Consider the following 576,716-nt stretch of genomic DNA (forward strand, 5'->3'; position numbering starts at 1 on the left):
CTTGGTAAATTATAACAATAAGGCATACAGTTTGCAAAAAGTAACCACGGATGGAGGAACTGCAAGAGATTGGAGAACTATGTATCTTCTAAAGGAAATAAAATCTCACTTCCAAATTCCTTATATATCCTTTCTCTTTGAAGTCAAGCATTCCTTATTCCCTTTTCAAAACACATTGCTGGGTCATCACTTAAGAGATTTCTTTCACTTCTTTGCTGAAGATAAAGTCCCACACTGAAGCTTACCTGCTGCATCCTGTGCTCTACTCCCTATATGCTCTGTCACTATGCATAGCAGCTAATAAAGCATCAGTGGGAATAACTTCTGTATCATCTCTCCTTTACTGTATGTGTCAAGAATAAAAAGCAAAGGGGGGAGCTGTATCTTCTATATACATGAGAGTACTTTTTGAATTTGTGATTGGCTATTTTTAGGAGTTGAAAGTGGATTTCAAGAACAGGTATTCATCCTCTTTCCCATCCAGGAAAACTGATAAATACAGAGCTGCAGAACTGGGGACAGAGCTCAGGCCTCCGAATCTGCTGTCTCATGCCTAACTGTTACACATACTTTCTGGTTGGTAAGGCATCTGTGAAAATAAAGAATTTTGTATATGTATGTTCATTTAACTAGGATATAACTAGCAGCATTAAAGAAACCAAAACACAAGTAGGTAAACTGTGGAACAGTAGAGCTGTGTTGAGAATCACATCAGAGAATCATATAAACAAGATTTGTCTTTTACTTTTCTGTTATAACCACTAGGCAACGATGCTGCCTACTGTTCACTCCAGACATAAACCAACAAGATACAATACTCATCTATTACTGTGTCATAGGTACTGCTTTAAAATTTGCTGATACAATACCACCGACAGTTTAACAGTCAGTCCCTGTCTGTTCAAATACAGCATGTATTTACAGCAGGTACATCACCTTTTCAACAAATATGTAGATTTCAGATCATAAAGCCACAGATCTAATATACATGCAGGGAATTTTAGTAATGACAAAATGTGTCCATGATTCCCTTTAAAGTATAGAAATGGTTTAAACCACTTTTTGGTTTGCATTGCGACTCTTGGGCTATTGCATTGCGACTCTTGGGCTATTAACATTTGCTCCACACAAAGATTTCAGAAACTGTGAACTTTTCCCTCCAATGCAGCTGAAGCTGATCTGCAAATACCCTCTCACCTATTGGCTCAGCAATAGCACCCTTCCCCTTCATCAGAAAAGCTCTGGGATGTGATCCCACCCATAGTCTTCCTTATATAAGGCCTACTTGAAAAACTACTTCTTCATTTTTGCTTTTTGGTCAGAGGTCAATTGTATCTTCTCTCCACAGTCTGGCAATGCCTGTGGATTTCAGTGGAACCTGGAACCTTATCAGCAATGACAACTTTGAAGGTTATATGGTGGCCTTAGGTAGGTGAAGAACCTTATTCTGTCCTTCCTCCTTTCCCCCATAAGGGTCCTCCTGAATTTTAAGAGTCTGAGTTCTTCTAAAACCTAGATATTGCTGAAACTTTTTTTCTCTAAAAAACAATAGAAGGATCTTTGTGTATTGATAAACAGACAGCATTAACTATACTTTAGCCTGTCACCCAAGTGTCCTTGCAGCTTTTCAGGAATTTCTCAGCCTAGTAGTTGTTAAAAGTAGAATTTTTGTATAGCGTTCATCAGAGACAGGGAAGAGTTTGCCCTGTCCACTCAATTTCTCTTGCTTTTGAGCACCAACTTATAGAACCTCTGTCTAGGATTAATTAAAAGTTAAGTAACAAAAAAAAGCGCTCGGCAGTTGTTTAGCTTAGTGTCATTTATCTTCAAACAGCTTACAAAATACTTCTCTCATTACTGTGACTTGTTGATAAGTTTCTCTAACTGCCCCTTTTCTGGAGTGCTTGAAGCTAACCTCTTACCTTGCTTACATCTTTGAGAGAGATTAACGGTGCTTTAATGGGGAACTAAGAAAGTTCTTTGTACTTTAATAGCTTTCTTGTACAAAGCTCGGTACAGACTTTAACAGCAGGCAACCTTGTGTGCCGCCTCTCCCTGCCTCTCCCACCCCTTTCTGCCTTTTTGACTTGTGTAAACTGATGACCAGCAGTGTCCCTTGTTCGTTATTGTATACACAACTAGAATGAAATCTGTTTTCTGGTTGTATCGATGCTGGGTGTCCTACTTAGATTGTCTAGTTGGTATCTTTAACGTGGTGAAAGAACTCTTTTCTGTTTCTAATCCTGGTGTGTTATCAGTTAGAAAAAAATGAGGATTTATTCTGCAGTTTGCATACTAAGTCATATACTCTTAATGTGTTAATGTCTTCAAATGGAGTAGAAATTCTGTCTGTTCCTTGATAATAAATATTGTCCAGCTAAGTAAAGGGCTTTTTAAATGAAACATAACTACCACTCTTGTGAAAAATGCAATTTGTTTTCAGCATGTAATTTGGGGAACTTACTGCAAAGTAAAGGCAAAGAATCCTGTTGATGATTTACAACCTATCTTTAATTACTCCTGCTTGGTTGCCAGCAAGAGTACTGAACAAAACAAGGACAAATCAGTATTGTAGAGCTAGAATGAAAAACTTCTCTGCCATGGTAAGTAGAGTGAGAAGGCTAATATCTGATCAGCTGAGTAACTAGATGGTTACAGATAAAGACATGGCTATTCCAAGCCTAGCCTTTCCTTTAATTTAATATCTACCTCTAAAGAACAGATTTTTTTGTAAGTAGCTTGTATTCATACATTCTTATAACCATGTTAAGGCTTAATGGTATGGGTGTTGCTGGTACCGAATTCAAACCCCTCTGTACTTAAACAAGCTGGTAACCATGTAAAAACATGACTGACAGATTCTGGCACTTCCGTAATGCATACAGTAATGAAGTCCCACTTCAACCACAGACTGCATAATGAGCCATATGGTTCAACACATGGTAGCTGAACACACCCTGTCAAGAAGATCACAACCTCACTCTGAATAAAGTGAGACACTTCTAGTGGTCCTGTAAAATAACATTTTTAATCTAGGTGACGAAAACAACTAAATGAATACACAGCCCCCCATTTTACCTGTCCATCCCCCTTCCTGAAAACCCAACTTTGAGCATGCTATTGCACTCTAGAAGCACTGCTTTAAGCTCAGTATTACCAAGAGCATCAGGATTCTGTTAAAGGTGACTGATCATTACAGATAACCAGGAAATCTTTTGACAAGTGTGATGTCTTCTAGTTGCACCTGAAAAGTGTTACTAGCAAGTGGTATGTCCTGAAACCAAGCCTGAGTAATTAATTTTAGAACTGCCCTTCATTTTACTCTACTTAAAGTGTAGGGTGCAAAGATTTCTTGTTAATTCATATATTGCCTTTCCCCTGACAAATGATGAGAATAGGCATTAACTATTCCTTCTAGCTAAGCAGGGGGTAAGTCTGAGACCAAGCCTGGGGTGTCTGTGGGGAAATCAACTGTCCCCGACTCCTAAAAGGACTCTTCTGACTCCAAGTCCTAGAAATCTTGCATAGGAATTGTGCAACAATTGAGAAACTGGTTTCCAAAGAGTAACATGTACAAGAACATGACTTGATCTGTGTAACATACAGCTTTAAACAAACAAAACAAAAAAAACCCAAACAACAAAACCTTGCATAGTACTAAGGTCAAACTATCTAAGAAATGCTTCTAGCAGCAATAAAGGTAAGTCCTGGGTGTCAAAATGGCTGGTGATAAATGCAACTCTGACCTTTTTGCCTCTTATCCAAGGTATTGACTTTGCAACACGCAAGATAGCAAAAATGCTGAAGCCCCAGAAAGTGATCAAACAAGATGGTGATTCATTTTATATCCATACCACTAGCACATTCAGAGATTATTTGCTTCAGTTCAAAATTGGAGAAGAGTTTGAAGAAGATAATAAAGGCCTGGATAACAGAAAATGCAAGGTAAGACTGAATATATAAAATCAAGAGGCTGTTACAAAATTAAGATGCCATCATCAGTCCAGCTACTTGAGCTGAAATTGTTTCAAGACCAATATTTGTAAAGCAATGCAGAGGTAGGCGCCTGAGTTACAGACAAGGAGTTTCACTTTCCCTCAGAAGTAGTATTTAGGTCCCCTTTTATCTAGGAAAAAAGGACATTGTCTATGAGTATATTGCAGAACTGAGACAAAGACATATAGAAACACTTTTGTTTCCTCTTCCACAGAGCCTAGTTACCTGGGAAAATGACAAACTTGTCTGTGTCCAGATTGGTGAGAAGAAGAACAGGGGCTGGACTCACTGGCTTGAAGGAGATGACCTCCATCTGGTATTGACTTCAGATTTCTACTCATTCTGTCTCTATATGGCAAAAATAAGATCTATAATGTGGTCATGGTGCGCACAAGTTGTCTTCTAGCTCTGTAGTATTTGTAATGGATTGTACGTAGGGAGCACATTCTGCTTTGATTTTAGTTTAGCTGGAACAACTTTATTGTTTCACTGTCTTGTATAGTTAAATTCAGAATGTTAAGCATAACTTATTAGCACGGCAGCAGAGTGGTGGTCAGTAGTCATGGCGAAGGATCTATGTTCACTTTTAGAAGTAGTTCCTTTGATTACTATATACATCTATATTCTTGTTTGTTTGGTTTTTTGGTAGGAGCTTCATTGTGAGAATCAAGTATGTAAACAGGTCTTCAAGAGAGCTTGAATATGTACACTAGTTCCTACATGGAGCGACAGCTACATACAGGAGACCATGCACCCTCACGTCCAGTGATGGCTGTACAGAGAAGAACTGATTCCTTGTACCTATTAACCTAAATGGTCTGATGTTTCTGGCTCAGGAAAGAAGTCTGCTGTTGCCAGTGTTAAAGATCTGATTTTTGCTAATAAATGCCCAAAACAAACCAATCATCTTGAGTACCTGACTTCTGAATGTGTTTTTTGGAGGGGGGGAAAAAAACCCAGCCCAAAACTTCAGTGATATGGCTTGGGTCTCTAGTTAACTAATAGCCTAAATCAAACCAAGAAAAACTGCCTATTCTAAAAGCACATGCCAACATCAAACAAAACAAAGGGGGAAGGATGGTAGAGAAGTGAAGATAATGGCAAAGGAAGCAAACAACAAAGGATACAGATTTATTATTCAAAATGCTTCTCTTCAAGGTGCAGACTAGTAGTTAACTCCACTTGCTTGTATCTTAAATGTGTAATGTAAGGTCCTGTATTGCACCATAGCTGCTTTGTTCTCAAAATAATTAAGTTCAGCTTACCAGAGGAAACCAGCCTGTGATCAAATCCCAGAACAATGAAGACAGGTCTGAGTAATCCATGTAGATTTCAGTCTGCAAAATAATTGAACTCTATAAGCACATATTCAGAGTGAAAACAATGCTGCTTTAGTTAAGATTTATTTGCACACATCTGTTCAGTTAGGTGAAATGTTTTTCTTTTTGACTTTGTGTAATGTGGCATAGAGAAGTAGGTTTTATTCTGCCTTGTGTAAGCACATGTAAGTGGTCAGATCAACTTGGTAGTTACAAGTGAAATGAGTTGCTGCATATTGTTGGTAACACTAACATTGCAGGGATCGTATCACTAGTGGAAAGAGAAAAGAGTTTGATTAAATCTAGCTTAATCTTAGAAACTTAATCACTTTCTAGGCAAAAAAAAAAAAATAATCCCAAAGAAATATCTGGTATTTTAAAACATAAGTTAACACCACCTTTCTGATACTATTTCTTCGTCAGTTCAGAATGCTTAAAGCTCCCACCAGAGGCAGACAAAATCTGTTGAAGCTTGGCAGGCTTTTCGTTAAATTGCCCCCCCCCCCCCCCCCAATATAATTACTAGAGGGCTATGTAAATTTAAGCTAGTTTCCAAAATATGAAAAAAAGAACTAGTGTTCCTTATACAGTTAGGGAAATTTGAGGGACCAGCAGTAAAATGCCTGGTGTTTATTCTATGGATCCTGACAGTGCCTTCCTTCTGGAACTGAGTAAGTTTAATTTATTTGAAAACAAAATTACTGTTACCATGTTTTTCTAATATAAATAACAAATTCATGCAGCAAACCTACCCTGTCACATCTATCAGCAATATGCAGCAACAGCCACGCAGACTTCGATACTCCACTAGATGGCACCTCTGGAACGTATTGCGTCTTTATTTAAATTGGAGAGGTTTCTAACAGCAGTATTTTAAGTGTTAAATATTGCAGATACTCTCAAACCCCGCAGCTTTTAAGCTGTGCACTCCAGTAAGACATGCATGAGAAGCAATAGAGAAAGGCAATGATGACCTTAAGAACTCTGTTAGTACAAAGAGAGACTCCAAGTAGAAATCGGAAATATGCAACCTTAGAAACCTGTATGACTAGAAGTGTAATAATTCATTAGTAAGGCTGCTATTAGGAAGTCCTTACTGTTAGAAATATAGAAGAGTTGTTATCAGCAGTGATACTACTTTTCTTATTGCTACCTCCCTACTTCAAATTGCTGATTTGAAAGCAAGTAATGCTATGCAGAACTCCCTTGAGGATGCTTCGGAGATCTTGAGGATGAGAGAAACTACTACAGTGACAAAACTGCTTATCCTAATTTCATTTACATGCTAACCAATTCACATGCTTTCACAAAATACAAATTAAACATCTTGACATGCAAGGTGAAAAAAGAAAGAGAGCAATCACCTGTTCTGAAGGGGGAGGGGGGGAAGACATTAAGATAGCCTTTGCCAAGAAGATATGCTCTTGAATTATAGAACTGAAGGACAAGAACAGAACTCCCCAGAGAAGCACTTGAAGGGTTTTATTCAAAGGTGTTTCAGACTACTTCAATTATCTTACACTGTTCCTTTGATGGTGAAAATTTTTCATCAACCAACCTCTGAGTTTTTTAGTGCAACTGCTGACCATGTGTATTATAATGATTTTAAGGTATGCCAGCTGCATGTGAAAGTACTTTATAGATAGGTGAACAGAACTGTGTTGCCTTCTGGATTCTACAATCAAAAGACAATGGAAAACCAAAGGAACAGCCAGGATTCACAGTCTCTAAAACACTTTCTCTAATGATGATATGAAAAAAAAAGTTATTCAAGTGTTATATAAAAATGTAAGGAGTCATATCACTGAATGTAGTTTGCTATTATTGTTTCTAGAAGTTGGTCTTAGTGACACTTATACAGACTACTTCTAAACAGAGCATGTAACTCTTTTCCCTGACACCATCAGAAGTACCTTTAAGGTTAGTAATTTTTACTCAAAAGCTTTTAAGACATAAATTTGTGTGTAGTCCACTAATAATTTTCTTGCATACTATTCTGTGCAATGACTATATAGTATGGAATAAGAAGTTTAGCATAAGAACAAACCCACAAGTGAAATCACGTAAAAGCTGTGCTTTGGATTATAGCCCCAACTCTGTTGGAAAAAAAAACCGTAACAAAATGAAACATAATCCAAAGAAGATAAAGAAACACAAAATGAAGCATCATCTAAAAATCAAAGGTAACAATATGCACATGTTCTACAAAAGACTGGCAACATATATTATGATCCAATTATTTACAAAAGAATTTGTTTCCTGTTCTGGGCACCTTGGTTAAGTCATCAAAAACATTGTTTTTGTTCAAACACCTTTAAATCAGTACAGTATGTTAAGGAAGATGTATACTGAAACACAAGACCAAATATCCTATCTGCCTCATACATGCATTAAGAAAAAAATCTGATCAATTTTATTGCTTTGCAATTATTTGCAGTGCTTATGGAAATATGTCTTAATTGTATCCCTGGTTCATACAGACCAGTTTGCGTCCATCTTAAGAACATCCTGTTGTCCTCCTTTTATGGGATTCTTTCACTCACTGAGTCAAACGATGCTGCACTGCGCATAGCTGTCTATTAAGATCTTATTATTAGTGACTGTTCATCCCGGGGCAAAAATCTACTGATCCAACTCCCATTTTTTTGTCCTCTTCCAAAAGAGGAACTTCTCAAAATCCTTTTCTTTTTCACCTACATGTAGCATAACTGACCAAACAAGCAGAGCTGGAAGTGAAGCTGCAATTCACTTAAGGCCAACACAGACCCTGGCTGTTTTGTTCTCCAGCTGGAGTTTTGTTTTGAGGGTGAGGGAAAAGAAAGAGGAGGAAAGGATTAATATCTTTCACAAAAATATCATTTTGGGGTATAATGAAAGAACTAAGTGCAGAAAACTTTGTGTTTTTACACAAGAAAGGAAAAAAATACCTCAGGTTCAACCTCCACTCAGAAAGGGCTAAGGCCCAGTACTCACTGGGGGCTTAAGTGTTTCTTTTTCCCTTGGTATGTTATACAGATTGTAATAATTAGACAAAAAGCCTGTAGTACCTCCACCATTCGTTACTGAGAAGTGGGCTAACACCTGACAGGAGCGGAGCGTGTACGGACCCATCAAAACGTGAAGACCTGGGCAGCCTAACGCCAGCTTGGATCCCGACGTCCATACCTGCGGGTCCGCTCCCGCCTCCGGGCAAGCGGCGACGCGTCCGCCGGCGGGCAGCTCCCTCCTTCCCGCCCTTCTCCCCTCCCTTCACCACCCGCTCCCCAGCCCGCCCTCCCCGCTGCCCCGGGCCCCCTCCCGGCCGCGGCCCCCTGCCTCTTCCCGCCCCTGACGGCCGCCTCCCCTCAGCACCGCCCTCGCCCCCGTTGCCATGACGCCCGCGGGCCGCCCCTCTCGCGCCGCCACGACGAGCCGCTGGGCCCCGCCCCTCCCGCGCCCCGCGCCGCGCCGCGCCCCGCCTCCCCGCGCTGCCATTGGCGGGCGCAGCGCGGGGCCCGGCATGCCCGGCTCTCTCCGCGGCGCCGGGCGGCCTCACGTGATCCCTCCCCAAGATGGCCGCCGCCCCCCTCTTGTTTTGATGAATAATCTCTGCGCGGGGCAGGGGCCGCGGCGCGGGCGGGGGCCGAGGCCGAGGGGCGCGGGCGGGCCGGGGCAGCCGGGGGGCGGCTCCCCCTCGGCCGCGGCGGAGCGCGGCGGCAGCTGAGGCGCGGGCAGCGGGAGCGGGCCGGGGACGGCGGCGGGGCCGGCTGCCGGCGGGCGAGGCGAAGGCGAGGCGCGGCGCGGCGCGGCCGCCCCGGAGATGCCCTTGTGAGGCGCCCCGGGGGGCTAGAGGCGGCAGGAGGGCGCTTCCTCGGAGCTGCCCCTCGGCGGGGCAGAGGAAAGCGCTCTCCCTCCGTTCACCATTAAGAGGAAGGCGATGGAGGAGCTGAGCGCGGATGAGGTGAGTCTGCGGGCCGCGGCGCCCGGGGCCTGAGGGGGCGGGCGGGAGGCGCCGCCGGGGGCGGCCGGGCCCCGCAGGGAGAGGGCGCCGGGCTGTTCTGGGCCCTCTTCCTGCCCCCAAGGTCAGGAGCCCGTGTGTGGGAAGGAGGGTTATGGGCGCTCTGCCTTCGCCCGCTGCCTGTGCTCAGTGTTTCTCGTGTGCCTCCTTTCTCCTGTCCCCGACCTGCGACCCCCTGGCTGGTCGATGGGGTTGAATTGCTTCTCTCCTGGTTAATTGTTTATTCTCTGCTTCCATCTGCCAGGTGGTCTTTGTCTGGAGGATGTCTCTTCTCTGTGTTCAACGCTAGGCGTTTTCTGTGTTCTCTGCGTGTGACTTAAAAAAACCCCCCTACTTTTTAACATAGTAAATCAGTTAGTCTTGCTTCCTCAGGCTCTTTGCTGAGAAGCAAGGTGTGTGTGTTCTTATATTTAATATAATTTCTTGTTGAAATAGTTTGAAGCAGGCTTGCCAGTTTTCTGATGCTTCCTTTGATTTACTTTGGTTTTTTTCAATTCAACCCCTTGTTCTTTCACTTAAGAGTTATAGGTGTTATGTTGTGATTGACAGACATCTGACATGGAATAATGTGAGCTGTTTCTTCCTTCTAAAGGGTGGTGTTTTCTTTCTTTTATTTTTTTTTTGACTATAGACTAAGATCTTGTGTTTTGCTCGTATATTGGAGGATTCTCAAATGAATTCTGTCATGGTACTGATCAGGACCAAATCATGTACACCTTCAAATCTTCCCTCATCTCTTAAAATAATATTTTTATGTTAAAGTGTATTGCATATATATAAAGCATATTGTATTGGACCAGCTGCAGCATAGGCTCGTTGCTGTACTTATACTCCAGGGAGGATCAAAAGAAGTTATTTTTGTTTGGTACTATATCTTATGGCAGGATTGTAGAGCAAGGTGGCTGCTGTTGTCACTCAGATTTGTATTCCAAAAAGTTAAGATGTTTTTGATTACACTGTACGTCATGATTTAGCAATCCTACTGTGTTGCAGCAGGAACTAGGAGGAAATACTTCATGCTATTTACTTGTGAAGGTCCTCATACTCTATGGAAGCACTGAGAAAAGGAGTACAATACCTGTCTTGGGGAGGGTGGGATAGGACACTAGTGTTGTGATTTCTACTGTGAAAAGGGATCTCTAATTTTCTAGGTGTATTTCATGAGTACTTTGTTTACATGCAAACATGATCATTAAAGTGCATCTGATTATGATGTGTTTTATGATTAATTTCAGAATTATTTAACCTATGTAAGCTTGTTTGTGTCATTGCTTCAGCAAATTACTGACATCATCAAAAACACCGCATCGTGGAACTGAGGCTGCAGAAAATGAGTTCTCCGGTAGGGACTCATCTACCTTTTCTGGCAAAATGTTTGTCTTGAGTGACTCAAGTTTTTCCATGTCTTTCTAGTATAGTTCAGCTAGGACCAAAGCAGACTGGTCTTCTAGGCAATTGCTTGAGACAAACTTAGTCTTATATCATTTTAAGGGAATCACGCTGTCACTTTTTATTGTTAATGGACCCCTCACTGGAAAGTCACAGCCAAGTCTATTTTAATACTCCTCCACATCTCCGCTTTGCTGTTACTTGACACAGTAGATTCTGGATCAGAGGTGGACTATATGGAAAAATAGCCTTCTAAAATACATTATATGCAACTTCTGTCTAATTCAAACTTTTTATCTGGCCATGACTGAAGGCAAAAAACCCACTTAACTAAGGTTGAAATTAATTGCAAGCCTCTTGTAGATTAGATTATCTTCTTATATCGAACCATCATTACGTATAACATTAACAGATTGTAACTTAAAAGAGGAGAGACAGATACAATGGATAATGGCGTTGGGATTATAGGATACGTTTTAGCTTCAGGTAGGTATTTTGCACTGCTGTCAACAGCGTCTCTCATTGAAATTTTCTCAGCATTTACTTTGTAAAAGCACTAGAAGTTGTCATTCACTACAGACCATACTAAAATCTTTAGGAAGGGAGGAAAGAAAATTCCTTCTTAGCATGTGGATTTTATCATGAGTGTTAGATAGCACGAGATGAGAATGAGGACTGCATAGAAGAAAGCAGTATCAAGCCAAATGTGGCATGAAGTGGGAAAGAATGATGTTAACTTAGCATCTTTTAACATTTACATGATTTTGAGTAGTTCAGAGTAGTGTTTTCTGAGCATAGTACGTGACCAGTGTCACCAGAAAATGAAGCATTTCTTAAACCAATTTAACATGCTCTAATGAGTACAAGAAAAATAAAGCCATCCATTCAAATTACCCTTATTGTACAGATTTGGAACTCTTCTATGATTATGGTAGAATAAAAAAATCCTTAGAGTCTCACTAAGCAGTTGGCACTAAAGCAGATGTTGATACAGATTACTTTTTTTTTTTTAAACTGAGAGTGTGTGAGCCTGAGGGACCAGTCCTCCTGGTTGTATCTTTATTGGTATACTGCATAATCAAATTATCAGTTAACTATCTGTAACAGGGTGCTGTTTTTACATTGTTTGTTGTAGTGTGTCCAGTTAACAGCTTTTAAGAAGTCAAGTAAGATCAAAAATGTATTTCTGAAAGCTACTATTCAAAGACATAGTCCAGATGTGTCCAGCAAAAACTGTACTAATTAAAAAACAATATGCTTTTTCCATTCAACCAATTCAATTTTTTTTTAATTAACCTTTTAAACTGTATATTATGGAGTTGTGCTCTTGTCCTGGTTTCAGCTGGGATAGAGTTAATTGCCAACTGGGGTTAAACTGCAACAGCTCCGTAGGGAAGATGGGCATTGTTTGTTCCATAACCTATTTAGTAATTAGTACCAAATAACTTGTCATTGTTAGGTAATGTAGTGATACATAACAGCTTTGTCATATGTCACTATTGCAAATACTTATTGCTGAAATCAAGGGTTGGGTGTTACTGAGGTACCCTAACCTTTCCTAACAAAATATTTAAAAAAAGCCAGCTATGTGTTTCTTCATGGTAATTTAGAGAGTCATTCAGTCTGAAATAAGAGCAGGTCACTTTGAACTCCCACAATTCTAATCTATGTTATTTGTGTTACATGAAGGGAACAGGCTGGGGTCTCACTTGTGCCTAGTATTGTGCAAACAAGCTATATCTTCTGAGTCCCCATGTTGTGCCCTGAGCATAAAGCCTGCCTTACTTCACTCATCTTGATACCGTTTAGTCTTAAGGCACAAGGGAATTAACTGGATAGAATGTGTGCACCAGTTTTATGCTGCATTCTCAAACTTCTCTTTCAGCCTGCATCTTTGCCTTTCTAGCATAATATTTTTGTTTCTCCCCTTTTTTCTCTCTTAATTAAAACTTCCTAATATTCAGATCAAATTTCAGATTTCTGTGATCACTTTATGTAAACCTAGAGGAATATGACAACTCAGGGTATCTAAGAACCAAATCTGGTCCTTTAACAATCGCTAAATGTACCCTCAGTTGTGAAAGCTGTCTCTTTCCGTGGAAAAAATATTCAGAGTTTAATTATATTTTGATGTTAATTTGTTCAGCAGTAAGGAAGAGAAGTATAATTTGGCTATCATCCTTAAAATGGCAGGGAAAAATCTTGTATTGGTTTTAATTGCAGTATCTTCTCTAAAAGCAGCTCGGGGTCTGGGCAGGTTTCTTTGTTCTGTGCCCCTCTCAGAATTTTTTTCAGGGCAGGTTACAGTCTGGGGGATTGGTCCATAACAAAGATGTGTAGTTGATGGACTACGAGTGACAAATACAAGGCAGAAAGTTAAAGTCTTAGTGTCCTTCTGTTTCAACAGCGATGATTGCAGCTGGTTTTGACGAAACTTTGGCATTAATCTAGCCTAGCGCTGTATGTGAAGGAATGCTGAGTGGCACGAGTGACCTCAATTATCTGCTTGAAACTGGGAGATGATGAAGAGAGGTTTTGTGCAAATCATACCTTGTGAGGGATATGACCTTGTTTGAGTAATCAATGTTTGACTGTATTTGAGAATAAACTGGTAAATATATTATTATCTATGCTGCCTTTTCCTCACATGTTTCCTTCCTAACATCAGATTTGGAACTAGCTAGCAAGAATGAATATGAACAGTTCTGGAAAAGTGTCACATCACACTCTTTTTTTCTTGCTTTTTACATAATTAATCTTCATCTTTTTCCTTCAGCCACTTCTGCATATATGGGCTGTTTGTGTGTGTGTGTTGTTTTTTTTTTTTTTCTCCATTCCTCCCTGCCATTCCTTTATCTGAAAAACATGGTTACAGATCAGTTGAATGGTAAGGGAACAGCTTTTAAAACTTTAATTCAACCCCCTAATTCAAATAGATTTCAATTCAGATAGCTCGTTTTACTGATAATATTTTTGGTACAGCTTTGAGCTATAAAGACCATTTGGATTCATCAATAGGGAAAACGGATATGGGGACGCGTAGCTGACATTTTCTCAGGTGTGCCTCTGAGCGGTGAGGTAGTTCTGTAGTTTTTTCAGATAAACAGCTGAAAAATTAAGGTGTAAGATACAAGTGGAGAAAAATTAAGATATTATTTTAAAATAACTTTTTAGAGACTCTAATATGTACAGCTTCTACTTATGAAAAAGCTAAACACTTTATTTATGCAATAAGCTCCCCTATTTTGCTTGACAAGGAGGAGGGATTAAGGCATTTTAATCATAGCCTTTTTTTGTCTGAAGAAAAAAAAAGTATTTATTTTCTAGCTGCCTTCCATGTTCATGTGGTGACACCTGTCATGGAGGGAGATGTGGTTCCAGACTCTCTTTTCCCACAGTTTTTGAAGTTTGATTTAATTTGATCTTTTCTTCTTCCTGTTGGGGTAGGTTTCACAGGCCGTTAAACGACTGCAGTAACGTAGCATAGACATTGACTTGACGCAAATCTTTTGTTCACTCCTTCACTTGCTTGGCAGTTCTTTAGGATTATGAGCAGAAGTGAAAACTGATACATTGCATGCAATGCTTGAGTATTGTGATACAAAGAGGGAATAACAGGAATTGCTGATTTTTGCAGGGAGTGGACACCCTCAAATATGATACTTTTGTGCTGGGCCTATTTTGAGCTGAAGTTGTAAGCTTTAGGAACAGATCCTCTGATGCAGCCTGTGATAATAATTTCTTTTGTTTTTCATTTATGCTTTGTTATTCATTTATGCTTCAAGTTTCACTTGAAGCACTTATAAATTATTAGTTTTATAAGTTTTATTTTGTCTGCTGCTTTCTCATGTATAATACCAGTGTTACATGGTCCCATCCTGATTTTAATAAATAGGTTCATAACAGTTCTCTGAACTCGGATTTTGAAGGCAGATGCTTCTCTGTCTTACTAGTAATGTGCAAAAACTGTTTTTTAAATTCTGTGTGGTGGAATGTCTCTAGATGATGAGAGGATGTTGCTTACTGTCTGTCTTTACTTCTCAAGATGCTTCTGTCCAGCAGATGAGTTGTATGTTTTAGCGTTGCAGGTCTGTTTCAGATTAACTTGGACAGTGGTCATCTTTAATAACTTTCATCTGCATCTTTAGCACAGGTGTTTTTATTAGTATAATGTGGTGTGAAATTAAGGCAAAGGTCATGTTCATATTATCCCTTTTATCAGATTAATGCAGTTTGTTTCATCAAATGCCAAAATAAATGGGGAGGAGTGTTACAGATTTTGAAATTGCTGAGCAGTAAATGTTAAATTTGTCTTGCACAACCATTCAAGGGACAAACACAGTATTCTCCAGTGCAAATGGTTTTCCAAGGCAGCAAACACATGCTTAAAATCTAAACATCAAGGGTATTTTAGTATTGTCACACAGAACAGAGAGGCAGCGGTAAGACTTGGCTCCATTTAGCAGGGTATCAAATAAAGCTTCTGTATTTGCAGTTTCAGAGGAGTGAATACCCCTGCCGTATAGGAGGGCCAAAGGGCAGCCACGGGGTGTGTGTGCATATGTACGTGGAGATGAACTTGTTTATTTGCTGTTATTTTATTTCCTTTGTGTAGATTCGTCGAAGGCGCCTTGCTCGGTTGGCAGGTGGACCATCTTCCCAGCCTACCACGCCACTTACGTCACCGCAGAGAGAGACCCCACCTGGGCCACCTGTAGTAGCACCAGCCCCGGGGCCATCCCATAGTCTAGGCCTAAATGTCCATAGCATGACCCCAGCTACCTCTCCAATTGGTGCATCAGGTAGGCTGTCATGTTAGCGACAAAAATTATTATTGTGTGTCTACTGAAAGTTATTATGCAACTCCTTATCTTTAGAACATGAACACTATTACTGGTGTTATTTCTGCTGTTACTAAAAAGAATTTTCAGAAAGAAACATTCTAAAATGGTGAATGAAGGTACTTTTTGTTTTCATTTTCCAAATAATAAATGGTTAGATACAATTGTTGTCCAGGTATAAGTAAACTAATGGCATTTAATATAAGGGTTACTAAAGCTTGAAGAAGTTTGTAATACAGTTTAATATTACAGAATATTACAGAAAAGAAAGCCAATCGTCAAGGAGACAGAAAAAACCCCTTTTTTCAGTCTTGCAACACAGCTTTTATTGATTGGTTTCTAGGTACATTTTAGCAATCAGTCCCAAGTTCATTTTTGATCGTTAATTACTAGCATTTGGCACAATTAAAAATAGTAGGCTGTGAGTGTGCATTGCCAATTTAAGAATAAAGTATTTGCTTTCTCCTTTGTATTACTTTACCAATTTCATTATTTACTGGAGTGAATACAAGTAGGATATTTACAAATGGTATTTATTTCAGAAGATAGAAATAATACCTGATCTATTAAAATCAGACAAAAGCAGGAAGTATGGAAAGTTGGGAGGGTCGCTCTGTAGAGAGGTGAAGACAATATTCTTGTATGTAATACCACTTTTGACCTAAAAAAAAAAAGAATTTTGATTTGAAGTTGTCTCTCTTGGAAATCAAAACAAATGGGTGTGTTTTCCAATGTTGTGATCTTCATCTGAAAACTTAAATTGTTTTGCATGTTGTGTTACTAAGCTAAGAGGTTCACAAAACCAATCTGAAAACAAATGTCAAGATTGCTTTAAACAGGTTTTCAATATGATTTCTAATAATTTGATAGAAATAATATTTTTTCCAGTGCTCCTTGATAAGCATGCAAAATTCTTTATCTATTTGCTTATTTGCTTTCTGAAATTTTATGTTTTTCCCTTTGGCAAGTACAGTAATTTACAAGCTTACATCTTGTAATTTAATTACAGTGCTGTTCTGAAATACCTAGAAGTGACTCCTTCCTGCTTATTTTGTTGCCTTGTATCTAAAGCAGATCAGAAAAGCTATCAAAAGCATTTCCTGAGAAAAGCTCATTGCAGCTGGAATTTAACACTGTGTATTGTCCTCATGATTATAGACAGCAACCCAGAAGCAAAGGTGATGTTTTTTAAGAACAGTGCAGAGTTCACTTACTGTGTTCACTCAGCCTGTGGTTACATGACTATTTTAATCCATCTTAGGCCTGACTCTTGCTGAAAGGAGTATTTCTCCCTCTGCTGTCCATAGCAACTGTGTGGCGAGGTGGATCATGGACTTAATCCTGGTGAAAACTGACCCAGGAAAAATAAATGGTTAGTTTTCAAATAGGTGAGGTCCTGATCCATCTTACTGCACAACTGTATAAATGATAATGCCAACAGAGCAGGGGGTGTGGAAATGTGTACCTGAAGGTAGAAATGTTCGTGTATTGGCAGACAGGTTTATCATAGTTTGAAGTGGTCAGATAGCTAAGACCTTGGAGACTTCTGTTTTAAGAATTCATCTGTCTGCACTGGACAGTACCTAACTCTACAGACTAGCTTGTATGATGACCAGAAAGAAGTTACCTAGTCAGTATAGTGTTTGCTTCCTACAGTGCCATTCATTGCAGCAATTTAATAATGCGTGTCTTTTTCACACCAGGGTAAGAGATATGGTTAAATTGGGGAACAGATCAGGAAAAATTGCTCACAACTGATTATCTGCTGCATTCATTTAGCATAAATGAAGACTCAGCTAACGCTGTGTGGTTTGCAGGAGTTCCTTTGAGCAGTGAACTAAAATGACTGCAGAGGATTTTAATTCATTTGGACATACAAAGAGCAGTCCCAGCAGAATAGTGTCCTTGTAAGCATCCAGGTTTATAAGAAGTTGCATGTCATGGTGAGATCAGACTTACGCATCAATTTCATGGAAAGTGTGACCATTATTTTCTATGTATTTGGAAAATATTTTGGAGAGCCTTAAAAACAGTGTATCAATGACAGCCCCACATACTGGGTGTGTGGTCTTCATAATTTTTGCATGTCTCTGTATGCTGTTATGTTCCTTTTTTTTTTTTTTTTAAGGAAAACTGGAACTTCGGGTGTCAGGTGTTTTATTGTATACCTGATCCAGCAAAGTACAGATGCAAGTAAATTCTGGAAGATTTGTTGTGAAAAGGTGGTAGGTAGGACACTTTGTTTGAAGAGGCCTGTTAATGAGTGCTGCAGTATAACTGTTAAAGTACGTTTTCCTGGCAGTGGGAGTAAGACCCCAAGGGAATGTAGAACAGTGCACTTCTTCACCCTGGTAAGCCATGTTTGCTCTGGTCTCTTTGTCCACTGACTTAGCTAGCTTTTTCTTTGGGAAGAGGGAGGAGGAGAGAGGAAGGGCTCAAGCAAGACTGCCCCTTTGTAATCGATGATGTACTGAAGGAAAACAAGGCTGTAACTGGGATATCTTAAATCAGCGCCATGCTGGAATACCCTGCTAAAGTCAGCCTTCCTCTGCCATGGACAGCTTATTTCTGCTGGGTGTTGTCTCTAGGGAAACTACATCATTAAAGTTCTGCTTTTGAAGGTTTCTTTTATTTAACCTGATTGACCTGAGCAACTTTGCGCAGTTCAGACACCATACCTGATGTTTCTATATCCTTGGTTTTGTGGGGAAGCTGAACGAGGCTTTGGGCCTGTGCCTCGTACAAGGGTTTTCAGTGTCAAAGCTGTAATATGCATCACTCAAATGCCAGGACTGGAGGAAAGAGCCATTTAGAACTGAAACGGAGTTTTTCTTGACTTTTTCTCCTTCCTAGGTGGAATCTTTTGGAGACGTTTAATATTGGTAAATAGGTGGTTAAGTGAAATGTAACTTTTTTTAGAGGATCTCAGTTGCTATCTCTATTCTTCTCACACTGAAAACCTAATGGGCTCAAGAATGTTGTTTGAATGTTGTTTCTGCATGATAATATCCAGCTACAGCCCTAAAATTACTAACCAAAGCACAGAAGCTTTGAACAAAACTGAGTAAAATCTACATTTAGCAAGTATTTTGTGATAGGTGCAAGTTACATATGCATTCTGTATTGTCCTGCTATACCTTAGAGTGCTTTTACAGTCTTTAGAACATAGGTGTTTGGACAATCTGCTTGTTAAATTCTTTTCTGAATACCAATGCAAATTAATTTTACCTCACACATCTTTTCCACTTTTTATTTGAAGATCTGAGTGTTTTCTGCATACTGACTAACATCCAGCATGATACAAGGAGTTAAATATAAACTGTTTTTATACCCAGGGAAGAAAAACAGGAGTGTCAAAGTGGTAGTGAGGCAACTTTTCCTACCTCCCGTGCTGAATATCTAGTTGTTCTTCAGCAAACTATCTTCTAAATGGGATTTTTCTGCCTTCTGCAGTTTTGTTTCTGTAAAATTAACTGCTTCAAGACCCAGAAAAGCTTTGGGAAGGGTGCTTGAAAACAAACAGCTTGTGTCAAAGAGTATAATCCTGATTTGTTCTGTTTTGCTGCCCCCACTGTTAACTTCGTAATGTGTTGCTGCCATAAACGTGGGACAAGCTTGCACTTTTCAGTAGTAATACTGAAACACAGCCAGTGCTGGAATTTAAAAATAGGTTGTCAATCTGGTTTTACACTTCTCACCTGAAAACTAATGCTCTTTGGGGAATGTCTTGTAAACTGCAGGCGAAAGAACCCAAAGGTTTGAAATTCACTGCTGCTTTCTTCTTAAGCAGACAGACAAATAATACCTTTTTTCTGCTCCTTCAAGGAGTCTGTTTACTGACATGCAAATACCTGATACTGATAAAATAGTTGCAGCTTGCAATTAATGCTGCTTTGTTACGAATCATTCAAACAGTGTCACTAGGCACAAATTTTAGGAATAGACGCCCTTAAGAGCCATCGCCATTTAGATGTTTGTACAACTCATTCAGCTTCCACTGTTATTGAATGCAAGGCTTTTTCTGGATTATTTGGAATTATGCATATAATTTTCCTCCTACCATGCTAGTATCTAACACTTCTCTGAAGAAGTCTTCATTGCACAGTTAATCCATCTGTTTGTATCCTGATGCTCACCAGCCATGCTCCAAAGCCGTTGTATTGCTTTCCATTTGCTGGTGTTGCACTTAGTGCATGTCGTTAGGACTTCTTGGGTGCTTATCTTATTCTTGTGGAGAAGGTAAAGTACTGATAATTTCCCAGTAATTTGTGGGAAGACTGTGAGAACTCGGAGTAGTTTTGTCCTGTATCCTCACCCAGGTTAACTCCATTGTAATGACCCAGTGTGAAGTACTGTTCTGATAGGACTGACTTTAGAGGAGCTTTGACAAAGTCTTAAGGTAGTATACGGAACGATCTTATAAGAGATCAGTTTGCTAGTGCTTTTTTTTATGGGAGTGAATCTCTGAGCACTTCATGGATGCAAATTTAGTTTTGTTCTGTGTTGCAATGCAGGTAAGTGTTCCTATGTTGCTGCTGCAAGGGGAGGTAGAAAATGTGATTATCTGTAGTCAAATGTGAATATTATTAACACTTATTTCCTAATGCATTACTAAGAATACTTAAGAGCTGGATTGAAAAACAGTATTTCCTCTCCTTTTCCATCCAAATAACTGTGTAGTGCCTTCTCATCTCTGCAGTAGTAATCTTGGTGGTGCCTTTTCTCTAGGAGTAGCCCACCGAAGCCAGAGCAGCGAAGGAGTGAGTTCACTCAGCAGTTCTCCATCTAACAGCCTTGAAACACAATCTCAGTCTCTCTCTCGGTCTCAGAGCATGGATATTGATAGTGTCTCCTGTGAGAAAAGGTAAAACATGCAGCTTGTATAAACCGGCAAATATTGCGCAATGCTAATCATCAAAACCACTTACACAGGAAAATATTCTGCCATTTCTCACTTCCAGCCGTGTTAATGCAATAGGGTCAAATGCTTAAAAATGACACACTGTTTAGACCACTGTAATATTTCTTCTATTCTGGTTTTAATGGGAATTCCTGATGTAAAGTGATAAAAGACAAAGCATTATCTTAGACATTAAGTGATGAGCATGTCTGGTGGGGATAATTCAGCCAGTCTATTTAAAAAAGAAAAGGTTATGGGATATGATAGCTCTGTATTTTGTATTGCCTGCTGAAGAAATTTAGTATTGTGTTTCTTGAATTCAAAATAAATGTAATATGAGAAGCATTTATCAACTAGGGATTTCAATTGCTGTTTGTGCATATGGCTGTTCCTGTTGCATTGGTTTTTTCTGCTGCTTCTACTTAAGGTGACACTCCTTCAGTCAGCATCTTACAGAGGACTGTCTGTGTCTTTGTACGACTTAATGGGCTTCTTCTCGTATTTCCACTTACAGTATGTCCCAGGTAGATGTGGATTCAGGCATTGAAAACATGGAGGTCGATGAGAATGATCGCAGAGAGAAGAGGAGTCTGACGGATAAGGTTAGTCTGTTTTCTGTTGGCTGTTCTCTTCCAGACTACATACGTATGTTGTTATAACATCAAGCTTGAGGATTTCATGGGAGAACCTGTTCAGATTATGCAATTTGGAGTTAACAGTGCTGTGGTTTTGGTTTTCAGTGTAGTGCACGCTTCTGTTACGTAAAAAGTTAACTTTATTTTATGAAGACTTCACCTCAGACTTTGCTTATATTGTTGCGTTTTCCCTCACTGACGTTGCCTTACATGGCTGCAGCTTTGCAATCTGTAATATTTCTGCGGCTTGCCTTGCATTCCCTTCTTTATCAAACGGGACACCATTGTTTTTTGGAGAAATTTCTTTACTAGAACTGTGTGTAGTAAGTGTTCAAAATAACGGAATAGAAACAGGAACAAAGGATTTAGGATGGAGGAGTGATGCAGAGTTTTAGCTTGCAGTGAGTTCAGTTAGCTCCATATTTTGAATACGTGCTTTCGAAAGGATGGAACTAGCCCTCAGATGTTATCTATGAACAATTTCTTCACTGCATTTCTTCATAAAAATTTGTGGGAACGAAAAAAAGTCAAAACTTCCGATATCAAAGCTGCATTTTGATTGCCTCAAATTGGTTTATGAATGATATTTGAAAACTCTGAAGAAAATCTTTTTGTTATGTATCCTACAACAGTGACCTATTAATGCCCAGATCTGTTTTTTTAATACGCAGTAGGCCTGAAGAAATATTTTTTAAGACACTTCTGAAGATTGTTGCAGCTTATTTGTGTAGCATTTAGAGGTCTACCAACAAAGTACTGCTTCAAATGTTATGTATGCTGAGGATGTACTAAGATTTTCTATGTACTAAGATTTTCTTCTTAATGATGTTATGAGAAAATAACTAAGAATATTTAGCTATCAAGGTTTGGACAAGTGGTAGAACCCTTTAAAGTAGAAAAAGAAAGGAAGCAAGTACAAAGCTCTAATTCACTCTTAAAATTGTCCTCTTTGTCATTTGATTTTAAGGCCCATGTGAAATAAAGCCATAAAGAAATGGGACATCAGTCTAGCGGACAGAAGTTTCCACAACAATTCTTGCAGTGCTCATTAGATGTCTTTGTTTATTCCTGCACTGTCAGTAATAAGGTCAGTTGGTAAAAGCCTGGCTTAAAGCCATGTAGCAATAACCCTGCCACAGAATCCTTTCCAGTCAATTCCTAGCTGCAAATCAGGCAGTTGGACAGCTTGCATTGTGCTACTGTGAAATAAATAGCTTGGAATCAAGGACAATATTGAAGGGGGGGCACTGGAAAGTAAAATAAAGCTTTGCAAACTTGGTTCAATTCCTCTTACTCATTTGAAGACACCAAGAAGTTAAGTTGATAGGAGACAGCATAGTCCTCATTTATGAGCAAAAAATTTTCTTGCCTGGTTGTCTGCATGCGAAATGATGTCAATAATAAAGCCTTCTTTGCAGAAATAGGCAGAAGTCAAAGCATTTGAAAACAGTAGAATGCTAGTAGAGTCATTAAGTCAATAGAAACATACTAATGTGCCAAAAGTTATGGTTTCTTAAATGGTTTGAGGGAAAGCTTTCGAAAAGGATGCAGTGCTGGTAGTTACTGGAAATCTCTCATAAATTTAGGCTTACCTGGTGGCCTTTATGTGGCTTCAAATTTAAAGGAAAAAAGGGAGCTTTTTAGTGGCAACGTTGGTTTTCAATCTGCATTTTGTTCTTCCCTGTTGGCTTATTTTTTTTCTGAAAGAAAAGAGTATTACTAGCTCAAGAAGTATGATATATAGCGGTACGACATGCACTTGTATTAATCAAAGATCAGAATTTTTTTGTCTAGGAAATATCTACAACTCTCACAGGAGAACTCTTGCGGGGAAAATAGCCTCACAGCTAAAACTTTTCCATCTTTGAAATTCTGTTCAGCTGAATTGTCTGTTTTGTGTATTATGTTACTTTTTCAGTGTTGGTAGAAGAGTGTGGGGGGTGACAGTTATGTTGCTGGCTTGTCATGTATGTTTTGTAAATGTTTTTAAATGCTACCTCTCCTCACATTGCAGGGGTAATCACTTGAGTTTTATTTCTTTGTATTCCACCATTTTATTAGGTGCACACTCAAAGCTGCTTTAGGATTGCAAGAACCCTCCCATTTACCCTTTGCTAGCCGCTTTGTATGGTAGCGTTCTTTTTAGAGAAACTAGTTTTTCATTTTAAGTACAGTTTACATGATGTTCCTTTTATGGAAGAAAGGGGAACGATGCAAATTCTTGAGTCTTCTGTCCTGACTTCATTGAAGTGAAAGATGTCTTTATCTTGGGCAAAGATTTGAAACCAGGAAAGACTTGGGGAAGCTCGCTCCTTCCTGTGCTTCCATTTTTACAAGAAACTCTTAAAACACCTGTGCATAATGAAAATTTGAATCCCCAATCAATTCCTTAAAGGAGAAATCATAGGTATCTTGGTTAAATTTCCCTTCTTAACATACTGTTTTCAAACCTGTTTTGGGAATTTGCTTCCTACTAAATTTGTGTATTTCTGCTACATCTTTTCTGTGTCTCTTGTGTTTCTTCAGGGTTTTTTCCAAATAAATTTTGACAAATATATCTATATTCCTTTATAAGTATACAAAATCTGCCATTAAGAGTTAATCTAAAGCCATTTAAAGAAGACCTGCATCTGATAAAATTGTGACTTTACTAATAAAATTGCAAATAAGTTGATTTTTTTTTTTAACACCCCCCCCCCCACCCAAGGAACCTCTGTCTGGGTCTGAAGTATCTGAGGAGCAAGCTTTACAGCTGGTCTGTAAGATCTTCAGAGTCTCTTGGAAGGACCGAGACAGAGATGTTATCTTCCTGAATTCACTCTCTGCCCAATTTAAGCAGAACCCAAAGGAAGGTAGGTATCTGAACTGTTATCATTGTTAGGGACTGTTTCAGGTGAGTGGCATGTTCCCTACTCTTATTTTTAGCTTTTTCTCTCTTTGCTGCAATGCCAGAGCCACCTGCTTGAGGTCTTTGCTTGATTCCAGCATCTGCTGTCAGAGAACGTAGCAGGAAATGGAATCCCTAAAAAGGAACGCGGGGACCGATGGTCATAGCTCCTGTTTTCATCAATTGCTGTGCTCTTGGTGGTTATGTTTTCTGTTGCCAAACTAGTGTGCTCATGTTGCAGTGTTGCTGGATTTTTTTTCAGAAACTTTTTACTGACTTAATGGGTTGTCTTGCATCATAATAGACACTTAGCAGTTAATTTGATAAGCTAAGAATTCCTGATTATTTTATATAACTAATTATATTTTATGTCAACTATATGACCAAATTCAAAATTGTTATTTTATGTGTGGGCATATGTGGGGCAGGGTGTGTGTGTGTGTGTGTGACTTTTTTTCCTTTATGACACAACTTGCCCAACTCAACAGCAGGGTGGGAAAATATGAGAGGGACAGACAAGACAATTTTAATAATCAACAACAACAGTAGGTCATCTATTATCTTTTGTACTTTCCATAAAAGTGATATTTTTGTGTAGCTGTAATTTCAGAGCCTAGTTAATATAGACAGAGTGATGGTTATAAATGTAAGTATCAGTCTATTGTTTTTGCCAAAAGCAGCACTTAGTTCACAGAAGTCAATTACTGTCCTTTTTTAGTTGAAATCCCTGCTAATGTTTACATCTCTGACTAACGTATAGATGGAGACAGCAGGTGAGGGTACTAACTCTCTTCTTTTATTCTTAACAGTGTTTTCAGATTTTAAGGACTTGATTGGGCAGATTTTGATGGAAGTGCTGATGATGTCCACCCAGTCAAGGGATGAAAACCCATTTGCTAGCCTGACAGCTACATCACAACCAATCGCTGCAGCTGCCCGGTCTCCTGACAGAAGCCTGATTTTAAACATGGGCTCTAACCCAGGAAGCAGCCCTATGTTCTGTAATGTGGGCTCCTTTGGTTCCAGTTCGTTATCCAGGTGACTTCTGATTATAACTGAATACTGATTTCACTTGAATATTGATTGGTAGACTAGAAGAGAGAATGACATAGAAATGTCCCAAGAACAACAACCAGAATAAATTTTTAAAGTTCTTCACTCTTTTTCATGTGAATGTCCTTCCATTTCACCATTTTTGATTACATTGCCATGGCCAGAAGTGTATTTGATAGGTTAAAGCCATGTAGCTGGTTCCTTCTGAGAAGTATCCCTAGCTTGCATCAGTGAAGGCTACGGCTCTTAAGTGTGTAGATTGTGACATAGTTTTATTCAACATTAGTAAAAAGGAATAATGTGTGTGAGCTGCAGAATTATTGCTGAAGAGTCATCAGAAGAGCAAGGGCTTCTCTTGCTCATTTTATCTTTTTCACCCTTTTTCTGCATATCCTAAATCGTTGCTTTTTTTTTTTCTTTTTCCCCTGTAACTGGTTTAGTCTCTATGGGACTAGTCCAGCTCCTACTACCAATTTCACAAGCTATGTACCAATGACTGGTTCATCTCTTACCCCACCAGCCAGTTCAGTTGCCACTACATCTGTGCCTTCCATTACTGTCAGCTCTCACCTCACAGCAACAAGCCCTTCTTGGATGCAGCCTTCCTCTCCGAGGTACCGGCCATACACTGTTGCCCATTCTGGAGGCTTTTCAGCTTCTTCCATCCCGCGTTCCTTGAATATTTCCATCCCATCTAGTTCACCAAGTCCTCCGGCCATGGCTGCTAGCCCTCCAGCCATGCCAGTCATCGCATCCAGACAGAGACCCACAACAATGGGTCCACCTTTGTTTACTGCTTCACCCAGTACCTTGCGCAGGCGTTCTTCTTTACTGAACAGGATCCCTTCTAGGTATTTCACAAGAACAAAAGTGTGTGTTTAACGTGTGCCGTGCAGGGTGTGGCATAACCGTGCAATTTGGGAGAACTTACGTTTGTGCTGAGCTCACCCTACTTACCCTGAGTTGATTTCTGTGTTTTGATTTCTGCTAATACATTGACTTGCTAACAAGCCATCTTTGCCAAAATATTAAACCTGCTTCTGTGAGCATTTGAAGTGTAATGTAATTACTTTAAAAGTAGCAATATTGTTTTGATTTCTTCCTCGTCTTACATCCATTCCAGTTAAACTATTAGCTTTCTGTTCAGTTACTACTGCTGGATAGTAAACCAAACAGACCTCCTGCTTTGAAATCAGTTTTCCAGTAGGGCTTTAGTTGGTTTGTTGAAAGCTGTTACTTGCTGAACTGTGTTAGATTTGATTCCCTGGTGCATAGATTTAAATTACAGATTAGCCTGTTTCAGTATGCCAGGCCAAGTACTATTGCATTTTCTCTGTTGGCTGCTCCTGAAATCCCCAGTCCCTGCAGGAGGGAGAAATGAGCAGGCAAGGTTTTGAGACCATTGCTTTAAACTTCAGTAGCTTAGAACTGTAATACTTGTTATTCAGTCATGTCTAAACATTCCTGCTTCAGCCATGATTTTTATTAGGTCTTCCAAATCCTTTTTACATTTTTGGTTTGTGAATGTGTGGTGTTTTCATATGTGAATAACTTGTAGTGTATCAGAGCATGTTAGCATAGCCTTGGTTTTACTAACATGGAGTTATCTGTTGTCTGCATGTTTAGAGAAGATGATTTTTGGCAGACTTACACAAAAAAAAAGCTAGCACTTAATTTTTCTTTTGGCTTAAAAGATCTGATGGCCTTTTCCATTTTTGTTGTGGTAGTATATATGACAACCCTTTCTCCCTCCTCCTTCTTGCCGTTTCTGATGTGTCTGAGGACAGTAGTGATGAAGAAAATGAAGATGATGATTTTTCTTGTGTCCAGTTTGGGTCCAGGTATTGGAGAAAGAGAACGTAACCTGCATGTTTGGTTGCTTAGGAACTAACAGTCTGTGTAGTGTCAAGGGTTCTTCAAAGTAACTTGGGAAATGAGTAAAGCCAAGGAGATGACTTGGATGGGTTTTTAAGATGGTGTATAAACATGTATAAAGAATGCTAGTTAGTCAGCTTTTTTTTTGAAGAGATGACTAAGATAAAGTAAATGTTAATCATACTGCCTTTGAGGTTTAATGAGTATGGCTTCTGAAATGATGTTTGAGTGGAACTCCTCATTGATTATATGAGTAGAAGGAGTCTTATTCACCTATGGTTGTAATTCTAAAACAGTGGTACGTCACGCGCATGTTTTCCTATCAAAAACTGGAAAATGAGGACAAAGGTTAACAGGTAAAAAAAGATACAGTGGCAAATAGCCAGCTGATGCAAACAGTACGACTTTGTTGAAGATTCATTGCTGCTTGACAGCTGAGGATGACCCCTCTAGCCTGTGAGGAAAATACACCTGAAAGTTTAATCTGGTCCTTTGATGTAATAAGTAGTAGAGGCGGCTGTAGCTGGAACAGCCAGGAATGGAGGGGGAAGAACAGAATATTTTACTGTAAAGCAGAGACTTGCAAATTGTACAGCAAAGCCCTTTCATTTGTGTGACATTGAGATATGTGAAAACAAAATGAGAATTGATATCGGTGAGTTCTGTTTGGAAGCTAGCCAGATAGCTGTGCAAAAAACCTGCAGAACAGTGGATATGCCAAGGAAAAAAAGCTTTTGGAAATGTAAATGCAGGGTAGGATCTTCCCTAGTTTTACATTCCATTGCAGAGTAATGCTGCAATGTCTTGGCTGATACAGCAATGTTTTCCTATTAGGACTAAGGTTTTGGTTTGAAAAATGAGCAGCCTTCCTACAAAACTGTTTGTCATATCCAAGTGATTTGTGTTCTTTATTAGTCTGTTTGTGAAAATGATTCATTTCTTTCTTTTCCCATTAGAACTTAGCATTCATCAGCTTCATCACATGCACCAAAATTCCCAAAGAAATGCCCCGTTCTTTTGTATCAACCCAAATTGGAGAAAGTCAGACTGTTAACTTGAAGGCCTTCCAATAGCATCTCCTCTTTTCCATTCCAGTTTCATTTTAGGAGGGTGAACTTTATAACACAGGTTTAGGGGTTTCTGTGTACGTGGAATTTAGGATTATTTTTCCCCACTGTTTTGTTTAATTCTTACCCTGTTGGCAATTTAATCCAGATGTTGGATTGAGTTGCAAAGCCTTTGGTAAGGGTTTCTGAGGCTGCTATGCTTCTGGAGTCTCAGTTTGTAAATTAGGTCCTGGCATTCTGCAGACAGCAGTAAGATGTTAGTTAAATTATAAACACAGTGACTGTACAATTATGCAACAACTTGCATTCTGAAAATACCAAGGCATTCAATATGTGTGTGAAGGATGTGTGAGCTTTGCATTAGAATAACTTTGGTTGCTGCTGCAGTGAAATCATTAACAGAATGACTAACTATAGAAGTAGTATGTTTTATATAAATTGATGTTCTTAAAAGGGTAGCTTTTAAGCTGAATGTGAGAAGTCGAGAGGTTTAAAAGAGAGACTGTAGGAAAGAAAACGTGTGCATGATTTCATGGTTATTGGGTACTATTTTAATAGAGTTATGTTTTACATGGATTAGTTTTAATTGAATAACTGAGAACAAATTTTCTCTGCAAAAAGAGATTGCTGCTATTAGAAGTTACGTTTCTTAACATGGTGAGCTACCAGATGCTTAGCAGTAATAACCTTTCCCTGATTTATTGGTTGGGCTGTAAAGCTTGCACAATAGATTTCTACAGCTTGATTATTAAAATGTAAATTATTTTACAGTTTAAAGGAAATTCCAGTTACGACACAGTTTGTGGTCTTAAACACATTTTTTAAAAGCTGCGTTTAAGGAAACAAATACTCTTTATTTTCCAGTTTAAGGTCTGGGGCTTATAAATTGGTCTTCATTTAAATCCACCCTGACTGTACACAGGCTTTTCTTTGAGGAATAACAGTAGACCATCCATGTAATTGCTATTTTTTAATTCCATTTACATCAAATGAATGTATCTTTCCTTAATTCCTTCTGTAAAATAAGGATTTTGCTTTTAATTAGCTTAGCCAAGCTGTTATGTAGAGAAGAATTCTGTTAACAAGTCTGAGATTGAGAGTCGTGGGGTCTGTTCTCACTTTTGTATTTAATTTCTCTGTTTCAAGCATGGTTTTGTTTTTGTGGATTTAGTTTTCATGTTTACAGTATCAGTGTTTTCTTGCCCCGCCCCAAAGCTGTGCTACTTAATGGAATGGTGTATTTTACTGTCAGGGAATTGAAATGAACTGAGTTGAAATTAATTGATCTTTAATGTGGAAATCTTAAAAGGAGAAGTTGCTTTGATGTATTGCCTCCTGTTTTGTTTATTCTCCTTCCTTCCTATATAAAGGGATTGTCTGTAGCCTTGTCTATCGGCTAAGGTCTCTTCTCTGCACTGGGAAGATCTTGCCTTCCATGGGCTGGCTAGCGTTAGCAGAGTTGGTGAAATTTCTACCATTTTGAATGCTATATACAGAGATTGTGCAGCGGTTGCATCATGGCATGGAAGTGTTGTGATGTCCTGAGCGTCCAAACAGTTTTGGTGTCAGGTACAGCTGAAAGGTTGTTCATTTTCACTGTTGCCATGGGAGAATAAGATTTATTGATTCCCATTAGTCATGCACCTTATTGCTGTCTTTCAGATACTGATTCATTTAATAAGATAATTGATTCTTCAGTCATGTTACAGTACAGCTGAACTTTCAGAATCGGACAAACTGTTAAATGGAGAGCTCTTCATAGATCATAGAAATTATCGTCATTATTGAGCCATGCGTGTGATGGGATGGAGTCTTCAGAAAATTGACAGAGGAGGTCAAGAGCTCATGAATTACTTGACTGTGCACAAGTGAAGAACTGTACCTAATGCTTTGTTTCTTCTTTTTGTATGTTGTAAAGTATGGGAGGCTCTGGCAGCTCAAGTGTTTCCGATTCCTGCAGTGACCACTTCACCATTGAAAATTGTAAGGAGACAGAGATGCTGAACTACCTCATTGAGTGTTTTGACAGAGTTGGAATAGAGGAGAGAAAAGCACCAAAGGTATATTTCAGATGAATGAAGTTGTATCAGTGCTGTCACAGACACTCCTCTTACTATTTAGTGGGGAAGTTGGTGGAAATTGATAGTTCTTTCTTGATGGCTTTGTTGTAGAAATAGATCTATAGAATTATAAGGTCTCTTTGACTCTTATTAATTCATCATACGTATGTTTTACGTCTCTAAAATAAGCACTGTGTTAGAAACTGTCCTTCCCCTTTTGATCTACTGCATTTTATCCAAGTTTATTCCATGTAAAACATACTTTTGTGAGACCAACTCCCTGTCAGTGTTCTATAATGTGCTTTAAGCTTTTGCTTCTGGGGAAAAAAACAAACAACACTTCATATATAATCTGAAAGGTTTTTAGCTGGAGTAGTGCTAATCTTAGTTTGCATATTACATTCATACTGCATGAATAAAGAAATTTATCATATTTCCTGTCTGTTCTGTCTCTGAATACTTTTAGTTTGTATTAAAATAAAGTTATTTTCATCAGATGTGTAGCCAGCCAACAGTTAGCCAGTTACTGAGCAACATCCGATCACAGTGCATTTCACATGCTGCTTTGGTGCTACAGGGATCCTTAACGCAACCAAGGTAAATACAGCTGATGTTAGTCATGAAAGTTAGATTGCTCTGGGATTTATTTTTCTTATGAGGGTTAGATAAGAAAACTAGGATCAGTTGTTGGACCAGGATACATTTATGTGCCAGAGGAATAGTTTATTGCTTTGCCATTGGAGACTCTTGCTCCCACTGATGGAGAGTAGTTTACGTGTATTCTAATTGTGTTTGGGATAAAATCATCCAGGTTGATTTGAACAGTTTAAATGGGGAATCTGAGTTAACCAAGCTGTTTTCTGCCTTATCTCATGCATTGACTGTTTTACTTGCAGATTGTTGAGGCACTACTCCTTTGAAAGTTAGTAACCAGTAGAGCTGCATCTGAGAAAGTCTTATCAAAATGCGTAGCAAAAGCTGCTAAAGGGGCATGGCACTTGTTTACTTCAGAGAGTTTACCACAACAGATTTGGTAGTGTAAATCTGCGTGTAGACGTTCTACACTAAATCAAGACTCTGAGATTTCAAGTGTAGTTGTTTCAACAGCAGTTGTTTAACTAGCAGCCTGTTTAGTTGGAATAGTAAAAAGGCTTTTAAAGTAGGATATGTGACTTTTACTAAAACATGCATAATTTTGTGTTTCCAAACAACACTTCTATGATCTTTAAGGGTGCACCAATTATCCACTGTGCTTTAAGATTAGCTTTGTCTTTATGTGACCCAACATTAGGGTAAGTTTTATATATGTAATAAGGAAAAAAAGATACTTTTTCAAAAATTCTCCAGAGCATTTAAAAGTAATTACTGTATTAATTCAGAAATTACTAATGTTATGTTATGTTCTTAATCTGGAAAAACAACCATCAAAAAAAATGTTATTCCTTCACTAGTTGAGCTTAACAAAGGGTCTTTTCATTAGAGAGGAGTAGAAGGGAGAACCAATTACTACACAGAAGCTGTTATTTTCTTCCAGCCTCATTAAACTAAAGTGTGATGTTGGCAGCAGCATCTGTTTCAGAATAACCTTTCCACAAGTAGCTTGAGAAGACAAGGTTAGTTACTTTGAAAGGAGCAGGTGTGTCTGCATGTTGATAATCTGCTTTCTGGCACATCCTTAGATGTGATTACTCTGACATTTTTGCAAATATTACTACAAATACTACTGCAAATAATCAGTAGTTTTGGATTTTTTTTTTTTATAAAAATAAAGGTCATTGCAGCAGCAGTCTTTGCTGGTACCATATATGCTGTGTAGGAATCTCCCATTTGGCTTTATCCAAGAATTGGTGAGAACAACTTATCAGGATGAAGAGGTGTTCAAACAGGTAAGGCATAGGTAGAAAATAAATAATTGTATCATATGATTCTACTATTTGTGATATGCAAGAGAGTGGATTTCCAGAGGTTTATTCTGCATCTCACAGTTCTATGCCTATTACTTCAGGGGCTAGCAACCTGTTAGGCACTTGGAGTTTGTTTTTGTTTGTTTTTAACTCATTTAGCATTTTGTGAAAAAGACTGACTTTCATTACTTGCTGGTTCTAATTATTAAAAGTGCATTTGTTAATAAACAGGGAACACTTATGTAATGTTGAAGTGAACTACTCAGAATATGCAGGCATACATTACAGGATTGATCTTCGTTTTTCCTCCTTCCATGCATCTGTACAAAATATCCTAAAAATGTATGTGTAAGATGGCAATCTTCTGTAATTGTACTCAAAAGTTTTATTATTTTTTCTACCTTGCCATCTTTACCCTCTTTGCAATTTTAATAGTTTGCATCTAAGGTGCTGGGAGCATTTTTCAAATCCTAGTCCATTAAATCTTCATTTTTTCTATAGGAGACGACTGAGAAACATTAGATGGCTTATTCTGTGTGTCAGAGTAGTTCACTGAGATGATAAAAAATTGCAACTGGTGGGCCTAGTAATTAAGACACAAAACTAGCAAACCTCTGGTTAGAGCAGATCAGTGAGGTTGTAATTGTCTCTAATTAGTGCTCCTGTAGCATTATGTGACTTAGCTGTAAAGGGGCCTTCAGCATGGCATTTGATCCTTCCAATTTTGAAAAAAATGGCATTACCTAATTTTTATGTGTAGTGCAACTACCTTTTAATAATTTGTATCTCTGTCTGGACACCTTTTAGTAGAGGTTCATGTGATTGAAAGTACATTTAAGCCTGTCAAAAAGTGGTTACGGAAAGCGTTAAAGGTCACCTACCCTGGAGAAGAGAACCATCCCTCTAGCTGAAGCAGACAACCACCTCTTTATAGTCCTTTTCTGTAATATGATTTAATACTATTCCTTTTGTCCCTTCATAGAAGCAACACAATATACTTTAAATTTAAAATTCAGTGGGACCTCTTGTTGTTATTGTTGCAAAATTACTGTAAGTTTGTTTTGTGAGGGTAGAGTTGTCAGAGCTATGTGATTGGGACTTACTAATTGGGTATAATTACTTTTGATTAATCAGTTCCTGTCATGTCACTTCCTCTTTCATAACAGCCCTTGACCGCTGCTTATTATCTTTACTCTTCCCACAGTTACAACTTACCAGCACAAAACCAACTTGCCTACATGACATGCAAAATTAAAGCTATATTATTACCCCAAGTGTATAGGCAAATAAATTATTACCTGTTTGGGCAATCAAGTTGTTGGAGACCTCTACAGAACTTGTGCTCTCGTTTGTGTTTATAATATACATGCTTGCACATGTGCATACGGTTCTACAGCGATCCTGTATGAAATGTGTGTGTGCTTCCCCGTGTGGTTTCCACATGCGGAGAACTTGATGGAACAACGCCAGATTTCTGTTGGTGTGCTGACGTTACTATTTGTCAGCTTCAGCGTGTATCTGTTACCTTTGGGTCCAAATCTAGATGTATGTGTCTCTGGGGTTATTTGGTTTGCAAAGTGAATGTTTGGAAACAGGTTAGAATGGGATCAGGAAAAATACATGCAAGCGCTTGGAAATAAGTTTTCATGGGTAAGTTGTTATGCTCAGACATCAAGTCAATACATCACTTACACTATAACAGTTGGGTTTTAGCTTTGAATAATCTCTTAAGTGTTCAGGCTCAACTGATACGAATTTAAAGAAAATATCTTAGTTTCTTTTGTGTAACTTGCAGTATTTGAAGAATGAACAGGCATTTCATGCTGTGTACAGCAATAGTGTCATTTGATTGCTTCCTATTCTTGAATAAAGTAACCTACTTCTGTGTTTACAGATCTTTATTCCCATCTTACAAGGCCTGGCTGTAGCTTCCAAAGAGTGCTCCCTTGATAGTGACAATTTTAAATACCCCCTTATGGTAAGGACTGTTCATTTCTAGAAGCAGTTTCTTTATGATTACTGATAAGTTATGCAGATTCTGTACAGGATTATGTACTTCAACATTTTTGGGCTTGCTTTGGTTAGTGGATTACTATTAAACTCTATATTGGAAGCTTAATGTGGTATGAGGTGTGTAAAAGACCGTTAAAAATCCAGTAGAGTCTGAGGCCAGTAATATCTTAAGCTTAATGTACATAGTTTGTGTAGTGGGCTGTTCAGATGTTTATATGTATTGCTCTGTATGGATTAACCAAACATATGGATTTCATCATGCATGCTAGTTACAGTACTGTGGGTGGTTATAAAATCCTGCTAAGCTCCTCCCAATTTAAGTCTGGGAAATAAGGCCCAATATCCATACCAATGTTTGTTGGGCTCCCTTTTGTATGTGGGAAACTAAAATCTATGGCATTAAACCTAAACTTATTTGAATTGGTGACTATTTACTGTAGGAAAATGTCATAATATTCCCTGGCTGAAAAGTTGGGGTTATATTTTTAGGGTTTTTTTAAGTGCATACTTTAGTCCCTAGATCTGCTTCCCTCCTACTGCTTTTATTGACAAAACAAAAAAGTCTTTTGAAAAGCGTGCTTGGCCACAAAAGAGCAAGCTAAATTCTTGGCTAAATTGAGCACTGTCAGCTAGCACCTTCAGATTTTAGGATCTTCAGTGTATGATGCCAAAAAAGGCTGTTACATCTCAGTTTTAATTTGTACTTCAGGAAATTAGCTGGACTGGGGTGCTGCAAATCAAATTGACTAAGCAAGTCTGGTACTTCTGCAGAAATAACGATTTTTGCTGGTTCTGTGTTTTCCTGCTCTTCTGTTATTCCCCGCCTCCATTGAAATTGCGAACTGTTGCAAATTTGGCTGTTGCCTACAAGTAAGGGCTACTTAAAAATTATATTCCATTTTGATCATCTCTAGCTGGCACAGTGTACACCAAAAGGATGGAATAGTAGTTACTAGCTATAGCATAATTGAAGAATAAGAACATATAATACAGGAGAGGCAGGATATGTGAAAGCCTACAGTATTTTTGTGTTTTCAGAATCATCTGTTACAACGGCTTTCTTTTTTCTGTGCTGCAGTTGAAAGTGAGTTAGAGATCTTGGATAGGATTCTTTGTTTCTGGCTTCTGTGTTCATCTGACATTTTTCCACTCTGATTCAAAAGACAAAGGCCTCGGTGTATGTATAGAACAATTGCTCTATTTATTATTGTCACTGACTTTTATGTGGCAGTTCAGGAGTCCAGCAAAGGCATTGTTATGTTCTGAACAAACAAACGATTTGCACAGCTAATTTTTGAAATAAGTGCAATAATTTATTACCCTGTGAGGCATGTTAGCTTTTTTGAGACAACTTGGAACAGATGTAAAAGCTAAAATGGGAGCAGGGTTTGGTCTAGCTCTTTCTGGACCTCTTCACCATTGTAGATGATGGAAGTTTTTCCACTGATTAGGGGAAAAAGGTTTGGCTCTTTCAGCAGTTTACCATGTTAAGCTTTTTATTTGCAGACAGGTTACTTAAATTACTTTTTGTGTGTAATTTTTTTTTCTTGGGATTTCTTTACAGGCACTATGTGAACTTTGTGAAATCAAGTTTGGGAAAACACACCCTATGTGCAGTTTGGTAAGTGTATCCAGTCTGGTGTGTTTTTTGTGTTTTGTTTTTTTTTTTTTTTTTTTTTTTTTTTAAGTTAGAAGAACCACGTCACTGATTTTGTTGTTATATTGTACGATCCACATTGATAATGTTCTTCAGAACTCTAAACAGGGGCTACTGTAGTATCTCATGCTAAACAATAGTTTAAAGTAAACTGGTAAAGGGAGTCATTTTCCCTGAGAATTTAGGAAAACTAGGACAAACAAGCCTTGCTTAGATTGCTGAAATACTGAGGAGATGTTTCCATTTAGCTATCAGCATGACTGAATGCTGAGGAGTCGAGGGCATGTGGCAAGCACTGAAAGGTGACGGTGCAGATAAAGTAGCATGGCTGACACGGCAGCTTTGATTAAGTTGCTATTTCTTCTGTTTCCTAGGTTGTCTCTTTGCCCTTGTGGTTGCCTAAATCTTTAAGCACAGGCGCAGGAAGAGAGCTGCAAAGACTTTCCTATCTTGGAGCCTTCTTCAGTCTCTCTGTCTTTGCTGAAGATGATGTAAGTGTTAAGAAGGGTGTTGATGGTAGCCTGGTGGAGGTTTTTTGTTTGTTTGCTTTTTGTTTGGTTTTTTGCCTTCCCCAATATGTTTGATACATTTGCCAATGTTCATTCTACTTTCAGAACAAAGTAGTTGAAAAGTACTTCTCAGGGCCTGCAATTACTCTTGAAAACACCCGTGTTGTTAGCCAGTCTTTGCAACATTACCTGGAATTAGCAAGGGTAAGTGTTCTCATGTTTAAAAAAAAAAAATGCCAAATATTGTGGGTTTTTTGGCCTTGACATAGATGAAGATTATAATCTAAAATAATCTAGCACCTGTATTAAACAACAAATCTGTTAGGATATGGCTGAAGGGAATTAGGAAAAAAATTAGAGTGCTACAAATATTTGTCTAATGCTGTAAGTCAATTCAGAAGGTAACAGAACAGTTAGTCATGGATTATAGTTCATGTTAAAGGATGAGTGGAAAAAATGCATACTGTATTAGTAGTTTGTCTGTTGCACTAGTCTCTATATATATCTTTCCTGTAACTCATTTCATAGCTAATATATGCATATAATGTTGACAATAAGACCATAACAGAAGTTGTAGTTAGTTTTGTGGAATTTGTAGAACATAAAAATATGGAGCAACAGGAAGCAGGAATGTGATGTTGAGAAGTATGTGCAACCTGACAGAATGTTTACTTCAAATTCCAGCAAGAGCTGTTCAAGATTCTACATAGTATTTTACTGAATGGTGAAACTCGAGAAGCAGCTCTCAATTACATGGCAGCTATTGTCAATGCCAACATGAAAAAGGCACAAATGCAGGTAAGTAAAAGCAACACTTTTTCCTGGAATTCATGGACCTAGTCAATGCACAAATAGCACTAGATGGCTCATGCAGTGGTGGCTCTTGAGTGGAGGACAAAAGAATTTTGAATGCCTGCTACAACAGGCAAGAAGCCCTGTCATCAGTCTTTATCTCTTTCAGTACATTTCCCATTTCTGAAATTATTCTGTTTTACCTATTTGATCAGTTTGTTGTTTCCTCTCTTAGGACTGACATGTCACTTCATTAACAGGGGGTCTATATTAGATGTTTAAAGCTCTGTACTTCCCCCCAGTCAATGGGGCTTCATTCATTCCAGTTGGCTATGTTTAAAAAACTTTCCAGCTGGTAAGTTGCTAGGCTTTGTTGGTATGGTTTCTGTAAAAGGAGTAGTGCAGATATGAACTGGCATGGAAACAACATGTGAAACAACAGGGATGTTATTTTGCAGTTGTTTAATTAATGCATTGCACTCATTTCCTGTGATAAAATCTGTGCACGAATCCTGAGCAACTGAAGTTTGCATCATTGTTGTCTTCAAGTCCCCTTTTCAAAAGCAAACATTTGGAACCATTACTAGGAATATTTCTGTGAAATTCCAGTGAAGAAGTTATAGGAACTTTACACTTAAGATAAAACTTAGGAATTGAAGCTCAGCAACCATTTGAAACTCTTCTGTTGCCGTCTATATCTGGGGCAAACCATTCTTGAAAGAGGCCCTTTCAAGCCCTTTTAATTTCTTAGGTCGTCTTCTACTTCTTTTTGTTTAATGTTCTTGAGAATGACTACTTGAACCATAGAGAAAGATAATATGTAAGTTAGTAAGTGACCATCTTGTTATCACAAAGGTCTCCTTACAGATCCACGTCCTTCATCATTTCTCCCTTGTCTTGAACTTTCATAATTCATTTACGCTGAATACTGTTAAAGCAGCAGAAAATACCCTTGTACTTCTAAGCTTATGTCTTCAACTATTTACTTTCTTACCCCACAGACAGATGATCGTTTGGTATCTACAGATGGCTTTATGCTCAACTTCTTATGGGTACTACAGCAACTAAGTACGAAGATAAAGCTGGAAACAGTTGATCCCATGTACGTATTTCATCCCAGGTGTCGTATTGACCTCCCAACAGATGAGACAAGGGTGAAAGCAACAATGGAGGATGTTACAGCCTGGATTGCTGAGCTTTGTGAGTACTGTTATTGGGATATGTTAAGCATTTACTCTGTCTCCTGTTTTTGATACAGGAGGTACATGGGTGTACTTGATTCCAGCAAATAATTCCCCTGTTCCTAAAGGCTTTTTCTTGATGCTATCTGCTCTTATTTGTTTTAAAGAAAGTTGAGTTCAAGGTCTCACTGCTAGATAAGGCAGTTCTTTTTTTAATTTATTCACCTATACTGCTTTTTTGTTTGTTTGTTTTCTAGACAGGGATCCGTCTCCATTTTCTGAGCCGAAATTCCCAACAGAATGTTTCTTCCTAACCCTGCATGCCCATCATCTCTCAATCCTGCCAAGCTGCCGTCGGTACATACGTAGACTGCGGGCCATCAGGGAACTCAACAGGTTAGTTGTTGTTAATTATCTAGTGCATCTGAGAGTCCTAACATCCTAGCAATGTCGTCTTCTCGCCATGATGGCAAGTCCTATAAACTTAATGGAAATTAGAATGACAATTTGGGTAAAACTGTTGCTGAGTACAGATCATCTTAATTATTTGTTAATCTGCTGCTTTTGGCCCTTAGGGAGTTTTGCTTACGTGCAGGGACTGTGGCTTGAATCGGGAATTCAAATAACAGTGGGATGGAGGACATTAGTTACACAGGGCAGCTCAAATTGGTGAGAAGACCATTCTATTTAAAAGATAATTGAATTATCTTCAGAGCATTTTAGGTGTTGTGACATTACTTAACACTGTTTATTATAACTTAATCTGTGGTGTGGTTGATGGTGTGTGGACATCAGTGCCTCAGGCTCTTTGACATAGCTGTAGGAGTGCATATGAAGTTACACGTCTCATAATCAAGTCATTGTAGATGACTTGTGATTTTAGAAACAAGACATTGTTAGTTGTGTCCGAGCTGTTTTGTATGTCCCAAAGGTACTTACCTTTTTCCCCTTGGCTTCTGAGGTGGGATAACTTGTCGTGCTCTCGGGGGGTGGGGGGAGGAAGCCTTCAGCAGTAAACTCTTAATATTGTTGATGTACATGTAATTCAGAATGTGGTTTAGTATTTTAAAAATTATAAATAAAAGTTATGATGTTGACATGAAGATACTGCTGTTTTCTGTTTCTCTTGGCGTAAATTCAAATAGACTTTTATAGTTGCTAAACCTCGAAGAATACTCTGTTAAAATTAGAACAGAATTTTGTATCATCGGTATTTTCCATTGTTTATAACTGCACTCATTGCATTTTGGTAAATGTTCCTTGGCAGTAATGCCATGAGTTCATTACAGGATTTTTGGACTGCATTTGTAGTGATTTCATTTTTAGTTTTTAAAGCACATGCAGGCCAAGAACCTGGGAAGCTGCAGAGAAGGGAGCAGGAAGAGTCAGTATATCTTAAAGAAAAATGTATTTTCATATAAAACAGCCAGTGCATTACTTGTAAATAAGCCATACATTTGGCTCGGAAAAGGAATTGCTTCTTTTTCCTTATTTAGAATTGTTGTGAAGGAATTGCTTATGCAGCAACCTCCATCTAATGGTGCCGAGTGAAGAGCTCTTGGCTTTTACTGACATCAATTGGAGCTTAGTGTTCAGCATTTTCCACCAATTGCTTAGTTGCTTGCAACACTGGGCAACGTAATTAGAAGTTGATAATAAAGAAATTAGACTGGGTATTTTTCTGCTGTAGGCAGAGATTGATGTGGAAAAGAATTTGTGTTTAGAGGAGGGATGAAAAGGGACCATATTCATATAGTTCAGTGTATTGAGTTTTGTTCTAATAAGCTGCCCTTCCTAAAAAGGATTAAGATATGAGAATATGTAGATTTTTTTTTTTTTAATGTAAATGGTGTGTGTAATGTACATGTAAGTTCTCTCTTCGGTGGGGCAGAGTGAGAAGATGGGTAAGGGAGGGGAGGTAACATCAACCACCTTGATTTACTGGCCCTTACGCTGACAGGGAGACTATAGACTGTTCGTGTATTGTGCTCCTCTGCAAACCTGAATTTTATGGGGAGGGGAGCATGAGGAGGGTAGAAGAAAACTGCAAAAAATCATTTACAATGGTGGAAAGTGGGAAGATACACAGGATGCAGACTTGTACCTTTCTTGGGAAGGGGAAGGTGTTTCTAGCAAGTCCTGTTGTCAGCCACCTTTTTCTTCCTTAGCTGATGCTGTTTTCCATTTTCCTTCCTGATATTAGAAGATGAATGAGATCTCTAAATATCTTGTTAACTGGACCAGCCCTTCTTTGTGTTATGGTTAATTTTAGGGTTAATTTTAATGACATCCTTTTAATCTTCCTTTAGAGTGACTGTAGACTTCAGTGTAAAAAAAAAAGGCGGGGGGATACTTTTTTAATACAGTGGATAAGATTAGATCATCAGGCAGGATAGATCGCTTCTGTGTTTCATCCTTTTTTTTGGCACTGTTCTGATTTGTCTGACAGGCATGTATGTTGGAGCTAGGGTATGTAGTGCCTTTGAATGCACACTGTGCAGATGTTCAGTCTGCATTTATAAAAGCAATTTATTTTTCTTGTTATGATGATGGGTAACTTCTATGAAAATGATTAGCTTTTTCCCCCACTTTTCTTCTCAATATTTCCTCGGTATTTAGCAGATAAGTAGGTGAAATGCCTTGTAGATGGCAGCATATATCCCCTCTGTCATGATAACCAATTATTGCATATGATTTTCAGGACTGTTGAAGATTTGAAAAACAATGAAAGTCAATGGAAGGATTCTCCTCTGGCTACCAGGCATAGAGAAATGCTGAAACGTTGCAAGACACAGCTTAAGGTTTGTAAGTGATTCAGTTCTCAACTAAAAGCCTTTGTCAACCTGTCTGTATGTTTACTTCGTGTCCTAATGTTTAAATGCAACTTCCCACTGATGCTTTGTGAAAATGGTTTTGAATCCATGAACCGTGTGAGTACTGCACTAGATGGTGATCATGATAGGTTGTAACGTTAACGGTGAATTTAAAATCGGAAGTAACACCAAGATACACTTAGCCAGCATTCCTCAGAAAGAAGAAAATAGTATTTTTATTGGAGAGAGAACAGCAAAGGGATTGTGATTTGTTCAGGGAGAGTTGTGCATGCAGAATCCATGCCCAAGATGGAGATGGAACTCTCGAGTCCCTAATCTCATGTAGAATTCTTGCAAAGATGAGTATGCTGGGGTCCTCTCTTTTGAAGGTCTGTCCTGCTTAGGTCTTCCTAGTATAAATTGACACAAATTTTCTGAGCTGTATCACCAAAATGACTTTTAATTGCACATTTTCCCACTTTGATACCTCTGTTATTTCTTTCATTGTTTCCATAAAGCTTGTAAAAGGCTCCCCTGTCCCTGCTACTCTGAATTATGTGTGTGTTTTTCTTTATATGTTGGGGCTTAAGTGCCCTGTTTATAAGAGCATATAAATAAGAGCATATTTTAAGAAGAGACCATTGTATAATTGTCATAATTCACAATGTATTGATTAGGTTGGATAGGCTTGACCTTCCTTTTATGTTGTCTTGCCCTGGATTAGTTTTTGTATGCATATTCTGCAGAAACTGGTGAGGTGCAAGGCTTGCGCAGATGCTGGTTTGCTGGATGAAAACTTTCTCAGGAGATGTCTGAATTTCTATGGCATGGTGATTCAGCTGATGCTTCGCATTCTTGACCCTGCCTATCCCAAGTGAGTGTCAGGATTATCTGTGTAAATTGTATCAAAGTATTTCAGATCATGTTAGATTGTTAACTGAATTTAGCAGTTCTAGAATTTTAATTTTTTTACAGTGTCTGCATTCTTACGTGATTGTTACTTTATTTATGTCAGTGACATACATTCTTGCATGGAATGTGTGTCTTATTTATAGTTTAAGGTTCAGCTGGGGTGGGGAGCAACCCACAGAATGTTTAGTACGCTTGACGTAGTGACATGGATTTTTAAAAAGTCTGTGTCGGAACTTTTGTAAAGTGTTCCCATAGGAGAATTCCATAGGAGAGCTTGTGACACTTTCTACTTAACCCTGCTATTTTATTGTCCTGTTTGTTGTCTCTTTTATTCTACAGCATAAAATTGCCTTTAACTCCTGAAGTTCCGAAGGTATTTGCAGCATTGCCAGAATTTTACGTGGAAGATGTTGCTGAATTTTTATTTTTTATTGTACAGTAAGTAAAGTTATAGCTAAAGGAAATTTGTACTACCATTTACCCCGTAACAGGTGGTGTGCACATAAACTTAGGGTGCAAAATTAGGTTCCTCGCTATTCTGTAGTTTATATTCTGTTTTCTAACAACAGGCATAAGATCGTGGCGTTGGCAGGCATTGCTGCAGATGTAATGCCTAGGTGAGCTCCGGAGTCCCTCCTAACCTATTTTTTTCTTGGAAGAAAGTTGAAGGTTTTTTGGTTCCCTCCCCCCAAGAATTTTCTTTATGGTTTGGAGTTTGCTGAGTCCTTTTGATCTTATGATAGGTTAAATCTTCGCTAGAATAATAATTTTAAAAAGTCATAGCTTAATAAGTAGAAAATTCCCCCATTTATAAATTTGCTGGGATGAAATGCATTTGTATAGTTCTAGCAGTTCAGATGGGCGTGAATACTATTCAGATGTAATCCTGGAGTTCTGAAGCTGGTCACTATCTCCCTGAAAATGTACCTTCAAATTCAGACTTCGCTGTGTTGTGTGATGAGGAGATGTTTGCGGTTGCCTTCCCGAGGTGCTGTTATGGTGGTACTTTGCACCACATTTGCTATTATGCACAACAAAAGAATACGATAGCGTTTCAGGCTAAAATCCAACTTCCAGTGAACAGCTGGCAAGACCTTTTGGAAGAGTAAGAATCTAGTTTCTGTAGCAAAAGATTATGATAAAATGATAAAGTTATGATAAAATGACTGAACTTTTCCTGTTGCTAATGACTGATCTGAACGTACTTGATGTATATGATAAATCTTCTGCAGACAATACAGGATTGGTGTTTTTCATTTTGTTTTCCCATCTCCCTCTTCTCAGATATGCTCCTCAGGTGCTTTATGAGCCCTGTACTCAGGACATAGTGATGTTCCTTGTTGTGATGCTGTGCAACCAGAACTACATCCGAAATCCTTATTTAGTAGCCAAGCTGGTGGAAGTGATGTTCATGACAAATCCAGCTGTTCAGCCCCGGACACAAAAGTTCTTTGAAATGATTGAGAATCATCCTCTCTCCACTAAATTGTTAGTCCCCTCCTTGATGAAGTTTTACACAGGTAAATGCTTTATCTATAGTTCACAGAGTGTACAGCAAGCAATGAGTATTATAAGACAAAAGGCTGTGTTAGTTGTTGTAACCTTTTGGGGGGGGGAGGAAAAAAAAGGTAGATCTTGGGTCTTGTGAAGATGAGGCTTTGTTGCTCGGGAATCAGGGGCAATAGCATTAGATGGAGCCTTGAGAATTCTAGTCCTTACCCAAGCTGCTGTGCGCTGATAACTCCAGCACTGTAGACTGATGTGACGATTGTTTTTGTGGTGTTTAGATTCCAAACTGGAAGTTTTTTGTTTGTTTTGTATGGGAGTACTGGGATTTTAAAACTTCCGACTGTGGTTTTGCTAGTCCTGTGGATTCGGATGCTTTAAAAGGGCTTTGCACCCATAGAAGGAGGTATTTTTGCAGTGTTCCCGGAGTTTTCCTGTTAGTGAAATTTTAGACTGTGGGACGAAGAGCAGAGTGGCATTGAATAGAACAGAAAGTTTTGTTTTCTGAGGATTTTTCGTCAGAAATGAGGTTGGTTCTGGATTAGAAAATGGATAGTGCTACTTCTTTTAATGGGGATTAAGCTGGAGACTTCTGAATGGGAATTGAATTTTATCTCTTAAAGCTTGGTGCTTGAAGATCATCGCGTTGGAGACAGCAGGGGAGAGATGTAGTGTGTCGCAGGTGAGTCCTGGTGGGAAAGAGTTTTTATTTCAGTTCTGGGATCTGTTTTCTTTTCCAGATGTTGAACATACTGGAGCCACTAGCGAATTCTATGACAAGTTTACGATCCGCTACCACATCAGCACCATTTTCAAAAGCCTCTGGCAGAATATAGCTCACCATGGTACATTTATGGAAGAGTTCAAGTGAGTAAGAAATTGTGTATAATGCTGCTCGCAGTCATGCAAGCTGCTCAGGCAGTGACCTGAGGAGGTTCTTACCATTGGGAATGGGCGATACTGCTTTCCATTGTGTGGTAAATGGCAGCCCTTTGCAGTAGAACTGGAGTGTTTCTAAACTGAGCTCTGGACGCCACAATCAACTTGGCTTGGGGAATGGGATCATTATTCAAAATATGCAGTGCAGAAGGAGTGTTGCTGGGGCTGCAGTCTGGTCTGCACACCCATCTACTCTGCCGTGATAACTGTGTTTCAATGTTTTCAGCTCTGGGAAGCAGTTTGTTCGCTACATCAACATGCTGATAAATGACACAACTTTCTTGCTGGATGAGAGTCTGGAATCCCTAAAACGTATCCATGAAGTGCAAGAGGAGATGAAGAATAAAGAACAATGGGACCTGCTGCCCAGGGTGAACAGAGCTGTTTTTCAAAGTGCCCTTTACTTATTTTTAATTTTTTTAATACAAGACCATTAAAAAAACTTTTTAATAAGGGGCAGCACCAAAATGCTGCTCGTGAGAAGCAGTTCTCGATGCTTTTTCTTGCTGCCAGTATGGCCGTGGTCACTCTGGATGACATTCTGCAAAAAACATCATTCTGCATAGTTATGTTGTGGCTGGCAAAGAGTGTGGTGTGAATTGGAAATAGGATAAAGTTTTAAATTACTGTGCACTTTCTAAGTGGAGAAACTGAGACTTTAACCTTCTTGAAGGAGGTTTTGGAGGATGCTCGCCAGTTGAATTGACTTCAAGGAATAGAAGCTTTTATTTTGTTAATGCATTGATCCTGGGTAGATTCAATGCAGACAATTAGAGTCCTATACCTCAAACCTTAGCCTAATTAAACAAAAATTGTGTGTGTTGACCCACCAATGTCAGGTACTTCTATTTTAAGGTTATTGATTTAAAAACAAAAAGTATGAAAAGAAAAGCTATAAAGATCTTGTTTGTTAAACTTATTCTGGTTTGCTCTTCTGAAGCCTTTCTTCCTGTTTGTGCCTACTAGCAGGGTAAAGCCATTACTGTAGTGACAAAATGAGCTGGTACATCATCTACAGATTGTTCCAGTGTGGAGTGTTTATTACTTATGATGGTGCATTAATTAGAGAGAACGTCACTCGATTCTCAGATCCCAAGCTGGTTTTGAAGTATTGGCATTTGGATGGAAAGGAAGCATAACCCAGTTCTGCAGCTGTGAGGAGCAGTTACAGGATGTAAACAGACTCAATAACTGTGGAGTCTTGTGATACCACTTGCGTTCATTTTCTAGTGTTGCAGAATTCTGGAAAATTGGTGCAGACTTTAGTATGGGGTAGTAAAAGTGAGCTCTACCTTAAATTCAAAGATGCATCACATCTGGATTTGCATTGCAGTCTGTTCTTCCGTCTGTCTAGGTCATGTTAGCGTTATGGCTCTTAAGGTTTAGATGGGTGATGATGTAGGAAATTCTGTGGGCTTGTAACCACTGAATGTTTATTTTCTAGGATCAGCAGCAGGCTCGGCAATCGCAGCTAGCTCAGGATGAGCGCGTCTCTCGTTCATATCTTGCCCTGGCAACAGAAACTGTTGATATGTTCCATATCCTTACCAAGCAGGTTCAAAAGCCTTTTCTCAGACCTGTAAGTCCTGCTCAGATTTAACTTGGTTTCTAGCTTCTCTAACATCTCTACTGTTGGATAATAACCTGGAAATGTTTGGTAGCCCTTTGTCTCCGTTCTCCTCCCCTTTCTCCAACTTGTTGAAATCTAATTGCTGTTGAAGTTGTCTGATGTTAAGAGCATTACCTGAGTCACTGAGATGGTGTGATCCTTCTACACAGAAGCCGTTTGCATTATATTTTTTAATGGAAAGCACGCATAAAGAAAAGACACTTCCTGCAAGCAGGACTACAAAATGATAATTTTATTAGTTAATAATTCCTGATCTTGCTGTATGCAAATCTAGCAATAATCTTTATCACTGCCTTCATGCTGTGACCTGTGTTTTGCTTGGGTCTTGTAGGAACTTGGACCACGATTGGCTGCCATGTTGAACTTTAACTTACAGCAACTGTGTGGCCCCAAGTGCCGTGACCTGAAAGTCGAAAACCCTGAGAAATACGGGTTTGAACCAAAGAAGCTGTTGGACCAACTGACTGACATTTACCTACAGCTAGATTGTGCTCGCTTTGCTAAAGCAATTGCTGATGATCAGGTGAGCTCCAAAAACACGAGAGGGGGAAGGGCAAAAGCACAGTGGACAAAGAGGACTTTGCAGAATACTCTAGAAGCGTTTCATCTTACTTGTGTGCTGCCACCCAGTTTCCGTCATATATGCTTGCAATTTGTTTTCTTTCAGCAGATCATCTCTGTTCGTGTTCTGTCTGCTCTTTGTAGATGGGTGTGTTTCCAAAGTGTTTTGCAAACTGTAGACGCACATAAACATCTGTAGCACTTCACACACGGAGGAAACTTCCTGAGCATTAGCTGCTTATTAGCTACAGCCTCATTGTAAATTAGCACAAGTACTTTGTCCTAATTTTGCAAGTGGGAAAACTGAAGCATGCAGAGAGTTTTGACTCCCTCCCCCCTTCCTCATCAAGAACACATGAGACAGGTAGAGCTGGGACTGAGAATAAAAAAGCCTCATTTAACAATCCAAAGTTCATTCTCTAGACTAACAGTTTCCAAATTGTATTCTCTTTGATATCACTTTATTAAATGGCTGCGTAATAAACTGACAAAACGCAACATAATGAGGCACCTTTGAACTCCTCACTGTAATCTTCAGAGCAGAAGGCTAGTTCTTAAGGTAGATAAGCTATCGCTCACCTCTGTGTTCTTGTGAAGTTGTCAGACTGCTAAATCGCATCTCTCCATGCCTGCGTCTTATAATAAAAACTTTTCAAAATCTAGAGGACAAAAATGTTCTCAGTGGCTACTTGAAATTCCAGTGGAAGCTGGTTTACAATACATGAAGCTGTATTTACATGTCTAGTGAAGGAGAGGTATCAGAGTAACTCATGACCTGTTTCCTGTAATTATTTAAGTTCTGATAATTGCAGATAATATCAGTAACACTTCTGAAACAGACCGTATGCGTTTGCATGTGTATAATGAGCATGCAGTGTGGTTTTTATGCTGTTCAGTTTATATGAAAGTGAGAATGTTATCCGCCGTTCATTCATCAATGCTAGTCACAGCGAAATGCACAGCAATGACATAGGGATTAAAAAGAAAGCAGCCTGCTGGTGTGGGAACTGGAATAAAGCTTAATTAACAAAGTAGCCCTTCATAAAAAGGAGGGGGAGTGACTAGGATCTTGGAAACTGTCAATGACAGGAAAGAACCACCAAGGAAATGCACAGTTGGTTAATGGCTGCTGGTATTAGGAGAAAATAACAAAACAAAACAAACAAAAAGTTGCTTGATCATGGCAGGGTCTCTCTAAAGCATTTTGATACATCTCCCGTTTGCAAATCCTAGCACGTATTAGAAGGAATCCGAAAATGTTTATAAAGCCCTGGGCATATTGCCATGGTTCTGTTCTCCTCTGTGGACTAGAAAGGAGTTTGGGTGGGCACTGTGTCCCCGAAGTAGTGAATGGTGTTTCTTGGTGTGATGTAGTGTAGATGAAAGAAGTAGGGCTGTGTTGAACATTTTAAAATCCCCAAGGAAAATAGAAATCGGTGAGACTTAGTGTGTTTTGTTGTGTCATTTGATCCAGCCTTGTGCTGCAGTGTAAATATCAATTTTTATTAAAAGGCTTTTATCAAAACATGGCATTGTGAACTTAAAAGAAAATGGTGTCTTTAGAACATAAGCAGCTTGCCTAACTTTCTTTTTTTACACGAAAGCAACGCTTGCTTCAGTTGAAACTGTAGGATAGGCATCTGGTCTCTGAACGTTGTCCTGCGTGGCTGCACAGTTCTTAGGGCGCGGGCTGGCAAGTCTCCAGCAAGCATGAGCTCCCTCTGAGCGGCCTTACTATTTTTACAGCATCATGGGGTGGGTTTTTTGTTTGGTTTTGTTTGGGTTAGGAGAAAGAATCACTTCTTTCCCAGTACTGCCTTGCACATTATCAGAGAAGTTAAGAAACCAAAAATACTTTTCATTTTATGCTGTATTTTCAGCTAAGACTTGTGAGAACAAGAATACAGACAGGAGTGGCAAGGCAGATGTTTTGTCTAAGGAACAGTCCTAATAATTATAGCCAGTCTCTCCAAGTGTCTTATTAATTTTGATAAGGTGATGTTGTGTGGCTTTGTTTTGGGTTTTTTTTTTTTTGGTCCTGAACAGTTCTACCGTAGTGATGACCAGTAAAAAAGCATAAGTCTACCTCACAGGTGACATCTTGGTGCTAAGCAAAATGTTATCTGCACGCTACTTTTCTGCCTGACGTAACGTTGAGGTTTCATTGATCCCTCCTTCTGAAGTTTTAAAAATGCATTAAAAGATCTTTAGAATTTTTCTGGCACATTAGGCTACTACAACTCAGCAAAGCTGTCTTTTTATGCTTTGCTTGTAGAGGTCCTACAGTAAAGAGCTCTTTGAGGAGGTTATCTCAAAGATGAGAAAGGCTGGCATCAAGTCAACCATAGCAATAGAGAAATTCAAACTGCTGGCAGAGAAAGTGGAGGAAATTGTTGCCAAGAATGCCCGTGCAGAAATTGATTACAGCGATGCTCCGGATGAATTCAGAGGCAAGTTGAGCTTTCTAAATACTGACTCTTATAGGAGAAGAGGGATTTGTTGTGTTACTTTGATTCTAAGTATGTATACATTAGTAGAAACTATGTATTGTTTATGAAGCCTTGCATCCTGCTCTATTTCAATTAAATAGTGAAGTAAATATAGAAAGCTAAGAGTTGCTTTGTTTTTTCCCTGGGATTGTACTGTCCAGTCCTATCCACGTTTTGCTTACGTGTACTTTAAAACAGTAAAAGAAAACCAAAATCTGAAAGTAGGTTGAAAATAGCTAATGCCTCGTCCCAGTTCAGAAAGGGAAAAGCAGTATGAATGCTGAAGTCCACTGCTAATCTCAACCGTTTTCCGTAACTTCAGCAATATACCTGATTGGGCACCCCGAATATCCGTCCCACACTGTGGTTTTGTGCGCAGACAAAATTTGTCGCTATTGTCCTCAATTTAATGAGGAGACACTTGTGCCCTCAGATCCGCTTATGGACACGCTGATGACCGATCCCGTGCGGCTGCCATCTGGAACTATTATGGACAGGTCGATCATCCTGAGGCATCTGCTGAACTCTTCCACTGATCCTTTCAATCGTCAGACGCTGACAGAAAATATGCTGGAACCAGGTATCGGTTTAGTGGTTGGCAGTGGAGCTGTTGACGGGGGGAAGCCATTTGTGTGCAGTTTGTTCTGTATGCTTTCAGAAGATAGCGTTGAGGCCTCAGCAGAGGTAACGCTTCTTTCATCTCGCGTTGCACAGAAAAGTTCATTCCTTCTGTTTTCCCCTTTTCTGGGAAAAAAAACCCCCACGCCTTTGCTAATAACTACTGGGCTAAAGGATATCATTGTGTTATGGTAGGTAAATGCGTAATTCACTTACTCAAAGCTGTGCAGAAAATACATTGATAGAGAAGTAATAGTAGATATTCTTGATCAAGTTTCTAGAAAAGAAGTTGCTATTGGTCACGAGGAGCTTTCTTATAATGGTATCACTAAATAATTAAGTTAATCATTCTTTTTTTTCTCTTCCTTCCACTATTAGTGCCAGAACTGAAAGAGCAAATCCAAGCCTGGATGAGAGACAAGCAGAATGCTGACCATTAAAAATTCCCTTGCAGTGCACGCCAACGCGGATGGGAAGAACGGGGCGTGGGCTGCTGTGGCAATAGTGGCGCAGCTACACTTTGGGCGCTATTGGTGGGATTAGCACGCCCACTGGCACTGCCTTGCAGGAGTGGCCAGAAGCATGTGGACGAGGAGAAAAGCGGCTTAATTCTTGTACATATATTTAAGTGATAACGATGGTCAATAACATGGAGGACAAGCTAGGAAGTTGCTTATGTTACAAAACTGTCCTTCAGTATGTCACATTTTGGAGTTTTTACAGCTGAATTATTTTAGCAAAGATGAATGGATCAGGGCAGCATCCCTTCAACCTTATTTTTTACAGCCAGATATCCGTTAATTTGATTGTGGTTAGAACCTTCGACATTTTGCTGCTAAAGTAACTTTTTCCTCTTTCCCTCCCTTCTTCCTCTTCCACCCATCAAACCTGCACTGCTGTCTCTTTTTTTTTTTTGTAATGCAAAAAAAAAAAAAAAAAACCAAACCCTGTGAAAATCAGAATCATTCCCCTGCCCTCAAAAGAACATATTCTGTGCGATAACTGTGCCTGCAACAAAGTGTTCATCTCGGGATCGTATTTTTATATTACGCATATTTGCATATTTGGTTTTTAATTGGTGTTAGACACAAGGATAATTTCAAAAAAGCAAAGACTTCACACATGGATTTTAATTTCTGTTCTTTGAAATGTCCCTTTTCTTTATGTTGATCTAGATGCTCTGGTATTTTTGAAAAGCCTTGAGATAGAAATATGTTAAAACAGCTGCCATGAATGAGATGCTTGGAATACCAGGATTTCAGTGACTTTTTAAAAAATAAAATCCATTCTTTTAATGCTGCAGATATGATATATGCTAACTGACAGTTCTGAGCCATTAGAGCTTGTCCACAGAGAGCAGATCCTTTTATTCTTGGAGGCTGCAGTTTGGGGCAGGGGTCATTTTTTATGTTGCGTACCAATTTGTATCCATGGCTTGGCCTTACCAAAGCAGAAAGGGTGCAGGAAATGTAGAATTACATTTTTAAAAAAAAAAATAAAAAAAAAATTCACAAACATTTTTGTATTACTGCCCCCTGCATATGATACTTGAATTTCCTTTTTAAAAAGGATTTGAAACCACAGTGTTTTAAAATTAAGTCTGAAAAAAAAAAGTTGTTTTTCTTTTATTTGTTTTTTTTTTCGCTGTGTCTTCTGTTCAATTCCTGACTCTCTTGAACTACAATAAATGATACACACTCGCACAAAATGTCTCCTTTCTCTTTCTTTAAGCGCGTCAGTGAAGGTATAAAAAAATACAAACGGTTGGGTGGCTTTGTTCAGGTTTGCTGATAGTGATTTAGGATCTGGAGATAACTTAGTCAATTATGTGAAAAATTTCTGAGCACACAGATATCAGTAATACTTCAACTAAGGAATGTTCCCAAGTGGGTGACTCTCATACCTATTCATAGCGACGTGACAGTTGGTGACAGGCTCCGGGGGAACTTTGGTTAGGATACATATAATCCAGTGCTGACCTCCGAGACGTGCAAGTAATTCTAAATTAAAATATGAAGATGTAGTGGGTTTGGGGGTTTGGTTGGTTGGTTTTGTTGGCGTTTCCTCCCTGCAGTGTGTGTGTATGGGGTGGTTGGCGTGGTTTTTTTTTCCCCCAGGGGTGGGAGGAAGATTCCAAAGTTTGTGTCTGCACGGGCTGTTGGAACAGAGAAGTTGGTTTGTTGACTGATTTTATAGTTCCTTAACCCTCACTCCTTCCACAAATTCAAATCGCTCTCTTCTTCCCACTTCAAAAGTCACAGAACAAAGTCTGTTCTGCCTTTACCTGCAGGCTGTCATTCAGCATCGAAGTCCATCGTGGTTTCTGAACAGGTCACGAGGGTACGCGGTGAGCTGTAACTTCCAAGCTGTGCTTTCTTTTTTAGTAGAGAGGTGATTATTTTCTGTGTAAAGAAACTCTTAAGTGTTCCACTGCCACCTCATTATTAAGGATTATAGCATGAAATCTCTAGAAACGTCCCAGAATTTATACTTTGGAGGAGGACAACTGTTCAGCAGTGTGTATTTGTTTTTACTGAAGGATGATTAAACTGCTATGGTTTCATATTTGGCTTTTTTTCTGTAAGTTAACATCATATAGCTTCTAGTTTTATTGACAGACTATGAATGTGTTGCAAAGATGGAAGAAATGCTTTCTTCTAGTTTTCTTCAGCTACTACAAATCAGATACACCGCCACCTTTTGTGAACAAGGATGCTGTGCAGACAAAGAGCAGTCTTATAAAATGAGAGGGGCGCAAGCAGAAATAATCCATCCTTAAATTTAAAAAAGCTGGTTGCTTGTGTAACCTGTACAGGGCTTGAGGTCTGCTATTCTCTAACAGTTCTTGATATCTCACATTTGAAGTCTGATAACTAATACCAGAGAGGGTTGTGAATTTAAATGTTTTGCCAGAAAATCTGTATGGAACTAGCTCCTTTTAATGCAAGTATAAAATGAAAATCCTATTTTTTTTTTTTTTTTATTCCATTGTACCAACTGAAAAGCTTGTTTGAACAAATGCGGATGTTTCTCTTAACCTCGTGTGACAGGAGGAAATATTTCCATTTGGCATAGGATGTACTAATCAAGACAATGCCCTTCAGAATCTGAATTTATATTTATTCTGCCATCATATCAGACTTTGACAAGAGGAATATAAATAGCAAAGCACATTACTGAACTGTTGTGTCTAATTATGGGATCCATTTATCACTTGAAAGTGTATCAATGCAGATACCGCAGAAGACACAAAGGCTAACGTAAGTGGCTAAAACAATTTGATCTGAAGAACTAGTATCAAGTATTTCAAAGGTGTGAATTCGGACAAATGCTCTCCCAAATTCAGCATTCATGGGCAGAATAATGAAATGTACTTTAATACGAGCAACTGAAAGTACCATTATATTGCTGTCTTCTGGGGACAAAAGTGAATCAAACCCCTGGCTTTCAGTGGAGAGTGGACATTTGAGTATCTGAAAGGGAAAGCTGAAGTCAGTATTGGATTAAGAATACATCTCCCACAAAAGCATAGCAGTTGTGTGACAACTCTTTAATTCATTTAATCTTACCTGCAGTTTTTTATCTCCCCTGCCCCTACGACCACGTCATTTACCTTTTTCAGTCCAACTGTAACCTTATTACAATACAGAGACTTTATATTAGAGATCACAGGAACTATCAATTGATCAAATTACCTTTGGCATTTACATGTATTTGCAGAATCTGAAGAGCTTTGAGCTGTGAGTTGCTCATCCCAGGAATGGCTAACTTACGTAAATGTTGCAAAATGTGCTTTCCTTGAAAAATTAGAAGTTACAAGATTGTATCCCTGGTCTTTACTTGCCCTCTAGCTCTGTGACTAGAGAAATTACTAGGCCGAGTGAGTTCTGATGTTATAGCAATACAGGTCAGTACAATTGATTCTATTCTATCACAATTTACACTTACGTAACAGCACAATTTACATCTCTCTCAACTGTTCCCTGCTGGCAGCAAGGACAGCCTAATGCTGTTAATGGCAGGATGACGGTGCTGCTTTGGCCAGCAGCAGATTGACTCTAACAATCCCCAGGAGCGTTGCGCTACAACCTAGCCGTCTTCCTCTTCGTTATTGCTTAGCTTAAACCTACCCTCTTGCCTGTATTTAAACGGGCTTCCCAGTTTTAGGTAGCACATCTCCGTGATTCGAGTAACCAACTACATTTGTTTGTACTAATAAATGTGAGAAATTTTTCACAGTACTGCTTGCTCTCGTTTTTCTGGTATAATAATGCTCAAGAACACTTATTGTGCATTATGTGAACATTTTCTTCAGTGTCTAAATTCTAGTTTTAAACACGCACGTGCTTGCAGGGAATTGGATCCGCCTCTGCTGTTTTGCAGGGTTACATGGTATTGGTCAGATATATATAAAAGGAGTAAGAATGGTCCCTTTCCTATAAGGGACTGGACACTAATTTTGTTAAACAGGATTCATAGGTAGACCACTGCAGTAGAATTCCACTTAAGTACGTTTTCTAATAAGTTAATTCTACATTACCCAAGGAGACCTGACTTTCAAAAATGATCTCGAGAAGGCTAGTCTAATTAAATTGACATAAAATGCCCAAGTTCTATAGTTAAAAAGGCGTCACAGCCACCTAGCTGAGGACTGTCTTAATACTTGACCACCTTTCAACTCCATACTTGGATATTTAAAGAGGAATTTTCCTCGCGTCCCATTGCAGCGAGTGACCTCCCGGATGCTATACAGCATGTGTCATACGCCCTATTTACCATTTTCTTTCTCAACACGTAATGAGACTTTCTCTGAAAATTTCTAGCAGATTTTTCAAGACTGTAAGCAAGCCACTGAATTAACACACTGGAACTATTCTATGCGAGTACTCTCCAAACTTAGACATAAGACAATGACGCAGGAGCTACTGTTCCTAAGAGACTCAACACAAACTTTGCTGAAATAAAATTAATCACATCGTCTATTACCACGGAGGACTACGGCACGTACCCCGTATTCTGACAGTTCACAGAGGATTTCAAAACAGGTTTTGTTCTTGGAGGTTTTTTTTTTGGTTGTGTTTCTGTTTTTTTCCACAGAAATTACATCTGACCTAATTCTGCATGGCCCTAGATAGAAGTTAGCGCAGTTACACCACCCTGAAGCCACCACTGAATCACATGTCCCATCAATAGGAAGGCTTCCGAAGTTCAAATAAGGGCATTTGCTAGGACATATGAAAGCCACCTATTTTCGCTTTGTTGGTTCTGCGGCACTATTTCCCTACAAACTCCTCTTCAGCTCCACAGTGTCAGACTTTTGCATTCATAGGCGTGCCTGCAGATCGTATGCATGCACCATGAGATTGGCAAGGGGGAAAAGTCACTTTTCACCAAACAGGAACTAACTCCCGAAAACCTGAAACTGATGGGGAACACGAGACACGGCGAAGATTAACGTAGTTAACTGCCAGCGGCCTGCGAACAAAAATAAACCTCGTTCTGAAACTAGAAATCTCAGGTTCCAAATGTTCTCAGCAGCTTGAATCCAATTTGTATATGATGGTGTGTGTATGGAAAATATGTTATTAAGGTATCGCATGTAATATTATTTTCTTTAAAATGCTTGTAAGCTTAAACACAAGCCTATTTCTAACAGTAGAAATTATCAAAGTACTGATGGAATGGAGGAACTTTACAGCTGAAGTCATTGCCACAAAAATAAATTACTATATGCGGGAAATTTTTGAAAGTACGAGAGTTAATACAGCACCATTGACTAGAACAATTTAATCACATCAAAATACGTTATGAGATCTACAAAAAATAACGTAGGCTGCTCAAAAAACGTGTTTTTTTGGGGGGAGGGGGGAAGGGAAATTTAATCCCTCCCCTCTGAGCTACCATCGTTAGGCCTTGTGCAGGCCAAAATCCTACTGAAGCCCGTTGAAGTTGGCTGGGAGTTGGCAAATCCGCTACTTCAGCCACCCTACCCGCTCACGGGCCCCTCGAGTCGGGGGCGCCAACCAGCCGCGTACATTAAAAGGCTTTTTTTAGTCACAAGTGCCCAATTTCTGCTCACGTCTCTGGTAACGTCACGCCCCGCTCCCGCGCGCGCAGGGAAGGCCGCCGCAGCCTCGGGGGCGCGCACGCACACACCTCGGCGGAGCGGTGAGACGGCCCAGGGTGTCCTCGTGCCGCTCGTTATAGGTTAAAAGAGGGACGACGCGGGTTCCGTCCCGAGTTCTGATTGGCTGGGGATGGAGAAGAACCGATTCCCCGTGTCTCCGAGGCGCGGCGGAGGGATTGACTCAGAGGGAGGAGTGGGGCTCGTCATTGCGGACGGGCATTCCCGAGCTGTGATTGGTGCACGGCTGCGTCAGCCTGTGATTGGCACGGCGGGAGGCGGACACACTCCGGTTCTACGCCTGACGATTGGTGGGCTGGAGGGAGGAGGGAGCAGCGGCCTGCGGCTATTGGTGGGACGGAGGTTCCTCCCCCTGTGGAGGCGGGTTCGGGCGCAGAGCCCCGCGATCCTGTCAGTGTGGGAGCGGCGCTGTGGGGAGCGCGTCGCTGCGCTCCTTCTTCCCGGCGCGGCCTTTCTCTTTCCTCCCTCCCCCTTTCTCCCCTCCCTCCTTCCCTCCCTCGCCCTTCCCGCTTCCTTCCTGCTCCCTTCCTGGCGGCGGCGGGGGGGGGTGTCTCCCAGCCTCGGTGGAGGCGGCGAAGCGTGATGGCGATGGCCGGACTCTTCTCTTTCCTCCGCCCCGCGTTGCGCTGTTTCGTCGGCCCCGCCGCCTTCCCCAGCTGCTGACAGCGCCGGCGGCCCCGCACTGCCCGCGTTCTGCGGATACCCCCGCCCGTCCCCAGGTGAGGGGCGGCTTGCGCTGAGGGAGCTCGGCCCGGCGGCGGCCGTTGGCGGGGGAGGCGAGGAGGGGAACGGCTTGGTGCCGGGGCGGGGGGTGGGGTGGATGCCGTAATGCGGAGGGGGAGGCGGGGGTTGCTGGTTTACGCAGCTGTTGGGCAGGGGGGGCGTGGAGGGGGGCGCCAGGGGCGGGATGGGGCCTGGGAAGCGGAGGGGGGGAACGGGGAGCGTTGGCAGGACAGGCTGCCCCGGAGCTGTCGGGGCAGCGGCACAAGGGCGTGGGGCCCGGCTCGGCCTTTCCTCGCCTGCATCTGGCTGATGCATGCACTTGTCCCCTGGGACGCTTCCTTCCCCGTTCCCCCAGGCGCTCCGAGCCATGGTGCTGCGGCCGCTTCCCGTCCTTTTCCTCGTCTGAATCCCGTCCGCTCTGTGGGTCGCGAATATCGCCGCGTTTCGCTGTCCTTTTTTTCCTTTGTAGCTCAGATGAGGTGCAGGCGATAATTGCTTGTTCAGGAGGGAGGCATAGTCCCTCAACCAGCTGGACGATGCAAGAATGTAAAAGGATTGTGGTTTTCCGGGTGGTTTTTTTTGTGGACCTGTAGGTAGTGGATCTGTCCCTGGATTCAGTACAGCACAATTACTGAGGCAGCCATATTGGGATGATGATCTGACAATCCTCTGTGAGCTAAGTCAGGAGGCAGGCGTCAGGAGACAGGATGACAGGCCTGGTAGTTTTGGGGTCATTTGCAGAAATATGGGTATTAAACTGAGGTTGGAGAAATAGAATTCACCAGAAGGAGATAGTGAATTTGTATCTGTTCTCTGAAATGTAAAATACGTTCATACCAAATTTTAAAGTATATTTCTCTTCGCTTCCAGCTCCTTCTTAGCTCAGTTCTTTTTGCTATTGCACAATTCAGTACACTGGTGTGTTGATAAATAGTCATATGTTTATATGATCAGATTTTCAGTGCATCGCCAAGTTCTGCACCAGTGTTTTATCTGGCATCTTCACTTAGTACAAAGATAGCAATTCGTAGTGTGTGAGTTCAGCTGATATATCAGACTGTCATCACTACCTGATCCTTAGTGGAGGACCTAAAATTGGATTCGCTGTGGTCCTCTTGTTCATAAACCCCTGCTGCTCTGAACAGCTGTTTTGCTAACTTGCCATATACTAATCTCTGTCCTTGTTCATTTTCTTTCTTTAGAGCTGTTGTACTGATTAACTTACAAGCCACTTTTTTGTTTAAAAGTTAGCACATTCTCTGCTAGGCAAACCTATGCAAATATGACACAGTGGCTGGCTATGTTAAGTAAAAGTGATGCTTCTTCATCTGTGATGTGTGGTGGTTTTTTTTTTTTTTTTTATTTGAATGTAGAGATACAGATTCTGAACATTATTTTTGTAACCACTTTGAACTTGTTGCAAACTTCTTTGAATAGATAAATAATAATTTGACTCTAAATCCCTACTCTGCTTGTAACTTTATTTAAAAAAAATAGCAACGTGTTCTGTATTTTGACATTGCAGAAAAACTGGTTTGTCAGAACTTTCAAGTACATCCAAGGATCCAAGTCTTAATGAACAGCTTGTTTCTTTAGACACTTGTGTGAAAGTCCAAATCTAGTTACAAGTGCTTTGAGACCGTGAAGGGTGATTGACCAACATCATTGCGTTTGTCAGCTTGCATAACAGAAAGCAGGCAAGATATTTAGATGATTTGTTTAGTGACATACCTTAATATTAAAACCTCAGTGTGTGACTTACAGGGTGGATGTGGATATCTTTTAATAATAGTTTAAAATAAGTGTAAAATTAATAAGTAGGATTTGCTTTTGTGCTGATGGAGCTCACTAAACAACTCAAATACTATCTACCACCTGTTTTAGAGCCAGTGGTATATCGTGTCAAAGACTCAGACATGCAGTTCCCTTCTCTTCTTGGTTCCTGATTGGATTCATACAGACTGAACGTTAAAAGATACCCAGCTAGTAGACTCTTTCCAAGATATTAGGAGAATGATTCATTCTAGCATGGATGGCAGCCTTCTAAGCCTATAATGGACGTATAAAAGACAGCTTTTTTTTTTTTAAAGATTGTTCTTCTAAATCTGTACCACAGACTGTATTGCACATTTTGTTTTGCCTTGTTGCAAGTTATGTCTCCTATCGCCACTCTGTAGACAGCGTTTTGTAGTAGTAAGTGGTACTACTGGAAAATGTGGCACTTGAAAAACAAGTTGCAATTTATTATTTGTTACGCTTTGCAAATTGATCTTATTTTGCCTAAACATCTGAAATCCATGTGCAACTACAAGTAGGCATTTTGCTTATTTCAGCTGTGAAAAGTAGTAGAGTTGAGAATGAATGAGATTTAAACTTGCACCACATTTAGTTTTCTATGAGCGCAGAAAAGTTGGTAATTGCAAACATCTAGCAGTTAAGTTTTTATGATGTAGGTGATTCTGTGACCTGTTCTATAAGAATTTCTTCACAGCTATGTTTCAAACAAGGCTATCATTTAGCTAGTGTCTATGGAGTCTCTGGCGGTGTGCTTTTCATGCTTTCTTATTGTGAATATGGTGTTCAGAGGTACTCAAGAATTTTTTTTTTTTTTAAGTCAATGACTCTTTCACTCTGTCTTCTGTTTGCCAGTTTCCTAGATATACTAGTTATCTGTAGAAATTAATGTAGTACTCTGAGAGGTATTTCTATGAAAACATCAGAAAAAAAAAAACCTTTGTATGTGGGACTCTTCAGTAAGAAGGGAAAATAAGCTCCTTATGTTTCATAAATAATAATATAAGAACACACTGGTTGTGTTTTTGTTTTCTTAAAAAAAAAAATCTCCTTCATTAATGGCCTTACCTTTATTCATTGGTCCTTCTGGGAAGCTGACAAAATTATGGGTTTCACATTAATCTGGACAGATGGGGAAAAGAAAGATGAGAACCACTAAGCCCATGTCAAGTAGAGTTTCTATGATATGCTACACCCTATGAAAATTCCGCCTACTTGTCTTTTTCTGCAATCTGACAAAGTAAACCGTGTGACTATGAACTTGATAATAACAGAGATTTTGCACTTGATGGGTTTCTTAAATTGTATTTCAGAAAAAGAATGCTTAGTGGCCATATGCAGTAACATTCCTGTTTTCTAGCAGCAATATTTGGGGGCAGTTGAATAATACTACTGGGACGTATGAGGATTAGTCTTGTCACTTAGCTTTCATGTGAGGGTACGGGTGCTTAGGCAAGGGTCATGTTAAGAAGGGAGAGCAAAAATTCCACACGGCAGTTGCTCAGGAAGAAGGTTATAATGAAGCTACATGTTTGATACACCTTGTTATAGAAAAAAGTAGGCACCTGTGATCAAGAGTGAAGAAAGCAGTCCTCTAAAACAACCCTGAATCTCTGTTAAACTTTGAAGATCATGCAAATTCCTTCCCATTACTTTTTTTGCTCTCTTCTATGTTTAAGTTTTTAGTGAAACTTCTTAAAATTCTGTACTAACCTAAAGTTGGCTGTGTGGCTGTCTCATGAATCATTATTATACCAGTTTGCTGTACCACTGACATTGAAATTCAGTTGTCTTGTTCCAGAAGACGTTCCTATTCTAGTCTGGTGAGATACCTCAGGTACCTGCTAAAATAAGGAATGCTTTAAATTACTTCTTCTACTTGGTGGAGTAATTTAATTTCTGCCTTCACCGTGTGATGGCATTAATGAGGTAATGAAGCTTTATTAAAAACGTCTTGTACTGTGTGAAGATGTGTCATAAATTGAATTAAGCATGCATAAGTATTTTTACCAGCTGTAGAACTTGCTTTAGAGCTGAAATGCTTCTGCTTTAGATCTGCTAGTAAGTTTTGTGCCTTTGTGACACGGTGATTACAACTCAGAAATGAGCATTTCATTGGATATGTGGTGTATAGATAACAAGAAAAGAAGATGTCAAGATTTCTGGGCCGTGCATGGTGACTTGCGCAGGGTAGAGTTCTGCCCCTGTTAACTCAGATTCAAGATAGAAATGACCGCGTTGAGTCAGACCAAAGATTCACCTAGCCCTGAATCCTGTCTTCAGCAGTAGCTGTAGCAGGTATTTAGAACAGAAGGATAAATCAACGATGTAATCATGTTTTCTCAGTGTAGTCTTCCAGGTTCTGAGAGTCTGTGCCATGGAGGCTTTCCTAGCCAGGGGTGGTAGCTTTTTACTAGACCTCGATAGCTTTTTCTTTGAATCTATCTTAATGCTTTTTGAGTCTGTTTAATTTCAGTACTGACAGTATCCTGTGGCAGTAAGTTAAACTGCTTAATTGTAGACAGACTGAAAAACTTTCTTGTAATGGAGAACGTTGGTCGAGGACAATACAATTGAACCAATCTTTATTAACCCTACATTTCAACACTGTCTCGAACGTGCCTTGAAGTTTGGATTGTGGGTATCGGTGATAGTTTCCTCCCTGCATCATTTGGATGCAGTAGGATTTGAACAAGTATTTTGATAATGAGGATGAATGTACTGGTCAACATTTGCTGAAGATAGATAGTAATATTTACCCTGAAGGCAATAATTTTTGATCATTCTTATTCTTTCTTATAGAGCAGTGTGTCCTTTAATCACTAGATATACAAGTAGTTAATGAGTTTTTATTTCCTTTGAGAAGAGGACTTTCCCAGGACTGCAAAGGGTTCTTTAAGGTTCTTGGGTACCCCCTTTTCTCTGGAATGATGTGTACTGAAAGTCAGTGTGATATGGCCCATCACACTTGTGGTAGTTTTAATATTATTGCTAATGCATTGTGGCAGCGAGGGTTGACAGCTAGAGAACCTAGATATGTAGTATATGGTAGCTAGCTTATGCCGAAATCTAAGTAGCTGTGTCTTAACTGCTAAAATTATCTTTGTTAGGTTAAGCCTAACACATGTTGCAACCAGATCTTCATTTTCGTATTGGCATCCCTACTTTCTGGGAAGAAAACCAAGTAATGAAAACAAATATGTTTGTACACTTTAAAAGAACTGCTTCAGATGACAGAAACTTTTGACTAGGGAGACGGTGTACAGGTGCTAAGTGTATTTCCAGTTCTGTCTTTGAAGTGACAGCTTTTGGGGTGGGAGGCTGATTGCAGAGCAGAAATTGAAGTTATCAAACAATTGTGAACCACTCTAATTTTATCAAAATCTTGAATGCAATAGCTGTAAATAACTAAATTATATTTTTCTCTTTAGAAAACACTAACAAGAAGGATAACTTGAAACACTCTTGACCCCTTCGCTTTCAATTTCTTGACTCTGCACTACAAGCAACCAGAATGTCGGGGGCTTCAGTGAAGGTGGCTGTTCGGGTCCGGCCCTTCAATTCCCGAGAAACCAGCAAAGAATCCAAATGTATCATCCAGATGCAAGGCAATTCAACCAGTAAGTTTATTTTAATCTCATAAGGGAGTCTTTCTCTCTCCTCTCCCTTCCTGCTTAATCCTCTTTGTTTTGTCAGACTAAACTGAGTACTGTGTACATTATATCATCTAGAATTACTCTTTTAGGGAATCTTCTCTTCTGAGGCTGGCATTACACACTAGGTTGTCTCTGAATTTGACTAGAAAGTCTAAATCACAAGTATCTTGATTTTGATGCAGTTTTTTATGGTGTTTGCTTGTGGTGAGTTGAGAATTCTACAGAAAGATTAGAATACCCAAGTGAAAACCTTTTTGTTTACTTCAGTGTGTGCGAATATCATGTGGACCGATGGATACAGGGATATGTTGCAGACCACCACATGGTAATTGTTGTGGTGTAACTCCTGCTTGGGTCTGGTGCTTTAGTTCTTGGTGTGCTTATTCTGCAGTCTGTGCCTTTGCTTAGGAACATAATTTGAGTGAGAAAGCTGAGGGGAAAAGGATGTCAAGTGTTATGCTTTCCGGATTAGATGTCTAAACGATGGCAAAAGAACAGACTACATAAAATCATCTTATTTTCTAACCAATTAGAAGCGTTAGGCTTCTTAAATAATTACTGTGGGTCTAATTTGGAGAAGGCTCTTCTGTGGGAAACTGAATATGGGCACACCATTTATTTATTTATTTAACATGCTTCTTAAGGTCAAGGCAGTATTGATACCGTTTGCTGCAGTGTCATTGGTCATGTGTAGACTAATAGCTAGACCTATAAACTGCTCTTCTTATGCTAGTTTTTCGTCGTTAGGTAATCAGGTAGAGTCACCTTGTCTGTAGCTGTAGGAAGTAACACTGCAAGAGCACTGAGTTACTTCACTGTCTGATTACTCGAGTATTTACTCATGCTTGTTAATACAAAGGAGGTTTCATACAGGCTCCTCCCTTTTTTCAGCCGAGGTTGTACTTCAGCTTGCTTCTGCAATGGAATTTAAGTCCTGGTTGTGGTCATTGAAATTACATACAGTGTTTATGGTTTCATTGGAGGGGAGGCATCATACAGATAGAGGTTTCTTTTCAGTGCAGTAAATTCTTACCTTCAGACCTTATGTGGTATATTACCCAAAGAAACTTTTTTGTTTGGTTGGATTTCACAATTTGCATTTAAACTGGGGGGAGCGGCGGGGGGAAATGTGTAGAAGTCATCTCATGTAGAAGCAGGTGCTTGTATCCCAATGTTGCCTGCCAGCTTTCAGGCCAAACCAGTGTAGAATGGAAGAACTATAGACTCCATTAGATGGCATTAGTTATGGAACTGTCACCAAGCTCTGAACTACAGCAGCAGCACTGGGTGCCACTGTAATAGATTTTCTTGCTGCTGTCATGACATGACAGCAATGACTTTAGACGCTTAAGATTTTTGAACTCCGGGAGCCTGTGGAAACAGCTTGTTTGTGGTACAATGACAAGGGTGACCAGTGAATCTCTGGCAATCTGACTGCCTAAGTTTGAAATGTGGTGTAGACAGAAGACACTGGTTCTGTTTCTGAATGCTAAAGCTGCACTACAAAGACACTTACATTTTTAAGAAACTGCATCAGCTTTCAAAAGGAGAAAAATACTTCCTGATTTATCCAGTTGGAAATTTCTTTACAGCTTTTGTTATATTTTGTGCTCTGGAAATGTTCTAATCTGTGGCCTTCTATTTGAGTCCTGTGGCTCTGATAGAAGATGGGTGATATGACAGATGGTCAGGTTTAAGTCATCAGGGGCCATTACAGGCTGTGGGAAGGGAATAATCAGTTGCAATAGCTATACGTTCTTACAGTCTGTGGACTATTTTTTCTCTGTGTTTCCCTCTTAGAGGAGAAATACAGAAGAAAGCAATAGACAGAGGAGTAGTTTTACTCGTTGAACATTAAGAGGATCATATAATAAAAGATATGAATAAGGCATTGTTTGGTGGGGAAAAAACCTGAGCAGAAATCTTTTATCCAAAGAATCTTCCTAATGAAGTTGTCTGACACACTTAACTTCAAGCTGAAATTCTTCCCGTATGCTTTTAGGCTACATGTTAGATTTGGGGCCATAAGTACTGTTGCTATTTCTGCTAAGGATTCTTTCTTTTTCATGATCCCTCAGTCTTTGCAGCCTCACAGTTATATTATTGAACTCCTTATTATTAAAGTCTGAACTTGTTGGCTAGAAGCTAACTACAGAAAGTGACATTAATGTAGCTGACTCTCATGTCTCATGCAGCAATTTCAAAATAAAAAGAATTCAGTAGTAATTCTAGCCTATGGAGTTCCTGCTTCATACCTTCAAATGTGCCAGTGAAATGATTAAGGCTTAGATATCTTGCCTTTGAGAAGGTTATTTTTTCATTTGTGCACTAATCAAGTTGACGGGAGGCAAGTCTGAGAGGCTGGTGGTGTGTTGGGTGGTGACTATTTTAAGGGTCCAAGATGGTTAAGGTTCCCTTATCTTGGAATTAAAGCCTAATGGAATATTGTGATGGATTGTTGACAGTGTGAAGCCTGATAGCTGAGAAGGGATTTTTGACTGTTACTTGAACTTTAATTCTTTATTTATTGATTGGCCAAGCTACTCTACAAATCCCTTGTGGGTCCTGAGTTTAAACTTTGTCCAGGTCTGAGTTTTGTAAATGTATTGGCTGATACAGGCAGAGGCTACATTATTGTGAAACTGAGGCAAAGTGTTTAGGATTATTTTAAGGAAAACAGTATACAGATAATAAAGTATATCACAGGTGTACTCCATTTCTGTTTTTTTAATGAATGTATAAAAAGAAATGGTTTTTGACATCCGTAATGAAGTATATTCTTGAAGTCGGAATGCCACCAGGGCTGTTGCCTGACACAATGCCTTTGTTTGTCAGTTTTTGTGTGAGTTTGGCTCTTTACAGCTTTTGGGGTTGCCCGTCATTCACAGTGGGCTTGCGGCAAAACAAAACATCCTCCTGGGTTAGAAAGCTTATCCTCAATTTTGTTACACAGTTTAGCTTTGCCTTAGAAGCAAAACAAGTGTAATTTTGTTGTGGACTTGAGGTTTTCTGCAGAATTAACTTGTTATCGTATCTGGCTTTCATGTAATTTCTTTTAAGGCCTTTGACCAGGAGCCATAGTAGATCTCCATCTTTTATCATTTCTCAGTGTTTAAAAAATTACAATGTAGCTGAGTACTATATAGGTCTTAATCTCAGTAAAAGAGAGTTCTTACAAAGGTCTTTAACCCACAGTGTTAAGAGCACTTACTGTGAGTAACTGGGACTTCTGTTTTTGTGTTGGACGGATGCAAAATACGGGAATTTTGAAATCGGTACTTCAAACATATTGTTTGTCTCTTCTTTTTTTTCTTTTTTCTTTTTTTTGGTCTATACTAAGATGACAAGGCTAAATTTTTTTTTTTTCCCCTTTATGGTTGCAAAGGTATTGATCTGCAGTAATACAGTATCTTGCACTTAGAGAATTGACAGTCTTCGTTTTTAAAACCTATATTGCAAAAATGAAATTCTGCAGTCCAGCTGAAGTCACATGTGCTGACTGCATTGAGGGGCTGGTATTTTGGCAGGCGGCCTGTGCTGCTCAGATGATATCTAATTGCAGATGGTATCCATTTGAATGATACTGCCAAAAGTTCTTCAGTGGAAATGGGAGAAGTGGGGGTAGGAGAATAGAAGATAATAGAGGAATTCTTAAAGACAGGAGAAGTTATAAGCTGCAAAATCCTACTGCTTAAGTTAATTTGGGAATGCAAAACGCTTTCCGAAGAAGAGGTAATGTCACCATCAAATTACTAATTAAAAAACCCTACCAAAACAGTAACTGAGTGGGATTCGTTTAAGAAAAGACCATCCTTGCGTTTTATTATTGTTGATGTAGATATGATCTTAAGAAAGGTAAGATTTGTTTTTAAAAGCACCCGCTATGCAAGTGGATTCACTTGACCTAAATGCTTTGTTCTCATTTGGAGTTATGTTCTGAAGGGCATATCTGTGTTGCCCGTTGTACAGAGGTCACTAGTAGATATGAAGGTATGCCTGTAAGTCTCCTGCACGCACGCCCGGTCAGGACTAGGCACAGTATAGCTGTGTTTGTAGCATTGCCCATAGTGCAGTCAGCCATGCCAGGGTTCCTGGTGAGAGAAGGGAAAAGTTAGTGGGCTCTGAGGACTTTTCATATTGATAATTAAGTCCCTAGGGTGATGCTTTTGTTAGCAGTCCTTGCTATTGTTTAGCTTGACACTGCCTAATGTATTGTTTGTTTCATATTCTGCTTATTACAGAATATTTTCAAGTGAAGCTTGGCATTGGTGGACTTCTAAGTTGATTTTTGTGGTGGTGGTTTATTGATAAAATCCCACCTTATATTGAAACAGCCTGAAACTTCTGAAATAACACTTTTGTCTTTTCCTCTGAGATAACTTTGTTTGTCAGTCTTTAAATAAATTTGAAAATTTATTTTCTTTAAATTACTGGAGAGGTGTTTTATCATGCTCTAGGTCAAACTCACAAGCAGCTTTTTGAAATTAATATTTCAAGACTAGGTCATGGTTGTCAGCATATCTTGATAGAATATGTTCTGTCTTTAACTCCTGCTTTTTCACCTTTTTGTTCAGAATGATTTACACCAATGCATCTTATCCACAATGTATTAATTGCTTATTGTCTGTCCACTCCATAAATTACTGTTTTTGTGGTGAGTGGGAAAAAGATTCTGCTGTGTAATACATGGGTTGAAAGGTGAGCTATAGATGTAAGAGTATTTTGTGTGTCAATAGTTCTTGTACTCATTCTTGTATCAGGTTTTGAAATGTAACAAATATAAACAACGTTGGCAGCTGCTACTTGGATTATTGAAATGAAAAGCTAAGCTGTTCTGTGCCTAAAGAATTCCCTAGTGTTGTGGTTTTTTTCTGATTTTTTTGTTTGTTTGTTTGGGGGGGTGTGTGGAAGTGATTTGATAATCATCTGTCTGTAAATAAATAATGCATAAACAAAACCAAATGAAAATGAAGCAGAGGTTCAAGCTAGTAGCTACAAGACAGCATTTAGATATTCATCGCTAGCAAAGAGTCCAGCTAGCTTATTCTTTAAAGAGCTAAGTAACTATGTAGAAAACTAAACTAATGAAGCGGGGAAATAAGGAAGTATCCTACTTGGAATATGTCCTCTGCAAGTGATGTTACATTAATTGTGCACTAGATGAGTGAAAATAGGTTTTAGCATCTTGTGGGTGCCAGTGATAGAATAAAACAAAGTTCTGAAACTATATTTCATCTGAGATTATTGTATATTCTGGTTTGCCATAAACCGTGTTCATGTAGAAATGCGCCTGCACAATCTAGACTATCGTGGAAGATATGAGTGCAATTGGATCCTCAGGTTAGGACTGAAAATGACCTATTTGGATTTTAACTCAGCAATAGTCTCTGTGGCTCGGTAGTGTTGGAAGGTTCTTTTGTGGGCTGCTTAAGGTATTGGATGTTTAATGAAAATAGGCACAGTGGAGCGGTCCCATCTGCTGGTAACAATAGTCACAGCTGCTGCTGTAGACATATGGCAGCTAGGTTCTCAAGCAGGCATCCTTGGCATCAGAAAAACTTCGTAAGGCATTCTGGAGTTAATTTGTAGAGGTTGAAGAAAAAAATATTTTCCTTCTAATCCTTGTTTGGTTGGGTTTTTTTTGTGTTTGTTTGTTTTTGTTTTTTTTTTTTTTTTTTTTCTCTCTAAGGTTTCTAAACCTCAGGTCTAAACCTAAACATTTAAATTAAAAAAAAAAAAAAAAAAAATAGAAAACAATCTTATTTAAGTTCCTTTTCTGTTTGTTTTTTTTTTTTTTCTTTAATTTTTTTCTTTTAAAATGGGTCATGCTTTATGCAGTTGTTCTGGAGCAAAACAAAAATGAGTGGGAAAGCAGGACTTAAGGCTTTTGATTTATGGTGCATTTGTCTAAATTAGTGATATTTGAAATACAATACTAAAATTGCTGATATTTGAAAAATAATACAAAACTATTGAAAGGTTCATAGACCAAGGTAACCTCATCAGTAATTCAGTCAGTACTTTATTGGTATACATTGGCAGGGGATACTGTTAAATTTTGCCTTTTCCATTGTTACATAGCTGTAGAAAGGAGTAACCTCTTTCAAAGAAGCTTAATCCTAAAGGGGAAAAAAAAAAAAGCATGGTTTGCTGATCTTTTTTGTTCTGATCTAATTTTTAACTGTTTTCTGAATAAAAAAGACACACTGAATGGAAAAGAAACCCTATTGTGTGTGTATGCCTTCAGGAGAACAGTAAGGTGTTGTGTTGGTTTTTTTGTTTGTGGTTTTTTTTGATTTTTTTGGGTTTTTTTTCTGCAGTAGTATTCTGTAAGCATAGTTTGGATAGTTTCACTAAGGAACTTGTATCATGGAAATAATCTTTGGTCTAAATTACTGATGAGAAAAGTCCTTATGAGAAACTGGCTTTTATTTAGAGTAGCACTGAGTACATGTAGATAGTAAAGTAATGGGAATTCATGTAGCATATGCTACATAGGTAGAAAAGGCAAGCAAAAGAGTTTAATGTAGTTGTCTTACCTAATAACTTTACTTTTTTTTCTTCTCTCGATGAGACATTTTCAATGAAAGTATAGAATAGGTGGGAGGATTCATTTTTGTAGGTAGATTTCAGTCTTGACTCTCAATCTGTCTGCTGAAAATGAATAATTTTAGGTATCTCAAAAAAATAAACGTACCCCATTTCTGATGAGTTGTGCCTGCCAAAAAGCTTCGTTCTTAAAGCATGTCTTGAGTAGTGTTTTTTCTACATACAGGTTGTTTTTCTTTTTCTTTCTTTATTTTTTAAAGCGTTTACAATTTTTTATGCTTGCATCTTGCATGATGAGGTTGTCTCGGGAAAATAAACAGCAGTGGAGGAAAGTCACTTAACCCCTACCCTGATTTTCTGGTCTGTAAATCCTCGTAACTGTGGTTAAAACTAAATGAATGCTTGTCCAATATTGCATTCATGGTAGATGTGTTATCAAAACAGGGTATTTTATGGGAAGATAAATTGTCTGTCTTGTGAAGGATGCATGAGTTGTCTTGGAGTTGAGGCTGAATTGGGAACTGGTTTGAAAGACAAGTCAAAGAAGTCACAACAGTAGATTACCCAAGTTCTTCTAATGACTGTCCTGCTACCAGTTACTACATTTGTTGCAAGTCCTGTAACAGGCAGGAGAAGGCTTGAATGCAAGTTTGTCTCAAAGACGAAATGGAGGCAATTGCTATTCTCTTTAAATAGTTGTTCCAGGAGTAGAGTTTGGTGGGGAGTGGTTTTTGTTTTTTCAGTTTTTTTCTGATAGTACTGGGTCATTCTAGGAGTGGGAGTCATAAAATGGTAACAGAAGTAATGCTGAATGCAGACAACAAGCAAAGACTGTACATATGAACATTAGATCTCTTTGTGTTTTGCAGGGTTAGGGATTTCTGTTGCTTGTCCAGAAGTCTGTCTTAATCACTGTCTCTGAATGCCTTACAATGTTGACAGTTCATATGTTTTGTTACAAGTCTTGAATTTTTTTTTTTTTTTTTTTTTTTTTTTGAGAAGAAAAAAAATACTGGAATTTTTCTAGGTGCTTGGTTTTCCTTCTAAAGCCTTTCTCATGATTGTCTAAAAATAACTTGAGAAGTGGTAATTCTGCACACTGTTTAAAAAAAAAAAAAAAAGGAAAAAATCTGTTTTGGAAGATGACTTCAAGGAGGTGGGAGAAGATGAACAGTGAATGATTTTTAAATGTTAGAGGTACAAATAATGGGCCTGGAGCAAGACCATGGGATAGCTAGGATATTCCAGCTAATGTTAAATGCAGTCGGGCTACATTAAAAAACTGTTATGGAGTTGGTACAGAACTATAGTAGAGAGAGAGAATATTACTAATGAAGCCAGAAGAGTTTTCTCAGTGGTGAGTAAACTGTGTGAAATGCTGCCCCTTCAGAATTGGTGCCCACTGACACACGCTAGGGCTTTAGAGCTGATTCTCTTTATCAAATGCTTAAATAATGTGCCACCTTTCAGTATGCGAGTAGAAGTAAAGAAAATGCAAATTGTCAATGGCAACTACTTTAAGAATTGGATATTTTTACTACGTGAATCCTTTAAGATATTGAGGCTGGCGGAACTGACTCCCCAGGATTCCAGTGCTGCATGATGTCCTCTTAATGTGCTGGCATGTGTCTGAGGATCAAAATGGCCTTTGGAGAAGGCCATTGGCTCTTGGAGACGTAGTCAAGTAAAAGCAGGGGATGAAGGGAGATACTGTTTTATCTGCCTTGAAGCAGAAAACACGTGAGGAGAGAATTCAGCTCGACTCCAAATGCTTAGCCAACTACATACATAGACGTGATATGCATCTTCTGCAATAGGACATTTTCAGGTAATCAGTTGACAATGGAAGTTTTGGAATGGTTTTGGTTCAGCTTTTCAGGTAGGTAGAACAGTATGGTTCGACTAGCTCCCGCTTGGTGCAAAGCCTGCTGGCATGCTGTTCTCCCAGAACACCAGCTGTAGAGATGGTATTTATAGCACTTGGATCTGTTAGAGCAGCTGAGGATGAGAGTGGCTTTCTAGCAGCTTCTGTGAGCAAGCATTTGCTTTTCTCTGGTGCTATAGAGCCTAACTCCCTCCCCCATCCAACCTTTCTCCCAGTACAGGGTTGAAATTCCACAGTGGGGAGAGAATCCGGTTGAATTCCAAATGAGCTGTTCTTAGCTTCTACTTGGTTTCCTTCCCTTTTAATGATTTGAAAAATGCAAACAATGCTTTGAAAAGCAAGCACTGCTTTACAAGCTGGAAGTGTCCGTTTCCCTTCATTTATCTCTTGTAATAACAACCCTGAAAGTCTGTCTTATAAAAACAGTATAGCCATATATCTGATTGCAATGTATGCCTAGGAAAGAAGCCTGTATTAAACGTGTCTTTGGGGTGTTATTCACGTTCCAACAACTAAAGAATGCCTGCTCCACCCTGCTCTCAGTAAGGAACACGTTCTCATTGTTGTCATTCCAGTCTACAGATGGCGCAGATATATTTTCCAGACCCATGCATTTTAAGAGACTGTATTTTTAATGTTAATTTGGTCTTGTGGAGTCAATTCTGAAAGCCCCAGATCTTTTATATTGGTTAAATTGATTATTCAGACATCGTAAAATAAAACTACTGCTTATATTAATTCAAATAGAGTTAAAAGAAGGCACAGAAATGAATTATTTGGTATTTGTTTCCCTGAATGTTATCCCTTCCAAAGTTCTGTCTAGACTAACATGTTTTTTGAAAATTTCTGCCTATTCCTTTACCAATGATTAATGAGAACAACCGTGAAGACAGGACAGTGCCTTTTTTGCTAGCTGTTGTCTCTTTATGTATTGGCATTTGGTAGGAATGTGTGCTCTGTGTAGGTTACTGCTACCACTAGGAGAGTTACTGAGGCTGATGTGAAGCCTCTTTCGTGAGATGAAACCTCATTTTATTTCATATGGAGAAGTTAAAGAGGCGTTGTGCCTTCAGCATTGACAGATAGGAATGGAAGATGTAAACGACAGAAAGCAGGCTATATTGCACAGGCTATATAAATGGTGGAAGTTGTTTCCCCAGTTCCATACCTGACTTTCACCACTATTGGGTTTTATTTCTGATTGGCAATTGATAGTTTGTTGGTGTGTGGTTGTTTTTTTTTTTTTTTTTAATATTAATCTATCAGTCTGTGTTCCCCGCCCCCCCCCCCCCCCCCCCCCCGTGAGCACAGACTGTATATCAGCTAATCCCAGGATTTAGCCCAAGTTAATTCTGTCTGCTGGTGTTTATCTGAAGGGCAAACTGCAGTTACAGTTCTTCACTGGAGCACCCTACAGTGACTCTTATGTGGCATGTCTGATGGCAGGATGCCCTGCAATATGACTCTGATTGCTAACAGAGGTGGAGCTGTTGAATCTAGTGACTTGACTTTGAATGCAATGAGGGATAAGAGAATAATTTCAGTTCTTACCTCTTGTGTGCTTTGCGCTCTGTCTCTCTGTTCCAAGAGCTTATTAGAAAGAAGTGCTTGTATCCCCAGATGCTGAACAGCAGATAATTTCTAACCTGCAAAATTGGTGTCATGCTGAGGAGCAGTGCTCACTGGGATGAAAACAGATTGGGCTTGAACTGTAAATTCAGTGTCGTTATAATCTGACATGATATTTAAGTGGTTAAGTAGTTTTGGTCATTCTTTGTGCCTGCAAAAATATTTATGTGGCTGAGTAGATGGGAGTGGAATGAGGGGGCTGATCTTGGCTAAGCTTGCTTGCCCTTTTTTTTTTTTTTTCTCCTTTCTTTTTTCTCTGTAGGTTCCCACTGTCTGTTTACTTGGTTGGTTTTAATGGAGAAGGGAAGTGTAAGTCCAGAAATAAAGGCTTGAAGCGGGAATGTGATTGTGTATATGTTTAGGAAGGGGTGAGAAGACAAAATGTTGCTTCCAGTTGAAAGTAGCCCAGAAAACTATAACTTTGCATCAGTTCTCTGTTGTGCTCCACAGTCTGGTTATAACTGTAAAATAAAGTGCATATTTGAGGTGTGCTTTTTGAATTTCGGCTTCAACAAATCAGGATTGGATTGTAAGGCAAAAAAAAAAAAAAATTAGATGTCCAAAGTGACAACAGGAATGCAAAATAATACATATTACAAAATATATAGGTACTGTTTCAATAGTAAAGTGTTTTTTCAAAGTTTGCTAACAGTTTTTGCTGAAATTAAAAACTAGCAATGAATTTGATCTTATAGATTTGAAAGGTTGAAAGTGTATGTTATTTTTGTACTAGCTGATATAGCAGATGGTGGATGGTTTGAAAAATGTTAATTAAGGAACAAGTAGGATGGACTGTGGAAGTACCTTATGCCAAGAAATGAAGTTGCCTGTTTAAGTAAGGGCATGTTAAAATCCAAATGTTTTGTGGAGATTGGTTTGTTACTGTTGATACAGCACATCTAAAATTGTAATTCCTTCAATGATTGTGCTCCCACTTTCTCCTTATCTTTTATTAGGCTGTACTGCTCCTACTTAATACTTCTCCTGTACAAGGACTAATTAGTTAAAATATGTGGGTCTTATGTAACGATACAAAATTTTAGATTATTTGGTGTGAAGGAATTTCTTTTAAAATGGTTGGTTCCCTTACCTTTTGGTCAGTGACACATAAAACTCATGTATTTGTAGTTACAGGTATCAAAAGACCACACCAGAGTTAAACAGCTAAGCAGCTAAAAAGAATTGTTTAAATTATCTGAGCTTCAGAGAGTACGTGGATTACTCCTGCTTAGAGGCACCTCAAATGGTGTGAAGCAGCTCTGTATGGCTTACTATATAACTGTAAGGAGAAATAAGCTTTTAAAATGCAAGCTGTGTCTCTAGGTTGGGATGGCAGTGGGTATTAAATAAACTGCTTCAAATTAAATGGTAATGCTGCATAGCTGTTCACACAGTGCACTTTTATTTGAATTTTGTATCAATTTATGGCATGTAATTACTTCTACGTATTGTATTTGCTTACCAAGGTAGAAAACTGATGTAAATATGATGTCTTAAGGTGAAGCATATTATTAAAAATTTCTGGAAATTCATAATTCAAATAAAGAAAGGGAATAATATGGGCATTTATATCCCTCAACCAAATCAAGAATTTGTAGAGTATATTTTTAAAACATGAATATTCCCATGCCTTTTTCTCAGCCCTCCATTCCAAAGGTAAATGATGGATATTAACCCAAGCTGTGGTTGCTGCTTTGATCCAGGAAGAGTTTTTAGGCACTGCAGTGGGAAAATAGTATCTTCAATTTGTTTCGTCCTTTCCATGTTTCTGAGTTATGTGTGTAACCTTTTTCAGTGGCAACGGTGTAGGAGATAGTGATTTTGTAAAATATCCCTTCCAGGTTCTGTTTGATGCAGAAACCTTAACTTGTGGAAAGCTGAAACATTCCACATGACCTAAGAAGTTGGCTCTTGGTGAGGAAAGGGGCCTGAAAAAGGGATGGAGTTTCTCAGAAACTGGCTGCTTAGGCTAACTCCAACATTCAAAGTTGCTACGATGCCATGCTGATGGTAACTAATTATAGCTGCAGCACAAAGCCTTAGTGTCAGTTTGCAAACAGAAGAGTTAATTGCCACATTGGACCTTTGAAATAGCAGATAAACAAATTTATTCTGTAAGATAAAAAGGCCATTAATGTGTTCCTGCTGTGGTCGTCTGCCTTATTGCTTTTCTCATTTCCTGAGGCTCTGTAATTAAACCATTAGCTTGTGTACCATGCCGTGAGTCTGCTGTGGTGAGAGGGGATAGATGATGACCTATTTCATGATCCACTAATACAATTCATCTTGGCCTTGCATGGTTTAAAAACCAAACAAAAGAACTGAAAAGCTTTTAGTGTTCTTATGGGTATTGGAAACACTGGAAACAGTCCTCTTACTTTTTAATTCTCTTTGTTTCCTTGTTCAGCTAAAAACACAGCTTGCTGTATAACATGGTACATAAAATCAATGTTGCCCACTCAGTCTGATTTCTGCATATTCATTCCTTTTTTTTTTCTTTTTTTTTTTTCTTTTTTTTTTTCCCCCCAATTTGGCATCTGAACTTTTAGGATGCTTACCTGTACTATAAGAAGTCATTTAATTTCTTCAGAAATATCCATTAGCTTCCTTTAAAAGTAGCTAGATTTCATGGATTTGCTTGTCCCTCCAAAGAAGATGCTTGGTGCAATAGACACCTTCAACTTAGGTCAGTTACTTCAGTTTGAATTCCTGGTTGCTTAGCTCCCTCACTGTCTTCTTTCAGGTGTTTTATCTCACATTATTGCGTACCTGATCACTCGGTTCAAACTCGGACCGCATCAGCCATGACTGATGCTAGTAGCTACCCACTGGGTGCTCAGTGTTCCAAAAGAAGAGGGTTTCAGTCCAATTGAAATCCATTGAGGTCGTAGTCTTTATATTTTTCTCCATCAGTCAGCTCTGCTGGGTTCATTTGTAGACAGAGTGAGAACTCTGTTAAACCAGTGATTCTGAAAATGGAGGATGTAGACTCTGTGTAAGAAACAGGAATGGGGATAAATAGACTTCAGGCTTGGACTAGAAGCTGAGTGAAAAATCTGTGTGTGACTGGATCACAGTAGTGAGGGACAGCATGCAGAGTTCCTGGCAGCCAGCAGGTTTTCTCTGACCCATTCCTGCTGCAGAGGAAGGTTTTGGCCAGGCAGCTGCATTCCCAACCTCTGACAGAGCTGCCTTCTTGCACGTTAATCTCCCGTTCCTGATATGCTTCTCAAGATATGCTTTGCAAAACCATGCATCCTAGAAAGTAGTTTTCAAAATAGTCAGTTGGACATGGAACTTAGTGGGAAGGAGCTGAGGAAAGCCTGTCTAAGAAAATAATAATAATAACAAATGGCTTAAAAAAAAAAAAAAGAAGCAGAGTGGAACCACTTGCATAAATCATGGAGCCTGAGCTTCACTCTTCACAAATGTGATGGATCAAATTTAAGCTTGAAGCAAGTAGGATGAAGCTGTAATGGCAAGCTTGTAGTGCCTTTCCAGACACTAAGCCTGTTGCATAGCTAGAGATCTTGTCTTTCATGGGTGGTCAATGTGCCTTTATGCACAGTGAGCTGAGTGGAAAAACTAGCTATTCTGATTAAACGTTTGGCTTCTTTGCTTTCTTTTTGGAAGTGGTGGACTTTTCCTAGAGTTTTTTCGTTTTTTTTAAAAAACAATTAATGGGAAGTGTGTATTTTGACATCAAATCTGCTTTTGAATAATACTGAAATTTGTGCTGCTTGTTCTGTTTTCTGTTTTCTGTTTCTGACACAGAAGAATCTTAGAAGGCAATTTAACTCTTGTTTCCTTGGAGAGACCAAGTGCAGCTTTGCCTTGGCCAAGAGAAATGTCCTTTTTGCTTATAAACAACAATATAAAAATGGAAGAGAAAAAACTGATGAATACTTGCTATTTCACTGTTGATTCTAAGAGGAGACAAATCAGTCATGCCATGAGGTAAATAAGTGAGATCAAAGCTCTCTTTTGTGATTGCACTTGCGCCTTAAAGTAAAACTGCACGGATGTGACACCCGGTAACCAATTTATGTTTTTAGATTGTGGTTAAAAACGTGTTTCTTCGTCAGCAAAGATGTAGCTAGGCTTCTGCTTGTCTTGATTCCTTTCACAGTTTGTCAGGCTAGGAGTTTCGCATTACCAGGACAATGTTTCAAATGCCATGTACCAATAGAGGTAGCTGCTCCTCTCTTTCCCTAGCCATGACTCCTCTCACAAGAGTAACTATCAAGTTTGGGTTAAAATGATTTGCTGTTGAGATTAAGCAACAGAATGTATATTGTCAGGAGAGGTGCTGGCAATACTTTTTTTTTTTTTTTTTTTTCATTTATCTGCTTAGAATTGTGTTATACAGTACATAGGAATAGGTTCGAGTACATAGGAATGGCTTCTATTTATTGCTGCTTTTTTTCTGCTTTTAATGGTTAGATTACTTTCCCTTGAACTTACAGCTCAAAACAATTGAAGAAAATAATGATGTTAACCCCCAAAGGTTGTTACATTGAACTAATGTGGAGATTGTTTTTTATACGTACTGCTTTTTTGGGGAGGAACTTCTGGGTACAAGGCATTACTTCTTCCTTGCCTTTCAGAGCTTTGATGTTAAATAATTAAATGAGAAATGAGAAGTTGTTGAATTGTAGCAGTCTGGAATACACTGACAGGAAAAAACTGATTTAAGTTTGGGGCAGGGGAGTTGTCTTCTGGGATCTGTTATTTGTTCGCTTTAACTTTAGAACTGGCTTAATAGTGCATGCTGTAGATGTACTGCTCTTCGGTCAAAACTAGTAAAGGGAAACTAAAGCCATATATGATTGCTTAGGTTACCAGTTTGTTATGTGTTGATGCCCACGTTGCTATCCAAAGCCACAAGCATTTTTGCCATTTGATACTGTACTTGGTGCAAGGGATATTATTCATTGGCTTTGCATGTCTGTCAGCTTTTATAAGGCAAGAATGTCAGCACAAGGTGCATCCAAGTGAAATGGAGTTGGCCCCAAGAAATAGAGTAGCAACTGTTGCTATTTGCAGTCCAGACAGTGATCTTTTCTCCGCACTGTAGTTTTGGACAACAGCCCTGCTCAGGGACACAGCATCTGGTAGAGGAGTGATTTAATTTTAATGGGCATTCTGTAACCACATTTTCAGAGATTTCGGTGCAATGTGATGTTACGTTCATGTTTGAAATGGTAAGAGATGTGGATGTTATAATTTTTATTTATCACAGAAGGAAAGGGAGAAGCCCCTATGTCCCAAAGTATAGCCTAACTTGCATGGATATGTAAAAAATAAGCATCCTTTGTTTAGGATGACTGGTATCAGGGTGTAAATCATCCCCAGGAAGACTGTTACCACCTTTATATAGCTTCTTTCTTTGTAGGTTTTGTTTGCACGTATCATAATTAGTGTATCGCTCCCAAAGGCAGATTGCTGCTCTAGGTGCAGATGGGTATGTGTAAATCTAAGGTGGTTTATCTTATTTTGATAGCCTCAAGAGTATGCCTTTTTACAGTCCTTGCTTACACAGATGGTGTTGAAAACAGCTGCTGGAAATAATAGATTTAAGTATTTCCAGCACTGTAGTACTGAAAAGAAGAAAGCAGTAGAGATTCACTTCTGCAGCAAGAGCCGTGCTTATAAATTACTCTCCTTGGAATACAGAAACTACAGACATTCCGTATACCATTAAAATGACAGCTGAATGCATTGTGTATTACTCCCCCCCCAGGCAAAGGTTATAGGAAGCTGGTTTGTTGCTGGGAAAGAACAAAAAACCAAAACACATCCCCCACCCAAAAAAAAAACCCCAAAAACCCAACAACAACAAACCAATGACCTAAAAGGTATCTGGAAGAGCTTTCATTAATTGTGGGGAATATGCATGTGTGGGTCAAATATTGAAAGAATTAGAGGATCTGAGAAAAGGAAAAGAGCATAAAATTACAGAGGTACTGATATGAAGAGAAAACAGGTTTTTTTGCAAAGCATGTTTATTCTGGTATTTGTAAAGTGTTCAATGACTTAACTCACCTGAAGATTCTTAGATTCTTATATATGAATACCTTGGAAAGAAAATTAAGTCAAGGATTGCAAGAGCTGCAAAGGCAATTGGAGGTCAGCTTTTTGAATGGGACTTATAAAGGCTGTAACAGAGGAACTATACATAAGCATTTTTTCATTCTGGGGGTGCGTGTCTTTGTGTGCGTACTTCATCATAGCGCCATTATATATTATACGGACGTTCCAAAGAGAAAAAGTACACAAGTTGGTTGGGGGTCACTGTGGGATTCAGTGGCTGTATACAGTAAGAACATCTACCAGTAATTTAGTTGGATCAATTAATGTCAGTCCTGTTAAAAACTTGTCTGTAGGCTTTGTGCATGTAAAAGAACATTGAAATAAACTATGCAGGTAATTGCTGAAATGTCTGTAGATCTAACTTTTTTCATATCTTCTTCCATGCCCTGAAAATACTGAGCTTCATAAATAAAATCCTGCAACGAGCTCTTGTACTGTGTAACATGTATTTCAAAATAGACGTGAGTTGTGCTGCTATGAAATCACTAGGGATTCTTGAACTCTCTGTGTTTTGGATCTTCTTTCTTGCTAATATCCCTCGACTCCTAAAAGCCTGTCCCATTCTAAAAGCCAAGGGACCAGGATGACCTACTTCTGGTTTTCTGTCCAACAGAAGAATTTTGTCTAGCAGCAGCATTCCTTCTTGGATTTTTTTTCCTTGACTTATTTCAAATAAGGCCTACAGAAATATGGTGTCAGGAAGCTGTGAGTCTATTACTTCAATCTTATTACTCCTGTGCAGTGTGGCAACTCTGTGAATACTCAGATGCACAGATTAAGTTGAGGGTCAGCAAGTTCATTAATTATGCTCCTAAATGTCAAGTTAGCTAAGAGTTTGAATTTTATTTCCTGTAGGTATTATCAACCCAAAGAATCCTAAGGAAGCACCAAAGTCCTTCAGCTTTGACTACTCTTATTGGTCCCACACATCGGTAAGTTCTTTTACAAGAAAAACTGAAAAACTTTTTTTTTTTTTTTTGTTGTTGTTGACTGGCTTGATTTAACTGCATTCTCTTCTTCTGATCATGCTGTCCCTGTCAGATGTTTCTGCACTGTCTCTCTCACCCTCATTCAGGTTAAAAGCTTGTCATTGTATGTTGTCTTTTCCTGTTTGGGGGACAGCAGAAAGCAAAGCTCCTGGAGTTTGATAACAAGTTGTGGATATTTGAAAGATTCCTTAAAATATTCTTCAACAATGTTCTGCTCTAAGTATTTTAAGGATACGTGTGAACCACAGTTAATTCAGTTTTGCTCTTAGACAAGTGAAAGTTGCTCAAGTTCTTAAGAGTTCATGGAGAGATATGGTCTGAGTTCCCTTGGCGTATCTGGAAAAGAGAGTAGTGATCCGTGTTTCTCATAGCTGCCAAAGCAATAAACTCTCATCTAGCTCCTCTGCCCCACCCTCCTGCAAAGTGGTGCTAAGGTCTTGCTGACTTCCCGTAATTGTTCTACAGAACTGTGTTGTTCTGCCCTCTACCCCTCCCTGCCTTATTTTCTCAAAAGATATAGAAAGAAGCTATAATGCATTTCACTAAAATTAATTTTAGTAACTTGGATGTTGCAAATAAGACTTAATATTTATGAGCAAAGCCGTGGCCAACAAGATTGTTTTTATGATGAAAAACTTGGATTTGTGCAGCTCTTTTACTGAATCCTCCAGAGCAGCCATGCAAGTAGGTTACAGGATCAGTCAGAGGAACTGACAGGATCAGTCAGAGGAACATTATGAACATAATTCCTGAAAACTAGCAGATAAAGCAGCATCAAGGAAAAGAACTGGTCTGATAAAACCTTGAGCCCAACATTAGAATATTAGCACAGCTAAATTCCAGGATTCCAGGAGCAACTAACGTTGAAATTGAACATTTCAGGAAGAGAGAATGCTAGATTAAGAATAGTATAGTCACATGCAATGTAGTGACATATTCCTACAAAATCAAGTTTCAGTGGTGTGTTGTCTGTGCGGTCTCTTCTGGTTTGTGCAACATGAAACATCCGTGTATGTTTTATGTATTATCATCATTATATTATATTTTATATATTATCATCATTAGTATGATAATTTTTTCAAGTATGTTTACCAAGGACTTTCCTAGTTAATTGAGAGACGACATCAGAAAAAAGTGCAGAAAAGAGCATTGAATCCAGCTTTCTGTCAGTAGTTTTGTATCCTGTACCGTGCCTGGAGCTGCATCTTGGGTTGCCTCTCCTGACTGGATGTTGGAGTCTGATCACTACAGTGCCTGCGTGCTAAAATGCACTACTTAAAAAATGGAGAATTAATTTCTACAATTGATGAAGTTTTGTTTTGAACACGTTCTGTATTTGCCTTGAGATCTGGCAAGTGTTCTCTTTTTGACATCTTTAACTTGTGATTTTTTTCATTGCATGTGCAGCGGTGCCTCTTTTCAAAATGTAACAAACTTTTCAGTTGAGCATTTGAAGGTGATAACTTGCTTTGTCTTTAATGCAGGTTTCTATCACTGGATGCATCTGCAGTAGAGTTCTTGTTTGTTTTATCACTGGGCTAAATTGCTTTAAAGTAGCTTTTTTTTTTTTTTTTTTAAATATTGTATTTCAGTTTTATTGCTAACCTTGAGTTGGCCACAAAAAATGTTCTGATACATTGTCCTTGACCAATTCAGCTACTTGCTAATTTGAAATATGTATTGACATACTTAGGGATTTTGTAGTCACCAGTGAGGTTGTAAGTGATTAGACAGTGGAATCAGAGCGCTGTAAGAAAAACTTAAAAATTTTAATGATTTGTGTACATTGTTAAGCTTAAAAAAAACACAACAAAATAAACCTCAGCAACTTTTGCTTCTCTTTTTTCCCTCTGCTACCCTTCAGAGCTCTTGTCAAGACCAGCCACTGTGGGATTTTTGTAGCTTCCAGCCCTTTATTAATTTGTATTGACTCTCTGAACTTTACTTTTGATTTTTTTTTTTCCCCGCCTCCCTCCTCTGAAACACCCTGAATCTGGTTTGTCTGTGATCTTGCACGAAACTTTTCCAGCAGCGTCAACAATGTTCACAAAACAGAACTGGTTGGTTTCTTTGTGCAGATTGTTTCCTCACCAGTGACGGAGTGGTCCTACAAGGGCTGTCATTGTCGTTCTTCTCCAGCTGGTACTGCCTTGGGAAAAAGCTGTGTGTAAAAATGTGCTATGTTTGCCTCTTCCCAAGGGACTGACCCACAAGATAAAAGTAGAAAAAGACCTAGTTGCTTTTTAAAATGTTACTTGAATGACAGAACGCTGTATTTATGCTGTTTTCATGTCTTTTCAGCCTGAAGATCCCTGCTTTGCGTCTCAGAACCGCGTGTACAATGATATTGGGAAGGAGATGTTGCTGCATGCCTTTGAGGGCTACAATGTATGCATCTTTGCCTATGGACAAACTGGAGCTGGGAAATCCTACACAATGATGGGCAAGCAGGAGGAGAGCCAAGCAGGCATAATCCCCCAGGTAGAACAGAACCCAGAAAGGGGATTTGTTTTTTATAGCATGTTCAGACACATGCTTGCTGATATGCTCTTTTTATATTGCAATAACAGTTAACAGAGAACCACAGCTTACTTCTGAAGTCAAAGAAATATTCTGAGGAAAAAGAGCATTATAAGTAATTTTTCCTCTGTTACTTTTTTTTAATTGCGCTATACACTCTGTATATTTTTCTTACATCCAATTGCTCCACTTCCCCAACAAACTAGTAAATGAAGATGTCTTATTCACTGGGTTTCTTGTCTCCTTCTCTGACTTTAGCTAGGACAGCACTTAAGCACTTTGTATTCAGCAGGAATTCAAAAGGTGGTATTACTGATGAACATGCCAGAAACTTTTTGTGGAAACAAGTTTCCCAAAGCTAAAAACTGAATAATATGTGTTGGTAAGAAATGAAGTCTCTCGAAACATTGGGAAAAAGTATATAGGGCAACTGAGCACAGCCCAGTGTTATTTCCCCCCCTGAAATTTGTTTTTGACATTTGCCATGAAATTTTAAGAAGCTGAGATACACCCCCAGCCCCAGGAAATTTTGGCTGGCAACAATTTATGCTGTCATCATGAATTTAGCATTCTATAGCTGTTGGTTGTGTGGCAGTTGTTCTAAGTGCAGGCCTTCCTTAGTGTGTAGGCGCTGACAGTGAACCAAGTTTGTTGGAAGATAGTGCATTCCTCCATTCCCAAAATAGAAATCTGAGGTTGGGTTTCAGTTTTAATAAATAAATACGCTGAACAGCTTGAATCCTCATTCTGCTGCAGGTTTGCAGCAGACATTGGCCGTGTGCCCCAGGTGTGAAATAGATGACACAGAGCATTGTTCTCTGTTAATAGCGTGGGCATATGTACTGAAATAGGTAGCAAGTGTTCTGGTGATTAGCTTAAAATAATGTTGGAAGAGCTAATGCGATGAAGGACAGAATTGTTCCATCTAAGCATTCTGGTTTTATTACAGTAATATAAAGTAACAGTGCAACAGGTGAAACGAGCTGAAGATCTGTGACGAGCTTCGTGCTAAAATTTTTTGTTGTAATCTTGATACTCCTATTTGTTTTTCTGAAACCTCAAATCCATACAAATTGAACATTGTCCTAAAAGACCCCCAACTTAATAATGCTCCTGTAGATTTAATAATGCTCCTGTTATCTGCTACAGTTTTAAAACAAAATCATTTCCCTCCAACTTGACTGGGAGGCCTTCTCATAAAGGTACAAAATGAATTATCTGTTCAGAAAGACCTTGTTGAATCTGTTCTCTTTCTTGTCACATACACAGAAGGTACAGCACAATCATATTCCAAGTAATACAGGTTGTTGACATTAAATTCTTACGTGTTGGCAAAATTCCCTGTCTGCCAGTCCCTAGTGTGAAACTTTATCATATTTTAACCGTGTGTTGACTGAATACTTCAGAGTGCATACTTTCAAAATTGCCTGTATTCTTCATAATCTGTTTATTTTCCATACAGCGGCTTGTAGATATCTGTTCCAGAAACCTCTTTCTACTCTTATTCCTCTCTGTACCCATGCTTTTTAATCTCCAAATATATATCCATGGCTTGCCCACTGTTCATTTTTTCTTCCTTTATTATCTTAATTTTAGGTCTCTCATTTCAGTTACTTGTAGACAAGCACTCTTCAAGCAGTAGACTGATGATACTTTAACTGTCCTTCATATGAAGATATTGTTAACAAATTTTGAAATAATTTCTGCCTATTGATTTAAATCTGAATCCTGGAACTTTAGCACATCAAATAAACAGGCTATTGTTTTTATGAGACTAGGAGATGATTAAGGACTTTAAACATTCCTTTCTAAAATTATTACTTCCAATTTCAGTTATTATAGGCTTTTTCTAATTTTATAATACAGAATAATAGTATTGGTTAAACCTAGAACAATTGTTGAGGTACTATATAAAGTAAGACTGAATGATAGTGATGTAGAATTGAGATGAAGTATCTTCCCAGTGAGGCTGTATGTGGTTGATGTAATAGGTTCTTTTTCTTCTACCCTCACTCTAAAACCAATTTAGTGATACGTTATAGTTAATTGTTGCTACTCAGTAAACACTAATTTCTGACTTGGGTTTAATCTCTTTACAGCTATGTGAAGAACTGTTTGAGAAAATCAATGACAACAGCAATGAAGAAATGTCATATTCTGTAGAGGTGAGTATGGTGAGAATACCTGTGTGCTGGGCATCAAACAGAGCTTAGGGGCTGCATTATTGGTGCTGCATTAAGATACTGATAAAATAAAAGCAGGTGCTTCACAGAAACAGTATTTTCTTTCTCTTACTGTTTTTTCCCCCCAGTCAGTATTAATGGCTTGACATGCAAATATGTTGCAGGCTTCAAAAGAAAGGAAGACCAAAAAGTCAGTAGAAGTCAAATGTGATTATTACTAATAAATGTGAACTCCAATCAATACTGCTTCTAAATTCTAGAAGTGGAAAATGACTAGTTCTGTGGCTTTGAATCTGTCCATTTTAATGCTTCATTTAATTGTATTTTATTAAAATTTGATGACTTAATGGTTGAATGCCATAGGAGTATCATGTTTAGGATTTGTGAATGAGAAGATTCCCAGATTTTCATGATGTTTTTTCTATTTGGTACTTGTTTATGGTTCTGATTTTGTCTCCAAGCAGAGATTTGTGCATGTAAGAGAGAGAGAAATAGTCTCTCTTCTAATGGAAATCCAAAAGAATGAACATCTGACAAATAAGCAGAGAGGGGAGACAGACAGACAAAAACCGTGATGGAAGTGTATAAATAGTGTATTGTGATCTGTTTTGGATATAGAGTTTATTTTTCTGAATTGTACTTCTTTTGAGATTGAAGATCTCTTTTTGTATTTCCTAAGCTGCTGCTTACATCTGTAATCTTTCCACAGAATGAAAGTGAATAACTTACTGGCTCTTTTAATGTTTAATATCTTGACTGCTGGAGCTGCTAAGTTGGACTGGGATAAGTTGGACCTGTTGGACTGGGATAAGCCTAGTGCCATGCGAAACATAAAAATTAAAGAATGCATTTAAAAATAATCTAAGCTTTATAATTTATTTCAAAGGGTGCAGATTTAAGATTACTGTAGTTTGAATAATTGTACTGATGACTGAGGAATACAGCAGGACGTGGATACAGCTTAGAATCAAAAGTTACTTCTGCATACAAAGAAATTAATTTTTTCCCTTCTTAAGTTTGCTTTGGAGGCTCATAAGAGAGATTCCTTCTAGGCAGACTCCTTTTACCATCTGTTTTGTTTGCCTCTTTAGAAAGATAGTTTTGCTGCTGTGTCATATTAAAGCTTTTAAAATGATTGTGAACTCAAGTGTGTAATTTTTAATTAAACACCAGTATTTTTTTAATTGGTTGAGGGATCTATACATGGATGCAAGGCTTGCAGCTTATGTTGGGAGATCTGATGCATGAGACTAGTGACTCTTCTTCCCTTCTGCCATTGTCTGTAGCTGTTACATGGGCTGAGACACGCACCTATAGCTTTCTTGTAGTGGACTGGGGGAGTTTCTACCAGTGGCACTCTGAAATGGTGCAGGGCTGCTTGCGGAGGAAGCCTTAAGAAACACTAAACTGTCCTTGCAAATTCCTGTTTTCAGGTGAGTTACATGGAGATTTACTGTGAGAGAGTCAGAGACTTGTTGAACCCGAAGAACAAAGGGAATTTGCGAGTGCGAGAACATCCTCTGCTTGGACCATATGTGGAAGATCTGTCCAAGTTAGCAGTCACGTCCTACACAGACATTGCAGACCTCATGGATGCTGGGAACAAAGCCAGGTTAGTGATGGTAGTGTGTTATATATTTTTGTCTCTGTTGCGGGGATAGATGGCATGTAGCAGCAAATTTTAAATATCTTCTGTGATGCACTGGCACTTACTAAAAAGCTCACGTCACATGAGGAATATTGTTGAATTATGCACTGATCAATGCTAATAAAAGGCTGAAATTGATTTGTGTGGTGAAATAATACTGCAAATCACTGTATAGATATTTAAAGCTTGTAATGGCTTGAGATGAAGTATGTAAATAACTATACTGGCTTTTAGTTCTGCCTTCGTTGTGTGCTGTATCACTATATTGGTATAAATAAACATGTAAACAGTCTCCTCTTGTTCATTGAAGTGGTCAGGACTGAAGTTGGCATTCTAGCTTTAGGTTCTGGTTCATTAGTAGTTGTTTTCATGTCAGCTGTAGGCTTCATTTAACAATGTGTGGGAAAGACTGACATAAATGCCACTCACGTTTTCTTGTGTGTTTAAGTGTAAGGTGGATTCCTGAGTACGCAGATTGAGGAAGCTCAGTTTAAACTGTGATGAAGATGGGAGTAATTCAGGAGTGAAAAATCACAGCATTTGTTAATGGTGTTCAGTGTGGCTTGGTCTTGGTTACAGGGCAGAACATCACCTGTACGGGCTCTTGGTCTCATTCCTCTACAGCTGCATTCAGCCCCGCAGGTAGTTGTACCTGCAGCGCAGAGGCTACTGTTTTCTAAACATGTCTATATCTGTTCGTACTTTAGGACTGTGGCAGCTACCAACATGAATGAAACCAGCAGCCGCTCTCATGCTGTGTTTACAATTGTCTTTACTCAGAAGAAGCACGACACAGAAACTGATCTTTCCACAGAGAAGGTATGTTACACATAACAAGTGGCTTTCTGACTGTCTTTCACAAATCTTCCCTGCAGTGACTTATTCTTATTGGCAGTATGATGAGAAAGTGAGAATTAATTGTTTTTTCTGGTGTTTTGTTTAAGGGTGAACTTGCGGTGTGCCTTGACAGAGCCCTTTTATTTCTTACGGGATTTTGTTTGAACAACTAAATGGGGAATACGTGCAAGAGGGGAATATATAGATGTGGGAAAAATATGGCCTTAAGGACTGGGTTCTATGGGGAGGGATATATGAAACAAAAAAGTTAATCTTCCCCAGTCTTGTTCCCAGAACTTTCTGTGGTTTTGCTTGTCAGTGCAAAATACTTGCCTTGTTAGTTCTTTTCCTTGGGCACAGGAATTGGGATGAGTGAGACTTAGGCACTTTCTGGAATTTGCGTGTTAAAAGGAGGTACACTGTTTAGCATGGAACAGTTTTCTGGCTTTTATTACTCTGAAATAGAGGCTCAGCATGCAAAAGTAGCTGAAATATAGGTAATGTTCACATTTCTGAACTAACTATTGTGGACAGATCTGAAAAAATGTGTGTATTGAAGATGCCCCCCTAGCCCTGCAGTGTTAAGACCCTGTAAAATTATCATTAACTGACATGCAGTCTGTAGCTTTAGTTAGGCCAATGCTTTATTGTTGGTGTCACTAAGGTCAGGATGAAACGTTAAGTTTCTCTTCCTTTGAGATTCTTGTGTAGTCTGTAGGCGTAACACTTAATTTCTTTTTACTTCTGTTCTGCTCTGTTCATGCGAGACCTCATTCTCTCTTTTTAGATAATTTAGAGTATAGTGATACTTAAAACAGAGCATATGCCTAGATACTTCTTATCCCTAAGATAACAACATCAAGCTAATTGCTTGTGAAAACTTTGTTTGACTGTAGTTTTAAGGACACCATGGTGATTTTTTTAGACAGTAGAGTTCTTCTCATACCATAGAATTCTTTGAAGTTTTGTTCTTACTCTAGTTCACCAAGAACTAATTCTCATTGTTAACATGCTTTCTCTTTTCAGGTCAGTAAGATTAGCCTTGTGGATCTAGCGGGGAGTGAGCGAGCTGATTCAACTGGTGCTAAAGGAACCCGATTAAAGGTATTAGAGCACTGATGTATGGGGAAAGAAATGGAAGTGTGTGCACTCTGCTTGACAAATGTGGAGTCTCTGCTTGACAAAAAATAAGGAAAAGAAAGGATTGCTATTATAAGTATGGAAAAAATAGTTGCAAAACTGAAGACTTATTTCCCCCCCCCCCCCCCCCTCTGATCATGGATGTGACATTTGGGTCACTTAGCCTACTAAAAGTTCATGGTTGAACAATTTTAATTACTGTATAATACTGGATTCTGTTTTCTCAGGAAGGAGCAAATATAAACAAGTCTCTCACAACTCTGGGCAAAGTTATTTCAGCATTGGCCGAAGTGGTAAGTACAGCATTTAATTACCTGCAACAACCTTTCCATAGCTAGTAAAACTGAGACAGTAAAACCCATGGAGTACAGCAGAATCATTCACTGTTCTTGGCCTAGCATTAGGGCTGAGAAGCCAAATTGGCTGGGTGTATTTTGATAGATGAATAGTGTTGATAGTATTCTGTGAATGTCATGCAGGCTGGTAGAAAGTTTATTTGTCGATAGATTGAAGCATTGGTTTATTTAGCTGTGAAGAAGTCTTGCAAAAGAAGCCTGCATTTGTGTAGAAGACATGTTCATGTAGCAAGCTTTTAGTTCTGCAAAGCAGTAATTTTATTTTTATTTGAAAGAATAATTTTAGAAAACTAACTACAGCTTTATTGTGAAAAATTTCAGAAATACCAGTGTAGTAATTTGATTATCACTGGCTTTTTTTGCACTGGCAAGACTTAATTATGTGTTGAGTTGAGTGAGCATATGTCGATCCAAACATAATGTTGTAGGGTTAGAAAAGTGCTTTGTCTTTTACTTTTATACTCAACTACTATTAAAAAAAAAAACAGGTGAATTATTGCTGTTCCTTTTAAAAGTGAGTTCTCAACAGCCTGGACAAGTTGAATATACTTAAGTGCTTTTTAGATTTTTTTTTTTTTTTTTTTCCTCGTAATGAAAACTATTGTCATTCATTGGGCTTCTCAAGAAAAGAAAATACTGTGCAAGATAACATGGAAATTATGCATAAAGCTCTGTTAAGAAGCTTATCTTGTCTCTTCTTCCTCTTTCTTTAATGCTTTCAATTTAGGATAACTGTACCAACAAGGTATGATGGCCTGAGTAGTAGTGGATGTTGTATTTTTTGCCTGAGTGTAAGATTTTATTCTCTTCACTTTGGAATCAAAGAGCAGGGATCGTTTATGCCAAGGCTTTGAGAAATTCCTGTGACTATAAATTATAGTCGTGAAGCGTGAGAATTATCAGTACTAAAATTTTAAAATGTTCTACAGTTGGGTATAAATTAATGAAAAGTACACATTTAGGTATGTATTTAGGAATATTCTTTTTTTACACCCCTGCTCCTGATTTGGTGACTTACCTTGGGAATACTTACTTTTAGTAGGGATAACTTTGTCTTTGCTTTCATGCTTCTACTCTCCGTGCTTTTTTTCTTCACCCCATATGATGGATTGTAGGTGATAGTCAGTTCTAGTTTTCAGCTTTAGCATCTGGTGCTTACCTGCCCTTAGTAATTTTACTTGTCTGTTGTAAGGTTACTCAGCTTTGGCAAGGGACATCAGAACTATTGCAAGACTAACTCTCACATTTTAAGCACCTCTTGAGTGTTAAAAGGAGTTCCTCACAAATTATAATCAGGCCTTTTATTGCAAAGCCGTATCTTGAGTTAAATATTGTGCGGAATTAAACTTTTGGCATCTCTTGAAGCAAGATGTTTACCTACTAACTATTTCTGTAAGTAAACGGATGACCCAAGATTCACATTCTGTTATAGAGCTTTTGAAGTTAACTGTTGTTTCTTTTAGACCAAATAAAGAAGCTAGGGAAAACCTTTACAATCAAATTTGGAGGGAAGTCTACCAAAGGTGCTGAGAAGGCCCTCTTCTCTTGGGTGGAAGTTCTACATTTGTCACTACTGATTTTGGGAGAAAGTACTTAAATAATTGGGCACCTGTCTTGTGGCCTTGTGCTTTGGTTAGGAGTAGTCTCTATAAAGTTTTTGTCTTTTTAAAATTTTTTAAACAAAAATAAAACCACACAAAACCCCCCTAAAACTACCTCCTTTCTACTCGTACTTCTAATTTCAGTGTCCAAGTACTTCCATCTTTTCTGTCCTCAAGCTTCCTAACAACTGCTTACAGAAACACAGGAAGACTGGGTAGTTGTCCTTTCACATATGCACCTGTATCTCTGTAGCTGTGGAATCTCCTGTAATGGACTTTTGACTGCTCTGAAGAGCTGTAACTTTTCTAGCAAAGGAAAATTGAATCTTCTCCTGAACCAGTAGTTTACTGCTTAAATGCTCTTGGAATGGTGTTAGAACGCAGAATTTAAATGTCAGAAAGATATTCTTCGTACACAGAAAAACCCTTCTGAAGGTAGTGCTTCAAGGGAATTCTCTGGACTGTTTATCATCATCTGTTTAGATGTCTGAATACGTTGCATGTTATCTAATATCAAACTCAATAATCACTTGTACAACTGAGGATGAGCTACCCCTCTGTTTAGATAGTATATGTGTATGCTGTCATGGTTCTTTTAATACCTATACTGTGATTTTTGTGTCTTAAATATGAATTTTCCATTTGATGTCTATTTTTCAGTAGTGTGTTCTTTCTTTCTAGAGTAAAAAAAAGAAGAAGACAGACTTTATACCGTACAGGGATTCTGTACTAACATGGCTTCTTCGAGAAAATCTAGGTATGGCTGATTTGTCTGTGCCAATATCGTAAAAAATTCTCAGTAAATTTTCTGACTGCTTTTAACTCACTTCACTTACATTTGTATCAAATATAAAGTTAAATATTTCTAGTAGTCAAATGTGAGTCATATAGTTCTACCCTTTGTTAAAGTTACAGCTCTCTTTCCTATGATTTTTGTGTGTTCCTTAGTAATGTAGAATATAATTGAATTCTATAATTTATTGAAAATACTGATATTTAGTAGGTAATTAGCGCCTAGATTGTGCACTATAGTTTCATCTAAAATCTTGCCTGTCCATTATAGGTGGTAACTCCAGAACTGCAATGGTTGCTGCTTTGAGTCCGGCAGACATAAACTACGATGAAACTTTGAGCACTTTAAGGTACTTTCTTTTACCTGAGATGGATATGGGTAGCTGTTAGCTCTAATGGCCACATTTTATCCTTCAAACCTTTGGGTTATTATACTTTGAGAAAATCTGTGGGGAAGAAGACTCTATACTGCAAGAACTCAATTATCTTGAAAGAGGGAAACCAATCTATTGTGTGTGAATAGGGAACTAGGGATTTATTGCCTGCTCTTAACTTGAAAAATCAAACTCATCTTATGTTTGTATGTTCTTTTCCAGTGTGGTCCCTAAAATTGAGCATATTAGTCAAGCTGAGGCTTCAAAGCACTGAGTAAAGAAAAAAGAAAAAAAACATGTCTGTTGTACATATGATGCACCTTGTTAATCCATCTTGAATAGGACTTGTCTTTTTTGCAGCAATACCCTCTGTTAAGTAAGAATTCAAAAGCATGATTGAATATAATCTAGGGTTCTCTTCTGACATACAGCTGCAAGCGAAATGTCTCCTATATTGCTTCATTCCTGTGTTGCAGATAAGTACTTATATGTTTATTATAAGGTTTTATTTTTTTGGTGTGGTTCCAGATATGCTGATCGTGCAAAACAGATCAAATGCAATGCTGTTATCAATGAAGATCCCAATGCCAAGCTGGTGCGTGAGCTGAAGGAGGAGGTGACAAGGCTTAAGGATCTCCTGCGTGCCCAAGGGCTGGGAGATATTATTGACAGTAAGTGGATTAAACAGACTTTACCAGCTTGAAGTTGGCCTCTCTTATGGAGGACAGAGAACTGGGCCTGCAAGAGAAATGGGTTTAAAACATGGAAGTTAAATGTAGGTGCTGATATTAAATTTTGAACATGGTTTTAGAAATGGTAGCCTCTTCTGTCTTTAAACAACCCATCCTAGGTTTGTCTGTAGAGTTGACAGGCCACCTTCAAACTTCAAGGAAAAACATGGAGATTGAGTTTCCTATTACTGTAGAAATAATTTTTTTTGTAATAGAACTTACACATTCAAGTTTTGCCCTGGTGAGTTATGGAGGGCTTTTTGTCTGGCTGCCAATAAAAGGAGGATAGTTGTGATACAGAAACTTGATTTCAGACTGAGAAAGAAAGCATCTTTTCTTCCTCCTTAAAGGGTTAAGGTTATTAGTTGTTACCTGGCTTCAATGCCATCCTTGCTCAGAAAAGAAAATGGTGGATAATTCCTGTTAGGCAATGTCCTGAGTGACAAACCATTTGTCATCTCAAAATAACTAGCTATGAAACAGCTGCTTGTGAATAAATAATGAATTCTTTTGGGGCAAGATTTTGAGTTAGGTTGGCAGAGCAGTGTTGTACTGATTTGCTTTGCCAGCAACCTCTTAAAGCACCAGAACAAACTTGTGCCTGAATTATTTCCTTGTCTTCATTCCAAACAAGGCAAATAACTAAAATTTAGCTGCTACATTCTTTTATAATATGAACAGTGATTTCATCCCTAGTGAAGGAGATGCCCATCAAAATGCAGAATGTATTCCAGTGGATTAAAAGATTCTTTGACTTAAAAAAAAAAAAAAAGTGTTGCACCAGTTTCTGATTTGTCAGAGCTTATTTGCCTGTGAAGCAGAAGTCCTGACTTAGCCACAGACTGCTTAAAGATGTGTAAAATGTATTTACCTTTTTGTTTGCTTGTTTTCAAGAGAATGGGGCCAGAAGACAATGAAATGCAGGTGTTTTCATGCTTGGTACAGTCTGTGTTTTTTGGTTCTAAATCAAAACTGAAAAAACTATGTGTTACTGAAAATTGTTTTGTTTCTTTAAACATCAAGTAGTATTCTCTTCCCTTCCTGTGTCGCTGGTGAACCTTCAATTTTGATCCTTCTTGTATTTTCCCTCCTGCTTCCTTTCAGTTGATCCAATGGGAGATGAATACTCTGGAAGTGGAGGCAAATGTGTGTATTGTGTGGTTCTCTTTTTAACCTGCTTTCTCTGGGTCAGCTTTTAACTGAGCTTTGCATGCCAGCATTTCTCACAGGGAAATCCCAGACAGAACACTCACTGTGGAATGCAATGCAGTTTCATGGAAACTAGCTTAACCAGCATTTCTTAGAGTGAGTCGACAGTCAAAAAAAAAGTGCAAAGTTTAAACTGCAACATATGTTCGTTGCTTGCTTTCTGGCAGAATATAGAAGGGAGAGTGGTAATTCTTTAGTCTGTTTTCACGACGGCCAACAGTTTAGATTCGAACTAGTAAACCTTTTTCTCAAATCTTTCTCAAGTTAGTCACTTGAAACAGCTTGTGCTCACCTAGCTTCATGGCCTTTTAACATCTCTTTTCCACCTAGAAATATTAGTTTTAAATGTGTCAAATGATAACTCAAGATGAAATGTTACCAGTTCCTCCTGGGGACTGAGATTTACTTATTTTGCATAGTATCTTTAAAAAAAAAAAAAAAAAAGTTGGACATCTTATACTGATGAAAGTCTCTTATTTGAGCTCAAATACTTGGTTGCAGATGATTAACTTTATGGGGTTAAAAACAGTCAGCAAGTAGCATTTTATTTCTGTTTTACTGTTTGCTTCTATGTAAGGGAAATACAGGTAGTCCATTGCAAGAGAAATGTATTCTATGTAAATGTTGGGTTAGTAGACTTTTTAAACTCTTTCAGTCAGTCTTCTTCACCCTCACTCAAACAATATCAACTGGAAGAGATCTGTCTGAAATTTCCTAAAATTAAAGCTACTGGTGGTGTAAAGACTCATCCTGGCCTTGTCTTACGTTCTGATGCTGCTTCCAGCGTGTGCGTATGTCATCCGTGTGAGAGCTGCAGCCTCCAGGAGAAGCGTGCATGATGTTGAGGGTTTTGGTTCTCTGTGGTCACAGCAACTGTGAAAGCTATTGCAAATGCCACTTCCTTTCTCTTCAGGAGTGCATGTGTCTATTGGCCTTTCGAGACTTCATCCTCCCTGCTCTGTCATGCCTGCTTTCCTCATCCTGATGGCATTCCCCTTCCTTAACCTGCTTTTCTTCTGTTAAACTTCCACCCCTGCTTCCTGTATTTGCAGATGGTGGTTTTCAAACTGACCTGATCAGCTTCATGAGGCTGAAACAGCAGGCTGAACCTGCAGAGAGCTAGGGCATGAGGCTGACAATAGCAGAATTGTTCAGGATAGGAGTAGAGGAGATGTAGGAGGACAGGGAAATTTATGCAATGTCTGGGTGAGCATCTTGTTTTTGTAAGTGTGAAGCCCTTGTTTATAACTTGCAAGGTCTGACTTGACCTGTTTCTTTCCTAAGGATACTTTAAAGGATTTTTTTTTTTTAATAGAATTTAAAACTATATAAATTATTAAAACTGAGCTATTTAGTTGTCTGATATTTCCATGTTAAAAGGTTGGGTTGGGGTTTTTTTTTGTGTGTGTGATTATTCTGAGGATATGGTTTACAGACATATCTGAAAAGCTAAGTTAGATTAAAATAAATTGCTTTTGGATATTCGTTCTTAAATCATTCATACACCTTTCCCTTGTTTTCTGTCTTTTCAAGGAAGCATCTTTCAGGCCTCCAGGTTTTCAGGCTACAAAAGCTGCCTTGTTAAATTTGGGTTTGTTTTTTTTTAAGGCCTTCCTCATCTAAACTAAGACCAAAAAGCTTTAAAGCACCTTCTGAAGTATGAGAGCCTTATCAGATATTTCACCGATCAGGTATCTTAGATTTCCATTTTTCAGATAAGGAGGGTCAAGAAGTAAGATAATGATGTTATTGTGAACTTGTGCTCTCTTCTCCCTGTCATGAACTGACAGGTGATTTACATACTCTCCTGTGAGAATTTAAGGAGGGGTAGTTCTTTGTCCTTGTCTGGGTGGTTCAGCAGCAGAACCACTGTTGCGTTAAAGATTTACTTAATCGTCATTTTAGATTAAAGGAGTCTGTAAGAGAATGTTTTGCTGAGTTTAAGGCATTGGTGTCTATTCAGACTTCAGCCCAAAAGGTCATTAATCTCATGAGGAACTGAATCTGCTCCTGGTGTGAGCTCCACAGTGCTCAGTTTAGTGTTCAGTCAGGAACAGGATGGTTTATTTTTTTTGGCAAGTGTATAATTTATTATTTCAAGCTTTTTTGATCAAAATGGTTTATGATGCGGTCCTTACTAATAATCCTCAGGGTCTGAACTGAGTTATGTTATGGGTACTAATGTTAAAGGATTTGTTTCAGAACTGCCATCTAAAAATTACAAAACTTGTCTTGTTGCTGCTTAAATGCTTTCCTCTTACACTGGTATTTCCTTCCTTTCCTTTTTCCTCTTCCTTCCCTCTTCCTGTTTTCCTTTTTCCCATTTTTCTGCCTTCCCTTTGTCTGTGTGTCTCTCTCCCAGATTTGAAAGATTTTCAGAACAATAAACATAGATACTTGCTAGCCTCCGAGAATCAACGTCCTGGCAATTTTTCCACAGCCTCCATGGGGTCCCTCACTGCATCTCCATCCTCCTGCTCTCTCAGTAGTCAGGTGGGCTTAACATCTGTGTCCAGTATACAGGAAAGAATCATGTCAACACCTGGAGGAGAAGAGGCAATTGAACGACTGAAGGTAGGTATCGCTGTAGATTAAGGAACTATTATTTTGGTCTTTTCCAAGGCTAAATAGCAGTGAACCCAGGAGAACTTTCCTTCGTAAACGTATCCAGTCTGCTACTGTTTCTGTAGGAAGTTGTCGGAAACCCACTTGTACCTTAAAAAGGGCACTTTACTGCGTTGGGCTAGAAACTGGATTCATGCACAGCGTTTCCTGTTAGGATTATTTAAGTTTAATTGTAGCCTGAAGCTACAACTAAATTATAAATGAAAATCTTGATTCTTGTTTACAGGTCCTCTGATGCAGTGGTAATTATGGAAAATTTGATCATAAGTATAGACTTCAGGAGGCCTGGTCGGCACTAGTGTGGACAAAGTCTGACTAGCAAATGCACTCAGCTTTCAGAAAACCAAATTACCCCATAGTTGAAAAAAGGAGGAAGAATAATCCTGCCACTGTTGTATTTGCCCAGCCCCCACAGATTAAAATGTGAAGCACACAGAATAGCATGCTTTATCCAGACAATAGCGGCCTTGTCCCAATTCTGCATAGAATTGAACCGCATCAGAAGTGCATTACAGTGAAGTATTTCTTAATTTTTATGAAAGCCCCCCCAGTCTCCATGGGTGGATGAGTGGGGAGAGCTGGCTGTGTTGAATCTATGCTTCATTCTCATGTCTTGTCCATGAGACACTGCCACAGGGATTGGAATGGGCTGGAACACACTGCATATCCCTTTCCTACTGGAAACCTGCTGTTGCCATGGAAATAACAGTGTGGTCTCTGCAGTTCCTTGGCATCCAGTTACTGAATGATGTCTGTAAATCAGATTTTAAAAAAAAAAATTGAAAAAAGGAAAAAAAAATTAGGTGGTTCAAATTAAAGTTTGACTGTGCTTAGATAAGAAGTTGTCTTTTTTTCTCGGCTTGCCTTCAAAGCTATTTACCCTTTTAAAAATTAAGGAAGACAACTTAGAGTTTTGAAGTGCTGAGAGTATTTTTTATATCCAAAATTAATTTGAGGTCTAGAACTGAGCAAAAACTTTAGTTGCTTTGTGTATTATGTAAAGAACTTTGAGAAGAATTGTAAAACAGCTTCTGGGATTTTCACACAGGAATCTGAGAAGATCATTGCAGAGCTGAATGAAACATGGGAAGAGAAGCTGAGGAAAACTGAGGCCATTAGGATGGAAAGGTCAGGAACCAGAAGTGCTGTAGATGTGGACAGTCTCTAGAAAACGGAGAAGTGTGGAAAATTTAAAATGCAGCTCTGTTCAGAAGCAATGGAACAGCAGAATAGTGCTTAGTGATAATTCTGCTGACCTTTGTGTTACATATAACAATAGGGGCAACGCTGAGAGAAAGCCGTATTCTTTCCTATGTTTTCTACAGTTAAAATGTTTACTGTTGTAATTCAGGTAACATCCTAAGCTGCTACGTTGGCTTCTGCTGTGAAGCAGCTCTTCCGCCTTCCATCATTCTCTTGCATTCCAAAAATTCTGGCCCTAAAGTTAAGCAGAAAAGATTAAGTTTTCAGTACCAGCGTATCTAAAATTATGAAACAGCTCCAGCTTTCCAGCTTTGGTTTGAATTGTGTCTTAGAGCAACAAGACAGATGCTTAATAATTGTCAGAAAGTGGGTGCAACCAAACAGAGCATTACTTATTAGACTACTAAAAACTTACAAAATATGTAAGGGGATTAAAGTCATGAGAGGTATATGAAGAAAGTGGAGAGAGATTGATTATTCACTGACAGAGCTAAGGGACTTTAAGGCTAACAAGTGATTTGAAACAAATAGAAGGTTCTCACAATACATAGGTAAGCTGTGGAAGTCTTTACTGCAGGATGTTGATGATGCTAAGAGTTGAAATAATAAAACATGACAAAACCTCAAAAAACAACAACAGAAACACTTTGCATAGCTGTTTAAAAGAAATGCCACCATTAATTCTGGAAATTCCTAAGCAAGAAGTTAGGAGACTGTGAGAATACTTTGGGGAAAATATCAGTGTTTGCTATGTTCTTATTCTTCTGTGTTGGTGTCACTGTTGTGCTTTGTCAAAGCCAAGAATACTGCGTTACATGAACAGTTTCACCCAATACAATCCTTTTTATGTCTTAAGAAGGAGATAGTACTTTCTGTATTAGCTCAGGAAGAGCCAGTTAAGTCTTTGTAAATTAATGAATAGTGGTAGCTCCTTTTACCTAAATTAAATATTTAAATTTAGAACAGACTTTAACCTTCCTTAAAGAAGCACTGAATGTAATGTCCTAAAATGTTCTTACCTTGTGATACATTATTGTGCTAAAATGCAGTTAAATCTCTCAGATTTTTGCTATTGACGTTCTGCAGGCCTATAAACTCTAGGACTGAAGTTTAGAAACTTGCCCTGTTGTGTTATGAGGTGGTGACAGTCCTGGCTGTATGGTCAGTGGATAGGCTGGTTGAAAGTCTAATGTATTTCATTACATGGCTTTCATTAGACTTTATTTTGTCTAAGAAGCCTAAAATATGATATAAGTATCTTGCTTTTCTCTTTCAGGGAGGCATTGTTGGCAGAAATGGGAGTTGCCATTCGGGAAGATGGAGGAACACTGGGAGTCTTCTCACCTAAAAAGGTAGATAAAATTGATAACTATTGCATCATGTCTCCAAAAGGCTGATCAGCCTGGGAGGAGAGGGTAATGCGGGAGCTACCGTTCACACAAGGGCTTGTATTCATATAAGATACAGAAGAACGTGAGGTTTGAACCGTTAACGTTAAGTTCCTTTTACAATATCTTTTTGGAAATAACTTCAGTGCTAGAATCTATTAAAACAGTCTACATCTAAGGATTATTTTGCCCATAATAATGAAGTTGGATGCTGTTCCTCATGCAAGTGGTCCAAGATAGTACTTAATGCTCTTAGGGAGCTGCGGAAAGAATTGCCTGTGGTAGCTTGCACTGGTTGTTGAAGTAGGGAAGCATGTGCTAGCCTAATACAATGATGAAATAGGAGCAGCGTGAAAAGTTCATGGGGAGACTTCTGCTATCAAAAAATGGTTGAACTTCTTTGTACCTTCCTTTAGAAAAATCTGTTCTGCAAGAAGTGTTTGCAGCTCCTTGCGTATTTGTTGATTCGGTAGCAACTCAGAAGTGCTGCCTCTTAGATTGTTGTTGCCATTTTGTGCAGTAGCTGTGTGTGACCTTCAGGTACTCTATCTCTTCTTCTTTGAGATACCCAGAAAAGTTTAAAGTCTTGTTTAGGTGCTGTTCCTTGAATTTGTTTGTTAATCCTTTTTCCCCTCGGAAAAAGGGGTTGTAATCTATGAACCACTGAACATAGGGGATGCAGGAGAATATTTCTTTCAGTACATGTCGATAGTTCTATTTTCTGAAATTTGAAAGCAGCACAACTGTACAGGAAAAGGGCATAAATCAGTGCTATAAATATAAAATGACCAAGTTAGTAAAGAAGCTATCTATGCAGTTCAAGCAGAATTATTGAAGAAATACAAGGAAAAGAATGTACTTTCTTGTATCTCAAAAATCTTCGAACAGGGAGCACAGGGTAATATTTTAGCCTGAAACTTGCATGTGCAAGTGTGGAACAAACTTGATCTAAGGTTAAACGAGGACCTATCTAGAGGCATTCTACAGAAATATAGGACAGCAGAACTGCTTAAAACGTTTAATCCTTCGCTTAAAGTAGTGTTAGACTGTTACATTTGGAGTAGGTAGAACTCTGGTTTGCTTTTGGTATCTACTCCAAAAGTGCCGAAGGTTTGTGAAGACGCTAATTCATTGAGTGTTCTTTACATTTCTTTCTCTTACGTTATGGATCCTCATCTCCTTTTAGATTTTCCCTCAGAGGCCCTCAGCTCTTTTTGATGACTCTTTTGGTGCATTTTCAGCCGATCAGGTTTGTGTATAAATGCCATCTGGATTAAGTAGTTGCTTTGGTAATAGATAGCATTTATTTTTACCCATATAGGATTTATTAGGAGAAGTAAAACTCTTGAGCTAGTCCTGTCTGCTTCTGTTTCTTGCTATCCTTGCACTTCAGTTTCATTAGTTCTCCTTCTAGTAACTGTGGCTGCTGTTGTGAAAATTTAGGAGATGTAGATAGCAAATGTGAAGTTGTTTTTTTTTTTTTTTTAATAAAGACTTTACACTTCTGAGGTACCAGTATCTAATCATATGCTACTAAGGCAGCACCGTGTTTTTACCAGGTGAGCTGTAAATTGAACTCTGTAAGGTAAATTTTACCCACTTCATGAATTAAAAGGTGTCATATTGTGCAATCGTTGCTGTATCTACCAGTTTTGCCTTTAATGGCAAGAAACTTCTTGAAATGGATTGTGGAAGTTTGATTGCTTGTGCTGTTGTCAAAGATGGGAGCAGGGAAGATCCTTCAGCTCATGCTTGAGGAATGCTGTACAGGAGAAAGCTGAAGACGTAACTGTCTGTGGATGAATAATAGATCTCGGAATGAGTGAATAGTTGTTTTTTTCTAGCGTCATCTTTCAAATTGTTGAGCTTTATTTCTTACAAAGCTCCCTGTTGCCTGTGAAAGACACGTTCAGACTTCGATTTAACATAGTAAATCAACTCAGATGCTAAAACATGTATGTATAGGGTACAGCATTATTTTCAAAGTACCCAAGTGGTACAAGTCACAGTGGTGTTACAACAGTTGACTGCGCCTGGGATTTGGTTTCTCTCCAGTTTTCTCTTGATTTAAGAGCTTTATACAGCTCCAAATGTTGATTTGAATGCAGTGAATAGTGATGACAGCATGGGACATCTTCGGCTGTTGTTTTAGGTGCCCCCTATATTTTTAGGGGTGAAAAAGGTGTCTTGTTTTTTCCCCCTTTCTGTCTTTATAGTTAAGTCTTCCATTGGGCAACTGACAAACAGACTTCTTCATTCAAAGACAAATTTCATTCTGAACATCCAGTAATTTTTGAGCTTTTGTAAACTGGGTGCTGTTAACATCTCTCTTGAGTAAACTTTTTTGCAGCTAGAATAAGTTGATGGAAGTAATGTTCCCAAGGAATCTTAGCCAAACTTATTTCCTTTTGCTAAATTTATTCTATTTGAGGGTAGCAAAGGGACAAGTGGCTTATTAAAGTTTTATTTCTCTTTTATCATCTTTATTCTTTAATTCTGTTTAACCATTTTTGCCTTTTCTTTTGTGCTTGTGCTTACTGCTATCTCACTGGCTAGATTTTCACACCAAGGCCTTGTGACTTGTTTGCTGATTCCAATGGGGTTTTTTCACCAAAGAAGGTTGGTTTAGTACCTGTAGTGGATTTAAATTTAGAAGAACTTTAGATGAAGAGTTGTTTAGCTGTTTGTATCAGACAACGTTGGTAGTTTTAGATTTTCTTTTGACATTAACAGACTTTGCCAAATGATCACCTGACCTGTATTGCCCGAGAAAAGCCAAAGTTGATTCCACATGGATTTCAAAATTTTACTGAAGAAACCTTTTCTGCTGTTGGACTTCCCTTATCAAACTTTACGGAGACTTCACAAGGAATCTTTTTTTCCCCCCCTGGCTGAAGCCTTTATTCCCTCTATTGATTGATATTTCAGATAACTAAGCAATCTAAGCTGTATTTCTGCTGTTACTTCGTGATGCTCTTCAGTACTGCAAGAGGTTATATTTGAAAAAATGCATTATGGAATAACCTCGGTATACATAGCAAAACTGCTGGAGTAATATACATCCTCCACAGCTGTGGGAAGAAGCCTGAAAGTACGTCTTCAGTTCTTCATTAACTTTTCTTTTTTTTTCTTTCAGACTCCTCATCTTGTAAACCTTAATGAAGATCCACTCATGTCTGAATGTCTGCTTTACTACATCAAAGATGGTATTACTAGGTGAGGCTTGGTGCTAATACATTCTGAAGTCTGCTTCTTTGCTTGCTTAAATCCCCATGCTGGAGACACCGTAAATAATAATTGTGCCTGGAGCTATTCAACTTGCAGGTACAAATGAAGCATGAGATTGCTGTAGGTGGAAAAAAGTACAGAAATGCATTCTCTTTTAAGTTGATTTTGTGCTTTAAAAGTAATGTGTTCAGTCACTCAGCTTTATAAGAAGTTCGTTACTACACCTGGGCAGTAAAAGAAAGCATGATATCTCTTTTAAGATACAGGAAAACAGAAGTAATAAAACTTATGGAGGATGTTGATGGGCTGAGGATTGAAAACCATAGTACTTGATAAAAGCAACCAGAATATGGGCGAGCGTTCACTTTATTATTTAAATAAACTGTTATCCATGCCTCTGCACAATTAATGTATTCTGCATTCACATATATGAGATGAAATTTAATTGCCAGATTTGGAATTTAAAACACCTTTTATTTCAAAGCTTGTTGTCAAGACATCTGGAAGAAGATAGGTAGGCTTTGTTATCTTTGGAGCACTAAGCCGTGTTTGGTTGCTTAGTTTGTATATTCCTGGGGAACAAATGGAGAAGAGTACCCAAACAGGTGCTGTTGTATGGTACTACTCTAATATGCGTTGGACCTACTGAAAAGAATATCAGACTTGTAGAGAATTTAGCACAGAGTGATGAGAACAGCTTTGGGCTTAAGAAATCATTATAAGTTTGGAGCCTAGCTAGCTGACATCAGAAATGTGTGGAATAATAAGTAGAGCAAGAAGTTCATAAACATTAGGATTGAAAATGAAGTTGTCCGTATCTAGAATTGCTCAAGTATTTGAGTTCGGAATGGACAGAAATCCTCATGCTCCAGGGATACAGCCAGCCTCTCACTGTCTGGAAGCTGGATGAAACTGCTTGTGGCATCAAAGGATTCAGCTGGAGTCTCCTGAGCCATTTTTGCTTCTTTGTTAAAGTGCAGATGGTGATTATTGGGAGGGATGATCACTATATGCCAGCTGAAATGGACCACTGGAAGTTCCTGTCGCTTTTTCTTTTTTTCCTTCTGCATTCCTTTGCTAAAGGGAGAAGGGGGTACACAAGAGGGGAGGAAACGCATTAAATCCAGAAGTGTTTAACATTTCAATTCTCTCTTTAAATAACATGTTTTAAGAGAGAGAAAACTTCTCTCTCTCTCTCTTTTTTTTTTTTTTTTTTTTTTTTTTTTTTTTTTTCAGAGCTAAGCACTAGTTCAAACCTTTTAAACTTGAAGGATAGTCTTAATAGTTTAGACTTTTTTTTCCTGGATATTTCTGGGATGTATTGTCCTACACAGAGTTGTAGAAACTGTCTGATTTGCTCTTGAAATATCTTCTGTTGGACCCAGGGTTGGCCAAGCTGATGCTGAGCGAAGGCAAGACATTGTATTGAGCGGGGCTCATATCAAAGAAGAACACTGTATCTTTCGAAGTGAGAGGAACAACAATGGTGAAGGTAAAAAAACCGACTTCTCCTAGCAAAGTGTTGCTGAATCTTTCACTCCTCACTTGATAGTTGGCCAGGGAATACTGGTATTTGAAAGTTTCTCTTACCTCAGGAAAACCATCAGCTTTGACTCACTGTTTTCTTGAGTCTTAGGGGAAAATTTGTTTAAGTGATAATAGCTTCAAATTGCAAGCTGCACTCAGTAGAAGAGTTAAGTTCTGATCTTGGTTAACTATAAACATGAAAATTCAAACAGAAAAAAATAATAATAATTTCCAACTGCAATATGGAGATGTCAGTAGTATTGATTTTCTCATGGGGCTTTCTTTTTTTTAACCAGCCATGGTATCAAGGATTGATTCACTTGTATCTTTTTTTTTTTTTATGACGTTAATAGGAAGATAGGCAGAAAATGAGAGGCCTCTAGGGTTTGCACACTTCTGTTTCTATACAGCGCTCTCTAAAGTCTCATTTGTCGATATTGTTTTCTTCATAGTTATTGTTACCTTGGAGCCTTGTGAACGATCAGAAACCTATGTTAATGGCAAGAGGGTTGTACAGCCCGTGCAGTTGCGCTCAGGTAAGAACTGTTAGAACAGATTTTTTTGTAGACTCTCCATCTAAGAATTGTCCATGTGTGACACTTGCATCATATGTAGAGAATGCTGGGTGCTGTGAAGACAGCAGTGTTACCCTTTTGGGGTGTAGCTTTTAAACAGAAGTTGGTACCATTCTTCTCTTGGCAGCAGTTCGTTTTCTTTCGTTCTTTGCTGCACTAGCTGTAAGTGTCCTTAAATATTCACTGCCACGCAGCATCCTGCTTGTCCTTCTGCTTACACTGATATTATTCAAATACATTCTTGCCCAAGCCTATTGCCCTTGGCAGTCTCAGTGAGACAGAGCAGACAGACTGCCAGTTGCTGATGGAAAATTCCCGGTTTCCTGGCAAAGCTAAGATATGACCCTCTGCAGGAGTACAAGAGCTTCTCTTTGCTCTCATTAGATTTCCCACTCAGTCCCCTACATTCCTTTAGAAAGGCATGTGGGAGAAGAATTAGAGAGGAGGGAATGAGTTCCCTAAATTATGGATTTTAACCTATCTCTTTCAAGCTATGATGCTTTCTGTGTCCCTCCCCCGTTTTTCCACTGGTAAAAAAACAAAAACAGAAAAAACCCCACCTCAGAATTATGTGCACCGAGTTATAAGTGAGTATTTTCATGGAACCAAGTGTACTGACTTCAGCATAAGTCTGGACAATGAAGAACAGTTTTTACTGTTCTGTGCCTGCATATGGCTCATATTGAATACCAGGACTTTATCGTTTAGTAATTACTTTCTTTTTAAAAACAGTAGGTATTTTTCCTTTTCTTCTGCATCTAGATAATTGAGTTACTAGAAGAATATAGACATGGTCTCTGACATCTTTAAGAGCCTGCATTTTAGTAATATATTGATAAGGACAATTTCGTTACTTTGGAGGCCTATTTACTAGAATGCCTTTTTAAAATTTTAACTACATTAATATGCTCTCTGGACAGTTTTACTGTCTTCCGTCAAGCACATGTCTCGGGCTTTGTGGATATCTGATATCTCTAGGATTTAGCTGAACGACTTGACAATATTAGATTTCTTCAGCTCTTTTGACATTCGTGTAAAAAAAGCTGTAAAATCCTTCCATAAATCCCACTGATTAGAACTCCAATAAAATCAATACATATAAGCCACATTTTAAAGAAAAGTAAGCAGCATGCAATCCAGTGTTTGAAGTTAGGCTTTTCCAAGCTGAAAATTCTGCTGAAGCGGCTTTTGCCCATGTTTTGGCACTGTCACTGGAGTAGAGGAATGGGATTTAGTGACGTGTTTTATTTACTGCAACTGTTGGTCAATCTCCAAGTTTGTCATTTAATTTTTGATAAACTCTGCTGGCATATTAGATTGGGCCCCTGAGGATGATGTCGTCCTCTATGAGCACTGCTTCTGTGCAAACCAGGCTTTTTTTTTTTTTTTTTTTTCTTGTCACCTAGATGACTTGAATATATACAGAAATCTTCATAGGGTAATCTTATTTGTCCTGTTGGGTGACAGCATGGGATGAGTCATTCAGTGATGTTTTTCAGTGGTTTTGGAATCCTTACCTGAAAGAGTTAACTTCTCTTCCTTTTTTTAGGAAATCGTATCATCATGGGTAAAAATCATGTCTTCAGATTCAACCATCCAGAGCAAGCACGAGCAGAAAGAGAGAAAACACCGTCAGCTGAGACTCCCTCTGAGCCAGTTGACTGGACATTTGCTCAGAGGGAGCTTCTGGAGAAGCAGGGCATTGACATGAAGCAGGAGATGGAGAAAAGGTAACAAAATTACTCAATTTCTACCTGAAATGAGGGGTCATCAGCTGTAGGTTATTTGGGTGGTGTCCATGCAAAACCTAAAGCTAGGCTCTGCCACATACCATCTCTGCTCCCTATGTGAAAGTTCAGAAAGCTTCCTCGCTAATTTACTTAAGTGTTTTGGTGCTCTAGCTCCTTCAAAAATCACAGGTAAGCACCTGCCACTAACCCCAGAGACCTTTGGTGAAGGACTGAACTACAACTTACAGGAAGTTTCACTTCTATAGTACTATAATAGACTAATAAGAGTTCCTTTTAAGTGGAATGACTTTTACTCTTGCCACTGTAATTCAGTGGGCTGTGTGTGTAGAGTAACACCAACATGAAAATAATGACATCTTTGGCTGCTTCTCTTCTTTTGTTCATCTTCAGATTACAAGAAATGGAGATTTTGTATAAGAAGGAGAAGGAGGAAGCTGATCTCTTGTTGGAGCAGCAAAGGCTGGTATGTGTCCTTGCTTCAGATTAACTATACCTTTGGCAAACAGTAATTCCTGTCCTTGCTTATCTGAAAGTTTAGGAAACCTGCTTGGGTTGTCTGCACAATGCAGTTCTCCCTTTGCTTTCAAATACTTTGTCTACAGTGAATTATTGTCAGTGTGAGTGAGCTCCTTCATGTTAATTCAGAGATTGTAATTGACAATGAAGTGGCTTTAATCAGTTCTTGTTGGGACAGGTTGGATTTCTTGCAACTTAACCTGAAAGAAGGGCATTTCTATGCTCTGTGTTTTTTGAAGTTCCTTTTCCGTAGTCTAAACAGCTACTTCTTGGGATGTTTGCCTTTATTTTTGTCTTGGATCACCAGAACATACTAATTTTGTGCTGCCAAAGAGATTCCTGGAACATTGATACGCTTAGGGTTTTTTGAATGATGTCTGAAAATGTTGCTGCATTGTGCATGTTTTAACCCTTCTCCCTCCCCCTGCATGGAGTTCCTTGTAAGGGTCTTAATGGTACACATGCCGATGGTGGGGTTATGACTAGGGAGCAGTGTGCAAAGGGAATGCTAACTCATTCAGAACAATTGGAATTCCACCATTCCACCTATTTCTTAAATAGGAAGTGTGATAAAATAAGTCTGATATAGGAAGACTTCAGTCTTCTCACAACAGATATCTTCTGAAGTGCATTACAAATAGAAATGCATGCAGGCTTCAAGCACCCTGTGAGTTTTAAAAACAAGACCAAGCCCAGAAATGAAATCTAGATTTCCTTAAGAAACCGGAGTCTCCTGATTCTGCTTTAACTACATTGGGCTGTCTTTTAGCCAGAACGCAAATGTAGTTGTCCCTGAATTCTATTAAAAATTTCAAAATCATGATTCATTTATTTGTAGGATTAGTTTGAGACCACTGAAAACTGTGGATTAAATGCATGCTGGGTTTTAAACTGTAAAACTCTTCCCCTTCTCGCAAAAGCAGAAGGGAGCAGAGTATTGTGGCTTCCACAGGTAGAAGCTACATCATTTTTTTATTTATATTATATACTTAGACTTCTGCATCTCTCATCACAAGGGACTAATTTCTTGGATGGAGAGGAGTGGTTACAGACTTTGAACCAAAGCAAGACGTAGTTCAGAAAGAAAGTTAAGATGTGACTAATGTAATGTTCTATCTCTGCAATTTTATAGTTAAAATTTGTGTAGCTGAAAGTAGTACAGCAAAAATCAGTTCAATGTGAAAAGAAAAATAGTTTGAGTATCGAGTAAGTTTTGGCTATGTGTCAAAGGAGATGCAATTAATGGAATTCCCTCCCTTAAATTTTAGCTGACAGGCGTAAGCTAAGCTATTGTATGAATTAAAGATGTGGGAATTGGCTGTCTGGGGAGCTGCTTCAAATAAGGCTGCATTTATAAAAGTGTTGTGAAGGGAATTTGTTTCCCTGTATACTTAAGATTAAGGGAAGGTTCTTTAGATAGTGGGTTGTTTAATACTGTAATAAAGTTGCTGATTTCTTTAAGCTTGTTTTGACTTTGCTGATTTCAATTAGTGGACAAAGGTGGAAGACTATCCTATGTGCATTAGCAATGTAATCCCTGAAGGACACTTTTCCTAGTTGTAAGGGATCATATCAAATGAGATCATTGGTCTGTTAAGCAGTACCCTGCTTATCACAATGCTTAATAAGAATATTTCAGATGACAGCAAAACTTCTTGACACATCTCATTTCTGTGTCACTGTATGCAGAGTCTGAAATGGGCAGGATTAATGCATTCATACAACAGTAGCTGAATAATGACTGGGAAATCTGGGAATGCATTTCAGCTTGTGTACCTTAAAAGTATTTACATTGCTGCAATATCTAGCTGCAATATCAGGTTCTCTAACTTACTGCTATGTAAGATTGATATTGAAATATAAATATTCTTGTTCTAAATTGGGGTATAATCTTGGATATAAGAAGCTGGCTAATCATGTTTACCAGATTGTTTTGGTTTTGTGCTGAGATTCCAACCAATTTGGGTATTTATTTGTTAGATGTGCTATACAAAAAAGGTAAATAATAGCTCTTGTCCCCCAGAATTTACAACTAATAGATATTTGCCTTGCTAGTGTTACTAGGGAATATAAATAATCATTCTCCATTTTACAAATTGAATGTGAAGATGTGTTTAATAGAGCTAAAATTGTCTTCCTGGTTTTCTTGGTCATAATGCCTTTGCAGTGACCCCTCACTATTAGAATGTGGATGTATACCTATATTAATTGGTGTGGTTAACCACTGAGTGCACCCAGGACAATGACCACATCGTGTCTCTGAATCACCCTTTTTATACACAAGGCATGCTTTACCCATAAGTAGTAATATGGTAATTTTGTAACCGTAAGTCACAAGTTCCACAGGCTTATTCTTAATGTTTGAGTAGTTTGTGTTTTGCCTTTCTGGACGTAACCTTGAATGTGTAGATTGTACAGCATCTTCCTCCAGGGCACCTTTTGTTTTCACTGCAATATGCAGTTTGTTAGACGCTATTTCCTTAGGCCACAAATTTTGTTGGCTGTAAACTCACAAAGAGTTTATGTTCTGTTTCTAAACCAGTGTTTTGCTTATATTTTGGCCTAAAGTAGGAGAAGTTGGTTCTCTAGTACTATTCTTAAATATTTAAAAATACATAAGGTCACAAAAAGCTCAAATAATGTGAATCTTAGGCTATGGAGCTTGACCATAGGGCAGAACAGTATTTCTTCTACTCCCTTTCATCATTCCCAAAACAAATTATATTGTATTCCCCATTCTTCGTGGTCTTCTACCCGAAGTCTTAAGTCTAGGAACCTGTGGTTCTGAGTCAATGACCTGGGTTTCCTTTGGTTTTAGAATAACTGGCTGTTATTGTTCCTGATTTCTCATGTATTATAATTCTCTATGTGAAAAATAGGGACATTAGATAGAGGTTCATTAGAGACCGACTGCTGTGTTTTATTGACAATGTTTGGATCATAATAATACATAGGACTTTTTGTTTGTTAAAGAGATGTCTTAAATTAATAATCCTTTAAAGAAAAGTAGTCTGATTTTAATTCCTGGTTGCAGTAAGCAATAATGGATATCTGTAACTTCTGGTGGCAGTATACCTGAACAGACATTCCTAGCTTATGGAAACCTGAAGCACTGCTCATTAAAAATCATTTGGCAAAAGGTGGAAAACTTGTAACGAAGAAGCAAAACATGCATAACTCTTAGCAAGTGTGTGGAAGCTCCAGGCTCTAGGGTTTGAGAAGAGGACAAATCAAGGATATCAAATAGAGAATTCATATTAAAACAATTAAAAAAAAAAAAAAAAGTCATTACTGCTACATTCTTCTGAAACTCTTTCTTCGGACAGACAAGAACATTAATGGTTTTTTTTTCTTTAAGCAACAAGGTGACAAATGGGGGAAAAAACCCAAACAAGTCACAACCCACCTTTGAAACTCTGATTCTGGATATCCTTTTAGCTTGTAGCAAGTCTTGGAGAATGAACCACTGTCTTCACCTGTCATAGTGGCACTTACAGTCCTTTTAACATTGAACCTTTCGGCTGCTTCTGTTTCATTTTTTCTTATCGTCTAACACTTCTCTGGCTGCTGTTGTAGTGAAGTGGATTCTAAACTTGAGCATCCCTGCAACCACGTGCAACGTTACTAACCAGTGTTAACCCGACTTACTCTGGCTGCTCATGACATCTTCTATGATGGCTGTTGTGTTCACCTACCTGGGGAGGATTTGCTGAAAGAAGCAACAGCAGTCACCAAGGCAAATGTGTGTGGCGGGGATTTGCATGTCTTTGTAGCATGTGTGAAGTGCAGTTTACACTTGTTTTTTAGCTTTTTTTAATCAGGAACTTGGTTTTAGTTGATCTATTTAAAGATTTTGGAAGGGACTGGGAGGGAAGAGTTTAGATTATCTGCTATGTTGAGATGACAAGACTTTTAAATATAATGTTAATCTTAATTTAGTGAAGAGCTCCAATTTTGACAGTCCATGACTCTTGAAGATACATTTTAATGTTCTAACACTCAGTCTTCAGGGACTTCCTTATCACTTGTTCTATTTTGATTTTTGATTTAGTTTTCTTTGCCTGCTACTTCTTGTTTAGCTTTTCCATTTTCTTACAATTTTAATTTTGGTTATTTTGGGGCCACTTCTTGATTTTTGTTTTTCCAAAGGATGCAGACTCTGATAGTGGGGATGATTCGGACAAGAGATCGTGTGAGGAGAGTTGGAGACTGATCACTTCCCTGAGAGAGAAGCTGCCCCCCAGCAAGCTCCAAACCATTGTAAAAAAGTGTGGCCTCCCCAGCAGTGGGAAGAAACGAGAGCCTATTAAAATGTACCAGATACCCCAACGCCGACGCCTTAGCAAAGACTCCAAATGGGTTACCATCTCAGACTTAAAGATTCAGGCTGTGAAAGAGATATGCTATGAGGTAGCGCTCAATGACTTCAGGCACACTAGGCAGGAGATTGAGGCTCTGGCCATTGTTAAAATGAAAGAGCTTTGTGCCATGTATGGGAAAAAAGATCCAAATGAGCGTGAATCATGGCGAGCTGTTGCTCGTGATGTCTGGGATACAGTAGGAGTTGGAGATGAGAAAATCGAAGACATTATGGCCAACGGTAAAGGAGTAACTGATGTGGATGACCTTAAGGTGCATATAGACAAATTGGAAGATATTTTGCAAGAAGTGAAGAAGCAGAACAACATGAAGGATGAAGAGATAAAAGTTCTTAGAAATAAGATGCTAAAAATGGAGAAGGTTTTACCTCTGATAGGGTCTCCAGAGAAATCTCAGTCAACCGTAGCTAACGCTAAGTCTCCAAACTCTGCCAGTGCGGTGGATGTGGATAAGAAACCCGCGGATGACTTGAAAAGGAGCGAGAATGATGATCTTGCTAAAGAGGAGCGTGTTTCTCAGTTAATGGCAGGTGATCCAGCTTTCAGACGTGGGCGATTACGTTGGATGAGGCAAGAACAGATTCGATTTAAAAATCTGCAGCAGCAGGAAATAGCAAAACAGCTTCGTCGACAAAATATGCCTCACCGATTTATTCCGCCTGAAAATCGCAAGCCCCGCTTTCCTTTCAAAAGCAATCCCAAACATAGGAACTCGTGGAGTCCAGGCACACACATAATTATCACAGAGGATGAAGTTATAGAGGTTAGAATTCCAAAAGAAGATGATAAGAACAAAGATGAAAACAAAGAAAAAGAAAGTAGAGCTGCTTCTAAAGAACCTCAGCAGCTGTGGAATCTTTATGGCCCCCAGAGGAATCAAGATAATATCCAAATTAACAGGCAGCAGTTAAACACTCAGTCGCAGCCTAGCAGTCAGCAGCAGCCATCACCTCAGTTGCGCTGGAGGAGCAATTCTCTTAATAACGGCTCTCAAAAAAGCTTGCGGCGCCAGACATCGGGCTCATCTGAATCATTGCACTCGTACAGTGGGCAGCAGAATCCAGACCTGCAGACTTTCCAGCAAAAACGCCACATCCACCAGCACCGACAGCCTTACTGCAATCACAACAATGGAGGCAGTGCAGAAGGCAATACAGCTAACTTCCACCCAAAACAGACTGACCGGCTTAACCACTATAACCAGTTTGTGACGCCCCCACGGATGAGGCGCCAATTCTCAGCACCTAACCTCAAAACGGGCAGAGAAACCACAGTATGATTAGTTGGCCAAGAGTAGTCTGGGGGAGGAGGGAAGCAGAGGCAATTCTGGCTTATCATTAAGAAACAGCCAGGATTGGCTTTGCTTATGTTTTGGGTTTTGTTTGGCCAGGTAGAACTTGAGTAATTCGACATACAAACACAAGGTACTGGCCCTTCAGCCCATTCAGTTTGCATGTGACTTTTGTTGCAGTTTTAACAACATTGATTGGAAGAATGTTCTGAAACATTGTAAGAACTTTTTTCATAGACTAGAAGACTTGGACGGAGGGATGTGGAGGGGAGAACTTCCCTGCTAGCTCATTTACCAGGTTTTTTTTTTTGTGTGTGTGTCTTGGAGTATTTTTCTAATGCTGAAAATATTGTCTGGAACTTACAAAGTGCTGCCTTCCTCCTGTGTTTTATGTAGACAATCAAAAGAGGAATTTAGTTTATAGCATTGAATGTTTCTTGTGACCTTTTTCTTACAATAAGGAAACTGACCATCTGTTTTTAAATTGATCTGGCTCTTCAGAAAAATATTTTCCACTCTTAACTCAAATTCTTAATAACAATAATAATCTATAAACCAAAAGTTGTCGGCTGACAAGATATGTGGCTTTTTTACAGAGAAATTAAGAAGAGCTATTGGGTCACAACAGTCCTACTCCCTGAGTAGGAGACGTCTTTTCTCCTTCTGCTTAAGTTCATAGTTATTGGTATGAAATTGCTGTGACAGTTAAACCTGCCTGAATGGAATTTTATGTCAGAATATATATATATTGCTGAAGCAATACTTTGGAAATAAGCTTTTTCTAATTCCCATTGTATCTCTAAATATAATAGTTTTTAATTGTTATACAGAGATTGTGGAAAGGAACTAGGGTTTTTTGACGCTCTGGTGCAGGAAGAAGTCTCAAAAAGCTAATTCTTTTTATGTTTTCAGCTTTCTCGGGCATAAGTCTGGGAGATGTTCTTGAAATAGTTATTCCTATGAAGATTTATAGATCACTACTTTGAATTGGCTGAATTCTCCTCAAAGATAGGAGAATTGAACTGTTTCATCTTAATGTGATACCTCATGTTAGTGCCTCTGGTCTTGGATTAAACCCCTGTTTCAAGACTTGTTTAATAAAGGAGAAAGTCATTTTGAGGAGAAAATTAAGATTCCTTTTCCTTCTCCCCACCCTCAAAATGCAAGTTTAAAATTTTTAATGTCTATTTTGATCTGAGGGGGTCTATACTTGCAGGTGATGTGCCATAAAACAAATGCTTGCAATCCCTACTTCAGATTGTTTCAAGCAAATTACAGAAAAACTATTAAGTAAGGAATAGGCTTTATGAGCTTGGGGCTTTATCTCAATTGGAGAGTCCCAATTTTAATTATACGCTTTCTTCTTTCCGAGTTTCTTGAAGCACAAAACAAAATTGCGCTTACTTCTAAAAGTCTGTGGCCTTAAGTTTAAGCCATTCTAAAGCTTTGAGGACTTATTTTGCTTTTAAATTTGACTTGAACGCAATTTTAAAAACAAAATTGGCTACTATACCACATTTGGTAAGATAGGTCCACTTTGCAGTGTATCTGTACAGTTAAATGATACGTGCCGTTTTGCACAAATATCCTTAATTTACTTGAGGTTGCTTATTTTTTGATAAATATAAGCCCTGCTGGTAATTGTTACTTTTGCGTGTTTCAGCATAGCTGTAGATGAGTAGGAAGTGCCTCAAGTTTACTTTCCATCTTATTTTTGTTTGCTGTCCTACTTCCCCCCCCAGCTGTGCATGGGGTAGGTGCTGCTTGCAACACATGGTAGGTGGCAGCCATGCACCGTTTATGTATCGATTAATCAAGTGTCAACTCTTAAGTCTCTGCACACGTGTTACTGATAGGATACTGGCCCTCTGATGCAGGAGATACAAAGTCAGCCCTCTGACTGTCCTAAAAGAATCAGCTGGTCCCATCACTCGGGACATATTTTTTTACGGCAGGTTTAATTTTGTGTCCAAATATGGCTTTCTAACTTGCGTTTGTCTCATGCTTTGGCCTACCTGAATGAAGGAAATAAAGCATCATGTCCAAAAATGTCTTGCTTCTTAAAGAAAAGATGCCTTGTAGATGAGCAATACTTTCTTTGAGCTTGAGTCAGAATTGCAAAATGATTTTTGGGCTGCAAATAATCTTTTGCTGTTGCCTTTATTTTAGAATCCTGTTTTAGTAGTGCATTGCACTTTGTTTTTGTGCATGTCAAGAGTAATGAGTTCTTTTATATCCTCAAAAAGGCATGGACTCTCTTAAAAACGTATGGTCAGGAAAATCCTCTGAATTCTGTAGGAATACGTGAGCCAGAGTTAGTCTGCATGGGATAGGTGGTAAGAAAAGACCAAACCAATTTTGTGTCCCAGTTTTGTTGAGGATTGTGGCTGCCTATGTGAAATTGCCACATGATTGAACATGGAGTAATTTTGAAGTCCATGCAACTACATGTACTGACATGAGATTTAAAAACTCCTGCTACTTGATATTTTAATGCTAGACACTAAAAAGTTTTTGCCAAGTTATTTCAGCTTAAAAATCTGAGAAGTATCTGCAAATGCCTGGGTGGTGGTGACCATAACAAGATAAGCAATAGGTCATCGTCAGGCTGCCTTACCCTGCTGTTTTAGTGCAGCACTAGAAAAACAACCCTGCTTATTCTGTTGTTATATGATTTGACAAAAAAGAAAAAGGATAGTCAATGTCAAAATGGAGCCCAGTCTGCTCAGAGGAAGCAGCTTTTTTCCTGAAATTACAGAAATTAAACTTGACAAAAAAAAAAGTCCTATAAAAATAATTGCCCACTTTAAGAATAGAGTATTAATTACAGTGCAGTGCCTCATCTGATAAGGGAAGCAGCGTGAGAACTTGTGGATCTCCTTCCGCTGTTCAGAAATACGCACACCTCTCACTCCAAATTCTCTATTAATGGAGCTAATGAACAGTAATACAGCTGCTTCCATAGAAGACTGTGTGAAAAGGCTTTCAGGTTAATGGCAGTGTGGCATCCACGATGGGAGTGCTGTTTTAGTCAGCTTAATTGCCATTGCTACGTGCTGATGTGCTGTGTGCTTTGACAGCTGGCTTGTATCCACCTGTGCCTTAGTGGTGATTTCACCAGGGACACGTGGATTTGGGGGGTGGGGGGAAATGCATGCCACTAACGCTCCTCTGATGGACTTCAACATCCTCTCTCAAGCAATCTGAATTTAGGGATCTGTCAAATTAGAGGATGCTATTTGTATCAGTACATTCAGCATAGTTTCAATATCTCCCTCGCTGTTTGTCCTTTATATGTTGAAATCTGTTCTTTATCCTTTATATGTTGAAATTTGACTTGGATACTTCCCATTGAACCACTTCAGGAGCTGCCACATGAGAAATCTATGCTGTGTACCCATTTGTACTGTAAAGCAAGCAGTGAGCTGCCTTTGAATTAAATGGGATTTTCAGATCTGTCCATTGTTTAAGAAAAAACAAGTTTTGGATTGTCTTAAGAGCAAGCATCTGCCTTGTGAGAAGCAGAACTGGTTTGTATTGTAACAAGTGCTCTTTCAATAAACTATGAAATACTCTTGTAAGTGTCAGACTTGTCTCAGTGAAATGGAAATGAAACTTGATTGCAGGCTTGTCCTGATTTTATTTTTTTGTCTTGGGGTTGGTATTGTTCTAGCAGAGTTAAAAAGGTTTCTCTTAATTGTTCCTCAGTCTGATTCTTGTAAGTCCGTCCACCCTGATTTTTCTGCTGTTATGTGACTAGCAGCCTATGCAGATTTGTGTTTACTGTCACATAGCTTATTTAAAAAAAAAAAAGGCTTTTTATAGCGCAAGGGGATACAAGCCATAGTCCTCTTCAGTGCTGTCCCATTGTACCATCTTGTGTGCTGTTTATCTAAATTCTGGAAGAAAATACAGAGCTGGCAGTTCTCTGTTTGCTCACTGAAGACTAAAGAAACTGACTTCTTTGTATACCTCAAATACAGGAGGGAATCGCACACACAAAATGCCTTTGCAGACATCATGTAGATCCAAAGAATCTAAGTTGTTATGGTAGTGTTCTGCTTAAAAAGCTGGTCCAGTCTGGTCTTAAAAAGCTTGACCTAGCTATGATTGCCCCCTCCCCGTCCCCCCGAAAATCTGTGATTGTTGTGGCTTTCGGTATTTCCATGCCCCTGGGCAAAATAAACTTTGTATTCCCTTTCTCCACATTCCTGGAGCTAATGGTATCAACTAGTTTGAAGCTGTACAACAATATGCATTGGGTTCCAGGGAGTCTAGGGCATGGACCTTCAGGGCAGCTTCTAAATACAGGTTTTTTCTTTTCTAGCAGTTGAGGCACCTTTACATCAGTACTATTATGTGTGTATTATCACTAATCAGATCTGGAAATGTTTACCTGCAGAGCTGACCAGTCTCTCAGGAGAGCAAGCCGACCCTTTTACAGTGCAGTCGGTGCACCTTCTGTGTGAACCAACCTGGAATTCATACTTCATCTGTTGCTCAGTCCCAATTATTTTTAAACACTACCATAGTATCAAGTGCCAGGAGGCAATCTTAGTCCTGTTTTTCTGCTTAGGGAAATGGTACCTATTTCTTTTTTTCATTATGGGGAAACAAACTTCAATTCTTTCGCTTAGTTTTAAGAGTAATGTTTGTTAGTGTGGAGTCAATAAAAAGTGTCTGCTTGTATTAAGCATTTATTTATCTAGGTATTTAAATGCACAGAAGATACACTTACTTGGCTCACAGGTCTGAAAATAGAGAAGACAAGAAGCAGGTCTTTGTCTGTGAATTAATTCAACGTCCCTGGGTTTTTCATGCTGGAAGTAGAATTTTCACAGTAGAATGCTCCTCATTTTTGACCATTCCTTCTGCAGCTTTTCAGTTTCTCCAAAAGAATCTGATCAAAGATTCTACTTAAGCACTATTTGAAGAGCTTTTCATTTCTACAACCTAGCCACTCAAAATGACACCCTCAGATCCTCTACTTCAGACTACAGGAAAATAAATTATTTTGCCCTTCCTTGCAAGTAAGAGAAGCTTGTTTCTGTCGCTTCACATCTGACCTGTTTTATCTTGGTTTCAAATGTAACAGCATTATCTATGTGGATGGGGGGGAAGATCAGAGAGAGCGCCTTTATGTTAACGAATTTGTAAGAGTACTCTGGCTATTTCAGAACTATAGATAAGTCTGAAACTCCTCATTGAGTCTAGAATAGTTTTTTGGTGAATCATTAAGAATTTCAGAAGGAATGTCAAATGAAAGGATATATGTTTGGTTTGTCTGTAGTTCTTTTGCTGCTGGGCTAAGGTTTACTTACACTGTAAGTATGTAGCCGTCTTAGAGTGAATGGAGCAGACACAAATGAAGAAGAAGGAGCATTTTAGCCAAATAAAATTTCAAGAAGAAATCAGAAAATTAAAACGCAGCCCTCGTACAAAGGCCATATATCTTTAATAATTCAGTTTTCTCTCCCTAAAGGTCATGGGTATTGAATTCATGGTATTGAAAATACTGCACTTTAAGAGCACAGCTACAGTTTTTTAGCGCTACCTCCAAGAAATATTGCTTATAAACTTAAAGGAACATACTTCAGGTTTATCTCCTTTCCAAATACTGTCTAAAGGTCTGTCTGACTGAACTTGTGTTAAATTTGACGCAATCACATTGTGGCAGTGTTAAGTACTGTACTTGCTGTATGAAAACAAAGTAATGTAGCTGTTTAGGTGGGATGCTTAAATAGGATGGGAGCAAAGTGTAAAGCTTTCCTTCTATAGCTGTTAGCCTTAAGAATGCATTACTGCAAACAGTGCATTGGAGAAGAATTTCAGGATTTGGAACTGTGGAAGAGAGAAGGTTGGAATACAAGATGAGTGGCTTCAGGAATTCTCCTTAAGGACTCTGTAATACTCTTAGTGAATTGTTGTTGCAACTCTTGCATAAAAATCTTGATAAGCCAGTTTAATTTGTGTAATGTATGCCAAAGGATTATCTTCAAACAATAAAATGCAGTAGTGAGGTAGGCTCTGAGACCAGGAGCACAGTGACTGTGTCTGTTCTAAATATCTTGAATTTGTATTTGTTTTACCAGCAAATAATAAAAGGGTCATTAGGTCTTAGTAGCATTTGTTTCAAGGCATGATTATGCTGAACAGGAAGAAAATGCTCTTACACCAGAAGATGTTGTTGAAGTGCTCCTTGTGGGGAAACCTCTGCACAGACTTCTCTGCCCACTTGCCAGGGCAGTGGTATTTTTTTTCATCTTCTGATATTAAATACACATGTGAGAGAGTGATACTTGTATCCCGAGAGGAAAATCTAATTGAAAACAAATGTCTCCCCTCCACCCCCCCCAAATGTGAAATGAATTTTTTTGTATCAAAAGACAAATCAGTGGTGCTGTTAATCCTTCTGTTTGAGAAAATGAAGGTGAATAATCTTCCCCTTTTAAATTTATTTCTGTACTTTTATCTATTTCTTCTTTCCTACCTCCCTGAAAGCAGCAAGCAGATTTCCAAAAAAATCCCCTTTTACCAGTGTTTAGCAAAAATAAAATCCTAAACCGTTCCTTCTTACAGATAGTACGAGCATGTGCATCTGATGATTTTAAAGAACAACACTACCATCTTAAATGTATTGGCCTCTGTCTTCTCTCTTTTCAAGGACAGGTTATATTAAAACAATAGATGCTGGTATGTGACCTCTGAGCATTAATGGAAATGTCTTTATGTATTTGTTCTCTGTGTCTGTCACTCCATCTGAGGTGTTAGTCTGTCTTAACTGTTCTCCTTGCTTTTGTCTGTCCTCCTACACGGTATCTCCTCTCTCCCCACAGGACTATGAGAGTAAGCTGCAGGCCTTACAGAGGCAGGTCGAGACACGATCCCTGGCAGCTGAAACAACAGAGGAGGAAGAAGAAGAGGAAGAAGGTGAGTTTGAAGCTAAAAATAATTTGGATATAGCCAAGCCTAAAGGGACAGTTTCTGTAATATCTCTTGCAATAGATAGAAAACTCTCTTTGGAAAGCTGCGAAACACTTCGTAACTTCTTGATCTGTAATCTTCACAGCATAAAGGTGTAAAATACCTATTCATAGAACAAGTTCCACATAAATAGTGGATATACATCCCCAAATTCAATCGATGCACAAAGTAGATAAGTTTAACCACAAGCTGTGATTTGGTGGTCTTGAATTTGAAAGAATCTGTCTCTTCTTGGCACTAACAGAGTTCAAATGTCTTAAACCAAAATAATACTGTTGCCTTTGTTTCCTTATTTTGATTTTGAAGTTTCTTTTTTCTCCTTGGTAGGAATTCTTAGAATTCATGCTGTGACATGTCTGTATAACTCCATTTCTGGACAGTAGATAGAGTTATTATTCCCATAATACTTGTTTTCATTCCACTATTTCAGCATTTGGCTTTAATAATTGTTAACTAATTTAAAATAATAGGAGTAGAATTTATTTTGTTTTCTCTGTTCCAGATCTCCTTACTTGATCATTATATCTGCAATGCTAGTGGTGAGGAAATTTGAATCCGATTTGTCCTCACTGAATAATAAAAATGCAGGTTTTTGTTTTCTCTTTTTTCCTTCCAGAAAAGATGTTGAGAACTTGATGACACAGCCAGCAGTAGTATTAGATACTGCATGTGATGGTTTAGATAAGAAGCCACAGCGTTTTATTTCTCTGTTTCTTTGCTCATCCTAGTGCCCTGGACACGCCATGAGTATGAACTTGCACAATGGGCTTTCAGGAAGTGGAAATTTCACCAGTTCACTTCACTGAGGGACCAACTCTGGGGAAATGCAGTGTATCTGAAAGAAGCCAATGCAATCAGCGTAGAGTTAAAGAAAAAGGTAGGGACTTAACAGTTTTGGCTGCATAATCCTGCTTCAAACACTCAGAGTTACTTGTAGTCTTTAAAGTTATATGTCTCTTGCTTATTAGTTTGGGCTTTAAAAGGGTTCAGAAAATTGTGAGTCTTTGATTCAGACTTCTGGCTGAATGAACATCCCATGCAAATCTAGCTGATATATTCTCCTCTTCTTCATTTCCCTTATGCCGTTCCTGTCAATATCATAAACACATGTACATGCACATCTCCCCAGGGCCTCGTCTTTTCCTTTTTGCTTTTAACTTCATGTGGTTATTCATCTTTCCAAGAGAAGTGGCTGCTGCAGGATGCGCTAAGTCTATAGTTTTCGAGACCTCTGCTGGCTGTGACGAAAAAGGCAAGATATGTGTACTCAGCTGAAAAATGTTTTATGCCATTTTGAGGCAAAAAAAAAAAGACATAAAAAACCCCTGAATCTCTTCACAGAAATGAAAGTCAAACTGACTTCATGTGTTGCCTTAGGTTAGGTCTCTGTTCCCTTTGTAATGCTGATATCTGACTTCTCAGAACCGAAGTTATTTTTCTTTTTCCATTCAGGTGCAGTTTCAGTTTGTCCTGCTGACAGACACCCTCTACTCACCACTGCCACCAGAGCTTTTGCCCACTGAGTTGGAGAAGACCCGGGACAACAGGCCTTTCCCCCGTACAGTAGTAGCTGTGGAAGTCCAGGATCTGAAGAATGGAGCAACACATTACTGGTCCTTAGAAAAACTCAAGTATGTAAATATTACTGGAGAACAAACTTCTTTATATCCAAGGAGCTTAACAAAAATTTCACCCCTTGCTGTTCATTCTGTGTTGTACTTGTTTTTCTCTGTGTCCTCCCAAATGCCAACTTTCTAGACAGTGTGGTATGTTTTAAATACCAGCTTTCTAGATTCTTTAAACAAGTGCATTTGTTCTCCAGCATCTTACATCACCTCCACATTTAATTTTTGTAACTTGAAGTTAGATTTTATTTTTTAAATCTAAAAAGGCTCATCACAGCTCATCTCTCTGCATTAATTTTTTTCATGTTCCTTTCACTGCAAAGGCGTCCTTGCCACCTGCTTTTATATAACCTAGTAGTATAGGGCATAATTTATATTAAAAAGCTTAAATAAAGAAGATTCTATGGAAGCTACACAAATTCTGACTGTAATTTGAATTACTGCGTCATATTCTTGCAAATAGGCAAAAGACATTTGTCTTTTCCCCACTCTAAATACTGACTGAAGAACTTTTTTTCCACTAATAACTTACAGATGAAGGATCTTGCAGTGTGAAAGACTTGTTTTCATCAATAAAATAAATAAATATAAGTCTCTAATAGAATCAGTTCACTTTTGAATCAAAATGCCAACATTTCTGGAGCGGAATGCAAAAAAACTGCCTAAATTACTCAGCAACATTGTCTGGTGCAAAAAAGGAAGCAAAAAATATGCCAAAATTAGATGTGAAAGAAGAATATTTAGAAGTTTGAATGAAATCCGAGATTTACTTAAACTTCTGCAGTTACCTTGCCTCGTGGTTTGTGGGCTTTTCCTAGAATCCTTAACATGTCAGAGAACTAGTGCAGTACCGAACTTAGTGGTACAGACTCCTCTCTTCTTTATTCTCCCTTTCCTATGTGTAATTTGGTATAGGTGAAGTCGGTGTGCCCCACTTCGTGTTCTCTGCTTTTTTATTCACTTTCTATTAATTTTTTAATCCTGCTTTCTTCTCTGCAGGCAGAGGTTGGACCTGATGCGCGATATGTATGACAGAGCCGGGGAAATGGCATCTACTACACAGGATGAGAGTGAAAGCACAATGACAGGCAGTGACCCCTTTTACGATCGATTTCACTGGTTCAAGCTGGTTGGAAGGTATGTGAGGATCATCTCAACTGCCAGTACACTGGTAACGCTTGTCAGTTCTGGATGAACTTTGACTTCAAATGTGGTTATAAACTGTATGGCCACTAGTGTTAGTTGTGTGTGTTGTCTTTCAGGGCTTTCTGATAGACTTAAAATGTAGCGAAGAGCAGAAAATGCTCTTTAGAATGTTGCCAGTTCTGGTGTAACCCTGTAGAATCTGATTTGACTGAACCCTTAAGTCATAAGTTTACTTCTAAAAAAGGTAGCTAGCTAAGTTCTATCTAAAGTCACTGGAGCAGAGCTGTGAGAATATGAAGGAAACTGAGGGGAAAAGTGGCCCAGGGCCTTACTTACGTATGTGGTTCAAATAGTTTGGTCATACCCTTTGGACATACCTAATATCTGATGGGATTCTTTAATATTTCCTGATGTCAGCTGCACCTTTACAGTATTTTTATTTACAAAAATACTACGTGTTGAAAATAAGAATTGTAGCTCTGTTAAATGGATGTGCTCTCAATATCTGTATGTTCAGCCATGCTTATATTCATTTTTCATTTGCTTTCTGCTCAGTTCAAGGATGCTTTTTTTCCTGACTTTGTTAGCAATCACTTCCCTTACGTTTCATTGCAGTCCAGATGGTTTGAAGCCTTTGCTTGTTGTTCAGGTGGTCTCTGTGCTGATGGCAACAGACGGATGTTAAATGAAGCGTTCTTCTTTCCCCTCACACTGTTAATTGGTATTCCGTTAACTGATATCTAGCTCCCCCATATTCCATGGCTGCGTGAATGAGCGTCTTGCTGATCGCACGCCCTCCCCCACTTTCTCCACGGCTGACTCCGACATCACTGAACTGGCTGATGAACAGCAGGATGAGATGGAGGACTTTGATGATGAGGCCTTTGTGGATGATACTGGCTCCGACGTTGGAACTGAGGAGGGATCAGACCTCTTCAATGATGGGCGCGACCCGTTTTACGACCGATCCCCTTGGTTCATTTTAGTGGGAAGGTTGGTGAGGTTACTGTGAGAATGGCCAAAAGGGACCAGCTCTTGCTGTAGACTGCAATGGCTTTGCCTTGTGCTGCACAGAATATCTGTCAGGCCAGGCAAAATATCTATATACATAAATTGGAATTGCCAGAGAATGAACATAGTTTAACATGAAGTTTTAAATTCCCGTGTCAGAGGCCATGAAGACTGAAATAATAATTGAGAAAATAACCCTTAGATGAGACAATGTGAATAAATCTATTTCTAGATAACTATTACGACATAGAATGAATGTGGTTTTGCTTGTGTACAGTTTTTAAGCGTTATTTATAGCATACTCTGTTTAGCCATTGCAAGATCACCAAGATAGTATTGTAGTATGTAATCTTCTCCTGTAGAAGAGAATCTCAGAGTATGGTGGAAAGTTTTTAAGTCCAATCTAAGAAATCCATTTTTTGAAAACTCGTCTAACATCTTCTGTGTCTGAAGAGAAAAGATGGCATGAGGAGAAAGAAGAATGGTCATTTCTGGATCAGGAGAATATTCTTTGAGATGATTTGGCTTCTTAGATTTTGCATGAGGCTTGGTAGCAAGTATTACGTAGCGAAAGGTCATCATCATTAAAATTCATTAGCTGGTGGTGGTTATCAGTGCTTTCCCTGTGCGCTGTGCTTGAATTTCTGAAACAAGTTTGCTTAATGTATTTTAGAGTATTATCTATTTTGTCAATCTAGATACAATTAAGGCATTATCAGACCTCAGTCTGTGGTGTAGACCCTAAGGACAGCAAGTTGCATTAAAAAAATATAGTACTTCGCACTGTTTCTTTGCAGATAGTCTTGCTCAAACACGTTACTCATGACAGGAAACAGAAAGATTTTATTTAGTGACTTTACTCCCCTCTCTTTTGCTCCCACTCCCCCGATTACGCATTTTTGCTTATTTGATGGCTCTGTAAGCCAATCTTCCTGTTAAAAAGTAAGGGAGGTGGTTACCACAGGCGTTGTACAAAAGAGGAGGTGACTCCATGGCTGGTGGAAGGGAGGAGCAAAGGAGAAGGGACCAGAGCTTGGCTTTATCCTTTTCTGTGACTGTGAGCGGGGAAGACTTCATGGTCAGGGAGGAAGGATCTTTTTGTAGTTTCCTCAAATGCAGGAAACTTGATTGCATGATTTGTGAAAATGAGGGACTGAGTTTGTCAGTCTTTTATCAAGCTTTTAGGTCAGTTTAGCTGTATTGTCTAACCTCGCTCTTTGTCTTTAGTAGACCTGTTTACAAGCTGTGATTAAAACTTGGAACTTCCTTGATCTAGTCTGAAACAAAAATTACAGTTACTAAAGACGCAAGAAATTTCATTAGTGCTCTTTGATCTCTGTGAATTCGTGCCCTTATGTGCAATGTCCGATGATGTGTTTTATAAAATTTAATTCTTTCAGATTAATCTGATCCACAAGAGTCAGTTTGAGAAAGCCACCTTAACTGGCTTGGAAGTAGTTGTCAGCCAGTTAAAGCATATGTGCGCTGTTTGCAATGGCTAGGACTGCTTTCTTGTAACAGTGCTGGCACACTCAGTGTATTCTCCTGTTGTGCATGTTCTTTCAGAGCAGGACCTTCAGTGCTTGGGAAAAAGTTGAGCTATTCATCTTCATTTCACAAACTCTTCAGGAAGCACAACACAAGCTGAGCAAATACAGTGTATAATGAAAACAGTCGTGCTTCCTGGCAAATGCACAACTTGCTTCCCGTTTCCATGTATTAAAAGAATACTGAGCTTTGTCTCTGTAGGCAGACATATGAAGCTGCAGCAATTAAGGGTACTAGCCTGACCATGTAAGCTGCACCTACTAAGGAACTCTACTTGGGTTGTAAGTTGTACTGAGGAATGAAACTTAGCTTGTATTATCTCTGAGTAGGCAGCTGAATGACTTTTTTTCCCAGATGTAGGTTTCTATTCTGTTCTTTTTCTATTCCTGTTCTGTTCTTCTATTGTGCTGATTCTGTCAGCAGAAAGCTGTTAGACTGTTTAGCACCACTGAGTAGAAACTATTTTGAATCCTCAGTGTCTTCCAGCAGGAGAATTCTACTTTTGAACAGTGTGACTTACAAGGATCAAAGGGTATGTCCAGCTAGATAGTGTCTTGAGCTCAAGGTAGTATTCAATTTATAACAATACCAAAGTTCTTTAACACTTTTAACTGTATACTGTTTTATATGTTGTGGAATGTGTAGGACAAAAATAAAATAATTTTTAATATTTTTGGGGGGGTTATCAGCAATAATGAGTCCAGGTCATGAAGGAGAGGAGGAGAAACTGATCATGTAGTTTTCCAACTCCTTGAGCATCACAGTATTTTTTTCTCTCTCTGTGCTGTGACTGTCTTTTATTTGTACTATAACTATTAAAGAAAGGGGAAAAAAGAGCTGGTCCCTTTAGCCATCTCTTCTGGCATGCTGGGCTGTCTTTAAGACTGACTCTGTTTAACGGTGTGACATATCAAACATTTGCTATGTTTTTAAGGGAGGTGGGAGAGGACTATGGGATATTTTATTTAAATCTTGAATTGATGTGTTTGTTTAAAAAATATCCGTCACCATTCTGAGTTCTGTTGGTTTTGTTTTGATTTAAAAAAAAAAAAAATTGTGTTTGTTAAATTTCATTTCTAGTTTTGTTGTGAGTATGCCATTTTACCTCACCAATCTTTCTGCTAATACAGCTCCCCCTCTTTCAGTCTGCTGGGCTAAGGTGCAGGGGAACACTTGCATGTGGGATATTTGGGGAGTGGGAGACGTCCCAGATGTGGGACGAGGAGGAGGATAACCTTAAGATTTTATCCACTCCTAACTTGGTACTGTCTTGTGATGAAGCAGATGGAATGGCACTGGAAGGCAGTATTGCTGCATAAAACTGCTCTTTATTCTGTACAGCAAATGTGCTATTGCTCTCCACTCTACAGAAGAGATCCAGCATTTTCGTCACCAAACAGGAAGCTTAAAACTTTTTGCATTATGTGCTTTTCTTTCTCTAAGTTAAAATGATTCCAGTGAGCTAGGTGACTGGATGGAAGGAAGTTAAGGAAGATGAGAAATATTTTTTTTTTCTTTGGGATTGTCATTTTACTGAGGTGACAAAATTGTAGTTGCGAATAAAGCTGAATGCTTTGACTGTCATATTTTGGACAGCAGCTTCAGAACTTCAGCCATGCAAATAAAAATACATTTTTACTTTTCATGCAGTTAATGCTTTCCCTTTCCACTAGTTTGGTTTTGAAGTAGGAAGGCTTCTGTAATGACCTCCTCTATTAGTTATTGAAACTGTCTCTTACTGTGTACACATCAGTGCAAGGCTATTTAAATTTCTTTCTGTTGGGGAAAAATGTCCATCCTCCCTAGCTTGCAATTTGATTTTCAAACTGCTTGTGTTTTTTCGTGTTGAGCATATAACTCTATACCTTCCTGAACTCCATCCCTGGTCCAGTCCAGGTGAACAATTCCAGTTTGTTAGTGTGGGGGTCTGTTTTCTTGTATGGTGGGATGCTGCTTTCTCAAATGACCACTGCCTGAAATTTCAAAGCTAAAAAGGAAAATGTTTTCTTAGAGGGAAAAAAAAAAGAAAATTAAACTTCCCATTTTGTTACTTTAAATTTAGTCTCTTCTCCCTTCCCCTGCTTTAGCAGTGCTTACCTCACTTTGGAGCAGACTGAAAAAGAATTAGATCCTAATCTTAGTCAAGTGTTATGTCACAGTTGTTTTTTTGTTGTTTTATGGTTTTCTTCATTTTTTTGTTTTGCTACTTTTACAGCCTTATTAATCATTCTCTTCTCTCTTGCATTTTGTCACCACCTTGTTTTTTAGTAGCATTATTTTTGCCTCTTTGGTTCACAGCTGACACATGTTTGACTACCTTGTCATTTCAAGATCATTCATTCATTCTGGGAAACGGGCATGTGAATCCAAGGAGAAATGCTTACCTTTTCTAACTTTGGTCCTTAGCTATGTGTCACAAGGAATTGAGTTCGGATCAGTCTTGCTGTGTTCACGTAACAAATTTTACAGCCGATGTCACCAGACAGAGGCAGTGAAGATCTTTATTTCTCTCTGTCCTCTTTTGTCATGCAGGAGTTTCCCTATGAATATTAAACACTAACAGCTACAAATTTGAGGAATTAATTACACTTAATAATAAATACCAATAATAAGGACTGCAAGAAGGAAATCCAGTTAAACAAATGACTGGTGTTTAGTATAACTTATATGCATAAATTCATAATAATTACATACATAATTGGTTAGTCACTTCAAATGTAATGACTGGTAAAACTATTGGTTAAACTTCGATGCATCTTAGTACTCTTCTGAACTCTTAAACAGCTCACTTAATAAAGCCTTCCATTTTTTCCCCCTTGTTGAGAGCCGTTCTTTACCTGACTTGTTAGGCCTCTCAACATTTAAAGTTTTGCTCAAGCTAATCACACTGAAATGTGGTGTTCTAAGAACTTTTGCAACGTTGCAGAAACGTAAAATAACTTAATAACTTTAGTCTAACTTTTAATTAAAAATCTGTACAATAAAACTTGTTAACTTTATTGTTCCAAAATAGACCCTGCTTGTATATAACTTTAAAAGTTAGTGTATGACAGGATCATCCAGTACTGGGCCTAAATGCTGCTTTTCCTGTTGTAAACCATAGTTTCTAAATGATTGCTGTAGCGTACTGTTGTGGTGTTTTGTTGTTTGGTTTGGGTTTTGGGTTTTTTTTTTTGTGTGTGTGTTTTTTTTTCCCTAAAGAAACAAATATATTACTTGTAAAGATATTTAGCTGTGAAGACTATCGGTCTTCCAGTATCCGTACACTCAGTGAATCTTCCAAGAAACCTAAGAGATGACTTATGGTTTATTGGGGATTTCTGATTACTCTGTATGCAGTGTTATCAAATGTAGAAGAGAGAAAACATTCAGTCAATCTGTTTTGAAGAGTGTTTTTATATGTTCAGTAAAATATTAGGGACTGTGTGAACACAGTAGATCAATTCCCTTTTAATTTATCACTTCAGACTACACTCATGGGGTGGAAAACTCAAACAATTCTTTATAATCAGTAGTTCCTTAGTAGACTTCTACCATCTTGCTAACAGCTCCATTTACAACTGTAGTGCATCCAAAATTACCTTTTAGAAAGCCATCATTTTAAATTGTCTCCTTCATATGTTTTGTAACTCACTAATATAAGCCGTGTGTCTCCAATATACTCTGATTTAGAGCATTTTGTGGCTTTGCTTAGCTTTGACACTGCTGAAGAGCCCTGTGTGGACATTATGGATGCAGGACCACAGTGCAGATCTAATAGATGGAGTGAAGTAGACTGAAGAATTGAATGTCCCATTAGCCAGCCAAATGCTGCAGTCTTTGCGGTGCTTTTGCAGATGATTGTGTAATGCTGTTTGTGTTTTCTTTTCTTCCTGTTACCAGAGCATTTGTATACCTGAGCAATCTACTGTACCCGGTGCCTCTTATTCACAGAGTAGCTGTTGTTAGTGAGAAAGGAGAAGTACGAGGATTTCTGCGAGTAGCAGTGCAAGCTATAGCAGGTGAGATACTCTGAGAGCTTTCCATTGCAACGCTTTGGTACGCTATGAATAGCTGCAGCTTTAAAAAAGAGGCAAACCAATTAATAATTTTAGTGTTGCAAAGAACACTTGTTCTTTATTAGTAACTTGCTTTTGAAATTTTTTCATTGGTGTGAATCATACAGACCAAGCATGAATAAATCTTGAAACAATGCTACTGATCAGAAGCTTTTAAAATGATAGTGTTGACCACTGAAGTTTATACCTGGCAACCAATGCAACACTGCTTTTTAAGGCAGTGAAAAGGCTAACTAGTGTCAGTAAGTCTAAAAAACTAAAAATGAAGCAAAAGTTTTCTTTCTGGCATCCAGTATAAACAGTGAACAAGGGTATATGCAAATCTGGTAGTTGTGATGACCTGCAGAAAAGTTACTTGTACCACGTGTTTGCTCTTCTCAAACTGTCCTTTTAAATAATGTGCTGAAATGTGCTCCTCCACTCTCTGACTGAATAGCATGTGAAGAAGTTCCTGAACTGACTGTTTTCAACATAGTATAAACAGAAATGAGCAGCAGTTTTCCATTTCGTTGCCTCACTAAAATGTGTTGAGACTTAGAAGCTGCTTTAAAATACTGTTTAATCACCAAGAATTATCAACTTTTCAGAAGAGAAGGGTAGATATATGGGGATGGTAACTGCTTCATCCAGTTTTGAACTGCGTGCCACAGCTTAACTGCAGTTTTCTAGTCAGCTGCTAATATTTTGTACTTTTCCAGTATGGGGTGAGCTAGTTGAGTTTTACTGTTGGTAGCTAGCCATGTCTTATCCATGCTGATGAGAGCACAGATACTTCCCATAATTTGTCCTTTCTAGCAGTGGCTAACTGCCAACATGTCTGTATTGTTTAGGTAGGGTAACCCTGGAAATTTCACTCTCCATGGGAACGTATAATGAAATCTCAGACTCTGAAGATGTGTAAGAATCACTCTGGCAGGGACTGAAACAGCAAGTGAAATACAATCTATTTTAATGTGTACAAAAGTCTCATTTCTAGCTTGGTTTGGTCTCCTTAGCGTTGACCAAATATTCCCAAATACATATTCTATTTATTCATCCAAATAAATAGTATACACCATGGCTAATAGAAATTGAACTGCGGACATCTCTTGAAAAAGGGCCGTAGCGTTATTTGGTCCCTAAGTGAAGTTTTGGAACACATTCTGAATCTTGGGATTTCTCCTGCAAGCGTGCATTTACTGTGGAAAAAATATCTGGCGTTTAACCAGGCCTCATTGTTGTTACTGTCCACAAAGAGGAGGAGGTTAAATGGACAGACTGTACGGACAGAACCGCCTTTCAAACTTACAGGATGTACTTGTGAAGCTTGGCTAGTGTGGCTGCTTACTTTACGGCTACGGAATTTTAGATGACAGTTTAAATCAATATAAGTATGTATTCCCATGTAGGTCATTGTATTATGGTATGTTAATTCACCTTGGGTACAATAATCAGAAGTAAATAAATAATCAAAATGAGTACTAAAGTTGTTTTGCATTCAAAATTCTCTGAAGTTAAGTATATTAATGATGAAACTTCATAGCTTGTCTTGTTGTTTTCCCCCACTCAAGTTCATGATGGATAGATTTCCGCTATGATTTTTTTCCAGTACATATTCTAGTCTGTTATTGGATGACTGGAACCAGGCCTCTTCTACTGTACAGACTGGTGTCCATTGTAATTAGAATTTCCATTTAGATAATTCTGAGGGTTTTTCCCTCTCCTCCCCATAATTTTTTTTCTTTTTTTTTTTTTCTGTTTTTTAGCTGATGAAGAAGCCCCAGATTATGGATCTGGTATTCGACAGTCTGGCACAGCTAAAATTTCATTCGACAATGAATATTTTGATAAGGTAAGAAGTCTTAAAATTGAGTTAAGTTTCTTTGAGTGCAGTAGTTTGTGCTTCTAAATAAAGAATAAGTAATGCGGGGGGGAAGAAGGGGATGGGAAAACCATAAACTGCAGGAGTCTGTTACATGCAACTTAATTTAATTTTTTCAGAGTGATTTTTCTTCCGTTGCAATGACTCGGTCTGGACTGTCATTGGAAGAATTAAGAATTGTGGAAGGGCAAGGACAGAATTCAGAGGTTACCACTCCTCCAGAGGAGATCAACAGAATGAATGAGCTAGGTAAGCAAGAAATATGTAGTAGTTTTGGAGAACTTAAGGGAAATCTGGGACACTTTCAGTCAGTGATAGAAAGGGTTTCTGAGTGTCCTTCAAGAATATGACAGGTAGGGAGAGGTGTAACCGGTGGGTTGCGTATGATAGATGCTGGAGTTACTTGTTTGAAGAACTGTGCAGAAAAACTGTTCCCAGGTATTTGGAGCTTTTGATTATCAGCAAATAATTTGGGCTCAAAAGAAAAACAAAAAAGTGTGATGGGACTAAACTGTTGCCTGAAGGAATATTTTAAGAAAAGAGAGGGGGGTGGGGGGGGATGGGGAAAGAAAGAAAAAAGTGATTTCATGTGGGATGTTTGTTTCTCCCCAAGACTTGAAGTCAGCCACTTTGGATGGAAAGATGACTATGGAAGGATTCACTGAGGAAATTGGTGATCACTTGAAACTGGGTAGCGTGTTTACCTTCCGTGTGACAGTGCTACAGGCCAGCGGCATCCTTCCTGAATATGCAGATATTTTCTGTCAGTTCAAGTAAGAATTTGTCCTTATTTACATTAGGCAATGAATGGTTTGACAGAGAGTGCAAATAATAGTGGGCAATGGAGGGTCTCACTGAGAGCTTTTCAAATCGGTGGCAGTGTGGTATAGCAGAGAAAAGCGCCTTCTCAGTTACTGGAATTCCTGTTACAAGCAGTACCTACTTTGTGTTAGCATGCTGTTAAGGAGTAAAGTTTTGCAGAAGGGAATTAAGAATCAGAGTGGACTCTTAAGTTACTAGTTATAGATATCTTTAAGTTTTTGCTTGATAATGGCTTTTAATGTGAAAAATTTGGTATTAGATGGTACATATGCACAATTAGAATGAAAGCTGTATGACCCTTGAGTAAATCAGTAGTTCTCAAGTGAAAGTGTTCTTTGGCTTAGTTTCTTAAGAAAGAGAACAAAAAATGGGAGTAATAAAGACACAAAACAAGTACAGGAATTGTGGTCCCAAATACTAGGGCGTTCCTAGCCTAAGACCATCACTCAGCTCCCTGTAAAGTTCTAGCAGAATAAATTTATGGGTGTCCTTTCAGTGTTGGGTTCACAGCACAGCAGTCTTCACTATACATTTCTGGGGTGTTTTATTTTTTTGTTGTTGGTTTTTTTTTTTTTTTTAAAGCTTTTTACATCGGCATGATGAAGCTTTCTCAACAGAACCTCTCAAAAACAACGGTCGAGGGACTCCCCTTGGCTTTTACCATGTTCAGAATGTAAGTAAAACTTTACATCAATAGTAAGTGCCTGTTTTAGCACTGGGAGTTGTGTATCCTTCTTGTTAAACTCATGAGAGGTGTATGGGAAAGGGGGGCAAGGGGAATTATTAAGAATAGACAGTAGGAGGAGTGGCCAGGTGAATGATGTAATCCCCAATCAAAATAGAGAATGATTCTGCGTGGCAGATTTAACTCTTCTGTTTCACCTCTACTTCCTGCCCTTGAATTCTCTGTTTCCTTTCCGGGATGTTCAATGAAAGCAGTCTAGAATTCAGGAAATAAAATATATGTGAATAGCAGTGTTCATGATCTCAGATGAACTGAATATATCTATTTTTATGAACTGTGTAATCCTTTGGTTGCATGTAGCCCCCTCTTCTCCTACTTACAATGCCTGATATTGAGGCTTTCATTTTCTCCTTTATTGGAGAGTAGCATTAATGCCTAAACCAAAAAGGAATGCCATTGCTTTTACCTGTGAGTGGCGCTAAACTGTATGAAAAATAGAGTCCTAAAATTCACACTCATAAGATTTTGGTTTTGTATGTCTCATTTTCTTCCCTTACTTTGCCTAATAGATTGCTGTGGAAGTGACAGAATCATTTGTGGAGTACATCAAAACAAAGCCTATTGTGTTTGAAGTCTTTGGACATTATCAGCAGCATCCTCTCCATCTGCAAGGACAGGATCTCAACAGGTATTGTTGACTGTTCTGGTATAAAGGCTGTTTGTGATCATGCTCAGGTCAGCTCTGCAGTTCGGGCAGTACTTTTTCATACTCCTGAAATTACATAGCCACACACCCTCACGAGTAGGATTCCTGACTGATCCAAGAGTGCTGGCAGAGGCCTATTTACCCAGTGTAGTATGTTTTTGTAGTGAGTGATGGAATTGTTCTACCATCTCAAACATGGAAAGCTGTTTTGCCAATACAGCTGCATCCACCCAACAAACAGTGTGGTGGTAGAATATTGTACTCAGAACTTCAGTGGTTCTGGGTAAACCTTAACAGTGCTCCAAGATGCAGTGTTCCCTCAGGGCAAGTAGCCAGATGCATAAAGGTAGGATGACAAAGGAAGAGAGGCAAGATTGGGGGAAAACAAAAGGCTCTCAACCCTTTGACATACTAGTGCCAAAGTTGCTGAGCCTTTGAATTTTTGGAATCAGGGAAAGGACCCCTAGTCCTATTGTCTTCATAGCCTAAGGGAAGAGGCTGTTGTCTGGACTGCTTGGCCTGGTTAGCCCTCCTACCGAGGGCAGCAGCTGCGAAGAGGAGGAAGCACGTGCTGATTTTAAGAGGAAATGCCAGCTGAGGCTTGTTCCTTTTCCTGAAGTTACTTTGGGAAATGCCTGTTACCTACTTAAATTTTCAGTGCAGAGTGGGGATAGAGCAGTTGGAAATTGTAATTAATCCTAGTTGTCAGTAATAAAAAAATATTTAAGTTAGAGTAGAAAAAGGACACACATTAGCCTGAGAAGTGTGCTGAGTCCACTTGTTATCCTGACAGGTGATTATTTACCTGTCTTCATGGGATTGTGAGGATATTTTTAGAGACAAAAATGGGTGGAAGGACTGTACTGGGATTGTGTGTATACATACATGCATGTGTGTTATTTGTATACATTTTTTATGTTTAGCTGCCTCTATATTGATAACTCTTTTCATTTCTCTATAGCCCTCCCCAGCCTTCCCGAAGATTCTTTCCTCCCCCTATGCCACTCTCAAAGCCAGGTGAGAAGAGTTCTCTAATTCTGTACATGACGTTTGCTGCTGAAAATGAAGGTTGTAGTGTATTCCTAAGCTATTCAGGACACCAAGAAATGTAATGGAGTGAATGTTGCAAAGGGCATTGGATCTATCTTTGCTGGCTCTCTTCCTTTTTATGTGTTCTTTTCAACCTCCTCTCGCAGGAAGTGCTTCTTGGTTCATTAAAGGGTAGAATTTCATTCCTGAGGTGTTGACCATATTCCATGAGATCTGGCTATGGCTCTTGATGTGCTTACTGAGCACTTGACTGGAAATTTGCTTATTCATTAACCGCTTCATCTTTTTGCTCTCTAACATTCTTAGTGAGTCAGTCTTGTTGAAATGACCCTTGGTTTTCTTTGCTTAATTGTAATAATGCATGCTGAGCTCTCTTGTGGTTTTTTCCATTTCACCTTTTATTTCTTCCTTCTCCAGCTTTCTGTCACCTGCATATTTCTACCATTCTTTTTTTGTGTGTGTTCCATTCCCTTTGCAGACCATGAAAGAAAAATTGAGTTGATTAGGTATCTTATGTCTGGCTATGTAAACGTGCATGTGCTGAACACGCTATCTGAGCATGCCAACGTGCTTGCATCCTCTGCTGTGGCTGCTTTCCAGGATGGAGCTGACCAGCTGCCACCTTTTCTCTTTCTGCCTGTTCCCAGTTGTCAGAGTGAGCGGGCTCCTAAACGAGATGGTTAGTAACCAAACTTGATCTATGGTAGATGTAGAAGTAGTTCCAAAACATGCTTCAAAATTCCTTTTTTCTTATCTTTATCATGTACTGTTCTTGGGACTAGAAACTGCCATGGTTGCAGTCATGGAAGGATGATGCTGTGCTTAAGTTTAGGGCTATTCTAGAGAGAACCATATAGAGTCTACAAACTCCAGTGTCCTAGGTATCACAGATTTTTCTGTGTCACTGGATCTATTCCCTGAAACTTCCTGGACCTCCGATTTTTTTTCTGTGTTCTGTACATAGTTTTGTGAGATTGGGATGAGAGATGCTGCATATGAAAAAACCAGCTAACTGTAGAGGAAGCGTTCTGCATAGGCTTCCTTTTTTGCTCATCGTCTTTTTTTGCTACTAGCAGTGCTGTTCCTCACTTTCATTTGTATTCTGTTTTAAAAAAAAAAAAAAAAAAGAGACAACATGCTGGTTATTAATTATGCCAGTGCAAGTCCATGAGAACGTCTAGAACCGGCTTTCATGTTTAGTTAAATGTGTCTTTCTGTCGTTTTTCTCTTCTGGTGCTTTTGAGTTTCTCTGCTTAGCAGTATACTTGAGTGACTTGTGTGTTTGATGTTCCTCTTGCAATCAGCTGCATTGAGTCCAGCTGTAATGAGTTCATGTGCAGCTACATGTTATGATGGGTTTAAGAGAGTGACTCCCCTGAGTAAGGAATGGGGAGAGTAAATGATGACACTGAAGCTTGCTACCCAGCATGATGGAGTTGTAGTGCTGTAAATAACCGATTCTTGTAAAATCTGTCCCTCTGAGGTAGCTGCTATTTTACCCAGAAAAGAAACAGAAATCACATTTTGTTTTGCAAAAGAGACTACACAGGCACACCTATGAGGACCTTTTTTTAACTGGGGACTGTTATACCCTTCCAGTGCATGGGAAATGAAGTCATGGTGGAAGCTGAAGGATACACAGAGGTGTGTCGATAGGAGCACTTAAAGAACACTTGAGCAAGGGAAGAATGGGGCTTGAGAGGCTAGAAGGGAGAATAATTATTTGGCTTAATAAAAGCAATGAGATTCGTATGTGAAAGGAGAAAAAATGGAAAATCAGTTGCAGAGTTAAAAAATACCTGTCAGTATTGTCACAGGAACTAAGCTTTTAAAATGTTCCCATTTACAAAAATGAAATGAGTGAAAAGGTAAGAGAAGTCATGTAATGATAGCTAAACGGTGTGATGTAAGCATGCGTGAAGGACTATCAGGTTATTCCTAGAATTTCAGTTATCCCACTATTTTTTTTAACATGGTTTATCCCTACATTTGTATGAAAGGAATCGGAGAGGATCTTGCCAGTAGTAATCACTAATACCAAAACATAAGGAGCCCAGAAACATACTTTGGCAGGATTCTGGCTCTGTAATAAGTCTTGTTCAGCCTTTTTACATACACATCCAACATTTTACATGCACAACCAACTTTTTACATACACATCCAACTGGTACAGGAGACTAGCAGTTTGTAACATGAAGAAGTGAACACCAAAGTTTTAAGTTCTTGATTTTTACTTTTTTTTTCTTGCGTGGGGAAGGGGAAGTGTACTCGATGGGTGAGTAATGTTGCAGATGAACAGACCTAAGCAATTCTAAATCACAAACTGTTAACCCATAAAATAACTGATGCACATTTGAGGAAACTTTTTCTGTGGATCTAGAGAGGCTGCATATTTTTACAAGCTTTTTGGATACACTTTTGTTTTGTTATTTAACTTTTTTTTTTTTTAAATCTAGTAACTTAGCTTTAAAAAACAATGCCTTGAGAAATAATGATTGCTGTAAGCAACGTCATTTTTATGGAAAAAAGATGTGGTCTGCATGTGTACATAGAATATATAGGATCACTGAAATAACATGTTTCCGTGACCCCTATGGTATGCTTTACTTGTTCAGTCTTTGTAAACCATTCTTTTTTTTTCTTCTTTCTTTTTTTTTCTTTCTTTAAGTGCCAGCTACAAAGTTAAATACTATGAGCAAACCCAGCTTGGGCCAGAGTGTGAGCAAATATGACCTCCTTGTGTGGTTTGAGATCAGCGAATTGGAGCCAACAGGGGAGTAAGTCCCATATTAATCTTTTATGTTTTAAGAACAGTGGTTTATGGGAGTTTGATCTTTTACCCTTTGTTCTGTACAGACAAGGTTGATGTTTAGCAATCATTATGGGGCAGTGGCCCGGCTTATGTCAGCCTGGTGTCTGGCTGGTTTGTAGTGATTGGGCGTAAATTCTGCTGGCATTCGTTGTCCCCACTGGAAAGGACTGAAGAGACAGAATGACATTCTCTCACACTTGAAGTAATCTTTCCACTTTGAAAGCCCACGCACACCAGCTGAACAGGTGCTGGGAAAACTTAGCCTGTGTAGGCCATGAGTTTAGATTCTTTGGGTCACTAGAGACTTTATGCTCCAGAAGTCATCTAGCAGGCCCTATTTTATGTTCACCTCTGCTACAGAGAAGGGTTTCCTCTGACAGGTCCTCAGGGATTGTATTGAGAAGCGAGTTCCACAGAGTTTCCCAGAAGTGCTGGAAGTACAGTATATGATACTTCTATATTTCACTGATACTGTGGTCCAATTGAGTCCAGTCTGAAAGTCAGGAGAAACTCTTATTTCTGTAGATATTATATGGAGAGGTAACTGTTGGCAGCAGAATACAGAGTAAAGTTGCTGTGCTAGTGTATCTTTCCTGCCCGTTGATTTCACTGTCTCACACAGGTATATTCCTGCTATTGTTGACCACACTGGAGGCCTGCCCTGTCAGGGGACGTTCCTGCTTCACCAGGTACTAATGAAGGCTGTAGAACAGCAAGTTTCATCTCTCGGGGGGGGTTAGAATGCCAATGACCTGGATTTTGCATCTTTCATGTCTTCTCCTTTCCCACACACCTGTCTAATGATAGCTGTAGGGTCAGTCATCTTTCAGTCTGTACTTAGTCTGTTAGCTTTGGGCTATGAGGAGAATATGTTTGGCCCCTAGTATATTGCTTTTCCTTTGCTTATCAGTGTGCATCCCACTCGTGACAGATGAAAGCCTTTTAAAAAGCAGGAACCTTTGGGACCAGATTTGTGCCTTCAGTGCTCTAACGTCTCTATTGAGAACACGGACGGATCATGTGGAGTCAGCTTTCATGGGCTCTTTCTCACTGCATGTGGCTCTAAGACAGATCTACACAATGACCACGTCTCAGTGTGTTCTAAATGCCTGTAGTTAATCACAAACGCTAATGTAATAAAACTTAATAATAATCTGTCTTCAGCTAGATTCTAAAGATAACCCTAGTTAAATATTGTTTATAGGTTTATGTTATGTTTTTTTCTACTCTCAAATTCTCAGTTCCTTTTCATAGAGTTTACCTGTGACTTGCATTTCCTCTCTTTCTTAAAATGATAGGAACAGTTCTTATAGCTTAGGAATAACGGTCATATTCCAATAATTTCCTTTTAAAAAAAAAAAAAGTTACTCAGTTCTGGATTTACTAGTGTCCTCATCAGTTACTTCCAGTTCAAACCAGAGTAATTCTAGCCTCTGTAATTCCATTGCCAAATCCACAATATAGGCAAACATCTTTCAACTTCTTTTGAAACAGTACACGCAAAGCACCTTCTCCCTGGATAGTTGTTGTCTTCATTTGGAAGAGTGGAATCTGTTGAAACCAGCACCTGGGGAGTTTTTTTTTTCAGATGTGTTTATTTCTATTCTACAATTTTACCTTCTTCCCAGCTATTACAGAGTTTTATTATATTTTGACTTGTAACAGATACATGTGACAAAGGAGGAGAATATATCTGCATGAGCAGTTGCTATTTTCTAGTAACTTCTTTTGGTAGATACACTTTAATATAACATATAAGTATATAAGCACACATTACCCAGGTATTTGCTTGTTTTTGTGGTCAACTCTGATATATCCCAGGGACGATACATATGTTCTTTGAGAGTGTAGCAACAATTTCAGGACTATTTTAGGTTAAAAACCTCTGCAGTTGTTGAGTGAGGAGGGAGAAGTGTAATTTCTGTTACATATGAGAATATAATGTTCCTTTTATGTTAATTTTAGGACCCTGAAACACATCGGTATCTGGTCACAGTTACAGACTAATTTAAATGATCTTATTTGCTTCATTTTTGCAGTATAAGTGCAAAACAGATGATGTTTGTGTGTGTCTGTGTGTGTGAATATTTCACCAGTGTTTTGTTTTTGAACTCTACAGGGAATCCAGCGTAGAATCACAGTTACCATTATCCACGAGAAGGGCAGTGAGCTGCACTGGAAAGATGTGCGAGAGCTGGTTGTTGGTGAGTATATTGTTTTGCATGTTGCTGTGTAAGGAAGAAAAAGTGCTAATGGTAATTTCTCTTTGTGTGAGATTCTGTCACCTTTGAGTATTGGCTGGGAGAGGAGCATTTTGAAAAATATCCAGAGGAAAAACTTAAGTTTTGCAGCTTCCACTTACAGCTGCTTGTTAATCACATAGCCTGAAATGATATTTGGGAAAACCAATTCCTTCTGTTTCAGGTTTAGTTTTAATTGATTCCCCCTCCTACCCTTTTCAGGACGTATAAGAAATAAAGCAGAGGTAGATGAAGCTGCTGTGGATGCTATTCTGTCTTTGAATATTATCTCAGCAAAATACCTGAAGTCCTCTCACAGCTCCAATAGGTAAGTGAATAAAGTGAGCACCCTAGCAGGAATCTGAAATTCCTTTGACCTGAGGTATTGGCAGGCTGTTTGGAAAGCTGGGAATATTGATAATTATGAAATGTAGAATTCCATGGGCACAGGGCGTACAGATAGAGAATGAGTGTTACCATAAATTCATGCTAATGCTGAAGTCCATTGGTCTACACGGAGGATTTCTGGATAATACATTTGAAGTAATTTCCATTTGTAAGCACCATAAAAGGAGGATGGAAAGGAACAGCTTAAGGGAGTCTCAGAATTTAACCCAGAACTTTTAAACTGACATCACGGTTTGTTGCTAGAATACAGCATACAGAATACAGTACAAGGGCAGTCTTGGGGTATATATTTATGGATGTGTACATACCTGTATTATTCCTGGAACAAGCATGTGACAATTTAAGCAAGAGCCATGCTTTGTAAATAAAACTTCATAATTTGTGGATTTGTACAGATGTATCACAAATTGACTCCAGATCTAATAAGGGGGTGTCTGTTCCACGTAACTGCAGTCATTCGGACAACAGCAGGGCCCCTGTCTGAGAGGTTTCTGGCTGCGTGTGTCTCCTCATTAGGGTGCGTTGCTGCAGAGATCAGTCAGACTCCACATTGTCTTGCCTCAGTGTCTGCAACAAAGGGCGGTGAAGCAGAATGCTGCATTGCCAGCACAGCCTCTCCCTGCTCTGACGTAGGCCAAGTCACTTGACCACTCCGTGGCTCTGTTTAGCTGGTGCAAAGCAGGAATATCTCTGAAATTTAACTCTGAATTAGTGTTTCCGGAGGGGAGGGGGCTGTTTTGGAGCCCATCTCTGCTGCAGCTGCTGAATGCTGGAGGCGGTATCCTTCTAGGCACTGAAATGGCTTCTTCCTTCTCCATTAGAGGCTTGGACTTTGAAATACCACTGCGATATTAAAGGTGGATTCAGGACACTGCTCCTACCAACAGAATGTCTTCCTGCCACCTAGTGTCTGTATATGCACACAGTGGCAGGTTTTTTTAGCGGTTATTTGCCTCCCGCTGAGAAGTGGGTATTTTACTTTTAGTGTATTTGAATTAATGGATCGGTATAACTGGAATGTAAAGGGACTGTTGCTAGTTTCCAGTCTGTTACTATTGGATTTGTAGTTGGAAAGCCCTATACTTTCTGTTCTCTAGCAATTTCAAGAAATTCCTGTATAGCTCTGTAGTTTTCTGTTAGGTGGGCCGCTGGGATGAAGGATGAGCGTGAGTGAAGGGATATGTCTTATGTTTGCTCATTGTCTGCAGACTTGTTTTCTGGTTGGTGCTGGTCGGTTTTTTTGTTTGTGTGTGGCTTTTTTTTTTTTTAAGTCCACTTGTTCTGTTCCCCTCAGCTGTTGCGTTTCTGTTCTGCTTTTGGCTGCACTAACTGAAGCTCTTTCTATGTTTTTACAGGCTCTTTCTTGATAAGGATATGCCTAGGTATTTTCTGTTTGCTTCCTTTGTACATAAAGATTCTTGAAAATAGAATGCTTTATGTCCCATTTGTATTGCTGCCACTTCCCTTTTAGCTTTTACTGAATTCTGTTAGCACGCCTCTTAGCTCTTCCAGAAGTAGTATACCTCCTCCTCCTTTGTGTCAGGGCTTTATTCAGGTACCATTCAGTGGGAGACTTGGGAAGGCAAACTTTCCTTCACATGTAAGAGACAGCTTCCTTCGTTCAGGCTTTCTGATTCTCAAAATGTGCCATCAGAATGTAGTACCTATTTGTAGTCCTTGCTATTTTCTTCCTTTGTTCTGTATCAAAGAACTAAATTTGGAATTTTTTACTGTCTCTGACTCGGTAATGCTTGCCATGTTTGAAGTACCAAGTCAAGGACTGAATGATTAACTTACTTGAAATTCCAGCTCAGAATTGCACGGAACAAAAAGCTGTGGCTGCCATGTGACTGGCATTCAACCTCTGTTCTTAGGTTGGATTTGCATCTGAAATTTAACCATGTGGTTGCTACTTCTTCGTTTAGCAGTTGGCAGAGAAGCAAGACATGTAGTAGCTGCTCAGACTGGATTCCTCTTTCACCTTCCAGATTGGATCACAGCCAAGCATACTGGCTGCACACTCTGGGACAATTTGCACTCTGCTTTCTGTGCTTTGCCTCTTTGAAAAAGAGAAGACTTTAATTCGTCAATGCTTTCAATTCACCACCTTTCACTAATGCTAAAATCCACTTAAAAATCAGTTCTAACTATACATTGGTGCCTTTAACTTGTTTCTCCTGTTTCCCATGCTTTGCTTGTTCTGTGCTCCTTTTTCCTCCTTGCGCTGTTGGCTATGCTGAAAGAAGTTTGCTCACTTCTGTTTTTTGTCTCCCTCTGTAACTATTCTAGCAAGTTCTGGTTTGGACAGGCAAGACTCTGTATTAGACAAAATCCAGTAGAGTAAGCTATGTTTGACTTCAACTTGGTGTTCATCCAAAAAACATCATTTTGCTAAAGAGGGGCATTTAGTTCTGCACTGATGAACATTTGTGCCTGTGTTCTCTCTTCATGATGAGAAGTCATGTTTGGCACCCGGTGCAGAGCTGATTCAGGGGCTAGGTACACTGGTTTTCCCATCTGTGGAGAACCAGGTTTTACTGCTTTTTCTTCCACCCAGGTAGTAGATCTGGAGCTTGCTAAAAGTTTTAAAAATTTCGCTCGTAACTAAGACATGATGAAAGATTAAAACATAGGGACTCAACGCAGATTTGTAAAGGGTTAGAGGACAACCTGTGGTGTTTGCCTAATCTAACTCAAGTAAGGATTATTACATTACAGTGCTTTTAAAGTTACCAATTACTTAGCCTTTAGAATATGTTTCTTTGTGGCATTTTTAATAGAAGCAAGACATTTAGAAGTAATTTCTTAAGTGTGCTACTTCAAATGCAAACAGTATTTAGGAATATTCTCAAATTACATTACTTGACTGCACAGCTCATGGTGTTTCAATGTAGTAGCTTGGAATTGTGTAATTGGTATCAGGAAAAGAGGATTCTTGAGAACTCTATTTGAGATCAGAACTCTTTGTTTCTGATATGTCTGCTTTTAGGCTGTTTCATGTTTCTTTTTGGTTTGGTTTTTGTTATTTCTTCCTTCCACCCCTTCTTTGTCATTTGTCTTTGGATTCATTTTCTGTTTTTCTGAGTTGGCCTTGGGCATTAGTACAGAAGCTCTTTAGAGATATAACTTGCTTTATATACATGAAACACTTTCTTGCTTTTAGTACCACATCACTTGGACTCAAAATGGGATGGAAAACCTCAACAGCAAGGGGATTTGGGAGGGAAATTATATGGAGGTGATGAAGAATTAATACCTTCTTTTTCTGTTACCAGTGTAGAAAACTGCACGGCGTGTTGTATTCCTGAATAAGGGTATAGGACTTCTTTCCCAAGGAACCTACATGAAATCAGTCTCTACCTGTGAGAAAGGAGAAGGCTCATTTCCTTAGGCCCCTGTTAGAGAGGAGAGAGTGTAATTGTGACTCTAGACCTGATGATTTAGCTGTCCTGTGTATGATGCTGTCTCTCACCTTTCACTTGAACAGATGAACTTTCCTGATTGCTGGGGTAGAACTGTGGGAGCCTTCAGCTCCTTTCTTTCCATGTACCAAATCGAAGAAACTTCTTACAAAAGTTTGTGTTAGATCTGCAGGTTTTTACTTGAAGCTAGTAGGGACGTGGAAAGAAATCTTTATCACCTGAATATAGGACTTATCCCTACCTGTCAATCATTCTGATTTGCAGTCAGAAGCTGCTGGCTTTATATAACTAAGTAGTAGAGGGATCTCTTCTGTTGCTATATGTTAGTCCTAAAATACAGTGTAGAATGAGTGTTGCTTATAAAAAAAGAATCTTCCCATGCACTTTGAAGGTGCAGCTGGGCTGAATTGCACCTGAAGCAATAGAGGAGAATTCTGCCTGCTTAGACACACTGTTGTTTAGTGCTGACTTCCCTGTAGTGCTATGGCAGCTTTTCTTCTCTTCTATATTCCCTCTTTTCTCTTTTAGATGAGTCTTTTTCATAACAGGCAATGGTCTCTTATGCCGCACTATTTGAGGTAGAAGTAAGTAAGGGAAAGAAGAGAAGGTCTTTGCTTTAAATGTTTGTTATTTAATCCACTGAGACCAATAACAGTCATAGTGGATGATGTCAAGGAAGAGATGCTTTACACTGACCGATGAGAGGGATGCAGAGGAACTCTTACTATTGAGCTTTTACTGTACTTTTTTCCAGGACTTTCTATCGGTTTGAAGCAGTTTGGGATAGCTCCTTGCATAACTCCCTTCTCCTCAATCGAGTGACACCATATGGAGAGAAGATCTATATGACCCTTTCTGCTTACCTGGAGGTTAGAGACCAGTGCCTTCCTTTTTGCTTGTGACTCAAATATAACTATTTGAGACAGCAGACAGTGTGTACCTGAGATAAATACTTACTGGACTTAGTAATTTTGAATCCTGAAGCCAGTGAAAGTCTTTATGCATTTTCTGAGAATGGGGTGGAAAAATTTCTTCACAGTTCACATCTTATTGTCAAGGTATTACTGCCTCGCAACAAATGTGAAATGAAACTGGTGATCTCTTACTTTTCTGTGCCTCATTTTATCTATCTTTGTATCTGAAAATCCATTGAAATCAGTGAACGTTGCTATGTAAGTACTACTAGTGTTACGAACACTGGCCTAGCTCTTGGCTCTGCGTGCAAGGCACTGTTGTTTTGTGTAGCTCAATCATTTCACCCACAAGATGCATCAAGAAATTTGGCAGTTCTCTTTCACACAAACACATATGAAAACGTTTCACCGAAGACCAAGCAAGAACAAATTTCAAAAAGCTGTCCCACTAAAAGAGGGAAGCAGTGTAACTTGGCATAGTTGTCTGCAGCCACTCATTCATTACTTTTTTTCTCTTAGCTTGACCACTGCATCCAGCCTGCTGTTATAACAAAGGATGTTTGTATGGTCTTTTACTCACGAGATGCCAAGATCTCCCCACCACGATCACTACGCAATCTCTTTGGCAGTGGCTACTCCAAATCTCCAGATTCGTAAGTTCAGTTACCAGTTTTGGTATCAATGTTTTATGTCAGCATATGGTTTTTCTCTTAGAGGGCATGGGGAGAATGTAGCTGAGTTTTCTTTATTTCTTCTTTGAAAGTTCTCCAGTCTGGTTTTGAATGTTCATTCTTGCTTGCATTTATTTCAGTGAAACTCTGATGGCTTCTCTCTTTACTGACCCCTTTTCCAGCCTTCTGACTGAACAGCTGGGAAGACATTTTTCAAGCTTGCACATAGATGACCCTGATCCTGACCTGGAATTTACTGCAGCAGCTGCTCTCTGAGTCTAATGGGGGGTGGGAGGGAACATGGGGAAATGCCATTTTTAGAGATCTTGCAGTCTGTCCCGGCTACTTTCTGTCAAGATTAGAATTCATATCTAGTCCTAACTAACAACTATACTAACAACTATAGTTGTTAGTCCTAACTAACAACTCCTAATTTAGGGACCACTTACCTAAAGCTAATACGCTTTATTTCTGAAGATAATAGTTTTTGTTTTTTTTTTCTTCTGGTTTCTTGTGAACAGCAATCGAGTAACTGGGATCTATGAACTAAGTTTATGCAAAATGTCAGACACAGGAAGTCCAGGTAAGCAGTGACTGGGTGTTCAAGTGATAAAGATGCTGTAAACTGAAATACTGCAGAGAATTTCATAGACAGAATGGAGTAAACACTTCTGTCCTGATGGGAAGGAGTTCCTGTGTTTCACAGGAGCAATGGAACATTGCTATTCCATAAAAAAACTTACACAGACTTTTACTTTTGCCTTGGTTCTGTGTTTACCATTGGTGAACCAAGGATTCACTGAAAACTTTTACAGTTTCTGACATGGGTATGTCAGGGAACTGGGCACGTACCTGGATCATAGACTTAGGGGGCATAATACATAATACAAGTTGAGACTTGGTTTTGCAGCAATACAATGTTGTGTTGGTCTTTTGAAGATATTGCTGATAACTGATGCAAGCTTGGTAACTTGGAAGGAATGTAGTTCATGTAATGTCAGTATAGTTTTCCTCTAAGACCTAGCAATTGAAGTTCATGTGTTGAATTAGACTGAACAGGAGTTTGCATTATATCTTGGTCAATAGAAAATACCTGAATGAAGAAAGCTGGACTAAATAAAATCTCTTTGGGATGTGTGATTGCTGTTAATGAAATCATCGCCTTGCATATTTCCAGCCAAACAGCAGAAGTGTTGGTTCTTCACAGATTGTTAATTGATATGTTTTTTTTAGTGGCATCCCTCTGGCTATGTTTTTCACATGTCTTATGTGGGTTTTTACTGCTCAGGAATGCAAAGGAGGAGGAGGAAGGTCCTGGATACATCTGTGGCATATGTGCGAGGAGAAGAGAACTTGGCAGGTTGGAGGCCCAGGGGTGACAGCCTCATTCTAGAGCATCAGTGGGAACTGGAGAAACTGGAGCTGCTGCATGAGGTAAGTAAAGAGATGGGGGAAGTGAAAGAAAAAGCACAACTGTACCTTTGAATTTGCCTTTAGTCTACCCCTTGTGAGACCTTCTGAGCTGAACGGGTTCCCAGATGGGAGTTTGTTCTCAAATTCAAGATTTAAATAAATTTTCTGACAGAGAAGATAGAAAGTGTGTGGCTGGCTGCTGAGTAGAATCTTCAGCTCAGAATCTCAGTGTATTCAACAAAGGCAGATTCAGCTTCTAGTGCCATTGTAAACTCCTCTCCACAGGGAAATTGTTTACTGGTCTGAATCTTAAAAGAATGCGTAAGAATTCAGTGCCTGTAAAACAGGCAACATCCTGGAGCAGATGATACTGATTTCTTTTCTTACTAGGTGGAAAAAACCCGACATTTCCTTCTGCTTCGTGAAAAGCTCGGTGACAGCATCCCCAAGTCCCTGAGTGACTCATTGTCTCCCAGTCTGAGCAGTGGAACCCTCAGTACCTCCACCAGCATTTCCTCACAAATTTCGACTACAACATTTGAGAGCGCTGTGACGCCTAGTGAGAGCAGTGGCTATGACTCAGCAGATATAGAGAGCCTGGTGGATCGGGAGAAAGAGCTGGCCACCAAGGTATAACATGAGAAAAGCATCATGGGTCTAAATTGAGGTGCCAAAGATGATTAAAGATTAGTGATGAGCTTCTCAGATAACATGGTGAATATCCAGTATTGTGTGAGTTTCGTTTTAATATGCTCTATAGTGAAATCATCCATCCTCACCAGCCGATGCTGGTGGCCAGGTTTGTGCTATGGCTGCACCTCATTCCCCTTCACTAATAGTTCTGTAAATGAAACTTTTGAATTTTATCAAGGGAGGTGATTATTCCCCTCTTCTTCTGGGATTTTTTGCAGCAGTTTAGAATTTGTTTATTCTTTCATGAGCTGCTAAGTGTGTCTTGGCAAATTGCCTCTTGTGTTCAAATTTCTCTGAAAATCTAAATATAAAATTCTCTTCTGTTTGTGGTTTGTTTTTTCCCCCACCTTAGTGTCTGCAGCTTCTTACCCACACTTTCAATCGGGAATTTAACCAAGTGTACAACAGCATCAGTGATTGTAAGGTAAATATTTCATGCAATACAATACACTATATTTGTAGTACAATAGCAATGTATTTTAGCTTGTGGAATCTGTGGATACTATGAACAGACAAAGCACTTCATATTAATTTTCTTTATTTTCAGTCTGTTGGAAGCATTTGGCTATTTAGCATCAGGTTCCAAAGACTATTGCAGGAATTAGAAATGGTGTGAACTTAGACGATAGTATAGCTTCTAGTTTATTAGCAGACTGGCAGTGCTCTTATTATCTTTCGCTACATACACTTTCCCTATGTAAAAGGATAAATTGGCTTTCTCAAAAATTCTGACTGTAGGCTGAGGGGACCCCAAGTTGCAAACTGAATAGTCTGATACTCTGTTGAGGAAGTCAGGGTGTGAATAATCAGAAGTGTAGGACATTAATAACAAGCTGTGTCTACAGAAGTGCCATTGTATTTCCACCCCCAGATGGGTTTATGATGGTCCCGTGCAAAAATTTGGCTACTGAGTAGGGAAATAGCTGATAGAAATACCTTTCAGTTATCTCAGCCTTCCCCATGCTGAATGCCGTGTTCTAGCCAGGACTGAACACTAGCTACAAAAAAACCCTCCTCTGTAATATTTTGCCTATATTTGTCCTTGTAGTTGTCGGATATTTCTCCAATTGGGCGGGACCCATCAGTGTCGAGTTTCAGCAGTGCTACTCTCACTCCTTCATCTACCTGCCCTTCTCTGGTGGATACAAGATGCAATTCAGTTGATCAGAAGTAAGTATAGGGTCTTAATAGAAAAACATGACTTCTCAGCACTTCACAAATCTGTCTTTGCTATGTTTTCTGATTTCCCCCCCCTTTCTTCTTTTCCCTACTTTCAGATATTTCTCTATATCAGTTCCCTTGCCTTTATCTTCATCACTCTGCACAATTATTTTTGCCTGTTTTGTTCTTTTGAAGTGTGTGGTGTTATTTTTTTCCTTTTGTGCTGAAAGAACAGTCAGATGCTTGTCATTCCAGTGACCAGGGCATCTTCAGTGTGTGAAGTCCACAAGTTCTTTTTTTTTTTTTTTTTTTTCCAGAGGTCTGTTAAAAGACCTACTAACAACAACCCAGAATAAACCAGTTTGGCCAGTAATCTCTGTTTATCTTTCTCAGCTCTATCTATAGAAGATATTTTTGATTAAGTTGGGAATAACTACTTAGTGAAAGACATGTAATTTGTACCTTCTCAGTTTAACATCCCTGAGAGGAGGAGTGCTGACGAAGTACTGCATTTTACATCAAACCATAGTAAGACATATCTCTGTGGTGTGACTGTGTTTGGCAAGAGATGTGAGGGAGAAGTAGTGGGGGAACAACTTACTAGCAGTCGTTACAAGTTTTATTTCACAGATTTTGAGGGAAACGCTATTTGATATTGTACAAGAGGATCTCAATGCCATACAAAAAAATCTGGACTGGAGGGTGAGACTTGTAAGGCAGGCTAGGCTGTAGATGCACTTTAAATTCCATTGTCACATTCAGTTGGTTTGCTGTGATTTACTTTTCTTTCTCTGCTTTTTTTTAAAGGACACCAGAAGCAAATTCTCATGCCTCTAGTCCCTGCCATGAGGTGGAACAGTTCCAGCTAATGCCTACGGTAGAAACTTCCTATCTTGCCAGAGCTGGAAAGAATGAATTCCTAAACCTTGTTCCTGATATTGAGGAAATCAGACCAGGGTAAGTTATCTCTTGTAGTGTGATCATGGCTTCCTGAGAGCTGTCACAAGGGCTTTCTGAGATTTGTAGTTTCTTTGCCCCATTTGAGGAAGGTAAATTAAACGGGTGATAGCAGAACTGCAGAGTTCTGCATGATGGAGGTAGGATTGATGAGAGTCGTGTTGATATTTGATCTCTGCAGCATTCATTCCCTGCACCTACTTAATGAACAGAATTTCCAGTGACTTAAATATCATGTCTGTTATCATCAAAACCATGGCTCAAGTTCACTGAAGTAGAGATCTTTTGTGCGTCCTTCTTCCTGTCCGACTTTTGCATATTTCTCGAAGACAAAATTCAGCTTGCTATAGAAGAACGTTTTCATAATAATGTTGCAGACAAAACATGTTAAGGACCAAGTGTCTTTTACAGTGTTTTGCAGTTAATAGGGATACTCAGTAGGTGCCTTATTTAGGGGAAAATGTATTCCTGTTTATCTGCGGGTTTGTTTTTTTCCAGCTCTGTGGTCTCAAAGAAAGGATACCTCCACTTCAAGGAGCCACTCTCCAGCTCCTGGGCCAAGCACTTTGTGGTGGTTCGCCGTCCCTACGTTTTTATTTACAACAGTGACAAAGATCCTGTAGAAAGAGGAATCATAAACTTATCCACAGCTCAGGTGGAATACAGTGAGGATCAACAGGCAATGGTAAAGGTCAGTCTGAGATCTGTTGTTTATTTACCCATAGAGCAGGAACATTACAGGTAGTAGTGCATCCATACCATCCTGTGTGTCATCGCTGGTCTGAGGAAAATGCATCTGTGTCTTGGAGAAATGTCTGACATCTGATGATTCTGCCCACAAAGTTCCCAGTTTGTTCAGGGTTTCTTATGTTTTGGACACAGTTGCCCAAAGAGGACAAAGAGGCTGAAACTGACTGCTGTTACGCATCCTATTTGCTTTTATGAGCATGTGTTGCTACTGTGACGCTGTGTGTTTGGTTTTTGTAGTTTGGTTTGTGTGGTGTTTTGGGGTTGTGTGTGGTGTGTGTTTTTTTTTTTTTTTTAAAAAAAAACACACACAAAACCCCAAACCAACACACACAAACATCCTGCAAGGAATCAAATTAACTTCACCAGTCCATCTCAGCAGCTCTTCAAGTCCACACTCATGAGTTAAAACTATGTTTTGTAGAAGATGTCCCATTTGACTGACTAATAATATCCTGGAAATGACCAGTGAAACTTAAGTGAAAGACCTTAGGTCTTGTGGGTTTTAGGAATGTGACATAGCAAACTCTTCCTCACAGAGGAAGTGTGCAGCAGCTTCTGTGCTTGTAGACTTCAGTATTTTAAATTGTCCTTAATATTCCAGACACCCAACACATTTGGCGTATGCACAAAGCATCGTGGGGTCCTGCTCCAGGCCATCAATGACAAAGACATGAATGACTGGTTATATGCCTTCAATCCACTTCTGGCTGGCACAATACGGTAAGAGGCAGGTCATGGGCAGACAATGCTGCCAAGATAGATAGCCATAAGCAAGGAGGCAAATAGTTTGTCACAGAATTTAATCTTGTTCTGAAGAATTTGACAAGATGGGTGAACTGAAGGAGGGAGGAGAGTGGGGAACAACAACAACAAAAAAAAACCCAAGCCCTGTATTTCAGGAAATGCAGTGGCCGTTGCTTTGGCTTGTGACATTCTTAACAGATGTATCCAGTTTAAACATATGTGGTATGCTTCATGCAATACTACATTTGGAGGCCACAAAATGGTTTCCTTGTGTTGCTATTTTACAAATTTATAAAGCTTCTTACTGCCCCTGTGCAGGTGGGTCTGGACTGCCTTTTCATTCTCTTGACTATGAGCTAAAGCAGAAATTCTCATATCCTTCCCTTTCTTGAACTTCTCTAGAAGCCTTCCCTTTAACACAGGTCACAGACATCCCCTGCTTGCTGGAGAGATCTTACTATGCTACAGTAGCTCTTCCTTTCAGTAAAAAAAAAAAATTATTAAAAATTAAGCTATTACTGTAGAGCATCAAGTAATTTCTTAACAGTGCAGTCCTGAAAAGATCCTGTCTTCCTTTAAAGGAGCACAGCAGAAGAGTGAGAAGTCTTTCTCATTATAGCCCTTAATATGTTTTAATTTCTAAATATCTGGAGTAAACTAGGACTATATGAAAAGATTTAAAAAAAAAAAAGGTGGACTAACTGTGGGGAGGGAAGAAAAATAAACTTCCAGAATTCAACAAATACTTTTTTACTTCTTCCTTGTGCAGGTCAAAACTGGCTCGAAGACGCACGGGCCAGCTGAAGTACTGAGTCCATGTAATGTTCTCATCTGTTCTCCCTAACTCACCTTCTGATAGATAAAGTGTTACCTCTCATTTTCTCTTCGTGATTCTTGACAGTTTCTCTTGTATGTAATCCTGTGGCTTAACATCCCCTACCTTCCCAACTCCTTCAGCACATTTTCTAGGTATTCTAACTCTACCTTGTTTCTTTTCACTTGTACTGAGAATCGTACTAGTAGCATGTGGCCAAACAAAAAGAGAAAGAAAAAAAAAAAATCAAAAAAAATTGAGTGATTATGCACGACTCTAAAAAGAAAAAAAAAAGTTATTTATTTTTTCTTATAACAATTGTTTTCCTATTCCAACTGACCTTTTGGTGTCTGTCCCACTGTCCATTGTTGTCTGTCTAGACTACTGCAGGTTTTTCATTCAATTTGTGACTTGGCAGTAGTCATTGATTCCCTCAGGGCAAAGTTCTAATGCCAGGGAAAGATAAATTCTTCTATGTAGACTGTACCCAGCCAGGAACTGCAATAGCTCCTCAGGCTTTCTGGATCCAGCCACTAATTTAAACTCTGTTGAAAGCTTATATTGGACAAATCTATCTGGGCAGACTGGATTTTGGACTTGGTGCAAGTTTTTGAGTTTCCAGGGTCCGACAGGCTAAGGCATGAGCTGGAAAAAGATAGGGAACAAACCAAGAGGGGCTGGCTAGAATAATCTGCCTTCAAACTCTTGCTGTGGGTTGCAGGTGAACAGTGCTTGGCTTTAACTCTTTCCCAAAACATTAACGCTCACTCCTCTGCCTCTGAACTGAGCTGAGGAGACAGAACTTGTGCTGATGTGAGGAAAAATAAACCACATCGCTGAAATATTAGATATAATCCCTAAAATTTTAGATGCTCAGCCTCATATTTGACAGATGGAGAGCGTTAAGCAGAAACGGAACAGTGGGTTGTTCCCGGCAGCACTTTCAGGAGATCACCACGGGAGGGCAGTGTCTCTTTCTGCTTGTAGTCCTGAGCTCCTGTAGCAACAGTTCTCACCTCTCTTGGAAGAGATTGACGGCTGTCACTGGTATGTTAGGACAGACTGCTCTACGGCATCATTCTGAAAGGCCTGCTTTATGCATGCATCCCTTATCTGTAATACTCAGATGACATCCCATCTGTTCATGGGGAAAGCATCCTCTGTCTACAAAATACTTTCTAGACCTAGCACTTGCAGTATTCTCCAGAGAACAGCACACTTTCAGTTCCTTTCGGAATAACTGATGATTGTCTCTTAATTTCCCTAACACAATTTTCATCAGCTAAAACCCCCTAGTTAGTTTTAACTTCAGAATTAATCCTTCCTGGAGGACAGATCAAGGGGACTCCAGTCCTAGTCAGTGGGCTGTAATAATTGGCATGTTGGGAGATCAGCTGGGTGGTGTTAGTTCTGGACCTACCATGGAAGTTCTCCTTGTGGCCAAAGTTTTGGTCCTTGCCCCAAGAAAGGAAAGCAGATTGAATTTCCTTTCTGAGAAGTGAACTCATCTTAGTTAGGTTTTCAGGGAGGTTGGGGGCGAGGGGGGGGCGTTTGTTTTCTTTTACTGTGTTTCAGACTGCTGTGCTATACTTTCTTGACTTAAATTGGGCACTGAGAGGGCTAGCTGTGATCCTGGGGAAAGTACAGGAATTTCATCCTGAGGTCCCGACCTCTCAAGGGAGAGGTGTAAAAGGGTTTTGTTCCACTATTACAGTGGGCGCATTTAGGCACACTCCAGCTCAAGAAGGTCATTTTGATTCAGCTCACTCATCAGCAGGTCGTGCCGTGCGTTGGAAATTCTGTGGCCAAAAGGGTACGTGGGACTGGCATCAGTTGAGAAATTTTTTAGCTTTATGGGGTTTTCATTCTTCAGTAAAGTGCAATGCATAATGAGACCTCCTAAAAGCATGGTTGGCGAAGGAGCAGGGAGATGGAGTCTGACACTTGCTAGGACATATCTTTATATATTTCGAGACAGTACTCAAGCTAAATCACGTGCTCGTGCTATCTCCTATGGTCCTCAGATTTGTTTCAGAACTGGAAGCCAGAGTGAGGGAGCGTCCTGGGGACCCAGGAGCATAATGGAGATCTTTGTTTTTTTCTTTTTCTTTTTTCCCCTTCTGGTTTTGTCTTGTTTAATTGTGTGTGACTCTTAATCCAGTGATGATATCCCTTTGTTATGCAATGGATGATAATGCACTTCCAGTGTGTGGATAAGTAAGACTGCTAGTGCTGCAAGAGGGCTCCCCGAGCTGGAGCTAAGCCGATCTCAAGAATTATGTTAATTTTAAGCACTAAGTTGTTGCTGCCATCACCACCGTTTATAATGACAGTGGAACCAGTTTGAGGAGGGGTAGCAATTTAGGTGGTGGCATTTTGTGACACGCTGAGAGCATTTTAATTTTTCTTTTTCTTTTTTTAACTAGAAGAAAACTAGTTTGCTAAGTCTTTGCTTTGGATAAGCAAGAAAATGAACTAAGGGGATATAGGCATTGCACAGAAACATGATTAAGGGATCTTCCTTTAAAAGCAGGAAGAGGCAGATGCTTATTTTATACAGAGCTGGAAATGTTATAGCTGTGTTGCGTAAATGTTACTCTTCTATCTAAAGACTCCAAGCACCTTCTGATGACTTGATGCCTATGTGGATAACAGATCATCAGAAGAGCAAAATTCTATTTTTAAGCATCAGTATCTCTTAAAGCTGCATAATCTGTGACAAAACAAATTCTTGTTGTGTGGCGTTCAAATGGGCATTACTATTTTCAGGTCTGACATAAAGGCATACAGGCACAGTTTTTCACCAGTTACTGAAGCTTACTTTGAGACATCAGTTTCCCTACTGAAAACTGGACTGAAATCAAGTCAAGTTTTCTTTAAAAGGATAACAAAGCAAAAAAAGAAAAAAAAAAAGTGGATTTCCATTCACTTTAAAGCTTTTTGATCTAGCCCAACACATTAGAAATTTCTTTTTAGAAACAGAGCAAGAAGGGAAAAATGTGCTTAGCTGCCTTCTCTTGACATTTAAAAACCCACTTGTGGTTACCTGCTGCGTGTATGTGAAGTCCTGGAGTCAGACAGCTCTTGGGACTCAGCCGCTGCAGACGAGGCGTCATGCTGTGGGCCTGCCAGCCCATTGAGCATAAGCACTGGTAGTAAACCTGATAGACGTTTATTGGAGAGAATGAGTGTGAAACTGTGCTGTAGTTTGGGTTTTTTATGTTCCTCACTAAAAGGAAGGAGAAAATTATCTTTTTTTGTCCATCGAAAACCATGTCGCTGGTGTTGGAGCTTCCTGGATATTTTAAAACTGAACTAAAACTCCTATACTGTATTTTAGAAATGCACTTTAAGTACCTTTTTAAAGAAGATTCCTGTATTCTGGGATGCAGAAGGGAAGGGAATATTATTTCCAGACCACTGAGAAAGGGTTTTTTTTGGTCAGTGTCTAATAGTCCTTATTACTGATTAGCAAGGTATTTCAAAGCAAAGACTTTACTTTTTGCTGCTTGTTATCTAATTTACAGGGATTTAATTTTATGTAATGTATTGTATATTTATACATCTGTAATTAATTGCACATTAGATAAGAAAGAGGATTAGCTTTGGAATAACACCCATTGGTACTATACAATCAACTAATACTGCCTATGCATATGCGTCTGTCTGGTACTCTTGCACAGCCCTAGTTTGTGTTAGTTCATACTGTGGTGGGTGTTTTTGTTGAAGACGCAGCTGTTAACCTGCTGCTCCAAGGAAGGATACTAATGCTGCTCTGGAACGGTTTGCTGAATGTACTTTAAAATGGGTCTCTAACACGTGTGCGTTGCATCTCTCCATTGTGGTTAATAACCCCGATATGTGGTCTGAACTGTACTGTATGTAGCAGGAATGTATTAATTTTGTGCTTCCTTGTTTAAAAACATCAGCCGTTCAAGAACAGGATTGACTTTTTTTGTTCAGAAGGCCATTTATGCGTTCTAAGTATTTGAAATCAAAACTAGTCCAACACTAACCAGATGGTTGTGTCCAATGTTATTTGGAACAGTTTTTAAATTAACAGGACCAGCTGTGTATTCAGAAAACTGAGGGTATGGAGGTCGTAAGTCTTCAGTTCTTAACGTTGCCAAGTTAATGGCCTGATCCTGAGCAGTACTGAACTGCCCCGTGCTTGCCTTGAAAGCAGGGACTATAGAAGCAGAGGGAGTCTTGAATGATCAGCACTTCCCAGGATCTGTTCTTAACTTTCCACTCTGCTTGTTCATACTTCACGTGCAGTTGATTGAGGTTCTTGAATTTGGACATTAGACATGTTGTTGTACTGAAATATATACTTTTTTTAATTGCGGTCCCCATTTCCCTGTTTAATCTCTCTGTACACAAGGTATACAAGGTATATGCTGTATAAGTGGCCTTCTTGAACAAATCTCTTTGCAAACTGATTTCATCCCAGCGAAGGAGTGTATCAGCAACACTGTACATTAATTTCAGGTTTTCATTTTCTTATTTTATTTTGTAAATATATCCGATATTTGGAGCTTGAGTATACAAAATGTAAATATAGTTCATGTATTTGTACTAATTCTGATCCATTTGCTGTATAGCCTTAGGTGTGCAATGCAGATATCTAACTGTGTATGGTAACCTTGCACCACTGAGTTGTTAGTGAACGAGGTGAAACAATAAAGGTACAACCAGTGCATTAGCAGATACAATGTGTGCTCCGTTTATTATCATTTAATTACTAGCATCTTCTATTGAAAACCTGTCCTGAACAAGCTTATGCTTTTGTGAAAAGAAATGTGTCTCGGCTGTTCTTGGGAAGGATGAGAGGCCCTTCTTGTCCTTCCTCATCCTTTTCCCTTTCATACGCTATGCAACATTTCCAGGTACTTTTTGGATGCTTTCGGAAGATTCTTTTGCTTGAAAGATAAAATAAGGTTGTGATAGTGCTGCCAACACTGAACTTGCTTACCTGGGGGTGCCGGGTGTAAATGATGGGAAGCGCGTGAAACCAAACCAGCGGAACGTGGCAGCGTAAGGCACCAGCTCTGTGGACGCGGATCTGTCAGGGAATCCCCGCGAATCGTCCTCGTCTTGGATTGGAGGTGGAAAGTTCTTTGTAGCTTTTAAAAGTCATGGTGAGGAGACTGGACAGGGCATTCCCAGAGCATTTAAGCCCCACAAGAATGGGCCACCACTTGCTGCCAAACACCTCTCGTAACTGTAAACCAGCTGCATGATGGCAAAATACTTTTATCAGGCTGCTGGCTAGATCTGTTCTGTATCTGAAAAGCTATCATAGATGTCTTGCTTGCTTCTTGCTGCTGTTACCAAGTCCTTATTTTTTTTCAATTAGGCACTTGAGTAACCTGTTAACTTTTTCTGGTTGCTCTTCCAACAGCTTATTTAATACTAAAGAGAAGCCGCTAGCTGCTTTGCTGCTTTCAGAGTCATTCCACTCTCAATGCCCAACAACAAGGTGGGCCAAGGACTCGATGGGTCACTTTACTGCCAGTCTTCGTGTTTAATTGAAAGTAAACACGCTTAAAATGTAGGTTTGTCTTGACGATGCATCTGATTGCCGTTGAGCGAAGGTACGAAATTAGCCTTCCTCTCTTAAACCTAATTGTAATCTTAACGCTGACAGACAGGCAGGTTTCCTAAGTTTTTTTTTTTTAGGACACGTCAAAGGCAAACTCATAGTTGTGCTACCAGAGGCGTTGACTGCAGCCTAGGAAAATGTTTCCTGAATTTAAGGCAGCGAATTCTGTATAATTAAAGGCGAGCAAAGACGGTTCCCGGGCTGGCCCGGGGTACCTATGGCTGCTGAAGCGAGTGCAGCTGTAGCCGCGGGCTGTGCGGAGGCAGCTGGCGCCCGAGCCAGCCCACAGCGGGGACACCTCGGCCTCGCAGGCCGCCTCGGAGCGCTAACGCCCGGCGGACGGCACAGGGCCCGGCCGCTGCCCCCGCTGCGCGGCTCGGGGGCCGCCCCTGGCCGCGCCTCGCCCCGCTACCGGCCGCCTCCTGCGCTGCGCCTTTAAGGGGGCGCGGCGCCCGCACCATCGGCCCATGGGCGGGAGGCGGGGCTCGCCGGAAGAGCCAATGGCCGCGCCGCCGCCCGCCCCACCCCTCCCGCGCGGCTGAGGGCCGGCCGGGCGCGCGGCGCAGGCCGAGCCCCGAGAGACGCCGCCGCCGCCGCCGCCTGCAGCTCCCCTCCGCGCCGCCGCCATGGCTCAGTGAGTGCGGGCGGGGGCCCGGCGTGGCCGCCCCGGGGGCGGCGGCAGCGCCGAAAGCGGCTCCGGGTGGTGCGGGAGGCGGGGGGTGCCCCCCGCTCGCGGGAGAGGCCTTACAGAACGGGGAGAGGCGGGAGCGTGTCCCCGCTGTGGGCTGAGGGGGAGGCGGGAGCCTTTCTGTCCCCTCGTCTCCGCCGAGCGACTCTCCGCATAAACCGAGTTTTTCGGCGGGCTGATGTGGGGGAAACGGGTGACGCCGTGCGGTCCCCGCTTTCCCGTCGGGCCGGTTCCGCGGTGTGTGCGGGAGCGCGGAGGGAGGCGCGGATGGCGCCCTCGAGCCGCCCGGCGGCGGGCGGGCTTTCGCCGTTGGAGGTGCTGCGGCGGCTGAGGGACCGACAAGGAGAATAAGGCGGCTGGCTGAGAGACTTTTTGACAAAATCCGGGAGCAATCGGTTCTGGAGGCGTGACTGTGAAGCAGGGAGCTCGTTCCTGACCCGAGGAACAGAAGCAGACTGTTGGGTTGGGTTTCTCTGCGTGCACGACCCTGGCAAGCTGAGTTAGGCAGCCTCTAGCAGAACATCTTGTTTCCTTCTTTTTCTTTGCTCACCCCAAACCTGAGACAGTTTACGTTGCAGAAACAAAAAAAATGGTGTAGCGTTCAGACATGGTGTTCTAGTGCAGCACCCGTTAAATACGGAGCTGTGATAGAGCCGGATCCATCAGTGACATGTTAGAGCCGCTCACGTTACTCCCTGCCTCCTAGGGCAGTGTTTTGGATAGCTTGCTTTTCTTACTCATCTGGTTGTGGCTTGGTAGTTGGGAAGAAATCTTGGGGACTTGAAACATGCTATATGTTGGCCTTCCCTCTGCCTGCTGGACTGACTGAGAGCCACAAGGATCTCTTGCTGTAATAGCCTACAGAATCAATTCACGGCACATGCTACAGCATTTGTTAGAAAGGGGTGGGCTGGCCTAGCAGTTGAGAAGATCAGAACAGCCCGACAGGGTATGGATGCTAGTGCCGGATCACTGCTAACGAGACTTACCTGGCGTTTTTGTTCTTCCGCATTCCAGAGCTGATATTGCTTTGATTGGACTGGCTGTGATGGGTCAAAACCTTATTTTGAACATGAACGACCATGGCTTCGTGGTAAGCGAAGGAAAACATTGTTCAGAAAGGCTGACTCACTAGCACTTGGGATTGGAGCTGAGCATTTTGTCGGTTTTATTTTTTTTTTCTCCTTGTGATGGCCTAATGGGTTTTGTTTCCTCCTTTTAGTTATAACCTAGGCTGCCCTTTGTCCCATTTCCAGAGAAAAACAGCATTGCATGCCCGTACTCAGCTAGCCACCTGATGTGTTAGTTATGTGTGATTTTTCCCTGAAGTTTGCTTTGGGCTTGGCCATTATCCATCGGTTCCCAAGGCACTTGCAAAGACACAGTGCAGGTTCATCCCTGCTCTGTGTCCTTAGGGAAGGTGGAAGCGGGAGAGCACGTGATGCTGAACCTTGCTTATATAATTTGTAGTCTGAGCTAAAGTAACTGTGCTGTTGGCAGCTTTTATTAACGTGTTTTCTTGCTCCCCCAGGTTTGTGCTTTTAACAGGACGGTTTCCAAAGTGGATGACTTTCTGGCCAATGAGGCCAAGGGAACCAAAGTGATCGGTGCTCACAGCCTGGAAGAGATGGTCTCCAAGTTAAAGAAGCCCCGTCGCGTTATCTTGCTGGTGAAGGCTGGAAACGCAGTGGATGACTTCATCAATAAATTGGTGAGGCAAACATTTGTTCTACCTGTGACTTCTTGCTGACTTTTGGAGGAGTTTCCTCTGGAAGATCTCAATTGTTTGTCATTAATGAGGTTTTGAATGCATGGAGAAAACCAAAATGCTGATTTATTTTTGGCAGGTGCCATTGTTGGAAACTGGAGACATCATAATTGATGGTGGGAATTCTGAGTATAGAGATACCACGGTAAGCCTGTTTTCTACCCAAAGTGGAGGAATAAAAAACACTTTCTCCTCTGATCATCAGTCAGTCAATAAGATGCTATCTTCCCTTTGCTCAGGGAAGGCCAAACTGAGTTATCTCTGCAAAACTAGATCATGCAGCCTATTAAAAAGCAATTGTTACGGTAGTTAAGGACTCTTCTGTAAGTATATTTTTATAGAAGTTGCCCAAATCATCAAAGAATGTTTTTCTTGACATCTTTTAAAGAGTGAAGGCCTTTAGAAAATTTCCTGTTACAATCTTGAAGAGTTTTCAGGGAGATGTGAAAATCTAAGGATATTTATATATTTGTTGTTATATCTCAATCCTACATGACCATGGGAAAATCCAGTAAGACAGAACTGCTGGTTTGGCTGTCTTGGTAATGAAAACAGTAAAGTAATAATCTGTTTTAAAAAAACAAACAAACAAACAAACCCAAAAAAACCCCGAAACCCTGCTTGTGAGCAGGCTGTAACTATTGAAGTTACAGAAGTTATGTTAGTATATCTGGGATGCTTACATGAAAATGTTGTATTCAAATCAGTACTTTTGAATCTTAGAAGAGGTGCTGGTATTAGTCTTTCTGCTTTGGCATCCTGGTCTTGGATAAGTGAGTTGGCCATGCCAGAGTGAAAAACAGGTACTAAATGAGGATTAATACTTGGGATCTCAGCCTGTGCTTCTCTCCCACTCAGAGGGAATTAGTTTCCCTTATAGTTGTCCACGCTTGCACCTTCACTCTGCCATGAACTCAGCAACTCCACCTTGGGCCTAATCTGCCTCCCCCACATCTTTGCACACAGCGTGTGTTACCTGACACTTAATTCTGAGCCTTTTCCAGCCTCAGCACTGCTCTTTTCTATCCAGTGCTTATAAGGACTTTGTTTTCTCAGCATGGCTCTTTTGCAAGGACCCATGTCAAAGCAACAGGAAGTTTCCTAATGTTCACTTTGGTGTATGTACAAGCTTTCTCTGAGGTTGTCTTCTAGCACGTCCAAAGCAGAATTGAAAACCTAAAATTAGGTCTGAATTGCTAACCTTTGTTTGTAAGTCTCTGGCATTAAAATAAATTAAATAACGCTGCTCTGCTCTTTGTTCCAGAGACGTTGTAAGGAACTACGGGAAAAGGGCATCTTATTTGTCGGAAGTGGTGTTAGTGGTGGAGAGGAGGGTGCCAGATACGGTCCTTCGCTCATGCCAGGAGGAGCCAAAGAAGCCTGGTAAGCATGAGCTAGTGTATTCTTCTTCAGAATGGTCTGCAACAATCATCTTCTGTTCACGTTGAGAGCTGAGGGAGGGAAGGAGGAGGGTGTGGGTGTGGAGAGAACAAGATATGTTGCCGTCTCACTTCCTCAAGGCTCAAGATTTCTCAGGCTAGCTGTGGTCACAGGGCAGTGCTGAGCTTTCATGGCAGGCAAAACAAAGGCAGGTTTTTCTTCCAGGAATTCACAGGCAAAAGTAGTACCTACGGAAATCTGAAGGGAAAAATGTGTGCTGCAGAGAAAAGAATTTTGCTTAAATTTTAAAAAAGTACTGTTCTTGATTATGATTCTTCTTTTGAGGCCCTACACACTTGGAAAGCTGTTAACCGTGAAACAGGCAGCAGCAAACATCCCTGCAGTGACACGCATGATAAAAGGAGGCTTCAGTACATGTTCTTACTGACTATTGAAAACTTTTTTTTTTTTTTTCCAAGTTTCTGCCTGCTGTTTTGTACTTATGTTAGTGTAAAGGATTGTAGATCAATGTTCATATTAGACTTTATCCGTGGTTGCTCATTCTCTCTGTAAATGTAGAAAGAAAAGGTGTGTCCGGGCTTTATCTGAGCCTTAGAATCTTTTAAGTCCCTGTCCTCCTCCAGATCACCCTGGATTTTTCTTGTGGCTATAGAACAGAATGGGATTTTGTTTCAGCTCTGCCATTGATCCTCTCTGAGTGCGAGCCTGTACCATAACCTGCCTCTATTTCCCCATTTCTAAAATGGAGAAGATAATATTTGGGCTCCTTTAGGTACATTAAGCTTGTCTGCACAGTGCTGTAAGCGTGACATGGGCTGTCCCCATTTCTTGCAAAGCATGTCTGGTTCTGGGAGAAACACACATTTTATTTGACGTTGCTGTGTGGTGGGTTATCGACCTGCCAGCATGCCCTCACTCCACGCTGCCTTTTGGCAGCTTACAGAAGGATGCATCATACTGATGGATTTTTTTTTTCTTTTTTTTTTTTTTTTTCTTCTTCTTGTGGTGTTCGTGTCCTCTGCCTGTCTGCTGAGGCATATTATTTCTCCCCACAGGCCCCACATCAAGACCATATTTCAAAGCATTGCTGCTAAAGTGGGATCTGGGGAACCTTGTTGTGACTGGGTAAATATTTATTTGATACTGACCTTAATTTGTGGTTAGACCCATGCTTAGGTAGTTTGGTTGCTGAAGCTTATGCATGTTTGTCTTTAACAGAACCAGCGACGTTAGTGGGTTGATTTTCTGGCTGACTGCATTCAATTGACATCTACCATCTCTGATAACTTATCCCATACAATGGAAAGACAAAGGTTTATGGCTGGGTCATGTGCTGGGATCCGTGACCCACAGTGTTTTCAGTTAGTACTGGCCTTCCTTCCTTCCTTCCTTCCTTTAGGCAGAAGGAAGCCATGCGCAGGTATTAAACACTGGAAGTGGTGACAGCCCTGTTGCTGATGGCATTTCTTTGATGTTTCCTGACAGGTAGGAGATGAGGGCGCTGGACACTTTGTGAAGATGGTGCACAATGGGATTGAATATGGAGACATGCAGCTGATCTGTGAGGCCTATCACCTGATGAAAGACGTGGTGGGCATGGAGCATGAGGAGATGTCAAAGGTGATCCATAGTTTTTTGTGTCTTGCCCTCTTGAGCCATGGTGGCTGTCTGCCGTTAATGGAGGCAGTGGGGCTTGGGTAAAGCTGCTGTATGTACATGAAGTTAATTTTTCTGACGTGCCTGCTGCCAGGGGCAGTACACAATATTCCCAAGCTTCGGATGAAGTAGGAAGCAGCAAGGATGTGCACCCGAATGTTTATAGCAGTTGTCTAAACTCCCCTGTTCTACAGTTGATTTCTGCCCAGGAAGCACCTTCTTGTGTAGAGATACAAATTAGCTCTGCAGCTCTGAGTCTGGGGCGTGCTCCTTCCGGGGCAGGGCTCCTGCGCAATGGCCTTTCAGCAGTGCCAACATCATTGGTAGATGTGGCAGGGTACCAGTAACTGAGATAGCGTGACCCCCTTCTGCATGTATACATATATGTATGTATATGTATACATATATCAATAAATCAGTTGATATATATATAGTAGATACGTACTAAATCGGTGTGTATATATATGTGTGTGTGTATATATATATATACACACATATATACACTTTTTCTCCTCTTCCAGGTATTTCAGGAATGGAATAAGACAGAGTTGGACTCTTTCCTGATTGAAATCACAGCCAATATTCTCAAATTCAAAGACAGCGATGGCAAATACCTCCTCCCAAAGATCAAGGACAGCGCAGGACAAAAAGGCACAGGAAAGTGGACAGCCATTTCCGCCCTGGAATATGGAGTCCCCGTCACACTCATAGGTAACTGGTTCTTCAGTCTGGCCTCATCTTTCCTCCCTGCATGTACCGCATCACAGTAAGGAGCATGGTAACACGGTCATCTCAGAAATGAGCCCACACTAGGGCTTGGCTCGCAGAAGAGGCTCTTCTAGGCGTAGTTGTTGTAGTCTTTCTGTTACTGTTTTTCTTTGCTGGGCTTGTTTTCACCTTGTTTCTCAAACGTTGGCAGTGCTGTTATCGTGCCTTTGTCCATGGTATCTTCGCAGTGCTGGTGATGACTTGGTGACAGGTGAACATACGTGCTGTGCTAGAAGTGTCATGCTAGATTGATGCAATGTTCCTCTTGGTAGTCCTCCACCTTATCTGCTCCAAATCCCATCATAGCCTTAAAAACGTTTAAAAAAAAAAAGGGAGGCAGGATACCCTCAAAACCTTGTTGCTTGGCCACTGCTTGATAAGTACTTAGACGTCTCTGAAGGCATAAGAATTATTTTTCAAATCTACCTCAGTGTTCTATTTCTGTGTTTCAGTATAACTTAGCTAACGCAGCATTGGTGTGACTAGACAGGAACACGAGGGCCAGACTGTGGTATGGGTTGAGGAGCACAGACGGGTTTTTTTCAGGATGGCGGCAGGCTGCTCCCCTGTGATGGTGGCTGCTGTTTTCCCACTGCAACAGTTGATTGCGGGGTTTCTTTATACATTCTAGACTGCTGCTGGTTTTTGTTTTGTGACTAATAAGACTGCCGAGCCAAAGCCAAACTAAGATGATGGAAATGTGTTTTGTAATTGCTTTGAATTATATCCCTAAAGTGTGAGAATTTAATACATACCTAACAGTGTCATTACCTACCCTTTTATCTAACCTGGCCTCTGAATGGAATTGTGACACAGGAGTTGTAATACATCTGCAACACATTTAGAGTGCTCTCTTAACACAGGTCCAATGTAGACTTTCTCTTTAAGTAAATAAGTTGACTCAACAGGTTCTTTGCTCTCAGATTTGCTTTAATTTTCATGCTTTCTCTTCCTCTTTTTCCTTTGCCTTGGCTGGTCAAGTTCTGTTGTCTTAGAAGATAAGAAAAACCATGTTCAGTAGGCTAAAAGAGAGGAACTGCAGTGACAGCTGTCAGAGAAATACGGCTGCATTCCAACAACATATTTTTACAAAACAAATTTTGTAAATGGTTTTAATATTCTACTACAGTTACAGTCTTGCAGTTCTAGGCTTGAAACAGTGTTGCTTGCTTGCTTGCTTGTGCTGTTAATATTCTCCTGTTTGGGGTTCTTGCAAAGATCAAGGGTGGAGGAAACACTCCCTGATTAGTCCTCTGCAATGCCAGGGAGCGTTGTTAGGTAATGATGAGTTGATAGGGAAGTACGTGCAATAGCCCTTGTGCAAACATGGCCGTTCTTAGGGCGCTTGCTGCGTGTGTGGTTTTACTGCATAAGCATGACTTGCAGACTTCTGCTTGTAAAAGCAGAGTCGTGCTGTTCCTGCTTTTTCCTGGTTTTCCCCCCACACTTTTCCTCCTCAGTGTAGAAGGAAGTTTTTGCAGAAATGGAGAGGAGCCAGCTCTGATTTTGGTACGGTCTGTTAATCCTACTGCAGAGAGGATCCAGAATCTTGTGAAAACATTACTCAGTCATATTTTTTGGTTGGTTTGGTTTTGAGGATTTTTTTTTTTCTTTTTGTAATTCACAAGTCACTTAAAAGGTGGAAGAAAAGTTCAGTATGAAGACTGTGATAAAGTTGATTGCTTCTATCAGACCCTGGAAAGGAACCCTTTTTTTTTTTTTTCCTCCTTTTAACAATACCGTCTTCAATTGCAAATAAGTACAACTTAACCCAGCATGATTAGGAATTGACTGAGCCAGATCAAGAGATTGGCATTCAGGCTTTTTCTTTAGGAGCTGAAGATACTGCTTGGCTAACTCCTTAGCCCTGGCAAATGACATTTAGTAACCTGCTTAGTGGTGTTATAAAACTTTCTTATGGGCTTCTGAATACTAGTGTTATGGGCCTACCATTTGTAGATCTGTAAAACTTACTGCCTTTTATAAATTAACCCGTTGATTTATTCTTGATTTTAATTGCTCTTATTTTGCATGTGTGTATTTCAAAGCACATCTAGTTAATGTGAGTTGGCATTTATGCAACAGCTCTTTATCTTCAAAGCGTGATACAATAATTAGTGAAGTCTTCAGCCTTGCCTGTCCCTAGACTGCAGTGCAACACTGTCTATCTTTTATAGATAGGAAGAGATTTTAAAGTAAATTCTTAAAACTAAGAGCTGGTGAATGTTCCTGAGGATAATTCTTCATGCGGATGACTTGTGGCTTTTTTTTTCTTTATCATCTGAAAGCTGTATCAGTCAATATTTACCCAACAGTTATGCTGACTGGCAGATTGGTCCCTCAGTAATGCTGTTGAAATAATTCATTTGTACACCTCTCTTCCCACGTGACTCTGTTTCACTGTCTTTGTGGTTCATCGTTCTGTGGCGCTCTCGCTGCGTGCTTGAGGACAAGTATCTCAGACCTTAACAGTGATGCTGACCTTTCTAATTATCTCCCCTTTCCTACCATACTTAAAGGTGAAGCTGTGTTTGCACGGTGCCTGTCTTCCCTCAAGGATGAGAGAGTACAGGCCAGTAAGCTGCTGGAGGGGCCTAAAATGACTCAATTCAGTGGGAACAAGAAGGCCTTTCTGGAGGACATACGCAAGGTGAGTCATTCTGTTTGCCAGAGTGCTGTATTAAAGCTGCATATCAAAGCAGGTTTTGGATGCTGTAAACCCTGGTGAGGAGCTCTTGTGTTTACATTTCATGACAATTGGTTCCTGCTTTCAGCCGTCCCATTGTGCATTGTCTAGTGGTGTCCACAAAGCATAATGTGACCAGTTCCTTTCCTGACCAAAGAACGGTCCCGAAGGAATTAAAATCTAAGCCACAGCAGGCAGCGACAACTGGCTGGGGTGCAGAGGTCATAATTCATGCACAGGAGCTTACTCTTTCGCCCCTCAACACTCCCATCTTTGTAATGGGGATAAGAGCTCTTGATCTCTCTCTATTGAGACCAAACTTTCCAACAATTGGAAAGGATATTTTGGTTCTCAGCTGGAATGTGGCTGCAGTTGTACTCAACCCTCATGAGATGTGGACTAAACAGAGCATGTAGATTGTGAAGTTTCTTCTTTGACTTTGTGGGATTTCACTTGGAATGTGAACTTGGTTTTTTAGGCCCTGTATGCTTCCAAGATTATCTCGTATGCTCAAGGCTTCATGCTGCTGAGACAAGCAGCCAAAGAATTCGGCTGGACACTGAATTATGGTGGCATTGCACTGATGTGGAGGGGAGGCTGCATCATCAGAAGGTAATTGAGATGAGGAGGTAATTTAGTTGCTGAGGGGAGAAGAGCAAGCAATTTGGTTTATGCGGTGCTAGACTGACAAGCCTAGAGATTTTCTGGAAAATCCATGGAGTTAATCTGCTGATAAGATACTGAGAGGCTGTTTCTGTAGATGGCACTAAAGGTTACCAGATGGAGCCAATTTTCTGGTGGCTTAGCTACTGCAGATTTTCTTCAGTCTTCATTTTGTTTGCATCTTTCTCAATGTTTGGAATCCGAGTCTGGCTGAGTGAAATTTTGGCACTGTACGTTTTGGATTCTGGACCTTTGTTGGAAGCTGTGAAATTTTATTCCTGGTTTACCTGTGTTCTGCCTAGTGTGTTCCTGGGAAAAATCAAAGATGCTTTTGATCGAAACCCTGAGCTCCAGAATTTGCTGTTGGATGATTTCTTTAAGACAGCTGTTGAAAACTGTCAGGTGAGTTTCCAAGGAAGGAAGAGCATACAAACAATAGTTTACAGTCTGGACTTCTTCACCTACTTTCCCAGGAGTTACCTTCACAAGTATATTTAGGCTGAAAAAGGAAGAAGTAGAGAACATCCTTGAAACCTATTTATACAGCATCCTTAATCCCAAAGATCTCTAAACAATCCTTAACCTCTTTGGGACTGTGTATGTGTGTCTGTACACACATAATATATGGGTGTAGGAATTCTTCATCTATGGCTTCAATATAATCCTTCTTTAGTAGCACATATCAGTCTTACAGGATCAGAACAGGAAAAAAACTACATAGTTGGAGCTGGTTGAAATTGAACAAGAAAGTGACTGTGATGAGGTAGGCTACACTGAGGTCCAGAGTAGAATTTTGCCAGACAGCAGGGTTAGTGACCTGTCCTTGAAGAAATGCCTGCAAATGCCTCTTGCCTCTATTTCATCAGAAAGTTGGAGAATGTAAGTTGTAAATGAAGGAAAAAAGGGGGTTGCATCACCGAAGCACTGCTTTATAAATCAGCATCCAGATACATCAAGCAATGAACCGAGGTCCCATGTAATGTTGCAAGGTATATCTGTACTGTCAACCTAAAGATAATACAGGAGCAAACGAACATATAGTCCTTGTTGTGTCATGGTTCTTCTCTTTGATACTAGCCAAGCTACTATTAGAAACTTAAGGTTTCTATTTTACTATTACAGAAGAGCCTTAGGCAGAAATCTGGCAATTCAGAACCACCACAATGTCAGGAAAAAATGTGTGTCCTGTGTGTACATTCTCGTCACTGCCCTGTATCTTGTGCCTGCTGTGCACTTGGATTTCAGTTGTGCAGAGTATAAAGCTCTGTTCTATTACCATTGTTTGCAGCAGCGCCAAAATAACAGTGTTCCAGACCCACCATCCACCATCCAGGACACTAAACAGTGTCCTGATTTGGACAGAGTCGACAGGCAGAACTAAAACCAGATTATCTGACCAACAAAGAAGTCATATATTATCATTAATTATTCATTTAACTGAAGCTGAATATTCCAGGTTACTAAATCAGAGGTACAGTTGAAATGAGCATTATCCATATGTCTGATTGAAGCATTGGCCCGACCTCTTATGCCCTTGGGTGAGCTTTGTACTGTGCTTGATTAGAGGTCCTGCAAGTGCCTCAGTCTTTGCTCAGTGTGTTCCCCGCTGTGTTCGTGCTTTTGGGATGCAGTAATTACGTGTTTATGTGAAAGAACAGCATCCTTGCTGGAGGCTGTGGTTTGATTGCATGTGAACTATATGTCTGCACTTTTATTGTCCTGTTTGTTAACTCTATCTTACTTGCCATTATTTTGGATCAACTTTGTTTATGTAAAATCAGAATCTACTGCTGCATTTGCTCAGACTTGGTCATCAGATTTCATATAATGTGAAGCAGCAGATGCTGTGATACTCGACTGGTTCATATGCCTGCACATACCTCTGAGCAAGCACTGATCAGTTTCTTCCTTTTTTCTTTTTTTTCCCTCCCCTCTTTTCCTCTCTCCCAGGACTCCTGGAGACGTGTAATCAGTACTGGAGTACAGATCGGTATCCCTATGCCCTGCTTCACTACAGCACTTTCTTTTTATGATGGATACAGGCATGAAATACTACCAGCTAACCTGATTCAGGTAGGTGCCTGAAATAGCGTAGCAGATCTTCTGGCTACTGAAATATCATCATGTTGTTATTTATTTAAATACTGGTCTAAAGGCCATGATGGTAGTATATCCTAATCACTCCAACAATGTAAAGATAAAGGTATAGATTGCCTAATATAATCGTGTTAAACCCGAAACTCATGGCAATAAAATACTATAAGATGTGAGATGTCTGGATGAAGAACACTAGAGATATTGGTACGACAGTGCCCCGCACATATTCCTATCTGTGAACCAAGGGTAATGATACCTTTGAATCAAAATGCTTTGTAAAGAAGTATCTTCGGACCTTTGGATGTATGTAAGTGCTTGATTTTTAGATTAGTACCTAGCAGAAGTAATACACTTGTCTTTCTACAGAACTCTTAATTACTAGATATTAGTAAATGTTTCATTGCAGTGATTTTGTTAATAATGAGAAAATAACTTTGAATGTTACAATACTGGAGTCAGATATTGTGTCTAGTATTCCTATAGTCAAGTATCAGTAGGTGCAACTTCTAGTACTCATAGGTCTGTGATATTCATGTGTCTATTTTGTGTGTGTGTCTTCTTATTCTAGGCTCAGCGCGATTACTTTGGTGCACATACGTATGAATTATTATCGAAGCCAGGTGTATTTATCCATACTAACTGGACAGGCCATGGAGGAAGTGTGTCCTCTTCTGCCTACAATGTCTGATGGAAATATTTCCTCTTGGAACCAAGATACTGTAGATCTCAGATATTCCTCCTAGAACACCACTTTTTACTGTACTGTGCTAGAACTTGTGTTTGGATACTTTTGTAATAACTTGTGGGTATATTTCATATATATATATATCTCAATATATATATATCATATAAGAAAGCTAAATAAACTTGCTCATAAATGCATTGGGGTGTTTTCTTTCCACTGCTGCTGGCCAAAACTGGCTAAAATGTCTTTGTGCAGTATTTAATAGAATACATTTTTAAATGATATTTTTATTGTATTATAGCACATAAACTCGTAGGGATCAAGATAGAGATGACTGCATTTCAATAGTTGCTACAGTGGAGAATGGCAGAGAGCACAGTAACGCTACGCAAGATTCCAGGGAGGTAAAGGCCTTTTTTTGGTTGCCATTGTGTATTCATAACAGGCAGTACGTTGGTTCTTAAAGATGGATTCCTGGGAGTTCCCCTGCACACCGTCCGTCGCGCTGTGAGCTCTGTTTGTGTTCTGTGAAAGGGTGAGGGGTGGGATGGACCATGGAGAAACTTGAATGCAGGTGAAGGGTGTCAAGACTGATATTCCTGTCACCGAGCCATTCTCCCTCCAGCTGTTGTTCCCAGTTTTAAGCTCTGGCATAAACTGTTGGCTTAGCTGTTGCTTGCACTCTTTTCCCCAAATCTCCCTGCTTTTTCGCCTCCTCTTCCCATGGGGCAATTAAAAATACCTGCAGTAGCATGCAAAGTTGGTCCTATTTGGTATCCTCGTCCTGCAATCCCACCGCCAGTCATCTTCAGGACTTCTGAAAATTCACCTGGGTGCCTGTACCTTTTTTTTTCCCCTCAGAACCTCTCAAGCGTTAAATTTTGTGCTGTGCACTGATTTTTATATTAATTTTTTGCTCCATTTATTTCTGCTAAGACAGCTACTTAGTTATTAGTTGAATATCTGTATAATTAGCAGAAGATTACTTTCAGTTTAAAGCAACTTCTCTGCAAATTATGTTCTAAGATTTGTATTCTATGAAATAAGCGTGTGACAACGTGCAGGCCATAGCGGTAACTGGAGGATGATGAACGTTTGAGTCGTCCGTTTGCCCCGGCGTTTGTGGTTTAGGTTCTCCAGCAGGAGAACTGCGTTAGAAGCTACTGTGGTGGACAGCAGGAACAGTTTTGCCAGGTTATTGTGCGCATAGGTGTTGTGTTTTGGGGGAAAACGGGATATTCCCGCCAATCTATTTTAGTGCTTAGTACGATATTAGTGCTGAGAAAAATACGTACTCTATCTGGACTCACGTTGTGCTAAAACCTGACAGCTGCTAAGCCCGAGTCAGCGGCATGTGCCCGGCTGGGGTTGCCAGGAGCAGTGCTTGGTCTGTAATCGCCTTTGAAGTGAGCCCGTGAGGGATAAGGGATGGGGACCTCAGCCGATGGTGCTGCACGTCTCTCTCACTAGCTTATGTCTGGTGTTAATCAGGCATTAATTCCCGATGGAGGGACGATCTGTCACGGTCCAGGTGGGTCCAGAGCCCTAACGGGAGGTGGTGGAGCCGCACGGGTGCTGGAGTCGCTGCTTAAAACCGGACCGTGCCCGAGGCGGCGGCCCCACAGGGTGAGGGGCAAAGCCTTCTGCAGGCCGCGCTCCGGCGGTCCGTCCCTGCTGCGGGACATCCGATTTCCTCGCCGGTAGAAAAGCATCCTCAAACAGCCCTGTTGAGCAGCGAGGCGGGGAGCGGGGGGTCGGCTCCTCTCGGAGCGGCCCCTTCCCGCCGCCGGGTAACGGCGCTCCGCGGGGCGGGAGCGGGCGGGGGCTCCCGACATGGCGGCGGCGCGGCCCCGCCCCACAGCGCTGGGCGGGAAACCCAGCCGGGCCGCGGAGGGCCGCGCCATGGAGGCGGCGGGCGGCGAGGAGCGGCTCCTGCTCACCCAGGTACGGCGGGGCTGGCGTCCGCTCCTCCCGCCCGGGCCCGCAGCCCCGGCCCCGCTCCGGCCGCGCCGCGGCTGGCCCCCAGCGCCGCCGGGAGAGGGCCCGGCCGGGCCAAGATGGAGCCCGGGCGGTGGGGGGGTGCATGGGGCAGTGAACGACAAACGCGGTGTTGCTGGGTGCGTTGGGTCCGTAAACGGTCGCTTATTTTGCGCCCTTTTAAATAGTTTTGATGATTTACGCAAGAGCTCGCGTGTCAGCCTGCAGAGAACTGACCTGTCGCTGCCTTGGATCCTTTCAGAGGCTGAAGGCTGCGGTTCACTACACGGTTGGCTGCCTGTGTCAGGATGTTGCCGAAGACAAAGAGATGCAGTTCAGCAAACAAACCATTGCGGCTATTTCAGAGATCACCTTCAGGCAGTGTGGTACAGAAGTTTGTGTATTATCTATTTGTTCAAGAGCAATTGCTGGAGAAACGATGCTTTAAAAAAAATAGCACTGGAACTAGGTATCACTGATGCATTGTTTCTTGCGTTACATTTTTAAAAGTACAAGAAATAGTGATTCTGTTTTTCAGACCTGGGAAATAAATATATGTGGAACTATTGTGTGGGCCACCTGCCTCTGCAACACAGTGGCACGGAATAACAAGTTATGGTCGCTTCTCGTAACTAACTCGGACAATTTGCAGTTACACCTTTGTAACAGCTGGAACTGTATTATGTATCGCTTCCTACGAGTTAGCGTTTTAAAGTATGTGGCGTCTTTGTGTTTTCTCTAGAGAACTTTGCAAAAGACCTCGAAATGTTTGCAAGGTAGGTACTGGAACACTTGATTGTTACAAAGGCTTTCTTTTTTTGTATTCAGCTCCAATAACTAGATAATCTTTGAAATAATGTATTCTAATTCAAGTTTTAAAGGGTTCTATTGGCTGATTAAATAGTGGCTGTGAAGTTAGGAAACAGATATTCCCCTGTAGGTTCTTCCTGATCTTGGAAGTTCATTTACATGGTACAAGTGATTGTTTTAATTAATGACTGTATGTAATTGTCAAATGCATTGATACGTTTGGATGGTTTGGGAGTGGCAGATGCTTACTAGCATGCCTGTGTTGCATCTGGTTGCTCCGAGGAGGTAAGAGAATGTTTTAAGGAGTCAAAACTCAACACAGCGACCTACTGGCAAGCAAGAGGGAATGGAACAGTGGTCTTGAAGTTCTGGTTGCTGAATTCTACTGGTTTTATGCAGGAAGTGTGGGAATTTAGATGTACGTGTACAAACTTGTAAAATAAGTTTTTGTGTATTATAGTTGGAAAAGATAGGCATATTTGGTTTACTGGGTCCCCATTAAGCCTTTTTAGTTAGTGTTCTGAATTAGATGCTGTATGGCCTCTTACAACCAATGTTGGCAAACACATTAAGGCATTTTAATTTTATGCAGGCATGCAAAACGAAGCACAGTCACTACAGAAGATGTGAAGCTTTTGGCTAGAAGGAGCAATTCTTTGGTGAGATTCACTGTATTTTCTGTCTCACAACAGTCTTAAACCAGTTGGTTGATTCCTAAGAGCATTTGAATGAAGGCTATAGATGATGAAGCAACTGTTGCTTAAGCAATTTCACTGCCTTATAGATGATGGATGGGCGCAACCCAGTGATTTTTTAAATTTTCATCTTATTTTGCTTCATGACACTGCATCACTGTGGGAACACAGATCCGATTGCAATTCAAGCAGCTATGTTCTGGTTGCAACAGGGCTTCTGAGGTTCCAAGTACAAAAGTGCAATAAACATCACATTACAGCATTGTCAATCTTAGAAGTAAATCACACCTTTTTTTCCCTGATGTTGTTCCTTTGTTGTAGCCTAAAGTCAGGAATAGCTTGAGTCTACCTTGAGGTGCTAAGTCTGCTAACATTAATATAGGGATGATTGACATTATTGTATTCTCTCATGTGCTGATCTGTATAATGTTCAGTGGACTTAAATTCACTAACGTGTTAAGACATACCTGTAAATGCTTCCATGAAGAAGAATACTTCCAATACTAATTTTAATTTTTATGTGAGGGGTTTTTTTTCCTTCCATCTGTGATTTGAAATATGCAACATGAACTTGCCTGAGAAGGCACAGTAAATGCAGGAACTGAATTTTATGTTCTTAATTGTCATGTGCTGTGTATGTCAGGTGGGTGCAGAGGAATCTTGCAATGTTTCCGTACTCGGATTATATCTCAGCAAACTACAACTCTGAGTAACTGCTAATGTTGCTGTCTTGGTTCTAGAGATGGATGTAACACACATTTATGAATCCTAGTCTTGCCAGAGCATTTCAGTATCTGAGGATATCCAGCTTAGACTGAGGGCTTTGTGCAAGAATTAAAATACGTTGGTGTTTGTCAGCCTTTTTGGAGTGTCTGTCATCTTTTTGGTAATAAGAATTTGCCTTGTTAATTTCTCTTAAACGTTTCTCGCTAATTTCTCATGAATAACTGAAGTTCCTCACTAGATGACTGATTATTGTTCTCAGCTAAAGTATATCACCCAGAAGAGTGAAGAGATCGCATCAAGTAACATGGAGCAAAAGGAGAAGAAGAAAAAGAAGTCCATTGCAACTAAGGGAGGGATTACTTCTGGGGAACAAGAAGCAGCTGTGACTGAAAGTGAAGATTCCAACATGGCGTGATTTACCTTTCAAGTAATGTCTCTGGTCATTTTCTCCTATTATCCTAGAGGAACCCAGGTTAGCCTCTTCGAGATTCCTCTTGCAGGTTAGCAACAGTAACGAATCTTTGGGTTTTTAGGGGAACATGATTGGTTGGATTTTTTTGTTTAAAAAATGAAAGGTCTGTTGGAATTCAGTAAAGCTTACAGCCAAAATGCCTTAATTGCTCACAAAAAGGTATCTTACTGTTACTAAAAATAAAGTCCTTTAAATAAAGAGTTTAAAGCAGAACATTCTCACTGACCATAATATCTCAGTATGTGCAACTCCCTCCATGTTGCTACTTAGTTTATCCAGTAATTGTTTGAATTCCTCCTTGCTTCCATTTTTGACACTTTTGCTCAGGTATTTTGAGTATTTTTGGTTTGTTTTAATAGCCATATCTCTCACTTGTTGTCTTGACAATTCAAACATGTTTTGTGTCATTCTTCACCTGTGATACTGCTGGTGTACAATCTTCGTTTTCAGTAAGTTGTGTTATGTTCCTAAATTTTACTGCAGTAGCGTGGCTCCCGAGTGGTGGTCAGGAATGTATCGCCATTGCCCTCTGCTGGACTGAGAGAGACTTACCAAATGCTGTTGATGCAAAAGAAGCAGGTTTAAAGAGATGAGGTATTACGACAGATAGAGCCAAGCGAAATGAGAAGGCACCTTAAGCTACTGCGTGGGCAGACTTTACCAAGCAAGAATATGCTTGCCAAGGATAGTCTAAAATATGCAGCAAGAGAGGAAAGACTTGAACACTGTTTCTCTTGCTCAGCCCTTGATTCATGAGACAAGCTCCTCCTTGAAGCCACTTGTTCCTTCCTGAAGGATACTGCTTAGGGCAGTTCCCCAAAGCCAAGTTTAAAATCATCAGGTTCTAATTTTAGTAAGACTCATACCTTAAATACTACCCCAGGATAAAGAAGTTACCAGATGACAGAATATTTGTGATCACCCTTGAGAATTTCTAGGTGTAGCCTTGCTCCTTGTTTAAAACCCTTCTCTTGAAAGAAGAGTGCACTTTCTGGACTAGAGTCACTCAGCTATACATGACACAATGGAACAAGAGTAACGCTCTGCACTCCTTACATTTATTCTTGCTCTATATTTGAGCTATTAAGCAGTAGTGGATAGGGGAAAAAACACGCGTTTTTTAGGCTGCAACTATCCAATACTGATCAAATAAAATCTGGTGCTACAGTGTAGAAGAAAATAGGAATGTCGTGAATTCCTGTCTCTGGCTCTATACAGGAAATTTTACACAATGATACTTTACGCTCCCTTTCCCCTATCCCAAACCGTTCCACTTTCAGGGATGAGATACCTTTTAGAAGAATTCTTCTACCGACTGATATAGGCTAGGTAGGTAAGAGACCAGCGATTCTGTAATCAACAGGAAATGTGTCCTCTTGGCATACCAATGCTTACATGACTCAGTTTTCATATTGCCTTTATTTTTTTTTTTTTTAATGCCACTATACATTACTTCCTTTCTTGAGGTTCGTGAGGCTTTATTTACCTTAACGTACCCTGGTCATCGGCCCAATCCCACAGGAGATGCAAAAGGTTTTTCTTGGTGCTTTAAGGGAGAAATTGTTAATGCAGTGTTGAAGGCCGTTAATTGAGGATACTCAGTTATGGCAAATCTATTGCTGAAGAAGGAATCTGTTACACGGTGGAATCTCTGTTACGAGGTAGGTTTGTCTACTTGAATGTCTTAATGATAAAGACTTCAACTCAAGGCTTTGACGTTCTAAAATTTTTACCCTGAAAAAAGCGTAATGGCAGCTACCCTAGGTTTTCACACGTCTTCTGGCTATGTTTTAGACCTTCCATACCGTATCCCTCTCTCTTGAACACCTATACAAAATCCATCCTCATGAATCATGAGCAGGTCAGTCACCCTGTTCAAAAGTTAAAGCTTCTTAAATATTACAGGAATAAGGTCAAGGAAATGCTAATTTTTGCATAGTTAAAGTGTCCATGCAGCTTAAATAAGCTTAAGTGGATCAAAGATACTTCATGTCTACAAAATGTAGACCTAATTTGAGGTTAAATTAGATTACAGAGCATGTTTTAGGTGGACAGTTTCTCCCAACGTGCATAGATAAGCAAAAAATGATCAAGTATCTTTTGCTCTTATCCACTCTTCTGTCTTTAAAGGAGCAACTTCTGTAGGTGTCTGGTTATCAAGACATGCGCAGTTCTATTTGATTTGCTTCTATTGTTTATCCTATTCCTTTCTTGAGTAGAAAATTGATATTTCTTTCACAGGACTCCTAGGCCTTTAGAAGCATCAAGCATTTTGATGTCATAGTAGCTATCTTTCAAGAGGAAGGCCTAGTAGACGTCTATTGCACAGCTTACCTGATTTTTCTTTTGAGGTCATTAAGCCCAACATGTCAGGAAGAGAAATAATATGTCTGAAAGTCTGTTAGCAGTGATGCTGCCTGTTGTCCTCACCTAAAATCTCCTGTTACTTCCTCTCCAAACACACATGCATATACACTGCTGCTATACAGAAGGTGCTGGCCAATGGCTAAAGATTGTTTACTTAAAAGCTTTGTGATTATTTGCTGTGGAAGTACTAGATCTGGCAGTAGTGCTTTGTTATCACCAACAGGAAATCTAGCTATGAACTGACGTTCAGAATATGATGATCTAAAGATCAATAGTAAAGTCTACACTGAAAAAAATCAATTTATACAGATAATTGTACTGCTAGGTTTAAAAATCTCGTTAAATGGAGTTGTTTTAGCAGTTTTCATCTTTGCTTGATTGCACTACTGAAAGAGGTCCAAGAAGCAATACATAAACTTGCCCATTAAAAAAGGATTTTTAATAGAAATTACAGGATGATATGCAGCATTGAAGTCTCTTAGTAGTTAATTGCTTCTTATTTTTCATGGAGATCTTTGAAGGATGTTGACTATAATAGAGCTTTAAAGAGAGTTAAGTATTATATACTGGCTCTTTTTGCAAATAATAGTCAATATAACTATTAAACTGCCAGCTCAGCTTTAGGACAGAGTACAGCTGCAGCTCCCATCAGATTATGAAAATCTGATAGATTAGAACAGAACGATTAAGATAAAAGTAACAGTTTAAATTATACTATGCTAGGTCTAGTTGATAATTTGAATTCTGTAACATAAGCACTGCAGCATGTAATAATTTACAGGCAACTAAAGGGTTCTAACCTTGATAACAGCAAAGAGGAAAAAGCAGCAATGAAAACCCTCCATTTGTTTTTTTCCTTAAGGCTAGATTGGAAGGACCCTCGCTGCCTTCCTACAAGAATGATCAGCATGGTCTCTGTGACTCCATCTCAGTGTTTGCCTGGAAGTAGGTGAGTTAAATATTCCTAATACACACAGGATCGAAGTAATTATGCTATCTGCTATTTTAAGTAGATGCAAAAAAGCCACAGGTAAACCCCTTCTTTCCTCTTGTACAGCATGAGGAGTAGAATTTCCATGGCCAAGTTGAGCTGGAAAAAAGCAAAAGCATTGCAGCTTCGAGCAGGACTGAAAAACTGGTTTATAATGGAGAGGGTGGTAATCACAAGCTGAGACACAAGCTCACAGAAGCAGCTTGCTGACAGCTGGTCTACTCAAAGCATGCCATTTCACTTGGTAGCCAGCATAGTTAGCTTTGAGTGCAACAGAGCATGCTTCCAAAATTCTGTTAATGCACAACCATATATGCTATTTCAGAAAGACTTGAATGTAAAGAGCTTGTAGCTATTTAAAGCAGCAGGAAACCTTTTTACTTGCCATGGCCTATAATGTTACAAGCCAGAAGCGTATATTGTAAGAAGCAATTACTTGCCCTAGCAAAAGAGACTGACCAAAAAGTTGCCTGCAAGCTTCCCCCCTAAGTCCAGTCAATTCCCATATGGGTAGCTTCATCTGAAGTTACCCTAAGTATTTTTGCTTCCCTCCTCAAAGCCACTAAACTATTTAGAATATTTATTAGTTACACTGGCAGTCTAACCTTGAGTGTGCCATAATTCAAGTGGAATGTCTGCTGTAGGAATACTCATCAGCTGGCATCCTATACCGTCGAAGGTTATGTTACATCAGAGGGTTTTGCATCATACTAGAAAACATTTGTACCTAGTAAAACTTTCTCAGAAGTTTCAGCTCACTTTTCAGATTTTTTCATATACAGCTTCTGTTCTCACAAGAGAAGAACAGATTGTGCCAGGTGAGAGTTCTGGTGCAGTGTCACCAGCATGAACATGCGTTCCATCTAAATACCTTGGACAGGTTAAATACGGAGTACTTCTGTATTTCATTTCTTCTTCCTTTATCCTTAAGGTAATACTGTACTCATCAGCACATTCTTTAATCATAGCAGCTGGTGGGAACAGCAAAACTAGTCCAACAGTAAGGTAAAAAGATTTTAATGATATTAGAAAAGACGACTTTAATAAATTTAAAAATAAGCCAGTTAATACAAAAGCATCATGATACTACACTAATGATTAGGACAGTAATACAGACAGGCCAAATCCAAGTCTTCTGCCCCACAGCCTTACAAAGCAAGTACTTCCACCTTTGCTGTGTTTTACAAGTCAGTGCTTACACTGCACCCAAGAGGCAGAGGTTCCTTACAGAAAAAGCAAAGAAGTTAAAGGACTTTGAATTTACTTTAACTGATGAAATTAGCATGAGAATTCAAGTTCCTAGATCCCAGGCTGGAGCTTAAAGCCAGAGAGCAGCTGGAAAAACTGCACAATGACAGTTTAACTAGGCCAAATCACAATAAACCCTACCGAAGAATGAGCACTCTGTGTTCAGTCAGCAATCCTCCAAGTGCCTTCTTTCTCTTCATTAACTGTGCCTCAAAGCGTCTTCCACCAGGTCTTCCATCCTTTCCATTGAAAATGGTGGGAGGACAAAGTAAGCAAACTGCCCGGGGCTTCAGAAGCTAGATCCATCATTGTCGGATGGAAGCTTCTGGCTCCCAACCAGGTATTCAAAGCTGAACCCTTACATGCTGTGTTTAGCAATACCATTGTTCTAGCATTCCGCAAAAAGTCAAAATCCCTTTGGTTACACATGATTTGAATCATCACAGGAGGTTAAGCCTCAGGACAATGTCCAGATTTTAGTTGTCTATAGCCAGACCACAGTATGACCAGCAAACTATGGCTCCCAGGATGTATCTCACTTGTACTGATTCTAATGCAAAAAAAAAAAAATTGCGAGCAGCACTTATTTTTTGCGTTTTGAACTAAGCCAGTCTCCCCAGGGCAGTGTTTTCTTGCCCTTTGACGTGCTCCTTAGGGAATGCAAAGTCTGCACTTGTTGTAGCCGCTTGGAGAGCTCCTGATCACAGGCTTGCTGCAGAGCTTCAGCTTTCTGCTTGTCCCATCTCAGAGCCGAGGCCAGGGCTTGTGTGTCTTCTTTCAAGACCAGCTGTAGCAAGACAGATTTCTAACAGTCTTTTCTGCTAATGCTCCTCCACCCCCCCCCCCTCTGCCCGCATTAAGAACAGCAGTAACGAGACCCCTGGCTAATACCGGCAATTTGGTATTGAGGATGTTCCCAGCTTTCATCATCTATCCCGTGGGCTAGTGCATTTTCAATATTCTACCAACACTTAGAGCTTGAAGCTATATTCAGATGTTCAAAGGAACAGAAAGCAGTTACTTAGTTTCTACAGCAGGGAAAAGCAAGAGGAGCAAGTTCATAGCATTGGAAAGAAGACATTTTCTAATGGTTAAAGTTTACCTAGACTTTCCTTTCCAAGCTATGGGTTTATTTACACTGTTTTCCAAAATAAGGAGGTTTTTATTTTGATTTGGGATGTACAGAAGAAGTACAGCTAGATGCATCTGCATACAAAAAAACTTGCTAAGATAGCTGAAGCACTGGCTGACTATGATTTGGCAGAGATCAAAACCAAAATTATTTTGTGGTTTTTCAGAGGACAGAGTAGATTACTTGGAATTGTGTCAACTGGCTATGACAGAGGAGCTCCAAGCATGGGGTAGTGTTACTGAGGAAGAGAAACAGATAAATCCCACCACTTTGAGACTGAGATATATTGACATTAGAGCCTCCAGAAGCAAGGACAGCTTCCCCTATAACCTCTCTCTCCAGAAGGAGAGATTTGCCAGAATATGGCTATGTCATTCTCACCCACCTCTAGGTCTTGACTGTCCAAGCAGAGCTCTGGAGCAGGTTTCTCTTTCAGAGCAGCAAGGATCTGGTCACTGAGCGCCGTTTTGGCTGAAGGGCCTGTACTGCTGGTACCTGCGTCAACCACATCCATCTCCTTTCTTGGTACAGTCTCAGATTCTGAAAAGCAGCAGAATCATTAAAAGCCCGTGACAAACACAGGACAGGAAAAGTGGCCTGGACTGCTTGATGGTTTTGAGGTTAATAAAATATGCGTTCTACCTAGGTGCATCCTCTGATTTAAGAAATCCGTAATGTTAAGGACGACTACAGGATTTAAGCTTTTCCCCCAGTGTTCTACTTTCAGGCCTTGTGAGAAATGTGACGCAGCAGTGAGAGGACTCCTGGTCTCACCCAGTCAGAGAATTCTTACGCTATATCAGCCATTACATCAACCACATTAACAGCTGCTAAGCAAGTGACTCACTCCAGTCCTTCATTCTGCCTTATTTATTCCACTCAGCTATTTCAGTCATCTCTGATAAGCTCCTTCTCTAGCATCCTAATGCTCCCTACCTGCTACTTTGCTTAAGATACTGCCTTCATTTTTCAAGGCCTCTAGGTAGAGTTCCAGGAGCTGTCTTGACTGGCGTTCTTCTTCTCGTCTGTCCAGCACCTGCTGCAAGGTGTCCTGCAATACTTGGATCTTGGTTTGACTTTGAGCAAGTTCTTCTGCCAGGTCTGAACGTGGGACATCGATAAGCACCTTAAAGCAATGAGAGTGCTGCTGTTACACGGACTGATGGAGTAACTCGTTCCATTACATTGACTACAGTACAAACAGCAAGCCTCCTGAGTGACGGAGCCTCCACCTTCATGAAACCCAACGTGCTTCACAAGGTTTCTTGTCACAGCAAGTCAGCCTAATTATGAGAGGCTGTAGTGGCACTCCACCAGCCAGCATTCTTTACCAGAAGCCAAAAGGCACCCAGGAAGGTGCGGAATCATGCATTTTTAACAGAAATCCTGACAGCTCCTGGCAATCAAAGTACCACTTCTTACAAGTGCACCAGAATACACAAAGGAAAGCCAATAGCCTGGCGCCTGGGAGGCTGCAGGTTGCAGGAGGACCCGAAGAGGCAGTTATCACCACGCCTCACCACATACAAGGTGTTAAGCAGTCAGATACTCGAGTCAATCAGCTCTGGAAACTGAGAGCAGTTCTTCAAACCCCTGCGGAGCAGACAGATTTGGCCTGCTGCTCAGCCTTCCCTTCTGACACATTACGCAGGTTTTAAGGAAGGAGCCCACCTCAGTTGCCATTTGGCCAAATCTTGACTTTTTGCCCTCCCACTGCCAGAACTGGGAAAACATGCTGTGAGGGACAATCAGTGATTAAGAGCATCCTCCTCAGACATGAGTGTTTGTTTCCCCTCAAGGAGAAATTTGATTTAGCACCACAGCCAAACAACAGCAGCTGAATTAAGCTTGAGATCTTGTTTACTTATTCTGTTCTCTGCCATCTACTGAGCTAAATGGATGATGGGCAGAGCCAAGGACAGCAACGAGAGGTTCCCCCACTGTACCTGGAGGTCTTCTTCAGACATCAAGATGATATTAGACAGGTCATCCTTCAGCTGCCTGGCCAACTGCTTCCACTTCTCCACAGCACCGTCCACTTCATCCACAGACTCCGAGAGCCAGCCCGTTCCACTGTCTGCCACAAGAGTCACCAGTTTCATGGGTCATTCCTGACCCACCTGAGACAGCCTAATTTCACTAGGTGTAGCCAAGCACCCCTCCCCTTCCGTCCTCCCTCCTCCACAGAGTACCTAAGCTTCTGCTGGACCATTTCTCATTCTTGGCCAGTGCCACAAACTTGGTGTTAGATGGCAGACACAAAAAGTAGTCTTCATCATCCACAATGGTGCCATCTTCTGCCAGTACTAAGGTGATGGGCTCCCTGGCCTTGTCAATAGCCAGAATGCCACTAGCTGCAGAATGGAAAAAATACTTAATGAAATAAAAGTGATATATGCGCTGCCCGTTTATTACACCCATCACAAGAGACGAGCAATCTTAGTAATTTAGGCTAGAGACCAGGAGCCGTCTCCACACAGCTCTGCACATCAGCTCCTTTTCACCACACACGAGTTTCCCCTCCAGAAATTAATGTTCTCGACGCAAACCTCGACGCGCACGTGGAGGAAGGCGCGTTTCAGTGACACTACTTCCAGACGCGTATTCCCGCCTCCCTTCGCTTTCCCCCGGTAGGAAGGGCCCCCCGCAGACCCGGCTCTCCTGCGTCTTCCACAGCAGGGATCGGGCCCAGCCCCGCCGCCTCCTACACACCGCGGGCGGGGACGCCAGGCCTGACCCCGCCGGGGACCGGGGACCGGGGACGGCGCGGCGGGTCCCGCTGGCTTCCCCGCCCCGAGGCGGCGGGCCCTCACCCTGCCGGAGCCCGGCGGGGACCCGCTGCCTTCCCCGCCCCTCACCCTTGTCGCGCAGCTCCCGCAGGCAGGAGGCCGCCACGCCGTGCTGCTCCCGCCCGTCCCTCCGCCGCAGCAGGCAGCGCTTCAGCGGCGCCGCCATGGCCGCCTCCCGCCCGCTGCTCGCCGGGACGGGCCGCGGGGGGCGCTGGGACGCCGAGTCCGGAGCAGCGGCTCCGTCCCGGGGCGCGGGCCCCGCCGCGGGGCTGCGGGCGGTTAAGGGCAGACACGCGACCCGGTAAAGCCGCCTTGCCGCTGGGCTGCTCGCTCGGCCGCCGCGCTGCTGCTGCTGCTTCTCCTCAGAGCCCGTCTGGGCTGCACAGCTTTGATGTTGAGCAGGACGCTGTAAAGTAGGTGTACGAAAAACTCCTTTGGCGTTGGCAGCGATTTAATGACTTAAAGTAATAGGGCGAGTGTGCCTAGGTACGTCCAAGCAGCACACTCCCTTAGAGACTAGCGTGTTGGTTGTGAAATGATAATATAAACAGAAAAAATGCAAGCGAGAGCCCCGCCCGGGCACGTACCGGAGCGGCTCCGTCGGGGTGGGAGCCCCGTGGCAGCTCCCGCTGCTCGGGCAAACCCGGGCGGGCTGTGGGTGCCTCTCAGCGGGCTTGTGGGAGCCCCAAAAGTACAGCGGCAGTGAGGGACGCCGCGGGCGCGCCCCTAAGCAGCGATGCCGAAGCTGCGCGCCGTCGCCCTGCCGCGCCGCCCAGACCAGCGCGGGTTTTGTCCGTCGCCCAGCTGGCTTTTCCCGGCAAGGAGAAGTTTTCTGGCAGGCCAGGCAGGCCAGGCAGGCCGCCGCAGCCCAGGCCGGCTCCCGGTGCGTGGCCTGCTCCCCAGCCGCTGGCTCCCGTCCCGGCGGGAGGCCGCAGAGGCCGGAAACTCATGGCAGGAATGGTTCCCCCGCGGGGCGCATCGGTGCCCCGGCGTTCGACTCATTCTGCCTGTAGCGTGCGCCGCTGGGGCCGCGCGGGGCGCGGGGGGGGGAACGGCGGTGAGGGCGTTCCATCGGTTGGGCGGGGATGGATTAGCCGGGCCTGGGAAGATGGCCTCCTCGGAGCAAGCGGAGCAGCCCAGCCAGGTAAGCGGGGCCGGCGCGCTGCCCGCCGGGCTCGGGCAGGGGGTGGCAGGGGACGGGCGGGGCGGGGTGGGGCGAGGCTGCCGCCGCCGCCTCCTCCGCGGGGGAGCGGGCGAAGGGAGGGCGCCGCGTCCCTGTCCCGTCCCGTCCCCCCCCCCCCCCCCCCGCCGCCTCCTCCCGCCGCGGCCGGCTGTGGGGGGCGCGCGCGGCGGCACCAGCCCGCTCCCCCCCCGCCCCGCCCTGCCCTGCCCTGCCCCGCGCGCGCGGCCTCGGCGCCAACCGCCCCCCCGCGCGCCGCCAACCGCCCGCCCGCGCGCCGCCCCCGCACCTGTGGTAACGGTCCCTGGCGAGGGGGCGGCGGCCGCCGCCTCAGCCCCCGCCGCGGCGGGCCCTGTCGCCGCCGGAGCCCGGGCGCCCCGGCGAGAGCACCGGCAGCGGAGGGGCGCGGGAGCGGCGACAGCGGCTCCCTCAGGTGCGCCTGGCGCTGCCCCCGGCCGCGCTGGGGCGGGAGGGGCGGCGGGGGCCGCTGTCCGGGCGGAACCGCCGTGCTTCGTCACTCCCGGGGGAAAGGCGCCGCTGGGGAGGGCCAGGACGCCCCGCTTAGCGGCTCCGTGCGCCTCGGCGTTGCTCTCACCCCCTGTGCCCGGTGGCACCGGTGGAGCTTCGCATCTCGGGGGAACTGGTTCTGTAGTTTGGCATCGTGCCCGGTGCGGGAGCCTGCGCTGGCACCGCACAGCCAAACGCGGTTCCCATTGGAAGAGCTGTTCCGGCCAGGCCCCTGGACAGCAGGCATGTTTTCACTTCAGGGTCTGTACGTGAAACTCAGTAAAGCACTTGAATGGAGGGGAAGCACAGCCAGAGAGAAAGGAGGTGATTTATCTGTCAGACGGGTTTTGAAATGAGGTGGAGTACCGGTTGGACAAAATGTTTCTGCCTCGCAACTGTGAGGGAGAAGGATCCTTGAACTGACAGCGTAAAAGGGCAAAGCAATGATAGACGTAGTATAAGCATTGTCAAAAACTGATTGGGGAGGGTGAAAGAGACGCATAGCTTTGCTGGCTTACCGAGAAACATACTAAAAACTTAAGATATTTTTAAACTGGGACCTGAAATGAATGGGGGAGCCAGAGGGGAAACATGGAAGTATGATACAGTTATGTAGCGTAGGTTTCTGGTCACTTGCGCTGGCTTGCTCATGATCCAGGGTAACTTGTATTTCACTGCAAACTCTACCTACCTCAAATTGAGTGACCTCCTGGCAGCTCTCTCATCTCACCAGCACCTCGGACAGGCTCCTGTGTATGTGATACCAATGGAATTTTGTAAGTCCTTTAGGTGGCCGCAGAGGGCCCTCCTGCAGCCCGCAGGAGATGAAAGGTCTGGCTGTTTGAGCAACAGGGAAGAAAATAGAGCAAAGTCTGCCACCGACACACTTTTATGTGCAATCATTCAAATCTATCTGGATTTGACTAGATCACTGTGAACCTCTCTGTTGATCCTTTTATTTTGGACTGAGGAGGCTGAGTTTGTAGGGAACATTGTTGAACTAAACTGAAATAGAAATAAGTTACGTAAAATTCATACTCTGACTAAGCAGCACAAGTCTCCTCCTAGGTTGTGAAAGGCCAGGTTACCAAACTCACAGTAGGCTTGCTGGCCAGTTTTGTATCGGCCACATGCTTTCACCAGTAGTAGTTTGAGGTGCGGGCATTACAGTCCATTCCTCATGCTTCGAGTGAATGCTTTCAAAATGAGGAAACCTGAAACAACCTGCGATTGATCCATAAGCCACTTGGGCAGCCTACGAGGCAGTTGACACTAGCTTTCTGAGAAAGAAATCTGGTTAATTGGCAAATGTGGTTGTCTGAGAAACATTCAAGTTCTCTTGAGTTTGGTTATAGCATCCTCCCGTTGCACCCTTTTTTTAAACATTTGTTTAGTGTTGCTTTACCTCAAAAGAAGGCTTGATGTTTGGAAATGGAAAAGTCTTGCTTTTTAATGGGCCTCATAAATGTAGCCAGAGCACCCCCTGGGTTTTAAAATTAAGGACATTAAGAAAGTAGCTCTGTCACTGCCTCCATAGTGAAAAACGGAAACGGTAACTCTCACCTATGTGCAAGGTGGAGAGTTTTTCAGGCATTGTCTGTAAAGAACATAGTGGAGTTACTGCTCGTGCATTGAGGAAGAATTTGAGATGAGGTAGAATACCCAGGCTGCAAAGTCAGCTTTTCACCAGAGAGACTATTTTGTGTCAGCTCCTCTAAGGAGGGAGGTGGTCTGAAGCCACTGCGGGTGAAAATAGTCAATTACTGCTCCCTGCCGGATTCTGTCACATTGTATGCAAAAATGCAGGATTCTCAGGCAATAGCAAATGAGTTGCACTCCTTGTGGCTCCTGGCCTGTCACGACTTCATTAGTGGCAGAGTTTGTTTGAAGGGCAGCTCTGGTGGTCTGCCTTGCTTCAGGTGTGTGAGGTAACGCTCAAGTTCAGCTGAAGGGGAGCCACGCTCATATTTACCCCCTCCACGCACACACCAGGAGCAGCCCTGCTTGTATTTTAACTTTCCTCCTTCCCCCCATTGTGTGCTTGTGTGGAGACAGAAGGTGGTCCTGTCTGTCCGAGGCTATCGGTGCCTGCTGGTGACAGATATCCCCATCTTCACCATCTAGTATGTGTCTTGCACTGGTTGTACGTGCCCCATCCAGAACTCGAGCTGAGCAGTGTTCAGTGCTCTCAAATTCCGTGGACTTAGATGGGATTTGAGAGAATCTTGCAGCTTTGGCTGGAAAAAGGGGGTGTAATTGAAGAATATATAGCACAGTGGATGAATTCTTAAGGGGACAATTTTGGAATAAAGCAAACCAATGAAAATATCTTTATTAGTCTACCAGAATGTAAATGCCACTCCTCTTACACAACCATTGCAGTTTTGACACTGCTATCAATGTGTGGAAACAGTTGTCACCATTGCACGCTAAACGTTTAGAGAATTTAAAAAAATATTTACATTCTGCCACTGATGATGTTTGTTTATTTATTGTCAAGCATTCAACGTAAGGCTAGGAGCAGTAGCACTGCCTTGCTTAACATGTTTATGTTTGGGTCCTCTCGTGTTTGCTATTACAAATCTAGTTAGTTTAGATGCTGAAAAGGGAGTGTCAAATATCTTTTGGCTTATTATCTGTTTTTCTTAGTTTAATTTTCTCATTCTCTTGAATTAATATATTGCCTTAGGCATTGTGGGGAGGGGGGAGTGTTGCAGCTCAAATGAAATCATTTACATAAATAGTATTATATTCTAAAAGCAATAAACATTTCTACCAGAGATATTAAAATATTTGGTTTTGTTTAGAAATCATGTTCCTTAGGCCTTTAGCAATGTCTTTACTAAAAAATAAAGAGAATAAAAGATCCCATCTCTCTCTTACTATTCCTTATAGTAAAAGAAAGGGAAGGGCAAGATGATGGTATAACCTGTGAAAAGAATAACCGATCTCTGATTTTTCTTGGCTATCAGTATTTCTTTGATGCTGAATACTTTGGCGGTATATTTCATGAGTCTTCTTGGTTCAGCCAGCTAGCAACCCAGTCTTCTGGTATTCCATTTAACCATAAATCCCAGTAGTGTGAGAGAAATTGAAATTCTTTAACATTAATTGGCAGTAGTGTTGTTGGTTTAGATAAATATGTCTAAATTTTTCTGAGCTGCTTAGTTTGGGACACAAAATGATCCCTTCTTATCTGTACAATTATGTGCAGAAGCTGAGAATCCTGTAGCCTGGAAGTCAGTATGTAGCTGGTCTGTGTGAGTCGTAAAAGGCTTGAAATTGTTAAAGTCAATGGCTGAATTTGACTTGGTGCCAAAATGGTAGTGCAGCCATTGAGGTAGGATAGGCAGAGTGGATTCTGTATGTGGGATTCTTTTGTTTGGTTTGTAACACTGGAAGGCTCACTATGCTAAAACCAAACTGCATGTAAATTTAATGAAAGAGACTGAGAAAGGAGAGATGATAAGGTGAACAGAATGCGCTGGTGTTCCAACATCTTTTATACTTGGTGATGTTCTTACGTGTGGTTTAGTGGGGAAGCAAGCAGAGTACTGAGGCCCACATCTTACTTGTTTTCTTTATAAAGCTTCATTATACCCACTTTGGATTGAGTCTACCATCTAGCTGCATTTTTTCTTCTGGTAAGGAAGTAGTTAAAGCAAATTTAAAACATGTTGAAAGATGCCTGATTTGTTGCTCCAGAGACTTAATTCCCTAGCTGCATTGTTAGTCTAGATATAGGTAAATTTTCCTCCCCACTTGCCTGTGGCTCTTGACTGTTAAGCCTGCGGATTCTCTGCCTTAAAAGATGGTTTATGGTAAAGATAAGTAGTCTCTGGACTGCGATGTCCATTGTTTTCATTAAATACAGGCTATTGAACAACCATCGCATGGAAAGGACGGAATCTTCCTTGACTTGTCTCAGAGCTACCATGTTCGGGAGGGTTACTGTTCCCTACCTTATAAGACTAGTTCCTTTGCTGATACCCTATGCCTTGTACTTGGACATCTTGCTGGAAGGAAAATGCAGATCTCAGTTAAAAAGTTGGTAGCTTTGCACAATGCAGTCAAAGTACCATAAATTATCCAACTAATCATATATTTGTCATGAGGTTATGTACAAGCACATGTCAGAATTTTTGAGTATTTGTCTTCAGGATCAAGACTCTTACCTGTCAATATAATATAAGCTTTCTCACAGTAACCTAGGCTCCATTTCAAATCCTTGTTTGGGCAGTTGCCCAGGTTGGCCAAATGTTGTGTGGAGCAACAGTCCATAAATACTAGTGCAGCTCCTTAGGGCAGAACATACAAGCTCTAGTACTTAGGATGCTCAGGGAATTTTCTGAGGATATGAATTCTGTGGTGGTGTCTTTCTTCCTTTGTGCCCTTATGACTTTACTGTTTGCACCACACATCTGTAGTTTTTCTCTTTGCAAAGTCAGCTTAAGTAGTTAAAATGCTTTGAATTTTCCTTGAAACATGCTACAGAAGAGCAAAATACATATGTTCTTAGAAAACTCAACGCAAGTGGCTTGATGGAACAATTCCATTATAATAGTAGTTAACAGCTATAGGTACTTTTTTGAAGTATTCAACAGGAACTTTATCTGTGCTGTTCTTAGTCTGCCTGTTCTAAGCAGTTCTGACCCCATGCTAACTGAATTTGATGAGAATCTCTTCTTTGACTTCAGTGTGCTATGAATCAGGCCCCGATATTTTAGAGTATTAGCTGTAGTAAGATACCCATGTTAGTCCTGGGGTTTGACTGAAGAAATAAAAGAGAGCATATGCACCGAATAAGTTTATCCACAACCTAAGCAGGTTCAGTTAACTTATTAATAAGTCATGCAAGCCATATTCTTGTGTTGATTCTAATATGTTTTCCCTATTTTTGGGGGAGTGGATGGGTCTTGAGACTGTTAATTATTTTTCTTTCATCCAGCTATAAAAATTTGAAAGCAGATATACAATGCTTATAAAAATGGGAAACCAGTGACAAGGTTGAAGAGAGAAGTGCACTTTTCTTGGTATCACATAGCGTTGTCTCCACTACAGACAGACCGGGCAGCGTGACTTCCAGTATGGTGTTGAAGCTGATATTTGCAGTGGTTATGTCAAGTGAATTCTTAGTGGCTGAAATTTTTGCGGATATATAGTGGAGTAACAAAAATGATGATGACTGCATGTGAAGAGCTTCAGGGCCTCTCTAGAGAATCACTGCCTAGCTGTGAGATCTGGCAGGTGATGAGGCTTATGGCTGGAAGTAGCTGAGTTGCAGTTATGTTTGAGTTTCTGGCACCCTCTTGTGGTAAATACTTTTATCTGTATTTTTTGCGTATTTTGTAGATGGGGAAAAAATCTTGAGATACTTTGAAGGTGTGCTATATTGCATAAAAATGATGAATACAATTGGAGGACAAAAAGTCACTTAAGGACCTTTATGCTATCACTTGAAAGTTTTATCTTTCCCTATATTCAAAGAATAGGATCCCTTTTTTCCGAACTGAGCCTCAAAACTTGTCTTTGTTACTAATAAAACTGCAATTTTTTACCATTGAGGTAACCAGTATGTGTCACCTCACCTAAGATTAAAAAAACCACAGTGTAGGCAATATGGTTTAGACCGTCTTAACATCATGTGAATCCCATTTGAAAGTAGGTGGTTGACCAAGGTAAGTTTATTTTATGGTGAAACTTAGGTGTCTCTACCCTGGGAGCACTGATATATGCTAGTTACACAGAGATCAAACTGCTTTTTTTGGCAGTGAAGAAAAGCCCAGAAGAGTAATTCTGTAAAACATGGGACTATGCTAAATGCAGAATGCCTGTTCTTGGTGAGTGAGTGAATACGAGCAAAACTGCAGGTCAGCCTGGAGGGTGGAGGCTCCTGAATGTTAAAGTCTAGTCCAACCTTTGGCTTGCTGTCCTGCTTTAATCACATAGTTCCACTCTCCTCCTTTGTACCACCCTTTCCTAGTGTGCAAGGTAAGGTGTTCAGCATCTGCCCTAAAACTGCGTCTCTTAATTATGTGTGGGAAACAAGGATAGAACTGGTATTGCTGACATATTGCGAGGTTTAGTTAAATAGTTGTTTTGAAATCTTTAGAAGAATAGTGCAGGAAACAAAGGGTGCATTTCTGGATCATGGAGATGGGAGAAGCTCGGTGTCAAATTAAGTTCAGTCCTTCTAGAGAGGAGAAAGTGAATGATGGAATCAGAGCGAGGTACCTTGCATCCACTTCAGTAGCAGTACTTCGGGCTTCTGCAGCATTTCTTCCCTTTAGTATCACAAAATTCTTTGCAGATGTCAAGTACTCATCAGAACCCTTTGAGACAGGCAAGTTATTATCCTCATTTCATATATGATGAAAATATCCCGTCTTATACCATGCGATGTGGCAAGTGTGGCCACGAAGGGTTTGGCAGAGGGAGTCCCGGTTTCATGCTGTGTTTGTTCACTGCACCATGTATGTCAGAAGTTGAGTTAGGGTGAACATTTCTTTCATGACATCTCTCGTTAGTGTCTCTGGCTCTTCACTGCTGGCTCCCTAAAGCAAGTTCTGCAGATTCTGTGAATTCTGTTGTTTTAAATGGGGACTGCTGGAACTAATTTTTTTTCTGTGATCCTGACCTTTTTGTCTTCAGTCCGTCACTGCTGCTGATAGCAGAAACAAGTGTGTCTGCCTAAGTCCTGCTCGTAGGAAGAGTGGTCTTAACAGACAAGTATTTCTAATTATGTCCATCAGGTGGCAATGTAACCTCACTCTTCTTTTTACTTTACAGGCTGGCTCCTGCCCTGCCACTGAAAATGCAGCATCTCGGGAGCCACTGGTAAGTTCTTCAAGCAGCAGCATATAATTTCTTGCTGATAATATAATATACCTGAGTTGTTCTCTTTGCTACATCATTTTGCATCCATTGTTTTGCTTTTCTAAGGAGCTGGTGCTTTGTGAAAAAGGTGTAAACTTCCTTATGTTGCCCTGCTGTTGACCTCTGAATTCTGACCTGTAGCCATAACCTCCTGTCTCTCTGGGGTTAGGCATGGGTCACCTAGACCACTGAGTTGTCCTTGAGCGCAGACTGCCTGTCCTGTGTGTGTGCAATGTATGCTCTTGATCAGTGCTTATTTATTAAAGAGTCTGAAGGAAGACCTGGGCAGCATAATTTGAACTGAGATTCTTAGTGCTATTGTCTAATTAAAAAAAAAAACAACTAAACTCTGCTGCTCAGAGACCTCATTCAAGCTGTCTTTATTTTCAGATGCTCTCAGAGTGAGCTTAGAAGTCTCTGGCAGCTGGCAGTGCATGCGATCCAATGTTTTCACTCTAGAACCGTTTTGGAAAGAGCTCTGGGATTTTCTGTGTATGAGGATAACCAAGAGAACCTTGTTTTGTTTTCATTTTTATGGCGATGCTGAGTGGGAAGTGAGCCACCACTCTCTGGAGCTGCAGTATATTTTCTCTACAACCTTCGTTTTATTTTTTTCCTTCCTTTTCAGCCATCATAACTCAGTCAAAACCTTGCCAAAATTCTTAGCCCATGTTATTGTCCTGAACATATAAATCTCTAATCGAGCTTCTTCTCTGGCTTTCATTTGGTGATCATAGTGAATACAAGCTGTTTTCTTGTATTGAGAATACTCAAATACTTTCCATAATGGTGTGGCACTGGCCACATCAAAGTATTTTTACCTTGTAAATCTTATCTGGAGAACCCAGGAGATGATTTTTAAAGGAGGGAGATGTGAGTAAAGACTGTGAACGGGGAAGGGTCAGTAAAGTGCATCTTATGACAGGGCTGTTCGTGATCGTGGTAAACTGCAGTGAAAATCTCTCTAGTCTAGTAACACTGTGCCATCCCTTAATTGCATAGACATCTGTACGTGAGATTACCTGAAGTTGTTATCAACACCATGTGCTTTGTGATGGATTTGGTGGTTTGGTTTTTTTGAGGTTGGTTTCCCTCGCCCCAGCCCCGGAAGGTCATAGCAGGCAGCAGACCATCACAGCCTGTGCTGGTTGGCAGTTCGTTCTCTTTCTCAAGGCAGATTCTAACATTAGCTTTGATTTAATTAATTTCTGACTGTATATGCAACTGAAGAATTGCTCAGAGGAAGCACATAACAATTGTGTATCTTTCTGTATAGGTGTATATTTCTACCATATAAAAATACTTACAAATTTAAAGAACTCCAACATAAACTTCACTCTCACAATGGTGAGTCTTGCGTGTGAGCTAATTAGAGTCCTTTGAAAGGTGGAGGTTTTTTCCTTGTTTTTTTATTAATTGTTCTTTTTTATGTTAAACTCTCACAGTCTCTGTCACGTTTGCTTAGGGGTCGTTATTGCTTCCAGCTGAGTATCTGTGGAAGCCTTATTAAATGAGCAGTTCAGTTCTGTGAGCCAGATGACCTAACTTCCACCACACTACTGTGGCTTCTCTGTAGCCAGGATCATGCGTGCTGCCTTCTAATGCATGCAGTAGATCTCGGTCCATAAAGCAGACTTGTAGGCACATGGCGCCATGTCATAAAAATGTTTACGGAAACACCAGAACAAACTATGGCATGAATCCAGCAAATGGCTCTGTATGGGAAAGCCATGTGCTCAGGCATATCATTGCTGACTTCAGATCTGGTGGTAAGCAGTTGAAGATGACTTACAGAATCCAGAGGAGGGAGAAGAGAGTCTCATGACCAAATTCTGCTCTGTAGCCCCTCACCTTTTTTGACTTAATTGGTGACTGAAAGTACCCAGTGCTTCATAGGACTGAGACCTGTTTGGAACATATCAGTGATGTTATGCACCAGTATGAGAAAGCAATAGAATTTAAACATCTTGCATTGTATCAGCAAATGTCATTATAGGCTCACACTGGTTTTGTATTGTATTTGTCATTCTAATGGGCACTGTATCCTGCAAGGTGCTAAATGCCTTCTGCTCGGTGCTCAGTAGCACTGTCTTCTGTGTATTCTGTACCCCCACAGCCTGCTGCTTTCAACAGGAATCCAGAAGCAATGATTTCTAGTTGTTTGCAAGAGGACTTCAGCGCTCTGCAAGATCATGTAGCAGATGCAGCCTGACACATCATGTTGTGTCCAGCATTTTGGGTCTTCAGAGCATACCTTGCTAAGGTTGATGGCCTTACTGAGGCCTTCAGAATGGAGCCCTACAAACTCATGTCACACTGCTAATTGCTCTTTCTTCAACCTGCTTTTGATGTTTTGAACTACCACACTGGAGCTAAGGGACTCCACGTCCATGCCATTAATCCCTTGAGTTATCCAGTGTCCTTACAATAAACTGTCCCAACTGAAAAATACTCCCTAATAAGAGGTCATTGTGTTATAGTACTGACAGTGGAGAATGAGTTGGAGGGGGATGGGAAAAGCTATAATTTTTGCAGCAGAGAGCGGACACTCATTTCCCTAGCTGTCGGTCTTGGCCCATTAAAATTTGCCGTGTAGCTCCATAGTGGGAAGTGTAACCTTGTGTTAGCAGAGTGTCAGCATCTCGCTCTGCTGCTGTTTACAGCCACGTTTGTCATCGTCAGTGCGGGATCAGCTTCTCCTTGAGTCCAGCTTATCAGTGAACACTGCTGCATCCCTTTCTGCTTGTATGTGCAGCCACCTCTGATAATCCTCTGAACACTTGTGGAATTGGAATAGGTTTGTCTTTTTGCAACCACTCAAAGTCCTGGGATGTGCAAAAGATGTAACCACATAGGACAAAACCCCTCTCTGTGAGGTTAAAGCATTAGAAAATCCCCTTTTCTTCTCAAATCTTTGTTTCTTTGGTCTAATTTCTCTCTTTAGTGTAATTATGTTGTCTTTTCTGCTTCTCTTTTTAGCTTGTTTTGTCTTTCCCTAGCAGCGCCTTGTAGCTTTTTAACTGTACTGTGCTGCTTTTGAGATGTTTTCAAGAGCTTGAGTATGTTTATTGCTGGCCTTTGCTTTCTGCCGAATCTGCTGCAGCCTAAGTTACAGCTGTGAAGGTTATACATATGATTGCCGCTAACATGAGTCTAGGTTGTAGGAAAAACCTAAGGAAGCAGAGCTTATAAGTGAGGCCTTTCCACATGCTGCTTGTTTGTTGGTTTGTTTTGTTTTTTCCTGCCACAAAACATACTCATTCCCTTGCTGGTGCTTGGTATCTGGAAGAAGTACTAGTTGTAAATATAAAAGTACTGGTTGTAAATGTAAAACACTCTTGGTTTCTCACTAAGTTACAAAATCCCTGGATCATGGTATGAGGAGCAGGGTATTTTCTTTTGCAAGATTTAACATTTCTTGTTTTATTTTTAGCATGTGCTGTTTCTTTCTGTTTCTTGCTGCAAATGATAGCAGTTAGCACTGAAATATGGACATTTTATTCCCTTTTTTACAGGCTGTCAAAAGGTACAAGGTAACAAGTTTGTTGTTATGTGCTGGAGCCCTCATGGCTTTTCTCCACCCTTTGTTAAACTGATTTTAAAATTTTTAAGGGTCATGATAATGGCCTGAATACTTTTAATGTGCCTTTTTGTGCAAACATCATAGGGTACACTGCAGACATTAATTACCGTGTCTAGGGAATATGTCTGGGTTATCTCCATTTTCTAGAAAAGCTGTGAGATACACAGGTTAACTGTTTAGCCAGGTTCATCCAGCAAGCCAGTGGCATAGATGTGAGACCTAGTCTGTTGGCCTGGTAAATGAGGTAATTTCTGTTTCGGGGGCTTCATTCTGCCCCTTTTAAGTCTTTGGAAAAGCCTCCAGCCTTGCATGTGTAATCCATTCTTTAAAAGCAATTGTGGCATACTGCTACTTCTTTAGTTCATCCTTTTTCTGGTTTTGACTACTTTTCTGGCAGTTGAGGAATAATGAAAAACATGAAGAGCAGAAGCAAGACTTGACATTTCTATATCCATTGTGTATCCGCAGGCACAAAGTCTCATCAGTCAGTATGTCCATGCTGAACACATTTGGTGTTGGTATCTATGTTCGATTTCCTGAACCATCAGTTGAGATCTCAGATTGAAGCCATGATGGTGGGGCTTGGTTATGGGCAAGTTTAGTTCCTCTAAGTTTTTTGTGTTCAGTTGCTAGATTTCCTTGGAAGTAAACCAGTAAAATTTGTGATACGTGTTTATAATGGATAAAATTTTTGAAACTGAAACTGGACAGAGTTACTTACCTTTTTCTCAGCTGCCTGGATTTGGGTGCTTAGCATTCAGTGACAGACAATAGAATAATTAGATCCTCTCTGTTTCTTTGCCTCCTTTTGAACCTTATCTATTCTGTTAAGTTTCCTCTTAAGTAGACTTGGTTAAAGAGAATTTCATTTAGGTTTCTGAGGAGGGAGCTTTGCAATCAAGGTTTTAAGTTTGACTACTTTTAGCTCTAACTCGTGTAATTAGAAGTTGATGGAGCCTAATACTAACAATACCGTTGTCTTCAACCATGTGGACAAAACCATGAGTGGGAATGAGGAAAGGTTACAGAACTGTGTCATAAGATTTGAGAGAGCTTGTTGGGGCTAATGTTAGTTAAGAGTACTCAGAATCCACTTTTTATGAACAAATCTTTAGGCACATTGAGAATCCATGTCCCTCCTCTTCTTATGAAGTAGTAGATGCTCCTTCTGCCCTATCAAACCCCACAGAAAACGAGGTACATGGGAATTTTTTGAAGATTCTCCTTTGACTGAAATTGTTTGAAATGCAGACAAGAAAGATATTTTCACGGAAAAAGTCATACTTTGTTTTCTGGAACACATTCTTACACAAGGGATACCATGTAGTATCCTTATCCTTTCTTTTAAAGTTCAAAGATTAGTCTAGATTTGTATAAAATGTGATTTTTTTTTCAGAAGGACTTTTGTTTGCAGAAATGATGTGAAGGACTGGAGTGTACTGGAGGGGCACTCCCCATCACACTTTTGCTTTCCATTTTCCAACCCTTTATTGTTTAAGACAAGATTTATCCCTGTTTACTGTACAAATTTTCTGTCTGCCACAATGGGTTTGTCCGGAGTGGTGGCCTACACTGAATGATTCTCTAAAAGTAAATCTATCCAGAGGGGATTTCCAGATAGCCAGAGTCAGTAGGCAACTAACTTATAGCCCCCAGCGAAACATTAGTCAGGATAATTTACCACCATCAGCAGGGGAGAGAGAGAGAGACTATCAGCTTTGTGACCTCCCATACAGGCAGTAACCCTAGTGGTGTGATAATGCTTCAGTTTGTTTGGAGAGGTCCTGAATGTGTTGCTGTTGATTCCCAGTGCTGTACGATAATTCCGTCAGGCTGTGGAGGGCAATTGCTGTGCAGATTTTGGTTTTATTTGGCCTGGAATAGGAAGCCAGAGGTGTGTTACTGCCTTGCACGCAATGTCCTTTGGCTTACTGCAGAGAGAATTCTGTGATTTACTAAGCAGACCTCTCTTGTGTTTGACCTTCTGATAAGTTTGAGATTATTGGTTTTTTGCCTGTTTTTGTCTCTTACTTCTGCGTGTTCATTGACTTCTTTTGTTGTTCAAGCAAAATGTACTCGCTTAATCTGTCAATTCCTCTTACTCTCTTGATTTAGACAAATATATTAATATGGGCAAAGCACACAGATGCAAATTTACTTACTGAGCATAGTTAAAGGAACACTGTCACGTCAAGTTAAATTGCATGTCTGAGGTCAATGAGAAAGTTTTCTTGGAATTCCTTTAAATCGCAATTATAAAAGAAGGTAGACTATAATAGTTTGGGATATAACTTCTGTTGTAGCATTGTATGTTAATGTATGAAAGCTGGAAACTTGCAGTAGTTACAGGCCAAAGCAGGTTAAGACCCTATCAGGCTGTACAAAATGTAATAATGGCTTTGGCTGTCCCTAAGAGCGTACAGGTTAAATGACACTTCAGAGCCGGTGGGTGAGGCAGCATAACAACTAGGATAGGTACAGTCATTTTCTATTACTAACAGTGTGGTGAGTTAGCAGCTTGTAATCTTTTCTGTGCACTTGGGCAGAAGAGAGCTCTGAAAGCAATTCCTACTTGCTTTTCAGACAAACCAACATTACTGGTCAGAAGACTTTTACGATGGTTTTAAAATAGTTGTAATACTCTAAGTTGTTCTTTACAAAACATGCAAGGTAATTAAAATACTAGGAGTTAGGTTAGAATCTTTTTTAACGTTAGGTATGATATGACTTCCAGAGATCCCAGATCTCTCACTGAAGGTAAAATAGAAGCTACAGTGGTTTGTGACGTTGGAAAAAACCACTGGCACACAGCTAGGAAATACTTAACATTACCTGATATTTTCCCCTTGAGAAAAATGAATTTGATTTTTTTGTTTATGTTCACGTGATGTTTTGGAGGTCTAAACATGCTACACCTACCAACAGTTTTTTACAGATCGTGGCCTGCTCTGCTATCAGCTGGCTGTGCTGTATCAGTTGGCAGCCCAGCTCTCTGCCTGCTCAGAAAGATCGGGAGCACTTTGCTGTGTGCATCCCAGCTGTTGGAAAGGGTACCTATTAATTTCAAACAGGTGACGGCACACAGCAGAGAGGTGCCTGCACAGTGTGCACTTTGGTAATGATGGGTTATGGGATCAAGGTGAGATAATAGTATCGTTTCAGCTACATGTGTGTGGAAAATATGCTATGTGCAGAACAACTTGTAGAGGGCAGCAATTGCCCACGGTTCTTTCTGCTTAGGGAGAGGAGGGACCAGCTTAAGAACTTCACAGGAGTGTCTGCCTTTTTAGCTTCCTGAAATAACTTTATGCAGGAGACTTGTTCTTTGGAGTGCCTCTTGACTCCACATTATTAAATTCCTAACCTGGAAAGTGTTGCTCAAGATTCTTAATTCCTCTCCTACCTCTGAAACCACTGAGCAGTTCGACTCCTTTTGCCCATATCCAGATGCTGCCTGTGTCATTGTTACTGCAATCAAAAAGAGTCCAGTGACAGCTAGTGATTCTTACAAGATTATAACTGCCTACATGTGATAACTTTCTTCACTTCTTGGCTTCCTCCTACTTTAACCTGGGAGATCATGCTGTAAGAAAAAAATTGCAATGTCTGTGGCATCTTTGTTGTGCCTCAGAGCAAAGGATGTGTTGCATCTTCATCATGTTAAAAAGTAAGGTAGCTAGGGCACAAAAGGCAGAATGGCTTATTCAAGAACTTGAAGGAACTTTCCCCAACTTTGATGCACAGCAATACATCCTTCAGATACTTCTGATGCCAGCACCTTCAGAATCAAGATTTGCCAAACTAGAAAGTTGAGAGTTGGTATAATTCTTAGATTTGGAGTTCCTAAACAACTTACTGGAGAAGAGACTTTCTCTGCTTTTCACGTTGCTTGTATTTCTCCATATGTCACTTACATTGAAAATCCCTCCAAACATCTTAATAGGTTTTTTTGTTTTGGTTTTGTATGTGTGTTTACATAGCTCTTCTCCTTGTTATGATTGTACAGACTGCGTCTTCCCAGCTGTGACCCCGTAACACACCACTGCTACTTTGACAATTGCCTTTCTGGAAGAGTAACAACGAAAATATGCATAGCTTTTTAGTAAAAGGACTGTGCAGCTAGAGAGAATCAAGAGAGAGCGCTTCATATCATCAGCCACATTCACAATATGCCCCACTTTTTTACGTTATCTGTTTTATCTTTTGGTCAGAGCAGGATTTTCCTCTGCTGTCAGCTTCCTAGTGTTTTGTCAAGCATCTGAATGGCCTGAATGATGGTGTTCCTTGGGATACAATTCTACAGCACAGTACATCTTGCTGGAATGGAGTTTCCCTGCTATACAGTGAGAATTTCCTGTGTCTTCCTTCCAGCTCGCTTCTCCTGTTTGTTTTGTGTGCCACCCTAAGTGATTCCTTTCCTCCTTAAGCATCTGCACCCTTCAGATGTTTGCAGACAGTTATCACATCATTTCTCCTTTCCCCCACCCCCATCCTGGTCTCTTAGCCAAGCTCTACATATTTAGCTCATTTAATCTTTCCTCATAAGTCAAGCCTGTAATTGACAGCTCTGACACGAAGAGTCGCATTGGTTACACATGCTGCCAACAGGATATAAATACTTTCTGTGCAGTGATTGAGAATTACAGTCAAGTCTGAGACGAGCTCCCCCCACCCGACACTATATTTTTGACAACGCCTTTCTCAACCTCAGGTTGCCACAATCCTGTAAAGATGGACTTAGTTCTCATTCTAATAGTCAGCTACCAAGCACCCTGTATGCTTCCAAGTAGTGGAATATCAGGTCACTTGGGAAATTCAGTGCTAAAGCCCCATGGGATTCCAGTCTGACGCTAGATTCTTACAGAGTTGGTGTTCTTCTCTATACTTCTCTTGCCAGGCATGCAGGTGCCTCAGGCTGCTATGGTCGTTCCTTCTGGGAAGGCAGAGCAGAGCTCCATGCAGGTGTGTTACCTGAAGTGAATGGGTCTTGCTATGCACAAGCAAAATGAAAGAGGTGTTGCAACCAGTACCCCATGCGCATGTGTTTATGCACTGCCATCAGGAGGCTCACGGCGCCATATCTGTTGTGCAGATACTCTTGGCACCGACGTACTTCACTGTCTCTGCCAAGAGGAAGCCCAGGATGCTACCGATCCGATTGGCATAGTTGTGAACAAGTTTGGGGTTCTTGCTTATACATGTAGGATCTGGGAAGAGGCTTTTAGTCGTACCCAGAAAGGTATTGCATTGGAGGAAGAGATAACTCCATACTGCATGTCCGTGTGTTGGTACATACAGATCTGTTTGCAGCTAAACATATTTGGAGGTTGCTTTAGATTACTTGTCTCCTCCTGTTTGTTGCATTCTCTTGAAGAATCTAGGTGCAGCTAACAAAAGTTGAGGAACTGGTAAATGAATTGTCTAGCTTCTAATGTTGTATTCTGTGAAGCTTCATATGATACAGCTTCCCCAGCGGGGCTAGTTCACAAACATTACATGTATTATTGCAAAGCATGCAACATAAAGAGAGCATTTATGAAAGGGAATATCAGAGGAAACATTATAGCAGGGACCTTTATAGCCTTTCCATTATTATGGTTTAAATCTTGACATGGTCTTTATTTGCAATGACACTGGGACCAGTAAAGAAGTGTTTTTTCTCTTCCTCTCCCCTCCCCTCCCCTCTCTCCCATCTCCTTTTCATTCTTTTCTTCCACATCCTGTTCTGAAGCTGTGGTGCAGAGATACAAATCGTTAAACATGCAAGTAGTCAGAGAGCCAGGTTTCAGTTTGTGTGGAATCAGCCCCTTTTGACTCAGAAGTTGGAAACCAGATGACTCACTGTGATGCATGTTTGTTGTTTTTAATAACTGTCATTTTGCAAAATATGGTCAAAGCTTCAAACCATGACTTCTGGAGTAGGGGTGGTGTGTATGTATTTTTAATTTGGGAGGCTATAAGCTGGAATGTGTTTGTAGCTGCAGTCTTCCCTTAAAATCTGAGATAAAATTAATTAATGCATTGACAATGTGAAAGATTTTAGAGATAATTTTTTCCTGTTACCTGAAAAAATATTTATTTTCTTGATCAATTACTTGAAAAGGCTCCAGGTGCCAAACATCTGGTGGGATTGTAGGCCCCTGGTTTGTGTTTATGTTTTTTAATATATACCCAAAGGGACAGGTTTCTTAAAAAGAAAGCAGGCAGATGTTTTTCATTTGTGGAGTTTTAAAGAATAAATGCCATTCCTGCTTTATCATTCCAATTTCTAAAAAAATTGTCATCTGTCTCCTTTCTTTTATAAGAAGCTAGCAAATGTAGTATTTTAGTGGCAGAATTCCCTATCAATAAAATCCCTTAGCAGTATGGAAAATAGGAAAATATGTACACATTTAATTTTCTGGAAATTTATGACTGCTTGTACAAGAGTTTGTAAACTATAAGCTCAGTATTACGTGTGCTATGAGTTTTTTGTGCTTTACTTTCTAATTTGCCTCAAGAAGAGTTGTTTTAATTTGTGGAAGTTCTACAGGTTTGTTTGCAGGTCAGTTAATTCACAGTGTGAATCTGCAGCCACTCCATCACAGAATAATGGAGGGAAACCAGTATGAAATCTAATATGAGAACAGAATTTGACCCTAGATGTAAAAACTGTATGTAGTGGCCTTATGACGGAATTCATTGTGGTCATGGATTGTCCTCCAGTTTTTAGATTTGGATGCTTTGTAACCATTTCTATCATGATTTATATCATGGTCTTTTGCAATTGCTATTGCAAAATAAAGTGCTGTGGTATAGTCCAAGGGAGGTAGATTCCTAGCCTACCTCAGCCTGTTGCTTCTTGTTAGAGAGTAAAAAAGCAGCTACTGATTTAAAACAGAGAGTTCAAGTTTGGGTTCTGCTTTTAGACTGAGATGGGGGACTTCTCTAATGGTAAAAGTGCTAGGAAAAGCATATTGCCATTACTCTGAGGAAATACAGATATATGTGCTGGCTACTTCTGGACAGCTGTGGTCTACCTGATTCGTTATTCTGATCAGGAAAGAAATAGGTTTTGGTCTTTATTTTTTAAAGTGGATGTAATTGCTTGTGAAAGATAGTGAATTGAAGGCTTTTGAGACTTAAATCATCTTCTCACAAAACTTAAACTGCAAGCTGTGACAGCAGCATTGCAGGATTCTCCACCAGCATGATATGAAAGGGACCCCCCTCGTCCCCTAAGAGATGAGAGGAGAATTCAGTCTCTAGCCCATTTGATGCTTGACTTCCCTCTGAAGCTGCCAAGAAGGATGCCAATTTTTCCATTTAGCTGACTATTGTATAGACCTTAAAAGGAAAGGTTTTAATGCAGTTGGCTGCGATATAGACTGTTAAAGGGAAGTTATTTATTTTAACTGGCTGCTGTATGGATTATTACAAGGGCATTCTTTTAGCTGCAGCTGCTATATTGACTAGTGAATGTGCCGGGCTGTATTGCTCGTAGCTGTCATATTGACTGTTACAGAAAAGATCTGTATTTAAGCCATAACACTGCACTGGGATCTCCCAGGCAGGATATTAATGCTAATTCATCTGCTCACCCCCTGCTGTGAGTGTTATTTGTTTAAATCTGTAGAATCCCACAGCGCATTTATATCCTCGCTAGAGTGAGCTCCGCTCCCTGTAATTATTTAACATTATATGCTGATATAAATTGTAACAGTTAAAGAATGGTAATGAGTAGCAAAAAAACACAAACTTAACCTTAGAAATGGCAGAGTCAGCTCTTAAAACAACAGCCAGCAACTTTCACTGTTCTCTGTCTTTTCCCAAGTCCATATGCACAATATTGTGCATACATTATGTGTGTGCGTGTGTGTTCATGCTCGCACTGGCAACTGTGCCAGGCAAGGCTGTAATTATGCAGAATGTACTGTGAAACTTATGCACACACTCATAATTACATACAGTGCCTACGTACAGCAAGTTTTATCTCTCTGCAGTTCAGCTTCTTGATGAGTTGTTCTGATAGGTGATTTGAGTTGGGGCTACCTTACTGACAGAGGAAACGGAGCCCCTGGATTCTTCTCCCAGGGAGTGCGTGTCCGAAGGTTAAGCTGAAAGCCATCGGGTGTCACTGTTGCTCTGCGTAGGCTCAACTGGCAGTGAATTTGTCTGGCAGTAAAAACTGGACTTTGAAAGTAGTATTTTTGGCTATAAACATCTAAGGCATTTACACATAATTTATATATAAAGTGCATGTCCATACAACACCATTTATGTGTGGGTGGAGTGAGCGGAGGTAGCTCTTTTGTGCATTAGCTGAATTTTTTTTGCAGTTTCTGTTGCCTATTATAGCATTCTTGTCCCAAACTGGCATGCAAGATGGCCAGCTACTGCGGAATATCTGTTGCATTCTGCTCTAGAAGGGACTGTGGTTCAATAGTGGAGGTGACCTGATTCCTGTATATAATTTGCCTGTGAACATTCAGCTATAGGCAAAGTTTTGGTTTTATGATGTGTGCAACTGTGGTGTAGAAACAACAAAATTACATTCAGTTTAGATTTTTGAGGAGCTTTGGAGCTACTGGGCTTAAAAGGTAGTGCAGAAATTTCTTAGCTGTAGTATATGTGTCAGAGCTCATTGATAAAGCAGGTTTGCATTAAAACAGTTCATCAATAGCATAAGAAAACTTTCACTGACTTAAAATGGAGATGATAGAGAAAAGCCGTGTAAATAGCAAAGAAAATGTATTTTAAAAAGACTTCTTTGTAGTCTCTGTCCCTTCTGATTTCAGGTAGGGAGTAAAAGCTGGCGTAAGAGGAGCTGAGCTTGTACTTGATTTGCAGAGTAGCGTGATGGTCGGTTGGGCTGCGTTGGCAGCATGGACCTGTGCCAGACTTCACCACAATTCATACTGTGTCAGTTTAATAAATGCACTACTTAAATTATGAAATTACAAAAGAAAAAAGAGAATGCACTTATTCAGACTCTTAATACATTAAAAATAAGGCATTAAAACACTGCCTTTTTTTTTTCCTTCCAGAATCAATAATGAACAGGAAGGGTTGTAGACATTAACAGTCATGGACATTCAAACTCTTATACATAAATTATCTTAGAAAAATGCACATAAGACTTGAATAATGTAAATACATTAATGCATTTAATAATTTAAACATTAAAGCGCATTCAGGAATTCGTGGCAGAAGCTGTTCTGAGATAAGGAACGGTCCTGGAAGTTGTGTGTCCCAAGATCGATGGCTGGTTTCTCCTTGAGAAAACTCTCTGGGGAAGTCAAGCTGTGCAACTAGAGTGACCGCCTGTCCTAAGAAATCCCAGGACATTAGCCAGCTCTTTTGCTTTTCACCTCCCATTCTCTCTCCACCCCATGCATGAACCCATACATGCACAATATCTCATAGTCCAGAAAAGGCCAGTGTGCATTTTGCCATTTCTTTTTTGCATGTGTGCTGCAGTTTGTCTAGAAATTAGGCGAAACAGCTTCAGAGAATGAAAGTATCTTGGCTAAAGGTAAAATACCAATAAATCCTAAAGAAACTGCCTGCGAGAGGTTCTGTGGTACCATGCAGGGTGGGAAGAAGAACTGTCTTGACAGTATCTGGACTCTGATCTACCAGTTCTCCTGGGAGACAGGAACATGGAGTCTTAAGTAGGAACAGTGAAATGGGGATCCTCTTCTAGGACATTGCATGGACCTGTAATTCAGACTCCATCCTAGCTGTTTGTAAGACAGCGTCAGTTGGAAAGAGCGAGGCTTGGGGAAACAGTGCTTTCCAGGAATGCTCAGCTCTTTCTTGGAGCCCTGAAAATCACAAGGTTGGCGCCGGTGTAACGTCAAGTAAGGGGTTTTATTCTGTTCTTGCCTCTCTGCTCTTTGGACCGAAGCACCTTCAGCACTGTAGCAGCACCTAACTGGCACACCAAGGTCCCCCTCATGCAAGGCATTTTCCTGAGGATTTGATCTGTGTCATTTTTGCTGATGTAATTAAGTTTGAAAGGTGTTGTATCAACCCCTCATGCCATTTCCCCTTGGTTCGTAGCCTTGCTTTCTTTGCCTCTTGTGCAGGAAGGTGCTTAGGAGGTCATTTGCACCCTACAGCTCCACTCACGAAGTGGTATAAGGGATCCTGCTTAGGCCTAGATACTGATGGAACTAATGATGGAACTAATAAAAAAGAGCTTAGTCTGATCCCAAAGGGAGAAGAGTTGGGTTGGTTAATTAAAGGAGCCTGGCACAGGGCACCTAGTAATTATAGGTGCAAGAAGTCTGAATTTGAAGAGGACTGTGCAGCTGGAGAAGGATAGGGAGGCACCCAGAACTCTGCAGGCTGTGGGCAAGAATGCAGCAAAACCAGATCTGGAAATCAGACTCTGGCAGAATTCCTTGGTGAATTCTTATTTATTCCATTTTTTAATGAGGACCTGAATCTCTCCTTATGCATTTATGGTTTTGCATGCACATGCGTATGTACAATTCTAGTTACACCCTATGGCTGGGAGGGTGATTTTATTAAAGACCAGAAGATTGAGAGACAGATGTTTTAAGAGACACAGGCCTTGCCCTATAGTAGTTTGGAATAATTAATGCTGACTGCTGCATTGGTTGTATTATCGATGCTACTGGGTCTTTATCTCAAGCATCATCTCAACACCCATGAGTCTGTATCACTGTAGGGCAGAGCTCTTGAAGGCAAAGGGGCTGAGGCCACCAGGACCTGCTGGGAATTGCTCCTAAACTCTTATGTAGGTGTGGGGTGGGGAACAATGCTATGTCATCACATTGTCATCACCAATGCTATGTCTCTTTATAGTTAAGTTCCTTAAAGCAGTGTTTCTCAAACTTAGGTTGTAACCCCCAAAGGGATGCAAAATGCTTCAAAGAAGTCACAAAGTCACTGGCCAGTAAACAGCTTTCTACTTGTAATTGCTATTAGGAATTCTGTTCCTCCTAGTTTGAAGAGTTAGCATTTATTCCAGTAACTCTCATTTTCCTGAAGGAACTTCCTGCCATCTCAGCAGAGGAATGTGGGATGAGCCACCACAACAGATGAGTGCAAAAGGGAGTCAAGCTCACATGAAGTTTGAGAAGCAGTGCTTTAGCACATTTTATTTTCCAGGGACAAGCTCTGCAAATGTTCCCCAAAATGGATCTATTGTCTTTATCTTTCATAAGGTAAAGTTAGTTATTTTGTCCTCAGTGGATTTCTCAGTAGGCCCCACCTGGGGAAGGTAGCACTGTCTGTGCCAAAATGTATTGTTTGTTTTAGTGCTCAGGACTAAATAACGAGGTGAGGAAACTGTAGCTCTTATTCCACCCTTACAGCTGCCGTGCTGTATACTGGTAGGTGGGTCATACTAGAAAATGAAATGCTGGTTCTAAGGGATTCTAGCTCAAAAGATGCAAAGCACCAGTTTTGTCAAACTATAGGAGAAGATGGTCCACAGAAGAAAATTGCTTTGAGAATTTGACTTGTGTACTGACTCTATGTATGTGTTCCTTGGCTGGCTGTCCTAAGTGTAAAATAAACAAATGTTAACTTGAGACACCTTTTTTTAATGTTGCAATAGACTAGGGGAATGCTCATGGTCATTTTTTTCAGTTCAGGTGACTTTATAGCTTCTGATCACCTGTACAAAGCCAGAGCTGAATGCCCCCAACTCTCCCATCTCAAGCAGGCAGTACCCCTGTGTACATGGAATAAATTTTGAGCCTCCCACACCTGAAAGGGAGAAGCATCGCTGGTGGTAGAAAAGGGGTGTGTCTGCTGCATGTGGGAAGCTCCTGCAGGCAATTTTTCATAATCCGGGGCCTGTTGAGGAGAGGACTTGAGTGATGGGATGCTCTGGACGTGGCCTGCAGGGAAAACAGAGGAGTGGGTGGGGATCTCCCTAGGCTCTCATGGCTTAACGGCCACATTTAGCTGGATTTAAGAGGCATAAGTAAATTCTACTGCTGTATCACAGTCTGGTTTCTGCTTTTCTGGCTTTGTCTCCATCGGGGTATTCCATGCTTTATCCCATTTCACAGCCTGAACTTTTTCCCCTACATAGAGGACTACACGGGGCAGAGATGTAAGAAGAAAAGGGATCTTGCCGCTACTCCACCTCTTTATCTCTCTAGCTCCATGTGTATCTATCTGTCTGCTCTCACAGGGGCCAACCCTGCTCTGAAATTGCTGATTCAAGCAGGTAGCAACTTTAGGACTCCCTGCAGAATAAATGCCTCTTGCATGCTCCCCTGGCACTGGGATTTCCTCTCTGATTTATCATGCTCAGGTCTGCTAGTGTCCCTTGACTAAACTGGGCACAGTATGATGGTGTGAAGGTCATTTTATATATGCCATATACATTTCCAGAGACATGGTGGGAGGGTAGGACATCTGAAGCAGCATATCCTGCTGGGAAAAGGAGGAAGAAAAGGATAGTCTGGCTCTTCTTTTCACAGCCTCTTGTGGTGGGATGAAGGTTTTGACAGCCTAATTCAGCATTTAGAGAAAGAACCAAGCAGAAAGATTCCCCCTCACCCACTCCTTGCAGCCCAGCTGTGACAAACTGACAGATAATTAACAAATCAAGACCTCCTATTAGCCTTGTCCCTGATGCATTAAAGCAGTTCCTATGTTGCATGTGTCCTTTAGCAAATGCCTGTACTTTATGGCTACAGAGTAAGGTAGGTAGATCACTTTAGAAAGGCAAAGTGTTGTGCCAATGCACAAATATTTCTAGAAATGGAAGAAGTTGTCTCTAAAAGAAAGTGGTGGACAGTAGGTGGGAGAGCAGTACCATGGCCGAATGGAAGCTACTCTAATGGTGCACTGTGTGTTTGGAGTATCTTCTGGGAATACAGGACTGAAAGGGATGTATAGAATTACTATTGAGTCCCTCTTGTTTTCACAGAAAATGACATAAGTTGAAGCAGCAATTGATAGGGCGTTTTTTTTGACTGGACTAACCAAGCCTGTAAAAATTACATGCCAGGAAAAGTGGTTAGTGGCAGAAACAGATCTAATGTTAGGACCTTAATATTATGTTGTGGGTAGTGTATCGGTGCCCTTTCCTTTCTGTCTTCAAGTTGTTGAAATGGCATGGCTTACGCCCCAAATATGCTGCCTTCTCTTTGCTTTAGCTCCACTCATTTGGAGAAGAATGAGGAAGAGTGTCAATATCCTTCTAGTTCAAGATGTTAAATAGACACAAGCCATTGGTTCAGCTTAACACATGTTAAAGGAGAGAGAGATATCTAATTGCATCAAAGCCACTCTTAAGTTCATGTATGTGGAGCCCATCAAGCTGAAAGCATCCAGACAGCATCTGCTGTTATCAAATCACTCTTGAGTCGAGCTAATTAAAATAGAGCTTCATTTTTCTGAACCATTGTTTGGCAGGAATTCGAAACAGGTCTAACCCAATTTCTGTGTGTTTATGAGCCTTTATTATATCAAAAGTACTTTTCTGTAAATGTACAGGGCAGTGTTAAATGAATTGATCCGCACTGTATCACTGTAGATGCTCTATGGACTTCCTAATGATTTCTCTTCTAGCTTTTTCCAGATACACCCCAGAAAGCTTGCTTTGTCCCTTATCATGTCATCTTCTTTCTCTCTTTTCCTTTCTATCTCACTCTCAAGAAAGTAAATGTCCTTGTATTTCTTTCTTTCATATCCTCCTCCTCCACTCTATTGGGATTTTTGTATTATTAAAACATTTACACATTTGCTGCCACATGCAAATGCAGAATAATAAACCAGGACTCTTTATACTCCAGACAGGAGCAGGAGGTCTCTCACCACTGATTCTTACCCAGCACTCATCCCTTTTGATTACAGGGGACGGAGAGGAGGGGAATCTAAACGTTGTTGTGTTGAATCTGCTTGATACAGGGGTTTTGTCCTTAATTTTTTATTTTAAACATTTTACATTTCAGTGTGCAAATTCTAGGTATCACATTCCTCTTTATAATTTGCTACATACCAAGCACAAAAGTTAAAGAGACATAGAAATTGCTCCCTGAAGACAGGTTGTACTCTTTGGCATCTGAAAGCTAATTCATGAATATTCTCTTTAGAAAGAGAATGCCACATATAGGGCCAGTCAGTTCAGAACATAGGAGTGTAAGCAGCAGCCCAGCGAAACAGTAAAGTCAGGAAATAACTATTTTTCTGGTACCTAGTACAATTCCAGCTGTTCATATTGTATTCTTAAGTCTTGAATTTATTTCTGAGCAGTGGATTCATATTACAAAAAAAAGGAACTTAAGGATTAGCATTAGGTAAAAATCCTGACAGTGACCTGTCATGAAATCTTCTCCCTAGAAAGGTAGTAAAGACTTTTGGACTTTTAAAAATAGATGGACAAAATACAAAATACAAAATCCTTCTGAAATATAAATGATATAAATATAAATATACTTTGTGTATGGTTCAAGGAAGTTTGTTTCTTTTAGCTCAGTTAATTCACCTTGGAATGGAATTTAAGTGCATTTTATTTTGCATTTAATGCAGTCTATTCTGAATGCGTATATTCAGCTCCTCTCTGTAAAGCTTAAGAGCAGCATGCATAAATTGGTACTGGAAGCAAGTGTAACATATTGCTGTAAGCAAACCAATGGGTAAGGTTCTATTAGGTGCTCCCAAACTTATGAAGTATTGTTGTCTCCTGTTCTGTGGTTTTTGAGAGATGAAGAAAATTTTTACTCCCAAGTTTGGTCTTCTGTTCATTGACAGTGACTCTCTCCTGATTCCTCTTTTAATGAATTTAAGTGAATGTAATGCTGACAAAAAGCAGCAGAGTCACAGTATTCAGAAAGACAGAGCATGGGCGTTGCACTGCGTGCTTTTTCTATAAGTCTTGTAAACAGACCTAATCTGAGGGCCCTACTGCTAGGGGCTTGACTAATCTCATTATTTATCCCATTCCTACCTTCTTTTCTGAGCCCGTCAAGGTGTACAGTGGGTACTTGCCTTTCTAGCAACTGTCTCATCAATATGGTCGCTTTCCCGGCCAAGGGACATGAGGGGATGGCTTTGAGAGAAGAATTTCTGGTAGAGCACAACAACAGAGGTAAATCTGGATACTCTTACATGCAAAAGTAATTCAAACAACATTTCTGCTCACGTCATGGTGAGTACAGAATGAATGTGTCAGATCTAAGAAGTCAGAATACCTTCATAGACTTCTCAGTGTTTCCTGCATATGCAATTGTTGCTGTAGTTGCTACTGCAGAAGGAAGTTTGCCATTCTAGCAAGAAACACTCTTTCTTTTTTTGTTTTACAACAACAACAACAAAGTCAAGCATTTGGTCTAAGGATCCAAAAGCCCAGGAAATGCATCTCTAGGGCTCCTCGTCAATTTGGGACCTAATGAAATATAGAAAATACTCAATAAAAGCACCTTTATTACTTTAAATGTTTAAATGTGGAGTTTTTAGCCATCAGGGTAATGTTTTTGTATCATTTTTTGATTTGATTGTGAGCACTTTTCCAGGTATCTCTGCCACTTGAGCACTAATTGGATTTCCACAGATAAACGGTGCTAGCTGCAGCCCTTACATCACTGTGTTTTTACTTCATCATTATTTTATTTGTTTTTACTGTAAAGGTTAATAAATCTTGGTATGTTTAGAGTATGAAACAAGGCAGGCAGGCTAAGAACTACAACATGAAGGGGTGAAGTTTTATACGCTGCTTTCTCAAGTCTGAGGGGTGGAAGGAGAACACTGTGCCCTTTGTGGTATTTCTAATGGGCTGCTGGGTATGTTAGTCAGCCAAGTAGCGATCCATAATCCTTAAGATAAAAAGCGTTGATCTCTCCACTAGTTCTCAGACAGAGCTGTAAGGCATTTGAATTGGGTTACCATTGATTTAAGGTGGGGAGAAGACTGAGTAGCATGGGTCTGCTTAAAAAGGGATATGTGGGATTTATTTAACTTTATTTAATTTTTTAAAGAAAATTGGAAGCCTTTCAGTACAAGTGCACCTGAGTTCCCTTTGGATTCTCAAGGAAGTTAGTATAGAACTCGCCAATATTTTAGGGAAGAACTAATTGAATGGCAGATTTTAGTCAAGATTTAGGCTGAAAATAAATTTATGCAAAGAATTTATCAGGGTCCCAGACGTTTGCTGTCTCACCTATTTGTTCAGGAAAGCGTGTATTTTTTACCATCCTCATGATTTCCTGGGAAGCCGAGCTTGACTTCCTACCACAGTAGAGGTAACCCTTAGTTTCCAGCCACGAAGGCAGTGTGGAAGCCCTTTCTGGCCTAGCAGGGTTGAAACTAGTGCATTTCTAACACTTACCCCCAGTTTTGGACTTTGTGGCTTAGTAGAAATTGATTGAACAGCCTGTACTTGGGCCAAAGCAGCATTAAAGACTGAATCTGCTTTCTTCTGTTACAAAGATAGAAGAATGCCTTGTAGCTCCTATGGATGAGGTGCATTGTCTTGAGAATACTGCAACGTTACAGACTCAAGCTCTCAGTTGTGCCGGTTCTCCGTAGCAACAATGGCCATTCTTACATTGGTGTTAATCCCTTGCTGTGGTATGGACCCAGATTCCAGAGAGACTGTCGATGCTTTCTGCAGCATTTGTCAAGGAAACGGCTGCTTTCTTTTTTTTTCTGAAGTGAGTAATTGTTTATTAATTTTTCAGCAAGTAAAGAGTATAATTATAATAGTCCCTGACATGTGCTGGCTGTGCCAAGGTTTGAGGAAAACAAAAAAAGGTAGAAGTGCCATTTTGAACCTTCTCTGATTTTGTAGGCCTTCCTGGTTTGGACCAAAATTTCTGTGTAGAGACTAGGCAGGAGCACCCTGGCTTGAGTATAGCTCTCTGTAGAACTAATTCTCTTGGACATTTTAACTGAGTTTGGGATGGTGGGATCTTACTCAAGTGTTTCAAGAGAGAGGAGTTGGTGATCAGTACAGGTGATTTTTTGGTACATACAGTGCTGTATTGGTTGAGCAGCATCCTGAATTTGTCCTGACACCTACATGCTTTGTTTCTTTAAGTAGTGAATGTAACATCCATGAAAAATGCCAAATTGACCCCAGGGGAAAATGAAGTGCACCCGTTGTTTGCAGAATATTTACGGTATGGACAGCTACAGTGGAAACGTTCCTCACGTTTGCCCTTATATTGTGTTTCACTCCTGTTCTAGAGGAATCATCCTAAGAGTTGACAGGGAAGCTCAGTTACTTTTGAGGCTGCTCATGCAAGTTCCTACATACGAAGGAGAAATTCTGTGATGTGAGCTTCTTTCTGTTGAGAACTGGACAAAGACAAGGGACGCAGCTGCTTTCGAATCTATAAAATTATTCCACTTGCAATCCCCATAGACTAGGCAGCCCTGGCCAATCAGATTTCTTGCCCCTTACTTAGTTTTTCCCTTAATGGGGCAATTAACAGCAGGAACAAAGTGCGTGGTCTGCTCAGTCTTTATTATTATTTGTGTTGTAATAAATGTCTAGGAGGCCAGTTGCAGACCAGCACCAGGCACTGTGCAAATACAGAGTAAAAGGACGATTCTTGTCCCAAAGAGCTCCAAGTAAAATACTAAATTTACATAAAGGTCTTCCAGTGTCTTAAGTCCTTCTCCTTTTGCTGTTACTTCCCAACTGCTGTGGTTTGCATGATTTATTGCACACCTGTCAGAATTTCCAGCTTCTTTAATGTTTCCAACATGAAACCTTTTGTTTGTTAGATTCTGGTGATCCAAGTAGTTTCCTCCAGCATCTCCTTATTCATTCTGTCATTCAGATCTTCCACATAATAATGCCATCGTAGCCCCCTGACTTCACCCCTACTTCTTTGGGACTTTGTTGCTGCAAGGAAAACACTCATTTTCTAATCTACATTTCCCACGGATTAAGAATTTTGTTAAATGGGGTTCTTGAAATAGCAGGTTCAAGGAATAATAGCTTGCTGATTATTCCTGTCCGTTTGAGTCATTTCAGTTTAAAACATCTTCATAGCATCTTCCACAGATGGGTTCTTCTTTCGATCCTCTTGCACTAAATCTAAGCCATTGTATTACTGGAATTTTCCAGTCCCTTGACTGTGGAATTAGAAGGATCTAAGTAAGTCTGAACAATGATCCTGTTCTGGTGCATCTCTTTGATTGATTCAGCCTTCTGGAGTCTACCATTCAATAGTGATTTTAAGTACTCAGGCACAATTGTGTTAGATGTGACACGGGCTTCCTATCCTTACGTCATCTTCTAGCTCCCTAGCATGTGAATGAACCTTCAGCAGTTCTTGTCTGCCCTGTAGTTAAAAGAATGAAAATGTAATAAATTACAGCTTCATTGTTTTTTGCGTTCTGCACATGTGAAGATAATAAAAAGATTTCTTTCAAAAGCTGTTGTATTTGAACTCTTAAGTAATGGCAATATGGAGAGAGGAGTGAAAAAGGTAGGAGTTGGAGGTGCTGCCATCCACTCCCCGGAAAGCTGTATCATGCATTTGTTTTAGTTGTGGAGCCACGGAATGGTCTTAGTCCTGCTGTAGTGAGCATCTCGGACACTGAGTCATTACATTCCTTTGGAGTGATTCAGCTCAACAGCTTGACACTTGCATTAATTTTACAGCACAGAGCCTCAGTGATCCCTAAGCTTCCTTCTGTAAGAAGGCAGAAGCAAGATGTATAAATTGGGTACTGCCATGAAAAGTTATAAAAATCAGATTCTCTTCAATAAGTTTTGACCTTTCGCCTTCTCTCTGGCGTCTTTCTTAGGTCCTGTTGAATCAGTTTGTTAACCTTATCATGGCAGACTGGCTTCACCCGCGCTTGGAAGCTAGATACCTTACCTACTTGCATGAGACGCTGACCTTCTAGTCCATATATTATCCACAATGATCCAGTACATTCAGCGCTGAGGTTATTGCAGTTTTTATGTAAACACAACTTCAAATAATTTGCTGCCAGTTGAATTGGAAGCATTATCCCCCCGCACCCCCCCACCTTGTTCATCTGGCTGCAATACCTTCTTTGGTGGTACTGGTGATTGTAGGAAGCTTGCAACTTAAGCTTAGGCAGAAGTACAAAAGGGAATTTTTAAAGTTTATTTTTCCTCTGAAAGTGAGATATTATCTTTTCAATAAAAAGCTAAAATGTTTGACCTCTAGAAAAAAGGTTCATGCTACTCATTGGTTAAAATTTGTTATGGCTGCATTATCAGTTTCATACATTTAGTTTGCTCTTCTGCTCATATTTCTTATAAGATGTTTTTCCAGCATTTATCACTTTCCCATAACAGTTTGTATTGTGTTAAACTTGATGTTACGAAGTCTCATTTGGAGGTGTCTGTCTTTCTGAAATAAAAAAATACATAGGTAACACATTTTCTCTGTGTATAAAAATAGTTATTGTACGTTTCTTTTAAAGCATGTGTAAAAGTTTCTTGTTCTTTTTAATTTTCTGCATGTAATATTATTCCTCTCAAAAACAGAGGAATTTTGTCAAGATGTCCACTATGTTTTAAATCGAATCAGAGAAAACTAGAGACGGCAGAGATATTTCACTTTGAAAGGTGACTACTGCACAGATGAAGTTGCTACTTTTCATAAGGGCTTTTACTCCATATATCAATGTGTTTTAAGAGAGACTTGGGTCAATAATACCATGCTTTAGAATTCCCTAAATACATATTTACACAATAGACCTTAAAATATATTAGTCTATCATGTCAGCTCCTGTACACTTCTATCAGGGATGTTTTATGTCCCTAACATATGATACAATAAAACTTTATTTTATATAGCATTTTTCATACAAATTGTATCCTGGAATGCATTGTGGGGTTAAATAAGACTTTCGCAAGGTTAAAATTAAAAAAAGCTGAAGGGCGTAGGAAAATTAAGGGTTTTGCATAGGAAATATTTATTTAGCTGAACAATGGGAATCTGAATGGAGAGGCCACCGAGCTGAGAGAACCTGTAAGTCTGATTCGAGCTGCGGATCAGGATCCCTGGAAATGGGAAGGTTATGTGAGGAGAGACTGGTTCTGTGTGAATAGAGAAGGTGGAAAGGTCACGCCTTTATGAACAGCTGGAGGAAGTGTGAAGTGGCTCCTGGAACAAAGAAGTTGAGAATAGGGACTGTATGGAGTCACTTCTTTGTAGCGAGAATAGTAGAAGAAATGAGGGGAAAGTATGTTGAAGGGAAAGAAAGCATCTGAAAGCACGCCTCTGTAGCGAAACTGGTGGGTGAAACTGGTGGGCATAGGATAGCAGCGTGCACCGAAGATTTTTCAGCTGCTTCATTTCTGCTCATTCCAGCATGCGTAGGGAGTGGCAGGGGTCCTGGCTCTGCGGAGGCTGTCCCTGGAACTAAGTAGGCACAACAAGATGACACGAAGACAGCTCAGCTTGGATTTTTTCTGGCTTTTATCAATTTTTTTTTTTTTGGTCACCCTATTAATGTAAATTAAGTAAGGCTTTTTTGTATGTGATAATTATAGATAAATGTATTTAAAGTAGATCTGGATTTTGTAGTCCTCAGGAAAAAGAGGAAGAGTAATTTTTCCCCCCGTCCCTGTCATGTGTTCATTTTAATGAGCAATTTTAAAAAATTGAAAATAAAAGAGGAAAATGAATAGGTGTTGAACCAGGCTGTGATATGTAAATGCCAACTAGTAATTACCTAAAACCTCAATTTTCTTTCTGTTTCATCTTGCAAAACATTTCATTTCCACTGAGTGAAAACACTTAATTTGGGCTTCGCCGGCTGGCGCAGCCTGCCCCCAGCGCGGCCTGCCGCGGGCCTCGGCTAGGGGGAGCGCTGGCTCCGCGCTGGCGGCGGCCCCCGCCGCGCTCCGCGCCGCGCCGCGCCGCGCTCCGCGCCGCACCTGCCCCGCGCCCGCCGCGGCGGCCGGCCGCCCTCAGCCCTTGCTGAAAACCGGGCGGCGAATACGTGGCTGGAGTGCGCTTCCCTGCCTTTCATCTGCTGGCTGTTATGCTGATGATTTTGAGTCAGATTTCATTCACAGAACTCTCAGTTGCCTGAGTTTCCGGGCACCTGGGATTTTTCCTTTTTAGCCTGCATTACCGTTTTTTGCTTACTATTCTGTATTCTTTTAGTTCTGGGCTCTTAATCTCAGCTATGGTTTGAAGCTTGTTTCTTCCTGGCCTTTGTTCTTTTCTGGTTCCGACTCCTGTGAATCTCGCTGTAAATGTTTTTTTTTTTTTTTTTTTCTTTGCTCTGCTTTACCTTTTTTTTTTTTTTAATTGTTACTGCATTTTTAAACTTTTCTCAATACGACTTTGAGATCTGCCAAACTTTGTAGGTTTCCAGGGTCTCTCACAACAGAAATAATTCCTGGGGTTCTGCATGGTTTCATAAAAATTTCAATGAAATCATAGGAGCTTTAAAGTGTTCCCTCTCTCCTGACCGACCTGCAGACAATTTATTTGGACATAACAAGCAGTTTCTGTGAAATATGAATTTTGCAGGGATTCTGGGGCCCAGAACACTGAACTGGGAAAAGGTTTGTCCTGGGAGAAGGAAGCTTGTCTTGGAGAACATTGTGTATGTAGTGTCCCAGGACCCCGACTCCGCGAGAGCTCTGCCTGGAATCTCCAGGAACAGTGCCTCTTTAGTGAGATATATGGCTTCATAATTAGCCCCTTGCATTTTTTCATGAGTGCTAGCATCAGCGTTCTATGATGTGTTTCCCTGATTAACAGCTGCTTTGCAACTATTTCCGTGTGCCACCGATAACCATATTTGTCAAGTTAGTCCTGGCAGAGCACTGATTTCTTACTAAAATGCAGCATTTCTGTTTGAAGGGGTTTTCTTGTTCATTGCAGTGCCAGGCTTTTAAGTCAGCCCTTGTTAAAACGTAAGTTGGCTTTAGCCTGATGCTTGTTAACAGGATTCTGGGTATCTCCTTTAGAGTAGGAGTGCAGAAACCTTTCACAGACAATTTAATCTTCTGAGCCTTGCAAACATACAGCCGTACACTGAGGGGGTGTTGCTGTAGGCTAATATATTGATCAGTTCCATTTGCCCTATAGCTGTGGCCTTCTGCTCTGGCTGAAATAGGTTGAGTGTGTGTTGATAGTGCCATATTATTATTTTTTAATACACTGGAAAAAAATTAATTCCAACTTCTTTTACATACGTCATGTATATTGCCAGTGTTGATTGCTTCCGCACATGTAATGTAAACTGTCTGTGCATAGTTCATGGCCTGTGCCGCCTCTGCTTAATGAAAAGAAGTGTTGCATTTAAACAGATACAGATCCACTCAGAAAGACAAAATACCATCCCATGCAACGTATAATTCAGACCCAACCTTTACATCACAGGTCATCTCAAAGTCTCAGTCTATCAACAAATGCTGTTTAGTAATAACCTGCAGAGGGTTCCCAGTATTAGGAAATCTATTGGAGCTCTTACGGGCTGTGCTCCTGGTGGCTTTTGATTCTGTTTTCCATGTGGAACTCTGTTACTGAATCCCGTGGAACATTTATTGATGAAGGAGACTTTCTTTTACATTTTTGTTAATTGATTGGGGTTTTGTTTGTTTGTTTGTTTTTTGAGATGGTAGAAAGTGGGTATTTGCCCCAGTATTTAAATTTCATGGCTTATTTTTCTAATGCTAGTAACTGCTAAAGTAGCTTAGATTGCTTCATTGGAAACCCTGCAGCTTGGAGCATAATAAGAAATAAGGCTGGCTTTACCTTCCCCATTAACGCAAAAGGGAGGGAAATTAGGAATGAGGGACCTTGGCTGTAACGTCAAAGTGCTGTGCTTTGGCCCAGAATTTCGCCAGCCTGCTGCACTCCCACAACATCTGCAATAAAGTTCCTGTCTCCATTTTATATCTTTGACATTGAAGCAGAGTATTTGGCCTGAATTTATGTAATTTGGCCAGACAGAAATATAATCCATGAATAGTTACATTCATCTTCTAATTAGAAAATCAAACTGTAGGACAAGACCTGCTGCAGGATTCCACCCACCACCACCCAGTCAGAAATACGTCTTTGTGTATCATATCACGGCAGGAGAAGTGGTGGTAGGATAGCAAGTGTATGGAACTGACTTGCTTTTAAAAGCCAAATACACTGTCTTTCATGAAGAGAAATTTGTACCTGATCCACTAGATAAAACTAGTTTGCTGGCCAGTGTGTGCTGGCAATCTAAGAACCAGAGTAGTGATACAATGCACATTATTTGGCAGTGTCCTAATACTACAAAAATTTGGAGAAGTGTTACAAATGATACAGAAATAGTATGGAACAATGTTACCAGCTGAGTCAGAGTGCTATTTGCTGCTGCATGATTTTTTTGGCTATGCACAGGACTGCAAAGTCTTCTCATCTTCCTCCTCCTTTTTCTGTTGTTTGAATTATGGACTGCAGTTGCCCTTGTTTGTGCAAAGAAGATGATCCATAGAAGGTAGGAGAGTTCTTGTGTATGTTTGTTGAAAATATTGGCATTTTGACACGGCCAAAATTGCTTCATAAGTTGCTCGTGTATACAAGATGAATTATAAAAATGAAGAAGTTTCAGCTCAGCCTATAGGAGGAATGTTCAGAGGAAAATGCAAACAAAGAGGAGAAACATGGGATTATTGGGAGGAGGAATACATGTCCAGGATTCTTTTTTATGAAGTTTGTTGTTGCTTGTAATTTTATTTTGTTTTAAGATTTAAAACTTTGTAAATAATGGAGGAAGTGATGCAAGGAAGAGATAAAATAGAAGTTTATTTTGGAGTGAAATTTACTACTGAAATGTTTACATTTTTAGAAGGCAAAAATAAGTTTTAATAAAGAGGTAGAATCAATAAATCTTCACGTGGTTGTGATTGAAATAGCACAATGAAAAATACTGCTTATTTCTTACAGGCTTTTTAGTGCTTAAAAACTGATAATTAAATATGAGAGCTTGCAGAATTTCAGGTCTGCAGGCCTTTTGTGTCTGCCTCTAGCTCACTGAATGTGGGAGGGAGCGTTGAGTTTCTGAAGAAACAAACAAGTAATTATTGTTAGAAGGAAAGTGGTTTTGATATGTTCACATATCTGTTGGTCTGCTCATTTGGGCATCTTTCTTATTCAGCGTATTATCTTAAGGTTATTAGTTTGGCCGCTTTATATTTCTGCATCTGGCGTAGCAATATCAGCACAGTTTAAACCTGTGATTTGCCTGTCACCTGCATTTCAGCTGGAGACAGATCAAGTGCACATAAATGAAACCGAAGTGTACTTTATGTGGGGTATTTTGCTATAGTATTTTATGGTTCAAAATTACTGAATGTAAACTTAAGGGAAAAAGAGAAGGAAAATATGAAAAGCAAGAGAATTAAAAATACCCCATTCATTTTATCCTCCCAACTTTGAAGTGTGCTGGGACTTTGTCAAATTCCCGTTAAAATAAATATGTCAATTTCATCTCTCTTCCAAATTCATTTATCATGCTTTTTTAAAAGGTGTTTTCTGCTTTACCTGATGTTTAAATTGGATTCGCTCGTTTATGCTGTTCTTTGCTGTATCCCCCATGTTTTTCTTAAATGAATTAGTAATGACAGCGTACTCCATCATACCCTCTCTACAGCCACTTTAAGGGAAGCCTGGTGATCTAAACCTTTTAACCTATTAAAGATGATTTTCCCCAATTGAATCAGACCCACCACAGGTGTAATAACTAATCATTTAAACTACACCTGCTATTATGTATTTTTAAGCCATTATGCATGTTGGATAGATGATAATTCATGTTTATTGCATTGTCCAATGGATCCGTTTTGCCTACACTAGCCTGATTAATGTATTTAAAGAAATAAGAGATGCAATTTAAAAGAAAAAAAACATTGATGGAATGCACTGAGGAGTACATTGAAAGTGCCATTAAACCCATCAGAACTTTGCTCTCTGACCAGAAATGCATATTCGAAGGGTTTGATTCAAACACAAAGTGAAACTTAGTGATTTCAGTAGTGATGCTGGTTTTTTGCTTCTTTTTCTGCTGTGAAAAGTTCTGAAAACCTTTTTGGAACTGAATTCAAGAAACTGTATTTTAAGATAAACTCTTTGAGACCTACCTAACATAGGTCTAGCATATACCACCATTTTAGGAGAAGGTTCATGCCACTGTTTGGGGAGAAAAACCTCTTCCATGCACATGCACGGTTATTTTTAGCTCTAGAGGAAGGAAGTCATCTCTTCCACTAGTTCACATGGATGTCTCCCTCTCCTAAGTGCTGTTAACTTCGGGCAAATTATTCCCCCTGATGCCACAATCAGAACAGATGCCTTTGTATAAAAGTAAAGTGAATCAGCTGTTTTTCGCTAGTGCAGCAACATGTAATAACGTGTGTAATAGTATAGGAGAGTATGTGGAAAGTTGACCTACCGTATGAAGAAAAAAATCAAATGCCTTTCATTGGCACTCAATGGAAATGTAAAAAACTAGTACCGTTGTCGTTGATGCCATTGAGTATTATTCCATACTTTGTTTGAATAAGTGGTTTAAGTGCTGTGCCACCTTAGAGAAGGACATAGAAGTCAGTCTTTAGACTAAAGTAATCTGTGATTTCTGCTGGTGTGGAACATAAATTTAGCCACTCACCTACCCATTTATGTCATGAAAAGTGACTGTTTTGATATTTTTGTTATATGAACCAAAACATGTGAAGTTGCTTCTTTTCCAGCCATGACAAGCTGAAGTTTATTTATTGCTTTCAGTAAATTAGAATGATGGTGGAAAAGGCCTTAATCTCTTAGAATTTTCAGGGAGCTTTAAGTCAGATAGAAAGGAAGCATTCTTACTAGTAAGCCTGCTGTTACAGGTCACACGCGTTATCTCAAGGTTGCCCTCAACTATAGGAGCCAACTTAGGTAAGAAGATCACAGTACAGATGACAGAAACCCCTAAGAATCTTAATGAAGTTTTTTGTACAGGTTGAGCTGCTCCAAGAATAATTCAACAAGAAACTTCTAGGTTGAAATACCGTAACTGTGCTGTCTGATTAGAGTTGAGCCACAAACTCTAATGCTCATTGAACCATTTCTGAAAGTTGGATCGGTGTCAGCTCCAGACCATCTCCATGTGTTGGATGCGGTGCCTTACTTTGGAGTACAGAATGCATAATGTAAAGTAGGAATTTGACCATTCCTAACTTGGATCTTTTCTCTCTTCTATTTCTCCAATCCTCCTACCCTCATCAGATTGTGACAGCAGTGAAGTTTTTACAGAATCCGCGAGTCCGCCAAAGTCCTCTTGCAACCAGAAGAGCGTTTCTGAAGAAGAAAGGTATGGACTCTTAAGTTTGTGGTCTCAGTGATAATGAGGGAGCTTGAGTTAGTGTAAAGCCAAAATGCATTGCTATGGAAAATTAGATGTTAAGGACAAAGCAAGTAGCCTGTCTCAAAAAAAGATTTGAAGTTTGTAAGAAATATCAGTCTCTTTTCTTCCAAACTGACTAGAGCAATATTGGCACCAGATGTGGAACTGTAGAATGTAGAAGACACAGTGGAAGTTTTTGGGTTAACTATTATCAGATCTTTTCTGAAATGAGGACAGTTTAGAGTTGTGGACTAGTTGGTCAGTTCTAACCTTAATGACATTGGCTTTAGAATGACCAGCTTCTAGGTGAAAAGGTCGAATGTTTCCGAAGAGAGCCAGAGAGAGGAATGAAGGGCGAAGGACTTGGTGAAAGTAAACAAGGTCAGGTTAAGGTCAAGCTTGGGGTCAACCTGACTTTCAGGCTGAAATGGTAAACTACTGACTGAGTTTAGCCCTTTTCTATAGCAGGGATAGAACAGATCCTGACAAATCCTATATCGTCTTAGACGATGGAACATACTTTGGCCATTGCTTACTGAGAATTTATTTTACTTTCTGACTCATAGCAGAACTGTCTTTCGTTCTTTTATTTCTTTTTAAAGTTTTTAATCCACAGGTTACAGTGCATGTCAGGTGAAGTTCACTCCATATTATGCTACCCTCCTGGGACCATATTGCTTAGATCCTTACCGCAAGATGTAAATAATAAGGACAATCTTACCTTGGAGTTAATTACATGCACTATGGAGCACTTTAAGCACTTGGAATGATACTGAAAATACAAACTCCAAACTTCAGAGGGGAGTGACCCACTTATACATTGAAGTCATAAGTACTTCAGGGTACATCAAATTCTATAGCTAAAAATCTTGAGTTTTGAAAAGTAGGGAAGCCTATGAAATATATATTATTCTGTTTCGAGTTATGAACTGTTTATTGAGATGCCTGAGACCTGATGTCATGAGATGGAGAGTTCAAGTATATGCACCACTTTGCTCATCTTGAATAGCAAAGGACCTAGAAGGGAATGGCAGTCTCTTTTTTTAGCCATGATATCATGACAAGTAGTTCATGGGTACATCATTTTGGGTGTGATCCTCTCACTGCTTGTCCTAGTGCCAGTTAGAGAACATTCCAGTCACATAGGTATGTTGCTTGCCCTGCCCTGCCATCAGGATGGCATTAAAATTTGGAGCCTGTTGGCCGCTGTGCGCCATGAGTTTTTCCTTGAAATATGTGGACCTACGGGGAGTAATTAATCATAAAAGCTTGGGGATTTCAACTCTATCATCGAAGCAATGAAGCAAGGGAAAGCTGAGCCTAAAAGCTGTGCTGATTACCCGGGGTAACCTGATACAAAATCTATTGTTGCCGAGAGATCCTTAGCCCCCAGTATATCGTGCAATATTATAACTGCCTGATCTTATTCTGTGCTGACAATGACCAGTTATTCCTCATTTTCTCTCTCAACACAGCTAGGTTAGAATTTCATTTGCAGAAGGTATTTAGAGCAATTTAGAGACAAATGTCTCTGGTGTTTGCTCTGCACTTCCCCACCGCAGGCTTCGCTGAACAGTTTTTAGTATCAGGAGCTCCATCTAATCTGTTTAATTTTAATAAATCCCTGACTGGGAGAAGAGGAAGGGTGGGGAGATGGAGGCACAGAGAAACTGTGGCCCAACTAATACTTCTTATGAATTACTTGGCTAATAATTACTAAAGAGCAGAAATGGTTTGGTAGAGCTGTTTGTTTGTTCCTCTTTGTTAATTAGCCCTCCTTTCCTTTGTGCTAATTGTTTGTTTGAAAACTTAACAGTAGGAGATAGGAAGGAGCAGGGTCCAGTAGTGCCTGTACCCAGCAGTCACTGGAAATACGTGCATGTGGAATCTGAGCACCGAGCTTACGTGACCTCTGTTCAGTGCTCGAGAGCACTGTCATGGTACCTATGTGCCCTAGCAGATGGAGGCAATTATTCTTGAAATGTAGATGCTGTGGCTAGTTTAGTCCGGAGTAAATGAGGGGTTACATGGTCTGGTAGGCTGTTCCCCCTATTCTCTGGCATACAGTCATTGTCATCCCAATGATAATGCTTATCCCCATGTTACAGATAGTTAGGCTGTCTGGTAGAGAAGTCCTCACTGCCAGTCAAAAAAGCATTTTCTGTGGAGAAACCATTTCATTTACAAGAGTCTCTTTTAAAATTATCTTTGTAGGAAATAATACAGAGGTACCCTTGTATTTTTTTCACAGTTACTCTGATCCAAGTTTCTTCAAGCAGAAATTGCAGTAGAAGATCTTTTTATGGACCCCAGAAGAAGTTCAGTGGAGGGGAATTTTCATATCTGTAGATAGCTGTGCAGTTTGTGTGAACTTGTCTTTCGTAGTTGCTTTTGTGGAACTGTACAGGAGAGGCCTGTGACTCCCCATAGTCTGGTTAAAAACTCCTGCAGTAGAGAAGGTAGTGCTGGGTCACCTTGTGTCTGTGAACGCGGAGGGAAAAGACCAGGTACCCGACCCCTGTGGGAGCCTTCCACCACCCCAGCTACATGTAGGCTACAGGGACAGGATTGGAGCATTAGCTGTGGGTGGGCTTTCAGGTCCTGCAGTCTCAACTTTGCCTAAGAAATTTCACTTTTGAGACTTGCAGAGATGATTCCGCCTTGAATTATAATTTTTTCTCCTTTTTTGTAAGCGTCTCTTTCCTAGAAAGGGCCAATCAAATTTTATTTTCTTTTAATATTAATTAATATTCAATATAGGAACTGGGTTTTGTCTAATGCATTTCAGTGCAGTGAGAAATGAAAGTTTCTTCAGGATCGTCTGCTGGACTGGGTCTGGTTTCTTGTGAAACAGTAGTTGCAGAGGCTGCAAGTAGGCTTTCCTGGTTACTTTCAGGTCAGGGGTTTGCTGAACTGCTCTCTCTGGAACAAGGGATGATAGTGTTGATGACAGTTGGGAGAGTGAGGGTGTCCTGGATTTGTAAAAGGTCTTTCAAAAGTTGGATGAGGTTTCTCTGTTGTCTTAAGCACTTTTAAACTCCCAAATACAGAGGCATTAATGAGAAACATGAAGTTATTAGAATCATTTATCATTTTCTTTGAAGCTTACACTGGCATTTTGTGTAATTTATGACATTTCCTCCTTTTTATCATGAACTTCTTCAGATGAAGGGAAAAACAGCTGTTTCCCCTCAGAGTATCTGAAAGAAAAGAAAGGAAAAAAAGATGCTGTTTGTTTTTTGTCCAACTCGCTGATTCTGCTGATGACATGCCACAGAATCAGCGGCGCCTTGGGAGTAATTAGACAGCATGTGGGGTTTAAACCCTTGTGGAAATGTGTCTGTCATCTAACTGTTGTGCCTCAGATGTCCTGTACTGCTCAGCTACCCAGCCGGTAACTCATGTGGCTTGTTAATTTTGTGTACTCTGAATCTGTAACTTCTGGCAAGATAGAGAAAGGGGGTGGAAGTGCACTATACATGTGGAGCTCTGTTTTTCAGGGTGCTAGTCTTTTGGGGCAGAGAAGGGAAAAACTGCTAGGTTACAGACTTATTGTGTAATCTTGGATGAAAAACTTTTTTCTTGGTTGCTTGTTCTCTTCATCTGTAAAACGAGTACGGTAATGCCTTTCCAGAGTGGGATTGTGGGAACAGACAAAAGCATATGAGGAGCTCAGAAATTAAATAGTGGTGGGAGAACAGAAGTGCATTAGGGCAAGTAAATGTATAATTGTTGAGTTATATTGGGAAAGCGTCCACCTGGAAGGTTGGGCAGTCTTCAGAAGATATGCTACCTGGATTGGTCTTTTGTCTATGCATGTAACATAACAGGCTACATGCTTCCAAAAGCAGTCGTGCTCTTGCTTGGTGAGATGAGTTGGAGGTTGTTGGAAGCGTTGCCCTTTTACATGTTGTTATCTACTAATCTGTTTCATTACTTTGGCTGGTAGGAAGTGAGCTACTACACAAGGTTTTCCTGTAGGTCTCGCACAATTTTTTGCAGTGCATCAGATTTCCAGAAAATTTTGCCAGTGTCATGATGCCAGGCAATGGTGATTTCTGAAGAGCTGAATAAATTATTTAATTGTACATGCCCCTTCCCAGTCAGAGCTCAAAGACACTTGATTCCCTGGAAACAAATGCTGTCAGCCCCAGAATCTCCAGTAGAAAACTGCCTTAATTTTCTTCCTTTTTCTGTAGTCTGTGTTCTTTGAAGTTGAACCCCTGTCTTTCCCTCTTTGCCAAAGAAACACAAGTGGATCACCTTGAGGACCTGAGAGAAGGGGGCACAGCCCACTGCTGGAGGGCTTTAAAGGAAGTAAATTCTTCAGCAGATTTCAATTTAACCCTCTTTTATTACTTTTCTTTTTTATAATTTAAGTCCATCTCATGAGGCAGTTTGCATGTCCTTGAATGGAATCTCGTTACCATGAAAGCTTTTTTAGCATTGATTTCATAACAGTCTTAATTTAATAGCGCCGTCATTACGGAGAGGCCCTGAGAGTGAGGCCCTAGCTTTCCAGGTCACTGACCTTTTAATTACAAACCTTGTTCTGATGGCCAGGTTATCGACTGGACAGCTCCCAACTCCTGCCCCCAGCATGCAGATGAAAATAACTGCCTTTCCTCCCCCACTTCCAGAAAAGGGAGGAAAAGAAAAGTAACCTCTTGTGTTTCCAAAATTAATTTTCTCCTTCAGCTTTACTTTGTAATTAATTCTTTAACATGTCTCAGTGAAGCTCGAACAGTTTTTACAAAGCTTTTCCTTGAGAAGAAAATACAATGCAAGCCAATAGAGTCCAGTGACAACTGATACCAAAGAACACAGTTAGTAGCCTGTGCTGTCAAAATACCTATTTGGGCCAAACTGCTATGGCCCTCCAAACCTTACACTTTTCTAGAAATTACCACATTTGATACAAGAATATGTGATTAGGCCGTAAGTGTAGACTATTCAAGGAATGCTAGATGACTTGTCCTTCTCTTCAAACATGCTGACAGAATATGGATTTAAGAGATGGCGAAGAAAAGGAGTGAAGACTTAACTTCACTGCACAACTGACTGTGTGAGTGAGCGCTTGTCCTGTTTTGTACTTGCAGATCGGGTAACTTGTTCTCTAGCTGTCTAGTAAGTGTTTTGTGCCAATGCCTGCGCAGACCTCATCACTTGTGCTTGCAAAGCTGCAAGTGAGACCTGGAATTCAGATACTGATAACAAAAATGTATTGCAAGAATATACTTAGTGTATTAAGCATCTAGAACAAACTAATGCACAGTGAGAGAAAGTTCACTAGCATAGGTAGAACCAGGGAGGGTGTGCTTTCTGGTTACTAAAGAAGTTTGGACCAGGTGTTCAAGTAGCATAAAGTAAGTCTAACAGCTTGTGTAGACTTACAGAAATGACTGGACAGGTTGAACGGAAGTCAGTGCATTCTACATTTGCATAATGCTTTTCATTTGAGCACGTTGTACCATTAACCATTGAAACTTTGCAGCTATTTGCATGGAGCATGTTTGATGGTGTGTATAGGGTTATCTAGATCTCACTGTGCTTTCCACTAAAAAGCATCCACCTCTGAGGTACAGGACAGCAGCTGCTTAACATCACTACGTGGTTTGTAGGAGAGGAAATGAAGAATACTTTATCTAAGTGATCTTGCAGAGGGAGCTTTAGGGATAGAGAATGTAATTACTGGGTAAAAAATTTACTAAGATTCTTGAAAAGCACTATGGGATATTTAATTACTAAAGATGCTTAGGCCTCTGTTTATGCCTTTGAAAGACAGCTAATGTGCCTTACAGTATTTTGCTTAGGTTAAAGAAAATTATGTCCTACACCTGTTCATGCTACCAGATTGTTCTTTAGGTGCCTCCCATCCAAGCTTTGGGTCGCTACAACCCTGCATAAATGAGGAAATCTGGTTGTGTCACAAGGAACTTATTAGGGACCCAAAGAACGAAGAGTGAGGGAATGAATGCTTTCACTGCTAACAAACTCGCAACAGTTCATATCTGAATCAGCATTATCAGTAGTCACATCTGGTTTTGACAATCTGCTGTGTTTGCCCAGTGCTGATAATGTTCCACATACAGGGAAGATTTCCAATGCTGGAGTCTCATAATCCAGAAGAATAGATGTGCTCGTGATCCAGAAATTAGTTCCACAGTTCTGTGTTTCGTATTAGTTGCCTTCCTTTTTCTTCCTGAAAATGATTGAGAATCTCTATCCATCTGCTGTGAAGGAGATGTCTCCCTGTCCTGCCAGTCTTCCGTCTGCGTATCTGTCACTTGCTGTTCAGCACCAGCCTATTCATCATGCTGACTCTTTTCCCCCATCAATTTTACCACTGTTTGTGTTACCTGAACTTGTCATGAACTTCACAGATTTTCTTGGCTTCTTTGGCAAGAAGAGACCTGCAGCAGTAGTTCTAACAAAATGTGATAAACTGATCAACCTTAGGACATCCTGGGGAATCAGGTATGGCTATTCTTTGGAGTTGTCAGGGGTTTTGGACCAAAATCTTTATAGTTGATAGAGAGCCTTCACTATCATTCCTCAAGATTTGGAAGGAAGTTTGGAAAAAGTAATCAATTTAGTCCCTATCCACATGGAGAAATCAGTTCATATCTTGTCTTTGACTGTTGTCCCAGTCACTAGGGATTCAAGAGAGGGCAGAAAAACACCTGACATTAGTTTAGGCATACCTAGCCGTGTGATGCAGTCTACAAAGGCAGGCAATCCTTTCTGTTTGCTACCGTTTAATGTCTATAATAGCCACATGATTAAGAAAAGTGTGTGTGTGTGTTTGATAGAAACTATAGTTACTTACAAGTGAGTTTGCTATTTTGTAAGAACATTGTACTCAGTGTACATTTCATTGTTTTATAACAGTTGGTTTTTAAAGCTCAATGGTATCTAGAAACTAGGTTGAACAATACATTTCTATCCCATTGGAAATTCTGAGATTTGGAAATTTGTTTTTATATTAAATAGGGATTAACATATAAAATCACGGAGTTGTTTTTTTTTTTAAATGAAATCTTATAGACCTGTGAGATCACTCCGTATTGATTAGACTGGAATCTTTAATATTGTAACTGATGATAAAAGAGATTGATGGAATAGTGTAATACGTACCATAGTATTACAGTGAAAATACTTGGAAAAATGGTTTTTGAATTGTTATGAAATCATTACTTTCCTCCAGAACATCTTGGGGCTTTTTGAAGAAACATTTTCTGTATGAAGTTCTAGCAGTTTGTTGATGAGCTCTACTTGGAAATAAAGAATTCTTTCATAGAAGAGTTTTTCACTAGCAGGAAAATACATCATCATGGTTACTGGATAGCTCCAACAAGCTTGTCATCTTGCACTGTTTATACTTGCACGTTTGGCTTGAATACTCTAGACTACTGGCTCTGAACTAAGTTAGTATGTTGCCGAACATGAGGGAGAAGGTCCTACTTGGGGCTGTTTAAAGGGAGCAGACGAAAAAAAGTCACGGAAAACTTAGGGTCTACTAATCTTCACAGTGTATTGGTTTAAGCAAGATTATTTGAAAAGGGCTTTGATACAAGCTCTGATATTTAATATTAAAACCATGAAAATCTGCATGACTTTCTCTTTGGTTTCTGTGTGAAGTGTTGAGAAGGTGGATCACAAGAGGCACCCCTTTGATGTTTAATGATGTTGTGAAGAAGCCATTGAGGGAGCGACTCTCAAATTTTACATCCTCCAAATGCCTGTATATGTATGCTATAACAGAGGATACAAGTCACATTAGCGGTAATATCCTTCCTCTCTCACTTCAGGCTCAACCTACAGTGATCTTGAACCGTTTAGATCTATACTCCACAGAACAAGAGAGGTGATTCATTTAGAGTATATTGGGTAAACAGTCTGCTACATCTCCTGCTTCTATCGGGCATCAGAAATTCCTCATGATTTCAGTAAAGAGTCCAGAATCACCTTTGCCATGGTTTCGTAGCTTGAAAATTATTGATAAATTGGAACAAACCGGTTTGGTGCCCAGGAAGTTGTGTATGCTACAAAATATTGGTTGTAAGCTTAATTTTAACAAATAATTGGAATGTCATGGGTTTAATAATGTCTCTCCACTTGGCTATCTGACAGTAACTATGTAATGCAAAAGAGCCGTTAAAAATGGCTTTGCAAAATTAACTCCTCTTGCTCACTGAGTGTGTTTTGAGTCATATCTGCCTTGTTTACTGTCAAAATAATATTTCCATTCCTGGTAGCATTGAAAACCCAATATGATTACAGCAGAGTGAGTTGAAGTCTATTCTAGAAGACAATGCTAAAACAGTCAGTTATATTTTGAGTCCTGAAATTGTTAGCCTTAGTGATGGGCAGAAAAGACCCAGACCCTAAGTCTGACTTGTAAATTGCATAATTTATTTATCATGTTTTCAAGTGAAAGTAAACGCAGAGTGCCAAAAGAAAGTCATTTCTGTGGTTACAATCTAAGAGCAGGCTCTGGAGATCTGAGGTATGACTGCTTGCTTGGCTTTGGGCAAGTTACTTATTCTCAGCTTGCCCATCTGTAAAATGGGGTTAATTACCACTTTTGCATTATTGACATAGTGAGATTTATGTTAGCTCTGTTTATAAAATGCTTTGATATGCTTGTTTCGGAGTTCTTGGTGCTGCAGCGTGTGATTTTTGAAGTTGCTTGCTGCAGTAAAAGCCACACTTGCAGAGAGGTTGAGAATTTACTTCCGTCAGCTGTGTATGGGAGGGGAGAGCTGCAAACTTTAGAATGTCAGAATGTCAAGGCTCAGGCAGATTGCGTGCAATCCTAATCCAGCCCTGCAGCTTTGACCTTTGAAACAAGCTTCACCTTGAGACAGTTGAAGAAATCTATGTACGTTTGTATAAAAATATTTTTGTGATAGAAGGAATTTGCTCTTCATGGTCATCCAGCCCAGGGTTTCCCCACAGTCTTCCTGGAGCAAGTAAAGGAATTCAGTTCCTGATCTGCTCTGTGAATGAACCTGGTATTCTAAGTCTAAAGAGACAGCCTTCTCTCTTGGGGCTAAAACAAGGAGTGTAATTAGGATAATCTGTGTTGCTCTTCTGCTGAAATCCATCTCAGACCTAATGATACTTTCCTGCTAGGAAAGATAAAATAAGTTCCCATATGACATAATTCTTTAGGTTCTCTTAGACAACATTTCTACCCTGTTTAAAACTCTGTCTTGGGTGCTCCTGAACATGAAATCCTACTATTTGCTTTTCTGCTACACACTGTTCCCTCTTAATTTTCATCTGGAGTGCAATCATTCTTCCGTTAGCTAAAAGGGGAATTTAGTCTCTGGTTCATTCTTTCCTGTTCTTTCTGATGGAACCTAGTCCAGGCAGACTCCACTCTCCTAGGAGGAGAGCAGAGAGTTCATTCTCAATGAAATCTGAGGCTCTCTGAAGTAAAAGCTGTTGACTTTGTCATACCGTGCAAATGTGCACTGCTTTTAGCAAGACAATAAAGGGTAAATGGGGTGATCTCTGCTCCTGTGGAGAGGTCGGGTGGTTACATTACACAATCTTCTAGAGCATCTTGCAGCAAATACATGGGTTATATTAAAAGTTGCAATCATATCATTTTTTAAAAGTAAATTGCTGACCTTATGCAGTGGAATCAGCTTTATTGAATTTCGCCAAAAATGCGTTTATAATCCCCCCCGCCCCCGCATACACATGATATTCATGTCCTTGCTGCCCATGTGGAAATGTCCCTTTTTATGGTGATAAAATTAAATTTGTCTTTGTCTCTGCCTTGCCTCACCTTTTAAGATTCCATCCTTAAGAGATACCAGTGGATATCTGTACCAGAGAATGAAGATGGGCAATATCCCTGCATGGATGGCTGGCTGACTGTGAGCCAACTGCCACAGAACAAATAAATAAGCTTTTCACATTTAGAGGACAAATAAAGCTGAGGACAGGTGTAATACAAGTATTTTTCTAGGAGTGTTGTGGCCTTAGCATAGGTAAGAATTTATTTTGACTTGGAAGTACTTAGGCTTTGCTTCTGGATTTTTTCTAATTGCCACACAATATGATGTGTAAAATCCACAAATAGTTATTGTGCTACTCATATACTACTGTGTTATGTGTCCTCCTTCAATAATAACTAACAGTAAAACCCTCTAGCCTTTGGCCACCTGCAGCCCCCTTCCTGAATTCACATAAGGAAAAAAAAAGTGTTTTGCAGCATGCTCAAGAATTTAGCAAACGTATATCCCATATTTCTATACCGCTTTGCGTATTTGAAGCACTTCTACAAATATGAGCTGACTAAGCTTGTGACACCTTTTGTGGAATGGCAAGATTGTAAGATTAATTTAATGTACTTCTGATTACATTTTCTCTTCTTGGTTAGACCTTTACATTCTCCAAACAGTTTGCAAGTTCCAAATTTCAGTGGGAAACAGAGGAAATACCATCCCCATTTAGATGGGGAAACTGAGTCAGATGTGTTAAGAACAGTTAGATCTGAGATAATTCTGGCTCCCAGTCATATATATAAAAATATAACCATACTGTGACATACTGTCAGTGTGATGTACTGGTGTTTATAGCATTTTCAGTAAAAGTACTCAAAGCATTTTCATGTTTATCCTCTCCAGGCCGCAGCAGCTTTGGGGGGGGTGGGGGTGGGTGAGGTTAAGGTAGTTTTATTCAATAAAATCAACGCAAACCATCTAAGTAAATGAAGGGGCAGGTTGGCCTCTGCAGTGTTAGCATGTATCCCTTCTTACAGCATCTCCCCCAACCTGTCTTCCTTTTAATGTGGCATTTAAAAGGCTGGTTGCTCAGAGGTACAGAGAAGAATATCAGAATATCATTGCTCCTGCTCTTCAAGTAACCAGGAGAATGCAGCTGTTAAACTCAGAAATATAAAACACATGTTTAAAAGATGACTCTGTATGTGTTTAAAAAAGAGAGCGAGAGAGGATTCAAGGGAACCAAAAAATAGCAGCTTCCATTACTGTAATTAAATGGCAGCATTTAACCTATCAGGCCGTTGCGTGTATGTGAGAGACGAGCAGGGAGCTGCATTTGAAATGATCGCTGTCTTCCTTGGGGGATAGAGTAGTTAAATAATTTGTTTGTGAGGTGTGAGTTCAGTGTCGGGTAAAGCAAGTGCTTGCGTGTGTGTGTGTATCTTAGAAGCTAGGGATGGCTGTGTGTTTACTGAGAATACCCTGGAGGTCGGTATTTACTAGCACGTGCACTGTCAATAAGAACACAAGCTGCTGTTGCCCATTTGTTAGGTTATCTGCAGAGTCAGGGCCTCACCTGGTCCCAGATATTGCATCATAAAAGGAGAGCTTTTTTCATGCTAGGCCACCTGAGACAGACAGGAGTAGCAGGAAAAGAAAACCAGGGGAAGAAAAGAATCCAAGTTCTCTTGGTGAACTTCATCTACTGCAGTGACTGTAAAGGGTAAGTTATTCTATCTGGTCGTTGGACTTGGCACTCAGGAGTGTGGGGGCTGTCATCCCTGGGGGACCAAGGACGAAGCTGCTGCTCAGAGGTCTGCCCCTTGAAGAGCACGTCAAACAGTTGCTTCCCCTGCCACAGTGTTCCACCTGTGCCTGGCATGATTCCTATGCTTCAAGACCGTAGAGTGCAAAATAATCTGGAGAGAGAGGGATGTGCAAAGTGCAGCCTTGGCTCTTCCTCATTGACCCTGACTCCGTGAAAAGCTCTTTGGGCACCCCTGTACTGTGGTGTTGATTAGCCTTTTGGCACCCCGGAAAGGAGACGCGTTCTTATGTAGCGCCCAGAAGGGAGTATGTTCCCATTTTTATTCATTCCCTTTTTATTTGTGAGGTGATTCCTTTGTTTAGGGGATATCTCCTAGTCCTGGAACTCCAAGAGCTATACTCATACAGTATGAGGATAGTAGATACTAGTAGCAAGTTTTTCAGCTGCCTCACCTGCCGATCTGACTTGTGTTATGTTGCAGGAACATGCCCATAAATGTTTCTTAATCTTCACTGCAGTTTCTGTGTGAATTCTGTGTAGCCACTCCCATTTTAACTCCTGGGCTGGAACTTTCATGAGACACTAGAAGACAACTGACAGTGTTAAAAAAATAGATATTTCAGTATTTCCATTTTGAACATTCAACCCCAGTGACTGGATTTTGAGGGCAACACTTGGCCAAAAGGAGACCAGAGAGATGCCATGTATTTTAGCACCCAGTCAAAGCAAAGCATGAATGTGAGTCCTTGTGCAGTTTGGTGAGAGTTAGAATCTGGAAGTATTTCCAAAGATGATCTACAAGCACAAAAAAAAAAAAAGGCCGAACTTGTTACTTGAATAAATTATTTGTTGCAAATGCCTTACATAGCTCAAATGCATATAGCGTATGTATAGATTCTCAAAACTGTCAGTTAGTCTTTGTACATGATAATTGTCAGTGTCAGTCTCAAACGTTTTACAAAGGGTACTGTGTAATATTATTCCTGTTTTACAGATGTAGAAACTGAGGCAGATGGAGGTTAAATGACCTACACAAGGTCAATAGCAAGGCTGGGAATAGAACCCAAATGTGTAGAGGCTTTTTATTATACTAATAAGGAAACTCTGGAGGTGTGTTTGGCATGGTAATCGTAACCCTAGAGAACTAGAAGCAGTTAGTATGTTCTGTGTGTGTCCCGAGGGAGCAATGATGAAACTCCTTTTCTACCTTACCACTCCAGTTCTCCGTGTGTGGTCACCATAGTTTTTCCACCACTTAACCTCGTTATTTTTAGTATTGTTAGCATTAGTCGTCCTTTGGGCGTTTAATCCAGACTGCTTTAATTTTCTCCAGAACTCTGAAGAGCTGTTGAAGGCACATAGGGAGAAAAAAATAACAATAAACAAACCAAAACATGAAAAATGGTCTTTTGAAACTTCTGCTATTTTGTTGACTTGTCCCCTAATGTTTTTTGTCTTCACTCTTCTTTTATCATGAAGGGCCCTGCTTGGATGTGTAATCTTGGTTTCTTAAAAGTTCATTTGCTATTGTTTCTTTCTTCTCCACCCAAGATTAACATCCTGTATGATGACATAGGTGGTTGTTGTCTAAATGGACGCGATGTAACCAACAAAATTGTGAAGGGTGGGTGGAGAAATATTTATACAGTTGTGTTAAAAATTACAAAGTAGGTTTGCCTTTTAAACAGAAGGTATTTCAACACTTATTGGCAGCATCAGCCTTTAATTTTACAGGTGGCTAGCTTTGTAGTAGCATTCAGCAAACAATATTTTAATGGCATGTAAAAAAATTTCTCTAAAACAAAAGAAAGAAGAACGAGGGTCATTTACAATCTGTAATGAATACTTGCTGACATGTCTTTTTATAATAGTGTACTAGCGTGTCTGCCTTTCTGGGGGGAAGCGCAAACCAGATTTACCTGAAACGTTTGTACCATAATAATCAAATATGTAGCATTTAGATGCATTTTTCTTAATTGAGCTTATCTTCTCAGTGCGATGATACCTGACTTCTCAGTGTCTAACATTGATTCCACTTTATAGAAACTGGGTTAGAGGAGCAAAACCACTCTATAAGGTTGTGAAAAAATACCTGTCAGAAAAAGGACTTCGACTCCTGTGTTCATGGCTCCTCACCCAGTGTTAGTTTCTTTACATTTCCATATGTTTTTCCATACATACTTCCATGTATTTTTACATTTTCTTACAAACATGCAGCTGTAGCTACTGTTCTCTGTGCTCCTTAGAGCAACTTCCTGACAGAGAGAGTACACAGTGCGCACTGTCGTACTGCATATTCAGTACGTTCCGTTTTGTGCGTTCTTCAAACACTCAAAGTTAATTTAGTATACACTTTATATGATTTTTCGGGTGATAAGTCTGGACTAAATGGGTTTGTTTTGTTCCTTTCTAAAGTTTAAAGTTTTGAAAGTAAAAGAGGAAATAAATAACACTGAGGCAGTTGCTCTTTACATTGCAGTTAATCTTAGTCTGCAGAGGCTACTCTCTGACGGGTATTGTCTAATGTAGAAAATATCCAGATGCTCTTGTTAGTGTGCTTGGGGCAATCGGTAATTCCAGAGTAATATAAGGAACTGGGAATGGTGCATCAGGACAGACTTTCTCGTTCTTATATATAGAACTAAGTAATTCTTCAGATATTCTGACAAACCTGGGTAAAGAATTCCTTAGAATGGCTTGAAATTGCTGTTCTTTTACACAATTCCTTTCTTTTGAACACAGAGTTGGGGAAAAAGAGAGTTTGGTTCTAGAATTGCAGGCCAGTCTAGTCCAGTAATAACAGACCAGCAGTGACTTCTAATCTGGAGTTACTCCACGCTAGGGCCACTCTGCTAGGTCAAATCTAACATGGACCGTATTCAGGCCCATACCACTGAAAGGCCTGGTTATTCTTTGCTGCAATAACAAAGGAGATGCTGGAGTTACAGATGTCTGGTTGACTGCAGATCCTGCAGGCCAGCTCCTTCTACTTCAGTGCCGGAATTCTTGTGACGTGCTCGTTCAAGTTGTTGGAAATACAGTTTAAAATTGGCATTTCAAAGGTAGATCAAAACAAAACCTCCTATATTGCCAGTGTTTTACCTTACCCAAATTTAGAGACAACCTTTGGCTTTCTCCTTAGAAGCTCCTAAAGATATTATCACAGATCAAAGAGTAGCCAAAGGCCAATCATTTTGTTACGATTGTTCAACAAGCTGCTTAACAAAATATTTTTCTTTCACACAAAGTAAGCGGATCTGAAGCACAAACGTTTTCTGACACTGCTGTTTTTAAAATTTGTGGTAAGTTTCGGTAATGAAGTTTAGTTTCTAGGTTTTTGAAGTGCCATGCACCAAACTGTTCTACTTTTGGAAATGAACTTGCAGAAAAAATTAATATCCTTTCACCTCTATAGCATGTTTTTTGTTGTAGTACCCAATTTAATAGAAAGGAAATTTTGTAGACCTGCTGTGTACTCTGCGTAAGCAACTTCATTTGTGTGCGCAGTGTTTTTCTTTCCAACCTGTCTTTCCTTCACATAGACTGTTGAACAACTTGGGTCTGACTGCCTTCTACTCTGTTTCTGCACAGTACCTGGCACAATACCTGCACAGTGAATGCCTTTGGGGGTCTCTAAGGAGTATTGTAGTACAAGTAATGAGGATCAGGAACCATCACCATGAGACTTTTTTCTCTGCAGTAATAACAGCAAGCATTTGCAGATCACAGGTTGGGTATGCTTGGAAACTTACCCGTTTAGTGTATCTAACACTTGTTTTCTCTGAATGCATAGTCTTATTTCTAGGAAGGCTGTCAGTTGTGGTAACAAATTATGACAGCACTATGGTTACTAGAGTAGTGTCTCTCCATGATCTGGATTTTCTGCCATATATGGGCTTCTTTTAAACAAATGTCAGAGCCTTGGTTATGTTCTATTCCTGATAAACTACCTTGCAATTGGCATCCTGGCATAGAGCTGTCAAAGCCTTCAAACCCCAAGGTAGATATTAATTTCAAATACGCAGAGGTTTTTGTTCTCTAGGTAGTGTTCTCACATCAGGTACTGGCTGAGTTGGATGTCCAGTGTTCCCGTGTTACAACATCGGCTTCCAGCTTAGTCACTGTCATTGTCTCTTCGTCAGCGGTGCAACAGACAGCTGGACTTACTCTACCATTGTCCGCTCAAAGGAGGCTTTCTATCAGGCACTGTTCTGCTGTATGATAATAGAAAGGAAAAGCTGAAGGCAAGAGACCTAAAAATAAAACCCATAGATGATGATAAAATAAAATTTCCCCCTATTTTTAGAAGGAGAGATTTTTATTTATGTTACAGGAAGACTTGTTTCCTCTGTCTTTTTTGCCGATCATGGTATTCTTAGAATGACTCTGTAATAGACAGGTCTTCGGAAGAAGGTACCCAAGATTGAAGTTTTGCTGTGTTTTTGCAGATGCTTGTTGTGTAGGAATTTAACTGTGCTTTTTAACAAAACTTCTGGTTCTGTAATTCAGGTTACTGAAGCCTTCTGGACATGTCTTGCTTGATTTAGAGTCATATTGCTGTCTGCCTTTTTTGTAATTTGAACTTTTTGTAAAGCAAAAATTTTGCCTGTTGAATTATGCTGTCTGCTACCTGAAAATTTGTTGTAGATTAATTCAAAAACAAGGCATCCAAATCCTGTTAAGGCTGTGATAGCACTGCATCTAATAGGACTTTTGCATTTCAGAATCCCGAGTCTGAGTCCCATTATCCAGCCAGTTTGTCCTGCATGTTGTTCCTCGTATTCTCCTCTTAGTGCCTTGGCCCCTGAAATATATAGCTTAGTACTAGGGGCTTTTACTTAAGGTATCCCTTCCTTTTTTTCTACGTGGAACAGAGATAACATACTTCATATAAGCAAGGAGCTTACTTCACATTAGAAGAGGAAGACCTGACCTCTCTTACTACAAGTGAAACTGTATTTTCCCTGCCTTGAAGCTACTAGTGAAATACATTTCGCACTGACTTATAATGCTGTGATTTATGCTGTGATATGCTTTGTGATATTACAATGTCCTTTTGCCTTTGTGTTTGATTTTTTCCCCTCTAATAAATTTTAGTGGGTATGTTGTCAGTGAACAGGGGTATTTACCCAAAATGCCCGTAGGAGAATGAGGCATTCTCCCTCCTGTCTGCTGCCTCAGAGAAGGAATCCTATGCATTTCCCCCCCCCCCCCCATTAATCTTGCTGCAATTTTTTCTTCTCTATCTTTCCTCCTTGTTTTGAAATAGTATTAACAAGGGAGATATTTTTAAATAGAAAACAACTGGAAGGAAACATATTTCTCTTTCTCTCATGTGCATACACATGTGTTACACACAAACATGAATGAGTGACTAGAAGCAACTTTTTCGTTTTACATTTTGAACTTCTCATATATAGAAAACTGAGAAGAAAAGTTGTAGTACTTGTTCCTGTTTTTTCCATTCCAAGACATGCTAAGCAAGTCACTTGCCCTTTCTTATTCAGAGTGAAAATACTTTGATCCAGTTTTCTGAAGACAATACTCATTTCATAAGAATATTTAATCAGTAGAAAATAGGGAGGATTTAGTTTGTTTGTTTAGTATTTAACCAAGTGAATAAGGCAGATTAGGGGAGGGGGGGGGGACTGGACCCATAAACAAGGTGATATATAATATTTTTTTTCGTTCTCCTTTTAAATAAATACCGATCAGCTTTATGTTCAGAGACAATAGGAGCCGTTGGCTTAAATTTGCAGTTTACTGTATTTATGGCTGTAATATCAAGGTGCTGCCGTCGTAATTTCATGCCCCAATGAGAAGAGCAAGGTCGAAGCAAATGCTTCCATCGGCATCTGCTAACACACTAACTCATAAACAAGGCCCGGCTGGATCAGGTGGCACGGAATAATACAGGCTAATGAAATACAGCACAGCTTTCCATTACTGTTAGTTTTTACAGTGTCGTCATTACGTGTAATTTATGTTTAAAAAATTCAATTTTATACAAGGCTCTGGGAAATAGGGGTCTGCAGGTCACCCGACGACTTTTAACGGCTCTGAGAGTCCTTATTGCACTCTACTGTTCCAACAAAATGTTAATAATAAATAAAAAAAAAAATCCTCTTTTACTTTTTCTCTGGTTTGCATATCTTGCTCTGTCTTTTTAATTACAAGTGGCTAAGGAGAGTTTGGGGCTCTAGATGATGTCAGGAGTTATCCCCTTTACTGATGCTCCCAGAGGGGGGTTACTATCTGCTTGCTTTTCTTTTGTCTGTCCATCAATCACCTGGGGTCCTGTAAATGGAGTAAACACAGCTGAGGAGAGGGAGATACTTAACAACCTCTCTCCCAAACCCTCACCCTCTGACATTGCCCTCCTCTCCTCCATTACACTTCATTTTATTATAGACTCCAAAAAGCTTGGCCAGGAAGAGAAACTGCTGCCAGATTTATTTATTTATTTATATTTGTTATACCAAAATACTTTTTATTTTAACCGTTTCCTTCCCGGTTGGCTCACTGTCAGTCAGGTTCTCCTTCCTTATTTTAGTGCTGTGCAACTGAGGTTAGAGCACCTTTATCAGTTCTGATTGCTGCTTAGTCACCCTGATGGGTTAAAGTATATAATGTTTCTTAAAGATTGCAATTGCATAATTAACAGTCTCATAGATGAATAAAGCTGTAAGAATTCAAAGCCCTTTCAGTAACTTTTCAAATGATTTTTATTTATGCATTTTTCGGCCTGACAGTTGAGACCAGTCAGTTACCCTTTGATGTTGGGGTTCCTTTACACAAAGTTTGAGCTGGAAGTGGAGCAGCAGGATGTTTACATTCAAATACAGTGTGTTAATGTAAATGAAGGGTAAAGAAAATCAGAGTGATGTTTCTGAGACCTTAGGTTTTGTTAAAACGTTGGGTTGGGCTGGGCCTCGCGAATGCCCCGTGAGCTAAGATGTGTGAAAGAAAATGGATCAGGAGACTATGCCTTTTGAAATGTGTTCAACTAAGCACAAAGTAGGATATAGGACAAACATTTGATAAAAGAATCATCCAGCATTGCATGTAACTGACTGAACAGGTGGAATCATTAGTCTGGATCAGATCCCAGAAGGTTTTTATGATGATTCTTTTAAAATGTGGCCATGTTCTTTCTGAGCAGAGTTGACTCAGTGGCTTCCAGGAACCCGGGTGTAATGTCATTTCAGGGTGTCTACCAGTAGATCTTCCTTTTAGTCATGTGATACCATACACTAACTTCGGGTAGTCATATAGTTTGTTGTAGCTAAACAAGTTGTCCAGTTATATTGTGTTTTCTTCTTAATAGAAAGTGTGTGCATGTGTGAGGAGAACAACAACAGATACCACCCTCTGCCCTGCATCCCTCCCCTGCCTTTTGTCGCTGCAAAAGGGGGGGTGTGATGATTGCTCCAGGGTGGGCTGTCAGAGTGGTAATAAAGCTGGCTTTGGACACCCGCAAAAGGAACTTAATTCTTCCCACCACCCTTCCCTATTACGGCAGCATTCTTAAGTTCTTCCTAACCAGAAATTTGCTCCCTAAAACTAATGTTGCCTTCAGGTTGTGAAAATCTTGCATGAATTACTGGGTTGAGCAATGCAAGCAGGAATATAATGAAGAAAAAGATATGCTCCGTGGATGGGGTGGGAAAAAGGGTTGTCACTGAAATGTCAGAGCCTGTGTCAGAGAAGGGGAAGAAAAAACTTAGTGGCTCATCTAGTTAAGCTCATGCAAGGGTTTTGCATTGCAATTATTGCTACTGTGTTTCATCCAGAAAATAGAGAAGAATGGATTTACAGTAAAACAACGGATTGGGACTCACGTCTCCTGAGTTTTATTTTCTGACTGTCAGAGGTTCAGTTCTGACCTTGGAGCACTTCTCATATCTGTACATCTCACTTCTTCCTCATCTGTAAAGTACGGATAACAGTGCTCCTCTAAGTACTCCTCTACTTCAGAGTGGTCATAAGAGGAACAGTATTTTGATGGACATGAGGTCCTTATGTTAAAGAGTAGTGGATATTATAAAAGGGCCTAAACAGAGAGTCAGGTCTTAAAAGTTATGGGGCAAAGGAGCTTTTTATACAATACCCGAGGTGCAGGCACCAAGAGATGTTTGTGACAACCCACTTTATTCTCTGACTTGCTCTGATTCTGTGTTTGACTACGATTTACAGAGGCTGAGTGATCCCTGAAAATTGAGCGGCAGCAGTGACAATCACAAAAGAGGGTCAGCAAGAACCTTTGAGTGCAAAATAATCATGGGTGCTGGATTATTCAAATCAACACCCTGAAGCCTGAAAAGGAAATTTTAAGGCTTAGTGAAAATTGTGACTAATTCTTTGCAATGGCTGTGGTGTTGTAGAGGAATGAAATGGATGGTTGGGGGAAGGGAACAGGTTTGCATTCTGTAGGGCTATGAAGACAGTTTCCTTGCATCCTTCTTCTCAGCTCAGTCCTTGCTCAGTACCCTCTGCGGTTAGATTATTCCTTGCAGATAGCAATCAACTGGAAGGAAGTGTGTGTCTAATTTGCATGAGATTATTTAAAACAAAAAAAAAGGTCTGCATTAGTCAGGGTGATGGTAAACAACGCAAAGAGATGCCTTTTATAATATAGCCGTGGCTCAGCTTTCAAAGCCAAATATAATTCACTTACAATTGGCAGTTTCCTTTATTGTTCCTTTTAACCTTTTGCATTCTGCATGGTCTTGATCTTGCTGAAACTCCAGAAGAACTAAAATGTTTGCTTTCCAAAGTGTTGAGAAAGTGGATTTAGAGCAATTCTTCTGTTAAACAGAGGTGATTTTCTTGACATACCTATTTGAGAGTTATATTAGACACAAAGCTCCAGTTTTTGTGGCACTGCTTTTGCATCCAAGGGCTGTGGTATTATTTTTGGGTTGCCAGCTTCCTGCTAGGTTAGAACAATGAATGGACCACGAATACTTTTTTATATAATGCAGTGATAGAAAGACTGTGATAAAATAAAGCAAGGTGAGAGATTGGAACAGATGACACTTTGATCTGGTTTAGAAATTCCCACTTTTCTATGTAATTAATATATCGAGGTTGAATAATTTGGGGCATAGAAAACTCATACTGTGTGCATACATGTGTGTAGGTGGCGAATCTGAAAAAAATACAGTCCAAAGAGAATTTTGATGAGTTAGTTATAATTGCCTGAGGACAGTCTTAGAATATCCTGTGCCTTTTTGTTAGTGTGTGTGAGAAATGACAACCATGAAGACAGGTGTATTTCTGAATCCACAGATGACTAGTTGCAGTGCGGACTTACGCCATATATATGCTTAAGGAGTCAGCTCCGGGAGATTATTCCCTTGATGCTTAGAGATGACAGGGCCTTAAAAACATCTTGTTCAGGTGAATAAAAAGGAAGCATTTCGAGGTGATGGCACTCCCAGTCTTCTCCTCTGATAATTAAGAAGGGATGTAGTTGTGATGTTCTTTTGTATAATGCCACTACTACCACGAACAAGACCACTTCACAAGGCAGCAGAATAGTCCAGGGAAGTAAAGAGAATCTTAATGTGCACTACTTTGCACAGGATTCAAACCAGGATCTCAAACATGAAGTTTCCCGTCATTCTATCATTCACATCAGCTTTTTCTTCACAGTACAGCAGGGTTTTAATGGAAATAGTGATGCTTGAACGTATCGCTAGTTGACAAGACCAGAAAAATCCTAGAAGTGCATTTTATCTGCGAAAGATTGTAGGTTTTTTTCTCCAACAGGATGAGACTCGAAGGGGCAGTACGGGTAGGAAACAATAAGCATTGTTGCCTACTCTTTTTGTAGAATGAAGTAAGGATCCTCCATAACTTCCGTACGTTTCTAAGTGTTAAATATTATCAGACTTGCTATCTTTGCATGGAAATAGAACAAAATGCCCTGTTCTAGTGGGAGCCACATTTGCAGCCAGCAGCTAATATTGTCTCCATGTTTATGAAATTCCATAGTTGCTAGCGATTTGCCGCATTGGCATCTGTTTGTGCTTTCTCCTACACTGGATAATTAGGCGCTGGTTAAAACAGTTTCTTTCTGATTAGGACTTCACTTTTTAACACGGATTAGACACCATAAATATTGCTTTTGTGACTAGAACAGTAGGTTGAGTTGTGTTCATGTGCCTTTTACTACTCTCAGTGCAAGTCTTGTTCCATACTGTCATGTGTGGTTTTGGTTCCTTGCTATTTGAAGCATGCATACAAGTAATGGGGTGATTTTGTCAGATTGCAGGACCAGAGATCAGGAACTTCAGATTTCTGATACTGTATCTGACACTGACAGTATTCTGTTCTGTTAGAGAAATCACCTAACTTCGCTGTGCATCAGTATCTGCATGTAGAGTAGACATAATAGTAACTCATAGGAATTCACGGTATCTCACATACTCACAGGAATAGGGAAAAGATCTGTTAATAGTTGTAAAGCCTTCTGAATACCAGAAGCACTGTGTCAGTGCTTTATGATATTAAATAACAGTTCTGAGACAGACTTGTGTATTTATTTCTGGCAATATTGTTTGTGCTACAGATTATTCTGTCTAGTCCCCCAGTATGCAGTGAAGTTTAAGATCCTGAAAAAACTTCTTGAAACTTAGGTAATATGCCCAGAAGCCTGGCTGTTTTCTATACTGTATCCCCCTGTAATGTTAAAGAGCTAAGTGTTTTAAAGGATTAAGTTCAGGAATTTCATCTACCAGCAATACTTTATGGATCTCGAGTGGAGGTGATGGAGAGAAAACATTCCCCCATTTTTCTCCCACTGCTGTCATATTCATACCATTTTCCTCACGATGCTCAGTCCCTATAACAACTGTGTGAGAATCAAGTGGTCTGTCTGAGTCTCTTTCCTTAAATCTATATTCTCACTTCCAACCTTTCTGAATGTCTTTGCAGACACGCTGCATGTATAGTAAAAGGTCCTGAATCACTTCACATGTTCCTCATGGCAGGGACACTAGCCTCGTATCTGCTCCTGTGCAGAATAACAACATAACAAATAATACACAGGCCCCACATCATAGTTGCCATCTGAGTACTAAATTCTTTTTCTAGGGGATGTTTTCTACTGTTGGAAAAAATAATCCAGCTGTGCTTCCTTCTTCACAGATGCTGGTCATCGTGAATCCTTTAGCTGCATTTCTTTTCCCCCTTGTTGGCCAAATCCTTTCCATATGTTGCGGCCAATTACAGATGGTCATCCTGGCATTTCCTGATGGCAGAGTGACTGCACCAACGTGTACCATGTGTGCAGTGTTACTACAGCTCTGCGTGAAATAAAAACCAGGCTGCCCTAGGGCAATCTAATCACAAAGCAATAGGCCGGGGCAATGCTAAGCTGAAAGTTTGGGCTTGGCCTTGTTTTGATCTGTTTTGTTATAGTTTTATTTCCTCCTTACATTCTGTGTCCCATTCATACTAATCACAGTCAGTCCTGATTTTTTTCTTTTTATTTCTGCATTTGTCATAAAATAAAGCAAATTATTCCCGTCTTCGGAAACGATCTAGACTAATTAGTCGTCTAACCCAATAATTAGTTTTTTGTTTCCCTGTCTGTTTTCATGCATTATTGTTAGTTTTTTCCCCTGTTTTTTTTTTTTTACACCATTACAGATTAAAATGAGCCACATTTGCAGTTGATGGTATCTTTTTTTGGGGGGAAGAATGGAGAATTGCAATAGAAAGCTACTTCAAAAGCAGCAATAAACTCAAGGATAAATTAAGGAAATTGAATGAGCCACATTTGGAAGCAGCGTTGAGGCTAATATTCTGTCGCTTAAGGTTAAATTGCAACAGAGAAAGAGAGAGGGAGACATTCCAGTGAATCCAAAATTGGGGAGGCATTACTGCTCAAGTCAGTGCCAAAATTCTTTGCAGCTTGAAAGCGTTCTGCCTGGCTTGAGAATTTAATTATGCGTGCATCAAGTGGGTAAAGGTGCTAAACTGATTTCATTTCCTCTGCTCCCCCAGGCCTGACAGATGAAGAAATTGACCTGGCTTTCCAGCAGTCGGGCACAAGCACGGATGAGCCACAGTCCCCAGGTCCTTCTACACAGCTGGTGCCAACTCAGCCCTCTCACCCTGTGGTGTATGGTAAGTAACACTTGGAAAAACATCTGGTCCCGTTGCTTTCTGCAGTGATTTCTGCAGCAATTCCACAGATTTCTGTGCCAGATCCTAGGTTTCAGTTCAACTAAAGCCATACTTTTTGTCAGGCTCGGACACGAAATGTTACTCGGAACGCACTTCGTAGTTGTTGATGCCTGTGACAAGATCATATTACACAAGGAAAATGATATGCAAATGATCATCGTATACAAACAAACATCATACATACTAGCCTCTGACACCTCTTGACCTGAAAGTGTATAGTCAATACAAATTAGATTCTGACCCACTATAAGGACTTGAAAAAAGCATTTAGTCAACTTAGGACTCAGTCTTCCCTTTTAAAACTTAAGGTCATGCTTCCCTTCATCAGTAGGATTTTCTAGTATTTAGATCATTAATATAAGATAGAGCTGATAGATTCTTGGATAGAAGGTGTTATAAAATTGCACCACTATTACACCTTTAGTTATTGCAACAGTGGACTCTGTTCAATAAACTGTTGGGCATCATCACAAAGTTTTATATTTTAGTTAGAGGACTTATTTTCTTAACTTGTCAGGCAACCGATCAGTTCACAGAATCATAGAATATCTCAAGTTGGAAAGGACCCATAAGGATCGAGTCCAACTCCCTGCTCCTCGCAGGACTACCTAAAACTAAACCATATGACTAAGAGTGTCATCCAGATGCTCCTTGAACTCTGACAGTTAATGCCTTGAACAGTTACTTGAAAGAGGTGTATTTTCAGCATGAACAGCAAGCTAGAATATAAGGTCTTCAGGACTTAGTCTGTGACTTCCTGTGTGTGAGTTTAAGGTTTGGCACAACGGAGCCCCAGTATGAATGAGCTTTAAGAGTGCTATCAAGTTACAAATAATAATAAACAGTTAATCGGGATCCTTAATTTTAACAAGCTTTCTCTCTTCAAACTTAAATAATCTGAGGGGTGACAGCAGAAATTCTGTGTAGACTGTGTGGATATGATTGTATGATTTTGTGTACAAAATATACTCTCAAAGAATTTTTAAAGTCCCAACATAATCTGTGTAGACTCAAAATTTACATATATATTTGCATTTTAAAACAAACCTCGCAAAAAAGTATCTAAGCTCCAAACAATAAAAACCAAAGTACACACCATTAAAAATCCATCAAAAGAAGCTGTTCAGCTCATGTGTGTCTGGCAGTTTGAAAAGCACTTTGCTTACCTGCCAAGTATTAAGAATAGGATTTTGATACTGCTCCCAAACAGTTCTAGGTCAGATATTGACTGATGTAACAGTCCACTTAGGGCTGTGTTTATTAGTTTATGGCATAGTTTTGCTATTGCTAGAGACAATACTAGACTTGCTTTCTGAGTTTTTAAATACTCTGGTTTGGCACAGTTTGGGAAGAAAAACATTTGTGATGGAGTTGGGCTCAGAACTGGAATATTTCTGACTGTTGAATTGGGTGTGCTGGTGAACTCCAGCACTGAACTCTGCCTCCTGGGCTAATACCTGGCTGCCATAGTTCACAGAAAATGCTAGAAAAGCAAAATCTGCTCTGTTGCTGAAGAAACAGTGCCAGATCCCTCTTAGTGCTGTCTGTTGCTCATTCAGCTAACGCTTATCACAACCCAATACTGGAAGAGTTAATCTGCCCTTATTTTATAGTGTTCCACTAATATGAGTAGGGCAGGAAGGAAGTATGCAATTCAAACTGGAAAACATTGTCATCATTATTAACCCTTGCAGCTTTATCACTGGTTTTTTTCCTCTTACTCTTTTGACTTTCCTCAAAGCACCCAATTTCTTCTTACTAGGTAAGAGTCTTAACTAATATTTAAACATCAACATGTTCCCAATAACAGCTTCAAAGAGAAGTCTGAAAGCATCATTCTGTAATGCTCAGAAACCAAAGGTGAATAAAAACACCACCAAAGTAAAGCTTTTGTAGGGATTGTAACTGTGAACTGCGGCTCTGGCTTTATGATCTGATTGGTGCTTTTTAAATAACTTGAACCAAAAGCTTTTGCCTGTGAGCCAGTCTTTTTTAGCAACCCCCAAAATCAGGGAAATGGTGACAATAGGTTCATTAGGTATTGTTCCTCCCCTCTCTAGCCATTCTTTGTAGACCTTCTATTTAAACTTAACCTTTAAATAACTAAATATACATGGTATTCATTTGACCAAAATATTTGTTTTGATAAGGTGTCATCTGTGCCCCATTCTAGTCCTTGACTGGTGTAGTACTGGTGTTGTTAATGATGGATCCGTCTTTGTGTCTTCCTGTTACGTGCTTTCCGTGGTATTGGAACAGCAAAAAGAATACGTGAATTTCTCTAGAGCTGATGGATGAGACTGTGCAGTGGCTCAGTGCTCTTCCAAGGTGCCTTGTTTGCTGTAGGTTATTTCATCAGTTGGATGCTAATCCTGTAATGAATATTTCTGAATTGGTCCAAATCTGCTCCAGGACAGTTGTTTCTGTGATAGTTTACTAAATCAATTTATCTTTCACAGATTTGTCAGGGGTTGTCATGTACAGAGAAAGATAGATACTACTTTTTCTGTCTATCTGTTATGCTTATCTTCGTACAGAGTATTCATGACACGGTGTTGGAATGCTTCAAGGTTTGAAGTTCAAAAGTATACCTAAAGGACTAATGAGATAGGTAGACTGCTGAATCTATAAGTTGACTCATTGATGGGAACAACGTATATGGGAAGAGCTTATACTGAAAAAGATGATGAGCTATATTTGCCTTCCCCAAAGAAGACATCTGAGTTTCTTGTGAAGTAGCATCTGATCTGCTGGAGTTTAGGTCTTGAAGACTGTGAACCACTTTGTGTTTGATATTTTTGGTTCTTTTTAAGGTTTTTTTGAGTAGTTTGACACCTCTACAGAAAATCACAAAACTAGAGAGAAAGAATTACCCCCCACAGAGCAAAAAGGAGAAACAGTTGAGGAAGGTACTGTGCTAAAAAGCAGTGGCTAGTGTCTTAAGTGTTCGTTCAGCACCAACAGCCGAGTTGGTGATCTTGCCAGCAACTCCAGCGTAAGATGTCCACTCTTGTGAGTCAGAGCAATAAATCCTGTGCACACCTTTTGATTTTACTTGCTTGATCTCCTGCTGTTGTCAGCTCAGTCTGTTCTAATTTTTAAAGTTGCAGGAAATAATTCATACCACTTAAATACTTCCTTGTGTACAAATTGAACTGCTAGTGGAGCTATTACTTAATGTTCTAATGTTTTGTTGGAAATAGCTGTTACCTATGTAAGTACTTTCTTATTCTTTAAGAGTTAATGAGAAAAGCGTATTTGTAAGCCTTCAGAGTAGCATAGTTCTTGTATGCCGAACTCCTCCTGGCTTTGGTTGAGGAGAAACAATAATAACTTTTGGGAGGAAGAGACAATAATAAAGTTAAGTTTCTAGACACTGTATTTTAGCTCAATACCATCTCTACTATTTCTCCTCCTGTTCTGGAGGAGTAATTCCTTCCCTCCAGTTTGTACTTTTGCCAAGAGGTGTCAAAACGGCTTTAAAAAAAAAAGCTTAAAAAAAGCTTGAATTTGATTAATATAGAGAAACAAGACTTTGCCTGACTGATAATAAAACTGATAAATGACATTTGAATTACTTGTAGCAGTAATTTATTACATAAAATATCTTTTATTTGACATGCGATTAGTTGCTGGAAGCATCACTCAATCTGACTAGTTTAAACATGCTCTAAAATGAACCCCAGTAAAAAAACAGGGCTGTCTGCTATTGGCGTTATGAAATATACTAATCCAGCGGTGAGGACAAAAATCTGACTTTAAATATTTAAATGATTAATTGGGTTTATATTTTTTTTTACCTTTCTAACCCTTATAATTACAAGCAAACTCAGGGGAGTTTCTGAGCTAGGTGTGCAAAGCTGCATGCTTACCATCTGTGTTCTTCCCCATGGTATTTATGGGCTCCTCTTATGGGGTTTTGTGCAGATTTTACACTTGCTTAGAAGTCATCTCCAGTGACTGTTTTTCTTGCCATTTGGATCATCTTCTCCCACCCCTGTGTCTTCCTTATGTGGGAGGCTGTAGAATACAGACTGTTTTCTCTTACAATTAAAAATGGTAACTAAAATCTAAATTCTTTTTTTTTTCCTCAACTGCTTTCTGTGGGTTCACTGTCTGGTCTTGGAAAACCACCTCTTCCAGCCTCAGTTTCTACAGTTTTAAATGTGGATACTAGTGAGGCTGACCTTACTTGGATGCACAAGGCCTAATTAATTGATGTCAGGAAAGTTAATTCTGAGATTAATAGGGATCTTAAAAATAGTAAGGGTTTACTCTGGAAGTGCAATTTACAGTTGCTGCTGTGAAAATTAAATATACTTACAGAAAACACAGACTTAGACCTGGAGAAAATGTCTGTGTCCCTTCCATTTGCCTTTTGAGGGTGTCTTACGTAGAATGGTTTGTTACTTCCCCAGTGCCTCAACTGAAGAGTAACTGGGCTATTAGTGCTTTTTCACTTTCTCTGAATTTTATTCCAGTTCTACAAGTGGGGAAATTGAGGATATGCAGAGAAGCCAGTGTGAGCACTGAGGTTACAACTGGGAAACTTCTAACCCTCTCTCCACCCCACGTTTTAGATTAGAGTATTGCAGAGAAAAAGGAAGATTGAATGTGGATTTTAGGCAGAGCTGTGACATTCTTCATCATATTGTAAAGTTGATGTGGTCAATGCAGAGCCTTTACTGCGTCCCTCACTCACTTTTCCTTTCCACCCCCCTCACTTTTTTTGCCACAAGACAGAATTATTTCACACATCTCTAAAACGAGTAAAATGGCATTTCAGCTTCTTGTCTTTATAGACTCTCTGAACTTTAGGAAAGATCATTCTGGTCCCTTTTCATTAATAATGAAAACCAGGGGGCAATAAAATGTTCTTAGCTCAAGCATTACAGGAGTGGAGGGAGAGATGAGTGAGGTGAAAGGGCAAAGCGGACAGGGTGCTACAGGTGTCTCTCCTTTCTGCTCAGAGGTCACCGCAGCTGGGAGGTAGGTAGGGGCAGCCAGTCAAGGACTGCCATGCACAGGGCACAGCTGGGCCCACAGACCCTCTGAGATTAATTAACCCTTTACAATAGGCAGCTCAGCCTGGAATGAGTTGCGTTGTCATAGAAGGATATTTTTAGTCAGAAGTTCAGGGCAGAGAATTGGACAACCAAGAGACTTCAGATACCAGAAATGACAGTGGGGCAGAGTAAGGAGGGGAAAGTGGGATGGATGACTGGGGTTTGCAGCAAGATTAGCCAGAGATCATTTTAAATCCTGACATGTACACAGCCAGTTACTGCAGCTTAGCTGACGTGTGTTAACTCATTAAGTTAAAAAGTTATGATAATTTGATCATGTGCCTAAGCTCCAAAACTGCAACTGCAGCAACCCAAAATACTGCTGGTGACACTATTCACCGATTCTGACAGAGCTGCTTTAATTTGTTCAGCTTTCTAGCCAGTGGATAATTTGAGGAGCTGTGTCCTAAAATGTAGCAAGAAGCTATGAGTGCAAGTATTTGGGAGTCAGTGCCTGTCTGTTGAGCTTGAGGGCTGGGATTAGGTGTAAATCTTGCAATGAAATGCCTGTAGAACATCTCAGCAACAGGGAAAATGGCAATAGTTGAGCAAAGCAGAAAGGAGACAAGCTTCCAGCCATTTCAGACAGTTAAGCCTCCCTTTGAAAGCCTAAATTGAAACTTTGGAGAACAGAATGCATTTCTGAGACATTGTAGGTCACATGTAGATTTGGATCTGTCTGTTTGGAGACTGTACACTGGCCTCCACCTCATCAGTTCTGCCCACATCCTGCCACTGAACTTTAGGAAAGATCACTCTGCATCCTCTTTATTATTAAAGAAAACCGAGGGCAGTACAAGATTCGTTAAGGGAACTGCAAGGGAGGTGAAAGGATAAAGCTGGTGGAGAACTACAGGTGTCTTCTGATTCTGCTTGAAGGAGCAGAGCATACCATGTCTTTGCTTTGCTCTGTGGAGTCTCTAACCTTCTGTGCAGAATTGTGTGTTAAGTATCTCAAGCTTTTATCTACTTCTTTACCTCTCTCTGTAGATATTTAATTGCATATTTTCTCTCTGCTGTTTATGTGTGCTTTGGTCCCTATTTGTAATTCAGGCTTGAAAGACACTGGATCCTTCCTTACTGAAATGGTCCATAATTGCTGACACAGTGTTCATAAACCCGTTTATTGCACTGATTTCTCTTCTTTCTCAAAACACTTCTTTCTTTTTTTTTCTGCACTGTTCCGGGTCTCTGGCTCTGTCCCCACTTTCAAAAATTATGATAGTGAAGAACAATTGGTATTCAAGTAGTGAGTTAACCTTAACTAGTGCTAACACTGCAGACAGTTATTTGGGGAAGGTGCAGTAGGGTTCAGAGTGCCTTCTGCAAGGAAAGAATAGGGCAAACCAGCTTGATGGAACTTTTTTAATTGCTGCTGTGATTTGTCTCCCTTTGACACCTTGTGCAAGGCCAGTGTCAATGCTAGAGGTCTGGACAGATGTTTCAATGTCCTAGGGCCAGAAGCCTGAACACTGCACCTGAGGGACTACAAGCATCTTAATGCCCCCTGCTCAGTAAATCTATGCCTGCTAAGAAACGGTGGAACTGGCGTTATTCATTGCTCTTTTCTCTGATAAGATGGGTATATGAAAATGTTGTCACCTGCAGTTCTGACTATGAGTATTTCTTGATTTTGGCCTTTAGGTCCACCTGGCTCCAGATGGCGAGATTATGGGGCTTTGGCTATCATAATGGCAGGAATTGCCTTTGGATTCCACCAGCTCTACAAGGTACTATCTCCCTCGCTACTCTTACAGTGTACTCCGAGAGAATGGTGTTATGCTGCTTGTGTCCAAATGATCATGTTGGTTCCAAGTTGGTGAAGCATCTCTGTTCTTACTGGCACTGCCATTGGTATATTTGAGAAATGTAGACACTTAACATGAAAATGCAGAGTCAAAAAGTGGCAAGCAAACAAACCTAGTTTTTAGCAGTGGATCTCAAACTGCTAGAAACAGGGTCATTTTTACCGTGTATATATATTTTGGAATTTTTTAAGTTGGGGAAACTGAGCACAGTTCAGTAAAAGGATTTTCCCAGCACTGGCCGGCAGACATTACTGTCATAGCCCCAATCTAATGATTTGTCCGCTGATGATCCTGCACAATGGGTAGGAAAGAATCTTCTTTGACCGATCAGAATGTTGAAAAGAAGGTGCTAATTTCCAGGTCTGCCATACATCCTGTAGTTCTACTCCAGTTTGTTTAGAACAAGGTAGAGCAAGCGTGTGTCTGCTTGTGTATTGTAGAGACAGCAGCCCCTTCTTCTTTCTTATGCAATGTTTCTCCAATTGAACATATTCTTTCACTCTGGATTTGCTTTCCAGCAATGTGGTAAGTGACATTAGATAATGTCTTTGGTAAACAATCATACTCTGTGGCTGCATAGAAAGACGTAAGTGGTTCAGGTCAACACAGCAGAGTGTAAAGAGCTTTTGTCCAGTAGAAGCTGTGTTTTATTTTTTAAAAAGGGACAGAGATGAAGACTTAACATGAGGTCGATGGTTTTCATTTTTGTTTGTTCTTTAATTAACTATCACTGCCTCCTTTAGTAAAATCTATTTTACAAATAAAAGTGTTGGCCTTCTAGTTTAAAACTACTTTTCTTGTCCTGTCCTATCATTAATTTTCTGGGTCTCAGGCTAAGAGAGAGAGGCCAGATGAAGCAACATTTTCCATCTATGCAAGTACAGTTACATGATTTAAGGGAACGGCTTTTTATTGAGATATGTTGTCCCTATGTTCTTATATTAAAGTAGTGATGCCAACCTTACTGATCTTTTCATTCTGGCAAAGAACGGTGGGGCTGATAAGTGTCCAGAGAGATGTTAAGACAACAGCTGCTGGGCCTTGCAGACCTGAACACGTTGCTGTTACTAAATGACACATATCTAACACATATTGATGATTTACATAAATTTTTTGGCAGAATGTCACTGATGCTGTTAATATATCCTACTGCTGTATTCTTTGTTTACAGATCTTGCTCTGGTGTCTATCCAAACCTCATAAGGCATATTGTCTGCCTAGCAGAGACCCATATTCTTTTATAGGAGTAAGAAATCTTTGGAGATTGATAAATTCCTCTGCCCTTCATGGGATTTTGAGGGAGTTTGCAAATAGTGATTTTTATATGAAAGATAGGATGCTAGGATAAAACATATTTGTCCATGTGTGTTCTGTGAAGATTAAGAGAGAACTGTTTCTGAAAGTCATCAAAAGCTATTTGCTTTTCAGAATGTCTGAGTGTAAACATGTACATGCACATGTGCTTTGTGAGGGTAAGAGCTGTGTGCAGCGACACTGAAATCTTAAACCAGTGCTATTAAATGTAAAAGAAGGCTGTCCCACACATGTCAGTTTGGATAATCAGCTCTGTCTCAGAAACCATCCTGTATGTATGCCCCGATAGTGGGTGTACATGCATCAAAAGCCAGGATGAAAAGAATTGATAGGCACTATCAGGGCTGTTTCTGCATCCTAGACCATCCTTCTCTCACATTTTTTTCACCTGCCATGTTGTGCTTGGATGTGCCCTTGTTAAAGTGCATATTCAGTTCATAGGAGCAGTGCTGCAGAAGGATCCATGGTAGTCAGAGGAGAGTTGTGACCTATTAGATCCAGTCCATTCTCTGCAAGGGCAAAATGAGGTAGATTCCATGGCTGCGTACAGTGTCACTGAACTGCCTCCCATCCTATACTAGCCTCTTTCTCACTTCCTTTAGCCCTGGTTCCGTAGTTCTCTTCCCTGTGCTCCAGATCTCTGCTTTTCCCTTCGTGACTCGTAACCCTGCCAAGGTTTAAAAGATTTTATAATACCTCTCATTCCCTGGCTTGTGCTTCCTCTGGCCTTTCCTGGGCCTTTCTCCTCTTCTTCCCACTTCTACATTTCTTGCCTTGTGGATGTAGCTCAAACGTTGTGACACATCAGTGTGTTCACATTCGAGAGCATAAGATCTGAAATTGCACTCTGTATGTGATGGATGTCTCTCTGGACTGAGAGCTGTCCCAGGAAACCTTAAATGGAGTTAGGAACTGTTTTTTAGCACCCTCAAAAATGTAACCACAGAACTCATATCTTCTCTTCTGCAACTTCATTTAACACCTACTGTAGAGGAAATTTCTTTTCTCAAACAGCTGTGTGGATAAGTGATCAGTGGCTCTGTGATAAAGGCTGAGGGTTGGGTGGTGGGCTTTGAGGATGTTTCAGGTAGATAAGAAAGACTGCTTTGCATGTCCCTATTTCCTAAAAAAGTTTCTGTACTCCATGCAGAAATACCTGCTTCCTCTCATCATGGGAGGCAAAGAAGACAGGAAACAACTTCAGAGGATTGAGTCAAACATTTCTGAGATGAGTGGCAGTGTGACACAGACAGGTAAAGATTAATGACTCCATCAATTCACCCCTCAAAGCTTTTCTCCCTGTATCCTCCATTCTGCCAAGACCCCCACCCTTTTCTTTCCCTCCATCTCCACTTTATGTGGTGACTTCATTTATCTGCTCTCAGAATCTGTTCACATTTGCAAATGAAGCCGCCGTCATTTCGGTTTAATTTGAAATTGCTTGTTTACTGTCGGCGCGGCCTCAATTAATTATGTTTTTACGGAAAGGCTCCCAACCTCAGAATATTAATAAGGGGAATAAAATGACAGCCTTTCGGAGGGCTGTAAAGTTCATTTTTAATTTCTGCTTCTCTGATGTTTTCAGGGGCTTTTTTTTTGGTGTTTTCCCCCCACCTTCCATCTGAAAATCCGAGGAAGGGTCAGGAGAGTCTGTAATTACTGTGCCTCCCTGACCTTAGCCACCTTCTCTGTTATTGACTCTATAGGGTGTCTGTTCATTACCTGATGCCCTAATGATGGTCTGGATTAGCTGTTACCTGTCACACCAATAGAGTTTTTAATTTTATTTTATTTTATCAGCTTGTTTACTGCCTGGAAGCTTTGGATAAAGTACCAAAGTAGAAAAAGTTCTCCTACAGCTGGAGTTGGAGTCCAGCAGAAGTTCTTCAGTGTTTGCTGGGGTGTAGGAGGGGAATACAGGGTGTTCTCTTGAAATAAAAGGGGAAAAGCCCAAAGTATATTCAGTTGGTTGGATGGAAAAAAGTATGGTTTTCCGCAGTAGGTTTGTTAAAGATGCTGGGGTTGAAGGAGCCAGTGGGTTGAGAGTGGGAGGATGCTAATTACACTTTTTAGTGGAGGGTGAGAAGAAAAGCATCTTTCATTTCTCACGATAGTCTAAGGTCACTCCTGAGACCAGCCTCTTCCCAGATTGGAGCTAGCCCTGGTGTTTGCCTGTGTGAGGCCCAAGATAGATAAATGATACAAACATTGTATAAGTTCAGGGAGATGTACAAATCATAAACCAATATAATTAGAAGGGAGAGGTTTTGGACGGATATACTGTGGGCTATAGACATCTATACAATGGAAAGATAAACTAGAAATACTGGAGGTTAGATGCAGTGCAGGTAGATTACCCGTAGTGCAGATAAATCATATGGATTAAAGTGAGCAGGCGGGTGTAGATAAATTAAATATAGGAATAGAGGCATCTTTGCGGCTAGACAGCAGGAAGGACGTGTGTGAGTGCGTATATGTGCGTGTATCTCAGTTTAACACTCTCCGGCTCTTTCCCTCACAGTGACTCAGTTACAGACAACTTTAGCAGCTGTCCAGGAACTGCTAGTCCAGCAACAACAGAAAATCCAGGAACTCACCCAAGAACTGGCTGCTTCTAAGGTATCCCCTTCTAACTCTTCACCTTTAGAACATCACCGTCTTCTTTGGAACATGCATGGCTTCTTTTGTGGGCACGTGGAAAGCACCTTGTCAGGTTCACAATCCAGCCTTCAGCTCTGTCATATCCCCAGCCAGTTTCTCTGCATCTGACTTCTCCATAGGCGGTCTGTTTAAAGCACTGGATATTAATTGGGTACTCAGTGAAATATATCTAACTTCTGAGAGGGCTCTGCTATATAGCTTTGTATGCAGCCTGTGTGTCTGAGGCCTCAGACCTGTTCTCAGCTCTGTATCTTCTGCATGGCATTTCAGATAAAATAATTGTGCTGTTAGTCCACTGACCAAAAGAGGTAAAGGCCAGCTGCGCAGAGGTTTTATTTGTGTGTAATATGTAATTTTACATGTTTATATTTCTCCTGTACCCTTCTACATTATCAGAACAATGACTTAATCCCGTTCAGCCAAGCACACACTTGAAGTTCTGTATTTAAGTCACTTGTTCAGATCCGGGCCAGGTAATGGCCAAACATTCTCACCATTTGGTTTCTTGTTGCAGTGATTTTGGTCATCTCAGTGTAACAGGTGGCCCCATCGCAACCACGTTAGTGATGATGCACCATTCCCCTTGACTCCTGACTTGACCCTGGCAATAAAGCCATTTTGTGTTGTTACATGTGTAACTACAAGTAACCACTTTTAACCAAAATTGATTTTCTTTCTGGCAATGAGAATTAGTGCTTTTCATCTCCAAGTACTTTGCAGCCATTGGCCTAAGCGTTCTATCAGCCAGGAAGTGTTGGTTACATGTGAGGTGGGATGGATTTGAACCAGTCACATAGAGGTGAAGTCTTCCTTTCACTCACAGACTTGTGATTATTCAGGGCCCAGTCATCTTGCAGTATTCTCTGTACAGGGAGAGATTTTTCTTTTACTGTGAAACCCCTTAGACAATGCTTACAGCCTTTTACCTATAGCATGGACAGTTGTCTTCTCCCCTTACCTATACTTTAATCTCGTACAAACCCTTTGATGGCGTGTAACTGGTGGGCCACAGCTGACTATGTGGTGTGCACACTGTACAGTAGGAATTCCTCAGTGGCAGAGCTGTAAACCCAACCATGAAAGACAGTTTATGGTCACAACACTCTACTTCAATTTTCCTTGGGAACTGTGGCCTGTCAGTGGCCTGGAGCCAGTCCGGAAATTGGAAAACTGTTTTCAGGTCTTAAGTGTTAAGATTAAGACCACATGTTGAGCTTTAAGAAGCAAAAAGGGCATAAGAGTCTTGGTGGTTTAGAGAGTCTTGAAGAAGTTTTTCCTCCCCCCTCTCTACCCCCTGCGCTGAAATGGTAGCACACATTGTTATGATATCTAAACCTCATGTGTACAAAGAAAAACTTGGGCAACCCCACAAACCAAAGAATAAAAGCTGTGTTTTCTCAGCTGTAATGTAAGTTTTTATATCTGCTTTTCAAACTCCTACTGGCATGCTGTAAAAAATTAAAAAGAGGGACTTTAAGTAATTAAAAAACGCACATAAAAATTCAAGGCTTGAATTTTCTACAACTGTTTTTTAAAGAGACTGGCTAAAAAGCCCCAGATGTCAGATTTTATTTCTAAATCCTAGGCATCTGGCACCATATGTGTTTTGGAAATTTGAGTCCTTTGCAGGCCAGTGAGTGGAAATCACTCCCTTGTTAATGTGCTGCTGTAGCTTTCAAGGTCTTGGAAAGCCAGAACAGTGGCTCCTGGATTCTTGCTGTCTGAGGGCTGGGAGTGTGAATCCCAAGGGAACGCATCTGTGTATATCACAGCTACTACAGGCTGAGCCTCTCCCAGCTCACTGGGTTCACAGCCCAGAAGTCACTGGGAGGAGTGCTGGCTGTGGAGGTGTTCGGCGTTACTCAGCACTAGCTGAAGCCTGCTTAAAGAATAAGTAGGAACAACCAGTTCTGGCTGCCTCTAGTAGGAGCTGCTGAGGAGGAGTTTTGTGTTATTCCAGTCCTGGCTTCCTTTGTCAGGGGACTTATTAGGAAGTATCTCTGGAGCGATGCTCACAAATGGGTTCATTCCTAATGGCTTTTAGCAGAAATTGCTATGGGAAGCACTAGACATGAGTGTTCTTTGGTCCCATACGTAGCCCTTTTACAGGAGTTGCCAGAGTGATAGGATGGGGTAACCATGGGCCATGATCTTTCAGAATGTTCCTCCCATTTCTCGAGTTCCCAAAAGAGTTAAAAGAAAGATTGCCAAAAGTATTATCTGCAGCATGTTCTCCTCAGTTGTCACCTTACTCTAATTTCTGCCTGATATCCCATAGCAATTCTGATGCAGTGCTGACAGCAGCTGTACCAGGCTTCCATGAGTTACTTATCATCTTTCCCCACCAAATTGCATTCATTGCCTTGAAATAGCCAAGAGACGGTACCTAGTCCAGCTGCTTCCTGGAGATACAATCTGGTAACTCAAGCATAGCTCTAATTCTTCAGATCTAGTAGCAAAAATTTTTGCAACTTTGAAGCACTGATTTATCAGCCCACCTCTCAACACCACAGAGTGCAGATAATCAATTCTTTATTTCATGATTTAGGAGAAATGAACAAATGGTTTTAAAATAGTTGTTAATGTATAATATTCGAATCTGTTGCCTCAGCTAAGTGCAGTCACAGGAGAGAGTAAAGGACTGATTCAGTGCAACTCCCACTGTCTTTCAGGATCCTAGTTATAGTTCTTCTCTAGAAATCATTCATTAGGTTAGTGTCAAATGATTCAGTTTACCTCTTTGTGTATTGTTCTCTGTCTGATATGTTGGTGGAAAACACCCTACATAGACCTGGCTCTGTCTGAATTCTCACAAGTGCTGGCCGCCTCCTAACTGAAAAAGAAAGGTCCCCTTGAGATGCTTCAGCAATGGTTGTGCACGGTACGTTGGAGACAAGATTAGTGAGTCCCCCAAATGGAAAGCAAATATTTCAATAGTCTTAGCATCTTGAGACAATTATTATGTCTGATCATCATGAGGACCCATTCAGGTCCTTCTTTATTGTGGAAGTTGTTTTGCTCACATCTGAGAGATTTTAAGTGATAGAGCTTAAGTATGTTATGCCCGGGGCTCAAGGTTCCCAGATGGGAGGAGAGGGAGGATAACATAGAAAAAAAAGTGACATTTGTGAACTATCTCCCAGTTCATACTTTGATCTTTATATCTTCTTTTTCATGTTCTAGGCCACAACTTCCACCAACTGGATTCTGGAGTCGCAGAATATTAATGAATTGAAATCTGAGATCTACTCGTTAAAAGGACTTCTCCTGAACCGGTATGGATGGAATATGTGAGCAGATTATTGTGTGGGGAAAGGGTTGCTTTCTGGGATTCTCTCGGTCATGAAGAGGAAAGGCATTTCCAACAGGAACTAGCTCTATATCCTGTTATTGCTATTTTAATAACACCACTTTGCACTCCACTATCACTTTCTATTTGCAGGTCTCAAAATGCTTTTCAAACTTGCCTTAAATCACAGAGCGCTTTGAGTAATTAATAAGATTTTTCCTTTTCGTTTATGATAGAGGAATTCTCTGCCATTCACCACAGTCAGGATGCCTCTCACCTAGTTTGAGGTATTGACTGCATCTGCATTCTGTTACAGAGTCACTTCTGGGTGCAATTCAGCTGACCCATTCATGGTTAGGGCGTAACCAGGATGAAAAGAATCGCACTTCAGCAGAGCCTGTTTCTCTCAATTAGCTAGCTCAGGTATAGACATCTTATAATGTAGTAGATGACTGAAATGAGGTGATATAAATCCCAGCCTGTGGGACAGTCATAAGAACAGGGATCTCAGTTCTTGAGGAAATCCTTTTTTTCCAAGTACATTACTTAAGAGTTTATCTAGCTTTTCAGCTATTGATCCTTTCACTCTGATATGACTCACTTGCCTCCTTTAACATGGAACTAAGTCTTCTCAAGTCATCTGTTTCCTAAGAGATGGACTTCAAAGATCAGTCTAAGAGTGGACTAGGCATGTTCTGGATCTCAGCAAGCAGGCTTTTCAGAAGTCTGAAAAGTGTATTGGCTTTAATATCCTTTTAAATTCTCGCTACACCTCCCATTCCTCCCAGGAGTCACAGTAGAAAGCTTTGGAGGATTGAGGACACATACTAAGTTACTGTTTGTTAAGTTGGGTCGTACCAGCATCACTGCTGGGGAGAGAGCATTAGTTAAGGACACCTCTTCAGCAATGGGAAAGCTGCAGCTGGGGGTAAGTGCTTTTTGGAAAAAAGAAAACTTTTGGGGGGGTTGTTTTTTAACAAAAAGGCAAGTGTTTCTGCAGTGAGGAGGCAGCAGCAACACCGGAGCCAAGAAAGTCTCCAGATTGAATGTGTTGATTGCATTTATGATACTGGTTGAATAATGCAGACACTAGCTTATTGCACTCACAGGAGATGGAGGTTAGATCAGCAGAGTTCTTTGATGGCTGGTGATGGCAGCAGGAAGAGGGAGGTGAGAGCAACTACTGTTCCTAGTTCAGTCTAAGAAAATGTCATCTGCTGTGTTTGAGCGCTCAGTGTAGGAGAGCAGCCAGCTTTCGTCTGCTCTGGTCTTGTCCGTGGCACTAGCCAGCTCACCTGAGCGGCATGAGAACTCCTGCCACACAGCATCCTTTCCAGAGCTTGATCTGATACCTCTTCATACTCCCACTTTTCACATACACAAGCAAGGATGGATGGGGAGTACTAGATCAGACACGCTTTTTTGCTTTGCTCTTCATGATGGATGACTTTCTGAAGGCACCAGTGCTGCCTACTGCACTTACATTTATCCTGTTTGGTACTTGGATTCTCCCGTTAGGGCTGAGCGTTAGCCTGCCGCTATCAAATCCTTAAAGCCCACCTGGAAAGGACGCGAGGACAAAGCGGGCAGCTTTCTCAGCTGGTGCAAGCTAGTGCAATTCCATTCAAGTCAGAGAAGCTGAACCAGTTTGTGGCAGCCAGGACCTGGCCCAAACATGTAAAGTGCATGCTGGGACTAGGAGATAGGCTCTGGATTGTAATGAGCCAGCATGCAATAGCTGTGTATCACAGTGGAGGCGAGAACCAGGTGGTGAAATTCCCTGGCTTGGGCACAAGGACCTGGTGTGCCTGACTTCTCGCTATAGTGGGAATTTTCTTTACCAATTAGTTAGTGATTGTTTTATAAAGGGACACTCGTGTCTTTCCACAGGCAGCATTCCTGAGTGCTACCTTACTCTGTGAAATTGGCTAAACCAGGTCATTTTAGTACTTCAGATTGCCCAGCTGTGATATTTTCCTTGTGTGCAGGCTCGGTTACTGGGGGCTTGTAAAGCACTTTGAGATTCTGGCTGAAGAAGTGAAGTGGCTTTGGTTTTGTTCATTTATGACAAAGGAGACTTGCGGTTTCAGTCCTGCTTTACATGACTTCCCCAGTGCAAATACCATTCTCTCTAACGATAACCCCTCAGTGTTTTTAATAAAAGCCCCTTTCTCTCCTTTTCTTCCCCTCTTCCCCTCCCCCAAGGAGGCAGTTCCCTCCCTCCCCTTCGGCTCCTAAGATCCCGTCATGGCAGATCCCAGTGAAGCCAAGCTCACCCTCCAACCCTGTTGTTGCCAACCATAATAGCAGCAGCGACATCTCACCTGTCAGCAACGAGTCCACCACCTCATCACCAGTCAAGGAGAACCACAGCCCTGAGGGTTCGAAGGTCAGCTGCCATCTGCTGAGCACAGAGGAGGGCAACAAGGCAGTGATTGACGTCAAGAGCCAAGTGCGGATGGAGGTGCAGGGTGAGGAGGAGAAAAGGGAAAACAAAAGGAATGAAGAGGAGGAAGAGGACGATGAGGATGATGATGTTAGCCATGTGGATGAGGAGGAATGTCTGGGTGTCCAGACTGAGGACCGGCGAGGAGGGGATGGTCAGATTAATGAGCAAGTGGAAAAGCTACGAAGACCTGAGGGGGCCAGCAATGAGAATGAGATTGACTAAGGCACCCTGGCTTCTGCTGCTGCTGCTGTACATCTTCCCTAGCCTCCTGCACTGTCCCCGGTGCCTCTCCCGTTTTGTGGAGAGAAGTGCCACCGTCCCCTCCAGTGAATCTCCCATTATTGACCTTGAGTAGGGTCATGATTGCCCACTGAACAGGGTGGGCCCTGTATCACCACAGGGCTTTGCAGTGTTGAAGTGGCTTCTTCTCCCCTCCCAGACCCACCTTCTCCCCATGAGCTGGGGTTACTGCCTAGGCTGGAAGACCAATCGCCTTACCATGCACCACAGCTACAGAATAAGTCCTCTTACAAAAACACCATCCTCTCTCCTGAAACAGTCAGCCTCTTTGCTGCATCCTAGAGTCCTTCTGTCCAGTTTCAGAAACCAATCTGTCCTGAGCTCTTTGATTTCACAAGCCTTTAATCCCCACGTAAGGCCCAAACCAGTTCTCTTGTTTCCCAAAATAACCCTGTGTTTTATTTCTCAAACTACCTGATAACCTGTTGCCAAAAAAAGAATGTTTTAACCCTGAATTCCTCACCAGATCTCAGTCTTGGCTCTTCCAAGCCTTATGTCAAGCCTCAAATTCCTGAAACTACCTAGCATCTAAAAACACTAAATTTCTGTGGGGTCCAAAGAACACTATTTCCACCCCACATGCTTACACTCATCGAAGTGGCCTCTTGCTAGGGACCAAGTCCAGGTTTCATGGCCACAGTAAAATCCATGAGAACAGGTGGCTTTGTTACTGATTGCTCCCCAGTAATAGAAGGCTTTAAACGAAGTTGGCCCCACTCATCCCGATTATTACCCTTCCTCCTCCAAAGACAAGGAGCTCACGTCAGTTTTTGACATCTTACATTTTATTTATAGCTGCCCTGAATGAATGAATGAATGACATAATATCAGATGCTGAAATAGTTGGTTAATTCTGAATCTTTGCAATGGTTCTTAGCCTGTTTTTCTCCTTAAATGAGCAGAAAACCCATCTTAAATGATCAGCTGAGACCTGCACCTACCCAGTGACAGGCACCTGCTTCAGCAAAGCAGTCTTTACGGAAGAGAGAACAGTTCCAGCTCTGAGGTACACCACTGGCCCTTCTTGCCCAGTCCAGCCTTTTTTTTTTGCCCTGTTGGGGCTATATACAAATTAAAACAGTGAATTTTGAAACCTCTCATTTGCAGCATTGTGTTCTCAGCTGGTAAAATGGTGGTGTCCAATTATATTATTCACTGCATCAGAGCCTCTTAGCAGAGCAATTCTTGTAACAACTGAGTCTCACTGTCCTCACCAAGCAAGTGTGCTCGTCTGTGTGATCATGTATAGATTTCAAATATAAAATACGATTGTATATAATTGTAATAAATATGAGTTACCACTATTTAACACCAGGCTGTTACTGGATTACTGTGGCTCTTATTTTGGGGAGAAATGTGCATGGCGGGTGGTAAAGGGAGGGAAAAAGGACTAATACAGAAATTCAGTCCTTAGAAAATGTTTTCTGAAGGACATTTATGGTTGATTATCTGACTGCTCCAATACCAGGTTATATCAGCAGGAGGCAGTGTAAAGAATGGTGTAAGTGCAGTATAAGGTACAATATAAATAGCTCCAACAACACTGTAATGCTAGGTTGCCTCCAATATTGCAGAGGAGGAAATGGATGTATTATCCAATGAGTAAAATGCAGCTATTCCGGTTCCTTTCCTCCCAGCAGGAGGCTCTGCAGGGTGCAGAATGCAGGATCCTACTCTTTTCCACCCCCGGCAGCAGGAGGTGCTGAAGGGAGCGTGTGAGATATCCCACAGCCCCTCAGTCTTATCTGCCAGCAGGGAATGCTGTGCCGTATCCCATGACTGGTCTAACCCTGCCATGTCAGTACAGAAGCCATTGAAAGAAATGGCGTACAGCAAGTAATTTGTAGCTACTGCAGTCCCATCTTTGTTCAACAGAAGTATTTGGCTCCCTTCTTAAAAATGAGGGATTTACTTGATTCCTGAGTATTTGGGTGTCTGGTACACAGTGACATTTTCCTGCTCAGGGGGAGCGAAAGGGACCTTCATATTACTGTATTTAGACCTGCTGCTGAATGTGATGATTTCTCATTCCTTAAATGGACGAATATCTTCCCCAGGAGTGAGTGAGTGTGTGTGTGCGTCTCTCTCTCCCTCTCCCTCTCAGTCTCTCTCTCCACTGTTTAACGTTCACAAAGAACGTCACGTTTAGCTAAAACAGGGCAAATTTGAAAGTGTTTAAAAGGAAAGGCTTTTCTTAAGAGATGGCACTTTTTATTTCTCCAAGCCAGGAATCCTTGTGAAAAGAAAACACGACTGAACACAGGGATGTGGTGAAAACGTATTGTCCTGCCTGTGTACGTTTTATATACATAGAAGGTTTTGAAAATAGAAAGTGCCTGGACAACAGCAGTTGGTGAAATGTGGAAAATATGTTGCTGAGGTATGTGCCTTGCAGAGTGACTTACGAGGTTTACAGTACAAGCATCCCTGCGGGTTCATTTTTCCCCTCTTTTCCTCCATGTTGCCAGTGTTCAATTCATTTGCCTCAAGATTTCTGGTGCAGAGTAAAAGGCAGTTTTCTTCAACTGCCCTTTCCCTCCCTTAGCTTTTGCTTCTTACAACCTTTACCAAGTCAATAGGTTACAGTTTTTCCTTTCCCCAACCTGATGAATCCCAGAAAACTCCATCATAGCTGTTGTTGCTCAAAAAATCTAACTCTGGGCCTCTGGCTGCCGATGGGGTGTTTGTATACTTTGTTGAAGACATCAAACCCACCAGCAGAGAATTTGGAAGAAGCCAGACCTTCTTACCAGCGGGTATTGTTGTGAATCACGGGTTTTATTCCTCTGTCTTATGTTCCTTGTCCTTCAGCATAGCAACAGTTGTATGACAAGTATTTTGGTTTGGTCCCTATGAACTGTGTAGCCTGACTGCTAACTTATAATTTTTTTCTTTTTTTTTTTTTTTTTGCTAGAAACAAACTTCTTAGATCAGCTGCCCTGTGAAATGTTTAGCCCACTGGCCAGTAGGCACTAAGAATGGCATCATATTAGCTGAAAGATGACCAGGTAGCGAACCTTTTTTCTGCAGAACAAGACAGACAGCAGCAGTTACCCACCATCTGGCTTATTCAAGTACTCTATTTTACTGTATAATCAGCCTTTGTTTTGACACAGGAAGAAGAATAACAACACCCCGGTTGGTGAGTTCAGTGGGTTCGTAACATGGTTTCTATAGGTCCTTGATAGCTTATAGAAAGCAGGTGAAGGGAGCTTCCTCTGAACGGTGTCATTTGAGCACATTTCAGTGAAACCCTCTGCTCTCTCTCCTAGAGGAAACAATATCAGGCTGGTACTTTCCAGTAATTTGAGGATACAAAAGCTGCCTTTTCAATAGCTACAAGAGAAACGTGGGGAGCTCAAAAATGTGACAGAGTGGGAAAGGGTTAAGAGAGATGTCTCCTGATCATCTTTGTCCAGCCTTCCTCACTCCCAGATGTGACGAGTAAGTCCTATGTGCATCTTTTGCAGAAGCACGAAGAATTTTTTTTTATTGCCTTTTGAGTGTTGGGGGTTTAATCTAACAGTGTTTGGGATCAGAAGGAAGAGGATGGACTGTAGGATCCCTCGTGATCTTGCTGCTTTGCTGCGTGACACTTTGCGAAGTATTTTACTTATAAGTGTGCCTCAGTTTCCACATGTGATGGTAAAAAATACCGGCTGGTAAATACAGAGATGTGACAAAGACAAGTTGCAGAGAAAGCCAACTTTGGGAACGAGGTTTCATGCTAGGTCCTGCAGCTCGCGCAAAAACCCTAACCCCCATGAACTGCTGTGCTCTGGAGTGAGAGCCCCAGCCCCCGTTGCTGGCTGTGCTTTGGAGCGAGAGCAGCGCGAGGCTGCAGCACACCACCCAGCTGTAGCCCCTGTCCCCTGATAGCCTGGCCTGCACAGCTGTGTGAGAGGAGCTGCACTACCCTCCTGGAGCAGCCTGCGCTGGTCAGTTAGCCAGCTTGCCCTGGCTTGGAGGCAGACATTTTAGATCTGGCCTTTCCTTATTGCAACTCAGGTTCTTCTGGCAAGTAAGTGCTTTTTAATAACTATGTTCTCTCTTGATTTTGTCTTCAATAGAGCGGGAGGACTGGCTTCATTTCCAGTGGCTAGCTCACCCTGGTCTGGGGTTTGTTATAAGGGTTGCCAGAAGGTCTATCCTGATGTGTACTGGTGGAAGAAAGCATGGCATATGCTGGGCTGCTGCCTGGGGCAGGGAGGGGGCTGTGGAAAAACCCAGTCTGTGTCTACTCCGTTGCTTTCATTTGTAGTGCCTGCTACAGAAATGGAGGCTGCCTTTGCTTTTCCTTTGGTGGGGCAGTGTGATGCTTGGGGAAAACAAAGGCTAGACAGCAGGTTCAGACTAGCTTTTTGTTGCAAACCTGTTGTGTCAAAATCACAGTCTCCATGCTTGACTAGACCCTCCACACCCAGCAGGTTGTGGAGAACATAAGGGCTTCCCAAGGGCTTTGACAACAGGACGCTTTGGAAGGTCCCTTCTGTGTGGTGGTGCTTTATGTTAAGCACAAATTGTATGTGGTGGTAACCCTGCACACGAAAAACTGATGTTAAGCTTGGGCTGAGAGCCCTCCAGCCTGGACTTGACCTCTCATACCATTGGGTGGTATGCAAGTGCAAAGCAAGAGAGGGGCTTGGCCTCCAGGGATTGAAAACATAAATAAAGGGATGCTGGGAGGTGAAACATGGGAAATTATTTACCTAAGGGCACAGGAGAGAGCTTCCAGCATTCTCCATTTTCCCTTTTATTGTCTTATCCCCAGACTATGCTGCTTCCTCAGGAGTCAGCCTCTGTAGGCGCCTTCAGGGCTGTGTCCACCTATTATGCTGATGAAAGGCTGGATCTTACCACTATGTATGCTCTCAAAAAATGAAATAAAATAATGGAAATGTACCTAAGGTGAATTTCGAGGTATCAGGGAAGAGGGGAGATGGAGGGCAGGGCCCAACTCCTCCACTTGCTCTGCAGTAGAAGCTCTGAACTGCACACTTGTAGATTGAGGGGCTGGCATGGTCTCTCCCAGCTAAGGGAAAAAAACAATCCCATCCCCAAAAGGGAGCAAGCACTAACCTAATAAAGGCACCAGCTGGACGAAGGGAAAACCAGCTCTTTGGGAAAAAAAAAAAAACACAACCTCCTTTCATTAGAAAAATAATATATTTCATCCAAATAAGGTAAAAATATTTGAAATGGGGCAGAAGTGAGCACTAGGCAGCATCTGTCAGGCCCTTTCTGAAAAGGGGAAGATTATTAAACTCAATTACAATTTATTTTTGTAAAGTGTCTTTCAGACTAAAAATCTCCCCAAATGCTTTGCAAGGACTGCTCAGGGGTTACTTACAATATGGAGCATCTTAGAACAACACCCCTGTTTTCCCACCAAGCCCTCCTTTTCTGCATCTGCTGAAGGATTTAACCCTTCAGGATTTTTTTTTCCTTCTATATTTGCACAAATAATGAGAGATGTTTTATGATGCTGGCTGCAAGAACATGCCTGAAGAGGAGTGTGGGGGGATTTGACATTGTATTCCTTTCTGTTTTAGGTAAAATACTTGCTTTTCTTTAGGACTGTGTCTCCTGAGTGAGAAGGTGATTGGCTGGATAGGGCTGATTCAGAGGATCTAGAAGTATAACTGGCTTATTTGTTGCCCATTTTTCTTTTTGTGTCTGTCACTTTGCCAGCCTGCTTGTCTGTCTGTCAGTCACTTTGTCTGCTTGGCGTGTCTGTTTTGTACAGCATCCCTGTTGTTGGTTTTTCAGTCTTCCGTCGTGCCTGCCTGTCTCCTAATGCCTAATGCTCTTTCCTTTTTCTTTCTAACACTTCAGAAACAGACTGCTTCCAACTTTATCCCTCTGCTTCTATAAGCTAGTACTGAGGTTTTATCTGTGTAACACCTCTTTAAAATTAATTTCTTTAACTGATTTAATTAAACCAGATCAAATTCTTGGGTGGACATTCTTCCATCTCTTTGAACAGATCTACTTCAGCAGTTTCAACTGATACATACATGCACAGAAGACTGTGTGCTAAATTGCTGCAGGTTTCCTATGTAGATGTATTATTCTTTGCTTCCTGCCCTCTTAACAGCATCAACAGTAGGCTTCATCTCTGCATGCCTGTTTGCCTGCTTACTTGTATGTTTTTGTGCCTGCGCATTGCTGTACAGTAATGTCAATGCTTCCACTGCAGCAGCCAGCAAGTTTTGGGTGTGAGATGGAAGTTGGGGCTCCCTCTTGCTTCACAGTCTCTTCTGTTCCCCAGAATGAGTGAGGTGCAGCCTGATGTTTCGACTGAAACTGGAACATCACACTATTGCATCTGTTTCTTACCTTTTTTTCCCCAATGCTAAAAAGCGCAGGCAGAGTCTGCTAATTTGTGTGAAGTAGAGAAGCGCAGTGAATGCCGGGGCAGCGAGTGTCCCCTCCGTAGTTCTGCAGAGGGGGTGTGGAGGGGCAGGAGCTGCATCAGCTGCGGGAACCACCTCTGCGGAGGCGGCTGTGTTACCGGCCTCGGTGCAGGGCGCAGGCAGGTAGATGCGGTGCCGCCTCCAGCCACAGGCCAGAGCTGGTTCCCTTCCATCTTGTGGGCGCAGCTGGCTCTAGCTGAGACGTGACTTGCAGGGTCAGGGCCTGGTAGCTGAATGAACGAGCTTACTTCCCCGTGAGGGGCTCTCTAACCTGCTTTGGCCACAGACCAAATGGCTTTGTTTTATCCTCTTTACTGTTTCGGACTCTAGAGCTCTGATGTTTAGGCAAAGCTTGGCTGTGGCCTGGGATCACAGCAATGTCCTAGGGGCTGCCGGTGACAGCAAGGGCTCCTTGGTAGCTGGCTTCACAGCGAGAGCACAAGGCAGCACCCTGCCCTGTGGGAAGGGAAGGGGGCAGGGAAAGGCTCAGTCTGCCTGTCAGATAAATCGTCGTCTGTTTACTTAAATCCTCAGTGTTTCTTCATTTGTTTGTTTAAGAGTTTCCCTGCCAAAAAAGAGCAAAAGGAAGGAGGGAAGCCGCCTCTGTTGGCTGCCCCTCCTCAGCCAGGATGGGTCTGGGGCACTTCAGGGGCAAGAGCAGGACTAGGGACCAGAGCACCCTGTCTGCCCCGGGTAAGATGAAGGGATCTGCCTCTGGAGGGGCCATGTTCCTAACTTCTGAGCAAAGGCTTGGCCCTTGTAATGGAAGGTGGGCGTTAGGGACTCCAGTGAGCCCACTTCGTGCCCCAGGCCTGGCATGAAGAACTTGTCATCCCTTCTAACACCTACTGTACCTAAAAATGCTGTTCAGTGCCTTTCCCCTCTTTGCCCTCACCCCTTTGGTAGAGATTGTTGCCTCCAGAGTTAGGTGTTGCCAGCTTTCAGGTACTGGTGAAGTTTGTTCAAGACAGCAGAGAGAGACCCAAAAAGCGGGGGCTTCCTGCCCAAATGTTGGATTTCCACATAACAGTGTCTGCAACAGAGGGACTCAACAGCATCTTGCCTATCCTTACCTTTGTATAGATACTCATGAAATACAGCAGGTACAGTAAATATCACACAGGCAATTCCTTCACATGCTAGTGTGTGGTTTCACCAAAAGTGGCATGCTTTCTTTTTCCCCATGCAAGTATTAGGCAAACCTGTGTATTTTGCTGTAGCTATGCATGTGCAAGTCTTGTGTACAGATATATTCATGCATGCTCTCACTCTTTCCAAGTTTGGTCATATTAAACTTAAGTTCTGCCTTGATTTGTAGAGAAAGACAGAAATTATTTATTTATTCATGTGTTTGTGTGTGTGCACGTATGTGAAACTCCAAAAACATTCTCAACGATCTACATGCTTTTTTTGTTTGGAATAGGTACAAGCTGCTCATTGACTTTCAGAGAAGTCTTTAAAGTTCATGTTCCCCTTGAAGATGATGTGAGATTTTATTGTCATGTTTGAAAGCTTCAGTCTTCTATGCAGATTGCATGCAGATTGGGGGTGGGGGGGATATTTGGTTATAGCTCCTCTCCTCTTTCCCCAAGAGCTTCTTCTTTAAAAGGGCTTCCCATGGTCTTCAAAAAAGGCACCTTCAGGTTTGTGAACACAATTTTGTGCCTGTGTGCAACAGCCCAGAAGTGCAAATGCAAAACTCGGCTGTGACACAACTAGTTGATGCAGGCTGTATGTACCAGGTAGCAGGATTGTTGGTTCAGAACCTTGCTTCTTGGAAAGGGCTTGTGCAGAACCGTGAAGGAAATTTTAGAGGTCAAGTGAAGGTCTTAGCTTTAAACATTTGGTCCACGCTCCCTTGTTCACTTCTGTGTCGTAATATTTCTCTCTTGCTTTGTGTTATTATACCCAATGCTCAGTGAAAATACTGTTTCCAGGAAGTCTCAAGGCATTTATTATCTATTAGCTAGTTGTTGTTATCTGTTAATGGCTGGTTTCTATCTTAGCTCCCATACCTGAGCAACACGGACAGTACCAAAAGCTGCCTCAATTAATTTCTTCTCCATTGTGCGAATGTTTTTTGCCCTTTTGTGTCTGTGTTCTGTCAAAACTTCTACTTCTGGCTTCTTGTCCTGTTACAGGGAGGAGGATGTGTTAGAATAACTCTTGCTAGTCTTCTAAGAGAGCTAGGAGTCTCCAGTCCTGCTACCCGATCAGAGGCATGCCCTGTTTTCTCAACAGTAGGTTTCTCTAAATCTGCAGCAGCACATGTGTAGTTCCCCTTTCCTGCCCTATGGATTCTGCTGAAACTGGGCTCCTGCAGGCATCTCAGCCGCACTCATACCCAGGGACTTGACCACTGCTCTTCTATGCTAAAATCCTGCTCGGCTCCAAATTTGATTCTCTAATCTAGAGGTATAAAGATGGGCGTATTGAACAGACCTATTTCCCTAGCAAGTCTTCAGGTCTTTCTTAACATCATTATGCCTTAGGAAGCCAGTGTTGAGCATTGGTCCTTGCAAGCTCTACGTTATGCTCAGTATGTGTTGTATGTCCTAACAGCTGCTTTTCCCCTGTACTGGTAAGCAACAGAATTCTCAGTTTCCTTCTGTCTGGGTGTAGGAGGCATCGTGCTCCTGGAGTAAATATCCTCCCAGAGTCAGCCATGCTTTACTCCATTCTGTACTCAGCTGAGCAAGCTATGAGCAGTATTTTGCTGGGCACATGCACCAGCTTTGCACACCTGACGGTGTGGCTCCGGGATGGCCGCTGGCTGCCCTACACCGGCTGCTCTGCAGTCTGGTCCTCACAGCTCCCTGTGAGATGGCTGCTTGACTAAAGGGGAGTTAAGTTTGGAGCTGATAAGAGCTCGTAAGAAAAAGAGTCCTGCAAATTAAATGAATGCCTACCACAGTATAAAAACTGTTCCTTGCAGGTCTGGGACATAAGGAGAGGTGTAACCCAAAGTATTATTTTCCTAGTAATCTCTAAAAATACCCTTGCTAGACTGTCTGTGAGAAGCACTTGGATGAATAGTGGTGATTGATTGTCTTTCTGAGCCAGTGTGATGGCTATTAACTTCATTTTCAGCCAACACTGATAATCTGCTATCTTTATTTCTGTCCTTGTTGGCCCTTACGGCTCCAGCAAGGACAGGTCTCCATGTGCTAAGGCTGGACTAGGCATGTTTGGTTAATGACATCGAAAAACCAGGATGATTGGAAGCAGCGGCAGAACCATCTGGTCTCCCATTCTGTGTCCTAGAATACCTTGAATGCGGCTTGTTTATGTTTGAGGCGATTGAAGTTTTGCTGCCTCTATTGTTTTAAAGTCTTGAATTGTTTGGAGAGGGGAAAGCAGTGCTCCTCTGTTTGAGTTTTATGTTTGGGCTGGTGCCAAGGGATACTCCCGCTGTGGGTGCCTATGTTGGTGGGTGCTGCAGACTTCATAGCATGCTGAAAAGTGGATATCCAGTGTCTTATGGGAAATAGGCAGTGTAGTTTTGTGGCTATGTGTGTAACTGTAGGGTCTTGCACTCAGAAAAAAATGCTGTTACAAAGGTATGCTTGATGCAATCAAAGCATAATAACAGCAGCAACTGCCCGGTTATTGTCCTGCCATTAGAACCAGCAGCCTTGCTAGGTGTCTGCTGCTCTCTGTGGCTCACCGATTGCAGGGGCTGGATGCAGAGGGGCAGATGCAGAGCTGCAGTGTCACCAGTTGCGAGGGCTCGGAATGAACGCAACAGTGAGGCTTTGATTTGTTCAACTTGCAGCTTCTGCCATGACTTAGTCATTCTTTTATGAAGTGCAGTCAGAGTTCCACGGAGAGCAGGCAAGTTCCGGCAAAAGCTTTCAAGCAGTGAGTCGTGTCGTTCACGGCCCCTGTCCCCCCCGGAAACACAGGCATGTAAATAGCCCATGTGCTGTGGGCAGAGCTCCAGTGAGAACAAACCTCTGTGCTCCAAGGTCGGATTAGGAGCATGTTCAGATAATGACATCTGAAAACAGGATGGCTGGGAGCTGCAGCAGAGCAACGAGGGGCTTTGAAAGAGAGAGGAGTCTAATCCGCTCTGCTAATAAGGAGGCAGCTGCTGCCAATGCATCAGGCTTGGCAAGCGCTGCTTTGCTGCTCCTGGGTTCTCTGACGGGCGGCAGAGAGATGCAAACACCCGGCTGCTGCAAGATGGTAGGGGAAGCGCCACACAGGAGGGTTTTTTTTTCTTTGCTTTCTTTGGGTAAAAACAAGAACTTTGACATTACTCTTCCCTCCACCCCCAACAGGGCTTTGGCAGGCCAGCATCTAGGAGCAGTTCATCTGGCACTGCAGAGGCGGTGACCGAGGCTAAGAGGGGATGGATACACAGGCACCCAAATACCTGCCATTGGTGCAGAACTGGTTGCGTTTTGGGGCACTCAAGGCCGGCCTGATCAGGAAGGCAGCTGGATGTGTGCTGGTCTGCGTGCAGGCTTGGTGCCTCACTGAAGAACAGCTTTGGGTGGGGTGGAGGGCATGGGGGTCAACACAGAGGCAGCTCTTGTGCAGAGTTATGTCTTGGGATGTGTCCAAATTTCCACCAGGACAGCTAGGATGTGTGCTTGCAGTGCTCTTCCACTGAGGGGTGAGCACGTGGGGGCATGTCGTTACCTGGCAAATACCAGGAGAGCAATTGCTTTAGAGCGTATCAAGTGCTGTGAACGCATGCTTTTTTTTTTGGTTATTTGTTTGTGGGTTTTTTCCCTCCAATATAACTTGCTTACTTCCTTGTAAAATGGCATCTACTGCCTGTCCCCATCTGCCTCGGTCAGAGCAGGGATGCTGGCGATGAAAGCCTGTTCTAGACCCACCTCCGGTGTGGAAGTGCCCAGGCCTGGGATGAGTCTTGGACAGGAGAATGGTGGGGACAAGCTGTATTGAGCGCGCAGTGGTTTTATCTAATCTGTCGTTCCTTTACAGTCAGCACTCATGACTGCTGGATCAGTTGTACCAAGGCAGTGTTGTGTCGCACTGTGGCTGTCAGGACACCCTCTTGCCTGAAAGACTTTCTCAGCCCAGATGGCAGTCGCCGTACTTTGCAAGCACATGGTGTATACAAGTTTCTGCAGCAGGAAGAAGCTATGGAGTGGCCAGGTAAGGAGCGCTTTCGTTCAGATTTTTTTGGTGCACGGCATACAGCTTTATGTGTTCTTGCTAAGGTCTGTCAAAGTATATGGCTTCAGCATTGCATTTTAGTGGAGATCAGTAGATTTATTAGCCCCCCCACCCCTTCTATGCAGACAGGATTTTTCATTCATGCTCCTCATCTCTCTTTTGTTAGGGGGACAGTCACACATCTATTGATTTAGTGGGCTTTGAATGTCATTGTAAGGTTTCAAGGGGGCTACAGCAAGCACAGTTCTACCGTGGATCCCAGTCCACCACCCTGAGTTTGCGGGCCCAGGTAGGAAGGGAAAAGTCAAAATGTGAGCAGTCACATCTCTAATCCCAGGTCCCAGTTTAGCAAATCGTGGCGATGTAAGCATCACTTCTACTGGGGGCCCCGATGAGCACTTCAAATAAAACTACAAGGCTGCTTAAAAAGCTTGAGGCCGGAGTCCATATGAAGAGAACTCCATTCCTGTCGCACTTAACGCCTCAGCACTAGTGCTAAACCAGTGGCTGTTAAAATGGGTGCAGGGCCATTACTAGGACTGCAGTGCTTTAAAAGACCCAAACTGCTCCAAGACTTGCTAGCTTTAAAAAAATAAAACTGACACCTCCTCAGTCAAGAAGACAACTTGATCACTTGAAACTTTGGGGTTTTTTTTCCAGTTTTTATTGAGTGAAAATGTCAAACCTTGCATCAGTCATGCAAAAAAAAATCAAATAAATAAAACACATATATTAAATTTCTAATAGCACTAAATTCAAGTGGAAAAATATTCAGTTCTTAATAACGCAGGTGCTGAAGAGACCAGATTCAAGTAAATCAGAGCACACCATCCTGTTTAGGGTGTTTTTTTTTCACTTTCTGCATTTTTGTCTCAAAACCTATATATATATCTATATATCTATATATATGTATATACATATAGATATATACACACACACATATATATGTGCATACATATTATTTTTATATTTATATATATACACATACATATTTATAAAACATTAAAAAGAGCATTGGTGGTTCAAGCATTTATTTCCCCCCCCTCCCCCACGGAAAGAAAAAAAAAAACAACAACAAAACAAAAAAAATTACACATTTAAAATTCAAAATGAGCTAGCAATGGCTTATAGTCCTAGTGTGCAATATGGATATTACAAAAGGCTAGAATCCTCCCTCTTTGTCTTTTTTTTTCATTTTTGTTTTTTAAAGTTTTTTTTTTTGCTACATTGGAAAATTTTTTTAAAATTTTTTTTTTTTTCTTTACAAAATTCCTTCCACACATACTTTAATCCAGTTGAGTTTGTGGCTAGAATGAACCATCTAGTCAATAGTTTTTATTTTATTTCTTTTTTTTTTTTGCTCTTCAGCAGTGAATGGTAGCAGAATCAGGAGGGTCCATCTCAAGGTTTCTTTTGTTTGGGTTTTGTTTTATTTTGTTTTGGACAGAACAGTTCCATTTCCTCTCTCCTCTTTCCCCCTCCTCATACAGTTAGTTGAATCTCCCTCTCTTCTCTGGCCATTCTTTTAAGCACATATTTCAATAGTATTGTATTAACAGTCCTATTGATATGATAGCTTGAAGTGAAAAAACCACCTCGCTCTAATAGGGATCTTTGTGCTGTTGAGGCCTTTGTTCAGAAAAGCACTTAAGCATGGGCTTAAACCTGCGTCCGTTCAGAAAGCATCTGCTTAAGAGTTTTGCTGAATTAAAGCCTTAACATGGCAGAATAAAAAGATGGGTTTAACTTTCTTGACTTTTTGTTATTGTTGTTGCAAATAGAGACATAGTAAGAGATTTACAGAAACGAGACTTGGAGAAGGTTAAGACGCGCTCTGGGGGTAGGGCCAGCCTGCTGGGCGGCCACTGTCCGGTGAGGGTATCTGACCGTCTGTGGGGTCAGGCCCTGCTCGGGCGGCGCATTCAGCAGTAGCCTGTTGGGAAAGAAATCTCATTCCCTGTGCCAGCTCCCGGAGAAGAGGTGAGAGACGTTTGGGAGAAAGGTTGAGATGCTAGGGAGAAGTAGGGTGCCTTGGGGGAGAAAATGGTGTGCATAGATAAACACAGGCCCTTCTGGCACACTTGGTCACACAGAAGGACATGTGAAACAGCGCCCCGTTCCAGCGCGGATCCTGGTGCAGTTGCACTGGCCGCACCTGCCTAAAGCTGCCTCCTGGGATGATGTATTACGTCCAGCGCCAACCAAAGCGGGCCGGCGTTAGCAGAGCTACTGGTAGATCTTTTACCCCTTTTCTCCACACACTTCTGCTTTCTCCCACTATTGTGCAGTGATTCAGTCAGTGGAGTCTGGTGAGATGTGAAAGGGGAGAGGTAAAAACGCTACGTCCTGGTGCAGGTTCCCAGCTCCTAACAGCAGGGAAACAGCCTATCCTGAGCGGAAACAAGCGGCCCAAGGGAGCCCCGTGCCTTGCCACCGAGACCAGACTCCCCCCTCGCCTTCAGCGCTACCAACGCTCGCAGGGGGGTTCTGGGAACCCTGCAGGATGCTGTATTGAAGGCCGTGGGCTCCATCCTGCTCCCACAGGTCACTGATACACATCGTGTTGATTTCAGTGGCACAAAACAAACACATCTGCTTTGCAAGATGTGGCTTGTGTTACATCCAAGGAGTCCTCTTGGAGCCCATCACCACACTATCTAAGTAGCTGAATATGGGAAAAATGTACAAGTATAGAACCTGCAGCAAATGCCGTTAAAGTAAAATCTTTTTTGCCCCATCCCGTTTCTAGAAATTCCAGGGCCTCATTCCCTCACTCTGCCCCAGGAACGTGAGCTTCATTATATTCAGTTGGGTTGTGCTAGAAAACACACAGTTGAGGGCAGGGGATATACCAAACAAAACAAAAACAAACAAAAAAAATAAAACCCTATAAAAATAAAAGCCACACAAATAGCTGATAGAGGAAAAGAACTCCAAAGAATTAAATATACTACAAACTAGTAATAACAATATTTCATTTGTTTTGTTTTCATTTGTTTCATCTCTACAAAATTCAAGTTAGAATTCGGAATCGTGCAGCTCCGGTCAGTGCTAGGAGTGTGAAGTCAGCCTCAAACCGTAGCATTAAGGCCCCCCCTCCCCTGCCACCCTCTACAAACAAACACTACATTGAAGGAAAAAAAAAAAAAAAAAAAAAAAAAAGAGAGAAAAAAAATTGCACACAATTAACCATATCTAAGGGCTATCCAGAAGGCAGGTGACCCCCCTCATCCCCCTGGCATTGGTGGTTTCTCTTTTGTTCTATATATAGTAATAACCTTTACAGGAAAAATACTGTACAACTTTTTTTTTTTTCCTTTCCTTTTGAAACATTATCTGAACATTCTGTCCCCACATTTACACAGCTGAGCTGCTTGTTTATAAATCAGACCTGATCTGCACCAGTTCCTTAGGGAAATAATTAAAAAAAAAAAAAAAAGCAAGCAACCTAAACTTCTCGAGGCCTTTATCTGTTCAGGGTGAAAACAAATTATGGGGATCCCTTGGAGCTGAAGTGCTCACGGGGTTGGGGGTGGGGAGGGGTGCCTGCATGATGTTAGAAAAAAAAAATTAGGTGTGTTTTTTTTTTTTTAAAAAGGGACGAACTTCAGACACAAGGAACCTTTTGCTAGGCTGGTATACTTACAAACTGGCACCGAAACAACTATTATCAGAATTAGTTCATACAGCTAGTCCTTCTGGAGTCCAGGCGTATGCAGACAAGCCCTCCCTCTCAGACTCAGGCGAGGATTTGGGGTCAAACAGCTACTGTCTCACCTGTCAGAGTCCGGGACAGTATCCTGTAGTGTGTGTTCCCAGACTGGGCTAGGAAAGAGCTTGCAACCAGGGGAAAGCCCAAGCTTCTGGAGCTGGCAGGTCTCAAAACAGTATAGTTGTATTTGCTTACGCAGTGCCCAAGCTATTAGCCCTGCTTGGCAAAATTTATCAGCATGGACCCAGTAATGCATTAATTCTTAGCTGGACTACATCCTGGCCTCAGCTAGCATCTCCCCCTATCTTTGAGGTCTCTGTGCTGCGTAGGTTGCAGCAGCCTCATGTTTTGTAGCTGCAAAAACCGTGACTGTGCCAGTAGCTATGCAGGTGCTGCAGAACAGTGTTGTCCCCCCGTCCCTGCCCCAGTGCTGAGCAAGAGAGACCCCCAGTCTGAGCAGGACATCCCACAGCGGGATCCTGAATGTTTGCCTGCCTTCTTCTCCCTCTTCAGAAGTCACCAGAGATCCCTATCAGTCCATGCAGAAAGACAGACTTGCCCATCCCCAGTGAAAGGCTGGGGACAAGGGCTTGGGGACTGGGGACATACCTGTCATTGTACGACTGCTTGGGTCACAGAGCAAGTAGTATTTTCAAGGCTGCTTTAATGGCTAGGACGCTCTTCTGTGAGCACGGTGCTCCTTGCGCTGCACCGTGGGACAGAGTGTCAGCTCACAACCTCCTGAGATGGGGATACTGAAGCACCACAAAAACGCCTCACCCTCAACAGAGAGGAAGCACCTGGGGGTTGGGATGAGATGGAACTGGATGGGAGATTAACCCCAGTCCTCCAGTGTGACAGACCCTCGAACTGCCCGCTGTGTTCTTCCCAAGTTACTTCAGCTAAATCCCTACAGGCAGAATAGCAGGGATGAGGAGAGGTGTCCTACAGAGAGAGTGTAGACTGAGAAAGTTTTACAATATAAATAGCATTCAAAATTATTATCATTAATAGTAAAAAGGATCTGGAAGAACAGAGGAGTGTCCCATTCCCACCCCTGCTCATTCATTAATGCGTCCTCATTTATGTGACAATAAATACCCACTCCCACCCTTGCTGTCTGATGCCATTCATTTAATGCTGGAGAAAGAAGGGGGGAGGGGTGGAGAGAGAGAGCGCGCACCCCTCACCCCCTCCTTCCCACTGGCAAAAGCTGAGCTAGTTGTCTTTGTGACACCAATTCCTTGAATTTTATATATGTGTGTGTGTGTATACATTATATATATAGAGAGAGACACACACACAAATATATATTTCTAAAATTCATTACCTGTTGTTCCCACCCACCCCCCTCCAAGAAGTGGAGATTATTATTAATATCGTACAACTGAAAACATGGAAAAAATAAAACCCAGAAAGAAAAATGGGGGGATAGAGCCCCACCCATAACAAAGGGTCCCCAGATGGGCACAGGCCCCACGCACCATGCAGGGAGCACGGAAAAGCAGCTGGTACCCTCAAGGTTCATGTCTGTATAAAAGGGTATTTTTTGCTGCATCCTGCCCCCGTGTTCTGTGATCTGCAGAATGAAGTGATGCAGCACCAGTCCTGCTGCGAGCCTGTCTCTCTTATGGGCCTGTGGAGGAGCATGGGTTTCCTTCCTTCCTCTCTCTCTTGTGTGTGTGGCACGGAGTTTGTTTTTCACTTGCCATCCCAATCTTTGTTCTTGCCTCATATGGGGTCCTCTTAGTAATTCTGTGTAAGAGCAAAACCAAACCACTGCCGCTGTTGTCTCTAAGATTAAGGAGAAGCTGCTGGAGCAACGGTAGAGGCTGGGGCAGCAGCTGGAGCTGGAGCAGGAGCTGGGGCTGGAGTAAGGGCTGGCTCGCCCTGCGGCCTGGAAGCATCACCATGGTCTGTGGAAGAAGCAGCCTCCTCTGGTTCTCCATCTTCTTTAGTGGCCAGGCCCTCAGGGTCAGGCAGCGATTCTTCAGAATCTGTGTTCAGGTCTTCCTCCTCCTCATCCTCCTCATCGTCATCATCATCCTCCTCCTCTTCATCATCCTCCTCTTCTTCATTCATCTCCTCCTCATCATCCTCTTCATCCTCTTGGGAAGAGTCATCCTCGTCCTCCACATCACCAGAGCCAGATGCCACCGCCCCCCTCTCCTGAGGTGCGGTCCCGGCTCTGCTCGGCGATGGACCTTCGGTGACTTCTGACTGCTTCTTGCTGAGGTCCAGGGAATCATTGAGGCCCACGCCAGCCGCGTTCTGCAGGAAGAAGAGGGAGCTGTTGTTGTCAGTGCTGAGGTTGAGGGAACTGTCCAGGTTGATGGAAGAGTTCTGGATGTCATACTCGAGAGTGGAGTGGGCAAGGCCCTCAGGGCCAGGAGAGATGGCAGGAAGCTCCCCTCGCTCCTGTTTCTCATGTTTGCGCTTGTGCGAGTCCATCTGTGACATGCCCACCACTGTGTGTTTGCAGCCAGGATAGGTGCAATGGAAGTGGGAGCACTTGAGTTTGTACTTGCAGTCAGGCACCTCACAGTCCACGCTTGAGCTGAACTGGCAGAAGCCAGCAGCACTGATGACGTCCTGCTTGCCGTGGTGCTTACGGTGGGCTGTCACCTTAGTGCTGTCAGTGCAGCGGAAGCCACAACGCAGACAGTGGAAGTGTGTGCTATTGCCAGAGAACTGACAGTCTGGGAAGTTGCAACTCAGTGAAGACTTGAAGCGTTTGAAATCATCCAATACCAGGTTGTCAACACGATCATGATGCTGGGCGTGCTTATACATGTGGGTGCGGCCACAGAACTTGTAGCCACAATTCTCCCGCGTGCAGTGGTAGTGGGTAACCTTGAGAGAGAATTGGCAGCTGGAGTCCTTGCAGTCCTCGTAGAGGTCATAGCGCCGAAATCCCTCCAGCATCATCCCTTCATCCAGCATCTTGCGTGAGGATGCGGTCTTGCGGCGTTTGCCAAATGGGGACATGTCCTCAATAATCCAGAAACGCTTTTTGGCCCCCGAGGCAGTTGGCATAGTGATGGTATTCCCTGAGGAGAAAAAGCGAAGAGTGGTGTTGCTGACAGCCAGGTCTCTCTTCCATTTCCTAACCATCCTGGCAAGCTCTGTATTTGCCAAGACACAATGCTGCAACTGTTCCCACCCAGCAGCTCATCCCTCAAGCCCTAAATAAGCCTAAGCTCTGGGATCGTGGGCTGGCTGATGCCTGCTGGACATGGCTTCCTCAATTTTCAGCATATCCCACCTTGCTTCTAATTGCTGCTCTCGCATATTGATATTGTCCAAATGCTAACTGTTGCTTCTCTGTTTTGCTACTCTCACAGTTTCTCCTGCTGCTTAGTTAATCTCTAGTTCTATTTTCCTCAAATCAGACTTTATTACAGAGGAGCTGGCTTGTTCCAATCCAAGGACTGAGGTGTTTTATTGTAGTTCACTGGGGTTGAAGTGGTAAAAGAGTTCAAGCATGCTAAAAACTGGTATGTGTATACTGTTTTCCCTTATCCAGGCTCTTGTGATGCACAACAATTGCCAAGGACAGGCAGGAAGTGAAGGAAGATCCCATGCGTGATTAAAACTGCAAGGGGGGGAATTTATAGAAATAGGATGGACTTTGGCCAGGAGACTGCAACATCCCTCACTGTAATGAGCCTACATATTACGATGAGTGCACTTAGAAAGACAGATGGACAGATGTTCAATGGGGCTAATTCTCATCATCACTAGCCAGTAGACTCCGAGAGAAAATACCAGTTCTACAGCTTTCCCTTGGGTCTCAAAAATCACATGATGCCCCTAGTAAATAAAGAGCCCTCATCTATCTTCCACTTTCATTCACAGGGCCAGCATAACTGGCTAGTGCTCACGTCCCCTAGGATCAAGCTGACATCAAGGACTCGACCTCATTATATCTATTAACTTTTTTTTCGTCTCTGCTTGCTATTTCCAGAATCAAACCACAATCTCCAGTATCAACATGCAGCACAGACAAGGTTGGAGGCAAGAATTTCTCACCAGGTGCAGAACTGTGAGTGTAATTGGAAATTATAGCTTGCAACTAAAACATACTTCCCCCCCCACCCCCCTTCATGCTGAAACTGCCATCCTCTGAAAAAGAGGCATGATTTGTGACATGCAGTGCCTGGGGCCTGAGAATCCAGAGCAGCTTGCATCCTCGTCTAGGAGACTGAAGAAACAGTCATCTGTTTGACTGTTGTAGAATTAGTTTTTCCGGCTGATAAGCAGGTATTAAAAGTGATGAATGATATTTTTGCCATATCTGGCCCTTCAAATGACAGCCCTTTAAGAGAAGGTAGCAATTGTTGAAGGAAGCCTCCAAAAGTTAAAACTGGCACTCTATTGCAAGATACAAGTCAATGGAAATGGTAGCAGCCAGCTAATCTCCCGTATCGTTCGCATGCCTGGGCCATACAGACTGCAGGATAAGCAAAGAACAAAAGATTTTTGCACATTTGTGCATTCGTTAGGTGGCACTTTTGCTCAGGCTGCAAATAAGGACACCAGCTTGGGGCATCCATGGTGAGACCATCTTAGTGACCTGTAGCTGGTGGAAACTGCACGTTAGGGCTAATTTAACCAGCTACCAATGAAAGAATAACTTTCTGTCACTGTAGATTTTAAATTAGCAAGCTCTTAGCTGTAGAATCTGTGACCAATTACTCTCTGCTCCCCCCCCCCCAACATCTGGTATTGTAAAATCTCATTCTCTGCTTCCAGGCGACTAGTGTAAGTGCATCGTTGCCTGGACAAATCACTGCTATCCAGATCAACTCCTTACTTCTTTAAAAAAAAAAATTGCAGCCAAACCATCAAGTCTTTTATCATTAGTATGAATGCTCATCTTGTCTGCCTTCAGACAGGAATATGGGATAAGCCATCATTTTACCTGTTTTAAACTCAATGTATCTGTCCAGCTTTTACAACAGTTCAAACAGATGTGCTTAAAACTTGAGTTAAACCAATTTTGTCTTCTCATACAGGCAAAGTTTCAGAGGAAGCGTATGAAAGAGAGATGATAACCTGGTACGCTCTCCTCCTTTAGCCACTAGACAACGTTCAGTCCCTAGCACCCAGTTGACGATTACAAGCCTCAACAGACGTAATCCCAATGGTAAGTGCATGCCATAAGCTTGTCTTTTCAACTACCAATTATGTAAACATTCATGAAACAAACTATGCAAAAGTAAAAAGAAAAGAAACTTTAAATTCTATAATTAGAAGAAAGCACAGCACAAGGTTAAGATGTTTCCGGTTGCATGCAAATCAGTTTAAAAAAAAGGGGGGGGGGGGGGAGCAAAAAATATAGTTTCCTGTGAATTTTGTTCATTGGAACACACTCCTTCGGACACGGCAAGGCTCCTTCTCCTGCCAAGTCCCATGAGAAAAACCTATGAACTTCCAAGCCGAGTCGGTCGTCCAGCCGTACTCCCAACCATTTACCTTGGATTTTCGCATTACTAAAACTGGCAGGAAGAATGACTGGGATATTTGTAGGCTGCCAGGATCCTCTCAAGTGTGAACTTTAAGCACAAATATGCCTTTAATTAACTAGAAAAGAGCTGGGAGTTGGGAAAAGAAGCCAAAACTGAGACACACCCTAAAAAACATTCCCAGCTGGAATGAGAATCTCCAGCCCGAGACATCTCTGATCTTAGTCACACATGGGAAACATGGCAGCTTAAAACTAAAAATCTAGATGTATTTTCTGCAGCTGTTAAGAGCAGATGTAAATAACAGTGAGTGTGAGAAACAGCCTGAGCTGTCTGATGATGTCATCGTAGTGACACTGACTGTACTTCACTCTGTTACTGGTGCTGGGGAAAGCAGCCCTGAATTTTATGGCTTCGTATATGAATAGGAAGCAGTGAAGCTTACAAGATCCATAAAAATATGGGAACTGGGTACCTTGTCAGATGTTTACCTGCTGAGATGTGTGCAGCAGACTATGGTGGGCACTGGGTTCGGTGGCCTGGAAGATCTGAACAGGAATTCCAAGTCCCGTTAATGCTACATGAGCAAAAGTTTGCTTTGTGGCCACCCTGCTGTTATCAAGAAGCTGAAAGTGCATTTTTAGTATGCATTTTGTTAGATTTTTCTCATAGTTTGGAATTGGTGGAAATTGCTCTCAGGTATCCAAATGCCCCTCAATGATTTGCTGTGCTTTTGGTTACCCTTCTTAGCTGTGGTTACTGTGTCAGCAGACAAAAGGAGTAGGCATGGACAGGCCCTTGGATAAAGTTAAATTAGACACAGAGGGATGTACGCTTTTGTACTGAACCAAAGGTGCAGAGAAAAAAACGTGGCCAGGGTGAGTGGGGAAGGAGATGGGCACAGGACACTAAGAGAGAAAGCAAAGAAGTGTTACCTGCTGCATCCTGAACTAAGGGAACGTCACTTTTTACTGGAGTTGGAGTGGCAATGATGGGCGAAAACCCAGTGGTGCTGGCGGCAGGCATGACAATGCCTCTGCTGGATCCAAGAGTGGCACTGAGCAGAGAGTATGAGAGACAAGATGGAGAGAAAAGATAGGGGAGGGTGGGAAGGGGAGACCTAAGCAGGGCTTGTGAGAAAGATGGAGGCAGAGATGGTGGTTGAGGTTGTGGTGCATTGTGGGTAGCATCATCGGCAGCAGCAGTAGCAGTAGAAGGAACCAGGCAGCCTGGAGAATGTGGAGAGAAAAAAAAGCAGAAAAAAAAAAAAGGGAAAAAAAAAAAAAGAAAACAACAAAACAAAAAAACAAACAAAACAACCAAAACAAAAAACAAAAGAACTGAAATGAGAACCCAAGAGCAGAAGCAATATGATGAAAATGGAAAATACATTCACAAATGTATGAAACAGAACTGTAACAGAGAAGAAACAGAAGGTGAGGAACTGACAGCATCAGGAAGAGGAGGGTTGTCTCTGCAGAAGGTAAGGTGGCTTTAGTGGCATGGGGGAAGAGCTACAGGCTTTCATGCAGAAATTCCTGCTTGTTTGGTCCTTGTTCACCCATATGGTGCCAGCTTGTACCAACTAATAGCTGTGAGGGTGCTCCTCCACTTCGGGTGGGTGGAGTTGCTCGCTACCTGGCTAGCGGAGGGGGGCCATTTCCTAGGAAGTGTGACGTGGGCCAGGCGGCGTACCGACAAAGGAGAAAGTGCCAGGAGCCACTGTCCCACCAGAACTCTGTGGAGGAGCTTTAAGGTCATGGGGCAACCACTGTCATGACCCAGCAGTGTTCATACAACGCATGGTTAGATGTGCTATATGCTAACCTTCATCTAACCGGTGCGGGAAAGAAAAGTAGGAAAATGTGTATGAAATTAAAGCAAATTCAGTGAGGCTGCCTATCTAGAATGTAACACTTAACCCCAGGAAGGACAGCTAAGAGATCCCTGGATCACCACTAGATGATAACAGAATTCATAAAAGGTATCTGACTACTGAAAAGATAACCCTGTCATACCGGGCGCTGGGAGATGGCTACACATTATCCTGGCAAACAGGAAACCACGGCAGAAACTTACTTCCAAAAAGAGGGGATGATGGAGGTCTCCTCTGTGCAGCACTGCACAAAGTGCAACAAGAGTTTTTGCATGAGGAAGGGAGCTCAGTGAGCTGCTTTTATATGTTGATTTCTGAAGATATGATAGGTTTTTTCCCCCCATGTATGTAATATTTGCTATTGTACAGTCTGTCTGTACCTCAACAGTATAGGAAAGTGCCTGACTTCAGAAGCTGCACAAGAAAATACAAAAAGATATCAGGGGAACTGCCAAGTACAGAACAGGCCCACAACTTTTCTTTTTTTTTTTTTTAAATCAGTTATTAAAATACATCCAACTCCAAGACACAGGGTAAAAACCTCTTACCGAGGGAGAAAAAAGATATTCTGTTAGTTCATGGATGCTTGAGGTGGACATTTTGATGGATCTCTTCTCACAAATGATGGAGGGAGCTAGGTTAGTACAAGGCACTATTGTGAAGCTGGTACAGTTTGTATTTTAAGGTGCAGTTGTCCTTTGGTCTCTCTTCATGAGTTTATCTCCCAAGAGAGCAGGCAACTGATGATCCATTTCACCCGCCCGCCCGCCTCTCTCTTACCTGCTGATGTACTTTCATTGCCCACTGGAGTGCTGGAGCAGCTGCGGTCCATATTGGAAGATTCAGAGGAGATACCCCCAGGGCTACAGCCAGTGTAATCCATGTACTCATCTGTTTCAGTGTCCATCATGCTCGGGGGTCCCTGAAAGGAAGCTGGGGTTCCTGATGAGGCTGGGCTGGGTGCCATGCTGCCAACCTGGGGGAGATTTTCATTTCTTGGAGTGTGGCCAATAACCTGCAGCAAGAAAACAGGACGGGGACTTTCACACCAAAAGCAAGACGCCAAGACCAAAACCATCTGTCTGCACGTTTATTTCTTTCTGCCACAGTTCATGAGGGATAGCTGGAACATGCTCGTGAGTGGAACCCATGGCACTGTGGCTAGGAGCACGAATCTTCCTTCTCTGGGAGCTCAGAGCATTAAACTTGGCACATGTATCCTGGTATGTGAATTGTGATGCGCTCAGAGGCTGGGAGTGTTAATCTTGGCACCAGTATCCTGGTGTGTGGATTCTGATGCATTCAAAAACAGGAGGTGTTAATCTTGGCATTACTACCTTACTGTGTAGGTCCTGCTGCATTTAGAGACTGGAAACACGACTACTGACATGACCGTCCTAGTGCCTGCACGCTGAGACACTGCAAGAGGGGAACGCAGACCGAAACCAGTGACCTGTGTGTATGCTCTGTTCACATGCGGCTGCTGTGCCCTGGCCTGGCCTGGTGTCCTCCGAGTAGTTACATGTATAGGTACCCAAGAGCAATGTATATCCAAACACACCACTAAATGCCTACTGAGCACTAAGGAATGGGAAAAACGAGTTAGTACATCTAAATGCAGAAAGGAAGTGGCAGTACAGCAATCTGGTTAGCTTTGCCACATGCCCTGATTTGTGGTTTCATCCTTGCTTTGCTGTTCGCTGGACTGCTCCATGGGCTAAGCACAGCAATAGAGTAAGACTCGCACTGTATGCTCCCAGGATTGCTCAGGCCACAATTATTACTTCTCCACTGCTCAAGTGAGACAGGATTGCCAGTGAAAGGAGATGGAGGTCAAAACTAGCATTTTCTGCTCAGCATGTACTAAAATTCTTAGGGCTAGACTCAGCATGTACTAGAAGAGTAGTGAAGACAAATCTATTTGTTAAATCTCTCCTAAGTTTGATTCTTGTACCTAAGCTTTTTGTGTTCAGAACAAGAGCTACCACAACAGTAACACCAGTTCCTTGGCATCTGTGAGCTCATGAAATCCAACAGCAGTTAGACTTGAACAATTAACTTATTGACAGTGCTTGATAACTAGCAGGGATCTCTCATGCCCATATTGTGGAATGAAAGGGGGGTTCCCATCTTGCTTCTACAGATGACCCCTTTTGTTTTTCATATACCAGAAGATGTCCTTAGGGTCAGATCAGTCACAGGCGTTTAACTAAAGCTGGCTTGTTTCGTCTCCCAAGTCAGTGGAAGTTAAAGCAACTAAGGAATGAGGAGAACAAGCAGGAGGTTGCAGGACTGCTGCTATTCTGAGCAGCAGCTCAGTGCTGCAGTTGAAACTCTTCAATTTATTCATGAAACAGGCAAACCTAATCTGCCAGTTGCTCTCAGTTATGTGTTAGAAAAGAAGCAACGGCATCGCTGTGCTACTTCCTGAGAGGACAAGGAGTGCCCCAAACTAACTCCAAATCAATAAGGGAAGAGAAATTTCAAGACTGGTATTTCTCCCATCCTCGGTGGAAGCAGCAAATAATTCTTTACGTGCAACAGGAAATGTTTGATTTAACCAGCGCGTTCAATTCTTCCACATCCTAAGCACTTTAATTTTAATAAGCCAATTGGTGTATATTGAGAGAGCAGGGAGGGAGTGCAAGTTGTAAATATGATTATTTTAGTCCTATCTTTCTCAGTTCTTTTTCTCCATAATTCACAAGGAAAAGCTGTTTACACTAAGTAATGCTTTGATGTCTATGCTTCATCACCTTTCCTTGTATTGTAGAAGTCCAACCAGGTAAAGCTAGCTTGGGTGAACTCGCATATCCCAGCTGCATCCCCCAGTGCAGACGTATATCCTTAAGAGTCTGGGTACAAGCGTCTTGGCACTAAAGCAGTTCTGCAGCAAGCAACCAAGGGGACCAACACTACATGCGGATCTCCAGCTTAAATAACCAGTGAGTCACCTGAGTAGGAACACGATCGAAGTTCTTCCCCAGCATCCTTCTCATGTGCTTTCTGGCGTGGGATGTCATTTGGTGCTTGAGCAGGAAGGAGAACTGGCAGCCCTCTCGAATGCAGTGGAAGTGGCTGTTCACCTGGTTGTATTTGCAACCTACAGACACAAAACCATCGTATGTAGTACATGAAAGGTACCAAGAGGGAGAGGGACTGTAGGGAAGATGATCTGGAGACGGGACAAGGCTGCTGCTACATGGATTTCTGGTGGATTGAAGATTATCAATGGCCACGGGTTCTTCAGGAACAGTCCTGAATGAAAAAAAAACCATGATCTTTTGCCTGCTGAGCAACTGCAAGAGAGGATTACAGTGTACATAGATTTAAGAAGTGAGCCTGAGCTGCAGACTAGTCCCATCCCTCTTCATTTTGTTACAAAGAAAGGAACATTACCATTACATCTAGTAGTGCCTAATGCTCTTCAGTCTTTGCTAGCGCCTTTTCCTTTACAAAGAGAACAAAACCAAGACATTTAACTGTATCACAGAAGTTACAATCGAATATACACGCTCATAATTAGATTAGAAATGAAAAGTTCTTTTTCTCTTTTTTTCCTTTAACTGTGCTCTCAGAAAAGCAGTCTCTTAAAAGCTCTAGCTCTGGACAGTGTATGCTCTCTGGTCAGGTAGAAATGAGCCAAGAAGTGTTTATTGCCACTCCAGATTAGTTGTGTAATAGGGGCAGCTACTAAACAACAAGCAATTTATATGGGTTCTGGCATACAGCACTTGACACATTTCGCTCCTCGTGGGTAGTGCCATGCATGCTGGGAGTTTGTGTATCTCATTAACAGACAATCCTAAACAGCTACATTCTACAGCTGATAAATAATGGCTTGTTGCAGTTAAAACACAGCTATGTTAATAATCAGGTTCTGTCTGTTCTCCATCATCCCTCGGCCATACCCTTAGAGGTACAGACCTACAGACAGGCTCAGTTTTACTCATCTATCATCTCTCTCACACCCATCCACCTTCACTTACGTATGTACGTGTTTTTCATCTGTCTCTCCCTCCCCCACCCATACACACGTGTATCTATTTATACACGCACAAACATACATACAAAAATCTGTTGTGTGTTTGTTCAGAAACACTGACAACCCTTAAAGCAGGCCAGTGCTTTCTGCACCTGCTCTATATACATATGCAACGTAAAAAGCGCAGAGATGTACAGAGAAGCAGACATGCATTTACATGTTGGTATAACCATGTCCACCTACACGAACACATCCAGCTACACCATCCCATCACGCTGCCTGTATCTACATAGGCAAATGCAGAGGGCTGGCTAAACGTATGTTTATTGCATGGCAAGCCCAACCTAAAGGCATAATTACATACTGCTGGATGCATGTACCCCATCGCTCCCAAAAATAATCACTGCTGACACATGCACAGCCTGCAGACGCCTCGCTGCCAAACAGCTCCTGAATCACCCGGCCTCTCTTTAGCTCACAGATAGTGTTTTATGTGCATGCCAAGTTTATGTTTGTTTAGGTATTGCACTCCCCCACAGTCCCACCTCATCTGCCCTCCCCATCACGTTGCGCTGTTCTTTGGGATGGAGAACAAACAGTGCTGGCGGGACTGAAAGAGTATCAGCACAGAGCAGGTGAAGGCTCGCCTGTTGCTAGGGCATCGGTGTAGGCTGGGTGTCATATATCATTGTCCTGCTTTGTCTAGCCCCTGCTATCACCTGAAACACCTAAAGTTGAGTAAATAACAGCAACTGCTGAATCTACTGACATGTGTAAATGAGACCTAGGTAAGTACGGGCTGTGGCGTGTTGACGCTCATTACCCTGGTTACCACAAACAAGCTACCATTTGAGTATAAATTCCTGATGTATTCAAAGCTGAAAAGAAAAGTTTGGTTCTGGTTATTGTGGCCGTTTCCCTGCAATGTGAGAGAACAGCACCCAGAAGTGTTCTTCTGAACCCTGTTTTGTTTCAGCCTTCGTTCCAACCAGGCCTGATAGGGAAGACGGGGTCTGTGATACTGTTAAGCCAAAACACAACTAGAAGGGTTAAGTGAATCCCAGGCAGTTCAGGAGAGAGCTCTGCTGGAACTATCTTTAGGGATTCCCCCAGTTCAGAGCCCTGGCTTTCAGCTCTAGGCACCTACCTGGGAATGCATTCTACTTTCTGTTGTTGTGCGTTTGTTTTACCAGCTTTACACTAGAGGCACTTAGATTTAATAACAACTACTGCAGTGCTGCTAATAGTTTTGGCAAGTGGGCAAGCCACAGTCTGAGGCTGGGCCACAGCTCGGGTGTTTCCTTAGGCCGTGCTCTGGTGGAAGGCTGGCAGGGAGACACGGCGCTGTACTCCCTGCTGCTCACAAGTGGATGTGGAGAATGGTTTCGGAGGAGAAGGGAGTAGTTTATTGAATGCTCCTCTCCATACTGCTATCTCCAGTTATTTGCCCTTTAGCTTTCAATATGCCGCACCGGCAATTGCTAAAACAAAAAAAAACCACCTTTCATTTGAAGCTGCCTGGAATCAGGCAAAGCAGCAAACTCCTTGATACAGGAAGGCTCTCCCACAAGGGACTCATCAGAACAGGCATTTCCCCTATGCTTTTTTTTTTTTTTTCCACTCCTAAGAGCACCCTTAAACTCCACCCAAGACAAGCAGTAGGCCCAAAAGACTACAAAGTACAAAAAAAAACCCAACAAAAAAAAAGGCCTTGACAATTAGGTAAAAAGGAAAAACAAAGGAGAAGCTGTATCTCCAAACAAATATATATATATAATCCTCTATATTACAGTATCCATTTAACTTGGGTCTATTTGGGAACATATGCTTCAACTCAGGCAGATCAGGAACTGCTTTCTGTTGTGTTCCATTTCTTGTTTAGTGATTTAATGATCAAATACATCTTAGGCATAACTTGCAGGCTCTAACTCACGCCATTCTAAGCCCGGACACAGGACAGACCACATGAGAAAGGTGACAGGGGAAAGAGAAGAAAACTCACCTAGTCTGCCACACTCTTCTCGCTTGGTAAAATACTTGAAGCCATTGGCTGCCCTTCTCTCTGCCTTCTCATGTTTTTTCACATGCCAGGGCAGCTTGGTGGTGATGTTAGTCACAAAGTAGCAGCCAGGACGAAGACAGTGGTAATGCCCTCGCATCCTGAATTCACAGTGCTAGAGAGGAGCAAACAGGCAGGTTGCTTTAAGCATATCTAAAACAAATGCACTCTCATCTGCCTGCTACTAATGCTGTCCCTCTGAGGCATGAGAGAGAGGCCTGAACTGATGCTCTAGATCACATCCATTTTATCTTCCACAAGCCGCAATGCAAACTTGTTCCCTGTCGTGTATTTTGTATTGCTGTCATGTATTCTGTATTGCACTATTCTACCTTGAAATATCCCAAACCTAACTCATGGCTTTCCTTGGTATTCATCATCCATTTTTATTTTATTTCATCTCGTGCCTCTTAGATCATTCTAGATGCCTTGTCCGCTTCACCCAAGTCAAAGAAACATAAAAGCAGTGCGATTTCCAATTTGATGGAAACCAAACATTTTGCTAGACCACGTAATTAAGACCCTTCCGTGGTTCTGTAGTTAGACCAGGAATGAACCACTCAGCCTCACTTCCTACTGAGTAGTCTACTCGCTCTTTCCCATTCTTCTCCCGCAGATGTACTCAGGCTAGAACACTGCTTTTGAGTTGCTCTTACCTGGTTTGGACAGAGACACTGCAGCGAATAGTAAGCAAACTGGTCTCGCACATTCACCAAATTATTGTTGGGGTTGATGTGGTCCAGGCAGTGGGATTCTGCTTTGCCAGAGGTTTTGCACACATACTTGCAGTTCCCAAAGAGACAGTGGAAGTGGAATTTGTTGGCGTACTTGCAGTCCGTTGCCAGGCAGGGATCACTGGAATACATCCAAAACCCAATCATCACCTTCACTCATTTCACACATTTGTTTCTTTGCCAAAGTGTAAATTCAAGGGGAGCCCAGCTGAAGCCTCCGTTCCAAACATGGCCTACAGATTTCCCATAGCCACCTTCCTCTTTAGTAAAATTGATGCTGGCAACACTACTGCAATTCCACCAAGCTAGTGCACTTTCTTGATTAAGATTATTAAAATACAGCAATGCCTGGTGGGTTCTGTAGTCTTTGAGGGCCACACTTCCAATGTGAAGCTGTCTCAAGATCTGGGTAGACGCTGTTTTTCCCTTTCTGCCTGTACTCAATGGATTCAGCTAGTTTTTCCCATCTCAATTTTGTGTAACTGAAATGAAACTCTTGGGCATGCACACTGCAAGATGCCAGGGCTTCCCCTGATTACACAAAATCAGCAGTGGCCTGTTTAATCAGCTCAACGGTTTTGGTACCATGCTCGCCCCACCCAGTCCATGGATTTCTGGCTGCACAAACAGTCAGATCGGAGGTAGCCGAACACTGATCTCTTGGATCCCAAGCACTGTACCCAGCGATACCTACTCAGGTACGTGAAACAGAATTAATACACTTCTTTGAAAGCAGACAAATGACTGTCAATATACGACCCAGAGACTGATACTCCACCAGCCTGAATAACTAAGCTGTAATGCCTAACCTGATCCTGGACTCCTGTGTCCTCCTGTAAGCTACATAACTCCTGTGCCTCTTTCTGTCTATCTAACAGAAATAACACCATCATCACAGCCAACACTGTGAAACTTCTTTAATGTTTTAAAAGAAGTTCAGCAAGGTTATGTTTTACCTTCTGCCAGACACCTCCATTGTGAATTACTTTGTAAGCTAACACTGCAAAACCAGAGGCACAGAATTTACGGAGACTCATTACACTTGTACAGAAGTTCAGCCAGGACAGCAAAACTTTGACAAATCTGAAGTGAGAGAGAATTGCTCCCTATTCCTTGAGCTGCTGAGACCCATTCCTGGTAGAGTCCAAGCACTTGTGCCCCCTCCACTATCTGACCCCCAGTCCTCTTCACTGCAAAAAAAAAATAAAAAAGAAGCTGTATTATACTGAGTTACAGATGGCTTTGCTAGGAAAAGGCCATAGAGCTTACTGGGGACAAATCCAGGAGAAATCCAACAAGCTCCTTTTCAGCAATCTGTAAGCACCTACTCTTAGTTCTGCATACTTCGCCGCAGTCACACCTCACCTTTGCATGACTGAGCACTCAGTTGCCCACTGATTTTTGCTCAGCTGCAGACACTCGTGGCAAGTCGCAGACTTGCAGCAAGATCTGGAGGTGGGCTAGTCAGGCGTCACGCTGAAAACTCTAAAGATGCTATGCTTCCTCGGTAGCCTTCTGGGTCAAAAATACTGCAGACACACCTGTATTTCTGTACACCTCTCGTGAGGTATAAAAAATGCTTCAGTGATATGTCAGCAAGTTTATTTCTCCTCAAAACTCATACCTAAAAGTGCTCCCAGATGTACTGGAAAATTTTGCTTTTTCCTGGGATAACTGAAGGTATTTTCTAGACTTTATAGACTTTATATATCTGTGAGATAAAGCCCAGAGTACTTTCTGGACAGAAGGTCTCTCAGTGGGCGAATACAGATGTAGTACTATGCTCTGAGGCACAGTAAAGAGGGGATTGCAAGGCTGGAGAGGACACAAGGAGGCAAGCAGCATCCACAACTTACTTCTCCTGGAACTGGAGAAATCCGGGTTTGACCTGAGGCTTGGCGTTCTCCAGGGAGGTCGTTGCCAAGGGTGAAGTTGCCAGGTTAGGCACTGATGCTGGGATCTGAGGCATCTGGGGTATGGTTGAAGCCAGCTGCTTCCAAGCGAGCAGTGTGGGGGCAGAGGGCACAGTAGCTGGACTTGGAGTGGGCACGTCGAGGGCAGGAGCACTTGCCATGGTGACAGAAGTAGCAGATGGTGATGAAGGGGCCAGTGAAGCCTTATTCTCAGTAGTAGTTGAGAAGGGAGACTCGGAGTTACTTTTCACAGTTCCACCCTCTGTTCGGAAGTGAAAACTGCAAAAAGACAGTGTGATTCAGACATAAATTCTTGACCATTGCATATAACTTGATTAAACATCAACAGGAATGTGCAAACAAATTAGCTGAGGTTAACTCCTAAAAGGGGCTCTGCAAACATTGTAGAAAGATTTGGAGGCCTCCTAGACTGTCTGTGAAGAGAAGGGAATTCATTAAGAGGTGTGGAGACAGAAAGGTGCAGCAACACGTTGAAATCAGAGAGATGCAAGAATCGCTGCGGTCAGTAAGATCAAGATGCCTATGAGGGCAGCTTCCCATCGCTGTTGTGAGAAGCCAGAAGTTTGTAGCAGTGAACCACAGGGAACTATCCAACGCCAGAGACCAACTGTGCTAACAGATCTTTCTGTCTTGAAATTTGCAACATCTCCTTCCCTTTAAACCCCCTCAGAATCAGTCAGGTGGCCAGCTGCTGAAGGCCTTACTCGTTCTTTACTCGGGCAAATCTTCCCCTGCCTTTAAAAGGAACTCGGCATGGTTTTGCACTGCAAATCATGCTCCGCAGAAATTTGCAACAGGGAAAATTTCCAATATCCCACCCTTCCTTTGCTAGTACCCTCACTGTAACAGTGGGAGCAGATCTTAAATTCATTCTTCACCCAAGAATCATCCAGGGTTCTGAGCATGCTGTACAGCCTCTGTAATATAGGCCATATTATCTAGCCTACAGTTCTGGCTACCAATCTCTGGGCTGTCTGCTACTTTACAAAATGATGTGAAATGATGAAGGGTTTATAATATAGAACATGGCAAGGTAAGGAGGAGGTTGCTGTTGGGCTGGACAGTTTGACTGCTTCATTTCAAGATCCTTATCCACATGATCTGAAACTCTTAAACAAAACCATATAAACTAAGGGCTAGGGAAAACTTGTTAAAAGAGATTTGTCATGACAAGACGAAGAACAATAAAATGCTTTCTACACTGCAGTGATGGGGAGCTGTGTACCCCACAAAAAGTCTGTATCCTCTGACAACGGTTGGGTTTACAGGATCCTCTCCCTCCCATATATTCTTCTATCTTTGTATGGTGTATTCTTGCGCTGCGAGAAATATGGGTCTCCTTGAACACACATAGTCAAGTAGGCTATGGAAAAACAGAAACATCCAATTCTCAGCCTTGCCAACGCTGTGAGAGACACATCTTTTTCACAAGTTGAGCGCATTTATCGTGAAACAAAATTAAAGAGGACAGTGTGCTGCAAAAATTTTAGCTGAGCCCATTTACACAGGAAGCATATGGGTGCCCAAACTGCCGCCCTCAGGAACGCCCACGTTCCTGCTCTTGAACAGAGTTACTCAGTAAGGTCTCTCTCGTCCTGCAGTGTGCGTGTTGTAGAGTTTTCTCAAGGTTTCCCAAGACTCGTGCTCTCCTACTTACTTGGCATGCTTGATGGCTCCATCCAGGGTGCTGAAGAGGGCACCGCATTCCTCCACGACACAGTGGAAATGCACCTTATGGAGAAAGTCGCACTGTGCATCGCAGAAATCCTTGGTACCAAACCTGGCCAAAGTAGATAAACAGGCATCTTATGGAAGGTCCCGGAAGAGAAGCGGTGTTGGAACAGACATATTTTCTTTGTTTTTCAACTCTACTACCATTCTGTTTTCTAACGGCACTGTCCCTGCTGCACAAACAGCACTGCTGGCATTGTTGCCTGATTACTGCCTGTTATATAGATCTGAACAGGCAGAACAAGAACCTAATTTCTCTCCAATGGAACTTGACTGAGAAACTCCCATTCACTTTTAGTGGGAGCAAAGTACAGAACTACCCCGAAACAAAAGATGAAAATCATTAGTGTTCTTGAGTGCCTACGTACAAAAGCCAAGGCTCTGAGGAACGATCAAAGATTAGTAAATTAAGGGAAATCCAGACCAAGAGGACACTGCTGAAACATTACAGGTCTTTTTTTTTTCTGTTTCAGTCTACTGGCAGTAGCAAAAGGGAAGAAACAACAGTGGTTCAAGGGAATCTAGATCCAGAATCCGCTTACCCCCCACCTTGAAACAAGAGGGTATCACATAGATGGGAGAGATGAAATATCGCCTATATAGCAATTACAGCCTAATATGCATGAATACTGAAAAACACAATCCCTGAAGTACAGAAGAAACAATGCTGCAATGCAAAAACCAGAGCAAAAGCCACCATCTAAGATAAGCCTCTTGTCATCTCGGAGGAAATGGTCAAGCGGGCAAAAACAACTAAGCAGGGTTTCACTGCTCACCCACTGCTGAGATTGTCCAGACTTATTAAGAGCGGCACGAGTACATGTGATTTCAGGAAACTCCAGAATCAGAGGGAATCGAGAAATCAAGTAAAAAACACTGGCAGGAAGGATCTGAAACTTAACAGGGGAATCTTGCATAATTAAGATACAACAAACTACAATTGCTCTGATGAGCAGGAAAGCAAGAAACAAACAGCAGCCTGTGCGGTCCCAGGAGGGACCTCTGCACAATTTGAGGGCAAAGGAAAAAGAAAAAAAACTTGCATTGGAAAAGGAAGGTCAGTGGATATAGAATACATGCAGTCAGTTAACGCTTGCAGGGAGACGATGAAGGAAAGTAAAGGTGTGGTAAGAGATAAGAAACCAAGTTACTGCAAGCCAAAGGGGTTGTTTTATCAGGGACAAGAGGTATTGTACTTAGAAAGAAGGTCCGATAAAAATGGGAGGTGATGAGGCAAAAATGGCTGCCTTATACAATTTGCTTTGGATAGAAAACTAAAGACAAAGCAGACAATTAGGGATAAGATGAAGACCTTCTAGAAGAGCAGATAACGGGACTGGTTGGAAAATATAAATATGCACAAATCAGCCAGTCTGGGTGATGTATGTTCTGAAGTGCAATGGAAATTAACTCACAAACTGATTGCATTACTATTTGCTATTTTTTAAGCGATAGAGAAGAGGGAGGTACTAGGAAATTAGAAAAAAAAAAAATCTAGGTACTGATTCTTTCAGGAAAAAAAAAAGACAAGTGATCTTTGGCAATTATCATACCTCTAGTCTTAACTTCTCCTTCCAGTAAAGTAATGGAACAAATATTAAGAGGGAGGAGAAAATCATTAAACATCTAGAGGATAAAGGAACCATGAGCAATAAACAGCATCAGGATTATAAAGAATAAATCTTGCCAGACAAATTTAATTGCTTTTTTTGATAGAATTACAAAATTAGTGGATGAAGGGATGCAATATATTTGGATTTTAGTAAAGCATTTTGATACAGTCTCGCATATGCTTAGAATTAATTCAAATTGGCCTGGATGTGAATGCTACCTCATGGATTGAAAACTGGCTGAAGGACCGTAAACAAAGGCTAATGACAAACGGCAACATATTGAGCTGGGAGGAGGCATCTTGTGAATGCTGCAAGGATGACTTTGGTTAGGTCTGAGCTTATTTAACATCTTCATTAGTAATCTAGGAGAAGGAGTAAACAGCGTGTTAATGAAATTCACAGAAGATACTAAACTGGGAGGAGTTGGCAACACCAGTGCAAGAGGAGAAAAATAACAGAGAGGCCCTGCACGACAAGGGAGAAGGTTCAGAATATTTGGAAATATACAGCTAATACACCTGGGGGGGGGGGTATTTTTATACATACGGGACTCATGAGAGCAACATTAAAAGCAATCCTATGTAGCAGTGGATGGCAAACATGATACGTATACATTATGCAGTATAGATGCAAACAAGGTAGCACAATTGTGAGCTGCATCTATGGGGGCAGGAAGCTTTTTCTATCGGGTGTGGCGATAGCGGAATGGCAGCCCAGTTCTGCACCCGTTCAGGGAACAGCAAGAAGGACGACAGCAACAACACGGCCAGCAGGCTGAAGGGACTAATTTACAAACTCAGAGTAAAGGAAGTAAATAAGCTTGGTTAAGTGGTATGGTAAAAGTCTGTGACTATCTGAAGGGGGTGAACTCCAGTTGCGGAGAGGAATTATCTGCTGTGGTTCAAGGGGATAAAACCAGGAGAACTGCAACAAAATTACAAAAAGGGAAATTCAGGCAGCATACCATGAAAAAAATCGTGACAGTGAAACATTTTAGGTGGTAGAATAATGCTCGCAGAGACAAGAAAATAGCCACACTGCTTGGCATAATTAAAACTAGGCTGGACAAAATGCAAATGGACTGCAGGGAAGGTTCTCACACTGGCCAGGGGCAGAGGGACTAGAAGACTTTCTAGTCTCCTCCACTGAAGTCTGTGATTTACGAAGTGTCCACAGGCATTTGTAGGCAGCATCTGTGTCAGAGCGCAAACCTGTATGTGTCTGCCTGGGTGTATCTGTGTATGCTCAAAGCATGTGTCTGTCTGGGCATGTATGTGCATGTGTCTGTGTGTGGGTGAGTTTTGTATCTGTTCCATTTTCCTTTCAAGCCTCCGTGTCTACAACAAAACCAGCAGAAACCATCCCAGTTCCCATACCCCTCATACTTCTTATTTTCTTTCAGTGGCGTACTCCCATGATCAGAGGAAATGCCACAGCAAGCATTTTAAGGCTTCTGTGACCTGCGCTAACAACTAAACGTGGTCCAACAGAAGTTCAGTGCTGAGAGCGAGCTGCAGTGGGTCCCCCGGACTTGCAGACCGGGAATATAAAGAGGAGCCTAAGATGAAGTGTAGGCTAACAGTACTATGTGAAGATCCGTGCTCGTAGCTGGGTCTCAAGATCCCTTTGCAAAATAATTCTATGTGAACAGATATTGCTTACAGGACATTAACACCTACTGCAGCCAGTCGGGACTGAGGACTAAATGCACTCCAGAAGGTGATCGGCATATCACAGAATCAGGCCTTTACATTCAAGAGAACTCTGCATTCGAGTGTGAACTAATGAGCCAGACATTTTGCAAAAGAAATCATTTTCCCTTTCCTCTATTCCCAGTTCCATGCTCTCCTTACCGGTGCAGGTACATCTTCCATGGCTCAGAGAGCTTCTCCTGGACAAGTGCCTTCACTGCCTTGCCCAAGTACTGTGTTGGCTCTCCAGCCGCAGCCTGGCTGCCATCTCCTTCTGTCTTAATGTTCAGCAGGTTGCCAAGGCTGGCACTGGTCTTGGACATCTGGAACGAGAGCATAGACACTGCATCAAGCCCAGCACACAGCCGTGGACGCTGCCGGTCTGGATACCCTCAGGACTGCCCACAGAAAGCTGTGTCTTCAAAGATTAAGAGAAGACAAGAAATCTGCGCAGGCTGCCTCAACTGCCCCAGCAAAACTTAATAACACCTCAGTCTTCTACATCCTCCACCCAGCTATCACAAAGTACCTGGTGCCCATCTCATATTCATGGCTCTCGTGTAAAGTAACGAAGCATCATGTCTGTTTTATACATGGGGAAACTGAGGTGCAGAGAGACAGAGCTCGAGTGTGGAAAAGGTGTGCAGGCTTAAACATCAATAACCCCATATAGCTCCTACAAAATGCTGGTCTCTTAGTACAGAGCTAGTGATAGAACTGGTAAGCTCTAGTTTATTTAGAATCGTCTTATCCCAGCCACAAGGATGTCTCCTTCTTTAAAGTGACTGTCAGGTATGTTTGGGGGTGGGAGGGGGGAAATCTCAATTCAACTGGGGAAAAATTCTGGCTCCACTTAAGTTCCTGGAAAATTCTTACTAACTTCAATAAAGAAATTATGTCACTTTCTGTGCTAAATGGACATATCCTCCACCAAGCAGGACTGGGACTCACAATTTGCCTTGTGTGAAAGGCTTCAAATAGATTCTACACAGAGAAGGTTTAGAGGTCCAGGCGTATGATGTGCAGGACAGAAAAAAGAACTTGCTCAAGAGTGCTTAGAGAGAAAATTTTCTTTCAGAATAAATGCACCCTTTCTTGCTTTGCTGTGCTCTCAGTTACATCCAGTAACAACGGTGAAATTCGCAGCATGAATAAAATGCAGAATTGGGCCCAATACTTGCATTATAAACTCCACCCACTTGAGGATCTTGAAGCCCTTTATAAATATCAGTTAATTAAGCCTGACAACCCCCCTAAATAAACTGCAATACGCTACAGGAACCCTGGCTATTTGAGGCTCTCTTAATGCCCCCTGAAGGTAAAGCCCCTGCTGCTATGTGGAGACTGCAGCTCTTTATGGCTGGAGTCAGAAATTCAGGTCGTCTTTTTCCACTGGTGTTTGTTGAGCGTTCAGTTTCTGTAAAGGGTTCTTTTTCCTAGACAAATAATGAAGGATTCCTCCACGAACAGAAATTGTGTGCAGCAAGAGGAAGAAAGAAGCATGATGTGTTCCTGAGCACACTGAGCTTGATTCTCCAAGCCTTAGTCTTGGAATAGGCTCCTTCAAATCAGTGGGCTCTTTTCTTTGCTGCTTTATGTCATCAGTTAATCCCATTCCTTCTTTAAAAAAGGAGCAAACCTGAAGAACTCATATTTTGTACCTGTGCTACACTTACTCTGCACAACATAAAGAATCTTATGCAGGGCTGCACACAAACAAATGCTTATTTCTAAGCATATGCTTAAATCTCATATTCTCCTGAGGATTTTCAAGTGAAGTACCTATTGAAATAGAATTTCCCTGAGCTGGGGCCTTCAGAATGACTCAAGACCCCAGACAGCAGACTTACTAAATAGATTTACTCACTAGAGAAAGAGCTGCATATTTGGAATCACTGAAGGGACAATAAGCAGGAACAAATAAGAAATTAAGTTTAAAAGGGAACATCAAAAACCCAGTGTAACAGAGAGCCAATGGAGGAGAAAAGTGGCGTAAGGATAAATGCAGAAATTAAACACCACAGAGAAAAAAGAGTGATGAAGTAAGAGAGAAAGGAGGCGAGAGATTACTAGGCAAAGTCACTCTGCCCTCTCTTGAGGGTTATATGGCCTTGATGCCTGTAACGCCCAGAGCCAAGGGGATGGCAATAGTTATGCCTGTAAAACCTATCACACAGTAGAATATTAAAGCATGGCTCAAAGCCTGCCCTGATCTCTGCTGCAGTTGTATACAACAGCAAAATTAATCTCGGTACAGTAGAATTTATCATGTGAAAGGGAAATATATATTTGAGATGATGTATAATTTAAGGAAAAAAGTAAGGAAAAAGAAACCGTGCATTATCTAAAATAAATATTATAGAACATGGTAAAGGGGGCTTTGTTGGACACCATTATTCACACCAGAAAGACAGAAATTGATGATTTTGGCTCAAAACTTCTAATTTTTTTTCTTCTTCTCTTTCATAAAAACAAATTATTCTCCTTCCCCTCCCCCCAATGAAAGAAAATGTTTTTAAGTAAATAAACAAAATGAGTAACTATAAAAAGAGAGCGAGAGAGAAGTTGCCAGGTTCTGGAAATAAAAATGGGAAGGGAGGAAAGAAAAAAAAAAAAAAAAAAAAATCTTTCGGAGCCCTCCTCTGTCTAGAAAGGATGGGGAAAAAAAAAAAAAGGTGTCAGAGGCTGCAATATATTTCTTCAGCCAGTTCATTAAATTAATTCGTAAGCAGTGGCTCTGAAATTATACCCGATGAAAAATGGTCTCAAAATTTAAATGGTACAAACTCATCTTATTAGAGGCAAAACATTAAAAAACAAACGCATCTCTTCCCCCCTCCCCGCCATCGCAGCTTTAATTTCTCTTGGTGGGGGGAATGAAAGGCGTTTGATGGATGGCTCTTACCTTATTCATAAGCGAGGATAAAAGAGATGAATTTGCCGAGACTGTGTGGCCATTTGATTCATTACTGGAACACACAAACCAACAGGGTTTAGTTAAGATGTGCACAGGGACTGTGAGCACTGAGATTAATCCTTCTCCCTTCAAGCGGCCTCGCTCCTCACCTGCTACATCCGGAGGAAGAGAATGATGCCCACCCTCCCCTGGGCAGGCCAAACTCTCTTACTTGTGATAGCCAAGAGGGAGAGAAAGAAGATCCCAAGTCTGCAGAATTTAGTTCTTTCGGCTATTAAACAGTCCAGACCTCTTCCTCCAGTGTCCACACAACCCACCCCGTGTTTTAATCCTTCATCCCATGAGAACTTTCCAAAATATGCCACAAAACCAGTGGGGATGCTGACAGAAGACTCATGCTGCCAGGGACACAGGCCCGCTCGGCAGCAGAGAAAGCAAGGCAACAATCCTTATGGCCACAGCGAAGCACGCTGAAAGGCAACCTTAGTATTTCACGTGCATCAGTAATAGCTCTAGTTGACCACGAGTGCTGGAGTCCCAAATTGAGGCTTGTTTAAATAAAGTATGGAAAGGAATGTATACAGAGGTCAAAGTGGAGCAGGCTCACTTATCCCCAGTATCGGTTCCTCTGCAGTTTTTCCACACAGGACAATCCCCTAACACTCCTATTCTCAGTAGAGATGCTGGACAAGTGGGACGCGCTTTGAGATAGGTGCACTGACATCTGCGCAAGTGCAAAGATTCATCACCATAACTGTAGATTAGCACATGCCAGACCCAGACCAGAGCTAGCCTGACACCCAGTTGTTTTGTGTGTCCAATTTCTCAGGAAGGTGCCTCTCTTACACCCGATTCAATGCCCTATTACATCAGTGCAAATGCTCCTGTGTCCAACTCAGCCGCCGCGAAATTGCCTTTCATCAACATGTTGTGTCCTCTCTGATTACAGGTATGGAAACTTCTCAGAACTTGATGCTGAAAAGAACTAAGCGTGCCTGCCTGCACGCTTCTCTCACCCGTGATCCTTGACGCTCAGGTCCAAACTGTGCTCCTGCAAGGAGTCCTGGCTGGTGGCAGATGATGATCCCATGGCCTCCGCAGGCTCCTGCTTCACCTGAACTGGATTGAACCGTCCGGGAGCTGCTGGTTGTCCATTCCCTGCTTGAGAAAGGCACCGAAATTAAATGCAAAAATTAAATGAAAAATGTAGGTCTAAAATGAGGTTACAGTGGCAAATAAGTAAGTTAAATCACTAGCACCAGTGCATAAATGGAAAAAGCAAAGAAAAAGTGTGGGGGGAGGGAAGTGCTGGGATTGCTGGTCAGCGTTTATTGCCAAGCTGACATGATGGGTTCTGACGTCCACTCCAGCGTGGAAATTCTTCAAGTGATAATTATTGCAAAATTATGTCAAAGTTGTCCAGGCTATGGGCCCTTTAAAGGAGAAGGGCGGAAGGAGCGTGGGGGAGACCTGATTCTCTGCACAAACTGTCATAACTAATTTGCGGGGCTGCCTCTTAAGCGTTTATTAAAGACTCTGTTAATGCTGAGGCAATGTGGCAGCTTTCGACTGCTAGTCAAGCCCCCTTTCTCGTCCCCAATCCCAGCGTTGCCGTAGCGACAGCGATGGCCCGCCACTGCGCGTGCCCAGCAGGAGCATCTGCCCCGTCAGGGCTATCGAAGGTGACAGCCAATGGGGTTGGCTCAAACCACGCGACCTCTTGCCACCGCCATCACGTTGTCCCCACAAAAAGGGGGAATTCTTCTGCTTTTGGGGGGAGGTTTAGTGCTGAGCCCATGCACGAAAAATTCAAATTAAAGGAAGAGAAAAAAGAGGAAAGGGGGGAAAACGGGAGAACAAATTAAAGGAAAAAAATTAGGAAGAACAGCAAAGAAAAAAGGAGGGAAAAAAAGTTGCTGACAGGAACATGTCTGCAGAGCTTTTTTCCACAATCCCCAAGTGACTAAAATATTAATTTACCCTCCGGCAGTACAGCTGACAGCGAGCTGCTTCTCAGACAGCAAGTGGCATTTTATTAAAAAATAAAGGAAAATAGTTCCCTCAATGACCTTTCTCTGCTTTAGGAAACAATTTTTCAAATAATAATTTTAAAAGTATGTGAAAGTTCCCCTCCCTCTTTAATCAGATCGCTTCGTCCTACTCCCTCGTTTGCTCTTGGGTGGAAGAGAACATCGGCAGCGCTCGCGTACCAGGGGCCGGCAGCCTGCTCTGGCCTTGCCACGCCGCGGGCAGGAGGCTGGGGGGCAGCCCCATGCCACAGGGTGCTGCCGGGCAGAGCCTCCCCTCCATGCCGCCGCGCTGCCCGCCGTGAGCTGACCACGTTCAGCAGGAGATTGTGGAGGTACCCTGTGCTCTTGAGGGAGCCCCACATCCCTGCTGGCAGGGCTGGGCACAGGCACGTACTTGCCCCAGGGCTAGGTGGCAGCGGGAAGAGCTCCGAGCTACCCCAGGGGACTTCTCATTCCCATTTTTTACCCCTCTCACAGTGCTGCTGCCCCTTGCAGGGGGACCCTTGCACCTCAGGGAGCTGCAGGGTGAGAGAAGCACGGCTTGCAAGAACTGAACAGGAGAAAGGTCCAGTTTGTGGACTGTACCAACACTACCTCCAAACCCGCAGCTGGTACAACAGAGCTGGAGCACAGAACCAAACCCCCAGATCAGAAAAACAATTGGCAATGAGCTACAGGATCAACACCACTAGGCCCAGCAAAACTCGGTACAGTCTGCAGAAGAGGGCTTAGGCTGCTGTTTGGCCTGCAAGTACTGGCCAAGCTTTTTCTTCATTTCCATTTCTAGTACAGTGCCTCTCTCTTTTCCGCCTACAGCAAACTAGGTGATACATATAGCAACGCTTTTCCTTCAGATCTGGTAAGAGCCTGCTCCATTTCTGGGCAAAGCTGTGTTTCCTGCCTCTCTTCTGGCCACGTGGGTATAGCCAGGCCCCACAGGAAACCATGCCAAGACTGCCCTCTTCAAGGGTTAACTGGACATGACCAAATTTATTCTCCCATTTATGTTCCTTTACTACCTCTTCCCCACCTCCGGTCCCATGGACAACTGGGTGGCTTCTCATTCACTCCTCTCCAAGTCATCAGGCACTGCTCTTCCTCCCAACACTAGCACCACTGATGAGGGTAACTCACCTGCTTCAAGTGCCACGGAGGGCTTGAGCGCAGCTGCTGCCAGCCTGGCCATCATAGGAGAGATTAATCCCTTGCTAGCAGAGATCCTTTCCATTATAGATGCCGCTGGAGCTGGAGAAGAAGTAGCCGCTGGCTCACCAGATCCTGAAATGGCCTGGGATGAGGAATCCGTAGGAGCAGATGATGTTGGATTGGTGCCAGAAGAACCAGCAGCAGTCATCAGATTAGCTGAGCTGGCTGGAAGTGGTGTAGAGACCCGACTGGGGATGATGGGGAAGAAGGATCCAGCTGTTCCAGGAAGTGCTGAGTTGGAGAGTGCCAGGGCCAAGGGTATATTGCTGGGAAGAGCCTGGGAGAGCAGGCCAGAGATCTTGGTGGCTGGTGTCATGCTGTTGGCAGACTTGCTGGCCTGTGAGGAAGCAAGCTCAGCAGCAGAGGAGGGTGCAGCTGGGACTATGAGAGAAACGGAAGACTGTTGACTGGTGGGGGAGGCACTCAGGCTGGAGTTCTTCGAGCTCATAGCAGAGAAGTCAATAAGGTCATCATTACTGGACTCCTCTTGCTCATTATCCTTGGACCCCAGGAGAGAGGCAGGCAGGCCCAGCACTCCTGAGCTTCGGATGTGCCGGCGCTCATGTTTGCGTTTATGGGAGGTCATCTGGCTGGTGGAGGTGAAGGTGAAGCCACAGCCTGCCCTTATGCAGTGGAAATGGTTGGTGGCCTTACTGTAGACACAGCCCTCATACTTGCATTCCTCATACTTGTAGAACTTCTTGAAGCCATCCTTGGCGTAGGCATCGTCTTTGATGTGGTAGCTCTTGTGCTTCTCAATGTCACACTTGTTCTTGAAGGTGAATGTACACCCAGGTCGCCTGCAAGGGCATCGAGGAGGAGAGGGTGGTTGGCTGTGTGGGCTAGGAGCACAACGCAACTGCTGTCACCTGCCTACCTCTGGGATAAGGACTGGGGCCACTACGAGACAATGGCCCTGGCTGCAAAGGGGCTGAGGAGCTTTATGGGGATTAACCCATGACACCAAGGCAAGCAGAAATGCTGCCGTGTGAGAGAGCTGGGAAGCTTGCTCCACTTTGAGGAACAGCCACAATGACATGGGGATGCAGGCACCCACCATTAAAAGTTCCAACCAAAACAGCAGCTAAAGGGGACAAAAGTACAAACTGTGCTTTCCTATTCTTCCCAAGAACATGAGAAATCAATAGAAGAGCATTTGTGTACCGGAGGCAGAGTCTGGCCCTGAAAGGGATGAGCTGGCTGACTGTTGGATGGGGAGAACTCTAGCATGGAAGTGCCATTAGCAGTATATTAATGGCCTACTTCAGTCGAACTCTGAAGAGCACTGCGATCTCTTCCCCACATGATCCTAGGATGCATTTTCTAGTGGGTATGCATTCCTCAGATCACCTCAGATCACAATCCTGCCTTCAGAGTGGTCTGTGGCAAGATCCTAGAAATCACATCTGCCCTGAGCAGGAGTTCTCTCAAGAGCAGTACTGAGAAGGTCACAGCAGGGAAAATCAAGTCCCTGTGTATACTCCTCAATTTATGACTTGGCAGAAGGAGGCAAACAGATCACGCAACTCTGAGGCAGGATTCCTCCCCTTCCCTGCTGTCTCACCTGCAGTGAAAGTGAGTGGTTTTCTGCCCGTAGAACTGGCATTCCACAGTGCCGCAGTCCTCCGTGGCACGGAACCGCTGAAACCCGTCGTTGATGAGCTGCGTGTTCTTCTTGTGAAAGTTCTCATGGGTCATCACGTCAGAGGTGCTTGTATAGACCTTGTTACAACCCACCTACCCCAGGCCAGAACAGGGAGTCATCAGCACAGCGTTTTAACAGCCTACCATTATTACCAGCAATAATAAACACAGCAGCAGCACACACACATTTAATAGTTCCATTTGTGCACTTCTCCTAGGAGTATTAAGTCATCACTTTAATTCCCAATCTAAAGACTGATAGAGCAGTTGTGAAAAAAACCCAACTCTCTGGGCATGAAACAGGAAGAAAAAAAGGGGAGGATGCAAAGGGATAAAAGATCAGCCACAGATAAGCGTGCCTGCTTCGGGAGGCAGTAAGCAGGGTTCCTGCTCTTAAGGAGAAAAGAACACTGACAGATGCCATTACTTTTTGTTATCTTGGAGCGACATTGAACGAAGTAGGACTTTCATGTATTTGGGGAATAGAAAATTGAGTGGGAATGAGTTATCTACCTCTTTAGTGCTTCTGGGAGGTAAGGCAGGGTGGTGCAACATGAGGCCAATCTTTTGAGCTTGTAATATACGGGTTTCATTCTAGCAAAGCATAAACCCTATGTTCAGCTGATCTTAGCAAACCGGTGACTTTTTTCCCCCGTCACTGTTCAAGACTACCACTTCAATAATTTTAAACTCGTGCAGCAAATGGGAATGGTGTGACGAGGACGGAATGCTGAAAACCTGCCTTCCTCTGGGTAAAGCGGGCAACTTTGCCATATTGAGTAAAAAAACACTGGAATCTGAAAACGTCCTCAGCCCTGCTGAGGGAGGATTTTTTTTTCTTTTCTTCCCTAGCACAACGTGTGCCAATGCCTGCACCATCTCAGAAGTGAAGAGAACGAAAACACCACCTCTTAGTTCAGCCCAGGTTGATTCAAACAGGCAATAACAAAACCCATGACAAATACCCAGAAAAAAAAATAAAAAGGATCTCCAGCTATTTCCAATATAAAAGAGCTTCTCTCTCTCTCTCCGCACTGACACCTTGAAAAAAGACAGACCCTGCATGGCATTAAAAAAAAGAATTAAACAAAAACCTCCTTAGGAATAATTTGCAATGCAGCTCTTGGTGCTAAAGCCTAAAAAAATGTCAGTTTATATAAACAACTAACTGAATTTTATCCACACCAATTATGGACATAAAGAAAAAAAACCCCGTGAGATGGATGGCACAAATTCTGCCATTTAAGCAGTATTTTCTTTAATTGGGCGTTTATATTCAGACACCTTTCCTGTAAGACACTGCTTACATGGGCATTATTTTACTGGAAGACAGTGGGCACAGGATGGAATTACCCATATATAGTTGTGTAAATGAAGGTCTCTATTCTAACTCGGAGTGACTTAAAGCTGTGAAACGCTCCTTGTACTCTAACAAAAAATTAAACAAATCCCATCCTGGTCAATTGAAGAAACTAAACAATCAATATTATGGGAAGCATAACGGAAAATGTCCTCAAGAGAAAGTCACATGAAGTTCCCAATTTATCAAATGTTGTAAGCACATGCTTAAACCAACCCCTATTCAGGACAGTACTTGAGTGCATGCCTAACATTTAAGTATGTGCTTAAGCCCCATTGACTTCAGAAAGCTTACCTGACTTCAAGTTAAACATATGCTGAAGTCAATCTCAGCAAAGCATTTAAGCATGTGATTAAGGCCTTGTGACTTTAACTGGGGCCTTTAACTGTTGGGACAGGGCAGGCAGCGAGATCTGAGTTTTCAGAACAGAAAAGCTTCAAGGGTTGCCCGATTATTGTTTGTAACTACAGCACATGCTCACGGCAATGGTTTAGGCAACAATTCTAATGAAACAAGTACACATCAAACCCTCTAATCTGAAGAACGATCAGGGTAAGACCCAAACAATCTGGTGTGTCTGTGTCTAAAAACAGCAAAGGCGTCACAGTTACATCTATGCGGCCACTCCAACTCTGGTTACGCTGCTGTTGAAGCCTGGCTGGTTCTTGAAACAAAGCTCCCAGCCTACACCACAGACAAGTAAACTCCAGTACCACTGGTGAGGAGATGGAGAACCAGGGGTGTTAAGCCTAGATATGTGACGTTAAAGTTTAATTACTTTAGAAATTGATTATGGAGGAAATTAACCCAGTGGTAAAGGGCAGATGTGTCACAGAAAAGTCTGATTTCAGGGGAGTGACAGATCAGATTTGGGTAGAGGCAGTGCAGTGGCATCGCAGAGAGGTCCCTGAATCTCAGAGAACGGGACTTGTTTGAACAAGTGAAGTCCAAGACTGTGCGAAAACCTTGAGACCTGCTTTGCCTCACTGCATGCACAAGGCTTCTAAGAACAGAGAACAGTGCTTCCCTTCGCCCTTCCCAACACTTGGCACGGCAAGTGCAGTGAGGACAGGGCAGAGACTCTTCAAAGACAGGCCCGAATCAGAAGTGAGCAAGAGAGGCTATCAATGTCACCCCTTTGCCTCAGAACAGCCCCTTGCTCTCTAACAACGAAGTGCTGGGCTGCCTGAACGCAAGAATCCTTTCGGTCCACCCCAAAAAGGACACCGCTCAAACAACGGCTCTTCATTTGCCTCGTGTGCTACCACCTGCTCCCCAGTCCAGCTGTTACCTGCATGCAGTGGTAGTGTGTGCTTTTCCCATTCAGGTGGCAGCCATGATAGTACACGCTACAGTCATCCAAGGGGCTGAAGCGCATGAAGCCGTGCTGGAGGGAATTATCACGTTTCTTGTGCATGTTGTAATGCCGAATCACATCCTGTTTACTAGTGAATCTCTGGAGAGATACAGAGACAGACAGTGAGACACACGTGATGGGAGTGGGTGAGTAATCCTGAGGGCAGGGTATTTTTTTGTTCTTGTTGTTAATAAACTTATGGTACCAGGAGTTTGAAGCTCAGCAGCTATCACCCCAAGAGAGTCAGATTAAAGAGGAGTTGTGTGCATGTATCTTCTTGGTAAAGGGAAAGTATCTACACATGAAAAGTTGTAAACATGACACTGGGGTGATGCCCAGAATATGCTCCCTGCAGCTTTAAGACTGCAATTCTTCTAACATAATTTTAGCTGCTACTATCTCAAGAACTGCTATAGTTAGAAAGCAAACCAGTGAACTAAACAGCCTACAAGAGAGTAATCCAAGCTTCCAGATCACTCACTGTAGTGGTTAGCAAGACACTGGCTGCCACATTCATGTCGGACTAGAAACTGGGAAAAACACTCTGCTCTTTTATAGTACCTTCCCATTGTAAGTCTGCTGCCTCCCCTACAAGGTAGGATGGCTTTATTAGGAAAACAGGGACACACAACTTTCTTCCAGTCACAGAAAAAGATGGTAGTAGAGCTTAGAGCTAAATCTGCATGACCAGAATATCCTTTTCATCCTCTACCTGCTTGAAGTAATGAAGGGGTACCCCACTGTCAGAGCAGGCTAAGTGCCTTTAAAATGAAGCTTTTCATTTCTATTTCCCACAGACATCAATATTTAACAGTGAAGGTGGGAAAGTAAATCTGATTTTTTTTAAAAGAAATCAATATCCATTTATTTTGAGGAGTAATTGAAAAGGCCTGTATTCTAATGTTTAACAACTTTTCTAGTCTCCCTCATAGGAAACAAATGATTATTGCTTCCACTCTTTCCTCCTATAATATCAATCCTGATCAATCTCGTTGGTATTGGCACGGGAATATATGGATATAGATTTCAACAGGAATCCCTTGGAGGCTGGAGGTATGATTTCCCAGGGCGTACATACAGGATTGCTATTGCCAATCATCGTTAATTTGTGCCCGCTTATTACAGAGCGTTACTTATTCTAAAATATATCTCAGCCATAAAATAATTTGCATTTTAAAAAGCAGCCTAAATCCTTATTCCCTGCGAGACCAGACAGCTCCTTTGCAAGCAGCTTCCAGACTCCTTAGGAAATAATCATGAGGCCAATCATAATAATAGGGTTTTCTGTCTTTCCATCCTTTGTGTTTCTCTCTTTCTGGTGCAGAGATATCCATGTCACAGTTGGGACAGACTCATCTCCATTACCAAATGCTGGGCTAGGAGGACCACTACATGCATCCCAGAGACAAACTCTCCTTTGATCACTAGAAACCCACAGTCAAGCTCAGCGGATCCAGATCAACTTCCTACGCTGTGGTCAGACTCATTCCTTCGAGACCCAAAGGTCTCCTGGGGTAGAGCTGAAGTTGTGCCTGATGCACAGTAGAGGCAAACTCTGGGATTCCCACTCACACACACGCAGCCTGACCACAGAAATGGCAGTGTCAAACTCTCAGACCTAGGGAGAGGGTAAACAAACACAGCACGTGACTCGGCTGGCTTGACGTCGCTACCCTGGCAGTTCTCCCAGTCATTACAGCATCGCACATGCTCCTGCCCCCACGCTTTCCCCACAAATCCCGGACTGCTGCTGGTCTTATTGGGTGTTTTGTTGCAGATACCGCTGCTACAGTGTCACTCGGGCAGCAGGAGGGAGAGAGACAGACTAACAGATCAGCATTCCCTAGTTTCAGGCACAATTTGTAACGCAGCAGAATTTATTCTCTTGGTTTCACTGATGTACATCTGGAGTAGTTCCCACTGACTTGAGCTGATCTATATTCTGCTCCTTGTTACAGCGGTCTGGGTTTGGTTAAATGGTGTTAGATTGGGTTAAATGGGAACAAAATAGGATTCGAGTAAGTTCAAAATGTATCTTGCCCTCTTTCAGAGGGGAAAAGTGAAGAGGCATGTGTGTGCGTGGGGGAGGAGAGCACAGGAGGACACACGTCTCCCCTGGGTGGTCCCCCTTTACATTCAGGTAGCTGTGCCGATGACTTTTTACAATTCTTTTACCTGATAGTTGCACTCCGGGTCAAGGCAGTGGTAATGTTCTCGATACTGGTATGCACAGTGTATATGTCCACAGTGCTGACTGCCAGAGAACCTGCAAACATGGGAGGAGGACGGAAGAAAGAAAGGGAGAGAGAATGAAACAGCGTCCTGACAGTACTGCCTATAAGCGAGGTACAAATAAAATAAGTCCCATTCCTGCTTTCATCCCACGTGTTTATGGCATTAAACCCCATCTCCCTTATCCCCTCCAAGGACGGTGACTTTCCCACCTTCCTTTTCTTATTTGTCACTATTTAAAGGTGCTTCTTGAGCAGGATCATTCAGGTCTTGTACATCCCTAATCTGTCTTTCCCTTTGAAATTCATCTCCATTATCTAAGTTGCTTACTTGGGGAGGAGTAAGAAAGGAGGGTTCCTTGAATTAAATACCATACAATTCTAAAATTCTCATGTGTGAGTTCAGATACCACAGCAGTGAGTTTCAGAAATCTCCCATGCCAGAAGGACACAAATAAACCGGTCAAATACGGATTCTAAATTTTAGGTATACGCCCATCTAGTAGGACCTCAGAAAAGCTCAGGCATTCATTTGTTTGTACGAGCTATGTCTCAAGACTTTTTTTAATCACAGTATGGTGTCACACTACAGAGAAGATTGCAAACCAGTGGATTAGATGGTAAGCCACAGATAGAAGATGATCATGGCAAGATTATATAGGAACTTTCAATAAGATAGATCAATGGAAAGATAGGGGAGATGGATCAACAAGAAGAGAATGAAGCACTACAGGCAGACCATCTCGGCCCGGTGTGCACATCTCCCATGCACGACAGCCCTGCTACTCATTATTTTCCGTGTGGATACAGTGTTTGCTCACAACAAAAAACAGTGCAATGCAAAAGAACAGGATTTTCAGCCCGCCTCTGAGTGCAATTAAAAGTAGGACACAAGAAGCAACAGCCAACAACATGCACCTAATCCATTTCTGCGGGCCACCACTGAGCATTCCACAGGGCAAATCTGGAAACTCCTGACATACAGGGTGGAAAAAATCCCAGAAAGGCCATACAATATCTACATACAAACAGACAGTACATGGAATGTATTGACAGACAGACACATCAGTAACTGGCAAAGGGGGATGATCCAGTAGCGGGCTCATCAGTGCAATGCACTCTCTGATGTATATTCTAGGGGACCCTGGAAGAGCTGAAGAGCTTGAAAGGGAAAAGCAGTGGAGAGAAGGGGACTCAGAGGGGAAACATTCAAAGATAAAGTACCATCTGCTCAAAGGTTCCTCAAAGGTTCCTCACGTCACTTAGTGCTAAACACAGCAGGAGTGCATATGATAAAGGGCATGGGAAAGAAACAAGGAAGGGCAACGGGTAAAAAGGAAAAATGAGAGGAGTGAGGGTGTCCTGGGGCAATCAAGGAACAGGGCAGGAGGAGGGAAGGTTATGGATCATCATAAGGTGATATACCGCTAAATTACAGGATAGAAAACATCGGGATGAAAAGCAGTACTAAATAAGGCATTTCTGAAGCACAGTAAGGAGGAGGAGGTCAACTGTGGAGACGGCAGGGCCTCTAGGAGATGGAAAGGGGACTTAATTGACAGAAAAGATAGACATTGCTAAAAAATTAAATGACTTCTTTGCCTCAGCATTCACAAAGGGAGACAGGGACAGATGCCAGGAGCAGACATGCCTTTCCCTGGGGAAGGAGAAGAAATACTGCAGGAAATCAGGATCACGTCAGAACAAGTGATTGAGAAACTGGAACAAACCTCAGCAGCGGAGAAGAAACAAACCACAAGGCAAACAGCAAGGCTGGCTGCACAAACAAAGGTGTGGAACTGAAAGCAGAGGAAGCGATTCCTGCTCAACACCTGGGCAACCGTGAGGCTAGTACAGGGCACGGGCAGCAGCCTGAGTCACCATGGCATTACCCAGGTACCTGCAGCTCTGCAGCAGATCGAACCAACTGGTCCTGCTAGTCCAGGGCTTTATGTCAGCAGCACCACCACCAGCAGCTTTAAAGGAAAGAAATTGCTCTGGGGAAAGCTTCCTCCCTATTCCACTGATGAGATGGGGAAGAGAGAAGACCGTGGAGTGCAGACCAGGCAGAGGGAAGAGGAAGATAAAGACCTTGCTGACAAATATACACCTTTGAAGCAAAGCAGTCCACGATATTATCGAAAGCGAGGATGCAAAATGACCAGAGGTGCCAAGTGCGGTAAAAGAAGGGCCAGACACCAAAGAGATCTGACTGTACGGGATGAGTTACCTGAAGCGTCCTAGCAGGAGTAACTCATGGGCTTAGCTTTAAAAGGAACAGCTAAACAAGCACTCTAGCACTTCAAACGCCTGCCCTGCCCTCCACGTGCCGCGGAAAGGTGTGTGCGTGGTGTCTACAGCGCAGGAAGGGAGAGGCAAGTGTTCTACCAAACCGTGCGCTTGGGGAAGGAGGGAAGCAGCAAACACAGCACAAAGGGGAAATTCTGCTCTTTCAGCCTGTAAGGTTAGGCTCCTAAAGGGTTATTATTTATCCTGTGTTTCTTCTGACACTTGAAACAGTTCAAAGCTATTAATTTTTAAAGCACAGCATCTGTTTAGCTTTTTCATAACAGGAAAGCGTACACACCACACTTACACGCATACACACGCGCACATTTACATGCACATACTCTAAGGTACATCAACACCCCTCTTAATTTACATGAACGTACCCACAATTTCCATGCACACAATCAGACACAAACACGCACACCTGAAACAAGTGAACTCACAGACCTTTTAATCACACTGATACGCAAATCCAAACTCCTAAATTGTCCATACAGGCACATAGATTCATTTTCACAAGAACAACCCCCTCCCCCTTCCCTTACTTTAATCGGTTCACTTTTTTTTTTTTTTTTTTGAGCCAGAAACAACTAGTCTTGATCTGGCAAGAGTTAGGAAGAAAAACCAAGATAAATAAATAATAATAAAAATAATAAATAAAGAAGCATGCTTAGAGAGTGTTTACAGACTCATTACCCTGTAACGATGATGTGAAAGAAGGAAGAAAAAAAAAACCCACCCCAATTACAAGGGGGGAGGAAACCCACACAGAAATAAATATTTAAGCAAGTGCTGCCAGAAGCACCATCTGCTGAGGCACTAATAATAATAATAATAATTTTTTCTGTGGTCTTTTTTTTTTTTTAATTATAAATATACGGGGGGGGGGGGGGGGGGGGAACAACAACCCAACCCAAACTAGCTAAGTAAGAGGTTTTGTTTTGTTGTGTGAGAGAGTGGATTATCCCTGGGCAGCTTTTGGCAGTGGCTTTGGCAAACTCATTAAGCTAATTATGCAGTACAGACATAGAGTGTCGTGTCTCTCTCCCCCCACCCCTTGATTTTAAGGCTTTAAACTGTTTTTAAAATTGTGTGTAAATTGAAGGGAAGTGGCTGTGCTGCCAACGGGCGGCTTGCGGAGCTTTTTAAGCAGGATGTGGTGTCCCTTAGCTATCTCACAAGCCTCCCTCAGTTACCTGCCTGACCCAGGGGAAGGGGCTTGCAGAGCGCTACAAAGAGTGGATGTGGGTGAAGTGTTTATACAGCTCTCTGCTTGAGAGGGGAACTGCGGACAGAAAGGGTGGCATCTCCTCTCTCACTGCAGCCTCTCCAATTTCTGCCATCTCAGCAATAAAAGCGTGCTGCTCCTTCTACCCCATGCAAAGATGGGCTTAAACGCCTGCTTTCCTTCCTATACTCTCCCGGGAGGCAGCGAGTTGCCACATGCACGAGCGGCATTGCTGCTTGAGGAGCTGCATGCGGTGGTGCAGCCGTCCTCTCTTCCCATGTGGTCTTCTGCCCCCTTCTCCTACATCAGGGATTTGGGCAAAAGGGATGGAAGGGAAACCACCTCTCGTTCCACTCCCAGCCAGGGAGAGCACTGTGCCCACCCTTTTGCCCTGCTGATGCGCCAAGCTTTTCCCTTGCACCTTCCCAGCAGCTGACTGCCTCCCACAGAGAGACTCCGTAGACTCTGGCAAGGTGGGAAAGCACAGTACACATTTCCCTCCCCTCTTGTTAGTAAGTGCCCAAGTGCTGGTGGGAACCAACCCTTCAGTTTTATCTCTGCAGAGAAGTGTTTGCTTGCTTCCCTGACTGGCGTCTTTCTGTATACAAGGGGCTTTCAGAGTGAGCTTCCTCACAGTACAGGTGGAGGATTCAACAGGCCAGGGGCAAAGGCTGATGGCCCCTTTACACCGTGAGCTATAAAACAGGCAGGTGTTATGCTATAATCTCCTCTGTCCCTCTGGCTCTCATGGCATTACTCACTCTGTCTCACCACAACAGCCCTGGGCTCCCTCTCAGCATCGCTCATTCCTGACCTAAGCTTGCCCAGAGCTGTGAAAGGTGCCCTAGTCTGCACCTTATTCAGTGAGGGTTTCTTATATAAATGAGCTGCAAAATATTCTAGGATAAATATCCCACATTGATGCCAAGACCTGCCTAAACTCGAGTCACTTGTGAATTCCTCCAGCCTGCATTCTCAGAGGTGAGATGTTCTCTGCTTGCCTCCTGCAGGCACTGGACATGGTAAGGGAAAAAGGCTGGAGACAGAACAGCAATGGACAGAAAGAACGACAGTCAAGAGACAGCGCTCCCATTTAAATCCCAGACTTCTGCAGTGAAACATTTTTCCACTATTTGTCACAAAGTCTAACAGCTCTGGGAAGCCAAGCATGCTCTTGGCATGCTTGTACACCTCTCACAGCTACTGCTCTCCCAAGCCGGGGAACAGAGCATGTACAGATGCCAGAGGGAAATGGAAGTGCCAATGACTGGTTTAAACACTTGATCCAGATGGACAAGACCTCATCTCTCCCACCACCATCCCACCCTCTTACTTCCAGCCCTCTCCCCAAGAAAGTCAAGAGTTTTGCCTACCTGGCAATATACTTCTGGTAAATATTTACGTCTTCGCTGACAGCTGGTTTGTCAGTGGGTAATCCGTTCCTAATGAGAAACACACAGGGCAGAGCTGGTTAGCAGGCAGGCACAGGGCACACGCTCAGCTCCTTGTTTCTCTCACGCACCACTGACACATCAGGAGAGAGGGCCCATGGAAGAGCACCCAGCAAAGACACCCATGGGTTTAACCTCCCTCCCCCATACCCTTCAAATCCTGTACCTTCTTTTCCTAGAGAACCATACAGTCCGCCCACCACCCCTCCTGCACGCTCCCTCTTTGCAGGACTCAGTTCAGTTTGTTGGAGACACTGAGAAGACCAACCATGAAAACCTGTTTTTCCACAGCAAAAAACTAAATACCCATAATACAAACAAGTGATGGCCACATGAAAACAAACACCTCCCTGAAGCACCTTGCGACGCTGCCCTCGCACGCACGGAAGGGCCATTGAGACACGTCTGCCGTAGGCTCGACTGTGGGAGAAGAGTCTCTGTGCTTCACCCATGCTGTGAGCTACTGCACATTTCCCATGGCCAGCAGGCACAGTGCACTCCTAGCCGGTCCTGGCAACGTGGCTACAGCCCCCTGGATGGGGCTTTAATTGCCTCTCTTTTCACACAGATACCCCAGCTCCAATAGACAGACAGGGCAGCAAAGGTATTTATGTATCTTAATCAATGACAAAACCAACCCAACTGCACCAGCTGTCACAGAAGCCTGGGTTACTTAGCATCATTAGGAAGCAGACAAAAATTACATCCTCAGTGAGTTCAGCAAGAGGAAAAAGAGGCACAGGGCCAGGCTCCAGCCCACCGAAGAGACAGTGGCATACCAACACAATGCCAGGCAGGCTGTACGTGGTCTTCCTTCTCAGTTTTGCCCCCACCCAACCTCCTACTCACGACAGCTCTGTAGCCTGGTTTACTCAAGGACACTTTCGCACAGAGTTCACTTGAAGTAGGTAGATTAGTTCAGGGCAGGTTAACAGCATTAGATGTTAGAGAGTTTAAACCCACAGCTAGGGTATACGTGCATATGTGTGAGAGTAAGGGGTAATTCCTGCCAGGTTATTTGGTCCCAGTGGGGACTGCAAATGGAAAGCCAGGTCCCAGACACCACAGTTAGCACTTCCTCCACCAGCACAACTAATGGGCTGCTTTCTTTTATCAGGAAAGCCTGTATCTGCAGCCTGAAGGAGAAGGGACCAGAGCCCCTTCTGTACTCCAGTGTGTGATCAGGACACTGGGAACTGCCAGGTTGAAGGCCCTGGTCACCTCCATTCCTGTTGCAGCCCCATCGTGATGCCCCAGTCGAGGAAGTCCTGTGGCTAGAGGAGGGATCACCACGGTGCTGCAAACCCACATCAGCAACTGGCAGGAAATGAGCAACAGAAAGGAAATCAAACTGGGATCCCAGTGCAACCCCAAAGCAGATGAGAAGAGGCTCACGGCCCCCCAAGCACAGCTCTAGGATGGCGGCTGAACTCCAGGCAGCTGAGCGTTCTGCAGACTCTTCAGGCACAGAGTCCCTGGCCAAGTCACCCACCACAACAAGGCACTGTGCCTACACGAATATTTACACCACAGTGTTTTTTAGTAATAGGAGTCCCTGCCTGCCATCTGGAGCACATACAGGGTTCATCCTGAGCGGGGGCCAGATGCAAATGTTAATAATCCTCTGCCCTTTCCCATACACCTTAACCAGAGAGCTCCCAAATCCGTCTGCAGGCAGTTGGGAAATGACTGTTTCACATGGAAGACAGGTATCGCTAGCTCTGCCTTCCAGGTGGAGAAACATGGAAAGCGGGGGATGCAGACTTGCCTGAGACTGCAAAGAGCATCCGAGTGAGGATTCAGCCCAAGGCCTTCTAGATCCACATATTAAACACCAAACAGCCTTCCTCCTTACCAGAGGGCAAAGTAGTAGGGTGCGTGTGATGGCATTTGCCACCGAAGTGCAGGCCAGAGGTCCTAGACTTACTACAAATGACCCCATGGGATTCACAGCTCGCAACAGCCCCAGGTCCACAGTGAGAAACAAATAAGTCCAAACCATGACAAGAAAGCAGAGAAGTCCCTCCCTTCCTCCCTGTTTGCAGCCTCAAGTACATATGTAGCTTTTCTACAGCTACCACCTCTGGAAGCCACACTAAAAAGTAATCCAAGGTTTGGCAAGGCCTTCAGATATCTCCATTCGGTCAATGGCATCACTGCAGAGATTGCCAGTAACGTATGTGTAGGAGGTTATTAGTGGTAATTGGGCTAATGAGTTTGCCCAGTCTAAGGGGTAATTGAATCACCTCTATTTGTGTAAGGAACAAGCAAATTGAGAAGACGCAGGCCTGGCCCCACAGAAGTATGTATATGCCCAACTCCTATGAAAATTGATGGGAATTAGGCACCAAAATGTCTTCTGAGTTCTGGGACAAACAAAAAGCCCCATCTTGCTAACAGTAAAGTCAGCAGAGTTTTGCCATTGACTTAAATGGAAGCAAGAATCAGGTTCTCCTGCAGACACAGCTGGATGCCTGGGGAACCAGCAGAAGGAAAAAGTCAAGTAGTTACAACCTTGACCTTAGAGTGCTGACAGCACCATGTTCCCTCATCTTTCATTTTAACGTACGAACCTAGGAGCTGGTGGGCTCTAGATTCACGGCTGTGACTGCTGATGGCAGGCCAGATCCTTAGTGCAAGTCAGATAAATAGAGATGTAAGGTGCAACAGTGGAGCAGATGCTCCAACAGAGAGCAAAAAGAAACATCACATGAACAGTACAGTATTTATCATCACGCGAACTGGAATTGCCCACTGATCCACACACAGACTTTAGGTATGATCCCCCACTAATACAAAGATAAGAAAAGTGGGAGGACACTTACTTTACTGTAGAGACTGTTCCAGTTGTGATGGAGTCTGTCTTGGAGAAAGTTGATTTCAGGTACTCAGGAGTGTTGAATGGCAACGAGACGGACTGCTCCGGCCCAGCCACAGGAGTGCTGCTGGGGGTACTGGCGAGGGGAGCAGGGGCCAGGCTGGGTGTTGGAGCTTTTACTGGAGTAAGCTTCTGAATGTTCCTCACATCATACTTGGAAGGCCGGCCTACCTTGCCTGTCTTGAAGGCGATGGCTCCTCCCATATCTGGGCTTCCTTCTCCAGGCTTGAAAAGGTGCAAGTACTTGACATTTTCTAGGTCATACTTGGAGGCCTTCTTGTAAGTGTTGCCATTTTGTGGCCTGATGCTCTCACCCGTCTTCAGCTTCTGAATGAAGAAGTCATATTTGGAGGCCCGTGACATCAGGCCCTGCATCTGGGAACTGCTGGGAGAGGGCAGCGGCAGGATGGTGGCTTTGGTCTCCGTCAGCATGGAGGCATCTGGACCTGGCACCCGAATGGGCTGTGCCAGCACTGAGGAAGTTTCTTTGCCCAGCTTGGAGCCCAGCTCCTCAGATTTGGCCAAGTGCATGGGCCAAGAGAGCTGCTCTCCAGCTTTCAGTTTGCGGATGTACTCCTCATACTTGGAGAAGCGGGCTCGTTTGCTCATGGCATCCTCGCCAGGGAGAGAGGCAGCAGTCGCAGTGGCCTCTGAGGTAGCAGCATTCAGCTTGTCAAAGCTGATCTTGCGGGCCAGCTCATCCCGCATGTTCTGATCATCATAGCCGAACATGCCCAGGAACTCATTCATGGTGGTGGCGGCATAATCTCGCAGCGAAGAAGCTTCCCCTACAGAGAACCAAAGTGAGAGAGTCACGCGAGGCGTCGATTTTTCTTCTCCTCCCATACCAGCACTAGTAGAGGGGAGGGGGAGTAAGGGGAGAAGGGAACATGATCTACTGACGTTTGGCTCACTTGTTAGGTTTTACGACTCTTAAATTAATTTGTTTTAAAAAAAAAAGTAATTAATACTGGGGTAAAATAAAAAGAGTTCATCAATGCCAGGAAAATCAATTTCCTAAATGTTCTAGCCGATGGCTTTTCAGTACATTAAACAAAGTTTCATAAATGTCTCTGCACTCTTGCCTTGGCCTAATATGAAGAAAAAGTAATTTTACTGGAAGTGAGACCAATGCCAATATGCCGAGGTTTGTACAGTTCTGTCCTTGTGTGTGTTTGTAAATGGAAGGAGGTGCACAGAGGACAGACGGCAGTGTGTCTGCGTGTGTAAGGGGGTAGAACCACGTGAGATACGCTATGTGTGCTGGTGAACAGCAGGGCTGAGAGCAGGCAGGACAGCGTGGTGTGGAACGAATAAGGGAGACAGGGCAAGACAATGTACGGGGTGGAGCAGGAGGAGGGCAGAATGGAAAAGCGCAGAGCAGAGAAGGAAAGCAGCAGAGGTGGAGATGAATTGAGGTGGGGGAAGCACGACAAAGGCTATATGCGTGAGAAGCTTGGCAGTGAGGACTGGGGGGGGAAGGAGCAGAGGAGAGAAGGCAAGACAAAGACAGGATAGTTTTCCATAGCTGTAGCAGTCCTTCCCTTCCCTGTCAATTCTGCAAGATTTCTTTTCACCCAGCTTGCTCCCTTCCTTCTCATGCCCAATGACTGGAGAGCTACTACTCTCCACGTGAAAAGGGGCCACAGTTCAGCAAAGGCTGTGGAAACCTCCAGGCAGCCTCCTGAGCAGCCAGCAACAGCTTCCAGTAAGACCAGGAAAGGGAAAAGTCCATGCAGGTGCAAAATGGATAAGGAACAGCCTTCTCTCCATCAGGATCTGGACTGAGGACAGAATGAGCTGTGTCCTCATGTGGGCTCCAGAGAGGGGGAGAAAGCCTGTTCTGGGGCATGGGCTGGGGAAGGGGCAGGAACGGCCCTGAGTCTACCTGAGCGTGATCACGGGGAGGGGGAATCAGCAAAAGCTGTCCTTCCTTGGGTCTCTCCCTCCCTTCCTCTCTCCCCTACTCCCTCAGGCAGTTTCACAGGCCACCAGGAGGGGAAGAACACACATCTGGAGGTCACCCAATATCATTGTAAAGGAGGAAATAAAGATTGCTCTGACGTGCCAGCTTGGACTCATTTAGGCTTCAGTCTGACACAGCGCTCCTCCTCCTCTCCCTCTTGCTTTCTCCTGCAGAGTAAAGATTTACTGTGTGCAGGAGTCCTTCAAACCTCCCTCGTCATCTTTTCCAATCACTCACTCTAGCTCTCATGAGCAAGCACAGTGGTTCACAGGGAGCCAGCACACGCAGGTACATTGGCAGCAGAATGGAGGTTCTGGGCACTGGGTCCAGCTCAAACCAAATCAATGCTACCTTGAAACACAGTGGAAAAGGAAGGCACCAAGACATAGCCACAGAACCGGTCAATAGATCCAAAGCATGGAAACAGACCCCTAGGATTTGGGGGATCTGACAGCCAATGACGCCATACGCACAGGCATGCACAGACATGAGAGCATTTCTGCACGCACAGGACCCAGTCAACGAGCAACGTCAAAGTTCAGTAGCCATCAGCTTCCACAGACCAGTTTCCACTGGACTATACGGAGGAAGAGACTGCCTGCAATGGGCACTAAAACATGCAAGACCACGAGGGTCATATTCCTCTTTCAACATTGCCCGGTATAGCTGTGTTCACGTAGCAGAAGTGCTGCGGCACTAGTTGCCTGTGTATGTGGTATGTAAGAAAGACGATGCAAAGAACGTGCCTGTAGCCTGCAAGCAGAGGGACAAAGACACATTTGCTAAGTGCTGGGATCTGGTTTAGCCCAAAATGACTTTCCAGTTCTGGGCGCTTAGGCCCAGCATCCTGCATGGGATTTTGGGATGCCTGACTTCAGAATAAACACCCTGTTAGTTACAGAATGGGTGGCACTGCCCCTGCAGCGGCTGGCTCAGGTTGTAGCTTTTTGTCCTCACACAACCTCATGGGTTGGTATTAATCTTAAAGGATGTTAAATGCAGAATCACACCCCACAGTGTCCAATAACAAGACTTGTTAGAAGGAAACCACAAGGAAAGGCTGTATTACTCCATCCTCAGAGCTGGGATCATTTCATCTGTGCTTCCCCACTTGGCCCTCTCCTGTGGCCCCTCTAACACTCCACCAAAGCCATCAACTTTATCTTTCACACACAGACATATTAAATAATTTCATCTTTTTTTTAAGCAGTTCTTTTTACCTCTTTTTCTCTCTTCTCCACCTCCATTTCAGTGTAACCCTATGACCCAACATAAGTGATTAAACCCATGAAATCCCTACTGGGTCTAACACTTCCCGCTTTCTGTTAAATCTGCTTTCCCTGTTCTGCTTTCCCTCTCTTTTTGGACCTGTAAAACAATCCCCTAGCCTCCTTCACGATGCCCTGACTTCCAAGCACTGCACAGAAGAACTCTAGCCAGCCTATGCCAAACTGCAAGGGGAGAAAGAATACCACAAAGAGGATCTGATAGGAAATTAAACTATTACGTGTGATTTTTACTGGCTTTAACAGCTGCCCTGAAAGCCAGCCAATCCCTTTCCTTCTTTATCCTAACCTGCAGCACATGAAACAAGAGGGGAGACCCTCTTTTTCAATGCCACATCTCAAATCGGTTTTACAAATCCCAGCTTGGTTCAGGCCCCACAGACATTACAAATCCAGAGAGGAGATTCAAGGAAACCTAGTACTTTAACACTGGAGAAAATGAAATGTTGTAGGAGACCAGCTCCTTTTTAAACTTCTCTCATCTGCACATCTGGTCTTGGAAAGCATCTTTGGTACGCATGTGGCTAGACCCCAATTGGTGCAATTAGATGCGAAACCCAAGACCATAGGAAAGGGGGAGTTTTCAGACCTTTTTTTGAGCTTTGCAAAGTCTGAGCTTGAGTTCAGGTTTCACTAACCTGAATTTAATCCCCTCACCCCCAAAACACCTTGTATTCTGCTTTTCCTTTGCTCAAATTTGGTTCCAGATGATCACAACACCCTCCCTAACCAACAGCTTTGCCAGCGCTGCTCAGTCTTTCCTCATCCACATTTGAGATGAAACCCTGGCCAGTTCTCACTACTCGCTGCCTGGCAAGTACACCTTCACTCATCCCAGTATGAGCCCACCAACACAGCCCCTAAAGCCAAGACAACCTTCATTTATTTGCACAGGCACCTAACCAGAAGGCTAGAGACCCTTCAAGTGGAGGCACCTTACGGAAGGGAGCTGTCTCACCACAAAGATGGTAGAGACCCAGCCAACTCATTTCACACACACTTTCAAACAACAGGGAAGAGGCAATTATTATTACCTCATCGACAGAAAACCCTCCCCATACCCACACGCAGACAAAAGTGAAGCAGGACAGCGGCCGGGAAACAAATCCCTGTGAAAAGCGCCCAGCCTGGGAAGGCACAGGAAGCTTTGTCCCTGGGTCTTCTCCCCCCTCCCCTGCACCGCATTTTTTTCTCCTTTTCTATGTGATAATAAAAGGGCTCCTTCTCCCCTTGCCACTGCTCTCCATTTGTGGGCATTGCCAAAGAGCAGAGATCTGTGTGTCTCAGAGCAGCTATCGTATCACAAAGGATCCGAAGCTAGCAAAAAAGCGGCTAAAAATAGCCTGCAGCAGCACACTATATATGGATGGAAAAGCAAAACAGCCCAAATGGAGCGCAAGGTCTGGATACTGGGGGATGGGACATCCCAGCCAGGGCTCCGTCCTTTATTCTGCTTGGGAGGGAAAACATGTAGACTTGGGGGCCATAGGATAACGAGCAAGAAACTGGCACTTATCATGCCTGTTCTCCCAAGTGGAGTCTCCCCAGGAAATTATGAAGAGAAAACCCCCCTTATTGAAAACAGGGCCAATATCCCTTAAGAGACTTAGCCAACAGGCTAAGAAAAGAAAGGAAAACTTTGAAAGCTTGTACAGGGGAAAGCTCCTGGTGACTACTTTAGCCCACGATGTAAGTAACAGGCAGAGTAAAGAACATGGGACTGTACAGGAAAATCTCCCTGGGTATGTGTGTGTCAGCGAGAGATTGTGGAAAGGGATCTCTGTCAGAGACTGTACTGGGAAATCTAAATGCTATATATAAATGTGCGTAGAGAAGTATGGGTCAGCCAGTGTGCAGGAGAGAGTGCGTGAATGAATGAACAAACATCTGCATGTCCAGATCAGCTTCTGACACCCATCTCCTGACAGACGCCAGCTTTGCGACTCCTGAACGTGTTTCCTAGCTGTACCAGAGAGGGAGGCACATGAGGCAAGACTGAGCACCGACTTATTAGTCCCTTGTTTCCAAGGGGTGGCTCAGAAAAAGAAACAGGGAAGCCATACATGCACGTTTCCCATCTTGTTTCAAAGCACGAGGATTGAATAGCATGGACCAAGTCTTTGCAAACTCCTGCCTGATGTACAAGCAGCCTCACTGTCTGACCCTGGAAGGAGGCAAAGGTGGCAGGGATTTGGCATTAGACTACAGGAGGTGCTAGTGGAGGACACGAGCATAGCTGAAGTCCCGTAAAGCAGGCTGTGTGTGTACACACCAGGACTCCGAAAAGCAGGAACCCTTCTCAGCCCCATGTAATTCAGATCACTTCCCCACTGATCAAGAAAGCCCAGCTAGATGGAGGATCTGGTCTTCTGTGTGGCTCCTGCTTTTTACCCAAGTTTCCAGCTGATCAAAGAAGTAAAGGCTCAGTTTTAAATGCTGCTGAGCACTGCCAGCTCTGTACCCTCTATGTCGGAGAGGGAGCAATGGGTACTCAGAACCTTGAAAGCCAGGTTCCTGTGATGACTCCCCCGAAGCCGCATTGACCAGAAGGGCAGAGCTGTATTCCTCTCCTTTAATCTGCCTGCCTCCTGCTACCCCCCAACTCACAGGAAAAAAAATCTCCTTTTTGGTATAGGCAGTTCCAGATCTAACTGGAATAAACGTAAGTTGCACCCAGTAACACCAGGTCTGAGAGGACTCAGTGATGAACAGCTTAAAATCCATTTTCTCGAACATTGACAGAAAAAGACAGAAGAGGAAAAGAACTTTGTCCTTTCCAAAGCAAGAAATGTTTGTTTGTGCTTTCCAGGGAAATGTTGCAAAGGACATTTACAGCAGGGCTCTTGAACCTGGCGCTGGAGACCCGGCAGCAGGGCTGCTCGCAAGCCAAGCCCCACGCGCGCGTGTGAGCTGGACCCCGCGTGGGCCATTACCTGCCTTAAACATAAATGAGTCTTCAGCCCCCCATGAATGCTTATACATTTCTGCATAGTCCTTTGACAATACAGCCCTACAAAGGCGTTTTACTGAGCACTTCAACCCCAGTGAGAAACCCCAGTTCCTTTTCATTTTCACCACTTTGGTAACATATTTTTTACATTTAAGTTCCCCTCGTTTTAGTTTTCGTAGAAAATAAAAGCTGTAAATGTGGTGGCGGGGGGGGAGAATTAAACTAAAACCGGAGTCCAGGCACAATCACCTTGTGTCTGGGAACGACAAGGGCTTTCCTATCAAAGGAAACTGAAGGTCACACTTTTCCTCATTGATCTTGCAATGTTTGTTAATTACTCTGTCACTGATGTGGCGAAGGATAATTAAACAGCTCTGTTTATATCTTATATGCATAATTATGTGCGCTGCCACTGAACTCATGAAGACTAGAGAATGTGCCTCTCCAGAAGGGGAACGGACAGACGGAGATGAGTTTCGGCTGCATTATTAACAGGAGGAGGAAAACACGCACACACAAAAGGAGGAAAGTTCGATGGATTCACAAAGTGCTGAGATCAGGGGAGGGGTGTGTGCAGGTGCAGCAGATTAGGGGGACATCTTTCAATTACAGATCCAATCCAGCTGAGAGACAAATTGGGGGAGGGAGCTGCTCTGCCCTAATGGAGAGAATTCAATTTACCCTCAGCTTTTACCAAGGCTTAGCACTCATGCCCCCCAAAATCAATCTGGGGGGAACTTGGGCATCAGAAGTGAGAAAGAAATTCAGCTGGAGCTTCCCCTAACATGTCTTGCTGAATTCAGCTTTTGATTGAACCACAAAAATAAGGTAGAAGCTATCTGAAAATAAAAAAACGCACACACAACCTGGGGGCAAACACCTTGCAGCTGCACGCAAGTCAGCATCCCGGACCGAAGCGGTGGGGGGCCTACAGGCTGGGAACCGGCAGCTTCACCAGCTGCAGCCCGAACTCAGGGTGTGCCGCCCCATGGCAGCGCTGGGGGCCGGGACCCCATGCCTGCCTCGTGAAGGAAGCGATGCCACGGCGAGCGGTAACCCCTCGGCCCCTCCGGCCGGGATGGGGGAACACGCAGCGGCAGAAAGGGAACGTGATGCATTACGTGCTGGACGGCTCTGTTACCGGCTCTTCCTTGACACCCAGAAAGGGGCACCTGCACTGGTAGGGCCGCCGGGGATACGGGACGAAGACAGGGAGCGTCGAGACAGCAGCTCGCTCCAAGCGCCGAGCCCCCGAGCAGCAGAGGGCAGCGGCCGGGCTCGGGGGGTCCCACCCGGGCCTTGCCCCGGCACAGCTCGGCCTCCCCCGCGGGAGGGGGTCCCCTCCCGCCCCTTCCCCCGGGAAAGCCGCCGCCTACCTCCTGCCTCCCGCCGCGGCGGCCGCTCCTTCCAGCACCTTCGCCCGGGCCGGCCGCTGGCGGGGCCGCTCCCGCCGCCCCGGGCCGCCGCAGGCGCAGCCCCTCCCTGGCGCCTCTTCCCGGAGCCGCCCGCGGGCCCCGGGAGCCCCCGGCTCTCGCCGGTCCTGCCCGTGAAAGCCGGGGGACGGGGCGGCCCAGCACCTCTGCGGGCAGCTGGACTGCGGCGTGCAGCGGGTTGAAATGCACGATGCGCTGGCTTCCCCCCTCCAGCCCTGGGCTCCCGTGGTCCACTCTGCTCTCGGGGTTAATTACCAACGTGTAAGATGCAACGTGTGGGCGTGAGTGTGTTTACACAACCCTGCTTGCAATGCAACGCGCTGCAATGCACTGCACAGCTGGTGCGTGTGCAGGCGTACGCTGCAGAATCCACCGGGGATGTGCTGCAAGGGCACTCTCTGCTTCCCCCGCCATGCAGAAACGGATGACCGGGAACCCAGCACGCCCCACAGCTATCTCCATCGGAATGGTGTGAAGGAGTCTGCGGGGGGAGACCTACTCTACCAAGGGATCTAAGGTCTGGAAAGAGCCATCCAGCCACGTCCACCCCAACAAACACCCCTCTCGGGATGGGGAGGCTGGAGCAGAGGCAAACTCAGCACAGACCCAAGAGCAAAATGCCAGGCCTCTGCAAGGGGATTGGGGCTTTCACCCTCCTCCTTGGCTGCCAGATGCAGACAGTACCTGGCATGGACACGCAGCAACAGCTTCATCTGTCCCACAGAAAATGCAACCGTGAGGCTGCCCCGGACAGGGAGGTGGAGGGGGCAGAGGGCTTACCTGAGGTGGTTCCTCCCCCCAGCTTGGAGCCTGTCTCGCCACTGGAGGACCGGTAGGCATCGTCCTTCGAGGCCGGCCCGTCTGAATCCCTGTCATCCAAGAAGCTGCCATCCTGCGAGCCCCTCAGAGCGTCCACCTCGTCCCCGTTATCTTCCTCGTCGCTGCAGCCCTTGGGCTGCACCATGTAAACCCCTTCGGGGGGCACCTCCGCGCTCTCGGCGCCCTTACATTCCTTGCCCTCCGCTCGCCCCAGCAAGGGCTCCTCGTTGTATTCCCCGTTCACCCACTTCTCAATCACCTCCCTCCTTTTGTCCTCCTCGATCTTCTGCACGCGGCTGAGTCCATCTGAAAACTCCGTCCCCAGCTCCTTGGTCCCAGGCTGAGGCAGGTCCTTGTTGCTGCTGTCCCGCTGCGGCCCCTTGTCCGCTCGTGCCTGTTCGGCTCCCCCGTGGTCGAAGACGACCTGGCGGCTCAGCTTGGCACAGATTGCATTTAGCTTCAGGCCGCCTTTGCGCTTGGCAGCCATTGTGGGTTTTCCTGAGGTTGCGTCAGTGCATATAGTTCTTTCAGCTGGAAAGAGAGAGGGGAAAGAAGCAAGGAGGGGCATTAGTGGGATCAGACAACTTGAACCCAAACAGCAAACGGCTGGTCCCAACCCAGCAGGCCTTCAGGCATGGCCAGCGTCATCCTCTGAAAGGTGGGACTGCCGTGTTTCCTAAGCTTTGTGTGGAAGCCCAGCCAGGAGAGCCCGGTGAGAGGCATGCTCTGAACCTGCTGGTACCAAAGGATGCCACTGGCCTCAAGAAAGAGGCACGTATTTATGCTGGGACTGAACTGGGCTCAAAAGGCCCCAAACATCTCAGGCAGGTGAACATGGTATGGACCAGCCTTTGCTCCTGGCTCGGGCAGGATATGAAATCTGTTAAAAGCCTGACTTGCTCTCTCCTTCAGACTGCAGCACCATTGCTTTTAGGTCCCCAGCTCCATCCCAGATGCACTGGCTGCCAAAACCACACCAGCCAGCAACTGCACCCAAGCACACGCAGCAGAGAGAACAGCTTCCCAACCCTAGGGACGCTGAGGAATTCACTTAATGGGGTTTACGCATAGTCTCAGAGAAGAGAACCAGTATGGACCAGAAAGAACCAGTACAGAGGACAGGAGCCCTGGCAAGTGTGTGCCCCGGAGCACCAGACTGGTGTGTGGCCATCGTATGGGAGAAAATCGCGTTGGGTTGGTATCAGTTGATCAGGCTCCTTTGCCTGCTCGCTCGCGCACTCGCTCTCGCACACACAGGAAATTCTGCTCTCACACTTCCCAGCACAATCAGCTAATTAGTGTAGGTTTGTTATTTTAATGTAGTTTATTCATATGTGACAGCTAGTAAAGGAGGGGTAAGAGAAAGTGGGGGGAGAAAGGAAGAAGGTAAGGTCTTAACTTCAAGGTCACGGAGAATCTTGAACTAAATGGTCCCTATCACAGAGTCACTTGCATAATTATTGCACCAACAATTAACAAGACTCAATCACAAATAAAAGCAAAAACTGATTCTAAAGCAGCTGCATTGTCTCATTTCCCCCTTTATTTATGATACCTCCGAGAAACACCCAGACCAAGAAGGCTTAAAGGTCCCAAGGCAAGAGACGTGCACACAGCCTGGCTCTTCCCCCAGCGTGCAGCGCCGAGGCAGATGCTCTGCGTCCCAGGGCTCAGGAAGAGCACCCGGTAAAACGCCTGCCGGGGACACACACCACTAGAGTGACTGTGGGGACGTTGCTGGAGGTCTCTTGGACTTTATGTTGTGCTGAAAGAGGGGCCCATCACACAGAGAGCAAACAGAAACCATCTCTAGACCTCGAATGGTAAGAACAGGTTCCTCCATTGCACAGGAGTCCCTCGTGGCAGCTCAGCCCACACCTCCCTGTCACCAGCACAGAGGTGCTGCTCCACAGAAGCACAGTGAGATTAATCAGACCCCCTACGATGCATCCAGAAGCCATCGTGACAGCCCCTAATCCCATAACATGACAGCCCAATACAAACAGACTGAAACTTTAGACCTGCTGTCCAAGAGCCAGAGAGAGGCTGCTTAGCGTAAACTCCTGACAGCTTCAGACACGCTTCCCTGTCAAGGACTGCAAGAAAAATAACCCCCCAACAAATGTATCAGCCCCCCACACAAAGGGAGGCAAAATGTACTCCTCCGCTTTCCAAATGCATGGCCCCCCAGCACTAACACCTACGTGCAATCATGCTTTCACGAAGGGAAAACACATGTTGCCCCCAAACACGTACCTCCCCATCTAGAAATTATAGCTGTTCAAGAGCTGTGTGTATGCACTGGCACGCTCTATAAATGTAGTCATACACGTAGGGGTTAAAAAGTCCCATCTCCCCAAAATACATTCCTGTACATTTCCCCACGCATTTCCCTTTCACACATTCCCCAACACACGCACACAGTCCTCACGCATACAGATGGGCACAGGCAGACGCCCATGAAGCTGCAAAAGTCTCCGTGTGCTGGCACCTTCCCTTCCCATCACATTCCCACTCTATTTAGGGCAGAAAGCGAAGGCCCATCCTGTGCGCAACTGGTACCACAGAGGGAATCTCAGGAGGCTGCTGTGAGCTCCAGCTGGAGCCCGGCCAGGACACCTACAGCTCACGCCTGTATGCTCGGGCGAAGGGCCAGCAGAGCCTCGATGGCTGCAGGTGGTTAGGACGGTGCCTCCCGCGCGGTGCGGTGCCTGCCCAGGGCTGGGGCACTGGGTCAGCATTGAATCACCAGCGCCGCTCTCCCGAACGCGGCCTGGTGATTCCCCCGTCCACGTTCTCACGATACCCAGCCCTGCTTAACTGGTGAGATCAGCACTGCTCGCAACTGGGAGGCAGGCACCCGGCAGCCCAAATCCCCGCTGCCCTCCCCCTTTCTGCAATGAGGGCAGGTCCCATTATTCTGGTCTGGAGGTGAGCAGCCAAGTGCGTGCACCAGCCGGCAAATGAATATATAAATATTTATTCAAAGGAAAAGAGGAACAGACGTTCCCGAGGCTGCACTTGCCGCGTACGCAGCAACACCAGGGAGCCTGCAACTTGTCTTCCATTCCTGTTCCTGCCTCCTTCCATCTTGCACACCCTGGCTTTGCCCCTCTGCTCCCCAGCTTCTGCCCCCCCAGCTCCCGCTCTTCCCCTCTGCATCTTTCCTGTCCCTTCTCCTTGTGTTTGGGATTTTTTTTTGAGCACAGCAATGCCGCTCTTTAACATTTTGAGAATCTTTTCCTAAGGTTTAAGTTAAAAATAAAGCAAGTTCTGAAAACGTACCTTTTCCCTGATCTCTATAAAACTAACCCTCCCAGAGACCCTCCTGAGATGGGACTTGCCCTGTCGTACCAGGACTCTTAGGTATCTCCATGCCACCTACCCAGGTATGGCCGCAGGAAATCAGAACTCCCAGCTGCTTCTGCTAACCTTGCAACCAACTCCCCGCAAGCCTGGACACATCATTGCATCTTTCCATTGCCTTATTTCCTTGTCTATGGAACGGGAGGGACATTACCTATATCAACGTTTCTGTTCCCCTGTTCCAGCCTGTCCATTTCAAAAGTAGAAGGGAAACCTTTCGTACAAAGAAACACCGAAGATGGCCATCAGGCTGGAAGGGGCCAGAGCATCCGTGTTTCATTCACTCGGGCAGAGGGAGAGGAATTGAGCTGCTGAATCAACCCTCGTATCTGCCCGAGGTCGGGACTGCCAGGCAGGGAGAGACCCCCAAAAGCCAGGCGGAGGCTCCCTCCCCCCAGGCCGAGCTCCCCACCCCAAATCACCCTGCGTCTCCATCACACTGTTTAAAGATTCCAGGCTAAGTAAACATCCCCCTTCATTTTCTTCGTCTAAATAGAAATGTTTTGATTTCACATCAATCTGAGGAAGCCGTTTATAACCTAAGCCTGTCACACAGACTTTTCATCTCTGCCCAGGACAAACTCTCCCACATGCTCTATTTACACTGAGCGCTTCCTCTGGAAACAATGCCACCAGGAGTTTACTCCGCTCGCCCCCTCCCCACACCCTGCGAGGAGACACCGGCTCCCTCCGCTCCGCACCCAGCCCCGTGGCATCCTGAGAGCAAACCTCCCTTTGAGGAAGCGGTACGGCTTGCTGCGACCAGGCCTGGCAAGGAGGAGGACAAAACCCACCTCGCCATTTTGCTGCCTTGTCACCCCTTGAACTTGCTGCCGACCAGACCAGGTTGCTGCCCCCACCACCCGTCTTGTCCCCGTGTGCTGCCAGCGCCTCGCGTGCAGCCCCAGGCTCTCTCCCTCCGCGCGGTCCCCAACACAGCCCTTTCTCACCCATGAACTCCACAGTGGGGTGCTGCCAAGGTGGGCACGGCTTAGCTCTGCTTCCCCTCAAGGGAGAAGAGGGGCTACGGGGGGCTGTACTGTGTGCAGGAATGAAGGGCTTTGCAGTGTGGCAGAAATAGGGCATCCCAGCCGAGGGGGAAACTGCGCTGCAAAGAGAAAGTCTGGCTTTCCAGGGAAAGGAAAAGAGAGCCAAAGTCTGGCTTTGGCTTGGGGTCAATGAAGAAACGCACCCCGGTAGAGGGGAGAAAGGGTCCCGGCTGTGAAAAAGGGGTGTGTGGGAGCTGGATGAACCAGCTGGCATGGGTGGAGGAGACGGGGCCCTGGCTGCGGGGCGGGAGCTTACTGGTGTGGGAAGAGCTGGGGGTGCAGGGGGGACCCCCGCCGGATGGGGCAGGGGCTGAGGAGGGGCAGGAGGGCCCGTGCTGTGGGGAGAGGGGTGTTGGCTGGGGAGGGACGGCGTGCTGTCACTTCAGAGGGCCGGGTACGTCGAACAGATGGAGCTTTCATATTCCTATTGAAGAGTTTTAAGCCCAGCTGAGCAGCTCCGTTCAAGAGGGAGGTCCCAGTGCCAGCTTTCCAGGAGCTGCAAGCTCTCATTCGATTAATTATTAACGGCATTATTTGGGGCGGGGAGGGGGAGGGAAGGAGGGCCAACATGCTGCACAGTCCTTTTCTTTTTTAACCACTGTGGTGCAAGCTTGACTGGAGAGACTTCAGTCTGCCCAGGAGCCCCAAACAGGGAGGGCAGCACGGCTTGCTGGGGCGGGGGGTAAGGATGCTGCATGCTGGAGCCTCTGCACACTTGAGCTGTGGTCCCTAAGATAGAGCCAAACCTTCACAGCAGAAGGCGGCTGGGGCGCTGGGAACACGCTTCCCCGGAGCAATGCCCTGGTGGTGCCCAGCCACATGCCGGGAGGAGGCAGGGAAGGCAGCAAAACGCTCAGCCCCTTGCAGAAAACATTTCCCCTCCAGCACGACAACTCGTGCATTATCCCAGGCAGGGCCAGGGCAAAGGCAGCAACAGCCCAGGCATGGCCCACAATGTGTGAGAGTGGATTTAGTGTGTATATTTTCCCCTCTTCAGTTTATCAATAAAACATTTTATTGCTTTTAGCCCAGGAAATGACCTTGGATTAGTGGATGCTGTCTCTTCTGGCTGACCTTGGGGAGTTCACAAAGGCTCTTTAACAACCTCCTCTGCCCTGCAAGCATGGATCCCGCCTGTGCGTGTCTGCATGAAGCCGGGGAAAGCCCTCGGTGCGAAAGCCGGACCTGACAGGCTCCAGCTTAGCACTGGGCAGGGAGGAGAAGGAGAATCAAAGACGTGGGAGGAGAAACGAAGCGAGCAGTCAGGGTGTCCTTACGGAAGCGCTGCCAGCTATGCTCCCTGCGTTCCCATAGCCGTGAGGGCTCTCCCTACACACCCCATCCATAAACCGCAGAGGAAAAGCTGGGGACTTTGCTCTGGTCCCCATGGCCAGCGCTTGTCAGAGTGCAGTCTGCCTGCTTTCAGCACTGCTTGACCTTCTCCTGCCTGCCACACTGGCATCTCCAGCTGTACAAGAGGCCACTTTTCTCCCTGTTTCCAGCTCCCAGAGCCTGGTTCAACCCTGGCCCAAAGGGGCGGAGACGAGTACCAGTTCCCTTCAGGGAGCCTGTCCTGCTTCCCTTTGCTCAACCTTCTCACCTGCAGAGTTAAGCTGTAATTTTCTGGTGACAGTGAGGGGCAACGTACAGAAACCAGCACTGGGCAGTGAACGACAGAAGACATCCTGAGAGAAGGGGGAAGCGATGGGGCTCTGGAGATGCTGGTGCCCTGCGCTGGGGCTGCCGGCCAGCTGGGCTGCTCCTGTTTCCCACCCGGCCACTTGGCTGCTCTGGTGCTGCTGCTGGGGTTTCTCCAGGAGAACAGCTCATGACCATGGGGAGACCCCCTTTCCCCAAACAGAAAATAGCCACATCATCTCTGAATGATGTGTATTTTCACTGCAGAAGTGTAATTAGGGAGGGAGGGAATGGGACAGGAGAAACCGAGAGGAATTTTCCTCCTCAGGGGAACAGAAACTACAAGCAAAGAGAGCTAGTGCTGAGCTCTAAGCCAGAGCGAGGTCCCCGCACACCGCAGGGCAAAGCCTGCAAGGGTGCTGCAGCAAATGGCACATCGCGTCAGGCAATCCTCCTTGCTGCCTTCCGCTGTTAACACAAGCCTCCCTTTCCAGCCATGTCCTCTCCCAGTGTCCCCCTGCAGCGTCCCCTGGTACTGGGCACAGAGTACTCTCCTGCAAACACCCCCAACTCTTCTTGTGCTGCATGCAGAGGCAACTCCTCCCCGCATCGCTGCCGCACAGGCTTTGCCCTGGCAGGAGAGCCCCCTCCCCGGAGCGTGCTCCCAGCCCCCAAGTGCCCGTTTTCTCCAGTCGCGTCCTCCTGAAGAGTGAGCCCTAAAGTGTTAACGGCGATTGGTGAAATGGCACAGCAGATTGCTACAATAAATAATTTACTGATATTTATAAATATTCAAATCAGCAGGCTTCAGAAATTGAAAGGGGGGGGCTGAGCTGACGGGGAGGAGGGGTGTTTAGGGAGGGGAGGGGGGGCTGACATTAATTCCCAGGCTCTCCAAATTCATTTGAGAACTGTTTCTCATTTCAAACAAATATTAAATCTTTTGGTGTCAAGCCTCCAAAATAAAATATCAACTAGAAAGTCACCACCCTCTTGGTGGCCAATGCCTCATCTGCCACGATGCTGGGTGCCTGTGGCCCTCTCCCTTCGGACAACCAGCCGCTGGGGGAACAACGGCAGCCTGCACCGACGGGGTGCCTGTGCGAGAGCAGAAGCCCACCCAGCCACACCTGTAACGCAGCCACCACACCACCAACCATCATCCAAGACAGGAATTCCCATTCCTACCACCTACTAGACCTTGCCTTTGTCTTCCAATGGATTTTCTAAATTCCATTGGGAAGAAAGGCCTGAACATCGGAGCAGCGAAGGTGGAGCCAGTACTCCCAACTCCACCCTTAACGGCAGAAACAGAGCAGGGGGTCAGGGCTCCTGACTTTCACTCCTTGCTCCGGAAGGGAATTTGGTTTTAGTGACTTAAGCTGGGGGTCAAAAGCCAGGAGTGCTGGCTTCCAGCCTGGTTTCCAATCATGGTGTAACTGTCAGTCTCCCCAGCTTTCTCTGCCTTGGTTTCCACATGCAGAGGAGGAGGAATGAGGATGATTACCCACCCAGCGGGCTGAACCCAGCCGCGTTCACTCAGTGCTTTGAGATCTCTGTGTCAGCACTCTGTCACCGTGCTAGGTTGTTACTAACTGAGTCTTTTCCACCACTGAGCATCCTACTGACCCCTTAGATGGCCGAGGGAGATGATCCTGTGTCCTCCCCTGGACCACCCCATTGGTAACGCGAGGCTCCAGCATGGGGTGAATTTCCCCTAGATGAGTAATGGCTTTTCTAATGCACGGGCAGGCTGTCAGCTTCCCTACTCCCAGTGTTTTATGGGTTTAACTGAACGGCTCTGAACTCCCTAGTAAGAAATAAAGTTATCCCTCAGCGTCCCTTCTAAACATTTCACTCAGTGCAAACGGTGTTTAAGAAAAATGAGGACATATTTCTTCTTAAGGATGCAGTATCCCCCTTCAGAGGCCTAATTTATGCCATATATCACTGGCCAGGGAGAGGAAGGCAGCACAGACCTCACACTAGGAGTGAGCTGGCCCAAGCACAGCCCAGGCACAGCCGCTCCTGCTGCAATGGTGCAATGGGCTGCAACTCAAAGTCCTCCAGAGTCCGCAGAGTCCCCGCTGGAGAGCAGAGCCCGGCTGGCAGGCAGCAGAGCAGGACGGACACCTGCTAACGCTCAGCACTGCGCTGCCTCCTCGCTGCCGCATCGGCCCTCTCCCACCGCAGAGACCTCCTTGCCTGCACCGCCCCAGCCTCAGCGCCGCTCGGGGCCCTTCTGCCCTGCACAGCTGAACCCCAACAGCCTCCACACTGGCCCCGCTCCCTTGCACCACGCCGGTCTCCTCTGCGACACTGCCTTCTCACCTGCTGCTGACCTGCTCTGCTGCCGCTCGACCAGCTCTTCACAGGCATTTGGCACAGCTGGTGGGGAAAGTGGTTCAACTGCGAGCAAGGACAGGACTAATCCTTCTTCACAGCTCTTTAGTAACGCACGTCTGAACCTTTTCCTGAGCAGATCTCAAAAATGATCCTAAATGTGCTTTGATCTTGTCTGCCCCCAGCCTCCTTACTCTGAGAGCCACTAAGGCTCTGCTGCTCACCCCCGAGTGCCGAGACAAAGCTCCTTGCCTCTGCCCTTCCCTTCGCCCTGCTCTGCACTCACGTACCCTGAACCTGCAAAGGACAAGAAATAAGCCCCTCTTTCTGCATACAAGTAACACAGGGAACATCCAGAATTAACAAAAGGAGCAGAGTGGAAAGAAGAGGGAAAAAAGTGAGTAACGGGAGCCAGGAACTCTGGTTCTGCTCCCTGCTCTGCTACTACCTGCTCCTTCTCTTTGGGCAAGTAACATCATGCAGGCTCCCCTTCTGCCCTTGACCTGCTGGGTCTCTTCAGATGGTCAGCCATCTGGGCAAAGCTTTCTTGCCTGGCTTAGTGGGCCCAGTATCTTCTCTGCCATTTCAGGTGCTACTACAATTCAAGTAACAGCAGAGGAAAGGAACTGATTCAGTTTGAAGCTCAAAAGTCCCTTGCGTCCCGCAGCCAACTTTCTAGTTCATCTGTCAATGCAGGATCTTTGATGAGACATTTCAACAGTTTCCTCCTCTTGGTGCCATGAAAACCTGCTCTCAGAGCTCCAGCTTAACGCAGCGAGCAGGGTCTCCAGGCTGAGAGGCTGCTCCCTGGGAGCCTTCTGTCCTCAGAGTCTTTCTTTCAGATTACATAAAGCCGAGAGGATCGGCTTTTCTGATCCAGTTTTTCCTCCTCCTTGCCTTATTTATTTATTTATTATTAATTTTTTAGTCCAGTTAAAAGGTTTACTATCCAGGCAAGCCTAAGTGGCCTCACTCAGCCTAAGTAAGTCTATAAATCAAGCAGAACTGCTAACACCTACATCACAAATCCCACCATCAATCTCCCCACAGGTTGTGAAGAAAACCGAGGGGAAAGACGCAAAAGGGAGAGTGACGAGTAATAGCTCATCACCATCAGGTCCCTGCAGGCTGGGGCCCTTGGAAAACTCCCTATGAAGCCAGACATGTTGTCAGGGCAACTGAATGCAAACACGGTGCCTAACTTCACCTCTCCACAGACACACATGCATGCGCCGGGTGCTGTGCCAGGAGGACACGGTGGATGCAGAGAGAGGGAGGGAAGGGGTGGTGGAGAGCAGAGAGGGCTGGGAAAGCCTCCGGAGCAGGGCCAGCCACTCCGTACGGGAGCCAGCTCTCAAGGAACGAAGACGTGGCCAAGACATGAGCCTCTTCGAAACGCTGCACAGATCTCTGTAAATGCTGAAAGAGACAGGGCAGGGGGTGCAGAGAAACATCGAAGTGGTAGAGAAGGAACCAGACTTAGCTGCAAGTACCTGACGCTGGGGGAATAAAAAGGACCTGGGAGAGACAACAGGTCTCTTAAAGGATGCAGATTCAGAAGGGAATTGCTCAAAGTTTCATCAGTCCCTCTTGGTGACTGTCTTGAACGAGTTAGGTTACAGAGAATCCAAACCCACCATGTCCCAAGTCAGTGGAGAGAAGCTCCCTGGCTTCAGGCTGGGCTCAGAGTCATCTCTAATCAAGGGCAGGGGTTAAGTGAGCCACCTCCTAAAAAAGGGTCCCTTCAAATCCTGTTGGCAGTCGTAGGCAGCTTAAGAGCAATTTGCAATCCCTTTCAGCACTATGAAGCTCAGACCCAACAAAGAATGCAGACTCCTAATTAATTGCAGTGGGAAGTCAGGAGCATAAATGGGAGTTGGGAGCCTGAATGCTTGTTGCATCACTACAAAACACAGGGCCAGAAAAAGTTCATTATTGTGGTCTTTCTGGTCCTGCAAAGTAAATCAGTGTGTTAGACCACACGAAGTGAGGCCTCAGCGAGAGCTGCATGACAGAGAGCAAACGAGAGCATCTTAGCCTTCCAGCTTGTGTTACGTCCTCCCCACAGCCTCTGACGGCTGCCTGAGCTGCATGTGAGCAGGTAACGTGCTCTGGGCTTGGTATGCAAAGAGGGCGCTCAGATCCCCTAAAGGTTTCTATAATCCCCAAGTGGGGCTGGGAGTCTTTTGTGAACCCACAGAGCAGGCACCCATCACACACAGCACCGGGAGTTCAGGGGCTCTTTAATCCCTGGAGATGCCTGGCACCTGCAAATACTGTGCAACACGGTTAGGAGAAACGCTTGTCCGTCCTGTTTGTGTGGAAAAGGCTCACAGTCTGGCCAGAGGAGAGCCGAGCTCTGGTTTGAAAGCAGTGGGTCATCCCTGAGCTTGTTAACTCAGCAGCCCTGTCAGAGCGGCATGGGAGAGAAACCCCACTGGCTGAGCTGTGTGGGCACTCACCCCACGCTTCCCAGTGCTCACCCCGACGCTAATTCTCTGTCTGGCCTTTTGCTGTTCTTTCTGCTGGTCATTAGGGCTCATCTTCTTATCTCTCTTGTCCTCGTGAGCCCATCCATGTGCTAGCGCTATCACTAATTGCAAACACCCATCACTGGGAACACACGTGTATAAAAACGTGGCCGTGCAGGTGCACTATCACATGCAGAGGCACACATGACCCAGCACACAAACACACGCAATCGCATGCCCATACATGTGCTTATGAAACAGTATGCACACAGAACACATGCTAATGCACGCAAACGTCTATGTACCTGTGACTGACTGTACAAGTATTACATCCGCACACCGCACTACACAGACAGATACACAGTGTACGCACCTCCCCAGAGGCGCACACCCGCACGCAGCGAGCTTTGCTCAGCCCTGCACACGCGGTGAGCACCCACGTATATACAGCCCACCAGCAGCCACACATGCAGACGCACACAGGCAGCCACCCGTGCGAGCGCAGAGCACCCTGCATGCACTCACACACACACGCACGCTTTCAGCACGAGCCTGCATGCCAGGAGCGGTTTATTCTGCAGCTTGGAGTGAGAAGACAGTGGGCTCCCAGCCGGACCCTGCAGACAGACTCGGCAGCAGGGACAGACACACTCCCCATCCCACCAAAGAGCCCCTCTTTACCCCCAGCCCATCTGCACCTCACACCTTAAGGCAAAAAGAGCATCGGTGAGTGTCTCATTGGAGCTGGCGTCCCAGCGGAGTGTGTGTGCCGGGCAGGGGATCTCTCCCTCTCCCTCTCTCTCTCTTCCACTCGCATCTTTTCATGAACTCTATTTCTCTTTCCTTTCTGAAAACAACTGAGCTGTAAATACTGTTTAACCTTCTTCCCCCCTTCCCCCCTCCCCTCCGCACTATAAAAACACAAATATGCCATAACTCAGCTGGCTCAGCCGCCGCGCCTCCAACATGCCCTGCTCCAGGCCTCTCAGGAAGGTCATAACAAACGACTTTCCGATTCAGTGCTCCTGAAATAATTTTGTGTATTAAAACCTGAATCTGCACTTTCTGGACCGAAAGCCTCTCTTAATTATGGCAAGCGTCCTTGGGATGGACAGTGATCCTTCACTACAGCACCGCTAACCAACCGGAGAGGCAGCCGGCTCCGGCTCCCCACCACCACCTCCTCCCGCTGCCCCCTCCCACCACCACCCAACCCACGGCCCCCCTTGCTCCCTCACCCCCCCGCCTTCCCTTTGCCCAATCTGTTTTCAAAGTGTGTCTGTCCTTTATTAAATTGTTTTCTTTTCCACATTATCAGTTGCCATGGAGACCTCATCTCTCGGATTATTTGAATTTCATTATATCTATTGATTTGGGAGCATTTCATCTTTTTTATTGTTTTTCTGTCAATTTTCAAAACGAATAACCATCTAATTTGCGTCAGTGCTGATTATGTTTGTCCCTCAATAGAGGTCGGCAGCTGCGTCGGGGAAACAAATCAATGGGAAACCATCATAAACCTCCCCAGTACAATCTCCAGGATATGTGGGTGACATTCCACGCCTGCGAGAAACACTCATCATATCCAAACTTCTTTCTTTCTTTTCTTTTTTCTTATTCCCTCTTTTTTTTTTTATTTCCCCCTTGTAGCTAGCTCCGCTGGCCAGCGGCAGGTCACATTTAAAATCATATTTATTTTACACACATAGATGTACAATTTTGGACGCATCACATTTTCAGACAGGGAGGGGACAAGGGTGAGAAGAGGGGGAAGGAATTTTTTTTTGTAAGAAAGAAGGGAAGAAAAGGATGACGAGGGAAAGAAAAAGAGGAAAAGTGGATCGGGATTGCAAATTGCTTACTATGTTTTTTTTTTAAATAATTTATGCAATTTTAAGCATTTATGTATAAATTTTTTAATAAGCCACCCTGGAGCAAAATAGCCATTAACATCCCGACATCCTTCTGTCCAATGGGCTCGTGTGCAGGATCAATTTCCGAGAGTACTTTCCTTTTTTTTTATGACATGATAAAATGCTTTTAAAGCAACTTACACAAATATGGAAATTTTTTTCCCCTCCTCTTTTTTTTTTTTTTTTTTTTTTTTTATAACAGCCTCCACTTATTCACCAGGGAGAGCGAGCGAGCGAGCGAGTGTGTGTGTGTGTGCTGGGGAGGGCAGTTGGCAGAAGGATAGACCCAGCCCTAACTGGAACGGACCTGCCTGTCCTTCTAACAAGGGCATAAACTTTCATTAGCGATGCACACAGTCAAAGGCAATTTAGGGAAACGCGCTGTACAGAAAAGGAAAACCTCAGCGTTTTTTATACAGCGGCTCCTTGGCTCCGTCCAGGGGGCTCTATCCTTGAGCTCAGCTTGCGCTCTCCAACCAAAGTGACCCCACCGGCCATGGGGGAGGCAGGAGCAGGGGCCGGGGGGGAGGAGGCTGGGGCTGCTCTCGGGGACACCGGTGCCCAGCAGTGCCAGCCTCGGCCCCTTGCCTCGGCCCTGCCAGCAGCCTGCACGCCCCGCAGCTGGTCCAGAGAGGCCAGTCAATATTAATGTCTTGCTGGAACCCACCAGTCCTGTAAGAAGCCCAGAGGTATCTCAGCCCACTGCCGAGCTTTGCCCCTCCGAAGGGCTACTCCTCCCCAAAGGTCTCTATTTTGGGTTTCCACACGCTGACAAGTAGCTTGCAGCCGCTCGATGCCCCTTTGGGGCATTAGTTACAAGCTGGCTCTGCCCAGACCAGACAGATGTGTCGCTGCTGCTCCTGTTTCCACAGGGTATATAGGCTAGTTATTTTTGCAGCTGGGACATGTTCAGCCTCACACAGGAACCTGGAAAATGCCATTCCTAAAGGGACGGCTCCTGCCACTGGCCCCGTGAGCAGGCTCAGCTCTGCAGAGGAGGGACACGAGCACACCAGGCTGGAGTGGGAGCAGGCCAACGTGACGGGCTTGGCGGGGTCTGAAAGTCACGACCACACGTTGGAAATGAAACAAAACTATTTCTCCAGCTAGCAGTTCCCTTGGCCCTCTGTCTTTGGGGTTGAAGCTTATGCACCCCCAGCCAGATACACACTATACATGCCCAAGTGTGGGAAGTCCCTGTGCATGTGCCTATTATTTGCTTCAACATCAAGGCCTGACACTGGTTTTTCTACAAGAGCAGATTTCTTTACCTTCTTGTATGACACACTTCCAGAGATAACACAGACCTATGAATTTAATTCTATTGACAGCAGGCTCGCCTGTTACTGGTACCTTACACAGACCCCTGCACGCTCCCACCCGTGCGCAGCCCTGGTGCAGGCTCCCCCCAGCCGCACAGTGCCGGCCGGCACAGGGCTGCACACACACCTGCCCCATGTGCAATGGTTGTGGATATCTGAACTAAAGCAGAGGCAAAAAAAAAAAAAAAAAATAAAAAAAAAAAATTCAAGGGGCAGCCAATGCTCAGCTGGAAAAACACAAAGTGCCGAGAACAGCAAACCCAATCAATAACAATCACAACCCCAGCAGCGGGCGAGGAAAGCGTGAACCGTTTTGGCCTGCTCCCTGCATGCTCACCCACTTGGGAAAACACAGTCCCCCGGAGGCCCATGATTTCATCCCCTCCTGCTCCACCCTACATTCGCCCTCACCAAAAAGCTTTAGAGAGTACAAGTCCCCCCAGGCTCCTGTTTTGGTCAGAAACTCAGCAAAGAGGAGAGAGGGTCTCTGCACAGAGGAACACGACTCCTGGCAATGAGCTGGCGCCTGAGGAATGTTCTTGATGCTCTGAAAGGCTCTGCTTCCAGCAAAGTGCTCCTTACACCCCACATCCTCCGAGCCTCCCCTCCAAAGTTTTGCCCTTTGTGCCCCCCTTCCCCTCCCAGTTGCCAGCCTCAGCCTTAGCATGCTCCTCCTCTCCCCTCTTCTTTCCTCAAGTTCCCAACGCCATCCCAGCTTCCTCCTCCCCAACATCTCCTGCCAAACCTCTCATGCCCCAGTCTGCACCCCCATACCCCGCCAGACCTCTCTTCCCTCGGTCCCTGGGGTCCTACCACCCATGGCTGGCAAAGAAAGCCATGCTGCCCAGGGGACCCGCACTGCCAGGGACCAACCTGGGGAGGGGAAACATGAACCCTGCCAGGGAAAAGGTGGGCGCTCTCCCTTCTCCCGGTCTTGCGTCACTCTTCACCCAGACTGTACAGATTTTGACGATTTCACTGTAGCAGCAGAGAGGTCAGGAGGAGTTGAAGGTTTTCAGATCATATATATCACTCTATATGGTCTTGTCTATAGTGAGCGCTAAATATAGCCAAGCCAAACCTGGAGGTGACTTCAGTGCTGTGATGCAGGGACATCAGCCACTGCACAGGCACCCTCCACTACCTCAAAGCAATACAGATGTCAACAGTCACAACCCAAAATCAAGGATGCCCTCTGTCATCCCACTGCCGAGGGTATCAGCCAAGTTCTCTGTCTCTCTTTCCCTCTCTCAGGTGTCTGTAATGGTTCCTCCTTTTGAGCGGTGACCAGCCAAAACAAGGCAGCATTTTCTAGCTTAAATTTTTCCATGGGATGTTACCTATGGTGTGCCAGCATCTGTTTCAGCATAGCTACTTAAAAACTTAAACAGTGGAAGAAGCTCTGAATAGAAGGGGAAAGTCTCTTGTGTGGGTCAGAATAATTAGACTGAGCTCAAATTGGCTTTAGGCACCTGCTGCTGCCTCTGTGCAAAATCAAGCCATGCTGCTTCCATCAGCATCTCTCCGCTGTTAGCCTTACCCCGCAGAACAGAGGGGACCACATACTGCCTCGTATAGGGCATCTCTGGGAACAAGACTTGCTTCAACAGAAGCCATAAAGCCTCCTTATCCAGCTATCATTAAAGCCAAGAGAAAAGAGGCCAGACAGAGAGATTGAGATGAGCCATTTCCCCAACAAACTTGCTTCCCTTTTTCATTCGCTCCTTTCTTTTTTTTCCCCCTTTAACTGTCATTAAAATAACAAGTTTCTGTTACAGTCTAAACATTCCCACATTGTATAAAGGGTTATGTTACACTAGAGTCACTGCCGGGCCCAGTGTTTGCACAGAAACCTCACTGCAGGTCCCCCCTCCTGACGAAGTGACTTATTAAAGTTTAAACAGTAATTAACAGAACAATAAAAATAAAGGGATGTTTGGGGAGTCGTAGTGCACACAGGGTTTTTGGCAGTGCCAGCACTTTTCAGTGCCCTGCACTGGCAGAAAAAACGGCTGCAAAACCAGTGGGAGAGATTGTGTGCTCGAAGCCAGGAAGGGGCCGCGGCGAGGCCGAGGTGCGATCCCAGCCCCAGCACGAGGCTGTGGAGAGCGGCAGACAGCAGGACGCGAGGGAAGGGCACGGGGGGACTGGGGAAAGGATGCCAACGGGTCACTTGGCAGGAGGCTGAGTCGGATTCGGTGCTTGCTACCAGCCCTGCACTCAGTCCATGCGAGTACGCACCAGACAGCACCGAAAGCCTCCGCTGCCTCTTCTCCGATTCTGCTGAGGTGGCCTAGCCAAGTCCCCACAATCTGAGTTTGGGGAATTGTGTCTCTGAAACCACACTCGGGCTTTGGGGAAGTAGCTCCTTTTAAAAGAGAGTGGCAGAGAGGAAACAGCAACCACAGAGCAAATCCCTGAGAAAATCTTGCAACAGGGAGAGCTTCTATGAGAGACCCCAAGAGCAGCCCCCTTGCTTGGGAGCTTTAAAACCAGACTGGAGAAGACATCTTATAGGGACCGATCCTGCCCTGGCCCTGTGCAGGTGTGGGGAGCTCTGAGCTGCAGATCCAACAGTGTGTTAGTAATTCTGGGGTCATTCCCTCCTGAAATGCAGACAGAGCCAGGACCACAGGGCCAAACACTAGAGCTTAACTCGCTGTGCAGGACCACAACCCCATCTCTCCCACCAGAACAGGACTTTTCCAATCTATGTGAGGCTGGCTAATCAGGGCTCCCTTTACAGGAGCAAAACTGCTTTGTCTGTTTTGTTCCCATCCCAGTTGCCTGCCTTGCCCAGGATGAGCTCTAGAGCATGTGGGTAGAGTTTAAGCTTAGGTTGTCAGCCCTCCCTGTTACCCAACATGCAGCAATGCAGAAAGATCTCATTTGAAGATATTTTTGGTGCCTATTGTAACTATTCTCAAATGTTTGCCTCAGTAGCTCACAGTGCTAGTTGGCTCTAGCCCTGATGTGTGACTCAGTACACATAGCATTGTGCAGTCCCATGTTTGCTAAATCTCTTCCAGTACAACTGCTCAGTTTGCAAATAAAAAGACAGCTCCATAAGGGTGTATCTCCTGTGCACAGTGAACTCGGGGAGTGCTGCCTTGAGCCCTCTCCCACAAAGCCCTCCCCCAAGTCTGGAACTTTGCACCCCGGGCCGGCCGGCCCAGCCGGGGAGCAGCGTGGCTCTCACCCGGGCTGGGGAGCTGCCCCACTGCCATGAGGACGCACATGGAGACCGTCCAGCACCAGCTGCTCCCAGTCTGCCCACAGCCTCCCTTCCCTCCTCTGCTGGGGTGCAGGAGGAGCAAAATTCTCCCACACTCTGCTGCTGATGGAGCCTGCAGCAGCTCTGTGAACCACCACAGGAGATGCCCCCAGAAGTCCCAGTACCGCACCAGTACAAGTCACCCAAGTGAGGACACCCGGACCCAGCGTTCCTGCTCACACCTCCAGGAGGCTAACCTGCCAGCTCAGAGTCATGCAAATTCATTCTACAATGAAAATGTACTTCAAATGCCATAGGCTTGGCTTTAGAGCAGTCCATGAAGTTGATTCCTCCTCTTCAGTTCCCTTGCTAGTCTTCTGCTTTCTCAATGGTGAACTAACCCGTTTGTTTCTGCAGCTGCTATATTGGCACTGCAGGGCAAAGACACATTTCAAGCTCCTCAAAGTCAACAGGTCTCATTCTACTTCCAGCAGCTCAGTGGTATCCAGCTCAACACTATCACTTACTGACAAATATCCACAAATGAAAGAAAGCCACAAATATCGATGAGGGATCCTGGCTAGTCTGCTCCTCCTGCCCTCCCACCAACAAACACTGCTGAGTCCCTGCGGGGACACCCTGGCATGCTTGCTGAGCAACCCATTTCCCAGCCTTTGCTCCCTCCATCTGTTCTTCCACCAGGCCTGGGAGGAGAAGCCACCTCCAGAGACCGTGGAGGAGAGGGATCTGTGGACACTGAAAGCGCAGAGCAGCAGTGGGTCGAGAGTCCCTGCAGACACTGCAGCTGCTGGCTCCCTGCTGGCAGGTCCTGCCCCAGGATGGGGAATCACTGCCTTTGAATCGTTAATCCTCAGCCTCATGCAGACCTCCTTCCCCCCAAAGACAACTGTGACTGGGATCCGCTGGCTTTCCTGAGGGCAAACTGGCCCTACAGGAACATTTTCAAGTCCTCTGTAGTCTGGAGTAAATACCAGGGATGGGCATAGTTTACTCCGTGGTCTGGGAAAGGAGAGAGCTCAGCTCCCAAGAACTGAAGGAAAGTGTTAAAAATGTGACTTCCTAGGCAATTACCAATGGTGATTTTTAATAAGCTGTTTTCTAGGCACTGGGGGAGCGAAGGACATGGGGGAATCAGATGTTATGAATCTGAATTCAGCCTAGGTTTCAAAGGTGCTGGTTTAATAAGCCGTGAGGCGAGCCTGCACTAGCAGCGACAGCCCTGCAAACGAGTGCCAGAGCGGGGGGCTGGCATATCAGGGTTCAGATTTAATGAAACCAAGACCTTGGCAACCTCAGCGATTTTACTGCATTCTGGTGTAAATTGATAAACTTGCATGGTGCTCCAGGGAGGATGCGAGATGAAAGGAAGGGGGAAGGGAGAGGGTGAGTGGGAGACATACTGACGCCCTTTTCCCTTACACCTGTGTTTTATCTGGACCCCAGCAGATGAGCTCCGAGTGGAACACATGGCTTGCCATGCCTCCCTTGCTGCCCTGCACCCCGTTCAGCACCCCGCTTTACCGCTCAGGATGTCTTCACAAAAGCCTGGCCTGAACCCTCATGAGGTCCTCGGGTCCCACTGCCAGGGAGGTAAATGAGATGCCAGATATATCATCAAACACAGTCTTGTTTGGCCAGCAACACTCTGCCCTCTTATCCCCAAACCTTCTATTGAAACGTTTTTATTTTCTTGGTGGCTTTTCTGCCTCCATGGGAAATTAAGAATAACTGGCTTGTTCAGACTTGCCCTTGGAGACAGTTTCTACAGAAAGCCCCCGAATCCACTGCAAGTCAGGCAGGGCAACCTCTGCCTGAAACCCCCTGATCAGCTGAGCCACTGGCTCTGGCTTTTTCTTCCCTTCGCTGCCCCAAGCCAGCTGGGTGCACGGGAACAGCAGCCAGAATTCAGTGCTGGAGCAAGATGCTGTGTGAGAGTCAGCAGCCCCACAGCCCGAACTGCCTCCCCAGGAAGGGCAGATACAGGTGTGTCTGCCACGTCTCACTCCTGGAGATCTCCTCTTTGCGCATTCCCAAGGTTTCTCTGACCTGACGTGAGCTGAGCTGCCAGTCAGCTTTCTGAAGGACTCTCCTGCCCCACAGACTGAGGGTGAGCGGCTCATCTCCAGTCCTGAGCACAAGCAAGCAAAATCAACATCTCAAATATCCCAGACACTCTCAGCCCAGTGCCTCGGCTCTCCTCTTCCAGACTTGCTAGGCTCGATCCCTCTCTGACTGCTCTTATGCTAATGACACTCTCCTAAGCTCAGAAGAATGATTTTCCCAGCTGACACCGCATCAGTGACAGAACTGAGCTTATGGCTTTCCACTGCCACTCACATCAAACTGAGAGAAAAAGACACGCCACCCAAAGCTGAACTTTTCATCCCATTCACCCAGCTATAGGATGTTTTCCAGTTCCTGGCTGTGCTGGAGTCAGGGTCTCCAGACTCATTTGCAGCGAGAGCAGCAGTGCTAGAGAGAGGAGATGTGTTGAACAGGTACAAGTAGGTGCAAACAGAACAACAGAAGGTGCCCCCAGGTCAGCACTCACGTGCATTTTCCTCGGCCATGTCTGAGGAGACTTGGAGTCAGAACAGAGCACAGCTTTGCATGGGGGTCTCAAATATTTTCACAATGCAGAAAGACTGTCCTGTGCACTTCCTTTTCCAACACGTCGTTCAGGATGCCTCTACAGCAATGCCAGTAACTGCCTGTAGGGAATGTTATGTTAGAAAATTATCTAATGCACTCTTAATCACCTGGTCTTGCAATCTACAGAAGGAAATAGGAGCAGCCAGCACAGTATGACCCTTCTTCCAGACACCGCTGACTTTAGATACCATTATCAGTGGTAGCCTGGTCCACATCCCAGAACTCAAGCTCTCTTTCGGTTAACAGGCCATGAAATTATTTAGACTATTCTTGATATTACATTCTGTTATATTTGTAATTAACACAGAAGATCAGCAGTGCCCCATCCTGCAATCCCCATATTTTGCTGAATACAGAGGAGACTGCTCACTTAGAAGCACTTAGTCTTCACCTAACTCTGCTTCTGCTAGCTTTATGGCAAGCCAACACTTCACAGCAGACCTATCCCACAAGGAAAGGGTTTGATATTGTCCGAGATTTTAATCCGCATATATCTGAAATACGATATGGGAACCAGCACTCTAAAATTGGGTCTTACCTCCTTTTTTCGGAAAGGACTTTTAAACAACAAAAAATCCGCGAGCACACTAAGCATTTGGCGCTATCTTCAATCAGGGAAGCCTAATTATACCCATTATACTGATGAGGAAGCACTGGCACAAAGCTATGCATTCGCGTGGCTACAGATACAAAGCGAATCAGTGGCAGAGCTGGAAATAAACCTGGGAACTGGGGTGATGAGCTCATCACCCACCTCAGCACAGCCGCACGCAGCTGGTCATGGACTAGACGGTGTCCTACCCATGTCCGGCAGGTAACAGAGCTGGTGAGGCACCCTCCACACATCTACTTAACAGGGTAAATGTTTCAGTCCCAGTGCTGAGATGGCTTGGGGTGCTCTGGGACACCCAGGGGACTGGTCACATAAGCTGGTCCACGAAGACCAGTCACTCAGCTCACTGTATCGGAGACAGACTGGTGGGCTGCGGACACCCAACAGCCAGAGCATCAGGTCTGAGCCACCAAGATACCCCGCAGCCACGCACACCATAGCAGGGATGAATCATCTGCTCCTCCTGAAGCAGCTTAATCAACTTCCCTGCATGTGGATCCTCGCGGCAAGGTCCAGCCTGATCTGTCTACGTATTAATGATCCCCTAGCACATAAAGCCCAGAGATTTTTCTTGGCACCAGGGGCCAGCACTTGCCCTGCACTCTCCCTGCCAGGTGCTGGGCACTCGGGTCTAAGAAAGGCTGCAGAATCCCTTGGGATTGAGAGTCATTACATAAACAATACAATAGGATCACCGGCTGTAATTGTAAAAGCGCCTGAGGTCTTGGCACTGAAGTCTGCCTCAGCAAAGGCCTCTAAATGGAGACCCAAACAAAACAAACAAAAGCCCCAACTCTGTCAGCACTTAATGAACAATAATAAATAATAAATACTAACCCTAAGAGCCAACCTAGCAAGACAGATGTGAGGCACCAGGGCAGCTCTGAGGAAACGCTGACCCTACAGCAGTTGCCCTCCCTCCCCAGTTTCCAGCTCAGGTCAGCGGGTCCTTGCAGGGTTAGGTCCAGAGCAGGGAACCTGCACCGCTGTCAGGAGCGTGCACCCCCCAGTAAGATGTGTGAGAGCTGCAGCCTTCGTATGCCCCTGCATCAGGACCTTCACCCGCTAAGTTAGCACACACATATACCAAGTCATGCCTAGCTCTTTCTTATTGCAGGATCTCTCTTGAAGTGCTAAAGGCAAAAAGAAGTGGATGGAGGTGAGCAAGGGAATCCAGATGGGTGCGAGTCCGGAGAAGCCTCTCCCCAGCACCATTACAGTCTCGACTCAAGAGTTCCCCACCTGCGCCGTGCAAGCTGAGCTCCCGGCAGGACACTGGGAGAGCTGCTTGGCAGGGACATGGGCTGAAACAAAGGGCCTAATTTAAGTATTTCTATAACTCGGTACTTGTGACAGTGGGTTTAGCAGTTGCCAGCCATCTGGAATAAAGAATTACAGCCACCTCCCCTAATCCTATATTGCCTAAACCCTAAAGCTGGTTATGGTGCAAGGATGAGGCAGCAGGTTGGGAGGAGGCAGCGATGGGAAGGTGGGGGTTGAGAAGGGACCACAAGAAAATTCTCAAACTTATTTCTTTTTTCTGCGAGGTGCTGGGTGGTCCCAGATGTGTCAGAAGTATTTTTGCTAGGAATCAAGAGAAGACAGGATGAAGAAAAAGGGGGGAGAAGGGAGACAAGGAGTCCTCCATGACCACACAGTCGCACACACCACACACACACACTCTCACACACGCACACAGAGGCTTACTGGTCCGCGCAGGGCTGTCAGGTAAATTAGATCTGAAAGCTGACAATTTCTGACCATATTTCCTTGATTATTTCAAACAAATGCACACCAGCCGCTGTAAGGAGATTAAAGTGACATAAACGTCCCGAGTGGGAGGAGGGAGGGCAGAGAATTCAGGTCACCCCCATCCGTCCCCCATTTGACAGCCGCTATATCGCTATCCAATCCAATAAAAAAATCCCCCCCTTTTGCTTTAATTAATTTTACAGCTAGCTTGCTTAATTACTTTCAATCAAAATCCTCCTGCCATCGCAAAATTAGAGATGGTTGAGCTCCATTAGCCTAAATTCTTCATTTCCATATAGAAAGAGGCTCCCTCGGCAAAGCCAACAGGGCTCCCTCCTATTCAAGCTGCCATCGGACAGATGCCTGGCCCTCCGTCTGTCTCCAGCTCCTTGGGAGGAGCGGGGGAGAAGGATACAGTCTCGTTTCCACCAACCCCTTTCATAAAGCATCTCCTTGAGAGCCCTGGACACGGGAGGCCTCTCTGCTCACAGCAAAGACCGCAAGGGGCGGGAAGGACAGCCTGCCCTCACGGCCTTCCTATGGCCGCGTTGGAACGAGCATTTCCATGGCTGCATGAGGGAGCTGGGACAGCAGACAGCCTCCTTTCTGCTGCGGCTGCCAGCACTGGGGATGCGATCTGGAAGAGACACCTCTCGTGCTAAGGCTGGGCCGGGCGCTGCCGCTGTCATCCCACGCAGGCATGCAGGCATCGCTAACTCGAGCTGGTCTCTGCCGGACACATGGAAAGGACATCAAGGGGGCACAGGGGCAGATCATTTTACATCTGCCTGCTGCGGGGTTTGGTACCTTCCTTCGGAGCATCTGGCACTAGCCGCTGTCAGAAACACGACACTGTGGACCATGGAGCTGCGACATTCCTGTAGCTCCTGTAGGCATCATTAGTACCTCTCTCCTGCGAACACAAATCATGAACTGTCCCATTTTGGGCTGATCTGAGAGCAGTCCCAACTGCTCTCATGTCCATGAAACCTCCTCAGAAGTGCAGGGAGTGGCAGCAATAAAGCCATACAGAGCTGCAAAGGAGACAAGAACCCCAAGCGGGTGGAGAGGATGGGCGCAGGAGGAAACCCTGGAAGGAGCTGGGCACGCTGGGAGCGGAGGAGGTGAACCAGCTCCTCTCAAAGGACTGCGGGAACTGGAAAGAATTACCCAGACCGCTCCAGTGGATCACACTACAGCATGCTTTCCTCCCATTTTCTCCAATTTCCTATGGTCTCCTCCTTTCCCATCTCCCCACGCTACTTGCAGAGCAATGGTCTTAATGGGATTTTACATATGCTCAGCACTCCATGTAGGTACTGAGCCCTGGCCATTTAACCCGGCCAGTGGAGCTGGGCCCCTGCTCCCTCCTCCCAGCACCTGCCCAGGCCACGCGCTAACCTGGAGCTGCAGGAAGGTCATACCAGCACCCCGGTCTCCGCACCTTCCCACCCTTTGGAAAGCTCAAGGGGATTCATAAGCACAAGAAGCCCAACTCCCCCCCCGACTCCAGGGAGGGCAGGTCAAACCCTTGCTTCTTTAGAACAAAATGAAGAAGAGACAAACACAGACCTATTTTGTTTATAAGCTTAAAACTGAATCCAATGGCGCATCTACCTGGGGATTTCAGATTAAATGGTTTAAGAAACTCAAATAGGCTTTTTAATCCGGTCAAATAAAAAGAGCCCCAAAGAAGCAAAGAATTCACCCTGCTGAGCCTCATGCCTGTGAAGACAACCAGGCAAGAACAGCTTGCTTACTCTCTGCAACTCCTCCCCACTATGGCATGGGACATAATGTATTTGCCAAAATCTGGAAGCTTAGGATACACCCTGTTCAGGACTCATGCAGACTTCACTTTCCCATGGACGACCCACTTCTATCATGCTGTACAGCACTTTCTTCATCCTTTCTGTGTTCTCTTATGCTGTTCATCTGGGCCCTTCCCGCTAATACCTGGCAGGCCGTGCGAGCACGGTACCAGCCCTGGTTACATCACCAGCGCCAGCCAAAAGCAATCCAAGAGAAGGCACCGAAATCCCTAATCCCCATTCATCGCACACATTTATGCACTTTCATACAAACTACCTCCCTGAATGCTTCACAAGAGATGGGCAAGAAGACGAGGGGCTGAGCAGCCATGTGCTTGCAAAATGCAGAAGGGAGACCAGCAGGGTCTGCCACGGGAAGCTCCTGCAAAGAGTGTCGTCCGGACAGCCAGCGAAGGTCCGATGGACGGAGACCAACGCTACACGGACTGGGGAGTTTGATGAACATCTGGAGCTGAATCCTGACAAAGAGCAGGAAGCAAAGGGGCTCTCTTCTCTGCTGGGTGACCACTTCTCCGGGATTTCCAGTCTCCTACCTCCTCCCAGTATCACATCTCACCAACTTTCCAACAGAAACTGTCCCCTATCCCCCACCGCTGCTGTTCAACTCCAGAAACGCTCAGAACCAGCCTTCCCCTGCACATGCTCTGCAATAAAATTCCCGACTTGTGTCTCGCCTGCTCCAATGCTCAGAGCTGCTGGGACAATAGAACAGAGAGGCCCTAAATCCACCAGACTCACCCTAAATAGCAATGGCCCATAATTTTGCCTGACATTCAGGAGCTTGTTATTCTTTCCCCTCGTCGCCTGGCTGGAGCTGTTCAGACCCATCAGTGTTATTCTATGCATTAAATGGGAAAAAAAACAACTCGACAACAACCCAGAGAGTTTTCGAGCCTGCCCAGCGAGGGCTGAAGGGGCGGCATCCCTAGCTGTGCTGGTGGTGGGAGAACAGGAGGAATCAATGCCTCAAACCCAGACCCATCCCCTCTGCAGGGGAACAGCAATGAGTGGGTCCTGCTGAGACCCCCAGCAGAAACACACACTTACCCTTTCCTCTGCTTCCATCCCTAGCAAGGGAGCTGCAATCTCTCCCAGCCCTTCCAGCCTCCCACCTGGTGCCTGGGAAGGCTGCTGCACACTCCTCCCCACCACCCCGGAGTGGGGAGCTTTAACCACAACAGTTTGGGGTTTGGGTTTTTGGTTTTTTTCCAGGCTGGCTCCAGCTGATTAAGGACCTGCAACAGGATGTAGGGATTACAGCAAAACCTGGCTCCGGATCAGCTGGGGCACAGAGCCAAACGAGAGAGCGAGGATTGCCCCCAGCCTGGCTGCCAAACCGGCACTCGTCCTGTTGGGAGGCTGTGAGGGCTGGAGCTCCCCGCTGGAACAAGGCCCCTGCCCTCGCTGGCTCTGCTGGGGAATGGCTTGAAGCCCACACTGACAAACATGCCCGTGTGAAGGGCAGGGTTGTGAGGACGAGGGATCTGTGGCTTACAGGGCTTGCTGGGGAGAGGAAAATCCCTTACGGCATCGCTCTTCATGCTTTCACCCCAGGCAAAACGGAGGTGTGAGGGGGCAGGCGCATCCCCACCTCCTGTCTTGAGCAGCACGAGCAGCCCGAGCTGGCGATGCCCCGTGATTCCCCCATCCCTCTGCCAGGGTCTGCACCACGTGGAGTTTCTAGCGGGTATCCTGGAATAACACATGGCAAAAGACTCTGTGCTGAGTTTTTAATCCAAGAAGAAGTGATCAGGGAAGGCAATAATCTCACTTGGCACACAGAGCACAGCAGGGTCTTGCTTCTAGGGAGGCATCGAGAGCAGAATTAGCTTCAAGGAGACTCTGGGGCTTTTTTTCTTCTGCTAACACTGATCCCTGCCTGGACCAGCAGCAGTAGCAGCCCCCAGCATCTTTCTCAAGTGCCTGTCACTACAATATCCAACTGCTGTTGTCCCCTAGGGGACATCCCCCCATGCTTGGGTTTTCCAAGTCCCTCTTGGACTGGAGTAAGAGGGACAGTAGCACTGAGAGCAGCCCTCCTGCTCTGACCTGAAGCTGCTAGCCTCAAGTCCTGTTTTAATCAGGTCTGGCAGAGCTGCTGCCTCGTTTCCCAGCCTGCCACCTCGGAGGGATAATTTGCCAGCGCTTTCTCGGACAGCTCTGTGGAAGCACTTTGCAGAGCCTGAATATGCCTCTCCTTCATGGCCAAATCCTGCGAGCTTCATACTGGCATGTCTCCCTCTCCTAGTGACCCCCAGGCTCTGTCTGAGCAAAGGAGATCATGACAATGCCAGGATTTGGTCCTCTTTTCCAAGCGCTCCCTGGCAAGACCTGGCAGTAAGAGGGGGAAGCTGCTCAGAGCAGCAGGAGGGGGTGGAAATCTGTCTGGCAGCAGCAGCGCAGAGACTTCTTAGTGCTGCCCACCAGACTCATCGTAGCAGAGAAACTCTGGAGTCAGCTCCTGCCGGCCTGGGGCTGCGGGGGGAAGGCAGGAGTTGATATTGCAGGCAGAGGCCACTGGGATACCATTGAAAGCTGCTAAATATGACCAGGTTAGCACTTTAGTCTTTAATGGCAGGTCACCATTAATAAAGCCAGGGCCCCAGGGTGCAGTACAGAGCCTCCCTCCCCACCTCCCCGAAATACTCATTTCATTAACTTCACTGTGCGCGGCGCTCGGCACCTGTCAGAGGTTCGGCAGCCAGGAGGCTTGGCAAGGGTTAAGGACGTCTCACAGCAGAGCTAACCACTCTCTCCTGACACGATGGAGCAGGGGAAGCTGCCTGCACAGCACCCCTCTCCTCCCCACTGCTGCCCTCCGCCTCCGGTTCCCCAGCTCATGCTGGAGACACACAGATGGGGCACCCTGGGAAGCCTCATCAGTGGGGAAGAAGCACTGTCCCAGGCCCATGGCCAAGGGGCTGAGTGCTGGCGAAGGGCAGCCAGAAACGTGGCGTCTAACCCCAACTCCGGCACTGACTCCTTCTCTGGCCTTCAGGAAGTCACTTCATGTCACCGTGCCTTGCTTTCCCCATCCGCGGAAAGATGACGGCAGCACTGATGGCCACAGCAGGGAAGAAGGGCAGAGGGGAGTTACTTTGGATCTAGGCAGGGAAGAAGCTCTTGTTAAATAAAAAGACTGCAAACAATAAAGGCCAAATCCTGCTCTTGGGGACGCTGGAATGACCCACAGGATTGCCCCAGTATACAAAAGGGTGAACTTGGCCATTGCAAAGGGTAAGCGTCAGTGAGGGGCCAGCGAAGCCAGCGCAGGGGACGGGACCACTCTGGCTCTGCACATGCCGTGCCCTCTCTGCGGCCTCACACATGCTCCCGCAGAGACCTCCAGTCCTGGCGGCTGCAGCACAGAGGACAGGGAAGGAAGGCCAAGGTGAGAGGAAAGCGTGAGGACAGGGCTTTGCTCCTCCTGCTTTCCCTGTGATGCTGGCCGTTTCCTGGATGGATGGTGGGAGGGGAGGAGGCACAAATGGATGTCCCAGCTGCCAAAAATCCCATACCAAGTCTATCGATCTGCCCTACTTGGCAACTCAAGCTGCAGCCACCGTCTGTGGTGCTGGATCAATAAGACCTGAGCGGACAGGGAGGGAGAGGCACTTTTATGGGAAGGCGGGGTCTTTAGGGGGAAGTATTTTGATTTTTAGAGTGCCTGCAGAGTCAAGGAAGAGAAAATACTGGGACTGAAGGTGCAGTTTAGTTTGGACTCATTTCAAATACCTGCTAAGCCCTTTACACTGGGGCCCCAGCGCCCTCCCGCACCTGGGAGCTGCCCCAGCCTCTGTCCTCGTTGTCCACCCACTAAAGCCTCTCGCCTGCCCTGGATGCTCTCAGCACAGATGTGCCGGCTACAGCGATGGGCTGGTAAGCCACCGACACGCAGCACAGACACCGTGTGCACAATAATTCTCCAGGAGCTCCCTACAGACCCTCCCCAGGGACCTGGGGAGAGGCAGAGACTCCCAAAGGCGAATGACAAGGAATCGCCGTGCAGCTCGAAGAGCTTCTGGAGATGCTTCAAGTTCCCAAGAGGCACTTCGCGATGGCTTTTGCAGTGTGACCGTCACTGGGGCCAGCCAGATGGGGAAGATGCAGACCCTGGTGCTGATAGTCAGGCTGATTCGGCAGAGAAGACAGGCTCTGATGGGCCAGCCCACGCAATTTCCATGCTGCCGAGTGGAAAGCATCACACATTGCCCCCTGGCCTCTCCATGGAGATGGTAGCCTGATAAGACACAGTGAGCCAGGCAGGTCATGCACTGGGGAGCAGATGACTGCCACCGAACCCTTCTATCTTTCTGTGCATGGAGACCACTTTCTTATGTTCAGATCGTGAAGCCGGGCCACTACTATTGAGCCCTGGAGACCAGGTGACCTGCTGATATGGAGGAGAGCTCTGTGTTTGAATGCTCTGGTCACCCTAGCATTTTGCTAATTTTGTGCCCATAACCCCATCAGGAGAAGGCAGCAGAGGCAGACGAGGAAAGGTTGTTTCTCATACAGAGGGCTACCAGGTAGGGCAAACTCCAACGGAGTGCCCCGTTCCTAAAGCCCAGAGCCAGCGGCAGCCCGTCGGCTCCAATTAGAGCTGGCCGCAAGGGGGACGGTGCATTGGGTGTCACCTCCAAATGCCCTTTGGATAGATATGGGGGGGGTGGGGGGGGAATCTGCAGTTGTTCCAACGTTTCTTGCTCAGCAGAACAACTGTTGCAGTCCTTTTAGCGCAAACCCAGCAACTGTTCCCAAAAGCACAGCCTCCTCAGCTCCTGTCCTTAAAAAAAACCCACCAACCGATCTCCAAAACGCCAGCTTCTGAGTCAGGGCAAAAATGTTATTAACAAAAACATCACTCAGGGGTGGGACACCTGCTCCCTGACAAGCAACTGGCCTGGCTGCCCATGGTTAGCGTATTACATCAGGCCCCAAAAAGAGAAAGGAAAGGGAGGGAGAAGGGGAGAGAGTGGAAAAGAACAGACAGAGGGAGGATGACAGCAGAAGGGAGTAACAAAGACAAAGAAGAGCAAGAGAGGGGAAGCACAGAAAGAAAAGAGCAAGTGCGAGCGCATGTGAGAGACGGTGCAGGAGAGAGCGAGAGCGTGTGGGGGAGAGCAGAAAAGTGTGCTGAAAGTGGCGGTGTGTGTGCAATAAAGTGTGGGAGTGCGTATGTGTGAGAACGACTGCAAGCGTGTGTGCATATGGCAGAGACCGGAGTTAAGAGGAGGAAGAGAAGAGTAAGGAAGGGGGAATGACGCCACAAAAAGCAAGAAAGCTTGGAAAAGTGTAACAAGAAAATAGGGAGGAAGAGAGAAACAAAAGAAAAAGTGAAGGCCATCAAACAAATGAGTCTGGTAAAGCAAGGGAGCAAAGATAAGGGCAGGGAGGGAGGGATGGGAAGAGGAGGCGGGGGGCACTTGGGACGGGGCAGAGGCAGGGTGAGGGTCAGGAAGAGAGAGGAGAGCGACAGGGAGAAGGGGACAGTAGAGAAAAAAGGAATAAAAGAAATAAACAGGGGGGAGGGAGAGAAAGATGTCTATTAAAAACCTCAGTGCATAACACAAAATGTCAGGGTTTATAGCTTCATTCTTGGCATTGCTGGTACTGAGAACCCCACACAGAAATGTCACTGCTTGTCATGTTTAATCACCTGCTATTTGTTAACACCTTCACTGCAAGGAGTCTGCCCCTCACCCCTCGCAGGCTTTCCTTTTGGAGAATAAACTGCGAAAACATGCCTCTGCCTTTCAGCTCTCTTTGGACAGTTGCAGTTGAACCCAAAGCCAGACCGGGGAGGCCAGGCAGGGCAGGCACACGGGGCATGACCGACTGCTCTCCAGATGGGGCTTTCAGCACAGGGTAGGGCTCCTGCAGGCTGCAGAGGTCCCTGGCCGAGCAGGTTAGTGACAGGCACCATCGTCGGGGAGGCAGAGGACGTGCATACACGGGAATGGGACAGCGGATGCTCTTGGGAGGGCAGGACAATGCTAGGAGCAGCGGAGAGCAGGTGAGCGAGGGGAGTTTGCAGGGAGAATGACTTCAGGGCAGAGAAGGGAGACAGGAGTGAGAGGGGAAGGCTCGGCTCAGCGAACAAACAGGCGTGGGTAAATCAAGGTGCACAGGGTAGTGAGCGCAAGGGCAGGGAGGAGCAGGGTACCACAGACTCATTGAATGGCTTGGGCTGGAAGGGACCTTAAAGATCATCGGGCCCTTCCTCCTGCTGCATACACCCCCTGTGCTCCCATCCTGCCCATGTCCTGTGCCAAACACATAAATAAAATCCCTGAAATCCATGCAAGTCTGGAATTCTCCAATCTGTTTGCTTGAACAGCAACTGTCACATAAAAGCAAACATCCAAAGCTATTAAACGTACAGTTACAGTTCCTTGCCCTGGCATCTGCACTGGTGACTTTGCTCTAGTTCCTCCCAAAGCCTTGGACTAATGTTTTTTATTTATGCCGGTTTTCCCCTGTGTCAGGCACCCGTGCCCCCACTGTCTGCACTTCCCACTCAGCTGCATACTGGCTGTCTGACATCACGTTGCACTGCTATAGAAATTATTTTGAGGTCATCACTAGACAAGACTTTTCCCTACTCTTTCACGCACTCCAACTGGAAAGAAATCAAAAAAAGCTCTCCCCCATTCAGTAGGGCTCTCCCATACGAGCAATGAAAATCTAATTCTACAGTTTTCAGGCTTATGGAAAGAAATAAATCATCCTCCCACCTAAATGAAGAAAAATTTAAAGATGTGTACGCAAAGATCATTAGTGCAGCTATTTTGTTTTAACCAAAGAATAGTAATCAGCACTGTTTCAACGCAAATGAGGGCTCAGCTTCGGCATGGTCCTTGCCCCACACTCTGAAATGCTTATGTCAGTGTGCAGCGTTTTTGAAGTGCTGATGCCAGTGAAGTTAGACTTCCCCTCTAGAAAATGAAGATAATTTGGGGAGCCAAAGAAATGACAATATGATGAGCTCTAAGGGGATCCTAAATGCATCCAGACTTTTTTTCATGCATTCAAACAACAAAAAACTAGCAGAAGCCATCAGCTGCCTGGAGACCAGCGTAAGGGTTTCTGCTCCAGCCCCCCATGACTGCTGGGTGCCGGCTCCTTGGGTGCCCAGATCCCTCCTGCGACTCACGGGAACGGGCAGCAGAGAGCTGACGGCTGCAGCTGCAGGATCGAGGGGCTTCCCCGCCCTGGTGTCATCAAGATACTAAGGACACGCTAGAGGAACATCCTATACAGAAAAAAATACAAACCCGCAGAAATTCAGTGCTCGTCTCTCTCCAATCCCTACAATTTTAAAATCCAGTTTAGATCATCCAGGCCTAGATGTGGGACTGAAGGAAAAACCTTCAAGCCCAAACCAGGCAGTTCTGGAAACCCAAACTCCAGAGTGCGCTTGGGCTTCACATACTGGTCTCCAGTAGCGATGGCGGCGTGTTTCTACCCAAATTTTCTTATGCGTTTTCCTCGCAACAGTGTTTTCATGGTCTTTTCTGACCGAGATCCTCGCCAGTTTCCAAAAGCAAATATCTACTTCTCCATCTCACACACCAGAGGGACCCTGTGGGTGGTGGGTAAACCTGCACTGCTGCTGCTTACTGCCCATGCACTGAAGACAGGGCCGTTTGCTCTGTCCGGCACCTTTCCCAGACACCCACAGCCCCCAGAAAAGTCCACAAATAAATTCAAGCCCAGTTTTCAAACTCGAGAACAACGGGGCTGTGGCACGTGAGTCCAGCCAGCGATCGCTGCTCCCCGCGTGGGCAGGGCAGGCAGAGGCTCGGCGCAGAGCTTAGGGACAGTGGTTTCTGCCCCTGCCCCGGAGAACCGGCACGAGGTCCAGGAGCCACCCCACGTCCTATTCTGGGAACGGGAACAGTACACAGAAAGGCCTCTCGCTGGCCTTTCGCCAAGGATAAAATTCACCCTTCTGAACACAGGCCAAGATGATCTAAAGTGACTACTGACTTTTGTTGCCCAACTTGAGTCACCTTAAATGGGCCTATTTTTCAAAGTGTCAGTGCTTAGCACAGCCGAGAATCGGGCCTCTTTAAGATGTCTAATACTACATGTCCGACCACCGCTTTAACAAGAAAGACCAATATTTCTCTCCTGTGTGACTTCTCCCAGTCTGGCCAGGCCTTTTATCTTTTTTTTCCTCTCCCCTCCCTTCTCCTTGTTCTTTTCTTTTTCAGCTTTTTATGAATTTCTCTCAGCTTTCCTCCCTCTCCCCCCCCTCAAGGTCATGCGGCTCATTTCCACGTTGAATATTTACTCAGCAAGCCAGGTCCTTTCACAGGCGCTCACCACAAATATGCTTTCTGATAAAGTCCAGAGAAAAGAAACTATAAAACCCAAAACAACATTAGAAATAAATAAAAAAATTGCAAGGGGACAAAGCGGGGCTGTAACAGGGTAGAATATTTCAACAGAGAGAGCTAGCAGGTAAAACAGACTTAGAGTTAGTTTACTCCATTTCCCTACATTTCCATGATTATTTTCTTGCTCTCGTTTGCTTTTCTGAATATTTTTGTTGTGCCATTTGGGCTGTGCCACCTATATGAGGGAGACTGTTATATTTAACCTCTTCATCCACAGCAAAACTCACCCTCGTTCAAAGGCCAGAACCCTCCCAGCCCGTGGGCACCTGCTCCTTTACGACAGCGACCCAGAAGCTCAAGCTCATTCCAAGCAGGGGAGTTTTCAGCTACGCAGTTTGCTTGTTTTTCCTAAGCCCGCTACTTATAAGCAGCTTGCCTAAAGCATCAGGGTTTGTACCTACCCTGGGTAATTACACAGCACAACACGGCGTAGCCAGAGATCCACAAAGGAAGGTCAAACCCCACGCTCAGGAACGGATGGGACCCTTCACATCAGTATGGTGAGAGGCAGTGGGTCCTGGAGAACCATTTTCATACTTAATTACCAAGTCAGCTCACAGACCAATCCTACAGGCTGTCTGAAATGAAGAGCGGCTTCACAAAGTCTATATTTTCCAGCCTTCCTCGCTGCTCTGAGATGTGGCAATTTTGATAAACCTCCCACTCCAAAGAAACAAAATTTGGCCAACATAGCATGACTTTGAAAATCCAAGCCTCAGGCTTGCAGTGTCCAATGAAGTTTTAAAATTATTTCTTAGTAACATCGTTTCAATCTCCATTTGACCATCAGAGACAGCTACTGGCCCTCACATGAAAGACAGGTATCAAAAATGTCAACTCACTCGCTAACATCTCTTTATCCAAGATCCAATGCCACTTGGCCTCCACGGCCACTGGGAAATGATAAGGAAAAGTAACAGCTCGCTTTTGTAGTCAGGTCATGGTTTTATGCGCAAGAGTACATCTAGGGCGCAATTTCCCAAGGGAGACAGGCCACAATCCCCTTGCTGACAAAGTCAGGTTTGGGATAACAAGCATATAGTAACAAAAGGCTCCCACCTACCAAGACCTCTGAGGAACACTGCCCGGAGGAAAGTGAGCTGCTCAGAAAGCAAGCCCCTTCTTCTTCTCAAGACAGCAGGGCTCTTTGCCTTCTCCTCACTCTAGAGAAGTTTCTTTAGGGTGCTTAGTGTTGCTACTTTCCTTTTATGAGCCCACAATAGAAAAACAGAAATCTGGGGATTCCTCCTAGCAGGAGAGAGGTAATTCACAGCTACGCTGCCTGCCCTCCACAGCTCTCCCTTGATTTCTATCTATGGCCATAAGGCAGCCCCACTGCTCCCAGAGGAACAGCTCCCACCCGCTCCCCACCCCACAGTCGCCTGCTGGCAGCCGCCGCGCTGCCAGGGAGCAGAGACCTAGCTATCCTGTTTCCATGGAGCCTGACCTTCTCCTGGAGGTTGCAGAAATACGCCCTTCCACAAACAGATAGTTACTCTACCTAGGAAAGCCTCAAACCACTGTCGTGATACTCTTGGTTGTGTTGGTTTAGGTAGCTAGCTGTAAATACGTTAGTGGAGTATTTTGAACAGTTAGTACTTTAGGAACTGTGCAGAAGCACAACTCTGCAGAGCCGCACTCCTCGGGGTATCAGCGCAGCTGACATCAGTAATAGCAGGTACCGTGACAAGTACCATGGTAGAGCTATTACAATGGCAAATGCTTGCGTCCACCAGCAGCACAGTAACTAAACAGAAGCAGCAAGTTACAAGTTTTGCCAGACAGTCACAGCCGTGGAATAAAATATAGTTGCAAAAATACTCTGATTTCAAGTGCTTTTGGCCACTTGCAACTCTGCATTAGCAGCACAGCGATGGTGAGAGCGGCACACTGACGGCAGTGACGCTGTCCTGCGTGGCAGCAGGCTCCAAGGGAGCGGGGTAGGATGCTGTAGGATGCTGAGTCGGCAGCCAGGCCCCTGCAGAGGTTGGGTACGGAGCCCGGTGTTACCCCACCATGCAGAGGCTCCCCACGACCCTTCTGTCTCCCTGGCATGGCCCGTCTCGTCTCACTGAGTGCTGCTCGCCCTCCCTCCCTCCCAATGCGCACATGGCTTTAATGTTTTTATTACCTGTTTGACTCGCTGCCTTATTGCTTCTCCTCTTAATGGGGCTGTAACCGTGGAAACGAGGAATAAACGGCCACCAGAAAATGAGATGATTAAACAGGTCACCCTGGCAAAACAAACTCCGTGTTCACACAGCCCAGGCTGTGTATGCAGTTTCTGTCCAGGGAAACGTGGGGCTGGGTTGGAGAGGGCGGGAGGCTGGGCCAGCCTCCTGCAAGGAGCGCACCACCGAGAGCTGCCTCCTCGGAGAAGAGTGGTCCCTGCCCAAGTGCATCTCCCAGGACAGAAATGTGGAAAACAGCAAGGTTTGCTCAGGGAAGGTGGAAGATAGCGAGGACGAGACAAATCTGTGTAACTGGGGGAAAAATAGCAACTATGATGAATATAAATAGGCTGGACTGAAAACAAAACACAAGTCTGACACAAGTTGGTGTCCTGTATTGTCCCTGTATCTGGCATTGCCCACGCCTGCCTTGTGGCAGCTCTCAAGGGGAGTGTAGAGACCCTTCTGCCCACACTTCTCCAGGCCCATGGGGTACAGCTCCACCACTCTCCTCATCCCCGCTAATGGGCTAACGGCCAAGCTGCACTGATGCTGGCAAAGGCAGGGCACCATCTGGCCAAGCACAGCCAAGGTAGGATGTCACGGAGCACACACCTGGCTTTCTGAGGTCTCAGGAGAAAGAGCGTCCGCAGCCGCGGCGCTCACAGCTCCTTCTCCAAAGCCACGTGGCTGGGAGGAAGGGGACAGCAGCGTGGACCCCAGTCCCCGCAGGGGGGACCTGCCTGGCTCAGGGACTCACCTCCAGCACACATCTATTCTAACTTCTTTCTTGGGGTGCTGCAGAGCCCTCACCTCACTGGGAACAGCCAGACAAATTCAACTCCCAGCCTCAGCAGTGAGCCGGGGTGTACTAAAATCAGCCCTGACAGATCAGTTTGGAACGAGAGCTCAGCTCAGCCTCGGCACACACAGGGGCTTACCGTGAAAGCCAGGAGGGCATGACCACAGCCCCAGGCTGGTGTCCAGGCCTGAGCAGGACACCTCCACCACAGCCCTCCTCGTGACCGGGGCAGAGGGATGGTCCACACCAGCAAGATGAGGAGAAGGCAGGGGTGTCTTGCGTCTCCATGCCCCGCTGGGTGCTAACATCTGAATATGATATCCCTCTACCAGTCAAGCTGAGAGGTAATGAGTTTCAGACCAAAATGTTGTTGAAAACAAAAATAAAACCCCCAAATAAGCACACCGCAATCAAAAAAGCACAATCACAAACCATCGTTCAAAGTAGTGAGGATCTTGCCAGAATCACCATCCTGTCCCAACTTGTCCAAACCCAGACTCATTGGGTGCTGGCAGTCTGGGAAGAGCAGACTTACTCCACCAAGAGCAACAAATTCAGAAGAAGAAATTGGAACGGCAAAGCTTGGCGAGGTGGAGATGAGAGACAACTGCTTGAAGCACACAGGCGAGGGGTTGTGCTTTCTTTCAAAGAAAACAGCAGGTGGTTTATGAAAAGGGCCCTATTCTTTAGAGTAATTTGAGCCATATTTCATTGTTTGATAGAAAAATCCTAATATTCATGACTTCCTTTAACTGGAATAAGTTTGCTCATCTGAGTATCAGCCCACAGACAAATGGGGAAATGAAAAATAAAGAGAGTAAGATAATGGGGGGGGGGAACCAAGACAGAATCAAAGGCAGACTGGGAAGTCCAGGAGGGTACCAAAGAGTGATGGGACTGTGGGAATAAGGAAAGGAAGGAGGACATAAAGGAAAGCTATTTAGCAAGAAGAGTTAAATAGTGCAGCATAGAAAAAGGCTGAGAAAAGCATGAGTGAATGACTGAAAACACAGCAAGAGCAAGCAAAGGAGCTTTCTCTGAAAGTTTCCAAGCGCATGGATCAACTTTGCAAAACTGTCATTCTTGTCCTACCGAGCTTCTGTTAAAAATACTCATATGCAATCAAGAAGAAAAATCAGCCCCTCTCTCCCCAGCCTCTGTTCCCTCACCCTCTTCCAACCCGGTCCTCCTCTGCTAACATCTGCTGCCTGCCTTTGGGACATGCAGATGGTAATTACTCCCGGAGCAGCTTCCTCTCCTTTCTCTGCTTGCAGAGGGCCACTTGGAAGAGAGCTTCAAGCCATGGAAAGATACCACGCACACCTCCACACCACGTGGCAACGAGAGGGGGATGTGGGAGCCAGGGCTGTGCCCAGAGAACTTGATAGCACAGGGGGTGGAAGGTGGGTGAAAAGATGAAGACATTTGTCTACAAAACACGCCAACAAAACATCGCCCTGGCCCGAAGAAGGGAGGCCTGGGGAGAAGTTGGCTTGACATGTGGAACTGCTCGTGTTCCTCCAGATAGGGGAAGGGGTGCTGGAGGAGAGGTGTGCTGGGGAAGCGCAGGCAGCGAGGAGGAGGAGGGCTGCCCTGGGCGGGCCGGCTCAGGGAGTGGATTCATACAGGCATGGTGCTGGCAAACACCATGCAGAGAGGTGGAGCTGCTTTAATGAGAAGATGCTTCTATGACTCAGGCCTCAAAGGGATTGGGACTTTATTATTTTATTTTTCCATAATAAATTATGCCCTGGGATGCCAGGTCCCGCCGGGTTTTTCTGGAAATACCAGACAAAAGCTGGTGTTGCTACCTGGCTTTTGACAGTTTCCCATGTATGGAAGCTAGAAGTTCCCGGTTCTTCCTCTGCTCTGCCCCGGCCCAGCCAGTCTCAGGAGAGGGGCTGACACCACGGCACCATTACAACAGAAAAGCCCAGCTGGAGCTCTGCACCTCCCTGCCCAGGTCCCAGAGAGCCCCCCTTGCAGGTCCACGACAACCCGCCCTGGACCCACGGGTGCTCGCAGCCCGTGGCACCGCAGCTGCCGGCACGTCGAGGGTGCCACGGGTCAGGCGGGCACTGGAGCTCCCGGGAAGCCGAGCGGGCTCAGCTCTCCCACACCCCAGCCACCACACCCCGGCTGGAGGGAGGAGCACTCCTGCCCGACCCCCGCACCCATCCATGGACAGCAGCCAGGCCTCATTCACTTATCTCCATCACTGAAGCGCCCAGCCCTGGCTCTGGGCTGCACAGGAGAGTATGATTATGCCCACTTTATAGATTAGGAGTTATTCATCCCACACCAAATCCTCAGACTCTGCCATGTCTCACAGACCTGTTCTGGAGCTCTCTTTGTTAGATTTAGGCTGAACTTGGCCCTAGTTCAGCTCAGAAACTCACGTCACAAAAATCCCCTGTGCAACCACCTGCCTGCGGCTGCGGACCAAGCCTGCTGCCAAGGCCATCGTTCCCCCCGGCAGCAGGAACGGTGGGGGACGCACAGCAGCAGCGGTGGGAGCACAGGGACACCTAACACACAGGGCACAGACCACACTGTCTTCTCTTGCCGCTAAGGAACGTCCACGTATTGCCACGATGATGCAAACACACAGAACCGGAGTGCAGAGGAAGGCGATGTCTTGAGAGAGCAACTTGGAGAACACAAAGTTCAGCACAACACCAACACAGGGCACGTGAGTGTCCGGGAGCATGGAGGTGGGTGAGAGTCTGGGGCAGATGTGCATGTGCAGGACAGGGCGACCGGGACGTAGGTGTTGGGTGTGGGGAACACCTCCAGAAATGCTCCAGTTGGTCTTGGTGTTTTTACTGATTTCACAAGAGCCTCTGCTAAAATGTCACCTCTCCAAAGCAAAACATGTGCATGTAGGTGAATCATCATTTCACACCCCAAAACCAGGAATGGGTGGCAAAATTCTCTAGTGAGGCACCAAATCCTCAGGGGATTGCCATAAACTGCACCGAGTGACTTTAGTCTACCCATCCTTTTTCCTTGTATCTCCTCTCCACCCCTTGCTCTCTCTTGCCAACCTACACGGGTTGTTCAGCTTTTATTCTGAGCACGAAACTGCCTTAGGACTGGAAGCTTTAAGCAGTTTCCCAGCCTCCAGAAATTTTCTGGTTGTGTTTCTCCATGGCAGAGCAAACAATTGCTTCGGTACCTGGCCACCACACCTAATTCCCAAACGCAACAAGAACTTGGAATTCTTTCGGAAATTTAAACAAGAACATATTTTACATGAGTGAAGTGCATGTTTTTGGTTCACTGTAACTATTTGTTCTCGAAAATGCTTGACAAACTCTTTTATTTTCTGGAATCACCACATGAATAAAAACGGGAAGTCTCTTGAGAAAGAGGGGAGAAGGCTGGTGCCAGGTTAACACACTGGGAAGAGAAGTTAACAGCTGGACTCAGCCACTGAGAGCCCTATGGCTGGGCAACAAGGGGGTCTACAGTCTGGGGGAGGGAAAAGCATCCTCATCCTTCTCCAAAATGCACTCTGTTCAACAGACGAAGCCTGTACTTATGTGGAATGGCAGCCCAGCCCCACAACTGCGATCGGTATTACCGCCAGCCTAACCAGCAAGCTTCTGCCAGGGACCAGGAGCCCACCAGCAAAAGCTGCACAAAAGAGAGGGGGAAGCCCCAGGGTACCGATCCCAGCCACTGGCCCCGCTCTGTGTCCCATCTGCCAGTGCAAAGACAGTCCCCAGCTGGAGTAGCTCTGTGTAGCCCCTTCAGTACTCACTCGTGGCCAGAGTCTGGGCTTTGCCCACCCAGGGACCGTTCTGTCACCCTGACGGGTCCACCCTCCTACAACACCATCGTGACCTGGCCCGGCCCTTGACCCACCTATGCCCCTCTGGCTGAGAACTGTGGACCCCCCCTGCATCCTCAAGCGGGCTGCAGTCACCCGGGGCAGCTCCCCAGCCCTGGCTGCTGTTTCAGCCTGCAAGATCGCTGGTCAAGCAGGAATGGGGATTAGAAGCTAGCAAGTTTTTCTTTTGCTACTGATGTCTGCCTCTGTCTCCCCTGCGAGAGGAAACAGGGAGCAACAAGGTCCTGGTCCAAGGGGCTCTCAATCCTCAAAATGGATTTTACCTGTCTCTGAAAGCTGCCTCCATCTCTCACCCCCCATTGCTTTCTCCCTAGGGAAATCAGTCTAAAAGGGGCTAATGGAACAATGTCCCTCTCTCTCCCCCCTCTCATTTTCTCTCTTTTTTTTTTATTAGCATTTGTGGAATTTATTCCCAAACTCTCCTAATCTTTCGTACACAACCATTTGATTTGCATAACCCAGCCCCCTCTCATAAAAACTGGCTGCTAGTTTAATTAAAAAATGTAAATTTGCTGTCATCTCGGGGCCTGGTGAATTAGGACGACATCGGCATTTTTTATTGCTGAAGACGTCCAAATTGATCCAGTCCGCATTGAACCGGAGGGGAGGAGACGGTGCCGCGTGGGACTTTTGGCTGTAGGTTCTGCCCCTCCCCTGCTTCCAGCCAAGCCTCCTCTGCCCCCTCTTCGCTTTGCAAAGTGCAGCTGAGGACGAGGACATTGGTTCTCCCAAACTCCAGCTGGATCGGCCAGCGTGGCCTCTGCGATGTCAGCACTTCTGGGAGCTGAGCCCTGGGTGGCACCTGAGCTCTCCAAACCCTGGGAACGGACGCATCTTCAAACCCTGGGAGGGAGGGAAGGAGCCCAGGTGGAGGTGGGAGATGCAGCACAGGCAATGGTTGTCTTCACCTCCCACAGGACTTTTCATTACTTTCCAGATACTTTCAACCAACTTTTCAGAGGGAAACCTAAATTGTAGGCTACACGGCAGCCCAGGGGTATGATTTGATGTTAGAGGGAGAGTCAAAGTAGCCACAAAGGCTCTCGCTGTGAGGACAACCGAGCGCTCTGGCAGCATGGGAAGTGGGACAGACAAGGCTGCACAGGCAAAAGCCCTGAAATAAATTCCTAGCTCAGATAGTCCTTTTCAGTAACGGCAAGGAAGACTCAGAGTGGAACCATAAATAGTCCAGGAAAACAGAAAGAGAAACTGATGATATGGAAGCTAGGTATTAAACCTTTGATCCCTTCCAGCCGAAGTATCTGTATCATTCACAGCCAGTTTTAGTACACGTTGCCTCTCCCCCTCTCGGTCACTGTGTTTCACAGTAGAAGGATGCAGTACCTGCACACGTTAGCAGACCCCACTCTGTCAGTAGCAGACCTGGTTTAGAAGGAATAGGACCCAGCAGACAGGGTGCAGGTGGGGAAACAGGAGTTTATTATCTCAGGGATCAATTTCCTGGTCTCTCTGTGAGTTATCGCTCTATAGCGCCAAACCAGTAGAAACACTCCTACGGACTTCAACCGGCTTTGAAGCACGCTCTTCAAGTAATAGCTGGGCCCTGCATAACGCCATGATGAGAAGGTTAATCCCCACCTGGGTAAATCCTTCTCCCAAGGAAGAGTCTTCACTAGGTAGGCTCAAGCACTTGAATGCTTTCCACCCAACAAGCACCTCATAGGACGACTAGAAAGTGACCCGAACACCCCGACAAACTGCCAGTGAACCTTCTGCAGACCATGAGCTCAGCACAGGAACGATACCAACCTTGACCGAACCAACGTCTCTCCAAAAATCTGTACCGTCAAAAAAAAAAAAAAAAAAAAAAGTTGGCACCGGCCCAGAGGTGTTCCTATCCACTGGGTGTTTCAAACAACAACAGTGATTTGACAAAACAAAGTCACAAAACGACCCTTTGAGTGGAAAATTAGGTGTTTCTCCACCCGTATGCCATAGGTTCCTTGGTCCCCATTCTGAGATCAGTTCCTGTAATCTCATACCAAGGATAATTAGGCTGTGGAACAGTTTCCCAAAGGAAGTGACAGGTGCCCAGTCACTCAAGATATTTACAACCAGACTTGCAGAAAGTCACGTGGAGGGAACATCTTGCCACGATCCTGGGCGGATGGACTCAGTCCATGAACTCTTTCCAGCCCTTAACCACTATGAATCCTTCTAGCCCTAGAAGGTCCATGCAAGGATCGACTGAGCTGAGAAAGCCCTCGGCAAGAGCAGACTGTCCGACCCCACATACTGAGTCCCTCTGGGAAAGAAACCCCTCCAGACTTTCCTCTGCCAGCTGGCAACTCGTGTGAGCAGCCCTCGGGCACTGCCTCTGGGGAGCCACAGCCAGAGGGCTTGGAGACAATTCAAGAGGCAGCGACTGAGGGAGATAAGCTGGCCCAAGTAGATAAGGGTTAGAGGTGGTGATTATGGGGCAGGTCTCTGCCCCGAGATCATGACAAGACGGGTTCACCCACACACAGACCGTAATGCTGACTTAAACAGATCTCCCAGATCCTCATTTCCATGGCTTACTGCGTCCCCGGGTTCCCACACCGGAGCACCGAAACCCACGTGTTACCTGGGCACAGCGGCAGGAAGGCCGAGCGCCCACGCCACTGCCGAGAAGGAGGAGGGTCCCTTTTTTGGGGTGGGGGGAAGGTGCTGGGTTCGCGGTCCCTTTTTGGGGGGGCGGGGCGGGGCGGGCAGGGGCGGGGGCCGGGCGCGGGGGCCCATTGGCCAGCGGGCAGGGCTCCAGCCGGCAGGGGGCGCTGCCTCCCCGGCAGGGGCACGGCCCTGCCCGCCCGGGGGCCAAACCCGGCCAGGAACACCCGGGCAGCTGCCTGCAGATCCCATCGCTGCGCCGCCACAGCTCCTGGAGATGGAGATCAGGGGTAAATCACTGTTTATTACTCTTTAAAGCATTTGCCCTCCTGCAGTTTCACCACATCCTTAACTCCTGGGCTGCCCACGCAGCCTCCCAGCTCCTTGATCTAGAAGGGAGGCAGCCACACGCCCACGGCTGGACCCAACCAGAGCCGGCGCGTCGCGCTCGCGGGTGGAAGCAGTTCCTGAGCCGCTCGGTTCCTGATATCAATGATAGAAATAAATAAATAAATGAAATAAATGACGACAAAATTATCCTCTCGATCAAAATATCAGAGTACATAGTTCAGGCCCAGTCAATCATCAACCAGTTTATTACCACCTTACTCCTTATTAAAAAAAACAACACACACACACATATGCTCCGGCAGTAATTACCTGGACCATGGCAGATCGCCAGCACAGGCCTGTTTGGCCCATTGCTGCCATTTAGTTTTTAAACAGAAGAGAATGGTTTACACCATTTTGGAGGAGCAGGTATGGTTGTGTTAGCAGGTACGTGGCCAAAGTGGTGGGACCAAGTCCCAAAGAGGGACGTAGCATGGCCCAAGGGATTCCTACCAAACTCTGAATTTGCCCACTTTGTAAAATCTAAGCGAGACCCTGCCCCAGACTGGCCAGGGGCTGGAAACCCACCAGCACGCTGAGCCCCTGAGACCCCGGCTGCAGTCACGCCCCAGCCTGATGGAGCCCTGTCCACCACCACACCCAGCTGAGCCCACGCACCAGCCCAGCCCACCACCAGGCCAGACCCTGCTCCCTGTCTTGATACCTGATCAAAAACCAGTGGACGCGCCACAAAAAGCTATAACCAAAACCACACCCAGCCCCAGCACTGGGGCCTGCAATCTAAAACCAAAACATTGCCCCAGTCTGGCCACCGTTCCTCCTCCCCGCGAGATGTGAAGGGGTGGGGGAGGTCTCATATACCTCACATGGAAGGACAAAAACAAACCCATCCCAGATATGCCCAGGTTGGGGAAAAAAAAAAAAAAATTACTCATTAAATGTAATAAGCAGCCTCTTCATCTGACACTGCCTTGTCCCAAATAAATTAAATTCCTTTTCATTTAGACAGCACAGGAACCTGACAAGCAACCTTTACCATCGAGACGCCAGAGCTCAGAAGGGGAAAGAAATGAAAGAGAAAACAACCCACACAACTTACAACAAATATAAACGCAGAATCATTTCAAAACCCCCATAAACTTCCCCTCCGCATCCTCTCCCGGCCAGCCCGCGCCTCGCCCCGCCGCCCGCCCGCCCGCCGCCCCGGCCCGGCCCGCGGGGGCCGCCGCGCTGCCGGGAAGGACCCGGCGGAGCGGAGCCCCCGGCTCACCTCGCCGCCCGCCTCCGCGGGGCCGGGGAGAGCGGGGCCGGAGCGGCGGCAGGAGAGGAAGCCAACTTCCGTAAAACAAGTGAAAGAAAAGTGAAAGAGGCTGCGAGCCCCCGGCAGCACCTGGTGCCGCCCCCGCGCCCCGCTCGGCCCGGCCCGGGAGCCCCTTGCGCCGCCCCGCACCCGCGCACCCGCCTCGGCGCCGGGGAAAAGTTTCGCCGCGGCGGCGGCGGCCCCGGGCACCGGAGAAACTGCCCGCAGCGCCCGGCCCCGCGGCGGCGGCGGGGACGGGGACGAGCGGCGCGGCGGCCGGGGCAGGGAGCGCGGAGCTCCGCGCCGCACCGGGGGCACCGGTAGCCGCACCGACCGGGGGCTCCGCCGCGCGGCGGGCGGGGGGCCGGGGGCAGGAAAAGGACAATTGTGCTCTACTTACCATAGTCGGAGAGACGAAAGCCGAATTCACTTAAATAATCAACTTTCATAATACTTAATTAATACCTAATTGCAGCTGATTGCTCCCGAATAACAAGTTGTTTAAAGCACTGATGTCATTGCCGTGCCGGTCCTCCCCGAGTCACTTTGGCAGCGGGGCCGGGGGCGGGCGCCGGCCGCCGCGGGGGGCGGTGACTGGCAGCCGGCGGACACGCCTCCGCGCCGGGCCGCCGCCGGGGGCAGGTGCGGGGCCGGGCCGGGCCGGGCCGCGGCGGCGGCGGGGTCACCTCGGGCGGAGCCGGCGCCCGGCCCCGCAGCGCGGCCCCGGCCCGGCCGGGAGGGAGCGCGGGGAAGCCCCGCACCCGGGGCGCGCTGGCGGGCAGGGCCGCGGGCTGCCCGCCGGCACCGGCCCGACCGAGGCGGCCGCGGTGCCCCGCTCCCATCGCCGCCGGCTGCCGCCGCCACCCGGCTCCGCCGGCGGGGAGCGCGGGACCCACGCGTGGCCGCGGGAGCCCCGGAGCCGGCGGGGCAGGAGCCGCCGGCGCGGGGCAAACGGCGGGGGAGCGGCGGGGGGCGGGCGAGCCGCGCCGGGGCCCCGGGGCCAGGGCCCGGCGGGACCCGCAGCCCGCGGGCAGCGCCGGGGATGCTGCCCCGGGCACAGCCGTCCCACGCGTGTCCGGGCTCGGCCGTGCGGGGCGGGGCACGGCACCGAGGAGGGCTGGAGCCCGCGGGGCAGCCGTCGCCGGCGGCGGCCGGGCAGCGCTGGGTGCCGGGCCCGGCGTGGCCGGTGTCACAACCCTGGACGTTGAAGCCTCTTGCCCAATGCCCCGCAGGAAGCCAGCGCTGCTCCGCCGCGGGAGCGCTTGGCCCGCAGGAGGGGTGGGTTTTCTTTTGCAGCGAATTTCCTCATTTTTTGTTGCTTTATTTTTCTAAGTAGCAAAGAATGCGAGGGAGGTTCTAAGAGGCGTGTTGGGTAAACACAGATATAAGCCTCTTTCTTTAAAACAAACGAGCAGATTATTTACCTGATTAAATAGGTATTTTGAGCAGGTTGTAGGCTGTTTTTGTGAACACACCATGTTTGGCTCCGTAGATTTTGGCAGAGCAGGGCTCCTCAGCAGGGCTGGGGAGCAGTCCATGAACTCACCAGCCCTTAAATCCTTTTTATAAGCAGAACTTAATGTACTTTTCAAAGGAGGCCAGCATCATTACCCCACTACACGGATGGGGAAACTGAGGCTCTAGCGAGGGAAATGACTCGCTAAAAGTGGCCGGACAGGTTAGTCACAGGGCTGGAAGGTTCCGCACACCAGGACACGCTGCAGCCAGAGAGTGTCCTAAGCCCAGAGACCCAACACCGCAACTGCAGCTCATCACCTAACCAAGCTCTCAGCAAGCGCTGCATTTGCATGCGTAAAAATGTACGGGCAGCGCACCGGGCCAGAGGGCAGGGAGAAGGAAGAGGAGAGGGGGAGTCATTTGTGAAAACCACAAGTATTCTGGTTTCTCCCGGAAAAAAATCTAACCAAAGTCCAGTGAAACGGAGCCACCCGGGGACCCTCCGGGCCAGGAAGCAGGGTGGGGACAGCAGTGCCAGGCAGGAGGCAAGCGCGCCCTGCCCAGGGTGCTGCCCAGCCAGCAGGCACGGGAGCCCAGCCAAGCAGCGCTCAACTGAGCCCTTGCACGGGGCTCCCCTTCCCACCTGGGGCAGGCAAGCTACTGCTTTAAATGAGACAGGTAAAACATTATCAGCATCGCCCCGACTTCCCCTGCTGGTTTCCAACCATGCCATCGGCTCTGACCAGTACTGTCCCCCAGTGCTGCCTTTAAAATCCTGCCTGGCTGCATTTCACTCGGCCCCAGCACGGACACCAGCCCAGCCAACATCACCCACAAGCCTCATCAGAGCCTGCCCTGGTCCTTACGCCCGAGTCAGACGCTGCAGCACCTGCCGGGGAATATCCTACCCCGGGAAGCGATGGACAGCGCCAGAAACCTTTGTGCTGGTTCATCTCTGGCTTTGTAATAGCTCAGTTTGGACCCAACACTTTCTTTCAGGTGTGAGATTGCTGATGGGTCCCCTAAGTTCACTGCACCTCGCATCACCCAGATTTCTCCATTTTCACTTCTCCTATGAACTTAATATTTAAGCAGTGGGAGTTCTGCTCACCACCGCTGTTCCCTAAGAGAGCAGCCCCAGCTGTCTCTCAGACTCCTTACGAGGGGGAACACGCACTATAACACAGATGTGTCACTGCACATACGCAGCCACACAGGCCCTCTAAACATACCTGTTCTTCTACATGCACCGAGCCGAGTGCGTTCACACATCAGTATACAAATGTTCCCCACCCCTCCCATCCCAGCACGCACACGCAACATACATATGCACTCCGACAAAGAAAATGATACTCTGCTCACTCACATTCAAATACACACATATCCATACACCATGACACACATGAACCCACACACACAACCTAAACACACCCGGAGGATCCCCTCCGCAGACTTCCCACTGTCCCTCCCACTCCTCCTTGCAGGAACAACTCGCCAGGGTGTTTTTTCAGGTGAAGTCCACGCCCTGCAGCTGACGCAACGGCAAGGCCCGATTTCCTATCTCAGCGATCTCCAGTCACAGGATCAGGTTTTATTTCCCCATCCTCCCTCCTTTGCCTCTTACCCAAGAAAAGTTTGTTCTTTCCCCTCTCAGAGGCTGCGGAGCTTTCTGCTCCTTTGGGGACCCTTGTGCCTGCCGTAAGGGCAGCATCTCCCCTTCTTTCCCCATCCCTCCAGGGCATGGATCCTCTCCAAGCAAAAGCTGCCTCCGACCATGCCCTGGCACGAAGCGGCTCCTGGACCCCCCAGTCCCCAGGAGCACTCGAGGGAAGGCGGCACCCCTCGGCCTGCTCTGAACTGCGCCGCCGTGCCACGGCGAGAGCCGCCCCGTCCGCTCCAGCCACGGCTGCCCTTTCGCGGCAGGTGAAGAGATCTCTCCTTGTCCCTTCCCACCCTCCCAGGGGCGTCGGGAGCTTTCAGTAATTAATGTTTGCCAGGTGCTCAGAGATCCTCAGATGAAAAGTGCAATGGGAGGGGGAAGGATGATTAATTTATTATTATTATTACAGTTTAATGCTTTCCCCGCAGACAGTGTGCCAGGGCTGAGCAGGGAGTGAGTCACGCTGATATGTGGGACATCCCCCTTTGTGTGTCTCTTCTACCTTTGTTTTTTATGCTTAGCCCATTTTCTTGGCAGTTTCTCCCTCCTTAGCTGGAGCTGACCCCGAGGCCTGGGGCCGTGCTCTGGATTCATGTGGGCTCAGGGCGCTGGCTCTCAGATTGCAGGTTGGAGATCTGGCAGCGCTGTGCTCCTCCTCCTGCTCCTGCTTGGGGAGTCTATTAGGCAAATGCTCTTGCCCTATTTCTGTAATTTTGTTTGATTTCTGTTTCGTCAAGGGAGGCGCCCGGAGGCCTCGGGGCCTGGGCGGCAGGAGCAGACAATCCGTGCTTTCTTTCCCTTTCCTTCTCTTTCACTCCTTCCTTCTCCATTCAGTTTCAATAACATTATTGGCACATGGCGCCCAGAAAGCATTGCCAAAGTGGCTGTGCCGAGTCTCAGTCTGCCGGGTGGGGCTCTGCTGGGATCGCTTCTGCCATTTAATATTCCCTGATGTTACTCTAACAGTTTGACACCAGCTCCCCACCATGTGGCTGCTGCTCTCCCAGACACTCCACAGCTTCCAGCATCTGCTGGAAGCCACATGCTGCTCATCTTGACCACTGCCCAGAGGGGATGACTGTACCAGGAGCAGGCCGTACGGCAGTGAACGTACGCTGCACGTCCTCGTGCTCTGCAGGGGCCCACAAGACTTAGGGGGAAGGAGTGGCAGGGGTTTGAATGCACTAACAATTAGTTACAATTTACTACAGCGATTAAAAGTGCAGCCTGGGGATTTCAGGGCGAGGAGGCAAGGGGATAGTCCTACCCAGGCATCGCATCCAACAGGGAAGGTACCTGGCACTGAAGAGCAGGCGCTCCGCCTGCAGAACCAGCAAATGCCACCCTGAGCCAGCCCAGAGCTGCCCCCACGAAGCCCCCGAGCCCCAGCTCGGCACGCCAGGCACTGGGATGGCCTCCGGAGGCACCAGGAAACCACTGCCCAAGGGCAGGTCCCAGGCTGGGCAAGACCCATTCCTGCAGAGCACAGGCCAAACACAAACAAAAAGGTGATTTCTGTCTAGAGGAGCTGCAAGCCAGCTTGTGTTCCTGCACACACATGCTTGGATGCAAACAAAAACACGAGGTACATGTCATGTGTACACACGCATGTTCACACGTAAGTGTACAAACACGGGAGGTCCTGTGTACGGCTGCTGCAGCACACCGGTGTGATGCCTGCCTGGGCAGGGCTGGATTGTCATGGATGTTTTAGCAGAGACTGTCCTGCTCTGGACATATGTGGAAGGCCTGATGCCATGGAGATGGCAAGGGGTTCTGGGCAGAGAGGAGCTGCTACCCTACTTACTCGCCAGGGTGATGACTCGCTCCCCCAGCAACTGTGCCCTGAAATGGGCTGGCTCACACCAGCAGACGGGGAAAGGCTTTCAACATGGAGCCCAGCAAGCAACAGAGACGGGACAGGCAGAGAAACAGGCTGGATTTTACAGGACTCTGACGCTGGGGAGTAGAGATGGTCTCCATAAGTTCACTCTGGATTTGACCTGGCTTGGGCAGGTGCAAGAGGCAGAAAGGAGGGAAGGCAGAGGGAGCCTGGCACGTTATCTGCTCTGCTCTACCTGCCCCATCACAGGCAGAGGCCGTGTCAGCCCTGCTTCCATGCGGGGCACCGAGGCAGGTAAGACGGACGTTGGGGATTGTCCCCGATGGAGCAGGCGGGACAGCCACTCATTCGTTAGAAGTGACAGCAGGGAAGTGAGGGGAGATGTTGGAGGAGGTAAGAAATGAGCAGCAAGAGCAGAGAAAGGAGACCCTGGACTGCATACAGTGGGGACAGACTGTGACCCCTCCTCAGGGATGTGACAGCAGCATCCCCACCACAGCAACAGGGAGGGAAAGCAAAGCGTCCCTTCGTGCGCGAGACGCAGTGACGAGTGCACGCAGAGAGATGCCCATGATGCAGCACGCGTGCATCCGCGTGGGCTGGCCCTGCTTGTGCAATGAGGCTGCCTGAGCATCGCCGGTGCTGACACAGGGGATATACGAGCACGCACGCAAGTAACTCTGAGCAAGCCCAGGTACGTGCCAATGCCGCGCGTGCACACGGGGCAGCACTGCACTGGCAGGGACATGTGTGCTGTGCACGAGGACACGTGTGCAGTGAAGTGGCACACGGACACCGCCGTGAAGAGGCAGCAAAGACCCCGGAGAAAGCGTGGCTGCAGCCCCTTGGGAGCCCTGGCAGTGGGCCGGAGGGGGTGCGGGGAGCAGCGGCGGGCGGTAAGTGTGAGGCAGACGCAGCGATTGCATTACTGAAGGAGCCCGGGCTGGCAGTGCCGAGCTATCGTCCCTGTAATCCTGTTAGCCAGCAATCTCCATTCCGAAAGAGCTTCATTTCTTTGTGAATATTTGTAAACTAGATATCTAATGGAAAATTATAGGAAAATTATAGTGAAATTCATGACGAAGAAATCCGATTAGCCCTAATTCAATTATGCCATCTTAGCCCACACAGCACATTTCCCATTTTTTTCCCATAAATACCAATGCCAGGGGTCCGGGTAATCAAATAAAATTGAAAATCATCTTCCCATTAAATTCAATTAGCTGCAATTTCTAAAGCCTATCAGAGATTTTAATTACTAAATTATAAAATTCTCCAATGCTAAATTGAAACTAAAAAAATTGCACATCCTTGTATTTCAGAAGAAAAAAACCTAGCAGAAACCTTGAAAAATACCCTTCTCCTCCCATCAGCACCCACGTGAGCATGGGTCTGGGCAGGCTTCACCAGAGAAATGATTGTGGAGGGACATGAACCAGGCCTAGGGAAGAAGGTGGCTGCCTCTGAGGGAAAGAGCTCGGACATCAGCCGAGATTAAAACCTAAAATCTAGCCCTAATTGCAACTCAGTTGGGTTGAACGAGGAAAGGGGAGAGGCTAGCGATCTCAGCAGCATCTTTGCTCCCTTTTCCCAGACGAGCTCCTCAGTTCTAGCTGGTTCTCTGCACCTCCGCGCTGCTCTGCCAGCGCCCAGTGCAAGCCACCGCGCTCCTCTAGCCAGTGCAACAGCCGAGACTCTCGAGGAGTTGAAACGAGTTTTGCCTGCAAATGGGCTCCGTGAGGCAGTCCCTCGAGTCTCTGTGTGCCAAACCCAGGGCAGGAGAGCTGGTGATGCCCAGAGGGAAGCAGGAGGGCAGATGCTAGCTTTGTGCTTCTGATAAAGCTTCTTGAATAATAGCCATGCAAGCCCGGTCCTGACACTGAATTAAGGGAAGCTGGAGCCCTCAGCAAACTGATTTAGCTTGAAGCACTACTTCAGTGAACACGTGGGATGTTCCAGAGGAGGGGGACGTGATCACCCTTCCCTGATAGCACAGGGAACTCTCCGAGTTCACAGAGGCACGAGGCAGGCAAGCCCATCCCGAAACTGTTCTTTATTCAACAACCAAACCAAGCAGGCAAATGGGGAACCAACAAAGCCTCTGCCTACAGATGCTCTCTTCCAGCCCTGCTTCTCCGGGGACCAACATGGCACAGCAACGTGTCGAGGGGCAATTAACTGTGTGAACAAGCAGTGGGAGAAGCTCAGCTCAGCTCTCCAGTTACAATACCTGACCCTCCGCAAGGCAGCGAGTGAGGATTTTCCGACACCGCTTTTATGCCGGAGAGCACTTTTGCGTGGTACCCTAAAGGGTTTACTCATGCACTAACATAAACGAAGCCAGTTTCTAACGCATTTCATAGGTTTAACTAGGTGCTCACGCTGCCCCGAACCAGGCCGATACTTGGTTTAATTTACTGGGCGCCCGAAAGTTGCCAGCAGGGAGTTGCCCGCAAACAGAACAACAACAAAAAAGTTAATGATCTGGGCTTTTTCTTTAATAAATAGGCAAACTGGCTGAGCCGGATTGTTGGCTGGGATTCGTCTCCCCTTTATCACCCTGGAGCTTCTGTGACACATTCTCCAAATCATCAGCATTTTGCAATTTGAGGTCGTTACCAAATACTATTTTTTTGCCAAGGAAGGGAGAAAAATAAATTAATAATTAAGAAGCCCAAGCAGGGAGAGGCTGCGGGTTGGATGGCGCTGCCACCTCCGCGGGGATTGCTCAGGCACCTGGCAGCCCGCCCAGCGCGCACCTCGGTCGCCGGCTCACCGTGGAATGTGGTGCTGGCACCCAAGTGCTACTTGATTTTACTACGAATTAACTAAAGTCTCTTCTGCAAACGTCTAACACTAAATCACCACTGGCTGAGCTTCAAATGCAATTCCCCTGTTCCAGGGATTCGGCACAAGGAGATTACCAGCTCCAGGTGAAAAGCTGAAGGGGGTTTCCTCTCTGCACATCTCCTGGTACTCCAAGGCATCAGCCTTTCCCAGCTGGAAGGAGAATAGATTTCCTGCAACTCTTCTCCCGCTCACAGCAGGTAACTGCACAGACGTTCAAGATATGCTGGGATAAATCTGTCTGTGCTGCCTGACTAGAGTGTGCTTACACCAGAGAGGAACTCGACTTGACTGTGAGCTGATGCAGACGGCAGAGGACTGTATTTGTAGCGTGTGTGTGCCTGTGCCCCTATGATCGCATAGCTGTGGATGCATCTGCACACACGAGGACGCGCAAAGATGCGAACCTGCGAGATCCTGCGTGGGTACGGCTGTCTGCATGTTTGTGCACATGTATGTGCACAGCCTCATGGCACCGTGTGGGCATGCAGCCACCCATGCGTACAGGGCTGTGCAGTCAGACGTTGCGTGGCTGTCCACAGCCAGAGGTACACAGACTTTCTCTGCAGGCGTTCTTGCCACGTCAATGTCTGCATGCCTCATTTGTCTCCGAACTTGCAGTACCAAGCACCCTCCTCGTCCCGGCCAGCCCCCCAGAAGGCGGTGTGCTGTGGCTGACGCTCAGGATGGCAACAGCACACGTCCCCGTGCCGCTCTAGAGACACAGCACTGCCCTGAGCCACGGGCGAGTTGTATTCCCCTCTCCACACTTTGCCTGTCTCAGAGCCCTCTCGTATTTTCAGTGCTCACTAGACCGTGAATTCACCTTCATACCAGTTACAGGGTTATTTAGCTTCTCCTGACGCCAATAACCACCAAAATTTCACTGGCAGCTCAGCTTTCTCCCGGGAGACATGAAGCGCTCCTCTCTCACCTGCCCACAGTGCCCCCGCCCACGCACACCCACCAGGAGCACGGGGGACCGGTCCCCAAGCAGGACACAGTGCCTAGGGACATTGCTCACCCGCCAGCCAGTCTCTTATGCCCACCCACATCTACACTGTAAGAAAGAGCAACAGAGCAGAAGAGTTAAAAACCTGATGGAGTGAAATAGAGGAGAAGGAGACAGAGAGAGAGAGAAGAGGAAAAGGGTGATAAAGCAAAAACAGTACAAACAGAGGAGGAAAAACCCCCAAGACAACAGAGGAAGGAGCAGGGAAGGAGGCAGGAAGAGTGCAGGGACATACTGTGGGTTTTTGCCCCTGCACACCCCACAAAGCAACACTCTCCAGCACTTGACACTAATATATTCTACAGCTCTCCCTGAAATCTTAGGGATCAACCAGACAGCCCCTGTGCAGCAGCTGGACCAGCTGTGCTGGGACACTGCTGAGGAGTAACAGGACGATCTGCCTGGATGGGAAACGCAGTGCTCCCCACTGGGGTGCCCGAAGGCCGTGGGAGCGCAGAAAACCCCAAACGAGAGGGTGAAACCTCCATGCAGGGCCATGTACAAGGAAGGTCAGCGGCCCGTCCCTCTTACTGATCCTCTGTCACAAGGAAACCCTCTCTGCTCTCCTTCGCTGGCCCGGAGCCACCTCTGCCACTCACCCTCCCACTGGCTCGGAGCCATCTTTGCCTGTTCCCCCTGCTGCAGACCTGTAAGGTACCTTTTTGCCAGCTTTCCCCTCCACTGCCACAGCACCCGTCTCTTGGCATCGTGTCTTTGGCCCAAGGCCTTGCTGCTCACCCTGGCCACGTGGGCTTGCTCCCCGGTCTCCTGGGCTTTCCCATTCTGACTGAACATTTCCCAGCTAAAGCAAGCGCTGCAGCGACATTTCACTCTGAAACCAAGCATGTGCTGACAGCAAGTGGCATCCCCAGGAGCTCCTTCCTGGCCCCCAGGGCCGTGCATGGCCAGACGCAGCTGACAAGGCGCACAAGCCACTGCACAACTTGCGGTGCCTCTTCCCACCCGCGCCACCCCCCGGGGTCTGGCCCAAGCTGTGCCTGCAGCAATTCACCCTTCCCACCCGTCCCACCGTGGCCATCCCCACCTCCCGTCCCGCATAGCCCCTTGGAGCAGCTTGGCCCCCTATCCAGGGGATAAAATCCCCTGTCCTTTGGCCCAGGGATTTAATCTCTCTGCTGCTGTAATAGAGAGCTCAAAGTGGGCGCTTCATTATCCTACCACAGCTGTGGTCCTGGGATAAAACTCAAACATGCCCCCCCCACTGAGTGTGCAACAAGACGTTCTCACAAGCACAGGGTGTGCACAGGCACAGGTCTGCACACATTAAACAGAACCGCATGGATCTGGAAAGGGAGTTGGGGGGGACAGAGCTGCTCTTGTCCCTGCGGCTGTTGTAGCTGTCCTCACCTAACACCAGAGACCGCAATACAGAAGGGACTGCAAGAACCCAAAGGGATGGGAACAGTAAGGACTGACACAGTAGCTCTGGCACAAGCTCAGCACAGCCAAAGACTTTCCCCTGTCCTCAAGCTGCCTTGGGACGGTTCCTACCGCTGGAGTTTCAGCTGGATTCGCGTGGCCACCCTGCAGAGGCAGATCTGGGGAAACACGGCAGAGACACCCCCCTTGCTCACCTGCCCGGGGAGCACACCCCAGCCTCCTGCCTTCCCCATATCGCCACTGAAAAAAAGCTCTGTGCAAACAATAGATCAATAGAGCCCCCGCCTCTTCGGAAGGAAAACAAACACCCGGATCACCGCAAATTAGAGAATGTTTCGCTTCACTTCATCCAAACAGGCTAACAATTTTTTTGGGTTGTTGCCACGGCGACAGAATAACACAGCGTTCAGCCTGTTGCAGAACAATCAATTAAGTTAATGCCTCGGAGTGCCTGTTTACTCTTCCATTTAGGAGGTGCTGCTCTCGCTCGCTCTCTTTCTCTCTTGCTTGTTTTAAATTTCTCATCCTTTGCTTCCTGCTCCTATTCCTTCTCTATTTAACCTAAAATAAAGTCCCGCCCCTCAACTACCTCCTGGCTTGTAAGGAGCCTCCCACTTTTTGGAATGATCACCTGGAATAAAGTTTTTTTTTCTCTCTTTGACTCCTGTCATTTCTCCCTTCTTCCTGGAAAAACGAAGAGAGACTGGGGATTCACCTTTACCTTTGACGATACAGCCCTGTCCCCTCCTCCTGGTGTGCTCAGGAACTTGCAAAGTTTCTAAAGGCCAGCTCTAAATGTCCCCAGGGCAGAGTGGACCACCTTCCAAAGCTGCAGGAGGAACTCTGCTTTTAACAAGATGATGTAACTTTTGAGCTAAAGACCTATGAAGTGATCAGAAACCCTTCCACTATTGCTATTTTTTACACTGTGAGCTGTAACCATAAATGAAGACCCATCTTGCACTAAATGCTGCTTAAAAAGGAGAACTATGAAAGGGCCTCACAAGGGTCTAGGTCTCATCCTATGGTCCATGTCAAATGAAACTTCTAAGTACGTGCTTAAATGACTTTGGCTTAAGCGAAACTCAGCCCGGTGCTCAAAGCATTTTGCTGAACGGAAGCCTACACTAGGATACTTCAAAGGGGGCACCATTGCCAGAAGATTGTGGCAGATCCATCGTTGCAGTCCTTTAAAATAAATGAACACCAAAGCATCTCTCGCCTCTGGCCCTGACCCCAGCAGGATGCCAGGCCCTTAGCAGACTCGCATGCTCTCGCCACTGATCTTGTGGGTTTATTTCCTGCCTCGCAGCCAGCGCGAGCAGTGGCACTTGGCTGCGCAGCTTCACTGCCTGTCTGCAGCCACTTTCCCATCCTTGCCCAGTGAGCAGAGATAAGAGCCCTGGGTCTCCCCACAGCCCTCCTGCAGACTCTGCAGCACGTTGCAGGGCGCCAAAATCACAGCTCCACCATCCTGGGGGGGAAATAAGGTACCAGGGAGTGAAAGGATTTATCCAAGGCCAAGCCTGAGACATAATTCAGGGCTTCTGCCTCCTAATCTCTCTGCAGCCTGGTGCTGTCTTCTTCATGAGCACGGTATTCCTATGCTTTTATCTTTGAAACCCCAGGAGAAGTGTCCACCTCCCTAACATCCTCATACACTGAAATTAAAGGAAAAGGCAAAGGCAAGCATTATGTGAAAACATGCGTATTCCATGATACTGTCTTCTCATCCTGCCACTAGCAACAAGTGCCTAAGTGTAAAGCGTACATTAATTTATTATTGAGCAGCTGGAACAAAACTACAGACAGAGCAGACAGGGGAGCGGGGGGCTCGGGCACAAGGAAAAATTACAGGAATAGGGTCAAATAGGACATCTCCCCCCTGCTTCCCAAGCTGGACCCTTTTCAAAGGACACAAGCTAACACTGCCCCCCTGCTCGCTGGGGAGCGGCAAGGCCAGGTCTGCGCAGGCTGCGGGACAGCCGCTCCCTCCCCCCCTCCCCGAGAAGAAGTTGTCAGCAGAACCTGTTGGAGCAGGGGCTCGTTGACTGCTCCCTGTCCATTACGGCCCAGATTATAAGCATATTGCATGGTGCTCTCTGCACGGTGCTGGGGAAATCCAATACGCTGAAAGGTTAATGCAATCAATTAGGGTGACAAGGAAGTAGAGTAAAGCCTTCTGAGTAGATGAAAGGGAGAGAGAGATGGAGACAGAGAAAAGCAGAGAGAAGCAGGGGGGGAAGGAGCAAAGAAAGATGAGTGGGAGGAGGAGGAAGATGGCATACAGGGCTTGTGTTGTAGACGGCAGGGTGCTGGTGTGGCCAAGGGCACTGTCCTGCCCCAGCATGGATGGCGTGGTATGATCCACAGGGGCAAGGCAGGCCCTGGATCCCCAAGGCAGCCAGTGGTCCAGGACTCCCCCTTCTTGGCTTCTCCTGCCCTCTCCCGCAGAGTGTGGAGCCCTGCTCAAACCGCAGCTGCCCAGGATGTCCTGCCACCAGCCTGCTCCCTAATACCAGTCACTTTGGGGAATGGCAAAATTCCCCCTGTGCCTTTGCTGCCCAGCTACCCAGAAGGGATGGAAGCAACTTCTTGGGTTTGAAGTTGCTGTGCAAGGCAAAGGATCTCAGCAAGCCATGGGGAAGCATAAGGGGAGGAGAAAGAGGGAACAGGAAGGACAGAAAGAACTTCCTCTGGCTGTTCACACACTGCACAGAGAAAGGTGAGGATGAACACACGGCATCTCTCTGTAAACCTCCTAGCTAGACACTGCTCATCACCACCGACCACTCGCCTGCACCTATCCCCTGGTGTCACGAGGAATTTTTCTTTTGGTCTGGCTGTGTGGGAGCTCAGCCCTGCCAGTCTTGGGAGCACCTGTAAAAGGTGAGATCTCTTCCCTCTTACTCTTCCAGCCTCCTTCCACGTGTGCCAGCCTGGGCTGTCCACAAGGCCAGAGGACAAACCCCTGCCAAACCCCAGCTGCAGCAGGTGCACCTTGGAGACAGTTTGATGAGGATGTAGTGGCACTCAACCCACCAGCACAACACAGAGATCCCAGTGTCATAACATGCATCCTGCTGCTCCGTCCTGCAGGACACAGGCCTTTCCCCAGGGCATTCAGCTCAGAGGAGAGCCCTGTCCTTCCCCTCGGCCCCCCTGAGCGGCTGCAGGCTGGCTGAGCCCCTGCTCTCTGACCCCCAAGCGGCGCAGTACTTCATTAACCTGGGCTGACAGGTCAGCGAGTGCAGCCCCTTCCTACCACAGCTCCTGCTCGCACACAGCTCGGCCTAGGAGAACGTGACACCAGCTCATTAGGACAAATTATTACTCTATAACCCCTGCCGCAATGTCCCTTAATATGCCTATTTAGCAAGAGACAAGTCCTGGTGGGCTCCTCGGCATTAAAACAACCTCACAAATCACCAGAGGCACAAGCACCGTGATCTCCGCTTCCGGGGGCGGAGGACAGGGCGGCGGTACCCCAGCTGGGTGCTGGAGGGGTGCAGAGTCCTGTGCTGCTCTGCTGCAGACAAGATGAAACTCTTGGTGTTGCTGGGGGGGGGTGTGTTGCAGGCAAGGAGTTGCCGTCTGACTGTGGCTTACCACGCAGCCGAACACGCGCCCAAGTTTCAGTACGATGAGGTGATGTTCCCCAGTTGAAATCCACTGCAAAAGTATTCTGAGATGCCCATTCAAGCTGCTGGGCCTGCTTCACCCTGCCTTATCCCTGCCTAACTCTGCCCTCCAGCACTACCATCATGTCATGTTCCACATGAGACCTGCAAGATTCAAATGTTTCCTCTGTTGCCCGGTGATACAGGTGAAGTCAGTGCCTGGCTTCACAAATTCATCTGCAACACTAACCCTACTTCCTAGCTCCTTGCAGGTGAGCAAGTCTGGAAGCTGACACTCTTGGCAGGCACCGTGTGCTGCCTCCCCATGTAACGCTGTGCTAAATTTCGGGGGAGAAAGCCCATTGCACATGAAAGCAGTCGGCCTGCACCTTGCGGGAAGAACAGGACTGCAGGCTGTCTGGGGCTAATCCAGAGATTACAGAACCTCCGCAATTTTGGGCACAGTGAGTGAGATATCACAGGGGAAGACAGAAACGTGGGCAAATGTCAGAGGAAGGCTGCCACTGAACAGGAACAGGGAGCAGGAGGAAATCAACCTCCAGCCTGACCTGTAGGAGAGGGAAAAGGGAGAAAGAAAACAGTGATTGATGTAACAGCGCCAAAGAGGGGAAAGAGAGAGAGAGAAGGGGCAGCAGCGCCGTACCAGGCAGGAGAGAGCGAGGAAGAAAAGTAATGGAAAGAAGAAAGAGAAGAAAGTGTGAAAAGTGTGTGATGCTGGGCACAGAGAAGAGCAGAACGAGAGCAAACGGACAGAGAAATGAGGGACCCGAGAGAAAGAGAGAGAGGGAGGGCGGGAGGAAAAGGAGGAGAAAAGAGCAAGAATAGCCACGCAGCGAGGAGCACGCGGGCGAGGCAGAGCGCTGTAACCAGGGTTGTGAAGCATGAAAAGGGAAGAATCTGCCTGTTCCTTTCAGCGCTCGGAGCATGGCGCTCGGTGGTGACCTACACTGTGCCTGGCTGTGATCACGTTTTCAGGGCCACTGCCTGCCGATCCCAAACAATGATGGGGAGCCTTTGAAGTCAGAGAAAGAAGCCGCAATGTGAACTGGGGACTTTCTTTTTTTTTCTTTTTTTTTTCCCCCCATTTTTTTAAGGGCCGGGGGAAGGAGGGAGGAAAAGGAAGGGCTGAAGTGGTGGGGGGAAGGTTGGGGGAGAGGTTGCAAGGACAAAACAGAGAGTTGCTCTCAGCGGGGTGCCCCGAAATGAGAGAGACAAAAAGAAAACAAACAGTTTATGAGTAGGGCACATGCTGCCTGTGTCTGCATGCCCCGCGCTGCCGGCCCCCCGTGCTCCCAGGGAGGCTTCTGTTCCCCAGCAATGATGGATGGACGCATAGGGCCATTCAGGCCTGCCATGTTACAGCAGCGGTATTTACATAACACTGGCCTTCCACCGGTCACCTCTGACACTGCCCAGCCCGGCTTGGGGCCCCCTCCTGCCCCGGCCAGCCCAGGCCCCTCTGATACCGCACAGACTCAGCCTATGAGCCCCCTGACGCTGGGGCTCAGGGGTCCCCACTGCTGCAGGGATGCTCTGAGCACAAACACACCACGGCGAGTGCTCCCAGCACCTCTGAGGTGATGTCCCACGGAGCAGAACGCTCCCCACCCTTCCCACCGCCACTGCTGCCTCTGCCCTGGCCTGCTCTCAGACTCGCCTTGGCACCTGGGGAGGGAAAGGAGCAACGGGAGAGGCTAGACTTGGCGGCGCTGCAGAGGGTACAGCGCTGCAGAGGGTACAGCGCAGAGACGCGGGAAAGAGAGTGGGAACCCTGCGGGTGACACACAAGTGAGCCCCGTGGTCCCCCTGGGGCCACAAGGAAGAGGCAAGGACAGCAGGAACTGCCTCAGCGTGGCAGGGACTTCTCAGTGACCATCACCTGAGGTGGCACAGGGACTCTCTTACGCAGCATATGGAGACGAGGCTTTTAAGAGAGGCAATCACCTTTCATTTCCCTGGGCTCTAGGCCTCTAACTCTTATCAGGCATGGACTAAGTGACCATCCAGCTCTAGGAGACTGCAAAGTTAGGGCTTCTTTGCAGCAACACAGACCATGAGGGTCTAGGTAAAGGGAAAACCCAGAAAAGTCAGGATTCTACTGGAGACACAGAGCTGCTTCCATCCTACCAGCACGGTGCTGCAGTCTGAATAGATAAAAATGTGCCAGAGGAGGAGGAGAGCATGCACATCACCATCTTAAATTATGTGATCTGAGCTCAGCAAAACTTCACAGCAGATGGAGACTGCATCCTATTCAGTGAAAGGACCTTATCCATCTCCCACCAGCCCCCATGGATGAAGATAAAGCGGTACCCTCCTTGCCAAAGCCCTTACACACTTTATCATCTGTAAAGATAGAGGCAGTAGAGAAGATATTGAGGAAAACCCACAGTGACAAAACCAGGTGCCCAGAACAACTGATACAAAGACAAAGACAGGATTAGGACACACATAGGCCATGTCTGCATTAGACCTTCTTCTGTTTTCATCTCTCTTTATAATGAACAATGGTCCAATCCCAGAAGTTCTAGTGCAGACACAGCCAGAGCGAGCAGGCCATAAAGTGTGAGAGATATGCAGAGGAAAAGAGAACCCAGGAGGGCGTAGTGACATACCCATTGCAGTCTGAAGTCTCTCCTACCTTTCGGGGATTTCAAGGCCTGGTTTCTTGCCTCGTTTTTAGCTCTAAATTCACTTCATCCTGGAGAGGGAAGAGAAAGGATCCAGTTAATACACAGGGCACCAAGAGCCAAGGCACAGATACAAAAGCTGGGTGAGAACCCAGCTGCAAGCGGGGCCAGTATGGGGCATTCAGACTTTGCACGGGAACAAAGTGCCTTCCTGCTTCTGGCTGCACCATGCAGTGCCATGCACATCACAAGACACACAGCACTCCTGCACTTCGCTGTGCATGAGACTCCTAACAAGGGCTGGGAATAATTTAGCATAGAGAAGGCAGCTATTACTGGCCTGAATCCTGCTTCCTAGGTACCACAGGCAGACCTCGTGCTGGTCTGCACCATACTTTGCCCACACATCCAAGGGTGCCTTCTGCTCCATGCCAAATTATTCCCTTTCCAATCTTCCCATTTCCTCTGCTGACCCCTCTTTCCCAGAGGTTCACCAGTGTGCTAATGCTGAGGCCTCCCTTGCACAACAATGGGGCGCAAGATGACGGGGTGCAGGACTCGGTCCCAAGGCACTAAACCCCCTTATCCACTCATCTGTGCGTCTGCCTTCCTGGAGAATGCAGAGAGCGAGGAGGAAAGAGAAAAGGGACAGGGGAAAAAAAGTCACAGCAAAACACATGAAAAGTAAATTGAATTATTTAAAACCATATGTTCCAAAAATGTGACAGAGCATAAAAGTCGTGCCGTGAGACTTCCGGAGGGGGTTATCCTGCACAGGCAGGGTGGGAGGAGAGCTCACAGAAGGGGGAAGACAGCCAGCCAGCCAGGGACTTCCCTCTCCCAGAGCCGGAAGGTGGCTTCATGCACAATGGCAAGGGTGCTTGGCCCATTCCTGCAGTCTCTGTTTTGCAACCCTGCCAAAACAGCTATCACAACTGCCCGAGACGTGGCAGTGAAATGAAAAACTGGCCCAAGGTCATGCACAGCGAGTCCATGGTCGAATCCAGCGGCCCCGACTGCCTGCACCAAGCACCGGCTCACAGCATGCCTCCCTCTCCAGGGTGCAGCAACTCAGCCCCTTGTAGGCACCCTGCTTTAGCCCCTTGGAGGGCAGAAGTGAGAGGGACCTGGCTCTGGGGAGTCGGTGTTGCCGCTGTGGCTCGCCCCTGCGTTTTGGGGCCCTGGTGCTCCATGTGTGCGGACGGCCTCCTCCTGTCACTCGCACTCCACCACTGCCTGCACGCTGCGCCAAAGATAGATGCCTGGTGTTGGCTGGGACCCAGAGCGGGAAGGAGCTGGTGAGATATCCCAGATGGATGGACGGACACGGAGCACAGGGAGCCCCTCGGGTGAGGAAGATGCATAACCAGCCTGGCTCCTTCCTTTCCAACTCAAATCCTGGTGCTAACAAGGCTGAGGACACGGCTGGAGTAACAGCTCCCCCACTTGAGGTCCTTCTCCCACCCTGCCACCCTCTGTCCTTCTGGCTCTCTCATCCTGTCTCTCATCTTTTTCTTCCCTTTGTTCTCCCTTTCTTTCTTGCTCTTTCCATTGCTTTCTCTGCCATTCTGTCATGCTCTTTTTTCTCTCCCTCCCTTTTGTTCTCTCCCCCTTTCCCGAGCTCTCTGCCTGTAACTCTCTGCCTTGCTGGCTTCACTCCCTTGCCCCTGTGCACGGTCAGTTCTTGGGTTTGAGTTTTTAATTGTTTTTTTTTTTTACTCCCCTTCTTTCGGCCGCAGCTTATCAATGATGCAAGAGGAATAACGCCAATTTACTTAGAATGTGTAATCCCCAAATCAGATTGGGGGATTGTATGAGGCAATATGACCTTGCATATGTCTCCATTAAAGCCAGCCAGGCCTCCTCTTGTATTCTGTGTTCCCAGTACATATTTAGACAGATAACGCTAATTGTACTTGACATGTCCTCTTAAGGATGGACTCTTCCCTCCCCCAGCTCTGCCTGCTTCCCTGCCTGACAATGCGCCAGAGCAGAGCCCGCTCACTCGCAGTGCGGCACGGCATGGCACGGCACCTGCGGGGCTGGCCGGCCGGGTGGGCGTCCAGTACAGCCCGCACGCCCAGCTCCGCTGCCAGAGCACCGGCTGTCCTCCCCGGCACTGCACGCCTCCATGCGGGAAGCGAGGCCGGCCAGCACGGACAGGGCAAGGAGCAGGGGCAGGGGAAGCGTTGCTCGGACACAGTTAATCTGAGATTACACACTGTTACTGTGACAATCTTGGATTCTCCAGAAAAATGAGCAACATGTTGCTACCTCCAAAGCCATGGGTGCCACCTCACCCTGCGCCTCTTTCTGCTTACCCCACTGCCACCCTCCCTCCTCCTCCTCCTCCCTGCCTCGTCCCTGCCTCCTTGCCCTCCTCCGTGGGGCTTCCCCTGAGTCAGAGGGAGATGAACGTTTTGGGGACAGGCCCCAACCACGACACAACAGCCCTCACCAGAAAGCATGAAGCTCCAAAGCATTTGAAGAGAGGAGACTTGCTCTCCATGACCATCGTTGAAGCCTCCCTCCTTTCCAAGGAAGGGCTTCTACCCCGCACCTCTCAGCTCCCACATCTGGGCATAAAGCCCTTTGGATAAATATTATATCTGGCTACTGGCCTGTGGATCCCAGCTCCAGCTTCTATGGAACATCATGAAGAAATCCAGACCTCCCTCTTCCCTGTGCCTGCTCGTACATCGCTGCTCTAGAGCAGACAAGCAGGACGCGGGAGGAGGAGGGGAGCTTATTCCAAGGAAACCAATGGATCCAAACTCTTCGCCAAAGTGGACTCAGATTTTTTTTTTCCCCTTGACACAACATCCTAATTCGACTTTTTCAGTATCTTTCCTTCAACAACCTTTTTTCCTTCCTCCCCTTCCTACCCGGCAACTGCGCATTTATTAATTCATGAGGCACTAATTAGTTCTTTGTTTAATTTTGTGTTAAACAGACTGACCGGAATGATAACGACTTGCAGCGTTGCATTACGGTCCCCAACCGCCCCTGTTTTCTGACAACAAGGGAGCGCAGTGAGACTGGCGTGATGAACCCCAATTCCCACTCCAGTTGCACTTCATTAAGTCAAAATGTGACAAGAAGCTTAGAGAGCAACTTTCAGATCGGATCGCACATAACAATTGGGCAGGAAACTTTCCGAGGGGAAAGCGGGAGAGGCACTCGCAGCGAAGGCTGGCACCGCGCACAATTCCCCGGCGTGCCTGCCTTAAAGGAGCCGGCTCAGGCTGCCGGCCGAGGCAGGACTGAGGGCACGTGCTGGTGGCGAGGGGTGCCGGGGGAGGAAGAGGAGAGGAAGGGTGGCAAGCCAAGCCAAACGCAGGGCAGGAGGCATCACTGCTTTCCGCTCCCCTCAGTTTCATTTGCAACGACGGGTTGTGTTGGCAGCCTGTGGGACGCGCGACCGAGGACCCCAGGCGGGATAATCCCTCAGCGAGTCAGTCCGGGAACTCTGAGGGCATCTTTAGGCACCTTCAGTTCCATGCCTCAGTTTCCCTCCCGCAGCTCTATGGTGAAACAGCTGGTGATCCTCAGCTGCTATTCAATTGTCAAGAACTACACAAATATAACAGAGTCCCCTAAACTGCTAAGGGAGAACTCAAATATTGGCACCCACATTGCATAAACAAGAAGTCAAGGGACAGCTCCAACACCGGGGAGAGGGATGGCTACTCTCACAGGGAAGGAGCTGTGCCTTCCTTTAACTTTGTACAGCGCCTGATGCTCCAGTGGAACTACCAGTTTTTGAAACTGTCCTGATCAGTCTCGTATCAGCAATAAACTTGGTAAGCCACAAAGCAAGTGCCCTGCACCCTGAGCTCGGCCCTACAGGTGGGAATACAGCCACGACAGCGCTGCCAGTCCTCGAGCTCTTCACTGAGTGCCACAAGTGTCTCAGCAGTAGGAGCTACGGCACAGGGTTTGGGCACACGGTCACGCGTCTGGCCTGGCCCAAGCCTCACCTGGCAAAAAAAGCCTGAGCATGACTTATTCCTCGGCACTGGCCAACATGTGGCTGACAGACAACACAGCCTGAATCATAACCGGGCTCAGCTGGATCCGTCCCAGTCTTGTTGGCACACGAGGGTGTACAGCGTATGGCCAACTCCTTCAGCCCCTTCTGGCTCACTGAAGTGCAGTGAAATGTAAACAGCCTACAAGAAAGTGAAAAGGGTCTTAAAACCCCTCCTGAGAGGGTGGGGGTGTGTGAAAAGGAAAAGAGGACTTCCCAAGTGCGCAGAACACGGAAGTTTTGCAGCAGTTTAAAATGCATCTTCTGCTATTGCATGGACATCAGCTGTGGGAATAAGCCAAGATCACAGAGAACTGAAATGAATGGAAATGCCTTTTCTAGCAGGTATTTTTCCACACGTCGCCCTCATCCTTCTCCCTCTCTTCCCAGAAAAGGAAGACTCATCCCTAGCTTTGCTCTGCAGAGGCCCAAAGATCAACTAAGGTCCAAAACACTGGCAAAGCCACGTGAGCGACTCTCTCAATGGTCACATCAGGACTGGGGAGTGACACTTGAGCCGTGTGGGCATGCACAGCAGCATGTCCTGAACAGGCCAGGGGCAGAGGAGTGAGCACTGCGACCAAAGCCTCTGAGCTTCGGGGGACGCCTGCACAGCATCAGTCTCTACGTGCATTATCAGTAGTTTCACGTGAGTGAGCTCTAAACGTACGGGTCTTTGGGGAAGGGGCCAGGCTGCAGCAAGGTATCACAGCATGGTGTTTGCCAGTACACTCACAGCTGAACAACACACGGATCTGCTAGCAGACGTGTTTGCACTGGCTTCCATCTTTCATGAATCTGCAATACAGCAGGGACCTCTGTGACTGACAAAAAGGCTGTTCCTGCATGACAGAAATCCCAGGAAGACATCAGATCCCTCTGATTTTGGTTCTACATGTGCTCTGGATCCCATAAAAAGGCATATGTAGATATTAACACTCAGCTGGAGGGGTGGACTGGTGTCCAGAAAGGGCAAAAGCACCCATTAACACCTGAAGCAAGGACAACTGAGAAGGTCCAGGATTGCTGGGGACAAGAAACACCCCTTACTGTCACCAGCTTGACAAGCCGCCTTGGTTTTGCAGAAGGGCTGGAATATCCTGGCTGCTCTATAGATGCAGTTGGGCCTTGTCATCTGCTGAGTAGATGTTTCAGAACAAAAGGCAGATACAAACCCCATCCCCTTCATCTGCGAGCCCAGCCCGGGCCCTGGGCCGTGGACCCTGTCCAGGTGCTGATGCTGAGAGGAACGCGGCTCACACCCTCTCTCAGGAGCGAGGGGATGGGACAGCGGCACAGAAATGTCCCCAGCCTGGCCTAAGCCTGGCCTGAGCAGGGGAAGAAGCTGGTGAGCCAAGGCGAGGAACCAGCACAACCGACAGGGCAGAGCGAGGGGCAGCTGAAGGACACCCCGAGTTTCCCAGGACAGAGCCCTGCGTGATCTCCCCGCACAGTCGCACCCAGCTACCATCTACTGCTCTTGGGCTGCTCAGGGAAAAAGGCATGGGCTGAAGGAGAGGGAAACTCGTGCTATCTCCTGTTTCCCCCTTTCTTGGCTGCCATTACAAGGCAATACCAGTAGCGCAATACAAACCAATGACATCCACTGATTGTTAGGGCTACACAGCTGTCAGTGCTCTCAGCAAAGTTTTGTGCTGAAAATGAGGGTAACAAGCATCCCAAATAGGTCATGGTCTGCCCCTTCTTCCTAAAACTACATGCTGAAATGCCCTAGACTCCATCCCCAATCCTCTTTAACCAGGAAAACTCTCCTCCCAGGATTACGGGCCCACTGCCCCCCTTCTCTTCCCCTCCATCTGGCTGGGAGCAGCCTGGGACCGAGCGCTCTTCCCAGCCCTGGGAGAACCCTGCAGTTTCTCTCTCATAAAAAAGAAAAATGGGAGCTATAAAAAAGGCAAAGAAAAGAAAAGCAAAGCAAAGGGAAATCACTGCGAAGGAAGAAAAGAGCAAAGCCCCCCTTTCCTTCCCACCCCTTCCCCATTACCTGCCTTTTAGCACTGGGTAGAGCCGCCTGCTTCATTGCTCCCGAGGACTCCCCCTCGGCACAGCGCTCCCCAGGGAAATCCTGCCCTGCCTCTCACCCTTTCCTCCTCTGCTCAAACCTGTTGAGCAGAGCCTAGTCCAGCTCAATAAAAGTGATGCAAAAAGAAGGAGGAAAACCAGTGCTGGACAGTAGAAAAGGGACAGGCGCCATCCTGGAGGTAACCCTGCAGCTCAGTGCCCGTCAGCCACCTCTGGAGTGCTGGAGCCAGGCACAGGACAGAGGGACAGGAGACAGCAGCCCTGCTGGTCCCAGTCCACAGCCGGCCCCAGCTTCCCAGCACTGATGGCACCCAGGACCAGGAAAGGCCCCAGGCCCCCACCTCGCAGCACAGCTACGGCACCGCCAGCACAGCAGGAGGGGGGTGCCAAGGGAGGATCCCAAGGAGTTCACCTCACCTCCCACCCCGACATCTGTAAAGCACAGCAGTCCCCAAACTTGGCATTCGGCAGCCCTGGGCTGGCTCCTGCTAATTTGCTGTCAGGCTGCCTAAGCAAACCAATTAAAACTAATCATTAATTATAAAAAAGAGAGAGAGAAAAAGACCCTGCACAACTGGAGAACTGGAAAGGGCACGGGGAAGAGAAGGACAGGAGGGAGCAGAGTGAAAGAAGAGAGCTTGAGAAAGGGGTGGGAGGGAAGAAAAGGGCTTTAAAATCCCAAGCACAGAGCCTTGGACGAAGGCAGCAGAAGGGCAAGTGGTCTCCCAGGGCAGGATGGGGAGAGGCGGAGGTGAGGGAAGCAGGGGGGACCCGAGTGAAAAGCGACAGTGCCAAGGATGGCGAGGCACATGCCATTGAGGTCCTGCTGCGGAGGGAGCCGGCACCAGCGACACAGCCACGAAGCCAGCTCCGCGCTCCCTCCGCCGTCCCAGCCCCGGCAGGGCCCTACCACAGCCAGAGGGGCAGGAGCTGCAGTTTGGCGGAGGAGCGGGCGCTTGCCAGCTTGCAGAGATGAGGGTGCAGGGGGAGCAGAGCAAGTGAGGAGGGCAGAGCCAGGGGTGTGCACCAGGACTCAGGAGTGCTGTCCCTCCACGTCAGGGCTACCAGCCCTCTTGGCGCAAATGCCTTAAATGGGGATGAAAAATGGGGCATTTATGAAAAGCCCCTGATTATGCGGATTTGGCTGGGGCCCTGGCTCAATCGCCATCGCTCCCGCTGGCTCCCCACGAGCTCCAGCAGCAGAGAACCCCGGCAGCTGTCAGCGCAGCCAGCACGCCCCCGCCGCCGCCGCCCCCGCGCCACCGTTTTGTTCCCCAGACCTGCACACACGCACGCTTCCCAACGCCCCTTTTGAAGAGCCTCAGGCCCACGTCGGGCTGGCGGATGGCGGAGAGGTGGGGGCAGTGCCATGGAAACGGGCCCTTTCCTGGGGAAACGCGCTGCCGGCCCCCCCTCCTCGTCCCGGGTGCCCCTTTTGAGGAGCTGTCAGGACCCTGAGTGAGTGTCACACGACCCAAGGACCAGGCGTGACCAAGCCTATTTTCTGCCTCAAATTTGATTGATTAAAAAACTTTTTAGGAAAACCATGTTAAAAGACAAAAAAAGAAAAAAGAGGAAAGAAAAAAATTAAACAGAAAGGGACAAGGGGGTGGGGGAAAAGGGAAAGGCCTCTGTGCTGGGTTTCCCTGGCAATAGCACCAGGGGACAAGTGTCAGAGGCAGATAAACAGCATAACCAGGCCGAAAATAAAGGTCAAAGGAAGCATGAAACTTAACACAACAGTGATTAAGATAATGATGAAGCAGGGGACCCCAGGAAAAAAAAATAAGTGTGACACACAGAAACACACATATACACTCCAAGAGATGGCCCAAGAGACCTGGTACGTGGGAAGAGGTGACGGGGCTTGCTGGGCCCTGGGGGTACCTGGACAAGAGTGGAAACAGAGAAAAAAAACAGAGTGGAGGATTTGGGGAGAGGGGGTCTGTGATTTCCCCCAGGCTGGTTCCTGTAGGTCGAGCCTGCCCAACGCCAGCAAGCCCCCAGAGCCAAGGGGGTCCCTCCCATAACATAGATGCGCTGTCCCAGCCAAGCAGTGCTTGAATTTGCAACCAAATTCCTCAAAAGAGTTTCCCCGATGCCGGGAGGGGAGCCCGAGTGGGTGTGAATCAGGGAGGCCCTGCTGACACCGACGGAGCTGCGCTGGTTTATGCTGGCTCAGGATCTGGCTCTTTGCCTTTAAGCAACTGGTGTAAAAAGCCTCAGAGATGCCAAGAGGGAAGGACGCTGGTCAGACCTCCCTGCCCACCTCCTCTCCCTTGCCAAGGCTAATTCTGCAGAGAAAAGCCCAGAAAGGCTGAAGGATTCCGAAAGCAAGTCCAAGAATGTAATACCCTTCGGCATTTATCTACTCCGTCTCAAAACCTCTAGGATGATCTCACATTTTTGGAGTCCAGCTTATGACTTTCAGTTGCCTGGGACTGGCTATGTTACTATCGCCAAGAGGCAGCAAAGAAATTGCAAATTGTTCACCAGCTTTTTCCTCTGTGAGCCTGGGACTTTAAAGACTTGTGCAATAGAGAGCGCGGAAACACAAAAGGCTTTCCACCTTTTCTGCACCACCTTCCCATTGGGAGTAACTCTGATCGCCTGGAAACTGTCCCTGCTCTGCCTTTTCTGGCAGGCCAGAATCATCTCATGACGCAGAGTCATCTTCAGGGGTTCCAGTGGGACGGGGCCAGGGAAGATGCCTGCAGCCAGCACTGGACTTCACTGTCCCTCGCACTTTGCCTCCAGCGCAAGGCACCGCTACCTCACTCGTTTCCCTAAGTTTGCACAACTAGCTGAAGTTCGGACAGAACGCTGGTCAGAAAAGGATTGTTCTTCCTGCCAAATATCTTGGGGAAAGTAATTTCTTAGTTGAAAATTTTCTTCCATGTAGTGTTTATCATTAGGAAAAGCAAATAAATGTTTTCGCAAAAAGGGTTGAAAAAGTGATACATATATGTTTATACACGCACACAGCCCACACTCTAAATTTCATTTTGTCAGAAAGCTGTTCTCCATCAAATATTTCAAGGCAAAATTTCTAGCATCATATTCATGCGTCTCCCCCCTCCCCCTTCATTTATATTCATGGTCTTTTGTAAAGAATGATTCAATTAAACCACCCATGATCCCCGCTAGAAGAGTCTGAACAGTGAGAGGAACTCCCCAAAAGTTGGCTCCCCAAACTCCCCAAAGGCAAGGCTTTGCTGGACTGCGAGAGGAGTCTGAACATCCCCCAAAGATGTGCAGGTTAGAAGGGCTGGGACAGCACTACCTCACACCTCTGGAAAAACAGCACATCTGAGAGTGTCAGCTCCAGCTATTAAAAAAAAAAAAAAAAAAATCACTGCTCCAATCCCTGACATTACTGGCTGAAAAATGTGATTTGAAAAATAATAATAGAAAGCAAGGCCTTTTTTAATTTCATTTTTGAGCCATTACAGTTCATGTTTTCATTCTTTTTTTTTCTTCCTCTTTGGTAATCAGAAGAGCGAGAAATGTGATTAAAAACTAAAAAAACCCAAACAAATAATGAAAGCTGAGATTCTCATTCAGTCTCCTGTGTCCAGAAACATGGACTTTAAGGGAAAACACCAAATGTCCTTAGGCACAGGGTAAAATGAGGGGCTGGCAATGTTATGTTTTGGTTAATGCTGTTATGAAATGGACAGAAAGTCTAAGATACCAAAGATACTTGGAAACATATTCTTCGGTTTTCCTCCCTGCGCATCTGATAACAAAGATTTAGCACAGGCTCAGATGCGTGCACACAACCCTGAAATGGGATGAGCAAACCAGCGTTGGGGACGCGTGTGCGAAATTGTATTAAAGTTGAAATCCCCTCAATGACGGAGCTGGTTCCCTTTTACTTTTAGCAAGGAAAAACAACCCCATCTCTCAAAACAGACAGCGGAACCTTGAGATTTTATGCACAGATGTAAGATTACTACTCAGCAATAAGAAGACCACTTTTATCAAAATTTTTGCATTTTCCAATGAAAATAATACTCTGCATTTCAAAAAGCTTTGTGAGGAAAGATCAGTTGCACTTTCTAACATGCTTCAACTGATTTCTCTTGTTCAGAAAGAAAACCCAGCAACTTTGGCAACAAAACAAAATGAAAAAAGGAACAAGCCAGATACAAAAAAGACCCGGAGTAAAAGCGCAGCCACTTTTCCAGCAGCACACCTCCCCTCACCTCTCCTGGCAGCCTCAGCCTAGCAAAGGAGCAACTTTCTCTGGCCGCTGCTCTCCGACGGCAGCACCGTTCGGTCCCCGCTGGCAGGCAAAAAGCAGCAGTCACCGGCACAGAGAAAAACGCCAGTGCCTCGGCTGCCCAGCAGTGTGCCAGCAAGTCGGGGTGGGCGCATGCCGTGGGCCTCCAGGCTGCCATGGCCATCGGCTCGTAGGGAACATACTCTGACACGTGTGTCCCTGTACATGCAGGACCAAATAACCGCACACACCTCGCAAACGTGTGCGGAGCACACTAAACTCCCTCGCCATGGCCGAGGAACTGTCAGGAGAACACAAGCAAAAGCTGCTTCTTGACAGCGAGTCATTTATATTTTAGCTTCGTTCCATTATCCTAACGAATCCTTCATCAGCAGATGCAATATTAACAGCAGAAAATCAGCTCATTACATCCGGGGGGATTTCATCAAGTTGACAATCATATATGCAGCTACCCGAGCCTGGAGAGGACAGTGCTCTTGTTATTTAGTTACCCTGGTTTCATCTTAGAGGCTTTTTCAATCTTTCTTTTTGGGGGTGGGGGTTGATGCTTAGGGGGTGTTTCCCAAACGACTGCCAGACCCCAGAGCCTTTAGGATGCTGGTCCACAGACAGATGGACTCAGCTGGGAAATGCTCCAGCCCATCCACAGTAGCTGCAGCTGTTAGAGGGGAAAAAAGCCCCTCACACAATCTGCAACCTCTGAAGCTTTGAGAGCATTTCTCTGTGGAGTTCATACTCCAGGAGGGGGTTTGCATCCTATACAGCTCCTGCCTTGTGTCCGGGAACATCTGGAGCAGCTGTCCTAGTTCTTCTGCTCCAGGCAGGACCCCCACTCAATGCTCTGAAGGGTCTCTCTCTAAAAGGCGTCCTTATCCAACTGCAGTGTCGCCAGAGGGATAAGATACATCTAAAGAGTCCGGGATTTTGTGATGAACTTCCTAGGCAAGTAACAGAAAACGCAGTCCAGATGAATCGAAGGGGAGGAGAAGGGAGTAACAGGGAGAGTTAAAGGATGAGTTCAGAAGATTGTGGGGCTCTTTTCTCTCCTGCCTTGTCTAGGGAGCATTAAACAACACAGCTGAGGAAGCCAGAGCAGACTGTCAGGACACCTTTAGATGATGCACTAGAACATGGCTGAAATAATCCACGGATCATCTTGTGCAACATCTAGCTGAAAACTTTGAGTCTTTGTTCTTCTTCCCCCACATATTCTTGCTTTAAAATTACGGGAATGGGCATGCACATTTCAGGGTTACTTCTAGTTTTCACAGTCATTCCAGGGGCTACAGGCTGAGAAGCCCTGCAGCAGAAAGGCAGCTTGGGTTCCCTCCGCTGATCAGCGGAGCAGCCAGATGAGGGCTGACGGGAGCTCCCTGTGCCTGCGCACTGCACCAGACACACCAGCAGCTCCCCAGGCAACTCAAGGTGGGGCATGGAGTGCTCTCAGGGCTGCCAAAAAAAGAGCAACACTGCGAAGTATGTGCCTGCACAGCTGGCGTCTGGCTAATACTGCCTGCAAAAGACTTTCTTGCTCTGCCTCCCCTACTTAAGGGTCTTCCTCAACAACAGCAGCTAAAGAAGTACTTGGCACCTCCAGTCTTTGGAGTCACTGCCTGCAGCCTCAGGCCTCCTCCCTGCCTACAAAGGAGCTTTTCTGCCCACCCTGAGATTCCCTGGAGGAACAGGAGTCTCCTGCCGAGTTCTTACTCACACATGGTGGGTGCCTTTGCCACCATGTCAAGCAAAGCCTGGTGATTTCAGCTGGAGAGCAACAATCTGGCTTCCAGGACTTCCTCTCCATCAGGGGATGAAGCTGGAGAGACCAGTCTGGAACTGGACATGGACCACTCATGGCAGATACCTGCTTCTGGACAAGCCTCTCTGCTGCTCAGCCTCAACCACCCAACATAGCTGAAGGAAGAAGTTGAGCTCACATCTCCTCCAGCTCAGAGGGGGCTGGGATGGGCATTTTACATTTTCCCAGCAGGGCTGGATTTCTGCACAGCAAGGAATATGTTCCCGGGACGTCAACTCCAATCTCTACTGCGCTCTGACAGATTTAAGCTCCAGTTTGTCCGACAACATCCCAAAGTGTAAGAAACTGGGGGCAGACTCTCTAATCAGGCTGTAGGACAAAGGCCCGGTCTGACCCTGTCACTTCCACTTACTCTTGCTGTCTGTCTTGCTCCCCCCACCCTCTCGGCAGCCTCCCTGCCCACCCTCGGCTGCCCTCCCTTCCCTAACACAGCTGGGCTAATCCTGCTCCTCCCGCGACCAGCGCAAATCCTCCCCAGAGTAAACCAATCCTGGGAATTTTTATTAGATTATCAGCCTGCCAGCTCAGTGCTGGCTGGACTAATCCTAATCAGGACTGATTTCTATTAGCCAGCTTCAGGGAGGAGCTATGCTCTCCCAGCACCCCAGGCCCATGCTGGGGGAGCCTGAGGCCTTTTAGCCCATTCTATTTAAATTTTCCTTTTAGAAAGGAACAAATATAGTCCAGGATCACCGGCTGCAGCAAACACAAAGTTTGCGTGTGGGCTGTGTGCACAGAGCAGCACTGGGCAGCCATGGGGCCAACTGTCCCCACTTCATCACTGAGCTGCAAGAGAAGCCAAAGGGGTCCAGGCTCCACAGCCCCTCCGGCCCCAGCTCCTGGCTGGTACGGCCAGCAAGGGCTGCTTAGTGCCACATGGGAAGATGCTTTGTGGCAGGGGACACAAGCCTGCTGGGTAGCAGGCTGAGATGATGGGCTCATTTCAGACAAGAGGACAAGCGAACACAGCTTGAGTGACCAGGACAGAGTTCGCAGTGCTGGCTGAGTCAGCGAGGTCTCCATGCCCCATTACCCATGCCCAAAGCAATCTACTCTCACTTCCCTCTCCATTTTATTAAAGCAAACTGCCTCTCAGGTGTTTCTTTCCTAAACCCATCCCTGACCCTGGCACTGACCTGACTGAAAATGTTTGCTCTTTACTGGCCCATGGACCAAGGCTGGTGAAAGTTTTGCCACCGACTTAACAGGATTTGAGTCAAGCCACGACGGCAGTTTGGGCAGGCAGTTCACAAGAAAGGTGTTGAGAAGAGAGGGCTGTGTCCCCTGCCTCCGTCCTCTTGTCCAATCCACCCGCTCTGTGCTGAAAGCACAACTATTAACAGCAGCCCCCAGGGGACTCCAACGCACTTCTGAGCGCAGCCAGCTGCGATGCAGCCGCTCTGCTGCCGCAGAGAGAGAAACCAGACAAGGAGCACTCAGGAAAGCCTCTCTTCCCAAAAGTGACCTGGGATCTTTGAAACCTTCCAGAGAAGAGGGGTCATTTAAACGTAATTGCTGTTAAGCCTTTTCTAAACTTGTCTACTCACCCTCTCACATGCACAATTACACCATCTTTACGCTGCCTTACAAAGGAGGATGAATCGCCTGTAGGACTGAAAGCTGCATTTCCTAGGGACCGTGGTTCTCTCTGACTTGGTGCTCATGTGAACAGGTTGCCCTCCTGTACAGTAGCTAGAGGGACAGCAATGCACTAGACAGGGCTTCAAGCAAGCCAAAAGATGCCCCAGGCTGAGACCAAGATCCAATGTGTTTTACATCCTTATGAGAAGCCCCAAAATGGAAGCTGAGAGCCACAGCCCTGCCTAGAGCTCAGGGTGCTGCCCCTCTGCAGCCAGCTTTGCACCACACAACGCCAACAAGGAAAAGAGATCTTCTAAAGGAGCAGCTCCACAGCCAGAGCCTCCAGAGACTCCGTGCTGCATCAACTCAGGACCTTGTTCTGTGCTCAGGGACGTTAGTGTAAATCATGAGTAACTGCCCAGAACATCAGGCTGTAACTTAGAGCTGCTCAAGCCCTCTTTCTCCTTTCCCGCCAGGCTTACAGCACCAGTCTTACTCTGGTAGGTGGCAAGGTTTCCTAAGAGAGAGTTAACTAGCTCCGGCTGGAATCAGAGGCTGCAGCAGGCTTCCTGATGACAGAGAGAGAAATGGGGGACTTGGCCCAAACCCTCTAGAAACCACATCAAAAAGAGATGTGGGCGAGAGCCAAGAACAGATGATCCAACTGTGAAAGGGCTCTGTATGTGTATGTGTTCGTGTGTGTACGTGCGTGCAAGCTGAGGAGAGAGGAAAAATCAAAAGAAAGAGAGAAAGGAAAGAGGAGGAGTAAGAATGAACAGAAGGATGGAAAGAAAAGGTGTGGAGGCACGAGATCAGGAAGGGACCAGAACTGTCACAATGTGTGTGGCCTGCTTGCAGGCACGCGATGAACAACAAAACATGGTAACAATATATAATAGATATCATGTGTTTATGATAAAGACAAATCAGGAGAAATAACTGGGTTTATCTCTAGCTCCTCCCAACTCAGATCTCAAAGTGCTACAGAAACACGGGGCCAGACTTGTTTCAGTATGGCAGCACAACTCCTTTGACCTTGGTGCAGCCATGGCAATGTGCATCCTTTGGAAAACCTTGCACGCTCCTTCTTGCTCTGCTGCAAACCTGGGTGCTGCTCTGCTCCTGTGCATGGAGTGCTTTCACAGAGGCAAGGAGAAGGCAGCAGATTTCCATGGGGGAGCTGGTGGAAGAGCTGTGGCTGGAGACCAGGAGGCTGGACTCCCAGTTCTGTGGTTTAACCACCAAATCAAGGTTTAGCCCATTTAGAAACAGAGCAGCATAAGCATTACACAACGCTAGCAGGATGGGGTCATGCATCCCAGCCTCCTCACTCAGCGCTGCCTTCCCTAAACCCATCAACAGTCGATGGAAGGGAAGATTACTCTGACTCGGTTTTGCCCTCACTACAGGGGGTCCCCACGGTATGGTGGTCTGCAGTAGCCTAAATCAGATTATGTATCTCTGCTCTGGGAGAGCAGCAGCTCACCCAGCTAGCTCCTCAATCAAGTCTACTCCCCCTCCGAGGTATGCCCACCGCCAGTAGGAGCACTGGAGTTAGCACTGGCAAACACCCTCTCACAGCTCAGTGGGACACTGGGAGGACAGCAAGATCCAAGGGTGGATATGCCCCTCAGATGTCAGCCTGTCCTCCTGCCGCTGGATTAGTAACCCAGGCTGGGACAGAGACCTGATCTGGGGGGTGTTTCCCATTCCAGCTGTGAGCTCCCTGCCAGTCCTGTGCTGGCCTCATCGCTCTGCAGAAGGGATGCTTTGCAAAAGTCCCCTCCACACTGTGCCTAATGACTCCATGAGACACCGCTCCGTTCCCATCTTGCTGCCTGTGCCCCCAATTATATGACCTGGCAGACAGACTCCAGGTAAAGGAGACGAGACCCAGAGACTAGCTAAACCCAAACCTCTTGTTAAGATCCACAGCCTGAGGGACAGAGAAAGAATACTAAGGCCTTTGTATCGGAAGGCAGGTATCATGTGCCAGATGTTGGCCAAAAATGCTTGAGTACCATGGGCAGAGGTGAAAGGGAAGATGAGACATGCAGCAAACAGGGGACAAGATAAGAGAAGGGGGTATGTGAGAGATACAACTAGGTGAACACTGGAGACATCAAAAGATGACATGGGATAAAACCAAGTTGCTTTTGTCCTTTAAAAGAGCTCTGGTCTTGAGCAAGGACACTAATATGCACCTGGCCTCACCATCCAGAGGGCAGCAAATGTGCCCAGCCCCACGTCCCCTGGAAGCTGGGCCATGCCCAAATGCAATCAGGAAAAGTTTCGACTTTCCTCCCCCCACTGCCTCTTTTTTTTCTTTTTTTTTTTTCTTTTTTTTTTTTTTTCCAATTTATCAGCAGATTGTGTGGAGCCGAGTGGCGCTCGCCTCACCCTGCTAAATAAAGCTTTGGTATTTCTGATAAAGCCATCAAATTCCTTATCACGCTGACACAAAGAGCATTTAAAGAGACACACACACTCTCCAGCACCCTCCACTTCCCAGTCCCAGGCGCCTCAGGGTAACCTTTCTGAGCTAAAATGAAAAGGGGGGGAGCCGGGGGGAGGCGGCTGTTTACAGCCCTGCATTTCCCAAGCACCGAGCCCATGTTGCGAGGGGACCCGGCCTGTTTAACCTTTAAAGAGGGAGGCTGGGTTCTGTCAGGCTGTCCTGAATACTGGGACAGATTCGATAGCTCTGTGTAAATAATGCAAGCTGAGATGTGGCATCAATAGAAATGCCCTGGAACAAGAAGAATATCGATAGCCGGAAAATCCTATGAGGAGGATGGCAAACCCAAGTGTCTGTAGGTGCTTTTAAACTAGGAGAAGGGGAAGAGAACCAGAGATCTTGGTCTGTCATGAAGACACAACTGGTCTGCCATTGCCCCTTGGATGTGCTTTTCCCCATGACGGCCTTGACAGAGTGTGAAAAGATATGGCTGTGCCGCAGTCTGGACTTTGGCACTGCCATTCCCCTGCTACACCAGCCTGAAATCTGCCCCTGTCCCCTAAGCGATGTGACAGCGGCACAGGCAGCCGTCGGGAACCCCTGCTTCCCTCCCCGCAAACACAGCCCGGAGACATTCTCTCTTTTGCCACAGCGCAGGCTGTTGTTTAACCTTCAAATTTATTATTTTTAATTATTTTGATTTATAAAAGCGTGCGGCAGTTAAAACCACATTAAATAAACTCAGCGTTACGGCGCTTAACAAACACACATAACTTTGGACTTCTGAGGACTCCATAAAATAATCATCCGCCTGGAAGTCGCTGCAGCCGCCCGCCCGCGCCTGCCGCGGCGCGCTCTCGCCTGGCTGGGCTCCCCCGCCGCCACACACCCACATCCACGCACGCTCCTCGCTGCTCCTGCCCAGCCAGCGCCGGCTGCACAGGCCAAACGGGATCCGCGCTGGCATGGCTCCACCGCCGCACGCAATCCCACTTCGTGCCCAGCCTCGGCCTCCTGGCAGTCCCACTCGCACCCAGACTCCTCTTCCCTCTCCGCGGTCTCCGAGCAGCTCTCCTTTCTAGCTTGGCTTTCTGCCCTTCTCCAAAAGGATATTTCAGTCTCTGACCTCCCCTTCCCAAAAGGTGTCTCATCCCATCTTACGTGCCGCCGAGATTTCAACAGAAGAGCTCATAATGTTTTGAGACCATAAAAATCAAACAGCATTAGGTCTCTACTGTATTAGCTAGGTCTCACACTCTGCTTCAAATTCAGCTCTGAACACTAACACCTCTCCTTGCTAAGCAAACAATCAAGCCTGGAGGAGATGAAGAAGAAGAAACAAGGAAAGAGAAGAAGGAGAAAAAGAACGAATAAAAAAGTGAGAACACCTGTCTGGCAAACTGCACCCGGGATCCCTGGGAAAGGCTGTTTTAGGACCTAATCCAGTGTTAATGAGACCTCTGCTTCCATTGCCTGTGCACAGAACCTCTGCAACCTGCTGAACGCTGAAGGCGTGGGCTCTGCCTTGCAGCCCCTCTCCCCACCTGCAGACGGATCCCAGAGATGTCGGGAGCACACAGCATCCTCCTCCTCCTCCTATCCATCCCTTGCTTCCAGGAGCAATAAAACATGCCGATGCTGTTAAATCCCAATCACCTGCTGTTTCTCAGCCTGGCAGGGCCATCCCAAGGAACTCAGTGGGTGGGCCTGAGACACATACAGAAAGTTGAGGGAAGAGACTCTCGCTCCCCTGTTTCATTGGCATCTGCAGTAAAACATCAGTGATTTATACAGGAAGTAGGTGAGGAGCAATTATAATTGATTGGGAATCATTTCCTGATGGTGTCTGGGTGTGATTGATGGTGCCGGCCAACTGCTAAAGGACAGCAGGCGCTGAAAAGAGACAATTTGTAGTTCCCGTCCGCTGAGCTGAATGCATCACAAACCACGAGACCCTCTTCTGCTAGAAACTCCTGCTCAGAGAGATGTGGCTTTCCCCAAACCAACCTGGCCCTCAGACCTGAGCTCTCCCCTTCTCCGACATAACCCCAGCTGTCCCCTCGCTTGCTGAGGGTGGCCAGCCGGCTGAGCCCACCCTCCAGCAGCACACCTCCCTATCCCTTCTAGTTTTAGTGTTTTTCAAGAAATAAAGGATCTATCACAGTATTGACATGTTCTGGTGATACGGATGACTCAATCAGTGGAAAGACACTGAAGTCGCACATCTCAAGCGTCAGGTAGGGTGTTAGGGACCTTCTCCTCCTCCTCCTCCTCGCAGGCAGCGAGGGGAAGCAGGGACAGGTACGCAGCACACAGAGCCCCAGCACGTGGCTGTGCCAGCAGCATCTGCGGGGCCATGGAGGTGACCTGTCTGAATGCTGGCCAAGGGCTGATCCTCCTCTCCATCCATAATGGGGTAAATCAGGAATGAACTTAAAAGCCCTCTGCAGTTTCCTGGTGTAAAGCAAGAGTGAGGACAGAGTCAGCCCCTGTTTCAGAACCGAGCAGAGGCCAGGTCCAGCTGATGGCTGTCCTCCACTGGAGCAAAAAGAGGCGGGACTGGGCTCAGTCCAGCTCCTGGGAGGCAGACAGCCTCACGAGAGAAGCTGGCACCTTGACCGGCACAGACTGTCACCTCCGACCATCTTAGCAGAGAGATGAAAGGGTTGCAGACCAAGTGCATCTACTGTTGCCCATCTACCAGGCTACAAGCTTCTACGGAGTTTTTTTGGGGTCTCTGCCTTTTGGTCAAAATTTGGCGAAAATAACTTCTTGCAAGATGCTCCCTCTCTCTTTGCTTGCCCATGTTCTTTTCCCTGTGGCCACAGCTTCAGTTGCAGCAGGGGCCTCTAGGAGAGGGGTCCCCAAGCCACGGAGCCCAAAAGCAGCACAGGCAGCCTGGCTAGCGGGAAAGGAGGAATGCAGATCACAGCTCTAGTCCTCGCTAGATGCAGAGTCCCTTGGTGGCCATGGTCTGACACTGAACCTTTCTGTGCTTTGGTACAGAGAGTTACCTGCCTCTCATGAGAATTGCAAGGGAAAAATTACCATGTGCAATGCAAGTGCTAAGGCACATCCTACACTTTGCTTCTTTTCTCTAGAACCTAATACATATATAGTACAGCGACATTTCACATCTCTACAGCAACTCACGCCTAAGCCCATGCTATCTCACAGAAGACATTCCTGAATGCCTATCCCTCCTCATAAGGAAGAACAGAACAAAATTCATAAACAAAACCTTTTGTTAAAAGTCACAACCAAGTATCCCAAATGCCCGCTTCAAGCAGAATTTTACACTCAAACAGAAGCGCCAGAAGCTCCGTGAACCTCTCCAGGAAACTCACCAGCAGACATGAAAGGCGTTTGGAGGCTGCAGTGATGGTAGAGATTTACAAATGGGGAAACTTAGTCACTGAAGATTAATGTGATTGACTGAGATGGCACTGTCCTTGGCAGAGCCGAGGAGGAGCTCACTCCTGTACACCTCCTGCTCTAACCACCAAATCATCCTGCCTTGTGCTGGAGTAATGAGGACAGCAAAACTTCCTTTTCTCAGGAAAAGAATTTTTACGCTGGCAGGTGCTGGGTTTTTGTTGTTGGTTCCCTCCCCCCCCCAAGCATTTGCATTTGTACTGAGCTACTGGAGAGAATGGGGAGGACTGGATGTGGGGCAAACGGGGAGGACGCTGTGCAGAACTCCTGGCCCGCAGTTTGGGTTTCATTCCCCTGGGAAGGCTTCTGTGCGCACGGCAAATGCTGGGAGCTGAGACAAGGGACCCAGACATGCTAAATATAAAGGCTGCAGGACTGAAGAGGGTTTGTGGGTTGTTGTTCATGGGGAGGGGTGGAGGTAAAGGAGGGGGCTGGGTCACAAACTGCCTGCAGTCACAGTAGCCTGTCAATAAATTTTGCATTCACTTTACTTTCCGACAGGGATTCATTCCCTAATATGGGGCTGGCAGCTTTCTGGGTTATTTCGAGTGTGTGTGATAAAGTTCCCTGGATACTGATGGCTTCCTAGGATCGGGATTCTGAAAAAACCCAGCAACATGCCATGATGTGTGGGGTGAAGAGAGGAACCACGGCTAATTGCAGCCTTTTCTGCGAAACAAGGCAGTATAGGGGTGTGAAACACAGGCCCTTCGTCTAGGACAGAGCTCTCTGGAGCTGAAAGCCGAACATTTCTGCTGAAGAGAGTGCCCTGAAGCTTTTATCATGTGCCAAAGCCTTTCCTGCCGAGATTCCAGGCACAGAGGGAAGGCAACCTTACACCCTCCATTACGGCCGCTCCAACAGGTCTGACCCCTTGTGCATCAGGTGAACACCAAGGATGAGACAGCCCCTGACCCAAGGCAGTTGGGCTAAAATATAAGAGGCAGGCAAAGGGAAATTAAGACTGAGAGAGATGATTTCATCTCTCAACGACTTGTTTAAGGTTAGATGGGTTGTGGCAGAGCCAAGAAAAGATGCTGGGTCCCCAAACCAGCACTCACATGCTCTGGGTTGTACTATCTTCCCCATCTTCTATCAGTCATATCAGATGCCCAGAGAGACCTGCTCCCTTGCACTCTGATAAGGCAAATTATCTCTCATCTATTCCTAGCTGATTTCCTTAAACCTACCCCAGCAGCCCCCACAACGCATACTCCATTACTGACAACTCTGGAGTACTTGTCTAACCAGAGCCTCTGCTTTGCCCTTACTGTCTGGCATGTGGGGAAACTCCCCCGAGCAAATGAGGCCTCAGAGAGGTCCGTTCATGCCAGGCTGTCCCATGGTCAGCCCAGTGCTCTGACCAAAAGGTAGGTGGGCTTTCTGAACCAAATCTCCTGTTTTCTAAAGCACAAGCATGGGAAGTCCTCAAATCTGACCCCAGCAGATGTTCGCAGGGGTCCTTCTGGCTTGGATTAGCTTTTAGAATCAAAAAGAATCAAGCAAAGCGTGCCACAGATGACGTGCCATGATTGCAAATGTGTCTGGCTCTTGCCACCTTCTCCCTGACCCAACCCCAGGCAGCGTTCCTGTGGAGAGCAGAAAATCCATGAAGAGTTAAAGCTGTGCCACCCAAGCCACTGCTCACGAGCAGCAGGGACCCCTCCACGGTCTCCTCTCCAAGCATCCCTGGGGCCAGAGGCCACTTTCTGCTGTGCCTGGCAAGGATGCCAGCTCCTGTCACCTGCAGCACTACGCAGGGAACCCCAAGTTTGCGTTCCTCTGCAATGCTCAGCTGAGATTCCCGAGGGCAGCTCTGAAGGGAGAGGGACTGGGAACCTGCAAAACCAAAGCTGTTGCCACACCTGCCGGCTTGGAGCAGCTAGTCTTTGGGGACACCTCAGTGAAGTGAGCTTGGAGAGGGTCTTGGTCCACATCACCAGAGCAGCAGGAGAGGACAGGACTAGGCTCAAGGGAGGGAAGCCTCCGTGTGAGCAGGTGCTACTCAAGCCACTCGTGGGGCAAGGGCACTCACTGATGCCGTGGCAACTTGCAAAGGAAAATCCAGTCACTCAGACCATCTTTGCAGCGGTTTCAAGTTAATACATTTTACCTGGAATTTGCAACAGGCGAGGAGCGTGCTCGCGGTCCCATACCGCAGCACAGCTAACAAGCGGTAACTTGCTAATCTGCCATAACATGATCATTTACATTCATGCGAATGTACCCTTGGATCCCATCGCAGCGTTAACCTCAGTGTCCTGGCCAAAATCCATCTCAAGCCACTGCATGCTGCCTACAGAAATTCCCCAGACAGTTTCAAAAGTAGAGGGTCAGGTTCCTTACATCCTGCCCTGGGCTGTTGGGCAGTGCTGCTGCCAACATGAAGGAAAAAATTACTCAAAGTCTGGGGTAGGGGTAGAAATCCAGGAGCTGAAGAGTGAACCCTCCCATCTACCATGTACACCACCACTGATTCAGACTGGGGGCACTGGAAAAGTTTCTTCCCTGCTTCAAATCAAGACTTTGGTTCCCTAAGCCAGTCACAGACCAGACAAACTGAGACAAGCTGTCCCATGGTTGGACAGCTGGTCCCACAGATGCATTACTCCTGGACAGCTAGATAAAAAGCAGCGTTGTCTGGAAACACACAGGCACACACCCCTACAGAGGCACAGGGCGACCGAGGGCCCTGCGCAGCAGGATGGCAGCAGCTTTTTGCACAGCTCGTGTTGACTCCCAGTCTGGCACACACATACAGGTGTCCAGAGAAACCCCCGTGGCCACAACTCCCATATTCGTCCCCAGGACCCCCACAGGCACTGCCACGGGCTGTCTCGGGAGAGAAGGAGAAGAACTGCCTCTGGAAGAACAGAGAGAGCTGATGGAGACCCAGGTCACAGTTGTGCCAGCCGACAGGAGAGCTAACATCCATCCCCAGCCCTCTGGCACCTCACTCACCTGAGCTGGAGGCAAGGGGAGCAGGACCTGAACACAAGGCTCTCCTTCCCTGGCCAAACTGCCCAACCAGCCCTGCTGCCTGAGCGGCCAGAGCGTTCCCCCAAGGCACGCAATGGTTCTCCAGTAGCTACTGCTTGCTTCAGGCACTGAGGCCGCCCACGGCACATGGATCCTGCAGCCCTGCCATCCGAAAGGCCTGATGCTGGCATGGCCAGAAATGGAACAGCCAACAGGATGGCCAAGGTGCGTCAGGAAAGAGAAATGACAAGGAGGGCCCTGTAACAACCCGACTCTGTGGCTGGACAGAGTTGGCAGGGGAAGACATTTTGGAAGTGCATTTGTGGCTACCCACCATCACTGTGGCCCCAAGAACAAAGCTATGGAGAGATTGATGCAGTGCTCTACAAGCTGCTCCAAGCCCCATCATTTATTTATTTATATTATTATTTTTGCTTTGGGCATCAGCTAGTTCTGGGCCACAAGGGGTTAACCACAAAAGCTGCTTTCTCTGCCTTCGCTCTACCTCAATTTCCACTGCTCCCATCACCTTCCTCCCCCACCCCCTGATCTTATGAAAAAAACCCATCAAAATAACTATTTTATGTCTCCAAATATGCAGATCATTTTCTTTAATGAAAGATGCTTGACGTCTCCGATCCAATTAATATGCAAATGCAGGCGAGGATTTATTTGTGACATTCTGTCTGGGTGAGAGAAAACAAAAAAGGCCTGTTAACCAAAACACTAATTGCTGTGACTGATTGTCACATATCATCATTTTCATAGGATCTCCTCCATCCCTGGCTTGCAGGGAGCTGTGAACCAGGACTCGGAGACTAGCAGACACCAAGGAGAAACAGGGCAACCAGCTACCTGCCTGGCACGCTCGGATGAGCCGGGGCCTCCTTCCCGCTGTACGCCAAGCCCCTCCAGCTTGCATCCCTCCCCAGCCCAACTGGTAGAGTCACTCAGAAGCAGCTTTTCATGACCCCTTCTGTGTTTTCTGGGCAAGATGCTCCGTTATCCCCTAAAAGCCTCAGGAGTTACTGGTGTCAGTCTTCTCTTGTTCTCTTTGCACTATCACAAACTGTGCTTAGAAAGCCTCACACTATCTCACACTATCAAGGAGAGGTGTCCATAGAAGATGCACCTAACTGGGATCTCACCACCGCTGCCCAGCTCAGCGTTTCTAGATCACATTCTCCACTCCAATAACTCATTTTAATTCAGCAGTTCAACCAGGAAGTGGTTTTGGTCCAAAGACACTGAACCAAACACCATCAGACTGGGAAAGAGCACACCCAAACTTTCCCATGTGCCCTTAGATATTTGACGGGACAAATAACCTATCCCAGTGTCAGCCATACCCTGCGTACACAAAGTACACGCACTGTTTACAGCAGGCACCATGTCTTTATCCACCAGAGAGCATAAAGCAGAGAGGACAGCAAGAGGGAGAGGATGGGAAAGAGCACAGCAAGTCAGCAAGGTTATGTCTACACTGCAGTTTTAAGCAGCTGGCTTGGGTACCACAGGCTTAGCAGCCACGGCACCTCTGCGAGGGCTGCAAAACCTTCCAGAGAAGCCGAATGGAGCCTTGGGCAATTAGCCTGTACCAGATTCTGTGCTGCCCACACTGTGGCTAGCCGGTTTAAAGCCACTGCTGAGCACACCCGCATGAGCTGTGAGGCCTTAGACTTGGTCAAAGCCACAGGAGAGGTGGAGGCTGCCAAGCTGCACAGCTCACCCAACACTGCGCAAGCTGCACTTCCCCTGGAGACCAAGCACGCGCATGCCCCTCCCCTGAACCATTTGGTGAGCAGAAGACCCAAAGATTACTGTATTTTAGAGTCCAAGATGGATAAGGACACCAGGGATGACATATGCCAAAGGCAGCAAGGTTTAAAAGCAGAGATTCCCAGCTGCTGGGTGTTTATCTTGATAAATCTTGCCCTAGAAAATCACCTGATGGAGAGCTGACTGCTCACGTATGGACGGTTCCTCCTCCTTTCCCCAGCTACCTACCTGCTTTCAAAGCAATTGAGAAGACATGAATTTGCAAAAATGCCCAGCACTAGGGTCAATTCTGCTGGCATTGAAGTGGCTAGTCAAACTTCTGGGACTTCAAGGAGATCAGGTTTAGGCAAACACAAAGCACATACAAATCCTACTGTGAGTATTTTCCTGCCATTACCTCCCACGTAAGCAATTGCTGGAATTGCCACAGGGAGATTCTGTGATTATGTACAGAAAGGGCATCAATCAGGCCAACTCTCTATTCAGCTGCCTCCCATCCATTGAAAGAAGTCTGGGAACGTTTGATCTAGAAGTTAGAGCACAGGATTGAGAGGCGGGTGCTCCAGCACCACTCCCTGCCCTGCCACAGGCTCATGAACACCTGTAAATTATTCATTTAACTTTTCCTGTGACTTGATTTCCCCTTTGCTTGAAGAGGGCAATAATGCTCCTTCGCCTTGCATAAAGTCTGAACTTTTGCTGATCTTCACAAGAGGATCAAGGGCACTAGACATGAACTAAATGGCATCACGATTGTCAAAGTGTGTGCTCATGTTCCACTATACCACCTTCCACCACAGGATCCTTAAATTTTCTGGAAATCTTCATTAACTCAGCACATCAGCCCCCGCAGGGCAGGGGGTATTATCATCCTATATACTCATGGGCAGGAGGTGGGAGAAAGCTGAAAGGGCTGGGTAATAACAGAAGTACGTCACAGCCCCGTAGTCCGGACTAATTGCTAAATGGCGTTCCTGTGCTGGGAGGAGACCTCTCTGCATCCTCTCCAAGTCCACACTCCCTACCAAAAAAGAAACACAGATTCGCACCACCACCTGTAGCAGCGGGCAGAAGTATTTAATTAACTTTAAGGGTCTTAGGACAGGCCTGCACCAAGAAAGACAGCAGATTCCTGACACCATTAAAACTGAAGTGAAATCTGGGTCTTAATGAAGTCACTAGGAGTTTTGCCATCCGCTTCAACAGACATACTTCATGTGGACAAGGCAGTTTGTAGCTTGAACGTGTTCTAGCTTATTAGTGTGAATCTGAGGTGCTCTCTAGGGTTTAGCTTGACCAGCTAATACATATCAAAATTAATTTTTACCTTTTCTACACAAGACTTTTCATAAGGGTTAGCAAACAACTGCTCTACACAAATCCTTTTCTTTCTTCCTTGCAAAGAGAAGACCCAGGAGATGAACTCTGCAGAGACTAGAAAAAACAATTTCTGTTCTAAACCACACATGCTTTGACATCTGGTTTAAAACCAACCCAGGCCAAAAGGGACTGAAAGTTACTACTCTGATGGCTGCCCAGTGGTCTGTATAAAATACAGGAGTCGTGCTCCACATCTGTATCCACATCTACCCCCTTAAACAGGTCAGAGCAGCTGTGTAAGGCGTGTGAAGTAATCTTAGAGAAAATACAAATCTGTGATGGTACTGATAAAAATTTCCCAGCACAGGCAAGAATATGAGATGGACAGAGCCAGGTATTCAGGCCCGAAGCAGGAAAACCTACGGATGTAGATGAAGCATAACATGCTTGAAGACTTCCTGCACCTCCAGATTCCTTGCTGGACCAGAACTGGGGACATCGCCCTCAAAAGTGCTTGTATCCCTAAGTGTAATTCAATGACACATTTCCTGATAAAGTCGACTTCCAGGGGATCTGGCTCACAGACAGTCAAGGCAACAGAGTCAGCTCTGGGCTGAGCACCCTTGCAATGCAGGGACGCACAAAAAACAACTAGTCAGCACGCTCATCCTTTCAGCAGTTCTGGATTGCTCCCAAATGGGACGTCTGCTGCACCCCGCCACCCAGCTCTGGGATAAGGCGGCACTGAACTGGAAGAGGAAAGGGCCCCTGAAGAGATGCCTGAGGGATTTGGTGGGCTGGGAACCCGGAAACCGTCTGGGATGTGGGTGGAGAGATCAGTGCGAAATAGCAGAGCTGTGACACATACACTTTCCATTCATCAAACTCTGGGGAGAGAAAAAAGCTATTATGTTCCCTGTGCACATGGGGGAACTGAGGCACTGAGACCACCTGGGGACTCCACTCTAGGGGCCCTACAAGGTCCAGCCTCTCAGTACTGCAGGGTTTAACACCCATCACATCCATCCTCACAACTCTCCTCCAAGTGTGTTATCTCAACTACACAGGCGGGGAGCTGAGGCATAAATGGGGTAAGTAAGCTTTAGATCAACACAAAACTTGGCACAGTAGAGAGCTGAGACAAATCTCAGATCTCCTGAGCCCCAAGATAATGCCTTAACAGCCTCTGTTCATCAGAAAAGACTCCCATTTCTGTGATTCAACTAGTTCATTATCGCACCCCAAGAGTTTAAGGAAGATCTCAGTTCTAGCTTTTCTAATCATTAAAATGAATGATTAGACCAGTTTCAGACCAGTTCTGAAAGCTGTCAACGATCTGGTCCTGCTATGAGCAGGAGGTATGCTCAGTACACTGATGGCAACGCTGGATAAACCCCACAGTGATATATCCAACCATAGATCCACAACCTGGACAGCGTTCCGGTGATCTCACTTGCAGATAGAAGAAGAATAGGTGAAGGGGATCAAGTCGGGATCAATACTCCTGAGAGGGATAGAGTCGCACAAATGCCCTTGGTCAGTAGATGTAGAAGAGCAACACAAAAGCCTGTAACAACACTTGTCCCCAGGTCCCCACCCCTGTTTTAGCTCCTTTGGGCTGACAGCCTCCCTTTCCATAGCACCCGAATGCCTTACAGCTTCAGCACATCCAGCCTCACAAAGCATGATACTCTTCCCAACACAGAGGCAGGGAAGTGAGGCACAGAAAGGCAAAATCATTGTCTCCCAAGCCCAGGGAGCGCTGGCACATCAGCCACTCGAGCTAATGACAGACACGATCACAGAGAGTGCAGAAACTGCCAGGCCCCACAAGACCTTCCCTCTTGTGCCATGGAGGTGGTGAATGAGTCTGAGGATGCCCGAAAGGCATCATCCTATGATCACTGACACCCCTCAACCAAAACCAGGAGGTCCCTGAATCCCATCTGCACAGCCCTCACCACCCCTGCTACCAGCAAAGGTGGCAGGAAGGGCAGCGTCGTAGGAGGGGGCAAGAGACACAGAGGCAGTGGCATGGGAGAAGAGACAAGCAAGGGCTGGTAAACAACCCCCTCTCGTCCCCAATCCCAGTACTTTGAAGATCCGTGTGTTTTGAATTTAATTTTGATTTTCTCGACTTCAGCAGATTAAAGTTGAAATAACCTACAAATTACTTAATGTGTTGTAAATCTTCTGAAATTAAGGCCTAATGGGTAACACATGTCGGCAGGCAGGAGACACAGAGGGGAAGCAGGGTTTCTCACCAGCACGAGGAATGCTGTGGGGATGTGAGCCAAAGGAGAGGGGGCTGGGGCAGGGGATGTGAAGTCGCAGTCCTTCCCCACCAGCCTCCCAGCGCCCACCTTGCCTTTGGGTCGGAGCTAAGAAGCCACCCCTGGGCCACGCCATCCACGCCTCCTGGCAAAGGGGACGCTGGCTGGAGGGGCCATGCTGGGAGGCTGCTGGAGGAACTGGGTGGCAGGACACTGGTGGGCTAGCAAGGGGCACAGATGCCAAAGAAACATCCCATTTTCCACTTGTCCTCGCTGCTCAGCCCTTCAGTGTCCCCTCCACAGCCTGTAGAGCCCCGTACTCAAACAAGATGCCCCTTCACACCAGCATCCGCCTGCAGGGACCTTGGGAACACCTCCACCACTTTCCACACGGGATTCCTTGTCACGGGGCAGCCGCAGGGGCCTCCGCAGAGCAAAGAGCTCTCCCGCTTGCCCAGGGCCTGCCCTCTCCTGCACAGCCACCTCCATGCACCTGTCTCACCGGTCCCCGTGCCGGGCGGCCCCGGCTCCTCTCCCACACGAGCCGCCAGCTCTCCCGCTGCTCCTGCCTGCATGGGCTCCCCCTCCCCTCCCTCCTCTTCAGCAGATTTCTCTCAAGTGCGCTGCCATATGGTTCCAGTTAAGCCCCATATTTTTTCTTGTCGATTGAAAAGACACACTTTCCTCTGTGCCAGACAGTTTACAGATTGCTCCGTTGGCTCAATTTCTTATTGGATTTCTCAAAAAAACTGACATTTTAAATTAATTTACAGCCACAACAAAAAGAGTTCAGAATTTTAATGGTGTTGTAAGTAATTTTTAGGTAATCCGCTCCAGATTTTGATATTAACCTTTGAATCGGAGTTCAGGCAGCTACTATGTTACAGCACTTTAGTTGGCCCGGGTATTGGGGAGGGGGGCAGCCCTGGGGTGAAGGGGGGAGGTAATTTACTGCATGGCAGCATGTGAGCCTGAGCGCATGGGAAAGCACATGGCAGCGTATGCGCAGGGGAGGCAGCCCTGGTGCATGTCGGCAGCAGCGTGTGTGCCGGCGACATGTGAACGCAGATGTGCACAGGCATGTGCGTTACCAAAATGCATGCCAAGGACGGCAAACGCGTGTGGGAGCTGCCGGAGGACGGGCAGCGGGACACACAGAGGCACCCCGTGCCCACGGGCTGGCCAGAGGCGCACGCCTCCGCGCAGGCGTCAGCACGCACGCACACAGATGCGTGGGGAGGCAAACCTGCGGCTGGAAGCACCGCAGTCGGGGAGAAATGGCTCGGCGCAAAGGCAGGCGAAGGGAAGCACGAGCAGAGGTGGGTGGGAGGCAGGTGCTGGCACCTCGGCGCCAGCGCAGATGAGCACGCCGGCACGTGCAGGTGCGCCTGCAGCCGGTGCCCACCCCAGCATGCGCGGGAAGCCTCCCCGCGCCCGTGGGTACGCACACATCGCCCAGGCGCAGGTCACGGACCTGGCCCCGCCACCTCGTCCTCCTTCCTCGGCCGAATGCCGTGTCCAGCACAGCACCAGGGGCGAGGAGCAGGGCCAGCCAGCGGGGCTGGGAGCACAGCCAGCCGCCACAGCTCCCTGGCCACGAACCCCTGCTCAGTGCTGTTCCCTCCTTCCCTTCTCCATGTCAGCCCCCATCAGGTGTTCACTCACCGGGGCCACCCTCGAAGTTTAAAGCCAAAGCCCAAAGGTAAGGGACACTCTGCCAAGTGCTGCATGAAAGGGGCAGCGGCCTGGAGCTCTGCATGGAAGAGCGAGGTGTCTCTCTCTGAAGGAAAGCAACACACCTGGGATTAGAAACAACACAAGAAAAAAGCCACAGATACTGAAAATGCCCAGGGGAGGGGAGAGGGAAGAAGAGAAAAAAGCAGAAGGAATGAGAGAAAGAACAACTAAGAGGGAGAGGAATGGAAGAAGGAAATTGAGCGGCAAACAACAGAAGCAAAAGAAAGAAAAAGCAAATGAGAGAGCAAACGACTGAGAGAACAAATTGAGGAAGAAGGGAAGGAAATTAACAAATAATTAAGAACAAATGAATGAGAGAACTGAGACAGAGTGACGACGATGCAAAGCAACAAAGTGAAGGAGACGGCATCATTCCTCCCCTGCCCAGGCCAACAGTTCCTGTGTGTGTAACCACAGTGCCAAGAAATGGGATTTGCAACACCCGAAGCCTGGCAGCAGCCCTGCCTTCCTTTGAGACCCCTCTGCAGAGCCTCACTTTATTAGCAGCCAAGGGACCCTGCCTGCCTGCGGTGCAACATGCCCCCAGCACTCTCCCCTGGGGCCATATGGGGCACATCCATCCTCAGCGTCTCTCTAGCCCCTGCAAAGGTGCCAGGGTTAGCAAAACGCATGGCATGACCCTGGCTTGCTGCCACAGACCCTCACATCCCATTTCCCTTTATCATTTGCTCTGCCTGGAAATCCCTTTCCACTTTCCAGCTGCATATGGGCAGCAAAGCTCCTGTGCCACCCTGAGCTGTGTTACCACCGTGCAATTGCCAAACCAACCGAGACAAAAGGGGAAGGGGGGGCCTGAGTACGGAGCTGCAGCCCTCGCCAACATTTTACTAAGCTCTGGCACAGAGCAGACGGTGGCTGGATATGGTGCCAACTTACTACAAGAGCGGATTTTTAACATTCCTCCCCTCCAGGAGTCACTCGAGGCAGCCAGGGAACCTCAAGCAGAGATGTGAAGACAACAACGGCAGCCTGAGGTCTGCTCTGCTCAGAAACCCTGCCACAGGACAGAAGTGACAGCAAGCAACATCTTCTGGAGCACAGACCATGGTAGCTACCTGCACAGGTGGGAGCAGACCAGCCGGGAGAGCTGGCTGTATGCACTGCCTGCCTATGGGCTCTGGGGTAAGTCACGTACCAGGCTAGTGTCTCACAAGATTCAAGAAGTGTTCAGGATGTACGAGAAAAGGTAACAAAGTCATAAAAGCAGAGCTGTAAAAGCCCAGCAGTGCTGAGGTGGTCCAAAGACTAGAAGAGATGACAGGAGAGGCACTGGTACCTGATCGGTCCTGCAGACCCACCAGGGAGGAGATGAAGGGGCAAGGGATGGGAGGAGAAGAGGAGATGCTCCCTTTGCTCCAAGTGGCAGCTGGACCTCACGCCATGGTGGGGGAGCCCATCCTGCTCCCCTAACTTGGCCCTTGCCCCATGCCACAAAGTTGTGACTTCTAGCTTGTTCGCTAAGTAGAGCTGTCTCTTGCCAGCTGCACCACCTCCTTTGTTCATGCAAGAACCTGTGGGATTCACGCGCCCTCCTGCAAACCAAGGAGTTTACAGGAGCACCAAGTCATTTCCTGGTCCTGCATCCTGCAAGACGTGACAGTGGCTGATACTGCTGATCAAACCTGGCACAGAGCCACACGCAAGGACAATGTGCCATGTTCTGATCCACCGGGCACAGTGCCACGGGCAGAGGGACTCAGATGCCCCTCGGCACCATGCCAGGAGTGGGGGGATTCAGATGCCCCCGTGGCGCTGTGCCAAATTGAGGGGGGGAAGTGTTGGATGCCCCCTTTGGCACGATGCCGGGTGCTGAGGGATTCTCCCTATGGCACCCTGCCAGAGGGAACGGGGACCCTGCAGCCCAGGTCCGAGATCAGGGAATTTCTGGGATCGAGGACTGGACTTCTCCCCTTCCTGTGCCAGCTCTGCACAACGAAGGCGCTTGCATTTCACTAACGCAGGAGGCAAATAGCATTAGAGCAGGCTGGTGAGTCTCCATGACAGGGATCCCTGAGAGCTCCCTCCTCGGGGCTCCTCTGCGGAGCTGGGCTGCCCTGCCACTCAGAGCACCCCTCGGCAGGCCGCCTCACCAGTGATTGACTGGGGAAAGTTGCTATGACGACCCTGGTTTGAAAAAACCCTCAGTAGTTGCCAACTATTTGTGTTGTTGTTTTACAACTGTGGCCAGTGTCACATGAGCGGGAGCCGGCTGGGGGCCTGGGGACACAAAAGCGAATGGCTTTTTAATGGAGTGTCCTGCCAGCGCTTGAAGACTCAATAAAGAGGAGCTGGCGAGACCCCTCTGTGCGGAAGGCCCCGCGCACGGGGCCAGGGCCTCTTTGTAGAGCCGCAGCCGGGGTGGGAAAGTTTGGAGGAATCAGAAGAAAAGCCTCCCCCCGCAGCCCGGGCTCAAAGTGCTGTCTCCCTGGGGGACGGATCCGTCCCCAGCTGGCCCTGGCTGTTTCAATGGAGCTCGCTCCAGGCACTTTCCTACGTCTCGCCCAGGGCCAGTGCTGCCCAGCGGAGCGGGATGGCAGAGTCTGGGGAAGATGTAGGAAGGTGCAGGAGGGGACACAAAGGGTTTTCCTGGGAGGAGGAGGAAGACAGCTCAAAGAGCTGGAAGGGAGAAAACAGAAGAAGAGGAGAAAGAAAACCCTACACCTCCCAGGAGCTGTCCCTGCCGACAGCCAGACCCTGACCAGGGCTGTGCCGAAGCCAGAAGACGTAAGGACCCCAAAGCCAGCAGGTTCAAGCTGGGGAGCTGATGCCTCCCTCAATGAGAAGAGCCCCAGGAGCAGTTTCGGGGTGCAGGCTGGCAGCACAAACAGCCAGCAGCAAAGACCAAAGACCAGTTCAGTAATAAAGAGCAGCAGTGCACTTCAGGGTGCAGGAACTCCTTCTGCACTGAAAAGCAAGGGGAAGAACAGGCCAGGGGTGCGGGGAAGCACGCAGGGCTGAAAGTACGCTCTTCCCAACCCCGTGCAATTCTCATAGACTTCTCCAACTGCAGGGCCTTTTCTTAGAGGAGCTATAATTATATTACAGAGTTCCTGTGTAAGCTACTGAGCTTTATTAATTAATCCTGCTTGGTCTCACCCCAGCCAGGGCCCTGGCCTCATGCAGAGATGTGGAATTTTCCAGGAAAACTTGAAAATCGTCATCAAGGAGAAGAAAATGTTTGCACTCTGCCTTTAAAGTGTAAGGTGGAGAAGAGGCTCATTTCTCTGATTCAGCCGCAAGGTGGGGAGAGGCAGTGAATGCACGGTATGGCTCTGGGGTGTCCCTGACCAGAGCTGTCCTGAATCAGCATGGCATTTTCCTGGAAAAGCCCTTGAACATGGGAAATTTGGCTTGGGGATTCCTAACTGTAGACTTGGATATGGATAAAGAGAGCTTTAAATACACACACAGCTGTAAACTCCATCTGAGCACTCAATTAAGCTATCACAGTCCAGTATTCAACCTGAGAAGCCAGTAGTACAGAGGCAGGGGGTGCCCGATTAGCGTCTGGATGGTCTAAAACAAGCTTATTCCTCAAATGATACAGGAGCAGACATCGCACAAGGCAGAGGTGGATGCAGCTGATACTCAGTCTCTCTGAAGGGGTTTTGCTTAGGCATGTGAGAATCAGTTTGAACCTCAAACTGAGATGAAACGCGGAGAACTCCATAGATTACAAAATTAAAAATCTTAGCTAATGTCATGGCACATAATGGGGGACTAATGCCCTCAGACTGACTCACCTTTCCCAACTTTTATCACGCCATTACAGAGAAGAATGGCACAGTACTGCCTGCAGCCTGTGCATCCCGCCTCGCTCACTTCCCAGGCATTTGTACTTGGAGAAGGTACCTGCCTGCCTAGAAGCTGGTCTTGGAAGACAGACACGGATATTCCCCACCCTGCTACAAGCTACAGCTGCAAAACAAGAGGCCAGAATCTCGTTACAAGGATCACACAGAAAAGTTTAGCTTCAAAAGGCAGTCGTAGTTTTTTCTGCAGTGGCCAGGATGAATAAAAGGCTCACCTGATGAAAGTATCATACTTCAGAGCTCAGGGAATCACCCTCCTTCCTCCTCTACACTGAACACTCCCTGTGCACCAAAGATTTAGTACCTCACTGAACTCTACTCACTGAAGGGCTCTGAACATCCATGCAATCATGATTGCATCCTTGTAAAAACACATTCAAAGGTGCACACCTACACTTTCGCACACATAGCACTGGCATTGTGCGCACTCTTTACTACCTGCTCATGACTCCTATCACTCATGCTGATGAAACTCTACCACTTAAGAAACAGCAGCAAGACAGCAAAACACAAACAAACTTGCCCCAAACGGAGACGTCCCTCCTTAGCACACTCTACCCACCCACGGTGGCTGGGATCCTGAGCGTGTCTAGTTCTGTCCCAGCTTAATCTCTTGCCTTAAATTAGGGAAACTCGCTCCATCCAGGAGCCACCGGCTTCTAGCTTCCATCCTGAAAAAGTAAAGGTGAGTCAGTGATCAACAAAATAAATAAAAAAAAGAGAAAAAAGGCACTAATTGGTGCGCACCTGCCTGCAAGGAACGGGAAAAATGCCCCCCCCCCCCCCCCCCAAACCTCTAGGAAAACAAAATGCACCGACATCTTTTTATTTTGTTTTTTTCAGTAATTATACTAAAGATGAAAAACTCATAATAAACATCTCCCAGTCCCCACCTGCTAACAGTAATTATAATAGACTCAACAATAAATGGTAAAGCAGAGCAGTGCTGCATCTCGGGAATTCTCTAGGGTATGTGGATTAGCTCGGAAAGCCTGAATGATTAAAATACACTAATTAAAATTTTGTGTTCCTTGGTAACTCGTCTGCCTGGGCCCCTGGTGTTGGCAAAATGGGAATTAACGTGACAAAAGCAACACAGAGGGTTTTTGTTTTAAATAAAGAAGGGGGGGGAGATCTATATAAACAAGTTCTCTCTGCACACACACACAAATTCAGAGGGACACAAACTCTTAGGGAAGGACTGAAGCGCGTTGCTGGTATTTAGGATGAAAGCAGCAGTGAAAGCCTTCCCTCATTGCCTAGTTTCTCCCCAAACCATCAAGGAGGAAAGCTTGGGAGAGAGGAAGGGAGAAGACAGAGAGCGCTGGCTTAAGACGAACAGGGTCATGCGCGACCAGGAGCCCGGCTCTTTTAAAACAATTAGAGAAATAAACACACCGAGAGGTGGAGAGGCTCGCGCAGGGAAACCCCAGCACAGGACACTCTTCCGCTCCGTCTCCCTCACGCACATTCCTCCACGGACTCGTCTGCCCTGCTCTTTACCAAAGAAAACAGGACTTTGGGATAACACACCAGAGCTTCTACCCCACTGCAGATACACAAAAGAAATTGAACACTTTTGGGTTGCCCTTAGCAACCTAATTGCATCAGTACATTGCACACAGGAGCCAAAGTAACTGAATTTTGATGAAAAGACGGCGGTAATTTACGGCATCACGAAATTAGTTGTCATAGCGACGGGTTAATTACATCTCAAATTAACAATGCAAGTGTGGTGAAATTAAATATAAATCATATTTTCTGCATAAATTATAGGGGTTGATTAGACCGGGGCTCGGGGAGAGGGAAAGGTTGAGCCGCCATGGGCCTACGCAGCTTTCTGAGCCGACGAGAGAGTCTCCTGGAAACACCGGGAGGAAGACGGAGTAGGGGGGGAATGAAAAAGTGTCAAAGAAAAAAACGCTCTGCCTTGCTGCTCATCTTCTGTGGGGTTTTCTTTGGCTTTTTAATTGTCATCCGCACTCTCCCTCAGTTTCCCCTCATGGCTTTTGGAGGAAGCAGGGAGAGGAGCCAGGCCCACGCGCTGCAAGGCGCTGCAGCTCCCTGTCCCGCCCCAGCACCACAGCTCTGAACTGGGAGAAGCCGAGCTGAGCAGCGCGTGGGCTGCCTGCCCTCAGCACCTCCCTGGCCTCTTCACGGGACAAAATGAGGGGCCAGCTCACATTAGAACTGCTTGTGATCTTTGTGCCCTGGAAAGCAGCCTCGAGGCCAGACCAGCTCCCTTGGTGCAGGTCACCGCATGCCATCTTACACCTCTGGAGTCACAGTGCAGCTGTCCGAGCTCTAACACATCCCTAACCTCTAATTTCTTGCCTGGTTCACAGCAACAGCATGAAATGTGGTCTGCCAAACTGAGGAAATTCATTCTTGGCAGAGTCTCTGGCTGGAGGAGTGGCACAGGCTGACCTGACAGAGGACAGGGAGAGGAAGGCAATCTCTGACGGGCTCTCACCCGCAGTTTCTGTTCAGAGCACACCCCGAAAAGCAGGTCAAACCAAGTGCTGAATGCAGAGGCCGAAGGGAGCAAGAAAAAGCATGCAATGCTGCTAAGAAATAACAGCAGGTAAACAGAGGGCATTAGTGCCCAGCTGCAGTTCAGGCATCTCAAAACAGCACCTTGCCAAATACCTGCAGAGCAAAGCCCCGCTCATGCCTGGGTACCAGCCCCATGCCCTGCCGGCGTGGGACTCCGGCACAGGCAGGAGGCAGCCGCTCTGCTCTGGGGCAGTGGGACGGGTACAGGGAGAGACTGCAGTAAAGCTGGGAGCGGGTCACCAGCTGCACCACCAAGGAGCTGTGTGGTTGCTCTATTAAACTCTTGGTGACCCTCGGCGAGCGCAGAGCATTGCCACTCACAATGGGACACAGCTAACAACGAACAACAACTACAGAAAGAGTGTCTAAAAATACCCGGCCCCTGCCTGCCCTGCGCAGCCTGGCAGCCCCTGGGAGCTAGGTGCTTGCAGGAGCTCCAGCCACCCCTCCCGAGGCCGGTCGACTCTCAGATTCCCAGGGGCTCACAGGAGATGGCCACAGCCTGAACCACTCAGTCCACTGCAGGGATGTAAAACGATTTTGCAGTCTGTCTGCCAACCAGCCCTGCCCCAAGCAGGGGATGATGTTAAAGAGCCAGGCACCGCTCTCCTCTCAGGTCCTGGCTTCTGTTTCCAGGCTGGGTGACGATGGGCACCATGCAGCTCTGCACAGGGCCGCAGAGCTGCGCCCAGCCAGCCCCTGCCAGCTGCAGCACGGCGCTGGGGAGGAGAGGGGATGTGGTAAGTGTCCAGTGCAGGAAGGGGGGGACACATCTGTCGGGAAAGGACACGCAGGGGCCAAAGCCTCCAAGCATAGTCCTCTGCTTCCTGCCTCTCTGAGCAGAGTGAGGAAAACCTCAGGAGAAAGTCTGCAAAGGGCAGACGGGACATACTTGCAGCACAGACAGACAGACAAGGATTAACGTCGGAAGGAGCCGGGTGAGCCGCCCTCCCAGCTCCGTACGCCAACAAGGCCTCCCACAGCCCTGCAGGACTTGTTGCAGTCCCCAGCACAAAGGGAGATTCCCATGTTTAACTCCTCAAACATCTGCTATCCCTGAAGAAAAAGCATCCAGGAACCCTTCTCACTGTGCCACTCTTGCAGAACTCGGTGACAAACCTCCCAGAGGCTACTCTCAGCCCAAAACCTTACGGTGCAGGTTTGTCTTCCCATCCCAGTCCCGCTACCTATGCCTGTAACAACCCTCCTGCCAGCCGCAGCCAGAGGAGTGACTGGAGGCGTAAGGCTCTTTGGGGACTTCCCTAAAATAACAGTTCCCTCCCACTTTAAAAATGTTTTTTACTTAGCTTGCATCTGCCTAGACTCCTTTACCCTCACACAGGCCGGCTGCTCATGGTAACACACCGCTTTGCCACCTCCCAGGTACCCTCTCGGTTACCAGCTAGCCACCTCTGCTGCCGTACTGCCTTGCCTCCTGCCCATACAACTCGCAGGCAGCACCGGCAGCACTCAGACGAAATACTGAGATTTTCACAAAATCCTGCCACATTTCATCTGGGCCCGGGCTGAGGAATTTCTCAAGTGGGGGAATTTGGGATTGGTTTTTTTTTTTGAGGCAAAGGAGGGAGAGCATATGAAAGAAAGGAAGGAAAAAGCCTAAAAGTAAAAAGCCCTCTGGTCCTGGCAGCCGGCATGATCGATGGTGGTGGATTTGCATGTACATTTCATTAATTTTTCAGCATGCATTTTATTTATCTATGCGCCATACATCTGCTGAAGTTTATATACTTGATAATATATAAATATAGACACACAGCAATCAATACGACATCCGCTTCGCAGAAGCTTCCATTAGCCCCCCACACCCCCCCCTTCCCTTCCTCATTTCCACAACCTGCTGCCTGGGCACCTTGTGCTGTTCAATCGGTTTCCGATTTTCATTAGCGGTGGAGCGCCGGCTCCCCCGTCCCCCAGCCCTCCCCGCGCCGATCCCATTCACCTCCACGTGGGCCGGGGAACCGCACCCGCGGCCAACAGGCGCCTGCCCCGTTGGGGGGAGCCTCTCCCCGCTCGCCCTCCCTTTTCTGTGTCAATAGGCTTCCCGAGCCGCAAGCGCTGGGATGCTGGGGCTGCCCGGCACAAGCAAAACTGCCTCGAGCCTAAAGGACACCTCTCCGAGCACCCTCAGCCATCCCGTTCCTTCCAACAGCTGAGTGGGTTTTTCTCCGCCCAAGGGTCCTGGCGAGAGGTGATGGGGACAGAGCAGAGCCCCACCTGGGTGACGGACACTCCTGTCTACTCTCACGCTGCCTTCTTCCCTTCCCCAAACACAACCAAGCCAAAGCCAAGGCTTGAACACCAGCACTGGGCAACAGGACAGGCCAAACACCCTTGGGTCCTTTGGCCGTTCTGTTTCGCCACCCCAGTTTAACTCCATCATCCCAACGTCTTCACTCTGTTGCATGTGATATACGTGGGTACGTGGGTGGGAGAGAGGGGGAGCACGTCTGGCCCACTCCCTGGGGGGCTCTCGCCACGGAGGAGAGCTCTGCCCCCAGAGCCCTCTGAGCCAAACAGCGCCCTGGCACGCTTCTGCCCAGCCAAATTACTCCTGCAACATGGCCGAGAATCTTATTAAGTGGGCTTTGTAGCCAGGATCAAACTGCAGCTGCTAAGAACAGCTTGGGTCAGTGTAAACTGTGGCCTGAATTTCCATTTTTATCTCGGTGGATTGTCTTCTCTCTGCCTTCATTTCTCCTCGATGCTTGGGAATTTGACTTGGACATCCATTCTGTCCCCACTCTATCTTTGTCTTGGGAAGAGCTCTTCTACACTCGATTTCTGACCTGTTACACACCTTGGGCATGTCACACCCCACTGAACGTTTCTAGTTCCCCTTTCCATCCCAGTTTTCAACTCTATAGGAAGGAGTGTTTCTCATTATTGATTTATCTATCTTCACTACAGTCTTTATCTCAAATTAGCTGGTCCATCTATAGGGTAACTCACAAACATCTGCAGCCTGGAACAAACACCTGGGAACCACTCAAACTACTGTTTATAATAGCCAGAGAGCACATCACATAAGACAAGAACTGTAGTGTGAAAGTACGTAGTTGTACAGCACCGTGCATCACAGGGAAATACAACTGGGAAATTGATTTAAAAAGAGTAACTGTTCCTATTATTATTATAACTGACTACAAGCAAATCAGTGCAAAGCCTGGGGAAAATTACAAATGCTTTTCCCCCCGTTTTATGACGGGAAAAGAGATCTTTTTGCAGGAGAGAATATATGGGAAGGTACGTGAAAGCAGAGCAAAGAAATTAAAGCCCAAGTGACAGATTTCCAGGGAACAGGTCTGAATCACAAGTGAATCTTTTCTGTCTGACTAAGGAGCCACACAACCTCTTTGAAAACCCACTGGAGCTGCGAGGCCCAACCCTTCACTCTCCGAAATCCCCAGCTGGGCACTGTGCTCTCCTCAAGCAGGAGGCCCCTGGCAGATGTGGAGATAAGAGCAGAGGGTTTGGCAACAGAGACGCGCAGCTCCCCGGGTGCCGGTGCCTGCCCTGTCACTGCCATACAGGCACCGCAGCTTCCTCCCCGCAGCCTGTCCTCGGCGCTTGGAGCTGCCCACAGGCACCCAAACCTGAACTTGTCCACCAGGAACCCCAGTCACCTTTGGCCAGTACAGCCTTCCTTCCCGGCTGCATCCCCCTCCACGCGGCAAACGCCATTCAGCTAGTGGTCAAGCGGAGGTTTGCAAAGGAGAGGGAGACTGAAAGTAAATAAAAGGATGCCTGTGCCTTTAAAAGAATTTTCATTTATAGGCTCTTCTCCTCTTCCACCATTTCAGTGATCTATATGCAAATATGCTAATGAATGCAAATTAAGACACCACTTTTAGTCCCAATTTAATAGAAAGCATTAAAATACCTTTTTTTTTTTCCCCAAAAACTCCATATGCATGAAGGAAGGGCTTTTTTAAATTTATTTTATTTATTTTTTAATTTTTTTAACTTTTTGTTAAAGTCACATCCAGCAGCAAACACACCATCAAAGTGCTGGAGACAAGGAGGGGAAATCTGACTGACATTTCCAGGTGCCAATTACTAAGATCTTGTTCTTCTTCTGGGAGGACTGTGAATTAATTTCTTCTATTTTTTAAAAGGAGCTATTAAAACTGATGGTACAGCTACCCTGTTCTCACTCACACTCTCCCCCACACCTCAAACAGTATAAACCCGGCGTGGAATGAAGCCCGTCACATCCATAAAGATGTTACCGCGTGTTAGGTTACACTCACTTTTCTGAGGGGCAGGTGTGGAAAAGCACCAGGGAGCGATGCGCACATCATCCTGACTCTACGGGAGGGACGCATCCTGACCGGGGGCTGCGGGAGCTGTAATTAAAGCTGGTACATGGGGGGCTGTAATGGCACTAAAAGCTGACACTATTGCCATGGGATCTTCAGGCCGTTCCCTGAGAAGTCTCCAATCCCCGCGTTAGTCTTCCCAGCCTTTTCAAAATATGCTTAGCTTAGTTAAATGAACAAAAACCTCCAAAAACCAACAGATGCAATGTTAGATTATGTTAGCAATGCTGTGAAAGTCTACAGGAAAATAAACTATGACTCATCTTTTTAAAAATATTTTAAATACAAATCTTTCCACTCAAGCAGAATCACGTTTTTTACCAAAACTTTTTGAGATGAAAAATGTAAGTGAAGTAACGGTCAAACTTTTGACAAATCCAAAGTAATTCTACATAGTTGTTCATTTACAGAAAGAAACACCATTTTTCTTCAAGTATTTCATTTGGCTGTTTCTGCACTTACCAACTTCTCACCTCCAACCGTCATTTCATTTTATTTTAAAATCTAAGGTTCAAAATTGTGCAAAATCTAAACGGTTGCCTCCGTTTAACCCAAAGCAACTTTAAACATATTTATACACGTATTTTAATTGAGAAGCAGGAAATTGCTCTTCACCCAGCCGTACCTGCTGCACGGCCCCTTCCCCCCTTTGCACAACTGGTGCCACAAGGCCTGTTCGGAGAACAAAAGCAGCCAGACTCCACTCTGCTGACTGGGTTTTATCTGTGGTAATTTTACCTCCTCCACAAGGCATTGGGCCAGACTCTTTTTGCAGCAACACTAGAGTAAATCAAGATCAAAGCCTCCCCCCCAGGATAATGGTACTGTTACTCAGGGATTTACACAGCTTGGACGAGGATGAGAATCCCGTCCCTGCACAGAGCGGGAGCCCCTACCCTTCAGCTCCTTGCTGAACGTCCTTCGAACTGCCCGGAGCACAGCATTTTCAAGTGAAAACTGTGTTAACAATGATCGATAGACAGAACAAGCAACTGGCTGCATGACACAGTTCTTCCTGGATGAGAGCAGGGAAAATCACCCCGTCCGCTCCAGCTCTCGCTGTGCCAGCTGGGCGGCTGCTCTACCGACAGGGCAGAGCTGTTTGGCAGCTGCCGAACACCACTCGCCATCCCCTTCTGCTGCCATGCCAAGGTGGCGGCTCACCTGGCAGCCCAAGTAAAACAGATTTCTTTATCTAACCTGGATGACAACAACAAGCAGCTAACTGGGGACCTGTTGCCTCCAGGAGCTACAGCAAAGCGGCCAACAGTCTGCCGTGCACACAAGGCTGGACGCAGAGACGCCGGATGTGCCCCGTGCCGGGGTGCCAGCCCACCGGCGCGCCTCGAGGTCTCTGCCCATCTTCAGCGTTTGCTGTGGGGCCTCTGGCTGCACTCTGCAAGGGGCTCGCTGATCGAGCCCGGCTGTGCCCGAGAGCCTCCACCTAGCCCGTATGATACACAGCCTGTACAATGGACGCTGCTGCTTTGTCCCAGGGACAGCAATCGTCCTGTTTGCTTACAGTTTGCTGCGTGTTTCTCCTCTCCACAAAGCGCACTGCAAGTAACATGAAAGCACAAAGTGGATAAATAGGCTCCTCTGACATGATTGGGCACATCTCTGAATGTTTATGGCAGAGAACAGATATTTAGATATTTACAGGGAGTATGTTTTGTCGGTGCCAAACCCTAGGTTTTGCTGTCAGAAAAAACAAACACAAGCACCGAAACTAGTCTTCAAATGGAAATCTGCACAGAACAGAGTGATTTCCCCATCAAACCAGTTTTATTAGATATAAATATCTAATTATTTGTACCAAGTGCTGGGTTACCAAAGATTTTACATGCAACTTTCATATCATGTGTAGGAGTCTTTGTATAAAAAGACCTGTGTATCTACATATATATAAATGAACCCTGATTTGGATGCCATCTGAAATATTTTTGCTTTTTCTCCTTTTTGCTGGACTTTTTAGATAAAGATTAAAAAAAAAACCAAAGAAGAAGAAATTCTCTCAATTTTTAGGAATTTTCCTGGCCTTGAACACCTACCACTCCAGTAATGTTATTAACGAGATGCTTGCATCTCTGAATTTTCCAGCAGGCTGTCTTCCTCGATCGCTTTTCTAACATCTCCTCAGTGCTGTTCTTGTAATTTTGTAAATGCACATTCATGAAAAACACATTCCAAACACGCTCAAGACTCACCAAAGCCCATCCCTCCAAACACCAGAATTAATAAAATTAGTAAACATCACAAACACTACATACAAAACTCACAGGTAATACAGAGAGTATGTATCCTAAAACAGACACAAAACCCTTATGACTCAAGCCCAAACTCCTACACTGGCCCCACACAAGGAAAAACATACACAAATCTACATACGCACACACTATATAGGCATATGCCCACACAACAAACACCAAGACAGAATAAAAACACACACAAACAGCTTGATAAACACACACATCTCACCCATACATACATTACCTACCCAAACCACAAAAAACAGAGCCTAAATATAAACTCCTCCCCAACAATACACAAACATCCCCCAAAAACACACCACGCACAGGAAAGCCTGCCAAGTATAATCACAAATACACACAGCAAATACCTTCTTCAAAACACACAACTCATCAGAGGCAGCCTACTAACTACAGAAAAAAGGAGCTCAATGTGTATATTTAAAGGTATAACACCTTATGTCAGCTTTTCATTTCCAAAGAGTGGGGAAAATGACAGATAGACAGACGGACAGAGAGGGGAAGGAGAAACTGGGCAGGAGGCAATAGGGAGGAGGAAAATGGAAGTTGCCTTGTGGGGAAGAATATGGATCAGGCTGTCATCTGGAGACCCATCTTCATCCAGAATTAATGCACTAAAGTTCTTTGTTTTTACTCTAAAAGGTTTTAAAGAGACAGCAAAAGCTGCGCTCTGGATGCCAGGCGCACGGGTATCTGGGCTGGCTCGGGCACTTTGAAACTGAAAAGGCAGCAGGTTCGGCATTTTGGGGCCAAGCTGGAGAACCCGTGCACGCACCGGAGAACCCAGGCTAAAGTCGGAAGGAGGGAGGCATTTTGTTTAGACTGCTACGTGTGTCCTAAAAAGTTTAACCCGTAAGCTCGCTCATAGCGCTCACCCAACGGGGAGCACGGTGCGAGGCAAGCGCAGCCTTACACTACGCTCTCGCAGCTCTGCCACGGTGCAGTGGGAGAGGGATCGGCGCTGGGATGCCCTGCACCAACCGCCGGGAACGCACTGGCTCCGCCGAGCAGCTGGAGAGAGCTGCAGAAGGCTGCGGGGAGGGCCGGCACAGCAGGCCCCCATCCTGCGCAGCTCTGCCACGGAGCGGGGATCAGATGGGAAGTCTCCGAGGCACTGGAGTGAGCAGGCAGAGAGGAAGATGCTGTGGGGAGAGCAAAACCTGTCACCACTTACGAGGGGCACATTCTGCCCCCCCTACCAAGGAGGAGCTGCCCATGCTGGCAGGCACCCGCAAAGCAGCCTGAGCCTGCAAGAGAGGCCGGCGGCATCGCGGGGCGAAGGCTGCGAGTCGCCTGGGGAATGGCTCCCAGGGCCAGCCAGGCAAAGCGGCACAGGAGAGGCCTCGCACGAACACCGGGAAGAGCAACCTTCACTCGCACCCCCTGCGCTACTCAAAGCACACGCTGTCCTCAGGACGAAACTCTAGAGGAATGGTACAAGCTGCGTGCTGACCCCCCCATATCTCCTCCCTCGAATGAATCAATACATCCCTACCTCCGACTCCCATACCCCGGGGGGGATGCTATGGTTGGGGCGGGGGAGGAAGAACTGAGAGCAAACAACAGCAACAGGAACAGAGTTGAGCCATTTCAATTATTCATATGCCAGATGGATTCTTTTCCTGCCCTTTTTTTTTTTTTGCTACAAAAATAAAAAAGGGGGGAGCGCGCTGATGTTTGGGGAACGAAGGGAGGAAAACATATTTTCCCCAAAACAAAGTGCAGAAAAGAGAGGGGAAAGCCCCAGCATACCCATCTCTGTGCGAGGAGACCACAGGGAGTGCGAGAGTTTCCACTCACCGGGGAACTCACAAATGACTGATCTTTTATTTTACACGCACAGAGCAAAAAAGAAGGAGAAAGTGCACCAAAAATAAAAAAGAGAGAGCAAGGGGAAGAGGGATGGTGACAGAGAGAGAAAGGGACACAGGATGAAAGAGAGAGCGAGAGAGAGACAGCAGAGAGAGAGGGAGGGGGGCAGGCAGAAGAGGGCTTTGACCTTCTGTGAAGGATATAAAAAATCCAGCAGCCTCAGGGGACACCCAACTATCTAGCATATTGCTGTTAAAATGTCTGCAAAATTTAATACACTTGGCATGCCATCTAATCAGTCCTTGGAAACCATGGTTTTTCTCCCTCCTGCACTCCAACTGTCTCAGACCTCCAGCATTTGGGGATGAGGTTGGGTATTTTCTACAGATGACAAAGTTTGGTGCATGCACACAGGGTAGGTTAGGGCTTTAATTTGTGTTTCATTTGCCTTTTTTTTTTTTTTTTTTGGAAGCAAACAGCTGTCATTTTCCCTTTTAAAAAAAAAGTTTGTACAGATTCCTGCATGCTGAAGAGCTGCTGCTGGATGTGCAGGGTAAGAGTGCCTCGTGCAGAGCGTGCAGGCACACAAGCATGTGTGCACACAGACATGACGGACAGGAGAGGACGGACGGGTGGACGGATGGGAAGCAGAGTGGCACGCACACCCACGGCTCAGCTGGTGCCAAGGGGAGCGTGCACGGCAGTGCCGGTACGCCCCGCCAGCGCCTGCGTGTGTGTACACGCGCTGCAGGTGCACTCACACAGCAAGCCAAAGCTCGTGCACGCCTGCCCGCACGCCCCGGTGGCGTGGGCACACTCACCACAGGGAATGGGCTGGGGGGGCGAGGGAGGGTGAAACCAGCCCGAGGATGGGGCGGCACTTTGGTGCCGATGCTCCTTATTGAAAGGGACAGCTGCCTACGCCGCCACACAACAGCAAAGGAAACAGCTCTCGGGGAAAACAACAACAAAAAAATCCCCAACCGTCAGAACAACAAATACATCCAGCACTTGTTACCTCGTGCAAATGTCTGGCAGGAACTCAGAGGGTTGCAGGACTCCAAAACAGCTGGGGAAAGAGTTTCCAAGCCAAGCGGGAGAAGGCCGCCCTTTCAGTCCATGAGGAAGGGGATGGAGGAGCCGGTGCAGAGCATGGTGCAAGTCAGGTGCTTTCAGCTGTGCCAAGACAGTCAGCAAAGAGCTCGAGATAGGATCAGGCCCTTCAGGAGGAGAGGCCGATGCCTCCAGCTGGGTGTGGAAGCTTATGACCTTGGTCATCCAAAGAGGAGTCCCTGACAGGCGAGGGCAAGCACCAGCTCTAAGAGCAGAGCACAGGCTCTCAGCTAACACAGAGGCGCTGCGGGGCTCCTGGTGCAGATGGGACCTGGGCCAGCTAATTCAGGCACGTGAACATCTAACCTCCCGCCTGGGCAGCCTTGGCCCCATGGACCACAAGGGGAAGACAGGAGCCCAGAGCCCTTCTCAATGTGAGGAAAGCAAGACACGTGCTGAGGAAAGGGCTGAGGCACGAGGCAAGGAGGGAACTACGCCCACGAACACCCTGAGACCCCGGAGCAGATCGGGCACAGCTGCTCACAGACAGGCTTGTCCTGCAGCTCAGGTTCTTCCCAGCCCATTGGGACTATGTCATGGGAAAACCGCTGCGCAGAGGGAAGCCTCTGCAACTTGGAACAAACAGGACCCCTGGCCCACTGAAGATGGGGCAAAAAGGCTCCTGGATCCTCCTTTTCTCTGCAGAAGAAGGGGCTTGATGAGAGTGAAGGTGGAGAAGAAAGCACAAAGGCCATGGACAGCACTGGGAGGAATTATCAGTGGAGGAACAGAAGGTGGCACTGGGCCACTGAAGGGATAGGAAAGGGCATGGATTCACAGGACTGTGGAGAAAGGACCTGAAAGTCTAAACCAAGACATGGGCCCCAGATCCTACCCAGCTCAATCAAAACTTTGCTCAGTAAAAAGTTAATTGCTGAGGAACCAAATAAAAGAAACCCCACAGGCTGAAAACTGCTCAGAGTCTTTAATTAGCCAAAAAAACAAAGTGGTTACAGGAAAATGAGAGTGTAAGAGGGGATCCCGAGGGAGTACTTAGGCTACTCCCCCTTCTCTCCTTCATCACCAAACAGCCCAGGGTAAGGCCGTGGTAGCAGCCTCTTTGATAGCAGATTTGGGAAAAGCATTTGGAGTTGGTTTCTTTTTGCTGTCCAGAAGATGAGAGCCCCAGCCAGTGAAACTCAGGTTTGAGTCAGGCACCTCGTAACCCCGGGGGCTTCAGACCCTTCCATTCAACCCCACCCCATGCCAGATGCCTGCCCGAGACGCAGGGAATGCCTTCCCCTATTTGCATTGAGACAGCTGGCTCTCTGGCCCCTTTAGGGCCAAGGAAAATAAATTGCCCCTAGGGCCTAACCCTCAAAAAAGAAAAAAAAAAAGAAAAAAAAAAAGCTACAGGTTAGAAGCAGCTTGTTCTTCAATGCGTTGAAGGATCATCCAGACAAATTTACCCATTTCTGCTAAATTCCACCAACAAATTCAGAGCTCTCCCTGATCCCCACACAGGCTGGCAACTGTCTAAACAACCACATTCCCAGGTGCCCAATAACTTGCCAGCCATTTCTTCTACTGCTTTAAAAAGAAAGCAAAGTGAAGATGAGAGAAGTGCCTGAGTGTTTTAGCTCTTCTGCTACCCCCATACACAGTTCACACTTTGCCCCTTAATTCCTGCCCAAGGCAACTGGACTGGGTTTGGAGTCTCACCCACACAATTCTCCTCACTCTCCCTTCTGCAAAGGGCTTAAAATCTTTGGTGTGCACTGAGCAGACAGCTGAAAGCTCTCAATTCTGTACAGGCAACACACAGACTCACCATGTGCGCACGTGGGGCGAAAGGGGAAGGGCACACAAGCTGGAATCGGAGAGCAAGAGCCAATGGCACTGGAGTATGTGACCATCCCTAGGAGCCGGTTATGGATCCTGCAGTCATCCAAGCTCAGAGCCTTCCCAGAATAATGGTTTCATGCATGAAAACCAAAAAAAGATCCTCAAGAACAGCATAAATGAGAAAATAACACCTTATGGAGGAAGCATCCAGCCCATCCTAATTTCCAGGCTGATTCCACCCTGCTCCAGCCTACCCCCTCCCCTGGGGCCTATCTAGCTGGGAAATCACAGACAATCAGGGAGGCTGTTCCAGCCAATTTCCTTAAGGGAACCTGCAACTTCCTCCTGGGACTGTCCTCCTGCTGGCTTATTACTGCCTCACAGAAGAAAGTGAGGGCCACGGTCCTCCCCAAAACTGGCTCTACCTTTCCTCTTCTTTCTGAGGCAGCACTGAGGGTCACAAATCTGACACACCAGGTTTGGACAAAGGTAGTGAAGTGGAGGAGGGCTTGAAGAATGAGGCTGGTAACGGTAGGAAACATGGGTAAACACAGGCGTTATGCAGAAAGAGAGAAAGAGAGGGAGGTACTCCAGCAGGCTGTAAATTCATATTTCTAATTACTTCCTCATGTTTTTCAGCACTCCTCAGTCAAGTTTGATTAAAATTCCTTTCAAGGGAAGATGCTCCATAGAGAGAGCTGCAATGGAAAAGGCAGCTCGTGGAGTCTGCAAAATTGCTAGGGGTGGGCGCTAAGCACAATAGTTTGGGAGGTGGGTACAGATCAGCTCCCCCCCGCGACACGGCTGCACGTCCCGTGAGAAGCCACCCTTCAGACACGGAATGCCAGTTCAGGTCTACCTGCTCTGATACTGTCAGGGTACGAAATAGGCCGTGGCTCCCATCCCTCATCCCTCAGACACAGGGCTGGCGTGAGACAGCTTCCACAATAATCTCCTTCCTAACCGGCAGAGAGGGTCCTCCCAGGAGCACCTAAGAACTTCCTAGGAAACATATGCCTCGGCAGATGGGGGAAGCTTATGCTCCCTCCCACCTAAAAGTCTCTTACGCAGCGGCTAGTCTTCCCCACAGCGAAAAGCAGGACTCAAGACCTTGCATCCTTGTTTGGTTATACAAAAGAGAGAAAGCCTGAGATCTGGCAGGTGACAGTAACTTATGTGTAACAGAGATCCTTCCATAAGTATGAAAAGGAAGCACAGTAATAGAGGAGGACTAAGAGGGAAGGCCAGTTTTATCACCTTCAGTCCTAAGAAGCCTTGGCACCACCCTTACACAGTGCCAGCTGTCACCAGGCAGGGGTGGTCTTCCCAGTGGACAGGAGGGTTTAACAAAGCTCCCTCAGGGATCTTTCCAGGCATGGCTTCAGGATGAAATACTCAAAGGCTTTTCCTCAGAAACCCTCCCCTCACCACCTCACAGTTACTAGTTACACAGGGTATTTCTGTCTGATCCATTCCCTCTTTCTGCTGGCTGTAGGAACCTCTGTTGCCTACAAGTAGGCAGCTCCCAGGCTGCTGGGTCCCCTCTGTGTTCTCTACAGACAGGATGTTCATCCAGTGCTGCAGCCAGCTCCCAGGCTGCATCTCCCACTCTCTGAGCCCTTCCAAGCCCCAGAAGAAAGGGTGTAAGTACAGCCAATTCCCCCTCCTGACCCTGCTCTGCCAAGCTCCCTGCAGGAAGGGATGCCCCAGGATGAGGGCTGGGGACCAGAGAAGGTAAGCAGCACCAGGGTTTTTTTGTTTATCCTCGATGCTGTGGCAAGAGCGAGAAGGAAGAGATGCTGCTGGATATCAGCCTCTGAGTTCCCTACACAGCTCTGGGGAAATCATGATTATCTTGATGCCTGGTTTCTCTCCCTTCTCTCTCCCTCCCCTCCCTGCTCTGAATATGAGAGTGTCTTAATGCTCATGTGAGTAAGGGACAGACCCTGTGACAATCAGGTGGGCCTCAAACAGGCAGGTTCTGATGAGTTTCCTCTCTTACATGATTCTGTCAGGACACACAATTCACAGTTCAGCTAACCAGGAGACACATGATCCATGATACTGCCCACACTGGCATGCAAACAAATGATAAAACACTCTTTCTGGTTAAGTTGCTCTCCATCACGTGCAAGACACAGGTCATGGAGATGAGTCCAGCCAGCTCTGCAATATTCTTGTGCTCCCTTCCCATCCAATCTGTGCCCAGCCTGTAACAGAAGGACCTAAGGACTAGGAGAGGAAGAGGCAGAAAGATTCCAGCTGCACCTCAGATCCTAAATTCAGGACCACCACTGTGCTTAGGAACAGAAATGCAGAAAATTATGCTTAATGCTGCACTGTTTACAAGCAAGATCTGACATTCAGACATGGTCAGGCTAGGAAAGAGGTCTCGTTCTTCATGTAAAGCCTTGGTGTGATGCAAGCTGAAAGGTGAGCAAACCAATCCACAGCAGGGAGACCACAATGTTACTGTCTTATACCTGCAGTTGGCGCAGCCTGAGGCAGCAAGGTGTATGCAGTCAGAGCAACACAGATGAGCGTGACCAACTGGAGAAATGCCCAGTTTTTGGGAGCTGCATGCAAAGCACGGCTATGCAAGCATCAGGGGCCAGGAGCATGCCCAGGACCTGCTGCTGCTGCCTCTGGAGATAACGCATGTGGGGTGCTGGGTGCAGGTTGCACGTGCTGCTGACCATACACTGGATGTGGGAGAGCGGGGGGACCCATGTGCCCTGGGAGCGGGGGAGTGTGTCTAGATGCGAAGGAGGCAGCAGCTTGCACTGCATGGCAGAGCGTGATCAAGCGAGGCAAAGCCCTGCACCATGTCCTCCCTGCTGGGAAAGTGCACGAGCTGTGTTTGGAGAGGGGAACCTCTCCTCTGAGAAACCCAGAGGTGGTTTGGGGGGGGCTCAGACTCCAAAGTCATCCAAGTTTCTGAGGCAATTAATTTACTGCTGAAAGAAGGAGCAGGAAGAGCAATAAAAGAGCCTTTGTACTTAGGGTGGGGCAGGAGCATGGGAAGTCATTTCAGAGAATAAGGAATTGGGGGCAAACAAAAACAAAAAATAAAAATAATAAACTGATTGACAAGCTTACAAGAAAAGCCACATTTTTAACATTCTTAATCCCTAGAATAAACACACAGTGAGGAATGAGGACAGGGCTGGCTGTCCTCGGAGATCACTGGGAGAGACTGGGCTTGGGGCAGGCAAGAGATTTTGTGCTGGTGGCTGCTGTGGATGGTACTGCCCAAGCCAGGGAGAGGTCTGTGAAAGTGTGTAGGGGAAACAGGGCAGAGGACAGTAAAATCAAAGGTAGACGCACTCACTTGGAATCTTAAATCTCTCTGCTGTTTTGTTTCATGCTTTCTATACTACTACTGTTTTAACTCAATCGAAATTACACTACAAACACAGAACCAAATACGTCCCACCCAGTAGTGGAAATATAGTGGCACCTTGAGAGATCTACACCTTCTTCCCACCCCAGTCAGCTGCCTTAGTAAGAACCAAACTGCACGACACTATGTCCCCCCACCCCTGGCTTTTATCAGATTCCCATCCTCCCCTAAAGCATCCTTCAAATTTCTCCAGGATAGCAGGAGTTAAATGGCTGGTTTTAGTGGTAGAGACACGTTTAGGAAGGGATTGAATTTGCGCGTGGTGCAGCCGGTTCCCTGTTTATTAATAAGCTATTTATCATTGGTGTTGCTTTTAATACCATTTTGGCTTAATGTTGTTAATGAAATATAAATACCCGCACTAATGATGTTGGTCAGGAGGCAGCGTGGGCCACTGGCAGCTTTGCAGGAGGGAGGCCAAACCGCGGCTGTGTGTGTGAGAGGCTGCGACGGCGCGACTGCCAGCCCAGGCTCCGGAAGAGCCTCCCCACACACTCCCACCACAAGACTGCATAAGCGCAGCAGGATGAGGAGGGATGGGATGGGATGGGATGGGATGGGATGGGATGGGATGGGATGGGATGGGATGGGATGGGATGGGATGGGATGGAGCAGCACCGGCAGGAGGGCAAAGAGAGGCTTCCAGCAGCTCTAGACCACTCCGGCAGCCCAGGCCCAAGCTAGTGCCCACCAAAGCTGCCCAGAAAGGAGGGTGGCTCAGCATCACAGCTCAGCTCCAGCAAGGCACAGGACTTCTCCCTCTCAACTCCCTGCCTTTTGGGATCACAACAGGAAGCAGCCCCGGCCCAGCATGTCTGTGCTGGGGACCCTGCAAGCTGCAAGGTAGCTGTCTAGATGGGAATATGTAGAAGAAGTCAGATGAGTTTTGTTTGCTTAATGCAGTTGCCCCACTGGAAGAGCGATCTGCAGGCTCTGTGCTAAGCTCCCCCAGGGCAGCTCCCACATGAGCCCAAGACCCCTTCAGCAAAGAGGCGTTCCCCAGCGACCACCTCAGAGCTGCTTGTGGCTCATGCCGGGCTGGCCGCAGGGGCTCGGGCTGGCGTCAGGCCATGGGGTGCTGCGGGGTGGGGTGGGGCAAGAGGAGCTCGCCTGGCTCCTGGGACCGCCTGCTGCTCCACAGCCACAGCCTCGCTCCCCAGCCCCGGACAGGGAAGAGGCCATGCTGCCCTAGGTCTGCTGCAGGCCAGGTGGGGATGGAGAAAATAGAGGAGTCTCCTGCCCTTGCAGGAAACAATGTCAAAAGCTTGGCCTTTGGCAAGGGTTCAGAGGTTTGCTCTGGGTCTGCAGAGACAGCTCACACAGGTCCCTCTCCATTAGCTTGTGTCTAGCACCGTCATGGAGCAGGGATTACAAATCTCCCTAAGAAGGCTTTTGGAAATCCCATCTTGCATTACCACTTGCATTAGAGCAGCCCCTAGAGAGAGCTGAGGCCTGGGTATGCTCTCAGAAAAGAACCTCAGCCTGGGAGAGGTTTCAAGGCACCAGAAGAGCCTGGTATGGAAAGGCAACAGGCAAAACAGCTTTGGGACTGGTCAGTGGAAGAGGCAGGGGAAAACCTATGCCCAAGGCCACTACTCTACCCAGCAGGCATGCAGCTCCTGAAATCAGAAGAGAATCTGAAATGGACCTTCACCACCAGGAAGTTCCAGACCTCCGCAAGCCTCCAGAACAAAACCAAATACTTGCCTCAGGAGCAAACTCCAAACCCCGTCACTGCCTGAAGAGTCACTGAAGAGGCAAATTTGGAGAAGAAAATATATCACACTCTGTCTTCAGACAGCTCGCCTAATAGTTACTTGTCTTGCTTCAAGTTGACCCACTCCACTAATCTCATTTAACAAGCAGGCAACCAAAGAGCTCCCTATAAGGCTGGAAGCCTAATCTTATGGGGGGGACTAAGTGCAGAGGATGACCACGCACGCCCTTACCCACGAACTCCTCCCAGGCCAGGGGGACTGCAACCACGCAGAGCCCCTGTCTTCTGTGATCAAAAGAGGTGGCCTCATGCCCTCCTTCATGTTGCTGCCTGTGCCACAAAAGCCAACCCATCATCTGTTTGCATAAACTGCGCAAAGATGCATCTCTCTTCCTCTCAATCCCCACCAACACCCTTTTTTCTTTCGCTTTGCAGTCTCTCTCTTCCCCTCTCCCAGGCAGCCAGTGCAGAGGAAGCTACAACTGGTCTGCACTGGGAACTCTCCTGGTGTCCCCTGCCACAAGGAGTGCCATCAATTTACACTGCTCCTTTAAGACGTTATCTTTTAATTTGGTGCTCCCCCTTCCCCCTCCTCAACTAACTGATTTATTAGTTTACATCTCATAAATTGTAACCCCTCGCCTCCCCCTTCACCCTCCCAGATGCCATAAATCCCCTTCAGGGCCTCGACACCCTTCTGCATGTGGTGCAGCCCCCTGCCCCCCAAAGTCACCTCTGAGTCCCCGGGGAGCGCGGGGCTCATTTGCTGGGGGTTTGGTCTAGCTCGTCTCAGCAGCTAATCCCTTGGGTGGCTCCTGTCAGATTATTAATTAGCTAAAGCGGATCGGCCCTGGAACAACATGCGGTTGGACTTCAGATAAAACAGGACGGCAGAGGCTTGGCATGTAGTTGTTTAAAGGGACATTGTCCCTTTTTTCTCTTGCCTTCTCCTGGAGTGGGAGGAAGGAGAGGAGGAGGAGATAGGCTACTTCCACAGCTGCTCGCACCCCCCAGCAGTTTGCTGCCCTGGTCACAGGGCTGTGCTGCTCAGAGGGGAGTGAGCACAGGCCTGGAGATGCAAAGGACAGGAATGGCAGGCACCATCCCCATCCTCGTCCTGTGGCAGCTAAAACTTTTCCAGATGCTGGAAAAGCTTTAAGAACCTGTTCAGAGGCATGCAGCACTCGGCTGGAGGGTCTCACTGCTCCTTGCTGCCACCTCCCCTCTGCCGTCCCTTGTCCACTCGTTGCTCCCTACTGAAAACTTGGTATTTGCAACTACCCCAAGAAACGAGGCAAAGGCTGTTCCAAGGGGCCATGGTCATCCCCACTTTGAGAACAGGTATTTTAAACCAGAAGACACCCAGTTGGTGTGTGCAGGTTTTAAAGCCCCCTTTCTTATGCAGTACAGCCCTCCTGGGCAGAATAAAGAGTGAGTGGTCTCATATGCATTATACTGGAAAGCCTGCAAGAGCGAGCTGAAACAGAGTCAGTGCGACCAATGCTGGGGAGCTCACCTCCTCGCTCCCTTCCCACTTTGGATTGTTTTGACTCAAACCGATGAAGCTGAAATATCGAGTCACAACGGCACCAAACTTCATTACAAGCTCTTAACACAGATTACTTAATAAAAAACAGGCTGCTTTAATTGCTTTTCCCCCATTAGCATTTCTGGAGGAGAAAATTCTGATTAATTTGAAGAGGCACGTTTTCCCCCACCCCTCGTGCTGGCCTGTGAACCAGACCTCCTTCCCACACCAGCCTTGTCCAGAAGAGCATCCCAGAGAGCAAATAGAGAGCCCAGATCCACACGACTCTGAAAAACAAAGGGACTAAGGGCCTGGATGAACAGATGGGAGTAATGGAGTGAAGCAAACAAGGGAAAGAAAAATCTCCTCTCCTTTCTGGCAAACCCATAAAAAGTGGCACAGGGGAATGAGCAAGAAGTGGGTAGAAGAGAAGAGGATAAAGGGAGGATAGCTAGCATGGCAGGGTTCAAAGAGCAAGCCCAGAAGTTGCTAGGTGACTGATTTGGTGGGGTCCTGGGAAACACCTTCACCTCTCTCTGCAGCTGGGCAAGGGGTGAGAGGCAGCTCTGCCAGGGGAACATTGGTGGATTTTCAAAGTTTGGGCCAAAAGCCTAGGAGCTCAGTGTTTTCCACGTGCATCTGGAATGGTCCCTGTTCAGGCCCTGCTTGGATAGCTGGTTCCAGGGGAGGGTCACTGCACTTTCCCCCTAGCTGCCCACCCCCGGGTTAGGAGTGCTGGGAAGTCAGGGAGAGGTGGCAGAAGCACCCCTCGTCGTCCAGCCAGTCCCTCTGGGCTGGGAAAGCCAGGGCTACAACAGTCTCATGTGCAAAGGAAGGAGCCTGAGCCTCTTGGGGGGGGAAGCCAGAGCCCAGCTGCCTCGGGGAACAAGCAGGGCAGGCAGCAGCATTGGGCTGTGCTGCTACAGTAGAAGATGCCAAAGAAGCTCTCCTCACTCCATCCCCAGGACAGCACTCTACCTTTATCCCTGTTTCAGGGATCGAGGATGTCCAGCTACCAGTTCCTCAAAGATCAGATGTCAAAGGGGACAATGACACCCCCCCCCCCCCCATGTCTGACCAGCTCAGGTAGGACCTGCACTGCTCCGCTGCCAAACTGCCCCAGGTAAAACAAGTCTACCAAAACATTCCTGGCCTTCGGGGTGATTGACTTCAGCTCCTGTTGTAACTAGCCCTGGCGAGGGAGGATGGCAACCAGGTTCCCAAGCAGGCTGTTCTCTAGGTCAGCACAGTTCAGGGACGTGGTAGGAATTGCTCCTATGTGCCAACTCTTATCAACCTTGCAAAGCTTCGTGTTTTTCTTAAAGCCTGAGATCTTGTAAGTTACAGAAGATTTTTGTTTTGTACAACAATGTATGTTTAGTGCTATCCCTCCCTCTGCTCTCCCTCTAGCAGGGCACAGCAACCTGAAATGTGATCCGTGTGCATCCTAAACACATAGAAACCTCAGTATTATTAAGTCTTATAATTGGGGGGAGGAGAGGAGTAGCTTTTGACTTCTGAAAGGACAAGGCTAGCAATATTGTTTGCTCATTTTACTTTCAAACTCACCTTAGTTTGTCCTCTCTTTTCTCTTGTATGTTCTATTAATGTACAGCTAAGACAAACTCAGCAAGAATCACAAGAAAGACACTGGGACAGATCATGAACTGCCCTGGCAGAAATCAGGATAGTCCTGCTGGCTGAAAATGCAGCTCTGCTGCTTTACATCAGCAGATGACTTACCTGTGGCTCTTAATGGTTAATATATAACTGCAGTAGTAACAAAAAAAGTGCCCCAGCATTAACACATAATTTATCAGAGGCAATATGCTAAAACAGTCTTTCCATATTCAGCTCAAGTAGTGAGATAAGCCTCACCTCCAGTATTGCCCCATGGGCTGAGCACCAGCTCTGGAATGAGCCCTCAGTAGAAGACATCAGGGAACAGATCACATTCACTTTACAGTATTTGCTCATTTTTCAAATTTTTTGTTTTTATCAACAGATTTCTAAGAACTACATTTTGAACATGCATTTCCCTCGAACACTCATGTGCATACTTAGCACTGATTGCTCCAAGTGATTTCCAGCCGGTTTTCCTTGAGGAATTCTGGCAGGTCAGCGTCCCTGTTGGCTCCCGCTGGACAGCTGCCTGACAGACGGCCCCACGTACAGTGCCTACCGGAGTTGAACATGTTCCTAAATGTTTAGTGGAACCCTGCAAACTGGCAAAGCACTATTAACCTTTCCTTTTAGCTAGCTGTTTCATCAGGGTGCCCCAGAATTGCTGCCTGCATCTCAGCTGAGAGAACTGCCGTTGGATCTACTAAGGACAGGAAGAAATACTGTCATATGGCTAAAGGAATCAGGAGATCTGGCTTCTCCTCCCAACTCTGCTTCTGAGTCATTATTAGCATAAAATCAGGTTTGTTACATCAGTGAAGCTTGAGTAAATAAACCACGACTCATCACTGTGTTTTATTTTGCAATACCTCAGTGGGCTCCTCTCTACAAATAAACACTATTAATGCTCACTGCAATTGCAGGTATATGAGGAAGGAGAGCGATAAAAGCACCTAAACCAGTCTAAAATCTTTATGAATAGCAGCAGGGCGAAATCACAGCTTTTTTGAGGATATTGACTTTCACGGGACAGGCATTTAAAAGAAAGGCAACCCTTACTTGGGGAGACTAAAAGACAAATAAATAAATCATGCCTGCAGGTCTGACAGAGCTGATGGGTAAGAAAGATTGGGAAACATCCCAATCCTCTTCTGAGGAGCCAAGCCTGAAATCCTGACTCCACTGAGGTTTACGGCAAAACTTGTGCTTGCTTTAACAGTGCCAGGATTTAACCTCTATAAAGTTCAAGTGTGAAGACAGAAGCCTTAGGAAAGAGATGGCCATCTTCATCAGCAATGGCTCTGAGAATACTATGAAGTCAGAAGTACGACTGAAGGTGGCAGGGAAAGCAAGGTCTGAACCCACGAAGGCCTGTCCCAGTCCTGTCCCCTCCAGTACTGAACATCCTTTTTCCATCTGAGTTTTTGGGGCAGGCTGGTCTCCTGCGTGACAGTCAGCCGGGCAACTGTCAGCCCTCACTTAAGCACTGGGCTTCTTTAGGGCTAAGCTGCTCCACATATCCATACACACGCGCTCTGTGCGTGCACCTCACTGCACCACAGGCTCTGTACTCAGAGCTCCTTCAACACCTGGGAGGGATCCTGCTCAGCTGACTTCCTCACTGCCAGAAAACCTCTTCAGCTTTTGCACCTCAGACAACTATTCCCCCTCATGTGGACGGCTGTAGGTGCCAAATCACTAGCTGCTGGGCATAGCAGGGCTTCTGAAAGGGCTTTGGGCTGTGCCTACCTTTAGTTTGAAACAAAATCATTCTGTGTCTCTCAAGAGCCTTATAAGTGTTCCCTCCTCAAACTCTGGCATCAGGGCCCTTCCCTGAACCTCTGAGCCTTTTCGGCCTGCTTAGATCCCATTGCTGGACCTGGCCCTCCATCAGGAGGCTATATTAGTGTCTGCCATTACCCAAGCGAGCAGGAGGTGCTAAGGACCTTAGTGGATCAGGCTTCAGTCCCACTCCTGGACCAGATGTGGTAAGGACAGCTATAAGGCCTGCCGAGCACATGATCCTCTTTCCCCTCCTATGACTTCCCCCCATTCAGCTTTCCACAGCCGCCAACCAAACATCTGATCGAAGGCCCGGGGGAGGGAGTCAGAACTGTCCAGTCTGGTTATGAGTGAAGGTCATTGATCTAGCACAGACCAGGGATGCGGAAAACAGGGGAGGGAGGAAAAAACCCTCAGAGAGAGAGAAGAGAGGGAGAGAGGCAGGCAGAGACGGCGCACGAGTGAGCGCAGGGGAAGGCAGCGGAAGTGGCTGAAACACGGTTTCACACTCCGAGACCCAAGGGCTGTTGTCAACCCGTCCTTCATGCTCACATCTTGTCACACTAGAGGTCAGGTCTCCCAAGCGTTCCTGGAGAGCTGAGCTAGCCCATATGGCAGGCAATATGTTAACAATATGGATCAGCTGCTCGTCAGGGCCTGAGCAGATGGATGTGACAACCCTGCTCTTATCCCAGACAGGCTTTTAACATCTTCCCTCTCCTCAACTCAGCCATACCAGAACAGCTCTGCCCGAGAACTGTTGCCTCCAGCCGAGGTGGACCATGGGGCCACAGGTCAGAACAGGCAGCATGGAAATGCCTGCCTTGCTTTATCTGGATGGAAGCAGGCAGGGTAGAGCCCCATTCAGACCAGTGCAGGCAGGAACCAAGCCAAACTTTCATCCAGTGAGAGCGTGCTGGAAACGGAAAGACCTCGCTATAATCCATATACGTGCTACTAACTCCCAACCAGGGTGATACAGTAGATACTGTATTCAGATATATGTATATGGCATGTTACCACCAGATGCCACATGTTACAGTCTAGACTGAGTTTTGTAACTGCCTGGGAAAATTTTCTCTCACAGAACAAGTAATACATAAATAGATGTATATTTTAATGGGCAAGTTAAACTCCTCCTGGCAAAGGCAGGCAAGTTGATTTCATACACAGGCGGGTAAATTTCCACAATGATTTTGCAAGGCTGTTTCATATTCCCCAGCCCAGCTCAGGATCTGAGCCGTCGGGGCTGGCTGGGCTGGGCCGGCTGCAGTTCTGCAGAAGGCAGAGTTCCCACCTCGCTCCCTTAGCAGTTGTGCCTGTGCAGTGATCCCAAGGATCCTAGCAAAAATAACACAGCCCAAGTTAACCCTCAAATTTAGGTTTACTTTAGGATTGAAGCAAGGGGAAATATTTTGCAAATTCAAACATGGGCAGAGCAGGTATTTCTAATCCTTTTCCCACATTTTTCTTAGCTTTTTCCTCTACATAAAAGGCTACCCTTCATCAACTGAACATGAAAACTCCCCCCAACCCTTACAGCTCTAGGACTAAACAGCCAGCTTGTGCTTATAAACAGAGAGTGAAAAAGCAATCACAGCCTAGGGATGGGCTCTGGAGAACGTGCAAACAGCCTCTGTTGCCCAAAGTAAATTGAGCTTGTTTTGAAAGTAGAAGCCATACAACTTGCTCCAGGGCTGAAGACTGGAACAGAGGGATTTCTAGTCCAGAGCATGAGCGATCACAAAGCCACATGCCTGAAAGGCTAAATGCATCTCCTTCACTGAAGTGATGCTTGTAGAACTAGAGGGACCTCAGAAAACAGCTGGAGTTGAGGGAAATATTTCTATTGTCTCTAATGAGCTTCTGTCCCTCAGAAAACAGCCCCTGAAGGACACTCAGCTTTGTACAGGCAATGCACCCAGTAGCTACTGGGAGGAGAAGGCAAACATTGAAAAGGATTAATGATCTGCAAGAACCTGAACCTTAAGGTTCACTTCAGCACTTAAGGAATTCCTGATGTATCAGTCTCCTCCTCTTGCCTTCTTGTCTTAGAGGTCCTGCTCAACCCAGGTCCATGTCAGATGGACATGCAGGGCTTTCAATACCAGGAGCTACACCAGCAGAAGCCTGTGAGAGGTCACAGGAAAAGCTCCCTCTGATGGAAAAATGGACCCAGAACCTATGCAGCAGCTTCCTCAGCAGAGTTTTTCCCTGAATGTTGGGCCTCTCTGGAGAGGCAAATAAGGATGTTTGGTGGAAAATTCACCTGCTGCAGTCAAACCTGAGAATCTGTATCTTATTTGGTAAAACCTCAAGGCTCTTCATGTTCCACTACCCTATTCCCTCAGGCAGAGCTCCGATTTGGGAAGCTCTCTTGCCTCTGGAGGCCTGGGAAGGCGTGTGCCACTGCTCTAAAAGGGGACACAGGCACCAGAGCAGCTCATGCAGGGATAAAGGCCAGGGTTCCCTACATTAGTAGTTCAAAACCAAGCTTTCCAAATAAAGTATGCCAGACCCTGGAGGAGTTTCAGCACTAGGAAGGTGTGGGAAGGCACAGTTCACCCATATCCCATCCTGAAGCATACTGTATTTACTGGCAGGCTTACTGAAAGCACTCAGGTCTGTAGGCTCTGAACACGTGGCAAGCACTAAGCTCTGCTGAGCCTTAGAGGATCACGGCTGTTGCTCTTTAAGGTAGGGCACTCAGAACATAAGTAAATTCCCCCCTGCCACACACAGCCAGGGATGGACAGGGATAGCTTAAGCCCCAGACCAATATCTTAGCCCTGTGACTTTTCTCGTCTTCCCTCTTGCTACGCCGATACAGTCCCTCCACCCTGATCCTTCTAGTTCAGGTCTCAGCCATACCTGTGACTCACAACAGCTTTGGATCCATTGCTTTGCCCAGGTATCATTTATGGCACAGCAGCAAAATACAGAGGTACCTGGTGATACACAATCCCCACAGGCACTTCAGGTTGCTGATCTTCATTCAGGCATAATCATCATTTAATGGTGCCAATACAGTATGGAGACAGCCCCTGACAAAACCTCTACCCTCGACAGAGCAGGTGTACATCATACAACATACATAACATCCCAGACACAGCAAGGATCCTCAGCCCCTTCTATCTGCAGCAGTATGGCAGTGCCACCAGGTACCTCCCAAATCCCCAAACCATTGAGAAGAAATACATTATCCCACTGTTGTTATCCTACAGATGCTTTCTTCTAGGCCATGTTGTCCCATACCTTTCTTTGTAAAGAGACTGTGACAGGAGCAAAGCAATGAAGAAAGTAAAATGGCTTTCAGAAACACAGAGTCCCACCCCCTCACAACCTTTCTGAGTTTCCCACCGTGACCACAGACATCCTCAAACTCCTCTTCTTTTGTGAAACAAGTCAATCAGAAACTGTCCCACACAATACTTACCCAGGGGACTCCCATGCTAGCCTGTTCCAGCATACTACTTAGCTAATTGTTAATACTGCGCGCCAGCTCATTAGGAAGAAGGAGGCTAAGAAAGGGAGCTGTTCAAACCAGCGCTTTGCTGTGTCAGCTGGGTGCCTATGTCTGTGCAGAAATGGGCAGCGATGTCGGGGGTAAACCCAATCCTACTTGTAAGCCAGCCCAAGACAAACCAACACCCCACCATGCATTTACCACCCAAACCAATGACTTTCAGCAGCTCTTCTAAACTTTATAGGCTAAAGATTTCCCAGGAACAGGAATGGAGGCTCTGGAGAGCCAAAATCACTCACTCCAGTCCTACTTCAGAGCAGATGGTTTGATCACAGAACAAAAGCCAGTACCTTACATTGAGAAGTCACAGGCTTCAAGGTCCATTCCAGTGTACAAAGCCAGGAGAGAAGTCAGGGTCTTTGTTTTTGAGGTGGTCTCAGGTGAAGACAGCGTGAATTTGATGGCCTCCCTTCACTTGGTGAAGTCTCTTTGCCCTGAGGAGAGTTTCAAAAGGAAATGAATATTCCCTACTGAGCAGTACAAGAGCTCAGGTGAATCACGAGCACAAGCAATGACGCCGGCCTCAAATGCCACAGCCACCCACAGACCTCAGCCCTTGGTCACACACAACAGTCCAGCAAGGCAAGGCATTTCACATCCTGCCAAACACATTGCATCCCAATCTCCTTCTCTGCCATGTGTGGTGCCAGCAAAAGTCAAGGTACAAACCACCTAGGTGACCATCCGGTGGGCCACGCACTCTAACTTTCCCCAGAAAAAAATCCAGGTCAATCAGCTGCAGAAGCAGCCTACAGTACTAAGCCACTTATTGCAAAGAGCTTCCCCCCGTAGCCAGCGGAGCATTTCTGCACACGTGAGATCATGATGCCGTCCCTCCTTTGTGGGGGAATCGTTCGCTTGTGTTTGTCTTACAACTACCAGTAGAACAGAGCGCTATCGTCAGTCTTGTACACCCCCACATCAAATGTAATTCCTCAGCCCCAAAGACATTACAAATATAACCAGGCGAGACAAAGGAAGAATAATTATTTCCAGTTTAGTGAGGCACACAGTAATTAAGTGACTTGTCAAAGGTCACTTGGCAAATCTGAGGCAGAATTGGGAATCAAAACTAAATCTCTCAAATTTCGGTCCAAGAGCTGGACAACAAAAGTCCCGCTTCCCTTCCTGTGCTCCTTGGATGCACACTGCTACCTTTGCAACAGGTTTCACCCTTCTCCCCGCTCTCCCTAGGCAGTTAAGACAATTCCCTTCCATTTCCTGCATTGGAGGAAATGAATAAATACACAGATTAAAAGAACAAGAACTTTTACCTTACTTACAAAATTAAAAAATGTCCTAGCTCCAACATTTGACAGAAGCTCAGAAGCTTCAGACTCTTCTGTGAGGTGGGATTTGTAGACTGGAGGGTTTTGGTGGTGGTGGTTTTTTTTTTTAATTTCCATCAGACAAAAATAAAAGAAGCAAAACAAAAGAGGGTTGTTGAGATCAATTTGTGATAGGTGCCGGGCCAAAGAAAATGGAGCCAAAGAAGTCAGAACCCTGCAACCAGCAACCTTTGTGTCAATTTAAGCAAATATTGTGGCGTTTCCATGGCAATCCCTGTTTTGAATATCCACTACACTCACTTTTTAAAGGGCTTTTCCTGTTTGCGTTTCAACTTCAAAACCTGTAAATATTTTCAGCCTTAACACATCCCAACCTCCCCCAGCCTCTGAAATGAGATACTATCAAAGCTCTGACATAAAGTCTTCTGTCTGCAGTACCCCAAAGCTGTGAAAATTCACAGCAGAAGCAGGTTGGCAACCCACCATGGCTGGGGATAGCAGAAGCACGGCTGGACCTTTGTCTCGCTCCCAGCACGGTGCCAGCCTCTTTGCAGCAGTAGGTACAGGAGCCCGTTCCTTTCTTTTTCAAAACTGATGAGCGAAACGAGTCCTCGCAAACACACAGCACCAATAGCACGAGCCCAAGGCGAGGAGCACGCAGCAGGTGTTTTGCAAGCCTCCCTCCATCCCGCTCTGCCAGCTCAGGCCACCTCTGACCCGCCGCACCAGCCAGGGTTTCTGCTGGGAGCCTCCTCCTGTGACCTGCTCGGGGCCGGCTGCTCAGACAGCCCCAGCACTGCCCCCCGGCCTGACCTGCGCTTCCCTCCCTTCCCCTCTAACCTGAACTGAACTGAAGCTGTCAATCACAATGATATATGCTATGCTGCGTCATGTGCAAGTGGGAACGAAGAAGAGTCAGCTTTGTCCTCACTTGCAATCTGGGCTAGGGTGTAAATTCTCAAGCTTCCTCAGCGGCCGCTTGCGGCTACCTGCTACCACTGTCCCTGCTCCACCAACACAGAGCCCATGGGAAAAGTCCTGGTGCAACGGGCCCTGGTCAGGTTCTGGTATCAGCTGTCAGGAGTCTGGTGTTAACCCTCTCCCCGAAGCATAAAGCTGCCCCTGCATCTAATGCTGCTTTTTTGCATGCATGGAGGTGCACGAAAACACCTTCTGCTGCACTTCAGAGACATGTTGAGGACTTTCACCCCCAAGTCCCCAACTTCCAAAGCTTCGGCCTGTGCCACTGGAGCGCAGCCTCTCCCGGCAGCCACGGGAGTGCACTGGTTAATTCTGAGTTTCCTGGCTGTGATGGATTTGTGCCAGGCCTCAAATGTTAGTGTAGTGTAATTTTTGGGAAGTCAATTTCCTTTGGTTTTTTTTTTCCTTTCTTTTTTTTTTGTTTAAGCTTTTTTCCTCTTTTCTTTTAAATGGAAAAGTAGGAGCATTTGAATGAGCGTCAGGACAGGGCCATCCATCCACAGGCTGTAGTTTCCCAAGAGCATTTTATAGGCACCATGGTACATGCACAGAACAACCATGGAAACAAACACCAAGTGACTTCAAAAGCCGTTACGCTGAATGCCCACAGAGGCAGCCTTGAGGGAGCGGTCCTCTCTCTCTCGCATGAACGTCACTCCTCGGTCCTGACCACCTCTCCCACAATGCCGGGTGCTTCTGATACCACCAGCAGATGATGCACGATACCTGCTGTCCTGGCCAGCTTCCAGCTCAGGTAATTACATCCTACAGGAGTTTCAGCTGGATATTTTATCCCTTCTTCACTTCCGGCCCTGAGCTGCTGCACTGGGAGTTGCTAAAACCCTGTCCAGATCCACCCCGGATATGAGTGCATGCCGGGGGCTGGAGGGAATTCTGTGCATCCCTGCAGGTCCCGAGAGCCTGGTGCAACAGCAACCTTCTCCAGAAACACATGCCAACGTACCTTCTTACATGCATCCCATAACACCCCCACCTAAGAATGAGCTGCAGAGCTGGGAAAACAAAATTGGCCTGCCACAGCAGGAACCAACAATTTCTTGAGGCATGTGCTTAATACTGCCCAATGGAGAAGTCATTTGGTACATGGACACTGGCTACTCTCCTTTCTTGAAGTGAAAACTCTCCTCCCATCATCTCACAGGCTCAGGGAAATTAAAACTTGTGGTGGCAGTGGTGAAAGGCTAAAGCCACAGCCGCCGGTCTGCCTCAGCCAATGGCATCACATGCCACAGGGGATACCAGTGGTGCTGAATGTATGGGAAAAGATGGGCCAGGCTTAGAGCACCCATGAGAACAGGCCTAGCCTGGTTCACGACAGGCCAAATCAAAAGGTGAGGGTCTTCACTGTGTCTCCAACCCTTCTCACCACACTGCCACTAAAAAGCCATGAGCAGGAAACACTGGGAGGGCAACACTGGATGCTCTCATCAAACCCTGCCAACATGCATTTCAAAGGGCAGGCAAAGATGCGGGTCCCCCATCCTCCCGAGGGAGCTGTGCTTTGGCATTCACCATAGCCACAAGAATTCAGAGCCCTTCGAAGCTGTCCGAGACATAAGGAAATGACCTGCTGACCCACTCTCCACTCAGGACAGCTCAGGAGTCCCCATGCTTGTAAGTGGGCTCTATCAAAACTCTGTTTTGTGCCGTCTTTGTCTTCTTCTTTCAGAATATTCTGGACCAGATCCTCACCTGGTGTAAAATCAGTGCAGTTTCGGTGGCTTCAGTGAAGTCATGCCAATTTAAACGAGTTGAGGATCCGGCCCTCCAAGTTACTGGAGTTGCCAGTTCTTCCTTTGGATAATCCTGAGGGTGATTTCACAGCAAGCAGCAGCACAGGCCCAGCCAGACTGGCAGGATCAGCTGCGCTTTTCTACCCCCCACGAGTAGGGCGGTCTGTGGCAGAGTCCCTACTGTGAGACCCTGCTGGAGCAACACTGGGCGTATCATCATCATCTCCTTCTTTTACCGAGTTTCCTTCTCTCTGTTGTTTAATGAGAAATAGATACAGCACGGAGTAAATTACCCTAGGCTTCGGATCCAGGTTTTCTAATTGCTGTTAGCAGGGGAGGTCTTGCCTTTCAGGGCACTGCGTCATACAGCACACCGAGCACCCAGGCTTGCCATGTACTTGGAGGGGGTGCAGGAGCAGAGCTGGTCACTTGTCCAGCTGCAAAATCCAACCAGGTTAGGTCTTCACTTGCTACTGTGAAAACAGAACATCTTTACGAACAAGCCAGATCTGGTCTTCCCTTCCCTTCACTCCCACCAGCCTCTACTCCAAGGAAGGTAAAGAGCCCATCACTGCCTGGCAGCTGCTACAAATCCCTTCCTCGTCCCCAGTTCCACTATCGTCCTGCCATCTATCCGCACGACGTCTCGCTGTGAGGGAAGCAGGCAACAGAGGCGCAGGGAATGTGGCACAGCTTCAGCAGGCACCGGGTGCACAAGAACTTTCTGTGCTCTGCCCTCACAAGTCCTTCGCTATCCCCCCAGAGCAATTTTCTAGGCAACAGCGCGGTTGCATTCCCTTCCCTATCTCCTAATAAATATCATGCTAAGCAAGATGAGTATCTCCTTCCCAGACCAAGCAGCATGACCCACTTTCTGAATCAGGGCAGATGCAATTGGGCCCTGGAGTCCTGGACCCATCCCAAAGCAGAGAGATTTTGTAACAATTACAGCAAGAAGCAGAAGGAATAGAAAAGTAATAAGTGATCAAAGAGTGCAGTGGTGGAGCTGAAGCTGTGGGGTAATTACTACTCCTTGCCATCCTACGCTCTGGCATTTTCCTAGGACACTGAAGCAAGAGCCGCGTGCACATTCCCACAACATCTCTCCTCCACTGCCCTACATTCCTCAAAAGTAACAGGTCCAATTTCAAATTCTGGCTAATGGCTCAAATGAGACAACTGCTGCCCTCCCTGCACACCCACCCTGATTCTTCCCCTTCTCTTTTCCTTTCCCCACAGCAGAGTAGGAACAGCAGATTCAAATTCTAGCAGTGCAGATTCCCCCCTCCAGCAGACATACATATATGTACATCCTACCCTGTCCCAATCACAGCCTTAAGGCTTTTAACAAGGCAGCCGTGCCCCTGGCATTCCAGCACTGACATCTGGCTCGTGTGCCACCTTCCAGCTGTCCGTGGGCCCCACTTACAGAAGTGTTACCGCCTCTCCCCCCTTGCCCCCTAAGCCTCTCCCGACACAGAGCTTCAAAACCTGCTGTTCATAGCGGGGAGGTTCGAGCTGTGGTCCTCTGTAGGCGCAGCAAAACAAAAAGCCCCTGCAAGACTTGTGCTTTGGGCCAAACTCTGCCTGGCTTGCTAGCCACAGAGCAGAGAGGAGGTGGCTGGGTCCTGATCCCAGCAGTGCTACTCTCAGTTTGGAGATGCTCCTTTTTTCCAAGGAACAGCTATGTACTTTCTCAGATGCAGCTGGGATCGGACTATGACCCAATAGGCATGGAAAACAATTAAAAGGAGGTGGGGTGAATGTCAGTAGTGCTTTCATTGCTTGAACCCGCAAATAAAACTTCCCTCCCAGAGGAGCGCAAGCCTCTGTGGCCAAAAGCATATAGAAAATCCCATACCAAAGAGAACAATGTGCCGTGATGTGCCTGTGCTCAGACTGGCTCCTGTACTATGCTCAGCTCTGGGGCACACAAACCCACCAGTCTCTGTGCCCAGTGGGTGCTGGGAGGCCCACCAAAGGGTCACTCACCCATCTCAGCTGCCTCTCCTGAAAAGCACGACGGGCAAGCTGCCTGCAAGTCTTAAAGCAGCACCCCAGCAGCTTCAAACGAGACGAGACCCCCGTGCCAGGGATGCACAGACAGCAAAAGATAGCACTTGCCTCAGAGCAAGTCTGACAGACAGACGAGCGACGGGCAGGGAAAGGAGCAGAGCTGCCCTCGCTCACTCAGGAGCTCAGAGCTGGCACTGGCTTTCAAACTCAAGACTGCTCCCCTGCTCGCTGCCTGCCCACTGGAACAAACCACCACCAAGACAATAGCACAGAAATACACACTCATGGGCACTTTGACCAGCACACACAGTTGCCTTCATTGTCTGACATGGTGAGATGAGGCAAAAGTAACTTTTAAAGGATTTCCATGGCAATTTTTCTTCTTGGTTAAATAAAAGAATTAAAAAAAGAAATAGAAAAAGAAAACCCTTTCACCCAAACTTCAGAGATAAAAAAAGGGGAAAAAATCTTCATCTTAATTCAAAATCCTATTTGATGTGTCGTGGCATGAAAATGTTTTTCACTGCATTTTTTCAGTGTGATCTCATGCACCCTGCAAACGGGGTACGCCCAAAACACCAGGTATTTTATGGGACACAAACAGAGCGCAAACATACACAATTAAAAAAAAAAAAAGGGATTGGTAAATATTTAAATTAATCAGAGCTGGCATCTGTGCAGCCTCCCCTCCCAGAGAGAGGGATGTTTGCAGCTTTGAAAAAATAAAAGTGAGTAACATGACCTTTTCCTTCATGTTTGTCAGCTCACTGCAGTTTGGTGGGTTGAAGCAGCCCAGGCACCTCCCAAAATGAAGTCCAGCAAGTGCAGCCGGGGCTCCTCTCCTCCCTGCCTGGCACCGGGGGCTTGGGGCTACCTCCAGAGCTGGTGGGGACGGAGCTGGCTGGGGGAGTTGCTCCAACCTGTTTGCTGCCTCACTCATAATGCATGGGGTTTGTTGTGTTTTGGGTTTTTTTTTGTTTTTGTTTTGTTTTTTTTTTCTTTTCAGTTTAATTGTTGGAGGAGTTTAGGAAGCTGTTTGCCAAAAAACAATCGACTCCAGGGAGCCAGCTTACACAAAAAGGGTGTGTCGCTCGAGCGAGGCCGTGGAGCCATGGAAACCACCGCCTTTTGCATTTGCCCAGGTGAAGCCAAAGCTTTGTGGATGGCTTGTGAAATCAGCAGAGATCTGCAAGGAAGTGAAACACGTACATGCAAGTGTGCATTAAGCACTCAGAAAGGTGGCCCCATCCACTGGCACTTAAATCTCCCATAAGCAAGGGTGAATGCTCACACTTTAGTAATACTGTTTTTATTTTAAAGTTCACAAAAACACACCAGCGAATGCACGAGCCGTTTTGCATGCAGCCAAAGAGTGCACGCACCTGGAGCGCGTGTGTTCATCCAGGTCGGCAGCGCAGGCAATGGCACAGGCAGAGACGGTTCTGCCCCTGCAGCACACGCAGATGTGCAGGCTGGCAAAACTCCCTGCCAAATGGCCGCGTGACCAGACAAATGGGAATCTGCGCACATGTGTGAATAAAAGGCACCACCACAACACATGCAAATGTCTCAAAAGCCAAGATCACGCCTTGGGTGTTCATTCTGACCCTTGCTGGCGGCGGTGGCAGGCAGGGGGATCGGTGAGGGGAGAAGGGGTATCTCCTGGGGTCAGTCTGCAGCAGCGGGGCGCGAGGACCGTGCCATGCAGCACCCTGTGTCCGGATGCAGGCAAGTATTTGGGGGGGGGATGTTTGTCTTGCAAGCTGGCGTGTGAAGGCGGGTGGCTGGAGAGGGACCCTGGCTGCATTCTTCTCAATCTTAGAAAAGAAAACAGAGAATTCCTCAGAAGCACTGGCTGCCAGCCTGACTGACAGAAAACAACCCAGGAACAAAGCGCAGAGAAGGGATTTTAAAGCCACCCAGCTCCTGAAGGGTCTGCTCCTGGACTCTCCTGCTACCACCTGGAAAGGGAAGCGTGCTCTGAACTGCAGCTCTTTTGAAAGAGGTAACATCCATTACTCCCCACTTTCAGCTGCTGGAAGTGTGCTGACGACATTTCAGGTTACAGGATTTCACCCACTCTGGTGGAATACAGTCAGAGAAGTGAGCAGAGGATAAAGCCTTACCAGGGAATCTCCTGCAGACAAGCACAGAGCATCGTGTGGCATACAGTGCAACCTGGAAAAGCTGAACAGGCACAGAGAGTCCACAGGAACCAAGTTCCAGGATCATTCTCAAAATCAGAGCTGGCCAGAGCCAGCAAGAAGTCAGACCTCTCTTCCTCTGGTTTGACTTTAGTCTGCCACATTAACAGTGGGATGATTCGATCCTGGCACTTCTCTTACCTGGAGTCAAAGGTCCCTGACCACAAACCACATCAAGAATCAGCTCCTGCACTCGATGAACCCTGGAGAGACGATTACAGACCCCTCGATGTAGGAGAGATGAGGGCAGCGATGTTTCTCGTGGTGCAGGGAAGGAGGGAAACCTTTGGAAGCCCATCACTACTATGATGATTCACTGTTGGCTTCCATGCATGTATTTACACCAGATCCGAATTAGTCTCCAAATGCAATGACCCGGCCTTTTCCCATTCACAGCCCCTTCTTTTCCCCTTTCATTAGAGAATCCCAAGGTAGGTGCCAGCCAGTCAAGTACATTTACCTGGAAGGTCCCCAGGGCCACCTCCCAGCGAAGGCAGGGCATGTGACATCAGGCAGGACTCAGGAACGGCACCCAGGTGCTCTAGCCACCGCCTCCGCCTCCGCGTCTGGGCTGTCCCTAGGTGTAGCCCACGGCCACTGCAGAGCCTGCTGCTCCCCAAGGGCAGCTGGCAGAGACAAGGGGAGCTCCCTGGACAGGCACTCCCCCAAGGGGGACCACAGGAAGGGCCCAGCAGGCCCACAAAGCAGGCAAGTGCCGGTAAGGCTTGGTGCGTCAGCCTTTCTGGCATCGACCTCCCAAACTCATTCAAATATTTCCCCTTTTTTTTAATTTAATGTTCCCTATAATTCATCTGTCCCAAAAGATAATCAATAGAGGCCGTAATGAAAATTTGAGCCATATTTTATGATCCGCTGCAGGAGAAAGGGCCACATCAGCAGGACTAGCCTTGGCTTCCAGCATCATTTCTGTGTGCATTTGCCTGCTCTCTGGCCAGATTCCCCCCTCCACCCGCCCAAGGCTGCTGACAGGGGCAGCCCCTCCAGGAGAAACTCCCGCCCTTTCCTCCTACTTCAAACAGCAGCTGCTCGAGCTGCAGTTGAAGATGTACGTGTGGGGAGAAGGAAAGTTCCTACAGAGGGCAAAGGGCCCTGACCCAGCAGCCTCAGGGAACCTCCCGAGCATCCCTCAACTTCTCAGCTCTGAAACAAATCCTATGGCCCTCAACCAGACCCTGGGGCGAATACAATGATCGTGTTACAGAATCTGAAGCGTTATTTCTACCCTTCACAGTAATTCCCGAATCCTTGGCACTGCTTCTCAGTCAAGCGGGGCTTCACACTCCTCCCAAACATCACACAAGAGTGAGGGCAATCATTCATGGGGGAAGAAGAGGGCTTTTCCCCAGGAACTGCATGAGTCTAGAGCCTGCCATGCTGCACTGCAGCCTTTCAGGGCTCCTACCATTGACAGCAAAGACCAAAGCAGCACTTTTGGGCTCCCAGGTTCATGTGCAGCAACACAGTTACGTACAAGAGATCAGGGTGGGCTCAGTACTCTCCATTTCCAAACATTGAACATTAGCAGCCATGGAAGCAAATTCTATAGCTCCACTCAGACTCCAGCAAAACGCTCATCTCTTCTCCCTCCTGTGCACCAGGGACTGTCAGCTGGGTCTCAGTCCTACAGGTACATTCGAGCTTTTGAACGGTCTGAAAACAGGGATCTGGAATCCCAATTTTGTTCAGCACCATTGGAAAAACAAGGGGGGGAAAAGTTCCAGGAGCCTAAAGCACATTCTCACTTCTAGATTAAATATTCATGTCCAGTCACTAGGACTGTGCTCCTCCACATCTAGTCCAAGAGGAACCTCAGGCAATCCCACCTACCTCTCTTTATTCCTTTTAGGCACAAATATTACAACTGCTCCCCAACTCAACCATTTAGCTGTAGTATATATTAATTCAGGAGCTGCGCTGACCTTACTTCCCCAGGTGGGTAGCAGCAAGGAGGAGCAACCACATCTCAGTGCCAGCCTCCACATGCTTTTGTGTGTTTTTCATTCCACATTATAAATCCCACAGCATTTTCAAGCACCTTCATCTATTCTCCCGGCACACAACTAACAGGTTTGTTGTTTTTGCACATGCACACGGACGCAGCCAGGGCTGAAACGAAGGCAAAAGCCTCAGTCCTGTTCCCGGAACCCTTCTCCACCTCGGATTCCCAGCAGCAGGTCCCCTGTCCTCCCTCTAAAGGCTGGAGCATATTTCATTGCCTGAAGCTGCCGCGTCCGCAGGGAGCCGGAGGTAACAAAACGGTCTTTGATTTGGCCAAGGGAAAAATATCAGAAGTGAAAGGCCAGAGTGAGGAATTTATAACAGCAGCTAAGGCAGCAAAAATACAAGCGCCTGACCAGAAGCTGCCCTCCTGCTCAGCACGTCATGTTTTTCAGCTTCCCATGTGTCTTGGAGGGGCAGGATGTTGCAGAGAGCACAGCCAGAAACCACCAATTTTCTCCACACGCGAGTGTACTGACACCCTCACGAGACCCCTGCTAAACAGCACTCAGCCCTGAGGCATAAGCTGGAAAGCCAAGAAGCCTCTGCTCACCCAGAGGTGCAGGTGGTGATCTCATATTATCTTACTGCTTGAGACTGTTGCCCTTCCTTTACAAAAGCGATGTAGCAGCGTTGTGCAGGTATACTGGCGATACTCTACCTCCCAAGGTAGAAAATGCTCTCTGTCCTGGACTGGCAGCCTGAATCCCTGTAACCAGTGGTCAGCAAGAGCAATAGCCAAATATTTCCACCTTTCCTTTCTCTTGGAAACTTAGAAATCAACAAAATCTTTGTTTAATAAATACAACGCAATATTCAAATTAATTGTTGCTTCCAATAGGTAAATAAGGTGACAGATTTGCAAGATGTGTGACAGAACGAGTGTGAATCCAGAGGACGTGGGTGAGCAGCTTTGTGCTTTAAACTTATACAGGAAAGGGGACTGAAATCCGAGGCAGAACTGGGAGTAGCGCTGCGGTCTCTGAAGCCCCGTGTCAGCTGTCAGCACCACATACAGCCATCCTCCTTTGGAAATCCAGCTGCCAACAAAGTAGGCCTTGTACTGATACAGCTACCTGCCTACGAGAAACTTAGGGAAAGCATGCGGGGATCTACCACGGCTGTTGCAGCCACTGCTAACTTGCCCCAGATTTGAACTGGTGACCCTTACTAATATCATCCAGTCCCTTGATATCCTCAGGGAGCAATCAGCACATTTTATTAACCCAGCCAATTTTAGAAGTGCATACGCAGTATTCTAGTTACTTGTTACAATTAGGCATTATAGGTCCATTTCATACATATGCTTATGCTGAAGTGATGTGCGGTACTTTAAGACCGTTATTACGCCGTCAGACCAACCGCATGAGGATCACGGGGCTGAACAAGCGCTGGCTCCCTCAGAGCACAGAGCATACCCAGTGTCTACAGACATCACTTGCAGCAGAAATATTCTAACCTAATATAAAGTCTCAGAGATCCCCACAACCAAATCCATTTTTTAAAATGACATGTTTCCACCTATTGGTCCCCGGAGTGAACTAATTGCTTTTGCTAGTTTTAAAAGCCAGAGTTATTTCACTGAAAAAAATGAGCAAGTGCATGGGAATTCAGAGACATCCTCAGATTTCTGACGTAAAATCACCATGTATGCAGATATATTTGCTGCCCAAACAGTCAAACTTCCAGCTTTACTGCACGACATGCCACGCGGGAATTCTTCACTTCACAGTGAAGGTGGGAAACCAAGGAGTTAAAGTAACCTGACCAAACTCAAACAGCAATTTAGTCGGAGCTAGGAGAAGATAAGATTTCTGTATGTGTTCTAACCACTAGGTTATCCCCTTCTTTGCTAAATAAACTTCTCGGTCTGAGGGGAGACTATTTCTGCTTAAAGACTGATGTTTTGGTTTGTTTGGGTTTTTTTAGAATTGCCCTCTTTTTTTTTTCTTTTTTTTTTCTTTTTTTTTTTTTTTTTAAAGATGACACCCTACAACAGGGAAGCTGCTCAGCAGGGCGTCAGTCCAGGACCGTGCTTAGGTTACTATCTGGTTCAGAAAAGACTCGCTAGAAAGATGGCCAGCAAGAACAGAAACATTTTTCTACATCCTGAAATAGCAACACGGTCTGAGTCTACCACCCCTGCAAACACACAGCCGCAAGTTCAGATGCCCTGTAGACAAAATTGCCCAGAGTTCAGTTCTAGACCTACCTCTCTAGTGCATGGGCTGGATAGTCACAGTCCAGAACAAACTATTTACAGACAATACAAATATACCAATTATGTACAGTAACAAAATCTGAAAAAATCCCAGATAAAAATAAAATTAGAGGGACAACTTTTTCAAGGACGATAGCTAGAGGAAAAAAAGCGTATGTCTTTTCAGAAACCTGTACTTACCTGTAGCAGGAAGCAACCGTGCATTCTGGGTGCAGAACCACATCCCGGGACACACTCACACATAGGTCTTGTGAAAACCAGGCCTCACTGTTGAGCAGAAACCCAGTGGGAACCCACTTCTTTCTAGGTAAAAGCAGTTCAGCCCCAACATTTGCTGGGAAAGTTTTAGGTGAGATTCTTTTTCCCGTCTCCGAGCGAATTGCTTTTTACTTTGATGAAGCTCACCTCTCTTTCAAAGGAACCACAGCTGAAGGTGACCATTGCTCATTTTTTATCATCATTTCATGAACGCGTTAACCTTAATTCACAAATGCTTTACAGAGTGAATTTCCTTATATTTTGTTTTTCATACTTGATTAACAGTATTTCAAAGACATGGATTTTTAAAAATGTGTATAAGAAGTTACCTCATACAAACTTATACTGGTTTAATGCAGAGCCACCTCTCTTATTTTTATTTGGATTTTGTAGAAATTTGTAACTAATTGATTTGAACGGAGCCAAAATAATTGTTTCCATGCAGGCTATCAGTTTAATTACCACATCTCAAGTTAAACAGGTATAAATGTTTTATACATAAAAGGCTTTAGATTATATAACACAAACACATCTTCTACCTTCTCCCCTGTTTTCAGCACGTACATTCCAGATTTCCTTTGGGAACTGATGTGTTGGACGGCGGGAAAAGAGTCAGTTTCACGTGTGCACTTGGAGGTCTCCTTCCTGTCATGTTTACAACGCAAATGAAGTTTGGAAAACTTGCCTAAAGTAAGCACTTTCTCCCCCAGTTCACTGTTTAATGGATGTTTTCCTTTCAAGATTTGTATTTACAAATATCGTCTTTTGTTTTCCAAAACCTAGGTTTTATGGAGGAAACATTCTACCCTCAAATCATCATCTCCAGGGCAAAGGAAAGCTGCTTAAGATGTTACCCACTTATTGCGCACACATACCTCTACACGGAGATTCTTAATCTTCACCCACCCAAGATTAAGGCAATGCAAATTATGAAATCGATACCAATACAGACAGCAACAACTATTACAGTTTCAATGTTTTTGTTATATTTTTTCTAAGCTATTAATGCAGTATGATTTTAATGTGATTGTTGTTGTTTATGCAATACAAATTCTCTGTTGTTTGATGCTGTGAGTACTTATGCAAATGCCCTATTTTCCTTATAGAAACCCTTCCTTTGACACCTCTTGTCAGTAAAGAAAATATTTGAGTGTTTGCAAGCTGAGGATCCATTTATATGTAAGGCTCCATTACTGATCAGGAGGCAAAGAGTGTCCTTAAGGTAGATATAAATTACAGTTATACTAATTTTAAGGTCCTTAGTCTCTGTCCTAGTGATGTAGCAGAAGAGCTGTCGAATAAAGGAGATTCTTCTCTCACAGCTGTTTCAGTTCTTTTCTTTCAGTAATCAAAACTTATCCTATATATATATATATATGTTTTCTCTATATATGCATGTCTGAATACCTCTTTGAGGTTTAACACTCCTGCACCTAAGATTCAAACATAACAAATCAAAAATCATTTTGCAAGCACCTACAACAGGCATTTCCAGAACTTACATCACGTAAGTCATGCAATTAAACTTTGATGAAAAAAATAAAAACAAACACACCAAGCAGCCCCTAGTGCTTGCTTTGTCTTTCAAACAATATCGTAAAAAAGCAGGACGTTAAAATGGAAGAACCTCTGACTAAAGCTGTGCCGTAAACATTTTTTTCCTAATGAATTCCACCTCTTTACTCCACTGAATCAGCAGAGCCGGATGGAATTTCTCTCCTCTCTTCCTTCTCTCTGTATAAAAGGATGTACTGCTGATAAAACTAGTAACCCATGAAGATCACTTCCCCGAGGTGAGATGCCTCCTGCCAGCATTTCTGCTCTCAGGGGGTTATAGTCTAACACCCTTTCTCCTCCCCGAGATGCAGTGTCTCACTCTCTGAGCTGGCCCCTTGAAACCAGCGGGACCTTTGCTATTGTAACGCGAGAGCTGGTGCAGGCAGGAAAAACAGAATATGTCTTACAGCAACCAGAAATGTTCATGCACATGCATATTTCTCTTATAAAAACTACAGACCCAGTTCTTCCAAATTTCTAAGCACCTGCAGCTTTGGAAGGCTTCAGCTGGAGTTGTAAGTCTTAAACACCTCTCCAAAACGGCTGCCTGAACCTCGACATTCTGCTCCTCTTTTTCAACCTTACCCTCCACTTATATTTTTCCACACCTGCAAATGATATCCCTTTAAAATCAAACCTTTTATTTCACGTCTGCTGAGATCATATCATTTGATGAAAGGTAACTCATTTACAGAAGGACAAGAGAACAGAAAGGGGTTGTCATTTCCAAAATATTGTTAGGAAAGGCAAAAAGGAAGCAGAAGCAGGGTCGCAGTTGGACCATGCAAACCACTAAGGCCCCGGACTAGAAGAGACACACACACACACGAACACTTGAGCAGTTCCACTGGCTCCAGTTCATTTGGATGGCTACAGAAACAGGACTTAGCACAGTGAGAAGAAGTAAATTCAAGCTCGTACAAAGTAGGACAAGTCCAGCCTCCCGGCGTCTCTTACAATTTTTTTCCTAATGTTTGAATTTTTGTATTTTCTACAGTGTGTAGCAAAACCAAATCTGAAATCAAGATAAATTTTAGAATGTTCCATGTAATTTATTTGTCACCATTTATTTTTCCCACTGTAGCTCTTTTGGACAGTGACATAACCAGTTTGTTTAAGGCTTTGGTTTTCTTGAACCAGCCCCCTAAACCATTGTATCTGGACTCTAGATACTGCAGAGGGAGCCTGAAATAAATTTAAAATTGAAGTCAGTAAAATGCAAAAAAAAAAAAAAAAATTGGAAAAATGTCTTGGTCATATTTTTGTCTTTAAGAATTTTTTCCCTGTTTGTGTAATAAAGAAAAGTTTGGTCTAATCGGTAACACTATTCCTTCCCCTACCTGCTAAAAGGGATTTCAGTTTTTAACTAAGGCTGAGTTTCCTTAATGTGTTTAAATTATTTTCAGTAAAACGTATATTTGGATTGCCTTTTTTTTAACAGTTCACCGTATTGTATTACAAAACCAAAGATCTGTCTATAAGAAAAGAATATTATCTTACACAGCACCTTTCCTCCCCTCACGATAAGGTAAGGTCCATGCCATGGAAATGCAGCCAGCCACCTCTGAAGCGGCGGGAGAAGACAGCACAGTCGGAGCAGCCGGAGGTGGGAACGCAGCTTTGGTCAAAGGCAAAGGGACAGATTCCCACTGCCGAGTAAAATTTCCTCCTGTGCAGGGAGCCAGCTTATCCTTACAGACACCAGTTCAGGGACACTCATAAATTGTAAAATAATAAAAAAAGAGAAGCCCTAATATCTCCTGTGACTATCTGCAGACAACTGCCAGTGCCACTTTACAGTTTGGGGCAAAATCTCGGGGCCTGTCCTATAGGAAAGAAACATGAGTAACCCTGTTTAGTCACTAAAGTAAACACCAATTTACACGAGACAGCAGTCACATCTTTCATTCTCAAAAGTGTCCCAAGGAAGAGCTGCGAGGAAACTACAGGGTAGCTCCTGGGTTTTAAGACAAATGAGAAAGACAGCCCAAGCGAGAATCAAAATGGCAGTCACCAGAGGATGAGGAATGCCAGCCTGCCGCTCTGACCCCATCTCCGCGCCATCCCTTAGCACAGGACAATGCCAGGCACAAGGCTAAGCACAGCAAAATCGTACAGATGCTGGCTTTTAAAACGTTTTTGATTCAGAGGCTAGAACCTGGCAGTCTCACCCTCTACGGATTTGCCACTATCCAGAGCCTGGAAAGACTGCTGTCCTTTTCCTGTGCTTCTTCCCAGGCCACGCAGGAACCTCCTGCCTCCCCCACACCACTGAACGTATTGGGGTTCTCTTCTATGCACCAGATTGCCTCCCCCAGCTCCAAACCTGCCCCAGGTAAAAAAGGGGCAATGAATTTGGTCAGGGTGTAGCCGCTTGCCATAACAGCAAAGCACCAAGCAGTGCTCTTCTGTAGCTTACATTAAGACCTAGCTCCAGCACACTATCTCACCCATTTAGCATGAAGAGAAAAGAGATCCCATCAAACAGGAGCTGGGCTGGGCTATGAAATCTGGGATTAGACATCTGGAAAACCCTCTGAGAAAGCAGGCTTGGGAAGGCAGTGGGGGATTGAATATCTTATCCTCCCTGTCTGGTAAACACTTCCAGCCATCTCAGCACACTCACTACGCATCCTCCCAGCCTCAGGTGTGCGACAGGCGTGTAGAGACACAACCTGCCGATGACAGGAAGGGAGACGTGAGGAGGGCTAGGAGAGCAGGACAAATGAAACAAGGGAGACGAAGACCAGGAGGCAGGTGACAGGTACAGCAGTGCCAGACAGCAGAAGCGGCAAATTGGAATCAGCAAAGTATCTCAAAGTACTGCAGGAAGCCACATTCCACCTTGAACCAGAGAGCAAACCTAGGAGCCCCAAACTCTGGGTGCAGGTGTGCGGTAAGTCCTCACCTGGGAAGGACTGGCTACTAGTTGTACCAAGCAAAACAGTCTCTTTCAGAGACCAAACACAGCCAGTTTTAAACACTAACCTAGCTCTCTAGGTTAGAAAACATTTCCTGTTTGCAGTCCAGAGCTTTCCAGTTTCCTTGAGGATGAACAGTGATGAGTCCAAAACGCTAGGCAGATAACAAAACAGAAAAAGAGAGAAAGCTTGTGGGCCTGAGGGTTCCCACGACTGCCTGAGCCGAGCAGCTCTTCCTGCCTGGAGCCAGGAAGAGTTGCGCAGGGAGATCAAACCTGCCCTGCAAAGTCCCAAATCCAAGTCATGCAAATTCCAGCCTTCCTCCAAGCACTGATACCGACACAGGGACTCTGACTTCATCAGATGGATGAAGGAAATGGAAAAAGGAGGGGGGGCCTTACTGCCTACACACACACAACGCACACCCCACCTCAGGCAATAGAGGGGGTGTGAATAATGGAGCAGGTTCAGCAGCCAACAGCGTTCAGGGTCGAGTTAGTAATCCTCTTTTTCCATTTCCGTTTGCTATTTGATGTAATTATAGTTTTTGATTGAAATCCACCCGGAGTGTAACCCCTCTGCTTAATGCACTGCTTAAATCCTTGGGTACACAACCACGCTGCTCCCCAGACTCGCCTGGAATAGGAAACCATTTCAATGCCAAAAATAAGTCTTTGCTTTCTTTGGTAACGCCCTCAGCCTTGGCTCAGCCTCTGCTACACCCACCAAAGGAGAAGGGCAGGGAGTTTAAGAGGGCTGCCTGATACCACCCATGGGCTAGGGGCTTTGTGCTAGAAGTTGAACCTGCAAGGGGGTTTAAAAACTTTTGAAGGCTTTCTTTAATACCCAGACACTAGGAGAGGTTGCACAGCAGTAAGAACACAGGACCTGGAGCCCGGCCTCGACTTTCCCAGTGGATTTGCTGCTATCTGAACCATAAATAGTAACAAGCCGAAGCTCTGTCCTGCCTTTGCGTGGGGTAAACAGTGGTTTCTGTCCTGAAAGGCCTCTTGAAGATAAAACGAATAGATGATATTCATAATCCAAACGAGAGCTGGGAGATCTACCTCTCTGTAAAATCAGATCGCCGGAGCTGGTTTTTCCTCTCCAGCTCACTCTGTACCACTTGGCCAAGAATGCAGGGCAACAGCTAGACCAGTAGGCCAGACACCAAATGAGCATATTAGCAATTACATCCCACAGAAGGAGCAGCCCACAGCAGTGTGACCGGGCTGGCAGCAAAATCGCTAATACTTGCGGACAGAAACTGCCTAGGAATAAGCAATGTTTCAGGTGCCCATTACTCCGCTGGATATCGGAAGGAAAAGTGTTCTCTGGGGACTTCACACCCAAATCACTACCTCAGTCACCGTACAAAAACCTGATGTGGGTTGGGGACATATGTAATACATAGACTTTCTCCAAAAAAGCAATCCATCCTATGAGGTGGAACAAGATCATCTCAGACAATGAACAAAGGTATAATTTCACTCAAGATTCAGAAAAAAACATTAATTCTCCTATACAGGAGAAAGTCAGCATGGTTCCCTTCATGCTAGCATTGCTTGAAGACTGAGGCATGTGCAAGGTGAACATGATTAGAAAACAGCAACTCAAAGCCTTCCCCAGCAGGGGAATGGGACCTCTGCGATCTGCAAAAAGTGATGTTACAACTCCTGTTCCACTCCTCCATTTGCACAAGGAGAATGAAGCCCTCAAAGTTACCCTGTGAGATTTTCAGACCCGTTGCAGAAACTCAGAAAAGTCCAAGAAAGCTGTTAAGCTTTGGATGCTTCTACACCCTGAGACACTTGCCTCCAAGAGGCATGCGGCCAACTCGGCACAAGACCTTTGGAACCAAACATGGCTCTCTGGACTCAATTCTGCACGGCTTGGCCTTTACAGCATCATTTACATCAAGGCCAAGCAGTGGCAAAACAGCGTGATCAGAACAGCACTGTTATAAACAACTTTACCAAGGTGAAAGGACCAGATAATCTGCCCATCCCTTTCTATTTCACGCCGAAGAGGAGTCCTGAGTGAAGGAGGAGGTCGCTGAACCAGCCTCTCGGGCTGGAGGCACCTTCGCTGGCAGCACCGTGACTCAGAGGTGAATCAGAGGCAGGCCGTGCCTGGCTGCCGGACAGGCCGGGCTATGGCAGGAGGATGAAGACAGCAAAGCAACAGAAAGAGAGAAGTACAGGCGACACGGGAAGCGAGGGTCCCCTGGGCTGGAGAGCAAAACCTGCCCAAGGCTTCCACACTTGTAGGAACTCTCTGTCATTGACAACATCTGTTAATCAGCTGAGCCCCAATTACTGGTGCCTCCTTCACCAGCAGGAACCGTATAGCCAGTCTAGAGTTGTGGGGCACAAGGCACAGTGCCCACTGGCACGGCTGCTGCCCTGTTCTGCCCCTTCTTGACGCTCACAACAGCTGAAGCAGCGCATCAGCACAAACCTGCTTTTCAAACAGCTCTCCCCACTCTGCTCCAGCCCTTCCTCTCAGTGGGCCCAGGCAGTCAGTTTTTTCTCTCTCATCAGATATCTCCGTCTCTCTGAAATATTCAGATGATTTGGTTTTGTTCTCTTCTCCCCCACATCAAATCCTCCCCCTGCTTGTGGAAGCAGTGGATTTCACCCAGGCACAGGAGGCTAATTTACACCCTTCAGGGTTTAAAATAGCAGTGGCGTAAATGAAAAGTCCAATTTCTTCAAATTTGCATTGTAAAACCATCCTTCAACTTCCTTGAAATAAATTTTACTATTTTATTAGTGCAAACAAAATGGTAATAAAACACTAATACAGCGCCTTGTATCCAGGGGAAGAGCTAAAATTAACATAGACCGAGCAGTGTTTGCTATTACATTCAATTACCTTTTTACTTGAGATTTACATTCTCATCCCCTTAATCTCCATAGTGGTGGCTTTGAAATCGTTCCCCACAGTCATCCCTGCATTTGGAATGGACGGCAGGAAAGCCGCTCGCTCACCACCACCGCTCCTGCTGCCAGCACCCCGGTGCCAGCCTCTTCCCTCGAGACCCCTGGGCAAGTTTCCCCAGAGCGTCTCCGGAGAGCCTCAGCAGCAAGTGCATTCACCTTCCTCTGAGTCTCAGCCGGGCCTTAATTTCTAAACTCCAGACAAATACACTAGCAGCAAAAATACAGCCCGTGCTCCATAGCTGCCTTCCATCTGGCTCTGGAAACCGTTCCTTAATTCTCAGCTACAAGCTGTGTTGCAGGCAAGTTTTATTATCTCCATTGTACAGATACAAAAACTATGGCAGTGACTGAGGACCAAAGTCTGAATGCGGCAGCTCCCAGTGTAAATCTGGAATAGTGTATTTTGTAGTGGAAGTATTCCAGCTTTTGCCTGGGACTCCCTGAATTCCGACTCTGCTCTGGAGTTTTTTAACTGGGATCTTGTCCTGCAACCCAGGGGTCCCAGATCCACAGGTTTAGCAGTACATTCAGGAAAAGAGCAGCTCCAGGACTGCCTGATGAAACTCAGAGAGAACCTGCACTGAAAAGAAAGGATGCTAAGGATACAAATCCCAGTAAATGCAATACAGGGAATCCACTTCCACAGTATCAGGGGAAAAGTTTTAATTGGCAGCATCTTTGGATGCTTTCTTTTAATATACTAGGCATGTCAGTGATTTTGGCCATTATCAGAAGAACGGCAAGCCTTCGATAAGACACCGCAGGAAAAGTGCGGCGTTGGTCCAGCTCCAGGCAGTGACTTCAATTCTCTGCTCTTCTTTCTTCCTTCTCACGTACTGAATGTTGCACACCTCCCCTCTTAGAAGCCAAGTCAAAACATTTAACCTTTCTTTGGAGAGCATGGCCAGCACCTGCCTTACAGGTGATATCCACAACTTTGTTCACTAATTTTGATACAATGCTTTGTGATACCCAAATGAGATAACAGAGATTAATTAAGCACTGTGCAGTATCTTTCTAGCCTGGCCAAGAAAAGACTCAACAGCCTTTCATCGCAGCCTGCTCACCCCCCAGCTATTCCAACATTGCAGGACCACTACAACACTGAACAGAGTCAACAGCTAAGGAGAAGTAAAGGGCAATTTGGGAAGGTACCAGCCAGCATCCTAGGGAAGAGCATCTCCTGAGAGAAACAGGTCGCTTGAGTGTCGCCCAAGCCCAGCCCAGCTGTACTGAATGTACAACCCATGGACTGCACGCAAGTGCCTGACAGAGAGAGCTGTCACCACCCGTTTGGATGGGAAAACGCTTCTAACTGCTCTAACCAAGCTCCAGGCAGCACAGGGCACTACATGGCCCTGTCATACCTGGAATAAGCACCAATGAACTGGCTGTAGCGACCCTGCTGAAACCCAGCCCCAGCAGAATCCATTTTGTCCCACATAGCACAAGGTCTCTCTAATTTCTAGTGCCCCTTGGGCAGCTATTCCACAACTCCCAATTCTTCTTTTGAAAGAAAAACATTGCAGGTGATTCAACAAGAGATTCTGTGCCAACAAGAACCTGCTGGTCAGAGAGTTCTCCTCTGAAAAGGAGGTCTATGTCCTAGCACTTGGTGGTACTCAGGAGTCCCCTAGGCAGTATCCCTGACAGCTGCCTTCAAGGTCCTCTTCCTTTTCTCATCAACAAAACTTTCTGGTTTCCGCATTTTAATCCATGACTTGGATGCCTATCCCCTAAATTGCTCATGGGTCTCTCCTCCTGAATAGCATGGTCCTTCATCCTTCCTCTCCAGCCATCTTGATCTTCATGGCTAGAGGGGAAGGATCACGCAGAGTATCAGTCTATAGGATACCCCTAGAATAAATGATAAATCCTCCTCATCCAAATAACAGATGTGTCCCCAAGAAACCTTTCATCTGTCCACCTTCTAGAAGGCAGCACACAAAGGCCCTAGTGCAAACAAAATTATCACAAGACACCTGAGCAAAGCAAAAAACCCCAAACAATAAAGAGTAGGAAGAAGAAACCTGCCCGATAGCACAGGGCTGAGGTTGGTTTCAGCTGGTCTTCTGCCCCTTTTTTCTGTTCTCTTTCCCCCGCTCCCCTAAACAAAAGGAAGTTTGTTGTCAGGCTCAAACATTTCCTGGGCCTTGTCCGAGTGACACCTTGTTTTCTTTTTCTCTTCTCCCCACCCTGTACAAATAAAGAAAAAACCAACTGGCACCACCTGTGATGAAAGGACAACTAAATGCAGAATTTTATCTTTTCTTTCTTTTCTTCCTCCTCCTTTTTCCTTTTTTCTTGGCCAGAAGTTTTGGGCAAAGGACAAAAGGTATTGTTGGGTAAGCATAATACCAGTGGCTGAGTCACGCTAAGACACTAAAGCGCTGGCTGCTGATGGGGTAAAGTAAGCCAAGCTGCTGCTTCGCTAAATGCAATGAAAATGCCAGCAGCACCACTGCAAGCTCTGCCAGCCCCGAAGCACACGGGGCAACAGAAGACTCTCATAGTAAGAAAAGGTGCAAAGAAATCAAATAAAATCCTGGTACAAGGATTCACCTAAGAAATCTCAGGAGGAAAGACTGTCACGCAGAAGAGGCTGGATAGGCTCCTCCCTGAAGACTGTAAAGGTTGTGAAGGTCATAGTAAAGACAGTTACGATCCTTACTTACGATAAGGGAAGGCTAAGATGCTTTCTTCAGTTCTCCATACAGGCCTACTTTTTTTGATTTCACGACACAAGTCAGACCCACAGCTGGTCAGTCCTATAAGTAGCCTCCTTCCACCCCAACTGTAAGCTCTTTGAGGCAGGGAGCTCACATTGCTCTCGCAGACCCAAGCACAACCGAACGGGCAGGGGGCTTCCAGGCACTACCACGATGCAGATAATCATCAACCCATTTCTGGCTGCAAATTAAATGGTGCCCCAAGCGGGCACTTGCTTGGAGCACACTCAAAAGCACACTGTAGACCCTGCAACTCAATGGTGCATTTGGGGGAGCTGGAGCACTGGCTGTTTGTTTATTTTATGATGCACTTTGGTCTCTCTCAGTTGCACTGTTATCCTACACCTGTTCGCTCCCCTTTCTCCAGGCTGATAACAAACAGTACGTTGCACGGAGTGGGGACCTGGCCTGGCTCTTTTTGTTTTTAATGAGACACATGTATTTGGTTCCAGACTATCAATACTCAGGGTCAGGGAAGAGGCAGAAAATTTCCCTCAATAGGCATAATCAGTTCAGCAGAATGATGTGGAGTGAGGTCCTCAAATGGATCTAAAGAGGACAGACGTCTTTGTTGATCAGCCCTCCTCCCTAGGGCAAATCCTGCTTCCCCCAGTGCAGCAGATCTTTTGGAACCCGCACTCACACAGGGTATTACACTGCTGCTACATTTCTTTAATGTAGACATAGGCCTGGCCTCTTTCAACAGTTCTGGCATCTTTTCATGGCAGACCCCATGACACACGGAGGCGGCTGAGAACAAGGAATCATGCTTTTCCAGGAACAGGGAATCCAGATTTTCTGGTTTATAAATTTTCCCATCTGGATTTGTTTTGCTGTTCATAGGGTAGATCACCAGAGATAAGGAAAGAAAAGTAAAGAAATATCAGAGCAGTGGCAGCCCCGACGGGCTCAGATGAATTTCTTGCATGTCACAATCTCCTGTTTGGGCAGAAATTTGAATGCATTTTCCAGCAGCAACATAGATAAACTGGCATCTCCCCCAGGGGCTGTTTCAGTTCTGCTGCTGCCTGAGGGTTCTCTAACGTAGGAACTGAGGAGCTTGGACATGCCCGCTCTCAAGACTGTCTCCATAAGGACATGGTAACTTCTCCGCCACTTGCATGGCAAAAATTAAAATCGTCTGAGACTTCTTAGGGTGAAGCCCATTAGAAGAGCCTATAGACAAGCAGGTTATTACTTGAAACAGCTGCAATGAAAGACTGTGTTGGGAAAATCCTGCACAAGCTCCCAAACGGCATAGGAAGGAATGAGTAGGTCGTCTCCACGTAACAGAACCAGTAGCTTCACCTCTCCTCCGCGGCACAGGGCCTGTCAGAGCCTGTTCTCTGGGGGAGAATCCCCCGGGATCGCAGCCAGATGGTCTGGGAACAGATCTCCCAAGCCCTACCACGCTGTCCCCGTGCTCTCAGGTAGACCAGGCCCTACAGGACCTACTGGAGCCACTCTTCCCACCTCTGCAGCCTACTCCCAAGGCTCTGAACTGGCTTCTGATGCCGCTGGCTGTCCAGGTACAGAAAGGCACCTGCGGACTAGAGCAGATATGGGCCTGGACCCTAAAGATTAACGTAGGTAAGAGCAGCCTGAGGAGCGGAGCCAAGGGGCCAGGGGCTGCAATGCTGTGTACGTTTGTCCTCCCCTACGCCCCTAAGCCAGGCTGCTGAATTTACACAGCAAGGACAACTTGGTAAAGACAGCACGGCGGCTGTCAGCTGGGAGCCTCTGCACACTAAGCTCCTGGTTAAATGTTTTCATCAAAACCAGAGCGAGAAAGTGCAGAGCAAACACCACCAATTAGAGGCTGGGATGAAGCGTTCCTGCCAGCAGATCTGGTGAGAGGGGCATGAGTCACCTTAACCCTTTGGGAGCCAGAGCCAGCACAACTCCACAGGGGAGAGGAGGAAGATGGGAGAGGAAGCCTCTCACAAACCTTTCATTTGCGTCCACTCATTTTCATTTATTTGTAGGAAGTTGAATTCAGGAGTGAACACTCACCGTGTTTGGAGCCGTATTATCCCCATAACCTCTGCCCTCGCCCTTCTCATACCTGGAAGAGCCTGAACCAGGCAACCTGCCTGCTCCAGTGAAGTTGGTCACGAGCTGGTTTGAAAGCCAGACAGCAGCCCAGGGCAGGGGCTGCCAGGTGCACGTTGAGGAGGTCTGGGGTTGGCCATCCCTCAAGCCATCTCTACCTTCCAAGTCCATTCCAGGAAACAGAAAATATCACATCAGTTTTGCTGAAGGCTAAGGTGTCAATGACAGTAACATGGCAGTATTCCATGCCTCATTCCAAGATAAAAGGATTTGTCTCAGACAAAATGCTTCCCCATCAGAAACATGGTAAAATGCAGCCAGCAGTAAGAGGAGACGTGGGATCAGGATCAGGCAGGTATGCCCCTCTTCCCTTAGACTGCCTCTGCCTAGCTGCTGTTAATTGTCCAATTTCTGAACATATAAGAGGTGATCAAAATTTAACTGCCTACTTGGGCTAAATTCCCTTTGAATGCAAATAACACACTCGTGTGTGTAGCAGGATTCAGTGCCGACAAGCCAAAAGTTCAACTTTCTAGGAGTATCTAACATTGCAACATTACAGGTGTTCAGAGAGACCGGTCCCTTCCGCAGCAACAATTCCTGAAGTCAGAACTATGCTTTTGCTCTCAGCCACTCAAGCAAACACCCACTGACTCCACCTCAGCACAGGACTGAGCAGGCACGGCAGGAAAGGGCCCCAGACTGCGTATGGACCAAATCCTGCCCACCTGCTACATGATCCAGCAGAGACGGCATTGCTGCAACTGGCGGCATTTTGGGAGCTTTCTCCCCTGCGGCCAAGCTCCCTGCCTTGAGGTGAGGGACAGAAACAGGCACAGGGGCAGTGGACCTGCTGCTATGGAGATCAAGAGGCATTCACCCAAGGCAGGGAAGCTAAAAGCTAAGAAAGGATAAATTAACACAGCAGCTTATATTGGTGAGATCCCTTTCAATTTAGGGCACAGTAGGGTCATGCGTGGTGCGGTCCAGGATCTGGCCCTCCACAGTTACAAAGCTGGGGCCCCCAGAAGTTGTGAATTTCAAGCATACCACGACTACTGGAGCAGACGGTTTCAGATCCTGCTGAGCCAGCTTGTGGCTGTATTCAAAACTGAGTAAATTTACAGCTGTAAGCTGGGAGTTTATACAACCCGTAACTTGTTAGGGATGGCTGACCAAGCCAGAACGATCGCTCCCCAGCTGACAGGGCTCTTATTGGTTAGACCTTTGAGCGCCTGGTAGATTTTATTATTTTTCTTTCTCTTTTTCTTTTGCATTGCGGGGGGGGGGGGATAGAAAAGGAAACATCTATTTTTGTTCCTTCCCTCACCAAAGACAAACTGAAATTAAATCTCAGGTTCAATCCACCATGGATTCTTCAGCACATCAGATGGGGACTGTAGCACAGTGACCATCTCCTTGGACAAGGCTGCCGTATTTTTCTCACTCTGCGCAGTCTCGCAACGTGAACAGCTCCACAGGATTCAATGTATTACTACCAGAGTTAGCAAGGCTGCTCTCGTGCTGGCCCCTTTTGCATGGACACTTCCCTCCCCATTCGTACCAGACCCCACAAACGCTACTCTGCTCCAGCCTGGGCTGCAAGAAAACGTGGCCTGAGTTTGGTGCACCAAATACAGTGCCCTGCAAAGACCTTCCTTCCATCTCCCTTACAAGGATAAACAGCTGGAGCAGTATCAGACCTGAAGTCATCTGAACCTGGATTCACAAACAGCAACACAAGAAGTCTGCCAAGTAACGGGCAGGCAGCAGGCAGTGAGCGTAAAGCAGGACTCCAGGAGCCCTCTGATGGGAACAAAATCAGCATCATTCACTGTGCCTGCAAGTGTGAAAGCTATCCAGTCCGAGGAACGCACAGGGCTTGCCTGCATGTAACAGCCTCAACCTAAAATCCTCTGTTTTTATTACAGCATGGTCCCAGCTCTGCTGTGGAAGGCATTTTCAGCAGGAAACCCAAACACGAAGGGCTAGGGGGCTCTCCTGGAACTCACTTTTCTGTGTGACCACAGACAAGACAAGGACAGTCACACCAGCTTCAACGACAGACACATTCATGAATATGAGGTGCTCAAGAATGATGATAGGGACATATACCTACCTCAGTCATTACACAGCTGCCGGCACTCCATTCACTGCCCTGGGAGGATGCAGTTTTTCTAGGACATGGCTAAGGAGCATTAACAGGTCTCCCCTTTACCCTCCACTCCATCCTGAATACGTAACAGCCCAGAACATCAATAGTTTACATGAGTTAAAGAGCCAGCTGAGGCTTTAGGGACTCACTCAGGCAGGATAAAACACTCTTTAGCATCCAGCCACCATGTAAGAAAATTAAGTAAATGGGGACCTTCAGTGAAGTCTTAAACAGCAGACCAAAAAACGGGAAATTTCCTCTCTCCCTGCTCTGTGAGCAGGGATCACACCGCCTGCTGCCGCTCCCACAGTTTAAAATACTTAAGTCCTCCAAGGTGCAGCTTAATTTTCTTTTTTAAAAAAGAAAAGTGTCAGTCTAATTAGATAAATCCTCCAAGCACGTGGCCTGGAGTTCGTCATGGAAATTAACCTCCTTGAAAGATCACAGTGACTGAAATAAGAAACTGTGTGTTTTGGCATAGTGCAGTGAAATGGGAGATGCAGGCTGCATTTCATACACCTTCCCTTTCATAAACCTGCCACGTTTCATATCTGCCCTACTGGCCCTTAGCTTGGCACCAAGACTTTATCTCCAAATGCCTGTTTGCAAATCGCTGCTGAGAGGTTACAATAACCCCTGGGACAGATTTTGCTGGCTCACCAGTGTGAAAGGACACTGCTCCCCTGGTATAAAGCTGGGCCAGCCTGAGGCACTGGTGGAGGGAGGGGCTCGTCACCAGCAGCCCTACACAGAGGATGTTCTGCAGACACAGCCACCATGGGGAGGCAGCCAGGCTGGGAGCTGTTTGCCAGCCTCATCATCCAACACGCAGACAAGCGTGATTCTGTGCAGTCCTCGCTCTCACTGGCGCGGGCATGGGCTGAGCGGGGCAGGAGGGAGATACCTCGAAGGCACAGGCTGTGATCACATAGCTCAATTGCATTTATGCCACCTATGTTCATGTCTTGTTATTTAGAAGGCTCTACCTAGCCCCACTGGGAAAGGGGTAGGGCTGGGAGTCATACTGCTTAGGAATAAAAAGCCCTGGTCCCTTTGCTATTGGAAGCAGAAGCAAAACCGGGAAAGAAAAGAATTAGCTTACAAGCAAGAGTCAACTGCCATCCCTACCTTCAAGGCAAAGTCGGGACCAGAACTAGACTATTTCATACTTTCAGGAAATGCTGGCCAGTCAACTTTTCTCCCAGGCCACCGGACAAACTTGTGCTAGGGTCACACTCTCAATGCTTGTTCCACAAGGACTACTGCAAGCCTCTCCTGAGTGACATTACAGAATGCATTTTACTATGTAACTGAAATAAGACCCCTTTTGCAGTTCCAAATAGTCCTTCCCCATGAAGGGAATATAAGGATTCTCTTTCTAAGCTTTCCAGTTCAAACTGCCCTTTCCAAGGACAGTATCCAAAATGAAAAAGGCCCTGAAAAATCTGTAAAGTTCATCTACCTCCTTCTTTCCCAAGTCTGATGGATGCTGGTATGTGCGACGCTGTGCTGCCCTCCCAGCGCTAAGATCAGCCTTGCACGCAGAAGGATCAGGACCAGCCTCAGAGACCAACTCTGAGGTGACTTGTATTGTCATTGAAATGACAAGCCCTATGGCTCAGAATTTGGAAGCAACCTATTTTCTTTCAAAACAGCATCACTGGTGGCAGAACAAAAATAGGACACCTTCTGGAGAGAAAACTACCCCAAAATGCCATGGCAGGCAAGGAGCCCAAACAACTGACAGTTCTGCAGATGCTGTTCCTACAGCGCTTATTACACCCGAGGCCTCTGCAGCTGGACGGCTCTAGAGCTCGCCCCAGGAGCACAGACTCTTGTACCTCCGGGTCCCATTCTAGACCAGCTCAATCATGCGTGAAAGGTATTAGCTGACACCTCATCAACAGCCATTGGACAGAGCGAGCATGAGGGGTTGCGGGCAGATCCCTCAGTACAAGAGCTCATGCCTCCTTGCTACAACTCATTAGCTGTCTCAGGAAAGAGTTCAAAAGACGGACAGTGCACAAAAACTGCATTCATGTTTTCTACTGCTCCCTCCAGCTCGGGGTTGAGGCATGCTGGAAGGACACTACCAGAGAAACCAGGATGAACTCAGCCCTAGTACAGTTTCTTAGTGGTTCTCTGCCAAGTACAGGCAAGCCCCGCAGTTCCATTACTAATAACTTAGTACCTAATAATATTACCAATGTAACACTTAACCTTGAAGCCAAGCACCTGGACCCAGGAAAATCAGCATTTAGCAAGACTTCCACTTCATTGTATTTGGCTTCTCCTGCCAACTGATCAAAACTCAGCACGCACAACTCCTTCCCACCCGCTCCAAGGTACATGGAGTCCTTTAAAAAAAGGTAAAGCTCCTACTTCAGCCAGAAGCTATGGGCTGAACCAGAGAGACAACAGAGACTGGGGGGGGGGGGGGGGGGGAATCAATTCTACCCCCTCTTTAGGCTCTGGATACATTAGGCCAATTCCCAATTACAGCAGTCCCTTCTGCCTGCAACTGGACTTGAGAAGAGACCAGAATGAAGGGCCAGTGGGCATCACTGAAGGCTCAGCCATCTTCCATTACACACCAGCACAGCAAGAAGGGCTCTGCCAACCCTGAAATATTTTTTTTCCAAAAGGAACACGCACACCCTTTAAAAGGGGTATGGTGAAATCTGCCTGGAGAGGGAAGGGCCCAGCAACGCAGGCAGGTTCCCGACTCTTTTATCATCAGAGCAAGCAGCCTAGCCCCTAAATTCACTTCATCGGTGTCCTCTTTCTTACCTCTACACAGGCTCAAATCCTCCAACGCAACTGCAAACACACTGCCGAGGAGGTAGCGCGATATCTGAATCCACAACGGATTCAAAGACATCTCCATGTTTTGCTGTCAGCCTGAAGTTTGAATAAAGGAGCCCACCAGAAAGAGTGAATGAACGTCTCTGGCAGCTGCCTTGCAGAGCCATGCCTATACTTTAAGCCACCTAGTGTCCGAGCTGCGCATGGGTGCATCCTCCCCTTGCACGGAAAGGTGCGGGGAGGCAGATGCTTTAGGAAATTCAGGCAAAGAGAAGGAGTTGTGACATCCAACAAGACTGAAACGGAAAGGAGCTAAGAACAGGGTGCACAGGTTGAGAAGCAAGCGAGGTCGCACCCCGAGCTAAGGAAGCAGGCACCAAACTGAGGGCATGGCAAAGCGCCCAGCCCGTACCCCACCCCGGGGCACTGTTCCCCCTCGGGGAGCGAGACCCTTTAGCACAGGTGGAAGAAGGGACGACAGCAGACTTGTTCCTCAAACCAAAGTCTGTCGGAGAACATCACCATTAGAGGCCAATATTTCAGCCCCAAGGTCCAGCTGGGTTGCTTACCATCTCTGGGATGCAAACTTGGAGACAACTTTCCCCGGCACAGGCCTGTGGATCGAAACCGAAGCGCCCTGGAGCCACAAGCCCTACTAACCCATGCCCACTCCCTTAAAAACCACTTTCATCCACGTCTCTTCTCCTGCCCCTACAGCAGCCCCCTCCTCCTCGCTCTCTTTCTCTGTGTCCTCGAGACTCCTCTCACCTTGAGGAGTGTTAGGATTACCCAGCATTTACACTCAATGCTCCTCTTTATTCCTTAAGACTTATTAAGAATGATAATGAGCTCCAAAGCAGTGACACGTCTCTCTCTCTCCCCCTCTGTCGCGCGCTCTCTCTCTCTCTCTCTACGTGCCTTTTCCGTCAAAGGCACACAGGACAAATCCGACCAAAAAAAAAAAAAAACCTGACAATATGGATCAAGGACACATGAGGATTTATATTCTACAAATCCAGCCTTTTTTGTTTTTATTATTTCTACTCAAATTCCACCCTTTCCTCTTCTTACTCGTATTCTCCCCCCTCTACCCAACCCTCTCGGACTTTGAATGAGAAAGAAGAAGAAGAGGAGAAGAAAGCTGCTTGCCTGGAAAACCTCGTTAATGTGGAGCTCTTAAACGGTTGATTAATTTTAGCAAAATTTACGATGCGCTCTTGCTTTTCTTTGAAGCTGCAGTCTTATATACCAAAAGCAAGTTAACTTTAAGATCCCTCTTGCAAGCCCACTGCCCCCTAATTCTTGGATACCCTATTTCGGTACACAAATATATAGGAGAGAAATACTGTAGCAGAGCAGGGAAGCAGGCACTCTGCCGGGTGCTCAAAGTGGTTCGATTCAAATCCCTTTAGCACAGCCTAATAATCACAGCCCGAAAACTCCCAACTTCTAGCTATTTAACTTCCCATAAAGATTAAAAAAAAATCACTAGTCAGTCCTTCAAAAACAAAAGGAAACAGAGACACACAAACACCCATTCCAAGAGAAGTCTCTCCAAGTTACATCTGCTCATGCCACAGAAACGCCAGGCTCTCGGCTGCATTAGAAACATCAGGTTCTCCCAAAGCCACCTTTAAACCAGCTATGTTTCGCCAGAGGGAAAAACTGAACCTAAGGAAACGTAATATACAGATCTATACACATCCTGAACTATACTTCAGTATTTCAGTTGTCTCCCCAGCTTCTTGCTACCCAGTATTTGCTTTTATTCTTTGTCTCCCTCTGCTAGACTCTGTTTTTCTGATATAGACATCAGGAGGTTAAGGGCTCAATTACCAAGTCTGTTGAATCCTCAGCTTCACGTTACTTAGGGGGTTCTCTGTTGCTCTTTGGAAACTACACTGCAAAATCTCCTTCCTTCTCGGCTTTTCTTTTCCCTAACTTGTAATGTCTATTTCCGACACACCCCTATGTGTGAACCCACAAATCTATTTGGGGTAAACGGAGAGAAACCGTGAATTGGTTTGGGAGACAGAAACATTAATAAAAATAACCCTAAGAGCGCCTAGCCAGACTGAACCTGAAGCATTCACGATCTTGAAACCTAAAGTAACATCCACATGGAATTTACAAAATATGATTCGAGTGGTTCTAATTAGCCCCAGTCTGTGGAAAAATTGGAAGGAAGCGGCTCTTTGATTAATGTTACAAACCAGAAAGGAAACAGATTTTAAAAGTTAAAGTAGCAGCACTGTGGAATACAGAATCATTACCAGCATACATTTATGATACCTGCTTCAATCAGATGGCTTGGGGTTTTGTTTTTAGGGTTTTTTTCCTTTTTATTTTAAGAGAAAAAAGGAAGACAGGATGCAAGTAAAAGCTTTTGTTTATGGAAGTGTGCGGCGCCTTTATCTCCCAAGGAATTTATATAGCTGGACTGTGTATAAATCCTTCTGGAAATGAAATTAGCAAAAACAAAACAGGGGTGAAGGTGCTGGGGGGGGCGGGGGGGGGCAATCACCACCTCACTAAATCATAGTGGATAACCAGCCCCTGGCTTGGACAGATAGCAAATTCAGCTTTAATAGGAAGAAACAGAGTTGGAAAGGACAAGATTCATACCTGCGGCAAACTCTTTGCAAAAATGGGGGGCTATTTTTAATCAGCTTTTGAAAGTCACTGTGCAAGTTTGCTTGGGCTTGAAAAGAAAAAGGAAATAAGTTTTTTTTCCCAGCTAGCTTGATTGTTTTGGGTGGAGCTCAAGCATGTGTGTATATATGCTGTATATAAAAATGAATTACTAATTCTTTCCTGGAAACTGTTTGAATTACAATCTGCAAGATACAAAAACACACCTTTATTTTAACACTGATTTTAATACAGATAGAAGGGGGGGGGATAGTGAGGGAAACATTTTTTGCCAGTACACAGCAAAACCCTTAAGCAAGAATAATACCTCCCCACACATATACACAGAGACACACGCACACACTTTGCTCAGCTGTACAACCACCAACTGAACTCCAGCTTTCAGTGGCTTTTCCCTGTACCAAGGCTTCGCTCTGAAACTGCAAGAATGACAACGTCATGTGTGTGGAAAGCTGACACTTGGAGCTTTTAAAAAGAAATGAGGAAAAATAAGCTGTTGACTTCTTGGTTAAAGTATTTTCTTGTTCTAACTCATGTTCTTATGTCACTGGGCTAAAAAAAAAAGAGAGAGAGGGAGAGAGAGATATGACTTTCCTTGAATGATCTGTTTAACCTAAGCCAGAGGAAAAAAAAAGAAGTCATTAATTACTTATGTGAGCTATTGCTTCTGAAAGACAATAAACCTGCCTGGTCGCCATGGATATGACATATTTGCTCTGAAAACAACACAATAATTAGCAAAGGGGAAAGATACAAGGAGAATATGCAAACTCCTGAGTTTAAAGCCATAGTGTTTCCTTTTTTCCCCCCTCCTCTTTTTACTTGTCAGAGTCAATTCTGTTTGCAATTCAAATCAAACAAATAAACAGAATATTTACAAAAAAATTTTAAATGATCCACCACACTGTGAATCACACACACACCAAAAAAAGGAGAAAAATTAACAAGGAAAATAGATAAAAGTCCAGTATGGACGGATCATAAACCACCTAGGTGTTTTCCATATACGTGTGTGTATATATCTATGTGAAATATAAATGTTATAAGGGTCGCATGCACTATTTCCTCTAGGATTATTCTTTTATTTTTAAGATCAGTATAGAAGCATACTGAAAGGAAAAAATGTCTCTGTTTTAGGGAGCGGAAACATTTTGAAGATACACTAAGAGAAAGTACAACAAGGCTTTTTTTACTGTGTTAAACATGCATTGTGCTGGTAGTATTTTCTTTGCAAACCTTTTAACTTTTCTCCAGAAGATGAGCAAAAAACCCCAACTGGCGTGCACCGTGCGTCAGCCTGATCACACCACCAGCTTACCATGAGTTCTCAAATCTTAAGCATAAAAAAAATTTTCTTCTCTCACCCCAATTACTTTTTATAAAGTGATATTATACTGAATCACATGTAATAATGCAATGGATAAGTTAAGAAATAATGAAAACTGAGTTACATGCAGGGAGACTTCTTTGAAATAATTTATAAATGTTGCGGGGAAAATGTTTTTTAGATTTCTCTCTCATTAAGATGAGACAAAGACTATTAAAACCTTCTCTAATGCGGTAGCTTTCTGGATTCTGACCTTCCACATTTAGAAACCAAGTAATAAAAACACCCTAGCAAGCACTTTATCTTTAGAGATATTTGACTTTGAACTTATTTTAACATTAAAAAGACTTGGGAGGTATAAAAATAACAATATAGTTGCCACAAGTTTCTGTTGTTGTTGTTGTTTTCACTGCTAAAAAAAAAAAATCTTTAGAACAAAACAAGCAGATTAAGGAAACATCCCCCTAATTTAACTGGCTCTTTTTCTGTTTTTTTTAAACAATAGTTTTTAGCTGGACTCTTTGATCTTGAAAGGGTTCTGCTATCTTGTGTGATGAGGGGGGAAAAATGATCTGTTTTAAATGATGATGCAAAAAAAGGATCAAAGCCCTGACTTTCTGTTAGCCATAATAAGCTCTGTCTTGCACAAAGCTTCAACTTCAGGCTTTAATATATAAAATATACAGGAGCCCAATAAAAGCACTGAAAAGGTACAAAGTCTGAAAACAAAAGGGGACGCTGCTCCTTTAAACGTTTTAGTGCATATGGAGTTTGATTTCTGAAAGAGATCAGTTTAACATCTCCATAGAAACCAGCAACAGATTATCATCAACAGAATAAATAACTAGTCTAATAAATTAAACAGGAGGCATAAGATCTGGAAACTTGATTACTGAAGTTCAACAATATTCCCCCATAAACTCTTCCAAGCCACCTTTAGGGTAGCTAACAAGGTGGCAGCGACACAGAAATAAAGGGTAGGTGGGAAGCAGGCAGGACTTCTGGAAATGAGAAGCCCAAAACCTTCGCAAGAAATTATTCCACACTAAGAGTCAGCAAATCAATAGAGGAAATAAATTCATCAATGAAGTTTTGGGAGAGCCAGCTACTCTTCCAGGGAGCCGGCTGCGAGGACCTGCTGTGCTGCGCAGTGCTGCGCGGACAGGAGGGGGCACACAGAAGGTGGACGTGCGGCTCCTGAAAAGTTTCACCTTTCCAGCCCGAAAGGGCAGGAGGGCTCGGCTCGATCGATCAAAACCGCCGTGATTCAGAGCAGCCTGCAGCCGCAACCGACCCCTAAAAGTTTGCCGAAGAAGTTGCCCGCCGCGCAGCCCGCCGGCCCCGCCGCCGGCACCGGGGCGAGCGGCCGCGCCAGCCCCACGCCCGCCCGAGCCTCTTGACAGCTCGCTCGCCGCCCCGGCCCGCCGCCGAGCCCCGCTCCTCCTCTGCGCCCCCCCCCGCTCCGCCGGGACCGGCGCTCCGCGCCCGGCGGCGCTCGGGGTCCCGGCCCGGGACCGCTCCTCGCCTTCCCCGCCCGCGCCCCGCGGCCCCCCCGCCGGCCCGGCGCTGAGTGACGGCTCGGACACCTGTTCCCCGTCCCCAGAGCCTCCGACGCGGGCAGCGGCTCCCCCGGGAGCCCCGGCCCGCGCCCCCCGCCCGCCGCCGCCCCGGCCCCGGCCGCCCCCGCCCGCCGCTGCCCCGCCGCGCACGGGGGAAAGGGGGAAAGGGGGCGAGAAGGGGAAGGAGGCGGAGGGGGGAAACTTCCTGGCTCCGGATGGCAAATCAGCTGCGCATTCTGCAAATGCCACCGGGTAAAAATAACCTGCTGCTTCGCCCGGGGGGCCGGGCACCGGCTGCCCCGAGCCGCGCTCCCAGCCGCCGCGGCCCCTGCCCGCCCCGTCCCTGCCGGGGGGCTGCGGCCGTCCCGCTGCGGACGCGGGGCGAAACGCTGCCGGCCCCGGCCCGGCCACTTTGCAGAAAGTTCCCCGGCACGGCACGGCTCGGCTCGGCTCGGCTCGCCCCGCCGGCACCCGGCCCTGCCCGCCGAGCGCTCTCGCCGCCGCTCGCCCAACTTTGCTGCCGCCGCCCCCCCCCGGTGCCTGCCCCCGGCCGCCCCGGGACCCCCGGGCGGTGCGGCGCGCCGGGGCCGCGGTTACCTGCGCCCGGCGCGGAGCGGGAACACGTGTTCCCCCGGCCCCTGCCCGGGCTCCTGCCAAGTCCTGGAAATTGACGGGCGCCGCCGCGGCCCCGGCTCCGCCGCCGAGCGGACACGGCGCTGCCCCGCCGCCGCCGGCCCCCCGCCGCAGCGGCACCCCCCGCCGCCGCCCGCCTCCCGCAGAGCCGGGCGGCCGCCGGCGGCCCCGCTGCCGGCCGGTGCCCGCCGAGGCCGGGCGCTGCCCCGCGGGAGCCGGGCGCGGAGCGCGGCGCGGTGCCCACCTGCCGGGCAGCGCCGCCGGCCGCCCGCCCGCGCAGCGCCCCGGCGCCGCCGAGCCGGGGCTGCCGGCGGCGGGGCCGTGGCCGTGGCCGGGCGGGAGCGGACGGGCTTACCTGCACTTGGGGCTGCTTTGGGTGACTTTCCAAGTCAAGGGAAATGTGTGTGTGTTTGGGATGGAGGCTGCAGCGCGCATGCGCCATCAAACTTGCCCTGATCCCGGATTTTTCCTCCTCGCGCTCCCCTTTGCTTTGATTATTGAATTTTCCTATTTCTAACAGGAGGGCGGGCGGCGCGCAAAACCCGGCCTGGATCCCGCCGCTACCTGCCCCGGCCCGCCCGGGGAGGGGAAGGGGGGAGCGGCGGGGAGGGAGCGGGCACGGAGCGGACTCGGTCTCCAGGCGGGCAGGGCAGGCAGGCAAGGGAGGGGCGCCTGCAAAACCCGGACCGGATCGCCCTCCCCTGGCAAGGGAAAGGGAGAGAAGGTGTCCCCATTTCCCATCCCGCCCGGGCAGCTTCCCATCTCCTGCCCTGTCCCCGCACCAGGCTGTTTCTCTCCCCCACCCGTCTCCTTCCCAGCGAGGCACTGGAAGTTCTATCAAATTTTCTATTTTGCAGCCTGGTGACCTCTGCTCACCTTAGTTCCCTAAGACTAAACTCCATGGAGCTCACGAATAACTAGGCTGCATGTATTTCTTTATTCTCCAGCTGGTTTTCCTAGGCATAATGTTCAGTTTCCATTTTACAAACTTCTAAAGAGTGGTACTTTTCTTTTGCTTATGTTCTTAGTCTGGATTTCACTCAAGTTTAGCACTACCCACTGTCTCGTTGCATCTACAACTGCACTATGTCTTGGTTTGGTAGTCTGCAGTACTCGCTTTGCTGGCATTTATGCACAGGACTTTTGCAGGGCTGGATCCTAGAGAAAACGTCAAGAAAGAGCCATGCAAGCCACGGGCAGCCTCGTGGACGGGGCTGGTTTGGGGGGATGCCTTTGCAGGATCAGAGCCAAGGGTTCCCCTACACTTGCACGCACCTGAATTTCCAACAGGCAGGCATCACATTTCTATGTTAAGAAACTACTTTCTTCAGCTCTACCTTTTCTTTCTCAGCTCTTTCATCTTACGGAGACAGTTAGCATACGTTACAGTTACATGTGCACATTCTGTGGTGCTGGTTCTGCAAAACCATCCAGAGACACCCTTTCCTTCGTCCCCCGGCTCCCTCGACGGGAACCAAGGGCCTCGGCTCAGCGGCAGCCCTGCGCTCTGCGGCAGGGCGTGGAGGTACGCCGGTACGCCTGCCTGCCTGCCTGCCTGCCCCCCAGTCTTTGCATGAATTAAGTCTGTGGCACTGTGTGCAGGTGAACGTATCTGCCTCCATCGCAGGGCTTGCAGAATTTGGGCCCTAGGCCCAAGCTATGCAAACCTGTAAACTCTTGAATAACTTTACTCATTCGGAGCAGGGAGCTCTGCGTCAGCACACCCACACAGAACCTCTTGCAGGAGCGTCTCGCTCTTCCCGTGCGCTTCCCTGTCTGTGTCTGTCTCCACCTGTTGCCTCTTGCCTGATGCTTACACTGTAAGGTCTTTGGGGCAGAAACCACCGTTTTGCTCTGGATTTGTCAGTGCCTTGCACAATGAAGCCCTGCTCCATGATCACAGCTCCTACGTGCTATTGCCACACACATAAATAATAACAATAATTAATAATAATAGACTAATTCCTCCGATTTCGATGTGACTACTCATGTGAGTAAAAGTGACTCACATACATGAGTGTTTGCAGGACCGCTGCCAGCTCTTGAGCTTTTATTGTGAGTCTTCCAATATTTGGTGTTCTCCTTTGATCCCCAGCTCCTGGAATGACATGTTTCTAGCACTTGTGTTTACACAAGGAAGCTTGGAAATGTGGCCTAGTGCTCCCAAAAGCCTCAGAAGCCAGAGGACAAATAAGAAACCTCCAAAGAAATGGATTTTTAATAGCTTTTGAGAAAATCCTTTAATTTGGCAGCTTGGGGGGGGGGGGGAGGTCTGACTCATGAATTTTGAACAGACAAGTTTAGCAATGTACATCTATTGAGTTAAATATTTAGGTCCCTGTAAAGACTAGACTTCTACTAACCAGGCTGAATTTACAGTGGAGAGATATATTTCTGTGGAAATACTCAGAGTGTTTAAAGTGCCTGTGTCTTTGCAGAATCTGGGCTTTTGTTTATTTGAATATTGTTTGGTATTCGTCATTCTGTAGTTATTTATTTTTACCTGCTCACAATAAGAAAGCAGGAAAATGGGGATGAGAATGGGATAATTAAAGTAAATAGGACTGTGTGAGACTGTTATAACAACTGTGGCAAGTATTTATAAATTGCTGAAAATAAAAAGACCGAACTTCTTGAATTTGTATGCTGGAGAGACTGCCAGGCTAAAAACCATGTGTTTCTGAAAGTAAATGTCCCAACTTCTGGTAGAAAAGTACAAAAGAGCAGGTCCCAAGCTACGAATTCTTGCTTATGAGGCATACCTGAAGAATGAAGGGTTGGGAGAATAGGGCCCTTTAATTAAATCTGCATCGTTACTTTTAATTGCATTTACTTCTTATTATTTTCTCTTGTTCGCTTTTTTGCATTTCTCTCATCTGGGGTGCTGAGCACAGACTGAATGGTCTTCCTTCTGCTTGGAAGTTGGCTAATTTTGGAGTGCTGTGGAGTTGTCCTAGCTAGGAGGAGAACTTGGGGACAGTCAAGTGGTTTTGAGGCAGTCGTATTTATTGCCAAAGAGCTCTCATGCCTTGCTCCCCCGCACACGGCGTGAGGCTCAGACACCCTACAAACTGTGCCTCTGACAACAGCTTCAAGCCTCCTTCCAAACCACACCTTGCCCAAAAGCTCTCTCTGTGTGTGTTTCAGAGCCCCACTCCACGTGCTTAACCTGTGTCTTTTGACCTTGTAGTCCCTGCTTTCTCAAGTTTGCTTGTGCAAAGCCCCATCCAGCCCACCTGACGTTTGCTGTGCTAGCTCCCAGTAAAGGCCCCAGAGCGCATGGCTCCTCAGTCAGATAGAGCATGAGGTAATGACACCTTACACAGCCCGTTCTAGATAGAAAGAAAATAATTTAGCAAATTGCAAATGATGCATACTTAACTATTTATGCAGCATCTTCCTGTCATCAACCCAAAACAATTTTACTTCCGTGTTGAACAGTGGATGAAAATGTTCTATAGATTTAACCATTGCGGGAGTTCCTTTTAAGTGGTGCAGTAATCTCTCTCCAGCTAATTTAGTGTTGTAATAAGGCACCACCCTCACAAGTCCTTTGTGTTCTTGTGTCAACACTGCCCCCAAACCATAAGTGCTGGCATCTGCATCTATCACAAAAGTGGGTCTGAAACACAGAAAGACTTAAGAAAGGAGCAATATGGCCATTGGCGGAGCAATCGCAAGAGCCTTTTACCAGTTCTCGACGTACCCAATTTCATTCAGATTTCCTCTAAAATACGATTTATTTTCTCAACAAATCTATGCTATGGTTTAACTGCACCAGCGAATTCAACAATAAACCTTCTCGAACAGAAGCAGAGTGAGATATACCTGGGGAGCAGGACACTTTACTACAGATTCAGTTTTCTTCTTGCCAGTGGGGGTTCCTTGCCCGCTGCTCAGGATTTGACTTGAACCAGACCGCCTCTCTCTCATTGGGATTGAAGACTTTTTAACCAAAGACCTCTAACCAAAATGTCTCTCATTTTGCTCTTTTCTTTTTTATGTAGACAACACAACAGTGGGGAAAAAAACCAAACAGAGCCTTGGACATCACTATCATTCCCTTTCTCCTTATCATTTCCTTTACCAACATTTACTAAAACCAGTGAGACCTTACACAGTTATGGTTCCTATCTTCACTACTTCCTGCTTGCCGGAACATTTAACAAACAGTTCAGTTGCACAAGATCATTGGCAGCTCAGATTCCACGGGCTCCTCCATCTCCAAACAAGTTTCATCTATTCCCAGTCTTTCTTTAGCTACGATAGCATGTAGCTACACCATTAGTTGCTGCCCTTGGGGAGAGGACATCCTGCTCACTGCAAGCTTACTGCCCATAAGACATTGGTTGTATTGAGCTACATATTTCAAATAAATTTCCATGGACTGAAATTGTAGGACACCTTTCATGCTATTTATCATTCAGCAATTAGCAATAATAACATCCAAACTCATTATTAGGTCGTCCTCTATGTCTGCTGTCCACAACTCTTGGTTAAATCCAGAAATTTCTCTCTTACACCCAACTTTGTGAATGGTTCCCCCTTTTGCTCAGGGTCCTCTTATTTCCACACTGGGGTGGTGTGGTCGCAGCTGGTGTAGGCATGCTGCAATTACCTATGGGGTGCAAGGACACAGAGAGCGAATATTTGTCACATTCCTTCCTGCACTGCTGGGCAGTAGTGAGATATGAACATGATGAGGTAGTACAAGCCATACAGAATAAAAGTGAACAGAATATTTAGACTGATGACAGGACAGCCGTTGGTAAAGCGTATAGGCTATGCCTGTGCCGTAGACTAGACATTAATGTCTTTTATTCACACCCAGTACATAGCCCAGAACACACTCCATCTGGCTAAGCTGTGCAAGTGCAGCCTGAGAAAACTACATACCCTTAAAAAATTACTCACACAAGAAAAATGATTCTAAACCAACACGAGAAGGGCCTGGATTAAAATGACAAAGCACAGAAATACATGCTGAGGGCTCTAACTCTGTCCTCAGCTCACCCTGCTGTGACCTGGCTACCGCTTTTTTTTGAGGGGAAGATGAAGGACTGCAAAAGCAGTTCCTGTTGCTCTGAGGCGCGTGGCAATTGAGAATCAGGCCTAGGTGCCTTGTTCCCGACTGCTCAGACCAGATGGCACACTTTACATAGGCCTACAAGCCACATTAATTCCTCAAAGGGGCACTTACTCTCTGGTAAGTGAGAAGGAGGCTGAGGTCTAGGCTGACCAGTCTACCAAACTGGACTGAAGCAGTCATCTCGTTCTTACAGACTACCCAATAGCCATCAGGCGTCACGAGTGCGCTTTTCCAAACCTAGCGTAGACTAAGGTGCTATCCAGGACCTCTCATCCTGCTTCACAACTCACTGGAAGAATGAAGAAATCACTCAGAGGTGCACTAGAAAAATCCTGTGGATTTACTTAGTTTCGTAATGGAAAATGAAAAGTAATTGCAAAGAAGGAGGAGGCATTTTTTCAGTTGCAAGTATAATATTATCTGCTTTCCTTTTTTATCGTAAGAGTGGCACAAGTAATCAGAGAATATCATGTGGTCATTGTTTGTCAAGTGCCATTTTCTCACAGGCAACTATTTCTTTGCATATGCACACTTCACAAGAAAAAAGAAATTGATTGGATCCCCATTGTATCCTGGTCCAAATCCTCAGAGCAGGGCAGGCATTGCTTCACACTGACAGCAGTGGGGCAAGACTTATTTATATTGAAGAGGATCAGGCCCCGTGTTTTGAAACTTCAAACTTGCATTTAGAAATATATATAATGAATATCAGTATGTAAGTATAGAATAAAAATATTGAAACCATGTGGGGCAAGTTATAGGCATACAGACTGATACTGATTTTTGGCTGGTATAAATGAGGGCAGACAAGAATTTACTCAGCTTAGCATCTGTCCTTATCTGTTTTATTTGCCTTAAATCTGTATAAAGGTTGAAGCAAAAGACTTGGCATTTAGCAAGAAATATCTGGCATTTAACCCCAGTTCTGTCCCAAAATTTCCCAGTGGCTTCACTATTCTGTGTGTCTGGGTAATATCCACTGCTTTGGGGCTTAGTCCTAGGGGAGGCTACTAAAGACAATAAATAAATGCAGAAGAAAACAATAATAAATAAGCAGCAACAATAATAAAACTGGAATTCAAGTGTGAAGTTGTATGTTTGTAAGAGCCTGCCCGTGTTATAAAATAATCAACTAAATAGCAATAAATAATAAAAATTTATATTAACAATTCATTTGTGCTGATACAGACCTTCAAGTTAGAGTTCATTATATTAATTTACTAATTAATTAAGCACTGCATCACCTGGCACCTACACAGGTTTTATTACACTTTATAGATGGAAAACTTAAGAGTCTTGCCTAGGGACACAGTGAATCAGTGGCAGAGCCGGACACAGAACTGGAATATCCTCCGCAGCTCTAGGTCTGTTTACAGCATAAAGCTGCCCTGATTTTCTGACTAATTTAGTTCAACAGATGCAATTCTCAGTGTGGAGACTCCAATTTGGGTGCAAGAGGGAGTTATTTTGTTTGAGCTTAAATCAGTTCTTAATTATATCAAGCTAGTTATATAAATGCAGTTTTAAAAATATCCTTGTAGGCATCTACATGTCGGGCCATTGACTTAAAAACACACCTTTAGTTTAAATGCTGCTATTTTCCAGATAGGTCCCAAGTCACAACAGTTCTTCGGTCCCTCCCATCCGCATTTCACCAGGAAACTTAATCTACTAAACCGAGATGTGCAATTTTGAATGTCTCACCAAACAGTGCCAACATCGGTGAGTGCCCTGATTTTGGTTAAAGACAGAGTTACTGCAATTTAGTTTGGCTTTTTAATAAATGGTTTAAACTTCTTCAAAGTCAGGCTTTGCAACCAAGTTTCAATTGCTTAAGGAGCTGCTACTAAGCAGCTGAGCCGCTCTGTTTTAAGTGCGCAAAGCCGAGTTAGCTACAAGACGATAACCCTTCTACGCTCCATCTCTCAGGTATCACGGAACGCTGTTATCAAGGCACATTTATCTATGGACTTTTCTGAAATTTGATCCCATCCAATATGTGTCCTGGGCTGACACTTGCTCCCATTTGGTCACCTCCCACCCGTGTCCTGGGCAAGAGGAGGTCGCTTTATTATCTCTGCCTTGCTTGGTGTCTTCTGTGGTCATGCTGGCACTGGGGCACGGGCACAAGGAGTTGCCTGGCCTTCTCCTTTTTTTCCAGCAGTGAGTGGCAGCCTGACAGGATAGCATGGGGGGCTTCACAGGCTGGCCAAGGGAGATGGAGGCAAACCAAGGGCTGCGTAAGGAATGCGTGAGAACTGCACGGGGTAATGGGAAACATTATTTATAGCCTGAATGCAGAAAACCTCCCCTGCCTCCCCCCTCGCCAACAGACAAACCCATGTCCAGTAATGACAAAGTCATTACCTTTTTATTATTTTTCAATAGGGTTCAGATGTAGCGTGTCTATTCCTCACAGGCTGTCCTGATGGCTCCAGGCTCCCGTCTCTCTGAGAACATTCAGCTAAACACACCGAGTGGGTGTGGAGTCACCAGCCCTGCTTTAGAAAATTTGGGCCTTACCCTCCCAGCAGCCTGTTATCTCACTTATTAAGGAAGAATTATAATGTTTCCCTTCCTCCCAAGAGGCATTTGGGACTACAATAAAGGCCTTCTGAGAACTGCTGCAAGATCAAAGCAGGGATCCCATTGGAGAAGCTCAGCACAGTGCTGTTCCTGATAAGATATGGGTTTGGGGGCTCTTAATAGAAGCTATGGGCTTTTCAATATTTTTTCTAGCATGAATGCTATCCTTGAAAAAGATAATTTTTTCACATGGAAATCCTAAAATTATGTGATCCTCAGATACTGAAAAGGTTGAAAATCCTTTGGATTTGGTGGGTTTTCAAACTTTCCATCCCAATGCCTTATGTCCCATGAGAAGTCCCTATTCTGACATGCTTTTTGCTCGCTGATTATTTCACCACCGATCATTCTCCAAAAAGCTTCTTTCTCCTTCACCTGCTGCCCCTCTGTAACTCCAATCCTTTTTTCTTACATTTAATGCCCTATGTATGCTTTGTCTTTGTCTTCTGCTGTTTAAATGTCCTTCCCCCACATCGTATCTCCAACAAGACCCCTGTGTGCGGGTGTGATAACCCACGTAGCACCCATGTCTCTGGGATTTATTTTGAGATCTGCTGCTTGTTTATTTATTTCCCTTTTAGCACACCCAATGAGGCCTGTGTGGCAGGAGATGTGAAGGGAGGTGATTATGGGAGACTATTTCCCCTCGCCGCTCATTCATGACAAACAAAGAGCAATGATTGATGATTAAAAATGCATTCTCTGGGCTTGTTTTCTTTTGTTTTACCATTATGGAGATATTATAAATACTGAATACTAATCAATCCAGACCTGGCGGGACCTCACAGACCTTCTGCAATCCCAGGGCTTTGCTCTTCCTTACAACCTCTGCAGCTTTCCCTTCCCTCCTTCATTTCTAAATTAAACACCTAGAGTCCTCCATCCCAACCAAAAAGGATTAGGTTAACGCTGGATGAATTCACAACGTCTTTTCGGACCGGCTGGGCTCTCACCTCTCCCAAATAGCCATACTCTCCCCTGCAGGGACAGTCTCTGTGTTCAGGCACCCTGGCATTTCCCTGCCCTTTTTTGCCCTGCGGTGGGGTGAAAACAGAAATTCACTCTTCAGATCAAAGGAAAATTCCTCTTATTTAGGAAGCCCAGAGTGCCATGAATTTGCTTTCAAAGTGGATGCTTTGTGGAGAGGAGAAGGGATCAGGAAGTTTCCTCTAAAAAACTCTCATTATTGCTAGCAGTGAGGCTGGATTTCTCCCTGGGCATTTCTGTGCAAAAGCCAGAGTGCCACATCTGATTCCGCAACATTACACAATGTCCAGATAAACAGCAAACTCGGTGGTGCTTGCATTCTTTTATCTTTATTCAGTCAAATTAACTGCTTTCTCTTTCTCTTCCCACACCCCCACCCTGCGCCTCATTCTCCCTCGCTCATGTAAAATAGACACACATTGCACTGGCCACTGCAAAAATTGATCAAAATCATCTATCCCAACTGAATGAGAAGATTCCTCTTCACTTTGGCCTAAACCACTACTTTTCTCTAATCAGCTTTTTCCTGCGAGATTTTTCCAGTGTTCTGCTCCCTGCTGAAGTCAACATTAAATCTCCCACACAGCAAAACTCTGACTGACTCCAGTGGGAGCACAGTTAGGTTGAGGCTAAGCTTTTGCAAAAGTCCCCCCCAAGAGCAGATTGAGGTCCCTCTTCTGCTCTTTACTGCGCATGGGCAGACCCGAGGCGCTGACAGAGACCCCACGAAGCCAGCAGAGTGTAACAGCAGCACGAGGGGTTGCCCGTGTAGCTCAGATTACTGAAAATAAACTACAGTGGGCACTGACATACATTTTTCTTAATAGGCTTAGAACCAGCCCAGGAATAGCTGAGCTCAGCTGGAGCATATCAGGAAGGAGAAGGAAGAGAATCTGAGCTGGGCTAGCAAGAAATTTTAGTCTGAACCATATGGCAAGAAACTGCAGTATGTTCTTATCTTGAAGCCCGAGGATTTATTTTATGCACATAATTCCCTGATCATCTTGATGTAGCATCTCTTAGGAGGATGGTGTTACACTATCTAACCACCACCGCTGGAAGTTGACAATCTCTCTACCATCTTAACTTTCTTAAATAATTTTAAATATATATCTGTGTTTATAAAATATCAAGGGCCTGATCCCATTGAAGTCTGGGGAAGGAGTCTAATCAGTTTCAGCAAGCATTTGGATCAAGCCCATAGATGTTCACTTCTCTTTTTAAGTATTGTATCTCTGCGTTACATCTGCATGCTACTCTTCCCTAGCATGCACAGGATCTTCCTCTCCCTTTGAAATCTGTGAAATTTTTCTATGAGAACAGCGTTTCTCTGTAATCTGTGTTCAAAAACGGAAGGCACCGCTCCCAAGTAACAAGGAAGCCTAAAATGCTGATTCTTAGTCAATATGCTTTATCCCTCTTTGTCTCCAAATTTACCTCTTCCCCCCTTCCCTGAGCAGTGTGAAACCAATTCATAGTGAAAGGGGCTTTGCAGCCAGTAATGATAATTAATATGCTTCAGATTTTTTAGTTTAGCCTTGAGTCTGTAAGCAACCTTCAGTTGCAATGTAATTACCACCAGTTCACCAACAAATTCTGTTCTGTAGACTTGTTTCACCAGATTTAGCATGCAGATTGATACAAGCCACTCTTTGGTGAGCCTCTGCAATGGAATTATATCTTTACACAGTGGTCTGGTTCAAAGGAGATATTGTTATTGCTATATTTTCAAACATATACACTTTCACCCAAAGATCCTAACTCTTCTGGCAGTTTATTTCAATGATACCACTTAGCATAAGCTTGGCAGAGAAAGAAATGCGTGTATATGCACGTCTATATGTATATGTATGCACATGTACTACACCCACCCACACAAGTTACTAATGCATTGGCTGATGTATTTATGGCTATTTTGCTTATAAACCACTGCCCTCTAAGAAGCTTACAGCCGCCTTCTGCAACCACGGGAGATACTTGCTTGCCACAACAGTGGAAGTCTGCACTTCAGAAAGAGAAAGACTCAGTTTGTAACCTGGTTGAGGACGGTGACCTTCGTGCACACAAAGAATCGGTCTAACAGTCCAGTCCAGACCAGAACCAGCTTTTGGAAACATTACCTTTAAGTTTTGCTTTCCTTGCTGCCTGGTTAATGCACTACCCGACCCATTTCTCTGCAGTTACAGTGACCCCCAGAGGCCAGTCCCAAGGAACGAGAGGAAACACCCCTCCCTCTGCTTCCGCCTGATGGCCGCCCATTTCTCTCTTCTTCAGGAGGTTTTTCTCATATTCTTAACTCTTATGAAAAACAGACCATGTCTGGTTTTAGGTAGCGTGGTAAAGCCAAAAAGCATTGGTCAGAAGCTAGATTAGAGAATGAGTCTGGAATGTTTTCTCCAGAAAAAATTAACCTAGAACCTAAAAGTGAAGAGATGGGAAATACTGCTGAGTCCCACCTGGATTCATTTGCTAAAACCAGGGCAGGACTGCTTTCTGCTACGTGCTTACCAGTGTAAAGAGCAGAGGCTGGGGCAATTCTTCAGCCCATGATATGAAAGAGGTCAGACAGAAAATCACACTGGTCCTAGGAATATATGAATCAGATTACAAGGTATGACGACACTGCGCAGTACAATGCTGGTTAAAGATACCCAAGCTACTGCTGAATAAGTACAGCAAGCAGTGGAAAATTATACCAGACAGATCAGTGTACTAATAGAGCTCTACTCTTCTGATATCAAGCTAGCTCAGGTATCTCTAAAAGGCACTGCGCTGTGCAGTGTACATATATACTAAATACTGCAACTGGTACTTCTACTGTTTTGCCACTCTGTACCTCAGCATCCTCATCTGTAAAATGGGGGGAAAGATCAGTACCACATTCAGAAGGAGCTATGAGACTTATTTGATGTTTTTAAGAGCCCTGAAACCTCAGAGAAGGGCAATTTATTGTTCTTATTTTCCTGTGATCACACTATTCCCACAGGGATTGTTTATTTCTCAGCTCTGGGTTTCAATTTATTTATTTCTCATTGTGTTCTGGGTTTCCATACAGAGCAATTTCCACTAGCAAAGACTGAAGGGACTATTTTCCCTTTCTGGCTTCAACTTAACAAACGTACAGGCTGATAAATCCTCTTGTGAAAATCCTACAGGGTGAAAGAGGCTACAGATCAAAGGGAAGGAACATTTGTCCTCTAGTATGATACCAATACCAGCAGTGCCTCCTCACCTTCAGAAAATGATCCTTCATAAAAGCTCATGTCCCACCCTCCCACTCTCAGTTCCCAGACCCAGACTTCTGACTTTGCCACACATTTCTGCCACCCAGATCTGCCAGTGGAATCTGGCTCTAAAGGTTCAGTTTTCTTGTGAAAGACATCTCTGAAAACAGCAGGAAAAGAGCTAGCAGAGAGAACAGTACTGGATCCCAGGCTCTGTTTGGTATTTGGAGCTACAAGTCATATGTGAGCTTGGGGCAAAAAACCAACCAGTTCTATGTAACCAGGCCCGGCTCCACCTGGGAATGCCATACAGAGAGCAGCCACCTCAGCGCACTCTCAGTCTGTGGAGTACTCAGATCTGTGCAAGCTTTCCTTGTCTCTGCTTTGGTCTCGTTCCAGGTAGCTCTCCTTTCTGTTCCAACAGCACAAACATGCTGTACCTGAGACACCTATGGAAATACAAAGGTCACTGCACTGCTGTGTGTAAGTGTTTGCTAGAGCTTGTTTGCAAGCAGAAGAAGGGACACTCAGCACACCCAAGGACCTGCTTCAGTATGATCTCGATGTGATGCGTTCAGTCCTGGGAGAAGGTGCAAGCAGAGTCCGAGGTAACCCCAACTCAGTCTTGCTCCTTCCACGTGCTGAAGCAGTTATTATAAACGTCTCACATATGGTCTAGAGCCCAGTCCCAAAGTCCTTGCACTAATTCAGGTATCAGGGAAGGTGCTGAAGTTGAATTTGTACAAAACCTGACCAAATGAATCAAGGTATAGCCCTGGGATGTAAAATGGCTGGGCCATTTATACAGCCAAAGTCAGACATGATATTTAAGGCGGGAAGTGTCTGACATCTTTGTATTTCACTTAACTCTAATACACATGGCAGCCACATACTAGAAGAGCAGCTGAGCACTTGCTTAACCAGAAGTACTGGAAAGGTCCTAAATGGTATCAAAGAGTTTTCAGCAACTATTGAACCAGCTGCTTTTGGGGGTGTATCTCACATTCTTAAGTCCTGGGTAATGATTCACAAACACAGCTATTCCCTTCAGCGGATTTAGGGGAAAACTATGAGGTTTGGTTTTGCTTGCCTATCCTCTGTTGTTAAACTTTTTCTTTCTGGGACCGTTACAAAGTAATCTGAGTGTCCACAATCGGTTCACGTACTTGAAAAAGTAGATATTATAGTTATGTCACGAAAATTTGTAGGAAAAGTTTGGGGATTGCCTGTACACTAAGGGTATGTACAAATTATCTCAAGTGGCTGAATTATTACAGCTTAATGCTCTCCTCTCCCCAGCTGAGACACCGTACCTGACCATACTCCTGACCAGTTGCAATGGTAAAGTAAAATATATTTGTCTGAACCAACATAAATGCCAACATGGTTCAACCAGGCAAATTTTACTCTGCAACTGCACTGATAATTACTGTAGCAACTTTACTGGTAACCTATTAAGCTGAGGTTTGACTTGAATCATACGCTAATACCAATAAATTTGGCTTGGTGCTATTGGAGTCACACTGCCTTTCCATGGATTGAAACAGTTTATCAGTTTCAATAGCTTATCATGATAAACTGGGTTATACCGTGGTGCATATCAAACTGTTCCCAGCAGACTTGCACCAGTTCATAGGGCCAGGTTTTAAAATCCTGTCTTTAGTTGAAGAGCTCTATATTTTAAACCTCATTCTCCCTCAGACTTAAAGCACGCTTAGTCAATGAATGTGCAAACCAGAGCAAACTGGGGTAACTTCCTGCAGGTGAATGGAAATCTAGTGCAAACTAAAGTAGCCTTTGCCTCTTGTTATCAAAATTGAACTCTGTGATAATCAACACTTAGGGCGAGCATCTCAAAACTGACTGTGTAATTTCAGGGGCTCAGTGGGAACAATGATCGGAAATCCCTGTAGGCACTTTTATAAAAACACTCCCTATGCGTGTAGCTAAAATGGAGAAAACAATTCAGGTGAAAAATTAAAAGGAAAACTCTAGAAAGCTTAGGTGAGACGCAGCTGCTAATCAGTCCAAAAGGGTGGGGAAGATAATTTATTGCTATAAAGTGGACTTATGTTCCCTTACCTGTGAATGTTATCATCTTTGATAAGCCATATGCATGCATATTTTATATTTCTATGTTAAAAAGCAAAGTACAATCTTATAATAAAAAAAAAAAAGCCCAGTAACTGCAAGGCCAGGTTGCCCATGGAGGCAGGTGTGTGTGTTAATGAAACGCTCCTTCCTCCCTGCCCCAAAGAGCCTGCCTTTATAGCCTGGTCACGAGCTGAAGTTACTGTAAACATGGCCTTCTAAAGTCACCAAAAAAGTTCAGCACCCCTTGCAGGAAGGATCAGTTTACACCATCTAATTTTTCTGTCTGACTAATACATTGTCAGATATCGTTTCCTGCTCACAGACCGTTTATCCATTCAACCAAGCTTTCTCCCTATCCTCTTCTGGATTACATCTTGAATCTTTCTGCCCCTTTTCTGTTCCCCGTTTTTCCACTGTGCTCATTATTTTTCCCACAAGCCATTTCCCCTGAGCTTTTTCCAATATGAAGCTGAACACCTTTATGGGTATCTGCAATTCCCTCTGGCTCAAATCCTGAGAGACCCATTCAGTTTATATTCCAGAAAATTTCTATCATAGCCACTGGGAACACTGAGCTTCCAGCACATCTCAGGATCCGACCAGCAGAAAAAGCTCAGTTATCCCATCCTCAGGGAGGAGAGTAAATCAGTGGCCAGGCTCCAGAGATAAACTCAGTGCCCATCAGTGACGAGTGCACAAAATCCCCACTCCAACAGCGAGGAATGGGAGTGCTCTGTGGTGTGCACGAGTTGTCTGTCCCTAGGCAAAGCAGCACAAAATACTGTTTGCTGCCACACTCCTGCGCTTGTAGAGTACAGAATAATTCCTGGGCACAGAGTCGCTGTTGCTGCCACCAGTCCTAAGTGTTAGCCAAAACACTTAGGACTAAGGGAAGGCAAGGAAGAAGGGGCTAGTTTTAAAAAAGCAAAGGTTGCCACTATGGTGAGAGAACAGTATCATCAAGTGCCTGCAGCGTTGGACTACTTTGCTGGGAAGACTGCTGGGAAGCAGACTAGTTGTACTTCCCTGGGGAGTGGAGAACACGCTGCATGTGCTGCCCGCACATCCCTACTGCCCACAGGGGGCAACAGTGCCCAAAATATTTGAAGATGGGCAAAATTTAATCAACCTCAGCCCCCAACAAGGGGTGGCTCTGATCCAGACACCTGTCCACTCAGCAAGTCTGAATGTGGCTTATTCTCAATGGGCCAACTCGGGGAGGCTCACTCCAGGAAACCTACCATTGATTTCAGCTGCATTTTACAGCCTCCCTGGCCCAGACCTGAACAGCTTTCAGTGGACTGTGGTGGGTGTCTGCTGCTCTCTCACTGTGTCACGGGGCTTGAAGGAGAGGGTGTCCTATTAGCTCATATGCTGTGAGTCTGCAGCCCCTTGGATGATCCTGGCTGGAATTTCGCTAGTCCCAGTAAAGCTCCGTGCAGACAGAAAGGGGAAATAGCTCTGTGCTCTGTTCCCCTCCTGCACCCAAACATGGTATCTGCGTCCAGGGAACAATGACTTAAAAAGGACTTCAAAAACAGGCATTATTTGTCATCTGGAAGAGCTATAAAAAGAAACACTTCTCAAGTAGTGAGTGTGAATACCATTACTTTACAGATTCAAGGGAAAAAAAGCAGATAACCTTGGGGAGACCCGACCTTCAAACAGGTTCAAATAACTTTACCACGCTTTCCCTTCCTCTCTCCTACACAAGCACAAAATTACATACATGCACATGTTCCCACACGTATATACTCCTACGTAAACACAAGTTTGTAGACATGCATATGCCCTCTCTCACACACGCACAAAAAGCCTCTTGCACAGGCACTTGCCCACATTCATGTTTCCACGTTTTTCTCACTTGCAGTAGCGCTTTCCTGTGTGCGTACACACACACACACACGAAGCATAACACGCAAATACACTATGGTAACTGCAGGAGAAAGATCTGACCTCTCAATGCTGAGTGTGTTGGAATTTATTTTGGAAAGGAATTCCAGTGTTTGTTCCATACCCAGAGTGTTTGGATCATCAGAATATAATCCTGTGAATTTACATAGTTAAAAATCAGACTACCTGAAAAACAAAAGCCCTTACTTTTGCAGTTTCCTATCCCTTCAAATCCAGCTTTCTAGGCAGTCTGGATCAGCAACAGATCCTAACAGTACTTTCAGAGAGAGGTGCACGCCTGTCTGAGGAGATTCGCTAACTGTGCAGAGATTCACATCCAGAGCAGAACTTTGCAGCATGTTGCTATTGCAATCAAGCCCTCGATCTGACACTGGGGCCAATCTGCATGGCTGGTCTCTCGTGCACTCCTGAGTTTGTGACTGGCCACCTCTGTGCACTTTGCATGTGCTGGGGGTACGCCTACGATCCTCCATCAGCTATACCACACATCTGGCTTGCGAGCATGCAAAGTGCCAAAACCAAGGAGGAGATTCAGAACAACTCAGTTAAATTCTCAAAGCTGGAGGGTATGGCTACCCACTGTGTCCTCTTTTGCCAGAATCAACTGAGACAAACATTCTTCTCTACGATTTTCAACATCAGCTGAATATTCTGCTCAGGTGGGACCTGCTGAAGTCCTTGGCAATGCTAAGAACAATGCTGTCTGCTCCTCTACTTCCTCCTACGTGAGTACCTCAAAGTTCAACGCCCATACTCAGTGGCCTTCTTCTCCAGTGTATTTGTCACCTTGACTATACAGTGATTTTGACTTGAGGTACAGGTGTTCAGTAGTTCAGAAAACCAGATCCTACCAGCTCTGCTCACAGCAGAGAGATAGACAGTGGTAAGTTAACCCTGGGCTATTATCTCAGATAAAGTAATTGTACTGTGGCACACAGACATGGTGACTGTTTTGAAAATAAAATCTTATATTTTTTTATATTTTAAAAATTTCATGTCAGCTAGTAAAAATAGCCTCATTCGGCCAAAAGAAATCTAGGAAAGAAATTTAGTGTATGGCCACAGTTCTCAGAACTGCAACAAGGAGGAGAAACATTGGGGTTGATGTCCTGCAAAGATCCTCTCTCAGGTGGGAGTAAGCCTAGGCAGTACTATGCTAGCTTTCACCATCTAAGGGATCTTTTCAAGGTTTGGCTGGAGATTGGTAAAAGTAAAAGGCAGTCATGAGTGTGAGAGCTGTCCGGCTGCCTCTCTACCTGAAGTCATTGATATCTGGGAAAACTCGAAATTGAAAGGCATAAGGTGCTACTGTGCCCATGACAAAGCTGCTTTCTCATGCCATTGCACTTGCCATAGGGAACACATCAGCATTTATTGCATGGCTCCATGCAAAAGGGGAAGGTTGCAAGGCAGAGGGAATACAGGGCAGGATCAGGTGCTCAATGGCTTGTTTCTGCTGTCTTCTGCAAGAAGAGAGGAAGGCCCTTTGCAGGGTCAGACAGCAACTGCAAAACTCAGGATGCAAACCCACAGCCCAGTTCCACCTGCCTCCATACACACCCAGAAACCTCAGCTGCTGGCTCCCTGCAGCTGCTGCTGAGGCTCTGAGGAGTCACAGAATAAAAATCCACTTCTGGAGCACTTACAGCACAGGCTGGCTTGGGGCTGGGGTGGCAGCCACTGGAGTGAGAGCCACTGAAGTGGTCCTGCTCTGTCACACAGGGCTCTGCAAATCCACAGGGGCTCTAAGGCCCAGGTTTTAAACTGCACTTGCTGTCCTGGAGAGCTGAGATAACAGTGCTCCAGCACCAGTGCTCTTTCTGGCAGTCACAATGCAGTGTTTTCTCCAGTTCACAGCTGAAACCAGCCAAGGCATCCAAAACCTAGTAAAGACTTTTCTCACTCCTGCTTTCTGTGGCAACAGTACAACTGTCCTTACAGAACAGACTTACCTGCTCTTCAGTGGGTTTGGCAAAGGGAGTGATCATAGTTCTTATATTTTTATTGCCCGCTGCAAGGGAAGCAGTTAGGAAAATCAGGAGGTTGGAAGGAAAGAGAAGGCAGACTGCAAGGCCAGTCTATTGGTACTGGAGTTTCTGCTGCTTGTCTAAAAGGTCTTATCTTACCATAACCTTCGATCAGAGAGAACTGAGCTGCTGTGAAAATGAGTAGCAATGTCAACTGTCACATGAAATACATCAGTGAGAAGAGTTGCCTGGACTCTGAGAAGCTCTTTGGATCAGAAAGCAATGCCTGGCCAGTGAAAATGTTCCTAGTGTCCCAAACATCAATAGAAACTTACTGACTTTCAGAGAGAGAAAGAACACTCCATGGCCTGGATGACTGCTAGAATACCTGCATTGGTTAGCTATTACAAAGGTTGTTTCAACTTGTAAAACAAGGGGAAGATCTCTCTCAGTAGGTCTGGCTGACTAGCAGAGAGCCCCTTTTGGCTGGAGAGTCAGCTGGAAAGGCCTCTGCCTTGCTCAGTCTCAGAGTATTTCCAGCTTTAGAACAGAAATGATGTTGAGACCTCCACAGTTTGCTCCAGAGGATGTGACAAAAGGTCCCCAGAAATCTTGTGAATGGCTATTTGTGTCATTGAGCACTGCCTGCCTCTGCTGGCATCATCGATGTGATAAAAATCTTGCAGTGGAATGGCAGTGAAGCAGAAATTGAAGAAAAAAAAAAAACACTCTAGTGCCTGACATTCTTTTTAGGATGCCAATAAAAGATAATGTTACCTGTAAAATGTACAAGCTGCTTCTAGCACTGCGCCTCCCTCCTCTCCTACACCCTTCTTCTGAATTTGTACTACCCCTGCAGTGGACAGAAACTCAGGAGAAAAGAGCACCAGGGCAAGAATGTCACAGACAGACCCTCAAGACTAAATCAACAGTTAAAGGAAACAGACAGTGAGAGAGGCGCTGAGAATCCGACAGCTTTGCCTCCTGCACCATTTACAGCCTTGGTGGTTCCAGGGAAGCTTTTGCACTCTCTGAGTTTTGGATCAAGCTTTATCTTGGTGGATTTTCTAACATCCATGTCAAATATGGAACAGGTATGAGAAAAGATGGGGGAAATTAGGCTGGGAGAAAGAAAACACAGTCAGCATAGTAGAGCAGGTCCACTGTGTCAAATTCAGCTCTGCGAGCGCTCCAGTGGGTCATGTTTGTCCCAGTGCGAGCCGTTTCAGCTGCCTCACACTCGTGCATAGTGAGAAGTTCAAGGACAAATGCTTTGATTTGGAAAAATTTTCCTGTTTGCTAGAGACATGAACTATTCAGTGAGGTGCTCAGAAAGTTTGGCTGCACCTCTTTTTGGTTCAGTTCTCCTGTGCATTTGGGATGCTCCTGCTGTTGGGATCTCCGTATGTAATATAGATTAAATACGACTTTGTGCTGATGCAGTGAATTTCACCAGAGGATCTCACAGCGCTTGCAAATTAATTAATTAAACTCTCATGGCACCCTACTGCTAGTATCGCCATCTTATTTAGATGGCAATGGAGGCACTGAGAAAGAGCTGCCTTATTCTGGACCACCCAGAAGGCCTGCAAAACAACTGGAAAAAGAGCTCTGCAGGCCTGATGCTAAGTCCCTTCTTCCACCGACTCGACCGGTTCCCTCCCTGCCCATTATCACCCAGGCTAAGGATCTCTGTTGCAGCCTAATATAACATGAATAGTTCAGCAGAGGAGATTTTTGTGGGAGGACACAGAATTGCTTTTGGGCAGCAAAGTATGATAATTAGGAGGGGTCCGGGGGGAAAAAGCAGAGGTTTATTCCTTGGTCTGAATTGAATTGTACAATGCCTACAAGACCTTTCTAACTCTGGCAGAGGACACCTTGGACTTGATCTTTGCTGCTTTCATCTGCCTTGCAGCGTCTCCAGCGAACAGGATTTATCTGAAAGAGGCATTTTCCATATGGGAAGCTGCTGTGGTGCCTTTAAGATTTGGAGTGATGCCCTCTGAAAGGGAAGCAAGAATATTTCAGAGGGACTCTCTCCTTCAGGAAAAAAGCCCAAACTGTGTCTTTCCAAGACGGGGTCAACTCCTCAGCCCTTTATCTGGAAGCACTTACTACACAATTAATGGAAGGAACTCTCATCAAATGAGGGACAAATCATAAAATTAGGGAGATGGAAATTAGGCATGGACAAATGATCCAGGTGCAGGGGAGATTTATGGGGGAGGTTGTATTATAGCTAATGATTTCTGCTAATGATCCTCCAAAGTATAAAGTGGCACAGAGCCCACTCTCAATGGGACGAGAGAAAATCCTGTGTGCAGAGTGAAGGGCATTCCTCTCGGGAGGGGAAGCTGGACCCACAGCACGGCAGTAGCATCAGACCACTCTCTCCATCTCCTAACCCAGAGATGCTGGGGGCCTCTCTGCTGTGATGAAAGTCACCCAAAAAGCAGTACCTTTTCCTGTGCTTCTCTCTCAGCTGCTTCCAAGAACATCCTATCCCAACTCTCCACACCATCTTCTTTTTCCTGAAAGTAGCTCCTGACACAGCACTCGACCAGATGGAGGTTCCCCTACCATCACCACCAAACCGAGCTGGAATCTCACTGCTAAAAATGTGGAGGGGGAACCAGCTCTCCTCTCCCCTGCAACCTACCTATCCCAGTCACATAAACAATGGAAACAAAACAAGGTGGGTCAAGTTAAGCTCTGGTGTTCACCAGAAAGGGTCTGCCTCAAGCGGTAAGACGTTTCGTTAACGCTTTCATTTTCTGTTTGGGAATCTCTCCTACTGACAGTTATTTCACGCTGCAGAGTAGCAGAGCTCCATCATAACCCTGAAAGCCACTGCTTTGGCTCTAGCAGAGATGAGGTGAGCTGCGTGCTATTCACCAAGACTTATAGCTGGCACAGAGTAGATCTTTGCTTCCCGGCATTACATCCCTCCTTATTGCATTTCTTATCTGGAAGAGGCTGAGCCTCAGCCTGCAGCAGCTACAAGCTTTCCACACAACCAGAGCTCCTTGTGGCATCTGTACCAGTGTGGGCTTGCCTAAACCAGCATTTCTCTGTTGTTCCTTGTACCAAGCCTTCACTGATGCCCTCTGCTATGTCAGCCTCTAACTCCTGGTAAAATCTGGGTCTAGAAGGGTTGGGAGCACCCTTTGCCATCTTTTGTGATGAGGGGTGTAGACTCAAGAAAGGAGGCTCTAGAAACCTGGGCTCTATGCTTGGCTCTGCCCCTAGGCACAACATCCCACCTCTTAGTGCCTCTGTGAAAATAATAATAATTGTGAAATGAAAATAATGATCCTGACCTGCTTCACACAAAGCTTTGAGATCTAGGGATAACAACAGTGAGGTGTTCTTAGTAGTTAATCCAAGTGGAGGATGTTATTAATGATTTGTAACAATCAGACTCTCTGCAAGCAATTCGGCACCGATTTTCAGCTATAGAGGCAGCATTATTCCAAAACTTAAGAATGCTTTTCACAGGAAATGGAAATTATGGGATCTGAGTTTTTGGAAGAAAATATATGATGAGAGAGTTGTAATGGGGTTGGGGTTCCTTTCCTACTGTCAGGGAAAGGGAAAAAAAAAGGACAATTAAAGCTGTGCTGCCCTGCGCTCCCCTGGGAGCCCCGTCCTGCCAGCTCCAGTGATTGGTAGTTCGGACTATTACTTCAGTGTTCTTGGAGTAATAAAAATTCCTGGTGAGTTTCATTTGGAGCTCTGATCACGAATGGCACAATGATTCACATAAATATGGACAGGATTGGATGCCAAAACGGTACCAAGTAAAATCTGCTGAGCTGGTGGGTTCATGCATTGTGGGTTGTGTTCCCCCTGTCCGCCCCCGAAGGAATTGGATCTATTTGCTACAGGGAGGAGATGAAAAAATGAGGGAACAGGGGAAAAATGTAAGAGAGAAAGAAAAAGATTTGAGACTACAAAAGACAGAGGACATGGAGGTAATGGGAGTAGAGAGCTACACTGAACACTGCAGGAGGAAACTGCAGTGGCTTAAATCAGTAGGTCAGTACACATCTGGGTCACTGATGGATGTTAGCAACTGATATTGTGAAGTGAATCATGTAGAAAAGACATAAAGGAGATATTTGGGGTCTTAAGGCATACAGCAACGCAGGAGGGCTAGAGACAGGAGAGAGAGTTAATCCTGTTTGTCCAATCTCTCAATGAGCCCCTCCAATCTCTGCTAGCACAGGAGACTCCTCTTCAGGGCTTGTTTTTGTTTATGCCCTACTGGATGTATCCTAAACTTGGACCATATAACAAGAAGTATCTCCTTCCCTCAGCATTGTCATTAATTACAGTCAGGGTCCTAGTCTAGTCTGTAATTTGGTACACAGAGTTTGCTTCAAAAGCCCTTTTGTACCCACAGCCTTTGAAGGAACAGAGTTTTTATAGAGACCAAAGAGAGCTTCAAGTCTTCCCCTCCTCCTGCTGGGAAGAGTTTCGATTAACACTGACTACAGTCATGAGCCATACACCTCAGAGAAGTGTCTCAAAGAAAGGAAAAGATTGCAGGATTAATGAACAAGGAGAGAAGGGTGGTTAAAAATTAAGAATGTGGAAAAGAAAATGTTCCCTAGTATTACCTTTGTGTCTTGTTTTCTCTCTCCTGTGTATCTTTGCCCTCTCCTTAAGCCTGCCAGGATCAGGACTTTATCAGTTCAGGGTTTGTTTTTTTTTTCCTATAGGAATTCTTGTTTCCTGCCTCTTTTCTTTTTTCCTTTCTCCCTGTTAAGGAGGTGAGGTTGAGCACTTCTATAACTAAGACGACAATTCTTCATTGTCATCTTCCCAGATCTGCTCTCACCCAATGCAACACAACCCCACATCAAGTGAAGTTCCCTATACCCGTGGCAGGGAAACAAGCATTCGTGAGACGCCACACAATATTTGTGATTGCCAGTCTATCTAAGATTTAACACTGATGGGCAGCAGTACGAAACATTTCAGATGGACAGACAAACAGATAATGTTTTGTGCTTAAATAGAAAACCTAATGAATAGACAAAGATGATGTAAACTTCCCTTTCTTTTTAGCAGCCTGGTCTGGGGTCAGTTTTGTGCTCCGATTAAGCAGAATGAGCAGTACAACCTGAACAAGATTGACCTGATGGGGAAAAGGGTCAGGGTCAAAAGGGTCACCTGAAGTCTATAAATCATAACCTACAGTCTAAGTACGTTCTCTCCAATTCTCTCTCTCTCAAAAAAGAAAGGGAAAAAAACCCAAACCCAAAGCTAAATAACCTCTATTTATTGTTATCACCCAGCACGTCCAGGAAAGTATCTTACCTACTGCCAAATTTTCTCTCTAGGTGCCTACACCTTTGCCAACCTGTGCAGTGCTCAGCTCTCCCACATTTTCCCATTGTGGAAATGGATGCTCAGCTGAAGTTGCCCTGCAGGGCTGACGTGCAGCAGGTACTGGCTCTGGTGACACAGGAGGGCATGCTTTTCCCCACTCACCTCAAATCACTTCCAGAGCAACATTTCAGCATGTTATGAAGGTTGCAAGGAGGTATGGCTTGGATAAGCTCTGACTAGCAGTGGTCCTTAATGTCATTAGGTTCTCACCAAAATAGGAATTTTATCTGTTGCATCCCAGCCAGAGTTAGGACTGACTGTCTTTCTCAGTCTGTCCTGCTTTTTTCTAAATCCCAGCCACCACATCTAACGGGTACTCTGTTTCTAACAGAAGTGTAAATTCTGAAGCCAAAAGAGATCAATGAGATCACCTAACTGAGATTAGCTGTGCAGAGATCACCAGGCTGTGTGCAGAGTACCAGTTCACAGTTCAGTGGGATCTAGTCCTAAATTCCTGTTGTTGCTGACCCATCCTCTCTTGGGCCAGCTCCTTTAACATGTTCAAGGAAAGTTCATATTTCAGTCATCACTTGATTTTGCCTTAGGGTAGAGGACGGACTACATACTTCCCTCCCTCCCAGGAGACTTCTCTGTCCATTTCTATGATTATCACGCTGGAAAGGATCCCTTTAGGTCAAGCACACAACTACCTTGAGTTTCTTTCAGAGAAGAGTAGTGTACACGTTAGCCCACTCATTATGCATTTTTTCTGCTAATAAAACATCTCCATGTTTTATTCCCTCAAGGGTATTACAAGTTTTGACCATAGGAGCCTACTCCTGCAGCCCTTACTCACACAGAGAGACCCTCTGAAATAAATAGCAGCATAGCAGCCTGAGTCTGCTGGACGCTGAGACCTCCCAGCCGTGGGTTACAGGACAATATATATTGAGCAATTTGTATGTCCATAGTGGTATTGATCACAGCATTTGTAATGTTTCTCCATATACAAAGAGCAAACGGATGCCGTCAGTCAAAATATCATTCACTTTAGATTACATGAACAAACTAACTATAAGCAAAATCTCCATAAGACAGCTCTGTGTGTGAGCATGTATCTCTCTTTTTCTTCCTCTTTCCTCTGGCATGCTGCAATGAAATTAACACAAAATAGTCCTTAAGAGCTAACAAAGTGCAAATAATGCTTAGCTCTCATGTAATGCTTTTCATTTGCGAATCTCATGGCAAACTTCATTACCCATCTTGCACAGGCAGGGTGGCTGGGGCACGGAGGGACAAGGCGGTCTGCCCAAGGCTGCAGAAGAAGTGAGTGGCAGAGCTGGAAAGAGCCCCCCTTGGCCCTCTACTCCCAGATGAGTGCCTCAAAGCCCCCCAGTCACACAGCAGGCAGGCAAACATGCAGGTAAGACCTGCTGTTGGAACAGACGAAAGGCCCTTCTCTTTGCAGGCCTGCTCTTTAACTTCTTTGTCCTCTTGTCAGATTTTATTCCTGAGCCCAGATGGACCTGATTACTGTGATTACTCACACATCACTGTAAGGTGAAATATACAGCTTCACCCCACTGACTAAGAAAAATAAATAGGACTCTCTCCCCACCACCCACACCCACTCCCACACTTCCCTCCGAACTTGAAATAAAAAACCTGCAAAAAGATTCCCGATGGCTTTGTCAGGGAGGGGGGATGGTGAGGATTGGTACAGTATATAACATCTCAGCTCTCCCGGATCAGTCACGCTTCCTAATTCAATAAGGTGAGAAGGAGCATAATTTGATCATATTTGTTTTGCATCACTGCAAAAACAGAAAATGAGGGGCTGCAGAGCCGCACCAATTTACTTCATCCGACCTTGATTAAAAGAAAATTAATTGCCGCATCTCTCAGGATATCTCAGGCAGCAGCCAATGGCTCTCCAGAATGGCACAAAAAAAAAAAAAAAGAAAGAAAGAAAAAAAGAAGGAAAAAAACAAGGAGCGAGGCACAGAGAATCTTTGCCCTTTCATCTTGTAGCACAACTGTCTTACTGGAAGTGTTGGCAGGCCGAGGGAAAAAACCAAGTGCTCAGGAAATCATGGGGAAGTCAACACAGGTTTGCCAGGGTTTTCAGCCTAAATTTCCCTTCTGTGCTTACCACCGCATTCCCAACTGTTGGGGATTGTACCAGTCTCACAAGGTCTGTCTTGTGAGGCCGCAGGAGCAAAGCTGGGAGGATCTCAAGGCAAGACTTGTCTTTGGGCAGCTGGTAATAGGACACAGAGGCTTTTCTTGCTATACTTCCCCATTCACTCAGAGCCAGGTCTATGCTAGAAATTATTTATGGTAATGTCAATTAGGGCCATGATTTTTTAACTGTATTTCTACACTGCGAAAAGCTGTAGTGTAGCTGCAGTGATACAGGAACCAAAGTGCTTTTACCAAGATAGCTGATCTCCCTCAAGAAACTAATTTAAGCCACGCCAAGCCAACAAAAGCACTCTTTGGCTGATCCAAGCTCTGTCTCACTAGTAGGATGTACTGACAGCAATACCAGCCAACATGTTCTAGTGTCAATTAGGAAAGACAGTAAGATGGTGTAATGAGTCTGGGACAGTCTTAGAGAAAGAAAGGGGAATACATTTCAAGTATTATTCTAATACCCTTTCAAGGGGTATTCAAAAGGACTAGCTTTTGCCCAGTGAACCTTAGCCTTAACCTTTCAAAGCCAAGGAAGAAAACAGGCTGCCCCAGAGGGTGAATCACGGTGGCTAGGCTGGCTTCTACTCTGAACCGCCATCTAGGCAAGCGTGCCTCTCTCTGTGTTTGCACAGGGAACAGAGAGATTAACCTCAATAGGCTAAAGATAGCCTCTGTGAGCAGTCCCCATAAAGACTCCACCTAGAGGGAAGAACCTTTCAAAGACTCACTTGCACTGTAAGGTCAGTGACTCCCCAAACAGCAGCTCCTACAATACTTACACTTTTGAAAGTGAGGTACAAAGGAAAAAAGTGTTCGTGTTCAAAACAACATACATATGTCTTGTTCTTGTTTGGCCCTTTGGATTCAGCCATCTGAGTCACTATTTAGCAGAGAGAGGTCGGACATTAGTTCCTATTAGCTGGCTATGCTCCATGCGGTAGATGCTACTGTATGCTCTTTTTGGCAATTTCAGTAGAGGCCATTGACTAAATAAACAGCAAGGATTTCTCTTGACCTTGCTTCTATTGACTGGATGCAAAGGGAGGAGAATCAGCAGCTGGTGGCTGCCCATGACCTTGCCCATCCTGTCCACGCTGCTGCCCAGGCTCCCCCTTCTCCAGCTACCTGGAGACCTCGCAAGCCCTCAGCCTAGGAACTGCCACCAGCACTAAACTCTCACGCAAAATTTCTGATGGGAAAAAAAGATGACGACTCTGGCTGATCCAGTGCAATTATCAGATCAGAAGCGCCTGCTGCAATCCCACTCAAATCTGTATTAAAAATTCATTTCAAGTGTTCTTTTTTTTTTTTTTTTCTTTAGCTGCAAGTAGAAGAATTTACCCAGCTGTTTTATTAGGAAATTAGAGGGCACATTTTTCTAAGCAATGCCCTGGAATTTAGATGGACCATAACCATGACTAGTGTTAATGTGAGAAAGGATATATCTGTCCTCAACATCCAATCATCCATCCATCCCACTGCACACATTGCTGTATTAGCTATAACCCAAGCAATGCTAAATCTTAGACTCTTAATATCATGGGAATATAGGATTAGAAGGGAGCTCTAGAGGTCACTTAGTCTGGCCACTTACTTCTATGCAGGACCAACTATAGCTACATCACTCTTGTTTGCCTAGCCTGTTCTTAAAATCTTCCTTTGCTGAAGATTGTACAACCTACCTAGACAATCTATTCCAATGTTTAACTATCCTTATCGTAAGAAAGTTTTTCCTAATGGCTAACCTAAATCTTTCTTGCTGCAATTTAAGCCCATTATTTCTTGCAATTTAATTCTTACTTCCTGGGCCTCATCCTTTACATAAGAACACTTCTGCAAAAGTCTCAAAGTTTTCATAATTTAACATTTCCAAATTCCATCTTGATAAAGGTCAGTCTATCGCACACAGAAACAGGAGAGACATCCAGTCCCTTCTGAGGTAAAAAGGAAACCAAAGAGATCATTCCACAGACAGAAAACTTTTGTGCCACAGAAGTTTCCCATTTAAGAAAGAAATGGCAATGTTTTAAATTTGTGTTTTTACAAATAAATTAAAGTCAGGGTGTTTGTTCTTTCCACGGTATCCCTACTGGAAAACTGTAGCTTAATGTGTCACGCAATCTGTTGTTTTGGAATGGGTGGTAAATGTTTAAAAAAAAAAAAGGAACAAATATTTGCTAAAGAGTCCTGATTTAAACACAAATACTTTAGGCAGTCCATGGACCTGTCCTGGTCCCTGAAATCAAAGGAATGATCCCCACTGCGGTTTGCTCCACACACAAAGCAGTCACAGATTTTACCCAGATTCCTAGCTGCAGAGTAGAATATGGGTCATAATTAGGACAGATGGGTACAAAGAGCAAAACTGGAATCAGATCTGATTTTCTCAGTGCTCCAGGATACAGAGATATAAACCTTTGATTTGGGCTGTGACAGAACTTTACAATAGCAACCGCAAGGCCCAAAGACAAGATGAGGTGCTGTATGGCGTCTAGCTCCGTACCAGCTCCCCCAAGCAGCAGTATGCCAATGAAAGCTGCAGTGCCAAAAACCAGTGCTTCCCATTTGGACTCCTGCAGTCCCACTTATGTTTCCCAGATTACAGGAAAATTTTATTTCACTTATGAAATGGTGAGAATCTGCTTGTTTAAATTAACTGCTCCTTTGGGTGCTTTTGCTGGGCAGTCTTGTAGAGAAAAGAACAGTTTCAAGCTCTGATTCTGCAAAATTTGAGGTGGCACTTAGCAATAAGCAACGCTGTGCAAACCCATCAAGTTATACTGAGGCCAAAAAGGGTCTTCCTGCGCCAGAACTTAAGCCTGTCTATAAGTATGTGAAGAAGCAGAGACCAACAGAGCAGTTTGGGGAAACAAACACACTTTATACATGAAATCAAATTAACACTCTTATGGTCACGCAGACAGTAGAGTCAACCAACCATGAGAGTTACAGTGGAATCAACTTAATTAGCACTCCTGTTTTTAACTGAGCAGTCCATCTCCTCCAGAAAAACCCTGTAGACTTTAATGGAAATGGAGTTGCATGGAAATTTTCCTAAAACCCTCCAGCCAAATGGAGAAGGAGGTCCAATTCAACTTTTGAATCATTCTACAGATTGCTATAGGAAAGACAGAATTCTGTACTGAGTGGATATAATCCATCAATAGGATATATGCAAACACACACAGTGCAGGCAAGTATGTGTAGATACACGGGCAAAGTTTGTAAGCTAAGAATTCGCAAGTTACTGTAGATCTCAACATGGGGTCATACAAGAACTTGCACAGGACTTTTGCTCAGTATGTATAATTTGCACAAATATTTATGTAAAAATAGGATGAATTTTTGATTACATTTGGGCATGCATATGAAACGTAAGATTACTTTAATAAAATATTTGTGTATCTATAAATGAGTCTGCAGAAGTATTTCAAGTAGTGTAAGCACGGTGGGAACAGGCTATATTTATCACATGTTATTCTATGTGCAACATTTAAGTATACTATTCCAACTATTTGTGTGATACATACCAGGTCTGACTGCTTTTATTCTGAGTGTGTACGGAGCTTTGTATATAAAAGATAACAAGCATGTATATGCATATATGTACGGTGCACACGTAGCAAGAATATTTACAGATTATGCTGTGTGTGTATGCATGAATGCACATATGTGCACATAAGCATGTGTTTGCAGTGTATAAAATGCAGTGGGGGACCTAATATCATTGCAACCACATGTGCTCTTATATAGAACATGTGTCCTAGAAAAAATCATCCTGATGTTCTTTCTCCGCTCTCCAAGGTTAACTTAAATAAAACAAAGAAAGCGGTTTCCCTTCTCAATAATTCATGGCTTGCTTTAATAGCCCATCTTAAAAACATACATAATTTCCCCCAATTTTCTGATACACTAATTACCTAGCTCTAAAGCCAATGGTGTTCCGTATTTGACCTAAGTGATACATTATCTGGAAACCCCTTCTAGCCCAGACACAGAACCATTTGCTTTCATCATCCATCACTTTTGATTTTCTTGGTGTTTGTCACCATCTATCACTTGAGCTTCCAATTCCTGATCCTGCTTAGTCTGGAGTCAACAGTACAATTCCAGTGGGAGCAGGACTGGAGGGGCACCCAACTTTCCCTTTCTTCAACTCTATTCCTTTCTTTTTCTTTGCTGTCTAAAGTAGCTGGTAACAGCAATATACCACACTGATACACTCAGGAGTCCCTCAAAGATCTCAAAGCACTCTAATAGACTATGCAGACAAGTACTTGCTAGCTCAGTAAATCTTAAATCGCTTTCCAAAAGAAGTTCATATTACTAGCCTCATTTTACAGATGATGAAACTGAGGCAACTGGCATAAAATCACCTGACTACTTCCAATAGGCAAGGGGCAGAACCAAGGAAGACGTGTTATCTCCTAAGCCCCACTGAGGCTCCACCAACTTGGCCACGCTGCCTGCCACTGCCCTTTCTGCCACGCAGCTGTCTCCGTGGTGGAGCACAACTGCTGCTGAACAACCCACAGGAACAGTTAGGCCAGCACAGCCTGGAATAGGAAACGAAGGAGTATCCTGTTTGCAGCTGAAAGTGCCAGGAAAGTTTAAAGAGGCTGAATGCAGCTTCTCACACTGAAATTTACCCACAACTCCCAGGCTAAGACTATGGTTATCGTGAAAAGTGCTACTAGATCTTCCCTGTCAAACAGCAGGAAAGTCTTTGGGAGAGAAGATAACATCCCCCCAGCAGTGATCCAGATACCAACTGAATGAGCAGCACCATTTCCCTAGCTTATTGTGTGCCATCTAAATGGGAGCTCTTGAAAATGCCCTCAACTGTGGGTGCAAAGTATCTGAAAATCTAGCCTTATAAGAACAGAAGTTTAAAAGGTTATGGTTAGGGCCTTTGTACATTTCTTGTATCAGAGCAAAGTGTGTGAACAGAAACCATTAATACAGTAAATAAGTCACATGTATGTAAGCATGTAATGTACCCTCTGCAGGTGACGGACTATATGGTGACCACAGCGTGGGTATAGCGATGTATGGCGTGACTCTCTATTGCTACCCCAACTGAGAAGAGGCAGGGACTGAACACAGAACATTCAGCACAAGAAGGGGGGAAAAAAAAAGTTTATGTTTGCTGGCAGGCAGCTGTAGCCAATTCTTATTCTTTTACAGACTGGCCACAAGGAGGGGACAAACAAGCCATTTCTGTCTTTCTTGCATTTCTGTAACTGGGTGGGTGGCTCTACAGGAGGAATATGTGCAATAACTTCAGCACACACGTGTACCTTCCACGTCCAATGGCCAACACACATTGGTGCCATGCAATGTGAATCCTCTACTTCCAAAACACAATCTGTGTGCAATGTGGATTTAATAAGTGCGTGTTGCAGAGTGTAGTAGGTGTGACTCTGTGTGCATGAGTATTATATGTGCTTGTGAGTACAGTAGGTGTGGTGTATATGTACAGTACAGCATGTGTTTGGATTCTGGGAGTAGGGGATGTTTAGTAATTAAATCCCTTTTCATCCTTCTGCACCTGTCTCCTTCTGAAAACTGAGAGAACAGACGTCAACCGGGACAAGGGCTGGATTGAATACAGCCAATTCTGAAATATTTATTAGCTTGTGACACCACTCAATGGAGGAGAAGGAATGCTGGCTAATCCGCCCAGCAAGTGCTCGCTTGGTGGAGGGGCATTTTTCTACAGTGCCTCATTATATTTCAACTACTGTCTACTTTGTCAAAAATGGTATCATTTTAATTTGTGTCTATATTTATTTTCAAATGCTTTTGCTAGTAACCAGAGATTTCAGAACACTGGGTTCTGAAACCAGGCTTACCTCCTGGACACTCATGGCTTTCTGGCCATATTACAGAGCTGTTTTAGAGCTTCTGTTTTGTGGGTGCATTTTCTTCACATTGCAGTCTTCTACCTGCCATTCACACCAGTGAGGACCATGCAAAGTGCACTGAACAGAGAAGAGACGTCTTAAATTTCCTGGTTTTGCATTCATACACCTGCACATCTCAATTTGTAATGCAACATGAAGCTCCCCACAGCACTACAGATAGGACTTGAAACCCAGATGTGAGCAATCCCTCGCTCTCACTAGCCCTTAGATTTCACATAAATGGAAGTTACATGCTCTTTCTTCAGGCTGTTACAGGACACTGGTCAATGCCTTATGGTACAGGAGTCAGCAAATTTGTCTGGATCAGTGACTATGAATTGATGTTAGCCTCAGGTATAACTGTGTAAGGTTTAAGTCGTGACATGGGGACCCAGATTTTAAGCTTCCTTACATTTGGGAGTTCTTGCATGTGGACTCTGGTTTTGAGTCGCCATCTGTGCTGGAGAATGGATATGAGCTTTTGCTAGTTCCTCTGAAAAGGTTCCTGACCCATATGGGGCCATTGCTGGTGAAACCCTAAAGTGTTGTAGACTGCCTGCGGGGCAGTGCTGGACCTCCCTGTGCTTAGAGAACTTCAGCGTTCATTAAAGAGTATCTTAACCAGCGAGATTCCTCCCACCAGGGTATGCATTATGTTTGAAACTGTTTGAACTAGCACAGGCTGAGTTTATATATATCCATTTACCTTCCTATATATGTACAGATAATGTATAGTTATGCATTCCTGCATATATATGTGTATACATGTGTACAGGCAGGCATCCACGTGTGTACTTATAGCTATATACTGCATGCAAGCTTGACATTATCTTTGCTTGCTGTAAGTGGCCACACCCTAATCCCTAAGAAACGATAATTTTTGAAGGTAAAACTACACTGCAGGGGGAATACAACCAGGGCTTATAGCGTCAGAGGAAGGGTTCAGATAGAGCAAAGATTAAGGTCAGCTCTTGTAGCAGCAAACAGAAACGTTCGTTTTCTTTTAAATAGGAGCTTATATACGTGTTAGACACCTTCTCAAAGACACTATCACTGGAGAGAGCTTGTCCCTTCCTGTTAAAGGGTATTCAGTGCCCTTAGAGATAACTTCAGTCCCGAGGCTTTTAATTGAAGGGGAGGACTGGATTTCGATTTCTAGTGGAGATCAAAATCTGCCCACACCAAAAGCCTTTGTGTGCAGAGACTTCCTGGGAAAGAACTTTCTTTTCACCAAAGTAGAAAATATCCAGTGATCCTCATGGAGCTCAGAAGTAACCTTCTCTTTAGGATCTCTTGGGGATTTGACAGATGCCAGCTAGATGCAGATGCTGCAGATCCCTGAATAGGGATGGGGGTTAAAAAGTTTTCTTACCAGCATTGCGCAAAACAAGAAAAATAAAAAAAAGGCAAGACTGACAACAAATCCCACTGTGTAAGGCTTATTCTGGATGGTTTTGGCATGATGCATCGTTGCAACTATTGTGTTTGAGCAGTAATTAGACGTGGCCCTGGGGGACTGCAAGTGCATTAGAAGGGACGAGGCTCACCATGAGCCAAATGGCTGCTCTTATTTTTCTCCGCAGGGTACTTAGGATGTTCTTAGAACCAAATCCTTCCATAATGCTGCAGAAAAGGGACTGCAGCATGAGACCTGCAGCACCACCAATTCCCTACATCTGATAAAACTCACTCATTTTAGCACTTGTGCATGCTCCACTCACCCACTTACCCGACTACATGGACAAGCGCAATTCATCATGGTGGAGCAGCCTGATGCTGTTTCTACGTCACAGCAATGTATTCACGCTTTTGTAAACTGTGTGCTATATACGTAATAACAAATATTCTTTAAAGAAATTTTCAGTGTTAAGAATGGACAGCATGAGACTTGAGAGCTAGAAGACCTGATGTCCCATTGATTATATCATTATCATTGTCTCCACATGCACTGATAACATTCAATCCCTTTTCCAATTGATCACATTGGGTTCCTCATAGCTGTTGACCGTATTAAACCTCTTGGTTGTGGAATTATTCTGTTTGTCCCATAGCACACTGTCACACTAGCTTCAAAACACTGTAGCACATATTGATTGTACCAGGTATTCCCCATCACACCGATTATACTGATTCCTTTCACTGCACTGAGCGTATTGGGCCTTCCTGTCTCATTTGCTGTAGTGGCTTCCTCAGCTGTACTAATTATATGGGTATTTTCCTGTCTCAATAGTTAGAGCCAATCTCTTCCACAATGATACTGAGATCCAGTTATCACTGATTGTATTGGAACCAAAGTGCCCCCTGTGTCCTGCTGGTTCAATGACTTCACAGCATCTTTTCACTGAACACCATGCTGCCATTTTATATGATATAATAGTCTATGCCAAGAAGCCCACTTAGATACTTCAAGTCATTTGGTTTCCTTTCAAACTCATGCATGTAATAAACAGAAAACACCATACAGTTTCATAGAACAGAGAGAAAGAAATAATATCTCCCATAGGTGAATTCCCCTCTTGACCCTATTTCACAATTTCTGCTCAGATTATGTTGCAGCTAAATGGAGGGAAGGAGTGCCGGCAGGAGTCTCTTACAAAGATGGAAGCCTCATCTTTGTCTCAATCTCAGCTTTTAAGGTGCTCACCCATAGAAAGAAACTGCAATCTCAGATTTCAGTTTCCCCTCTTCAAGACCCTGGTTTCCCTCTAACATTTTGAAGAAAGTGGAAAAAGAGGAGTAGACATAATGCATGCAGTATACCAGAAATTAGAACAGTCTCATTTTAAGCAAATCCAGACAAGTATGAGACTGTCCACTTTGCAGCTGACAACAGGACCTGTCCCTTCCTTCTCTACTCAGTGTTGTCAACGTGCCATCGATGTACTGGCAGGACCCCATCGAAAGTTAAGAGATTCTGGTTGTGCATCTTTCGCTCATGACAAAAGTCTCCTAGAAATCATGTCTCAGCCAGGCAGACACAGCACTCAGAACCTACCAGAATCAATTCCGGGGTCAGTGCGTGGGACAGCCCGGGAATGTCATGCTGATGTAGGTCATGGTGAGCACCGTTCCACTCTGTCTCTCTCACTCTTGCTTAAAGGGCCACCTAAAAGGGACAGGAGTCCCCAGACTATGGCCACACGATCCCTTCTTGCAGATGGGCCAGGCCTTCTGTTGAGAGTATCAGGGCCTATATACTACTTTCCAGAGTGCTTCCCCTTTAAGACAGGACTGTGCAGTCTTTATTTGCTTGTTGAAACTGTTCAGTTTTAGGACAGGGGGGGAGGTCACACCTGTTGTGGAACTTGATAGAAGGCTTATTTATAAACTTTCAGAGCTTGGGATTCTTGCAGAGCTGAATGCGCTGATGTCCGGAGGGGAAGGTCACCGAAATGCTTGTTTATAAAAGCAGCAGCAACTGGAAAAACCATAAAAGTCTGAAATGATGAAATTAACAAGCTATTTGATCAGGCGCATCGGCTATGTGCTCTGTGGTCAGCCAGAAAAACCTCGCACGTAAGAGTCTACCCTGCTGGCTGCTACCCTGAAATTCTCCTTCAGAGAGGCGAATGCATTGCACCCGAAGAGGGCAAAAAATAATCAGCTGCTTAGTATAGTCTACTTTTGGGTCGCTGGCTGGTCCAGTCTTAATTTGACCTTGCATGGAAAGGGGAAAGCCTACTCTGCACTTGGTATCACAGCTAATCCACTCTTCAGTTTCGCAACTTCAAAGAGCTACACCACTTGTTAACATGCAGAGTGTTCTTTTAGCAAGGAGTCAGTCACACCCCAAAAATCTGCCGCTGCGGGGGGGCGGGGGGGAGAGGTGGCAACTTCTGCCTCCAGAAACACTTCCGGATTTCTGCAAAAATGTTGCATGAAAGGTGTTGGATTTTTTGATTGTTTGTTTGTTTGTGTTGCTGTTTGAAAAAGCACTTATAATATTACAGTTTGGAGAGAAGGGGAAATAAAAACCTTCCCTTGGGTTTTAGCTTTAGTTTCTATTCTCATTTCACAGTAGAGCAAATTCAAAAGAATTTCCTTTTCTCCTCTCTTTTTTCTCTTTTTAGTTTTCTGTATATGTCAGAATCTTGGTTTAAGGAAAGCTTCATTTTCACTTGGTGACTGATGGCTGAACAGGTGGCTTCTGAGTTCGCAAGTGTCAGATGAACAAGCAGTTTAGAAATGGACAATTTGCAGCTCACTTTCTCTTGCTGACGGCCCTTTTTCTGCTGACAGATTCTTGCCCTTACCAGCCAAATCATGCACACGGTATCTGCCCTCCACCCCGATAAAAAAAAAAAAAAAAAACTTCGAAGAAAGAAGATGGTCTCTTGGGAACTCCTAGCCATAAAATGGAAAGAACTTCACACTTGAAGGCATTCTTGCCAGCTCAGCCTACTTGGATGTAATTTATAAGAGGGGCAGGATTTTCTGCTTCATTTTCTTTCCTGGAAAGCTTGTTTGTTTTATGGGATTTTTCTGCAGAATCCTGTATAAAGTGGTGGGATGCCAGAACCAGCACCAGTGACTGTCCGCTGAATATGATGAGTTTGTTCAAATAGCAGAGCCACCAACCCCTCTCCACAAAGCTTTTCCTCGACCACAGCTAGTCAGGATCCTACCTAGAAATATTGCCAACCAGGGGATTCCGACAGGTGAATGCCCTTCTGCCTGTTAGTGATGAAGTCTTTCGATGATTATACCAAATAGGGTTGTATATAACTTTATGTTGAGGCTTGTATACAGCACAGACATCCCGTCCCCACCACGGTCCTAATCCTGCCACCCAGGGACCCAGCACCCAGATGTTAGCGAGCAGAGCGCTCCCCACCGCTGCTGGCTGGCTTGTCAGAGGCACAGGGGAAGGTCCTGCTGAGAGCAAGGGAGAGCCAGCGTTGGTCACCGAGCCTGGGAAACGTGGGCAGGACCCGCAGAGGTCCATTACTGCTGCCCGAGCTGACATGAGATTCTCATGGGATCACCCAATGCTGTATTTCATTAATTAAAGCAGACACCAGAGTAACCTTTTTTGTAAACCGCATCGTTAAAGTATGGATTTACCTAAGGTAGCAGTCACTCTTCTGATGTTTGGCTATGGGCAAGTAACTTAAGAGCTGTTTTTTAAAGGAACTTAGAGGCTCTTGGTACCAATTTTTCAAAAGGATTTAGATGCCTTTGAAAGATAAGTGCCCAGAGGGGTCTTAAAATTTTCAAGGCAGGCTACATTAAAATCATTTGGATTTATGTGCCTATCTTAAACAGTTTTGATAATCTACAAGGTGCCTATCTGAATCTTTAGATAAAGAGAGCACTTTGAAAATATGGCACTTACGGACCTGAGGAACTGTAATCTGGAGAACACATCTCGCTGACTTTCAGGGACATTTAAACTCCTAAGCCTCTCTCAGAAATGAAACTTAGGATCCTAAGTCACTTAAGTGCCTAAAAAATGTTGCTATGTGTCTGTACGAGGCGGATGAGGACAGATGAGCAGGGAAGGATTAGATGCATGCATCTGTCTTTCCGTGTAGCTCTCATAACACTTGAGTGTCTCTGCATATGGATAAAGGTGGATTGATGAGTGCATGACCATATGCATGAGCATATAATATGGCCGATTGGATGGGACAGGGAGGAACAAAAATTGGGTGGAAGTGACAGGTGATTACATGGATAAATAACATCATCTGGCTGAACATTTATTTAGTGCTTTTCATCCAAAGGTACCCTTAAGTGCTTTACAAACTGTTATGGATATAAGAATGACTCCACCAGCCACAGCAGCTCTTTAAGAGTACACAGGCAAATTATATGATCAAGTTATGGCCAGAAATGAAGAGTATCAAGTCCCACTGAAATTACCTAGAATTTTTGGCCATCAGCCATTTAGGATTCAGTCAATACACCCAGGTTAGAGCTGTTACACAGGGAGAAAGTGCTATGGAGATCTAACTATGACAAATGGGAAGGACCTAGTTTTCAACGCCATTCAAAAAGGAGCATTGCCAACGGCACATGAGCTGGGGAAACTGGTTCAGCATTAATGCAGAGAGGAGAGGGAACTACTGGCTCTCCATGGGTGGCAAAAGGGAAGATGGGGAGGGAAACGAATAAATGGTTACATGGTATTTTAACAGGGAACAAAATTAGAGAAGTTAGTTTGAAATAAACCTGCGCAAAGAGGAAAGGAGCAGAATGGTGAATGGATGAGAGACCAAGGGGGAGAGGGGTAGTTCAGACCTGAGAGGTTTTCAACACTGACTGTCTGAAGCTCCAAGCCCACGTTCTCACTGGGAGGAGATCCCATCTCTTCCCACATTAGCTAACCTGGGCTGTCTTTCTCCAGGCAGCACATGCACTCCAAAGAAGGCAAGTGGTGCCAGCTGCTCTCTTGCCAAATGGTGGAGTTAAAAGCTGTACAAAGTCATAGACAGTAAACAATGAAACAGAAACGACAACAGCAGTTTCTCCTGCTGCCTCCACCTCTGTGCCTTGCTGCTTCCCTCTTTCACACTCTTTCTCCTCCTCTGTCTGCCAAAAGGATGAAAACATGATTGAATCCATACTCTGTGACACAGCCTGGGGAAAAGCAGCTGCCCAGTATATATATTTATTTCAGTACAGTAGATGAATCAAGACTACTATTATAATACAACCTAAAAACTGCTAGGCACTGAACAAACAGGGAAAAATGTGTTCATCTTCTCTTCTGTTCTCCTAGCTGCATTTCCTCTATCCACAGCATCAAAATAGCCAGTATCTCTGACAAGTTTAATGCTAGGGAAGTAGCGTCAGGAAAGGATGTACCATTTTTGTACACCTAACCTGTACAGAAGTCTTTTCCCACCATGAGGAGGATTTTTAGAAATGCTGCCATTGCAATGTATAGTTTCTTCATCACCTTGAGAAGATAGTGATCCCCTGAACAGAGGATGCAAGGGGCCAGCTCTGTCCTGCAGCTATAATAAAGAATATCCTACTGTCGTGATAAGTGAGTGCTGGTTCTTCACTGTAGGGAGATCTGTCCTTGAGTAAGGGCCAGGCCGTACAGCTCACAGACAAAACACTCCCTTCCCTTTACCACTTCTGCAGCAAATACTGCTGCATCTTCCCCTGCTCTGTCATTTCCAAGATCCTACCCACTGAGCCCTCCTCCCTGGCACGCTCTCCCCTCCCTGCTGCCAAGCACCGTCACACCCTTCGGCTTTCGCCAATGGTGCCTTGCACAGCCGTGCTCGTTGCGATCTCTGCCCACACCAAGATGCTGTTACGATCGGGTCTATATTTGGAAGTACTGCCTATATAGCTATGTCTAGTGTTGGGACTATGATTCTTCCCAGTATAACTGTACTGCCAGAGCCCATGCATATAGGTGGTTATGGTAACTAATACTCCTGGTGGTAGAGTTTCTTTCCTTTGAGGAAGTGGTATAAGCTGCAATGGGTAACACGTTCATAGGCCCCGTAAGCAAGGTCAGAGCTGAGAGGTTCTCACAGCACAGCTATACTGATATATTCCAATTAGCCCTTCCTATACACGAGTTTAGCTCAAAAACTATTCATACTTAGTACTGTTTTCATTGGGTCTCATAACTGGATCACACAAATACTAAGTGACTAGTAGCCTATGCTAAGGTATATTTAAATCAGGAAAGGAGGATGATCTCATTTCTGAAGCAATGGCCTGTGAATCAGGAGATGCAGCTCCAGTTCCTAGCTCTGCCAAGACTCTATGGCTAGCCTGGACAAGTCACTTCCTCAGGGCTTCACCGGTAAATGAGAGATACTCCTGCTTCCTTTTTCTGCTCCTCTAGCTGCAGCACAAGCTCTTCAGGACAAGGACTGTTTCTAGCAATGCAATTACATGGTACAAAGCACGGTGGGCCTCAGAGTTGGTTGCGACTTTTATACTAAAGTAGGAATCTTAATTATAGCAAGGAAAATAAACAACACAACAAAAATGAAATATGGTTATATTTCTGGTGAATGCTCAGATTGCAGCTTTGTACAGCAAAAGAAAATCAAATTTTTTAAAATAAGATTTTTAACAACACTTGCTTTAGTCAAAAAAGCTGTATTTGCGGGAAAACTGATTATAAAAATAAGTATCAATGCTTTTGTTCTGCACCACGCATTTTTGCCCACTTACAAGTGCTCCATACTTTCTTGCACGTATTCAGTGACACTGAGATTACAGAAGCAGAGACTAAGTGCAAACCAGCTACGCTGGCTATCAGCTGCCAGGCTACATGGGATATAGTCTTGGAAACAGCTAAGAAACCATCTTTTACCCTGCTCGCCTATTTGAGTATTTGCTGTGTCTGCCTGGAAAGTACCAAGTTTCTTTTACTTAAGTTTCTCAGGATGCTGGTGAGCATCCTGTGGTGCCCAATTGAGTTTCTGTGCAGTTATGTTTTTGTCTACACAGTTACAGATGTTTTCCTCTGTCACTGGGATGATTACATAAACAGGAATGGGGCCTTCTGCTCTTTGAGTTTGCTTTCGTTTCTCCGTAGATACTTCCTTTGTGCACAAATGGCACTTGCTATGTTCACGCAGGAGTGTTTTCGCTATAGCCTGGACTGTTAATGCTTGTGAGTAGACTTCACTCTCCTTGTGAGTAAACAGATCTCCCTGTGCCTTTGAATGTCCGTCAGTAAGTGAAATTGCTCTGCTGCTCGTACGAGCATTCTGCCCTGAATTTCTGAACAACTGGGCTGCCTTAGTGGAGGACTTTCACAAGCATGTTTTATTCATACCTGAGTATATTTCTTTCTCTATTATTTCCCTAACTTTCTGTCGCGCTTACCGAGAACGAGGGAGGTCCACAATGCCTAATACAAGAAGCGTCTGCATTTGTGTGTGTGTCATGACATGTTTACAACTGTGTATCACTATGTTTGTCAGCATATATCAGTATGTGCACCTGTTTAACTGTATTTGTGCTTGCTCCTTTTTTTTGGCTTTGTGTGAGAATCTGTGAACGTGTTCTTTTCCTTTCTTTGTCACCCCAGAAGCGCACCTTTTTTCCTGGTTAGGGGGGTGTGTGTGTACATATATATATATATAAAAGAAGTGTCCTCTTTATATTTGTTTTGCTCTTCGTATGTTGCCTTGCACTTGTGTCGGAGTGTTCATGCGGGCATGTTTCAGTATAGTTGTGCATTGATATTTGTTCCGAGTCGTGTGTCTTTTCCCGTGTGTGTAATTCACTGGCTCTGTCTGTGTGCTTCTCTGTATTTTCTTTCCGTTTCCCCGTCTATGCTGTATGCAGTTACCTGGGTTTGTGCATGTATGTATCTCCCTGTTTTTATTGTCTGAGGGTTGTTTTTTTTGATGGGGTGGGTGGTGGTGAAATTGTTTGTCATTTTGCTTTGTATTTATCTTTCGACATTTTCCCTATGTTTGCATAAAGTAGATGCAGACTACAATTTGGTGATGAATTCTATGAATACTAATCTTAGGCTACCCTTGACCCTGAGGTCAGCTAAAGATCAAAACCAAACCATTTAATATTTTCCTTTTGCAGATCAATAGAAGCATAAATTCACTCTCAATGACAACTATAATTTCAAACAGATCTATAGGAGGCATGCATGCATTTCCAGGACGAGCCGCTCATGCGCCTGTTGGGGAGCACAAGAAAAAGAGTTTCTCTGTTGTTGTGGGTTTTGTTTTTTTTTTTTACCATTGAATCTCTTTTGCCTTTTTTTTTTATTGCTCTGAAATGCTATTTTCAGCAGCTGCTGTCATATAAATATCTCTTGTTTTTCTTCTCCTCTTTCCCTCCTGGTGAAAAGGGCAGGGGACCTATTGAAAATTCTGCTTTATCTCTTTCAGGAGAGTTCAAGTGCGGGTCGAACAATCGATTCCTCCTTCTTTTCTTTTTTAAGTTTCCTGTCGTTCTTTTGCCCAGATCAGCATTGAAGGAAAATAGGAAGGGCAGCCTGGAGTATGTACATCTATACACCCAGAGACAGAAAGAGAGAGCACGCGAGTGTGCATATGTGAGCATGTATAAAGATGGGGTTTTAATATATATATACACACACACACGTGCACGCACATACATACATGTTTTTTCCTGTGGCTATCTGTATGTCACAAACCCACGAGATGTTCTTACAGTAAAAGTATTTCAGAGACAGGAAAAAAAGCTGGGAAGTGGGAAAAGTTTGGAAGTACTGTTCAGTTCTAAACCGGAATATTAACCCTTCCAAAAATTCTCCTCTAGGAATTGCAAAAGCTTTTAAGGAAATGCTGTAAGATCCCAGACAGTTCCTACAATTTTCCATGTGGGGGGAAAGGAGGGTTATTCTGCAAGCAGCATTGTTTCAACAAAATAAATTCAGCTGATAATCCACAAATGTTTAAAGCTGCATTTAGTCTAAAAAAGGTACTTTTCAAACATTTTCACCAAACCAAAGTGGCAGGAGGGGGGCGGGGGGGGGAAGACAGAAATATAAAAAAAGCAAAACAAATGACACCATTAATCTGCCTGGATTTTCCACCTCATAGAACAATCTGTTTAGGAATGACTGAAATAAAGTGGAATGTGGTTTAGATTTTTTTTTCTCTGCAATCTCTCTCTGCAAATTCCTTGTTTATGGAGAAACATTGAAAACAGGAGTTAGTCCCACCACCCCCTTAGCAAAAAAAAAAAAAAAAGCACCATAAGCACAGGGGAAAGAAGGAGGGGGGGTTTGCTTTGTGTAGGAAATAAAGACCGTAAAGTGAGGACTTTTATTGCTGGCAATCAGAGTATTGCTGCTGGCAGTGGCTAAAGGTGGAAAGCAAAGATGATTTAATTTATAGAAAGGACAAAGATGTCATGTAGCAGATTTAATCACTGAAAAGAAAAAAAGAAAAAACCCAGCTAACGTCATAATTTACATTTTGGGATAATAAAGAAGAGTGAAAGAAAGAAACAACTGAAAAACCCTGAATGGGTGAAAAAAATAAATGAAGGAAGATAAATAGATTTGCCTGTAAAACTAATAAATTTAAAAACAAAACCAGAAAGCAAAACACAGCCCCTTGAAAGTGCTGGTAAAATGGACCATCGATTTTGGAATTCATCTGCATTTTGTATTTTAATAATGCTTACTCTCTCTCTCTCCCTCTCTCTCTTTTGCAAAATATAAAAGCTGATCTGATAAATATTAATTTGAACCATCATAATGTATTTGAAAATTCCAGCTAAAATGTCACCACATGGAACATTAATGTAATATTTCAAGGCCCTGAGAGCAATACTCATATTGATTGCATTTATTTCACTCTAGGGAGGAGAAATAATTCTTCAATGTGGGACACATCTGGTAGCCAAAGATGCAAAAGGCTGAGGGTAGAAATGCAAAATTATATGGAAAAACCCCCATAACCTAACCCCCCAAAACCAAACAGAAGTGCAAGTGAAGCTGACAAATGCAACCCATTCAAACTCATGTTTCAGTTGCAGTAATTTTTTTTTTTTCAGAATACTTCTCTTTGAATTTTTAGTTTTGGGGAATAAAACAAAAAAAAATCAGAAAACAACAAAAATTCCCATCATGCTTTTATGAATCTTTTGGCAGGAAAACCAACAGTATCATCACAACTCTAAAGAAAGAATGTGTGTAATTGGATTGCTTATTGGAAACACAGAAGCCAGGCTGAGAAGACAGCACAGCACTTAATTCTGCAAAACTTTGACAGAGGTTCCCAAGAAAGATGCTTTTATCTGGGGAGCTTCCTCTGAGGTTGGGGTTTGAACTTTGTAACGGTGGTAACCCAAATGTGTGTGAGATTGGGGCTATTTTCCTGTGATTCTGCAGAAGGAGCACGGAGACACTGCCTGTCTGGAGTCCCATAAAACAGATCTTTTCCTTGTCATTAAGAATATTGATGTTCATTAGGCCCGGGCGTCAATGAGTCTTTGTGCAAATGAAACGAAATCTGAGTCAAATTGTGACCCTGAGTCCAACACATAACCACACATTGGCTGCAATTGGGGGGCTGGGGACGAGAGGTTCCCCCGGCACCAAAAATTCACCTCTGAGACAAAAAAATATCTCTGCAAACACAGTCAAAGAGCCTAAGGAAATGCTCCTGCCCCCCCTCCCCAAATCACTCTTCACATAATGTGGTTTCTGATAAAGGTGGAACAGATCAGGGCTACTTTTAGTAGTCTCTCAAGGCAAGATCTCCCCACGTACGATAAAGGTTGCTCTCTGCCGTAGCTCTTGGCAGGGCATTATCACTTTTGCAGGTAAAGCTCTTTCTTTTTAATTTGCTGCTAGGGTTTTTCTCCCTCCGCTGTGGGTCTGAGGTTGATGTTTCTGCTGTACAAACTCCAGGCTAATAAAGAAAGCTCGAGTCCCGTAATTCACGGCAAGCTGCTTTGACGGAGGGAGCACTTTTAGTGTTAACAGTGTGACGGGTGCTTTTCGGAGCTAATGTCTCACTGATATTAACGGCCATACCCATAGAGCAAAATCTGCAATGTAAAAGCGAGTGGCTTGCTAAATATTTACAGGCTTGCACATCTCGCTGTCCCATTCATTTCCTTGACCTTTCATGAGGGGGGATGGGGAAGGAGAAGGAGATGCCAGGGAATGGTCCTTTCTGAGGTACAAATGCACTACAGCCAAAATTGGCTCCCCACACTCTGACAGTGAGACCTTGAGCTGAGGTCCCACTCCTTCCTCACCAGCAGTTCATAAAGTTAAGTCACAAAAAGCCACCTCAGGCAGCGGGCAGGCTTGGGCCCAAACTTTCTGAGCGGGGATGGGGGAATAGCTCCCAAAAGGAGAACAGCCCTGCTGTGAACTGCGTGTAGGTCACCGAGGCATTTCACTGCATATCAGCACAGGGGCCAGTCAGATCCCCAAACCCAGTTGATTCCAAGCACAGCTGTTCCTGGAGGAAGGCAGCATTCCCAGGGAATTAAAGACAGGAACATATCAAGGAGACTTCTCGGTTCTGCATCCAGCTCTGCCGCTGACCTGCTGGATGATCTTGGGCAAGCCTTTTCCCATCTCTGCACCTCAGTTTCTCCTGACAGCATTTAAAATAAATAAAGAAAGGGTGTAGCAAACCCTCCCACATGAAGACGGGAGAGGGCATTGTGAGGCTTGTTTAATGCTTAGAAAGCACTTTGAGATCTGCAGATAGAAAGCGTTACACGAGAGCCAAGTATTATAATTAAACTTTATATAACCGGGCTTTGTAGAAACCTCGGGGGCAGGAGCAGCAGCTCCCGTACCTGCAGCATCGTGCAGCCTGGCCGCCGCGCAGCGGGGCGAGCCGGGGGCCGGGGCCGGTTCACGGCGGGAGGCCGCCGAGCCGGCGTGCGCCGGGGGAACCGGCAGCCCCGCCGCCGCCGCGGCCGGGAGCGGCAAAGCCTCCCTTTGTGCGCGCCTCAGCGCTCAGCCCTTACGCGGCTGAACGCCCTCCGCGTTCGCTTAAGCTGCCACTCCGCCGAGCTGCCAAAATATTGTGACGGCTTGTGCCGGCGCTGCCTGGCAGCCTGCGGGCAGCGGCGGCCGCGCCGCCCCGAGCCGAGCCGAGCCGGCGGCTCCGGCGTGCCCCGGGCGCCCCCTGCTGCCCGCCGGCCCCGGGCTGCCGGCGGCAGAGCCCGGCACGGCCGCGGAGCCGGAGCCTCGGCAGCGCCTGGGGGGCCGACGGGAGAGGGGCTCTCCGGAGCGCGGCAAGCGACAGCCGGGACCGGGGTCGTGCGCGGGTTTCGGTCCGGGTCTGGCCCGGCGGCGCTTCCCAGGCGGGCTCCCCGGGAGCTCTCGCCCCGGTAGCACACCCTAGGCTAAGCGAGAGTGGAGGGAGGGCTGTTTTAAAAGAGCAGTTATTAAGAGCCCCTTTAATTAAGCCCACCAGAATCTGAAGTCCTTGTATAGAGGATAGGATACTGCAAGATTCCAGTGGAGAGTACCTCAGCCTGGATAAAAGTCAGCCCCATGCATGCATGTGAAAAGTTACAATGGCCAAGACAGCTTAGTACAGAATTTAGCACCTGTTTAAGGACCAAATACCCACAATACAGCTTTTCCTGCAGATAAACCTACAGGTCTAAGGACTCTCCACCCACATCAGCCTCAGTGCTTTCTCCAAAGATGCAGCGTCCTCAGACTGACTTTTATTGCCAGATTCAGAGCCTGGATAGTGTCCTCAACAGGAGAAATCAAGACCCTGCAGCTGGTCTCCCCCTGCTACCTTGCAAAAGCTCAGGGCAGGCAACAGCAGTGCTTCCTCCAGGCAGAAAGAGACAGGAATTAGCACTTTCCCTGCTGCTCTCCATATACCCCAATGCAATACGTAAGACTGCTGGAAAACTATGTGGGGACTACACCCTCAGAAGGACAGAGGTTTTCGGTCAATCATGCCATAAGCTGCACAGGTGGGCTTCAGGTGGGCCCGCAGTGTGCTCAGGGTGGGACTCTGTACAGGTGCCATGCCTCAAACCACGCACAGGACAAACTCTGACGTGACCCTTTGAGCACCGCGGCCTCAAGAATCACGCTCAGGGATGTGGAAATGGTTCCCCCAGTCCTTCAAGTATTGCACAAGGAAATGCCCTCCTCACCGTCTCTCTCCTGCCTGCAATTTCCTCCCTTGTCATTTACATGGGCGTCAGTTCAAGTACCAGGGGCAGGACAGAGCTCCAGCTAATGAACGAGCCCCGACGCTCCTTCAGGCTTCCACCGAGCGTCTGTCACTAGAAGCAGGGGATTAAACAGGATAGTGGTGGACAGGTTATGATCCTAGTCTTTCACATGAGCGACCTTGGGTCTGGGTCACAGAGGAAGATGGCTTTGGAGTAGCCTATACTCTTCAGAAAACCAGCGCCCTGTCTGGCGACCTGAGCTAAAGAGCGAGCCAGGACAGGAAGAGCAGGTCAGGAAGGAGATGCGGTGGCAGAGCAGCATGTCTGTGGGAGCCGAGACGGTGCTTGCCAGCTTCTGGGATGCGTCAGGCCCACACAGAGGGTGATAAGGAGCAACGCCTGGGGCAGCGTGCAGGGCTCGGGATTTCTTTCTCAGGATTCTTACCAGGCACAGAAATGGGCTCTGAATGCAAAGAACCCAGTCCAGGTGTTTCAAATTTGCTATTGAATTTTCCTAGTGCTTCACAGGCCATGGATGAGAGGAAGGGAAGAAAAGCCAGGCCGACCGTTGCAGATAGAGAACATTTTACAAAGACCTTGGGTCTCCATAGCTCAAGACCCAAGGGCTGTGAACCTGCCATCTGTGGGCAAAAGATGGCCTATAGTAACAAAAAAAAAAAAAAAAATGTTGGTCTGGAAGCTTTTCTGCAGCACCATCCTTCCCCCTGCAGACCACGTAGCTGACCTTGCAGACCCTTAGCAAGGCAGCCTTACTGTCCAAAGCCGAAGTCCCTGGAAGGCCCAGCAAGCGCCCACCACCCAGGGTGAGTCAGGAGGTGGTTCCCAGGCAGCTGCCCTCACTCGCTGGAGGCACAGCCCCAAAGCCTGTGTATGTGCTCGCTGCCATCAAAGGCAGCCCCACCTTGGGGCTAAGCTTCAGGATGCCTCATCATGGCCCACATCTCCGAGATTAATGACTGCCTACACTAGGGCTTCTCCTTTATCCCAAGATGATCCCAATGAATATTTCACATCCATATGCTGCCGAGCTCCATTCCTGCCTACATCTATGAGCTCATGCCTTCCTCACCTGTCGCTACTCCCTGCACCCCACCCAAGCCAACTTTTCTCCTTTTTCTTCTTCTGCCACACCTACCATATACTTGTTGCTATACCAAGAGTGGCATCGCAAGCCAGAGTCCCCAAGTATCTCTGCCATTTCCTAATTGTTCCTGGAACTCCACCTCTCCCAGAAGGCCTGGGTACATACCATTCCAATAGCAAACTTTCCCACAATTAGTGGAGGTGTCAGCATCAGGAGCATAACACAAACCACATAGTGGGGACAAGCCATCCCTGGAGAAGGGAGTAGAGCAGCTGAGCCACTGTGGGATCAGGCAAGGTAGTCACATGCCTCTCATTATCCTCCTTTGTTCAATTTTAGAAAGAAACTGGTTGTGCCCTGCCTGTCCTCCTTGTTGTCCTTCATACCAAAGAAAAGTGCTTCCCCTTTTCCTGGAGTAAAGGCCTACGCTGGGAGAGTTTTCCACACACTTTGCACTGAAGGGAGGAATGACAGTGCAGGATGAACCATGAAGGTCCCACACATGCTACTATCCCCAATACATAGAGGAGAACACCGAGACAGAGAGATGTGCCCACTGAGCATTGATACCAGAGCTGAAAAGCACCCTGGGCTCCTAGGGCAGGCACAGGGAGCATCAGGCTGGCTGGTTTTGAGTCTAGTGCTGATCCATGAGAGCTAAGCATACAGAAAGCATTACAAAAACCTCAACATTATGCCAGACAATTCACGTGTTTGTCTTCTCCTCCTCCAGCATCACTGCCCTTCTCTGGGGTCCCTCCTAGGTGCTGAGGCATCTTCCCTTGGTGTGCACAGGGAGGGCCACAGGTCTGTGGTGTCCCAGTGCTTCATTGCTGAGGCTGCAGCAGAGCAAGGCAGAGTGATGCATGGGGACAGTGCTCGGTACATTAATAAATAATCGCCTCTCCCATGCTCTGCAGGAGAGCGTGACTTCACAGTGATGTGTGTGAATATCACACAGGCCCTAGGAGAGCTACTGCTTTGACTGCTAGCTCAGTTCCTGAGGGGCCTGCTTCTCCTTTGCTCTCCCTCCCGAGCCAGGGATCAAGGTAAGAGGCTGTACGAGTTGTTGCACGCAGACATAGGAATACTTCACCAGCTAAGATATCTCCGTGCAGCTGATGATTCTCTGCCATCACACTGCAAAGGCTTCTCCACACATATCTAGAGGCTACAGAGAGCCACATTCTCCCCTTTCTGTCCCAGACTTCACAACAGATGAAGTCACCTGGCACTACAGCCTCCTGCTTGACTGGATCCCTGGAGTCCTGATGTCCCAGTCTCCTCCGAAACATTGCCTGCACTAATGCAGCAGTATGGGAAAGGACTGTACCACATTCTTCTGCATTCACTGCCCTGCTGAGTCCAGGAAAAAGTTTTTTTTTCCAGGACAGATGAGGCACAGAATCATTGCCCCAAATCAGGTATGCCTAAATTGAAGTATATGCTGGAGTGCCTTGCAGACTGATGGATCAGTGAGTAGCAGAGGACTGGCCCCCAGTTTGGGTTAGCACCCAAGATTCAAAGCAGTGACAGATGCACATTAAGACTGGGACATCTAGCTGGGACTAACCTCTGTGAACCTTGCAGCAGTTTATCTCATGCTGTGTCAGACCTTTGCTTAATGTGGTCATTCTTCTCAGCTGAGCCCACACTGACATTACTGGCTGCTTCCCTTCTTGATTCTGTGCTGAGACATCACCTCCCATGTGGACCCGCTCTATACGCCACGGACTGAGGGTCCCTCTGAGGCAAAACCGTCCAAGTGCCCTGGAGAGACCAAGCTGGATACAGTCATAGCTAAGTGAGAGTCTGTGCTCCATGTTCGGCAGAGGATCAGATCAGAAAATGTTAGGAGTGTCCTTTATTGCTTTCTATGGATCTGACCAAACACTTCTAAGCACTTGTCCTGTCACTGTCCTTTCTGTTACCTTACACCCGCAAGCACTGGTTCTCCTTCACTCCTCACCCCTGACTCATTCAGCTTCTTGGCAGGGCAAAGGGGAAGGTGGGCAGAAAAAGCTGTACTTAATTTCCTGTATAAGTATTGTGGAAGGACAGGGAAAGGGCTAGTGTGTAAGTGTGAGAGGTACTATAAGGCAGGAAAAGCTTTGCCCCAATTCACTACTGCCCCTCATCCTTTGTTTAAGGAGTATTTAGGGAGTGAGATTTCCCCTGTATCCTCTATGGGCATCACATCCCTGGCTCACCTCATTTACTCAGCTAGAGCATGTTTTATTAATCTGGAGTCTCGACAAGGTTCTTTACTTCTATTAATTTATTAATATTGCTAATTAAATATCATATTCGCAAATGTAAATTTCCTAATAGTGTCCCTTCCATTTTCAAATTTAAAAAAAAAAAAAGAAAAAGCAGCAGCAGCTTGTTATGTTAGTCAATTGAAAGCAATTCAGTCTAATCAGAAGAGCGGTGCTGTCTTGTATCTGCAATAGAGGGAGGGCTACTCTTAGTTTGCTTTTGGGCAAATATCCACCTTCTACCACAAGTTTTAACAATTGGATTTCAGAGCAGGAGCAAAATAGGGTGCATGGAGTAAAAGGAAGGGGGTGGGAGAAGGGGAAAGAAGAGAGTTTGGTGTACGTGGGAATAGGCACCAGGAAAATACCTTAGCAATTGGCACAGCAGGATTGATGAGGGCGGAGGGGCGCGCACGTAGCCAGACCCCAGGGACAGCACTGGGTGTAAGGGAAGGAGTAACTTAATAGGCAGCCGGCAAGGGAGTGTAGTGGGAGGAGACTGGCACCTCTGGAGAAACACAGTTGGTAGGGGAGATCCAGCATCTGAATTGTATTTTGCATGTTCCCCTGCTGACACTCTCATCTATGTATTTATATATATATTTGGGAAGATGGGATAATTTGAGTGTTGGGATGACTGGGCTGGTGTTGCATTAAGGAAAGTTTTAAAAATACATTATATCGTTTTTATTATTAATGGTAATGATAGGGGCCTGCTCGTTATCTTTCCTTTTGTTATGAGCGCTGTAATCTGAGGATGCTGTGGCAATGTGAAATGGATAATGCAGTGGTACTGCTCAATTTGGTTCTGTTTTAAAATTCCATCCTTGATATTTATAATCAGAATCCAGAAAAATGACATTTTGTTGCCTTTTTCAATGGGTTTATCAAAAGCAAAGAAACCTTTTTCTTACCTCCGTTACACAAAACAGACTTCAATAAAAAGAACCTTATACTCATTGTATGGATGGAGAAACCGAGGCACAGAAGGCAAAATACAAATCCTAAGATTATTGCTGAATGTCTCTTCAGATCACAGCCCTTTCCCTAGGTTAAATCCTAAACTATTTGCAGGAAGAAACAAAACAGTACATTAGGAGAAATTTGGGTGCAGAGCATGGGCCACCCACTATTTCATCTCTTGCTTTAAATGCTAAAGACTGCCCTAGCCCAAAGTATGAAAGTAGTTAGAGGGGTACACACTGAACCAAGAGAAAATACAGATCATTGTCTCCCAGCAGGTAATTTTTTTTCTTTACACAGCAAAGAATTCCCAAATGTAAACCACGGATAGCTACAAGATCCCTAAATGAGGAACAGTACTGACCCGGACAAAAGCAGGTCCCTTTCAAACCGAGCGCTCTACAGTGACAGAGACGCATTCACTCAGATACAGTCAGACCTGTACCTTCTGGGACAAAAAGGTGGAAATAAGGTCCCAGACTGAACACCTGTACTAAATCCCAGCAGCTGCCCAGTTTTTTCTGGCGTGTTGCACATCCACACACATAAAGGCTGGTGAAGGATGAATGCTTTGCAATCCGGTCAGCGGGGGCTGTTGTTTTAACAGAGCGAGGTATGTGTCAGGTGGAGAGGTACAACTAAAGCAGCGGAGAAGGAAAGCAAACAGCCACAACAAAACCCCTTTTCAGTCTTCCACAGAGAACACAGACAACACAGAAAGCCCTGGCTGAACTGGAAGGAACTGGTTCTTGTCACCTCACACACACTGGTCTCCAGCTGTTAATGATCTCTGTTGACGTGAACATCATTTCCTCTGCGTCCTGGCGTGTATAATTGAGTGGGTCTGTGATGGGGAGGCAGGGCTGCCAGCTTCCCAGTCAGCAGTTACTGACAGCCTAATCTCAGCTCAAGAAATGTTGCCGAGGTATTGGCTTCTGATGCCATGTTATCTCCCCAGTTTGAGAAAGTATAGAGCTCACCTCCCCATACAGATATAATAGGAGAGGACATCACCTTAATTCCACCTCCATTAGACCTCAGAGAGTCGACTGCGACCCCACTGACCTCATCAATATTCAAAAGCTTAACAAAAAAAGGCTATAACTGGGGAAGTCAGAAATAATGTAATGCAGTATTGATTATTTTATGGTACGATTAGGTGTAATTACATCTCTCAAATTTTATTTTAATGTTACTTTCTACTACTTTTAGCCTTTTAAAATTATCCAAAACATCTCCGTTTAATGGAACGAACATGCCTTCAATTTAAATGTGAAACACTCTTTTTCTGCTAAAGTGTGACCTCAATATATTTGAAAACATAAATTACTGCTATGTATAAACCATAAAAAATGAATGATGAATTTAATTCTGGTGAAGCGTGAGGGACTGGGAATGCAATGGGGAAATACTGTTTATCCAGAGGAGAGGGGACAGCCCGGGTAGAGAGGAGGCGGCGAAATATGACCTTCTCTAACACGGAATGGGACATGACATGCAAAGGACTTGACTTTGGACTTACAGACTAAGGGCAAAAATCACTTATTGCCTGGATCAAGTCCTCAGCTGGCCTTGATCAGCATAGCTTCATTGCAATCAAAGGAGTGATACTGATTTACACCAGTGGAGATTTTAGTCCACTGTATTTGCTTGGTATTTGATTCCCTCCAGCTCTGCCAGCTGAGCGGAGAGGGATGTTACAGCCAGAGACCTATAGGGTAGCCTCCTAACTTTTCACTTCATCTTTCAGGCCTCTTTTCACTGCCAGACTGGTGTAAAAGGACCTTGGCATAAACAAGAACAGGGCCTTAAGAACCCAACCGAACCCTCCTGTCTCTCATTTGACAGCATCACCTCACCCATTATTAGAACTAATGACATTCATTACTGTGAGATCTAGGAGCCTCAGTCTTGAACCAGGGCTCAATTACTAAAGAGATGAGACAGCTGAGTGTCCCTATTCAACCTCTGCTACAGAGCCTTCTCTAATACACCAGTGTTTGGGTCCCTGGGCATTATTAGAAGAGATAGATTAATAAACAACGATAGACCAGAAATGCTCCCTCAGTGACCACAAACAGGGATGATTTTTTTTTTCCTCTGGGACCCCTGTGTAAACTAAATGTAAACTAAACCTGGACTTCACCAACGCTATCAAGTCCTCTGAGCACTTACTGTGCAAGGGTAAGTTGACTTCATACGCATAGTGTTCTCAACCTCCATCAACAAACATTTTCCTATTTTACCTCTTAACATGCAGGTAGGGAAGAAAGTATGCTCTCACCGATAAGTGTGTATAATAGTTCAAGTTTATGCTTGAAGAAAGGAGAAGCAGAGTGGCTAGTAGGGTCACTGATAATGGTCTTAGAGATCCTTTGGGCCAGTGTGAGTGACAGACTGTTAAATTAAAGTAATTTTCATATTAGTTCCTTCCCCACCTCCTGCCTCTCACCCACTGAAATCATTTAAGTGTAAGCTTTCTATATCACTGGGGGATGTAAAGAAGGTGTGTAGGAGGAGAAATTAGAAAGACAGACAGACAATTGAAATGTAACTGCTGGAGAATCTCAGCTTCTGTGCTAATGTATTCCATACATTATTTGCAAATGGAAAAGACTCTACACAATCAAGGTATCAAATACCTGGGGAGAGTTATCCTCCACTGCATCTCAGCTATACACTCTGAAGGACATCGCACACAGTGCGCTGCCCCTATCCGTGTCAGAACTGAAGAGAGGGGTGGATGCAGTTTGCAAGCCATCCTGGCTGGGCGTTCATTGATCCCTGAGGTCAAGTGACCAGGGGCTCCTAACAAGCTCCAGACTGCAGCTCTGCTGTTAGATAGGTCTTGCCTGAGCATGGGCTTTCAGGGCTAACTCAGAATTCTGTAAAACCATATACCAAATCAGAATGAGTTCCTTTGGAGGAAAATTAGAAAAGGAACAGGTCTTACTACAGGGTAAAATCCAGCTCTATTCTTTTAACCTGCAAAGATAACTTTAGGCAAAAGCCTGTAAATTACCTCAATTGTTAAGAAAATGTGGGAAACAAATTTATTCACCTGAAACAATATCATCTGGGGAAGCTCTGTATTGCTGGATGGTTTATTCAGTAAACTTCAGAGAAAGGCATTAATAGACCTTAAGCAAATTATCCATCTCTAAGTGCTTCATATTCTGCTTCATATTTCTTTCTGTTGACAAAAAAAAAATCACGGAGCTAGTTCTAGGCTGAGGAGAGCACCAGCCTACGATATGCTACACCATCTTATACAGCAGCTCAGCAAGATCTGCCATCTTGAAAAGTCCTTCTACACTGCTTTCCACTAGCCATCACTGTACTTAGAATGCCAATTCCTCCATGTTGGCATAGACATTTCATAGACATTTTTACAGGGGAAATCCTTTTGTAACGGGAATACTATCCAGTGATACCACTCATTACATTCTGCTTACAATTTTCTCCGTAAGTCCTGACAAAGAATCAGGAGAAAGAGCTAGGATCCTCTCTGCGGACTTGGAAATCCCACAGGTTTTTAAAGGAAAGATACCACTCCTGTTTACAGACCTATGCCTATGGAGAGGTGGCAATGCCTATTGAGTGCTCCCATACTCAAAGAACAGATTTAGCCCTTCTGGATCAGCAGTGAGGGCCTGTCATTTTGACAGTCTACACTGTGCCCTGACCTGCTTAGCCTATGCTATTGTACTTCACCTCAAAGGAGCAACTTTAGCAACAGGTACAAAAGACTAAGTTCAGCCTCAGCAGCAGCACAAAGTTGGTTGAAATATCAAAAAAATCATTTGGAGGAAAAAACAGAGCAGCCTGAAGTCTTAGAGAAGCTTACACCACTAGAGATACATCTGGTAGACTGTTCTGAAGGAGCTGCATTTTTGAACATTAAGCTAAACTGAAATCCACAAACCATTAGGTAAATTTATTAGGTGGATTTTCCCTGGCACAGTTGGATCAGCTCCAGTCAAATTGTGCAAGTTCACTGAGAAGACAAAAGTGGTAATTTTAATTACATAAAGCAAAGGAACTACCTAGTTTGATTGTCAGTCTGGCCAATTTCTGAACTTAGGCTTCTTGAAACTCACGTACCCCATCTTAGCACCCGTTCAAACTGAGAATACAATTGTCTGTGTAAAGTGGTAATTGCAGGGATCACTCCCGATAGCTTTGTAAGGCTGGTTTTTGTTCCAGGACTACTGATATGGACTTACCATGAAGGACCTGCCAGTTTAATGCACAACTTTTCAAAATACCTGCCAGCAGTTCAGTGTATTCAGCAGCCAAACATCCCAGGATGCTCATCAGCTGGACTTGCTGATTTGTTGCTATCCATTCTTTCAAGTGTTCCCTTATCTGCTTTACATCAACAGCTAGGGTGCCAAGATGCTCATTACTTCCTAATGGTCCATATTCCATTTCTATATTTTTCTTCTTAAAGACCAATTAAAAAAAAAAGTTAAGTAGCTCAGCCATTTTAGAATCACCATTGATTCCAGCTCTCTCCTAATTTATTAATGGGCTTACCTTCTCTCTCGTATTTCTTTCCCCCGATATACTTGGAAGAGCTCTCATTATTTATCGTGGCCCTTTGGGCCAACATTAACTCATTCTGTTTCCTACCTACACTGAAAGCTGGAAAGGTTTCTCCATTTGCCTGCTGGCTTCCTCCCCATTGCTGGATGAGTTCAGACACCTAAAGGTTTTCAAATTTGAAAACCGAGGAGGTCCTGTATCATTCCTATTCAAGTCACACCAACTCCAGCGAGCCTTGGAGATTAAAAACTGCAAAAGTGAGCATGTTCTAGTATCTGAAGAACATTGAAATGATACAGTATTTCAGGAGCAGTCTATCTAATCCAGATTCTGTTACCATTACTTAAGAAACAAGTGCTTTGGAGAAAAGCACAAGAAACCGGACAAAATTGGAGTAAAAATAATTTGACTCCATGGAAGACTCCATCAGCTCCAACCAAAACAAATTAAATACACAGGTTCAGCATTACAAAGCGTCCCAAGGGAGTCAGGCACATAATTTCCCCATTTTTTTCTCTGTATTTTGGGAGAATCTCAACCTGTGAAGATAGAGGCTGTCAAGATTTACTGGATTTTCTCTTTTCAGATAAGCAAAATATTCGTAAGACTGAAGTAGGAAAATCCACTCCTCCCTGGCCACAATCAAGTTTCCCATCAATTAGGCAAATTGACATGAAGTTTAACATTTTCCCACTTACATTTCCAAAAGTACTATGAAAACAACCCCTCCAATTGATATCCAAACTAGCCTTGCCCTGTAAAGCAACTTCAGGAAAAGCTTTAAAAGGTAAAATTGTTAACCGGAAAGACAGACATACTATCAGCAGTAAAAGATCAGCCAAATACAAAAAAAGTTTGTAAGAATAAGGAGGGGTTGTCTTCAAACACAGTATATCGCACAGACAGGCACTGAGAGAACTCACAGGTCAGACTAAGATTAGCATTGACACGCCCATTCTAGAGAAAAATTATTTCTACAAAGATTTCAGGTGCCTATATTGTAGAGTACATTAAAAAAGGATGCTTATGGAGGCACAAATAAGAGGTACAGGTGTGCACAAGTGTGCATGTATGTACATCTGTGTACAGCAGAATGTTTCTCCATAGGTGAATGTGCTTACACACAAACAGATCATCTGCTCTTTCTCATTACTCTTCCTCCACCCCCTGGGTTTGCAGTAGTGACAGAGGAAAGGCTCGCAAATGCACTTTACCACTTCACGACTAGTCATTCTGGGCTATGTACAGACTCTGCTCTCGTCCTGACTCAGATTTAGAGCAAGACGACTAAAGAATAGCTTGAAATTGTGCTTACTACCAATTTTATCCGTCATTTTTCAAGTCTCATCTGCAGAAGCAGAAGTGTAACCCAGTGAGCAGCAATGTTAATCCCGAGGGAATACCAATCCCTGGGGACAGCCAAGGCCCTGCTTCCTGTTTAAAGAATATGCAGTGACTGGTTAGGCAAATTGTACGTCTGCATTTCCTATGAATATCCCTGACCATCTATTCCCAGCTCTGTTTTCTATTTAAAGTTGGCATGATGGATGCTCAGAGAGATCCTGGATGCTTATCCCTAACAGCGAGTACCAGTATCAATTCTCCTGAGATAATTCAATTTATCCATTATCATTATCTGTAGGGGAGTAGCACCTAGATGCCATATAATGCTGAATGGACACATACTAAGAGGCAGCTCCTATCCAGAAAAAGAGAGAAGTCTGAATGAACAAATACACAGAGAGGAAAAACGGGAGCACAGGGATAGCTTCCCTCCCCTTGACCAGTCCCACACAGCAAGCCAATGGCAGAGCTACAAAGGCAGGATTCCTGACCCCCAGTCCAAATCAACAAGTATAATATCAACAGCTAAAGGCCTGAGTAGCACTCTTTGGGTATACACTCAAAAGTCATTACCAAACATGATAGATCACCAACTTCCCTTCCCTGATGCTTCCATTCTTTATTGTATCAGCACTGGATGGCATAGAAACTCCAAATATAGCAGCTCAGAAATCTCTTGCCTATTCCCTACTTGCCGGCAAAAAAGCTTGTTTTGATATTTGCAGGAGTGAATTAATTTGGTATTCCCGATAAGATCTCAGACACACCCCAATGACACTTACACCCACAGCCACAGAGGCTGATAACATCATCAGCTGACTTCTCAGCTCAGCAGCAGTCTTTTTCACCCGTTTCGAGGATTATGAAACACATATTTTGTGTGGCTGGCTAATGCCAAAGTTACAAAATCCATGTAATTAAGATTAATTTAAGAGCTGGATTGGATCAACTTGTGGCATCCACCCATTAATTAAAAGAAACACTTTGAATTTCAAGCGGCTGCCTTAATATTTCACTCTGTGCTGGCACTGTTAACCTCAAATTGGCAAGCGAGATGCGAGTGCCCAGGTGCGAGAGGCTGGGGGCCATTGGTTAAGAAAGGCTGCCTGCATCGGGAGACAGATGCCCTCTTCTGGAAGGTGCGTACATATTATCTGTACTGGACTACTTGATTCAGTGCTTGTATAAATACATGTACATATACTCCTAGCTAAATATACACAAGCATAAAATCTATATACCTTTACACAGACTTATGTACATATGACACACATCTTTCCAATGCCACACATACGCTGTACAGAGATGGTTACCTGCGATGATGACACATTTGACATATTACGTGAGTGCTTTGAGTTATTTCTGAAAGTTTGGGCTTTTAACTACATACGCATATGTATATTAGCTCTAGAGAAGACTATATAATGTCCATGTGTGCTAGATTTTATGAGCCACTCAAAGACAATGCTGAAATGGGTATGTGTTGAAAGTTGTAGGGAAAGTATTCCAACCCAGTGGAAAAAACAGTAACAAACCTCCTGCACAAGTTTACATGGATGGCTTTGCAGGTTGTTCTTTGGGGGTCTGTCCTGCCCAGCTCATCTCACCTTTCCATAAAATCTGACCATTGTTATTAACTATGTGCACTGTCCTAGCACCTAAAGTCTTAAACAATTTGACATTGCCTCTGTTGCATAAACAAGGAAGGGAATCTATTAACTGCCCTGGAGAGCTTACAGTCTATGGTACGAAGCATTAAAACCACACTATGTGCTGAAACATAAAATTTCAGGTCCCAAGATTACCTTTCATTTGGAATGGGTCCATTTACCCCTTGGGAATGAAATAAGAAATAACACAGATTTGGAATAACTTAGTTTTTCAATTTGACTATGTTGATCACCTCATGCATATATGGGAATATGAACAAAGATACATATATGCACCTTGGGACATGCGCACATTATATGCACATAAGCACATTAATTCAAAGAGGAAGTTCATTTTGATGAGATGATGTACATGCACATAAAGTGTGTCAAATGTACAAGAATGTGGAGATATGCGCATATAAGGAAATTGTATTTATATGACCATATGAACATGTCTATGAAGGTCCTTAAGCAAACTTGTCAGAGAGTTTGTTTACAGTCTGTTTACACAGACTATGTGTAAACACCTGGAAAGATGCATAAGACCAAATGTTTTTTTCTTACTGTCACAGTACAAAAAAGTTAAAAATCTCTTCCAAATCCAGATTTTCCTCTTGGATTCTACAGCTGCTGAGTCTGTTTTATGTATTTTTTATAATCTGAATTGCTCTCATGCAAAGACATCATTTTAATTCATTTAGAACAAAATCTCTCCCTCTTCCCTTTATGATAGGGTCACGTCTTCTTTGGGGGAAAAAAGTCCACAGCAGCACAGTATGCTGTTCTCCTCAGCACCTCCTGTTGGGTGCAGTTAGACTGGTCTCTTCAAATATATCCCATCATTTAACCCACAGCCTGTGGCTGAATCAGAGATCAATAAGTCCCTCATAACAGCTTCTGCTGGATGAGATGTAAACCAGCCACTGTCTTTCTGCCTTATTCTCTCTATATCATTCCATCAGCACTCAATGCTGTCTGAGTACCAGGCTTTGATCAAACTAGTAGTTTCCCTTCCAGACATCATCATGATCCATATCCAACTATCCTTCAGCAGGGCAGGCTCCAACACCCCTTATTAGTGGCTTTGTATTTGCAGAATTGTGGCAAGTACAGGCTGGGTGAGAACTTGCATGTGTTTAATATAATCTAAATAACTGAGCAAGTACTGGATTTAGTTTCATTTACAGATTGGCTATTCCCAATTTATTACCCTTCTTCATTGCCTCTCCCGACACCCTGATCAACAGAGATAATCCAGTCACTTACATTTCTGATCTTAAAGCAAGTTACAAACAAATAAAAGAATCGGATATAAAGGCAGGTATAACCTTACCTGTCTGTGAAATGCAGCCACATCTGGAGTGCAGCACAGCAGATGTTCAACAGAGCATGGCAAAACTGTGGTCCAGCATGTCTGCAAGGGAAAGGAAGAATTTGATTAACATGTTGTCCTGTACCAACTCTAAATCAGTTAACAGATCTTTTTTAAAATAGGCATATCTGTATTTTTGCAGCTTATGTATGAAAGCAGGGGAAGGGTGAGAGGACTTGTTCAAGGTTATCAGCAAGTGATCCAACAGTAGTTAGAAGTACAATCTAGAATTAAGGAGCAATGCAGCATTGTCTGTTTTTCTAGCACCTCTGCTCAGTTATGCTTAAGAGTACCATGAGATCTTTAAAACCAGAGGTAACCAGAAGGTCACCCAAATGAGCCTGCAGAAACTGTTGTAACTAATAACCAACACAAGTTTCCATGGTGAGGATTATAACATAGCCACCTCTTCTTATACTAGCAGATCTCTGCCCTGCTGATAGACACGAAGCCTACCTGCACCTGAGGCCAGGGCACGGCAGCAGATTTTGAGGTGTCAGTGTACTCTACATGTGTTCTCATTCTTGGGGAAAATGTTCATGATTATTTCATTTTGTGGCGGTAATGGAAAATACATTTTAGTGCTTGTGTTCTGCATTTGCAATTCATGTTCCCATACATGATTACATTAAGTCTGTGTTCTGTCATTTTTGATGAATGTAGCTTGTTTTCTGTAAAAAACAGACTCTGGGATGGAAAGTGACAGAAGTGAAGCTGTAACAAAGGATGATCAATTTTTTATGGCCAGCACCAAATGCAGGGGAAGTCCCTGAATGTCTCTCTGAAGCTGGGGACCCTTCAGTCACGGGCTGAAGTATGACCCATTCCTGTCACCATACTGCTTCTGGCAGTCACAGGGCAACAGTGGCTAATACTGCTTTCTTCTTTTGCCAAAGTTGATAACTAGCTTTTCATTAATAGGTCAGTGGCTGAGAGCAATTTGGCCTCTGCAAACAAGTGCACACAGGTAAAAAACAAGCAGCACAGCAAGCAGCAGTGGGTGGGTTTGATTCCCTTATTAGCACAGTAACATCTATGATCCTCAGGTACATTGTGCTGAATAATGAACAGAGGCCCTGGAGCAGGGGCTGTCTCTCCCAAAGTCAAAAAGCAAAGAAATAGGAGGAGGAAAAAAAGGCATGAGGAAGAAGTTATTTACTCAGAGATAACTGTTGGAGGCTCCATCAAAGATTGTCAGGATAGTTGCACTAAAGGTGACAACCCAGAGGACTTACTCAATTTCCCAGTGACTTCAGACTGGAAAACCAGAGTAATGCAAGTCAGGCATTCTGCTGGAGGTTTCAGCTGATCTTGTTCAGATTGAGACCCCAAGCAAGAAAAATTGATCCCACGTTTTTGTAGGGACAAAGGGTTCTGCTGATGGCAGTTCCAAAACCTGTTTTGTGTGTTGTTTTTGTTCAGATGGTCACGAGCCAGATCCTGACCTCTGAGACTCAACAGCAACCACCAGTTGGGGAACTGACACTAGAGTTTTCCTGCTTCATAAAAGCTGAGAATAAGGCCTCTTGACACACAACTCAAGCTTATTCTGCAGTTCAAAATTCTTACTCAGGCTACAGTGGAAGAAGTTGCGGGGCTGCTGAATTTGCTTCTGGCCCCCTCCCCTGGGACATGTGCTCACCATAAGCAGATGGTTTCAGAGATTAAGTTCTAAAGAGGCATTAGCAAGAATATCTGCACACAGCGCCCCGGCAGCTGCCTGTGCTCACACCTGTTCTAAGTTTCACAGCTTTCAAAGAATCAGTGTTCAAGGCTTTTTTGCCCTTTCCTTTTTTGGAAAATAGAAGCTTTGAGGGCAAATGCAGAGCTGGGTTGTACAGACACTCGGGGGTTTCTCCCCTTTGCAAACAGATTCCCTGGAGCTGCACCTCAGTCCAGATTTATGGCTATCATAGTCACGTTCTGAAAGAGAATCAAGCTATTTCTCTAATCCAGAAATTACAACAACAAGGAGAGCTGCAGCTTAGGTAGAAGTCAAAAACCCTTACCACAGGAAAGGGAACTCACAACTGTTCGTTACCTTTAAATAGTAAAAAATTATTGGATCACAACTGAAAGACCAAGGGACTCACCCTTCACATTTCAGTGGATTTCTTTGGCCATGTTTCTTCTGATCAAATTTAATTCAGACAGACCAACAAGAAAAATGGCAGCAGGTAGCACTGGGGCTATAACAGTGGTCTCCAGCTGCTGGGCACATGGTTAAAGAACGTAACTCCAGGTTCCACCCTGCTGAGGATGGTGTCTTGTGACATGACGTCACTAAATGAAGCTGGAGGTTCTGAGCTTGGGTCACTTTTTTGCAGGAAACAGGAAAGGGATCTTCTTTCATAGGAGGAATTTAGGCACAATGTAATCTGGCATCTGGAAATGCAGCCAGTCCACATAAGTAACAAAAAACAAAAAAAACAAACAAACAAAAAAAATCATCAGCAAAGCAACCATGCCAGAATGTCTGCTATGTCTGCTTGGTTTAGCCATACTCTCCAGTTGCTTGCCATCACAAAACTGGGTATTTTGCAGCCTACTGTGGCATCCAAGTTGCCACACAACAGATAGTTAAAAAAAATATATATACATACAACAATGAGCATTTGATTCATTCATGTGTACCTGATTGTGGGAAGCTAGGAGATGAGTAGCCATTCTTGACTGTTCCTGATGTATAAATAGAATTCCTTGTGCATATAAGCACTTATTAATTCACCTAGCACTCCTTAGAGCTAAAGTGTTTATGTGCTTGGATGCACGTGCTCACTACTATTACAGTTCATACATCAGTCCACACAACCCTCTGTACGGTAGTGCTGCATGTTGTCTCCTGTTCTGATAACTGAAGCAACAGTCTGATAACATTCAGAAACCCAATCTGTTGAGTAGTGATGAATCTCTATCACCATGTTTGGAATCCAAGATGTTTATCCAAGGTGATCCATAGCTGTTTTCTCAGGTCTGGTGTAACCCCCACCCTCTTCTGTAACAGCCAGCAGGAATGGTCTTACTCTTCACTCCCTCTCCTACCCAACATGATCCAGTGAGGTATAAACATGAATGGGATGATACCGGTAGCCAAAAAACATTCCAGGCAAAGGCATGAGCATCAAATTTAAAATAAAAAAAAAAAAAGAAATTAAAAAAAAAAAAGAAAAAGGTAGAAGCAGCAGGTAGAAATGAGACAAAAGAGAGTTGGGCTTAGCACAGGAAACCAGAAGAAAAGCAAAGGTTCAGGGAGGAGGTGAAGAAATTTAGACTTCACACAGACAGAAAAAAGGAATGAAAGCAGAGAGGACAAAGATGGCCAAAGGTGCCCCTCACTTGCTCATGGCATTGTGCCACTCCACTATCCCACTGGTCCAAACACTCCTCCCTACTCTGCCAGCAGTGCTCATTGCTTATTAGCAACGTGCCATCTGCCCCCACCACCGCCAAGGCACCAACCTCGGCAATCAATACCGATCCGGGGACATCTGTTGGGACGGTCCGCAGATGCCAGCGGTTCTCACCGCGCGCACTTGCTCCAAACAATGCTCAGCTGGTGCCCGCCAGCGCCGGGCTGACCCCCGCACCGCCGGGCTGACCCCCGCACCCCGCACAGCGGGGCCGCCCCCGCCGCACGGCCAGGGCGCCCCCTGCAGGCCGCGGGCGCTCCGCCGGCGGGCGAGGCCTGAGGAACGGGAGCCGCCGTCCCCGCGGCAAGCGTGCCACACCGGGATGCCGGCCCGACTGGCCCGTGGTTTGGGAGAACAAAAAACCCGAGCGCTAAACTCACCCCCTCCATCTACCGCAACAGGAGGATGGTCCTGAAAACAGAACCATGGGCTTACAACGCGAGCAGCATCGGGTAGCTTGTGGGCACCGAAAAATAACTGGAAAGGCACAACCGCGTTAGGCAGGACAGGAGATTCCTGCTGCTGGGTCACGTGCTGAGCAGGGTCTGCGAGTGGGCAAACGTGCAAAAGCTTCGCTATTTTTTGCTGCCAGTTTTTTCCCTGGCTACCTGATGGCCTCTTTTCACACCTCTCGAAGAGCCATTGGGGCTCTTCTGGAACTGGCACTCCATCTGCAAGACCACGTCTGCCACGCATCGAAGTGTGCATTCGCCAACAGCTTCCACTACGCTGAAGTACCGTATGCGAGTGGTGCCCCAACAGTGCCAATACCCCATTCCCAAATGCTCAGATCCAGGTGCTTCCTAGCACTGTTTCTATACATTTGAAGGAATCCACAGGAAAAACTGGTGAAATGCATGTGATGAACTGCATTTGCCATACACACACTGTTCCCTTCAGATTAGATTTTGCTTCTACTCTTTGACACTTAGGAGAAGATCAGAAAGAGTCATTTCTAGAAAAAAATCCTTAAAACTCCAGAAGCACCCACATAATTGTCACATTAGTCTTCCCTTCCCTCCCTGTTACTTAAAGAGAAATCTGCTATCCCTTCCTTCCCTCACTATTAAATAGAAGATGGACAATATTTGGGATCAGGATTACACACATATTTTGCAAACCAATGTAAGAGCTAGACAAGGGAGCTCTAGAACTGCGAGAGGAGAGGTGCAAGTGGTTCCTACCTAGTAAGGCAAGGAATGTCTGTCTTCCTCTCCCACGGAAACAAATGAACAGACCTTCAAATCACAACAGCCTGGCACACAGCACGGCTACATGACATCTTGGTGAGACTTTTCTACCATTGATTACTTCTGCTTTACCCACTCATAGGACTTTACAGCTTTGCTTGCGACCCTGAGGCAGTAGTAACTGATGCTTTGCCAGATGAATGAGATAAAAACCTAGTTCCAATACAACATGGTAAACTTCTTTAGAAAACAGTTCCAATGAGTTTAGGTGAAATATAGAATATAAGCAAAACCCCAGTCAGATATAGTGTGGCCTGAAGGAGTTCTGGACGCTTGGTTAGGAATCATAAAGGTTAGCAGTCCCTGCTCGTCTCGGCAAACCTCTGCCCTCCCTCCACCATCAGGATGTACACCATTTGTTGTGCCACGCTTTGATACCTTGCCAACTGCAGCTCCCGTCCCCGCATGGCGGTTTATATAGCATTGCAAGGGCGCTCTGTGTGACACTGCCAGCGTCACCTAGTGACATGGCTATGTCCTCTCCCTTAGACACCAGACTGCCGCTCCTCTCCTCCTCTATTGACCATTTCCTCACATCTGATAGCAACGCGTTCAACAAAACTGGCGAGCCACTTTCAGTACCAGCAGAGTCAATACCATACCAACGCCATCGAGATCTACTGCTCTCGTAAGATGTTAGCGCTATTATTTCAGATTCCAAAGCTAGATCCTTTTTATCTCCCTCTCCATCACAGGCTCTGAGGATGCTGGTGGGAGAGAGAAAATGGCCATACAGCTTGGGCAGAGGCTCCAGCATTAGAAACCCAAGGACCAGCTCCCAGCTCTGCCACTGTGGCTCTGCCGTAACTACTTCACCCACCAGTGCCTCAGTTTCCCCATCTGTAAAATGAGGATAATGATAATGACCTACCTCAGAGGGTGTGGTTTTCAGATGGGTTAGCGACCAGCACTACAGAAACACCCCCTACCAATAAATAACCCAGCCTGGCACTGAAGGAACCGAGGGCACCGCATCCTCCCCTCACTGATCCTGCTAAGGAGAAAACTGCTTGCCAGAGCTCTCCTGCCTGCGACTGCGCAAATGTCCAGCCAGCTCCATCCTCATCGAACCATCCTGTGTCTATTTGATAAAGACGAATATTGCTTTTTAAATAAATATAAAAACTCCACTTCCTCCTTGGCAAGTTCATTTTGAGTCATTTTATCTCTTTCCTCCCCCTAGATTTTTCCCCAAATAATGTGATTAAGTGAGTCAGCATTCTGCTTTCCCTGACAGCCTCTGGATTTAATTCAGTTTGAGGACTGTGACCTTTGACTCCTTTTTACTATACTAACCCAGCTAAGAACACTTAGCGATTTCTCCGCTTCCTACTGGGAGAGTATCTGGTGGGGGGTGAGGAGGGGGAGCAGGGGTGGAGGGGGGAGGAAGAGAAACAAACTTTCACATAAAATTATGGTATATGGATAATTGAGAAGTTTAAAAACATGAATCTAATTGTGCTGTCCCTTGAGAAGCAGATATTGAGCCATCCTATAAAAGGCTTGGAGTATCCCAATGGTGATTTATTGCTAAATCCTAGTATTTTTCAATACATTATAGTTTTTAAATTGTGTTTAAATTGAGTGTAGAAGAGCAGAGGCCATTAGGAGATGCAGAAATGATGATTATATTTAAATATTCATGCACGCAGTACCTTATTATTGAATCTGAACACTAACAAAATCAATATTAAGTGCGGTTTGACATGAATTTATTTATGAATTTCGACTTTCTAAGTACTGTATTTTTTCACTCAAAAATTGTGAGTATAATGTAGTAATGATATCAAAACAGAGTGTCAGAGAGCATTAGCTGAGGAGGTTATAAACCTCCGTATTACAGGGCCCCATATTGCCCTCAAAAGTGCTTAGTGCACAAAACCAAAATGTTTTTTTTCTTTTTTTTTTTTTTTAAACACGTGAAGACACACACACACACACACACACACACACACTTACTCAGAAATAGGAAGGAAATTCTCTGTCGGAAATTGCACTGCAGTGGCTTTGATTGCTCTCTGAGCCCGCTTCAGGGACCAGGCAAACTGGGATTTGAAGACAGACAAACCTGAATGGAGTGCTCTGGGCATGTGGTTTGTGGGGGCACTTTGGTGCTCTGAGGAGAAGCTGGCAAAAAGAGAACAGCCCACCAGCACAGGGTGTAGCCAGGGTCCCAGCCAGAAAGGAACCAAATATATCAGTCTGTACCAAGAACCCACAACTCCTGTCCTACTCGGTTGTGCTGGGTCAAGCGCAATGGGATCCCAGAAGGCAACGCCAGTCAAGCCTTCTCATTAGAAGAGTTTGGTGGTAAGTTGTGCTCTGATCAGCTGGTAGGCCTGATAGAAAAGATTGCCCCATTTCCCTTCATAACTGTAATGCCAGCAAAGAGAATGGAAACAGGCTGGGGGTCTCTATTCATAATCACTGTGCAATATGGCAGGTACCTCAAGCAGTTTTCACTCAAAAATGATACAAAGATGGGGAAAACGGCTACAAATCATCCCCCTTTGTCCCCTCAAAAAAAAAAAAAAAAGCTTCATCTATTTTGCATGCTTCCTTTTTAAGGTGTTAGTATCTCAAGCAGGACACTTGGTAATCAAGTTGGAACTTCCCCAGGAAAGAGAAAGACAGCTTTGGAAAGCTTGGCACTTGGTGCCACTCCTTTACCCACAACCATTTAGTGGTAGCACTGCAGCAATCCCCCTGCTTCACTGACTCCTTGTCCTTTCAATTCAGACATTGCTGCTCTATCACCATTGCCACCTGTGGAGACCTGGTGGCTTTTCGATGGAGCTATCGCTCCCTCCTGCTTAAGTGATCAGAGATTTCAGCTGTGGAAGATAGAAGCCATTTTGGTAATGGGGAGGGGAAGAGGAATAATTCAGACTAAAGCCTTGACATAGGGGGACACAGAGGAGGGGTTTTTGCAGATCTATCTACAGATAAGTGATGCATATTAAAAGCTACTGCCCTTCCTCCCCCACCAATTCATTTCAAATGTGAGAAGAGTTTTGAAGATTTATTTGCTATTGACAGGAATCTGGACTGAGCCCGCCACGTGCTGTATTGTGCATCCTCCTTCGAATCCAGCCTTGGTTCAAAACACTATGCAGCCCACAGGAGGAGACACTCACCCCACTTTCCTTCTTTAGTATAAAACAACTCCTTATCCTGGCATCACTCCCAATGGACAGGGCTATCCTTTCTGCTTGGGAGCCATGTACCTACGAATGTCAGACCACTTAAGTTAAAATAAGACAAAGCAATTTCGGTAGCTCTCAGTCCAGTCCATTGTCAGAAGCCCATAAGGGGCAACAATAGATACCATGGCAGCAGGCTTTTCCTAGTCTTTGCTCTCTGTAGAGGCTGATAGAGAAAGGAAAAATAGTCTCCGAGAGAAACATCATTCATTTTTGTCTTTAATTTCCAACCATGAACAGGAACCAATACTTAACTGAATCAAGTGCAAAGCCATACTGCCTTCAGTAATACCAAGGGCTAGATATTCAAAGGGTTAGTACTTAAGAGGGCTCAAGCATTTCATTTGAAGCAGATTGTCAAAGAGTGCAGCCCAACATACTCAGTTTTCTCAGGTCTCTAAAATTTAACCAGGTGTTGGCAAGCAAGAGCCAGGGGTGCCAAGCAAACTGTGCAGTACAGGAATGGTGCTGCAGTCCTAAGGGAAATCTCTTCTGCTAGCAAAGTCTTCTTGCTAAGCCCTTCAGCAAGGTGAACAACGTTCTGCAAAGTACAAGCTGAAGACAATACATCCCTGAAAGTCCTTTTTGGATGCAGAATTTCTGCTCAGATTAATCTTTCCTTCCTCCTTATTCTCAGGCTTGCCTCCCTCCTCTCTGCTCATGCTAGCATTTCCCAGTACAGCCTGCCAGGCTCTTAATGGATTAGCAACGTTCTTCAGGGACTGGAATTGACACAGAAACCCATGTAAAGTATCCCCTCTTGGAAGGGGTTTGATCATGGAGCTCTGACATGATGGCAGATCACACTGCATATGCAGAGGCCGCACACGACAGGGCAAGCAGCAGCAAAAACATCACTCATTAAAATTAATTCTTTTCTCATTTTAATCTTAAAAGGAATGCTCAGATTTAGTGGTCTCAGCTGAGTCTCTGATGGATAGAGGTCTGCATTAACAGAGCCCAGCATACCCAGTTTGACTTGGTTTATGCTCTGCAGAATGGATTAATTCAGTGACTTTTCCAGGAGTAAGAACTAGTGGAAGAGCCCAAGACTAGGGGACAGCATTGGAAAAGACTTTGTGGGTGACTCAGTGAAGTCCCTATTACCCCATACATCCACATTGTATCATCTCTTTGTTAAAACCAAAGTGAAGCTCTAGGGTTCCAGGGACCACAGAGCACCAAGAAAAGCTTAACATCTGAAAGGCTTGAGACCTTTCAGTTTGACAAGGAACCCAAGCAGCACCTGGATGTCAGAAGCTGAAGCCTTTGTCAAAGTCAGGGAATCACAGTACTGAAAACAGTAAAAACGTACAAGACAGACATCTCCCTTTCTATCGTGTTTGCAAGCCTGCAGAACCAAAGGGTGCTACATGTAAAAAAAGAGGAAAAAATGCGTTTTGTAAGTGTAATGCACAGAACAAGTGATCCGCCCAAGGTACATAAAGCTTGCAACAGAGTTTGGAATCAAAACTGGATAGCACACATGCCAGCATACTGCCTTAACCACAAGATCTTGGTTCTGAACTCAAAATATACCCTTGGTAAGAGGTGAATATAAAGGGCACTCAGGAACATTCAGCAACCAACCTCACTCTAAGCTTTTGGTAAAAATAGTCAGGTCTTAACCGCACTATGGCTTCCATCAGTGCTACCTTTTGTGGTTAAGGACAGGACAGTTTAGATGCCTTAGGAAAGGATACCAGACTGAAGTGTCACTGGTCTGACCCAGGTACAGCAATTCCACATTTCTCATGAGATCTCTTTCCCAGAAATGCTGAACACCATCTTGGAAACTCTGCACACAAGAGATGTCTAATGCTGACATTATTTCTAACACTAACAACTCGTTAAGTTTTTCCACTATGCATCTGTATCAATATTTTAACACAACTGTTACAAGGAAAATTGCTTTTTTTTGTGTGTCTGTGTCTCCTCCCTCCCCTACTCTCTCATTAAATCAGCATGACAGATTTTAGCCTATTCCATAACTAAGTGAATATCTCGGAAATTTAAAATCCCCAAAGCACAGTGACGGGTTCTGAAAGCTTTCCAGTGGTGCAGAGTATGAACAAACTCGACGGGCTTCGATCGTTCCCTCCCCTTATTATAACTACATGCAGGCTGCTGTGAGAGAGCTCAAAAAAAAAAAAAAAAGGGATCAACCCAAATCTCGGTAGTAGATGAAGAACCCAATGCACAACTTACAACCATGAGATTCAGCAGTATGACCACAACAGGACTAATTTCTCAGGTAAGATTATCTACATCAGTGTAACACCACCATCAAGTTTGATCTGATAATTTACAGCTGGCTCAACTTGGTTTAAGAGGCAACAGAAGGAGTGGGGTAAGAGGGGATCCATTACACTAAAATGGAAGCCAGACATCAGGATATGGATTGTACAATCTATAGATGGAAAAGGAGTAAAAAGGTCCCATCCAGATCAGTTCCCAATATGTGCAGACCAGCCATTTACTGGTATTTGGAGATAGGACTAAAATGCATTAATGAAAGATAATTACCTCAGAAGATCAGCATAGACAAAATGGTCTGTAGTGGGGGCAACAAGCAGAGTATTCTCAAGCAGAGCCAAGGGGAAAGAAGAAAAAAAAAAAAAATCATTCATAGGGGAACTGATCAGAAAACCCCAAGAAGAAATTGGAGGTCTTTGACATGGAATATTCACCAGCATTTTTAGGGGGGTGGGGGGGTGAGGAAAGTGCTATCACCAAGGAAAAAAAAAAAAAAACAAATCCTCTTTTCCAGTAAATCGATGTATTTTGCTCTAATTTTATTAGGAATATAAAAGGAGCCTTTAGAAAAGTGCTTAGAGAGCAGAAAGAAAAAAAGAAGAGATAGGGAAGGCTAGCAGTGGAAACATTAGTCTGTCTGTATTAGGAATCCCATACTCACATTTTATTGTTACTGTCAGGATGCAAAAAGCAGCGCTTAAAACAAAATAATACATAATGTATTACAGGGGCATAAACATCAGCAGTCATTTTTATTTTAAAAAGAAAATGCAAAAAAATATGGAGATAGCTTGCAAGTGAGGGATCCAAGGCACAGCATTTATATCTGTGTCCACTGAGATAATCAAAAAGGTATTAGAGCAGCTGATGGAACAGGGTACCACAAAGGACTCCTCAGCAGTTTACCACTGTTCTCATTACAAGGTGGCTGTGGAAGCTTGTTCAAAGAAATCATGGGGTCAATTTTTAGGTTGGGTGGGAATTTACTCCAACTCTAAAGATGAGAGGATATTTAGGGAAATAAACTCCATACTTTTGAATGACTAGTAAAGAAAATGGGTTTTGTACATTTGTGCACATTTTAGAAGGAGGGAAAGGGTAGGGAGAGAGCAAGAAGAAAGATGTGGAAATAAGGAGTCACTTATGTTTTCCAGCCAGCCCTTGCCTTATCTGTGTTGTCTTCTGCTTTCTTATTTAGCTCTCTTACACAGCACACCTAAACCTCAGAGTCTAAATCCAGCATCTTTTGTCACTGACATAATATAAATAAATAAGCTTTATAATAACTGCCTGGCACAGAAGCAAGCAATGCACGTGCTATCTGTCTTGCTTGATGGGACTACTGGGGGGAAGGAGGGGTCTCGCTGCAGCAAGGACCCTGCCTTCCACAGACTCCATATGTCAAATTCCTTTTCCGGCATATTGGGTGTTTGAATCAGTCCTACCGTTTCCTTCAGGTGTCTGTCTACTCACAGGGCTTATATCAGAGTCAGCTTCCAGCAGAGACTGTCCCATATTCAATGGGTTGCTTTCCTACCTCATGTTAGCTACGCTCTATTGCTGCCCTGCTTTCTCTCCCCACAGCTTCACTGACAGGGCTCAGTCCTGCCACTGCTTGGTCTCCTACACCACGGAAACTGCACAGCTGGCCCCACCTGCCTTGTTCAGCTTCCTGGTTCCAACACTATTTGCTCACCAAGAAGAGGGGACTCCTTTTCTCTTAAGAAGTTTCTAGAGCCACACCTGCTTCTGAGAGCAGTCACTAAAGTCACGAATGCAAAGAACACCATGTGAGTAACAGTCGAAAGTACAGGTGAGATGCAATGAAGCAGCACTGCAAGGGGAATGCTTGGGGGAACAAAGGGGATTTTAAATACAGAAAATATCCCTTTTAAATATTTCAGCCGACAGCTGGATCTAACACCCTGCAGAACAGCTGGATCCTTCTCTGTAAAAAAACAAACAAACAAAAAACCAAACCAAAACAAAAAAAACCCACCAGCTTTTCCCTCTCATTCCCTGTGATTCTCTGAAGGCCTCAGAGGGTACTTGATCCCCCTGTCCCTATCTGGTTGTACTGCTTTTGTCACAATGTGTGCACGCTAACAGGGCACAGCCACAGTTTGCTGATGGGATGGTGTCAAGAGGATGTGACTGCTGGTGGCCCAAATAGGTAGTCATTTGGAGGACAGGGAAAGAGGATAGGGGAGGCAGATTGGCCAGAGGGCTGGGAGGAGGTGGGTAAGAAATGAGATAGGCAGAAAATAAAAGACAAGCAAGTTCAGGAGTAGAACAAGATGAGGGAAAATAGGAAGCAGGAATGCAATGATCTGGCCTTTTAACTGCCTGTCACAGTAAACCACAATGCATACATCTGCCAGAGCTGGTCCCATTTACTCTGCAAAAGTAAGTGGGGCAAATCATATCTACCCCAGAGCAAACACAGAGGTGTTAAAAAAAAAAAAAAAAAATCAGACTTGCTCTATTTGCTCATTTCAAATGATCTGGAAAACAAAGGTCTGCTGCAGGAGCCAGGAATTATTGACAACCAAAGTTTAGAAGTCCCTTATGGAGGTGATATGCATCAGAAATTGACAAATTAAGGAGTTCTACAGTTCTGGAGGGCTTTCTCTTGAGAATTGGAGAGGAGTTAACATCTAAAGCTGGGTGTCATCCCCAGCTATGTTACTTGCTTCATGTCTCAGCACCTGAGATTAGCTACAATGCTTAACAGCTTCACCAAAATAAATAAGGATATCTCTCTTAAATGAGGACTCTGGAGATCATCAGCATTAGTGGGACTCAGCAGTGTGTTTATCTTTTATACAAGCACAGGTATATGGAATTTGCTGATTTCAGGTAGTCTTAGAGGATAGTAGTTCCTAAATTGAAAATAATTGCATGCATGCTAGAATCCACTGCTTGGGGGAGAACTATGGGTGGTAAATCAGAGCAAAGATACACTGATGGAACCAGGTAAGCAGCCACGTTGCTGGACAGGACTGCTTTATGAGAAGCTGCTTCAGGTCAGGCCTGAAGGGCACAGAGCTGTGCAGAGAAGAGCTCATTGTGCACCTGTCTGGACAGACCTTGCAGTCTCCTTCCTCTCAGTAAAAATTATACTGTTTAAAGAAAAACAGAAAGTAAAAAAGGAAATCCCATGGAAGGAATTATAAATTGCACAGCTTGTGAAAATTCTGCCCACAGCCCATGGCCCAGAAGATAATCTTCCCCTCCCTCCCCTCATCCCAGCTCGTCTCTGTGACATCTTTCCACTTTATAAATCTCTTCCTTGATTGAGAGGCAGATCTGGGAAACAGCCCCTGGGGGAAACGGTTCCTGAAAAGCCTGCGTACCAAGCCAGAGGCATCTTCTCATTGAGGTACAAAGCAAGTAAAGGCCTCAGACTCGTTGCAACTGCACGAGGGTTCTTGGCACCATCTAGTGCCAAGAAAAGAGACTACGGAAATCGTGCTGGAAAGGAGAGACTCTTGAAGAAAACTTGGAGAATCTGCTTGGGTAGTAGGAGCAGCTCTGGTGGCACAAGGAGGCCAAAGTAAATGCTTGCCATCTCCAGATGCTCTTTGTACAGAGGATTCTTCCTTGTAGCAAACAAGCTAGAGGAGATGCTACATTATATAGGGAAGGCGTTATGGAATCTACCTGGAGGGCATTACCTGCTATTCTTAGTGGCAGCATTGGTACTACAGGTGGGGCCTTATACGCCAATGGTGCATGCCCTCCCTACCGTCCTGCAGACAGCAGTGGGATGGCCAGTGATGGCTTCCAGAGGACATGCCAAAGTCTGGAACCCTCTGAGGAATCCTGAAGCCCTGAGCTGCAAATGAAGTTGCATTAAAGGAACATGGAAGATGACATAAGGTAATATCAAGGCCACAGACTGTATGAAAATGGATTTGACAGAGGGTGTAACTATCACTTTATGAGCAAAGTCATTCATCAGGGTGCATTACTCATCCACTTCCCTCCTCTCCTGTACAGCAAGAATAGTAAACAGTCGCCCAAGTTACACAAAACAATCAGCATTTAAAATAAAACAATGCTTCTCGGTTTTCAAGTTTTCCTGGAGCCACCTCCCTTCCTGTCCAGGCACATCATCTTTCACAGCCATCACCGCCAGGCACATGGAACTGCAACAATACTGAGCCCTAGTACTGACCCTCCAAGAAAGTTATCACCTGGAAAAGGCTACTGGCTTGTGATGTTGACAAATTGGGGCATGTGTGCTTTGAAAGACTACAAGCATCACTCCTGCCTGCAGTCCTCAGAAAGCAAGCGAAGGAATCAATGAACTATCCAGGAGTAATGTTCTCAAATCAACTCAGCTCTTCGTCTTTCTAAGGGAAGCAAGCCAAGGACCATGCTGAAACCTTAACCACAGGGCCCAGCCACTCTGTGGACACTAAAGATGCCAGGGCAGTTTCCCAAAAAGCAGGTGTTAGCTTTGGCGTCCTTCGCCAATATTTACGTTCCTCCTTGCTGTTACAAAGCAGCCTTTCCATGCAGTTAAGAGCCAGATCCCCAGGGGAATGTAGGCGCCTAATTCCAATTTCATTGGGAATAAGATGTCTCTCTATCTCTGAACCTGGACTACAGTGCTTCAGGATTCCTGACAGGCAAATCGGTGTGGGAGAGTTTAAAGCCCATTTCTACCCTGTCTTGAAATTCGTGTTATTGTTCATTCCATATAAAGCAGTTCCGAAAAGCTCCCAAGCCAAAACTCCCTGCTTGCACAACAGGGTAATGATTTACATTCACTTTGCTAGGGTGCAAGTGATACCTTGTGGTGCAAGGAAAAAATAGGGATCCAGACCTTGTGACAGTTAAATGGGAAATCACTGCCATGGCAGTGGATCAGACAATACAGGTACAATCCTGTTACCTGCAATGTGCAACACTGGAAACATGTAGCACAGTGCAACAGCATCCATTCTGCAGTCCCGTCTCCTTTAAAGACATGGACACATGCAGTTTTAAAGTGCTTTAAGCAGCTAATTAGGGTGTCTTCCCCTCCTTTATCCCACAAGATGATAATTGCATTATAAAAATGAATATGTAACTAAGCAGAAACCACAGGAACGGTGATGGCAGAAAAGCAGATGGAACCAGCAGCAGCCTCACTCCACAGTCACAGGTGGAAGCCCTCACATTAGAGAGGCTAGCGCTCCAGTGCGGTTTCTATAGCTGTGGGGAGGAAAACCTCGAAAAAGCCCCACATCATTTAGAGTCACAAGAGTCAGCGAATGGTTTAGTGCTTAAACAATCGATGTCAGGAAGAGAGAAGATCCATGAGAGTGTGTCCGCCTCTTGCTCTCCCTGCATACATCTCCCCTGAATGTCTACAGTCATCAGGGTAATTTAGAGAGAAAAAAAAGACAGACTTGGCTTGGCCTAACTGGGGCTATCACTGTAATTGTGGAAGGAAGTGAGAACATACCAGCAGGGCCCCAGGGAGTAAAGAGCAAAGTGAGGGGAATGGAGACTGTATTTGTGGGACACTGTGAAGCTGAAGAAGTGTCAGAGAACAGCACAGTGATGCCTGAGGGTGGAGCAGAGCTGAGGCAGTTAGATCCTCCTGAAACAGCAAATAGTGAAGGATCTGGGCTTGGAGCACAGCCTCACAGCTAGCACACTCTTGGTTTCCCTCAGTAGCTAACACCACGGATGACCAGGTAACTGGGCACATTCTCTATACATTTAAAAAGAGAGGTATCATTGTAAGCAGCTGCAGGGATGATAAATATCTTTATGCTTTCAGAGAGGAAAGGGGGGACTCTTCCTACCGCCAGTTCATCACTGCCCCCTGCGGTGCACAGGCAGCCGCTATTCTGCCAGTCCATTCTTCCACATCCAGTGCATTATTATGAACCCTCCAGCACACACAGCTAATTAGGGAAAATATCCTTTCTAGCAATTTAAATGATTTTGGCATTTTCAGGAGGGCACATGTAATATTCAAATTACTTCCACTCTGCGCTGCCTTGTCTTGCCTGGCTCATCTTCCCAGGTGAATTTGTAGTCTCTGAAATGCTCTAATTTCCCACACAAGCCATGTCAAATATAATTTTGGTGCAAAGTTGGTAATTATACGTAACATCAGTCTGATGTTAAAAACACTGAAAAATTTAGCAAGAAGAGACGAATGGAGAGACACAAGTCTGAGACCAACGAACGAAAGGCGTGCGGCCCCCTTAGTATTTGCGCTCGTTAATTAATAATAGCATGTTTTCAGGAACTGAAAGGATGTGTTTCCCGAACTGACTGGAATTCACTTATGTCCCAATTACATTGTCTCAGTGAAGAACTTCGGTCAGGTCTCACTGAAGAGCCGCAGCTAAACCAAAAGGAAAATCCAGGCTCCCTACTGAAGTCCATCACAGTTGCAAGGATATGTAAAGGAGCAGAAATCTCACCCTTGGGCTCAAACCCAGAGATTATATTGTCTCCTCCTCTGCCACCCTCTGCTGCAAACCCCTCTGGAAGTAGTCAAACAGATTTGCATCAGTGAGTCACCAAGTGTATGGATATGTATTAGAATAAGTGTAATTATAACTGCTGGCCCCAAAGTATTGGGCAAACATTTTAACAGAGTTGTTCCTTGGCTCCAAAGAGAAGAATTAACATGAAGAGTGAATTATCTGACCCCATCATCAACTCTTCCCCAAGGATGCCTGATCTGCCTATTTCAAGGAACATCCCAACTCGGCTTGCTTTTTGACACCATTATCCCAGCACACTGGCTGCCTGTCAAAAACAGTTGAGAATCCCTGAGTTAACCCATTCCACTCTAAAATCCAGGCCTGCAATAACTGCTGGGAACCACAGAGCCATTTGCTCTGAAATTGTTGCTCCTAGTAATCTGTTCATGGTGTTAATACATTATGGAAGGGAAAACGCAGGTATCTCATCGTCACTGTTTGAACAGCAGTTTCTGGTTCATGTGAGAACTTCAACCACAGCTGGTAAGGAAGGCTTGCTTTATTTTGATCCTGAAGGCTTTATGCCAATAGTCAAGAACCATAATAAAAGGCCTGATCACATAAGTAAATTCAGGACAGCCAAGCAAGGGTTTGACCCCAAAGGATGAAATGAGAGCCATTGAATAAAAGCTATTATTTCAGAGGAATGAAGTTTTTAAAAACAGATGAAGCCTCAAATAAACTTGAAGCCCCTGGACATATGTAAATCCCTCTTTTATCATTTATTAGCTATTGTGTACTTGTAGTCAAGAGCTAGTCTTGAATTTCAGTCTTAGCATTTAGCATGTCACAGCCCTTTCTTCAATCCTACATTAGAGAAAAGGAAGAGACCCCTTGTTTTGGAGAATAAACACTCCCTAGCTTTGCAGCTCGTTCCATCTACTCCCTTAAAATCAGTTCCAACTTCTTATACCCTTTTTCATCTCTTGAGTTTGTGCTGCTCATTTAACAGTGGCTGGCTGTGCATAAACAGAAAATCCATCATGCTCAGACCACATGGGCCAGAGAAACCCAGAAACTTTCACCACAGCTTTATGTGACGAGATTTAATAGAAGATCCATGCAGCTCCAAGCAAACAATGAGCAGGATAGGATTATAGATCCAGAAAGCACAACCCACAGTCCTCTTAAGGGCACTGTGTGGGGGTACTTGTTTCAGGGAGAGGGAGAAAGAGAGAAAGGGAAAGGTTGGAAGGGGTCTACAGAAGATCAAGGTATGTATCCTGAACAAATATACATTGATGTTACCTAGCCAGGAATATGTTAGTCCTGAGGTAAACACTACCAACATTGCTATTGAAGCTTACTGCAGTTATAAATATGTAGCAGCAGAACAAGACAACACAGGCTTGGAAGGGGAAACTTCTGGGTTTTTGCCAGACCTGCTGGGATCTCATCTCAAAGCAGTTGTACCCTATACACTGACCCTTCGCTAAACATCCACATATTGCTTTATACTAAATGCATAGCTTACATTTGACGAAGAGGGCTTGAATTCTCAGTGAAAACTCTTAAAAGGCATCTATCTAGCCTCTAAGAACAGCAGGAACTCACTATATATATCTCTTGAGATAATTATTTCATAATCAACCATTGCAACAAAACACGAGACACAGAATCTCTAACCCTTACCCACTGGCTGGAACACATCAAGATGCATTTATACACTAATTAGATAACCACGCACATAAATACAACCAACATGCAGGATACATTAATTTACTTGCCTGTTCTTGAAAATCTGGTCTTAGCCCTTTTGATACTTTTACAGGATTCCCATCTCACTGTCCAGTTGCTCATTCTGCTTACTGACTTATTATGACTGTATTACTTTAGATACACTCCTCACTGTCTACAGCTTGCTGACATCAAGAAGGCAGTTCTACTGAACAGATTGTGGCCACGACACAACGTTCACATAGCTCATCAAATGCCTTCTACTACTACCTCAATTTTGCCAAAACACTGCTTATGAGACCACACAGTAAACCCCATCAATAGACTCATAAGAAATAACCCTTTTCCCCAAATTGGGTTTACTTTAGCTTAGATAACTGAATTGGCCTACCTGGTAGTCCCACAAATGTTCTGGGGGCACAACTATGAGGGTGGAATAGGGGCATGAAAAACAGTGGAAAACCTTAAGCTTCTCTTACTACTATGAAAGAGACATGGACCATCAGGAAAGCTGTTAGGAACATCTCAAAACTAGATTGAGCATGGAGGGTCCAATTAAGCATTGCCGTGGTCCTTGTCCAAACAGGCACGGTAGGCTACTATGCCAATTTAGTAAGAAATCCGTACTCTAGCATGTGGACTTTTACTCTTAATGTAACTGTGATGACTGACACCTCATATTAATAGATACTAAAATTTGGTTTCTTAGACTGTAAATTCTTCAAGAGCAAGTCCGTGACTTTATACTATCTATGGATAAACATTGTGAGGTTGTGCTTTATGAAGGCCTTAAGACCCTCAGATAAGCACAGCTTTCTAAATGTAAAGACTGATTCTGCACGGCTTTTCCATCTGTCTGAAGTGATAATGTGCAAGAAGCAGAAGAATAGGAAAAGATGACATTCGACCTCCAGTTTCCTGAGTGCTAAGTAGCTTTCCTTGCCATTTTGAATCAGGTCCGCCTTTGTCTCCAATGGAAGACCAGGATGTGGCAAGGTAACTGGACGAATAAATAGTTCCTTTGCTGCCATGGCAATGGTGCAAACAGACCAGAGCACATGCCAAAGGAAGTGTCATAAATCACAATTTGGTCAATTCTGTTTAGTTTCCAAGCAAGGGTTATGCAAACTGGTTGGAAAGTGCCTCACTGAGGAGCCAGTTTTCATTTTCTTCAGGAAAGTAAAATGTTTTCTCTCTCGTTAGTGCACTGCTTTGCAGATTATTTTAGTCTTCTCTCAACTTCAGACCCTGTTCCTCCTCAGGCCTGAAAGACTCTAATTTCAGAAACGTCCCCTATTTCCATTTTCATCTGTGACTTAACAAGGAGTCAAATAGATCCAGCCCAGAGAAACTTGCTTACCTTCGGGGTAATCCTTCTCCAGGATTCTGCAGGGTGAGCAACGAGTGTGAAATACACATTTTCAGAGACCACCCTCTCCTGTCCCGCTGCACCTTCCAGCAAGGAAACAGTCTTTACAAGTCTGCAGCGCTTCCTACTGTCTCACTGATCCACCGGGACAGTATTCTCTGTTGCAAATAGTTATTTCTGTGACTCTTATGCCTACAAACTCATTCCTTTTGGGACTGAGTCAACAAACTGAGGACTTTCTGCCCTTCACACTGGGGAACGAAACACCATGCAGACACCACCACCAGCAAAATGAAATCCAGCTTGTTCTTTGACAGCTATTTTGGTTTTGTGGGCTATGATCATTGAAGTGTCTGGGAAAGGGGGAGGAGGAGGTTCTGTTCCATCATTTGAGAAGCTGCACCCTGAGCCTGCTTTATAAGGTACCCAGTTGGCAACGCTCTCCCATGTGTGGCTCTGTTACTGCTTGGGGTGGCCAGCTAACAAAACTCCACTGCAAACCTTGCTGAGTCCTGTCAACACTGCATCTCATCTGGGCTAATGTAAACCAGAAACTCACCCTCCATCCCCAGGAGGGGTCAGATAGAGTTGTAAAGCATGGGAGTGCTGACAGTCTCCAGCAACATGCTCCTGTGGTATCATTAGGTCCATATTCACTGCATCTCAGACTCCTCCTGGATGACACCTAGGTTCATTCTGATGCCAGAGACATTCTGCAGGCAGACAGAGGCTTCTTCCCAGTTCAGCCAATTCCAGTCTGCCCAGTTCCTCCCCCTAAACTTCACATTTACACCCATGCTAAAAGAGTGCAAAACTCTGCCCAGTCAAAACGGTGGAGCATTTGTCCTTCAGATGCCTGATGTTTAGATGGCACAAAGCAAGAAAGGATTTGGCTTCTTTCTGCTCTTACTGATAAGCCCTTCTTGATTTGCGAGCCCCTCCAGCTGGTGGGGCAGATATAACAGGACAGAATTATTTGCTAGGCTAAGCAGAAACTTCCTGTCCCAAAGTCTACAAAAGTCAGCAGAAAAACAGTGATGGATTTCAGCGGACACTGACTAGGTACAGGCTCCCTAAGAATAGTAGAAGAGCAACAGCTTCACCCACAGAAATATTAATTATTAACAGATGAAATCTGACAATAGTATTTGCATAAGGGTAGGCAGTTCCCTTAGGAGCAACAGTCTGTGCTGGTATTGGACCAAGAGAAGGCTTCCACAACTTAGTGGTTCCTTGTGAAACACACTGATCTCCTGCAGGCTCTTCCTCACCCAGGGTAATTCACCAACTAACTCTTCCATCTAAGGCAGCAGCAGGGAAGAATAGGGATTTTGCCTTTCTGTTACAAATGTCCTGTGGCCTGGCACAAAATAAAGGACACACTGATCACTGTCTTCAAGGCCTCTGAAAGAATTTAATGCTAACTGAAGTTAATTTTGGGCTCCTTGTTTAGACAGAGAGGATGAAGGAAGAGACATAGTGAGAGTGCCAGGGTAGAAACTGATTTCCCGTCATTTCATTATTACCAGAATCAAATAAGCAAAACACTCACGCATCAGGCTTTTATAATCATGAGATCTGAAAATGAATGAATACATGGAATTACTTTGTACTGACTTGACTTCAGAGCCTTTACAGTGATAGAATTTCAGACTTCTTTTGGAGACTACTGATGTCAGAACTTGCCTTTGACTCATGCAAGCAAAAAAAAAATCTCACCTAATCATAGGACTGCACAGCTGGGTCTTTAAGCAAAATGTCCACCCAGTTCAATTCTACTCTCATCGCTGTCTCCTGAGGTTTGAAAAATAAATTACCATTAAACAAGGGGTCACAGAATTAGACACAGAAGAGCTAAGCTAAAATCCAGACACACAGAGTGGTGTTTTTGGTGTTGGTACTTAAAATGGACTTCACAGCACGTGTCACCATATTTCTATGCTTTAATTTTCCCATTACCTCATCCAAACAGACTCAACTTATTTTATGAAGTAGGCTGAATGGAAATAGAGGGTACCTTTGGTCAGCAGTGCTTGATCACAAGGGAGGCTGTAGCCTACAGATGTGGTTAACTCTAGGAGTGTGGCTGTGAAGGTCCCACATCAAGGTCCTGCTGCTGAAGCAGGTGATGAGCCAGCTAAAATTTGGGATACATTCATGGTTTTGACTATGTAGTAGTAGAATGGTCTCCTGTAATTTTTTGTGTTGAAACCCAGCCAGCCTGTTACCAGCATGATATAATCCAGCAGCATCTAATCGGCTGCTGCCACCCTCTGCCTTCCCCCACCCTCAACACTGGCGGATATGTCAAAGCAAAAACATCTCTGCATTTCTGATCTCCCTGGGGTCACATCTGTTTTGAGTCAGCCTTCTCATTTGGTTCCAATCCACTGATTTCCTGCTACTGTCCATGAAAAAGAGAGTGCGACTCTGTGGCTTCCCCTGGGTGTAATGGTCTAATCTGTACCTTGTTGTGCACTGTAGAGGGGAGGGGGAATCAGTGCTACTTGGGAGCAGATTTCTCTTCCCGTATGATTGCATCCTGTTCTTATGCAAAGCACCTTTATTCTTGCTAGCAGTGGCAGCCCCAGATGTCCTGGTGCCCTCCCTGTATCATCCATATTCCTCCGGCCTCCTAATTGAATCCTTCCCTGGCTGGGACAGGCTTTCCTCATTATGATGAACTGGATCCAATTCTACTCCCTCCCCTCCATCTCCCAGTCTTTCCTTGCAAACACAGGGCAGGTCCCACAGAGCTGATGTGGGTGGATGACCGCACCAGCGAACTGTTCTTGCAGCTACTGTAACGTTGCTCATGAGGTTAACAGAGCAGGAAAGCCCCAGACAGGTACAACGTGGTAAAGGCATCTTCTTTGCCAAGATTCTGGCAGCATCGAGATGCAGTTTAGTTCTGAGAAATAATACCTAGTTCTTTTAATCTATGGCTTTCAAAGTCATTTATCTAAAACATCAGGGTTTTGCAGCTGCTGAAGCAGCCTAAGAGTTCTCACAAGAGCAGTGGCAGAGCCCAGGAGTTGAATGGGTCTCTTACATCCTCATCCCATAGGATTCTCTCTGTAGGAGGTCAGTATCCATGAGTAATGTTTCACTCATGCTCTGAACAAGGCAGGGCAACATAAACAGAACAAATTATCTCTTTTTCACTCTCACTCATCCACTGAAAATCTCGGTATTGGGGAAGAGCTCAGTCCCCTTACCTTATTTATCCTTTGGCCTCTTAATCTGAGATAGATTACCCTATGTTGCACCATACAATACATATACAGAGACCCAAGTTTTCTTTGAATGCTCTCATTCTGGAAATAGGAGCAATGTAGCAGTATTACCACACTTAAGATCACTCTGCCATGAAATAAGTTGTATTAGCCCAGGCAGAGCATCACACTATATGTTGACTTTGGTATTTTAACTGGCTTGTTCAGGGATAGTTAGCTCATTATTATATGGACTGCATTAGGGCGTGCAGAAACAGCCAGGCATATGTCAAGGCAAGTAAACCGAGGGAAACTGAGGCACAAATACATTAGCTGCATTGACATCAAGGCAAGTTCTCACGAGTGTTGGGAGAAGAACCAGTACTGCAAATTCCCCAAGTGCCACCACTTTAACTACTAACCCACACTCTTCTACTGCACTAAGTACATCTGGATTTCATCAAAGCCTAGATATTATTTTTAAAAATAACCAAATCTTTGGAAAACAAAACCCCCTCAAAACACCAGAGCAAAATCTCTGATCTAGAGGCTTTTCAGCATCTTCGGGAATGAGAGATGCTGTTATTGTTACTAGAAAGGCTCTAAAGGCAATAGTACAAGGAATGATCTATAGGGCACAAATATGTTTGTTATGAAATAATTTGGATCCACAGAGGAATTCCACATGTGGCTTCCCCTCTGGTGACTAGAGGTTCCCACCTTGGCAGTGATCCTGGAGTCCCATGCCTACAGGCTCAGCAGCATGGAAGGGGAGGGTGGACGCTGGAGGAGTAATGGGATCATCAGCCGCTGAGGCTGCTGCTTGGCACGCCGACAATGTTTGTTTGCACCTCTTTGAAGATGAGAGATGAAAGTGGCGCCCACATGGGCTGCCTTTGATTAGCTTCTTATTTTTAACATTGCAGCTGCAATTATTTTTCTTTTTCTTGAAGCATTTCTTCCCCAGCACCAGAAACTCTGAGGTTCCCTTCTCTAGGGAGGTTCAACTTCAAGGAAACATAACAAAGAGAAGTGTGAATGTAAAGGAGACTGGACAACTCGGGGCCAGTGGGGACTTATGTCATTTTATTTTTAATTTTACTTCCATTTTTTCCCCAGTCCCCCATCCTCAGTGGGTCTCAGAAAGAAAATACTTGTTTACTTCTTTTTTAATAGGGAAAATAAATGAGTCCTGGGATTGTACAGAGCTGTCACGAAGAGGAAAATGTCTAATGGTTCAATTCCCAGCTCTGTCACTGAACCACTCTGGGACTTGGGGAAAAGTCAGTTCGCCCATCTGTAAAATGGGATTTATAATGCGTTGCTTCTCAGGGGTATTGAAGGAGTACGAGTAGCATTGATGGAATGCTTCATGCACCTTGGATAGAAGGGGCAATAGCCCTGTGAAGTGCTGTCCTTAATAGATACTTAGAGGAGTTTCCTTCACTGTGGTACTTATCTGACCACAGCAGCCAAGTGCCTCACAGCTACTGATGGATTTTTTTTTCTATTACCTCTCTGCATTGTAGGATTGTTGCACAGGAAAGCAAGGCAAATGGCAAATTGAATGAAGTGGACCCAGTCATATATAGAATATGCGGTAAAGTCAGGACTAATCCTTTATTTCCTAAATTTCTGCCACATCCATTAGACTTTCCTCCTAGTCATACGAATTTTGTGATCTGAAGGCATGAGGGACAGCCACCTCTTCCTACATTGGGCAGTCACACCATGGCTGTCTTCCTGCTGCATAAGGAGCAAGTGGTCTGAAAAGGGAGGTTTTTGTTTGTTGTGGATTAGGCTATTTCCTATCATAACATTTTTGTTTTGTTTATTTCACCTGTTACGAGTAGTTTTCAGCCAAGAATTTGGTCAGATATTAATCCAGTTATCCATAGTGAATGCTCTAGCTTTAACAGGATGATGTCAAGAAGAAGTTTAGCCTGCTGTTCCTTATTTTCAGGACCAATTTACAGAGATGGTAAAGAGCTATACATACAAGTGATATCAGAGGAAACTGCTGGTAATTGGTACTTCCAAAAAAACAGCTTCACAAAGCCCTGCCACTTGTATCAGCTCAAGTTTAACTTCTGACAGAGGGCCTTAAAAAACGCTAGGCAGAACCTGATAGCAACAATGTCAATTAACAAGGTGGAAGAACCTGGAGCGGGGATATGAGGAACAGCCAAGGATAAATAATAATCAAGTGCTCGATACTCACACATTTCAAAAGAAAAAACACAACTACATATGTTTATATTTATTTCTTTGTGTTATCTATCAAGACATTTACCAGCCAAAGAGAAATGTGGGCACATAAGTTGAGTAAAAAAATTGTAGCGTGCTTACACAAATCCAACCAACTCCGAGAGCAAAATCTGTTTCCACCAAATAAAGTACCTGCTAAACCCTCTAAAAGACACTTCAGCCTTGGTATGGTCAGTCCAAAAGGTTTATACTAATCCAGTCAAAGCACATTTTTCCCAGGTTTCCTTGTCTTTATTGCATTTCACCCTCTCCCAGGAAAAGAGGCAGCCATTTGTTCCAGCCCAGTGCACCATCCAGGTAGTCCCAATACCCAAATGCCATCCTGATCAACCCAGCTCCTCATGAAGGAATAAGCCAGTCTTATAGGCTCTTCTCAAGCATATTATAAAGAGATATATTGTACAGGATAGCTTATAATATATACCTACTTCAGATTCACTCCAGAGAAACAACATACTCCAGCCCAACTCCATCCAGTCACACAGACTCCAAGACATTAAATTAACCCCCTGCCAAATTTACTGCAAGCCATCTGACCATACCATTTAGCCACAGTTAAGACAAAATCTATACCTAGCTACAGTCAGGAAGGCAGGCAACTGTGGTGAAAACCTATTTATATCACTCAAGGAGATCAATGGAGAGCCAAGGCCTGGAGGCCAGTGACCTTGGATTGACACAAAACTTAAAGGAAAAAATTAATGGTGTCAACTCAAGAGACCACAGCTGTTATTTCAGAGGATTCAAAAGCTGGCCCTGCAGCTTACTGATCAAGAAGAGGTGCTTAAGTGGGGATGCATTTTTTGGAAATAGAACAAATACTCACCTGTTGCAGGTGCAGAGGCACAGAGCTGCTTCCCTCAGGACACCCCAATGGCTGCCTGTGCCACACAAGCAGGTCCTTAGCAACAGCTGAACCTCCCAAGTCTGTCCCAGATGTCACCAGGTGTGGTATGACACCAGCAGTGGTATTTCTGGAAGAAGTCTCTCCTCAGGCTGTCCCAAAGCGACGCTGTGGTGAGCTTTCCACAGGCTGTCTCCAGAAGGTACTCCTTCAGGGGCCTTCCGCCCAAGGAAGGGTGAAGACCTGTGAGGAGGTGGCGCGGAGGGGTGGGAAGACACCCGTTGTCTGAGGGGTCTGGAGGCCACACACACTGATAAGATGAATTTTCAGGCCTAGCATTTCTCAGTTCTGCCTCAGCTCTTCCTTAACTGCCCCAGCCCAGAGCAGCAACAATCCCTGAGGAGCCACCCAGGGGGCTCTGACAGTCACAAAATGGCGGCCAGGTAGGGAGAGGGTGCCCCATTCCCTACTTACTGAGGTACCAACATGGCATCATGTAGATGACAAGGCCAAGTACTGCTGCACGGACAACGAAGCAAGGCACCCATGGCAGGAGACCGACACTTGCTTGTGCTGTGGTATCGGCAGCTGCCTGCTGGACTGGCAAAAATGGAGGGAAACAGGGGCTGCCTAGGGGCCTCCCTGAACAGGCACCTCAGCCTCACAGAGACGCAGGCCCTGACCAAGTACTAGCTGCTGAAAACCATCTCTCCAGTGTAAACGCCAGCCATACTGAGGCAACACTGCCAGCAAGGGCTTTTGAAGGCAGAAGAAAAGCCCCCACCCTGTCACAGCTGGCCCCAATTTAGAGAGGACAGCTGAAAACAGGACCTGCCCCACCTGGCATGGCCATCTGGTAAGCCCTGTGGAAAGGTAACAGGTTTCCGAGTGTGTTTCATTGTTTGTTTATTTTTCAATTAAAATAACAAAAATAAGGTCCTGGAAACAGCAGGTTACAGGGACAGTGATGTTCAGTAGAAGTTATGCAGAGACAGGTTTTATTTTTGGAGTAGCCACTGACTGCTGGTGCCGTGCTGGACGTGTTGGTGTGCCTCTGCTGCCTTTAACACCTCTTACTTCACTTTAACTTAACCGTTTTTAGGCAAGAACATATTTTTGGGTGGGCAGGTCTGTACACAGCAGGGCTGTGCTCTCTAATGTGGCCATGTGGGCTACTAGGATGCAAGTAATAGCAATGCTGGCCATGCTCTGATCTTTAATTTGCTCAGATACTTTTTTAAAATTATTATTATTATTTTTATATTTTTTTGTACTGGGTGAGAGAGCCAGGAGGCTGATCCCCAACCTGGGACCAGTAGCTCCCATTCGATGTCCAACACCAACCCAGCCAGCTCTTGCAGCAGAGCTGGCTGCCACATTGTGGCCTGCTCCCCCAAACGTCACATCTGGCTGATGTAAAACACACATGTTTTGACTGAAGCTTTTTCTTTAAAATGCCAACATTAAAGGAAGGTTTGCTTTGTAAAACTGAAACTGTAAAACTCTTCTGAAACCCAATCTGGGGGATTAAAAGAACCACATGAAAAGGGATAAATATGACCTGGACATTTACTTCCTGTGCAGAAGTTCGCTGAACATGTGCCTCCCAGCCTGTCAGTGCGAAACAAGACCTTCTGCTCTTATTTTCAGAAGGGGGGGAGGTTGGAAAAGGAGAAGAACAGAGGAAGACAGGAAATTTTGTAAACTGACAACTCTTTTCTATCTCATGGCTAATGTCAGAGACATTGGTTTCTTTACAGTGGCATCTCATACACTTTAAAACCAGAAAGATACACAACTAGTAATAAGAAATTTAGCATTAAAAGGCAATCTATTCTTATTCATACTATATGGTAAAATTGGGCTTGATCCATTTTTAACTGGGAGTCAGTGGCAAAACTCTTTTGGATTTCAGTGGGAATAAGATCAGACCTAAAGATACCATGGACCGAGTCCAAGGATTCTCTGATGATGTACAGAAGAAACACATGGATAGACAAACAGATCTTCAGTTAGTCAGAAAATGGCTCACTTTCAAACTAATGCAAGATGTTTATATCAGTATTGCCCATTTCAAGTATTAAAACTCATAGCTGGGTTCCAAAAAAACAACTTTACTTAAATATTATGAGACTCGAAAGGAAAAAAAAGAAATCACTTATGGATTCTCTGTATTTGTTTCCTAGGTTATGAATCTTTAAGAAGATATAACATTTTTTCTGGTTGTCTTTACTAATAGTGAACTGCTAGAAGCTTTATTTTTTTAAACCAAAGCTGACATTGTGATTTATTATAGTATGATTTCAGAAGATGAGACTTATGGAAAAGAACATATAAGAGCAGGCAATACCTTAAAGTCACTATTGTTCTCAAAATAACTTTCTGATCTCAGGTCCCGATACATGAATTGCAGAGGACAAAATGCAATATAATGTAAAATTTGGCATTGTCATTCTGTTTGGAAAAAAAAAAAAAGTCCCTTTATCCCAGTCAAGTTCCCTAGAAGCCAGTTAGACACTAATTTGGGATTATATTTTTCCTTCCCCCCTCCCCATGGATGATGCTGTTAAATTACACTGAAAGTGACATTACTTGCCCAACAGTCATGATTTGGAGAAACACAACTGCAATATATAGGGAGCACAGCACTGAATATAAAGGCAGACTTCCAACAGAAAATGTTGGACTCTGCATATGAAATGTTGTGAGGCACCTTCTTGCACCACTGGCTTGTAACTGCTGCAACAGCTGACCCTGTGGATGCACATGCAGCACCCAGCTTGAATCTGAATTTGAAATTCTCTGTAGTTTGGGGTGCTTGAATCTGGAGTTTGTCAGTTCAATCCCACTGTTGTTTCGGGTTTTGGTGGTTTTTTTGTTTGTTTTTTGATTTTAGAGTGATTAAGTCTGGATTGCTTGGATATTGCTTGGATAATGTTTGGATGCTCCATGTCCCCTGTGTGAAATATAGACACCCAATAACCCCACACCATAGTACATTTTTTCCAAATGCTCTCTCATCTTAACTGGGTTTGATCTTTTGAGATGGAAAGTTCATCTATTATACTTGCAGCCTTGTTTTTTGAATTCCCATTGAAGCCTTTCACAACCTCTGCTTTTGTATAGAGCTGGTAAAAAAAATCTTTCTTCTTTCTATCTAGTCCTGGCCAAATTTAAAAAAAAACACTGTTATAGTTTCAAGCCAGAATCAAGCAAAAAAAAAAAAGGTGCGTTTCGAAGTCATAGTTCAATGGAGAAAGACCAGTTCCCAAGTCCTTTCCAAATCAAAAGTGGACAGTTCCTCAGTCATTTCCAAGCCGGAAAGAGGCCATTTTATGAGCCAGAAAGCATCCATTTTCTGCATCAGTCCTGAGCCAGAGAGGCTAGTGTCTGAGTCAGTTCCAGGGGGGGAATGTCTGGCACTTTTCCAAGCTTGGGAGTGTTGCTATCACAGCAATTGTTTGGTGATGCCATCCCAATAAAGCTTCATTATGGTGTTCCTCTTTCTATAAACTTCAGTGCCCTCCAGTGTCCCCAGCAATCACTTATCTAATACTAGGATATTAAAAAATATGGAAAGATTTTAAAGAGACTTATTAAAATGCAATTAGCAGCGTGTACGACTTAAGCAGTGAGATTATTTAAAAAAACGACTTGATTGTGTGGAATGCCACGCACCTTACAGAGATAATAAAGCTGCCAATCAAGTCCATTTTCAAATTACGAAATTTTCATTCTTTTTTTACAGCCCCCTAAGTGAATATTAAAACTGATTATTAACCTCGGAGTGTAGCAGCGGCCCCTAAGCTTGCAAGCTCTAAAGGAGAGGTTTCATAACTGTTGGTAGCCTGGGCTTCATTCCCCGTTTGGACTGAGAGCTCTGCGCTTATTTAAAGGGACAGTGCTCGCCCTTTGAATAAGGAAATCTGAAAAGCCTGGATGGGTCTCTTGTTTAGAAAGGGGCAAAGCTCCAGATCTTGACATTGCAACTTGGGAGGCCAAACCAAACTGCCTGTAATGACCCTGCCTCAGTATTACACAGCAGAGTTTTGCCATCGATAAACTGCAGGTAAGACTGCCCCCTCATGTCCAATCTGTGAATCTCACCAAATCTTTAAACTCCCTGGCACATAACCTTCGTTTTGACTAAGTAAAAATGTGTAGATTAAATGAATGTTTATGTGGGAATACATACCTTTGTCATACTCAGGTTGCTGTGCATAGATTCTCAGTGTATGTTATTATTCTCAGTATATGTTATTACTTCCCTTGCTAAATGTAAACCCCTGTCATTTACCTTGCCTTCTTTTTATTTATTTTTTGTCCTACTGAGAGACAATCAAGTGTGACACTTCCTGGTGTTTGACTTTGCTGGCATTTTTATTTCATCTATAAAAAGGATCTTTCTCTGAGAAATTAAGTCACATTACCCTGACAGGTTACTCCTTTTGCAGCTCTTTACTCTGCTGTCAAAGTGGAATTATTGATGCTTCCTGGATTTCTCTCCTCAAGCTTGCAAACTGGAAATGATAAATTCTCTGGAAGGCAGCAAGCTAATTCTTGACTTGAATGCTTTATTTTGGGATAAATGCAAAGATTCAAAGCGAGTTGCTTAGGAGGGGGTAGTCACTGGTTCTGACTCCAAAGCAAGAGTATATTTTAGTATGTCCTTAACTTTAAGTATATACTAAATTTACCTTTGCTGATCTCTTCAGGACCACACACAGGTGTGAAGGTATGTACTGAGGCATTTTACCACATTGGTGCCAGGCTGCTTTGCAGGAGTGAGAGGCCAGACAATATCTAAACAGGGAGAATGTCACAGAGTTTCGAAGTATCATCTAGGACAGAAGTTATTTTACCAGCACATGTATCTCATGACTATAGCTCCCTCTGGAATCTAGCTATGGCACCTGGATCTACTTATGATTCGCATGGAAGCTATCTACACATCTTTTCAAAGTAAATAATCTGCCTGGGTTAGATAATGGGGGTTAGGAGGATGACAAATTGGGTTAATAAAATGTCAGCAAGAGCCAGGTTTTAAGTCTGGAATGAGTCACAAGTGAAACAAGTTTAGTGGCCAGGGTTCACCCTTGATCTTGAATTGGTATTTGTCTACATCACTGAATAACCACAAGTGATCCAGTATAACTCAGCATAACTGACAATCCAGCGTTGGCAATATTGCTGGGGTGGAGGAGGGGGAAAGATGTTACTGCCCCTTTAGAGTCATGCCACAGTTAATGACCAGCGCTGAAGAAACAGTAGCCACCGAGATGGCATGAGACTTCGCAGGTCTCTGGGCTGAAAAGAAGCATCTCCAGCACAGCAAATGTCTTCTGCTGCTACTGAAGTTGGCAATGTGTCTCTCTTCTACTCCCCAGCCTGGAGCAAGTATTTTCATGGCTCACCGATTAAGCTGGTCTGGGTGGGGAATGTACAGAGTAGTTTAGTATGCTCATCAGGATGAACTGAATATTGGTGATATTTTAGGAGTCTGAAGGCTAGAAGGGAAAGATATGCAGTCAATCAGGATTGAGGTACACCAGTGAAGACATTTGGAGACTTGGGGAGGTGTACTGCATGTGGATTAGTAGAATTGCATAGAAGAGTTCTGAAAATAACTGTTGGCTGTTGGGTTTTTTGTTGTTGATTTCTTTTTTTTTTCTATTTCCATAAACAACTATTTACTGCTAAGCAAAGTTCATGATGATTGGAACCACACTGGCAATGACAAAGAGAATTAAGGAGATGTAATGGACATATAATCTTTGGGTTCATGAGCTACTAAGCGTATGGTAATGCCAGCACAGTAAATAACTTGGTTATTAACATATTCTAAAATTAGATCAAGCAAAAACAGCATTCACAAATACTGAGACAATTCCTGGCAGAGAAGAGAGAGATTACTGAAAAGGTTTGAGTAAGTGCTATGAATGGGTGATTGCCAGGCTGGAAAGCAAACTTCCAAAAGCATGAAGACTTTGTCCCAGAAGCTGCCTTGCATTCCTTGATGAGGATCAGCTTCAAGAAAAGCCTCACCGTGGGTTCTGGCAGAGCCAGACATGAAAAGAACAAGCTCTACCTAATGCCAAATCTTCCAGCTGCAGCTTTGACAGTAGGAATTGCACTGCAAGTCTGTACTCCAGAAACTCACAGTACAGAGTGACACAAATGGTAAAGCAGCAGGAAGACTGATACGCAGCAATTCAAATACATTAGACTAACCAACTGAAAAAATAGCCTTGCATTATTTGTAGCAGCTTATTGAGCAAGATAAGTTTTGATCCAAATATTCCTGAACATGGAAGAAATAAATAACTAGATGACATGGAGTTTGCGTTTATGTTCTTCTCCATTCCTAAAAAGAGACATGGAAGATCTGAAATAAAAATCTGGAATGGTCTTTATTGTTGGAAAACGGGGGAGGGAAGAATATCTAAAGCACCCCATCACTAGAAAAGAGCAGTTCCAAAACCTGGGATCTCACCATTCCCTCTGAGCTTTCCTAACCCAAGCTGTGTGTTGCAGAATCCCTCTCCAACTCCTCCAGACTGCCCTAGCTGCATCTCAGCAGTCCCCTCCAGGTGTCAGCCTTGCACTTCGCATGAGATTTTTCTTCCTTCAGCCACATCTGGAGCGAAGTGCTGGGTTCAGTGGAGATTCCTGACAATAGATCATCAGAAATCTTAAAATATTAAATGCATTCCCTAATTTCATTTCAGGAAAAATGCTGAAATATCACAGCCCCACCAGGCCTCCCTCAAAATTGTAGAACTGGTGCCATTGTGTAAGGGAGGGGATCTAAATGGGCCCATTAGCTTTCTACGGTATCTGCCAAGAGACCTGTGAACATCTGCCAGCCCAGAAACAGTTCAGGAGCCAGGACTTTCACTTAGGTTTTCTTTTTTTAGGGAATAATTAACATGACTGTCCTTTCTTTGGCCTTAATTCCAAACTACTTCCCAAGATACTAAAAGCTTCTGCTCTCCTCTGCACTTTTGTACATAAATCAGAACTACACTGAGATTTTTCTCAATTGGACCTCATCGTGGTAGAGCTACTGGAAGCTAGAATGAAGGCAAGCACATGCAGGCCCACCACATCATCTAACCCTGCTCTGATTTCAGGCTTAAGATTGTTGGCAGTGCTGTTGTTTGGTTTAGGACTAGCACTGTGGGAAAGACAGCAAATAGACATAGATTGGCATTGTCCGACGCTTGTAGCTGTAGGATTGGACAGATAGCCTGGATGTCAGAAGTAAGATTCCCCTTAGGATACTGCTGTAGTTTATGATATTGCTCAGAATTGCTACAAATCTTTAGGCAGGTCAAATTTGGGATGTATTCTTAAAACTATATGCATGAGCAATAATGCATGAAATACCAAAAACAGTGAAATCCTTTGACAGAGCGGGAAGGGAATTGTGTCAAGACTGAGATATGTGGTGTGGGTGGGTGAATTTTGCAAAAATACAATGTTTGGTTCAGATTTAAACCGTCTTTCAATTTCATGAGTAGAAATTAGAGTCCCAGCAGAGTCTGCTGACCTAGTAGGTTTTGAGATGACATCCATGGATGAGAAACTGGGCTGAGTTTAGGTCTTTAATTCTTGTAGTGTAGGCCACTGAAGAGCTATTGGGTAGCAACAATTTTCAGTAATGACTGAGCTAGTAAGGCTTCAAATATAAACTATTGATGGGTCCAAAGGTCTGTATCCCATTAACTGTCATAAGACAACTGGCAAACATGATCATGAATGCAGTTTTCCATAAGGTCTTTCAAAAAGTCTGAGTGTTTCAAGATTTTTATGGCTGCTAGGAGAAAGTCTGTCACGAAAGCACAATTCCGGGTGTCAGATGTCACCAGTTTTTCACTATGGACTTTCAGAATGACCTTGGGGAACCTGGCTTACCCCAATACCTCAGTTTTCCAAACGGTTGCCTACAACATTAACTGACCAGAGTTGGATTAATTGCATTATAAATGTAAGGGCACTAAAAAGACATGAAAAAATTCAGAAAGAGAAAGATAGAAGTCTATCACCTCTGGCAGTTTCAACTGCACAAAAAGTCCATTTGGTCACATCTGGTTGATCAGTAGCTCTCGCCACTCTCATCAAGAATGACTTTCTGTTCTACGAGCATTAGTTCTCCCCTTTCTGCGGCTGTCAACTATTTCTCATGTAAAGGTCTTGCTCCTCTTTCAAAATTACCTGTATTAAGGCAAATTATGTGTTCTCTTCCTTTCCTTGTTGAAAGTCATTTACATGAAGAATCACAGAACTGAGATTATAGATACTGGGGGAGGGAATGCAGAAATATAGCTAAGACTGGAAATTTGGGTGGGCCTCAATTTATGGTGGACAGCCAAAGAACAAATGTCTGATGTCACAGTAAATCATTTATATTGCAAATGATTTAAAATAATGAAAACCCATATGCATTAAATTTTGCCCTGTACATCCATTTGATATATTTTAAGTAGACAAAAGATAGATTTTACATAAATCTTCAGTAAATGTACTTTGAAAAAATATCACCAGGCAGTAAAACCTAACCATTTTAAAAAACAGTCTTTGTCTTATACTTGAGCTCCTGCTTCAGGGTGCATTGTTCAAAAACAGCAAAAAACTACCCCAGACTGTCTTCCCACTCCTTGAAAGAGAAAACAAAAACAAACAAACAAACAAAAACAACAAAGAAGGAAAACTAGACAAAACCGCTTTTGAACAGATCCTGCCAAAGTTGTCCTGCACACTATTCCAGGTCTTACAGGAATAGCTGCTACATCTTACCCAAGCCACCTGTGGCTTTGCCTTTGAAGCAGTCTATTTTCAACCTCCAGTGTAAACACTCAGGTTTGTATTCAATATTCAGGATCTGTCACAAACCAACACTTGCAATTTTATAGACTTGATGCTAGCTCTCTAGCACAGTTCCCAGTCTGTGGATTTTGTCCTTTGGTTTATGACAATCTGTGCTGACGGAAGTTCATGCTCTTCCATGCTGGGAGTTACTACACAATCTAGCAAAAAAAGTCTCTGAATCCCAGCTCCAGTATACTGTAAGAGGCAACAAACTCCTTTGGAAGACGCCTGGCACATCTTCACCAGGAACTTAGCTCTGGGAACTGACTAGATACCTCTGAGAATCACAGGCAGAAATTCTTCCCAGGCTCTGCTGTGGATAGTCCAGAAAGGCAAGGGAGGTGACTTGCAGATGGTTTGATGTGACTCTGCCAAACAAAATAGAATGAAGTTAATTTTGCATTCTCTGTGTACAAGATGCAAA

At 44.6% G+C, this 576,716-nt stretch overlaps 8 protein-coding genes across 20 annotated transcripts; 6 read left to right on the plus strand and 2 right to left on the minus strand.

Moving 5' to 3' along the window:
- Positions 1–1,335: 1,335 nt before the first annotated feature.
- On the plus strand, positions 1,336–4,696 carry RBP7 (retinol binding protein 7; the record flags this gene model as incomplete). Its single annotated transcript, XM_082328872.1, has 4 exons — positions 1,336–1,428; positions 3,767–3,945; positions 4,211–4,312; positions 4,646–4,696. Exons 1-4 carry the CDS (start codon positions 1,356–1,358, stop codon positions 4,694–4,696), a joined length of 405 nt encoding a protein of 134 aa, XP_082184998.1. The 5' UTR covers positions 1,336–1,355.
- A 4,349-nt stretch (positions 4,697–9,045) lies between these two features.
- On the plus strand, positions 9,046–50,499 carry UBE4B (ubiquitination factor E4B). Of its 7 annotated transcripts, none has more exons than XM_082329015.1 (29): positions 9,046–9,255; positions 10,590–10,654; positions 15,317–15,503; positions 20,271–20,406; positions 20,957–21,044; positions 23,785–23,929; positions 24,774–25,002; positions 25,458–25,868; positions 29,878–30,019; positions 30,516–30,616; positions 31,791–31,905; positions 33,818–33,901; positions 35,501–35,557; positions 35,968–36,084; positions 36,208–36,306; positions 36,787–36,900; positions 37,896–38,094; positions 38,333–38,471; positions 40,777–40,876; positions 41,635–41,762; positions 42,140–42,238; positions 43,085–43,320; positions 44,047–44,173; positions 44,472–44,616; positions 45,690–45,824; positions 46,207–46,398; positions 48,712–48,886; positions 49,359–49,505; positions 49,922–50,499. In XM_082329015.1, the coding sequence occupies exons 2-29, from the start codon at positions 10,643–10,645 to the stop codon at positions 49,981–49,983; spliced, it is 3,921 nt and encodes a 1,306-aa protein (XP_082185141.1). In that variant the 5' UTR covers positions 9,046–9,255; positions 10,590–10,642; the 3' UTR covers positions 49,984–50,499. The 7 variants fall into 7 exon arrangements, 6 of the variants coding, with proteins under 6 accessions (XP_082185141.1, XP_082185145.1, XP_082185140.1 ...); XM_082329019.1 differs by lacking the exon at positions 10,590–10,654 and adding an exon at positions 26,745–26,858; XM_082329014.1 differs by lacking the exon at positions 10,590–10,654.
- A 5,573-nt stretch (positions 50,500–56,072) lies between these two features.
- KIF1B (kinesin family member 1B) lies at positions 56,073–154,060 on the plus strand. 4 transcript variants are annotated; one of them, XM_082329159.1, is made up of 47 exons: positions 56,073–56,407; positions 61,637–61,825; positions 78,873–78,949; positions 81,308–81,487; positions 83,626–83,691; positions 85,143–85,321; positions 86,065–86,176; positions 87,221–87,298; positions 87,562–87,627; positions 89,973–90,048; positions 90,355–90,433; positions 90,986–91,128; positions 94,838–94,971; positions 96,071–96,150; positions 97,502–97,577; positions 100,750–100,829; positions 102,227–102,333; positions 102,821–102,904; positions 104,493–104,673; positions 105,085–105,157; positions 117,717–117,810; positions 118,593–118,741; positions 119,317–119,495; positions 120,489–120,626; positions 121,380–121,628; positions 127,077–127,195; positions 128,998–129,083; positions 129,233–129,362; positions 129,727–129,886; positions 130,518–130,608; positions 131,190–131,308; positions 132,288–132,343; positions 135,045–135,153; positions 135,811–135,877; positions 137,308–137,392; positions 137,651–137,756; positions 142,013–142,127; positions 142,692–142,825; positions 143,365–143,426; positions 144,132–144,277; positions 144,647–144,886; positions 145,302–145,373; positions 145,998–146,119; positions 146,918–147,067; positions 147,566–147,758; positions 148,419–148,537; positions 149,331–154,060. In XM_082329159.1, exons 2-47 carry the CDS (start codon positions 61,720–61,722, stop codon positions 149,371–149,373), a joined length of 5,310 nt encoding a protein of 1,769 aa, XP_082185285.1. In that variant the 5' UTR covers positions 56,073–56,407; positions 61,637–61,719; the 3' UTR covers positions 149,374–154,060. The 4 variants fall into 4 exon arrangements, 3 of the variants coding, with proteins under 3 accessions (XP_082185285.1, XP_082185286.1, XP_082185287.1); XM_082329160.1 differs by lacking the exon at positions 121,380–121,628; XR_014230084.1 differs by lacking the exons at positions 118,593–118,741; positions 119,317–119,495; positions 120,489–120,626; ... (21 more) ...; positions 148,419–148,537; positions 149,331–154,060 and adding an exon at positions 109,360–111,178 and having other exon boundaries at positions 117,717–117,779.
- Positions 154,061–155,542: 1,482 nt separating this feature from the next.
- Positions 155,543–167,515, plus strand: PGD (phosphogluconate dehydrogenase). 2 transcript variants are annotated; one of them, XM_082328818.1, is made up of 13 exons: positions 155,543–155,614; positions 156,686–156,761; positions 157,200–157,379; positions 157,516–157,581; positions 158,701–158,819; positions 159,893–159,962; positions 160,323–160,457; positions 161,015–161,204; positions 163,781–163,911; positions 164,426–164,559; positions 164,913–165,012; positions 166,561–166,683; positions 167,276–167,515. In XM_082328818.1, the coding sequence occupies exons 1-13, from the start codon at positions 155,607–155,609 to the stop codon at positions 167,393–167,395; spliced, it is 1,452 nt and encodes a 483-aa protein (XP_082184944.1). In that variant the 5' UTR covers positions 155,543–155,606; the 3' UTR covers positions 167,396–167,515. The 2 variants fall into 2 exon arrangements, with proteins under 2 accessions (XP_082184944.1, XP_082184945.1); XM_082328819.1 differs by lacking the exon at positions 155,543–155,614 and adding an exon at positions 155,972–156,130.
- A 1,764-nt stretch (positions 167,516–169,279) lies between these two features.
- Positions 169,280–172,056, plus strand: CENPS (centromere protein S). Its single transcript, XM_082328830.1, has 5 exons — positions 169,280–169,336; positions 169,632–169,755; positions 170,112–170,145; positions 170,772–170,838; positions 171,860–172,056. Exons 1-5 carry the CDS (start codon positions 169,295–169,297, stop codon positions 172,013–172,015), a joined length of 423 nt encoding a protein of 140 aa, XP_082184956.1. The 5' UTR covers positions 169,280–169,294; the 3' UTR covers positions 172,016–172,056.
- Positions 172,057–176,472: 4,416 nt separating this feature from the next.
- DFFA (DNA fragmentation factor subunit alpha) lies at positions 176,473–181,260 on the minus strand. Of its 2 annotated transcripts, XM_082329165.1 has the most exons (7): positions 181,187–181,260; positions 180,669–181,005; positions 180,003–180,164; positions 179,757–179,887; positions 178,747–178,936; positions 178,196–178,350; positions 176,473–177,465 (listed from the first exon to the last, which is right to left on the minus strand). In XM_082329165.1, exons 2-7 carry the CDS (start codon positions 180,763–180,765, stop codon positions 177,262–177,264), a joined length of 939 nt encoding a protein of 312 aa, XP_082185291.1. In that variant the 5' UTR covers positions 180,766–181,005; positions 181,187–181,260; the 3' UTR covers positions 176,473–177,261. The 2 variants fall into 2 exon arrangements, with proteins under 2 accessions (XP_082185291.1, XP_082185292.1); XM_082329166.1 differs by lacking the exon at positions 181,187–181,260 and having other exon boundaries at positions 180,669–181,042.
- Positions 180,963–283,236, plus strand: PEX14 (peroxisomal biogenesis factor 14). Of its 2 annotated transcripts, XR_014230085.1 has the most exons (14): positions 180,963–181,743; positions 189,076–189,123; positions 218,920–219,004; positions 242,564–242,686; positions 249,457–249,542; positions 252,085–252,187; positions 253,456–253,553; positions 256,779–256,870; positions 259,090–260,639; positions 261,862–262,013; positions 271,006–271,179; positions 278,880–278,957; positions 279,931–280,061; positions 283,157–283,236. XR_014230085.1 is itself a non-coding variant. In XM_082329164.1 (9 exons), the coding sequence occupies exons 1-9, from the start codon at positions 181,336–181,338 to the stop codon at positions 259,553–259,555; spliced, it is 1,509 nt and encodes a 502-aa protein (XP_082185290.1). In that variant the 5' UTR covers positions 180,963–181,335; the 3' UTR covers positions 259,556–260,856. The 2 variants fall into 2 exon arrangements, 1 of the variants encoding a protein (XP_082185290.1); XM_082329164.1 differs by lacking the exons at positions 261,862–262,013; positions 271,006–271,179; positions 278,880–278,957; positions 279,931–280,061; positions 283,157–283,236 and having other exon boundaries at positions 259,090–260,856.
- Positions 276,449–369,178, minus strand: CASZ1 (castor zinc finger 1; the record flags this gene model as incomplete). The annotated part of the gene is made up of 19 exons (XM_082329162.1): positions 276,449–277,962; positions 281,316–281,609; positions 283,037–283,271; positions 285,211–285,359; positions 288,244–288,415; positions 288,957–289,155; positions 290,891–291,226; positions 292,626–292,748; positions 296,166–296,326; positions 298,909–298,972; positions 299,937–300,078; positions 302,085–302,956; positions 303,721–303,893; positions 306,452–306,616; positions 308,693–308,783; positions 313,639–313,707; positions 316,542–317,382; positions 325,010–325,579; positions 369,130–369,178. 19 exons carry the CDS (start codon positions 369,176–369,178, stop codon positions 276,713–276,715), a joined length of 5,955 nt encoding a protein of 1,984 aa, XP_082185288.1. The 3' UTR covers positions 276,449–276,712.
- Positions 369,179–576,716: the final 207,538 nt, after the last annotated feature.

Source organism: Platalea leucorodia (genome assembly GCF_965183815.1).
Source record: "Platalea leucorodia genome assembly, chromosome: 17".
In the NCBI taxonomy this organism is placed as follows: Eukaryota; Metazoa; Chordata; class Aves; order Pelecaniformes; family Threskiornithidae; genus Platalea; species Platalea leucorodia.

What these genes read in the sequence shown, in the direction of transcription:
- UBE4B (XM_082329019.1), top strand. Translation starts at nt 9,232, where the DNA reads ATGGAGGAGCTGAGCGCGGATGAG. An exon ending in AGAGGAGTCTGACGGATAAG is followed by an intron (nt 21,045 to 23,784) that starts GTTAGTCTGTTT and finishes CCCCCACCCAAG; the next exon opens with GAACCTCTGTCTGGGTCTGA. An exon ending in GTTGCAAGACACAGCTTAAG is followed by an intron (nt 40,877 to 41,634) that starts GTTTGTAAGTGA and finishes CATATTCTGCAG; the next exon opens with AAACTGGTGAGGTGCAAGGC.
- KIF1B (XM_082329159.1), top strand. Translation starts at nt 61,720, where the DNA reads ATGTCGGGGGCTTCAGTGAAGGTGGCTGTTCGGGTCCGGCCCTTCAAT. An exon ending in AAATGTCATATTCTGTAGAG is followed by an intron (nt 83,692 to 85,142) that starts GTGAGTATGGTG and finishes TCCTGTTTTCAG; the next exon opens with GTGAGTTACATGGAGATTTA. An exon ending in TCCTCTCACAGCTCCAATAG is followed by an intron (nt 137,757 to 142,012) that starts GTAAGTGAATAA and finishes ACTTTTTTCCAG; the next exon opens with GACTTTCTATCGGTTTGAAG.
- PGD (XM_082328818.1), top strand. An exon ending in TGAACGACCATGGCTTCGTG is followed by an intron (nt 156,762 to 157,199) that starts GTAAGCGAAGGA and finishes TTGCTCCCCCAG; the next exon opens with GTTTGTGCTTTTAACAGGAC. An exon ending in TTCTGGAGGACATACGCAAG is followed by an intron (nt 163,912 to 164,425) that starts GTGAGTCATTCT and finishes TTGGTTTTTTAG; the next exon opens with GCCCTGTATGCTTCCAAGAT.
- CENPS (XM_082328830.1), top strand. Translation starts at nt 169,295, where the DNA reads ATGGAGGCGGCGGGCGGCGAGGAGCGGCTCCTGCTCACCCAG. An exon ending in AGCGGCTCCTGCTCACCCAG is followed by an intron (nt 169,337 to 169,631) that starts GTACGGCGGGGC and finishes GGATCCTTTCAG; the next exon opens with AGGCTGAAGGCTGCGGTTCA. An exon ending in GACCTCGAAATGTTTGCAAG is followed by an intron (nt 170,146 to 170,771) that starts GTAGGTACTGGA and finishes AATTTTATGCAG; the next exon opens with GCATGCAAAACGAAGCACAG.
- DFFA (XM_082329165.1), bottom strand. Translation starts at nt 180,765, where the DNA reads ATGGCGGCGCCGCTGAAGCGCTGCCTGCTGCGGCGGAGGGACGGGCGG. An exon ending in GCGGGAGCTGCGCGACAAGG is followed by an intron (nt 180,165 to 180,668) that starts GTGAGGGGCGGG and finishes TCCATTCTGCAG; the next exon opens with CTAGTGGCATTCTGGCTATT. An exon ending in TATCTTAAGCAAAGTAGCAG is followed by an intron (nt 178,351 to 178,746) that starts GTAGGGAGCATT and finishes GCTGCTTTTCAG; the next exon opens with AATCTGAGACTGTACCAAGA.
- PEX14 (XM_082329164.1), top strand. Translation starts at nt 181,336, where the DNA reads ATGCCGAAGCTGCGCGCCGTCGCCCTGCCGCGCCGCCCAGACCAGCGC. An exon ending in AAGAACTGGCTGCTTCTAAG is followed by an intron (nt 253,554 to 256,778) that starts GTATCCCCTTCT and finishes TTCATGTTCTAG; the next exon opens with GCCACAACTTCCACCAACTG. An exon ending in AAAGGACTTCTCCTGAACCG is followed by an intron (nt 256,871 to 259,089) that starts GTATGGATGGAA and finishes CCCTCCCCCAAG; the next exon opens with GAGGCAGTTCCCTCCCTCCC.